The 476,767-nt window shown below is 38.2% G+C and overlaps 10 protein-coding genes and 2 long non-coding RNA genes across 18 annotated transcripts; 6 read left to right on the plus strand and 6 right to left on the minus strand.

Annotated features, from left to right (window-relative positions):
- Positions 1–1,178: 1,178 nt before the first annotated feature.
- LOC126369096 (uncharacterized) lies at positions 1,179–28,566 on the minus strand. The gene is made up of 25 exons (XM_050013388.1): positions 28,444–28,566; positions 27,632–27,838; positions 26,999–27,127; positions 25,732–25,861; positions 24,292–24,491; positions 21,150–21,324; positions 20,348–20,503; positions 19,541–19,666; positions 18,402–18,559; positions 14,143–14,525; positions 13,217–13,429; positions 12,785–13,060; positions 12,082–12,367; positions 11,382–11,725; positions 10,831–11,107; positions 10,468–10,638; positions 9,624–9,673; positions 8,942–9,062; positions 8,053–8,297; positions 6,216–6,291; positions 5,454–5,490; positions 4,263–4,313; positions 2,992–3,118; positions 1,965–2,125; positions 1,179–1,300 (listed from the first exon to the last, which is right to left on the minus strand). The coding sequence occupies exons 1-25, from the start codon at positions 28,564–28,566 to the stop codon at positions 1,179–1,181; spliced, it is 4,344 nt and encodes a 1,447-aa protein (XP_049869345.1).
- Positions 28,567–38,283: 9,717 nt separating this feature from the next.
- LOC126369025 (uncharacterized) lies at positions 38,284–39,406 on the minus strand. The gene is made up of 2 exons (XR_007566650.1): positions 39,210–39,406; positions 38,284–38,536 (listed from the first exon to the last, which is right to left on the minus strand). It is a non-coding gene; the product is annotated as an uncharacterized LOC126369025 (long non-coding RNA).
- Positions 39,407–53,508: 14,102 nt separating this feature from the next.
- LOC126368858 (probable chitinase 10) lies at positions 53,509–203,157 on the plus strand. The gene is made up of 19 exons (XM_050013052.1): positions 53,509–53,716; positions 147,044–147,122; positions 150,877–151,079; positions 152,442–152,679; positions 158,400–158,579; positions 177,195–177,318; positions 187,333–187,514; positions 188,564–188,691; positions 192,886–193,010; positions 193,650–193,763; positions 194,074–194,273; positions 198,174–198,391; positions 198,826–198,980; positions 199,285–199,456; positions 199,750–199,866; positions 200,246–200,381; positions 200,762–200,934; positions 201,261–201,462; positions 201,743–203,157. The coding sequence occupies exons 1-19, from the start codon at positions 53,714–53,716 to the stop codon at positions 201,955–201,957; spliced, it is 2,964 nt and encodes a 987-aa protein (XP_049869009.1). The 5' UTR covers positions 53,509–53,713; the 3' UTR covers positions 201,958–203,157.
- LOC126369019 (uncharacterized) lies at positions 64,173–64,936 on the plus strand. Its single transcript, XR_007566645.1, has 2 exons — positions 64,173–64,506; positions 64,596–64,936. It is a non-coding gene; the product is annotated as an uncharacterized LOC126369019 (long non-coding RNA).
- Positions 85,766–89,481, plus strand: LOC126368971 (uncharacterized). The gene is made up of 2 exons (XM_050013244.1): positions 85,766–86,761; positions 89,391–89,481. Exons 1-2 carry the CDS (start codon positions 85,929–85,931, stop codon positions 89,401–89,403), a joined length of 846 nt encoding a protein of 281 aa, XP_049869201.1. The 5' UTR covers positions 85,766–85,928; the 3' UTR covers positions 89,404–89,481.
- Positions 203,158–214,971: 11,814 nt separating the features above from the next.
- LOC126368856 (uncharacterized) lies at positions 214,972–413,118 on the plus strand. Of its 2 annotated transcripts, XM_050013037.1 has the most exons (14): positions 214,972–215,034; positions 215,305–215,380; positions 260,648–260,845; positions 261,667–261,810; positions 390,308–390,371; positions 401,209–401,366; positions 402,022–402,126; positions 406,381–406,530; positions 407,475–407,607; positions 408,132–408,232; positions 408,517–408,682; positions 409,870–410,034; positions 410,301–410,466; positions 410,674–413,118. In XM_050013037.1, exons 3-14 carry the CDS (start codon positions 260,688–260,690, stop codon positions 412,170–412,172), a joined length of 3,009 nt encoding a protein of 1,002 aa, XP_049868994.1. In that variant the 5' UTR covers positions 214,972–215,034; positions 215,305–215,380; positions 260,648–260,687; the 3' UTR covers positions 412,173–413,118. The 2 variants fall into 2 exon arrangements, with proteins under 2 accessions (XP_049868994.1, XP_049868993.1); XM_050013036.1 differs by lacking the exons at positions 214,972–215,034; positions 215,305–215,380 and adding an exon at positions 219,370–219,650.
- On the minus strand, positions 237,845–240,299 carry LOC126368869 (uncharacterized). Its single transcript, XM_050013068.1, has one exon. The coding sequence runs from the start codon at positions 240,293–240,295 to the stop codon at positions 237,917–237,919; it is 2,379 nt and encodes a 792-aa protein (XP_049869025.1). The 5' UTR covers positions 240,296–240,299; the 3' UTR covers positions 237,845–237,916.
- Positions 412,632–422,981, minus strand: LOC126368932 (lipase 1-like). Its single transcript, XM_050013179.1, has 5 exons — positions 422,810–422,981; positions 414,967–415,168; positions 413,592–413,956; positions 413,267–413,422; positions 412,632–413,114 (listed from the first exon to the last, which is right to left on the minus strand). The coding sequence occupies exons 1-5, from the start codon at positions 422,942–422,944 to the stop codon at positions 412,707–412,709; spliced, it is 1,266 nt and encodes a 421-aa protein (XP_049869136.1). The 5' UTR covers positions 422,945–422,981; the 3' UTR covers positions 412,632–412,706.
- Positions 415,520–476,336, plus strand: LOC126368970 (uncharacterized). Of its 5 annotated transcripts, none has more exons than XM_050013243.1 (6): positions 415,520–415,723; positions 439,389–439,510; positions 446,824–447,006; positions 448,117–448,302; positions 448,855–449,044; positions 466,896–466,995. In XM_050013243.1, exons 2-6 carry the CDS (start codon positions 439,399–439,401, stop codon positions 466,915–466,917), a joined length of 693 nt encoding a protein of 230 aa, XP_049869200.1. In that variant the 5' UTR covers positions 415,520–415,723; positions 439,389–439,398; the 3' UTR covers positions 466,918–466,995. The 5 variants fall into 5 exon arrangements, with proteins under 5 accessions (XP_049869200.1, XP_049869199.1, XP_049869197.1 ...); XM_050013242.1 differs by lacking the exons at positions 415,520–415,723; positions 448,855–449,044; positions 466,896–466,995 and adding exons at positions 435,954–436,479; positions 449,295–449,433; positions 476,243–476,336; XM_050013240.1 differs by lacking the exons at positions 415,520–415,723; positions 448,855–449,044 and adding exons at positions 435,954–436,479; positions 449,295–449,433 and having other exon boundaries at positions 466,896–467,002.
- LOC126368933 (lipase 3-like) lies at positions 426,091–431,865 on the minus strand. The gene is made up of 5 exons (XM_050013180.1): positions 431,685–431,865; positions 430,917–431,118; positions 430,279–430,643; positions 428,087–428,233; positions 426,091–427,385 (listed from the first exon to the last, which is right to left on the minus strand). Exons 1-5 carry the CDS (start codon positions 431,829–431,831, stop codon positions 426,996–426,998), a joined length of 1,251 nt encoding a protein of 416 aa, XP_049869137.1. The 5' UTR covers positions 431,832–431,865; the 3' UTR covers positions 426,091–426,995.
- On the minus strand, positions 450,215–471,409 carry LOC126368982 (rho GDP-dissociation inhibitor 1). Of its 2 annotated transcripts, XM_050013259.1 has the most exons (6): positions 471,223–471,409; positions 469,084–469,282; positions 467,169–467,278; positions 459,388–459,502; positions 456,331–456,558; positions 450,215–454,880 (listed from the first exon to the last, which is right to left on the minus strand). In XM_050013259.1, exons 2-5 carry the CDS (start codon positions 469,271–469,273, stop codon positions 456,359–456,361), a joined length of 615 nt encoding a protein of 204 aa, XP_049869216.1. In that variant the 5' UTR covers positions 469,274–469,282; positions 471,223–471,409; the 3' UTR covers positions 450,215–454,880; positions 456,331–456,358. The 2 variants fall into 2 exon arrangements, with proteins under 2 accessions (XP_049869216.1, XP_049869215.1); XM_050013258.1 differs by having other exon boundaries at positions 450,215–456,558; positions 471,223–471,408.
- On the plus strand, positions 471,618–472,721 carry LOC126369005 (oxidoreductase-like domain-containing protein 1). The gene is made up of 3 exons (XM_050013288.1): positions 471,618–471,776; positions 471,854–471,979; positions 472,163–472,721. The coding sequence occupies exons 1-3, from the start codon at positions 471,771–471,773 to the stop codon at positions 472,358–472,360; spliced, it is 330 nt and encodes a 109-aa protein (XP_049869245.1). The 5' UTR covers positions 471,618–471,770; the 3' UTR covers positions 472,361–472,721.
- Positions 476,337–476,767: the final 431 nt, after the last annotated feature.

Below are 476,767 nucleotides of genomic sequence, written 5' to 3' on the forward strand. Positions count from 1 at the left end.
CAGATTCAAATTGCGGACGTGGTACACGCAGGCGCCATGTTGAAGTGGGATTGGACAGGTCACGTCTGTCGGATGCCTGGCGACCTCTGAGCTAAGAGCATCACAGAATGGTCTCCGAATAGAGACAGACGCAGACGTGGTAGACCGAGGCGGAGATGACGCGACTACTTGGTTGCTTTCCTATAAACGTGTCCGGAGGAAGTACTGGAGAGAGAATCCTGGAAGAAATGAAGGGAGGCTTTTGCCCAGCAGTGGAACACCTCAGACTACAAAAGATAAGATTGAAACATGGTTTGAAAGACATAATATAACGTCAAATAGCCTATATACGTCACTGTGTTGGGCACAGGCTTTCCCTCAATCAACCGGAGGGTATATGGAGCGTACTCCACCACGCTGCACTAGTGCGGGTTAGTGGAGGCATTTGGGCTAGTAGCCCGAGAATAATGACTTAACGTGCGTGTTTGAACGACAGATAGGAAAAAAATTGCTGCATGGTAATTATTAATGTGTCAACTGTGCTTCCGTGGTGCAGTGTAGTTGTGCGTTGTGTTTCCAATCCGGAGGTCTCAGGTTCGGATCTCGGTAGAGACATATTTATCACAAAAATCATTTTGTAAATCTGTCTGTGTGTTTACCGGGATAGTTTTGGTTACATCTGAATAAAACTCAGTTTACAAACATAAATTAACTATTTATCGACAACAAAAACAAAGTTAGACCAGTCCCATAAGCAATAAATACTTGTTATGATTAAAAAATATTAGTATAGTATTTTGTTTTTAAACTAATATGTATAAATATGTAATAGCTTTAAGGACTTCTACATTGACAACTGAATTAACCAAAGGTCAGAAAACAATCCTTCAATATTCAAAGAACTCATATTGATTTTATACCAGAACCATGTCAGCGGCTTTTGGCGGGTCAATAATAAACCTGACAGGGTTGATGAGGTCGTTCAATGAACTCGCAACCCACACGAGAGAAGAATATTATATTATTATAAAGACCCCGGAAGTATTAATAATAATATTATTATGCTTTCAGATTTGCTTAGAGACTGGTCTAATAATCTATACTTACAAAACAAACACATATTCTATCCTCTTTTGTTGAAAAATTCTAATCTATAGACTCAAAAGGCCAATATGTTATGCCATCGAAGAGCCTAAGCGTTACTTTTTCTTTGTATCTTGTTTCTTCTTCTGCAGAGACAGAGAACGCTCTAGAGTTTCACGGGCTATAGCTTCATCTCTTTCTTCTAAAACTGTAGCCAGGTCTGGGTTCCATGCGCCATCTGAAATATTATTGAAACAGACTTGATAATGTCCAGAAACATTCTTGACCTTCTTTACTGCTTCAAGTATATTAAAAGTGTTAAAAGCAAGGCTTTTATTCTTCTTTTTTCGGGTCGTAATAGGCTAGTTTCGAACTAGTCAAATCATTTACTTTTAACATCAAAACGAAAGTTTTGTTTGGAGTTTGTATGGAAATACTGTTCTGTGTCCTGTCCTGTTAATAAAAGCCGTCAAACGTCGTACTCATTATTACTAAAATCATAAATAAAAATCGAAAATAAGTGGAAAAGTACAATGAGATTGATTTATTCATCTTTGATTGTCTTTTATTTCTAGATAAGCATTTTACCATTTATCTTTGAACCAGTCAAATACCCAATTTGAGGAGTATGCAATGAGCATAGCATAGTACGAGGAAAGTGATGGGTATGAAAGTGGATATAGAGGCAGGAGATGACCCAAAAGTGTGGATAGATTGTGTGAAAAAGAATACGTGTGTGAAAGGTATGAGTTACTGAGATGTCAAGTGACAGAGATCAATGAAAGAGGAATACCATGTTGTTACGACCTGAGTAGGAGTGGAATAAGGGCAGGAGTGTAATGACGAGAGAGCTTCGAAATCTGGTGAATGCGAATACCTACCTAATAATAGTTACCACTCACCAACACCCAATTTCTCCAGTAGCGTACATCTATTCTTCTGCCGCCCCAAGATGTACCGCTCGTTGTACGCCTGTAGTTCTCTCATCCTTTCCAGCGCTGCTTCGATGTGGTCATGACGCTCCTTCTTTGATGCTTCTGCCATAGACTCCGTGAAGAGAATACTGGAAATCAGTTAAGCTCTTGAGCTCTTCAAATTTAGCAACGACCTTATTTTTACTGGCGACTGAAGCATCGGGGTCATGAGAGTTAAATGAGAAGTTTAGGTTGGTAAACTATACAGAGTGTTAGTGACATCGTAACGAATACTGAGGGGGGTGATTCAGGTCATGATTCTGAGTTGATATCAAGTGGAATTTCCTGTCGGAATATTCAAGAAAATTTGAGTGTTTTTTTTAATATTGTCAGTTCTATACTTTTGCGATGGAAAATTCCAATTAATATCAACTCAGACTAATGGTCTGAATCGTTTCTCAAAGTTTTTGTTAGGATGCCACTATAACCCTGTATAATAAGTTCTGAACCTTACAAAATCAGATGGCCTATATCTAAATATATAAAAGGAGAAACTGACTGACTCACTGACTGACATATCAACGCACAGCCTAAATGGCTAAAAGTAGCTACTTGAAATTTGGAAGGGACGTAGCTTAGGTACCGTAGAGGTGCACTAAGAAAGGAATTCTCGAAATTCCCACGGGAACGGGAATTCGCGGGAAAATCCTTTTGTATGAAAAATCTAAACCGCGTAAGTTAGATGCTTGAAATTTGACATGCACTCCCACACCCACAAAGATTTCTCTTTTATAACACGCCACGCGGACGAAGTCGCGGGCAAAAGCTAGTATCAATCATAAAGATAGTAAATCTGGTAATACTACGTTAATTGAAAGCAGTAAACGAACGCCCCAATGAATCCAAGGTGTCTTCTGGTGACTTTCCTTGCCTTGTTTATCACATCGGGCATCTACACTAAACACTGATAACTTGTGACATTAACAACTAAAATCATTAACAAATTTTGTCATACCCTTCATCTTCACTCTTTTCCTTAGTACATAAAGGCACGAAATGCAGCGGCACGAATTTGTCCCTGAGTTGTTCTGGCATCAGGTAGTACAGGGACTCCTCTTCTGTCTCCATCTCTACTTCTACCGCTAAGAGAAAACAAGTGAAATTTAAGATAAAAAAATACGCAATTTATGTATCGACGAAGTACCGTAGGTTGAACATGTGCACTCAAAATTGGGACAAGAAGTTAGAGCAGAAGTAGCAATGCATGCTCTGACATTCCGCAGTACGCCATTAGGCGACGAACTGGTAACATGTGCATTTGTATAACCCGACCGCGTTACATACAAATCCCCACGCGCTGTAGATGCTAAGACGACCGTACATACCTACGTATTTTTTGTCGATTTTATTTAATCTATATACTGCTGCATATGAATGTATAGCTAAGTAAGTAGCGTCAAGTTTAAGTCGTATTTTTGTATGACGCGCTTTATCTACGGTACTTATACAGGGAGTTAGTGACATCGTAACGAAAACTTTAGAGGGATAATTCAGACCATGATTATAAATTGATATCAAATTGAAAATTTCGTCGCAAAAGTATGGATGGACCCGTAAATAATTCAAAACACGCAAAAAAAATCACGAATTCTCCGACAGGAAAATTCATTTTAATATCGACTCAGAATCATGGTTTGAATCATCCCCCTCAGTATTCGTTACGATGTCACTAACAATGGTGTTATGGCCGATCATAGATATATATATGGATATATATCTATGATCGGCCATCAAAATCCTTTTGTGTGGTTTCTGAAGCACAAACGAACAAACATGCGCATTATATACTGATAAGCGGATTACCCTCCATTGTATCCTGCAGTCGGGTAAATATAAGGCGGTATCTGTAATACTTACTTAATAAGTTCATTGGTGCGTTGCCCTCGAGTTCCTCATACAATTTTCCTAAGCGAATTGAACAATCGCCAAATTTTACTTTCTTATTACTCCGTGGTGGCTTGTCTGCATAGGTTCCCATACAACAAATAGATCAACTATCATGTTTAGCAATACTACACATTGATTGGTCCGTGATACTTTAAATTAGCTTCCCGACAGCATTCTCGTGAACTTCATACAAACTTTCAACCCTTTAGGGGATGAAATTCCTAAGGTTCCGCCTAATTGTTAACCTGAGTATTTCACTCGACGCTTCAGCTGTGCGATGTTCCATCGCTCAGTCTGCCAGTCAGTTTGTTTTAAAAAATATAATAAATAAATATTTACATTGACTCTCAGTAGCTGGCGTAGGACCCTGTTGTACCATGATAACCACCTCTATAAGAAAAACAAAAAAAAAATGTGGTTATAAGTCAAATTACATACATTTAAGTCTTAAGTAAACGAAAAATACTAGTATTGATTAATATTTGACGTCATAATTGAGAGTTATGAACTATATCTGGTAATAAAGTAATTATATCTATCTATCTACTCGGCCTGTATCCACCCACTGCTGGATATAAGCCTCCTCTCTTTCACGTCATCCTTTCCGGTCCTGTGCAAGTCTCATCCATTGCTAAAAAAAGAAATCTTTAAATCATTTATCAAAACAAACATAAATTGATAGGCAAATGTGAAAACAAAATCAAAATTTATTGAAAAATTAATTAGTTAAGCCATCTGAAATTGGGAACGGAGTTAGAAATGGCAATAGTACAAGTTCTTAGAGCAATACAAACTACAATTTAGCTAAATAGAAACGCCTTTTCGCTTTACAGTAAAAACTTCCTAGGCGTTTTTTGAAAAAATCGCATTCTGATCCCAGTCACAATTACATTTTCCACCCATTATTATTCTGATCAAAATAAAGAGAAGCAATATAAGTAGCAACATTATTCTACACATACATAATGTGATTCAAATATCAAGCATCAATTATTTTAGGATAATTATGTACGAGAGTAATGAGAAAATTAGTTTTAACATTAAATCTGTACAACGCCATCTATATTGTTTTTGGGGAAAGTAGCCTGAACGTCCCTCATTGATCTCAAAGGTACATCTATCGCAAGATGAACTATGTTCCCACACCTCACTCACTTCACAGTTTTATCATAGACCAACGTGATAGGTGGTGAGCCGTATCGCCGTCTATAATGAGCAAGTCAACTGTGTTAGTTAAACTTGCACAAAATTGCAGCTGTTGCCATTGTGAAATTGCTATTTCAAGCATATTTTGTTTTAATTCCGATTGCTTTAGAGATTTGGTTTCTTAAAAATCGTGTAATCGAATGAAATTTAAGAGCCACGCTCTTGTCGGTGTAGCATTCTCCATGTTACATTTTAGGCTAAAAATGGGGCAGTGGTTTCCCTCTTGCCTTCCGCCCAAAACGTAAAACACATAATGAAAATTATCATTAAAGCTTTCTGTATTGTTTGTAGATGCAATTGTTATATTTAGTTCAAGATACGTACTGCTTTGTGTTGGTTCCTCCTGTGGTTCTTCTTCCTCCTGAAAGAGAATTAAATGAATAAATACAATATCATAATATAACACTATGATTTCGCAAATTAACGCTGCGTAATGTGTTACAAAGTAAAATATTACTAAAATAATATGATTGTTGGGGAAATGACTAAATTTAAGAACACTCAACAGCAGCGACACTTGATGGGAGAAATAGACAGTTTTTATCCTCCTGCATTTATGGCAAATAAAGAATCTAATCTTATCTAATGTATTTCAAACTTTTCGTTGTGAAAGAAAACTGGGGGTCTAAAATGGCCACATTGAAACAATACATCTAAAAGCAATATTGCAATTTGACATTTGCGCATACAAAAGTAAGTAAGAATATTGCGTTTTAGATGAACTGTACTGATGTGGCGTAACCCCGCTAATATCTATAACCATTGATAATTATTATGTTACTATGGTAACATCTATGGGGACATTGTCGAAATCACTTTGTGAGACTGTCCTTTGTTTGCTAAGGACTTTTTAGGCTTGAATCACCTGATTGTCCGAAAAAGTAAGATGTTTCCGTGCTTCGAAGGGCACGTTAAACCGTTGGTCCCGGCTATTAGCCGTAAAAACACCTCCACCAACCCGCATTGGAGCAGCGTGGTGAAGTATGCTCCATACCCCCTCCGGTTGATTGAGGGGAGGCTTGTGCCCAGCAGTGGGACGTATATAGGATCTTTATGTTATGTTATGGTAACATCTATAACATTCACCTCAACAGTTGATTCAAAAACGGATTCAGATTTCGGTTGCGGTATTGGCACTAGGAACTCATCCCGAAACTCCTTCCTGGTTGGACAAAAGTACGTATAGTAAAGACGAATAAAAAATTAACGTATAAAAATAATGCATAAAATTAAAAGACAGTGATTTTACTGGGTGTTAGTGACATCGTAACGAATACTGAGGGGAATGATTCAGACCATGATTCTGAGTCAAAATCAAGTGGAATTTTCCGTCGCAAAATTAATGATTTGTTTAATTATTTTTTTAATTAATAACAAATCTATACTTTTGCGATCGAAAATTCCACTTGATATAAACTCAGAATAATGAGCCCCCGCAGTATTCGTTACGATGTCACTTACACCCCGTACCAGTACATACAGGTAGTTATACAAATAGGTATGGGTGTTAGTGACATCGTAACGAATACTGAGGGGGATGATTCAGACCATGATTCAGAGTTGATATTAAGTGGAATTTCCTATCGGAAAATTAATGAAATTTTTTGTGTTTTTCTTTTAATATTTTCCATTTTAATACTTTTGCGACGGAAAATTCCACTTAATATCAACTCAGAATCATGGCCTGAATCATCCCTCGAAGTTTTCGTTACGATGTTACTAACACCTTGTATAGATTATTAGACTACATGCGTAATATTTCTCGCACATACTTTAACAAACACTTTATGGCACACACAGTAAATATACAAAACAAAAAATAATTGAATGGAAACAGTGCAAGTGCGTGTATGAGAGCTGAGATCGTAATCAGACTGTAAAATTGACCATAGATATTTCTGATTAAAACAGTATGATTAAAACGATTCGCCCCAGAATCATTTAATTTGTTGTCTCTGTCTTCATCTGAAACTTTTTTTAAGGATAAAAATTCCTGATAAAAATGAATAATTGAAATTATTCAGACAATGTGTTGCCGCAGTAACAAATATTCAACATCTAAATCTTTGGAGATTTTTGTTAGTAAACCTCTAAAAAGCGAGGCTAGTTTCAATCCAGGCCAATATTTGTGATTTCAATTGTTATCCGAAATGAAATTGATTAACGACCTCGGAGGTCCAGTGGTTGAGCGTGGGCCTCACGATCCGGAGGTCCCGGGTTTGTTTCCCGGTGGGGACATAACACAAAAATTACTTTGTGGTCCCTAGTTTGGTTAGGACTGGCTGATCACCAGATTGTCCGAAAGTAAGATGATCCGTGCTTCGAAAGGCACGTTCAGCCGTTGGTCTCGATTACTACTTACTGATGTAAGTAAGTAGCCGTTACATGGGCCATGTCAGGGGTAGTTGGCGGTTCAATAGTAACCCTGACACCAGGGTTGATGAGGTTGGTATTTCACCTCACAACCCACACAATAGAAGATGAAATTGATTAAAAGAAATTGAGGTTATGTTGTAGAAAATCACATCGGGATATCATTATCATCATCATCACCAGCCCATTAACATCCCCACTGCTGGGGCACGGGCTTCCCTATGGATGGATAGGGAGATCGGGCCTTAAACCACCACGTGGGCCCAGTGCGGATTGGTGGTTATTAACGACTGCTAATGCAACCGGGACCAACGGCTTAACGTGCCTTCCGAAGCACGGAGGAGTTCGAGATGAAAACTTTTTTTCGTGGTCACCCATCCTATGAGCGGCCTTTGCGAAAGTTGCTTAACCCGCTGCGCCACCGAGCTCCTCGTATATCGTTTATCATTATACTCAATCTTTATTATCTAGTGTTCACTATAAGGTGAAGTGTGAAGTGTTGTGAAGTGTTCACTAAATGCTATTTAACAAAGTACGTGTTTTCTCTCACCGTATTCTAGCGCCTCTTGCGTTCCTTCCGGGCTCTTTAAGATCCCAATTCCTCCGTTCAGTAGCAAACAGTATGTCTCTATCATCGTCACGTTTAGCATAAGCCCCGCCTCCGACAGTTGTGGAGCATTCTAATTCTATATACGCATCACCAGCTTGAGGAACGTGGACAGTGAAAGGAGGGATTTTAGATAAAGCTTCTTTTGCCTTGTCCTCTTTTTCTTTCTTGTCCTTTGCTGAGCCACCCTGCTTTAGTCAAGAGTATGATGTACTCCATCGAATATAACATGATTTAAAGTCGTAAGACCGAATGTTCTTTTAAAATCCAAAACCCATTGTTTAACTATTGTGTCTGGAAAACTCGGCGTTAAGAGGTTAAAATAACTATAATTCATTAAAATCCACCTCTTGAAAGATTTTTGAGACATTTTCGTTAAATGGACAATAATACTTCGTTTTTTTTCTGAGAGTGAATTCATTAGAAAGAAAGAAGAAAGAAATTCAATTTTAGAAATAAGTAGATCATTAATCACTTCTGAAAAACGCTAGGTTATCCATTTTCTAGCGGTACCTAACCTGAAGCCAATCTTCAGTGTAGTCCGGTCTTTTACGGAAGCCACTGCTTGACCTTCAAACCCAAAGGAAAAGCTAGTCTAATTACAGGTACCTCCGAAAACACATTTCTCGGGTATGTTCCTTCACCGCTGAGTTCTCTTAATACTATTTAAGATTCAAACACGAAATCGAAAATGAATTTAATAATCATTGGTTGAGGTCTATGCCAGATTTTAACCTCCGACCTCACAATGAGAGTCAACTAATTACAATGGCTCTAGGACATGAATGAGTCTAGGACAAAAGAAATTAAATGGTTTCAATTTGGATATAACCTTCTCTTTAGTAACTTTCTTGACTGGTGCTTCAGCCTTAGGGATTCCTACATCATTTCGGACTTCATCTATCCTCTTCCACTGTTGCAGTGGCAGTGCCCACCCATCTGGTGCTATCACTCTGGGAAAGAGTTATAAAGATTTAAACATTTTTTTATGATGGCAGAAAGGCTAGACAACCCTATTGCCCAACACTGGATTGACAATGTTAATGGTCGATTTACATGTACCTATGTAAATTGTTTCTTTATGTATTAGCTTTTTACTAACAATAGCCTGGAAGATTCTCATTAGCTTTTATTTAGTAACAAAATGCATAATGGATGTTATATAGTCCGAAATGAATGATTTAATTTAAGCTGGACCTGTTAGAAAATGGGAAAAAGGACGCGTTCATTTTTTGTTTCTGCTTTTAGTTTTACTTACTACCCAAATTTTTCAAGCCGCTAGAACGTCTTAGACAGTTGAAATTGTAAATAATGTGGAAGTAAGAGAGACATCACATCTTGATCACTGTTAATTTTGAATAAATAGTTCAAAAAATAAATCTGTTTCATAATTTATTGAGATGGAAGAATAAAATAAAAACGCATAATGTTTTAATGGATTCTGAAAATTAATATTGGAACACCTAACTTTAAATAAAAAAATAGATTTACAAGAGTTAAATACATGTACTTACTCAATTGTATACGTTTTAGGCTCCATAGGTGGGGGCTTTGCCGGATGTACCTAGAATAGTAAATACGTTTTAATTGGCTTCATCATAATTGTGCTCTTTTGTTCCCTAGCGAGCATACTGTTATTTGTATATTATTTTAGATTTAAATTAGAATTTACATCAATTCCACAGACTTCATTAAACTAGCTTTTCAACTCGCTCGCATCGTAATTCCTAAAAATTGTCCAAGAAACACCGTTGTGATTACCTTTGGCTTATTAGCTTCTAGGCTAGACTGTAATATTATGAAGCATATAATATATTTTATTCTAATGCTTCATTTAAAAAAAAAAACCTTTGGCTACGCTGTCTGGATTCACAATGGTATAGTTAAAAGTGTGATGTAAGTATTTCTCTTTATATCTAAATGCTGATGAGAAAAAAAAAACAGAATAACAAAAATAAATGTTTACCTTGGTGGCAGACCTGGATTGTTTCCCTTTGCTTTTCAGTTGCTTCCCTCCACCAGGTGCCAAAGATCGAGAACTGACCTGATCAGAGGCCTGCATGATAATAATGATAAAGAAACGGAAAAGTATATTCAAAAAGATATTAAACATAATATCCAAAAGAAAAACTTATACATAAAAATGTAAGCAGCATAAATCTAATATGAGTACATCTCACTATGACTACAGTGTTGATTGAAAATGATACCTAACAAATAAATATTTTTTTAGACAAGTAAAACCAAAACAACATTATGTGTTTGTATTATGTGCATGCATGCGTCCATAAATTCGTGTGTGTGTGTGTGTGTGTGTGTGTGTGTGTGTGTGTGTGTGTCTGTGTGTGTGCGATTTACCCCAAGATAATTCGTCGAGAATGACCGTCTCTTCAGCATCATCATGCTAGCTGCGATCAACGGCTTCAAACGAATGTATGGCCAGAAGATCTCCCCTTTTCCTCTACATCGAGCCAGCTCCTCCAATGCACCTTCTTGCCCCGTCGTTCGGAGTATAGCTTCGATTTCCAGCTGTTTTTTGGAGATATTTCAGATCCAATGCATACAACATATTAAAGCACAGAGAGCTGACAGGCCAAATTATGTAATGACAAATTTAAGTTTTTATGTAACTTTTGTAGATTTTCCTCAGATGGTATTCACTACTTTGCTAGCCACAATGGCATTTACTAGACAACTGACTGGAAAAAAACGTAGACTCACATCAGGCGTCGTAGCTGCAGCTCTAAAACTAACTGCTTCAACCCTTGTCACTGAAATCTGAACTCCACCCAATATGTTCCTCCTATTCGGTATGTATATTTCATCTAAATGCAATTTTGATGCGGGAGTGAGAGGCATGACAGTACATAGCTCTGTCTCATGGTTATCACAGCTGTGAAACACATTGTCAATGGAAGTCATGACGGTGAGTTGCCAATGGACGTCAGTTGCGTATCCATAGGGTTTACTTAGCGTGCCGTGACCCATTACTGTGTAGCTGTAGAGAAAACAGCTATTAAGTATTTTGACTCATAATAATATCAAGAAAAAATAATAGGTACTATCTTAGAAGAAAAAGTGACAGAGAAAAGAGAACTAGTTGCATGCACAAAATTTTCTGCCGAAACCGTCTAATCTCTAAGCACAGCATCAATATCCATCTTGCAAGCATCAAGAATGTTATTAGGTTTTATGCTTATATTTTTCCATTTGTATCGAAACAAATATTTGCAATCACATTGGGCTCTTCAAGAATATGCAAGTAAACTTACCCAAAAACATTTGGATGGATATCAAAAGTGATATGAGCATTATACGATTGAGGTAGTTGCTCCCCGGTATCATTGTCATATATTTGAACTGTGTTTAGAGGAATTGTACTGTGGACATCAAAATGGACTTTCACAGGTAGATGGCAATAGAATACTCCTTGGAAGTACGGGACCCATTTACATCTCGCAGTGACTGGGCAGGTTCCCACGTGCTGGTTTATTCCATAAACTCCACCCAACGCAGACGCTACGGAATACGCTTTCTTTGCCCTTGGGAACATGTGAAAGAATTCATTCATCACTGCTGATAACATCTCTAAATTTCCAAACGCATTGTCCATCAGCTGAAAAGTGCGAAAGTATTAGTTGTCATATATATGCAGAGTTACTTTTAATAAAATTCGTGTGATTCCAAAAAGCTTTGCTCAAGAAACCAAGTCTGTTATAACGTGACCTATTGTAGATTTACCTCTGATGGCATTCATTACTTGGTTGGGTAGAGACCATCTCAAATCTATTGCAAAGTTTATTTTTCTTAGAATGTTGATACTTTAGTCTGTATTTGAAATGATCAAAATATTTAAAAGAGAAAATAATTTTTCATGGGCAATATTTTCAGGATCATTGCCACATTCAAGCTCACAAATATTAAGAGTCAACCAAAATAAATCAGTATTAGGAATACAAAAGCAATAGTTACTAGTTTTATAACATCTGATGTGACTATAACGCGATCTGTCAAGCATTTCCTAGCCCAGGTCCCTCTCCAATATGCCTGTATACAAGTAGCAGCTTCATGTTTCTTTATCAACTTCTCTCTTTCTACTTTCAAAATTGCACAAGGGAATTCCTCAGTTGCTAGTTCACAAATCTGACTTTGAGCTGGAGCTTTTGGCTCACGCAGAAGTGCCTCCAACATTTCAGGATCCATTTCTATTTTCTTTTGTTCTTCTGGTGCACGTTCCTGAAATGTGTTTTCATGCAGTCTTTTACTTAATACTGGGTATTATGTAGGCATTGTGATGATGTGAGACTCTTTAAAGTACATTATCCTACCTGGCGTGTTATTCAATTTTTTTTTAATATACTTTGACAGAGTGTGTGGATGCCTAGCCTAGAGCAATGTTCTATTCCCCTTTTTATATTTAAATATTATATGTAGTAACAGTAAGAAATCAAACAATAAACGTGATAAAGCGTCTCCACGTGTTTTTTAACCCTTATCCTAGTACGACGAATCGTAGTGAGTTTTCATAAAGTTTTTAAGTGAAAAATTTCTCTTACCATGGCATAATATTATGTACTTTCTTTTGTCATTTATAAATGAGTCACATTGTAGAAGTAATAATTAAACTCAATACAATATTTTAGTTACTTTCCATACCTCATCAGTGTTCTCAAACTCCTCTTCCATAAGTTCTTCAGCTTCCGGCATGGTGCAATCGCATGGATCTCTGGCAACGATTTCCCTCAAAGACTTCGGCGGTTTGGGTTTAGGAGGAAACCCAAAGTCGGGATCCATGAAGTAACGGCGAAGGACGCGGCATACCATTTCGAACTCTGGCGGTAGAAGTCGCTTGAAGAAGAACGTCTGGAGTGATTGACGGAACATCCAATGGATGAAGGATTTCTCGTACCCTACTTCTACTGGGTCCCAGGTTAGATCGGGCTGATATGACCTGTTAACACAATTTTAATTAAAATTTAGTCCTTTATATAAGGGCAGAAGGATGATGATGATGTAGGTACTTCACCAAAACTTTATTTAAATACACTACCAATAGACATAATATGGAAAGCAAATGATGATGATGTATTTAAATATACCAACTCACGTATAGAAGTCTCGATCGAACGTGACAATATTAGTTGTGGATCTGTTCACTCTGATCCAGTTGGAGAAGGCTGATCCAAGGGCATTAAGGAACTTGGAAGCCCAGGGGCATTCGTGGATGGCAGCGGCCTGGATAGTGTTGCGGGTGCCGAGAAGAAGAGTGGACTCGCTAAGTAGTGATACGTGCCAGTTCATGCGAGAGTGAACCCAGAGCCTGAAAATTTGGATAGCATTTAAGGTTTCACAATCTAAAAAGATATTGGTACTTCCGATATTTCTTTCTAAAATCAATATTGCTACTTGACTTTTGTTAGGCAAAGGAGTTAACGCCATTTGGAGTAAAATCTACTATAAGTCACGTCAAAAAAAAGCTATTTGACATGTGTTGAAATTGCGCACTTTCTTTATGTTACTTTTTAGATTAATTGCATCAATGTGGCTTTTTAGCCCCCTGGTCATAGACATCCCACACTGCAGCGCGATAAACTAGGCTTATTTGTCCTAGCAACCTCAATATTCTATGTATCTCCCACTGATGGGCACAAGCCTCCCCTCAGTCATCCGGAGGGGGTATGAGGTAACAGAGTATGCCCACGCTGCTTCAGAGCGGGTTGGTGGAGCTTAGTGGTTAGAGCGTTGGGGTCACGTTTTGGACGTCTGAGTTCGTTTCCCGATGGAGACATTGTTGAAATTTTGTGAGAATGGCGACTTACTCTTTATTATACAATATTAATGTGAATGGAACAGGGAAAATAAACACTGAACTATCTACGTCTTCTCTCATATCTTTTCTCTTTCACACACATATCTTGCATCTCTGCCTCACGTACCTGTTTCTCGTTTACTTGTTCATATTATTATATTATCTTACTCTTTTACCTACACTTTTATACATCCCACATTAAAATATAGATATCTCAAACAAACCTGCAATAATGTCTTCCAGGTTTAAAGCTAATTTCAATAGCATCATACCCTCTTGTTTGTATGTATCCTTTTGCAATCGGCAGTTCTGAATCCACAAACCATTCAAAGACCTCCAAAAACACGTAAGCTTTTTCTATGAAATCCACAATAGGATAGCCAGAGTTTAGAAGAATCCTTGGATGAAGCATATTTAAAGAGATTTTCAGTGAATTTTCTTCAGGACCGTCTATTTGGAGATACAGTGGTGCGGATTTTGGTGCTGGTATGTCTATACCACGCATTGGAACTTTGGTGATCCTTATCGGAGGGTTGCTAGCAGCCGAAGTGTACTCAAACATTGACGGATAGAATACTACATTGACATTTTTAATCAAGCTCTGAATCTATAAAGCAAAATACATGTAATTAGATGATGACCCTTATTGTTACAGAATCTTTGCCCAGGGATACGGGTGAAGACCTCAACGGTTGAAGAGGCGGAGATGGGAGCCATCGGTACGGCAATGCAGGACGGGGCACAGGGATTGCAACTGATAGAGGGCAGTAGTAGCTGCCAGTACTATTCAGAGGCGCACAGGAGTCCTAGTACGGCTTTGAAATATACTACCCTGGGCACCATCTGACTCGCGTCAGACAGAGTACTGCTGAGCTGCAAGGGTAAAACCTCTTTTTCCCTAAAAAGTAGCATGAAGAATACTACACCGACAAGAGCGTGGTTCTTAAAATAATGATGATGATGATGGTTAAAGAGTTTCTCTTCGAGCTATAATAGAATACGTAGTAATAAGATTGTACATCAGATAAAACCAAAATAGAATCATGCGATCTCAAAATGAGTTTTGGGAAATAATATTTGTTCAAAAATTTACAAATAAAGATTTTGTCATAAAGTCAGACGTCTAAATATACTGTAAGTAATAACTGATTCATTAAAAAAATATAAATTATTTACATGACCCACGTAATCAAATAATTGAATTTATGGTAAACATTAGCACCGTTAATTAAATGACTCCGTCCAATTAACGGCCTAACGGAACCGTACTGTGACACAATGCCAAGTTATCAAATTAATTGGGCACCGTTTATGTTGTATTATACCAGTCGAAACTGAGTCATGTCTTTTTGGAGGGTTTTGATTTGAGAGATTTTTCTGCGTTTATTCTGGACTGGTTGCGCTTCGTTTATCTCCTTATATTCCCGGACAAAACGCGAACTCTATAACACGATCGACCATTTAACAAAGTCCCTAAAAGTCGTTCTAACCGGTGCTCCCCGTTAGAGAAGTAAGCTGGTGACCCACAGGACCACAGTGTCTTCTTTCAATTCCATTCAACGAAAGTTTCTTCAGCGTGCCATATGCCGTACCGCATTGAATATAGACTAACTCGCTTCAGTCGTCTTCAGTAGACTTATGAGGCCTACGTTGAATGGGGGATTCAAATACCAATTTGAATCCCCCATTCAACGCTTATCTCTATCGGACCACTGGGGTCGATTAATTACATACATAAACTCACGCCTATTTCGATTAATTATTTTCAAATAATCCACTCAATTGACGTCCTCAGGCTAGGTTCGCGCTCAACTGGGCACCTTCAGGTCTGTTGTCTTATTTTTTGTGTGTGAGAGGAATAATACTACGTATAGTAATAAGCGATTCAATAATACCACTACAACTCTCCGCTCCCCACCAGCGGCTGAGCTAGGTGCACCTCACCCCCTGGGTATTACTTTAGTCTTCATTCATATGACGTCAGACGTCACACACACAGATGCGCGTGTACGGTAACATCAATCTGTAGTGTGTGTGTAAAACGAGGTCTTTTACCGGCGACTAAGTCATATCAAAGAAAAATGTCTTAATCTTACATTATCATATTGAACCCACTCCCTGAGTTCTTCCTTCATCTGAGCCAGTGCCAGAGCATTCATCGAGTTCTTTCCTTGGTCTTTCCCTTGTTTCTATGGCTGAAAATGAGTATACCTGTATTCGAATAAGGACACAGCATCGATTAACTTGTATTCGTTGCGATTAGTGGCATTTGCAAAATGAGAGTAAAGGGTATTTGCAAGGTAAGCGTGCTCATGTCAGACTGCATAGTCACTTACCTTTTCTTCTATCGTGTGGGTTGTGAAGTGAATTACCAACCTTATCAACCCTGGTGTCAGGGTTACTATTGAGCCGCCAAAGGCCCCTGACATGACTCATATAACGACTACATATTACTTACGAGTACGTAAATAGTAGCCGGGACCAACGGCTTAACGTGGCTTCCGAAGCACGGACCGTCTTACTTTCGGACAATCAGGTGATCAGCCTGTAATGTCCTAACCAAACTAGGGACCACAAAGTAATTTTTGTGATATTTTGGCGGCGAGGGTGTGCTGCCGCCAAAGGATGTTTTCGGGTCACTTACCAATAGGTGAGATTGTGGTCAAACGAAAAAGTTAATAGGAATTTATTAGCTCAGGCCTACATAAATGGGGCTTAAAGGAGCCGCCATACTGTGAATGTGGTCACCCGGTTCAAACCATATCTCACATAGTGAACGAGTGCCCTCTGCACCGGTTCCCAGGTGGCATAGCCGAGCTGCACTGTGTGACGGATTCGGCAGAGACTTGGTTAGGGAAGCTTCAACTGGATATTTGATCCACGCAGGATATTTTATTTTTGTCTGCCATACGCAATAATAAGCTCAGGCCTTAGCCCACATTTCACTTCACATCGGGCACTTACCATTAGGACTACATATTGTGGTCACATGCAGACTTTTTGCAAAAAGCTTTCTTTTATTAAAAGATTTGAGTGCGTTTTACCACGATCCAGCCTGCTCTTAAGCAGCGATATGGTTTAAAATGGAGCACGCAAACTAAAATAACTATTCCTCCCAACACGAGCATATTAAACTGCTTACTGGGAGGTCCACAATTTCGATATTGTAAAATACTGGAGATTTTTTTTTTTTACTCTTGATGAGGTAAATAAATAGTAGTTTTTAGACTACTGTTGTATCCTGTTGTAAGTATCAAACATAATCAAAAATGTTATCGCTATCTATCTGTGTAACTACCCATCTATTTTATAATAACAAAAATGAAATATAAAATGTAATATAATGAAAAACAAATGAAACTTAACATGAACAAAGTGATATAAAAATGAAAAAATGAAAAATATAGTTTTAGAGGCAGGCCTGCTATAATCCTTAAGTAAATTAGCTTAAATATACTTAAGTTAATCCGCATAAATGTATCAACGAATGAATGATATATACTTTTGTCAAAATTACTTGTTTTTCCTGTTCTTCTCTGAAGCAAGGGGTAATCTGAAAAAAAAAAGATTAACAGAGGGACTAAAATATAATATTACAATTTGTACATTTTACAAGAAAAGAGAGGAAGGGGAAGATCAAGAAGAGCTTACATGGAACAGATTAAAGAGAAGATGAACGTCGTGTCTTATAAGGAAGTGAAAGAATTTGCCTCTGATAGACAAGAATGGAGAATGCTACACCGACAAGAGTGTGGCTCTTAAATTAGTGATGATGATTATTTAGATGGTTCGGACTTGTAGAGAGAATGAATGAAAGTAGACTTACCAAAAAGGTTTTATGATGCGGGAGTAAGTAGTAGAGTTTGGAGAGGATGGTTTTGGCATACGGTCACGAGCACTAATATGTATGAGCATTAATATGAAACTATGTCATATCAGCTTTTTTGACAAATGAAACCGTAAGTCTCATTGAATGATGTCTGATTACTTAAGTCCAAATTCTAAACTATCTAGTAAGTAATAAGTAAATTCATATCTTTTTTTCATTTTTATTTTATTCTACTTTAATTTCATGTTTTATTCATATTTGTCAGTAAAGGGTAAATAGAGATTTCTTTGTTAATTTAATTACTAATTTGTAGATGCTATGTACACTGTAATTGTCATATATAAAAGTCTTAATTTTAGGAATTGTCTTAGTTGTTAATGTTTTATATATATGATGTAGTAGTACTTAATAGATAAATAAATAAATGTGAAATATTATGATAGTGCGACAGGGTTCTAAAGTGGGTACATGATATTGCTCATGACTGTACATACCGTGATCAGATCCAGGATATTTTAAAGGAGATGCATGAAGTCTTTCATAAGAGTGAAGAAGAGAAAGTGTGTCAGGATCGTAGTAAGTGGAATTCCGTGGTTTCTGCCTACTACAGCGACGAATAGGCGTCATGTCATATATGTATAAATATAAACTTACAGATTCTGTGCTCACGACGTCTAGCAAATGAGGAGCACGTGAGAGTTTCATCAGGCCATTGACCTTCATAAATTTAGTCCTAGGACACTCATATGCTTCGTAAAGGCCATGGCTTTTAGCCCAATCTACCCAGCGATAGGTTTTCCATAGCGCCACATCTGTAAATAAAACAAGTTGTATACGTATAATATTGTAAGGGTTATTATAATATGAACAGGGGGTTAAAAAGGCCACATCGAAGCAATTCATCTAAAAAAGCAATATTGCAATTTGATATTTGCGCATATAAAAGTAAATGCGCAATGCAAACAACTATCAAATAGCAATATTGCTTTCTACCCTCTCCGGTTGATTGAGAGGAGGCCTGCGCCCAGCAGTGGGACGTATATAGGCAGTTTATGTTATGTTATGTTATGTGGCCATTTTAACCCCCCTATTCAACCAAAGTTATTGTTATGTATTTGTGTACTTATATACTCACCGCCTAGGCAATTTAATAAAAAAACATAAACGGTGAAAAATATGTATTTAAGACCGTTAAGGGCCGCGCGGCGCATCATGCGGCGAGGGCTGCCAGAAAAATAAACGTGTTCCAATGTACTGAATGTTCACGGAGAAGCGTTTTTGCTGACGTTATTTGAATTATAACGTCACTTCTCCATGAGCGGTCTAAGTACTGAGCAAAGTTTAATCGAAAAAATACAACCAGCGTCTTCCTTACTTCAGTGAGAGGGAGGATCGGCGTCTTTGTAACGACAATATTTTGTACCAATAAACGTATAAATACGAAGAAATTTCTTCAAAATATTAATAACAGGAAATTACCATTGCAAAAGTGTAGAATTGAAAATAATTTTAAAAAATCCAAAAATTTTCATGAATTTTGCGACGAAAAATTGCTACTTCATATTACCTCCCCTGAGTATTCGTTACTATGTCACTTCTACCCCGCACAAGTACATACAGGTAAGGGTTCGTATGGGTGTTAGTGTACAGTGTACCCTGTATAATCTTAAACTATCATCCACTACCGATTGATCCATCATTAAGCCACACAATTTGTTTGGCCAAGTAGTTGCCATATGAGGCCAATCTTCAATGAGATAATGCGTCAAGAAATAGAAAAAGGAACAACTTACCAGGCTCCGGAAGCGGTTTTTTTATAGGCAAGTCCCTGACGCTGCTTACGTAGAGGCTCATTTCATAAGCTGGTGAAATACCAGGCAGAATGAAAGGTGCCAGATCCTTCGTGTCTTCAATCACTACTGCTACCATACACGGTCTCTATTAGGGGAAAAATAGAGAATCATACAAACACATAATATATAGACGTCTGTCTATCATGACTGTAAGAAAATACTAACAATCTGGCTTAAGACAGAGTATGACAAATTGGAGAAAACAAGGGTAGCTTGTCTGTCGGTCTTTTATAGGATAAACTTCGGTGAGTTTGCGCAGGAACTTCACGAGTTAATTCCACCCACTCTATGCCATCTACGGACAACTAGACGTCGGCAGGAATTTCATCCTTATGTTGTGGATATACCACCAATCCGTACTAAAAATGTTAAAAGGCCACATCATAGCAATTCATCTAAAATTGAAATTTGCTCAATGTCAAGAAATGTCAAATAGCAATATTGCTTGAAACATCATCTTGAAAATAGTTAAAAGAAAACGCTACAACTTTTATCAATTTTCTAACAGAAAATTCCACTTGATATTAAACCAGCAGAGCTTAATCTTCCCTCTCAGCATTCGTTACGGTGTCACTAACACCCTGATTACGTTACCGATGTATCGCGGTAAAAGTAATAGGGGCTTCAAAAAAACTTCTCTCTCTCTCTATTCTAAGCTGCGCTCTTTTCGGTGGAGTAATCGCCTTCATTACTCCATAGATAGGGCGTGTAGAACGGTGGTTGCCCCAATCGCCTTCCGTACCGAACCCGTAAAAAAACTTACCCTGGAAATATTGTCTCTGTCCTTCGGGTTAGCTTTCTTGGTACTCTTGGACTTGGCAGTACTGGATTGCACATCATCATCATCATCCCAGGAGAACACCTGCACTTCAGAAGTAAGCAGGTTCCATAGAAGATCCTTGTCTGGAAAGTTTTAAAGAGCTGGGAAGTTCAAAGGGTCACATAGAAGCAATTCATCTAAAAATCAATTATTGCAATTTGTCATTTGCGTATATAAAATTAACATAAATAAAGTTGGTTGTTTTTTCCTGTTTGTGCAATAAAGTATTTGTTATGTTATCTTTTGTTTTTATAAATAAATAGCAATATTGTTTTTTAGATAAATTCGTGGCTGACATTAAATTGTGTCTTATTGACAATTGCAAAAGGTGCAAATCAGATTCGCCATAAATTTCAGATACGTCAGTTAATGATCAATCAAACTGGTCTTCTCAACCCTTTAGTGATGTTGTATTATTTTTTTGAAATAAAGAATTATTGATTAATTATTTCGAGCATCTTGAAAAATAAACTGACTTTTGAATTTTTGTTTTACTAAGCACTTGTCTACTGGACAATTGTTTTAATTTATACATAAATACACACTTAACATACATACTCTATTTCTTGGGGCAGGCAGAGACGACCCTGACACACGACTTTCGCCTCTTGTCGTAACATATACGACTAATTTTAAGAATTATATACCTTAATAGATGGTTTTGTTAGACAATTATTCATAATAAGTTAAGAGTACTTCTATGATAATTTATATAGCAAATAAACTCACCCTTTTGAACAATAAACACGCTTAGACCACCGGTTAAAGAGTGCATTATATCGAAATCGAACATATCTTCGTCATCAACGATTTCTACAATTTTTTCAGCACTTCCTTCTTCTTCATTTCCTTCTTCTTCTTCCTCGTCGCAACTCATGTCGGGTGCCGCGAGCTTTAGCAACGCCTGTTCAATTTTAAATAGCAATTAAACAAGACATAAACGGTCTTTGCCTTTGCTATAGTAATCTTGTCAGGCGCTTCGGAACTTCCAACGATGTAAAAATTTGTGAAAGAGCTATGAGAAATAATAAAAACATTTTTATAGAATACCTTTGTTATTTGACAGTAAAATTGCTTATTTTGAATTGATATTGACTTCTGTGCAAGATTAGATTATCTGTGCAAGACTGGAAGCTATTAATAAACATAGGTCCCTAAAAAGCGTTCAGGTTCAGCTGCTTATCTTCCCAGAGATCGTGTCGTTATAAATGACAATGGGATTGAGTACTATGTAATATGATTGGCGATGGGCTGATTACCGTTACCACAAAGTTCATCATATCCATACTTGGACTTCGTATCAAAATGCTTGCAACATCTTCTAATTACTTGTTGCTTCTGGTCAACCCATTAGGCAAAACAGGCGTGAATTTATATTTGTATGTATAATATATGTATACGTTTATATAATTATAAACCCATACTCATAATCCGTAATGGCGCGGACAGAACCATAAGTAATCAAAGAAAACTTGCCACTGTTGATACGAAATCCTAAGATGGATATGATGCACTTTAGTGTGACAAGCCTGTCACCCATAATAATTGCCTATCTTGTTAGCAAAAACACAATCCCGGTGTCCGATTTTACGATAGGCCCGGGAAGAAAAACAAATAGTAAATACGTTTGAATACTATAACTTTGAAGTTCTTCCAGTAAAATTATATATTATTTTTATAAACAACATCCGTGGTACTTTCTAGAACTGAATGATATTTATAGCCAAATAAATTGGGGCTTACTTCGCTATTACAGAGTGAGCCCCTACAATAGTCTTCGATGGAACTGTTAGAATTCATAAGTAGATTTTCGAATCTTGCTCCCTTTTCTTTGTCGTTACAGGAGCCATGTCAGGGAAGAGGTTTTGAAAACTAAATGATTTTCAGTAACAAATCCTCACTGTGCTCGCAATAGACAGTAGACATGCTACATTGCGAGGAGCTCGGTGGTGCAGCGGTAAACGCGCTCGGTCTGCGATTGTTGAAGTTAAGCAACTTTCGCAAAGGCCGGTTATAGGATGGATGACCACAAAAAAAAAGTTCATCTCGAGCTCCTCCGTGCTTCGGAAGGCACGTTAAGCCGTTGGTCCCGGCTGCATTAGCAGTCGTTAATAACCACCAATCCGCACTGGGCCCGCGTGGTGGTTTAAGGCCCGATCTCCCTATTCATCCATAGGGAAGGCCCGTGCCCCAGCAGTGGGGACGGTAATGGGCTGGTGATGAATGCTACATTTACTTCAGGTAAAAAATAGTGATTGTATTTTGTCCCGTTTCATTCCGGGATTCTCTCTCTCTCTCTCTGTCGAAAGAGAGAGTGTTCATTTGTTTGGAAGGTCTCTCTTCTTGGCATTTATTATTTCCCGGAATGAAACTAATTGAAAGAAATCAAGGTCTTGCCAAGCGTGTCCTGATACCTGTAGTGTGGAAGCTGATGAATGCCGCCGAATTTGCCGGATAGCAAAATTCTGGGTGAAAACATCTGAATGCCATCGAAACGACACGAAGAAGGTTTTGTTGAAAAATGTGATTTATTAAAAAAGCGCTTACTTATGTGATTTTCACTATAAGGAAACTTAGATTAAGCGAAAACTACAGGTGAATGACCTAGAAAAAATATTTACTAGAAAAAATATTTTGGGAATATTCCTGTTGTAAAAACTCTTTAATAGTAAGAATTTTAAAAACTATTTAATAGTAAGAAAGAAAATAAATATATTTTTATTTTTTATTTTAAGAACACTGGCTGTTTTCCTTTTTCAAATTGCTCTTTCTCTGTAACACTTCAGGGCCCCGATACCGACCCCGCCGGCGTGGTCGACGATTTCCCTCATTCAGCGCTTATCGCTATCGACCCACTAGGGTCGATTAATTCTTTCAAATACTTTTCCTCTCAGACGACGCCCTGAGCCGAGGTTCGCGCCCAACTGGGCACCCTCAGGCCTGTTGTCTTAAATGTTGTACCGGGTGAGAGCCTTCAGCGCTCCCCATTTGTCCGGCCAAGTAGTTAATGCCATCTGCGGCAAATCTACAATAAGTAACGTCAAAAAAAAAATAATAATCTTGAACTCTGATCTTACCATGATAGAACTCTTTTCATGTTAAATTTGCGCTTTTTTACTGCCTGAATATTCCCGAGAAAGGCACATCACTGAATATCGCAACCAGTGATGTTTCCAAAGTAGGAATGTTCTGTTGTAAAAACTCTTTAATAGTGAGGACACTTCCAAATCGTCCTTTCTTGTAATCTAATACTGGCCTCGATCCCTGCAGACAGCTCCTAATTTTATTTTAAGTTATACCCGTCATTTTCTTATCCGCCGAAAAGGAAAGGGGCGGATGACTGTCAACAAGCTAATTTTAAATTGAATGAGTAACCCGTGCGAATAAAATAGGTATCTCGCTGGTATGCAATACTTAATTCTATCGGGTTATTGGCCGATGTGAAATTTTTAGACGGTTGTTTTAGATTTCTGCTTAAAATTGACGTGTATTCCATAAATTTTATGCCTATCGATTATCCGTCCTTTTCTTTTTCAACAGATAAGAAAATGATATTATAACTTAAAATAAAATTCGATGGCGTCTGCAGGAATAAGCACCGCTGTTGCAGTTTCTTGTCATTTCTTCTCCTCAGCCATAACACCTTGCGAAATGACGTAAATTCAAAAATGTTACATTGACCTTCAACAAGTTTATCCATGATAATTACGTTGAATAAATGATTCTGATTTCTGATAACTATCTGCTTAAGGGCTAGGTATTAAAAGTCTTTTTACATAACTTCCAACTTTGGAACTTCAACAAGTTTATCCATGATAATTACGTTGATTTCCAGATTTCCAGGAACAGCATACCAGTGAACACAACATACCTTACATATCAAGAGTGGCCACAAATGTACGACAGATGAGGTGACCATGGCGGGTATACTCTTCCCTTTGCCCTTCTCCGCTGGGCTGCTTAGTGGAGAAAAGGGGAGCAAGGGTGCTCCACTGGCATCCACTGGCACCTGGTCGGACACCCACACGCAACGCCACGCGCCCAGGTAGTACAAACGCACCATGTAACAACCTGGAGAAACGGCAAGTAGAATTTTGTTCTTCTACCGTGTGGGTTATGAGGTGGATTACCAACCTCATCAACCCTGGTGTCAGGATTATTATTGAGCCACCAAAGGCCCCTGACATGGCTAATGTAACTAATACTTACTTACATCAGTAAGTAGTAACCGGGACCAATGGCTTAACGTGCTTTCCGAAGCACGGTTCATCTTCCTTTTTGGACAATCACGTGATCAGCCTGTAATATCCTAACCAGACTAGGGACCCACTAGGATTCGAACCCGGGACCTTCGGATCGTGAGCCTAACGCTCAACCATTGGACCACGGCCGTTACATCCACTCCTCGCCAGCTATGTTTAAATCCCATGTTATAGGGGGCGAACCTATTGCCATAAATCGGGCATAAATAATGGATAATCAATACAAATACATGAAATCAATACTGAGTCAGCTGGTGGAAAGCTAACTCGCGAAGCGGGGCCATCGAGTCATGTAACCGGCCTTGCAGCTAAACTAGCTCTCGGTCAACTTAATTATTATTATTCCAATGTTTATAGTGACAAGTTTTGTGTCACAATATTTAGTTTAAACGCAGAAACCTCTAACCGAGACAGTACATCGACATTAGTTACCGGGCGTTTGAAAAAAATAATGAATACATATTTTATTTCTTTATGTGCCGTTGTAGCCCAGTTGGTAGAACGCTTGCTTCTCGCTTTGACGACACAGGTTCGAATCCAGCACAAGCCTAAACCAATGATTGTCGAATTTGTTTTCGAATGCATGTTTGGATCATAAATTATTATTCAAACCCACATTCCCGAGAAATGCATTTTCGGAGGTATGTGACCTAACCTGTATTGGGCTGGATTTCCCTTCGCGGGTTGGAAGGTCAGACAGGCAGTCGCTTCTGTTAAAAACAGGACCTGTCAAATCTTCAGGTTACGTAAGCGGATCCTGTGAAAAACGGGATAATGCTAGGGAACCAGCCCAGAACAGGTTAGGTCACATACCGGAAAATTAATGAAAATTTAAGTGTTTTTTGTGTATTTTCAGTTCCATTCTTTAGGGACGGAAAATTCCACTTGATATCAATTCAGAATCATGATGAATGGTTCACCTCAAAGTTTTCGTTACGGCGTCACTAACACCTTGTACCTAAGTGCCTACTAACCCTGACACCAGGGTTCATGAGGTTGGTACTCCATCTCACAAACCACACGATAGAAGAAGCAGAGTGCCTACTAACCAGTTTTAGATATTCCAGGGCGATGCGTGACTCCACCACCAGACTTCATCCCTGGGGAGTAGATGTGGTATCTCGCTCTCCATCCTTCAGGCCCATACGTGGCATTGAATGACTCCCATTGATGCTCCACCTGCACAATTATTACCATCTAATTGGGTCCTGGGGGGTTAAAATGGCCATATCGAAGCAATTCATCAAGAAAGCAATATTGCAATTTGACATTTGCGCATGTAAAAGTAAGTGCGCAATGCGAATAAAATGTAAATTAACAATATTGCTTTCTAAGATGAATTGCTTCGTTGTGGCCATTTTAACCTCCCTGTACTAGGTTCAAGATAGATTAAAAAATTCTGATTACTAAATACAAACGGGCCTAAAACTAATGAAAACCATTGTACTTTTTCTATTTAAGTAACTCTTCTTCTATCGTGTGGGTTGTGAGGTGAATTACCAACCTCATCAAGCCTGGTGTCAGGGTTACTATTGAGCCGCCATAGGCCCCTGACATGACTCATAATAACGACTACGTACTTACATCAGTAAGTAGTAACCGGGACCAACGGCTTAACGTGCCTTCCGAAGCACGGATCGTCTTACTTTCGGACAATCAGGTGATCAGCCTGTAATGTCCTAACCAAACTAGGGACCACAATGTAATTTTTGTGATTATATGTCCCCACCGGGAATCGAACCCGGGACCTCCGGATCGTGAGCCCAACGCTCAACCACTGGACCACGGAGGTCGTTGTAAGTAACTTATTTATGAATTATAATCAAGAGAAACGTAATAATAAGTCCGACATTTTATCACGTTATTCTATGACGTTATAGTGTACTTTTTCATATAAAGTCCGTATTAATTTTCGTATTTTGACGTTTTGTAAAAAGTAACTGATTTGACTAGTTGGAAACTCGCATATTGGTAACAAAAAGTCGAATATTATTGATGTAACTTTACTATCCACCGAATTATAATAATATGTTATATAAGCTAGGGTGCCAAGTTGGACGCCATCTTCGGCTCACGGCGTCGTCTGAGAGGTCTAGAGATTATGAAAGAATTGAAGTGGACCTGTAGCCATAAGTGCTGAATGTAATCGCCGACCACGCCGGCGGGGTCAGTAATAAAAAAAAATTAAAATAGTTTATTTCCTAACCTGTTACACTTTAACAAATATTTTTTTGGTTACTCCTTTTAAGTAAAAAATATACCTGTAGTAATAGTAATGGGATCCTGAAGTCAGGACCATCTGCATTGTCTACGTACCGGCAGGTTTTCGACTCTCTCCAATATGAAGCATGCAGACAGGACTCTTCGACAGAAGGAAGACCGCAGCAGGACTTGGGCGTGGCTCAACTGGAAGTCTATCACCGACATGGTGTTAGCGTGGGTTTCCTGCCAAGAGAGGTCAAAGAGATAATGTAAAAAAAACCCTGAAAGAGCCTATTGCAACTGACCGAGCACAAAGCTCAAAATGAAAAAAAGAAAGAAAAGAGAAGTCTTTCATAACCCTAGCGGTTTGTGCTGTGTAAATGTATAATACATTTATTTATGATTTGAGGAGCTCGGTGGCGCAGCGGTAAACGCACTCGGTCTGCAATTGTTGAAGGTAAGCAACTTTTGCAAAGGCCGGTCATAGGATGGGTGACCAAAAAAAAAAGTTTTCATCTCGAGCTCCTCCGTGTTTTGGAAGACACGTTAAGCCGTTGGTCCCGGCTGCATTAGCAGTCGTTAATAACCACCAATCCGCACTGGGCCCGCGTGGTGGCTTAAGGCCCGATCTCCCTATCCATCCATAGGGAAGCCCCGTGCCCCAGTAGTGGGGACGTTAATGGGCTGATGATGATGAGGTTTATGATTTGCCTCAGACGGCATCAAATCATGACACAACAAACTGACCTCAAAGACAACGACTTCAGAGTCCCATCTGCTCTGCGCCAGCTCTTCCGCCCGCATCCACCCGTTGAGTATGTGGCGGACCGACCTGGGCAGCGGCTGGGTCTGCTCATCAGTCCACACCTGGGGTAAGCCAGATGTCATGCGGTCCGGCGCACCCTTCCCGGACAACTTGGGTATATATGACAATGCGCGGAATGCTGCAGGGCCCTGAATTGCAAAAAAATGTTTTACAGGCTGCGACTTACTCCCTCAGGAATTTCGGAAAACGAAATATACAAATCGATGGGGACTCTTATCACGGTTCAAAATCGTGTTCAATTTGTGAGGAAACATTTAGTTTTTGAGATAATCACTGTAGTGTGTGTGTGTTATAAGTACATATCTACATGCTATTGTAAAATAACACGTAGGTATAATTATAATAATATATATAAATAAATATGTTATATATTATAAAATATTTTATTCGATATAATCGATTCACATATCTTGGGAAATACACTACGCGGTGGCCACAATTAAAAAGTAAACTGTACGGGGATGTACGAGCCGATATTTATTCTATAAGTAATTATAATTATATTGAGGCGAATACACTACAATCACTTTTATTTTCTACATTAACCTGATTGGTTTTTACGACATGCCCGGGAAGTAATTCAGCTGAACGCATTATGTATTTTTGTTTCGCTACCAGAATAGAAGCCAATATATGTCCCACTGCTGGGCACAGGCCACCTCACAATCAACTTGAGGGAATATGGTGCAAACTCTACCACGTTGTTCTACTGTGGGTTATTAGATCCACTCACCAAGCCCCAGTATTCGGCAGCCATTTCATTGTCCCGGAATTCCCTAAAAGGACATTCTTCAGGGTCTACTTCTATCCTTACCACTGGCTTGGGAACCACACTTTGTCGCAGAGGCTTAGCCATGTCCAACTTACTTCTTACTTATCCAATATCCCGTGAAAGTAAACGAAAGTTTATAATTCGTAGAAAAACGAACTGACATTTGATAGAAATGTCAAATAAAATGATTTTTTTTTAACTTTTTTATCCCACAAATCAAATGTTAACGATTTAAATGTTGACAAAGGTGCAAAGAGGTTTTAATGTTGTAATTGTAATCAACAACCATTTTGTTATTGGTTTTAATCACGTCTCTCTAAATTGAAGGTGTTGTAACATGCAGCATCTTATAGCTCAAATATTTATAGATGGTGTAACACAACATAACACAAGCTCGCGACTATATCCCAATTGGGGTAGTCACAGGTACATCCATCACAAAATACACACCAACACTTTTTTTTGACGTGACTTATTGTAGATTTGCCGCAGATGGCATTAACTACTTGGCCGGATAAATGGGGAGCTCTGAAAGCTCTCACCCGGTACAACGTTTACGACAACAGGCCTGAGGGTGCCCAGTTGGGCCCTAGCGGGTTGATAGCGATAAGCGCTGAATGAGGGAAATCGTCGACCACGCCGGCGGGGTCGGTATCGGGGTTCTGAAGTGTTAGGTGTCTCAAGTTGATTGGCCGCTCTATGGCTAGAGTAATCGGGTCGTCGGGATCGTATAGTACGTCCTTCGGACGCCGATTCTTTTTATTACCGTCCCTAAGCGGGATGTATTCGGAAGGCCCACACCTCACCGAGCTTTCTGTTAGACCGCCGTGCCTGATAGGAGGTGAGCCAACTGTGTTAGTGAAAACTGTACTTAAGACTAATTATTAACTCATTGGCGCAAATCCGGTACCGGGGTTCGAACCGGCGGTCCCCGTTTGAGAAGCATGCCGGTGAACCACAGGACCACAATGACTTGTGAGTGTTTTTGGTGTAATAGTTTCATAATAATAAAATACAAATCACACTCCATATTGGAACACATTAGCGGTTTTTCACATTAGGATGGTTTTTCCTCAAACTACACAATATAATGGTAAGTACCTACTCACACTTACTCACTCACAGCGTGGACCTGCGTGGACCTAACCTAACCTTTAGGCGGATAAAACCAGGGTACATGACGAAACAATTTGAAGAAAAAAAACAGCCATCATTCTTACTAAAAAAAAAAAATAGAATTCTATTCTTGGTTTATTTTATTGTATGGATTCTATTGTATTGGAATTATATAGTCTCTGCTTACCCCGGTGGAAAATAGGCGTGAGTTTATGTATGAATGTATGTATCATTCTTACTATTAAAGAGTTTTTACAACAAGAACATTCCCACTTTGGGGATCTCGCGAGATCTCGCAAAATTTTTCGTGACCAATACCGAAGCATAATATTGGTAACGAAATCACATTCGAGATTGACGGTATTGGGCGAATCTTCTTGAGTTGGGTGAATATTTTTTTTAAAGAAAACTTAATTATTTAGTAATATTGAAGAATAAAGGTAACTTCCCTATCATTAACATGCAATTTTCATCGTTTTTAACCATACTAACTTTATATTTTTATTGTGAACTATACGAGTTTTCGGAAATTTCAGGATCTCACGGGTTTGATATTTCCAATCCCACGGGATCTCGAATTTGCGACCCCGAGTCGGGATTGCATTCCCAACTCTCAGCTCAACATAAAACCTACTTATTACAAAAAAAAAAACTTTATTCTTAGTTTAAATCTGGACTAGTAACTTTAGGTTTGTTACCGTACTAACTTGGATTAAAACCCACCCTTAATGCAAACCAAACATAGTTCTTTAAAACTAAAGATAGTCTTTTAGTCTCCGTTTTGTAACAAAACGTAAAGTGTTTATCATCTTTAATCTATCAAATTGACGTTATGATGGACAGTTGGGTAATTTTAGATAAATATCAAGTTTTAACCATTTGAACAGGTCAATTAACAGAAAGCAATTGGACAGCCCAACACGCTAGACATAATATTATGCAAAATTTTACGTAAGTTTTTATGTAATGCTTAAATTAAAATTGTGGATTTTGTGTTTATTTATTTTGTACACGCATGTAGTTTTAGTAATTAATAAATGTTTTGAATTAATTGAACCTCTTTCTAATGTTTTATGTTTCGCCAAAAATGTTTCGGGATTGTGAAATTTTGTTTAAAAACATTGTTAATTGACCTATAAAACCTTCAAAAGACAACTGCTTACAGTTACTTTTGGCTAGATTTTTAGTCTATGGTAAAATAGCTAGACACCTTAACTACCCAACCTAGGGTCCATGATTCGATTCCGTCTGGTCTGACCAAATAGCTGCCTTGTCAAAATAGTCTTTTTACGAAAATAAAAAAAAAGTACCCCACACAAAAACTATTACTAATTACAAGTTGCATCGATTGTTGCTACATTTTGTGAGAGGCTAATGCTAAGTAAAAAAACCTATAATATAGGTCATAAGGCCTTCCCTCAGACTAAACGGTAACATAATTATTTTAAGTATAATATATTCAAGGTGGCGGTATGCAGACATTTTTTTTTACTAAATATGTAGAAAATACGTAGAAATGACGTCATCACAAACTTAGGCCAAAAAACTAATTTATTGCAATTTAGTTCTCAACAAATTCGCTAAGTCAAAAACAGATATAAAAAAAAAAACTGGTGAGGAGTAGGTGTATTATAATACGTATAATAAATCTTCGTTTACAATTTCGACGCAGGCGCCAGGTGCCATTCAAAATTCAAATTCAAAAAGTGAAAATGATATTGATTTTTGATCACAAATCGTTTTAGTAGGGCTTATACATCATCACCCTAGGATTAACCCGTTTTTCACAGGGTCCTATTACCTAACCAGAAGATTTGACAGGTCCGGTTTTTTACAGAAGCGACTCTCTGACTTTTCAACCCGCGAAGGGAATACCAGCCCAATACAGGTTAGGTCACATACCACCGAAAATGCATTTCTCGGGAATGTGAGTTTCCTTACGATGTTTTCCTTCACCGCTGAGCACGTGATAATCATTTATGATCCAAACATGAATTTGAAAACAAATTTGACAATCATTGGTTCAGGCCTGTGCTTGATTCGAACCTGCGACCTCAAAGCGAGAGGCAAGCGTTCTACCAGCTGGGCTACCATGGCTTCCACGGTTTAGTAGGGCTTATAATTTCTTCTTACATTTAATAATTCTTGTTTTGCTTTACAATTTAAAAAAGGAACGTTTCTTTTTCTTTTAATTTTCTAGATTTAAGTTTCGCCGTACAATCCTTAATCAGAGCAGTGCCGAATCGATCTTTTGTCGTATCGAATTTGTCTTGTAGGTGTATCGGATTGACGATGTTAAGAAAAAATCTGCACTCTTAATCTGTGTGTTACTAACTCAATACAAGGCTGTGCAAGGTTGTTCACACAAAAACTAGTCACGGACAGACGGACAAAAGATATTGATACACTGATGTGCGTTCCCTAGAATGTTCCCAAAGTGGGAATGTTCTAGACGTTCTTCTAAAATAACATAATGTAAAACTCTTTAATAGTAAACACACTGGCTGCTTTTCTTTTTCGAATAGAATAGAATATTGATTATTATCATGGGTTCTCATCGCGAACATTAGGAAACATTGTTCAAAAAAATTTCAATAGATGACGCTAATAGTACCGATTTGTAATTAAAGTTTCTTTAAAAGCCAATAATCGATAAATAGGCACTAAAATTATGTTTTATAATTTAAAAGTTATACTCCAACCAAAAGTTAATCAAAGATATTGGCATTTAATGGAGATTTTTATATTTTTAAATTTAGTGGTTACTCTAGCGGATTTACGTCGGAACTACGTCGAGTATGGAGCTTGTTGAGGGGTTGAACGTTCTCGTTTTTATTAACGCCATCTATAATTATGTGTAAGAAGCTCGCTTAAAGTTGCGCCATCTATCGTTAATTATTGCAACATCGATCTAGCTTTGCCACAGATAATAAAATATTACGTTTTTAAAAGTTTGTGTTTATTTGCAAAATACATTTTATTGAATTAATTAAATGTTTAGTTGTAATTCTCATAAATTATGGGAGATACAATATCAAATTTAAAAAAAAAATATAACCACCTATAAATATCATTTAAAACTAAATTTGAGAACAAAAAAAACGCAACTTTCAAATAACGTAGGTAGGTTAGTAACCTACCTATGTTTGAAAATGTTTGTTTTCGTTTGAATTACGAGTCGAACGCGCCTTCTACGTTTTGTGTATTGTGGTTTACAAACTGACCCTGGACTGAAATCGGACTTTGATTTGGCTTCATGAAACCTGCTTTCACGTAGCGGCACAGGAACAGTGGTTATAAAAAATGTCTGCACACAATTGTTCTTATTATAATTGTACAAATTCTTCGGAACAGAAGTCAATGTTCCGTTTTCCGTGGGATGACGTCAACCGCCTAAAAGTATGGCTTGAGAATTGCGGTAAGTAGTTAAATGTTTACTTTTATTTATTTTTAATATTAAACTGCAAAAAGTTATCAAACAAACAATTTGAAAGAATCAATGACAATCAAAACTGGAATAAAATAAAAAGAAATACCTAATTAACATGGTGGGAAAGTTATTGCCACTCCCCCTACTTGCTAGACTATTATTTTGGTACCTAATCGGTTTATCATTTGTCACCATTTATCATTTAGTTTACCATAATTAATGTAATACTTAAACTCAAGCTGAGATCAACAGTTTAGAGTAGTAGAACAGTTTTTTCTGTCTGAAGAACATAATATAATTAGGTATTGTGCTCAATGTCAATTTGGAATTATTAAATTAACTTTTGTACAATTGGGTAATTTAGCATGGCATATAGATACTATCAAACTTGAAAATCATAATTAGTGATTTTTAACATATTCTTACTGGGAACTTAGGGCTTCCAGATTCTGAACCAATTGCTATAACTACTAAAGCACTGGAATAGTCAAAAACTTGTAAAGTACCTACTATATACCAATACTGTATGCGATGGATTTATATTTCCAAGTGAACTGTGGAATAAAAGGGACAAAAGTTAAAAAAAGTCAATCAAGTACATAATTATTGCTGAATTTTGGACTGTTTTATTGAACATTTTATAGACCAGGGCGGTTAAAATAGCCACATCGAAGCAATTCATCTAAGAAAGCAATATTGCAGTTTCACATTTGTGCATTTAAAAAGTAAGTGTGCGATGCAAACAAATGTCAAATAGCAATATTGATTTCTTAGATGAATTGCTTTGATGTAGCCATTTTGGCCCCCCAGATATCTACTTACACATTTACTTTTAATTTAAGATGAAAATAAATAAAAATAAAACATTAATTTATTTCTTCTTATACAGTCTTAATAGATACCTAAGATAAACTACTATCTACCAAACCTACAGTTTTGTACCAATTTCACACATCCGGACTGTGTACAGAAGCCAGGAACCCAAATGAGGTATACCTAGTATCTTGGTCTCGCTCACACCTGACCACCTTTCAGCAGGTAACAATCTATACATACATTATGTATAGGTAGGTACCTACAAGAACTTAATAAGACATGTCAAAAGTTGCTGTATTAGTAGATTCTGCCTCTGTGTATTATTGATTAGAACATTAGGCTTATGATCTGGAGGTCCGGGTACTGTTTCTGATATTATCAAAATTACTTTGTGAGATTATTCATCACAAATCAAATATTTTTAATGATCGCATTTATGCAACATACCTACTACAGTACACATGGGAGGCCTGTTTAAGCAATTTCTTCCAGGGAACCACTACCATGATCCAACCATTAATCTTTGTTTAGTTATGACATTGCGGACTAAGTCACTTAATTGTCCGAAAAAGTAAGAGTAAGCTTTGCTTCAGAAATTATATAGTTGGTCCGGGCTACCACCAAAACGATTACCTCCTGTTATTTGAGGGTAGAGACGATCCAGCAGTGGAACATCTATAGGCTATTTATGTTTTATTGAAAATTATATTCTTTTCTTGTAGGTAATATGAACATTGCCCACTTGCCTGCAGAAAATTTGCGGTCAAGGTATTTATGCATTGACCATTTCAATATCAAGTATGTACGAAATGAGACTGGTCATAGAAAAAGACTCCAGAGAAGTGCAGTTCTGGAACCATATCAGACTCAAGACGTTCAAAATCGCTCAAGCACTTCCTCACCAGGTAAGCACAATTAATTTGTCAAGTTATTACCTACAATTGGGTAGGTAGGTACTTACCTACCACCGAATTAATACAAATACAATCAAATTTTTATTGTAGGTTAGGTACCTACCTATTGCTTGAATATCTACATAATATTGGGTTTTAGTATAGTGATAGTGAGTTATTACCTACATGAATGATACCTACCGACCTTGAGTTTTTTTGAAATGTTAGGTACCTAGCTAATTACAACTTACCTACTACTTAGATGTAGACAAGTTAATGTAGGTACCTACCTACCTAGTTAAATGTTTAAAGTAGGGGATAGGTTGTTTGTATGAAGTGTCCGGGCTGTGATGATAGATAGGTTCGATAGGTGCCTATAGACGTCTCGATTCCGAACCATTTTCAGTAACTAAACTATAAGAAAGCCGTATTAACATAAATTGTAGGGTTTAAAATAATTAAAGACGTAAAATATTACTTTATTGTACCTATACCAAGATACCTACCTACTATCTATAATACCTACTTAATACCTTAATGACAAATTGACAGCCTCCGTGGTCTAGTGGTTAGAGCGATAGGCTCAAGATCTGGAGGTCCGGGTTCGATTCCCGAAGGGGACATTGTCGAAATCACTTTGTGAGACTGTCCTTTGTTTGGTAAGGACTTTTAGGCTTGAATCACCTGATTGTCCGAAAAAGTAAGATGATTCCGTGCTTCGGAAGGCACGTTAAGCCGTTGGTCCCGGCTATTAGCCGTAAAAACACCTCCACCAACCCGCAGTGGAGCAGCGTGGTGGAATATGCTCCATACCCCCTCCGGTTGATTGGGGGGAGGCCTGTGCCCAGCAGTGGGACATATATAGGCAGTTTATAATACCTTAATAGTTAAGTATCTACCTAGGTAAGTTAGGTAGCTATAGGTAGAAAAGTAGCTTTTCGCTTTCAACTTTACGCAGACGGCGATTGTCGTAGATGGGTAGGTAATGTAACCTACCATAACGTGACCAGTTGTTTAAGCCTGAAGGGGTAACAAACATACAGGCAGATTTACCTACATACCTAGGTACCTACTACGCATCGCATCGCATCGTACGTACGTATCTATCATTTGCGTTTGCGCGACTCAGCCAGTAGGTAGGTACCTGCCTACCTACTTACCTACAATCGTAATAACACGTGACCTCGCGCAACGCAACAAGCTAGAATGGATCTTATCTTTATAATGACATAAAGTCTATAGTTGCTCGACACACGGAATTGAGACGTAGTTGTTTACAATCTTGTACAAAACAGTGCACCGCGCTTACAGGGCTTATAGGTATATATTATAGCGGTTATTAAACTACCCAAACGCGATGCGTCGAGATCGCGGGCTCGGGCATCAGGATCGGGCAGTGTTATAATAAACAGTTCATTGGTGGGCGACCCACGATTTCGTCATACATTTTATAGGTAGGTAGGTTACATTGGTACACACGATGACCTGACGCATCGTGTGTGGCAGATGAATCGAGTTAATGTAGGTAATAAAGCCTTATCATTCCACTTACTTAAGTGGGTAGGTACCTACTATGTTTGTGGCTCTTTAACGCAAAACCTATACCGCAGCGTAGCCAGACGAGATAAAAACGTAAACAAACGGACCATTACTGAGTTACATTGCGATAACCACCAGGGATTATCATCTCTGTCTGTGTGTGTGTGTGTGTTATCATTCGTACGCGCAGTTATGGCGTCAGTTGATCAACGACAGCTGTCGTTGTGTTTCGTGGTAGGTACAGGAAAGCAGTCGGTACCGCAGCTGTCAACATTTGGACCGCCATTTTATGAACATGTTCATTTCTGTTTGGATTGCGTTCGAAGTGATACATATTTTTTCGTCCCCGTATTTACCTACTTAGATTTTTGTTCTTATTATTCCGTTTCTGTTACTTTTATTTTTGATTTTTGCTGGTATTATGAGTAGTTGTTGATTTAAACACAGTATTGACAACATGATTGATAATACGATAGATAGTTTTATCATAAACACAGCTGACTCGGACTCTTCCGACGAATCATCTTTGTCTAGTACAGACGACAGCGATTAAAATTCGAACTTTATGATAATTTATTCAAATATAAATGTTTTGAACCTCTGAAACTTTGTTTACATTCTATATCTCGTCTGGTTGCCTTTAACACGTCAGTAATCTAATCATTATTTTTATTTATTTTATTTTAAGTTATATCTGTCATTATAATTAAAATCAATTTATTCAAACAAAAACAAAACAAACACACCCTATAAATAAAACACCTCCTCCAATGCGTCACATCGAGGCAAGGTGCCCAACAGGCTGGCAGCATTACCCCTCTGAATCGCCAGGCTAATTCTCTGACAGAAATAACTACCAGCCCTAGCATCCCCCGAAGCCCCGATAAGACGCATTGAGAGATCTGTCATTATTATTTTTTTATTCTATCTGTCATTATAATAATATTATAAAACAAAGCTCCCACCACAGGAATTAGCACCAATGTCATGACTTACAAGAAGTGTTACATATTTTTTTCTTTGAGCTTCTATATTTGCAACTTTTTACCACGCACTTCGCATGTTGCCAGTTCGGCGCCTAATCGCGCACCGCGGAGAAATACTGTCACGTCGCTATATTAACAGTAACTTTGCGTCCCACTTTTTGAGCGCTGATGTTCAATCTATGTCCGAAAAAAATCAAGACTAGTGGGAGCTTTCATCGAAAAAGCTGCCTAATGGTTTTGAGATATAACAAAACAATGTATTGTGGTTTTTTATAAGTACCTACCTATGTCTATCTTTTAGGAATCACTTATCATACACATTTTAATATTTATAAAATGGCTACGTTAATACGTTAGTTACCTACCTACTTTAATGAATGTTATAATTGGCCTTTTCTTCCTTTATGTTAGGTATTGTTATCTCCAACAACTTTGCTTTACATTCATCTTTTGGGGCCTTTGGCGACTCAATCATAACCCTGACACTAGGGTTGATGAGGCTGGTATTCCACCCACGATAAGAAGATAAGATTCACGACATTATTTAATACATACTATTTTTCGTTTTAGGTTCATCAGGTACTTTTAAAGTACTGACACCGAAAAAGGTGTACAAAAATAAACGGCTTCGCGACTGCGAACTTGAAGAGCTCGTGGAGCCGCCAGCAGTAGCATACCAGTGCAACACGCCGAAGAGAAGACGGTTGTCAATTACTGAAGACACGCCAAAATGCAAAGTGTTAAAAAAGAAATTAGTATTGTATCTAACAATAACAAAATGTAATACCTTTTGAATTAAAGAAGTAGTTTAATTGAATATTTATTGTATTTTCATTCTAGTCATTAAAAAAAAATCCAACTTCATTAAATTTGTTAATTTTAATAATCAAGTAGGTATCTTAATTATAATATACTAATACTACTTTTATATAAATTGTAATGAACAATTAATTATTTATAGTTACTTTAAATGATATCTATCTATGTAATGGAAAGGGGATAGTAAAATAAAAAAGACACATTTCTATTGTTTAGTTATTTATTCAAAACCATACACAAACTCAGTTGAATCAGAAAAGCTGGATCAGTGTTTTTCCCAGGAAAACCTAGGTAACTATTTGGTACTCAACTAAAACTCATTTAAACAGGCACATTATTGCCAGATTCACATTCGGCTGTTTGCACATCCTTTCCTTTACTACTTGGGCCACATTATCTTTCCACTTATTTTATATTATCTTGACTCAACCAGGGTACTCGCTATATTATGTTACCTACAAATGAAAATATAATAGTTATTAAAAGAGCACATTAATTTTGATCGGCAATGATATTCAGAACAAAACATTTCTACCACCCATTAGGTATTATAGGCATTAGTTTATCTATGTATCACAGATAATATAATAACATAACATAAGCAAGATCTTGCATCCCATTGAGGTAGTCAAAGTAACATTCATCACAAGATGAACTAAGCACACGCACCTCACTAGCTTTCCGTTAGGCTAACGATAGGCTGTATCGCTACCTATAATGGTCAGGCCAAGTGTGCTAGATGTGAACTGTTTAAATTAAATTAATGCAAGTCCGGTACCAGGGTTTGAACCGGGTTCATCGTTTGAGATGCAAACAAGTCTACCATTATGACCTATTTTATATTAGAGTAATAGTGACTATATAATAATAGTAGGTATATTGCAATGTATGACAAAACTTGTGTGCCAAAACTCTGCTCTGTCTGCCCTGAGAAGGAGAGTAAGTGTGAGTTAATACTCTCATATACCAATGAGTAGTAATAGTAGGCTCTATTTTTTACATTTAGACACATGGATGACCTATTACGCATGTAATCCGATGAGTTTGAAATTTATCTACTTTATTGAACATTTAGATATTCGGGCTCAAAGAAATGGGTTAATGGGATAATAATTTAAGCATACATACCTGGCATAGTGCGATTCTCATTTATGCAGAACAGAAGTCAGGATTAAGTTTTCACTATAATATCTACAACTCCAAAGAAAATATTTTTCTTTGAAAAGTAGTGTGGCTTTCATGAGGTAGACTTGTATCATATTCATCACTTGGTCATGGTCAGAAAATTGTTGATATGTGGTTCAAATAGCCTTTGCATGTCATTCTTCATAATGGTTATCATCGTCTTTAGAGATCTGAAATAAATTACAGGCTTAAATTCACAACACGCTCACTGCCTAACTAGACTTATTTAACTTTTTTTCAACAAACAGTATATTATGATTTGTACCATAGATAGGTGACAGCTACACAAAAAAGTATCTACTACATACATACTTATACTCACGCCTGTAATCCCGATTAGGCTGGGCAGAGCCACGAGTAAGCAGAGACCAATTTGGAAGCACTTTATACAAAGTCCTCAGGTGCTTAACCGGTGGTCCAATGTAATGTTTCATCATGCTAGAAAAGACTTGTCTTTCATAAAGGTTCTCCTCAGTCGGGTTTACGACACGCCCGGGATGATAAGGGACGATTGCGTTCTAGGTAGGACCTTAGCTATGTTTTTAATTATCTTCCAGTTTTAGTAACTAATTAGATACTTACAGGAGTTGGAGATATATTTTTGCCAATACAAAATGAAGACGTAATCAATAAACCCCACCAAACAAAGACCTTGTATTCTTTGCCCACCAAACATCAGATATAATCGTATGTCAACTAACAACTGTCACCTTGACAATGTCACAGATCATTGTCACAGATTATAATACTAACATGTCAACGTTGAGAAAAAAAATCCGTTTGCGCCATCTATTATCTTAATTTTACTCTAACTCTAAGTAAATATATTGTGCTTGCAATAACTTGCACTCAGTTAGCTGAAATTTCACTAGATGTCGCTCGATTCGTTCGATCCCATCAATAAATGACCACTAGATGCCGCTAAAAAAGGGGCGTTTTAGCGGCATCTAGTGGTCATTTATTAGAACTAAAAATAGCCCGAAGAATTGCCCGAGTTAGAACGGCACAGTTTCGTTGTATGACGTGAGGCATCTGTACGTTAGTATTATATGATCTGTGATTATTATAAAAGAACGCCACATACAAAGACAAGACAATAACATCACTTAAAAAATAAAAATAAATCACAAAACAATTACAAAAAGCATAGGAGGATGTTAGTTACAATGATCATAAGGTGGTGGTGGACGTCCTGAGATAAAAGGGCCTCACTCAGCACAAGTCGCGGAGTGAACCACGACGCTGGTATTATGTGGACCCTGTTGGGTGAGCCACGAATGTCGCGTTTCATAAATATGCGTTAATATTCGTACATAGATTAAATATTACCAAATTACTTAAAATAGGAATTATATGTATTTTTCAAATAGTTCTTTTAAATACTCTGATCTTATTTGCCTAAAGGTTAGGTAATCATCATCTCCCTAGTATTATCCCGTTTTTCACGGGGTCCGATTACCTAAGCTGAAGTTTTGACAGGTCCGGTTGTTTACAAAAGCGATTGCGTGTCTTAGTGAAAATGATATTGATTTTTGATCACAAATCGTTTTGGTAGGGCTTATACATCATCATCTCCCTAGTATTATCCCGTTTTTCACGGGTTTCGATTACCTAAGCCGAAGATTTGACAGGTCCGGATTTTACAAAAGCGACTGCCTGTCTGACCCTCCAATCCGAAAAACCACATTTTTAGGTTAGGTCACATATTTCCGAAAATGCATTTCTCGGGAATTTGGGTTTCTTTGCGATGTTTTCCTTCACCGCTAAAGGTTGGGTAATAAAGCTGTTTTTACATGACCTTTTTGTTTTTTTGAGAACGTTCTCAAAGTGGGAATATTCTCGGATACAGCACATGACTAATTGATACGTGTAGTGGACATAGTTTTTATGTTTGCTTGTATGTCGATTTGTCTGTTTGACGTTATAATGGTGTAGTGTAGGAAGTAAAAACCTGCATTGTTATTGACTTAAAAAAGAAACAGAAGAATATGCAGATGCCGATAGCCGGCAGTACATACATACCTGATAGGGTAAGCAGAGACACTTAATCAAATATAAGAACCATAATTATGATTGGCTATTTCACTACATAGTCAAATATTACCACTACTTAGTACATACATACATACATACATACATAAACTCACGTCTATTTCCCACCGGGGTAAGCAGAGACTATATAATTCCATTTGCTTCGATCCTGACACACTTCTCTTGCTTCCTCCACATTCATCAATCACTTCATACACGCACGCCGGTTCAGAGTAGATCGTATTAAACCTTTTCTAAGGACATCTCCAATTTGGTCATCGTAAGTCCTTCTCGGTCACTACTTAGTAGAGTATGTAAAATTTGATTTGTAAGTCACAAAAATTACTTTGTGATGGCTAGTTTGGTTGGAACATTACAGGCTGTTCACCTGATTGTTCGAAAGTAAGTAGATCCGTGCTTCGGAAGGCGTTAAGCCGTTGGTCCCGGTAAGAACTTACTGATGCAAGTACGTAGTAATTACATGAGTCATGTAAGGGCATAGGCGGCTCAGTAATAACCCTGACACCAGGGTTGATGGGGTTGGTAATCCACCTCACAATCCACACGATAGAAGATGAAGTAGTCTATGTATTTATTTAATAAAAATAAACACAATTAATTACATACTCAAATGAGATACTTGTTTCGAAACGTCAAAAGGTGTATGAGAGATACCTAATAGTCTACCATTTATGCAGTCACATCTCTATCGTGTGCATACCAATGCATCTCAATGTTTAAATCTTGTAATTTAATGTAATATCCTAAGTAATACAGTTCATTTAAATATTTGTATGGGGTTATTATTAAAACCAGCGCTCACTACAAAAGGAACATTTCGTATGAATTTTTTAAATTGAATTTGTATGGAAATATTCTCCTAGTGATGTCATCATCGCCGTCTTATTGGTACAAAGAAAAAATTAATTAATTGTTGATCATCTTAGGCTTCTATTTCTGTACCGTCAGTGAAATGTAATACAACTCGAGTTGTATCATTTTTGAGTTATTAGCACACACTTCATGTTCAAACAATCCTCTTTCTTTCTGTCTAATTCTCGTTACTGTAACTGTTACTCGTATAAATACGGAAATAATTTTGTGTGCAGTGATATAAGTACAGTTTGTGAAGGATTCGTGCTGTTATAACACAATGGCCCCGATTCCTGCAGACACCGCCTAATTTTATTTAAAGTTATATCCGTCATTTTCATATCCGTCGAAAAGGAAAGGGACGGATGATTCACAGCTCTTAATTTTAGGAAGAATGAGTGAATGAATGAATAACCCGGGCGAATCAAGAGGTACGTCGCTGGTATGCAATCCGTTTGACGTGCTGTCTACTTAACTGTGTCGGGTTATTGACGGATGTAAAATTTTTAGACGGTTGGTTTAGATTTGTGCTTAAAATTGACGTGTGTTCCATAAATTTTATGCTTGTCGATTACCCGTCCCTTTCCTTTTCGGCGGATAAGAAAATGACAGATATAACTTAAAATAAAATTAGATGGTATTTACAGGAATTAGCACCATTTTCTAGTAAAGCTTTTTATATTGCGATACGGCGGGTATCATCACATTAACACCACCACCTATTACGTTGGTCTAACAGAAAGATCGGCGAGGTGTGCGTACTTAGTTCATCTACACTACCCACTCACGTGTCGTCTCGTGTGTCTCGTCTCATGTCGTGTTATCTCGTTAATCTGATTGGTCGTGAGATTATGTTATCTTTGACCTAATGAAATACCCTATGGTAAAGCGCCTGTCTTTCCAAAGTGTTCGAAATCTGTCTCAGCAACCTTGTTGGGATCTAACCGGTTGTCAAACCAATCACATCCTTATACATCAAAATTGGGCCAAGATTCGCGACCACTGTGCAGCCCAGTGGGCGGATATAGGCCGACATTTAGTACAGGAAGTGAGGCTGACATACCGGTTCGCCGTGAAAGCTTTAAAGGCTGTGGCCGAGCTGTTTAATTATAACGAGACGACGACGAAACTACTGGACAAATAAACCATTCCGAAGGTATGTTTAAAGTTCAACGATCAAAAGACGACATTTTATGTGGGTATTGTCCCAAATCGCATTCTGTGTCTTAATTACCAAAACTTACAAGCCCTGTATACAATAAATTTTCTTGTAAAAATTTTCATTATTACAAGTATGTGTTTATCGAAACTACAAATGTAAATTACAGGTTACAAGTATCAATATTTATTTCACTAGTCATCATTCATCATCATCATTATCAGCCCATTATCGTCCGGAGATCGGCCCTTAAACCATCACGCGGGCCCAGTGCGGATTGATGGTTATTAACGACTGCTAATGCAGCCGGGACCAACGGCTTAACGTGCCTTCCGAAGCACGGAGGAGCTCGAGATGAAAACTTTTTTTTGTGGTCACCCGTCCTATGACCGGCCTTTGCGAAAGTTGCTTAACTTCAACAATCGCAGACCGAGCGCGTTTACCGCTACGCCACCCAGCTCCTCCACTAGTATATTTTATAATGTGTGTTTTCCTTTTTCAAGAAAAGTAATTTACACGTACTTGTGACTTGTAGCTTGTGAACGTATAGACTTGTAAGTTTTGATAAACACGGTACTGGTCTGCGGGCGAGTTTACACCATTTACGTTTTTTTTTTATAGATGGGAGCCATCAGTACGGCAATGCAGAACGGAAGGGCCAAGTCATAGCGACCGTAACTGAAACCTGACAGAGGGTAGCAGTAACTGTCAGTACTATTCAGAGACGGAGGACAGGAGTCCTAGTACGGCTTCAAAGTAGACTACTCTGGACGCTATCCCACTGACGTCATACAGAAACCAAACTATTCGAAAAGTACTATCTTATTATAAAGGGAATAAGTTACTGCTCTATTTTCCCTAAAAAGTAGTATGGAGAATGCTACACCGACAAGAGCGTGGCTCTTAAATTAGTGGTGATGATATTATCTTGTTTGTGCTTGATTCACCTGATTGTCCCAAAAAGTAAGATGATTTCGGGCACAGGCTTTGGAGAGCACGTCAAGTCGTTGATTCCGGCCGAAAAAACACGTCCACCAACCCTCAGTGTAGCAGCGTGATAGTGTATGCCCCATACCCTTCGGTTTATTGAGGGGAGGTCTGTGCCCAGCAGTAGCACATATGTGGGCTGTTTATTTTGTTTCCTATAGTAGTCCAATTCGCCTGAATGGTTTCGTAAAACTGAGCCAGTTTACACTGAATAAAGGTGTAATGATCCAGAGGTCCTGGGTTCGATTCCCTGTGGGGTAATATCACAAAAATATTTTGTGGTCCCTAGTTTGGTTACAACATTACAGGCGATCACCTGATTGTCCGAAAGTAACATAATCCGTGCTTCGTAAGGCACATTAAGCCGTTGGTCCCGGTTACTACTTACTGATGTAAGTAAGTAGTCGTTACATGAGCCATGTCAGGGACCTTTGGCGGCTCAATAATAGCCCTTTCACCAGGGTTGATGAGGTTGTTACTCCACCTCACAACCCACATGGGAGAAGAAGAGAAGAGAAGGTGTAAATTGGTCCTAAAATGTTGTAAATAATATTTTTTCTATGGGAAATACTTACAGGGCGCTCTGTTGATGTTCACGTCTCCGGGGAAATGTTCATACATGTAGAAGCATATATTAGCGGCTACATTCTTTAATTCCAAATCGAATCCGTTTACTTTAATTATAAAAATGCACACTCATGTGAATTCAAAGCACCGTTTCCGACTGCCCGCTCTAACTAGAATTATACCTTAGTTTCCTTTACTTGTGTCATATTTGACATACTTAAAACATGCTTTTAATAGCAGTTCTAATTTTAATTACCTCGTTTATCGTGGGAGAGTAATAATACAATATGTCTCAGTCTTAGATTTGTAGTTGACTTACCTTTCATAGAATTCGTTCCAGATAAACGACCTTTTAATTTCTTTCCTTACTACTATAATCATGTATTGTCTGGTCCTACAGACTTACAAGCTCACACCTGTGCCCTGTTTATCAAAACTTGCAAGCCCTGTATTAGAATAAATTTTCTTGTAAAAATTTTCATTATTACAAGAATGTGTATATCAAAACTACACATGTAAATACATGTTACAAGTGTCAATATTTATTTTACAAGTATATTTTACAATCTCTTTTTTCATTTCTTGGGAAACGTAATTTGCACGTACTTACTTTTGAATAACTTGTAGCTTGTGAACGTGTAGACTTGTAAGTTTTGATAAACCCTTTCATACATTTTAGATTTAGTATCAATGCTCGCCACCGGCACTTATTATAACCGACTTCAAAAAAGAAAGAAGTTGTTTGTATCTAGTATTCCATTAATACCTAAAAAACCTAAGGCTTATAATTATATTTTTGTGCTATAGTATAAGTAAAGTACCCAGACCTATGTGGTATAACGTCATAGAATAAGGAAATAACGTAGAACCCTACGAAGACACCTCCACCAAACCGCACTGAAGCAGTGTGGTGTAGTACTCTCTGTACCCCCTCCGGTTGATTGAAGGAAGTCCAGTGCCCAGCAGTGGGACGTATATAGGCTGTATATCAATTCTGTGTAGTTCTGGATAGGAATGTCTACATCATCATCACCATCATCATCATCAGCCGTATGACGCCCACTGCTGGGCATAGGCCTCCCCCAAGGATCTCCACGACGATCGGTCCTGCGCTGCCCGCATCCAGCGAATGTCTACATAGTCGGACATAATAAATGAAATATAAAACTTCTGGAATGAAACAGATCATCCATTTTGAATTCTGACGACGTTCCTACTTATTCCATTTTTTATGAGTTTAAAACGACTGTCGACATTTCAAAGTTACAGGTTTGCCTTGAATCTGGCTGCTATCGACATTTGGCCAACACGTGCATTCGTTTATTATCTGTGGTCTCTGCTGAAATTCGAGATAAAAACCAGGTATTGCAGTCAGGTGCTTATCATTATTAAAATTAAATGATGTGTTGTAAGGATCACAGAAATAGAAAAGCAGGTAGACGGTTGTAGTTAACCTATCTATACACCGGTTATCTAAAATCGTAATTATTTATTAATAAATTCTATTATATTTTCTTGTTTGAGGCTGCATCGTTAAGAAACGATGATTCTGCCAACGTCAAGGTTCAAGAGAAAATACTTAACATTTAAAATATAATTTTAATCGGTTAAATATTTATTAAACTAAATTAAAAGTAAATTATGAATTAAATAATTAAATTTGACAGGAGTAAAACTAGTTCCATCTCTTATTTACACTCATTGTTGCTATTTGCGGCAAACCTACAATAAGTCACGTCAAAAAAATAAAATCGGAAGGGGTATGGAGCATACTCCACCACGGAGCAAAGGAGTAACTTATATGTCTCTATATCTTTGCTGTAGTTAACCTATTTAAACCGGTGTATACGTACAGTTTGGGTAATTTAAATTATAACACATACACACACATACATAAACTCACGCCCGTAATCCCTAATGGGGTGGGCAGAGCCACAAGTAAAGACAACTTGGAGCCACTGTTGATACGATGTCGTAAGCTGGATATGATAAACCTTATGGTGATAAGGGATCAGCCTATCGCCCATAACATTATTCCATCATGTCAGAGGACAACATGTCAAATCATGGTGACATGGTGGTTGTCATGGTGTGTCATGTTAAATTATAATTATTTGTTTATAAAATTACATTAAATTAAAATTAAATAAATAATTAAATTTTACATGAGTAAAACTAGCTCCATCTCTTAATTACAATCAGTGAAAGACAATTTTGAGAGCTATGAAACTAAAATTAAGTTATACATTGTTTTAAGTTTACACGGTTATTATCATAATTAAAACACATAATAACGGGTTTTTACTGCGTTGCAATGAAATCTGCGATGAAATCAGGGATATCACGGGATGACTGATGAGATTGGAGTGGAGTAGGTAGACAGATATGTCTGCCCGTAGAAAATTATGGATCTACCTACTCCATTCTAATCTCATCAGTCATACGGTGATCACGGCACTTGCAACAGTGTCGAAATATCGGGAGTCTCATATCCCTGATTTAAACGCGGTAAGAACCCATTATTATGTGTTTTAATTAAAATTAGGTTGAAAAAAAAAACAACATTATCGGGTCATTGAGTTGGTTGGTTGCTCAAACTTGGTTGTTATTATAAACCTGTTATGATTAGCACATTGGCTTATTTTAACTCGAAGCATATGGCATTTCCAACATCTAGGTAAGATCAATTTGTCATTGACATTAAAAGTACTTTTTTTTAACTTTCATAATCTACATGTATGCATTCTGCGCAGTAATTGTCTCGGTGCAATTTCGAATTGAGGCCACCTTGCAAAATGTACTTCAGTAGGTGAAAGTAGTTCTGTCAACCAACTTATTAGACCTCTCCCACTTTGGACTCCATAGTAAACCTGCATAGATATCGGGGTTTCTTAATGCAGCGCAGAGGTTTTATAAATTGGTCCGGTTGTGATACGAATCTTTGTGTAGCAAAGCAAATTATATAGGAGTAGTTCTATGGTAAATAACTCGTCTGAGTTATTAAAATAAATAACGATGGTTATCTCGATTACATCTGTTTATCGATTGATGGAATCAGTTGATTTATATCGTAATATTTTTTTATTTGCATCTCCCACCAACCCGCGAGCACCGTGGTGGAGTATGCTCCATACCCTTTCCGGTTATTTTTTTTTTGACATAACTTATTGTAGGTTTGTCGCAAATGGCATTAACTACTTGGCCGGAAAAATGGGGAGCGGTAAGGGCTCTGACCTGGTAAGGAACGGCCTATGCCCAGCAGTGGGACGTACTAGGCTGTTTATTAATAGTAAACGTCATTATACATAGCTTTTTTTTGAGCCAACATAAACATAAACAGAATATATACGTCCCACTGCTGGGCTCAGGCCTCCCTTAAGTCATCCGGAAGGAGTATGGAGCAAACTCCGCCACGCTGCTCCACTGCAGGTTCGTGGAGGTGATTTTACGGCTAATAGACGGGACCAACAGCATAACGTGCCCCCCGAAGCACAGACCATCTTACTTTTTGGACATACAGGTAGGTGATCAGCCTGAAAAGTCCTAACCAAACTAGGGATCACAAAGTGATTTTTGTGATATGTCCCCACCGGGATTCGAACCCGGGACCTCCGGATCGTGAGCCCAACGCTCAACCACTGGACCACGGAGGCCGTTTTTGACGGTTAGTAAAAAGTAACTGATTTGACTAGTTGGAAACTAGCCTATTTGTCTATTTTTAGTTATTTAGACCGCCTTTTTTATTTCATTTTTAAGCTGGCTTTATTTATTCTCACGATTTCGACCTTTCGTCTAAAATTTCATGATGTCCTACTTATTGTGAGAAAGATAGCAACAGATTTTCTATGGGCTAAATGGAGCAAAGACGTGAGTTCTTGTTTTTTTATTCTAAACAATTGTGTAGTAAATAAGGAAGGTTTTTGCCCAGCAGTAGGATATAAATAGACTAACAATTATAAAGGTGTCACACGAAAACACGTTAAGCCGTTGGTCCCGGTTACTACTTACTGACGTAAGTACGGTCACGAGCATTAATATGTATACACTTTGGTACCATGTCACAATAACTTTTTTGACAAATGGAACTGTAAATCTCACTAAATGTCAAATATGTTAGTGCGACAGAGTCCTAAAGTGGGTACATTATATTGCTCATGACTGTACGTAGTCGTTACATGAGCCATGTCAGGGGCCTATGGCGGCTCAATAGTAACCCTGACACCAGGGTTTATGGGCTTAGTAATCCATCTCACAACCCACACGATAGAAGATGACAAGAAAACACTCCACTCGTGAGGTCAGTGACCGTTCTTTATCAACCCTGTGCCCTGTTTTTCAAAACTTACAAGTCCTATATTACAAGAAATAATCTTGTATAAATTTTTATTATTACAAGAATGTGTTTAAAACTACACATGTAAATTACATGTTACAAGTGTCAATATTAATTTCACTAGTATATTTTACAATCCATCTACTTTTTTTGATAAACGTAATTTACACGTACTTGTAACTTGTAGCCTGTCAACGTGTAGACTTGTAAGTTTTGATAAACACGGCATTGGTGTCAGGGTTACTATTAACTATGATGATGATGATTCCTACAATAGTGGCATTCTCAGGGCTGTAAACTTACTTTTTGTCTCGGGAGCCCTCAGCGCACCTCATTAGTGCGGCCAAGTAGTTGACGCCTAACGCTGCATAACTACAATAAATAATGTAAACAAAGGCCAAGTGTAAGTCGGATTCGCGCACGAAAGGTTCCGACATTAATTAGGTAAACAACAGTTTGAATAATTTTTCACATTGCTTACGTATTGCTATTCATATCAAGTAGAACATATATGAACTAACGCCTATTTCCCACCGGGGTAAGCAGAGTCTATGGAATTCCATTTGCTTCGATCCTGACACACTTCTCAGTCAAGCAAAAAAGGCACACAAAATCGCGTTTGTTGTACGGGAGCCCACTTTAAATATTTTTTTTTATTTTGTTTTTAGTATTTTTTGTTAAAGCAGCAACAGTAATACATAATACATGTGAAAATATAAACTGTCTAGCTATAGCGGTTTTTGAGATACAGCCTGATAACAGACAGCCGGACGGACAGACAGACAGTGAAGTCTTAGTAACAGACTCTCGTTTTTACCCTTTGGATACGGAACCCTAAAAACGCACCCAGCTCTTTATGTCATGTAATGAATACAGCAATAAATCAATATTCGTAACATTATTATGAGAGTGCTATGACAGGAATTTGCGACCGATTTCGGTAGCAAGGCGGAAGACTTTCACTTCACAATGAAATCAGTCTGCTAGTTGCGAGTAGAAATATGTGAATACAAATGTGAGTAAGAAAACCGTGAGTATAGCACACCTAGGAAACTTCATACAAAAACCTCGTTTTACACAGACACTACACATTGACATTTTCGTAGCTAGGACTGATTGCTTGACGTGCCTTCCGAAGCACGGATCCTCTTACTTTCGGAGAATCAGGTGTATAATATCCTAACCAAACTGGGATCACTGGTTTTTGTGATTAGGTATGTCCCCACTGAGATTCGAACTAGGGACCTTTGGATCGAAAAACTTATGTTCTAGGCACTAGACCACGCACCGTTCATAATATTGTAGTTATTTTAATAGAACCAATTGATTAGTTATGGTAAGATTTTATTTTTTCTAGCAAAATCGAAAGATTCCGGTTCTAACGATGTGACTGCGACATCTACGATCAGAAGGTCTGGTGTCTGGCATACATAGGTTAGAGAATTTCCAAATTGAGAAAAAAATGCAGGAAAAAAAATAATTGAACGTGTTCGTTGATGTCTTTTGTATTGCAATTCGTATTTAACGTCAGTACCATTATTAACCCCCGACGCAAAAAACGACGGGGTGTTATAAGTTTGACGTGTCTGTGTAGATGTGTAATAATGTGTAATAACGGATGATCCGATTTTAATGTGGTTTTTTTCTTTGTTTGAAAGGTATATCAGTCGAGAGTGTTCTTAGCTATGTTTGGTGGAGCTATGTACGCATAGGAGAAAAATCATCCTTTTTTCTTGATTTTACTACATGCAAGCTTCATATACTTATTCCTACACATGAAAAATACTAATTTAATTTTAAATAAACGATCAATATGCCTAAAATTTTTATTAAGGAAGTCCACTAAAACTAATGAGGCTTTGTGACAATTTCCGAATGTCAAACGTATCGTTGTCTCTGTCCCACTAATGTGACATTCGTAAGGGGTGAAAGGAAACATGCATACGTTTTTACTTTGACAAAAAGCTTGTGGGAAACAGAGATGAAGTAATCTTGATACTTTTGGTACAATCATTGATATTTAGCTTTAAAAAAAATAATTTGACGATATACCTTGATAATACAACTGCCTAAATAACATTTTATTTGATAATAATTCTTAATAAGACTTATGATCAGAACAGCAATGGCAAAACAAGGCTTCCATAACAAGGGATGCATATTCAAGGCTAAGAGAGCCAAAGTAATCAGCAAATGATGTATCAAAACTTTTGTATAGAGTATAAGCCCTCTATGGATCTGAAACTTGGACACTGACGCTGAAAGACACAGAGAGACTCGAGGCCTTTGAAATGTCGTGTTGAAGTAGGATGGAAAAATGAAGAAGAAGTTTGATTAAAGGGGTTACTAATGAGGAAGTTATAGTAAGAGTAAGGGAAAAGGGGCAAATATTAAGGAAAAAAGAAGCAGAAGAAGAACAGAAGAGGTAAGATGATTGGACACAAAATAAGACTCGACGAATTTACTAAAAACATCATAGATGAGAAGCTACAAGGAAGGAGAGAAAGGGGAAGACCAAGTAGAACTTACATGGAACAGATTAAAGAGAAGGTGAACGTCGCGTCTTATAAGGAACTGCAAGAATTGGCCTTTGATAGACAAGAATGGAGAATGCTACACCGACAACATTGTGGCTCTTAAATTAGTGATGTGATGAATATAATATTATATTTATATTTAAATAATAATAATAAGGGGAATAAAGTAAGGAAACCTCCCTAAAGTGAGTGGACTCAGTGAAAAACGTGATAACGCTAGGGAGGGAGGTAATGAAGCTGATGAATAACAAAACACTTTATTTCAAACACATTCACTAGATACTTATAGGAAAAAAGGAATACTTCTTCTTAAGTGTGCAAGGACTTATCGCTAAGAGCGATTTATTCAATTACTATTGACACACTTTCACGACGGTATATAGAATAAGGAATAATACTACGTATAGAACGGCACCTCTCCGTTCCCCGCCAGCGTCTGAGATAGGTTTACCTCAACCCCCCTCGAACATAGTTTTGTCTTGAATCGTATGGTGTCACACGTCACACACACAGATGTGCGCGTCCGATAATGTCAATGTGTAGTGTCTGTGTAAAACTGTGTGGACGGTAACTGACGAAATGATGATCAAATCTGAACAAACGATAAAACTCGAAAAACTGGTAGCGACCCATCGTTAAGAACTTGATTCAGCATTGCACGGTACATTAGGTAATTTAAATTAAAATCTCATCAAAAATCAGGTAAGTTCGTAGCAACAGGTAAGTAGATAGTCAATTATGTTTTCTTAGGAAGTTAACGGCTTGTAATTGTTGACACTGTTAAACATTCTTTTGGCTCAACCATTTACCGCGTTTCTTTTAGTGATATACCCAGTAACAGTTACTGCTGTCATTTACCGCCTAATCGATCATTAATTCTTTCACATATTATCGTCTGAGGCGATGCCCTGAGCCGAGGTTCGCGCCCAATTGGGCACCCTCAGGCCTGTTGTCTTAAATTTTGTACCGGGTGAGAGTACACAGCGCTCCCCATTTAATTTTGTCTAGCCAAATAGTTAATACCCTTTGCGGCAAATCTACAATACGTAAAAAAAGACGAAAAAGTTGCTGTATAAAAAAAAGTGCATAAAAATATTTAAGTATGCTATGTTTTTTTTTAAATCTTCTTTGCGAGTCGATGGCGATCGATATTATTTTTTTGCTGACCAATAATTGGCCACGCTTACGGCCTTTTTTAAAAGTTACGGCTTTTTTTTTAAATAGTAAGTACGTATTGGTCTCACAACCGATTAAGAGACGAATTAACTTTTAAAAGTGAATGAATTTAATCAATAGAAAAAATATATATATCCATTGCTTCTGATATTACAATCCTTTTGTGTAAGTTTACCTTTTAATTTTATTCTTGTAATTTTTCCTGTGCTATTTTTTTATTGTTTATATTGGTATATTAGTTTATAATATATTGTTTTTTCGCCATACAGCAGGTTACTCCGTAATGCTGTACCTATGTATTTGTAAATAACTAAATAAAGGTTTGTATACAATAGTGACTAACTAAATAAGGTTTAAAAATAACACTACAAATCAATCAAACAATAAATAAACCAAGCTCAAAATCATTCGGACAGGTCCATTGCACCCAATTCAAAAGCACTTTCATTTTTATCCCCATTAAAAATTCCTGTCAAGCACCAAGACAGTTATGTCTGCGTATCAGCGCAGGCGCACCAAGAATTGCTAGAAGGCAAAACGATCTTTTGCTTTCAAACCGTGTTCAGTCCACGACTGTCTTTCAACCCGGACAGACGCCAGGACCACGACATGCTTTCTATATAGATATATGAATAAATATATATATAAAATATCGATCAACGAATAGTTTATATAGTGGTTTTTTTTCGTGGGTTTTTTTACGTGTGTGACTTTGAGTGCTGTACAGCAGTGTTAGTGCGGAAGATTGTACCCTTGGAGTGTTTTTAAAAGGAATTTGGAGAAAATGGTGAGTTTTATGAAAGTTCTAGCTTTTTGAAAAAAATAGTAATATTTTACTGTAGGTACTTTTTTGCCATTTATTTTTTGTTAAAATAATTTTGTTAATAATTAGTTATTTATTGATTTTTTTTAGATTCGTCAATTTATTGTTTTTGGATTTGGAAAGATATTTATAATAATTTTCGAGGTCATGGAAATAATTAACAACATTTTCAGTTAAAAATTTCTTTAAAATAAAGTATAGTCAAGCTCAGAATTCAGATAAATAATCGACCTTAAAAATGTTATATTATCATTCCATATTTTGAAATTTCGGTATTAGCTACGTTCGATATTCGAAACGGTTGCGCGCGGCGCGTTGCGGCCGACAATGGATAAAAACACACGGTTTCACTGGGTGAAAGTGGTTAACAATCGGCGCTAGAAATCGACTCGCGCGCATTCGCACTACATCTACCTTTATGCCTTGTTTGATATACTTTTTCATGCGATTACTGAGACAAAGCCTTTCAAAAAAGTTACTACCTAACTTTCGATGCCAATCAGGCTTACATTTTTGTTTCTAAGTAAGTAATTATGGTGCGTATCAAAACAGACAGGAACTACACCTACTTGCAAGTAAAATAAGAACATAATGTACTTATCAAAATGTATGCTATGTACTTACATTATTTGCCTTGCTTACATTTCTCTTTGCAAATACTGTAGACTGCATCTCAATTATAAATAGCGCAATTTACAAGTCATATTAGATGTAGAAAGTTGTCGAGATCAATTTTATCGGCGACTGTACAGTAAATTGTGTTACTGTGGCGATATTTTGCACATTTCTCTTAAAACTTTCGAGAAATTAATATTATTATTGCACTTATGTGTTATGCAGCATTTTTTTCTTCGATTTCTCAAATTAAAATTTCTTTAGCGGTATTTTTGTTACGTCTCCTATTTCGGCTTTCACTTACGGTCACGCAAAACTAAACTGATTAAACTCTGTTGCGGTAAACATGACCTTTCTTTGTTTTTTGTCGAAAGAAAATTGGAAATAAAAAAAATATTTTTTTGGCAAAACCACAACAAGGACAACTTGCATCCATTTCCAATCTTATGATACTGATGCATATTGTGATGAACCGATTTGTGTAAAATGATAAAATCAAAACTGGAAAATGTCTATATTCAGTTGGTAATATGAATCGTCAATCTTTATAACGTCTAAACTGCAGCTTCCCAAAATGTATAGCCGAGGAAAAGTAGCTGCAAAAACTACCTCGGCACAGGGTCCTAGACGTTCTTAAAAACTATTGTAATTGCATACGTGCGTACATAAACTCACGCCTATTTCCCACCGAGGTAAGCAGAGACTATGGAACACCATTTGCTTCGATCCTGACACACTTCTCTTGCTTCCTCCACATTCATCAATCGTTTCATAAACGCACGCTCGTTTAGAGTAGATCGTACTGAAACTTTTCTAAAGACATTTCCAATAAGAACCTAACAACCTTCCAAGCTCCAACCTTCTATCCTTCCTAAACTTCTGCATATTCTTCCTTAGTCTCCTATACTTATAGGATTTTTAGCACCCTTTATTATAGATATTCTTATCACTTGGCCATCTTTCTTTAATATTTAATGAAAATTAAATGAAACGTTATTTTAAAATTTCCATCCTAATCTTTATCGAGATAACATGTAACAAATCGAAAGAACATTAAGCCTAGGGGGTTAGGTTTAGTACTGGTAGTACTACCAGTAGTACCACGGGAATTTTTTTTCCCGTGGTACTACTGACATTGATTAAAATATATTCTTAGTTTTATAGCTCATGTGCTCATAATAAAAAAAAAATAACGGTATGTTTGTAACAATATGTAAAAGGCCACAACAAAGCAATTTACCTTAAAAAGCAATATTGCTATTCAGCCACTTAGGCACAAACCTAACTAAAATAAGAAATAAACCCAACATTTTTTTGACGTTATTTATATATCATATTTCCGCAAATGGCATTAACTACTTAGCCGGAATAATTTCAACAGTAAAATTAAGTAATTACAGTCGAAATTGTCTCCGCGTATGCACAATGCAAGCACAAGTCAAAACCTTCGTTCTTGAACTAGTTTCAACTTCTACATATTCATTCATTCTGTTACGCAAAAAGGCATAGTTTTCAATGTCGTGCTCTATGCGTCTCGATAAGTTCACGCCTGTTCCCCGTTGGGGTAGGCAGAGAACACGGAATTCTACTTCCGATCTTGACACACCAGCTTCGCTTCCACCACTCCCATCACGACTTTATACATGTAGGAAAGTGAGTAGAAAGTAAGAGAGAATAGTATGGAAGGATGAATGGGGATTTGGTTGTTTATGGTATGAATTTAGGATGGCTAATGAATCATCATCATCATCAGCCCATTAACGTCCCCACTGCTGGGGCACGGGCCGTCCCCATGGATGGATAGGGAGATCGGGCTTTAAACCATCACGTGGACCCAGTGCGGATTGATGGTTATTAACGACTGCTAATTCAGCCGGGACCAACGGCTTATAAGTCACGTAAAAAAAAGATACGGCACCGTAAAAAGGTTTCCGAATTCTTCTGTACGGTATTGTAAGATAAACAAACATTAGCGCCATAAGGAAAGAATCTTTGACGAGATCATTTTTTTTTTTGACTTGACATATTGTAGGTTTGCCGCAGATGGCATTAACTACTTGGCCGGACAAATGGGGAGCGCTGAAGGCTCTCACCCGGTACAACGTTTAAGACAACAGGCCTGAGGGTGCCCAGTTGGGCGCGAACCTCGGCTCAGGGCGTCGTCGAATAATTAATCGACCCTAGTAAGTCGATAGCGATAAGCGCTGAATGAAGGAAATCGTCGACCACGCCGGCGGGGTCGGTATCGGGGCCCTGAAGTATTTAGTGTCGCGAGCTGATTGGCTGCCTCTATGGCTAGAGTAATCGGGTCGTCGGGATCGTATATTACGCCCCTCGGACGCCGATACTTTTCAGTACCGTCCCTAAGCGGAATAAACTCGGAAGCCGCAACTACCAGGGGATTTGGGTGGTGCGGAGCAGAATCGAAAAAACGTTGGGAAGCTAATTTGAGCCATTGGGGAATGGTTGGCAGACCTAGGTCAATGTGCAGATTTTCATTGCGAAGGAACCACGGAGCTCCCGTGGTTTTCCGCATGAAACGATTGACGAGATCATTATTACCTATTATTTATTATTGGACTTGTTTAAAAAATGATAAGATGCGTTTAATTACTTGTCTTATTGTGAACAGTGCTTATAAAGTAATGATGATTGGCGTTTAATAGGTTTGCAATTATTAATCACTGTCTTTTAGCACGTGGAAGGTTTTTCTAATAATAATCATAACATAACATATAAGTTTATCCTGTAACCACCTTACAAATAAAAAATGAACCAGGGATGAACGTGGGTTTAAGAATTTGACAGCCAAGCACAATTGAATCCAATTATCATACACACATCACCAGCCCCTTAACGTCCCCACTGCTGGGGCACGGGCCTTCCCTATGGATAGATAGAGAGATCGGACAATTATCATGCATTTCGACTGAACTTTGCTTGGCTGTCAAATACTTAACCCACGTTCATCCCTGGTTTATTTTTTATTTGTAAGGTGGTTAATGTTCTATTATTATTTTCCATATCTCGGGACTATGGATTCCCGGACATTTGGAAGACGTGCAGGGGCCTGATATTATTTTAACATAAACAGCCTATATACGTCCCACTGCTAGGTACAGGCATCCGTTGAATTCCATTCAGTTAACCGGAGGGGGCATGGAGCATACTCCACCACGCTGCTCCACTGCGGGTTGGTGGAGGGGTTTTTACGGCTTATAGTCGGGACTAACGTGGACTGCCAAAATAAAAAATATGACAACCGCAATTGGGATATAATCATGAGTTTATGGCTAAGAAACCTCTCGTACAACTCACTTGGCATCAAGCTAACGACTAATGTTTAGCACAAAGATAAGTTTGATAATGAACTTCACTGATTTTAATTAATTAATTTTGTGGAAGTAAAATAAAACCACCATTATAGTTACATGGTTAAACAGGAAGTTGTTTTATTTCTTTTTTTTATCCCTACCACAGATTATATCATATTTGGAATTCGGATACATGTTCGGGTTGAACAGATTGGGGGGGGCACTTAAAATTATCTTAAATCAAGTAAGTACCAACCACTAAGTTTGAAAAAGTATCAATAAACAAAGTTACATTAATAATCAAAAAGTTACTTAAGAACGTTTCCACTAACAATTAGTAGGTAAGTATAAATTGAGAAAATAAAAAATGAGTTTAACTACTTTACTCTTACACAATTAAATAACAATCATAAAACCTAAAAATCCTACTATGAGGTATAAGTATTTTTACAAATGAAAATAACATGAATTTAATAAAAAATCTACTTAAAGGTATGTTTGTTATGTTTAAATCAAAATAAGCTTACAGTTTACACAATGCTATACAAAGTTAAAACAAAACATAAATTACCTACTTCAAAAATATTTTTACGTAGATTTTTACAAACAAAATAAATTAGGAACTTCTAAGAGATTTTAATCTAAGCATAAACTTATATTTTTACCAAAAATAAGTGGTAAACTGCCCTCTAGCAAAAAATCTAATTTAGAAAGTAATACTGATACCTAAGAAAGCTACATGAATAATAGAGTTATCTATATCTATCAATGAATAATACTACTTAAAAACTATTAATAATAAGTAACATTATATACTTAGGAATCATTTAGAGGCAAGGGGCAAACATTCATGATACTAGTTTTAACAATAGACCCTTTAAATGTTTTTATATCAAGAGCTCGAACTCTTCCATCTTTGCCTGGAAAGACATTAATGATTCTACCAACTGGCCACTTCAAAGGTGAAGCGTTTTCATTCCTTAAAAGGACTAACATCCCTTCTTTCAAGTTCGGCTGAACATTTTGCCATTTAGGTCTATTTTGCAAAGTTACTAAATACTGCTTATGCCATTGCTTCCAAAAATTCTGCTGCATTTGCATACACTGTTTCCAGAAACTAAGTTTACCTACTTTAGTATCAACTAGGTTTAATTCTGGATATGAAGTAATAGGTGATCCAGTTAAAAAATGCGCAGGCGTTAAGTAAGACATATCACTTTGATCTCTAGACATAGCAGTAAGAGGACGAGAATTCAATATTCCTTCTATTTGTACTAAGACTGTGTACAATTCTTCAAATGTCAAAACAGTATCTGAAATTACTCTTTTCAAGTGATATTTAATACTCTTCACGCCAGCTTCCCACAAACCACCAAATATCGGAGAATAAGAGGGAATAAAATGGAATTGAATCCTTTCACTGTTACAATAATTTATAACATCGTTTTGGTGTTTTGTGGAAGACTGCATATTATATAAGTCTTTTAAAACATTATTAGCTCCCCTAAAATATGATCCATTGTCACAGTAAATCTTAGAGGGCTTATTTCTTCTAAAAATAAATCTTCTCAAACAAGCTAAAAATGTTTCAGTCGTCATATCGGAAGCTAATTCTATATGGATAGCTTTAGTAGTAAAACACACAAAAATGACAACATAAGCCTTGGTTATGACTGGATTTCTAACCCTAGTCTGTTTTACATAGAAGGGTCCAGCATAGTCTGTGCCCACAATTTGAAATGGACGAGACATACGCACCCTATCCAATGGCAAAGAGCCCATGAGCTGTGAAGCAGCCTTAGCTTTAAGTTTAAAGCAAATTAAACATTTATGTAATACAGACTTTATCTCCCTATTAGCATTAAGGAGCCAGTAATGTTCATTCAAACTATTGAGAATTAATTTCTGCCCAGCATGTTTCAATCGTAAATGTTCTTTTAGAATGAGCAGTCTAGTAATATTAGACTGTTTTGGCAAGATAATAGGATGACGCTGACTGAAAGTCAGGTCTGCGTTTTGTAAACGCCCTCCCACTCTTAGTAAGCCTTCAGAATCTAAGAAAGGATTTAAATTATTTAAATTGGACTTTAAAACATTATTTGACTTTAAAGACTTTATCTCTTGCATAAAATGCTTCTCTTGGTCGAGTTTGATAATAGAAAGCAAGGCAGAATTTAGTTCTTCAGGACATAAATTACCCTTTTTCTTGTTTACATTTTTTGCATTGCAATTATAAATAAATCGGTTTACATAACACATAATCCTGGTTAGCTTTTCAAGGTCAGAAGATTTATCTAACACATCATACATAGAATTTTTGATATTACACAAATTACATGTTTCTTTTTCTACTTTTAGTTCTGTAATAGTAATTACTTGACTTTTACCTTTACCATCTGAATGTACATAATCATAACTATGTAAATATTCTGGTCCATTAAACCATAATTCTCCCAACTTGGACTTGAGTGACTGAGGTGATAAGCCCCTAGATAAACAATCCGCAGGATTTTCACTGGTACATACATAATGCCACTGAAAATTTGAAGTAAATTTTTGTATTTGTTTCACTCTATTGTGAACATAAACACCCAATTTTTCAGGCTCAGTACCCACCCACGCAAGTACAATCTGGGAATCAGAATAAAGAAAGGTTTTTACATTATATTTTAGACTTAAAACGTCATATACTTTCTTAGCCAACATAGACAATAATAAAGCACCGTTTAATTCTAGCCTAGGTGTAGTAAGTTTCTTATTTTTCGGATTTATACGAGATTTAGAACACAATAGGTTAACTTTAACATTTTTGTTGTCATCAACAACTCTTATATACAAGCAGCACCCGTATGCAATATCAGAAGCGTCAGTATAACCTACTAACTCCAACGATTGCGAGGAAAACACATTAATATTTCTAGGTACATCAATAGAAGACATTTTTACCAAAGCAGTAGCAAAGTCGACCCATTCCGTATTTAGGGTATCAGGTAAATAATCATCCCATTTTAGATCTAAAAACCACACCTTTTGCATGAAGTGCTTAGCTTGCACTATCACTGGACCTATCAGACCTAACGGATCAAAAAATTGGCTTATAAAGCTGAGAACTTGTCTCTTGGTGTATCTCTCAAGGATCTCAGCTTGAGGACAACGCATAGATAAGGCATCAGTAGACACATCATAGGATAAACCTAGAGTTTTCATACATACATTACCATTTTCCTTTAAATCACGATTACCTAAATATTGCAATTCTAATGGAATATCTTTCAATATTTCTGGACAGTTTGAAAACCACTTATGCAGGGAGAAACTCGCCTCGCTCATAAGTTTAACTAATTCGTCCTTGATACGACATAACTCAGAAATATCCTGGCTACCACATTGAATATCATCCATGTAACTAGAATGTTTTAAAACAAAGGATGCTAATGGATATTCATTTTCGAAATTATTAGCTAGTTCCATCAAACAACGAGTAGCTAGAAATGCCGAACTTTTTAAACCATATGTAACAGTTTTTAACTGTATACATTGTACTGGATCATTACAAGAATTCCGCCATAATATATTCTGCAAACAACAGAATGGTTCATCAACAAGTATTTGCCTGTACATAGCCTTCACATCACATAGTAAAATATACCTATAAGTTCTTAATAACACCAATATATCAAACAATTCACTTTGGACAACATCTCCGTTGAGCATTATATCATTTAAACATAAACCGCGCTTCGTTTTCATGCTCGCGTCAAATACGGCTCTCACGGGAGTCGTTTTACTATTCGGGTTCAATACTGGGTGATGTGGAAGGAAATATATGTTACCTGCATCTAAATTATAGTTGTTAATGTCATAATAAGTGGCATGATTTTCATCCAAATAATCTTGTATGAATTTTTTGTATTGCTGACATAATGTGTCATCTTTCACGAAACGTTTTTCTAAATTATACAATCTATGCAGAGCATAAGAGAAACTATCCCCTAATTGTATATTTTCCAAATCTAATTTAAGAGGCAAAGCCACAGAAAAGCGTTTGTTAATTAACTTTACAGAAGACCTAAAGCATTCCTCTGCTAACTGAAACTCTGTTGACCCCTCCTTGAAAATATTAGGTACCTTTTCACATTGCCAGAAATTATTAATATTATTATTTAAATCAAATAATAAAGCATCTCGATCACATTGTGTTAATAATGAATTATCATTTTGAGGTTCAGACAAGTCAGATATTAAATTTGTTTTTGCTGCCTGCCCTGATAGGCATGTATGCACGGGTTCACTTACTTTAATATTAATACAGTGATTAGAAGAATAAATCTTGCCAGATGAAACTGGTAGAGTCCCGGCGACAACATATCCAAAGCAGGTGTTAATTAAAAACGGCCCAGACGGCGTGAGGGGCAGCGATTCACGCTGCAAGACCTGGAAAAATATGTCACAACCTAATAATAATTGTATTTCTCCAGTTTTGTTGAAATTTTGATCAGCAAGCGTTATATGGGCTGGTATATCAAAATTATCAATTTTAAATGATTGCTGGGGCAAATCACAAGTGATATTTTTTACCACACAGCAGGACACATCAACTTTATATGTATTTATAGATGAACACACGGAAAATTCAGCCTTTTTAGTAATTTTATTTGTGCCCTCAACTACACCAGAGATGGATTGATTAACTGGGAATGTTTTGCAGTTTATCTTGTTAGCTAAATTTTCTGTCACAAATGATACTTGAGAACCACTGTCCAATAGGGCTCTTGCATATGTCAAAGTCCCATTTTTATTATATAAGCCAACCATAGCCGTTGGAAGCAGTACATCCCTTGACAAGCTAGTGTTAGACATAGATACCGCATTACATTCCCTATTCACCCCATCATCCATAGCAACAGCTGTATGAGATGAATCTTCACTGCTTGGCAACTGCACATGTAGAAGCGTATTGTGCCTCTGTTTGCATACAGCACACATGATGCGTAGCATGCATTTTCCTCGATGTTCATTCAGACACAGTGTACATAAATTATGATTTCTGACAAAAGCACACCTTTCCTTTACTGTAGCCATCTTAAATTTGTGACACTCGTATAATTTATGAGAAAGCTTGCAGTACTTACATGCTGGCTGAGGCTTCTCTGCTGCCGCTACCCCGCTGACTTTAGGAGCTCGCGTAGACTTAGCAGTAAATGATGGCTGCTTCTCCTCAGAGGTGTTTTCCAGTGCCAATGCACGCTTCTCTAAATAATCAAGAAATTCAGATAGTGTGGGAACTTCTCTAGCATTTCTCTCAAGGTGGAAACCCCGGTAAGTATAGGTGTCAATCTTTTTAGCTAATATGTTAATGAGAAGTATATCCCAATGCTCCACTGGCTGTTTTAAGTTCTTTAAGGCTTCCATGTTAACATTAACAGTGCTAATGAGGGAACGCAGGTTGTGTGCAGTGCATTTAGTAAAAGCAGGCAAATCCAGTAAGCTGCCCACATGATAGTTAATAATTTTAGGGGTATTGTCATACCTCTTTTCTAAGAGTTTGACAGCTGTGACGTAATTATCGTCGGTTAAAGGTAAATTTCTTATAAGCTCTAAGGCTTCCCCACTCAAATAAGAGCGTAAGTAATAAAGTTTTTCGCATGAACTTAATTTTTTGTCTGTGTGAATCACAGAACGAAACATGTTAATGAAAGGATAATATTCTACCACTTTCTCCCCATTAAAATTGGGTAAATTAATTTTTGGAAGGTTTTTAAACGTACCTTGGTTAGAATTCTCACCGCCATTCGGTTTGGCCTCGGTTTGTGGACCCGAGCAGGCTTTATCCAGCAGCCCAACAGACTCGTAATATTTGTCCTCATAATCGCCGTAATTTTCAGCGTCCTCGTCGGTCAGCACTAAAATCGCCTTGTTTAACTGCATATATTCTTGAAAAGCCTCCGATATGCGAAGACGTTTTTCACGTAAGGCCTCACGCGAGGTAGCCGCCATTGCATCAGCATCGTGGCAAAAGTTGTTTAGCCGTGACAAAGCCCCCTTGATATATCCCCGCTCGGCGACGAGAGCTTTTAACTTTGCCTTATCTTCACTCATTTTGAAAATCTAGAAAGATACACCAAGAGAAACTAAATAAAATTACGTGCCTGAATAGGTACTGCTTTGGTAAAAAAAACCTTTTGCAACAAAACGATAAGAACCTTAACTATACTTACATGTACTATATGTAAAAGGTATCTTATTATATATTTTTTACAACCAATTATGTTTTTCTTTGCCAAATTATAAATTATACAAAATCGAACACGAAACAAAATCGTAAACATAAGCCGCACACGCTTCGAAATGAAGTTAGTCAAGTACGTTTTTCTTTTTTCAATGTTGCCAACCTGACAGCTGCGCCGTTCGGATACACGCAGTACGCTCGATTTAGCTGCGTTCGATGATGATCGATTATGAAAAACGTGAATAGCTCCGCCTTAATTTTGGTACCGTCTCTTTCGTTCTTACTTGGAATGACCGAAATGGAGTGACTATACGACTTGAAGTTCTTGCTGTTTCGAAGGAAATTTGAGATGGCTCTTCCGTTTCAACGCAGTGATGACAACTTGACACGTTCTTCGCCGCTGCTTGGTTGGTACACGTTATACGACGTAAAATAAAAAGGCAAAATACACCCTAATATGGCCGCAAAAAATGGTTGCGAAATTTTTGCAATTCTGCAATATTGATCACGGGTCGAAAATATAGACACCGTATGATGCATAAAATGATGAAATACACGTTGAAAATTCTTCAAACTGTAGATATGAGGATAACTTGGTGAGTAATATGCCGTCGCGCTAACACGCCGGTAATTTGCGACGGTTTCAACAACAGCAATTTTCACAATAAATTTTAATCCCCTTCAGGAACTCGCCACAGGGAAGGTCTTCTCCACACCGGTCGGTACTTTTGTGCCCAAATGCAGCCTCCCACTCGCAGATTCTTCGTAATGACGCAAATACGGTCGCAAAGAACGAGGGGATCGTATATAGACGCAGCTTACTATTTGTGCAGACTCACGTATATTCCGCCGGTAATTTAGTGGATAAAAAGGACTTATATTCCACTCGAAGGACTAATTCATCCGGCTCGAAGGACCAATTCTTTTGTTTAGCACAAAGATAAGTTTGATAATGAACTTCACTGATTTTAATTAATTAATTTTGTGGAAGTAAAATAAAACCACCATTATAGTTACATGGTTAAACAGGAAGTTGTTTTATTTCTTTTTTTTATCCCTACCACAGATTATATCATATTTGGAATTCGGATACATGTTCGGGTTGAACAACTAAATCCCAATAGAGGTAGTCAGAGGTCCACCCATCATTGATAAACCTAAGGGTAGTATTTATAAACTAATCTCAGCTTGGAGACTGCCCTCAAAATCATGTCAATGTGACAATTCTTATATTATAAAAACAGTGTCTTAAGCATGATCTTGAGGACGGTCTCAGCTGAGTTCCGTTTATTATTACCACCCTATGTATCCACGCCTCACCGAACAGACAGATAATCATCACTTATTTAAGAGCCACGCTCTTGTCGGTGTAGCATTCTCCACTTTTTAGGGAAAAATAGGCCAATGATTTATACACATTTAAAATTCATACAAATTTAAAATATAATCATTCCCTTATTTCACGGTTAGGAAATAATTCCCTTCGTCTCTGTACATTCCTGTACAAAGTACTAAAGTATCTATGTTGCAATGAAGATCGCTTACAGGTTCTATAAATACAGCAATTACTTAGAACCGTTGTACTAGCGGGATGGATAACAGGTTGTGGGTATGGAGGCTGTAGCGGTGTTCTCTTGACCTATATACGGGACGTAACCGGTTCTTTAACGTGCTGTTGTGAGGGCCCGTTACGGTTTGAGACCTTAAGGTTTAAAATGAAACGATATGAGTTCGTCTTTGCAATGGTGCTGATAGTTTAAAATTAGTGATGCGTAAGTCAGAATTTAAGTTCGGACAGATGTTTAGTAATAGTTGTACTTTTAGTGGAATTTTGACCCACTGTTTATGCCGCCATAAAACACTGTTTCTGTGATAAAGTCACTCTTTATTTTTCACTTTCCTTTCACCGACTGCAATTAACTAAGTAACTGCAAATAATATAATAATAATATAAGTAATCGCAGCACAGCGCAGGACCGATCGTCGTGGAGATCCTTTGGGGAGGCCTATGCCCAGCAGTGGGCGTCGTACGGCTGATGATGATTAATATAAGTAATTAAGTAACTGCAATTGGAATACCATTGTATTTAAGTCTATAAATTATGTAATACAAACTGGATTTAAAAAAAAATGAAAGGAAAACATGAAACAGTAGGACTAGGGCCCTGTGCTGGGAGGTTTTCTGGCCACGTCTTTCCCTCAGCGTTACAGATTCCGATGTGGTAGTAGTTTTACAGCTAGTTACATAATATATACATAGTTACATAATATCTCTACCAACCCGCAGTAGAGCAGCGTGGTGGAGTATACACCATACCCCCTCCGGTTGATTGAAGGGAGGCCTGTGCCCAGCAGTGGGACGTATATAGGCAGTTTATGTATATTATGTATGTATATTTACTTGAAGCTTTAACTTTTAAAGTCACGACAAACATATTATTTTGTACTTTAGTGTACTTTTACCAGCTTCTTCTTTATTACGTAAAACAACCAGATATATCTACTGTGTAAAACGTTAGGTATGTATTTTTTTACGCGTCGATTTTTCATTTGTTAATGAATCGTGTTTGGCAGAGTTTCCCAAACTATGGATCGCGACCCACTGGTGGGTCACGAACGAATATGGAGCGGGTCCTGCCTATACACACGAATTGACCGAGCCAACAGTTTGTTAAAATGTTCATTATTTGGAAGTCCTTTATTCATATTGGTAACAGTTCTTACTAGAGGTGGGTCCCGAGTTTGTAAACTTGTATTGGTTGGGTGGGAGCATGGGAGCACTGCTCCATTGCGGGTTGGTGGAGGTATTTGGGCTAGCAGCCCGGGACCAACGGCTTAGCGAGCCTTCCGAAGCACCACATCATCTTTCTTTTTCGGACAATCAGGTGATTCAAGCCTGCAATGTCCTTACCAAACAGTCTCAAAGTGATTTCGACAATGTCCTCCTCGGGAATTGAACTCAGACCCCCGGGAAGTAATAAAATTGATAGAAGATGACATGTAGGCACTCCTGGTATTGTTACTCGTCACCTATTTTGATTATGTGAAACACATTATTAAAACAACAAGTTTTTCATACAATATCTGAAGATGTCATGGCTTTTCTCATTTTATAAACTCAATAATAAAAGAAAAAAAATATTTCCAAATATGTAAAAGATTAAAAAATACAAATATTAAAAATACATCGTAAACTGATTACCATAAAATTCGCTGTTGCTATCAAGATTATTATTACGACAAAAAGTCACCTCTGCTCAATTTGGTAATGTCCATTAATTATAGTTTTACTAAGATTACATTTATTAAAAGTTTAGTCATCGCCTTTTTTAGCCTGTGGTAATAAATTACTACATACCTATCCATAAAGTTTATTTTAATCTATAAAAGTAGGTAGGTATATCATTAGTAGATTATATCTGACATCATTATAATATCACTCTCAAAAATGGATGAAAATTTTAGTTTTCCAATTAATTGTGGCTCTGCTGGATGTATATTAGGGTATACACATCAACATCACTAATTTAAGAGCCACGATCTTGTCGGTGTAGATTCTTCATACTACTTTTTTAAGTAAAAATAGGGCAGTGGTTTCCCTCTTGCCGTCCGCCCCGCAGTACTCTGTCTGACGCGAGTGGGATGGCGCCCAGAGTAGTCTATTTTAAAGCCGTATTAGGACTCCTATTCTTGGCCTCTGAAAAGTACTGACAGTTACTGCTGCCCTCTGTCAGGTTTAAGGTTACAGTCCCTGTGACTTGCTCTTTCCGTCCTGCATTGCTGTACCATTATACGTAAATATAGCATAAATAGTCTTTATATGTCCCGCTGCGGGGCACAGATTCAAAAATAAGACCGGCTGGGATATGGAGCATACTCCACCACGCTGATTCACTACAAAACCTACCCTAACGTCTTTAAAATTAAAACCTCAGGTCACTCACCAACTGTTAACCGGTATGTTGCCATATGCCAAAGTCCCTTTGTGTCGAACATTTCGACAGACAGACAGACTTACGTAATAGTATACGTAACGAAGCGAGTCGGGTGCGTTGCCTAAGCGAGTTGCACGACTGTTGAACGATAACTGTGATATATTAGGACTGTTAACTGTTACTAGTTTGAGTATAGATTTTGTGATGGTCGTAGAAAATTAGTGCAGTAATTTTAGGTGTAACAAGGGAACGGTAGCGTCGCGTCACTATCGTAGAGTAGTTTTATATTCTATGCTCGAGTTATGGTTATTCATTCATTCATCACCAGCCCATTAACGTCCCCACTGCTGGGGCACGGGCCTTCCCTATGGATGGATAGGGAGATCGGGCCTTAAACCACCACGCGGGCCCAGTGCGGATTGGTGGTTATTAACGACTGCTAATGCGACCGGGACCAACTGCTTAACGTGCTTTCTGAAGCACGGAGGAGCTTGAGACGAAAACTTTTTTTTTGTGGTTACCCATCCTATGACCGGCCTTTGCGAAAGTTGTTTAACTTCAACAATCGCAGACCGAGCGCGTTAACCGCTGCGCCACCGAGCTCCTCCTAGTTATGGTTAAAGAGAATTTATTTCTTATTTCCAACATATTAAAATGTCATTTATATAAGAAACAAAGTACTTACATTTGTATACACATAAGTTCCCACTTTGCCTAATAGTTAAACTTAAACATGAGCATTTTGGTCAAAGAATAAAGAATACGAAAACGCGGGAAACCCCCCCCCCCCCCCCCCCGCACCGATTCGTATCTGGCGCCTACCTCACCCCCTCTGAGTCTTTAGTCTTAAATGGCCGTAAGCCGCTAAGGAGTAAGGGAGAGAGCGCACCGCTGTCTTACTTGCACTAACGCGTTAGACGGCACACAGTAAGATTTTTGTATGGGTATGTTTTTTAACAGCGACCGTGGTCTAGTCGTTAGAGCGTTAGGCTCACGATCTGAAGGCCCGGGTTCCAATCCCGGTGGGGACATATCACAATAATCAGGGCCCTGTACTGGGAGGTTTTCTGGCCACGTCTTTCCCTCAGCGTTACAGATTCCGATGTGGTAGTAGTTTTACAGCTAGTTACATAGGTAATATGTCATTTAATTTTGTTTGACGTTCAAAAAGCGCTAACTTTGTAAGCCAATTTTGAAAAATAAATATTTTTGAATTTTGAATTTTTTTTGAATCACTCAACCACTGGACTACGGAGGTCCAGTCGGAGAGGTCGGGAGGTCGGATTCTTGGGTCTGTCTACCCCATTGATATAGGTATCAATGTGAGTCCATATACCAAATATATTCATATTTTATTATTATATTTCTTTGTCATATATATTCGGAGGTATGTGACCTAACCTGTATTGGGCTGGTTTTTCCTTCGCGGGTTGGATAGTCAGAACGGCAATCGCTTCTGTAAAAAATCGGACCTGTCAAATCTTCAGGTTAGATAAGCGGACCCTGTGAAAAACGGAATAATACTAGGGTGATGATGATGATGATGAGTCAAATACGCATGTAAGCAACATAGTTAAAATAATTTCGCGAGCAACACTACCTCTTTAAGGAAATAGCGAAATTCCGCGTATTACACAATCGCTTATTTCTCTGCATTTTATAATCACCTTTCCAATGCCGCGTTTGTAGTGGTTAACAACTAATTACCCTGTTGGAGGGCAGCTATGTATAACGTATGTAATCAATCGAGTCTCGTTTTCACTGTGGTTCACAGTTCGACGCACCGCTTGCCCAAGCGAGTGGTCTGCTTGCGACATGTATTATTAGTACTGTACGGTTAGGAGAAAAGAAAAGGAAATAATAGAGCCATATAATTTTTAATTCGACCACTCATTCCATCTCACAACAGAAAATAAATAAAAATAAGTATAAAAAATTACTTAAACAACACCTTCTAGACTCGTGTCCTAGCTAACTTATTATTCCTAGTTAACTTATGTTATTAATTGACTATTAGATATAAGTTCATATTATTAGTAGAGACTCTTTCCGGCAGACAAACTGTTTAAACAGTTTTGCAGGGCATTGACAAATTGTACTTTTAGTATTAAGATTTAATAAATAAATAAATAAAAAAAAAATACTTCACCCTCCGATTTTATAACTATGCAACAGGAATATGTGCACATACTTACAGGCTGTTAGTGACGAATCGTAACGAAAACTCGTAATGGAACGAAAAATAATTAAAAAAAAAAACACAAAAAAATTAATGAATTTTTCGACAGGAAATTCAACTTGATATTTACTCAGAATCATGGTCTGAAGCATCCTCTTCAGTATCTGTTACGGTGTCACTAACACCAATACCTACTTGTATGGCTACCTGTATGTACTGGTACGGGGTGTAAGTGACATCGTAGCGAATACTAAGAGGGCTGGTTCAGCTTATTATTCTGAGTTAATATCAAGTGGAATTTATTTTCGATCGCAAAAGTATAGAATTGAAGATAATTTAAAAAAAACATGAAAAACGACGGAAAATTCCACTTGATATTAACTCAGAATCATGGTCTGTATCACCCCTCTTAATGTTTGTTACGATGTCACCTACACCGAGTATAAACTCGTGCTTATTTCCCATCGGGGCAAGCAGAGAGTACGGACTTCACTTTGCTTCGATCCTGACATACTTCTCTTGCTTCCTCCACGTTCATCAATTGTTTTATACACACACCCCAGTTCAGAGTTGATCAAACCCCTACCTTTCTACCTTAATGACCTTTCCTTGAAGGACATTTAAGGAATTTTCTACCGATCTAACTTAGCTAGGATACTTTTTCTAAGAACATTCAAGAATGCTCTTCTAGATCTTCCTTCCAAATGAAGGCTTCTAATAATAATACAAAAAGGCACCTGTATAGACAAGAATTTGTATAAATAATATTCGATTTTTAGTAAGTACTGTATTTCTTTGCTGACGCTCCCGCCGTTGATTTTACGTCGTATAGTATTCTTAGGTGTATTTCTGTAATGAAATCAATTGATTGGGAGCACAGGAACAGAAAATCTAATTATCGACACCGGTTTATCGTTTTTCTTGCTATGGCAGGCTAAAATGTTAATCTATTTTATTCGTTTACATATTTTTTCATGAAAAAACAGGTTGTTAGTGACATCGTAACGAATACTGAGGGGGATGATTCAGCTGATTATTCTGAGTTAATATTAAGTGGAATTTTTCATCGCAAAAGTAAAGAACTGAATATAATTTAAAAAAAACTAAAAAAAACATGAATTTTGCGACGGAAAATTCCACTTGATATTAACCCAGAATCATGGTCTGAATCATCCCCCTGAGTATTCGTTAAGATATCCCTAATACTCTGTATTATCGCCTTTGCCCACCTTAGAATAAGTTTATCCTGTAAATGTTTTGTGAATTTGTGTGCAATAAAGTGTTTTATTATTATTATTATTATTATTATTATCTGTACACATTCTCGGGGCTTCTTCTTCTATCGTGTGGGTTGTGTGGTGGAGTACCAATCTCTTCAACCCTGGTGTAAGGGTTTACTATTATAGCCGCCAAAGGCCCCTGACATGGCTCATGTAACAATTACTCACTTACATCAATAAGTAGTAACCGGGGCCAACGGCTTAATGTGCCTTCCGAAGCATGGAGCATCTTAATTTTGGACAATCAGGTGATCAGCCTGTAATGTCCTAACCAAAATAGGGATTACAAAGTGATTTTTGTGAAGTCCCTCCGGGATTCAAACCCGGGACCTCCGGATCGTGAGCCCAACGCTCAACCACTGGACCACGGAGGTCGTCGATAACCAGCTGTACGTACTCTATATATTTTTTTCGTAATTCTATTCTAGCAAAGATCCATCTCTTTTAGGTGTTCCTTTGTTATTTTTCAATTACATTTTCCTGTCCTCAAGCCAATTGCTACCAACATTATGTAAACGAATTACTTACCTTACAGTTTTTAATAAACCTTCTAAGATAACATTCTTTGTTATTGTCCAAAGAATTTTCACGTAGGCGCTCGCTATATACTTAAAAAAATTATATTCATTTTTAGATTATTTTTCCTTATACGTATACCTACTTTACTGTTGAATATTTAAAGGATCAATCCGACAATTAATATTATTATTATTTTGAGACTTATTGTAGATATGCCGTAAATGGCATTAACTACTAGGCCGGAAAAGCTGGGGAGCGTTGAGGGCTCTCACCCGGTTCAAAGACAACAGGCCTGAGGGTGCCCAGTTGGGCGCGACACTCGGCTCAGGGTGATACCCTCAGACGACGCCCTGAGCCGAGTGTCGCGCCCAACTGGGCACCCTTTTTACCGCTAATTTAACGTGATAATTACCTATTTTCCCATTACTCGGGTACATATATATTCAAAAATACAATGTAATGGCAAAATCGAGGTATAAACATAATTGTGCCTTCCGAAGCACGGCTCATCTTACTTTTGGACAATCATGTTATCAATCAGTAATGAATGTCCTAACCAAACTAGGGATCACAATCCGTACGTAGTGCCTATTATTCTTTATCCTACGCTTATATAGAAATAAAACTACACACCTACGCAGCATAAACATTTAACGTAATCTTCCGTCAGTCCAATCAAAATGTTTCTCCCATGCAACCAAAACATCAAGCCAACAGCCATGACATTTAGACAATTTAGTCAAAACGACCAATCGAAAAGCCAAAGTTGTTCCAATAACATTCAAAGTCGACTTTATTTCGAACACATTATTGCTAATTGGAATAATAAATAAAAAACTTGATGAATAGATAAATCTTACAAATTTAAAAATATTCGCATAACAGGCTACTTGACAGCCTAGTCTAATGAGGTACTTTTTACGAAAAATCAAAACGAAAGTTTTTTCGGAGTTTGTATGGTATCAGTATCATGAGCTTAGTCATCTCATCCCCCTTAGTATTTGTTATGATATCACTATCACCTTGTACATCTTTAGCATACTCAAACCACTGATATGTACCTACAATCAAAGAGCAAAAGCGCAGTCACTGAGCCCAGCGAATTATTTGTAAACAGTGGTGAAATTATGAACCATTAGTTGTCATAATTGTAATATATGTTTTTGTAGGAGGAGCTCGGTGGCGCAGCGGTTAACGCGCTCGGTCTGCGATTGTTGAAGTTAAGCAACTTTCGCAAAGGCCAGTCATAGGATGGGTGACCACAAAAAAAAGTTTTTATCTCGAGCTCCTCTGTGCTTCGGAAGGCACGTTAATCCGTTGGTCCCGGCTGCATTAGCAGTCGGTAATAACCATCAATCCCCACTGGGCCCGCGTGATGGTTTAAGGCCCGATCTCCCTATCCATCCATAGGGAAGGCCCGTGCCCCAGCAGTGGGGACGTTAATGGGCTGATGATGATGATGATGTTTTGTAGGTGCGTTTGGTCTATTACAGAAACTACATGTAACCAGGAGGACTTAAGTGCAACCAGTTAATTTATTACTTTGCAACAAACTGATTGTACTTTTGCACCGTATCGTACATTAGATAATTACCTAATTATATAAATGGGTGTTTAACCTTACTTAGCTCTAAGAATGTACTGTGTGCATACATTTAAAATGTAGATTTTTACCTTTTTCACACATTTTATGACGAAGGTTTTGACGTTTCATACTCATTGGGACCCTAACGAACGTTTGCATTAATTAACTCGGCCATCATAATGTTTGACTAAATGTGGGTTAATTTTTACTTGAATGTCAATTACCTAGTTACTGTTTCGAGTGATTCAAATTGATATTATCTTCCATATTATAGTAACACGTTTATACATAAATGGCTTTAAGAGACTGGAAGCGAAGAAAAACATAGAATGCATTCAGCTGCTTATCTTCCCGGGCATGTCGTAAAAACCGACAAATGGGTTGTCTTCTTAACATGATGGACCATTCATTGTAACGGCTAAACGCTTTACGATTTTATTAAACATATGCATGTTTTATCGCTATCGGCCCAATAAAGTCCCACTTCTAGGCACAAGCCTCCCCTCAATCAACTGGAGAGGGTATGGAGCATACAACACCAAGCTGCTCCACTGCGGGTTGGTGGACGTAGGATCGACTAATTCTTTCAAAGAGGATTATAATCTTCTCAGATGACGCCCTGAGCCTTCGTTCCTGCCCAACGGAGCACCCTCAGGCCTGTTGTCTCAAATTTTGTACCGCGTAAGAGCCGGCTTACCATCTTCACTACCTAGGAAGAAACTTTACAATGACACAAAAATGAACACTGTTGCAACAAAAAATAAGACAAATAACAATTTTACGCAAATATTCCAACAAAACGAGACAAGTTGCAGAATAATTTGTATTTCTATTATAAATAAATCACGATTCAATTTACGAGAATTCATTATGTAAGTGGTAGACCACAAGAACGAGGTAAAATGAACAAAATGATTGGGTAGTTTGGAAAACTGTTTGCATAATCATAGACATTTTATCTTCTTTTTTATTATTTCTTTCTTTTGGAAAGTCGATGGGATGAGGAAGGCATTTTGTTTGAAGAAGACTATTTGTTATCGACTTATTCTTCTAAAACTTTAGGTGTTGCTTAGGTCTTGCTTCATTTGATATCGGTTTTCCCGATTACTCTAGCCATAGAGGCGGCCAATCAGCTCGCGACACCAAACACTTCAGAACCTCGATACCGACCCACTAGGGTCGAACCCACTAGAGGTTATTTCAAATATTCTTCCTCTCACACGACGCCCTGAGCCGAGGTTCGCGCCCAACTGAGCACCGTCAGGCCTGTTGTCTTAATTTTTGTACCGGGTGAGAGCTCTCAGCGCTCCCCATTTGTTCGGCCAAGTAGTTAATGCCATCTGCGGCAAATCTACAACAAGTCAATAAAAAAAAAACAAATTTCGATATCGGTTCTATGGCCTATTCATATGTCACTGTGGTCCTGCAGCCTACTGGCTTGCTTCTCAAACAGGGAGCGCCGGTTCTAATCCCGGTACCGGACTTGCCTCAATGTAGTTTTCATTAACACAGATGGCTCGACCGTTACAGATGGCGATACGGCTCACCGCCTGTCACGTTGGTCTAACAGAAAGCTCGGTGAGGTGTGGGTACTTAGTTCATCCTGCGATGGTGAACCTCTGCCTACCCTAATAGAAATATAGTCATGCGCTTATGTCAGCATGAATGATAGGGCTGGCATAAAAAAATTCGTTATAAGTTCCTAAAAAAAAATATTATACATAATATAAGATATAATAATAAAATCATTTGTAATATTAAATGATTAGTAAATTAAATTCAAAATTGGTATACCTACATATTTGATGAAAATTCTGGATAAAGCTTGTTCGTCTAGAGTTCATTGATTAACCCAGAGTTTCTGAACAACTGTTGATATAGAACTCTATTACGGCCTGTAGAGCTATGCATAATGTTTACAGAATATACAAGTTGCTTACGAAATTGCCCTCTGATCTCAGTACGACGTGTTATGTTACTTACTTCCTATTTGGAATGAAATCCATCAGCTATATCCAAGCGCTGACAATTATTGAATAACGTTATGTCAACTTGTATAACGTTATGTAAATATAATATAACGTTGCGTTGCGGCGGGAAAACTGGCGAAGCTCGGTAGACCGGGAATTCAAAACTCTCGGCATGTCATTGGAGCTAGCTACAGAGGTTTAAAAGATCGCGAGGAGTGGAAATCTGTTATTCGAGCCCTACTCCCTACATCCCAACAGGGGATAAAAGAATTAGAAGAAGAAGAATGATTTATGTTTTTATAGCACACACCCTAAGGAAAATCACAAAGACAATAATTAAATCGAAAAAATTCGGCGTCGTCTTGATGACGATATATAGATCGAAAGAATTTCGCATGGACAGGAGGAGTACTGGTGGTATAATGCTCGTCCCGGCTTGACAAGAGCAAGGGTTCACGTCCCGTCCGAGTAAATTTTTTTTTCAATTTCTTTGACGGCGTTTTTATTCCATCATTTGAATCACGACTTATTTATCAAAAATATATCTAAAATATTTAGCTTTTGGGAAAATAAGGTCTATTATATAAGTATATTGTATGTATATAGGTATATTTTAGGGCAAATGGTTGCAAATATTAGGGTCATCGTCATTAATTTAAGAGCACACTCTCTTGTCGGTGTAGCATTCTCCATTATTGTCTATCAAAGACCTATTCTTTCATTTCCCTATAAGACACTACGTCCATCTTCCCTTTAATCTGTTCCATGTTAGCTCTTCTAAGTCTACCCCTTCTTCAAACAAAAATAAAAAAAAGTATTCTTCAAAATTGGTTTACACAGTTAGCGCTTTTTGAACGTCAATAAACCTCTTAAGTAGCATGGAGAGTATTTTAATATTAGGGTATCTAAAATAAACTTTTATATAAAAAGGCGAATGTAACACTTTTATAAACTTTCACAAAGGCCGGTCATAGGATGGGTGACCACAAAAAAAAATAAGTTTTCATCTCGAGCTTCTCCGTGCTTCGGAAGGCACGTTAAGCCGTTGGTCCCGGCTGCATTAGCAGTCGTTAATAACCACCAATCCGCACTGGGCCCGCGTGGTGGTTTAAGGCCCGATCTCCCTATCCATCCATAGGGAAGGCCCGTGCCCCAGTAGTGGGGACGTTAATGGGCTGATGATGATGAACACTTTTATGCTACAAAGATCTCTATCATTCATATCGCGTGATGTATTAAATTGTTATATAACATGCAATACTACTTTTATTGTCATTTTTCATACTACTGTTCTAGATTCTAGCGTAGCTCTAGCGCGTAACGATAGGCGGTGACGTAACCAGGTGATTTAAGGCCCCTCAACAGTTAAAATTTAGGCCCCAACCCATTTAACATTGTTACAAGGTGGGGCATCGTTAAAAGAAGATGCGTTGTAGGTTCAAATCCAGCACGGATCTGAAACAATGATTTTCGAATTCTTCAAATTCAAATTTGGATATTATCCTTCTTCTTATAAATAGAAGTTGATGAGTACTATTGAGCTGCCAAAGGCCTCTGCCATAAACAAACACAAAATAAACTCACGCCTATTTCCCACCGGGGTAATCCTCACTTCGGGTCCGAGACGGCGACAACCTGGAGTAAGAAAGAAAGAAAATATTTATTCGGCAAAAAAATACATAATTCTCTCTCTCTCTATTTAAGAGCTGCGCTCTTGTCGGTGGAGTAACCGCCATTCCTCTCTTCTTCCCGCCAAAACCTTCACCTCCCGATACGATACGACCTGCACCTTCTCTTTTATTTGTTTCATAAATGTTATCCTAGGTCTACCCCTTCCTCTCTTCCCTTCAATTTTTCCTTCTATAATGTTTGTTATAAATGAATCGTGTCGTATCAGGTGGCCAATCATATTTCCTCTCCGGTTCTCCGTGTCATTAAACGGTACTTAGTAATTAACAATAGAATTATAAATGATGCCAAAACGGCTGCAGCTCAGCAAATGCCATAGCCTGGCTGTAGCTAGATTATGGCGCTCATTTTCAGCTGCAGCCGATTTATTATCAAAAACAATTAAACAAAAACAGGGCTCCTAAGTCTAACCACATTTGTTCTTACGATGAATTAAGTAGGATTTCTAGATAATTAAAACGGGTTCTTACCGCGTTTAAAGTAGGGATATGAGACTCCCGATATTTCGACACTGTTGCAAGTGCCATGATCACGGGATGACTGATGAGATTGGAGTGGACAAGTCAGTTATCCCGTGATCATGGCACTTGCAACAGTGTTGAAATATCGGGAGTCTCATATCCCTACTTTAAACGCGGTAAGAGGCCGTTATTATGTGTTTTAATTATGATAATAACCGCATAAACTTAAAACTAGGATTTCTAGGTTAATGTGGGCCCCGACGCATGAGCTTAGTTTGTCCCTGGCCAGACACTTCACCATAGAGGCGGTTCAGGAAGCTTATGAAACAAAAACCTGCAGCGCAGCGCCGGCTTAAGTAATGTTTTGTCACATAATTGTCGTAACGACGTAACTTAATTCGCAGTAATTATGTTTGTTGAGGTTTCGTACTTAATGTGGTTAGCCTCATTTCTGTAGGAATGACATTTACATCAAATTATTAACGCAGTTTGATTGTTATCACGTTAACTTAAGTGTCACAATTCTTAATTTTATTAAGTAACTAGCGACCCGCCCCGGTTTCGCTCGGGTGCAATGCTAAGAAAAAAATTAAATTATTTTCGAGATCACATTGAAAACCTCAAAAATAACAGTATTTCTTCACTATTTAATGGATGTTATTATATATATATAAACCTTCCTCTTGAATCACTCTATCTAATAAAAAAACCGCATCAAATTGCGTAGTTTTAAAGATTTAAGCGTACATAGGGACAGAAAAAGAGACTTTCTTTTATACTATGTACCTAGTGATTTCAGTAGGTACGTATTAACATCAAATAAAAAACAGAATTGCCATCAATCAATCAATTTTCCTTTTTTTCATGTGATTTATTGCCTGCCGTGATAGCCCTGTTGAGACAATCTATACTTATAATAAATCTCTAGAGAGGTCAATTCTGTACATTAAATATATTTTCAAAATAACTATCAGGGGGTGATAAGTGATCAATACTGATGCCAAAAATGCAATCAGTAAAATTTTTGTCTGTCTGTCTGTCTTTCTGTCTGTCTGTCTGTCTGTCTGTCTGTCTGTATGTTCCTTATAGAAACAAAAACTACTAGACGGATTTTAATGAAACTTGGTACAATTATTCTTCATACTCCTGGGCAGGTTATAGTATACTTTTCATCACGCTACAATCAATAGGAGCAGAGTAGTGAAGGGAAATTTTGGGAAAACGGGAGAAGTTACTCCATTTTTTAAGCTTCCGTCACGTGAGCAGCCTTAATGGTTAAAGTTACATAGAAATCATGTATGACGGAAATATCTTCCAAATATATAAAAGGAGAAACTGACTGACTGACATATCAACGCACAGCCTAAACGGCTAAACGTAGGCACTTGAAAGGGAGGAACGTAGCTTAGTTACCATAAAGGTGCACTAAGAAAGGAATTCCCGAAATTCCTACGGGAACGGGAATTAGCGGGAAAATTCTTTTGTATGAAAAATCTAAACCACTCAAGCTAGACGTTTGAAATTTGACATACAGGTACCTTAGATACCGTAAAGGTGTACTAAGAAAGGAATTCCCGAAATTCTCACGGGAACGGCAATTAGCGGGAAAATCCTTTTGTATGAAAAATCTAAACCACTCAAGTTAGACGTTTGAAATTTGGCATGCAGGTACCATAGGTACCGTAGAGGTGCACTAAGAAAGGAATTCCCAAAATTCTCACGGGAACGGGAATTAGCGGGAAAATCCTTTTGTATGAAAAATCTAAACCACTCAAGATAGACGTTTTAAATTTGACATGCAGATACCTTAGGTACCGTAGAAGTGCATTAAGAAAGGAATTCCCGAAATTCCCACGAGAACGGGAATTAGCGGAAAAATCCTTTTGTATGAAAAATCTAAACCACTCAAGTTAGACGTTTGAAATTTGGCATGCAGGTACCTTAGGTACCTTAGAGGTGCACTAAGAAAGGAATTTCCGAAATTCCCACGGGAACGGGAATTAGCGGGAAAATCCTTTTGTATGAAAAATCTAAACCACTCAAGTTAGACGTGTGAAATTTGGCATGCAGGTACTTTAGTAAACTTAAAGCTTAGTTGCAACAGAATATTACTAAATTACCACGGGAACGGTAGTTAGCGGGAAAAAACATTTGTATGAAAAAATCAAATCTAAATAAAAGGAGAAACTGACTGACTCAGTGACTGACATATCAACGCACAGCCTGAACGGCTAAACGTAGGCATTTGAAATTTGGAAGGGACGTAGCTTAGGTACCGCAGAGGTGCACTAAGAAAGGAATTCCCGGAATTTCCACGGGAACGGAAATTAGCGGGAAAATCCTTTTGTATGAAAAATCTAAACCGCTTAAGTTAGACGCTTGAAATTTGGCATACAGGTACCTTAGTTAACTTAAAGCTTAGTTGCAACAGGATATTGCAAAATTCCCACGGAAACGGGAGTTAGCGGGAAAAAAACATTTGTATGAAAAAATCGAAACCGCGTAAGATAGATGTTTTCATTTCAATTCAATTCGCAATTATTTATTGCATTCCATGTAGTACAATGGGGTGTTACATAGGCATAGGAACTAAAACATGGACCCTGTAGGGCACAGCAACGTTGAAGGGAAGAGAAGAAGTGTGTATTAAAATTAAAACTCAATGAACAATCAATTAAAAAAAAAACAATTCAATCAATTGATTCAATCTAGCATGCATGCATACCTTAGTAAATATAAAGTTTATTTATGGCCGTATTTTGAAAAATGGGAGTTATGGGGAAAAAATTGTATGAAAAAATCTAAACTGCATAAGTTAGATGCTTGAAATTTGATATGCACTCCCACACAGACAAAGATCTCTCTTTTATAACACGCCACGCGGACGAAGTCGCGGGCAAAAGCTAGTGTAAGAATAATTCTTATATGGAATGTCCTGGGTACCAGTAATTTGCGAATAGTGATGTAATGTTCCCGTTATAAAAACTCTTTAGCATATTGGCTGCTATTCTTTATCAAATTGTTCTTTCTTGTACTCCAGAGTACCCTTATCTGCCTAAAGGTTACGTAATAAATTTATTTTTACATAATAAGTTTTGCGTCTTTTTACTGCCGGGAACATTCACAAAGTGGGCACGTTTCCGGGAACGGCATATAACTGGGCGCAAACCTTAACTGTTTGTTTCTTGAAAGTGTAACTATGAAGAAGGAATACAAAGTAAAACTCTTTATTCCACTTTTTACACTCAAATCAAACATTAAAATAAACAAGTATAACGAGCCGAAAAAGGTCAATAGGTCATTCTTAAGGACAGAAAAAGTCAAAATGAAATAATATCCAATTAACTTTAAAATTCTTAAATTAAATCTTTTTATTGCAAATACAGTATGTACTTTCATTCGTCAACGTTCCCAGGCACATTAAGAAGTTTCATTTTTTTATTATAATTGCAGCATTTACGAGTTAATTTTTATGACTTGTAATGAAAGCCTTTTATAAGGTATTAAAAATCTACCGAGATATAAAAGGAAAAATGTGTAAATTATATTATTATTTATTTAAATGAAATATAATTTATAAAATTTTATAAAATTAATTTTATTCTTTTGAATAACAGCTTTTTTTTTCGCTGTTATTTTCTGCTACTATTTGTTTTACTCGTCATACGTTCAAAATCAAATCAAATACACTTTATTGCACGGAACTTTCCTGCCGCCTTTACTAGATTCTTTTCTTTGTTACCTTCTAGATTTGTACTGTATTTAACTCTTTTTACTTCAGTGCTATAATATCGTATATTGTATTGTATGTACTCTATATTATTGCAAAGAAATAGTTCGTTATTTAACGTTACGTCGCCGGTTTTGCTTCACATGTTCTGATGCAAATCTAAGGAACTATTAACGTTTATTTCCTAGTTTGAACATTCCATTCCGCGACCTTGCAAGGTAGAATTATATCTTTCACTGTATTGCAACTGGTAGAAAACGTTTCACAAACTGTTAGAAGTAATGACTAGTTGAAATACTCAAGCACGTTGTTCCATTGAGAGTTATTTTAATAATAATAAAAATATGTATATACATAGTGTTAGATATATAAAAAAAATAATGTTTATTTCTCTCACTAGCTTAGAACTTGAGTACATTATCCAATGAATACGGGTACAGATTAATAAAGCAGGCGAGAGACTGGTGTCTGTGATAGGCGTAAGCCTGTGTTACAGATCACCAGGCCCCAACCTTCGGACATTACGGAATAGATAATAAGCTTATACAGCTAGCTAATACTTTAAACGAGAAAGAACATTTTATACAAGAAAAATAAAATAGAAAAGAAGAAAAAGTAAAATAAAATATAAGCTAATTATGTGTATAAAAGAATCAATCGATCTTATATCGACTGATACATAGCTATGCTCATAAACGTCACAACACTAGCTTACGTACTTTGACAGATCTAATTAATTGTTAAAGACGATTGTAGGTGTTATTATTGATGTATAAACACTAATTGTATTGAACTGGTTATTCTGTTTAATAATAGATATTCCACTTGATATTAACTCGGAATCATGAGCTGAATCACCCCCTATATTATTCGTTACGATGTTACTAACACCTTGCATAATGTCAATACACATGAGACTGAAAATTGGTTTTTGATGACTTACAACTGTGTCTACCTCACAAAATGTAACTGATATTCAATACTAATGACCACTATAAAACGGTGATTTCCCAGAAATATTATCATATTGGGAACTGAAGTATATGAAATTCTAAATGACACAAAACATGAAAAGTGATTTCATGAAATTAGTTCTTGATGATGTACGCAAATGTGACCACTACCTTGCTATGCTACCCCTAAAAACTTAAAACTATGGGCGCAATTGTGAACATAATTATATGCACACATAATTACATTACTAAACTATACTTACACAATAAACAGATGAACGGTACAGATTAAGAAAAGTTTTCATTTGCATATTAGTATGCGTAATCTATAAACTTTTGAAACGAATAAGTTTATAATGTGTAAAACAAAACTTTTTGCTCATATTTACTTACTTGTGTAACAGGTTTTATTTTTTTAGAATAAGAAGTTTTTAATAAATGTTTATTTCATAAATGGAATTTTAGCAAGTGTTTTGTTTTCGGCGCGTCACCGTCAGTTGCGTTTCGGAAGCTCAACGAATTTGAATTTAGAATGCCTAATTTATTAGTGATGGCCAACTAACCAATTTCATGGTTACGTCGAATGAATCCGCTCTTTGTTTTAATTTAATTAAGTAATGAATTTAATTTTAAAATGTTCATTTTGTCAGTTCTTTTCATAACGATAAGTTCTTTGAGTTAGTCTGATAACCTGTCACCAATGGTTTATATCATTTTAGAATTAATTGATCATAATTTGCTTAGCGTGATCCCGTTCTTTACGAGTATAGAGTCCGCTTACATAACATGAAGATTTGATAGGTCCGGTTTTAAAGAGGCATATTAGAGGGTTAAAGATAAATTATACTTTATTTTCTTTTCTTTTTGTTTCCTTTTTTCATTCAATGTTTATTTTTGTTGTATTAGTTTGTATATTGTTCAATCAATCAATCAATCAATAATACTTTATTGCACAACGACATATACAAAGGACATAAACATACGAATAAAAACATAAGTACAATAGGCGGCCTTATTGCTAAATAGCAATTTCTGCCAGGCAACCTTAGGGTGAAAGAAGTTAATGCATTGGAGCACGGGCTGGTGCAATAAACATATAATGACACGAACAATAATAAAAAGAAAAATAAAATAAGAAAATAGTAATAATAAATAATATATAAATATAAATAATATATTGTTTTCTCGTCATACAACGCATTGGGCCATACTGTACGTAATGTTGTATGTACTTTAATAAATAAATAAATAAAATGCTAATCTAGAACCAGAATCCAGTCTTAGAAATCAATCTCATTAACTTTCAATTCGTAGAATAAGTGTTCCAAACAATATTTTTTTTTAAAACGAAATTTTGCTTTTCGGTTGTTTATTCATTTCTCCGTTTATTGAAAACAATATTGTACAATTATGTTACTATTGGTTTTAAGGTATGAGGAATATTCATGGACTTTTAAATTGTTATAATAAATGTTGGTATGCATTTTGATTGACACTTGATCTAAGCACACGTTTTATTGTTCCGCATAGACATGTCATAGACGGTTTGTTTGTTTTCCGGCTAAGTACTTAATACCATTTGCGACGAATTCACAATAAGTTACGTTAAAAAATTGATTTATTTTGGGCATTTGCGACTTCTAGATAGAAGTCTGTATGCTATCACATACTATATATTATCATGTTTCAACATGAAGCTTCCATTAAAAAGCGTTTAAAGAATGATTAATTTGATCATTCCATATTTTACAACAGCTTACAATCACTCACGATTCTCCATAAAAGACATTAAAGACTATGAAATTCACTATCACAGTTTAAAGTCGATATAAAAATATCTGTATCAAATCGTAATGGTTTTAACGTAAGTACTTTATCACCTGCCCTTGGCACTAAAAACTTGAACTACTTATTAATTGTTTTTTCGTGATATTTGCTCAATCATTAGTTGTAATGGTAGAAATTGCAGTCGATCGAAAGTGTTAGAGTTGAGTTGAATCGATTGTATGATGATCTCTTAAGACTAAGGTCATAGTTATGATTCGCTTTCTTGTAGGTACCATTCTATACTTTCAGAAGTTGTAGGCAATAATAATTAGGTAAGCGGATCCTGTGGAAATCTGAACCCGGTGTATGACTTATTTTATTGTTCTATTGAGGGAAAAAATATTGCTATTCGAAAAAGTCAGGTAATTCGGTGAACGGTTATATTAATTCTATGTATGGACTGCCGTGTTTAGGTAAATATGCTTACCCCATTTCCGACCCACTCATATAACATAGACAATGAGTTACCAACCTGACACTTAAACGTTAAATTATTATCATTATTTATTTTATGATACCAGCAGTGGCTGTAAGAAATAATATAACTGGTATATAAATAAGTAGCATGAAAACTGCGCCTAAAACAACTTATTCCAAATGCGTAATCACTGCTATATCAAACAGTTACCATAAATACACCAAATTACTAAATTACGCTTTACCTAAACTTACAGCCCACGACTCTACAATTTGGTCGTCATAACATTTTACGATATTCAATCAAAAATTCAAACTACAAAGAAAAATCACAGTTCGAACACATGAACATGGAGTTCTTGTCCTTACCAAGACTAGCTGGCCTTGCCCACTGCGCGTGCGGCTTTCAACATACTCCGTTACCCAACTTGGCTACTGCACCAACTTACGGCAAACCACTCCACAAACCTCAACCACCCAATAAACTTACAAATGCGAGGGAAGTGGTCGAAATGTCGGAGCTCAAAACAAAATGGACGAGTATTTAGCACCAATATTGAACGAGCTATCTAGTTTTACGATAATTCTCGATCATTCCAAAGAGACTGGGATCTAGTTTGAGTGGTCGTTCGAATATAGAATTGTCGCGAATAACGAAGTTAAAATCAGAATAGAATAGGACTGGCCGTGATAAAATTAATGACGTTAACGAATTATGAAATCAATAATGTTACTTGACTACAGACTCTTCTAGTCGAGTTAATAAAGCAGGAGCTTTCTAACTTCTTATTTTTATATTATAAAATATATTCTAAAAATTTCAATAATAAATAAATAAATTAAATAATACATTTTAATTTCTTCTTATTTTTTCAATGGAATTTGTAGGAAATTATTAAATAGCGTAGTGACGTCATCAATAAACGCGGTCGGACGTCGTACTAAGTATTCGTTAGGTACATAATTCTTAATTTAAATTCGAAAATAAGTCAAAAAGAATAAATAAATTTAGTTTTGGTCATCTTATCAACATTTTACAATTTATCTTTGTCCTAAGCATTTGGGCTATTCCAGCATATATAATAATTGCTTCGGCCCCACACACGCCTTCCAAAAGTCCGGGAATCCATAGGTCCGAGGAATGGAAACGACATACAAATAATAATAATATCTTTATTTTCAGAATCAAAACCCGTAGTACATAATGACAAATTACAATTAAGTACATTAAAATAAATTAAGATACAATAACATAAAAGTAAAATTGTAAAATTTAAATTGTCAATAAAAATAAGATTGTAAATTGATGTGTATGTGTGCGTGCATACCACTACCACATGTTTGCTTTGTATGACAGTAATAAACTAGCGGTGCCACTAAACGGTTGTTTCATTTCTATTGTATACAACAGCTGGCGACGAAGTGCGTTATCTACCCTCGCGTAAAAAAAAAAAAAAAAATATATATAAAAAAATGACTAATTTTATCGGAAATATCTCTAATTTCGATCATAATGTGCAAGAGTGGCAGATATTTTACGGACGTTTTGAACAGTTTGTGAAAATAAACAACATCAATGATGGGAATCGAGGTGCATTGTTATTGACATTGTTATCCGACGATACCTACCGTTTGGCACGGAATTTGGTACATCCTGATAAGTTGGAGGATGTCAAATTCGACGAGCTAGTTAAGAAGCTAAGCAGTCATTTCACACCGAAGCGGAGTGTATTCGCTGACAGAGCGAATTTTTACGCGGCGACACGGGGTACGGGAGAAAGCGTCGAAGATTGGGTTGCGCGACTGCGCGGGCTCATCGTACATTGCGAGTTCGGCAGCGCATTGGAATCTCATCTACTCGATAGATTCGTGCTGGGCATGAATGCGGGTCCCGAGCGGGACCGACTATTCGAGTTGGACGCAACTACGTGCACCTTCGCGAAGGCGGTGGAAGTGGCGCAGCAGATGTCGTGTGCGCGGCTCGCGCGGGCCCAGCCCGGCGCCGGCGCCGCGGGTCTGAACGTCAAGGAGGAACCGGTGTACCGGGTCAGCGGAGCGAAGGGTGACGTCGACCGATCAAAAGGAGTACACCGTTGTTCTGTATGCGGATTAAAAAATCATGACGCGGCTAAGTGTCGGTTTAAAAATTATCGTTGTCAAGTGTGTGGTGAAATAGGTCATCTTAAAAAAGTGTGCAGTGGTAAAAAATCGATAAATTCGCGTATACATAATATCAATTCCGTTCCGGAAAATTCTGAGAAGAGCGAGTGCGACAATTGCAAGGAGTGTCAAGTATTTAATCTAAGGTATGTGGACTACTCCCCAATTATTTTAGATGTTAAAGTTAATAATGTTACATTACAAATGGAACTAGATTCTGGCTCGGGGACAACAGTTATATCTGAGAAATTGTATAAGACACATTTTTCCAATATGCCGTTAAATGACGGTGATTTGAAAATGTGTTTGTATAATGGTCATAGAATCTCGCCCGTTGGATTCTTTGTTTCGACTATTAATTATTTAAACAGGACAGAAAGTTTGAAAATCTATGTAGTAAAAAATGGAGGACCACCTTTATTAGGGCGAGACTTTATGACTAAATTTAAATTAGGTTTTATATCAGATGTAAACATTTTTTATACCGGTCAGTGCGAGGGAGAGGTACAGCAGTTGTTGCATGATTACTCGACGTTATTTACGGATGAGTTAGGACGATTTAATAAATTTTATGTCGAATTAAAACTTAAAGACGACGCGACGCCTAAATTTTATAAGCCGCGCTCAGTACCTTTTGCCCTTAAAGATCGAGTTGACAAGGAAATATGTCGACTAGTAGAACTAGGAATATTGTTGCCGGTTGAATATTCAAAATATGCTACTCCTATTGTTCCTGTTTTAAAGGAGAATGGCAAGGTGAGAATCGCGGGAGATTTTTCGATTACTTTAAATAAAGATTTAAAAATCGAAAAGTACCCCATGCCACGCGTTGAAGAAGTATTCGCCAAATTATGCGGCGGAGAACATTATTCGAAGCTGGACTTAAGCAACGCGTACAATCAGTTTGTTTTGTCGGAGTCATCGCAAGAACTAACTACGATTAGTACTACAAAAGGTTTATTCAAATACACCCGTCTGGTGTATGGGCTAGCGAATGCTCCCGCTATTTTTCAACGCGCCATGGAGTCATTATTAGTTGGTATTGATGGAGTTAGCTGTTGGTTGGACGACATTTGTATAACGGGCCCCACAAAAGAAGTCCATTTGAACCGGTTACGTAAAGTCTTAAGCCGATTATTCGAAGCCGGCCTAAAGTTACAAAAAGAAAAATGTGAATTTTTTAAAGATAATGTAACTTATTTAGGTTATATTATAAGCAAGGAGACGGCCAATGATAACGTTTTACTGACTGTTATGAAATATATGACTCACGGGTGGCCGCGCAAAATAAATTGTCGTGCGATCGCACCGTATTTTTATTGCAAGACGGACTTAGAAGTCGATAACGGTTGTCTTTTCCGTGGGCATCGAATTGTGATTCCCTCAATATTTAGAGATCAAATGTTAAAGGAATTACACTCAGGACATTTCGGCGTGGTTAAAACAAAAAGTGCAGCGCGAGCTAGAATGTGGTGGCCGGCGATAGATAAGGACATTGAGCGCTGGGTGGGGGCGTGCGGCGCGTGCGCAGCGCACCGTAGTGCGCCGCCGCGCGCGCCGCCCGCGCCCTGGCCGCGCCCCGCCGCGCCCTGGCAACGTCTGCACATTGACTACATGACCATAGCCGATCGAGTGTATTTGATTGTTATAGACGCGTACAGTAAATGGCTAGAGTGTTTATGCATGGACTGCGGTACCTCAACTCGAGCGTTGATCGGAAAATTAAAGGATTTATTTTCTAGATTTGGCATTCCGTCAGCGATCGTATCGGACAATGACGTAAAAATTAAATCCTTAGAATTTGAAAACTTTTGTATGAGTAACGGTATTCGGTATGTCACATCACCCATTTACCACCCTGCTAGTAATGGACAAGCGGAAAATTCCGTAAAAACCTGTAAAAAAATGATAAAATGTATTTTAAATGAAAATTTATCAAAACAAATTATTCATGAAAAGTTACTAGGATTTTTATTAGATTATCGCAATACAAACCATTGTTCCACAGGTGTTTCTCCAGCCAAACTTATGTTTGGACGTGACTTAAAGACAAGACTAGACTTAGTATTACCTAGGTCGCATTGCAATAATAAAAATGAATGTGATAATAATGTAGATAAGTCAAGTAACAGTAGACAGTTTAACGTAGGGGAGTTAGTATGGTCACGATGGTTTATTGCGAGGAAGGAGATATGGAAGTTAGGAAAAATAGAAAGAAAAATTGGTAACAGAATGTACGATGTTTTTGTTAAGGAATATAATGTTAGTTGTAAACGTCATATAGACCAGTTACGGAAATATACAGGTGATTTAAAGGATAATGAAAATGATTTTCGTAATGTAAGTGGCGAGGCGGGCGCGCCGTGCCTGCCGCCGGCAGCCGCGCCGGCGCCGCCGCCGCCATGCGCGCCGGCTGAGCCTGCGCCGCCGACACCGCCGCTCGCTCCTCCTACTCACCTACAAACTGACCCCTTACAGTCGCAGCGTGACGAATCTTCGAACGTGGTTCGATGTGATGAGGAGGAGGGAGAAGATGAGTGGGCCGAAGCGCATGAGCGTAATGACGTTGTAGATACTAGGGTACCTATAGCGGAAGTTGAACAAAGTGTGTCTGAAACTATGACGAACGAGCCACATAACCCACCGTCTGATGATATTAGACCAAACGTACATGATGAGGAGGGTTCGTCGCCCGGTCGTCGTCAGTTAAGACCTAGACTAAAGAAATTAGATTATAAGAAGTATTTTTAATAGTTGTATTTTTATTGTCACCAGGTTTCCAAATTAAGGTCGAAGGAGTGATGTGTATGTGTGCGTGCATACCACTACCACATGTTTGCTTTGTATGACAGTAATAAACTAGCGGTGCCACTAAACGGTTGTTTCATTTCTATAATTAACATTCAAACATAAAATTACACAACAGACAAGCATGCATTTAACAGATATAACAAATGTTATGAAATGACGATAGCAACTTATTATCATTCAATTCACACGACGTCTTGATATAATTACTTGTACATTTAAGTTTCAAGGTAATTAAAGATGGCCTATATCAGTTTTATACCATTACTCGTTTAGTAAGGTTGTCGAGGTGAGCTTAATTGAGGTGGCGAGCATAAATAAATATCGCCCACGTCCATGTCGCAATAACTCTTTTGACAAATCGAAACAAAATTTCATTAAATGACAAAATATGTTAATGCGACAGGGTTCTAAAGCAAACACATTTCCAAACGTGACTGTACCTACCATATTGTACCATATTGTGACTTACCAGAGTTCATTATAGTTATATTTATATAGCCCTGCTTAAAACGATCCTCATTTCACTTTTAAATTGTTAAGACGTGTTCTTCGTACGTGATCAGTGAGCTTAGAAACTTTGGGAGTGAAAAGAGAGCACAAAATATGACAGTAAATTGCGTAAGGAAAGATTTCGTAACATACCATAAGCTCACGACTACAACCCAACCGAGGTAGTCAGAGGTAAATCCATCGGAAGATGAACGAAGTATCCATGCTTCACCGTCGCGTCGTCTTTTAGACCAACGTGATAGGTGGTGAGTGTCTTCGCGGTCTATAATGGTTAAGACAACTGAAAATAACGGAAAATAATCAAAGTAAATTTCACCTCTGTAGGTGAAGTTTGAATTTTGTTTACGTGAAACTGTTCTCACAGAAGTTTTATGTATATATATTTATAATCTTATTTACATAGTTTATATAATAATAAGCGTTGGTGACAGTTGTTACCATGACATTTATTTATTTTAATTATAATTAATTATTACTTTGCATTGATTTAAATTGCCTATTACGAAATTCATCTTATATTATGACAATTATGATTATTAAAAATGTAGTAAAATAATAATATTGATTTATTTTAATACATAAATTATTTATTTTTTATTTGAAATAATTTTAATTCCAATTTCTTATTTTTCTAATGTACATTTTATTTCGTTTCAGGTATGTTCATCAGATATAATTTGTCTATTAATAAGAAAGAGGATCGTGAGTTGGTGAGTCAATTTATAACTTAGGCACCGATGAATGGTGTTTAGACACGACAGTTACGAAAGTTATATTTTTTGGAGACATGTCTCATATATGCGTTTTTTTTATTCGCTCCCCGTCCAGTAAAGAAAAAGAAAGTTTACCATTAAGTTACGAATGAGAAAATCAATAGGTAGTAATTACTACTTGCTTATAGGTATTTAATATTCATGATTATAATCTTACGTAAAGTGTTATTGGCCATCTTATTTCCTTATTACGTGCAGATATTCATTTTAGATTTTAATGCGTTTAGGAAGTATGTGGCCTAAGCTGTATTGTACTGGTTTTCCCTTCGCGGGTTTTCAGGCAGACACTCGCTTCTTTAAAAAACCAAACCTGTCAAATCTTCAGATTAAGTAAGTGGATGGTAAAAAGCGGTATAACCGTATGGAGATGATGATATACTAAAGATTTGAATAGGCTTAGTGTGATTTTCAATTTATTTATAACAACAATCGTGTCATAACTTTACAGCTACTTAAACTGTCGAACAAAATTATAAAGGCGAACATACATTGCGACATTAGCAAGCGGACATTGCACACAGTCGAACCCGTAAACAGTATGCCACGATATTAGGCAACCTTATTGCAAACTATTGATGTACTCGTACATACCAAGCAGGCACAATAAGACTCCAATTGTAAGCCAAATAAGGACCATAATTACTTCACCAAATTGTTTCACGAATGCAAATGTATATTTGTTTCTCGGACTTATGTTAGCAAAGTTTGTCTCTGAGTTTGTGTAGTTGAGTTTTAGGTTATTGTTTTAGTTTTAAGGTTTTTTTACTGTCGTGTGGGTTGTGAAGTGGATTACCAACCTCAGCAACCGGCCCCTGACATGGCACTTCTAACGACCACGTACTTCAGTACCTAAGTAGTAACCGGGACCAACGGCTTGACGGGCCTACCGAAGCACGGATCATCTTACTTTGGAAAAATCAGGTGATCAGCCTGTGATGTCCTAACTGTGATTTTTGTGATATGTCCCCCCCGAGATTCGCATCCGTGACCTCTATGAGTCTATTGTACATTAGTAATTCAGAGCATGCTTGATTAAAACTGAAAGCAGACCTAAATTCTTCCGCATCTAGTGAGGATAATTCTGATGACGTTATCATTATATTTTTCAAAATTATCCAAACAAAAACGACCTTGTCTGTTTTATGATATTTTTGGCATAGATGTTAATAGCACGAAATAGAACTGAAACAAATATTAGGCAAATAGTATGGTTAATATCTAACTAGGGCTTCGCTCGGGTGCAACTCTGAGGAAAAAATGAAATTATTTACGACATCACATTAAAAACCTCAAAAATAACAGGATTATTCCACTATTTAATTGATGTTATTATACACATAACCCTTCCCCTTGAATCACTCTATCTATTTAAAAAAACCGCATCAAAATATGTTGCGTAGTTTTAAAGATTTAAGCGTACATAGGGATATAGGGACAGAAAAAGCGACTTTGTTTTATACTATGTAATGATATTTCTTATATACAAATAAAAAATACTAACCTAGTTGAATTATCAAGTGGAATGCACTTTCACTGGCACACTGACGTGATTTAGAGACAAAAAACCGCCATTCTTTAGTTCTTCTTCTATCGTGTGGGTTGTGAGGTGGATTAACAACCTCAGCAACCCTGTTGTCAGGGTTATTATTGAGCCGCCAAATGCCCCTGACGGCACTCAAACGATGACTCACATCAGTAAATAGTAACCAGGGCTAACGGCTTAACGTGCCTTCCGAAGATCATCTTACTTTCAGTCAACCAGCCTTTACAGTTTGGATATTACTATCCAAACTACCAAACTAGGGATCACGAAGTGATGTTTGTGATATTGGGGACATATCACAAACATCACTTTTTTCGTCACGGGATTCGAACCCGGGACCTCCGGATCGTGAGCCCAACGCTCATCCACTGGACCACAGAGGCCGTTCTTTCTTTAGTGAACTCTTATCTAGTGTGGTTTGTGAGTTGAATGACCGATCTCATCATTTCCATTGTCACGGTTACTCTTGAGCCACTTAATGTAATAATTACATACTTATACATTGTTTTAAGTTTACGCGGTTATTGTCATAATTAAAGCACATAATAACGGGTTCTTACCGCGTTTAAATGGGGATATGAGACTCCCAATTCCTCGCGAGCTATATGGGAGGGAGTCTACGCGGTAAGAACCCGTTATTACGCGTTTAAATGGGGATATGAGACTCCCTTCCATATAGCTCGCGAGGAATTGGGAGTCCCATATCCCCATTTAAACGCGGTAAGAACCCGTTATTATGTGCTTTAATTATTACATACTTACTTAAGTAATAGTAGTTATTGTGGTTCTGTGGTACACCGGCTTGCTTCTGCAGTAACGAACGTGGACCGCCGGTTCGAACCCCGGGACCGGACATGCACCAATGAGTTGTTAATTTCTCTTAAGTACAGTTTTCACTAACACAGTCGGCTCGACCATTCTCTCACCGTATCACGTTGGTTTAACAGAAAGCTCGGTTAGGTGAGTGTATTCAGTTCTTCTTGCGCTGGATGTACATCTGACTACCCCAAATGGGGTATAGCCGTGAGTTTGCGGTCTTTGATCTGGCCAAACTACATCATGATGTGGCCAACGAATTATATTCTATTTCATGAAATATAATCGAGCACATAATGAAATGATCAATTCTTATATCTGGTTACGACATACCTATGACTTTGGGATATAGTTATGAGCTTATGTTATGTGTTAGAATCAGAATCTTCTGATTCTGATTCTAACACATAACATACGTTGAATAAATATTCAACGTAATTATCATGGATAAACTTGTTGAAGGTCAATGTAACATTTTTGAATTTACGTCATTTCACAAGGTGTTATGGCTGAGGAGAAGAAATGACAAGAAACTGCAACAGCAACACATCTTTTAAATCAATGAGGGTACATTACAAGTTATTTAATAACTAGAGGAACACATTCAATACCAGACATTTTTATCATTTAGGTAATCGTTAATCTTATAATAGGCTTTTTTACATAAAGTAAGCTTCACGTGAGCTTTAAATTTGTTCTCTGACAAAAATATTATCTGGTATTTTATTGTAAAAACGTATACATAACCCCAAGAAAGATGACTTTAATTTACTTAATCTAGAATTTTGAACAACAATTTTATTTTTATTCCTTGTATTGTAAGTATGCCTTTCACAGTTTCTCGGAAGGAGAGATACATTTTTACGCACATACATAATGTTTTCATAAATATATTGACTTGCGACCGTCAGTATATTTATTTCTTTAAACAGCTCCCTTAAAGAGTCCCGACAATGCAGATTATAAATAGCGCGAACTGCCCTTTTTTGAATAATGAAAATAGTTTCTACATCAGCGGCTCGACCCCACAATAAAATACCGTAAGACATTATGCTGTGGAAGTAGCTGAAGTAGACAAGTCTAGCAGTGGGTACATCTGTGAGTTGTCGGATTCTTCTGACGGCATATGCTGCTGAACTTAGCTTGCCCGCTAGTGATACAATATGTGGGCCCCATTATTATTTTAGAGAACAATAATTTAAGTTATGTTATACTTATAACTTAAATTATTGTTCTTTGGACTGAGTACCCAGTTCTTCTTGCGATGGATGTACATCTGACTACCCCATTTGGAATATAGCCGAGAGCTTATGTTAAGTAAATAATAGCCGGGACCCACCGAAACTTAGTACAAAGTACTTAAAATATTTAAAGCTAAATTGAACTCTAGTTACAAATTGCAGATCCTCTCGAATTATTTCAAGGGTTCTTTAAGTAATTTTCAGTCTCAAGTGACTAGAAGTGATCAACAATACAACTTCTAGACCCCTATCTATTCTGACGGACGGATTCTGTCAACACATCGGACTGAATAGTCTAATCAGATAATTTGGCACCCGACAACGTTCGACCAATTGTGACCACTTTCATGACGTTTCTACGTGTGGAAGATCTTGAGCGAGCCAATCAGAACGCACCGTCCGCTCTCCCCTCCCACCCTACTTCTTACCTCAGTTAGTAGACAGAATTAATTCTATACATACAAAACTGTACAGCGCTATCTACAGTTTTTGTGACGACTTGGACGCTTGCCGGACGGACTGGCCGGAGTACGCACAAGACCGCGTAAAATGGAAAGAGGAAGGGGAGGCCTTTGCCCAGCAGTGGGATCTTGTAGGCTAGATTAGATTAGACATTATTCATACATAAGCTCACGCTTATTTCCAGTTGGGGTAGGCAGTGACCACGGAATTCCACTTACTACGATCCTGACACACCAATTTCGCTTCTTCAACTCTCGTTAAAGATTTCATGCATGCTTCCCGGTTAAGAGTCCTGTTGACCTGACCCTTATTTAAAACATTTTCTGATCTGATCGCGAAGAGCGCGTTGAGCGGATGAAGGATAATAGACTTGTAAAAGCGGTATATAAAGCAAAAGTTGTTGGTAGGGCTGGCAGAGGAAGACCGAGAAGGACTTACATTGACCAAATTGGAGACGTCCTTAGAAAAGATTTAATACGATCTACTCTGAACACGCGTGCGTGTATGAAGCGATTGATGAATGTGGAGAAAGCAAGAAAAGTGTGTCAGGATCGAAGCAAATGAAATTCAATAGTCTCTGCTTACCCACGGTGGGAAATAGGCGTGAGTTTATGTATGTATATGTATGTTTGTTTCATAATAGGACCTTTGTATTGACACTTTTATATTTTAATTTTTTTAAATTTTGCATGATTTATGTAATTTAAATGCACGGTAAACTATATTTTTTGTGACATCTGTCACACTGCATTTATGGCAAATAAAGAATCTTATGTTATCTTATCTTATTTGTATGTATGTATGTATGTATGTATGTATGGATCTGATCGCGATATGTACGCCTAGGCCTTCCTCTTCCAACCGTACTACTAACATTTAGGTATCCATTATCATCGATGCCGATGCTAGAGGGCGTCCTGCAGTCTCTAATCAAAATAACGACGCAAATTGTCACCTTCACTAATTGAACTTTTGCTTTAATTAAACTTCTCCAGGATCAGGTTTTAAATAAGTTTTTTGACTAATTATTTGTATCAGGTTACAAGGTAATAAGGCACTGAGTTACTTGGTGTAATTGGATCATGTTTAAAGACTTGGGAAATAGAACTATTTAGGGTTTTAATAAATATGAAGAGTTGCATTCTGTATTCTAGTGACGAAGTATATTGAAGCTGATCAAGAGATAAAGTCGTGGGTTGTACTTATCAGTTGTCACTTCTTAGTTTTTAGATGCTAGTTCTTAGATACGGCTCACCACGTATCACGTCATATTTTTAGAGTGCGATATTACAAATACAAATACAAAATACAAAAATATTTATTCGTGAATGTGTGTTACAAGATATTACAGGGTTACAGTGTTGTCATCGGTCTCAGTACATTCAGCCAAGAATTGGCATACGAATTTAAAATTGTCATGCATAAAACAAACTAAATCAACCTGAGAAATCAACATAATAATATGAACTTGACAATAATTCAATAATATAATTCAAATTTAAACTCAATATTAATAATTCCTAAATGTCATGCAGAATAATAAATATAATATCAATATCAATCATTAATTTCAATTTATAAATAAAAGTAACCAATAAAAAATCCACATATTTAACAATCAATAATACCTAACTAAAATAATAATAAATATCTAAATATTCCGTAGTCATTTTAGTTTTAAAATTTATATTTTCATTTAATTTACAGTGTATAAATTCTATGTCATTTTACAACAATAGCAATTCTAAGGGTTTAGTTCAAGCCATGGTTTACAGTTTACAACCCGCAACTAAGTATAATTTGTGCTGACATCTTAACTACCAATTCATTGTGTTCCGACAAGTTGCCCCAACGATTTGCTGGAAATCTTAAGCCTTTATGATTTAAAACTTTGTCAAGAAATATTTGAGGCATAATAAATGAAATACTAAAAGATTCCAAATAGCTTCAGAATTTCATTTGGTGAGCATTTAAATAACTAGTACAACATGACACATTAGATGTGCCTGCCACATGACACATTAAATGAACATGTATGTACTAATTATGTATGTATATAAACTCATGCCTATTTCCCACCGGAGTAAGCAGAGACTATCTTCTTCTATCGTGTGGATTGTGAGGTGGATTACCAACCCCATCAACCCTGGTGTCAGGGTTATTACTGAGCTGCCCCTGATATGCCTCATGTAACGACTACTCACATACATCAGTAAGTAATAACTGGGACCAACGGCTTAACGTGCCTTCCGAAGCACGGATCTTCTTTCTTTATGGACAATGAGGTGATCAGCCTGGTATGTCCTAGTTAAACTAGGGATCACAAAGTGATTAGACTAGTCTAGTGAGCAGAGACTATGGAATTCCATAAGTAGTAACCTGGCCTAAACTTATGATTTTTGAATTCTTGTTTCGTGACACTCTGATGGGTTTATTTACGATGTTCAACTTCAAATCCAAAAACAAGTTTCAATTCATTGGTTTAGACATGTTAGGATTCATAAAGTTCATATAAGATTCTATATCTTGGTTTCCGTCTTTATATAATATAGTCATATTTGCATAGTTACTGGATTGTTATTTTTAATTTGCATGAAAGTAAATGGTACTGTAATGTAATACCGGAATAAAAAACTAGTACTTTGACCTCTAGCCATGTTATACCAAATACAAACATGAGAGAGACAATATTTGGCACTTACGCACGCCACGTTTGACATACTAACATGAATAAATGAGAAAGTGAGCTTCCAAGGTGATTTCCAAAAGGACATTCACTTGTGGATATAAATTCTATGAATTTTTGATTGTCCACAATATCGAACACAGTGAAACCTATAGGTGACACTTTCTAAGTCACTGTTCTATTTATAACTAAGTTGCTATAATAATAGGTTAGGCTGCGTCATCATTATAGGTGTATATTATAAATAAATATTTGAAATGCACAATCATTATGTTTACTAAACAAAATTATGAATGACGGTACAGTTTTTACCGTTGTATCCCGTACTAGTAGCAATTTTAAATAGTGATTTAAGAAATGAAAATAAAACATGTTCTGTCATTGTTGTTGTTGTCAAGGCGAATTTACACCGCCTTTATAAGGCAGGTAAAGATCTGAGGACCATACAGCCCTGACTTTAGTAATTTAATATTCGAAATTCACGATCAAAATAGACGTAAGCCTTGTCTTATTTTGACAAGTAATTACAAGAAAACTATTGATATAATTGTTGACATTTTTTTACCTTTTATGGGTTCGCTTTTGGCCCCAGACTTTCCCGAAGGCATTGACGGGGTTAAATACATTTGGGCAAAGATAAATGAAATATCAAGAAAAAAGACCAAGTGCATAAATCAGTGAATCAAAAATGTACAGAACGACATCAACTGAGTTTAAAAAACTAGTTGAAAAGACTAAAATATTCAAAGAAAACAATTGAACAAGACCTTCTCCAAACAAAAGAAAACAAGTTGAAGACAGGATCAACATTCATCTATTCATAGTGACATCCATTGAAGGACCTCAAAATACGCATAGTCATCTCATTTAACAGACCACTGCGAGAACTATGTTTGGTCGAATACATCTCAGCATTCAGCATTCTATATGGAGGGGCGAAAATAAAAAGAGTCCCACTCAATTTCCGACATACACATTTACACGAACATAAAAAGACCTTAGTTATGTCTGCAGAGTCTGGTCACTTTAGAAGACACGGTGACGATACGATTGAGAAAATAGTTCTCTTCTTCTTTGTCGTTCCCTCACTGCTGAGGATCGCGACCACATGTTATGGTTTTCCTCTCACTACTTCTGTATGCTGCGTGGTCCGCTCCCTGCATGCTGCTGATCACTGTCTTCTTCAGCGTATTAGACCACCAGGTTCCCTTCCTCAAGCACGTCTGCCATCTATTTGCCCAACGATGATATTATGTCCGAAGAAGCTTAGTGCAGGTTTCCGGCATATTGAGAAGAACCGCGTCATATTGAGCTATTTCAATATGGAGTCGTTTGTTCGTATCACAGTCCAAGATATGCGTAGAAATATACGCCCAGACCACATTTCAGAAAATAGTTGCAGACTTATAAAACTAAATCTGAAATGCCATTTTAGATATAGCTACAAATGGCATGCTCGATACTCAATTCAATGTATAATCATTCATGTTAGAGATAATAGAGAGAGAGAGAGAAAGAGAGAGAGATTAATAAAATAAATTGAATTAAAGCTATCATTGATTGAGCAATAAAACAAAATCTGTTCTAAACAGCAAAGGATAATCCATTTTTTTGGAACACAATCTCCCATCTCAATTCACCGAAGTATATCCGCGAAAAGCCCCATACGTGCCATTAAAGATACCCATGAACAGTTTTATCCACCATGACTGGCGAAAAATCGTCGTGCTAAAAGGCTAATACGGAGCTCAAGGGCTTGTCCTTAAAAATGAGGCTTACAGACCGAGTGCGTTGACCTTCCAAGCTCACTGGCCCGTGGTTCTTGACATTTTGCCTGGATTATTCTGGGATGGGTATCTAGAGCCTGGTAATGACGGCCTTGGGAACATTAGGTGCCTCTAAAAGTACTTGCTGGAGTTAATGTTGTCTTTGAGGGAAAAACTTGGGTACGAGATAAACCCACAGACAGACGGTGTACGAATATTTATTCAGTGAATGCTTTTTAGTTTGAAGATCTTGTCTTAACTTGTTCAAAAGACGTTTTAATAACTTGCTTTCATTTTTATTATTGTGGTTCTTTATGTGTAAAATTATTACCTCGTTTATGGTTAATTGTTAGTATTTACGTTTCACTTCATAACAATGAGTCCCCTCTGATAAACTTATCTTTTGGATACACGACTGAACAATTACCGATTAAAACTATCGGTTAGTTTCATCATCATCATTGCTTCTGACAAATTTGACAAGCCCAAGAGAGTCAGGATTATTTACTAATTCGAGTGCTAATTCAACTTTGGCAGTCCAATTGTTGATAATTCCCCGCGGCACTAATCCAAACACGAAACAGCGATAGGTCATCCGAAAATTTGTTCAATCGCAAGCGTATTTCCACAAATACCGGTAACTACGAATGCGAATTCTCGTTTCTGAAATTGGCGAATCATTTGGCTTCTAGCATTGCTTCAAGCTACACCAATGCTATCAAATGAACGTGTTTATTCGTCGTTGCCATTTCAGAAACTTTAGTTCCGATCGTAATTAGTGTTCGTGCCTTAAGGTGGAAATTTTAGTTGAAAGACTTTAAAACTCGTCTCAAGTATTTCTCATCAATGCATTCCGCGAATTCTAGGTTAATTCGCTTTTTGCTCAAAGTAACTTCGTTACTCATTGAACCTGACGGTTTGACGTTAGTGAAAAGTTAAGTAAAAAATGGTATTCGAAATTGATCATTCTTTACCTAAAATGGATTTCACTGTATTGTAGCTCATAAAAAAATATTACAATATTATAAACTACAATATTATATATAAAACCTCACGATGACAATTAAAAAAATAGAATTATGTAAAATTATCAATTCCAGACCGTACTCGTTTAGTCGCCAAATAATCCCATAACTAAACCCCCCCCCCCCCAATGTTCCAGGCACAAAGGTCCCCATTACACTCGCCGCACTACCACGATGTATATGATTTGTACCAAAAAGAGCCTGCACGCCTTTCGGACCTCCTGTCTCTTAGTCTACGTCCCAATACTCCCAATCAGTGTATTCAGTGTCTCAGCGTACTTAGTAGGTGTTAATGTTTAAAACTTAAGATACTTATTTCTTTAAGTTTACCATAGATATCAGAGAAAGTAAATCCCAATAAAATGTTATGAACTGTATACCTGGCAATCCCTTCAAGTGCTTGACGTTAAGCAACGCCTGATGCAACCGTCTTTAAATATTGCACACTTTATATTGCTACCTGTTCAGGAATTCAACCGTTACCGGCCGTTCTTGAGATTGTTTGTCGGATAAATATTGGGTGCTAAGGTCTTGTGATTTATAATGTTTTTTATGTCATTTACGATACGTATGAAAGATCCTTATTAGAGCTACATGTCATCAATCAGACTGTCCGTAGACGCTCCTGATATTCGTCTAAAGATGGATTAATTAGGATGAACCTTATAGTAACAGGTTATCAGCTCAACAGCAAAAGAGACGATTAGTTCATTATACTGGAAAAAAAAATATTGATAAAAATCAAACAACCCACTAAAAAGACGAAAACAAGCCCCACAAGAATTTGTTTAATCAAATGCTGAATGAAATGCTTTGACGAAATGTTTCGAGAAAAGTTAGGTAGCCCTGCCCTTGCGCTTCGCTTTACTCGTTTTGGCGGGGGCACGCTCAGATACATAAATACATGTATACAATATTACCCTCCTCCTTTGGCAGTAGGGTAATTATTTGCTGTTACTCTTGGGTATACCTTCCACCTTTGCCTACCACTTCGACGATACAGGCGTGGCTTGACGCTATGTTATGTTACTTTTGAATAGATACTCTTAGGAATGTAATATTAAATATTACATCAGATTATTGACTTAAGAATATAAGAATCTAAATTTAAATTGTTAGAAATGGGTCAGTTGTCTATAAAACTTTTGTCACTATAGGCTTGTACCTTTCAAATATTATCAGTCAAAGACCTCTCAAACCTCGCCGTTAGCAAATTTTTTACAATAATCAACTCTAATTTATCAGACAACCAAAACTGGCTTCTAGTTTGCTATAAGTATTTTATTATAACTCAACTTTATTTTTTAAAAAAAGGTTGACTTACACGTTTAAATATGCATTATGTAATTAATGCCAAGCCCCTATTTTAAACTTTTCATATTCAAATTATCACTATGTCAAGAATGCAAACGTCCTCGGTATTACTTCACCCGTAAAGATATATCGTGTATCTACTTCCGATCCTTGTGTTACGGACTGGTCAGTCCAACAACCTTCGTTACCATCCACATCACCAACTTCATCACTATCTTCAATCTCCTTAAGTTCAAAATCGACTGTATCAAAACCTTCTGCTGATAGGAAGTTAGCTTTGAAAGTATTATCATCTACTTAGCAATTTAAATCGGTACTCACTTTGAATTAAGGCTGATTTTCGTTTGTATCATTCATCGAGTTTAAATTCACAACGTTGTTTTGCTTTGAAATGAAAATTGTACTTATTTGTAAAGCTTTAGAATTGAGTTTGTAGTGGTTGGTAGAAGTGACCTTAGCTAATGGCATTTTTGTTTCTAAAGTGAATGGGAAGTCTTGATTATTATGTTTCTTTTAATAGATCAGTTACTGGATAATTGGAGTATGCTTTAGAGTAATTAATCATATTAATTTGCACCGTGTGGGTTATGTTTGTTACCTCATTGGTTCCTGTAAATATGACCTTGTGAATTATAATATAAATATTGGCTGATGATTTAAACTAGTAAATCTTACTTACAATACAAGGACTAGTGAACACTTTTTTGCTATTATTAGCATTATTCGATCATTTTAAAAGTCATTTTCATTTTATATTTGTATTGTATTGGAATATAAATGTATTATTGAATCCTTTGATTCCATCGGATCTCTGGTAAGCCGATTTTACTTTGCAAGTTGCTTAACTTTGTCAACATTGTTCCTAGCGGAGAATTTATCGAACAAAAACTAAAGGTCTATGCACAGTTTATAAAAACGTATAGTGGAATATAATTTATTATTTTTAAGTCATTAATATTTTAGTTTGAAATTTAGCGATTTAAAAATATAAAATGGTTGGTTGTGTCTTCTATTTTCAAATTATATTCATTAATTTATTAGAACACAATATTACTCTGTATGACGCGAATGGGTTGGCGCACAGAGTAGTCTATTTCAAAGCTGTACTAGGACTTATTTGTCCTTCGCCTCGCCGGTACTGCGGAGCGGAAGGCTAGAGGGAAGCCACTGCCGCCCAATTTTTCCCTAAAAACGTAGCATGGAGAATGCTACACAGACAAGAGTGGAGCTCTTAAATAACTGATGACACAATATTAAAGTATCAATCAATCAATCAATCAATAAGTATAAAGTATCATCATCATCATTCATCTTTCAGTTTTCCTTAATGGTTGCTGCAATTTATATGAAAAAAAAAATATAAAATGGGACATTTCCTTAACATGTTGTGTCCACATAAAAGTTGCTAGTTCTATAAACTTTTTATTTTCTGTGACTCACTTCGACGATTGGCAACTCGGTTTTCAAGGCGGAAGTTTTATGGGTAGTTATAATCTTATACCAAATAGGTTTTAATTTAAAACTGGTTGCTAAATCCTGTATGAGATCCTGTCGTTAGTTTCTTTGACTATTCACACCAGATTCTTATGTCTTTTCGTTTTATTTAGACATCATATTAAGAGGGTGTTGTCTTTTCTGGTGTCACTCAGAGCCGTGGCTCTCTGACTAATTTACTTTTTAAAAAATAAGCCAAACAATTGCATAGTTTCAACTAAGATGACATTAATTGCTGACCATAAAATAAGAATAAAGAATAAAATAAATTTATTACTAGTAACAGTTTACATTTTTCTATAAGAACTAGGTAATTGTAAACATTACGAATTCGGGCAAAAGGAAATGGCTCAGCTTGTGCTGTGATGGAGCCATGCTATGGCGCCATCCACCGCTGGTTTTGAGTTATTTCCTCTTCCTCGGATATTGTACGGAAGTAATTGTCAAGGAGAGCTAGAAGACAATTGCTTCATAGATAGTTGTCTATAGTGGCAAGTCGTTTCAGGATGGATATTAACTCATGTAGACGGAGCTTGGGGGTAAAAAAGGCCACATCCAAACAATTCATCTAAGAAAGCAATATTGCAATTTGGCATTTGCGCATATAAAAGTAAGTGCGCAATGCAAACAAATGTCAAGCAATATTGCTTTCATAGATGAATTGCTTCGATGTGGCCATTTTAACCCCCCTGGTCGTTACACTGTTCTACCAAAATCAGTATCCCCGTATGTCTGGCTATGTACTAATCGTCATACGAGGAAAATCGAATTTTGCAACGCGTCAGAGCGAAAGATCAAGAATTTATACAAATATATTTTATTGCACACAAAACAAGTTTTACACTCACGCAGCAAGTTCTTCCATGCAACCAAGTTATTTTCAAACTTTTATAAAATAATATGTAAAAATAATGTGACAATTTTACAGCCAAATTATCACTAGAAGCTTCTGAACGTGACATAAGCATATTTTTTGATAATAATATTTAGTTTATTAGTGGGACATTGATTAGGCTACAGAAAAAAAAAAAGTTCAAATAACGTATGTAGGCTAAGGTATACAATATCCATTCACTGTTTGCCAGCTCCGTATAATAAGTACCAAATAAAAGTGACCGAGCCTGTTGCAATTAACCAGGTACAAATCCTCCACACACGTGATATCAATGTAGGATTCAAACATGAATTCAAACTAATAAAGTCCATTTCAGTGGTTTAGGGTCCGGACTGCGATTCAAACCTGCAATATTACGATGTAGGTGAGTCACGCCTTCGTCTATCACGGATTTTAAAGCCTTCTTGAGTTGTACCGAAATAACATTGCCCTTAGCGCCTTTGGTTATTTAATATCTCGATTCTTGTTTGTCCATTTGTAGTACCAAAACGACCAACTGGTTTCTCGTTGAGTGGTTGCTTACCGGTTGATATTTATTTGTGTCAACCCGGCAGCTGGTTGCGTCAGAACTGATTCTGTTATAGATTTAAAACTATCGAAGCTTGAATTATATTAATTGTTATACAGTTGAAGTATACGTATAACGCATTAAGCTGCGTGCCTTTATCCAGGTTAGGACGTCGCACCAAAACTGTTTGAAAGTTATTATTTATTTATTAAGTTTAGTTACTTTAATTTTTATTATTTTTTCATGTTTGAATCATAAATGATTATTACGCGCTCAGCGGTGAAGGAAAACATCGTTCGGAAACTCACATACCCGAGAAATGCGTTTTAGAGGTATTCGGCCTAACCTGTATTGGGCTGATTTTTTTGCTTCTGTAAAAAACCGGACCTGTCAAATCTGCAGATGATGGTGACTTGGATTTTTCCCCTTTTCCCAATAGTCTTACCGAGTAGCTTTACCAGTTGATCTACTGGGAATTTCCTTCCCAATAGACGTACTGAATAGTAAGACTTCGCTTTTGTCATTAGTTTTTCGATACCTTCTGATTACTTGTGGCTCTTGTGTGAGTTTATCATGAGATGAGGTATTTTGTTGTGGTAACTCCTGTATTGAACAAAGCTATTTAAACAATGACTATTAAACTTTAAACGATGTAAATGTAAAGCAGATAGGGTCTAGAATATGGTGACATTTAAAACGGCGTATTGAGTAAGACGCCTTGCTGAAATACTAGCGTTTATAACTGGCAACGAAATGGTATTGCAAAACGAGATATGTGTAGAAGTTAATGAACTGCAATTTTGAAAGCTGCAAAGTTGATTTCCATCTATTAACTTTTATGTGCAAGTCTTATAATAGTGGTGCTTCATAATTAATGGCTTAGAGACGGCCAATCAGCTCGCGACAACAAACACTTCAGAACCCCGATACCGACCCCGTTGGCATGGTCGACGATTTCTCCGTTCAGCGCTTATCGATATCGACCTAGAGTCGATAAATTTCTTTGAAATATTATTCTCTCTCACGACGCCCTGAGCCATGGCCCGCGCCTTATTGGCGCCCCTCAGGCCTGTTGTATCAAATTTGGTACCGGGTGAGAGCCCTCAGCGCTTCATATTTGTCACATGCACCAACTAGTCGCCGACTCGTCACTAATGACTAATTTAAGCGCCGCGCTCTTGTCGATGTAGCACTCCATGCTCCTTATTTAGGGAGAAATAGGGCAGTGGTTTCCTCTTGCCTTCCGCCCCGCTCTCTCTGTCTGACGCGAGTGGGATGGCGCCCAGAGTAGTCTCTTTCAAAGCCGTACTAGGACTCCTGACTTCCGCCTCTGAATAGGTACTACTGCCCTCTGTCTGGTTCCATGTTACATTCCCTGTGACTCGCCCATTCCGTCCTGCATTATCGACCAATAAATAATTACCTTAGAATACATGAAATAAAAACTCAGTAAATACTAAGTAAACAGTATTACGTAAATCAGGAATAAAAGGAAATTGAGGCGCTCGGTGGCGCAGCGGTTAACGTGCTCGGTCTGCGATTGTTGAAGTAAAGCAACTTTCGCAAAGGCCGGTCATAGGATGGGTGACCACAAAAAAAAGATTTTCATCTCGAGCTCCTCCGTGCTTCGGAAGGCACGTTAAGCCGTTGGTCTCGGCTGCATTAGCAGTCGTTAATAACCATCAATCCGCATTGGGCCCGTGTGATGGTTTAAGGCCCGATCTCCCTATCCATCCATAGGGAAGGCCCGTGCCCCAGCAGTGGGGACGTTAATGAGCTGATGATGATGATGATGATGACGTAAATCAGACCAACTTACATGAAACTTCACGATATAATAAGAAACATATATCTATTGACACCACAACCATTTAGTCAAAATGTCTCTAGTAAAAATTGCTGATGTTACCTGTAAGTATATTATTATTATATTCTTTACAGTTTCATGTATGCAGGCTGACATCGTAATGAAAACTTTGACTGTTGATTCACACCATGATTCTGTGTTAAATATAATCCAATATAATGGGTTATAGTCGTGAGCTCATGTTATGTTATGACTCAAAATACGACATACAATGAATTGATATCAAAATCCTGTCTCCGATCCAATATATTGGACGAGATTTCCTTAGCATCGAATCTTGTTCGTGTCGACAGCTGGTCGAACACGGCATCAAGGCTAAAGCATTGGACAACGACCTCTCGCCGATTTGAAATCTATACAATCCAGTTTTAGTATGTTAATGTTTCTTTTTACGCCTTAATTGTGAAAGTGTTTGAGAAATTAATTTGTTATACGTAGATTTCAATATGTATCTGGATAATATTGCATAAGTTTAGTTGTTTCCTAGAGTGTAGAGTTGTTTGTTGAGAAGTGTGTCAGGATCGAAGCAAGTGGAATTCTATAGTCTCTGCTTACCCCGGTGGCAAATAGGCGTGAGTTTATGTATGTATGTAGTTGTGTCCTCTAACATGACACCACACACAGGCACCTTCTGGGCGAGCCCCATCTTAGGTCTCGTCAATGCCTTCGGACAAGTCTGGGGCCAAGAGCAAACCCATCAAAAGTAAAAAAAAAACATGATGGATTACTGTTATGGGCGATAGGCTGATCCCTTGTCACCATAAAGTTCTAAAGACTTCGTATCAACAGTGGCTGCAGTTCGACTCTGATTACTTGTGGCATACGGGTACGTATGGGTGTTAGTGACATCGTAACGAAAACTTTCGGTGACAATACAGACTATGATTCTGAGTTGATATCAACTGGAAGTACCTGTCGGATTCATGAAAATTTTTGTGTTCTTTTAGATTATTTTCAGTTCCATAATTTGGCGACAGAAAATTCCACTTGATATCAACTCAGAGTCATAGTCTGAATCATCTGTATAGTAGAACGTAATGTATCTCCTAATCGGATTTCGGGATTCGGGTAATTACCCTTAGCAGTGCTCTATCTCTGAAATTCCGCTCGACACTATTATTTTATTGGGACAGTATATTACATTATGAAATAACCGGAGACAGCAAATATACTTTCCTAGTATGATTAAACGAGCATACACCATCACGCCGCCCTACTGAGCCAGTTATTAACCTTCTTGATGGTATTTTTGTCAATTTACTTTGAAATTAAGGTTCGTGCTTGCAATACTCTATTACAATGAACAGCATAGAGTACAGATTTCAACGAAAATAGAGCACGGTAACCTAGAAAAACATGTATTTTTATTTATCTGCCTCGAATCTACTTCAATAGACGTTTTGTAAACAAATATTTGGTACTTTCTCCTCATTGAACACTTTATGCAAATAAAGAAAAAGTTTGTCAAGTGAATTGTTTTGTTTGATTTGTTGTTCAATTGTCTCAAAAAAGTCAACTTGGCGCACACTTATTTGCTTAAAAGTCTTCAAATATACCATAACACGTAGCATCATGCATTTGTCCTCGAAGGGGTAGGCTGAGGTGTATGTGCACCCACTCTTCGCCAGCTATGTTTTCATGCTGGTGACGCAATAACGGCGTCCTAGTGAGATAGGGCCTTTAGAGACGAAGATAAACTTCCAGAAAGAGGCTAACTCTTCTAACTGCACGTCCACTTCAGTGGATTCGAAACGAATGGAGTATCAGGATTTCTTACTTCATATTGGTTATTGTCAAACTGCATTCACTGCCCTGTGTGGTCCAGTGGTTGAGCATTGAGCTCACGATCCGGATGTTCCAGGTTCGGACCCTGGTGGGGGTATATCACAAAAACACTTTGTGATCCCCAGTTAGGTTAGGATATAGCAGGACCATTAGAATGTCCGACAGTAAGATGATCCTTTGGTCGTTGAGCACGAGTACTGAACCGACGACAGACGCCCCGGCTACTATTTTCTCAAGAAAGTACGTAGTCGTTACGTGAGTCATGTCAGGGGCCTGCCAGCTCCAATTGTAGCGTTGACAGCGACTCTCCGAACGGCGATTCCCTCTACGGCGAGTCTGTTTACGGCAAGTGGCTTGGCATCACGTCTGTCATTTGCATGTACAGTTCAAAACACAATTTTAATCACGCTACGTACAATATTTTTTTCCATGGCCATGGTCTATTATTAGTTTCACAAGTCACATGAAATAAGAAGACAGCATTCACTAAATTGACAAATCTGCTCAAGCCATGTAATGTATTACAATTTAAAGAAGAAGGAAAATAAGTAAATGAAATAAAAGTGAGAAGTTGGTTTACTCGAATTTATTTCTAATAAAACCAATATGTGACAGATGTAAAATAAGTATACATAAATAAGTATTTGAACTTTTAAATTCTAAGAGTACATTCCAGGTATTCAAGGCCACTGGTCATTCGTTAAGCCTTTAAAAATAAGAAAAGGTGTAATAAAAACCTCCCTAGCTCAGTTGATAGCGGTGGCAGAAAGGAAGCTGAGCCGACAAGGAGCAGCTACCAATAAATAAGCTGCATCAAAGAGCTGCAAGCTGGTACAGCATCAGGAAAGCAGTGCAAGAGACGCCATACGAAAGACGTCATGGAACACCCGTACTGAACACTTCCCATGATTCCATGATTTTGACAATCCCGGCACAGTCTATCCGCTCGGATTTCGATGGACAAGAGTATTTACTTCGATAAAACCGTTGTTTTTTGAAATCGTTTGCAACTTGGCTAAGGCTTCTGGTCGCGTAACTCTATTCCACTTCAATACTACCAATGTTGTGTTGTTATTCCACCAAAACTTTGCCGTAGTACGATTGTAGCAACAACGTTACAGCATTTAAGACAATTCAGGTGCAGTTATCCAACCGGTCTTGGCAAGTTCTTTCTTTTTACGCGTTTAAAAGTAAAAGTGGCACGCACAGGCAAGTTCTATGCGATTGCGTAATGTCGCTCTGTCTGTATCACTTGCTGTTGGACTCTTTTGAAATGTCCATTTCGGGTTCATTAGTGAGGACAGAAAAAAGTAGCATAGAGAATACTTTACCGACAAGAGCATCATCATCATCATCACCAGCCCATTAACGTCCCCACTGCTGGGGCACCGGCTTCCCTATGGATGGATAGGGAGATCGGGCCTTAAACCATCACGCGGGCCCAGTGCGGATTGATGGTTATTAACGACTGCTAATGCAGCCGGGACCAACGGCTTAACGTGCCTTCGGAAGCACGGAGGAGCTTGAGATGAAAACTTTTTTTTGTGGTCACCCTTCCTATGTATGACATTTGCGAAGGTTGCTTAACTTCAACAATCGCAGACCGAGCGCGTTTACCGCTGCGCCACCGAGCTCCTCCAAGAGCATCATCTCCCTAGCATTATCCCGTTTTTCACAGGGTCCACTTACCTAACCTGAAGATTTGACAGGTCAGGTTTTTGACAGAAGCGACTGCCTGTCTGACCTTCCAACCCGCGAAGGAAAACCAACCGACAAGATCGTGGCTCTTACATTAGTGATGAGTGAAGACAGTTCAACTATGGTATCGACCTATGTCTTCGACAGGCAGACGCAACTCAAACTTCATGCTGTTGGGCTGAACCTCAAGTCATTAGCAGACGATTTAGAGCTACGCTTATTGTTGAAGTTGGGGCTACCATAATCTTAGGAGATATGGAAATCACTAATCGACTCGTACAAGTAGTCTATTCTGTTCAGTGGTCGGGATAGGTAGTGACATTTGGGGTCAATAACCCTGAATGTTGAATGTTGTGGTTAATATGGATATGACCACGAGATTTTGAGATTGCGAGATTACGTTACATTAAAATATTGTCTTCTTTTTATATTAAATATAAGTAAAAAAGCACTATAAATGTGAAAGTTTGATGATCCGCACAAACAGTTAAGACAAAAACACATAAATAAATAAAATAAAATAAAAGCATGATGTACGAATTACTAAAATAATTCATAAAATTCGAATATTGCGTTTCGGGAATTAAGATTTGGGAGGCATATCCATGTTCAGACAAATCTCGCAAATGGAACTAACTATCCCAATCACGGATCATGTTGTATTGGGATGCAATAGGTATATAAGCGCCATATCTCACTAGGACATTATATTTTATTATTATTTCTATCTCCTTTTACTAATGAAGACTTTTTTTTTGTTATAAATCTTTCTTGACTTTGAGTTTATATAGGTATTTTCAACGTTGGTTTTACTCGTGTAACTGAAATAACCTTTTCCTGTTGAATTTTATTCAGTTTTACGACGGTATCACTGTTGTCCGTAACCTTAGACATCCCAACTATAAAAATTAGTATGTTCACCCCAAGCTATGAATAGTAGAGAAGTTCTACTTAGAACATGTAGAAACCGCGCGATTAGTTTATTTTGCCTACTTCCACAGTCTAATGTCGTACGGCATCTTGCTGTGGGGTCATGCTGCAGATGTGAACAGCATTTTTGTTCTGCAAAAGCGGGCCATTCGGGCGATTTACAAATTGGGACCCAAGATGTCACTTAGAAATAAATTTAAAGAAATTAATATTTTAACTATGGCATCACAATATATCTTTGAAAACTTAATATATGTAAAAAAACATATAGGATTATTTGCAAAAAATATGCGATCGGCACATTGTTAATACCCGGAATAAAAATAAACTTGCTTTACAAGTCAGTCGATTACATAAGATTACTAAATCTTTTAAGGGGCAATGTATACGTTTTTACAATAAGATTCCCATTGACATTCAGAATTTGCCTTTCAACTGCTTTAAGAAAGTAGTTAAACAAAAACTTTACAAAAAAGGTTATTATAAAGTTAGTGATTATTTAGAAGATATGAATGCATGGGATTAACTGTCTGAGAACTGATATTAGGCAGCTAAATTACTCAATTGTATATCAATATTTTATGTTTATTTTTATTTATTTTTTTTAAAAGAACGTCTAGGGCCCTGTGCCGAGGTTTTTCTTGCAGCTTCTTTTCCCCGGCTATACAGGTTGTGAGAAGCTGCAGTAGTTTTAGGCGGATGAGACGTTCGTTATGTAAAAATTGACGATTCAAAGTGTAACTATGTTACCTACTGAATAAAGATATTTTTGAATTTGAATTGAATTGAACAAACTGAAGGTTTGTTCGTATGTCTTGTACTTTAAAATTGCTATTATGCAGTTTTTTATCATGTTTCTTGCCTGACTTATTGTAGATTTGCTGCAAATGGCCTCAACACTTGGCCGGACAAATGTAAGCTCTCATAGTTTTTGTGTATTGAGAGTCCGGGGTGTGGTGTAATACTTAGGTAAACTGCAGATTTATAGTGTTTAAGGAGCGCCCTAAAAAAGACATCAAAATGTAGTAAATTTTAAGTTTAACAGCATGACATATAACAGGTTACAGCAAGCAAAGCCACGACAATCGACTAGCGTGCGTATAAACAACAGCAGTCAATCCCCCAAGGAAACATAAAACCACGTTAAAGTGCCAACAAAATTTGACTTGCCCGTAACGAACCGAGTGATTTATGTCTAGGACGTGGAAATTTTAAACTCGTGGTCGTAAAAACGTGTTTTATCGTTGCTTTCTTTAACCCTTCAAAGGCTGATATGACTGGAAGGAGCAGTAAAAGGTGCTGAATCACATGTGTCGGTCGATGAAAATGAAAAAACGGTATGAAATAAATTGAAGTGAAAAATCGCTGGAAAAAGAGAGCTTTTATAATTCACCCGATCAGGAACCTGAACCGCTCCGGTATTGTAGTCAGTTACAGATAGATTCGTTACTTTATTTGGTATAGCATCAAATAAAGTCATTATCTAGTGTCGTAATCAAACAAATACGGATAACAGCTACAAATACTAAATGCAAAAAACGAGAGCTATTTACTCGTTAGTGTTTTAAAAGGGTTATCCAACATGTAACTATGCTGGCACTAACAGGATTATGCGATTATGCAGCGATTCGCAAATCCAGTCTGATAATTACACAGCGCAGTTGTAATCTATATCAATTAACAATGTTTTGCACTCAATGTTCACAGCGGTTGCTATGAGAGTTCAACTAACATCGGTGGAATTCATCTAGCATATTAACGGCCTCTGTGGTCCAGGGGTAGCGTTGGACTAACGATCCGGAGGCCCCGGGTTCGAATCCCGGTGGCGACATATCACAAACATCACTTTGTGATCCCTAGTTTGGTTAGGACATTACAGGCTGATCACCTGATTGTCCAAAAGTAAGATGATCCACGCTTCGGAAGCCACGTTAATCCGTTGGTCCCGGTAGTTACTGATGTAAGTGGAACGCTGAGAAGTTGATATTTGCACACATAGCAGCGTTGTACATACACTCACACTGCACAGTTACACGTTTCCATAATTTACTTATTATAATGTATTATTTTCTTTAAGTAGTTTTGATTTGATTTGATTTTATTTATTCATTTTGCATTTATTTTTGATAGGAATATATATCTATAATATCTAGTAGGTATAAGTAATGCATTATAGTCTACATATGATATTTAGGTTAGCATGTTTTCTTTATTGTATACGTATAAATAGAACAGGTACGTAATTGAGTTTGGAATGTCCGTGGCTCACGTTCGTTAGGTCTCCCATAATACCAGCACCGCGTAGTCGTAACATGAGTCATGTCAGGGGCCTTTAGCGGCTCAATAATAACCCTGACACCACGGTTGATGAGTTCGGTAATCCACCTAACAACCCAAACGATAGAAGAAGACTGGGCGTCTATCCCCTCAATCAACCGGAGGTGATATGGATGCAGCGGGATTTTGTGTGAACAGACAAAATTTCAAACATTATTAAAAATTCAGTCCCTGTGTAGATAGATAGAATATTAAAACACATAATAACCAGTCATCCCGTGATCATGGCACTTGAAACAGTGTCGAAATATCGGGAGTCTCATATCCCCATTTAAACGCGGTAAGAACCCGTTATTATGTGTTTTAATTATGATAATAACCGCGTAAACTTAAAACAATGTAGATAGAATATTTATTATTTAATATCAGCTAGATAGAATATTTCATGCATGATGGGCAGTGTAATTTTGTTATTAACATTTTGACATTTCCCTTCTGAATCCCCCGTCAGAATTGTAAACAATGTCTATTCTGTAAATGGATATACAGGGTGCTAGTGACATTGTAACGAATACTAAGGGGTGATGATTCAGACCATGATTCTCAATTTATTTCAAGTGGAATTTTAAGTTCTAAGCTTACTTTTAAAAAAGTCCTCTCGATATTAACTCAGAATAATTAGCCAAATCATACCTTTCAGTATTAGTTACGATGACACTTCATAATTCCCGTACAAATACGTACAGATAGCCATACAAATAGATGTGGGTGTTAGTGACGCCGTAACAAATACTCAGGATGATGATTCAGACCATGATTCTGAGTTATAATATCAAGTGGAATTTTCTGTCGGAAAATTCATAAAAAAATTAGTGTTTTTTTTTATTTTCAGTTCCATGCTTTTGCGACGGTAAAATTCCACTTTATATCAACTCAGAATCATCCCTCACAATTTTCTTTACGATGTCACTAACACTCTGTATTGAGTGTGTTTGTATTCAAATGATGATTATAATTTATTTATTTATTATTTGTTTTCAGGTAAGTAAGCTTTTTTATTTCCTGAAGGAAAGTGACAAGTATTAATAGGTATGTGTTATAAAGTTTATTTTTCCTATGCGGCTTTGAAGTCATAAAATAAAGAATAATACTACGTATAGACTACGTGTAGCCGTTGGTCCCGGCTATTAGCCATAAAAACACCTCCACCAACCCGCATTGGAGCAGCGTGGTGGAGTATGCTCCATACCCCCTCTGGTTGATAGAGGGGAGGCCTGTGCCCAGTAGTGGGACGTATATAGGCTGTTTATGTTATGTTATGTACTACGTATAGAACGGTAATATGTTCACATACATTGTAGACGGCGATACGGCTTTTCACCTACTATGTTGATCTAACAGAAGGCTCGGCAAGTATGGGTACTTAGTTCATCTTACGATGGATGTTTTTTTTTTATGTCCGGTCACACGGCACACAATAAAGCTGACCTGACGAATTGAGTGTGTAGTTATAGGAGGGTTTCGGTCGAGTCTTCCGTATTTGGCGCTTCGCGTCGAGATCTTGTAAACGCTTTTCTTCAAATAAATTCACGCTATTGTGAACGGTGCGGCGCCATTCCGGACTACGATTACGATCCTCCCAACTAACATTTGTAGTTGAAGTTGAAGAAGAAGCATAGTAGAAGAAGTCAAGTCGAATGCATATGTAGAAGTGGCGGCTCGCGTCGCAACGCACTGCGAGAACTTTGTACCGTGTGTACCTCCCATTAGGATATAGTAACCCGTACATTTGACATTCGCCACATTACCCCTCCTGTTGCCATATTTGCGTCACTTACTACGATATTTTTTTTCCCTGTGGGGAGTAAAGACAAAAACATAAGGCCTATTTGGAAGGATAACGTTATCACTGAAACCGTTTGGAGGGGGAGGTTTCAGGGTGACGTCCTCGGAACCCCAAAGTACTGGACCCTTGAACGCGAAGTAAGGCCACTGCGTTCGACCTCTTTTAATACTGTGGCAACGATGCTAAGATTTTTCTCGAATAAGTTTCGTAACTGGAATTAAAGAGTCTTTCTAAGTATTATCGAAGTTAAAAAAGTTTTGGTGTAAGATTTTTTTTTAATTTTAATTAATGTTTATGTTTGAAGAACCATAAGCCTAAAGACATCATTTTGACAAGAAATAATTCGCCCTAGTTGAACTTGAGATGATTAAAAGCTGCTACGCGAGAGACAGTTTTTTTTTTGAAGTGACTCAATGTAGTTTTGCCTCAGATGGTATTAGCTACTTAGCCGGACAAGTGGGGAGCGCTGAGGTCTCTCGCTAAATTTCTTATAAATGCAAGTAAAAACAAATATTGCTATCGTCTGAATGATTAACATAACAATTCAACCTACTATTATCAAAGAAACAATTTCGAAATTATGTCTAAACATTGATAAAATGTTTCTTATTTTTTTTGCTTTTTACCGACTTCAAAAAAGGAGGAGGTTCTCAATTCAACCGTATATATATATTTTTTTTGTTTTTTACCTATTATTACTGTGAAAGTAAAAGTTTCCAAATTTACGAACAAAAGGATATTCACACAACAAACATAATTCCATGAAGCTTGCGATTGCTAAACCACACTTTCTTGGTTATTAGTGTAACTATTTTAATGGGGGCTGAGATTTTATCGAATTTGCGAGTGAACCAAACTGTGACGAGGGTGGTGCCTGTCACTTGGCTTCACGTCGCGGCAATATTTCTCAATGTTGTCATTTTTTGTTGCACCTGTAGCAGCAATGTTAAGATTTTCTCGAATAAGTTCCGTAACACGTTAAGCCGTTGGTCCCGGTCACTACTTGCTGATGTAAGTATGTAGTCGTTACACGAGTCATGTCAGGGACCTGAGGCGGCTCAATAATAACTCTGACACCAGGGTTGATGAGGTTGGTATTCCACCTCACGATAAGAAGGAGTTCCGTAATTGGAGTTAAATAGTCTTTACTAAGTAATATTGAAGTACAAAAAGTTTTGTTTCTCTGTTTTTAGGTTACTAAGTGACTTACCATCAATTCGGTCATATATTTTAATTTGAAAACGAAGATAATTGAGATAATTAATTTTGTTGCGTTATATAAAAAATAAACTCTACAGATTCTTCCGAATTTTACTTAAATGCGCTCTCACTTAAGTAATTCGAATGTCATCCAGTGTGCTGTGTTTAATAATTACCTACGCGCCGAATTTTTCAGAATAAACAAATATTAAAAAAAAAACATTGTGGTCAAGATAATATTATTATAATATCTGATCCAAATATTTTTATTTCATTTTTATTAATAATATTAATTTAATTTTATTTTTAGTACATTGATAATTTGAATTTTCTTTAATTTTATATAATTTAATTTAATTTTAATAATGGAAAAAGAATAAACAAAAGAAAATCAACCTCATCTGCTCTGTAATAGTAATTACAATACCATACAAAACTAAAAAATCAGGTATTCCACTTCAGAAAGCACCATTCAAGACACACACAAAAATTTAAAATAAAATGCATCTCTAAAAATATATTATATAAAAGGGCAGAATACATCAACCTTAATGAGAATATCTCAGACTGCCAGAAAAAGTGGGAAAAGAAAATGGGACAGATGGAAATGAATGCTTATTTTCTTGCATACATTGGAGTCACTTAATAGGCACACTTGACAGCATGGTTGTGGTCTAAATTAAAAGCGAATAGACACAATGGTGCTTATTCTGTCATTTTTCTATCTGCCGAAAAGGACGGGTAATCGTCAGGCGTAAAAATTATGGAAAACACATCAATTTTAGGCAGAAATGTAAAAAAAACCTCCCAAGAATTTCTAATGGTCAATAAGTCGACAGAATTAAGTCCACCTTATCATCGAGATGCCTTTTTTATTCGACCGGGTTAATCATACATTCATTTCAAAATTAGCAATTTGTCAATGACCCATCCTTTTCCTTTTAGGTAGATAAGAAAAGGACCGGTATAACTTATAACAAAATTAGGAGGTGCCTGCAATAGTAGGGGCCAAATTTTGTTGTGAACATTAAAATATCTCGCTTTTATTTTACGCGTGTGAAATCAGGGTAGTCTTGTTTAATAATTGGTTGAATTGGTTTTATGGGGTTTTTCATCATTACTAATTTAAGAGCCATGCTCTTGACGGTGTAGCATTCTACATTCTTGTCTTTCAAAGGCTAAATCCTTCACCTCCTTATAAGACACGACGTTCTCCTTGTCTTTTTTAATCTGTTCCATATAAGCTCGTCTTGGTCTTCCCCTTCCTCTCTATCCTTGTAGCTTCCCTTTTCTCGTGGGATTTTTTTATTGTATTAATAATTTTGTGCCCTTATGAAAATAAAAAGAATTACAACTTCTTCAAAACTCGCTATCGCTTCAGCTCATCACTCATCCCATCGGCTTCTCCATAACGCTGCGTGACGGAATTTATCACGCTCCAGTTACTACAATTGTACCATTTGTCAGTTTCTAAGCAAATATTTCTAATAGCTGTTTTACTATAACTTTGTAGTTTGTGTCTGGGTTACCGCTATATCCGTGCTTTCTTTTTTATACTTATATATTTTTTGCTAGTTAAAGAGCGCGTTTCGTGGAAATTAAAATGTAAATAGCAAATTAAACTGTGCAGTAAAAAGTTTAATTATTTAATTAAACAGGCGTGTTTGCGAATAGAACGCGTGTGAGGTAATCTATTTTTGCTGAAGAATATTATACTACACGTAAAAGTAGATATACCAAATTTGAAAAAAAAAAGAAAAAAAAAAACTTATCACGGACACAGTTCTTCGTGCTTTTTGTGTGTACTTTTTTAAAAAAAAAACATGTAAGCAAATTAATTTCACTTTTCCAAATTAAAATACTTAACAACTTACTATATACCTACGTAAATATTTTAGGAAACTGAAATAGGTACGTATTTAAAATAAGAATTAAATGCCGATTAAATAATATTCAATATAATAATTATTTTTATTTTTCCCTTAAAAGTAGCATGAAGAATAAGAATGGAGAACGCTACACCGACAAGAGCTCTTAAATTAGCGATGATGAAATAATATTCAAAAGTCGAAGCAGCAATACTTAATCATTAAATTTATTTCATTTTAAGCTTGATTAAATATTTATATACACAAATGTGCCTTATTCGCGGTGTGTCCTGGTAAAAGATTCGATCAACAGTGCACAAATCGTTGTCGATCCAATGATTCGAATTCAACAAACTTCGGTACTTATCTGAACAACGAATTATTTTGCTCCAAAACATTATAGTAACACCATTTCTTTTTTTCTACAAGAGTAGGTAATAAAATGTTGTTATTATTTTACGAAAATATCCTTGTCATTGTCTTTTATTTCATAATTGATCTCATGCATATTACGAAAAAAAAAACCTTAGAGTTTCCTAAGGTTTTATTTTTAAACAACATTAACATAATTTGAAGACTATACAGGGTGCTAGTCAAATCGTAACGAATACTGAGCGGGATGGTTCAGACCACGATTCTGAGTTGATATCAAATGGATTTTTTTTCAGTATTTTAACATTATTTTTGTTCCATACTTATTCGATGGAAAATTTCACTTGATATCAACTCAGAATCATGATCCGAATCATCCCGCAAAGTTTTCGCAATATCATTAACGCCCTGTATTATCCCAGTTGGGTAGTCAGAGATATATCCATCTATCATCTGTGGCCCCTTCGATCCTTGCCACATAAATCTTATAGACTATACCAGATATCGATGTGATCGATGTTAGTGTTATCGATGTAAGTTGAAACTAGTAGGCGTTGAAATTAGGAGTCGTTGAAATTAAACACCGATTGGAGTTGAATCAGAGCTCCTACCCGTGTGGTGATTCTAATAAGAATGAGAGTCTAGTCCCCGCGCGCGTGTATATATAGGAAAACGCCCACTAAGCGGGGCGGGGCAAGGGCGCGGCGGGGGTGTGTAGCGGTGAAGCCGCGCTCAGTCCCTATCTTTCTCTTTATTTTTAAAAATAAAACTTACAAACTATTTACAATTTCTAGGCAATCATTATACAATCATAATATAATCATAATACAATCATAATTTGCTTCTTGTTGCTTCTACGGCGAACATATTCTCCCGCCGCAGCTGCGCAGCTCGATGACCACGTCGCGCAGCTGGACCATCTACGGTTCGCCGTCCTCGGGTGGCGATGTTGGCAGGATGACCAGCTTCTTCGTTGGCCGCCGCAGGATCCCCTTCGTTGTCCTCACGTCGACCGCCCTCGTCTCGCCGTCTGGTCCGGGGTAGGCAGCCACGACGACACCTCGCGGCCACGAGTTGCGAGGCAGCGTGCCGTCAGCGATCAATACTAAATCGCCCACGGAGATGGAACCCTTGCTGGCTCGGGGCTCCCGCCGGTGTTGGAGTTCAGGTAGGTACTCCCGTACCCATCGCGCCCAGAACATGTCGGCTAGGCGTTGGCTCTTCCTCCAGTCTTTGCGGCCGGCGTCGTCGCCCTCCGTGAAGGCGCCTGGCATCGGCACCCGTGATGGACCTCCCAGGATGAAGTGGTTCGGAGTGAGGGCCTCTGGGTCCTCCGGTGATGTCGACACGTGTGTGAGGGGTCGACTGTTGATGGTGTGCTCGGCCTCCACCAGTAGCGTTGTCAGGACTTCTTCTTTTGGCGCGCGCTCGTGCAGCACCACGGCTAGTGCTGATTTGACGCTGCGGACCAGTCTCTCCCACGCGCCTCCCATGAATGGCGCGCTAGGAGGGATGAACTTCCAGGTGATGAAGCGAGCGGAGGCTTCTTGTTGTATGGCCTCCTCGACGGCGTGCTTCATCTCGACGTCCGCACCGCGCAGGTTGGTACCCTGGTCTGACCAGAGCTCGGTGGGGCACCCGCGGCGGCCTATGAAGCGCCGCAGTGCCATTACTGCAGAGTCGGTGCTGAGGTTCCCGGCGAGTTCCAGGTGCACTGCCCTGGTGGTTAGGCAGGTGAAGAGGACTCCGTACCTCTTCTGACGTGCGCGACCCACGGTGACTGTCATGGGCCCAAAGTAGTCAAGCCCCGTGTAGGTGAAGGGCCGCTGGTGATGGGCTAGACGGCTCCTTGGATGATTGCCTGTCGATGGTTGGGCTGGCGTGGCCCGACGGATGCGGCAGACCTGGCATTTCTTCAGTTCGTTGCGCACGGCGTGGCGGAGGCGCAACACCCAGTAGTGCTGTCGCACCTCATTTGCCGTTGTTTCAAACCCTCCGTGGTGTAATTGCGTGTGCACCCACTTGATGTACAGCCGCGTCCATCGGTGGTCTCCATCCAGGATGACGGGCTCCCGTTGTTCTGTTGTGATGTCGGCGGCGGCGGCGATCCTCGAGCGTAGATGTATTAGTCCCTCTTCGTCAATCATAATCGACAGTTGCTTGAGTCGACTGTCGGCCGGCAGGGGCTTCTTTCTTCTTATAGCTTCTAGCTCCGCGCTGAAGGCCTCTTCCTGCACGGCGCGTATCCATAGTTGCCGTGCGCGATGCAAGTATCGTGCCGCGAGAGGCACGATCTTTCTCTGCTGTCTCGGCGCATGTTTGTGTCCTGTGCCTCGTCCCGTTTCTCTGTGCGCCTGTACCTTCTTCCACGTCGGGTCTTCCTCCGCACGTTTCTTGGTGCGTTTTCTAGCGGCGGCACACCTTTCTCTTCCTTTTAGTTTTTCTATGAATTGTAGGACACGCGCCGTGACACGTAGTAGTTTTGCCCACGATGAAAAACGTGTTATGTCGGGTAGCGCCTTCCCTGTTCTTTCTGCGGCGTTCGTCGCGTGCACTCTCTCCTCGTTTGTGTGTTCAATAGTCTCTGAGATGTCCTCCGCCGGCCAGGTGTCTTCTGGTCGATACAGGAAAGGCGGGCCGCGGAACCAACGATGCTCGGAGGCGAAGTCTTTCGGCGTTCCTCGTGTAGCGTCGTCGGCCGGGTTGTCTCTCGTTGATACCCAACGCCATTCGTTTGTCTTAGTCTCCTCTGCTATCTCGGCGACTCGATGAGCTACGAAGGGCTTGTAGGCTCGTGGTCCCGTTCGCAACCATGATAGGACGGTCCTAGAGTCGCTCCAGAAGTAACGACGTGCAGGCTTGATGTCGTGTTCCTCTTGCGCTGTGCGGGCTAGGCGGCAGCCCATTACGGCCGCTTGGAGCTCCAGTCGTGGTATCGATGTCATCTTGCTGATAGGCGCCACTCTCCCTTTGCCGGCGATGAGCGAGATGTGTATTTTCCCGTCCTCGTCGACGATTCGCCAGTATACCGCAGCGGCGTAGGCAGAGCTGCTTGCGTCCACGAAGGTGTGTAGCTCCACGAACCGGGCGCATGTGAGCGAGGCATAGCACCGAGGTACGGCTAGTTGTGAGAGGCGCCGCGCATGCTCCGTCCATTTTTTCCATGCTTCTGCTTCGGGGGTAGGCAGCGCGTCGTCCCATCCTATTCCGGTGCGCCAGGTGTCCTGAATGATGCGCTTCGCTTGTATGGTCACGGGCGTGGCGATTCCCAGCGGGTCGTAGAGTGACATCGTCGTTCGTAACGCTTCCCTCTTCGTTGGCACGCGCTCGCCGTGTAGTATGTCGGTGGGTATCCGGGCTTCATTCATATTGAAGGACAGCGTGTCGCGCTCTGGGTACCATATCATTCCCAGTATCTTTTCGGGAGCAAGCTTGACGATGTCTTCTTTCGCCTCGGGCGCCAATGATGATAGTACGAGTCTGGAGCTCGATGCCCATTTCTGTAGATAGTAGTTGGCGCGGCTATGTATATAGGCCACTTGACTGGAGACTTGTATTGCTTCCTCTTCCGTATCGAAGCTTGCCAAGTAGTCGTCGACGTAGTGATTGTTGATGATTGCCGCCGCCGCCGCCGGATATTCTTCTCTATATTGTTCGGCGTTCCTATTCTTCACGAAGATTGCCGTGCAGGGGGATGAAGTAGCGCCGAATATTACACTCTTCATGCGATACTCGACAGGGGGTCCCTCTCTTCTATTTCCGCGCCAGAGGAAGCGCTGCATGTCTCGATCTTCCGTCCTTATTGAGATCCGCATAAACATGTCCTTTATGTCAGCCGTCACCGCCACTCTTCTTTGCCGGAACTTCATCAGCACTCCTGGTAGGGATCGAAGTAGGTCCGGCCCGGACAGTAACATGTCGTTCAGGCTGACTCCTCGCACCTTTGCGGCCGCATCGTGGACGATCCTCAATTTCTCTGGTTTCTGCGGGTTCATAACTGCAAAGTGTGGTAAGTACCAAATCTTCGTTTTTCCCTTCGGCGGCGTGGGCGCGACTTCTGCATAGCCGTTCTCTATCAGCGTGTTCATCTGCTTCTCGTACCGCCTTTTCATTTCTTCATCGCGATCTAACTTCCTCTCTATGGCTTGAAGTCTTCTCAGGGCGGCTTCGTAGCTATTAGGAGGGTCGTAGTCGTCGCTCCTCCAGAGTAAGCCCGTTTCGTATCCTTCGTTTGTGCGGCGAGTGGTCCTCTCTAGTGTTTCAAGCGCTCTTCTTTCTTCCTCTGTGTGGAAATGTTTCGGTTCCACTCCTAGGACTTCCAATGCGAAGTGGTCTCGAAGCAGTTTTTCTATTGCTTGATCATCTTCTACGATCCTCGCGTGATGTACTCGATGAGCGGGGCCTCCCGCCGGTGTGTGCCGCACTCCGTGCAACACCCATCCTAGGTCCGTGCGCGCGGCGACCAGTTGGCTGTCTTGCTCGCGTCTGACTTCATGTGCCAGGAGTAGCTGCCAGTTGTCTTGTCCTATTAATACGGTTGGCGTTCCCCGGTGATAAGTCAGCTGGTCTTGTAGGTCTTCTAGGTGGCTCTGTCCCGTCACGGCGCACGCCGGCACGCTCTGCGGCGATAACTGCAGGTTCTTCATCGTGCGCGCTGAGATGCTGTAGCTGTGCGTGTCCTCTGGCGCGCTGATGTCGAAGGTAACTCTTCTCGAAGCGCCGGCGTCCACTCGTGCCCCGGCTACTCCTTCTATGTAAAATGGCTCCGGAGGTCCCGATACGCCGATGTGTTCCGCCACCGCCGCCTCTATTAATGTGCACGTTGATCCATCGTCGAGAAGTGCGTACGTGCAGTGAGTCCCCTTAGGTCCACTTACACGAACCGGCAGAATCTTCAATAGTGCTGTAGTATTCTTCCTTTCTCTTGTCGACGCTATAGTGGCTATTACTGGGTCTTCTTCTATGTGAGTTCCCGCGTGGATGGACGCTCGTTGTTCCGGCTCGGAGTGCAGTAGGCGGTGGTGCGAGTACTTGCACCCGCCGACGTCGCACCTCCTCGTGGGACATGTGTGGCCGAACTTCCTCCGTTTCAGGCAGCGGAAACACAACCTATGTTTCTTCGCGGTTTCCCAGCGCTCGTTGACCTCTGTCTTCTTGAAATCTGCACATTCGGCGACGTGGTGTGTTTCCTTTTCGCAGACTGGACATTGTTTCCTATTGTCACCGGCCGTGACGTTTATCTTCTTTTCTTCTATGTGGTGAGTCCTCATTGTCCGCCTCAGTGGAGCGGACGTGTGCTCCCGCCGGTCGACGACTGGTGTGGCTTCCACGGGCGCGAAGCTGCCGCACCGCTCCGCTGTTCTCTCCATGAAACTTGCTAGCTTCATCAAGTCTGGTTCCTCTTCATCTTGTTCGGCCGCAAAATCGTAGTACCTATATCGCAGTGCTGACGGCATCTTCTCCACTACGTGTCGAACTACTTCCGGGTTATGCAGGTAATGTGTCTTCTTCAATGCCCTGATGGTTGCTGTAATGTTTGATATCCTCGTGGCGAAGGTGCAAATGTCCCTCGGTGATTCGGTCAGACGTGGTAGGGCCCGCAGCTTCTCCAGTTCGGCCATGACGAGGGCGTCCGGCCGCCCGAAGCGCGTAGACAGCAATCGCATCACGTCGGCAGTCGTGGTTGCACCGATGAATAAACATTGGGCGGCATCTCTTGCTGCTCCCCGAAGGCTCCGACGTAGTCTTGATAAGTTTTCTTGCTCCGTCAAATATACTGCAGTCTCTTCATAGGCGGTCTTGAAAACTAGCCATTCACTCGACGCTCCGCTGAAGATGGGCAGCTCAGGCACGGAGCGCGGGGCGATGGCGGCTGGTACTGCTCGTGCGGCCGATGCTATCGCTGTCGCTAGTTGACTGTAATCGAAAGTTGTTGGCTTCTCTTCTATACTCCTGTGTTTCGGCTTCTCATGATCCTTTACGGTGGCAGCGGGGAAAACGGCGGCAGCGGGGGGGACGGCGGCGGCGGCGGACGGCTGCGGGGGGGACGGGTCTTCCTCGGCGGCGGGAAGCTGGTCCACCCACGTCTTGGTGCGCTCTTGCATTTCGCTCACGCTGACTATATCCGTATCGTCGTCGTCTGATTCCGCTTCTAATGTGGCGATCTTCGCCGCCGCTAGCTCCACTTCCTTCTTCAACAATTCTTCTTTAGCCTTCAGCAGCGCCAGGCGACGTCCCTTCGACGCTGAGGAACGCGGCGCTGTCGGTGCACGCTTCACCGACTTGGGCCGTAGTGTCGTGTCGTGCGTGCTTTCCCCCGTAGATTCCTCCGTCGTCGTTGCAGTCGTCGTAGTAGTGGCGGTTCCCGTCGTCGTCGTTGCGGTAGTGCCCGAGCTGTCCTCTGTGCTGGTAGCCGTGGCTGTACGGCTTGTGCTGGGTTTCCTGGTCAGCGGGGGGGCGGTGACTGGCGTCGACGCGGCTGTGGTCGGCGCAGTCCTAACGGCGGCCGTGACTGACGTTGACGCGGCGGTGGTCGACGTAGTCGTGACGACGGGGGCGACGGCGGCGGCGGCGGCGGGTGCCGACTCGGCGGCGGTCGGCGTTGGGCGAGTTTCTACGGACTTCATGCTCCTAGTCTTCATATCCGCTGTTTCTTCAATCCGGCTCGAAGGAGAATTTATGTGGCCCCTTCGATCCTTGCCACATAAATCTTATAGACTATACCAGATATCGATGTGATCGATGTTAGTGTTATCGATGTAAGTTGAAACTAGTAGGCGTTGAAATTAGGAGTCGTTGAAATTAAACACCGATTGGAGTTGAATCAGAGCTCCTACCCGTGTGGTGATTCTAATAAGAATGAGAGTCTAGTCCCCGCGCGCGTGTATATATAGGAAAACGCCCACTAAGCGGGGCGGGGCAAGGGCGCGGCGGGGGTGTGTAGCGGTGAAGCCGCGCTCAGTCCCTATCTTTCTCTTTATTTTTAAAAATAAAACTTACAAACTATTTACAATTTCTAGGCAATCATTATACAATCATAATATAATCATAATACAATCATAATTTGCTTCTTGTTGCTTCTACGGCGAACATCATCCATATATCCATCGCAAAATGAACTAAGCATCCAAACTTTTTCTCTCTCTCTCTCTCCCTCTATTTAAGAGCTGCGCTCTTGTCGGTGGAGTAATCGCCATTCCTCTCTTCTTCCCGCCAAAACCTTCACCTCCCGATACGACACGACCTGCACCATCTCTTTTATTTGTTTCATACCTAAATGTTATCCTAGGTCTACCCCTTCCTCTCTTCCCTTCAATTTTTCCTTCTATAATGTTTGTTATAAATGAATCGTGTCGTATCAGGTGGCCAATCATAATAATATTTCCTCTCCGGTTCTCTATAGTTTTCAATATGGTTCTCTTTTCTCCAACTCTTTCCAACACTTTTTCATTTGACACCATTTCAATCCAGCTTATACCCTCCATCCTTCGCCAACACCTCATCTCAAACGCTTCCAATCTCTCTCTCTCTCTCTCTCTCTGTGTCATAGTCCACGTTTCACTTCCATAGAGTGCTATGCTCCAAATATATGATTTAATAAACCGTTTTCTTATTTTTAATGATATGTTTTTGGTTTGAGCATCCAAACTTTTACAGATGCTTAATAACTGATTACAACCCTTTATCCGTTCGAAATGAAGTCTTTCATTACGTACTAGTACTCTCTGGGACCTATCAAGCTCTTGTATTAAGCGTGGCGCCCGTTTGAAGTAAGGCAATCAGTGCTCACATTTGCATGCAAAAGGTAAGAGAGACATGGTTATATTGCTCTTTATTACGTGTGACATACAGTCATTAAGTTGGTAGCTTTTCAAAGCCCTACAGAGTGGTTTAAAATGAAATAGAGCATGTTATTAGAAAGAAACAGAAAATTATTTATTAATATGTTGGAAGCCACATTACGTACTTACTTAAAAGCAAACATAAAGAAAATATAACAAAATAATAAACAGGGGGGGTAAAAAGGTCGCATCGAAACAATTCATCTAAAAAGCAATATTGCAATTTGACATTTGCGCATATAAAAATAAGTGCGCAAGCCAACAAATATCAAAAAGCAATATTGCTTTTTAGATGAATTGCTCCGATGTGGCCTTTAAAAAAAAACATTTTCTACTGATTTGGGAGTACAGAAAACAGTAGAACATGTTCAGAACAAAACATGATCGCACTAAACATTTTCTAAGAGCATTTTCTGCTTCTGCCAGCCTTACCAGCAACCTTCGCTTTATACGCCCTAGGAATAATGCTATCTCTATGAAACTTTCTCCAAGTTCAATAAACTGTGTAAGCAAACTGATAATAATCTATACTAACCAGAATTGAACTTCTTATTTCTTATTAACACGCCCGTCCCAGACTAATGACTGCTGCAGGTTCAATTCCCGATTTTTCGATTTAATTTTCTCTTTGTGAGTTTCCCTAAGCACGAATGAGTGCTATAAAAACAAAAAATACTTTCTCCTCTACTGCCAAGGATGATTGGCACAATTTCGCCAACATTCAAACTTAATAATAGCTTTCTATAATTGACAACAAGTTAGTTACTTAAAAATCTATAATAACCTAAAAAAATCTATAAGAGAATAATGTTCTTTTTTATAAGTGAAAGATTTTTATCATTGTATTGTAAGATCTTCTTTGTTTTTTTAGCATTATTACATTTGTTTTTTTTTATTGTCACAGAGCTCTTTGTGCTCATAGTAGGTATATTTTCTATTACTGTATTTTTCAGACATCAGCTTTTTAAAAAGCTTTTATAAAAGTCATTACTACTGTAATGTTAGCTCTGTCCATCCTTAAATAGTTTACAGGATTGAGTTATGTCTGTTTGATTGTTTCTCTTCTAAGTTGCAGTTGGGTTGCGGTCGGTTTGCAGTTTCGTTACAGTTGTACTAACCGCACCTAAACAGAGTCCAAACTTCATTTGCAGCTGGCTGGCCTCTCAAATACAGGCCTTCTACTAGGTACAAAACCACCTTTTTATCATCTGGATTCATATTCAAGACTTTTTGAGCAAAATCTATGCTTGGTCTGATTAATTCAACTGTACAACCTTGGTTGTATTAATATATTATAATAGAACTTGTTCTATGAGTCCATTTCTAGTTAGTATGAAGGAAGACTTAGAAGGACGTACAGTGACCAAATTGGAGATTTTCTTAGAAAAGGTTCAGTACGATCTACTCTGAATCGGCGTGCGTGTTTGCAACGATTGATGAATGTGGAGGAAGCAAGAGATGCCAGGATCGAAGTAAATGGAATTCCATAGTCTGCTTACTCCGGTGGGAAATAGGCATAAGTTTATGTATGTACATACATTGTATGTATCTGTAATGGCCTTAATAAATATTTTATTACGCTGCCTTATGATAACGTTACCCAACAAAATTATTACTGCTAAATAAGTGCTGAATCATCGCAAACAATAACAGTCTAATTAACAAGTTTTGGTACAAAATTACCATCATATTTAGTGTGAAAATTTCATCAATTACTGTAGGTAAGGTAATATTGAAAAGTTTGAACTAGACCTTTAAAGCAAGGAAGTGGGCGAAACTGTCGTTAATTATTTACCCTCACAACAAGCCGGAACTGACGTCACAGAATAAGGAACTACGTATAGAACGGCAACTCATCGCTCCCCACCAGCGGCCAAGCTAGGTTTACCTCACTCCCCTCGGTTTTACTTTAGTCTTCAATCGTATGGCGTCTGACGTCACACAGTCGCTCGTGTACGATAACGTCAGTGTCTGTGTAAAATGAGGTTTTTTATATGAAGTGTCAGGAATATGCTAGCGTATTGACATTGGGACCACAATTCAATAAGGCCACGTATTGTACTGAATCAGGAGTTAAATATGAACAGAATGAGTACACAGCCTGCATAACATGGCCGCAAAATGTTTCCCGACGACTAATAGATATTTAGTCTAAAACACTATAAGGTCTAAAATGAAAGGTCCTTAAACGAAAATTGTACACATGTCGTTCAATTCTTGACTGTACTTAACATTACAAACATTGTTTTTACAAAATTTTATCACCTTTCCGCATATGTTCGAATGGACCGCGGTCCTTTTAATTTGATCCATTTAGCCTAAATCGTAACGTTTTGCTTCTTCTTCTTTGATACGAACAGCAAAGGACTGAACCTTCTGCTTTTTCTGACTCATTATAATCTGTGAACTTTTAAGGCTAGAGTGAATTGCTATTTGCTAGGTAAGCGTGATCCACTTTAGACTACGTCGTCACTTGCCACCAGGTGAGATTGTGGTCAAACGCGAGCCGATTTAAAAAAAAACCCTAAGGGTTCCAAATGTCAAGAGGTGTCGTGAGCGATGGTAAAAAGATATTAAATTCTATAACACTGGATATTATAACGCTAAGATATAAATAAATTAGGTATAGAATTTTCTGTATAAGTAAGTATTATCGGTACATAGCAATGTATAAATAAGTGACAGTAATTTGTTGTGGGTTCATAATCTCTGTTATATACCTATGTTATATAATAGATTTGAAAACGTTGTGGAATAAAATACAAAAGTAATGCAATTTCCAAAATTGCACAATGTTAAATTTACAAGTACAAACATTTTTTAATCGTCGTAACATTTACAACAATTATTACTAAAGGTTGTTTTGTGCAATTATTGTTAAATATTTATTGTTAAACGTCTGTACACATGGCATGCCTACAGTTTAAAAAAATAAACAAAAGATAAATTATTTTATTGATAGTCCTTTATTTTTTTATAACAAACAGAAAGTTTGAGCTATTGAAGTTATTCTGTGCGGTAATACCTAAGTGAAAACAAAAACGGTTATTTTGTAAAAGTAAACCTATCTCGTAACATGACAAAAGTAAGTAATGTAACATAATGATGTTAGTAACAGTAAGTTAGTAACAAAATTTAGTACAGAACGATATTATGTAATCCAAAAATAACAAAATTAAAATCATTATTTTATTTTAAAAAATGTGATTGTTTAATATCATTGCTGCTAGACACAGGCCTACCCTCCTACATAAAAAAAATACAAACTCAATAGGTTGGATTTAAATTTAGAACAAAATATAAGTTGAAACCAAATGTTTTTGTACAAATACACTTCTCATCAAAAAAATCGAAACACTTCCGTTTTCATTGTTTCTGTCCGAATTTAACACAAAAAAGAATTCATACGATGAAAAAAAATACATAAATGTATAGCTGGCAGTTTGGCCATTACAGTAATAAGCGAAAATTCTAAATTCAAAATTAGAATTTCATTTGTTTATCTTATAAACGAAATGAATCACTGTTTTGAGACAAATGTGTGTTTAGGGTTGGAGTACATTTAGCGTTTAAAAACTAAAAATTGGCGCCTATCCTTAAACTTTTTGTTTTTTATTTCAATACTGTGACTTTGGGACGTCTGAAAAAAGGTTTTTTTTCTAAAACGTATGGATACTTCGCCCACAGAAGCCGCCCAAGTTGTGGCATTGCTGGATTCTGGCCTTAGTCAGCGTGTTGTGGCTGCAAGACTGCATCTAAGCCTGTCATCTGTTCATAGAGTCTATAAACGTTATCGGGAGACTGGTTTGTTCACGCGCCGTTCAGGATCTGGCAGGAATCGGGTCACTTCTGAGCGAGATGATCGATTTATTGTAACAACTTCTTTAAGAAATCGACGCCTTAAGCTTTTCAACTGCAGCAGCGGCTTCGTGTTGTACGAAGGGTGGCTGTAAGTGACTCTACAATTAGAAGAAGGTTGAAGGATCGTGGACTGGTACCGCATAAGACAGCAAATGGGCCGAAATTAACTGCAGACCATCGAAGAGCGCGCCTTAACTTTGCACGTGAGCACCTAAATTGGTCATACCTACAGAACCGCCACCATAGCTGACCTTTTCTTCAATGCAGCATTGTGCATAGCGTTCTCCGTCTCTTCTGTAGACCTTGTTCCTTCCGTCGTTACCATACAGCATAATTTTACACTCATCAGAAAAGAGAACTTTGCTCCACTGTAGGTATGACCAATTTAGGTGCTCACGTGCAAAGTTAAGGCGCGCTCTTCGATGGTCTGCAGTTAATTTCGGCCCATTTGCTGGCTTATGCGGTACCAGTCCACGATCCTTCAACCTTCTTCTAATTGTAGAGTCACTTACAGCCACCCTTCGTACAACACGAAGCCGCTGCTGCAGTTGAAAAGCGTTAAGGCGTCGATTTCTTAAAGAAGTTGTTACAATAAATCGATCATCTCGCTCAGAAGTGACCCGATTCCTGCCAGATCCTGAACGGCACGTGAACAAACCAGTCTCCCGATAACGTTTATAGACTATGAACAGATGACAGGCTTAGATGCAGTCTTGCAGCCACAACACGCTGACTAAGGCCAGAATCCAGCAATGCCACAACTTGGGCGGCTTCTGTGGGCGAAGTATCCATACGTTTTAGAAAAAAAACCTTTTTTCAGACGTCCCAAAGTCACAGTATTGAAATAAAAAACAAAAAGTTTAAGGATAGGCGCCAATTTTTAGTTTTTAAACGCTAAATGTACTCCAACCCTAAACACACATTTGTCTCAAAACAGTGATTCATTTCGTTTATAAGATAAACAAATGAAATTCTAATTTTGAATTTAGAATTTTCGCTTATTACTGTAATGGCCAAACTGCCAGCTATACATTTATGTATTTTTTTTCATCGTATGAATTCTTTTTTGTGTTAAATTCGGACAGAAACAATGAAAACGGAAGTGTTTCGATTTTTTTGATGAGAAGTGTATTAGCAGAATATCCACCAATTGATTTTTAAAAGTGTCAACATTATAACAAGTTTCGTTGTTACTCGTCTTTCGACTTACGAAGAAGACTTCCTTGACCAGCAAACCGTGTAAGTACTTAGAGACAATTACTTCGTGTCATCTACGTCAGGTATTCAATACTTAAATGATTTATTCACGCAAGTATATATATGAATATAAAATTTAATAAATATTATTATATTCAAACAACTACAAAATAATCTTAAAACATATTAAATTTAACGTTTTCAATTAAGTAGGTATAAGATACTATCATTATTACAGGCTGTAGATGTATATTATTTGTTCAAAAAAGCAAAAAATATCTTATGGAATAATTGATTAATATTAATATTATAACATCTAGTCAGTGGTCTATTTGCTGTACTGGAAATAATAATTAGAATATACTTACAAAAAATGCATAACTGTAAGTGATCCATTTAATAAATAAATAGCCGTGAGCCATGAGCCATGAGCCATGGGCCATGAGCCGTGAGCCGTAGCCGTTTAGTCGTGAGCTTATGTTATGATAGATAAATAAATAAGTACCTAAAAATCTTCAGTTATACTCAGCGCTCCGCATTTCTCCGGCCAAGTAGCCATCTGATGCTAACTTACAAATACAAACAGAAAACCAACATGGTGAAACGAAATCTGACTTTCTTAAGAAACACCCATTATTTTGACATTTCAAAATTACCTTCTCGCCAGCAATCCATTTCATTTCTGCTACGGTACATTTCGTTCTTTTGTTTTCAACTGCAACTTCGGCCAAACATCATTAATTCCCAAGACCACAACTCGTTTACTCTGGCTCGAACTGGTTTGAGCCAGAATAAACCGGTTCTCGTTGAAATTGGCATGGCTGCCAGTTCTGTGAGGCATTAGTTTCATAATTCAAGAAGAATGGTGTTCAATTAGGTAAGTGCGGATTTGAAGCAAAGTGGGTTTCAGGCCAACTTGATCAAATTATTTGTATTAGCATAGAATAAGGAATAATATTACGTATAGAACGGCAACTCTCCGCTCCCCACCAGCTCTGAGCTAGGTTTACCTCACTCCCCTCGAACATAGTTTAGACTTGAATCGTATGGCGTCAGACGTCACACACACAGATGCGCGTGTACGATATTGTCAATGTGTGGTGTCTGTGTAAAACGAGGTTGTTTGTATGAAGTGTCCGGAGTGTGGTATTAGTACCAACGTCCTAATGACAAGCACAATTTTAAAAGACATTAACAATGGTCCTAATTGTCATTAGGGCACGTAAAAAAAGAGAAAGTGTGTCAAGTTAAATTAATGTAAAATAGCAATTACTTATTGCTTTTTTAGATGAAGTGCTTAATGTGGGCTTCTTTTAGTAATGAAGTAGATATTGTTACATAGATTAACGGCTTAGTAACAACTCTGACACTTCCGTTGATGAGATCATTGACAAATTATATTACAGCCCACAGAAAAGAAAAAATCATAAATCATTTCATTCTTTACTCACTTAATTCTCTCTGGAGACTTTTCTGTCTATTTTTCAATTAGGTACATTTCCATTGACTTCATAAAAAACAGCACGATCTGGAGGTTCGGGTTCGATTCCCGATGGTGACATTGTCGAAATCACTTTGTGAGACTGTCCTTTGGTAAGGACTTTGCAGGCTTGAATTACCTGACTGTCCGAAAAAGTAAGATAATTCCGTCCTTCGGAGAGTATATATTAAGCCGTTGGTCACGGCTATTAGCTTTAGTTAAAATACCTTCATCAACCCACAGTGGAGCAGCGTGGTGGAGTATGCTCCATACCCCCTCCGGTTGATTGAGGGGAGGCCTGTGCCCAGCAGTGGGACGCATATATGCTGTTTATGTTATTTAATCAAAAATAATGTAAAGTGGCATTTTAAAAGCGAATTCTAATCAGCCCCAATTAGGTTGAGATTCAAAATTCAGCAGGTCTTTGGTACTAAGTGAGCCTCCATTAGCTGAATGCATAGTTTATATGGAGCTAATTTCAAATTACTGTGCCACCGCAGTGATTCTGCAATGCCTTTTGGCTGGTGTTGTCATCAAGGGAGAGGAAAGTATCGAGTCGATAATATTTATCGATAAGATCCCAACAGTGTTAAAACAAAACGAAGACTAAAAGATAAACTAGGTTTAAAGAAAGAAAGAAAGAAAGAAAGAAACGCAAAAATAATATAATCCGTGTCATGGAAGAACTCCTGCGGTCGCGGCGTTTCAGTCGGTATAATTATGGTTGTCTCGTCAATCAAAAAAAAAGACTACTCTGTGCGCCATCCTACTCTCGTCAGAGAGAGTACTGCGGGTCGGAAGGCAAGAGGAAAGCCACTGCCCTAATATTCCAAGTAACACGGAGAATGCTACACCGATAAGAGCGTGGCTCGTAAATTAGTGATGATGATGACTTAACAGTGACATAAATAATTGTGATGGTGACACAAACCGGCGATTATCCCTGTATGCACCGGGAGTACAAGGACAACCTCCAGTGTTATAATTATCATTAGGTATTTAGTTTATCTATTCCATCCAGTTTTACCCAGTTTCCCTAGTTTGGTTAGGACGTTACAGGCTGATCACCTGATTGCCCGAAAGTAAGATGATCCGCACGATAATCCGTTGGTCCCAGTTACTACTTACTGATGTGTGTTACTCTCTCCCTATCCATCCATAGGGAAGGCCCGTGCCCCAGCAGTGGGGACGTTAATGGGCTGATGATGATGATGATGATGTGTGTTACATGAGCTTGGCGGCTCAATAATAGCCCTGACACCAGGGTTACTGAGGTTCTCTTAACCCACATGATAGAAGAAGAAGTTTCATAATTAACCCGTCAAACATTACTTACTTACCTAAGCAATCACACCCTGTGTAATTAGAACACATTATATTATTCAAAGGGCTAATGACTTCATTGTTTTTGCTACCAAAAGATTCGTAATGAGTGGAGGTTACTAACACAGTTACATAAGCCATCAAACCTTTTGTATTCACCTTGAATTCATTCTTGTTACTTTAGCCGGCAAAATTGAAATGCACAACATTGTAATATGTAGAAATAATATAGTATAACATTTTTTTAATAGTTTCATAAACTTAGTAGTATGATAATAGTCAACGAAATCAACATCGTATATGGTATTAGGTAAATTAAATGTAAAGAAATTGCATTATAAGTTTGCCAAATTGTATATAATATGTAATAAATATTTAAGTAATTCCTGGGCTATATTTAAAATATAAGCAACATAGCTGTTGCAATGATTGCCTACAACGGCGTCTGTGGTCCAGTGGTTGAGCGTTGGACTAACGATACGGAGGCCCCGGGTTCGAATCTCGGTGGTGATATATCACAAAAATCACTTTGTGATCCCTAGTTTCGTTAGGACATTACAGGCTGATCACCTGATTGTCCGAAAGTAAGATGATCCGTGCTTCGGAAGGTACGTTAAGCCGTTGGTCCCGGTTACCACTTACTGATGTCAGTGAGTAATCGTTACATGAGTCACGTTAGGGGCCTTTGGCGGCTCAATTATAACCCTGACAACAGGGTTGCTGAGGTTGGTAATCCACCTCACAACCCACACGATAAGAAGAATTATTGTCGTGTTGAACATAATTGTCACAAGTAGTTATTATTGTATGTCAGAACATGACTAAATGTGCTGAGCGTTATAAGCTTTACTTCCATCGATATACTCACCACATTTATGACACTAAATTTTCATTTCAATCAATCGACAAACTGCCCTGCATTCGTCACATCACTAGCTGACGCGACAGTCTCGTCGTTGTGAGCCAACAAAAAACCTGGTGCTCATTGGAAATTTATCTGGTGGAGCCACAGTGGGGCACGGAATATTTTCCGCTGCATTCGGCTGCTAATGAAATTTGAACGAGCCAACCTAGTCTAGCTGTTAATTTTGTACAACGTTCCCGGTTACTTTGCTAATCTGTTTTGGGTAGGGTTAAAAATTGGCTCTGAAATCTGTAGAATAAACTACAGCGGAGGAGATTTTTTGGATTATTAATGAGTGCATTACACTGCATAAGCGGCGTACTTACCGATCAGATAAGGGCCTTAGCAAAGTTGCAAACGATTACGGAAAATTACAGTTTTTTTTACTTATTGTAGATTTGCCGCAGATGGCATTAACTACTCGTCTAGACAAATGGGGAGCGCTTAAGGCTCTCACCCGGTACAACGTTTAAGACAACAGGCCTGAGGGTATCCAGTTGGGCAGGAAAATGACAGTGACAGTGATAAAAATGTATGAGATTGACATGTCACCTTATGTCACTGTGTCAATTCCATACATTATTATCACTGTCACAGCTACTTTTCGAAATCGTTTGCTACTAACCCCCTAGTTGATTTGGGTTTCGAAAAGTTAGTTTCTTAAATTGGTTCGACAGGTAATCGAATTTGAGACCGCTGATTTAGTGGTTATCCAGATCCAGATGTAGAAATAGGTTTTCTAAATTGATTGAGATTGAGATGGGAATCGAATCCGGCACCTCTAGTTTGGTAGTCAAGGTCTCAACATACATACATACATACATAAACTCACGCCCGTAATCCCAAATGGGGTGGGCAGAGCCACAAGTAATCAAAGACAACTTGCAGCCACTGTTGATACGAAGTCCTAAGATGGATATGATGAACCTTATGGTGATAAGGGATCAGCCTATCGCCCATAACATTAGTCAACCAAGGTAAGGTCTCAACCATTTTAAATAACCAGTAGATTATTAACAATTTCGCAACTAATGATATTGACCATTGATATACTAAACATTGTGAATAGTCACACCTATATGACTTTAATTTGACACGCCAAGCATATAATGATGATAAATGATAGTCATTCACTAGAAAGCAAGGACAGATATAATTCGTTTTACCTTTTGTTGAGTTGGTCAGCTCTTTTATTTTGTCTGCGTATCTTGCCTACGGGAGGCGGTTAATGTTGTGTAAGGATTATTAAGAAATAATCCTTGCACTTAATTAAATAAAAATTGTTATTATAAAAATAAGGTAGAGTATACTTTCAATGGGACGTATAAAGGCTGTTAGTTTCTTATTGAGTATATAAATTGATTCTTCTTCAATCGTGTGGGTTGTAGGTGGATTACCAACCTCATCAACCCTGGTGTCAGGGTTACTATTGAGCCGCCAAAGGCCCCTGACATGACTCTTGTAACGACTACGTACTTATATCAATAAGTAGTAACCTTGACCAACGGCTTAACGTGCCTTCCGAAGCACGGATCGTTTTACTTTCGGACAATCAGGTGATCAGCCTGGAATGTCCTAACCAAACCAGGGATCACAAAGTGATTTTTGTGATATGTCCCCACCGGGATTCGAACCCGGAGCCTCCAGATTGTGAGCCCAACGCTCTACCACTGGACCACGGAGACCGTCTATAAATTGATGAATATAAATAAGAGAAAATAATTATAATCGTACATACATAAATCGCGACTATTTTCCGTAAGCAGAGTTCACGGAATTCTTCTTAGTAAGTACTACGATCTTGACACAACTTTCGCTTCATCCACCCTCATCAAAGTATTCATGCATGAGAAAAATACTATGTTGATTATTGGGTATTTGACTGGGTGATCAAAGATAAATTATAAAATGCTAATCTAGAAATAAAAGCCAGTCTAAGATGGTCAAAAATCAATCACATTTTACTTTTCGATTTATTTTCGTATTTTATTTGTGAATTAAGTAGCAATGAGTACGACGGCTGACCGTCTTTATTGATGACGTCACAGGACGGTATTTCCATACAAACTCCAAAGAAAAGTTTCGTTTTGACGTTTCGTAAAAAGTGTCTCTTTTGATTAGGTTGTCAACATTTCTCCAGATACATAAACTTTGAAGGATATGTGTAAAGAGCACTCGCTATCGATCTAATTATTATTCATAAAAAATTGTATTGTTTTTAAATAATACATATATAAGTTCGATTCTGCTCCGCACCACCCAAATCCCCTGGTAGTTGCGACTTCCAAATACATTCCACTTAGGGACGGTACTGAAAAGTATCGGCGTCCGTTGGACGTAATATACGATCCCGACGACCCGATTACTCTAGCCATAGAGGCAGCCAATCAGCTCGCGACACCAAACACTTCAGGACCCCGACGATTTTCCTCACTCAGCGCTTATCGCTATCGACCCACTAGGGTCGATTAATTCTTTCAAATATTTTTCCTCTCAGACGACGCCCTGAGCCGAGGTTCGCGCCCAACTGGGCACCTTCAGGCTGTTGTCTTAAACGTTGTACCGGGTGAGAGCCTTCAGCGCTCCCCATTTGTCCGGCCAAATAGCGGCAAATCTACAACAAGTCACGTCAAAAAAAAAATTACGATTATTTCCCGTTGGAGTACGCAGAGACCACGGTATTCCAATTACTACGATCTTGACTCACCACTTTCTTTTCTTCCACTCTCATCAAAGACTTCATGCATTCTCGCCGGTTTAGAGTACTCTTGACCAGAACTTTGTTTAAAACCTCCTGGATCTGGGGGGTTAAAATGGCCACATGGAAGCAATTCATCTAAGAAAGCAATATTGCTATTTGACATTTGTTTGCATTGCGCATTTACTTTTATATGCGCTAATGTCAAATTGCTTTCTTAGATGAATTGCTTCGATGTAGCCATTTTAACCCCCCCGTTCGCGGATCAATATAACATGAATAAATTAAGGAGACTATATTAAAATCTCAATGAATATTTTAATACAGCCATAATGTACGGTGTCTTGAAATGACAAAAAACGTTTACATACATAATGGTTTATCTAAACTCTTATCTAAATCATAGCTTTGACCTTATTGCTGGTTCACGCACAGAGTATTAACAAAACACAGAGACAACCTAGTATATTTAATTTTTCTTAAATATACCTTAGGTATATGCTGATAATGGTGCTAATACCTGTAAACATCATCTAATTTTATTTTAAGTTATATCTGTCATTTTCTTATCCGCCGAAAAAAAAGGAACGGGTAATCGACAAGCATAGAAATTATGGAACACACGTCAATTTTAAGCACAAATCTAAAACAACCGTCTAAAAATGTTACGTTGTCCAATAACCCGACAGAATTATGTTGACAGCACACGTCAAACGGTTTGCATACCAGCAAGATACCTTTTTAATTCGCCCGGGTTATTCATTCATGTACTCATTCTTCCTAAAATTAAGAGCTGTCAATCATCCGTCCCTTTCCTTTTCAGCGGATAAAAAAATGACAGGTATAACTTAAAGTAAAATTAGGAGGTGTCTGCAGGAATCGGGGTTAATGTATATTTTAAATCCGTGATAGACCTTACGCGTGGCTCGGGCTCAAAGCCGACTTTATTAGTTTGAAGTAATTTGAATTCATGTTCAAAGATAATTGATATCACGTGGTTTCTAGAATTTGTACCCGGTTGATGGTAATAGGCTCGCCTCCTATTACATGTGACTTTTATTTCTATTTTACACTCTCTCTCTCTATTTAAGAGCTGCGCTCTTGTCGGTGGAGTAATCGCCATTCCTCTCTTCTTCCCGCCAAAACCTTCACCTCCCGATACGACACGACCTGCACCTTCTCTTTTATTTGTTTCATAAATGTTTTCCTAGGTCTACCCCTTCCTCATGTATCATGTGTTTATGTTCATTTTACACTGGTACTTGGTAATACTAGAAGTCGTCAGATGACAACCAGCAACCACTCTTGGTATTTGCGTAAGGACATTTTTTTTTGACGTGACTTATTGTTGATTTGCCGTAGATACTTGGCCGGACAAATGGGGAGCGCTGAAGGCTCTCACCCGGTGCGTAAGGACAATGAATGGACAATCAATGCTTATGAAAAGTTGATTAATAGGATATATTCCTTCATTTTTTTTCGACGAGATTTGCCGTGGACGGCATTAACTACTTGGCCGGACAAATGGGGAGCACTGGGGTCTCTCACCCGGTGACATATTCCTTCAATATGTGATGAAATATTCGTAAAGAAAATCCTCATGATATATTCAAGGAATGCACACGAAAACAAATACTTAGGTACTTTAGCAAAAAAATTGTCACTTCAATAAAACTAAAATTAAATTTAATGAGACTTAAACAAACAATATCGTAAGCGTTAAAACCAACATTGATCATCACAAAACAGATACAATTATGTAAGCTATTGTTAAGTAACATTTAGTAACGCCCTGTGACATTAATTTGACAGCTGTAATTTCCATACGGTCGCCCACGCACCCGTAACCGGTTAGTTATGACAATTTATTTAAAAAACGTAACTTAAGAGTAAATTATACTATTCATTATACAAGGTATGTAAATGTTGGTTTATAGTAAATTACATGGTAGTATTTTTCTTTTTGATCAATTTGACTCTTTTTTTTTTTTTTTTTTTTGTCTTTAATTTACTTAAATTTGACTCTTGGAATTGTAAATAAAAATCGTTATTCAAGAGAAAATTTTAATAATTTGTGCACCTTAGCACATTGTGAATATATTTAAATTATATACAAACTCATGTAGAGTTTAGCGATGCTTCTTAGCGTTCAAGGTATTAAGTTCATAATACCTTATACCCTGTTCATATTATGTTATTGCCATTTGCGACAAATCTACAATAAGTCACGTCAAAAAAGTACTTTACTTTTAGATCTGCTAGATAGAAGGCATTTATGTTATTAAGAAGCTGAACGATTGTCTGCCTTGTGTACCTTTATATTATTGGTACTCTTCCTAATTAAAAAAAAGTGACGAGTGGTTACTACTTGTACAAATAAAAATCAAATCTTCAATCAATCAATCAATAATACTTTATTGCACAACGACATACAAAGGACATAAACATACGAATAAAAACATAAGAACTATAGGCGGCCTTATTGCTTAAAAGCAATTTTCACCAGGCAACCTTAAATCTTGTACAAATAAAACCTCTAAAACAAAAAGCAAATATCAAACCGTCGCGGGCGCAGTAGCCAGCTGATAATGAAAGGGAAAGTGATTTGTATTGGTCATGATTACACGCCCACGATAGGAGTGTATACTTAATTGATCAATAATCGGCTGATGGCTATAAATTATGGGCCATTAGAAAACCGATAGTTTGTTGCTGTGCCTGTGGCATAACTCCGCTAATCGTGCTGTACGGAGGTATTCAATTATCAATACTACAACAATGGATTTTTAATTTCCTTTATTTTCTGCACGCTATGTTGTGCTCATTATATTTATCTAATAAACAGCGACTAAAATAACCAGCCAAGTACGAATCGGACACGCGCACGAACGGTTCCATGCCATTGTATAGGGAACCCCGCTTAAATATTAATTGAATTATTTTATATTTAAAGTGAATAGATAACTTAATATTCTGTGAATATTTCAAGCGTGTACCTGTTCCCGTTATAAATATCGAGCCAAAACAAGCCAAAAAACATGTTTGTTGTATGGAGCTCCCTTAAATATTTATTTATTTCTGTTTTTTTTTTTTTAATATTTATTGTTATAGCGGCAACAAAAATACATCATCAGCTGTGAAAATTTCAACTGTATAACTCTCACGGTTCATGAGATACAGCTTGGTGACAGACGGTAAGACGGACGGGCAGCGGAGTCTTAGTAATAGGATGCCGTTTTTTACCCTTCGGGTACAGAACCCTTACAAAAATGTGTCGGTCCGTACGAGCATTATCTGACCATGGTGTCGCCATCACAGTCGCGCTACTAACAAAATGTATGTAGTTGACACTTGACGTCTTTACACCAGAGGTTAAGTAGCGTTTATACAACCGTCACCTTATGTTACCTTATGTCAATCCCATACATTTTTATCACTGGCACTGTTACTCATCAAAATAATTTGCAACTTGGCTAACCCCTTCGATCTATCTTCAGCATGTTCATGTGAGTAGATTGATGAAATAAAAAAAAAAACCGGCAACTACTTTATTATGTCTATACATCTGTCACTATTAAAATCGTCACTAACAGTAAACACTAACTTATTAAATACTTACGATGACGTGTCAAAAAAAGTCGTTTTCCATTCATCACTTTTTCTGACACATTTATTCATCGATGTACTAATAAACACAATAGGTAGTCTGTGATTTTTGCGTACTCTGTGTAGCTCGCCGCTCCTTTTCCTTTCATTTGGCCTTGAGCGGACAGTGGACCGTACTCGTACATACGTTAACGTCTACGTTCACGGTTTGTATATTTTAATAGGTTGATAAACTGTGGGAGTTCATGTCATATTAATTGAATTCATATTATGTCGTTATTATGGCATCGTATATTATATCATTATTGTCGGCTTGTATTACATTTTATAATATTAATAGTGTATAGTGTAATGTGTAACTGTTTTTCTCGCTGGATTTGAGGTAAAATTGAGAAGACTTCACTTGAATACAAATCTTGTTTTTCATACATGTTTATAACTAGCATTCACCATAATATGGTTATCAAGTAGCAAAGATTTTTATAAAATACTTAAATTACATCTAATTTGAAGAAAACGGGTTCAAATTGTATTTAAAAATACATTAAACTTTTAAATAAGTTAAGTTAGTGTTAAAGCAAGATCGCTAACTAAACAATATTCCTAACTGTTATTATAAATTGACTTCGACTTTATGACTTAGAATTCTTTTTAGACCACGGAAAATTGATATCACGTGGTTTCCATGATTTGAGCCCGGTTAATGGCAATAGGCTTCCCCCCTATTACATGGGACTAAAATACGGCTGGCAAGGAGTGGGTGTATGTACTCCTGCTTACCTGTTCGGGGGTATAGACGTTATGCAATTTCTACGTTATTATTATTTAAAGAAGTGTTGAACTTGAGTCTATGGTATTCAAGGTCGACACATTCTTCAAGTTATAAAGTTAAAATTATTCATTGATATTTATTTACAGTTTATGTATGTATGTATTTACAGTTGGATAAATATTTCACAAGTTCTATAATTATTTTTATCCCAAATGTTGCGACATTTGTGTTCACGTATCGTTTGATTGACTGGTTTCAAAATTTCTTTAATTAGTCATGCTTTGCCATTCGTTTTATCGATTTACATATTTTACGATTTAAATGTGTAAGTAGGTAGCTATATGTTGTAGTAAATGGTATGCATACACTCCGCTAATTCACTTGTTTTTTTAGGTTTGACCCACGATTTGGGTCAATCCCGAAATAGATTAAATTTTAATCGGATTAATTTTCCTGTTAAATAAAAAAAATATCGTAACAAAACATTAAATGGTACGGTCATGAATACTAATATGACACTTTGCAACTATGTCACATTAACTTTTTTGACAATTTAAACCGTAAGCCTCATTAAATATCAAATATGATAGTGCGACAGGGTTTTAAAGTAATTACATGATATTGCTCATGACTGTACCTGACGCATACTACAGAATAAAAATCATCTCAACTCTCATTCATAATTCATATAACAAACACATCGAGGTAGCTTGAAATTTTTTCTCACTTGCACTTTAAAAAACAAAAGACATTACAACCCGCATATTTTCTTCCCCGAAAAATTTCAACTTTGAATGCGGACTTCGCGAGTGAGTTCCGCACGAATGCGGACACATGCGGAAAGATGCGGACGCATACGGAGTATCAGATCGTGTGCATGAACCGTTAATAAATTACTCTCGCCAGTCAGGAACCCCCAATGAAACTTTATGCTAATGTTTATACCTTGTACAGTCGACAACCAAACTTTTGTAACCATGCCTATTCGTTCTTTATTAAATATGCATTCAAAAATAGCTATGTATTTACATTTAAAGAATTCGACTTTATGTTTTATGTAATACGAATTCTGTGTATATTAATCGTACTTTGAGAACTTTAGTGATAAAGAAATATAGGTAATATATGTTGTGTTATTCAAATGTTTTATCGTACCTACCTAATAGCTCTTTTTACAACAATAAGTTATTTTATAATACATAATATGTTATCTAGAAATACGGAATCGATTCTTGGTGTTTCCACTATCAAAACTTTCTTTGAGGAGTCTTAATTGTACTTAGTTGGTATTTGTAAAGACACGTGTGCTTTAAATAAAGTCTCGTCACTAAAAAAGTACTTTTAATTCAGATTTTTTTCTTCTGCCAGTACCACCCTATTTGTCTGGGGATAATAGTGATTTTAAATTAAAACTGCCTGAAGCGTATGGCGTCCTTATTTTACACTTTACAGTCGCAATAATTTTTGTTTATAGGTACCTTATGCTTCAAAATATTTCGCATAAACTATTTTAATTAGAAATTATAACGGCCTCCGTGGTCCAGTGGTTGTGGTGGCTCACGATCCGGAGGTCCCGGGTTCGAATCCCGGTGGGGAAATATCACAAAAATTACTTTGTGATCCCTAGTTTGGTTAGGACATTACAGGCTGATCACCTGATTGTCCGAAATAAAACGATCCGTGCTTGGGAAGGCACGTTAAGCCGTCGGTCCCGGTTACTATTTACTGATGTAAGTAAGTAGTCGTTACATGAGCCATGTCAGGGGCCTTTGGCGGCTCAATAGTAACCCTGACACCAGGGTTGATGACGTTGGTACTCCACCTCACAACCCACACGATAGAAGAAATTATTATTTTAGCACTTGTTTTTGGTTATTTTAGTTTTTGATTGGAAGGTCAGATAGTAGTTGTCTAATACAGAAGGTAATCCAAGTTACAAACGATTTCGCAAAATGGACAGTGACAGTGATAAAAATGTATGGAACTGAAATAAGGTAACATGTCAATCCCAACAGATTTACATACCTGACAGTAAGTGACGATGTCGCATAAGATAGAAACATTTACTACTTCTCAACTAGAAAGGGAACACATTCTTGTCTACTGAGTCCTTTATACTTTTTTGCAGAACGTCATATAAAATATCAAAACTGCAGTTTTCCCAAAACTCGTAACTGCATACAGAAATAGAAAAGTCCTTCAATCCGTTCCCTAATTGCTGACTCGAAAAAAATTCGAAAACTGCTGGCAAAAACCGCTTGAAAAATTCACTGAAAAGTTTGAGAGTTCGTAAAATTTTTGCTTTTGATTTTTTATCATTTTTGTCGAGTTCATTTAGGGTTAGAGGATGATGTCATCTTGTTCGGATTTAAGGATCATTCATGGTCATTTGACTTAGTCAATAAGTATAATTATAGGGTTTTGTGAAGTTGAATCCTATATGTTGACAATTTATGACTGTGATGAAATCAATATTTTAGTTTGTCAGTTAATTTTTTTAGCTCTATCTAACCCAATGAGAAATAATAGGCTTGATTTTAAATTCAATAAATTTATGATTAGCGCCTTTTACCTACTTTCTCTGTTAATTACAATGTTTGAGTGGGATGGGTGACCACAAAAAAAAAGTTTTCATCTCGAGCTCCTCCGTGCTTTGGAAGGCACGTTAAGCCGTTGGTCCCGGCTGCATTAGCAGTCGTTAAAAACCATAAATTCGCACTGGGCCCGCGTGATGGTTTAAGGCCCGATCTCCCTATCCATCCATAGGGAAGGCCCGTGCCCCAGCAGTGGACGTTAATGGGCTAATGATGATGATGAGTGACAGACAAATTAGAGGCAAATTTTGTCTTGGTATTTGTATATTTTGGCAAGAATTTATACAAACATGTCTTGTCTCACCTAAAATATGAGCACTGCAAGCAACAAATCGCAAACAATTTCATCCCACCGAATAATACGTCAACATGTTGCAAACCCAAAAATTTCCTCACGAATTCTGCGCCAAAATCGCAAGTGGCTTACACCAGGAGCATTCACGATTCAGCCATTTATCACGGACACAAGTGGGTCACGGCACATGTTCATAGTAAACTATTCTCTCCTATATATTATGAAAATTACACTAAAGATATATCGCGACGTCATATTGGGTAAAAATTCAATTCGTTACAGAATTTATGAAGAAATATAAAACGGTTTCACGAAGAATTTGTGTAAAATGTTTTTTTAATATTCATTTATGTTTGAAATATCACTCTAATCGCGGATTCTAACAATCCGTTTAGTTTCTGATTAAAGTACCAGCGTAATTACCACTGACTACTTACCACCTCACACAGTCTTAAAAACCATCATCAAAATTATGTATGGAACCCATACAACCATTCCTTAATTGTTCCGTCCAAAATTCTACTTACATACGTTTTTATTGCCTATAAACAGATTTATGTTTGTCGTTAAGGCTTTAACTGCTTAAATTATTGAAATTGTTCCTCATATGTGCTTTGGGACTAAAAAAGTTTAGAATGTACCGTGTTGCTTATGATTATGACGTATAAATTGAGAAAGAATTATCAATTTCGGAAACCATAAGGTAAATAAATACTTTTTGGGTAAGCACACGCCGGGCTACCGGGTGAGAGCCTGCAGCGCTCCCCATTTGTCCGGCCAAGTAGTTAATGCCATCTGCGGCAAATTTAAAATAAGTCACGTCAAAAAAAAAAAAAACACGCCGGGCACTCTATACAAAAATCTCATTCTACAGTGTGCCTACTTACACGTGATTGAGAACGAATCACAGTCTGCGCGCTTCTTACTACTTACGGACATTTAGGACTAATATAAGGGGAGCTCGGTGGCGCAGCTGTAAACGCGCTCGGTCTGCGATTGTTGTTGAAGTTAAGCAACTTTCGCAAAGGCCGGTCATAGGATGGGTGACCACAAGAAAAAAAAGTTTTCATCTCGAGCTCCTCCGTGCTTCGGAAGGCACGTTAAGCCGTTGGTCCCGGCAGCATTAGCAGTCGTTAATAACCACCGATCCGCACTGGGCCCGCGTGGTGGTTTAAGGCCCGATCTCCCTATCCATCCATAGGGAAGGCCCGTGCCCCAGCAGAGGGGACGTTAATGGGCAGGTGATGATGATGATGATCATAAGGGGAGCCCGATACGAATTGGTGCGGAGTGGAGAGTTACCTTCCAGTATTACTAACAGCCTCCGTGGTCTATTGTTTAGAGAGTTATGCTCAAAATTTGCAGGAGGTCCTGGTTCGATTCCCGATGGAGACATTGTCGAAATCACTTTGGTGACTGTCCTTTGTTTGGTAAGGACTTTGTAGGCTTGAATCACCTGATTGTGTTTCGGAGGGCACGTTAAGCTCGCGGCTCAACTCTCCTATTATAATTTGTATTTAATTTAATTTTCTTGATCTACTAACCTAGTATATAAGTTTTGTTATTGACAAAATATGAGTCCTAGTAACTTGAATAAAGACATTTATTTAATTTAAGCTGTTGATCCTGGCTGTTAGCCGTAAAAACACCTGCCCCAATCAGTGGTTTAACAACGTGGTGGAATATGCTCCATACCCCTCCGGTTGATTGAGGGGAAGCCTGTGCTTAGCAGTGGGACGTATATAGGCCGTTTATGTTATTATGTATATGGTAAATCTAAAGGAGGAAGAAGAAGATGATTCATTACAATGTGTTTTATAATAACGTTAGTAACAACCGTTAAAAACCGTTGCAAAAGCGGCATATAAAGCGAAAGTTGATGGTAGGGCTGGCAGAGGAAGACCGAGAAGGACTTACGATGATCAAATTGGAGATGTCCTTAGAAAAGGTTCAATACGATCTACTCTGAACCGGCGTGCGTGTATGAAGCGATTGATGAATGTGGAGGAAGCAAGAGAAGTGTGTCAGGATCGAAGCAAACGGAATTCTATAGTCTCTGCTTACCCCGGTGGGAAATAGGCGTGAGTTTATGTATGTATGTATGTTACAACCGTACTTGAATGATGCTGTTATGTTATGTTAGATTAATGTTACGTTATGTTTGTTACAGTGGCCACCCAGATTGCTCCGATGGACGGTGACCATCCTGCTGATTGTAGCTGTCATCTCACCAACCACAGACTCTAGCCGTAAGTAACAATGCCTTTAACAGGGGTTAAAATGGCCACGTCGAAGCAATTCATCTAAGAAAGCAACATTCCAATTTGACATTTGCGCATATAAAAGTAAGTGCGCAATGCAAACAAATGTCAAATAGCAATATTGCTTTCTTAGATGCATTGCTTTGATGTGACCATTTTAACCCCCCAGGAGCTAACAAGTTAACAATGTTACGTCCCGCTAACTGTCACTATAAATACCCTTATACCCCATAATATATCCCACTATGTAGGGTTGGCTGGAAGAGATCTCTTTCAGTGGGCACGTTTTGTTATAAGTTTTCATTGTTTTGCCTTGTTATGTGTACAATAAGGAATATATTAAATTCTGTACTATGATAATTAAAGCACATAATAACGGGTTCTTACCGCGTTTAAATGGAGATATGAGACTCCCGATATTTCGACACTGTTGCAAGTGCCATGATCACGGGATGACTGATGAGATTGGTTACTGAGTTATTTGATTTTTCATTAGTTGGTTGATTGGTCATTAGTTACTATGATCACTGAGGGCTGTATCTGAACGCATGAACGCAGGATATGGCTGGATGTCGATAGCCCAAGATCGTCGAAAGTGGAAAAACATGGAAGAAGCCTACGTCCAAAATTGGATATGAATTTAGGGTGATGTAGATAGATAGACAGATATCTGAACACACCAAAGTGAAGCCATCACGGTGATAGCCTGATAACGATTCTTATGATCTGACGTCGTGGGTTTGCGCCTCAACTTGCGGTTGTCTTATTTTTTTATCGCCCTATTAGAGCCTTCAGCGCCCATTTGTTCGTCCAAGCGTTAATGCCATATCTACAATAAGTAAAAAAAAACCATCATGGTCGCGTTACCAACATAAGTCATGTACCTATTTGACACCATCACATCATACATTGTTTGTTATGTGCTTTAATTACCATCACATCATCATCACCAGCCCATTAACGTCCCCACTGCTGGGGCGTACCCCAGCCCGGGGAAGGCCCGTAGGCCTCCCCTATGGATGGATAGGGAGATCGGGCCTTAAATCACGCGGGCCCAGTGCGGATTGGTGGTTATTAACGACTGCTAATGCACCCGGTACCAACGGCTTAACGTGCCTTCCGAAGCACGGAGGAGCTCGAGATGAAAACTTTTTTTTGTGGTCACCCATCCTATGACCGGCCTTTCCGAAAGTTGCTTAACTTCAACAATTGCAGACCGAGCGCGTTTACCGCTGCGCCACCGAGCTCCTCACTATTTGACACCAGTTTGTTGCAATGTGGTTGGCAAAGTCGCAAACGATTATGAAATCGACAGTGACAGTGATAAAAATGTATTGAGTAAGGTGACATGTCAATTCCATACACTTTTATTACTGTCACTGTACGTTGTCATATTTGTTTGCAACCTTTACAGGTGACTTATCTCCGAAAAATAATGTTACTCATTCTCTCTTTTCTGTTATTTGTGTAGCTACCTAAGTCTCAACTGAAAACATATTTTCCGAAGCCTGCAACACGAAATTTTAGTCACAAATAACCGTTTTAGATAAATCAACATGCAAATTCATCCGGTCTTTTATAAAATCCATAAATCTTGCACGAAAGAATAATATAGATGAGACGAAACATCGACTTAGACCTCATTAATTTGATGGCAGAATTGGGCCAAAAAACTTGATTTTAATTGGTCTATAGTAGCATTCAAATGATTTAGTATTATTGAGTTGCATAATCCGTGCAAGTGTAATAAATTAGATTATTTATTGCTACTAGTTTTAAACAACAGTTTCATTACGATCAAAGTCATTATTGCTTCCTCATTCATTAAAATTAATGGCTTTTAATATGATAGTATATCTTATGGCAATACTTTTCATATGCATTCGTAATGAACCCTTTAATTTTCGTGATCAAACCATCGAAAATTAAAAAAATATATATCGTGCTTTTCGTTCAATACAGAGTGATTATTGAAGTTATTTGCCGTGTAGTGACCTAGTATGTAAATAATAATTATGAAGATGAGATTAAATCGATGCAGAATATTCATATCTTGTTGTGACAAATGAGATGTGAATAACACAAGGTGATGCGCACTTCAGTTTCATGTAATTTATTAATTGATGTCTTATCCCTATTAAGTCAAACATGTCACGACTTGTCACCCCATGTTTTTGAGTCAAATAAATTGCGGAATTATCAGCAATAAATCCTTAGAGCAGTTTGGACACAACATCCAATATGTCACCACGCCTGACTTTGATGTTACGAAAAAAAAATGGCGATTTTTTTTATAACAAAAGCTATGGTTGCTCTAAAAATCAAAAATATTTAAAAGAAGTTGTGGAAAAATTAGCAATCGGACCAAACCTAAATAATACTTATCAAAAGGTTAAAGGGAAACATGATCTTTTTAAAGGAATTATAAAAATAAAACATGTTTTGACTATTAAAAATATTCAATTTCTATTTTTAAAAGTAGGTACAACTTATTTGGACGTAGTACTAAAATAAAACAAAATTATACTCTCCAAATCCTTTTGTTACAATGAATATACGAATAAGGAATAAGTAGGAACTTATTCCTCATTGTACCCTCTGAAAAACAATTGAAACGCTTTCTCAAAATACCTACCCATAACACGTAAAACCTTAACATTATAACAATAAAGGCAATATTCCTCTTCCTTGCACTGAAACAATTTCTACCAATTCGTATTCTCTTAAAACATCTCGACACATCCATACTATTTCCATTCTTAGCAATGTTGCTATTGAGTCCATTTTGAGGTTTAAGGCGGACCCCTATCAGTTACGTAAAAGTGTCCCTTATGAGCGTTTGAATTCAAGATGTACAAGTAATGTTATTGCATGGAACAGATTGGAAAGTAGTGGTTTCAAGTCTGCAACGAAGGAAAATTTACTAGACGATAAAATAAGTAGAACAAAAGACAGACTACTACCGAATGAACGTTAGTTGCAGAGAAATTCGTCTTGGGTGTTTAGTGGGAAGCTAAAGAAGATTTGTTTGTAGTTTATGATAATGAGTTCGTTTAATTGCTCCATCTTTTTCTTTACTTAATTGCCAACGACGAAATTGGCAAGATTTTTTTATTGAAGATAGCTTTGATCTTGACCACAATCTCACTGATGGTAACTGAAGATGTAAATGCTTGTTCACTAGTTTTGAAGGAGAGCAAATAGATAGGGAGAAAGCAGTGAGGCGAGGTACTATGAACTCGGCACACCAAGCACTGTGATTAGCACACATGCACAGTACGACTAAGTGCCCGGACCTCTATTTCCAAGCAAATAAACTTTATTTACATATACATACTTAGTAATAATTGAATTCCAAAATATTTTCACAAAGCAGAAAAATAACACACAACGGTAACACATTAAGAAGCAAAACAATATTATGAATACTCCAGAGCATTGTAATATTTAGGATGATTCTATAAGGAAATCAGTAAACTTACCAAAATATATTGACTAAGTTTGATTTTCTTAGAAACGAAGCAAACCTACGAATAAGTAATAAGTATATATTCGTAGAAGCAAACAAAGTATCACCGAAGGGATAGGCAGAGGTGAATAGTACATACCCTCTCCTCGCCGCTTTGTTTAAGTCCCGTGCAATAAAGGGCGAGCCTATTGCCATTGACCGGGCACAAATCCTGGAACATGATATCAATTATCTAAAAAAAAAACAATAACAAAACACTTTCTTTCCCAACAGAGGTCCGCAGAAGACTACGCAAGCCATCAAAAGTATCCACATCAGTGACATCCAGTGTATCAAGATCCTCAGACCAGGTCATATCAGCAAGCGTGAACAGGCCAAAGATCCGTGGTCGCCCCAGCATAGCCAGTCGCAAGTCGTCTGCAGCTATAGACAATTCAGTTGGTACTGAGGACCATAAGGATAAAGATGGATATAAGGTGAGTAAACATAAATAACCCTTGCGAAATAACCAAACACCTCACTAATACGCAACCCTCTTAACGCGAGGCGTATAGTTATTTCGATTGGGTTATACATAAAATCATTATCTTTGGTTCTATTTCCAAAGCCAATTATGCAGTGTTGCTTATATTTCCAAAGTCAATTATGCGATGTTATTTATATTTCTAAAGACAATTACGCAAAGTTAACTACTATCATCTATTAAAATGGATGTCTAAAAAGCTAAAACATAGCTCTTCATTCAACTTGAGGTAAAATAAATAACTGCAATAGTCGTTAATCTGATCCAGCAGATTACTATCCACTTCAGATTGTTAAGTAGTAGATTTTTCTTACCATTTGGACTTTTAAATCAAACTGTGATTGTGAGAATTTGCCAGTATTCGATACTATGCAAAAAGATTGCATCATTAATAAATATTATCATAAAACTATGCATCCTGCGTCAAAATCTTTTAAGTTAAATTAAAAACAGCTTTTTCTTTTATGTAATTTACTTGGTACCTAGTTGATGAAGAGAAAATAGTGACTCACATCAAATAATCTGGCTTTTCCTGTACTTATGGCAAGTCAACATTTTCCTTTAACACTTACACATGTGCGGAAAGATAGTGGTCCTAGAAACGAACCTTGTGGGACACCGGACACAAAGTTAGTTATCAGCTTCCTTAGTCAACTTTGATTGAATTTTCAACCATATTGCTTTGAGATAAAGGCAACAGGTTTGGTTTGAAGTGACACTGCTTTTGTAGAAGTAAAATGCAACGCGGACGTGGAATAAAGCTTTTAAAAAGATGTTGACCTTCAAAATGCGTTTGCTTAAGGTGAAGTGATGGTTGAAACGGACTTCTGCATGAACATAAAGTTAAATATAGCATTATAGGTACACTATGAAACTGGAAGAATGTACAGATGGTTCAGAAAAATTGATTCAAAATACGTGTGTAACACAAGATAGGAACGTAACAAACAAATGTAACTATTATTTTCATTCAAATCAAAATTACAAGTTTTATTGCAATTAATGAATAAGTACCTACCTATTAATAATTTTTTTTAAATAAGATTAATTAAGCTTTAATCTCAAGAAGATCTACCTCACATATGTATAAAAAATTAGTTTTTGAAAAGTACATTTTATTCGAACAGTTTAATTTTATTATCTCATCTGTATTCCATACTGAAATCAATTTAAGTAAAGAAATCCCTACACTTTATACTAACATTATAATAATAATTATCATTTTAATATTCTCCCTCCCCGCGCGCGCTCTGTGCGCATGTATGCAATAAAGAATATTTGATTTGATCATTACCATAATTTCTACGTCTTTCAGATCGTCTGCTACTACACCAACTGGTCGCAATACCGCACCAAGCTGGGAAAGTTCCTTCCCGAAGACATCCAACCTGACCTTTGTACCCACATCATCTTCGCTTTCGGATGGCTGAAGAAGGGCAAACTCAGCTCCTTTGAGTCCAACGACGAGACTAAGGACGGAAAGACCGGCCTTTACGACAGAATCAACGCGTTAAAGAAGGCTAACCCTAAGCTGAAGACTCTTTTGGCCATTGGTAAGTAAAATGAATATATTTAAATATTTTCCAGTTATTCCAGACAACGGACAATTTGGAATTCCATATTTTTCATGTGGGATTGCCATATCGCCACAATTTCTTTTTTCCTTTATTGTCCCATTGGTAACCATTTTCCTTTTAAGTATTTAGAAATATAATTATGTCACTGGAAAGGCAAAAATTCCATTTCGGGGAAAAGTCGTTTTTTTATCATATTAACTTTTTACCCATTTATCCAATTTATATGACGTCAACGTAAGATTTCAATGTCTTTTTAATTTTCTATACATAATTATATAGTAATACATCATAACATTGACTGCTATTTTACGATATTGGCGCTTACGTATTTTTGCCTTTACGATATCAAGCGTTATTCTACCATTTTACTTTAAAGGCATACAGTCTAGTTGTCAATTCTTATCGTGTGGGTTGTGAGGTGGAATACCAACCTAATCAATCCTGGTGTCATGGTTATTCCTGAGCCGCCAAGGGCCTCTGACATGGCTCATGGTTAGTTGTTAAATGATCTTAATATATAATGCATATTGTTAGGGTAACGTAATTTCCTCGCGCTTTCAAAATTTCCCTTGAACACGCTTAACAATACATAAAGAGCACGTATATAGTAGAACAGATAAACTCAATACACCCACGGCTATCTCTCCTCCATTAAGGGTAGTGGGTATGGAGCATGATCCACCAAGGCATGGATCATACTCCACTAAGCTGCACTATTACGCCATTCTTAAAGCAATATACGTCACTAGCTTTTGCGCGCGACTTCGTCCGCGTGGCGTGTTATAAAATAAAGATCTTTGTGTGTGTGGGAGTGCATGTTAAATTTCAAGCATCTAACTTATGCAGTTTAGATTTTCTTGATACAACATTTTTTTCTCGCTAACTCCCATTTTTTAAAATACAGCCATAACTAAACTTTAAATTTACTAAGGTATGCATGCATGCATGCTAGACTGAAAGCATCTACTCGTATCTTACGCGGTTTAGATTTTTTCATACAAATGTTTTTTTTCCTGCTAACTCCCGTTCCCGTGGGAATTTTGCAATATCCTGTTGCAACTAAGCTTTAAGTTTACTAAGGTACCTGCATGCCAAATTCCAATCGTCTAACTTAAGTGGTTTAGATTTTTCATACAAAAGGATTTTTCCACTAATTCCCGTTCCCGTGAGAATTTCGGGAATTCATTTCTTAGTGCACCTCTACGGTACCTAAGGTACCTGCATGCCAAATTTCAAACGTCTAACTTGAGTGGTTTAGATTTTTCATACAAAAGGATTTTCCCGCTAATTCCCGTTCCCGTGGGATTTCCGGGAATTCCTTTCTTAGTGCACCTCTACGGTACCTAAGCTACGTCCCTTCCACAAGTGCCTACGTTTAGCCGTTAAGGCTTTGCGTTGATATGTCAGTCAGTCAGTTTCTCCTTTTATATAATTTAGATTTAAAAAAGGAATTTCATTAATATACATGATATGCCACGTTTATTGAGTTTTAATTTAAATTAATGAAATGTACTTTGTTCATGAAGCTCTACCGTTCGTTTTCCATTTTAAATGGAAATTTTAATTTTTAACGGATTTCCATAATCTTAACGCGCTTTCTCATTAGTGCAGATAATAATATTATAGATACCTACTGAAGTACGTGCTTTATTTACTACTACTAACGGTATATTCATTCTACGAATTTCATAAAATGTTATTAAATTTTATAACCCGAAAGATATAAATCTAAGGCTTTGCCCAGTCTTTAAAGACTATATCTTACTAGGACACCATGATACTGAGATACGCCTCCACCGGGATTCGATCGTGAGTCGTGAGCCCACCGCTCAACCTCTGGACCATAGAGGCCATATTCTTCTTCTATCGTGTGGGTTGTGAGGTGGAGTCAACCTCATCGACTCTGGTGTCAGGGTTACTATTGAGTCGCCAAAGGCCCCTGACATGGTTCATGTAACGACTACTTACTTACATCAGTAAGTAGTAACCGGGACCAACGGCTTAACGTGTCTTCCGAGGCACGGATCATCTTATTTTCGGACAATCTGGTGATCAGCCAGTAATGTCCTAAGCAAACTAAGAATCACAAAGTGATTTTTGTGATATGCCTCCACCGGGATTCGATCCCGGGACCTTCCGATCGTGAGCCCGCCGCTCAACCTCTGGACCATAAAGGCCATATTAATTAAGCGTTACATATTGAACGTAATCTGTAAGACATGTTCTGCTTACAAAATCCACGTATGAAAGTTCATTAATATTAATTACTATTATTATGAACTCTGATTCACTAATGCGGTAAAGCCACATAAACACGAAATAAATACGACCGTAATTGAAACAAGTAAAGTTCATCATGGTCCAACAGTGAGCAAACAAAAAGCTTAGGAACTCATTCTGGCGTATTCTCTTTGTAAAGTCTACAGCGTATTAATTATACATAGTATAGTATACAGAAAGTTCAGGCTAGCCATACACGAAAACCCGTATCGTATAGAATAAAGAGTAATGCTGCGTATAGAATGGTAACTCTATGGCAAACGGATGATAACTTACGTATTTTTACAATAAATTACCAGAAAATATTTTAAATTTGTCAGAGAACAAATTTAAAGCTCACGTGAAGCTTACTTTATGTAAAAAAGCCTATTATAAGATTAATGATTACCTAAATGATAAAAATGTCTGGTATTGAATGTGTTCCTCTAGTTATTAAATAACTTGTAATGTACCCTCATTGATTTAAAAGATGTGTTGCTGTTGCAGTTTCTTGTCATTTCTTCTCCTCAGCCATAACACCTTGCGAAATGACGTAAATTCAAAAATGTTACATTGACCTTCAACAAGTTTATCCATGATAATTACGTTGAATAAATGATTCTGATTCTGATTCTGATTCTGAGGGCGCGCAACTTTTTAACAACTTACCTTCACATATGTATAAAAAATATCGAATCTTTAAATGATTTTAAACTAACTCAATATATTATAATTAAATATCAACCTTAACTTGATTTTGGAAGGATCGTGATGGGACTGTAATTTAATGTGAAAAAGAAAATTAAGTGTGGTGAGTTGTGAATGTAAAGTAATGCAGTCGAAAACGAATTACCTGCTGTTAACTATGTATTTTCTGTACGAGCGAACATTAGGTAGGTTCATTTAGAAGTATTTTTATGAGTGTTTCTCATTAAGGAAGCAATTTAACAGCCAAATTAGCTTTTATTGCATGAAACCTATCACGTGTACGATAGGCCTAATGCTGTAACACAAGGTATGACGCAGAATGTCGAGTGAATTTCTGTAACCAATAGGTTAGTGATGTTCAACAATTCGTCGATTAAGGTTTACTTTCGATAACCTTTTTTGAATGTTGGTACGATTGGATATTAGTTTTAATTTTAAAATAAAATAAAAATTAGAGATAAGATTACCTGTAGCTGTCTATTTTTTTGTATGTTTCTTTTGTCTGCTTTATTGTGTACAATTTAATAAATATATATATTTTAAATAATACATATTTGTATATAAACTTATTTATATTTTTAATATAAATTACTTAATTGTATATCATTTAACTTTAATATCTATTTAATGATAATAATCATAACTCGTTTTACAAGTGGCTCTTTATTTCGTATAGCTTCACAATATAAATCATTATGGATACTAAAAACAAATTACTTGTAATAAAAAAGGATTCATTTGAAACAACTTTCTAAATACAAGTTTATTGCAGACGTAAATAGTAATATAGGTAATTACCAATAAATAAATAGCTATTCACAATTTATAGTTGGTATCAAATAAATTAATAGTTATGTAATTAATTAATTACAAAGTATCTAATTATTATTAATTAAGCTTTATAATGCTATTAAAATCTAGACGCGTAAATACGAGTAGGTACGCGTTTCTTCTTTGTTTTATTTTTTATTATAAAAAAAGGTTAGATATTAATATGCGCCGATTTGATGCAAGGCTCTTGCATACAAATAATGCAAGAGCCTAATGGAATATTTTAAAATATCATGGCCGACTTAAAAACTCTTTTATTTTTATATAGTTGTCAATCAATTTTAGAATTAAATTTCAGTTGGAGAATAATATGCCAATTTTAAATTCGTATGCCAATTCTTGGCTGAATGTGCTGAGACCGATGACAACACTGTAATATCTTGTAACACGCATCATTCACGAATAAATATTTTTGTATTTTGTATAATACTATTTTAGGTATTCAAAGAAACATAATTCATAATCAATAGTAATTTTGCAGTTTAAGACTAAGCATTAAATTTTGGTAATGTCTTAATAAGAGACATGCCTTTTAGTAAACCAACGTGATAGGTGGTGAGCCGTATCGCCGACATCTACGTATAATGGTCAAGCCAACTGTGTTAGAGAAAACTGCATTCAACACTTTCAAGGGCAGAACGTCTAATGACGTTCCGATTCCAAGGTGTCATACTATCTGTTATGAACCATCAATGACCCATGGTCTCTGCCTTTGAAAGGGTTAAGATAAATTAATAACTCATTGATGCAAATCCGGTACTGGAGTTCAAACCGGCGCGGCGCTCCTCATTTGAGAAGCAAAATCGCTCGCGCGTGAATTTGAGATGTATCTAGTTAAAAAAGTAAAATAATAAATATAAAGTTTTAATAGAAAAATAATTTAAAATTCACTTTAAAAGTAAATATTTTTAACAATCTATCGACAAATCCCATCACTAAAGTATGAACATGAACTGAACTCCCACGCTACAAAGCAACGATTTTCACCTATTTTCAAGGAAAAGCAAAAACCGCTCCCGTTTTCATAACGAATAAAAAAAACTGTTTCGCAATGGCATTATGAGCTGTTGAATAACGAAATCCACATGACTTTTTGCCAGACTAGTTGTGAAAGGTTTCCGGTATGGGTTAATTAAGTATGTCTGTTTATGTGTTTTGAAATGTTTAAGCTAGGTTTAGGGTTGAAGTTTGATTGAAAGGTATCGGGTTTGTCAATAGGTTTAGTTTAGCTATGCAATAATAAGTAAGTAGTCACAATAGGGTCTGTTTTCGTAAGTGGCTGAATTTGGATCTGCATACGAGTTAAAGACTTGAAGTTGATAACGAATATTTATATTTCGTAAATTATTTTTATTATTATTTTTAATAATTTTTCCACTTAAGTAAGTATTCTTATTCTATCGTGTGAGTTATAAGGATGACCTATGTCATCAACCCTGTCGTCAGGATTATTATTGAGTCACCAGAGGCCCCTGACTTATATAACGACTACATATTAACACCAATAAGTCAGTAATATTTAATTATGATTGGTTTATCTGTGTCATGTTTAACAAAACTTACAAGCCCTATATTACAAGAAATTTCCTTGTAAACATTTTCATGTTTATCAAAACTGCACATGTAAATTACGAAACAAGTGAAAATATTTATTTCACATGTATATTTTACAATCTCTCTTCTTTTTTAAATAAGCGTGATTTACACGTACTTGTGAGTAACTTGTAGCTTCTGAACGTGTCGACTTGTAAGTTTTGATAAACACGGCAGTGGTATAATCGAAACCTGAGTTACGAGGGCTCAAAAAATCGGCGAAAGATTTCGAGAAAAGTCTTAGCGAGGGCACTCCTGTACCCCCATGTTTTATTGTTTTTTAAAAGCTTTATTTTAATCCCTAGGTGGCTGGTCGTTCGGTACCCAGAAATTCAAGGAAATGTCGGCGTCCCGCTACGCAAGACAGACGTTCATCTACTCAGCCATCCCTTACCTTCGCGACAGAAACTTCGATGGACTCGATGTCGACTGGGAGTACCCCAAGGGAGGCGATGACAAGAAGAATTACGTCCTCCTGTTGAAAGGTAAGTGGGGATTGACAGGGCTTTGTGGGAGGGTGAATGCGGACAGACTAGGGATTTGATTGTTCCTGAGTGGATCATTTTTTTAATAATAAAATCGTTATCCCGGTGGTCTAAAAGAAAGCTTGGTCTACCGCGGTAACGGCCTCTGTGGTCGAGTGTTTGAGCGTCGCGCTCACGATCCCGGTGACAAAAATCACTTTGTGATCCGAAAGTAACATAATCCGTGCTTCGGAAAGCACGTTAAGCCATTGGTCTCGGTTACTACTTACTGATGTAAGTGAGTAAGCGTTACATGAGCTAGGAAGAAGATGAGTAAGATTTTCATTTTCTTTTTGAGGTTCGTAACCCTAAAAAACAAATGCGGCAGATTTTTCCGTAAAAATGCAGTTAGTAAATATAAAAAAGCTTGTCTTGAAAAAATATTTTTAGCCACATTTCAAGAAGACGTTTTCTACTAAGAAATACCGCCGGGTTTCTCTTAGAAATGTGGCGTTGGTACCAGGATCACATAAAGTGTTGGACGTGAATGCAATATTCCACCGTCTCATAAGAAGGGGAGACAAGATAGTCCAACTTGAGACGTGTTGAAAATTGAACTCGCATTCCGAACAGTAATGTGCAGTTCCCGGGAATTTTCCCGTTGTAAAAATTGCAAAGAGCAAACCCATCAAAGGTGCACGACCTCCGTGGTCCAGTGGTTGAGCGTTGGCCTCACGATCCGGAGGTCCAGGGTTCGATTCCCGGTGGGGACATATCACAAAAACTGACTTTGTGGTCCCTAGTTTGGTTAGGACATTACTGTCTGATCACCAGATTATCCGAAAGTAAGATGATCCGTGTTTCGGAAGGCACGTTAAGCCGTTGGTCCCGGTTACTACTTACTGATGTAAGTATGTAGTCGTTACATGAGCCATGTCAGGGGCCTTTGGCGGCTCAATAATAACCCTGACACCAGGGTTGATGAGGTTGGTACTCCACCTCACAACCCACACGATAGAAGAAGAATCAAAGGTACAAAAAAAAACTGGACTGACAGGGTAGACTTCTAGCCGCCATTTGCCACTACCGAACATGACTCAAATATTAAAGACACTGACAGCTTTTCTTTTTCAAATTATTCATTCTTGTACTCTGATCTTATTTGTCTAAAGGTTAGTAAGTAATAACTAATAGGACTAATGTTATGGGCGATAGGCTGATCCCTTATCACCATAAGGTTCATCGTAGGTATATTAATATGTGGAAACTTGTTTGTAACGGTATAGATTTCTGTTATGTTGCAAATGTAATAAATGAATAATAAATAAATAAATAAATATCCAGCTTACGACATCGTATCAAGTTAAGTCTTTGATTACTTGTGGCTCTGCCCACCCCATTAGGGATTACGGACGTGAGTTTATGTATGTATGTATGTAGTAAGTAATAAAGCTCTTTTTACATAGGTATTGCTCCTTTTGACTACCTGTTGTTTTTTTGTTTTTTGACGTGACTTATTGTAGATTTGCCGCAGATGGCATTAACTATTTGGCCGGACAAATGGGGAGCGCTGAAGGCTCTCACCCGGTACAACGTTTAAGACAACAGGCCTGAGGGTGCCCAGTTGGGCGCGAACCTCGGCTCAGGGCGTCGTCTGAGAGGAAAAATATTTGAAAGAATTAATCGACCCAAGTGAGTCGATAGCGATAAGCGCTGAATAAGGGAAATCGTCGACCACGCCGGCGGGGTCGGTATCGGGGATGGGGGAAAACCGTTTTTCTGTCAAGGCACTTTTTCTTGGGAAGTTAAAATTAAAATCTAATACTAACGTCTGCGGTCCCTTCAAGCTGTCAAAAAATCAAGCTTCCAAAACATACGGCCATTTTGAATTTTATTTTCATACATTTCGTAGGGAAAATTAACGTAACCTAACAAAAATCATGACCAGGTAAATATCATGACATAAAATCATGAAAGGCGAGAAGGAAATGAAAAATAAGTCACGTCAAAAAAAAAAACAAAAACGGTTTACACAAGGTTTCCAACCATCAAACGCTACACTGTAAGCTCATACTCATCTGATTCCAATCAAGAATACAGAAACAGAATTCTAAAACTACAGTACGCTCAACATGCAATCCAAATCCCCCTTTCATAGTCCCCCATCCGTCTAGTTAAGCCCCAACGTTTTCTATCTCTGAGAGTCAGTTTGAGTGGCCCGTGAGAGCGCAATATCTGTGGTGGATCGGCCAAATATTGGCAAATATCGGAACCCACTCACAACCAGGTGCATTGCTGTGTAGAACTAGATACCGATAGAGCAGGCTTGTTAAGGTTACAAACACTTAAAGCCACGCTTTTATACCTCTACGAAGTTGCAGCATAACTTGGGAGCTTCTTCTTCTTCTGCTGCATTTAATAATATTGCTACCTATTTATTATACACGGTGTTAGTGACATCGTCACGAATACTGAGGGGGATGATTCAGACCATGATTCTGAGTTAATATCAAGTGTAGTTTTCCGTCGAAAAAATCATGGTTTTTTTAGTTTTTTAAATTATTTTCAATTCTAAACTTTTTATTAGAAAATTCCTGTTTATATTAACTCAGAATAATGAGCTGAATCGTGCTTCTGAGTATTTGTTACGAAAGTAGCCATACAAGTACGTATGGTTGTTAGTGACGATTGGATGGGATGATTCAGACCATGATTCTGAGTTGAAATCAAGTGGAATTTACTGTCGGAATTTTCATGAAATTTATTGTATTTTTTTTATTATTTTCAGTTCCGTACTTTTGATATCAACTCAGAATCATAGTCTAAATCAGCCCTCAAAGTTTTCATCACTAACTCCCTGTACCTGTGTTTGTGTTAGGCGGAAGGCAAGAGGGAAACCACTGGCCTATTTTTTCCTAAAATGTAGCATGGCCTGAGGGTGCCCAGTTGGGCGCGAACCTCGGCTCAGGGCGTCGTCTGAGAGGAAAAATATTTGAAAGAATTAATCGACCCTAGTGGGTCGATAGCGATAAGCGCTGAATGAGGGAAATCGTCGACCACGCCGGCGCGGCGGGGTCGGTATCGGGGATGGGGGAAAACCGTTTTTCTGTCAAGGCACTACACTGACCAAAGCGTAGCTCTTAAATTAATAATGATGATTTTGTTATAATGCGCAAATGTCAAATCACAATGTTGTTTTTTAGATGTGATGCTTCGATGTGGCCTTTGAACCCTCACTCAATAGACAATTGCTTCTTAAACGGAGAGCGAGGTTCGACTCCCTTTTTTTTTTTTTTTTTTTTTTGACGTGACTTATTGTAGATTTGCCGCAGATGGCATTAACTACTTGGCCGGACAAATGGGGAGCGCTGAAGGCTCTCACCCGGTACAACGTTTAAGACAACAGGCCTGAGGGTGCCCAGTTGGGCGCGAACCTCGGCTCAGGGCGTCGTCTGAGAGGAAAAATATTTGAAAGAATTAATCGACCCTAGTGGGTCGATAGCGATAAGCGCTGAATGAGGGAAATCGTCGACCACGCCGGCGGGGTCGGTATCGGGGTCCTGAAGTGTTTGGTGTCGCGAGCTGATTGGCTGCCTCTATGGCTAGGGTAATCGGGTCGTCGGGATCGTATATTACGTCCTTCGGACGCCGATACTTTTCAGTACCGTCCCTAAGCGGGATGTATTCGGAAGCCGCAACTACCAGGGGATTTGGGTGGTGCGGAGCAGAATCGAAAAAACGTTTGGAAGCTAATTTGAGCCATTGGGCAATGGTTGGCAGACCTAGGTCAATGTGCAGATTTTCATTGCGAAGGAACCACGGAGCTCCCGTGGCTTTCCGCATGAAACGATTTTGTATTACCTGTAGACGGTGAATTTGAGAGGGGCTCGCGTGAGCGAAAACTACCCCTGCATAGGTCATGATCGGACGGATGCAAGTCGTGTAGATTTTCACCTTATTCCTAAGGGACAATTTACTTCGCTTGTTAAGGAGACAATGAAGACGGCCCATTACAAACGCGGCGCGATCGCGCACTCGTTTGATATGGGCCTTGAAAGTAAGACGTCTATCTAAGACTACGCCGAGATATTTGACTTGCTCCTCCCAAGGGATCGGCTTGCCAAACATCGTAATGACTTTAAGTTGACGGCGTGACCGTGGCGTGTTATAATAGCCCTTTGAAAAGTACACCGCTGCACTTTTCTCCGGGTTTACCTCGATTCTCCATTTGCGAAACCACTTGCCCAAGGCATTGGCCGCGCGTTGGAGGATTCCGGTCATCATAACTCGACCACGGCACGAAGAATAGATGGCTGTATCATCCGCAAATAAAGCTAATTCGGTATTAGGGGATTTGGGAATGTCACTAGTATATAATGAAAATAGTAAAGGGGAGAGGACGGAGCCTTGTGGGACTCCGGCATGTATCGGGTGCGGTGACGAGAGCGTCCCCTCCACGCGGTAGCGAAAGGTTCGATTTGAGAGGAAGTCTCGTATGATGTGCACGAGACGGTCTGGCACTCCCAGTGAATAAAGCTTGTAGATCAAGCCGTTGTGCCAGACTTTGTCGAACGCTTTCGCCACATCGAAGGGTTCGACTCCCAGTACTGGAATTGCACCAATGAATTGTCATCTTAAGTGTACTTTTCACTAAGGATATTTTCACACGACACCCCGCACCGACTGATGATTTACATTATTTTATTTAATAATTTAGAACAGAATCGAATTGAGTTTATTTTCAATAAACCAACAAAAATGTCCAAATGATCAACTAGGTACAATTATCAACAAAAGTCACAAATTATTTAGTTAACACCTATTTTAAATAAATTTCCCGTCTAGAAATGAATTTGATAAAAATATTTAAACGTTAGAAAAAATAAAAAACTAGACATTTCAATCATTGATGTATTTTATCTTATCGACTTACAATTCATTTTGACTACTCATGTTATTAAGAATTAAGAATAATTTAAGAAATCCGATTTCAAGGTAAGGATTCCAGAACATTTCAGTCTTTAACGCAAAGTCAAAGTTAAACCATTCACGGCATTACAAAACCTCTAAGCATTTCATCCGAAATTGCTGAAAATGCCAGTTCTATCCCTTCACTAGTGCCGTGCCCTATCAAAATACAATCTATCGATATACCGATGTCGATAGTCTATGTCGCCGGCCAACCGCCATGCTTCGCTGCACCTGCCGCCAACCAGTGTTGCCAAATGAAATATCGACATTTTGCTGATAAAATTTTAATGGCCGCCCGATTTTGTTGAAATAATCGTGTTAAAAGTTTATCAAGTGCTTCTGACGTAAATGATAATAGACTTTTAAAGCGTTTTGGACTAAATTGACGATAATAACTTGTAAAACAAACTTTATCCTGCAAAATCGCTTGACTTATAATTCGTGTAACATAATAATATTTAACTAGACCTCTTAGTGGCCACATAAAACACATACAATTCTTCTTCTTCTCTCGTGAGGGTTGTGAGGTGGATTACCAACCTCATCAACCCTGATGTCAGGATTACCATTAAGCCGCCAAAGGCCCCTGGCATCATGACTCATGTAACGACTACTTACTTACATCAGTAAGTAGTAACCTACACCAACGGCTTAACGTGCCTTCCGAAGCACGGATTATCTTACTTTCGGACTATCAGGTGATCAGCCTGTAATGTCCTAACCAAAATAGGGATCACAATGTATTTTTTGTAATATTTCCCCACCGGGATTCGAACTAAGGACCTCCAGATCGTGAGCCTAACGCTCAACCACTGGTCCACGTTACATTTAATGGGTGGCCAACTAATCGAAGAAAACTGTATTTTGCTAGGGCCACCCCTGATCAAGAACTTGCGTTAATGTAAGTATGTTTTGTTTTGTTTCTTCCATTATTTTTCTCCATACATTCGAGTATTGACTCGGCTAACGTTTCTGTTTTACCGATATCGGTACATTTCGTTACTAAAGAGACAGTTTCCAATTGTAAAAGTGTCTCTAAAACTATCCCCAGAACGATTTTGTTGCAGAACAAGGATTTCCTGTACCCACTGACACCGGTTTCTGTCTGTAAGCTTAATTCATATTCAATAGGCTAGTCAACTAGTCAAATCAGTTACTTTTTATTCAGTTTTTTCAAATTTATGAAACAAATAAAAGAGAAGGTACAGGTCATGTCAGGAGGTGAAGGATTTGGCGGGGAGAAGAGAGGAATGGCGATTACTCCACCGACAAGAGCGCAGCTCTTAAATAAAGAGAGACTCAAGGTCAAATCACGAAATTATTATGGAATTTGTATGAAAAGCACTGTGACGTCATAGAAAAATGTGATAAAATGTCGGACTTATTATTGTGTTTTTCTTGAAATTCATAAATAAATTATGAATATTTCATCATAATGTCTTTATTTAGTAATAATCAGAATTTTATCAATTTACACGACCAGACTAAGTATGTTTTGTTTAGATAAGCCTTGCGTATTTTTTCTTTCATGTGAGTTGTGAAACCAATATTCGACTTCCTCAACCTTGCCAGGGTTACTATTGAGCCGTCAAAGGCCCCTGACATGGCTTATTGTAACGACTACGTACTTACTTAAGTAAATACATAGTAGCCGGGACCGACTGCCTAACGTGCCTTCCGCGAAGCACGGTTCGTAGGTTTTATTATTTTTATGATTTTGTTTTTTTTGTTAATGATTTTTGATCTTGGTTTTCTTTTGGTTTTTTATTGCTTTTTTTCTGTATATTGATTTCCCTGTGGTTTTTGTCCTGTGTTGAATGTAATGTACCTGTCTGTCTGTGTCTGTGGTGTTCGAAAGTAACAATGCTTCTTTCTTTCTTTATTTTACTTTTGAACAAAATGCCCTAACTAAACTAGGGATCACAAGGTTTGATATCCCCACCGGGGTTCGAACCTGAGGGACCTGCGGATCGCTTAACCACTCGACACATAGGAACCGTTTTGTTTCAATTAAAACATGAAATAGAGTAATTTTGCGCAGTGTTTCAAATTAAACGCCTATAATTGTATGTCTTGCATGTTTTAGTTAGCTGTGTTCATCAAATAAAGTAATTTTGTTCTCTGTTCCAGTGTAAATGTACAGGGTAAATAAGTAAGAGGTTCACGGAAGTGGTAAATTGCTATGAACGTTGAACTAGGCGCTGTAGTTGAGGCTTTTATAAGCGGAGATAGAGTTTGTAACTCTGATTTTAAAGTTTGTGACGTTCGATTGTACAATTCGACATGGGAATTACGTAGGTACGTAAAATGACAACTATTTCAAATGGGAACGAAAAATAATAATAATTATAAACGTTTATTTTTTGTAAACAGTATGTGATGTTAGAAAAACACTACGTCGAATTACAAAATAGATTGTTGGCAGAATCAAACTATCTTAAATTAATATAAAGGTAGCTTACAGTTTAGCTACAGTCACGTCTTAACACGTTCCGGAAAAAACGTCAAAAGACGGCCATGCAAATCGTGTTTGATATGTCACAAAGTCTGTAGGCTTTGAGCTTGAATATATGCCACACAGTTAAGGGACAGGAAATTAAAAGGAAAATGTGATAGAATGACGAATTAATGTAGTATAGTGAGATTATTGGAACCGAGTAGTCTCACTTCGAAAGGTTTTACAATAAAAAAATTGTGATAAAAGTATAGTAATTTGTCTGATTTTAGCCTCTCGTGTCTTCGCGTTCTGTCCCGCAACAAGATTGATAATAATAATATGATGTTTCGGGCGCTGACTTCACCCCTTATAGGTCTTCTCTTTAGTCTTAATTGTCCGTAAGCGCGCGCGCGTACTGACTGTCTTGCCCGTTCTTATGCGTTACGTGACACACGGTAAAAATGATTTTTTTATGACCGAAATTTTCAGTGTGAAAATATTCTGCAAAAGTCTCTTCCTCGTAGCCTGTAAAGTAAAATATCATTAGTGCAAAACAGAGCGAGTGTTGACTGAGCACACAGAGCTTCATTAGCTGCCATCAACGACGGATGTGTCGTAGGTTGTGCCTGTATGAACAAGCAGTGCCTTTACGGAACATGTACTGCCTCTACCTATGCTTTTATAACCTACCTGCCTTAACAAAGTTTCGAATTTACTTGAACTTACCTCATTTTAAAGTGTTCGGCTAGTACTGGATAATTCATCATCATCAGCCCATTAACGTCCCCACTGCTGGGGCACGGGCCTTCCCTATGGATAGATAGGGAGATCGGGCCTTAAACCATCACGCGGGCCCAGTGCGGATTTATGGTTATTAACGACTGCTAATGCAGCCGGGAGCAAGTGGATGATTCAATGGAAATAATTCCTTCGCGTTCGTAGATGCAGAATATATACGTATGCTTGTATGTGTATAAGAACACGCCTATTTCACGTTGGGGTAGGCAGAGACCAAGAAAGAGGAAGAAGAGAGAGAAAGTGATATGTCCTCGTAATCCTGAGACATTCATTTCTTCCACCCTCAACAAAGACTTCATACATATTGTTTTTATTACATTCGTCTAATCTTCTATCGTGTGGGTTGTGAGGTGGATTACCAACCACATCAAACTTGTTGTCAGGGTCACTATTGAGTCGCCAATGGCCCCTAACATGACTCATATAACGACTACGTACTTACATCAGTAAGTAATAACCGGGACCAACGGCTTAACGTGCCTTCTGAAGCACATTACATTACTAAAGTTTATTTTGTGTGTGTATTAAGCTGTAAAATAGATACAACGTCCTGTTATTATAAATCATAAACGTCCATAATCAGTTTAAATTACGTAGTCATACCAAATGACGAGCAACAAAGCAATAACTAAATAACCAAGAATTTGAATGTTCAGTCCATCACGGAATATTACGAAAGGTCGAGTTATGAACCCAAAGCAAGCTCGTTTTTGATGTCTAAGCACCAATGAGGCGCGTTCTAAGTTGTTTCGTGACGGGAAAACTGTGACGCAACTTAACTTGTTTAGTATTTTGATGAAATACTTAGATCTAGAGTCCTTGCGAACTTAATGCAGTGTGAATCCTAATCTTTGTGGTAAATAAAATAGACTTTTAGATTGGCAGTTATTGTAGCTTCACTTTGCAAAAAAAAAATATATTCGCATGAATTTTAATTCGTATAAGTTTTAATAATTCAATTAATTTAATTTTAATTTTAAATACACATCTGTGTTGTTTCTTAACAAGTCATTTGAAAAACTAAAAATAAAATAAAATTAGAAATTAGACACACAAAACACACACAAACACACATAATTGTGTACGTAATGTAGTAAAATTATATCCCAATTGGGGTAGTCAGAGGTACCACCATCCATCGCAAGATGAACTAAGTGCCCACACCTCATCGTACTTTCTGTTAGACCAACGTGATAGGTGGCGAGCCGCATCGCCGTCTGTAATGGTCGAGCCAACTGTGTTAGTGAAAACTGGACTTAAGATACATTAGTAACTCTTAGTAAGATCGGTATCGGGGTTTGGTTAACATAAAAATATATATCCTTTATTCAAATTAAGAAAAAAAGATTTTGGATATGAATCCACTCTTAACAACCGTCTGAACTGTACGCAACTTTGACGGTAAAACCACTTGTTTGAAACGCATAATATGGTTGACTGAGAACTCAAAACAATGTCAATAGTACTCCACATTTGTCTTGAGAACCTTAATTATGCCTTTTGAGGGTCCTTGAAGGTTTGTAGTGCAAGACGATTCTTGGATTTAAATCGCTTTGTAACAGTTGATTTTCGTGTTTTTTTTCGGGTGAAGATTGTCATTTATTCTTTGTTTATTTTCTTTCAAAAAGTGATATTGATACTTACTTATCAAGTTACATAAGCTCACAGTACTCGGAGGTTAGGGTGTTAGTGCTTCCGTAAATTATAAAGTAAAGTTTTGTACTATCAAGCCTATTTGGTTTGGACCTTTTTTTGACGTGACTTATTGCAGATTTGCCGCAGAAGGCATTAACTACTTGGCCGGACAAATGGGGAGCGCTGAAGGCTCTCACTTGGTACAACGTTTAAGACAACAGGCCTGATGGTGCCCAGTTGGGCGCGAACCTCGGCTCAGGGCGTCGTCTTGCGTCGTCTGAGAGGGAAAATAATTGAAAGAATTAATCGACCCTGGGGGGTCGATAGCAATAAGTGCTGATTGAGGGAAATCGTCGACCACGCCGGTGGGGTCGGTATTGGGGTCCTGAAGTGTTTGGTGTCGCGAGCTGATTGGCTGCCTCTATGGCTAGAGTAATCGGGTCATCGGGATCGTATATTACGTGCTTCGGACGCCTATACTTTTCTGGTTTGGACCGTGCGCCCATTATTCCGAGAGCTTTCCTTTTGCGTACATAAAATCACACCTATTTCCCATTAGGGTAGGTATTCTCTTACTACGATCCTGATCCTCACTCCTCGCCAGCTTATAGGTATTGAACCTATTGTCGTTAATATACGTAACAAAGAAGGAAAACATCGTGAGGAAACCCACATTCCCGAGAAAAGCATTTTCGGAGGTATGTATGTGACCTAACCTATTCGCGGGTTGGAAGGTCAGACAGGCAGTCAATTCTGTAAAAAAAACCGGACCTGTCAACTCTTCAGGTTAGGTAAGCGGACCCTGTGTAAAACGGGATAATGCCAGGGAGATGATTATGATGATACGTTACAAAGAAGGAAATCGTTAATTTAATGGAAAGTTACAATTTCTTACCATTATGATAACTTGTAATTATACTTTTAAGAATTACATGGTTTCTAAGATATTATACAAGGTAAACAAGCTTTCTCTGTTTCAAGGCTAACCTAGATATGAACTTGAAGTTGGTGTAACTTTAGTATAATTTATAGTACGGTCCACTGTTGTGATTATAACTTCAGCAGGCTTATCTACTTGTATTTTGATGGAAATTCTGACTTTTACGTACCTATATTATGAAAAAAGTATAAATGTGTGTGGTATACTTTAATTATCTGCAAGTAACCTGGCCATGTTCAGCTGTATCATGTTTTTTGAAATCGACTAAAATTGATGGCCACCGTAAATAATAATGGACCATGCAATATGACTGATTCATGCAAACCTTATTTTAAGAAGTTAAATATTTTTACTCTGACATGTCTATACATTTATGAATGTTCTATGTTTGCTAAAACGAATCCAGGTCTATTTAAATTTCATACTAGGTTGAGATTACAAAATAGAATGATGTTAACAAAAAATAAAACTGCAATGTTCCATAAGAGTTGTTATTGTAGAATTCCACACATTTACAATAAATTACCAACATCATTGCGAAACTGTAATAATTTAAATGAATTTAAAAATAAACATCGCAAATTTTTTATCGACAAATCATATTACAAGCTGGACGAATATTTCAATGGCAACATTTCATAATCCGATAAGTAGTTCTATTTTTATTTTTAATTTGTATTATTTAATATTATAAATATAATAATAACTTAAATATTGTATGCCCTTGCGGCGGGACATAGCCGGACTTAATGTAAAATGTTTAAGATGTATAATGTAGGTACTTATGATCCACAATAAAAAATATCTTATGAACTGGAAACTTGATAATATTATAATAGTTCAGAGATTATGGACTTCGGACGGGGGACGGGGGGGAACATCCAGAGGAAATCCACGTGCCTAAGAAATGCGTTTCGGAGGCATGTGACCTATCCTGCGTTAGGCTGGTTATCCTTACGCGCTTTGGAAGATCAGATAGACAGTCGCTTCTGTAATAAACCGAACTTGTCAAATCTTGTGATTAGCTACTTACTTACATCAGTAAGTAGTAACTGGGATCAACGGCTTAACGTGCCTTCCGAAGCACGAATCATCTTTACTTTCGGAGAATCTGGTGATCAGCCAATACTGTCCTAACCAAACTAGGGACTACAAAGTAATTTTTGTGATATGTCCCCGTCGGGGAGATTACGTTTTCGATTTTGATTTTTTTTTCAATTTTTTTTTTAGATGATTATGATTTCATGTAACCAAAGATTGAAATAACAGATTTGAGCCATCTAAAGTAACTTTCGTCCCATGTTTGTCACAGCATCATTACTGAGGAGTCACATACACACACACGTATATTGACGGTACCCTAATGAGCCATGGAGGAGAAATTTACTGAGTACTTAACGAGGTTGTAATAACGCCTAGTTGATGTTAGTTTCCATCTAAAGTGAGCCCAAACATTGCGAGTTGCTTCGAAATTTTGCACGAGGATACAGACTGGAAGTAGAAAAAAAGAAATAAAGAGTTCATAAGTTTTTAAGATATTCTTAAAAATTACGCATTCAAGAAAGACTTGAAAGGCTTGTCTAGAAATAAAAGTCTACACCACCCGATAATTAGTATCAGTCAACAAATATAATAATAATAATAATAAAATTATATTAAAAATAAATAAAAATAATAATAAATAAATAAAAATATTAATAAATAAAAATGATAATAAATAAATTTAAAACTGATTTCGATTTGATCTCAAACATAAAAAATAAATCTATCTATTTATCTATCTACTCAGCCTGTATCCACCCACTGCTGGGTATAGGTCTTTCTCTTTCACGCCATCCTTTCCTGTGCAAATCTCATCCATTGCTTTCCGGCATACCTCACAATGTCATCCGACCACCGGGCTGGTGGTCTGCCTCGATATCGCATACCATCCCTTGGCCACCATTCAGTAACAGCTTTAGTCCATCTGTTGTCTTCCCGTCTTGCCAAGTGTCCTGCCCATCTCCACTTAAACCAAGCGATTCGTATAGGTACCTACATCTTCGACTTTTAGTGCGTTGCCAAATTTCGATGTTGGGTATACGACATACCAAAAAAGAAATAAATAAATAAAAAAACAATCCTTAATAAAAAAAAGTAAGTACGCAAGTATTAATATTATAGATACTCGTTTAGGGTAAAGGTCACAATTAAAAATAGAAAACTCAGATACGAAAAATAAACCTAGACAGTCATTTTTAGATAGAAACAAACAAAATATGGTTACAGCCAACTAAAAATAAACTAGAGGTAAAAATATCCTTATTAGCATAGATTCGCACAAAAAAAAACAACGGGTTATAATGTTGCTCAGATTAAGCGTAGAATTCCAAAACAGTCTTAGATTTGACTGACTCATAAAAGCAGTTCTTGACATTTATGCGAGGTGAAGATGCGACGTTATAAAGGTGTAATAGATGCAAACTAAAATGTCAACGGTGCGAATATTTGACAGTTTTCATGACTGCACGATTTCGCTTATATTCTGTTATGCCTTAAGGCCTGTGTCCACTACACCGTATCATACTAGGACGGTCTACACACACTTTATTTATTTTTAAAAATGTTTTGTATTAACCTCATAATGATTTAGACAATATTATTTGTACTCCAGACATAATATTTTTCGTATAAGTACTGATTGCCTAAAGGTTTACATACTACGCAACCTAAGCACGACAAATACAACTGATGATGATATTTGTAATTTTACTTACCACCCAAAATAAATAAATAAATTTATAAATATACTTTATTTTAATGTTTTTAAATATCTGCAGCTAACATAAATGACAATGTAAACTTTACGCGGAAAGGAAATCTATCATCTTAGATCACCGGCCATGGATTGACTGCAACAAATTGGAAGTGCATGACTTATAGATAGATAAACATATACTTAAATACTTGTTATTAAATACTTTATTTTCGAACATTGATTTTGTATTCTTGACCTTACAGGCAGCTTCCTGCCTAAGGGTTAAGGGTCAAGTTTGCTTTTGGCGTAGAATAAAGAATAATAATACGAGTAGAACGGTAATCTCCGCCGGTATCGGGCGCAAACCTCACCCCCTCTGGGTCTTACTTTAATCGTCTCGCTCGCACTTATGCGTTAGGCGCAGTGATGTGCAGTTCACGAGAATGTTGCCAAAGTAAGAATACTCCTGTTGTAAAAAGCTCTCAAATAGTCAAAATGCTAGCTGTTTTTCTTTTCAAATTGTTGTTTCTTGTAATCTGATGCTGAGGCTTAAAGCTCTTTTTACATAACTTTTATGCCATTTTACTGCCGGAAACATTCCCAAACACACAGGGCACTTAGTTCATCTCGGTGAAGTACTTAGTATAGGTTAGGTCGTGTACTTAGTAAGTACATGCTAACTAACCTAACTTGTATTGTGCTGGTTTTTCCTTCGCGGGCTGGAAGGTCAGATAGGCAGTCGCTTCTGTAAAAATCCGGACCTGTCAAATCTTCAGGTTAAGTAAGCGGACCCAGTGATAAACGGGATAATGCGGGAGATGATGAACATTCTCAAAGTGGGAATATTCCCTTAATCGACACATCACTGGTTAGGCGACAGCGGTAAGAACGGTGTTTTTGTATGGAGTACCCGGGTTGTACTTATACAGTGTGCAGTTTTTCGGACCCGACAAACTTTAAGGGTGAATTCTACGAGTAATTTCATCGAGATAACACCCCCATATGTGGAGTCAAATCTCAATATTCTGGATACGGCGGCCATTTTAAAATTTTCGATTTTAGATTTTCTTTTATTCATAAAAATTGATATCTCGAGATTGAAAGGCCTTACGGACATGAAATAAAATGCTTTTATCTGCAAAAACTCTTCTCTATCGAATAAAAATATCCACAACTGCTAAAAAGGTACATAAAATAGTTAAAAGCACCTAATCTAATTTTTTTTTGTAAAAAAACGGCATGAATCTTATTGAGATTTCACCCCACATATGGGGGTGTTTTCTCGATGAAATTACTCGTAGAATCCACCCTTAAAGTTTGTCGGATCCGAAAAACTACACACTGTATAAACTACAGTAACCAATTCAAGTGTAACGGTTTATAATCTTATTTAAATAACTACTAGTGGAAAATCCTACAACTGGCAAGTAGCCATTTTCATTCCAGTTACGGTTCTACCCACCTAGATTTTACTTAAAAGCATCTACATTTCATTTTGATATGCAATTGTGAATTTTTATGGCTAGGAGCAACAAAAGTTGGCAGGATAGCGCAGTTTTCGAAAACTTAGTTTGAGTTTATTATCCTTATATTATCCTTAACGGCCCCCGTGGTTCAGTGGTTTAAGCGTTCGGCTCACGATCCGGGATCCCGGGTTCAAATCCCGGTGGGGCATATCATAAAAATCACTTTGTGATCCCTAGTTTGGTTAGGACATTACAGGCTGATCACCTGATTGTCAGAAAGTAAGCACGTTAAGCCGTTGGTCCCGGTTACTTTTTACTGATGTAAGTGAGAAATCGTTACATGAGCCATGTCAGTTCTCGGCTCGCAGCCTATTACGTAGGTCTTAAACATAGCTGGCGAGGAGTATGTGCATATCGTTGCCGATGTCGCTAACGTATCTAAAATATTTGGCGAATCGGATTAGCACCTTTTGCTATTGTCAATAAAACTCAAGTTATTTTAGCAAAAAAATGCAGATACGTCAGTTTGCAAAGTCAACTACGGTATTATGACTGATCGTAGTCTTTCTGAGAACTACTACGTTACAGTGTGGTTACAAGTTGTACTCTGCTCACCCAATATTCAAGTCACAAATCCTATTAATAGACTCAATAGTTCCGAGTTCTGTACCATGGCAAATCCAATCAAATTAAGTCACTGATAAGGCCCAATTTATAAAGGATGCGCGGTTGCGGAAGCGAGCGCGGTATTCGACAAGTTTCAACAGTTCCATCCGGTGTATAATTCTGAATGATTTTCTCGCGATATATTTTTTTAAATTAAGTAAAAGCGCAGCGTGGTGGAGTATGCTCCACGCACACGTCTCTTGCCACCGGAGGTACGTTACAACCATTGATGTACTGGAAATGTTCCCGTTGTAAAAACTCTTTAACAATAAGGACACTGCTGCTTTTCTTTTTCAAAGTGTCCTTTCTTGTACTCTGGTCTTATCTGCCTAAAGGTTAGGTAATTAAGATCTTTTTACATAAGTTTTTCGCCTTTTTACTGCCGAGAACGTTCCCGTTCTCTCTGTCTCTCTCTCTCTCTCTCTCTCTCTCCCACGGCACATCACTGGTTACAACTCTCACGACAGAGGGATTGTGTCCATCCTAACTAAACATGATGGACAACTGTTAGGGGCGATAGGATCCCCATAAGGGTCACCATAAGGTCCTTCACATCCATCTCAGGACTTCGTATCGACAGTGGCTGCAGGTTGTCATTGCTTACTTGTGGCTCTGCCCATCCCGTAAGGGATTATGCACGTTAGATTAGGTATGTATGTTACCCGCGTTCGCTCGTTCATTGTAAATGAGGATACGAATTTCAACAAAGGATGAGCAGAGACGACGAAAGCGATTCAACGTTATTCATTCCAGGGGTTTATCCAGTCTATTCTTTTATACAAACATTTTGTTTGTTGGTATATATAGGAATAGATGTAGAGACTAAACAAGAAAGGAAGAAAAAAAAGAGGGCGAGGAAAGTATTTGAAAGACAGCATAATCTCCCTAGCATTATCCCGCTTTCACAGGGTCCACTTACCTAACCTGAAAATGTGACAGGTCCGGTTTTTTACAGAAGCAACTGTCTGTCTGACCTTCCAAGCCGCGAAGGCAAAACCAGCCCAATACAGGTTAGGTCACTTACCTCCGAAAATGCATTTCTCGGAAATGTGGGTTTCCTCACGTTGTTTTCCTTCACCGCTCAGCACGTGGTTATTTATGATCCAAATATGAATTCAAAAATTCGACAATCATTAATTTAGGCCTGTGCTGGATTCGAATCTGGGACCTCAAAGTGAAAGGCAAGCGTTCTACCAACTGGGCTACCACAAAAGAAAAACAAGAAAAGACAAAAATACAGTATGAATAACAAATAAATTAATTATTATGATAGAAAACATTTTTAAAAAATTCAAGATGCCACCGCCACAGGCCCCTCGCCATCCCTCGGCTCATCTATCGACTATTTACTTACATCAGTAAGTAGTAACCGGGACCAACGTTTTAACGTGCCTTCCGAAGCACGGAACGTGTTATTTAAAGACATGCTATTTTAATCCCAAAAACCATTACTTACAAACCTTCTCTCTAATATAATTTCTCGCTACGTCGAGTTTTTATACGGCTTGTGCTTTAAAACAATGTATTTAACAACTTTAATAACAGTTTAAAAACAATAACTCCTGTCAAACAATCCATATTCTCAGAAGTGTATAAATGCGAATATAATCACAATAACAATGCCAGTATAGGTCATATCGTTTACTCTTGGAATTTTTGAAAGGAGGTTTTAGCGCCTCTCTAGATCTGTAGCAAGGACAATGTTCAGATGAATTGACTCTACTACCCATGGTATAAAAAACCTAGGTATGCTCAATCCTATGACAAGCCGCCATTGCTTAGCCCTTTGATGACGTAAGTGTTACCACTGTGTTACCATTAAATTGGTATCTCCAACATTCCAAGGACGTAAATTTTATTACATATTGAAAATTAAGTGAATAATGTATTTAATTACTATTACTTGTCCCATATATAAAAATCATTAAAACTGTAAGTAAATCTATTACTAAAAGTTCAAAATTTTCTTGCAAAGTAAATATAAAAATTGGTCGTGGGTAATTTATTTTTTACAAAATGGCAACACAGGGTGGGTTGACGTTAGCTGGGCTAACCTTGAAATGTTAACTGTCACTTTTAACATGCTACAACCTATTTAAACTAGTCATGTAACTTAATCTAGTTTTTATCACATTGAAAATTTATGATAGACGTTCATTGAACTGAAATACGCTTTTTGATTGTAAGCTTTAATGTAGGTATAATAATTACCCGAGTGCAGCGAGCTGTATTTGACCGCTATATATTATTATGTATATTATGTATGTATGTGTGTATTCACATCCAACGATCCAACCTAACTTCTAAACCACATGTCAGAATAGGGTAGTTTCCACCAAGTGAAATCAGTTATTTTATATTTACTAAACATTAAAATACGAAATTACTATGGAATTTGTATGTCAAAGCAACCTGTGACGTCATAGAAAAACATGCCAAAATGTCGCTCTTATTATTACATTTTTCTAAATTAAAATTTATAAATAAGTTAAATAGAAAAAGAAAACGTTTTTCGTCACCTTTAGATCTGTCTTTATTTAATAATCAGAATTTCAAAGATATTTTTGCTGGTATGGTTTGCCTGTTAGTCAATCAGATGATGATACACTTTACAGAAATCATGTTTGTCCCATGGCATAAGAGGAGTTAAGAGGACCAGGTATGCTCAATTCTATGACAAGCTGCCATTGCTAGGCCATTGATAACGTAAGTGTTACCATTAGAATAGACGTTAGATAGACGTCTTACTTTCAAGGCCCATATCAAACGTGTGCGCGATCGTGCCTCAGATCTAAACCTGTCTTTATTTAGTACTTAATCAGGATTTCATAACAAGAATAAGAATAAAATAAATTATATCTTTCACTTAGGAAATTACCCAATTTAACAAATAAATGAGGTGTCACTAAAAGCGTCTTGATTGTCTTGTTGTAATCATCCAGACCAGAGTCAAACAATTTTAAAAGTAATTTCTCTTTTGTCCCAGAACTCCGTGAAGCCTTCGAAGCTGAAGCCCAGGAGGTGAAGAAACCTCGTCTGCTCCTCACAGCCGCCGTGCCAGTGGGTCCTGATAACATCAAGAGCGGATATGACGTGCCTGCAGTAGCTAGGTAAGAATACATAACATAATCAGTCCCTTAAAGTCCCATTTCGGGGCAAAAACCTCCCCGAAATCAACTGGAGGAGGTATGGACAATACTCCAACACGCTGCTCCAGTGCAGGTGGCTGGAGGCGCTTGGGCTAGAAGCCCGGGAACAACGGCTTCCGAAACATGGATCGTACGAGTACTTTCTATATATTATTGGAAAGAAATTAATAAATGTTTCTTTCTTTCTTTCTTTAAATTACGACATTATTTATACAATAGGCTACTTGAAAACCTAACCAAATTTGATACTTTTTACGAAAAGTCAAAACGAAAGTTCTGTACCGTCGGTGAAAAGTAATAGAAGTCCAAAATTCAAGTTTTGAGAAAATCGAGTTTAAATTTAAAAATATTCTAGCTCGCGACTTATGAGGAATAATGGAACAGAAGTTAGATGTGTCGATAGGTGATGATGGAAGGTTTCTTTTCTAATATTTAGTTATATTTAGAACCTAAACAGAAATGGTAGAGGATCAAAATAAATTACATGTATCAGTTGACACCAACTTTTATATTGTGTAAATTGATACAAGTCTACTTATACCTTTTTACACACATAACTATAAAAAGTCATCGTTGATATATCATATGTATTTCAATTATTAATTTTACAGTCTTATTCTACAAAAAACAAAATGTCTTGGAAGAAAGTTTATTTCATAATGTTGTAGAAAGGCAAAATTCTAATTATTTTCTTTAAAAAGTAAAGAAACGTAACTTATATCAATTGACACAAACGATAAACTATAACGAATTTGTGTCAAGTGGTTTAACATGACTTATTTTTTCGGTATTATTGTGTAAAATGATACATGTTTTTACGAATTTCTAATAATAAATACATATAAAGATGGTACACGTATATATAGTGTAAGGTGGCGATAATAAGATATTTTTGATATGATTTTACTCTCAAAACTCATAAATAACCGGTCAAAACCACCACTGCTGCCCACTACAAACACATTTTGTCCACTACACTACGCCCCTAATCAAAACCACTTTTGGTTCATTTTTGCAGTCAAAATCTTACAAATTCAATTATGATAATATTTCCAACCCTAACAAATGAAGGTAAGAGGAATCATATTAAGACTGGTCATTAGGAATGTTTCGGGCTAGCCTGGCAGTATGGCCTGGAGATAAAGGTGATGTACCTACGTACTTTTAAACCAAAATCACGCAAACCGGTAAGTGTTACTTCTTTCCTGCTGAAACTATTTAATAGATCATAACTCATTCCACAATCAAAATCCCCTAAAGTAAAGTAAAATTCGATATTTCGAATTATCAAAATTCCCGGTCTAATGGTAGCCCGCAACATTGACAGAACGATAAACGGAGTCGAATCAATGTTGACGATGAGAATAGGTAGTGAAAATGAAGATCATTGGTTCACCTCCAAACCTATAGATTACACAGGGCTATCCTCAGACCATGACCATGACCACCATGGACCATGGTCTGTTATGGTTAAGCTAAATGAGCTCGTTTCCGCAAAACTCTACACGTAAGCACACGTGGGGGACTTTCCGCGTATCCTCGCGTATGGACCACTACTGTGAAGTGGGCAAACTTCCCACTATATCATCATCATCCTCCTGCCCTTATTTCACTCTAGGTGGGGTGGGCAAAACATGTATGGGCAAATGTCCCATCTTCTTCTTCTTCTATCGTGTGGATTGTGAGGTGAATTACCAACCCCATCAACCCTGGTGTCGGGGTTATAACTGAGCCGCCATAGGCCCCTGACTTGACTCAATGAATACTCGAATGTCCCATACGTAATGTTATTTTAATGGGCTCAGTTTTCCGCATAAACACAAGTGGTCCATTATGCGTGCTTTTATTGACTATGTAAGCCAAATAACTCCTTTCAGAAGCTCAAATACCTCCTGGGATTTTTACAAACTTTGTGACCTGGTTTAATTAAGGGGTTGTGCCCGTGGTGTTGCCAATTATTTATTCTAATCTAATCTATCCTACAAGATCCCACTGCTGGGCAAAGGCCTCCCCTTCCTCTTTCCATTTTTCACAGTCCTGTGCGTAATTCTCTCTTATGTAATCAAAATACAGAAAACAAATATTACTGGTGGTGCTCAAGAGTTCAGAGCAGTTATTCCCTTTATAAAAATGAGGAAGCTCGACAAATTTACACCATTCAACGTGTTTGAGAAACTGGTAATCTTCTCTTGAGAAGATGTGGCAGATCCCGATGCTGCCGATGCCGAGCTGTCATCTACGGCTGTGTAGGTTCAAAAATACCACTACCGGCGCTTGCATAAAAGATCTAACCAGCGTGTATTGAATGGCTTGCATATTAATTGGAGCTCGATAATATTTGGAGCCATTATTTCACGTCTACAACCTCCTTAGCAATGAAGGCAGCGTTCAATCTGCCACCGCTTAACCTGCATGTAATCAAGAAAACTATGTAAAACAGCTATGCTTCGAGCTAAGGGAAGGAGACTAACGACAGTTATGACAAATCTCAAATACCTCTTGACTAACCCTGCCATGGTGATAACGACGCCATGATCAGGACCCACAACTTATGAGGTACTGTAATTAAGTACCACAATGTGGTTATAGCAGAAAGAGAAAAAACACGGTTTGGTCTGAAGTACTAACTTAACCTATACCCATTCGCAATGCGGATCAGATATGGTTTGCTGTGGCTCTAGACAAAATGTCTTCCCATAGACAGGTTTATGCGGAGGTCACCCTAGGATACACACTGGTGGCGCATGGAATCGAACTTGTATGTATCATTATACACAACACGTTATTGATATCTAAGATCGTATTTTCTGAAATATTTTGATATATATTAATTTATATTACTTTTCACGAAAAAATAAATTTGGTGTTTGATGTTACAACTAAAATTATATCATTAAACACGGACTGTGAGAATTCAAGGATTGCGTGTATTTTAATATATGTTGAGTTGCATTTACTTACACCAAAATATTTAGTGAAAATCTTCATTTCACTTTAATGCAAGTTAAGATGAATTATGTTACACGTGTTATAACAGCATGAATCCTTCACAAACAGTACTTATATCACTAAACACAAAAATTATTTCCGTATTTATAATAGCTACAGTTACGAGAATTAGACAGAAAGAAAGAGAATTTTTTGAACATGAAGTGTGTGCTAATAACTCAAAAGTGATACAACTCGAGTTGTATTACTTTTCACCGACGGTACAGAGTTTTCTTTGGAGTCTGTGTCGAAATAGGCTAGTTTCGAGCCAGTCAAATCAGTTACTTTTTAATTAACGTCAAAACAAGAAATTACTATGTACTCTGTATGAAAAAGCAACCTGTGACGTCATAGCAAAACGTGACAAAATGTCGCACTTATTATATTTTTCTTTATTGCAATTCATAAATAAGTTATATGGTACTTAGATAAAATAAAAGTTTTTTGTCACCTTTAGATCTGTCTTTATTTAGTTATCAGAATTTCAAAGGTATTTTTGCTTGTTAGTCAATCAGCTGATACACATCACAGAAATCATGTTTGTCCCATGGTATAAGAAGACCAGGTATGCTTAATCCTATGACAAGCCGCCATTGCTAGCCCATTGATGACGTAACAGTTATCATTAAATTGGTATCTCCAACATTTCAAGGACGTATGCCCTTAATTGTCCTTAATGTTTTTAATTACTATTATTTGTCACATATATAAAAATCATTACAACTGTACGTAAATCTTTTACTAAAAGTACAAAATTTCCTTGCAAAGTAAATTAAAAACATTGGATGTGGGTAATTTATTTTTTACAAAATGGCAACGCAAGGACGGATGACGTCAGCTGGGCTAACCTTAAAATGCTAGCTGTCAGTTTTGAGCTTACCTGATCTTCTTATACCATGGTTTGTCCCACGTAAACTTACTTATCGTGTGTCTTTGTTTAAATAACTAGGTAAGGGTCCGTCCCGACAAAAGCGAAGCTTCATCTATCAACGCAAAATGAACCCCATTTATATTCAAAGAAAGCTCAGATAAAAAGGAACATTATACCTATACAAATGGTCTGCCTAAGGGTCACTTACAATTCGCTGACCCCCAATAAATAATTTATCAAACGCGTGGAGAAAATATCGTCGTGGGGGAATTTTCTCCTTAATATACGCGTTTTATTTTCTGACACATTTTGGTATAGGTATGACCCTCTGCTAAGCTCCGAACCGTATAGGCCCGTGTTGCTCTGTCTGTAAGCGATTATGAAACTGATTTTATAAGTAATAAACGAAATTGTCGCTGAAGACGACCCACTACTAGAAACAGGCCTACCCTCAATCAATGGGCGAGAGTATATAGCATACTTCATCACAGCAGATTAGTGGAGTTGCTCTTTTTACAGCTAATAGCCGAGACCACTTGCTTAACGAGCCCTCCCAAGCACAGAATCATCTTACTTTTTCGGACAATCAGGTGAATCAAGCTTTCAAATCAATGTCCTTACCAAACAAAGGACAGTCTCACAAAGTGATTTCGACAATGTCTCCATCGGGAATCGAACCCGGACCTTCAGATCGTGAGCCTTACGCTCTAACCACTAAACCACAGAGACTGTCCTAGCTTCGTCTGGGCCTAACTGAAACAAATTAAAGTCCTTCAAAGTAATAGCTTAGGTATAACATGAAACCGAATACTTATTCAAAGCGTTTATAGTCAACTTGGAAACGGCTAGATAGAAAACAGATGAGCAATTTCACCACATTAAATTCACGTTTTACAAACTTTACAACCAACTTTCGCAGTTTCTAACTCTCAGATAATAAAGAATGGAATCGATGGAGGAGATAGTTTGGGAACAGAAAATTCATTTGGGTTTTCCTTATATTGTGTAGTATAATGTGGGAATGTGTGACGTTATAGCTAGCAGCGTGGAGCGGCGATTAAACAAAACTATCGCACTTGATTATAATGCCCCCGATTCCTGCAGACACCGTCTAATTTTATTTTAAAATCATCATCGTCATTAGCCCATTAATGTCCCCACTGCTGGGGCACAGGCCTCCCCTATGGATGGATAGGGAGATCGGGCCTTAAATCATCACGCGGGCCCAGTGCGGATTGATGGTTATTAACGACTGCTAATGCAGCCGGGACCAACGGCCTAACGTGCCTTCCGAAGCACGGAGGAGCTCGAGATGAAAACTTTTTTTGTGGTCACCCATCCTATGACCGGCCTTTGCGAAAGTTGCTTAACTTCAACAATCGCAGATCGAGCGCGTTTACCGCTGCGCCACCGAGCTCCTCCCAATTTTAAAATATACCTCTCATTTTCTTATCGGATGATTAACAACTGCTTATTTAAAAATGAATGAATGAATGAACGAAATGAAATAACCCGGGCGAAAAAATTGGCATCTCACTGATACGCAACCCTTTTGACGTGTGCTGTCAACTTAATTTAGGCTCGCGATGTGGAGGTCCAGATTCGATTCCCGATGAAAACATTGTCGACATCACGTGAGACTGTTCTTTGTCTGGTAAGAACTTTTCAGGCTTAAATCTGATTGTCTGAAAAAAGTAAGATGATTCCGTGGTTCGGAGAGCACGTTTAGCCGTTGGTCCCGGCTATTATCCATAAACACACCTCCACCAACACACGGTAGAGCAGTATGGTGGAGTATGCTCTCCGGTTGATTGAAGGGAGGCCTGTGCCCAGCAGTGAGAAGGATATAGGCTGTTTATGTCATGTATGAAGTGAGAACGTGTCGATGGTACCTAAGTATTTTATAATTATATTCGACAAAGTCTATCAAAGACCTTACCTATTAGCAATAAATTCCTTGAAAATGTATCTGTAAATTGGTTCTGAAGTTAGTAATGTTCTCCTAGAATATATATATATCGTCACTGGAAAGGCAAAATTACGTAAGCGCCAAAATAGGTATTTTGGGTTTTTTATATATTCGGAATCAGCGTTTCATTCTGCGTCGATCTGTCTGGGTAGCATTGCGATACGAGCACTTTTTTGGCGCTTACGTAAATTTAAAAATAGTTGACTTTTTTCAATTCCAGTTTCTTAAACGACAAGATTTTGGTGTTTTTTTCGTGACTGGTATATAAGTAATATTGTGTTCCTATATAATAACTACATATTAATTTTAAGTAAATTTGGCATTCTATAGTTTGAAAAGTATCATTTTATTAGTAATTTTGGTCTACTGAAAATAAAAAATAGACTATGTATAAGTCATTTTTATTTACAGCTTTTAAAAAAAGTAAGGCGTATAAGAAAAAAATGTCTTAGCACGTTTATGCAGTGAATGGCGAATAAGTAATTTTGACTTACATTATTTAGAATAAGTAAGGCGTGGACGTAAATTTGCCTTCGCATTTTTATGCTGTTATTAAGCAAGTTCGTGGGCTAGCAGTAAGTTTCCCAGGAAGTTATTTTTTAACAATAGATCTAAAAGTAAAACTATTTTAGAATTGATTTTATAATTTATTAGCGACCCGCCCGGCTTCGCTCGGATGCAATGCTGAGGAAAAATGAAATTATTTACGACATCACATTAAAATCCTCAAAAAAACAGTATTTCTACACTATTTATTGGATGTTATTATACATACCTATAAACTTTCCTCTTGAATCACTCTATCTACTAAAGAAAATTGCATCAAAATCCGTTGCGCAATTTTAAAGATTTAAGCGTACATATGGATATAGGGACAGAAAAAGCGACTTTGTTATACTTTTTAAGTTCTGTCGTTTGCATATTTAGCGCCAATTTTGAATCGAGAACTCAAAATTCAAATTTGTTGGAATTTCGAATATCAAAACAATTGAAAGCATTAGGATTAATGCAATTGTTTAGTCACAGCGTTGGTTTGAATCTGTCAGGTCACGTCCGAAAATTATTAAATGTAAGATTACAAAGAAAAATTTTCTATAACTTTCGAAGAGGCCTACCGCGACTTCAGTGTTTCAAACAGTTAAAATCTCTATTCCACGATGAATTGCCATGTCTGCGAACCATCGAACGCTGGTATTTAGAATTCGAGCGTGGACATCCGCCTTCACTGAAGATAATATCGTTGCTGTGAGACAACTAATCCTCAAAAATCGTCATGTGACATACCGAGAATAGAGGCGTTATTAGGCATTTCAGGGACAACCATTTAAACGATATTGCATGAGGCACTTGGTGTGAGAAAACTAGTTTGCCGTTGCATCCCGCATTTTCTGACGATCATAAGGTAGCCCGCGTCAGATGGTGTAAGAAAACTCTTCAGAGGTTCAACCGAGGAGAGTCAAATCACGTGTACGACATCATCGAATCTTGGATTTATGCTATTATCCTGATTCCAAACAACAATCCACAGTTTGGGTCTTCCAAAACGAGTCAAAGCCGACTAAAGTTGTTCGCTCTCGAAGCACTTCAAAGAAGATGGTGGCTACCTTCGTGGAGAAAATCGGTCATGTTGCGACAATTGCACTTGAAGATCGTAGGACGGTTAATGCGGATTGGTATACCACAATTTGTTTACCACAAGTCATCGCCGAACTTCGAAAATCTAACCCAAAGCCACGCATGATGATGCGCAGGAGTGCAGGATGCTGCACCATGACAATGCAAGCTCACACACCGCTCATCAAACGATTATTTGAAGCAGGAAAACGTAGAAATTCTTGACCATCCTCCATACAGTCCTGACCTAAGCTCCAATGATTTCTTTACATTTCCTAAAATTAAAAAAGAAACTCTTCGCGGTCAAAGGTTCCAGTGTGGTGAAGAAGCGGCCAACGCTTTCAAGTCAGCCATTTTGAACACCTCTACTTTGGAGTGGAATAAATGTTAAATAATACCTGGTTCGAGCGAATGGAAAAGTGTATTAAACTTCGTGGTAAATACTCTGAAAAACAATAAGGGGAATTATTGAGGAATTAGAAATTATTGAGGAATTAAAAAGATTTGACCCTTCCAGAGACTTGACTCGACTTAGAGCCACGTATGCTTGTCCTAATTCAAACAATTTTGAGCCCAAATATACTACTGCATGGTCGACTGTGCTGCCCTGCATATGTTATGTTATGTTAGTGTGCTCTGTTTTCCGCATTTAGACTCTAAGGTGGCCCAATATGCGTGTAATTGTTGACTACGTAAGCCAACCTATCTCCTTCCAGAAGCTCAGAAGCCTCCTGGGGATTTCACAGGCTTCGCGGAGCGACCCCATTCCTTTAAGGATTTTTACCCGTTGTGCTGACACTCCCGTGCATTCCAGGATTACATGGGGGGCAGTTTCTTCTGCGTCCAGACAGCCTCTGCAAAGTGGGCTGTCCGTTATCCCTAAGTTAAATAGGTGCTTGTTGAGTGGGCAGTGACCCGTTATACTGCCCACTACTATTCGGAGGTCATTGCGGTTTAAGCTAAGCAGTCGGCGAGTGAATTGGATATCATAGACATGATATCCTTCGACTGTCTGCATGTGGGCAGCTCTGCCCATCTGTCGTTGTGTAGTTGCTGGGTAGAGTCCCGTACCCACGAGCGTAACTGACTGAAAGGTATCGGCAGGATTGGTTCGGGTCCATATACCCTGGTGTCTGATCCTCTCCTTGCCAGTTCGTCAGGTTGTACGCTATTATTTATATTTTATGATACTTTATTTCTGGCACTTCAGTATTTTAATAGCTATTTTTATAAATCAATTGAAGTAATAAGTAATTTAAGGAGGTATTAAGAATAATTATTTGTCTCTTACGTCTTTTTACCCATGTAAGATATTACAAAAACTTACTTTAAAGAATCTTTGGTGAGCTGACATAATCAATCGATCACTTTTTAGGCAATTTTCACATAATGAAAGCAGATGTGTAAAAGTCGTTACAGTAACTTTTACTCCGCTAACATTACAGTATTATTATATTTAAAGAAATATTGTCGTTCTCGTATGCATTGTCGTAAGAGCTGTAAGTAATTTTGCTTCCAAATAATATTTTAACCAGATGGCGGTTAAGTAAATTTGCTTTACTGTAAACTGAAGTCATTTTTACGTAAGCGCCACTATATCCTAAAATAGCAATCCAACTGTAATGATATGTATTGCTGGACATAGAAAATTAAAAAACAATGTAACCTTTCATTGACATCATCTAAATTGGATAATTGGGTAAAAAGTTATGATAAAAAAACGAAAAAATGAAACTTTAAACGGCTTTTTCTCGAAATGGCCTTTTGGCGCTTACGTAATTTTGCCTTTCCAGTGACGATATCTTTATATATTTATATCTTTATATATATATTATATTTCTATCTGTGGTAGCTTGTAATTAGCCTTTATTTATTATTAAGGTTTTGATTGTGTAAATAATGCTGTAAGCTCCCCGAATAAAATAATAATAATAATAAATATATATATATATATATTACTATATATATATATATATTATTATATATATATGTATATACAGGGTGTTAGTGACATCGTAACGAAAACTTTGAGGGGTGATTGAGGCCATGATTCTCAGATGATATGAAGTGGAATTTTTCGTCGCAAAAGTATGGAATTGAAAACAATTAAAAAAAACTAAAAAAAATCATGAATTTTGCGACGAAAAATTCCACTTGATATTAACTCAGAATCATGATCTAAATCATCCCCCTGAGTATTCGTTACGATGTCACTAACACCCTGTATATATATTACTACTGTAAGTATATAAAAAATATAAATATAAGTTCACGACTATATTCCAATTTGAAAATTCAGAGGTACGTCCATCGCCACCAAGGTGAGCCGTGTCGCCGTTTATAATGGTACGGTCATGAGTATCAATATGCATAGGTACCATGTCACACTATTATTTTTGACAATTTGCACTGTAACACCCACTAAATGTCAAATATGTTAGTGCGACAGAGTCCTAAAGTGGGTACATAATATTGGCCATGACTGTACGTAGCTATGCCAGTCGGTTTTATCAACCTTCTTTTTCTCCACCAGCTATCTGGACTTCATCAACCTGATGGCCTACGATTTCCACGGCAAGTGGGAACGTGAGACCGGCCATAATGCTCCACTCTACGCTCCATCATCAGACTCGGAGTGGAGGAAGCAGCTGTCAGTGGACCACGCTGCCCACTTGTGGGTTAAACTTGGCGCTCCTAAGGAGAAGCTGATCATTGGTGAGTGGAGTACTCTTGCCCAATATATCGATAGTATCGATAGTCATTGCTTCTATCGATAGTTTGTCTATCGATAGGCGACCCTAGTATGGTGCATAATGCATTGCCATATTGTAGACCTCATGTGCTCTTTTTCTTCTGAAAATTTCTTGTAAATTAATGTTATTTGCTCTTAAATTATTTCTTAATTTACTTTCCAAATTATAATATAGCTGTACAGTTTGTAAATGTAGCTGAAATTGATAGTTGGATGATTCGACGGAAAATGTCACATGATATCAACTCAGAATCATGGTCTCATCCCTCAGTTTTCGTTACGATGTCTCTAACACCCGATATAAATTATATATATTTTTTTCTCATAATTGACATCGTAACATCGTTTAATTAGTGACATCGTAACGAAAACTGAGGGATGACTCAGACCATGTTTCTAAGTTGATATCATGTGACATTTTCCGTCGCAAAGGTATGTGAATAAAAATAATAAAAAAAAAAAACATATTATTGTTATTGCTTCTATGCTGTTCTGGGAGCAAATAAAAAACATAGAACACGTTCAGCTGCTTGTCTTCCCGGGCATGTCGTAAAAACCGACAGAGGGATTGCGTCCTCTAACATGATGGACTAATGTTATGGGCGATAGGCTGATCCCTTATCGCCATAAGGTTCATCATATCCATCTTAGGACTTCGTATCAACAGTGGCTGCAAGTTGTCTTTGATTACTTGTGGCTCTGCCCACCCCATTTGGGATTACGGGCGTGAGTTTATGTATGTATGTAAAAAAAAACACTGGAAGATGTAATTGTGCCTGGATGTAATAATAAGGGTAATCATTGATACCCAAAAACAAAGATAAAAGATGCACATTTCTGTTACCTATGAACTTAGAAGCTTAAACGAAGGTAAAACTGTACAGCGCCATCTATTTTGTTTCTGAGGAACGTAGCCTGCATAGTCCCTCATTTCATTCCGTACTCTGTGTAGTATGAACTTATTTGTTCAGGAACTCTTTGAATGCTCAGTTGGCAACAATGTATTTCACAGGTATGCCAACATACGGACGAACGTTCACTCTGACCAACCCAAACAACTTCAAAGTGAATTCTCCAGCCAAAGATGGAGGAAAAGCTGGCGAGTACACAAAGGAAGGGGGTTTCCTCGCTTACTATGAGGTGATTTTATATTTGATTTTAAATTTCGAATCTTTTATATTCTAAGATGGTTAATTTTATATTAGGAATGTTTAATACTAATCTAGAGAAGAGACAGTCTGATTTAGACATCGTGTCTTCTTCTTCTATCGCGTGGGTTGTGAGGTGTCAGGGTTACTTTTATTAAGATTTCTTACTGATGTATTGCTCTGCTCGTGTCTACCATCAGAATGGATGTACCAATTTCCCAAACCCTGGAGGTAGTATTTTCTTCCCGCCTCCGTCACATTTTACGTTTTATATTTGCGCGGGAATGTAACTCACCAATCACGTGCTACCTCCACAGTTAATATCCCTACAGATGGCGCCACTGTTAATCATAGACTAAATACCGCAGAATAATAATTAAATACCATTGTTAGAGCATAGATTAATAACTAATAACTGGACAAGTGTAACAAAATATGTTTGATTTGTTTAAAATCATGACACTTTTGAGCCGCCAAATGCCCCAACAAGGCTCATGTAACAACTATATATGTGCATTAGTTAATAGTAGCCAGGACCGACTGCTTTACATGCCCTCCGAAGCGCGGATCAACTTTCGGACAATCGGGTAATCAGAATGTCCTACCCAAACTAGGGATCACAAAGAGATTTTGTGATTGTGCCCCTATCGGGATTCGAATTGGGGACCTGCGGATCGTGAGTCCAACGGTAAACCATTGCACCACGGGTGAACCATTGAAGCTTTCTATATAAAATCATGCCGAGATGAGCGTGTTAACCATTACACCACCGGATCCTCCTCCTGTCCACGGTTAACACGCTCGTCCCGGCTTGACTAGAGCTGCGAGTTCAAGTCAGAAAGTTTTTCGATTTAAATTTTCTCTTTCTGAGTTTCCCTAAGCACAAGTAAGTGCTATAAAAACAAAAAAAAAACAATGTTAAATGATTTGAAAAAGTTACACTCTTTCAGCTTAAACTAGATTAACTGTCTTCGCGAAATTCGAAACACGCAATGCGTGTAGAAAACTACTTAAGGTCTCAAAGGACTAGGGCCTTTAGAAATCTCATTCAGATACTAATCCCTTCATTATCATTCTACTAAGAACTGATTCAATCATTAGACATTATCTTCTATCTAAATGTAAATTCACTTGTGTGGCCTAGGAGGAATACTAATAGGAAAAAGGTCTAAGGGAATCGGCTAAAGATAAAGAAAGATAAAGATAAAGTGACAGTCTACTTACGGAATTATAAAAAAAAAAAACTAGTGGACCCAACAGACTTTGTACTGTCCAACCGCAAATTCAAAACTCAATGGCCGAAGAAAAGAAGCTGCAAGAAAGACTTTAAAAAAACAGCGCTACCTACTGCCATAGAATAAGGTATAATACAGCACGTATAGAACAGCAACTCGCCACTAATTATACACCTTACCCCCTCTGAGTCTTACTTTAGTCTTAAATGGCCTTAAGTTTTTTGAGGCACGAGTTAACACATTTAATGCAGTTGTGAGACACAGGATTGCCTTCTGTGAATCGGTCGAATAATGTTGTTATCAAGGAATTGCAACTAAGGATGTTGGGCACTTCTTGGTACAAACGATGGCTAAAATATGTTGTGACGTAAAGTTTTACTTATTTATATTATTATTTATAAAGGATTGTTTTATTTTAGAATATGTATTTATATTTTATGTTAAAGCAATTTTGTTATTTATCTTTAAATTTTTTTATCTTTTATTATTGTATTGTATTAATTATTTGTTTGTAACTCGTTGGATCTTGTGTCTAAAATAAACGTCTATTATTATTTATTAAGTATCTTGGAGGCCTTTTTATCAGAGCCTACGAACAGAGAATCATTTTGATTTATACTTTCATTCACAACAGCATCACATCTTAGGCTGTTGTGGGTGGGGGCATGAATTAAATATGTTTTTTTTTATCATTTTATCAGTTTTATTCAGTCTTGATCGATGGGGCTGGCATAACAAATTTTGTTAAAAGCCCTTAAGTAAATAAAAGACCAAAAAAAAAATGGCCTTAAGCCGCTAAGGAGTAAGGAGGAAAGTGCGCTTACTACCTATATCTCGTTCGCATTACGAATTAGGCGGCAGACGGTAAGTATGAGGTTTTTGTATGGAGTGTCTAGTGTGTCGGAATCCACACCGGTCAGACCAGGGGGTGTTTAACTGTGTGTGGAATGATTATTTCACCACTCGTAGACTGTATTAAGGAACCGCTGATTGTTTTGCCACTTAAGAATAAGAATAAATAATTACAAAGGTTACAAACACGTTCGACAATAAGACAAGATCGATGAATACAAAATTAATTTAAAAATAGTAAAAAAATAATATTTTTATAACCTTTTTTTAAAAGGTATTTTTATGTTGCAATTGTCAACAGGGGGGTTAAAATGGCTACACCGAAGCAATTCATCTAAGAGAGCAATATTGCTATTTGATATTTGTTTGCATTGCGCACTTACTTTTATATGCGCAAATGTCAAATTGCAATGTTGCTTTCTTAGATGAATTGCTTCGATGTGGCCATTTTAACCCCCCTGTTGACAATTGCAACATAAAAATACCTTTTAAAAAAAAGGTTATAAACCCCCCCCCCCAGGTGAACTAAACTAACATTTTAAACTAGGTCGTTACCATCGAGAGAAGCAGTAAGAAACATATAACAATGTAACTATGAATGTACGTAGAAGAAACGTCACAATATAGGTTGACAATTAAAACTAGTAAGATCGTGCGAATGTGTGGTACACATTAATTATGACCATTGCAAGTGGTGTAAGGTATTGAATTTGTCAAACAATCAATAATAATGAGATTGGACACCTTATATGTTCAAAGTGTGTGAAAAGTGGAATAAAATTGTGGCAAGAACGTTAACGGTTCCCGTGGTCCGTGGTTAAGCGTTGGAATTCCGATCTAGGGTTCAGTTTAAGGCGTTGAGGACACGTCTAAAAGAATAACTTTGTCTCACTGTCTCTAGTTTGGGACTTTTTGGCGGGAACGGAAACGGGACGGTTGCTTTCTTCATTGAATAATCTAAATAATTAATACGAAGTGGTGTTTTGTGGTCAATGATCGCATTAAGTTAGTCGGAAAACATCCGCGTTAGTGTTATTATATCGGAATATTCGATAAACAAAGTGTATCTATCTATTTTCGCTTCATAACTCGAAAGTTTATGCGGACTTTTGAATTAATTCGTTTGGGGTTCGGAGTAGGAGTCTGCTGATTGGGGCTTAGGTTTCATCATTCATCGTCAGCACTGTTCATCATTTCATTAATCATTATCAAGAAAAAAAAACATAAGACATGGCTGTAGGGCATAATTCCCTCTGCCTTGAGCTTCTGGGAAAACCAAAACAAAAAAATTGACTCTGGTATGGTCTGGCTACTCACCTAATTTTTCAAAATTAAGATGATCCATGCTTTGGATGGCCCGTTTAAACAGTTGGTCCTGGCTGTTATTAGCTTTAAGTTAGTGTAACAGCCTCCGTGGTCTAGAGGTTGAGCGTTGGGCTCGCGATCCGGAAGTCCCGGTTTCGAATTCCGGTGGGGAAATATCACAAAAATTACTTTGTAATCCATAGTTTGCTTAGGACATTACAGGCTGATCACCAGATTGTCCGAAAGTAAAATGATCCATGCTTCGGAAGTCACGTTAAGGCGTTGCTCCCGGTTACTACTTACTGTGTAAGTATGTAGTCGTAACATGAGCCATGTCAGGGGCTATTGGCGGCTCAGTAATAACCCTGACACCGGGGTTGATGAGGTTGGTATTCCACGTCACAACCCACATGATAAGAAGAGGAGAAGTCTGAGATCCCACCATACAACTACCTTCACCGAACTGGTTAATGGATGAAAAGTATTTTTATTCAATTAAATATATCACAAAATGGGAATGTGGGTTGCCTTAAAAAAAAATTAGTCCAGTCTCAGTCAATTAACAAACAAAAAAATGTATTTTTTCAAACATTTCACTGGTTTGGTTAATAGACAAATTCTATACCAATCATTCTATGGTGGGATCTTACACTAAGTGAATTATAAAGTCGTCCTTTGGCAGCTCAATAATAACCCTGACACTAGGATTGGTGAAATCGGTCATCGATCTCACAACTCCGACAACAGAAGATTAAGTATTTATCATTAATGACAATTTTGTTGCTTATATGAAGGTTTGTGAGATGCTCCGCAACGGCGCTACCTATGTATGGGACGACGAAATGAAGGTACCTTACGCTATCAAGGGTGACCAGTGGGTTGGCTTCGATGATGAAAAAGCTATCAGGAACAAAATGAGGTGAGTCTAGCTCTAGTAGCTGTTAGAAGACGGATGCTTTTAACTGCCAGCCTATTAGCATAGAAACACTGGTAGTCAGGAGCGATATTTTGCGCGATATTTAATTTGTGTTTTTTAAATACAAAATACTTATTGAAAATATCAAACATTTTTAAAAATTAAGGTATATTATTAACCAATTTTTCAAATTGGAGGTTAGTGTTTTTTTTTAATAATATAGGCTTAACAATCTCACGACATGGTAAGTGACAACGTGGTCTAGTGTATAAAATAACATCACCCAGTAAAAAAATGACAGCTGACTAGATGCTTTCTCTTTAAAGATGACTTTTCTTCGATATCTTCTCGTCAACACAGCGACAAAGCAATATTGCAATTTGACATTTGCGCACATAAAATTAAGTGCGCAATTTCAACAAATGTCAAATAGCAATATTGGTTTTTTAGGTGAATAGCTTCAATGTGGCCTTTTTCACCCTCCTTGACTCCTTACCTGGCCTTGAGAAAGACTCATGTGCTTGTATTTATTGTCGCTGTAGCAGTCTCTATTCTTGTCTATCAAATACCAATTGTTTCACCTTCTTTTTCTTAATTATTTTACTTAAAATACTTACCTACTTTTATTTTCTTTTCCATCAGATGGATCAAGGACAATGGTTTCGGAGGTGCTATGGTGTGGACCGTTGATATGGACGATTTCTCCGGTGACGTATGCGGTGGAAACGTCAAGTATCCTCTGATTGGTGCTATGAGGTGAGATTTTAATAAGCCTGTTATTGTAAATTAAGCCGATTTGAAAATTCAAAAGTTGTGGGATGGGGCATGATGGAAAACGATTATATTTTTTGCAGCAACTTGTTTATTTTCAGGTTTTATTTATTTTACATGTTCCACTAAAAAAAGAAACCGACCGCCATTCCTGTCATTTCGCAACCCCCTCTTCTCTCTAACTCACTCATCACTCTCTTTCACACACCTTAACGTTGCATTTCATTCAGTCTACCATTCCTACATTCAAAAATCTTGTTTATATCTGCATTCAAGTTGGCCTTTAAAATTCTAGGGAGGAACTCCGTGGTATTTCTCGTGGTAAAGACGCTAAGGATGTAGACTGGTCGACCGTTGCCGCTAGCGTGGTCGTGGAAGTGACTGAGAAGCCTCAACCACAAGTCATCAGCCTCGAAGAAGTTCTTAGCAAAGTCAAGAAACCCACCAAGCACGTCATCATCAAGAACAAGAACTCTGCCATCGTTGATAAGAACAGTAAGTAACAGAAGAAAAAAAAATATTTTATTGTTTTAGGAAACCATCAAATAATGTCTAATAACATGTAGATACATAGAAAAAAAACTATGACGAAATCATTACAATCAATCGTTATAGGCAAAATTTAATTTTGTAACTGATGATGATTAATAATGATGAAAAGTCGAATGTGGGTGGAGTTCTTAATAAAATGACATCACTTAGTATTGCGTTCAGGCGACGTGAGCCACAACGAAACCTACCTACTATTTCATAACCCCGATACCGACCCCGCCAGCGTGGTCGACGATTTCCCTCATTCAGCGCTTATCGCTATCGTCCCACTAGAGTCGATTAACTCTTTCAAATATTATCCCCTCAGACGCCCTGAGCCGAGGTTCGCGCTCAACTGGGCACCCTCAGGCCTGTTGTCTCAAATTTTGCACCGGGTGAGGGTCCTCAGCGTACTTATTTGTCCGGCAAAGTTATTGGAATATGCATAGGTCACGTCAAAAAAAGTGAATTTCATACTTGTATACCGCTACTTTTCAGTAGGTTCGGGAATCAATATAATATTGCTAAACAAATCACTTGAATTACTAATTGCATACATATTAGGTACTTTGTTGTTCCAACTTTTTCTGCCATAACCTCTCATCAGTCATTCACGTAAGTTCCCTCGTTAACTGGACATCACAACATTAAATATTTATTACCCCGTTGCGGTTCATGGCTCGTCAAAATTATATTGTCACTTTCACTATCTTTATAAACGTCAATTGGCTCTGTTTGCTTTTGAACGAAGGTAATATAAGTAATTTCTGCATCCACACTTTCTTTTTTCCTTTTATTTTTAAATTGTACTTACTTTCTAAAGACTTTATAATAATAATAATACTGCTCACCACACTGTTTAGGTTACGACATACTAAAAGCTTTACTATGCCTATCGTTCTTAATAATGTCATTAACATTAACCTGAGATATACAATAATATTACATATTACAGTTGCATGAATGAGCATCTCTTCACAGACGCTTATGAAGGGATTAAATTTATAGGTACTTTAAGTAATATGTCATAATAACAAGAGAAGATTAGCTTAATTCCATTCTGTGAAAAGGGAAAGTACAGCTTTAACATTGCATGGAGAATACTTCAAACATAACTAAGCTCTGGAACTAAAAGCACAATAAGCTAAATAGGAATAATTGACACCGAATGGCTTTTCAGTCGAGAAAATGAAACATAAGCTTATTTGTTAAGGCAATAAGGCACAAAATTAGCACATTCAACATCAAACCACTACTAATTGCATTTGTTGAGAATACCCAAAGAGTTGAAAGCCTTTTATTAAATGTAGAATCTGATGATAAACACAGTGAGAGAAATTTGTTAAGAATAAAGTTTGTTTGGTGCAAAAATGGTGTGGTGGTGTAAAAATAATATTATGTATTATTCTTCAGAAAATATATAATATTATTATAACGTAAACAGCAGAAAGGAAACCCATTAACATTCTTATAAGGAAAACTGTACCTCGTGAAATAGTAAACACCTTAGGAAAACCTCTCACGTTGTCTTCACAAGAGGCGGTAAATAACATAAATAATATTCCTAGTCACACCTTCCACGAGAAAGTCTTCTCTATATTTCCTTGAAAAAAGATAGCAACTTGTGTCTTTAAAAACTACGTCAACTGGGTTGATTTATTCCACCGTTGGCGTATCATATCTACGAAAATAGAGCTGAAAAGTTGCGACGTTTCAACGAAAAGCCAACCAGACTTGTCAAGTGCAGAGCTTTCGAATAGTGATGGGATACAGTGGATAATGTAGATGGCTATTAAATTAAATATATTTTTTTCTGATAGTTCTTTTTAGAGGAACGAACTATACTCGTACATAAGTATATACGTTAACACTAACGCCCTCACTTTGGTGTGGGTATAGCGACTTGCAGCGAAATTCTAAAATGAAAACGATGGGCCATATGTAAATCTATGTAAAGTACCTTTTAACGCTTTCACGTAAACTAACCAGCTATCGTTGACTTTCATTCATAGTAGTATGACACTTGGAATCAGGCCATTGCCTTCTGTTCTTGAAAATATAAACTTACATAATGTTTTTCAATTTCCATTCTTTATTGCATACGTTATTATCTATTTAACAGGAGTTAAGAATGCCATATTCCAAGTCTCCAAAACCCCTTTGTATTACTTTTTCTTTTGCATTTATTGTTGAGACATCTTATCTCGCGGCCTTGTCATATGCATAGTTTATGCTGCCAGACATGTTGTGCAAAGTCTGGTGCATAGCAGCGTCTCTGGTGATATATATCGCGGAATATTTTGTCCCCTAGTGAATACGAAGCTTTAAACAAATATTTTGTGAATACGAATATCTGTCCCACACTAGTGGAGATGTAAACATGTTTGGGATTTCCATTTTCTAATGCAGAAGGGAGCAAACGTTATGAAGACAAGGTATATTTCATATTGTCACTAGCAGTTGCCGCTTTGTTGTGGATTGTTCTTTTGAATAGGCTTTTATGCAATAAGTAGACACCTTTTAAAAAAGAAAATATAATTGAATGGGAGGCCTACCATTATATAATAGCAAGGTTCTAATATAGATACTCACTGTACAGGCTTAAGTTATTACGATTCCAATTTCCTTTGTTCCTTAATTTACTAAAATAGAAGTACTTAGGTAAATAAAATAATAAATAACATGATAAAAAATAAATTTACCTTGCCAAAACATTTTACAGCATTTACGCAAAATACGTCAAAACTTTCAACATAAGCGTCATATCAAAACAAACGCTGATGGGTGTTGAAACTTGAATGACGTACAAAACAATACACTCAACAATTTCGCAGCTCACCTCTCAAAACGTCAGCAACAGTTCACATCAACGCTATACTAAAAGCTACAAATCTCAGCTGGAGTATCACAAGGGTCACTCTTAGGAACTGTGTTGTTCCTTATAGTCGCGGCTTAGAAAACTCAACGTCTCGCGACATAGTTGCTAAAAGTTCGGAACATCGAGTGCTTTTACGTTCAAGTCTTTTGTTACCCAATATTTCTCGACCCCGGAATCTCTATTCAAGCCTTTAGCGCCTTATTCTTTTTAACAAAAACAAAGGAATGGTACGAGGTCTATGTAAAATGGTTGGGTGTGCAGCAAATGGGTTTTGTGATTTAATGCCATCAAGGTTATGACATCCCGTCACAATCTTTACAAGTACTTACTTCCAAAAGTTTTACGTGCTCTCGAGTGGGGTAATAAATAATGTATTTTTACGAAGGGAACTTTTTTTCATAAGGAATGCAAAGTGATTCCTTAAATTGCGCTTTAAGACTTCCGCTTCCTTTTTTGGAAAAGTTAAGGATATGAATTTCAAATAGTGACCATTTGTCATTTTCTTTGTCATAGGATGATGGATTTTAGCTTTTAGGTAATATCGGTTCAAATCGAATTCCAGTTTCAGATGACTGACAGTTTTCAATATAAACTTCACTCTAGCTTTTCGTGTTATTGAAAATTCTCAATTTGAGTTTGGTAGTGACGTGACAACTTAGGTTGATTGGTTTATAAAGAGTGCTTTTCGCAGAAGTACGTTAGATACTAGAGAAGAACCTATACTTAATATTTTTTTTGTAATATATGAGATACTTTCTCTCAGTATATTTTCACGTTTATAGGCTGCAGTATATACCTTGCATATTACATGAGACACAAAATAATCCAAGTCCGAACTGTTATTGAAATAACACTATAAATATAATAAATATTACTTAAAAAACATCAAATGACCCTCTCTTTAAGTGGATAGTTATTAAATAAGTAAATAATTTTTTCTTTTGAATAAAGGATTTAAATAAATAACAGCTTATATTTCTTTGCAGAGCGTGACCCACAGGTCCTGTGTTACCTTACTTCCTGGTCCTCGAAACGTCCTAGTGCTGGGCGCTTTTTACCAGAGAACGTTGACCCCAACCTCTGCACTCACGTCATCTATGCCTTCGCCACCCTCAAGGACCATAAGCTCGCTGAAGGCGACGAGAAAGACGCCGATATGTACGACAAAGTCATCGCTTTGAGAGAAAAGAACCCTAACTTGAAGGTACTTATATTTTATTCTCATTTCAAAATGATCAGCTCTGTTTATCTGTTTGCGCCTGGACAATTCGTCCTGGAGGGTTAAAAATGCCACATCGAAGCAATTCATTAAAAGCAATATTGTAATTTGGCAATGCGCATATAAAGTGAGTGCGCAAGGCAAACAAATGTCAAATATTAATATTTTTTTTGTATATTGTTGACAGTTAAACATAATACAATTACTACAAAGTACTAAAAAGTATATAGATACCGCTTATCATAATGAATAAATCATGCATTCTTCGGTTATGTGGGAAATTTAATGGTTTCCATAATTTTGCTTTTCCTTTTTTTAGATAAAATAAAGGATTTTTTTTTTAATTTTATTCTCTGAAATATTTTCTTTTCAGATTATAAGTTTTAATAAATAAACTGATTTCCTTGTTTCATTACCAGATACTCCTCGCCATCGGTGGTTGGGCGTTCGGTTCTACTCCTTTCAAAGAACTGACCTCAAACGTATTCAGGATGAACCAGTTCGTCTATGAAGCCATCGAGTTCCTTAGGGACTATCAGTTCAACGGATTGGATGTCGACTGGGAGTACCCTAGGTAATACTTATACATACAAATCATAATATTGAGTGCCTACTTATTTTATTTGAAAACTGTCGCAATGAAAATAATGATTTGACAATAATTATCAATCGGCAATCCTTATCATCATTGACCTCGAATTTATCAATTCATCGTCATCTTGTTCATCTCTTCATTTACGTAATTTTTGTGGCGTATTTCTTGCATAATTTTCTTAAGTAGTAACGACAACGATGTGGATAATTGCCTTTTGTCTTTTAAAAATGTATTTTTTTTTTATAAGTTTCACTTAACATCCTGATACTCTATCTGCCAACAGAGGAGCCGACGACCGCGCTGCTTTCGTATCACTTCTGAAGGAACTTCGTCTGGCCTTCGAAGGCGAAGCTAAGACCTCGGGCCAGCCGCGCCTGTTGCTGACCGCAGCCGTACCAGCGTCCTTTGAAGCTATTGCTGCTGGCTACGATGTTCCTGAGATCTCCAAATACTTGGTAAAGAGTTTGTTTGTTTATAAGTTCGACTGCTGATTCTTCTTGTCAGTCATGCCTTTGAGTTTGTCAGCCGAGTTAAAGTTCATTTCCTAATTTTGATGATTTTGATAATTTATGGTCATAAGAATGTGATTTCAAGTATCATCTTAGAGAAAATAATATTTTTTCTTCAAAAAAATAAAATCAATATAAAATAGCCGACTAGCTGTACCGGCTGTGGCAAAGATGCTGGTACAACTGTTGCCTTGATAAATATTTATTTCAATACGTTACCCTAATAATGTTTATTTCAGGACTTCATCAACGTGATGACCTATGACTTCCACGGCCAATGGGAGCGTCAAGTTGGACACAACAGCCCCCTCTTCCCTCTTGAGAGTGCCACCAGCTACCAGAAGAAACTTACTGTCGTATGTATCATTATTATTTCTTTTTGTTTTCTGGAATTGTCAGACATATTGTTAAAGATGTTGAAAAGACTCTAAAACTAAGTGTCATTATCAAACTTTAAAGAAGTCTGATTAGGTTACTTTCAGGATTGAAATCAATGATCCATTCAAATTTTGTTTTAAATCAATGCCAGCAATAACATTAGCAGTAGCTGATTACTTGTGGCCACTAAAGTATCCTTGTCACCATAAGATTCATCATATCCGTCTTAGGACTTTGTATCAATAGTAGCTGCTTGTTGACTTTGATTACCTGTGACTCTCTTGACTACGTTATTATAGTGATTAGTGAACTTCAATAGTGATTACGTACCAGCTAAAGTATGTCCATCTTTTCCAGGATTATTCAGCCCGTGAGTGGATCCGCCAGGGTGCCCCTAAGGAGAAACTAATGATTGGCATGCCAACATACGGCAGGTCATTCACCCTTATCAACGACACTCAATTCGATATCGGAGCTCCGGCCTCTGGTGGTGGTAAGTTTGAATTTTGTTTTTATACTTTATTCTCAAATAAAAAACTAAAACCCACGTGCAGCTGTCAGAGGGTTATACTAATGGAAGTATCATAACCTTTTTGTCTAACTTTAAATTTGTATTTAAAATTAACAAAAAAAAACAAAATAATTTACTTTTGCGTGTATTTTATAATAGGCAGCTTAAAAGTCGATTCCGGTCATATTCCTAGAAACGTGATATTGAACTTTATTTAGTACCTGTCGTGTCGATCTTTACTGCATCATATTCATAGATCGTTAATACCAGATGGGTCTGCATTTTTTTTTTTTACTTCGACCTCTGTTCCAAAAAGTGTTTCCAACGTGATTTTACATGATTTGTTTTCTTTTACTTCAAAGGCAACGCCGGCCGCTACACCAACGAGGCTGGATTCATGTCGTACTATGAGATCTGCGAGTTCCTCCGCGAGGACAACACGACCCTCGTGTGGGATAACGAGCAGATGGTGCCCTTCGCCTACAGGGAGGACCAGTGGGTCGGCTTCGATGATGAGAGGTCCTTGAAAACTAAGGTGAGCTAACTTTCCTTTTTCTCTTTTATTGTTTTCTTTTACTTCGTTTTTGGTCTTGTGTTCACTAAACAGGTTAGGCGTATCGCTTTAAGAAGCATTGATCTACTATAAAAATAGTCTAATGATTAACGATCAACTATGAAATATAGATCTTCTAATACTATATTACTCCAGTAATGTAGAAAGGCTAAGATTATAATTATGTATATTAGAGTAAACGTGTCTAGAAGATTTGACAGAATCTTCACATTTCATCTACTGTTTATTAGGTACCTATCACTTATAACGAAAGTATTAACAACAATAAAATATATCTTTGCTTCCAGATGGCTTGGCTCAAAGAAGAAGGTTTCGGTGGCATCATGGTTTGGTCAATCGACATGGACGACTTCCGAGGATCCTGCGGCACTGGCAAATACCCTCTTATCACTGCCATGAAGCAAGAGCTTAGTGGATACAAAGTGAACCTTGAGTTCGATGGACCTTACGAATCCTCCAACCCTAATGGACAGTACACTACTAAAGATCGTGAGTATTTTGCTATATACGTAACCGTAAGGCAAAGATGCATAAAAGTAAGAGAATGTTTGTTATTTTGTTCCTCTGATTTTGCATTCGACAAGGATATTTTTATTATCAGGTTGTCTTCAACATTTATATTAACAAATTCATGAACGGTAATATTAGCACAATTTTTATACATTTTTCGACATTCGTTAACTCCTTCACCATTGCAAGTCCAAGTAGCAACCATCGTCAGTCATGCGAGGCTAATCTGCAATTAATAATGATCCCTTCTTCATTTCAGCCAACGAAGTGACCTGCGAAGAAGAAGACGGCCATATCTCCTATCACCCCGACAAAGCCGACTGCACCATGTACTACATGTGTGAGGGAGAGAGAAAGCACCACATGCCTTGCCCCTCCAACCTCGTCTTCAACCCTAACGAGAACGTCTGTGATTGGCCAGAGAACGTTGAAGGTTGCCAGCACCACACTCAAGCGCCTGCTGCTAGACGATAAGACACTTTATGTGTAGGATTTTTGTAGATTTCTGTTCATTTTTGCTCTGAGACATCTGGTTACATTTATTAAGGTATTTTGGGTTTAAATGTCGTTGTAGGATGTATTTAAGGGATACTACTAAGTATTCACCATTCAGTGCTTTTAAAGGACTCGTTGAATCTTCTATTGGATCTTTTGAGACAAACACACACACAAATAAAGTATTTTTTTTAAGTTTAGCTAATCGTCATTCTATAAAATATAAAGCTAAGTGATTCTGAAATTGTCAGTCACGATAATTTTGTAATTGTAAATTGACATAATGAGCAAAATTGAACAGAATATTGTATGTATGTATAATGACTGTTAAAACTCTACTTTTTAAGAATAATTACATTGTTGTTGTGTACAATAATGATAGCAAATCCCTAACTTACTTAATCACATTTTCAACCACCAATACTATAAGTTCTACAGAATAATGCTTAATGCGAAAATTAATATTTATTGGCGATTTGTACCGATCATCAGATGGATACGATTGTGTGATATAATTATTTTATTGTAAATTTTTAACATTGGTAAACCAGATAGACGTATATATTTAAAAATTACATTAGGTTAGACTTTCCCAAAGACCCACAATGTTTAAAATATTTTATTGATTTGTTTAGATCGGTAAATGACTTAATGATTTTTTTGCACTGCTAATCAAATTAATAAAGGTATGCTAGGTAGGTACATAATACTCAAAGAAATCACTTTTATTATAAACCCCTAAAATATGGTGTGTCTTTGGGACCGTTATTTATTAGTTGATCTACAATGTGGTTGTTATAGGAAATGATCCTTTCTATCGTCTTCTTAAACTCAATTCACAAATTGATACAGCGATTCCGCCGCGGTAAAATCAAACTCTTAAATTGATATGAAATCGCGCGAATCCGTTCACAACACACTAGCGGGTACGACGCAAAAATGCTCAATTCTTATAACAATCATGTTGTAGTAATAAAAAGCTTCTTTATTTTAATGTGTTATCGGATACTGGAATCAGCTACGATCACTGCCTTTTATACTGCCAATATCGAGGAGAGGTCAACAATAACAAAGGTTATAAATTGTGACATTATTGTAGGTAAAGTTATCATAAATTAAGTAGGTAAGCCTGTAAATATTGTATTTAGATACAAAGAGTTGTAAGAGTATTATTAAAGATTTTTTAAATATAACTTTTTATCATTATTATGCGTTCCCCGTGTTTTTACATAAAACAAGCTGAAAATAAAATTTTAGATAGATTTTTTTATGATTGATCGGCTTTTAGAAGCCGTAGTGGCCCGGTTGGTAGATCATTTGCCTGAATCCAGCACAAGTCTAAACCAATGATTGTCGAATTTGTTTTCGAATTCATGTTTAGATCATAAATGATTATCACTTGCTCAGCGGTGAAGGAAAACATCGTGCGGAAACCCACATTCCCAAGAAATGCCTTTTGGAGATATGTAACCTAACTTGTACTGGGCTCGTTTTCCCTTCACGGGTTGGAAGGTCAGACAAATCTTCATTCAGGTTAGGAAAGCGGACCTTGTGAACAAACGGGATAATGCTAGGGAGATGATGATGATGATCGGCTTTTAGTTAATCATAGTATTTTTTAAAATTTTAGAGCAATCTAAAAGTCATGGCCGCAAATTTCTATGTACTAATTTTAAAACTTGTCTGAAGGTTCCAATATTCATGCTCGTCAAATAAGTTAGACAAATTGCCTAGGATATGATTGAAGACTTGCAACATGCAACTTCAATGCTTACCTCGTCTTCAATATAGTTCACTTTAGCATGAACTCCGGTATTTTATATTGGTTACTACCATCGCCTAGAGTTTTCAATATCTGACGAGTTATGTCATAGTTAGGTAGGTATATGTCAGTTGGGTAGCAGTTCTATTGCCAGCGATAAAACGATAAGCAATGAACTTTAAGGACCCTATCTTACTAGGACTCCTTAGTTGCGCAACCAGGTTAGGTACCGTATATATTTCTGACATAGGCGCATTCATGGTATCTCAATTTATCCGGCCAAGTTGTAAATGCCATTTGCGGCATAAATGCAATAAGACGTGTCCTAGCATCTTTCCATGTTGCGTTTACTTAACCTGAAGATTTGACAGGTTTGGTTTTTTCAGAAGCGACTGCCTGTCTGATCTTCTAACAGTTCCAATCCGCGAAGGGAAATCTAGCCCGATACAGGTTAGGTCCCATACCTATCTCCGAAACGCATTTCCCGGGAATGCGGGTTTCGTCACGGTGTTTACCTTGACTACTGAACACACTGTTATCATTTGATCACCTATGATCCAAATATTAATTTGAAAATCATTTGCTTATAAGTTCAAGTTGGATTCGAATCTGCAACCTAACAGTGAAAATCAAGCGGTTATCAATGCTATGTGGTAGTAAGGTGACACAAAGATTTTAAGTACCTAGCCTTATGGCCTTATTTAGGAAGCTACAATGTAAGAGAGGAAGGGGAAGACCAAGAAGAGCTTACATGGAACAAATTAAAGAGAAGGCGAACGTCGTGTTTTATAAGGAAGTCAAGGAATTGGCATTTGATAGACAAGAATGGAGAATAGTACACCGACAAGAGAATCCCGTTTGGGTTAGTAAGGCCGCGTTTAGGGGCGCATGGCGCGCGGCGCCGGTAAAACAAACTATGTCGTTTGTTTGTCGCTTTTGCTTGTCGCGCCGTTTTTCTTCACGTGCCGCTTAAACATCCTCTCCATGGACACTTGACGCCCCTCTTGCCTCTGAACGCGGCCTCAGACTGATTAGTATACCTAGCTTATAATTACTGTCGGTTCATTCCCTAGACACTGTCCTACCTGAACCTTATGTTTACATGATGCACTCGAGTTTGTTGTAGCGGAAGCACGGGCTCTATCAGTTACCTATACGTACAAGCTATATCAGTTGATCGCGACAGCGCCGCAGCTGAGTTCGATTTGGCATCCCGTGAAATTTCCTGATTAAAGTTCGTCTGATCGCTGTACGTGCCTGCCGACTGGCTGCGTATAATGAATGTTGACATATTTTTTAAATCAAAAAATGAAACGCTTTCGAATCTTTGTTGAGCAAAACACGGGTTAAATTAAGTTTTTTATTAGATCATTGGCATTAGGAATACAAAATCAATCAATAAATCAATCAATAATACTTTATTGCACAACGACATATACAAAAGACATAAACATACGAATAAAAATAAGCACAATAGGTGGCCACAAAAATATTTTTTATTTTAATTAAATTTGCTTAGTATACTTAGTTTTGTTTTATTCGTATGTTTATGTCCTTTGTATATGTTGTTGTGCAATAAAGTATTATTGATTGATTGATTGATTGCATTCCTAATATATACATGTGCATTTCATTGAGGGCATTTGTCAAAAATTTGAGTTTCTGAGTGCATCAGGCTTTATTAAAAGTTTTCAAACGACTGCAAATCTATCCTCTAGCTTGTAAAAGACAGTCAAAAGTTACAATCAGTGTAGGGCCTCCCTCAAACGCAAAGTAGACCATCATATTTAATAATCCGAGGAATGTTTACGAGAAATATAAATGTTTACTTTTTGTTTCTTTGGAGACGTCCTTAGAAAAGACTTAGTGCGATCTACACTGAACCGGCGTGCCTGAATGAAACGATTGACCAATATGGAGGAAGCAAGATAAATGTGTCAGGATCGAAGCAAATGGAATTCCATAGTCTCTGCTTCGGTACCCCGATGGGAAATAGGCGTGAGTTTATGTGTGTATGTATGTTGTTTCTTTTTCTATCATGGGTCTTATGAATCTTACTTCATACAGTGTAGAAGTAACTAAGTAGGTACTTAAGTAAAATTATTTTTCAAGAATACTAACAGAATACATTTTACAGAGCAAATTTCCTTGGCACTTCTGCTTCTTTCTAAGTGTTTCAAGATTCAATTTAAACTACTGCTTCATTAATAAAAAGTATATTGTTTACATTCCATTTCAAACTAGATTGGCATTGTTAAGAAACTGCTTAGCGTTGGCTTCGACTTTTATAAAAAATACAATTCGAATTTCTACAACTATGTAAGTAAAAGCTCGGTGAGTTGTGAGTACTTAGTTCATCTTGAGATGGATGTACTTCTGACTACCCAATTTGGATATAGCCGTCATGTTACGTTATGTTTATGTAGGTAGGTACCTCTCATCATCATCACCAGCCCATTAACGTCCCCACTGCTGGGGCACGGGCCTTCCCTATGGATGGATAGGGAGATCGGGCCTTAAACCTCCACGCGGGTCCAGTGCGGATTGGTGGTTATTAACGACTGCTAATGCAGCCAGGACCAACGGCTTAACGTGCCTTCCGAAGCACGGAGGAGCTCGAGATGGAAACTTATTTTTTTGTGGTCACCCATCCTATGACCGGCCTTTGCGAAAGTTGCTTAACTTCAACAATCGCAGACCGAGCGCGTTAACCGCTGCGCCACCGAGCTACTCGAGGTACCTCTAGTTGCTCAAAATTACCGTTGAAATTACAGGCTGATCACCTGATTGTCCGAAATTAAGGTGATCTTTGCTTCGTCCCGGTTACTATTTATTGATGTGAGTGACTAATCGTTACATGAGCCATGTCAAGCGCCTTTGGCGGCTCAATAATAACCCTGGATGTAGTGGAGCATTAGGATGTAGTGGAGCATTTGTCGGTAGTAACTTTAGGAGCGCCATTAGTCGACCCACTGAGGGTGATGGTGTTTCGCTGACCGTGAGTGCTCTGCAATCTCTCGCCAGTGGCTCCAAGAAGCTGTAATGCATGCAGCGGCCACATCCCGGCAAACCGCGTCGGCTCGCGGGCTAAACCTGGCAGAGGGGGACCTGCTGTTTTCTGAGCGGTAAGGTCTTACGCGGATCCCTCCCGCACAGTGCACAAAGTCTGCTTCAGTGGGGAAGGCAACCCACCGCAGATATGCAACGGGCTTTGGCGGACCCGGTGAAGCAGCAAGGCAAGGTGAATGGCCTAGGGCGACGGTAGAGGGCAAGAGAGACCGTCGGCCAGACACTGCATCCAAACACTCCTCCGGTCGTAGCGGCTATCCGTTCCATCGGATTAAGGAGTGGGCGGACGAGAGAGTGCGTCTGTGTATGCGCGCGCGCTTACGCACTTAAATATGTCCTGCGCAGATGACGGCTTTTGGAAAATGGATTCTGAAACTTCTAAAAGTCCTGTGGCGATGGGCTGAGGTAGAGAGGTCTGGCTGTATTGCAGGTTGGGCTTTGTCTAAGGTCTACACACAGGCGGCTCGGGTGTCGATGGTCGCTTCTACGCTGACCCGGGGTAACAGCGTGGACTCGGCAGCGCTCCGAGTGTCGGAGCAGCCCTATTTAGGGACGCACTGCTTCCCCCGCTCAGCCGGGGAAGGGGCTAGAAAAGGTGCCCTAAACAAATGTTTACCCCAACTATACTATACAGGGAGGTAGCAACCGCGGCTGCCTTTGCAACCTATTCTCGCGGTCGACATAATAAAAGAAAAATAAAAACATCGGAATTGATTTTTGCTGCGTGGAATGTACGCACTCTCCTGGATCGTGAGAAGAATCAATGTCCAGAACGCAAAACAGCCATTGTATCGCGAGAACTAGGCCGCTACAACGTGGCTATTGCTGCGCTTAGTGAGACCCGTTTGGCTGATGAAGGAGAGCTGGTTGAGCGTGGTGGTGGATACACTTTCTATTGGAAGGGGACTGCTGCGTCTGAATCAAGGCGTTCTGGAGTTGGGTTCGCAGTTAGAAATGACATAGCCAAAAAATTACAAGAGTGTCCAATTTACACCTCGGACCGAGTTATTTCCATTCGGCTGCATGTGGAAAATAATAAATTCTTAAATGTAATTAGCGTGTATGCACCAACGTTGGACAAAACCGATGAGATCAAGGATGCATTCTATGGGGAACTAACGCATACACTCACCAAAATACGTCCCTGCGAACAGATACTGTTGCTGGGGGATTTTAATGCGAGAGTTGGGCGTGATTTTGAAGCGTGGCCTGGTGTTCTCGGAAGACATGGTATAGGAAATATGAATAGCAATGGACAGCTCTTGCTAGGACTTTGTAGTCAATTCGACCTGACCATCACTAACACCATTTTTAGACTTCCGGCAAAATATAAGGCAACTTGGATGCATCCTCGATCTAAGCACTGGCATCTCATTGACTATGCCATTGTACGACGACGAGACATTTCGCAGGTGAACATAACACGCGTCATGCGCGGTGCCAACTGTTGGACGGACCACCAACTCGTCATAACCAAACTTAGACTCAAGTTACAGCCTCCCCGCAGAAGAGACCGTGTTAAGCAGACACGTACAAATATTGAAAATCTTAGCCAACTTGAGACTCGGAAGGCTTATGTGGAGGCGTTAAGTGACCCGCTTGATCTGCTTGATGTTGAGAATGGCGATCTGAATACCACCTGGCAGGCCTTATCGTCACATGTGATTGACACCAGCAATCAAGTTCTGGGTCTTAAAACGCGGAAAAATGAAGACTGGTTTGATGTTAACGACAGGGAACTTACTGAAGCCGTCAGTAAGCATCGTACTCTCCTTCGCCAGTCACGTAACAACAATCGCCAAAGTAACGCATCTGAGCAAGTAAGGATGAGTGGTGCTGCTCTAAGAAAGCTTACCCGCGATATCAAAGATAAGTGGTGGCAAGACAAAATACAATATATGCAGTGGCTGGTTGATACTAACCAACTTGGCACTTTCTATGGTGAAGTGCGCAAGTTAATTGGTACGACGTACCATAAGTGCGTGCCTATAAAGTCTGCGGATGGTTCCAAATTCTTGACCATCAAAGAAGATGTACTCGAACGTTGGGCTGAGCACTTTAACACCTTACTTAATGTGGATCGATCAGCAGATCTAGAGTACATCAAGTCCATCCCGGACCTCGCGCCAGCTACTGAACTTCTCAAACCACCTTCTTTGGAGGAAGTTGTCGCTGCGATCAGACAACAACAAAACAATAAAGCGGTTGGTGTTGATAATATCTGTGGGGAGATACTTAAGTACGGAGGAGAGAAGCTACATAAGGTCTTGTGGAAGTTTTTTACACGCATGTGGAATGAAATGCGAGTACCCGATTGTTTTAAAGTTTCTCGCGTGTGTTCTCTGTATAAAAACAAAGGGGATCGCTCTGATTGTAACTCGTATAGGGGCATCTCGCTTCTGTCAACTCCGGGAAAAGTATTCGCTAGACTCCTTCTCAACCGCTTGTTGCCTCTATCTGAAACTCTGTTGCCAGAAACCCAGTTCGGTTTCAGACCGGACAGAGGGACCTGCGAAGCCATTTTTTCCGTCCGTCAGCTTATGGAGAAAAGCAGAGAACAAGATCGACCTCTGTTCCTATGCTTTGTCGATCTGGAAAAGGCTTTTGACTGCGTCCCTCGGGAAGCTTTATGGATGCTCCTGGCTAAGCTGGGATGCCCGGACCAGTTCGTTAGACTGATACGCCTTCTGCATGACGATATGAAGTGTTGTGTTACAGTCAACGGAGAGCAGTCTCAGTTTTTCTCTGTTACATGCGGCGTGAAGCAAGGATGCGTGCTCGCACCGACTCTTTTTGCTCTGTACTTTGCCGTAGTAATAAGGGAAACATTGCAACATCTTACAGAGGGCATTCGCATTCGCTTCCGAATGGAAGGCAGTATTTTTAACTTAGCTCGGCTTCGAGCTAGTACAAAGGTCTCCTATGACATCATTACGGAGATTATGTACGCGGACGATCTTTGTTTTGTGGCGGATACTCGTGAAGGTTTGCAGGCAATGATGACGTCACTTAATGAAACATGCTACAAGTTTGGCCTTAAGATCAGTGCCAAAAAGACTGAGGTTATGGTCTTGGAGTCGCGTTGCTCCTTGCCCTTCGAAATCGGTCTTGATGATGACGTCCTTAAGTGTGTGGACAAATTCAGGTATTTGGGTAGCACAATCTCAGCCAAATGTGATCTTGACGCTGAGATAAATAGCAGGATAGGGGCAGCTTCGGCTGCTTTTGGCAAACTGCGACGAAAGGTTTTTCGGTCCCACGATTTAAAGGTAGCGACAAAGATCGGCGTATATATGGCGATAGTTCTGCCTAACCTTTTGTACTCTGCGGAAACCTGGTGCCTTTATAGAAAGCACATTCGTATGCTAGACAGGTTCCATCTAAAATGCCTCCGCGACATTTTAAACATCCATTGGTCAGACCGAGTCAGGAACACTGACGTTCTACGGAAAGCGAATGTCTGCGGCATCGAGGCATATTTGATGCGGCGTCAGCTACGATGGTGTGGGCACTTGGCGAGAATGTCAGACGAGAGAGTGGCGAAACGTTTGTTCTTTTCAGAACTCCAGTCGGGCAAACGAAAATGCGGTGGCCAATACCTGCGTTACAAGGACGTTCTGAAAAGGCACATGAAACGGTGCCACATCGAGCCCTCATGCTGGGAGGCGCAAGCAAGCCAGCGCCCGGAGTGGAGACGCCTTGTTCAACAAAAGGTGTCTGACTTCGAAAAAGAAAGAAGGTCAGATCTGGATAGAAAACGTGATGATCTGAAAGCCCGACCACCTGCGGCAATCACCTATAATTACGTAGGGGGTGTGCTGACGTGTCCAAAATGTGGGCGCACGTTTTCACATAAAATTGGCTATACGAGCCATCACAGAGCACACCAGAGAGCAGACTTACCAAGCTCTTGAATGGCAACCGTCAATGAATCCACCAACTGCTGTCGCTGTAGTCGAAATCGACTGTGAAGCATCATCATCATCAATAACCCTGACATCAGGGTTGATGAGGCTGGTATTCCACAACCCACACGATAAGAAGAAGATTACCGTCGAGTACGTTTTGAAGCTAATTTGAGCCATTGGGCAATGGTTGGCTGATCTAAGTACGTTTCGACGTCGTATCGTATACATATATACATAAAATATAGCCTATATACGACCCACTGCTGGGCACAGGCGTCCCCTCAATCAACCGGATTGGGTATGGAGCATACTCCACCACGCTGCTCCAATGCGGGTTGGTGGAGGCGTTTTTACGGCTAATAGCCGGAACCAACGGCTTAACGTGCCCTCCGAAGCACGGAATCATCTTACTTTTTCGGACAATCAGGTGATTCAATCCTGAAAAGTCCTTACCAAACAAAGGACAGTCTCACAAAGTGATTTCGACAATGTCCCCATCGGGAATCGAACCCGGACTTCCAGGTCGTGAGCCTAACGCTCTAATCACTAGACCACGGAGGCTGTGGTCTAGTGGTTAGATAGTTAGTTAGTGTGTGTAAGTGGCGTATTGTATATTACTTATTTCATTATTATACTCGTATAAGCCCTATTATTATTATTTATTTATTATTATTTAGCGTACTTTCAACTGTGCTGTCACGACACCAAATGCAGTATACGAGTATTTACATAATAATCTGTGGGTAAAACAACAAATTCAAGTCAAGCACTGCAACGTTACTCCGTCGACGCAATTTAAAATTCCGCCCGCGTCCACACTAGACACCATTACCACGTACATTGCTCGCTTTGCAGGCGTGTTATGCAGATGCGCAAAATAAATAGCAATGTAACGCAAAATGTATGAGACTAGAATATAGATTTATGTATACATTTAAAGAAGAAAGAAGTTTTTATTCGACTTTAAGTTCAAATTCATGTTTGGATCATAAATATTTGTCATCGCGTGGTTATCAGAATGTGTGTCCGTTTAGTCGCAAGAGGCTCGCCCCTATTTATTTATAAAGGTACATACAACATTACAGTGTAACCCAATGCGCTGTATGACGAGAAAACAATATAAAAACTCTATCTGTCTATCTATCCAGCCTGTATCCACCCACTGCTGGGTATAGACCTTAAATTAAATCAAATCAAATATACTTCAGTGCACAGAACTACATTTAAACAATCAGACATAACACATGAATACAATACAATTTGGGCGGCCTTATTTCTCCTCTCTTTCACGCCATCCTTTCCGGTCCTGTGCAAGTCTCATCCATTGCTTTCCGACGTACCTCAAAATGTCATCCGACCACCGGGCTGGTGGTCTGCCTCGATGTGGCATACCATCCCTTGGCCACCATTCAGTAAGTCCATCTGTTGTCTTCCCGTCTTGCCAGGTGTCCTGCCCATCTTCACTTAAGCCTAGCGATTCATATACTTACATCTTCGACTTTAGTGTGTATAAAAACTAATACAACGAGAATAAACAATTAATGATGGTTAATGTTAATGGTTTTTATAAACCTACCAACGAATTATTATGTTCGATCGCTAGTTTCTACCAACAATCCAAATTTTCGGAATTATAAAATAAGAACCGTCAAATACTTGTAGGTTTAGAACTTGCTAAGGCTATAATTCATAATATATAAAAACTAGCCAAGACAGACTTTAGGCTACAATACGTTATCTTATGTTATAAGAAGATATAATATGTTATACTGTTACTTATAAATAAATTTCAGGACTGACCATTGAACTTGGCACCCATTTAGATCTCACTTCTTTTGTCGTTGAAGTTAAGAAAACCAAGCAAGGCGTTTAACCAAGGCATTTATCATAAAATTGAACTTGGCTCTCATTTCACATTTATGTTTTTGATTGGATATCGTTTATTTTATACGAAAGTGTGTAGACGCCATGAAGTGACACGAAACCTTAACATACCAATACGAAAAGAACAGTTTTCGATAGTCATCATAATATTACAAGTAACACCACTTCGAAACGTGGTACACACATACATAATCATCATCATCTTCCTAGCGTCGTCCCGATTTTTCACGGGGTCCTATTACATAACCTGAAGATTTGACAGGTCCGGTTTTTTACAGAAGCGTCTGCCTGTCTGACCTTCCAACCCGCGAAGGGAAAACCAGCCCAATACTTACAGGTTAGATCACATACCCCCGAAATACATTTCTCGGGAATGTGGGAACATACTCCTTAATATACGTATGAATATAATCACACCTATTTCCTTTTGGGGTAGGCAGAGACCACGGAATTCCACTTACTGTGAGCGTGTTTTAAAGATTCGGCGCAAGAATCTCCTTAATAATACAGCTCTTTTATCAAAGTAGGGATTTTGTTAATCAATATTCTCGATATTTGAATGTGTACGATGTACAGCCATGAGCAATATCATGTACCCAGTTTAGAACCCTTTCACACTATCATATTCGACATTTAATGAGACTTACGGTTTAATTTGTCAAAAAAGTTAATGTGACATGGTTTCGAAAAGAATACATATTAGTACTCGTGACCGTAAAAGTCACTCCTTCTTCTATGCCAGTTATGAGACCAATGATCGCCCTCACTAACGAGAACCAACACAAAACTTCCCGGCTCTGCTAATCCCAACCCTGAGCACCAACCAATAAAGTCAACCCTTGCTCTAATTCCGCTTAATCCCAAATAAATCTTATTGTCCTAAGTTTTTCTCTCAACTCAACAGCCTCCGTGGTCTAGTGGTTAGAGCGTTAGGCTCACGATCTGGAGGTCCGGGTTCGATTCCCGATGGGGACATGGTCGAAATCACTTTGTGAGACTGTCCTTTGTTTGGTAAGGACTTTTCAGGCTTGAATCACCTAATTGTCCGAAAAGGTAAGATGATTCCGTGCTTCGGAGGGCACGTTAAGCCGTTGGTCCCGGCTATTAGCCGTAAAAACACCTCCACCAACCCGCAATGGAGCAGCGTGGTGGAGTGTGCTCCATACCCCCTCCGGTTGATTGAGGGGAGGCCCAGCAGTGGGACGTAATAGGCAGTTTATTATGTCCTAAGTTTTTCTCTCACGTAACTGTGACTTATCGACTCTCCGGCATTTTATGTGTCTTTAACTGTCGGAAACAAATGCTGTGTAAAATTAACTGCTAGATCGTGATCTAAGGTCGTAAACTAGAAATCTATCGTAACCGTATAACGGTAACCGATTTCGTTCGCGTGTCGGGAAGACAAAAATGGGATAATTCAAGACGATCTAAGCGAGACTTTAAAAATATTTTTATATAGAATATACGCGCTCCGTGATTCAGTGGTTGAGAGTTAGACTCACGACCCGGAGGTCGCGGGTTCGAATCTCAGAGAGGAGATATGAATACAAAAAAAAAATACTTTGTGATCCCTAGTTTGGTTAAGACATTACAGGCTGATCACCTGATTGTCCGACAAAAATAATGCCTGTAATTTATGCCTGTCGAATACCCGTCCCTTTCCTTTTCAGTGGATAAGAAATTAATGAGAGGCATAATAACTTAAAATAAATTAGATGGTGTCTGCAGGACACAAAAGTGTCAACCGCATGTATGAAAAAAATAGTGAAATGAGGGTAGTTACACCTACAACACAGCAATGAAAACCACTCGCCGCGTCAGTCATCAGATGACCACAGTCGCTGCAACACGGCCGATACGAAACGTCAGAAAAACAAATTAATTAGGTAATTGTTTTTATACTTTATTTAACATTTAGTCGCCTATTGACCCTTTTAAAATATTTACCTGTCCGTGTATAGATTATGTTACTGGCGCGACAGCGGTGGCGCCACCTATAACTATCTTATAGTATCCTAGTGAGATTTAGGCTTAAAATAGGAAAAGTTTATTTTCAGACAACTTAAGTCCATAGAGTGATAGTAACAATGCCCTTAAAACTATGTTAGTAATTATTATTATACTAGGTAGGTAAAAATGACAATATAAATATGTCGGTTAGTGGGACAGGCGCCACTCGAATAGACAAAGTATTTATAAGCATTATTTTCTAATTTTTTTTTTTAATAAAATAGGCTCACGTTTGACCTCAATCTCACCTGATGATTAGTGACGATGTCTAGTTTGGATCATACTTACCTAACAAATGCCTATTTACTCTAGCCTTGAAGACTCCCAGATTATAACGAGTTGGAAAAACAGACGACGGCAGATAGTTCCAGTCCTTCGCTGTAGAAGAAAAGGAAGAGGCAAAACGTTTAGTGCAGATTGATGGTACTTATAATAATATCATCACTACATAGTATAAAACAAAGTCGCTTTTTCTGTCCCTATATCCCTATGTACTTACGCTTAAATCTTTATAACTACGCAACGGATTTTGATGTGTTTTTTTTAAATAGATAGAATGATTCATTATGTATAATAACGTCCATTAAATAGTGGAAAAATACTGTTATTTTTGAGGTTTTTAATGTGATTTATTTATTTATTTTATTTTTTTATTTATTTTTTATGTAGTAAATAATTTTATTTTTTCCTCAGCATTGCACCCGAGCGAAGCCGGGGCGGGTCGCTACTCCACAATATAAGGATGAAATGCCTGCCGACGAATAATAAGGTAAGTAATAGTTTTTTTTTACTTTATTAAACATTGAATCGCATAGTGACCCGTTTAAAATACTTTATTGTGCATAAATTAGCACCATGGTGTCCTAGTGGGATATGGTGTTATTATAAGCATTAATTAATATACATAACATAAGCTCACAACTATATCCCAATTGGGGTAGTCAGAGGTAGGTACGATAAGGTGCAAAAGTCCAATCAGTTTCTTGCAAATAAATTAACTGATTGCACTTAAGACCTCCTGGTTACCATGTCGTTTCTACAATAGACCAAAAACACCTACCAAATTATATATTTTTTAATTATGACAAATAATGGTTCATAATTTCACCAGTATTTACAAATAGTTCGCTGGGCTCAATGACTGAACTTTTGCTGTTTGACCTATCATCGGTATTTGGTTCCACAAATTCAATAAAGGCTAAAAGTCCATCAATCTTCATTAGTGTAATAGCCCAGTTCGTGGGTTGGCAGAAGCTGCTTGATCGCCGTAATCTCCCCGCTACACTGATTCTCCCAGACAACATTCAATGTTGTTAAGAGCTTATTAGCACTTCGCCGCTTTCCCGTAGCAGTGCAAGTTACAAGAGATGTGTCTAGATTTGTAGAACAATTTATAACATACTAGCTTTTGCCCGCGACTTCGTCCGCGTGGCGTGTTATAAAAGAGAGATGTTTGTGTGTGTGGGAGTGCATATCAAATTTCAAGCATCTAACTTATGCAGTTTAGATTTTTCATACAAATGTTTCTTCCCGCTAACTCCCGTTTCCGTGGGAATTTTGCAATATCCTGTTTCAACTAAGCTTTTAGTTAACTAAGGTACCTGCATGCCAAATTTCAAGCGTCTAACTTAAGCGGTTTAGATTTTTTATACAAAAGGATTTTCCCGCTAATTCCCCTTCTCTTGGGAATTCCGGGAATTCCTTTCTTAGTGCACCTCTACGGTACCTAAGCTACGTCCCTTCCAAATTTCAAGTGCCTAGGTTTAGCCGTTTAGACTGTGCGTTGATATGTCAGCCAGTCAGTTTCTACTTTTATATATTTAGATTAGATTTTTAATTGTACACAGTCACAGCCGGATTGTATAATTCGACTTATACAGGGTGTTAGTTACATCGTAACGAATACTGATGGGGACGATTCAGACCATGATATTCCATGATAATCTGAGTTAATATCAAGTGGAATTTTCCGTCACACACTCTTCTTGCTTCCTCCACATTCATCAATCGTTTCATACACGCACGTTGGTTCAGAGTACCTAGATCGTGCTGAACCTTTTGTAAGAACTTCTCCAATTTGGTAAATGTACATCCTTCTAGGTCTGCCAGTTCTTCGCTTTTTTTCGCTTCGCTTCGCTTCGCTTCGCTTTTTTTTTTGCTTCGCAGTATATTAATACTGTTTTCGTAATCCTATTATCCTTCGACCGCTCTACGTGTCCAAACCAATTTAACACATAACATTTCGTTTTGGCTTAACCGAAGTCGGCTAAAAAAGAAGTGTGTTGTCTTATTAGTCCTGTCAAAAGTTTTAGTTTTTGCGAAAAATGTATGACAAATGTGATGTAAAGCAGTTTTACATCGCTGTGTGCGTTTTAAAAGTTTTTTGAGTGAGATTTTACTATAATATTTTGTTATATTTAGTACAGTGATAATTTTTAGACCGCTTGTAATTTGTACCAGCCGAGCTTTCCGCTAATTCCCGTTAGTATACAAGGATACGACACCCAGTGGCCTTATGCCCCACACTCTCTTAGCTGGTTGTTCGCTCACTTCACACTTTGTTACTCAGGTCAGCTTAGATTATTAAAAAGATATTGCTTTGAAGATATTGACCTTTTGCATTTATAGTTCATCATCATCAGCCCATTAACGTCCCCACTGCTGGGGCACGGGCCTTCCCAATAGATGGATAGGGAGATCGGGCCTTAAACCACCACGCGGGCCCAGTGCGGATTGTTGGTTATTAACGACTGCTAAATGCAGCCGGGACCAACGGCTTACCGTGCCTTCCGAAGCACGGAGGAGCTCGAGATGAAAACTTTTTTTTTGTGGTCACCCATCCTATGACCGGCCTCTGCGAAAGTTGCTTTACGTCAACAATCGCAGACCGAGCGCGTTTACCGCTGCGCCACCGAGCTCCTCAAGTTATAGTTAGTTATAGTTAATTACAGTAAGATAATAATATTCCTGTTTCCACAAATATGTACGACGAAAAGCTGCCTTCCAAGTCACAAGTTTTCCACTTAGTTTGGAAGCCAGTGGACCATGCTTTGTCCCATGTTCCAGTTAAAAATAAGCCCAATGTATTAACATTGTTACTGTAACTGTTGACAATAAAGAATTTTATTTATTATTTATTTATTTAGCCGTTAGGCTCACGATCTGGAGGTCCGTATTATTTTATAATCAAAAGCTATAACACGTCTGCAATAAAATATAGAAACGCATAAAACATAATAAATGAAAAGCATCTTGAAAATGATGAATTATTATTGAATGTTAACTATTACGATGCGTTTTGTGATACCTAAGTAATAATGTTTTTATGGACTATAAAAAGTCCTCAGATTATTCTATGTTTTTATTGTTTAGTCTGACTATGTCTTCGATGACCCGTTCGTTTTCCCAGTGGCTCAAATGAGGTTTAAACGTTTCTTCAGCATCACTCAAATCCCCTAGTAGTTAAAGTACCCAAATACATTCCTTTTTAGTTCAAGGACAGTACTAAACATATCGGTGCCCGAAGGACGTAATATACGATCCTGACGACCCGATTAATATAGCCATAGAGGCTCCCAATCAGTTCACGACCACACACTCTTCAGGATCCTGATACCGACCCCGCTGACGTGGTCGACGATTTCCCTCATTTAGCGCTTATCGCTATCGGCAAACTAGGGTCTATTCATTCTTTCAAATAGATACTTATAACTCTCTCTGAATCCTTGAGCCGAGGTTCGTGCCCAACTAGGCACCCTCAGGCGTGCTGTCTTAAATTGCGGATGAGAGCCCTTGTCGCTTTAAGACAAAAAATTAAATAGCTGATAACCTATTACCATACAACTCATCATATCCATCTTAGGATACGACTTAGTTTCAAAAGTAACTGCTAATATCATCAGAATGCTTGTGGCACTGCTAACAACACACAGGTTACGGGAGTAAAGATTATGTATGTAATCTTGTTCTGTTCTAATTACAACATGTCTATTGCTGTTCGAAATAAATTAGATGTTAAAACTTTTTTATCTGAATCTCTTTAGAGTCAAATGTGCACAGTACTAAATACCGACACTTTGCAGAGTGATAAATGGTTGTAATGCACGAAATAAATAGTGTTAGATGCATTAATACGAACCACGTCTAGTTGGAACTCATGCGCATGAAGCGGACTCATGAATAGTCTACCGGTTTATAGGAGATGAAGGCGGTTTGATACTTCGTAGTTTTTTGAAAGCGGTGAAGGAAATCAAAGCCCTCATACCCGAAGTAATGGCCTAACCTGTATCGGCCTAGTTTTCCCTGTCCAGGTTAGAAGGCCAGACAGGCAGTCACTTTTGAAAAACCTGGACCTGTCAAATCTTCAGGTTAGGTATGCGGAACCCGTCAAAAAATGGGGATCGCGAGTTTGTTATGAGGGGACTTTTGATTTTATTTCTATGGTAAGTGTACTTATGTTCCTTGGGCTAAATAATTAGTTTTCAGTTATAAATATAATATTTCAAAGCGATTTGGCATAACTCAAGAAGATTTTTATAACTCGGCTACTGTGGAGGTAGAATTAGATACGTGATAACACGAGAAAATCTAAAATATATAATAATTTTCTTGATACTTTTCATGCATTCAGGCATCTAATAAAAGTATCAAAACCCCTACTTCCCATGTAAAACCACGAGTTTTCGAATGCTCTCGCGCATCGCTGCGCCGCGCACCGTCCACTCGTTACTATCAGTCAGTTCTCTAGGTCATTTCTCTGCATCCGCGCGCGCGCACATTCTTCGCGAAATTCTCCAACGAAAACAATCCGTACTGATAACAATGTCGTTCGAATTTTAAGATAAGAAATAATTATAAATTTTAACTTTATTTATTTTGAAAAAGAAAAGAAAAATAAGTGGTCGATAATTTCAATTGAAACGTTCGATTTAGGTTGTTTTTATTTAATAAATAAAAAGTTTGACTAGTGAAATGTGACTGGCCCCAAAAGTGTGTGTGTTTTTAAAAGAAAAATAAAGGAATGCGCTATAATTGTGTTGGTAAGTAAGTCTGCGGTTACTTTCTTCGTACCGGCATTTTTTTTTATTTAGTGTAAGATTTATTGACCGCATCGATCGAACATGTCGATCATATGAGTTTATTACTCGTGCGTTAACATGTTAACTTGAATATTTCTTTATTTATTGTACACTTAAAATTAGAAAATCGAGAAAATTGATTTACAGAGTTCGCAATGCTCCGTTCGATTATTTATTATACCTACGAGTAAGTATATAAATATGTGTTTACACATTTGTTGTTTATTTCGTAGGTAACTATGGTTTTCAACAGTTACTGAAAAAAAACAGTCTGAGAAAGTAGAACATAATAATAAAATTATACTAACTATAATCACTACATAGTATAAAACAAAGTCGCTTTTTCTGTCCCTATATCCCTATGTACGCTTAAATCTTTAACACTACGCAACGGATTTTGATGCGGTTCTTTTAATGAATAGAGTGATTTTAAGAGGAAGGTTTATATGTATAATAACATACATTAAATAGTGTAGAAATACTGTTCATTTTTCCTCAGCATTGCACCCAAGCGAAGCCGGCGCGTGTCGCTAGTTATGCATATATAGTAAATATACTTAATATATCTAACGGAACAACCCAATTCTACATTCAAACAATAATCCGAAACACTAGTAAAGTATCATTACTTACTTACTTATTAAGTATATTTAACGGAACAACCCAATTCTACATTCAAACAATAATCCGAAACACTAGTAAAGTATCATTACTTACTTTTTTATATTTTAAGGAATCAGTAATACCTATTCTTGTTCGGATAACGCGTGACTTCCATCGTAGTGTCGCGGGTTCGAATCCTGGCTTAGGCTCTAAACCACTTTTATTTCCACTTCTTATGATATATATTGATATCTGGATCATAGATAAAAGATAATAGTTGTGGGATGTGTGCCCGGTAGGCGCGCCTCCTAGCTGGCCAGGTGTAACTATATATAAAAGCTCTGCTTACCCCTTCAGGGATAGAGGCGTGATGTTATTTGATGTTATATTTAACTTATTCGTTTACCTGTTTGTATTTTCTTGTGTAAACAAGGTGTTTAAAAGGCTTCAAATACAATGACCATTAAATACGATTTCTTTCAAGTCGCAAGTAGGAAAGGAAAACGTTACTTTAACAAGATGAAACAATAATATTGTTTAAAAAATGTAACAATGATTTGTTATGATACCTACAAAATTTATCGCTTTTGTGACAAAAATACTTTCAGCAATTACAAAAGGATCTATTCGATATTGTATAACTTTTTTTACACTTATTAAAATTAAATGCAAATCGTGGCTTGATAAAGTGAAATGCTTAAATAGGTAAGTAAGCTAAAGCATCGCCTAACAATCACACAAAATAAAAGTAATCCATAGAAAAAAACTGGCCAGTTAGTCAAGACCGGTAATTTGAGAAAAATAAATCACGCTTTATAATTGAACGCTTTTTAAATCTAGAACGCGGCTGTAGAACGAATAAATTTGAATGAGTTTGAATTCGGAATACTTTTAACTAAATACCGCAGATGCATTTAACGGTAAGTTTTGAAATGGATGCCATTATTTAAAGAAAGTAAATTGCAGTCCGTAAATCGACACTTATTCAAATCCACTTAAAGAACTGTTCGTAATAATCATAACACAATATTTTAAGTCCCAAAACTGGGCACACGCATCTTCTCATCGATAGTAGGGTATATCATACTCCACTAAACTGCACCACTGCGGATTGTTGGAAAACCACGCAGACCCAGTCTATGTGACAAAATTCCCTTCCGGAAATTGAACCCAAGTTCCCTGGTTTGGTGATTATCCTATGTCATTATACCACAGAAGTCGTCATAAATAACAGATACCTATCGCAAATGGGTGAGTTTGAGGGCACTAAAGTCAATATTTATGGGTGTCACCCTTTGTCGGAATAGAGAAAAGAGGTTGAAAGGGCCAAGTAAGCGCGAAACGCGCGTCAAACTAGTACGAGCAAATACTTCATACTTCAACTTTGCACTCCACTCATCCGCAAACATTACGACACACAGAGCTCCGCGTTAGTATTTTGAAAGGTCGTCTTGTGCATTGTATATAACCTGAAGACATAGAATAAGGAATGCTGCAGGGCAAATCAAATACTGCCTATGATGCAAGGAGATCCCTCTTTATCAAAAGAAGCTGTAAGTAAGCAAGATGTAAGTACGTAGTCGTTATATGAGTCATGTCAGCGGCCTTTGGCGGCTCAGTAGTAACCCTGACACCAGGGTTGATGAGGTTGGTACTTCACCTCACAACCCATACGATAGAAGAAGAAGAACAAGAAAGCTGAAATCTTAGTATGATCGGCTATTTATCAAAAAAAAAAACTTTTGTATGCAGTATTTTATGAAAAGCTATGATAAAATTACAGCCTATCGCATAAAATATACATTGCCGGTAAAGTGGCTATGGAATTTCAGAAGCATAGATCTATTCTGTCCTTTGTTTGGTAAGGACTTTTCAGGCTTGAATCACCTGATTGTCCGAAAAAGTAAGTTGATTCCGTGCTTCGGAGGGCACGTTAAGCCGTTGGTCCCGACTATTAGCCGTAAAACCTCCACCAACCTGTAGTGGAGCAGCGTGGTGGAATATGCTCCATACCCTCTCTGGTTGATTGAGAGGAGGCCTGTGCCCAGCATTGGGACGTATATAGGCTATTTATGTATATATGTATGTATGTAGATCTATTCTACTCATCTGTTTGCAGGAGTAGTAGTAAAACAGAGTGGCACCGGCGACTGCGGTTCTACAAAATTCAAATTCTTAAAAACGCGCGCTTTTTAACCTCTTTCTTCTATTCCGTGATGTTACCGCAAAATTATCCTAGAAACTTCTTAAAAAAATACCCATTTAGAATATACCCAAGTTGGAAACTCACAAAAAAATATTATTATTTAATCGTAAAACTCGCACCATTTTTTTTATTTTTTTTACGTGTCTTGGTGTCGTGCCGAGATTTATCGCCAATGTCTTTAACTACTTGACCGGACAAATGGAGAGCGCTGAAAGCTCGTGCGAACTTCGGCTCAGGGCGTCGTCTGAGATGATTATATTTGGTATAACTTAATAATCAACCCTAGTGGGCTGATAGCCTTAAAAGCTGAATTAGGGAAATCAATAACCACGCCGGCGGGGTCAGTATCGGGGTCTTGAAGTGTTTGTTTTTGCGAGCTGATTGGCCACCTCTATAGATAGACTCGTAACTACAAATCCTGGGATGCCAATGGCGATAGCCCAAGCCACAACTGAAAAGTCAAACCCTTTGCAGCAATCAAAAGAGAACTATTTTGTCTCTGACTTCTCCAATATGGGCCCACAGTCGTGATGTTATGCACGTTATGTCTCCAAGTTTAGTAACGGTCCGTATGGCGAATCAGCTGTCAAATACCAAGATGGAACACTCGGACACTATTTGAAATTCAAATTGAGAACCTGTTTGTTCCTTATTCGGTTCAGTTCAAGAAACGGTTATTGAATATTAGTTCTCATTATGCTATGGCCTCATTTTAAAAACATAAATATCGCTTTAATTCATTTAGGCAGAGCTATAAGTCATCAGCAAAACTACAACTTATTTAAGAAGTTGGTCAACGGCATCTGTGGTCCAGTGGTTGAGCGTTGGTCTCACGATCCGGAGGCCCTGCGTTCTAATCCTGGTAGGGACATATCACAAAAATCACTTTGTGAACCCTGGTTTGGTTAGGACATTGCAAGCTGACCACCCGATTGTCCGAAAGTAAGATGATCCGTGCTTCGGAAGGCACGTTAAGCCGTTGGACCCAGTTACTTCTTATTGATGTAAGTACATAGACGTTACATGAGTCATGTCCCATAACCCTGACACCAGGGTTGATGAGATTGGTACGATTGAAGATTATGAAGTCCCAAGATGGATATATTATTCTTGGCGTTTTAAAAAGAATCCCTTTGGTCCCGCAGTAACAAATCCTCTAAAAAACAGTAAAAAGCGAAATAGGAAACTACTTTAATTTGTATCTCCTTGTATCGAACCTTGGACCGTATCCATTGGACCGGCACAGTAAACAAGCTCTATAAAAACTGTAACTAATTTCATTAGTCCTTGGTGTTATTACTTGTCTAAGCATTTTTGTTTGTTCTCATAACTGTTCTGTTAAATATGACCATAGAATAATGAATAATACTACATGTAGAACTGTAGTACAGTCATGAGCAATATAATGTACCCACTTTAGGACTCTGTCGCACTTACATATATTTGACATTTAGTGAGACTTACAGTTCAATTTGTCAAAAAAGTTAATGTGACATGGTACCAAAGTGTACATATTAATGCCCGTGACCGTACTCCGCCCCGCACTAATACGTATCGGGTGTTGACCTCACCCTGCTAAGGAAAGGGGGAGTGTTTGTAAACGTATCACAGTGAAAACTACGGAAGCGTCTCATTGTAAAAAAATACATTCGTAAGTGATTTGAGTTTCTGCTCACCCGAATAGGAATCAATGGCGTGTGTGTTTTCTCTCACCTTTATAATAGGGTAGATTTCAATTAGTCAAATCAGTTACCTTTTTATACACGTCAAAACACGAAATTACTAACGAAAAACAACCTGTGACGTCATAGAAAAACGTGACAAAATGTCGTACTTATTATTACAGTTTTCTTTATTAAAATTCTTAAACAAGTTAAATAGAAGATAAAGATAAAGTTTACAAATAATAATTGCAGTTATAGTTGCAAATTCTATTTATTTATCTACTCAGCCTGTATCCACCCACTGCTAGGTATAGGCCTCCTCTCTTTCACGCCATTCTTTCCGGTCATGTGCAAGTCGCATCCCTTTCTTTCCGGCGTACCTGACAAGACTACCCCAAAATCGACAAACATGTATTGCAACCATCAAATTTGTGAAGGTGTTCTCCTTCTATCGTGTGGGTTGTGAGGTGGATTACCAACCTCAGCAACCCTGGCGTCAGGGTTACTATTGCCAAAGGCCCTGACATGGCTCATGTAACGATTACTCACTTACATCAGCGGGCTTAGCACCGTAAGCACGCGACTCTTTCTCGCCGCGACAGAGACCATCTGTCTCTTTCTGTGCAGTACTATGAGAGAGTGACGGGTGACGTATGTCGAGGCAAGAAAGAGTCGTGATCCTACGGTGCTAAGCCAGCTGTAAGCAGTAACCGGGACCAACGGCTGAAGGTGTTGGTATGTGGCATTCACTTGCCCCATAACGCATCGATAGTGAGATTGAAAGTCGTGACATTAAGGTGCGGAATGTGACATTTGTGTATCTTACTTCAATGGAACACTATTAAAAGGTTATGTTATTGTGTAAAAGCCGAGTGAGCTGTTATAAATTACCATAGCATCGCGCCAATATCCCCGAAGGCGTAGGCAGAAGTGTATAGTAAAAAAAACCACTCCTCGCCAGCTATGTTTTAGTCCAAGGGAGCGAGCCTATTGCCGTTACCCGGCCACAGATCCTGGCATTCTTCAAATATGAATTCAAACTCATAAAGTCGATTCAGTCGCTTAGATCCCGAGCTAGAATTCAAACCCGTGATAATGCCATGTAAGTCACGCGTTCTTCGAACAAGGCTACACGGATTCAATGCGGCACAGTTTACATTAATTACAACCGTGAAGGAACATATAATGATACAGCCCTCGCTTTGATATTTCATCTATCATTATCAGCCGTACGACGCCTACTGCTGGGCATAGGCCTCCCCCAAGGATCTCCACGACGATAAATCCTACACTGCCCGCATCCAACGGCTTCCCGCGACCTTCACCAGATCGTCGGTCCACCTTGTAGCGGGCCTACCCACTGAGCGTCGTCCGACACGTGGTCGCCATTCGAGAAGATATTTCATTCCTGAAATATACTTTTTGAAGTCTGGTTACCTTTTTACCTTATGATCAATCGTCAATTATTTCTGCTATAACTAATACATACCTACTACTGAATAGTACTGAATATATTGCATTTAGTACCTATATATAGTAACCTATGTAATAAGAGGACTCCGAATCACCGAATAAAATAAAACCTAAATCATAAACAAAATAAATCTCATTTAACTAAATGATTACTTGTAAGAACAATATTATTTCATTCACGCGACGTATTTATCTTGAACGATATTTTGCATTAGAACTAACATAACGCATATAAACAAATTGGGGTAGTCAGAGGTACATCGATCGCAAGACGAACTAAGTCCCCACACCATGAAACCATAAGAACTGTCGCAAAAAAAATAGGACTCAAATGTTTACATCTGTAAATGAATACACTTTACGCGGCCATTTTTATAAATCAAACAGCAGTCGATGGCAGCGGGCAGACGTAATTACTTTAGCATTTAATTATGCCGATGCGCCTGCGCACCTCTTGGCGTAAGTGGCCGACGACTTTCCAACACGGTGGTGGTGCAAGTCAGGATCTTAGAGCGGGGTCTTAATGTTCCCTATTGAGGCCTACAATCACGAACATAATTAATAACATTATTTTCTTCTGATGACTATACTTTCTGTCTGAAACAGCCTCCGTGGTCTAGTGGTTAGAGCGCTGGGCTCACGATAAGTCCTACTGATAAGATACTGGAAGTCCGGGTTCGATTACCGATGGGGACATTGTCGAAATCACTTTGTGAGACTGTAGTTTGCTTGAACCACCTGATTGTCCGAAAAAGTAAGATGATTCCGTGCTTCGGAAGGCACGATAAGCCGTTGGACCCGGGATACTAGCCCATACAATATATACTTATATCTAAGAATACATATATAATAACATAACATAAACAGTCTATATATATACGTCCCACAGCTGGGCACAGGCCTCCCCTCAATCAACCGGAAGGTGTATGGAGCATACTCCACCACGCTGCTCCAGTGCGGGTTAATGGAGGTGTTTTTACGGCTAATAGCCGGGACCAACGGCTTAACGTGCCTTCCGAAGCACTAAATCATATTACTTTTTCGGACGAGAAGTCCTTACCAAACAAAGGACAGTCTCACAATGTGATTTCGTCAATCTCCCCATTGGGAATCGAACCGGTCCTACAGATCATGAGCCTAACGCTCTAACCACTAGATCACGGTGGCTGTTGTTGTGTACATATATAATATTATAATTAAAATATTAAACTATTTAGGGAATTTATTATTTATTTATTATTCGTCTTCGCCTCCCTGCAGCGACGGAACACCATTCCCTCTGGCTAGACGTCAGCATGAAGAGGCTCAGCAGCGAGTGTGGTGGAGTCTTACGTAATGCTATGTAAGCAGATACATAATAGATATATTTATGTCGTCCAATACCGGTCGACGTACTAATTAACGAGTCGTGTAAGGAGCCTTTGGCGGTTCAATAGTAACTCTAATACCAGAGTTGATGAGGTTCGTAATCCACCTCACAACCCACTCGTTAGGGTGAAAATACCTACAAGTTAATCCTAGATACGCCCTGCTACTTACATCCATGGTCTTTTCCGCGTTTCTACACTGACTTAAGTCGTCGGTGGTACCGCATAGATGGTTATTTACTGGCTGTCATTGCTAGTGCGGAAGGAAGCAAGTACCAAGCAGTGTTACGCACACTTTACACACCTCTTTCACGCCTTGCCGAACACATTTCATGTTCGACTGTGTGTGAGCATTGCATTAAGATACACATACATAACATTCCCCTGGTAGTTGCGGCTTCCGAATGCATCCCGCTTAGGGACGGTAAGTACTGAAAAATATCGGCGTCCGAAAGACGTAATATACGATCCCGACGACCCGATTACTCTAGCCATAGAGGTGGCCACTCAGCTCGCGACACCAAACACTTCAGGCCCCCGATCCCGCTGGCGTGTATTCCATAGGTCTACTAAGGACATGACCAAACCACCTCCATTTCTATGTGTTTTATTTACTTACTTATGATAATTAAGCAGCTTAACGCGATGTTTTTATTCGCGCCCACTCCACCATAGAAGCTGGTACAGTTTACAGTTGGTTTATATTTTGCATAAATTAAAAACAACTGTCTGCGACTGATCATGACCACGATTCAATAATAATGATCCACAAACACTATGCATCATTAAAATACCTGTACAGCATTCATGCAATGTGTACGTTGGTTTTCTTGTCTATTGTAACACTGCTATTATATGAATAGAAACATAATATAAGCTGTCGACTATATCCCAATCGGGGTAGTGAGAGGTACATTCATCTCAAGATGAACTAAGTATCTACACCACACCGATCTTTCTGTTAGATCAACGTGATAGGAGGTGAGCCGTATCGCCGTATGCAGGGTGTTAATGACATCGTAACGAAAACTTTGAGAAATGATACAGTCCATTATTATTAGTTGCTATCAAGTGGAATTTTTCATGGCAAAGGTTTAAAAGTATTAAAAAAAAAACATTAATTTTGCGACGCAAAATTCCACTTGATATTAACTCATAATCATGGGTCTGAACCCCTCAGCATTCGTTACGATGTCACTAATACTCTGTATATAAGTCGAGCCAACTGTGTTAGTGAAAACTACACTTAAGATAAAGTAATAACTTATCGCTGCAAGCCGGTATACGACAGGACCACAGAGACAGACTAGTAATGTCATTATGCAAGTCTATAGAATAGAATATATATTTATACAATATTGTTTATGGCTCTAGGGATTTAATACAAAGCAACTCTACTAGCCTGGGACCACAAAAACAACATAGTATCTTAAATGTATTCAGCTGCGTATCAAACTTTTAAAAAACATTTAAGTGATAATCCCGTCCGATTAGTCCGACTATCGAAAACATGTAAAAAATGGACCACTAAAATAGTACAGAAAAACTGTTAAAAATAAGGGCCACATTTCACTAGGACACCATGGTCGCTCCACCATAGACACGCCGCTAACAAAATGTAGATATATGCTGTTGACACAGTAAGTGCATTAGCCAAGTTGCAAACAATTACAAAATATGACAGTGACGGTAATAAAAATATATGGGATTGACATGTCACCTTATGTCAATCCAATACATTTAACACCCCATACATATAACTTGAATGAAATACTCAATATCATTTAACTCAACAAGATTTAAAAGTACTTACAGTGATAAAAATGTATGAGATTGACATGTCACCTTACGTAAATCCCATACATTTTACCACTGTCACTGTTGTTTTTATCCGGCTAAGTAGTTATTGCCACGTCACATCAAAAAAGACGAGGAGTGTTTCTGTTATGCAACCTTATAGGCAACATCCAGAGCCCATTTAATTTTGGCCCCTACACACCCCACACACACTTCATACAAACAACCTTGTTTTACCCAGACACTACACATTGACGTTATCCTAATCGCGCATCTGTATGTGTGACGACTCACTCACGCCACGCCATACGATTGAAGACTATACTATGTCCGGAGTTGCCTTGAGGTAAACTTTGCTCTCAGACGCTGGCGGGGAGCGAACAAATGCCGTTCTATACTATACGTAGTACATACGTAATATAAACTCACGCCTATTTCCCACCGGGGTAAGCAGAGACTATAGAATTCCATTTGCTTCGATCCTGACACACTTCTCTTGCTTCCTCCACATTCATCAATCGCCTCATACACGCACGCCGGTTCAGAGTAGATCGTATTAAACCTTTTCTAAGGACATCTACAATTTGGTCAATGTGCGTGTGTGTGTGTGTGTGTGTGAGTGTGTGTGTGTGTGTTGTCTATACGTAGTATTAGTCCTTATTCTATGCCAAAAGCTTTCCGCAAATGCGAGGCATCAGCTAGTTTTTGCGTCATAAGAGAGATGATTTGTCTGACTGAATGTTCCCCAGGGCCCGCCTACTTACTCCTCGTTATGTTGTGTGTGTCAGCACAAACAAAACGGCTATTATTTCAAGTACGTGCTTAGAAGTCAGATGTAAATCAAATAGTTTGCTATTTAGCTACCCCTCTGCTTGTGTCTTCTTGGCAGCGCTACCAACAAGATACCAGGTCTTCTCCTATCGTGTGGGTTGTGAGATGGATTACCAATCCCATCAACCCTGGTGTGAGGGTCACTATTGAGGCGCTAAAGGCCCCTGACATGACTCATGATACGACTACGTACTTACATCGGTAAGTAGTAACCGGGACCAACGGCTAAACGTGCCTTCCGAAGCACTGGTCGACTTTCGGACAATCAGGTGATCAGCATGTAATTTCCTAACCAAACTAGGGATCACAAAGTGATTTTTGTGATATATCCCCACCAGGATTCGAACCCAGGGCCTCCGGATCGTGAGCCCAACGCTCAACCACTTGACCATGGAGGCCGTTAAGATACCAGGTGAAGCAGCATACAATACATAAATTTTGTTGATGGCGTAACTGAGCCGGCGCCACCGCGGTACCCTAGTGAGATACGGCCCTAACCCTGTTATTCTGTGACTAGCAACATTAAAAGTAAAAGTGATAAAAGAAACCACTGTTTTTCTTCATAAAAACAAAAGCAAAATGGAAGTACAACTGAATGGGCTCAATTGCGTGTTACCAGTATCGAAAAAAAAATATCAATCAGTCGAACTAATCACACTTTTTGCAGCTATCATAGACGATAAGCCTTTATTACCTTTTTATAAAAACTACTAATGATGTAAGTAAGTAAGTAAAAAGTTTATTTCCTCTACAAAAAAGAATCCATAACAAAAGACATTTGGTTTGTGCATACAATTTTTGAGAAGATCCTGGTGCTTAAACTAGTTAAAACCTGTCATATAGGACACCAGGTCTCCACCTCTAGACATTAAACAGTTAAATTTACAATTATGAAAAATTTGCAGAACAGCTAGTAGATAATAGAGTAAAATTAAAGACAGTAAAATAATAAATTTCAACGTGTTTGTGTGTATGTATTTGTGTTTGTGTTTGTGTGTATGTATTTGTGTGTATGTATTTGTGTGTGTGTGTATGAATGTGTGTGTGAGTGAGCGTGTTTGTGATAGTGGACGTGAGAGTATGGTTGTTTCATTGTATGCGTGTTGTATGTAAGTAGTTTTTCAATTATCAATTAAAATGTTTTAGAAAATCGGTTAAGTAAAACGCTAGCTATCGTTCATTACATGAATGTGCAAAAATAGCGGAACCACTTGTACCAACGAACCGACTGAAGTAAAGGTGCGTGCGGATCTTCATTTGAATGATAGGTAGATTGATAGATAAAATACTTTATTGAGCACAATGGACACAAAATACAGAGATAAGGACAACATATACAGAAAAGCACAACAGGCGAATGATTACCTAAATGATAAAAATATCTGGTATTTAAATTCTTCTAGTTATTAAATAACTTGTAATGTATATCTATAATACTTGATTTAAAAGATGTGTTGCTGTTGCAGTTTCTTGTCATTTCTTCTTCTCAGCCCCGAACTGACTACCTGAAAATTTTCGTGTCTGAAGATAAAGATATTTAGTAGGTACCTAGGTACCTTTTGATGCATTAAGCATAAGCTCACGAGTATATCCCAATTGGGGTAGAAAGAGGTACCCACACCTCACATAATTTTCTGTTAGAACATCGACCTTTTGATGAATATATTCAAATTACGTACCTACTGTATAGTGCAATTTAGACTGCCAAAACGTAGTCATCACTAATTTAAGAGCCACACTCTTGTCGGTGTAGCATTCTCCGTTCTTGTCTATCAAAGACCAATTCTTTCACCTCCTTATTAAACACGACGTTCGCTTTTTCTTTAATCTGTTCCATGTAAGCTCTTCTTGGTCTTCCCCTTCCTCTCTTTCCTTGTAGCTTCCCTTCTATGATGTTGCGAAATGTAGTACTCTTTGCAAACTGTTCGCACACGCTTCCTTAGTCGCACACGCACGGTTTGTGCATTTATCGTATGACACGGAAGTGATACACACGGCTAAAGAAACACCCAACAATATTTATGAGCTTGACTTACTTACATTACAATTACAAAAAAAATATGGTTTAGGACATATGACCATTAGGATAGGATATGTGACGGCGTTATGTTAAAACAATGGGTAGGTATCGCAATTAGTTGAATATAGACGTTGCTACCCCAATTTAATGTTTAATGCGATAATAATTAAAAAAAAAAAAAAAAAAAAAAATTAATTATAAAAATTATAACTTGAGCTCACGACTGTATACCCAATTGAGTTAGTTAAAGGCACATCAATCGCATAAATGTGATGAAACTTATGATGATAAGGGATCGAAAATCGCCCTGAGGTGACACCCTGAGCCTTGTTTCGCGCCCAACTAGGCACCCTCAGGCAGTTAAACTTTGTATTTTTTTATTTCTTTTTTTACCTTCGATGTGTTTGCTCTTGACCCCAGACTTGCCCGAAGGCATTGTCGAGGCCTAAGATGGAGCGAGCTCGCCCAAAAGGTGCCTGTTCACTCTGGCCTTGAAAGCACCCGGGTTATATGCATTCGGAAATATAGAAGACGGCAGAGAAATCCACTCCTTAGCATTGCGCATAATGAGGAGTGCGCTCCTCATATTAAAATTTGACCGGTTAAGTAGTTATTTCCATGCGGAAAATCTACGATAAGTCATGTCAAAAAATAACACGTACATGCTTACAGCCGTCATAAACAAACAACTTTTCTTGTCACATGCATCACTTGTTTGACAATATAGACAGTCACGCTCGACACCAATCCACGCTGTACACACTAGGCGGGTCTGCATGACAACCGCGCCGCGCGCGGCGCGAATTATATTGAGCGCTTCGACCAATAAACGATACGAATTCTACCTACAAGCGGCTATTGGTCGAAAGTCTCGATACAATTCGGGCCGCGCGCGGCGCGGTTACCGTGCTGAGCCTACAGATCGTAAATGGGATGGGACAAGAAAACCAGCTATGCTCAAAAGTGACAGCTAACATTTCAAGGTTAGCCCAGCTGTCATCCCACCCTGCGTTGCCATTTCGTAAAAAATAAATTACCCACAACCAATGTTTTTATATTTACTTTGCAAGGAAATTTTCATCTTTCAGTAAAAGATTTAGTTACAGTTTTAATGATTTTTATATAATATATGTGACAAGCAACAGTAATTAAATACATTAGTCAGTAATTCATAAATTTTAAATCATATAATTTACGTCCTTGGAATGTTGGAAATACCAATTTAATGGTAACACTTACGTCATCAATGAACTAGCAATGGCGGCTTGTCTTAGTATAGAGCATACCTGGTTTTCTTATACCGTGGTATACACGATCCGTAACAAAAACGCTGATTGTCTTCTATGATTAATATCCATGAAATTGCCTATTGATGGCTTTGATCCAATTACATCAACATGTAGATTATGCAGAGAAACATGTGGTGTGATAGATAGCGGTTTTGTTGTCATTTGCTTTACATGAGATTTCTATTTGTGTTGCGGTCAAAGTGTTATAAAAGTCACTTTACCCCCTCGGCGTGATAGACGATTTCCCTCATTCATTGCTTATCGCTATCGACCCACTGGGTAGCGATAGGAGGAAAATATTTGCAAAATAATCGTATTTTGCAAATATTTTCCTCTCAGACGACGACCTGCGCCGAGGTTTGCACCAAACTGGGCAGCCTCAGGCCTGTTGTCTTAAATTTTGTACCGGGTGAGAGTCCTCAGCGCTCTCCATCTGTCCGGTCACGTAGATAATGCTATTTGCGGAAAATATGCAATAAAGCACGTCAAAAAAGTGATAATAATGTAATTTTCATCTTATCATGCTTTCACATGGCCCGCTTACCTCCTGAGGTCCGGTTTTTCACAAAAGCGACTTTCCACACTTGCGAACGGAAAAACCAGACCAATACAGGTTCGATCGATGGAAAATTCCAACTTGATATTACCTCAAAATTATGAGCTGAATCACCCTCTTCAGTACCTTACTTACGGGGTGTACGGTCACGAGCATCAATATGTATACACTTTGATACCATGTCACATTAACTTATTTGACAAATTGAACTGTAAGTCTCACTAAATGTCAAATATGTTAGTGCGACAGAGTCCTAAAGTGGGTACATGATATTGCTCATGACTGTAAGGGTGTTAGTGACATCGTGCCGAACGGAAACTGAGAGAGATGATTCAGGCCGTGATTCTTAGTCAATATCAAGTGGAATTTTCCGTCGCAGACTCATGAAACTGTTAGTGTTTTTTTTTTTAATTATTTTCAGTTCCATACTTTTGCGACGGAAAATTCCACTTTATATTAACCTGATCTGTGATATTAACTCAGAATCACGAGTTGAATCATCCCCCTCAGTATTCGATACTTTGTCACTAACACCCTGTATACCTTGTAACTAATCTAGTATAGTATACAAATATAGTCGTATAACACTTTCAATTATATCCAGATCTTAGCTGACAACTTTAGAATTTGTAAAACTGGTAGAAACAGGTTATTTTAGAAATGGGAATGCCTTGCACGTGAGCTCGCAATAGGAATGCAGAGCAGATGCAGAGCAGGGACTGAGCAGGGACTGAGCAGGGACTGAGCAGGGGACATTGTAGTCAGTCCCTTGATCCTATTTTTTTTTTTGACGTGACTTATTGTAGATTTGCCGCAGGTGGCATTAACTACTTGGCCGGACAAATGGGCAGCGCTGAAGGCTCTCACCCGGTACAACGTTTAAGACAACAGGCCTGAGGGTGCCCAGTTGGGCGCGAACCTCGGCTCAGGGCGTCGTCTGAGAAGAAAAATATTTGAAAGAATAAATCGACCATAGTCGGTCGATAGCGATAAGCGGGCTGATTGAGGGAAGTCGTCGACCACGCCGGCGGGGTCGGTATCGGAGTCCTAAAGTGTTTGGTGTGGCGAGCTGATTAGCTGCTTTTATGGCTAGTGTAATCGGGTCGTCGGGATATAATTATCTTATCCTATTATATTAAAACTCTTGCCAAAGTTCATAGTGGGGAGTTAATAAGGCCACATAGAAGCAATTCATCTAAAAAGCAATATTGCAATTCGACATTTGCGTATATAAAAGTGTGCGCAATGTCAAGGGCAATATTGCTTTTTTAGATGAATTGCTTTGATGTGGCGTTTGGCTCTGGATTGGACGAAACTGTAAAGTTGTCAAAAGATAACCAATGTGAGGATCTAGTACTTTTTGTCATGACTCTTTATAAGTTTTCCTCAAATGGTATTAACTTTTGGGGAAAAGTAAAGGTTTACCTGACACGAACCTTTAAAACAACAGCCCTGAGGATGCACTTCTTATTTAAAACGTATAGGTCCGATTAGAGTCGTAGTTTTTGAACAAGAAATTAATATCACAAAACATTTTGGCACATAATTCCATCGTGTAAATATGGTCGCAAAAGTATGGAACTGTAAGTAAATAATTAAAAAAAAACACAAAAATTTTTATGAATTTTCCGGCAGAAAATTCCACTTGATATCAACTCAGAATCATGGTCTGAACCATTCCCCCGAGGGATGATTCAGTTCATTATTTTAAGTTAATATCATGTGGAATTTTCCATCGCAAAAGTAAAGAATTGAAAATAATGTAAAAAAAAACATTAATTTGTCCACGGAAAATTCCACTTGATATTAACTCAGAATCAATGTCTGAATCATCCCCCTCAGTATTAGTTACGATGTCATTAGCAACCTGTATTAAATTACAAGATCCAAACATTGAGACGCGTTGGTATGCTCGCGCTAGAGATGTGACTGACCATAAATGGTAGACTACAGGTATGTTCCATACAATAGGCATGCATTTACTTTTGAATTTACAGGGTCCTTTTTATTGTCAAGGGGCCCTCAAGCTAGCTACATCACTGGCATTGAACTAGTATCTACATCAAGTCTCGAATTCTGGCACAGTTGCATACAGATCAGTTTGTGACTAAGAGACATGAACTTGCGCCCGCAATCCTTATCAGGGTAAAAGCCACAACTTGTAAGTAGATACTCGCAGACGTTCTTGGTATTTCGTCGTATATGGTGAAAACCACATTGCTTTTTTGAAAAAAAAAAAAACAATCGGATGTGAATATCGTACACAAAATTACGTAACGAAAAAGTTAGTTTCAATCCAGGTAAAAAATGACTCAATTTTTATTCGAAATGATTTAAATGAAAAGAATCGAACGTTAAATTGTGAATTCAGAACAAGAGACAAGATAATTAAAATATCCCTTTTTATATACCGCTTTTTTATCAGAACCTACGAGCAGAGAATCATATTTGATTTCATTCACAACAGCATCACATCTTAGGCTGTTGTGGGTGGGGGCATGAATTAAATATGCTTTTTTCAGTTTTAGCCAATCTTGATCGATGGGGCTGGCATAACAAATTTTGTTAAAAGCCCTTAAGTAAATAAAATACCAAAAAAAAAATATACCACATACATACATAGTAACATAATTGTGTAATTATTAATGTGGGTTGCTCGAAGATAAAGGCTGGTTCATACGTTGCGATCTGTGCGGCGTACGGCGTTGGGGGCAAATACCTCGCAATGTTAGTGTCAGTTTTATACGACATGATTGTGTGATAAGCACCTATGAATTCTATTGTTTTTCCATACTTCCAGTCGAACAAAGAACTACGAGGCACTAAACCAGGACATAAAAAACCAATAAGACAGTTTTCCCAGACCTACATACATAATTAGATAGAAAACTCGCCACGGGCGCTAGAAACCACAGACTAAATCGATTACATACAGCAAAAAACCTTAACATAGATATTACAAGCTAGAGTGGCCAAGTGGGGTGTTTTGCATGCGTACACGCTTGAGAAAACATCAACTTAGGTTAGAAACGTGGTGATGGTGGTCCATTTACCCATATTGTGGTCATAAAGAGAAAGAGACAGGGCGTGTTCGGTCACGAGTAAGTACTAATATGTATACACTATGAATACTGGTGACATTAACTTTTTTTTAAATTAAACCGTAAGTCTCATTAAATGTCAAATATGATAGTGCGACAGGGTTCTAAAGTGGGTACATGATATTACTCATGACTGTTCATCTTACTCAAGTTTTATCTTGATATCATCTTGTACTGAGACTTACGGTTTAATTTGTCAAAAAAGTAAATGTGAAATAGTTTCAAAGTGTATACATATTAGTACTCGTGAACATGCACACATAAACTCACACCCCTAACGGGGTGGGCAGAACGACAAGTAATAAAATAACAAGAAGAAGAAAGTGACAAATAAGAATATCTATGTTTTATTCTTCCGTATGGTTCGATTGTCTTTTGTCTTCAAATTTTTGCTCTCTTTTTATTTTCGTTTTGTATTTTTCTTTTATTTTATGTACTTAATTATTTAGTTTTTATTTACACCCACTTGTTCTCGACCATTTAGAAGTTGGTCTTTGGCGGTGGTATTTATTGTAGGTACATACATACATACATAAACTGACGTCTATTTCCCATTGACGTAAGCAGAGACTATGGAGTTCCATTTGCTTCGATCCTGACACACTTGCGTCCTCCACATACATCGATCGTTTCATGTGCCACTCCTGGCCAGCTGTGTTTAAGTCCCATAATGAGGCGAGTCTAGCCATTAACCGGGCACAAATTCTGGAAACCACGTGATATTAATTATATGTGATCCAAACATGAATTCAAACTCAAAAAGTCGAATTTAAAGTTTAGAGCCCGAGCACATATTTGAATCGGTGACTCTATAATGTGAGTGATGCGTTCTTCTAATAGGCCTGTTCGTTACGGAACAAGGAATAAAAGAGGAGAACTGGATTAAACAGTTATAATTTCCTGGACTTTTAAATATACAATTTTGGAGACAAGTGAGTTAGGCGACAGCGATGTATAAGAAGGGAATTTGCCAAGTGACCGTTTTTTGACTTCAAAAGTCTAACGAACCATTTGAAACGCGTATGAATTTAGAGAGGACCTTACGCTTAACAATATAAAGTACACAATAGCATAGATACCTAAGGTCCCCACCTAACACTATTCAAACATAATCAGCTGATTGGCTACTATGGAATTGACGCTACATGACGATATCTCTAGGCATGGCCAATCAGTACAAGAGGCGTTCAAAATATAAAATTAAAGAATTACACAAAACTATTATGCTGCGCCTAACAAATAAAAATAACTTAAAACTAACGCTGTCGCAGCTTCAGGCGTAGACATCCTCCGGGGCGTTGAAGGCGCTGACAAAGCTCCTCAAGACAAGTGGTCGTCTTCTGTGGGTAGTAGACAAATGCGGTTGATGGCGCGACGGACAAGTCCCCGCGAAGTCATGACGTCAGCAACGCGAGGTACACCATCTGAGCCGGGAAACATCTTGTTGACCCTGCCGAGGCGCCAACACAGTGGAGGAACGCTGTCATCCTTCAGTAAGACAAGGTCATTAAGCCGCAGAGCCTTGGACCGGACCTTCCATTTCGTGCGCTGCTGAAGCTCCGAGACGTATTCACTTGACCACCGTCTCCAGAAATGCTGACGAATCTGCTCCAGGCGCTGATAGCGGTCGAGACGATTGGTGTTGCAGTCCAACAGTTGAGCGGCTGGCAGTGCGGTAAGAGGCCTGCCAATCAAAAAGTGTCCCGGAGTGAGGGGCTGTAGGTCTGTGGGCGAGGGACTGAGAGGACAAAGGGGCCGGCTATTGAGGATGGCCTCGATTTGTGAAAACAAGGAGCACAGTTCCTCAAATGTCAAGTGTGCATTACTCATTATTCTGTGCAAGTGAAATTTTGCTGACTTGACCCCGGCCTCAAACAAGCCTCCAAAATGAGGAGCGTATGCCGGGGAAAATTTAAAATCGATGCCCTGCTGAGCTGTGAAATCAAAAATGGAGTTTACATTGTCCTTGGACTTAAAAAAATCATTGATTTCGCGAGCCGCGGCAACAAAGTTTGTTCCGTTGTCACAGAAAATTTTCTTAGGCAGACCTCTGCGGGCAATAAATCTTTTCAGTGACAACATAAAGGCGTCTTTAGAGAGCTCACTGACAGCTTCCAAATGTATGCACTTATAATTGAGGCATATGAAAATGCAGAGATAACATTTCGTTATTTTACATCCCCTACCTTTGCGATCAGTGATCAGAAATGGACCTGCAAAATCAGTGCCTACGTTGGTGAAGGGAAAATCTGGGTTAAGTCGCTCCGACGGTAGATTGCCCATAATGTTCGTCATATGTTGCCCTTTGAATCGACGGCACACAAGGCACTTCTTGGCTACTTGCCGCGCCAAATTGCGTCCGCCCACGGGCCAGTAGCGGTCTCTTACAGACGCAAGTAGTAGCTGAGGGCCGGCATGTAGAAGCCTTGCATGCTCTTGGAGGAAAAGCAGCTTGGTGAATTGATGACGAGCGTGCAACAATATGGGATGCTTCTTATCAACACTGTATGCAGACGCAGAAATACGACCACCAACACGCAAAATTCCATCTGTGTCGATGAAAGGATTTAGTGAAATCAGATCAGATTTGGACTTAAGCGGTTTATTTTTTAAAACAAGACTTATATCTGCATTAAATGAGTCCCTTTGTGAAGTTTTAATTAGCACATTTAATGAATTGTTAAGTTCTAAAGCCGATAATGACCCGGTAAGTTGATTATTTGCATTTGACCGTTTAGCATTGTGAAACCATCTAAGAACGCGTGCATAGGCACGCTGAGCAACTGATAGCCTTGAGATCCTTGTAAGATCGAGAGGGGCTTCCCCCACCACAGTAGCAAGGACCTTGACCTCTGGCAACTCCGATTCTTCCTCAAGGTTTGCCTCGGGCCACAAGGACTCTTCCTGTTGCAGGAAGGAGGGACCCTGCCACCACATCACTGAGTTAGCAATTTCCCTAGGGTCGACGCCCCGCGATACAAGATCGGCAGGATTTTGAGAAGTGGGCACATATCGCCAGGAGTATGGATCCGTAAGTTCCTTTATGGTTCCCACCCTATTGGCAACAAACGTTTTCGTTCTCCTTGTGGTTCGTAACCAGCATAGGACTATTTTTGAGTCGCTCCAATAAACGTGACGATCGATTTTAATCCGCAAGGCCTGGGTAGTAGCTGCTGCCAATTGCGCCCCGAGCACAGCAGCACATAGTTCCAAACGTGGAATCGTAGTAGGCGCGATAGGTGAAACGCGCGACTTAGCGCATAGTAGGCTCACTTTACTATCACCCTGGTCATTGCATGATTTGAGATAAATGCAAGCGCCATAGGCTCTTTGCGAAGCGTCGCAAAAACAGTGCATTTCGACGTGCGCTGGTTCATCAACTAAAACATGCCTGGACATCCTTAATTCCCCAAGGCTGCTGATTCCCTGAACAAAACTGAGCCAGGCAGACTTAATTTTCTCTGGCACGGGATCGTCCCAGCCAACCTTATGTTCAGCCCAGAGCTCTTGGAGTAGCATCTTTGGTTTTATGGTGCAGGATGACAACAAGCCGAGTGGATCGAAAATCTTGAAAGTGGAAGACAATATTGACCTCTTAGAGATAACCTTTGACGGTGAAGGGGGGTCGATTGGGAAATAAAGTTCATCGGATTTAGGTATCCATCCAACACCTAAAGTGCTTGTAGCGTTGCTAATCATTAGATCACCTGTCGTATCTTGCAAATTTTGATCAAGCAATGTAGGTAGGTTAGACCTATATTTTCGTAGATGAAAACCTCCCTTCTCCAAAGATGCAGCCACAGATTGCTGAATATAAAGCAGCTCCCTCTCCGATTGAGCCCCAGTCAGAAGGTCATCGACGTAGAAATCCCGTTGGATGATTTCCTTTATAGTGGGATCGACAACTTCTTCGCCCAATTGCCACAGACAGCGAGTGCTTAGGAAGCTTGCACTTGAAAATCCGTACGTGACAGTGTTTAACATTAGGGTGCGCAATGGCTGAGCATCGCTGTCGCGCCACAAAATAAGCTGTAGGCTACGATCATCAGGGTGGACCATAATTTGCCGGTACATTTTCTCAATGTCCCCGGAAATTACGTATTTGTGCGTGCGGAAACGAGCTAAAATATTGAATAAAGAATCCTGAATAGTAGGTCCAGTCATTTGTACATCATTCATAGAAAACCCTGAAGAGGTGCGAGCCGAAGCGTCAAACACAACGCGAAGTTTTGTCGACTCGCTATTAGTCTTCAAGACAGGATGATGGGGCAGGTAATATTCAGTTACTTGCTGCCGTGGTTTATAATGATCTGACAAATGACCTAAGTCGGCGTATTCACGTATAAAGTCGGCATATGGCTCTCTCAGCAGCGGTTGTCTTCTAAATCGCGATTCCAAATTAAAATATCTCTTCTCCGCCAACCCAAACGACTTGCCCAAACACTCCCTGTTCTCACGTAGCGGTAGCTTGACGATGAAACGTCCATTGTTATCGCGAGTGGTATTAGCCACAAAATGCTGCTCGCATAGCTCCTCTTCTTCGGACCGAGTCACCTCGGTAGGCACACCTTCCAGGTCCCAAAATCTTGATAGACCTTTACTTAACTCGGACAAGTCGCTAGTTTGTGCTAAATTGCAACGAACATCCTTGTCAGCATCCAAGCCTGACGACATGTGACCGGCCACAAGCCAACCGAGCTCAGAACTGCGTAGTATCAGCCCTGAACCACCTATAGGTTTTTGTTGTGATCCTACCACAGTCCAAAACACATCCGCCCCAATCAGCATGTCGATGTTGGCCGGCTTATTGAAATGGGGATCGGCTAATTGGAATCCGGTCAAATTAAAATTCTCGGCGCCGAAATACATTTTCGGGAGCCTGCCAGAGATTACAGGTAGGACGAGACAAGACAGGGTAGCTCTAAAGGAGCTCTGTTTAGACTGTAGGTCTATAGAACAGCGTTCAGGCCTTATGGTTAGTGAAGTGGTGCCGATACCAACTATGTTAGTGTTGGAAGGCTGAGGGGTCAACTGCAGGGCTTGTCTCACTCGTTCAGTGATAAATGAAGATTGACTCCCGCTATCGAGCAGCGCTCTCACTGTCATGGTTCTATTATTATTAGGGTTGGTTATATTCACTTCAGCCGTACATAATAGCACCTCCGAGGAGGATAGCGCTGACATGGCGGCAGTCTCGGACGTCGCCGGCACGTCGACTTTAAATAGTCGCTCGTGTAGCAAGGAATTGTGGCGTTGTTTACAAATTCTGCATCCACCAGGCAGCCTGCATCGCTGGGGTTTGTGTCCTGTCCTTAAACAGTTGTGACACAATTTCAATGACGTGACAATGGACAACCTATCGTCAACAGGCTTATTCCTAAAGGCAGAACATTCGTAAATACGATGCGGACCACGGCACACGGAGCAAGAGAGGGAAGAAGACGAAGAAAATTCGCCCTTAGCTACAACTCCCACCATAACCTTATTTTGTGCCTTGTTCCTGTTTGCATTATCCGAGGAAAAGGCGTTCTTAGATGGTTGCTTACTGCGGTTAACGGTTTCAAGTACATCAGCGCGACTCCTCAAAAACGTAAAAAAATCGTCGAGAGTAGGTATATCGTTTAATGAGTTACGACTTTCTTCCCATTTAAAATATGTTTTAGAATCTAATTTTTCGGCAACAATATGAATAATTAGCATGTCCCACTTATTTGTAGGCAACCCTAACGTACTAAGAGCGCGAAGATTTTTTGTAATATGGTCAACAATGAACCTTAACGCCTTCTCGCTATCCCTAACTGACTCGATGCTAAGCAGTGACTTTAAATGATTACTGATCAATTGCCGCTTATTATTATATCGATCGCATAAAATATTCCAAGCCTCCCCGTAGTTTTTATCAGTCACCTCTAAATTACTAATCACCCGCGCCGCCTCGCCTTCGAGATAGGAGTTTAAATAGTAGAACTTATGTATATTTTTTATTCTATCATTCTCGTGAACAAGCGATACAAAGGTGTCCCGAAACTCCAGCCACTTAAAATAAGAACCGTCGAAGTTGGGAATTTTTATAACTGGCAACTTGAAACCGAGAGGCTCAAAATCATCATGATGACAATGGGAGCCAGACTTGTGCGAGGAAACAGAAGGATCATCCTCATGCTTAGGAGAATTATCGAGTAACAACTGCTGGGCCTTAGCTATGCAATTATAGAACTCCTGCTCTAATACATCCCTTAAATCTATTTCCACATCCTGGGTAGTAATGTTAATCACCTCTATTTGACCTTGCACCGTATCAAACTCGTTAAATAATGCTTGGAATTTAGTTAATTTTTCCCTAAGCTTCATAATCTCCAAAGGAGAAATCGTATCGAATGTGCCTATCGTTTCTAGATAATTTTTAAACTTTGTAATGCGGCCTTTAATAGAACTGCGCTTAGAATTTAAATCCTTAATACTCATTTCGGACCTCAAAGCATCAGCTTCGAACATACTTATAAATCAATGTTTATTCGCACAGATAGGAATAAATGGTAAAAAATGGCATACAATACGCTCCTCGTTTTGTAGACGTAGCTCGGAGTCAATCAGCTGGTATCGGGTGCGCAGCACAAGTAAGCGCTTCAGTAAGGCAGCCCGCAGCTCCAGTAAACAAAGGCGCAGGTAGGCACTCCCGGACGGGGCGCTCGATCGCTGGAATTGAGAAATAAAGCGGCTGAGCGATGCGTGAATGCAACAATTACCTATGAAGCACGGGCGATGCGTAGCAACAGATGGAGACAATGATTATATAACTTGTTTACTGCAATCAATCTATCCAGTCTCGCTTTCGATCGGGTTAGAATAAGATGCGAAAGTATTGCGTGAGCTATTATATTATATTAGATGTGCTGTGAGATGTGGATTTATTTAAATGGGCAATATAGTGAGATTAGTGAAGTGAGATTAAATTGGATTGCTATGCAAAGCATGTAAGTAAATAGGATAAAGCTTGTTACTTGGGTAGGAATTTGCTCCGTTAAGATAGCCGACGACGCGCGCGCAAGCAAATAGGCCTACGTGAAATGATAGGTATCAAGCTAGTACAGCTAATAATAGGAAATAGTCACATAGAAGCTTAGTGGCACGCTAAAATCAGCTAATTATGGAAGTAACACTATTTTACTTGAGGAAGCACACTCCCGGTATTCACAAATCTAGGGGGAGGAGGAACAAAGGCAAATAATAGGAACGGGCTCACTTGATGATTTAGGCAGGAGATGAAGGGGTACGTGGTTGGTGCCCACGTCCAGATAGACTCGCTGCGGGTAGGTGAAGCTCTCGTTAGTTGGTAGCACGTCGGTTGGTAGCACGTCCGTTGTCGCTCGGGACGAGATCCACGGGACGGGATGCTCGGGATCAGGCGGCGACGCACACGTAACGTAACGGCGCGCTCTCCACGTCTGCTCACACAGCACGGGGTGAGGCCGGGAAGACCCCCGAAGCTCTCGCAGAAGCCCGATGTGGAAGTACGTGGAGATGCCCTCTGCTCGTCCTTGCTCGAGAACAAAGGGTCTGCAAAATTCTAGACTATCGCTTCGATTATTAGGTACTTGTCCTGTCACGGTCGCCAAAAACTTTGTTCGTTACGGAACAAGGAATAAAAGAGGAGAACTGGATTAAACAGTTATAATTTCCTGGACTTTTAAATATACAATTTTGGAGACAAGTGAGTTAGGCGACAGCGATGTATAAGAAGGGAATTTGCCAAGTGACCGTTTTTTGACTTCAAAAGTCTAACGAACCATTTGAAACGCGTATGAATTTAGAGAGGACCTTACGCTTAACAATATAAAGTACACAATAGCATAGATACCTAAGGTCCCCACCTAACACTATTCAAACATAATCAGCTGATTGGCTACTATGGAATTGACGCTACATGACGATATCTCTAGGCATGGCCAATCAGTACAAGAGGCGTTCAAAATATAAAATTAAAGAATTACACAAAACTATTATGCTGCGCCTAACAAATAAAAATAACTTAAAACTAACGCTGTCGCAGCTTCAGGCGTAGACAGGCCTATTATGGACTCCCAGCATAACTAACGCTTGCTGTACCCAATGGGGTGGATAGAGTAACTTGAAGTATTTTTTTAAGTCCTAAGATTGAATTCTCTCTCTTGGGTCAGTCTGAGGATCGTGGTCAGCATCAGAGTTGCACCTGGACCGGGCGATCTGCCTCCACCGGCGCTTCCCTTATTACTGTGTAGAACTTGGATGACAACGAGTCTTTGACTTGATCAGTCCAGCTAGTTGGTGAACGACCACGCGAAGATTCTATTATTGCTTTTCATTTCAATACTCCTAAAGAAACTCAAGCTAGTGAAACTCCGTCTCTGCCTACCCCAACGGGGTATACGCGTGATCTTTATCTATTTTCGCGCATCCTCAGTTAGAAATACCATGACCTGATTCCAAGAGCTCGTGAAATGTCGAACATGAAAGCTAATTCGTAACGAGTAACTAAAGGTTTCGGTACCTTAGGTTACGAATAAGCTTTCGAATAGCTTAAGTGGCTACCTGTCCGTCGCCGTAGGGATCTCCACATCTTGTGTCTCCTGTACTCCATCCTTAATCTTCCTACTACTCCATCTTACCTTAAAGATCGTTTCTCTTTTAAATCCTCTGTCCTTGATCGTACTTTGCGATCGTCCCACACCTTATCCCTTAATATCCCTGTCCATTCCACTGACTTTTATTCTTGCTCTTTCACTTTGCGGGCTGTCCGGTTGTGGAACTCTCTACCTGAGACTGTCAGGAGGGCTCCTTCTCTGGACTCTTTCAGGGCAAGAGTGAAGGCGCTCTTCCTGCAGGCATAACTTGGAAGTGTTTTTTTCTTATTCTCCTTATATGTATTATTATATTGTATAGGCTATTTGTATGTATGTATATGTGTGTATGTATGTATGTGTATGTATATATATATATATATATACATATATATATATATATATATATATATAATTATATATATATTATTTATTATTACTATTTTCTTATTTTATTTTTCTTTTTATTATTGTTCGTGTCATTATAATATATGTTTATTGCACCAGCCCGTGCTCCAATGCATTAACTTCTTTCACCCTAAGGTTGCCTGGCAGAAATTGCTATTTAGCAATAAGGCCGCCTATTGTACTTATGTTTTTATTCGTATGTTTATGTCCTTTGTATATGTCGTTGTGCAATAAAGTATTATTGATTGATTGATTGATTGATTGAATAAGGTCGAATATTTAGAGCGATTATTAACAAGAATGTGAGCCTTTATATTTAGAGCCATTCTCTTCTTCTATCTAGAAGGTTGTAAGGTTACCAACCTCATCAACCCTAGTGTCAGGGTTATTATTGAGCTGCCAAACGCCCCTGACATGGCTCATGTAACGATTACTCACTTACATCAGTAAGTTAAGTAGTGACCGGGACCAACGGCTTAACGTGAGAGGGCCATTGTATCACTAGGACATCAAGGTCGATACCAAGCCAAGTTACAAGCTGTTATGACCTCAGGTCCCCACCGAGATCCGTGCCCGGAAGCCTGAGGTCCCGATGCTGACATCGTGAGCCGCGGAGCCCGCAGTTTTCTTATCCTCATGACATAGGTACATTGCTTATTTTTGTAAGTAAACCGAAAGGATTATCTTTTTAATTCTTCTATCGTGTGGGTTGTGAGGTAGATTACCAACCACATCAACCCTGGCCTCAGAGTTATTATTGAGCCGCCAAAGACTCCTGACATTGATCATGTATTGTGACGACTACATCAGTAAGTAGTAACCGGGACCAACGGCTTAACATGCCTTCCGGAGCACGGATCATCTTACTTTCGGACAATTAGGTGACCAGCTTGTAATGTCCTAACCAAACTAGGTTTCCCTAGTTTGCGTAGGACATTACAAGTTCCCACTAGGAATAGAACCCGGGCCTCCGGATCACCGATGTCGTTGAACTTACTTTTTCATTGAAGTTCTATTTATCCACTTAGTTTAACCAAAAATGTATTATGTATAAGACTAAATGGACACTTAACAGCAAATTAGCAGAGAGAGGGAGCTTATACGCCCGATAGTCATTACAGATAATTGTGGCAAAAACTAACGACCCTTGGGCGACTCACACGCAAAAACTGATTCGATGATAGGGGATGGAGTGAAGTTAATCGGTGTCATCCATACTTAGAGAATTCGAAGCCGATTCCAACGGAGATAGAAGAAACGGTAATGAGCTTTATTCTGTTTTGAGTCTTAAGAATTATAGAGATACAAGTATAGGATTCTGTTGTATGTTGTAACAGGGTGTTAGTGACATCGTAACGAAAACTTTGAGGGATGATTCAGGCCATGATTCTGAGTTGATATCAAATGGAATTTTCCGTCGTTACAAGTACATACAAGTAGCCATACATACAAGTACATGGGTGTTAGTGGATTTTTCTATTGAAAACTTCATGTTTTTGATTATTTTCAGTTCCATACTTTTGCGACGATTACTTTTACGGCGATGTTTGATCAATACCTTTTTACCGGTGTAATTATATTAATTAATTAGTTTATGTATATCTCTCTCTCTCTCTTTATTGAAGAGTTGTGCTCTTGTCTGTGGAGTAATCGCCATTCCTCTCTACTTCCCGCCAAATCCTTCACCTCCTGATATGACACGACCTGCACCTTATCTTTTATTTGTTTCATAAATGTTCTCCTAGGTCTACCCCTTCCTCTCTTCCCTTCAATTTTTCCTTTTATAAGTTTGTTGTTAGTTTATGTATGCAAGTGTAAAATCTCTTGATAGCCCTGTGCAGAGAATGCGTGACTTACATTGTAGTGTTATCCACTAAACCAGTGTATTCAACATTATGGCTTTGAATTCATGTTTGGATCAAATATTAAAGAGTGCTGATCAGGTTAGAAATAAAAATGAAGTTCGCCTTAGTAAAAATATTGTAATAAAATTAAAAATTAAAAAAAACCCCGACCAGAAGAATGTACTCTAACAGCAGACCAGCTCAGTGGTTCCAGAAGACATTAGTGTTTCAAATGTCAGATCCCACATATGCTTGCAAGCAAACTGAGCGTGGAACATTCCTATCACACCTAACATACAACCTGATGACCTTGAAGACCTGAACCGATTTCCACCAAACATAGCTAAGAACACTCTCGACTGATATACCTTTTAAACGAAAAAAACCGCATTAAAATCGGATCATCCGTTCTTCTTCTATCGTGTGGGTTGTGAGGTGGAGTACCAACCTCATCAACCCTGGTGTCAGGGTTACTATTGAGCCGCCAAAGCCATCATCCGTTTGGGAGCTATAATGCCACAGACAGACACACATTTACACACACACACAGACACGTCAATCTTATAACACCCCGTCGTTTTTGCATCGGGGGTTAAAAAGACACACAAAAATGACAAGAAGACAAAAGAGTAGACATATCTTTTTCATAGATAATAATTAATATCACTTGGTTTCCAGGATTCCTGACTGGTTAACGGCAATAGGCTTCCTGACACCCACATGGGGTTATACTATACACGACCTCTGCCCAGCCCTTCGGCGTGATACCATGTTATGTTATGCAAGTGTGCGCCTATAAGCAATATCCGAGCCCATCTAGCCCCACGAGCTTTCCACAAATGCGAGGCATCTGCTAGTTTTTGCCTCATAAATGAGATGATTTGTCTGACTAAATGTTCCCCAGGGCCCGCCTACTTACTCCTCGTTATATTGTGTGTGTCTGCACAAATTTAACGGCTATTATTTCAAGGAGGTGCTTAGAAATCAAATGTAAGGACTGGAATTACATTAATATTAATATTATTGTGTTCCGTGTATCCATCTCAAGACCTTTCTTCTTGCCAATTTCATGTTTCTAAGTATCTAAGTTTCTATGTGAAGTATGCTCCCCTACGAAAAACAATCCAGCTTCTACAGAATAAACATCCAGCGGATATTAGAGAGCGTCTATCAGTTGCTTCTTTCAAAGCTAAATTAAAAGAGGATTATCTATCACATAATGCCTAATGTATATTTATGTATATTATTATAGTACAGGATATTATACTATGTATATTTAAATAAAATTTTTTAGACTTGTGTATATTTATATTACTTATGTATATATTTGCATGAACACTTTGTACCTTCCCACTTTTATTGACCTCTCATACCATGCGGGGTTGGCTGGAAGAGATGTCTTTTAGAGATAAATCCACCTTTTGTACCTATTTTTGTCTTTTTTTTTTTTCATTTATTTAAATATTGTATACAATAAAAAGTTTAATAATAAATGAATGTTGCTAAAAATGTTGTTGAAAATATAGCTGAAAGTCTCTATATCTGGATTTGCATTGATTTTGAAGCTTGATTTTTTACAGCTTCAAAGGACCGCAGACATAGGTAACTTCCTCCAGCCGTTCTCGAGAAAAAGAGGGTTTTGAGAGACAGATGGACAGACAACAAACTTCAACCAAGTGGTCCTATAAAAGTTCCGTTTTACCTGTCTAGGTTCATAACATACATACATAAATAGCCTATATACCTACGTCCCACTGCTGGGCACAGGCCTCCCCTCAATCTCACGCTGCTCCAATGCGGGTTGGTGGAGGTGTTTTTACGGCTAATAGCCGAAACTAACGGCTTGACGTGTCTTCCAAAGCATGAAATCATCTTACTTTTTTCGGACAATGAGGTGATTCAAGCCTGAAAAGTCCTTACTAAACAAAGGACAGTCTCCTCACAAAGTGATTTCGACAATGTCCCAATCGGGAATCGAACCCGGACCTCCAGATCGTGAGCCTAACGTTCTAACCACTAGACCACAGAGGCTGTCTAGGTTCAGAGCCTTAAAAATATCTAAGTTCTTACCGTTCCATTCTAAAATTCAATTCAACACCACCGATGCTTAAAAAAGAAGGATCTTACAATGGGCAATCCGTCTCCACTGTATTCAATTAGGTGGTATATTTATTTGCTGAACTAAAGATCGTCTTACTGCGCTTACCCTGCAGCGCTAAGATGGATCGACTGCAGTTATCTTGTGAGAACAGTTGGCTGGGACTAGTATGGATATGACTATCAATGTGCATTTAGTATTTTGCTATTGAATTGTAAAAAAATAAAATCGTATTTTTGAGGAGTTTGTTGCGTTACTTCTTCTCCCTAACCTCTTACCTTTGAAATCGTAGTAGATTAGTATTATAGGAACATAAATAAAAAGTAGTTTGACTTTCAATAAGGTGTGGATTCTATCATCCTATATTAGTGACGACCGTTTCTTATTTTAAAAAAAGGCGACGTTGTGTTTTTTTTGTACTGTTTTTGATGCACTAAAATAAATAAATTAATAATTTATGAATAGACAACGTCGGTCATTTACCTCACAAGCCTTACGATAGAAGAAATTTTGACAAATTTTGTGTTTTTTTTTAAAATACTGTATCGTACATACATACACATACATAAACTCACGCCTATTTCCCACCGGAAACGTACTGTACTGTACTGTATCGTAATTATGCATAACCGTGGTAGCCCAGTGGTAGAACGCTTGCCTCTCACTTTGAGGTCGCATGTTCGAATCCAGCACAGGCCTAAATCAATGATTAACAAATTTGTTTTCCAATGCAGGTTTGGATCATAAATGATTATCACGTGTTCAGCGGTGAAGGCAAACATCGTGAGGAAACCCACATTCCCGAGAAATGCGTTTTCGGAGGAATGTGACCTTACCTGTATTGGGCTGGTTTCCCTTCGCGGGTTGGAAGGTCAGACAGTCGCGTCTTCTGTAAAAACCGGACCTGTCAAATCTTCAGGTTATGTAAGCGGACCCTGTGAAAAACGAGATAATGCTAAGGAAATGAATGTCATATCCACACTATTACTTCATGGTCCACTTGATCAATCACTGGGTTTTTCAGTGCACCTCTTGTAATAAATGTTGGAGGAATTTATTTTTTTAATTGTTTCAACGTTCAACTCATTTTAATTTCTATTTATCTTTTAGAGAAATTAAATTGTTGTTGTTGGTAATTCACCTCACAACCCACACGATAAGAAGAAGAAGAAGAGAAATTAAATGAATAACACTTGTTGGATTGTGGTAGAGAGAGGAAAAATGTGATCAAATTAATTTACATAGCGAACATTTCTTAGAGGTAAATGATATTATTTGTTGTTTTTTTAGACGTATATTGACCAAATTGGAGATGTCCTTAGAAAAGGTTTAGTACGATCTACTCTGCATCGGCGTGCGTGTATGAATCGATTGGTGAATGTAGAGGAAGCAAGAGAAGTGTGCGGGTGAGAGCCTTCAGCGCTCCCCATTTGTCAGGCCAAGTAGTTAATGCCATCTGCGGCAAATCTACAATAAGTCACGTCAAAAAAAAATATAAAAAAGCTTAGGTACCCCGGTGGGAAATAGGCGTGAGTTTATGTATGTATGTATTTTTAAACTGGTCTGTAAACCTATCATTATACAGCTCATTTTTAATTAGTTCATTCATAATTAGTACGATATCCCTGTTCATAGAACGCATGACTACAGTTACCTAATAGGCGTGACTTACATTGTAGTACCACTGAATTCAACTTCAGTGCGGATCGGTGGTTATTAACGACTGCTAATGCAACCGGGACCAACGGCTTAACGTGCCTTCCGAAGCACGGAGGAGCTCGAGATGAAAACTTTTTTTGTGGTCAATTATTAGCTATTACACTAATATAAAGAGCATGTAAGTATGTAGTTGTAATAAAAAAAGGGAATACGTGGCGACCTCAGCCTTCCTCGAACTCTGCTGAAATTGGTATTCTTAGACAGCATCTTAGTGACCACATGCCTATCATGCTAATACTAGAAAACGTAAACCCAAAACGTAAATCTTGTCCATTAATCACATGTCTAGATCACGTGGCGATAGAGAATGAATTACGGGATACCAGTTTTTCTGAGGTGATGGCCACGGAGGATGCAAACTCTGCCACCAACAAGTTTGTATCACTTGTCAAAGCAATTGTATCGAAGTACACCACTCATTCAAAGGTACCTAAAAAGAATCGCACCTTAAAACAGTGGATGACTCCTGGTTTATTAAAATGCACCAGGCATAGGGACAAACTACATAAAAGTTGCGAAATGATTTAAATAATATTACTCTTAAACTAATCTACTGTAGATATCGTAATTTTTGTAATCGGCTATTGCGGAAGTTAAAAAAGGAATATGAACAAAATGAACTTTTAAGGGCAGGTAAAAATCCAAAAGAATTATGGAAAACAGTAAAAAGCATTACTAATACTCAAAAACTTGTTTCTCAACCAATTGAACTCCTAGACATCTGTGATAACCCTAAGGAATCTATTGATTCTGTTTGCAGCTATTTCAGCAAAGTAGGAATATCGCTTGCAAATAACATTATTGAAAACAATCCGGATCTATTTCCCACAAACATAACCTCCACCGTTGCAGCAGAGGGGACAGCTTCATGCTCTCTATCTAACTCCTTGGTCTTATTGGAAGTGGATGAAACGGAAGTGGAATCTATCATTCTGAATTTACGTCAGAACTGCACCACCGGGTGGGATGATATTCCAGCTGCGGTCTTAAGAAATGGTAGACAGTTTCTGGTCCCTGCACTGACTCACATATGTAACCGCTCTATAAATACAGGTGTTTTTCCCGACGCTCTAAAAATAGCCGTAATTCATCCTATACATAAGGCAGGAGGCAGAGACTGTGTCGATAACTATCGACCAATATCCATCTTAACGTCCATTTCCAAAATCCTTGAAAAGGTTCTGAACAAAAGGCTTAGAAATTTCCTTAACAACAATAAGTTAATTGCTCAGAACCAATATGGATTTAGAGAAGGAATTTCAACTGAAGATGCAGTTATGAATCTCACACAAAATATTGCCAAAGATCTGGATTCAAAAACTAAGTCGTTAGGCGTCTTCCTAGATCTGACGAAGGCATTTGACACAGTCTCGGTTTCCATCCTTATCAACAAACTGGAGCGTATGGGGATTCGTGGGCTTCCCTTAGAAATATTCAAAGATTATCTATCAAACAGAAAACAATTTGTCAAAATAGATTCCTATATTAGTAATGAAGAAACTATACTCTGTGGAGTCCCGCAAGGTAGTATTCTTGGACCGACTCTATTTCAGGTCTATATTAATGATCTGTGTAAGCTTTCCCTCCCAAATTGTAATCTATATACATATGCAGATGATACCGCTATTATTGTTCGGGGTAGTGACTGGGACCAGGTAAGGGATCGAGCTGAGGATGTACTATCGGTTGTGGTGAGGTGGCTAAGTACTAATTTACTCACTCTTAATTTGGGCAAGACTAATTTCATCCCCTTCTCTATACGTCACAATTCAAAACCACCTAATGATTTTGTACTAAAAGCACACAAATGTACTAGATCTTCTGATAGTTGCTCTTGTCATAAATTAAATAAAGCTAATACTGTCAAATACCTAGGGGTGCAGATTGACGATCGTCTTTGCTGGAACAAGCAGATAGATTACATTTCTACTAAGGTTGTACATCTGATATACATCTTTAAGTTATTAAGAAATAGTGCCTGTAGTGAAGTACTAAGAATGACTTATAATGCATTGTGTCAGTCTATAATCTCATATTGCATACCAGTATGGGGCGGTGCGATTAAAAGTGGCATGCTAAAAGTGGAAAGAGCACAAAGAGCGGTATTAAAAGTGGTGTCAAAAAAGCCGTTTATATACCCTACAGAACAACTTTATTTGGATTGCAAAGTCCTAACTGTCAGGAAACTCTTTGTGCTAAAATCAGTCTTACGCGTGCATAAAATAACGCCACCATCTGACAAATCACAACGTAGGAATGCCTTGCCTGCTGTCCCGCATAAAACTGGATTCACTGAACATCATTTCTATGTCTTGGGCTCCTTATTATATAGAAAAATCGATAAAATTCTAAGTCTAAGGGATCTAAATAAATATGAAGTTAAACATAAAGTCGTAAATTGGATTCTTAATTTGAACTACTCTAAAACTGAGGAACTATTGAAATTCATTGCATAATCTGCTTACTTGACCAATGTGTTATTTGCTTTTACATACAAATCTTAACCTAGCTTTGTTGCTAACGCAGTTGCCCTGTTATTTTTCACAAATCCTTAATACATAATTGCACACGTACATGCGTTAGTGGAAGCTGCTTATAGCACGATAGCAGTTTCTGAACCCAAGACAACATTTAAGTCGTAGGGCTATCGCAAACACTCACACAGTTACACACAAACACACACACACACACTAATATATACACATACACACACACACACACAAACCCAATTTACATACAAAATGCATGTTTATTTGTTCTTATTTAAGCACAGTTTATTGTCAAATAAATTCAGTTTAACAATGGTCTGCCTAAACTGATGTTATAAAAGATGTAATTGCTGAACACTGCTCCCTGAGATACAGGTCTCCTAGTTCAGGTAGCAGGGTTATACTTCTGTAGCATTTGTGTGTCCTAGCTGTAGCACCCAATGTTGTGTCGATCTTTTCTATGACAATAAACAATTATTTTATTTTTTTTATTTTTATTTTTATCTCAACCTTAACTCGAGTTTACACCTTTAAGGAATGACGTCATTAATTTGGTATTATTTTGTTGGCAATATGATAAATATTTCGACTCCAGTGAGTAAAGACCTCATGTCGAGGATTTAAATGTCAACTTAAAATGCCAAAATGCTCAGCTGAGGTCGAATCGAGTAGAGAAATAGGCACATCTTAGAACAAAGGTGTAAGTAGATTTACCTCTAATATATATTTGTTTATTTTAATTGTGGGTTCTATGCAGCTTAAAACACAATAGATACGGGACTGAAAACAAAAATCTAAAATTTTTATGAATTTTGTGACAGGAAATTCCACTTGATATCAACTCAGAATCATGGTCTGAATCATCTCTCACAGTATTCGTTACGATGTCTCTAACACCCTGTATAGGTAGTAGGAAACCGTAGTAGCTCGTAAACAAACTATTAGTCGGCGGGTTATGTTAAGCTATTCAGGTCGTAGGCTACGACACGGCTATTTATTTATGCGACACTAAACCTTGTTCTCTGGCTAACATTTTGCTGTTGTTAGGGGTGTCATCTTTGAAAATATGCTTAACAAGTTCACTGTGTATGAACCACATATTCATCAATAAATTTGAAACTCATACGTGCGTGTCCCATATGGTCGTAAGGCCCAAAGTCCTTTCAAAATCCAAATTCTCATTGTTTAACTATTGTGTCTGGAAATCCGGGCCTTACGAGGACATGTGGGGCACATTTTTTCTTGCCATAGTGTGTATGTACATAAATTCTGATGTGTTTTTCGAAATCATTGCACTTGAGGGGTTGATATCTAACTTTCAGTTACGCAGTGAACGTGTATTTAACATAAACAGCCTATATACTGCCCTCAATCAACCGGAGGTAGTAATAGAGCATATTATTATACTCTATCACGCTGCTCCACTGCGGGTTGGTGGAGATGTTTTACGGCTAACCAACGGCTCAAGGTGCGCCCGAACGTACATTCGAATCTCGGTAGGGATATGTTACAAAACTCACTATGTAGACTATAGTTTTGGTTAGAACATTGCAGGCTGATCACCCTATTGTCTGAAAGTAAGATAATCTGTGCTTAGAAAGGCACGTCAAACCGTTGGTTCTGGTTACTACTTATACTGATGTAAGTACGCTTCTTCTTCTTAAAGAAGTATTCAAATTCTATCATCTCTGTCAGTTTTTATTATTAACAAAATTTATTGTCTGGTGCCTTCGGTGGCTACGTAGCAACCTTGACAACAGGGTTGATAAGATCGGTCATTGGTCTCACAGCCCACTCGAGAGAAGATATTAACTAAATTAGGATATCTCTCAGTCGCCAGCCCTATACAGGGGGCGCTAATTTCCCCCACAACGACAACCTAATCGATTGCATGACAATTTATAGCACATTGTTAGAAGAAGATTTACGCCCCGCATTGTGCCGCCGGATTCATTTAATTTGAACACCCTGTAGTGTAAGTTATTGGATGTTATATTGTTGCTATAATGATGGCCCAAAGTGGAACGTGCGCTTTGAATTCAAAGGTTGCAGATTTGAATCCGTGTTACGGTTGGTATAAACATCTTGAACCCGGTATAGAATTCAAATCAATTCAAATCACTTTATTAGACATAAGCTCAATACCTCCCTTACCTGTTGTCTTGGGTGCGAGCCCTCAGCGGTCCCAATTTGACCGGCCAAGTAGTTGCCATCTGCATACTTACATAAAGTCTCGCCTGATTCCCACCAGAGTAAACAGAGAATATGGAATTCCATTTGCTTCGATCCCTTCGACGCCGGCACCTCTTGAACTGGCCAATAATTTCAATAAAAATAATGATTAACTCCGTACTCACGCAATATTTCCAAAAGTCCGAGACTTTATAGCCCCATAATCTCCCTAGCATTATCCCGTTTTTCCCAGGGTCCGCTTACCTAACCTGAAGATTTGACAGGTCCGGTTTTTTTCGCGGGAAAAGTCCAAAAAAAAGTGAAGTTAAGTTAGTTTATACAGATAGCCCCGAGCCCCCGAGATATGGAAATGACAAACATAAACATTGTTGCTATAATAATTATTATAAGTAATAACGTAACGTAAGCCCACGATTACATCTCAAAAGGGGTAGTCAGAGGTACATCCATTGCAAGATGAACTAAGTACCCACTCCTCACCGAGCTTTCTGTTAGATAGATATTATAGGTGAACCGTATCGCCTTCTATAATGGTCGAGTTAATTTTAATTACGTTGCAAACATTTGTCTTCGGTGTTTTTTTGCTGGGATCTACTACCTTTAAGTAGGTAGGTAATTCATCTCGAAAGTGGCTTTGAAAGGCTAAATTATATGCTTTAATCTTTCTTAGGACACTAAACACAAAGCGGTTTTAATTTTCTTAATTGTTGTCTGAGACGCAGCAGGCACCACTTTGCAAATAGAAAAATAATAAATAATAAAATATTGCAGACCAAAAGATACGTATACTACACTACTACAGTGATTATAATATGTAGTGATGTGGCATGGCAGGCAGTAAAAAAGGCGCAAAACTTACATAAAAAGAGTTGTATAACCTAACCTTTAGGAAGATGAGACAAGAGTACAAGAACAAACAATTTGAATAAGTAAAGCACCCTGTTATTTCTCTCCTTTTATTTTCTTATTTCCTTCTTAGTCCCCGGGAATGAAACGTCACTGAATTTAATATGTTATATAATTATGTTATATTGTGTGTGTGTACACAAAACAGGGTGCTTTACTTATTCAACTGTTTGTTCTTGTATTCTAGTTGTTCTTGAACGGTCACGAGCATTAATATGTATGTACACTTTGGTACCATGTCACATTAACTTTTTTGACAAACTGAACTGTAAGTCTCACTAAATGTCAAATATGTTAGTGCGACAGAGTCTTAAAGTGGGTACATTATATTGCTCATGGATGTACCTATATCAAAGTCATATTGAGTGGATTAGACCTCAAGCAGAATTCGAACCCAGAATGCTATGAAGTCAGTCACGAAATTTTACTCCGTTTATCGTTACTCCTTCAATGAGAGATTTTCCAGGCTATGTTCACCAAAACAATGTAGATGGCGTTGTAAAGATTTAAAGTGATAATCATTTACCTATTTTCTTATTGCTCAAGTACGTAATTATTCGAAAATATAATGCACCTAATGGCAGAGGCATATACAAAAATCTTCTTCTATCGTGTGGGTTATGAGGTGAATTACCAACCTCATCAACCCTGGTGTCAGGGTTACTATTGAGCCGCCAAAGGCCCCTGACATGACTCATATAACGACTACGTACTTACATCAGTAAGTAGTAACCGGGACCAACGGCTTAACGTGCCTTCCGGAGCACGGATCGTCTTACTTTCGGACAATCAGGTGATCAGCCTGTAATGTCCTAACCAAACTAGGGACCACAAAGTAATTTTTGTGATATGTCCCCACCGGGAATCGAACCCAGGACCTCCGGATCGTGAGCCCAACGCTCAACCACTGGTCCACGGAGGCCATATAAAAATAATTGTTGCTTGATATTTGGATCAGACATGGTATAAAATTATGTTGCTACCTATATTGCTTCTCTTTATTTTGATCATAATAATAATGGGTCGAAGATGTGTTGTGTCTGGGTGTAATAACAAGGGTAACAGCCTCTGTGGTCTAGTGGTTAGAGCGTTAGGCTCACGATCTGGAGGTCCGGGTTCGATTCCCGATGGGGACATTGTCGAAATCGCTTTGTGATTCTGTCCTTTGTTTGGTAAGGACTTTTCAGGCTTGAATCACCTGATTGTCCGAAAAAGTAAGATGATTCCGTGCTTCGGAGGGCACGTTAAGCCGTTGGTCCCGGCTATTAGCCGTAAAAACACCTCCACCAACCCGCAGTGGAGCAGCGTGGTGGAGTATGCTCCATACCCCCTCCGGTTGATTGAGGGGAGGCCTGTGCCCAGCAGTGGGACGTATATAGGCAGTTTATGTTATATGTATGTTATGTTTTAGGGAACGTAGCCTCGGTTTGCCCGAACAAGTCCGTCTCCGTCCATGCGAATTAAAAACCTATATTTTTACCCCACTTTAGCATGAAACTCATATTTACATAGTAGATTGCAATAAAGTGAATTTATCTTCCCACAGTAAAACCCACGTTTTTATTACGGCTATGTCGACTGAGCTGATATTGTTTGCGGGCGAATAATGTACTGCAGCTTTTAATATTATGCAAGTGGAAGATAGTTTTGTATTTTTTTTATCCGGTGATTTAGTGGTTGGATAGGCGATAAAATTGTGTATATTCCTGGCTTGAGTTTTAATTAAAAAATTGTATCTCGTTTCTACTGTTCGAATGTGCGGAAAGTGGAATAAAGTTGGGTAAAGTCAAAGAACAAAGAATAATGCTACGTGTAGAACGGTAACTCCCCCCCCCCCCCCCCCCCGCACCAATTCGTATCGTGCGCCCTTCACCCCCTCTGGGTGTTACTTTAGTCTTAAATGGCTGTAAGCCGCTAAGGATTAAAGAGCAGAGCGCGCGGATCAGCAACTAATGTCGTAATCAAACTAGGGACCACAAAGTATTTTTTGTGATATGTCCCCACCGGGAATCGAACCCGGGGCCTCCGGTTCGTGAGCCCAGCGCTCAACCACTGAACCACGGAAAAATCCAAACCTTTACATAACACCATATCATCGAGCCATCCAGACACGGTTGCTTATCGCAAATATTACAGCTATTAGCAAAATCACGGTGAAAGTAAATAATCATCTTTGGCGGAAGGAAATAGATTATAGAACCAGTTGAGTGAAAGTATCGGTCAATACACTAGGGGATGGAGCTTTGCTACTCATAATGGTGACTGTAAATAGTAACAGCACAGCCACAGGCCTCCCCTCAAACAACCAGAGGGTATGAAGCTTACACCATCATGCTGTTCGTAATTGAAGTACTTAGTCAAATGTACATTCATCGCAAGATTAAAAATACTAAAATGCCTTATGCAGAGAGAATCCTACTCTTTGAGGTAAATAAAATAGACTTTTAAATTGGCGGTTATTGCAGCTTCACTGTTGTTTCATTGTGGCAAGCAAACCTGTGTATAATTTGAAAAAATTAGTAATTTTAATTTAATTTTTAATTTTTTAATATTAATTTATTTTTTAAAATTTTATTAGATTAAATACACAAGTATTTAATGTAATACAATTACATCCCAATTGGGGTAGATAGTCAGATCGCAAGATGAAGTATGTATCCACGCTTCATCAAGCTTTCTGTTACACCAACGTGATAGGTGGCAAGCTGTATCTCCGTCTATAATGGTCGAGCCAACATTGTTATTGAAAACGGCACGTAAAATCAAAATCAATATAGTTTATTCGCTTTGAATAGTACATCAAACATATGACCGTTATTGGGACTTCCTAGTAAGCCTCATGTAAAGAACACACACACACATCTCATGTCATAAGTATTTCTCTAAAATGTTAATTATTATTGTTAAAAGAAGTGAGCTCCATCAGCTCATTCCACCAAGTCCATTCCATCTGAGGACATCCAGACGTACTGCGGGTTACCATCCTTACTTGGTTGACATACCACTAATCCGCACCAAGCGATTCGCTTCATCTTTCATAATGCGCACAGCCAATGAATGGAATAGGCTACCAGCGTCGATGTTTCCTGTATCTTATAACCTGGGGTCCTTTAAATCACAGGTGAATAGGCATTTTCCGGGTAAGCTCGTTCCAACGTCGATCTCTTCTCCTTGTGGAAGAACGAAGTCAAGAGCAAACCCAACTTAATTAAAAAAAATAAAGAAATAAATAGATATAAGTATTATCAACATTGTAATGGAAATTAGGAAGAGCGGGGCTTCCTGACACGGTCTGTGTCAGGTTAACATTTTAGAGAAATACTTATGAGATGAGATGTGAGTGTGTGTGTAAATGTGTGCGTGGGTGTGTGTGTAACGTGTTAACCCTGCGACGAGACAGCGTCTTGGGATCAGAAGCTGCTATTGTTATAGCAGCTAAAGTAAGATAAATTAATAACTCATTGACGTAAATCCGTTACCGGAGTAACTTGCCATAATTTATTCTGCTAGAACACCGTCTGAGACAAAGAAAAGGTTTTAGTTTCTGAAAAAGAAAAAGTACTTTTTAATTAAAGATCTACTCTGTTCAAAGTCGCATTTCGTTACACGATAAATGCCAAAGAAATGACGTTAATTCAAATGCACCACAGTTTATAAAATAGCACGATATGAAATAAAGAACGAATGGTTATAGAAATAGGAAACACACACAGAAAATACAAAACAAAAGAGAAATAGAAAAAGTACTATGGATAAGACTAGTAAAAACAATTTACACCAATCTCTCTCAATTCCAGTTCCATCCAACCAAGAATGACGACGTGACTCTCTTCAACCATGGGCAGCGGAGTCAGTACAGCCACCAGCAGGAAGTGGCAGAAGACCAAGCGAGAAGTGCCGCCTCATGCGGAGTCCTCTAGAGTGTTGTTCCTGTTGTATCTTATACACAGGACCTGGAACGTCGTGGTGGAACATGTGGACTCCAAAAGTGCCAGGTAAGACATTTAGGTTAGTATTTCCTATCGATAGGCTACTACTGATAGTCTAGGGATAGTCCGTTGCAGTGAGGTGGCAGTTGTTCTATAAATAATATAATATTATTATTAGAACTTCCCACGCAAAACGTCATTTTTGTTATTTGTTATACGTAAATTGAGAATTACGAAAAGTCCCATATAAAATTTCACCCCCTCTTTGACGGGGTTGTGGGCAGATTTCCAAAAAAATAATGATGCACGATTTTTAGAGTTAGTCAAAAATAGTCCGCATACTTTTAAGTTTCCTACCTTGAAAATTGCAGAATGCTCCATACAAACTTCCACCCCCCCATTTTAGCGTAGTGGGGGGTTAGAAAGAAACAATGAGTAGCCTGTGTCAGTCTCCATCCTTCCAAATATCTCCACTTAATAAATCACGTCAATTCGTCGCTTCGTTCTGCCGTGAAAGACGGACAAACAAACAGACACACACACTTTCATATTTATAATATTAGTCTTCTCTTATCGTGTCGATGGCAAACTAAATAGTATCGGCCCAAAACTCGGCAACAAGTATGGCGCTGTCTGCAGCTCATCAGATCCTCCTGCGTGCAGGTGTGCGGGCACGCAGGACACGATGTAAGATGTTCCATCGTTTGGGGAACAGAGCCGCACTTGCACTTACGAGCCATCCAAGAAACCCCACCTGAACAAATTGTCCTTACTTCGGCTCACCTGAGTCGAAAGTCTGTAAAGATAATATTAGTAAAGATGTTTTTTTTCCAAGAGTACAAATAACGCTCAAACATCCACTACAAAACCCGCCGTAACATTTCCAGGTGGCGCGGCTCGCACACGATGGCGAGCTCAGCGGGTCGCAGGTTCGACTCCGTGAGCCTGGCCGACTCGGAACCTGGATCCTGTTACTCAGCATGCAGCTGCAGCTACTGCCGCCTCCGGGAGTGCGCTCATGACTGTGTCAGGTATGGATAATAAAATAAATAAGCTAACGACTATATCACAATTGGGGTGGGGTCTTCTTCTATTGTGTGGGTTGAGAGGTGAATTACCAACCTTATCAACCCTGATGTCAGGGTTATTATTGAGCCGCCAAAGGCCCCTGACATGGCTCATGTAACGATTACTTACTTACATCAGTAAGTAGTAACCGGGACCAACGGCTTAACGTGCCTTCCGAAGCACGGATCATCTTACTTTTTGGACAATCAGGTCATCAGCCTGTAATGTCCTAACCAAACTAGGGATCACAAAGTGATTTTTGTGATATGTCCCCACCGGGATTCGAACCCGGGACCTCCGGATCGTGAGTCCAACGCTCAACCACTGCACCACGGAGGTTGTTAGTGTGGGGTAGGGTATGGGGACAAAATTAAAAACATCATAGAAGGGAAGCTACAAAGAAAGAGAGAAAGGGGAAGACCAAGAAGAACTTACATGGAACAGATTAAAGAGAAGGCGAACGTCGTGTCTTATAAGGAAGTGAAGGAATTGGCCTTTGATAGACAAGAATGGTGAATGCTACACCGAAAATGAGCTCGGTGGCGTAGCGGTAAACGCGCTTGGTCTGCGATTGTTGAAGTTAAGCAACTTTCGCAAAGGCCGGTCATAGGATGGGTGACCACAAAAAAAAAAAAAGTTTTCATCTCGAGCTCCTCTGTGCTTCCTATCCATCCATAGGGAAGGCCCGTGCCTCAGCAGTGGGGACGTTAATGGGCTGGTGATGATGACACCGAAAAGGGCGTGGCTCTTAAATTAGTGATCTGTGATGAGGGGATGTGATGTGCCTTTGACTATCCCAATTGGGAATATACCTGCTCGCGTGAGGTTATATTATGTGAGTCTAATTTCTGTCTGTAATTCGAGAAAGGCACTCCCAACGAAATGATCATAGCACGTTATAAATCCAATCCCGCGCAAGAACCGTAAAGCCACCAATATAGAGTAATATCATTTCAGTTATTCCCACACTCCAATACGCTAGAACTGAGTGTAATTATAGATCAGAGACCTAACTGTAGACGAGACAGTTTCCAAAGCCTGTAAACTACGTAGATATAGGCAAATAACATAGAGAGACATGTGTTTATTTTAATCATAGATCGGCGGATTGAAAGTTAACGAGTCTGGACTGTTTCTTCTTTATTAGGTGTAATTAAGTGTAATTACTATTAGTTCTAGTGTAAACATAGAAATGTTCTATACTACTTATCATGCCGGATATGACTGCGCCATTAAACAAAATGACCATAGACTGTATGGAGCCGTGGCAGCCCAGTTGGTAGAACGCTTGCCTCTCACTTTGAGGTTGCAGGTTCGAATCCAGCACAGGCCTAAACCAATGATTGTCGAATTTCTTTTCGAATTCATGTTTGGATCATAAATAATAAATTATTATCACGTGATCAGCGATGAAGGAAAACAAACCCACATTCCCGAGAAATGCATTTTCGAAGATATGTGACCTATATAGGGATGGTTTTCCCTTCGCGGGTTGAAAGGTCAGGAAGGCAGTCGCTTCTGTAAAAAACCGGACCTGTCAAATCTTCAAGTTAGGTAAGCGGACCTTGTGAAAAACGGGATAATGCTAGGGAGATGATGACCATATAGGATTGGATTGAGGTGGGCAAAGCTGCAAGGCAAACAGAGGAAGTAATATAGGTACGATCCTGACGACTTCTAGCCATAGAGGCGGTCAAAAAGCTCGAGACAACAAACACCGATACTGACCCGGCTTCCGTGGTCCAGTGGTTGAGCGTTGTGCTGACCATCCGGAGGTCCCGGGTTCGAATCCAAGTGGGGACAAATCCCAAAAATCACTTCCCTATCCCTAGTTTAGTTAGGACATTACAGGCTGATCACTTGATTGTTCAAAAGTAAGATGATACGTGCTTCGGAAGGCACGTTAAGCCGTTAGTCCCGGTTACTACTTACTGATGTGAGTTGTCATTTTATGAGCCACGTCAGGGTCCTTTGGCGGCTCAATAACAACCCTGACACCAGGGTTGATGAGGTCGGTAATCCATCTCATAACCTACGCGAGAAGAAGTGTCAGGTTTACCAACCTTGATTATAGTTTAGTGTATCCAAGTCTATCACGTTTTCTTAGATTTGAAGTCTTGGCAAAATTTTATTATAGGTATTTATGATGCCTCAGAATAACAAGCTACATTTCTATGTTAAGATTGCTAATACATTGTCTAGACAAGTGAAATTCAACGAATTACTTATAGAATTTATTTTCTATTTTCAGGTAAGAGCTGCCTACGGTCGGCACCTACATTGCATGTTGGTGGAAAGTTGGGGGCGTCGTCTATAAACTCACTCACAACTCACTTCATATATGATAAGACAAACATATTACGGTAACATGTCAAGGACCTATGGTGCTCAATAGTATCCCTTGTGAGTCGCCATACTGTGAATGTACTCCACTGGGTTCATACCCTTCGAAGGACGTAATATACGATCCCGACGACCCGATTACTCTAGCCATAGAGTCTATCAGCTTGCGACACCAAACACTTCAGAACCCCGATACGGGCCCCGCCGGCATGCTAGACGAAATCCGTCATTCAGCGCTTATCGCTATCGACCCACTAGGGTCGATTAATTCTTTCAAATATTCTTCCTCTCAGACGACGCCCTGAGTCGAGGTTCGCGCCCAACTGGGCACCCTCAGACCTGTTGTCTTAAATTTTGTAGCGGGTGAAAGTCCTCAGCGCTGTCCATTTGTCCAGCCAAGTAGTTAATGCCATCTGCGGCAAATCTATAATAAGTCACGTCAAACAAAAAAACCGGATCAAACCCTATCTCACATAGTGAACGAGTGCTCCCAGGTGGCATACCCGAGCTGCATTGTGTGACGGATGCGGCAGAGACTTGGTTGAGGGAGCTTAAATTAGATATATGATCCACGCAGGATATTTTTTGCCATACGCAATAATAATAATAGTAACCCTGACATCAGGGTTCATGATCTCATAGCCTACTCTAGAGAACTATCATCACCAGTAAGCATAGAGGAACACGGACCTCCATAAGAGGAAATTAAATCGAAAAAATCTGACTCGGACGGGACTTGAACCCGCAGCTCTTGTCAAGCCGGGACGAGCGTGTTAACACTTTCAAGGACAGAACGTCTTATGACGTTCCGATTCCAAGGTATCATACTATCTGTTATGAACCATCAATGACCCATGGTCTCTGCCCGTGAAAGGGTTAACTATTACTGCACTGGGTCTTCCTCCTGTCCATGCGAACTAAGAATGTGCCAAGGCAATGCCTTTTTTTACCTTTGATGGGTTTGCTCTTGGCCCCAGACTTGCCCGAAGGCATTGACGTGGACTAAGATGGAGCGAGCTCGCCCAGAAGGTGCCTGTTCATTGGCCTTGAAAGCACCCGGGTTATATGCATTCGGATATACAGAAGACGGCAGAGAATTCCACTCCTTAGCAGTGCGCATAATAAAGGACAATGCGAAGCGCTTTGTGCGAATAGTTGGGATATCAACCAAATAGGGATGGAAACCGGCCGTACGTCTGGAAGTCCGAAGATAAAAGGGGGATGGTGGAATGAGCTCGTGTAGATCGCGGGCACACTCCCCGAAATGCAGTTTGTAGAATACCGACATACTGGCGACTTTTCGCCGATGTCGCCGATAACGAAGGTCTCCTAATGCTTTCAGGCAGATAATTGCACAGACTGACAGCATGCACCTCGATTGACTTGTATATATACAAGTCAACACCGCAAACGCTACACACAGAAGCATGAACATTAAACTGAAACAAGACGTTACTCTTTCTGATCGTAAAAACAATACCATTGTCCGACTTCAGTACAATTGTTCAGCTGTTTATCTACAATCTGTTATACTTCAGCTGTTATCGCGAGATCAGTATTCTAAAGTTCTAAATCGCTTTAATTACAAAACTCGGTCAATGTCCGTAGATTTATACCACGGATTTCTGATGGACAATTCTACTAAAGGTTTACGTGTAGAATTTCGACTAAAATGTTTTTTTTTGTTACTAATAGGTATAAAAGAACAATCATACGACGGTATCCCAATGCTGAGCAAAGGCCTCTCCTCTGTTTTTCCATACTATACAATACATAACTCTTTAATATTATACTCATAAACATCTGGGGCACAGGTAGTGCTCCCGCCAAAACGATCAAAGCGATGCGCAAGGGCATTGCACGACCAACCTTTCCTCGAAACTATTCGTATTTTTTTGAAGCCTCATAACTCCAGGAGCGGATCCAGATTTTACGTCACGGGGGTGGTCACCAGGTCATAGACAACTGATTTCCGTAGAGAAGTAGATCAAATTGCAGTGGTCACCTATAGGTGACCACTTTGGGTTGGGGTATGCCCCAACCTGTCCGCCCTCCGCCCATGCATAATTCAGGTTTGAATTATTATAAATAAAAAATTACAATTGGTTAGGTAGTGCAAAGGGCAGCCATACTACTCCACTACGATTTTTTTAACATTATAAATAGTCTTTAAAAAATCCTGGTGAGGCTACCATCGACTGGTTGGAAGGAGGTCGGAAGTCATTATGACGACGCAGTTTCAAATCCAGCACGGGCCTACACCTAAACCAATAATTTTCATGTGTCTGCAGGAATCGGGGCCATTTTAAAATTAATATCCTTGATATAAAACAAAGTCAGCATCTACTAGAATCGTCCCTTAGATCTCTGTCTGAATGATTGATATGAAAAGTTCACAACACAGATAGTACTAAGAAGTGATAAGAAGATTTTCTGATTATACGTGTTGCAGTCAAACTGTTAAAACCGAAATCTTTCGATTAAACGAGGCAAATAAAAAAAAAAAACAATGCAAATCACTGAATTCTTCATTTTTTATTAATACTTTATCAGTATTATTAAAAAATGAAGAGTTTAATACTTTATCATTATTATTTAAAAACGAAGAGTTAGAGATGAACTAGATTTAAAATAAAATAAAAAAAAGACATGAAATAAAAATTCGTAAAATTCCACTCGATATTAACTCAGAATCATGGAATCATCCCCCTCAGTATTTGTTACGATGTCACTAACACCTGTATACACCTACAGTTTGAATATGTTTTGTACTTATAATTATTGCCGGTTTAAAAAATTAACTACGGCATAATTTTCCCAAGCTTTCCCCTTTCTTTGAAACAAGATAAAACATTTTGACAACGACGGCAGAAATATTTTTCTTTTCACTTAATTTGATTGGTTGATTTTTCCCTTAATTAATTTATCGCTTGTTGAAAGGGTTGAATAGATGGTGAAATGAGTTATTTGATGCTAAATAAATATAACTTTTTATTGAATTGGAGTCGTTTCTAATAATTATGGACATTGAAGGCTCTACTTCTCTCGTGTGGATTGTGAGGTGGATTACTAATCTCATCAACCCTGGTGTTAGGGTTACTATTGAACCGCCAAAGGCCCCTGACATGACTCATGTAACGACTACTTACTTACATCAGTAAGTAGTAACCCTTAACGTATCTTCTGAAGCATTTTTTTATATTACCTATTTCTAAAACAATGTTGCAATGTGACATTTGCGCTTATAAAAGTAAGTGCCCAATTTCAACAAACGTCAAATAGAAATATTGTGTTTGTAGGTGAATTGCTCCAACGTAGCCTTTTAGCCCTATAGATAATGTAGGTACTGCTTCTATTTCGTGTGTTCCATAATTTGAATTTTTGATTTTATTCACGCTGTATGAAGTAGAACACGTTCAGCTGCTTGTCTTCCCGGGCATGTCGTAAAAACCGACAGAGGGATTGTGTCCTCTAACATGATGGACTAATGTTATGGGCGATAGGCTGATCCCTTATCACCATAAGGTTCATCATATCCAGCTTACGATATCGTATCAACAGTGGCTGCAAGTTGTCTTTGATTACTTGTGGCTCTGCCCACCCCGTTAGGGATTACGGGCGTGAGCTTATGTATGTATGTATGTATAAAGTACTCGTACTGTATAATCTACTTAGTTCTGAATTTAAATTCTGATCCACGAGAAAAGGGTAGTTTCCAACTAGCCAGTTACTTTTACTAAATGTCAAAACATGAAATTTGAATGAAAAAGCAACCTGTGACGTCACGTAGTAATCATCATCATCATCTCCCTAGCATTATACCGTTTTTTCACCGGGTCCGCTTACCTAACCTGAAGATTTGACAGGTCCGGTTTTTTACAGAAGCGATTGCCTGTTTGACCTTACAATCCGCGAAGGGAATACCAGCCCAATACAGGTTAGGTCACATACCTCCGAAAATGCATTTCTCGGGAATGTGGGTTTCCTCACGATCATCATTTTAGTAATCAGAATTTCATAATTTATCTATGACCTAGGAAACTACCCAAATGTAATAATTTTATGAACATGGAAATTAGCATTCCTTCGATTGCCGAGAGACTTTAAAAATATAACCACGATCGAACTATAGAACCATGTCGCTACTAAAATAACAAGATATGTTAAATTCGACAGGGTTCTAAAAATCTACCGCTTTAAATGCACACTCCGTTGCAATTCATGAAGCTCAAACAACCAGCATCCATCTAATTGATTAGACGTTGCTCTCCTATTGACTCGAACGAAGCGAAACGAACTGTTTTTTTTTTTCTAAAAGAGCTGAAAGGTAAGCGATTCTCGGTAAAATGCAGGAGAAATTCTTTTTAGTTAGTAATGAACGAATAACAAAGTTGGAAAATGTTGAATAGAAGCAGTAGGTAGGTACTTACCTAGCTAAGAGATTTTTCTTATGTTTTAACTTCTATGCTAGATTTTTGTTATGCTAACGCACTTTGAGGGATGATTCAGATCATAATAAATTCTGAGTTGATAACAAGTGGAATTTTACGTAGCAAAAGTGTGGAACTTAAAATACTTAAAAAAAAAACATAATAATATTATACAAAATAATCATGAATTTTCCGACAGAAAATTCCACTTCGTTCCTCAAAGATTTCGTTACGGTGCACTAACACCCATACGTACTTGTAAGGGATGTAAGTGACACCGTAACAAATACTGAGAGGGATAATTCAGCTCATAATACAGACTTGATATTATCAAGTGGAGTTTTTCATCGAAAAAGTATAGAATTGAAAGTAACTTTAAAAAACACAAAAAAGAACATGAATTTTGCGACGGAAAATCTGGTTTCACTAATAATTTCTCTATAATTTTGTTGGAAATTTCCCCTTTCAGTTTGTGAGAGCTTACTTATGTAAGGTCGGGGTAGAAGTCGAACCCAGAACCTCCAAATCATGAACCCAACGCTCATAAAAAGGAAACAATACAACATTACAATTAAAAACTGCAATGATAGAATCTAAGCGCCGTTTCGAAGAAAATAGCAATTGCACGAAAAGGAAATAAAACTATTGAAGACTGCTAGGCGCCAAGCGGGACTAAAAGTCGGCATTATTTGCCCAATGAGCGCAGTATTAGGTGCTAGCTTCGTTTAAGACCGCTTTTATGTCTAGAATTCTAGAGTGCAGCCAAGTATTATTGAGGGTTTTTTATTGCTTGTTCCTGACCCTAGCTCGCTTGCAGCTACTTTGTATTGGAGTCACAAAATAAGTAAGATCCCGACTATATTCTCAATTCAGGGGTACAGTCATTGCATAAGGTACCCACCACCATAGCTTTAAGACTAATGTTATAAGTGATTAGCCGTATCACTATAATAATGGTCAATCATAATATTTGTTGTTGGTGAAAAATTTGCCGTAAGATAAATATTAATAACTTTTTTAGACAGAGATGTGGTGTAAAAGACGATATAGTGACTAGGATTGAGAAGGGAATGTTAGGTTGGTTTGGACACGTTGAGCGGATGAAGGATAATAGAATTGCAAAAGCGGTATATAAAGCGAAAGTTGATGGTAGGGCTGGCAGAGGAAGACCGAGAAGGACTTATGATGATCAAATTGGAGATGTCCTTAAAAAAGGTTCAATACGATCTACTCTGAACCGGCGTGCGTGTATGAAGCGATTGATGAATGTGGAGGAAGCAAGAGAAGTGTGTCAGGATCGAAGCAAATGGAATTCTATAGTCTCTGCTTACCCCGGTGGGAAATAGGCGTGAGTTTATGTATGTATGTATGTATGTTTGACCGTCAGGACCGTTAAGTAATAATAATAAGATTTATTAATCTTACTTATTAGTAACAATGTGAAAGCCCATCGCCCATTTTCAGTTAGTAGCTAAAAGGATATTTTGAAGATTCAAACGAAACTAGACTAGACAGCAACATTTTCATCTTATATCAGCGCCATCTAGGGGACGCGTTAGATAGTGTAATATACTGCCATCTAGTGAATTTAGTTATTACTATGAAAAGAAAGACTTTCACCACACCTCTCATGGCGTTTAGCTTACACAAGCTACTCGTAGTTATGTATAAGTATAACAGATGGCGTTCTTGAATAAGTTTCAAATGGAACGGAAATAAAAATATTTTTTTCTTAGTATTTTCTTGATGTAATGAATCTGAAAAGGTAATCAGCCTTATTAATTATGTTCGTGTGATTTGGTCTAATGCAAAATTATAATGAAAAGAAGATGGAAAAACGATTATGGACTGCATGTCTTTTAAGGGGACTGGCATTATCATCTGAAATGATAGAGAACTATGGAAAAAAGGGGACGACTTTGCTCAGCAGTGGGACACGCAAGGTCGGCTAGAAAAGAAATCGTATAATAGGTACTATTTAAGAAGAACGTCGAGTTCATTACAATTAGCACTGCGCGGTAAGTATTAGATCTCTCAAAGTGCAAAGCCACTGTTGTGACCTTTATTAGCATAGGTACCTTAGAGATGTATCAATCGAAATTAGGCCATTCGATTCTATTCTATCAACAGTACTACATAATATACTTTATGTTTACTAAAGTATGTTACAAATATTAAGCCAGAGTTTCACCAGAGTGTCAGAGTGTTTTTCAAAATCACTTTTTGGTTAGGACATTACAGGCTGATCACCCGATTGTCCAAAAAGTAAGATGATCCGTGCTTCGGAAGACACGTTAAGCCTTTGGTCCCGGTTATTACTTACTGATGTAAGTACGTAGTAGTTACATGAATCATGTCAGGGGCCTATGGCGGCTCAATAATAACCCTGACACCAGGGTTGATGGGGTTTGTAATCCACCTCACAACTCACACGATAGAAGAAGCCAGAGTTGTATCATGTTAGGTATACCTAATATTTTTGATGACACAGAACGGAATGAAATTCATAAACCACTCAATATTATCTTAAAGAAAGTAAGGAGAGCAGGAGAAAGCTTCAATATTAAGCCATTTCTCTACACAAATAAATAGACCCATTCCACAGACCACAAAACCCAAAAGCAAATAGAAGTCGCAAACACAGTAGTCAATATTCCCAATATGACTCTATTAGTCTGCATAGCCTGTTATTGGTACAAGAGGCACAACTGCACAAGTGAACAATTTCTTTAAACTACGTATTGTCATTGGTTTAGCTCTAGCTGTGTTGGGCCGGATCTGGAATGAGCCGAGGGCAGTAGTAGACACCTATTTTAAAGAATTATAGTCGCTATTATTTCGTTGTAGGTAAGCGTGATCCACCACACCATATCGTTACTTACCATCAGGTGAGATTGTGGTCAAACGCTAGCCTATCGTATTAAAAAAATATACGGCACCTCAGCAGGCGTTATACTTGTCATTCTCTTTTCCGCTGAAATAGAAAGAAGAAATAGATAGCATAGAAGAATATTCTTCTATGCTGCTCTGGGAGCAAATAAAAAAAACATAGAACACGTTCAGCTGCTTCTCTTCCCGGGCATGTCGTAAAAACCGACAGAGGGATTATGTCCTCTAACATGATGGACTAATGTTATGGGCGATAGGCTGATCCCTTATCACCGTAAGGTTCATCATATCCATCTTTGGACTTCGTATCAACAGTGGCTGCAAGTTGTCTTTGATTACGTGTGGCTCTGCCCACCCCATTAGGGATTACGGGCGTGAGTTTATGTATGTATGTAGAAAGAGACGGGTAATCTACAATAAATAAATAAATGTCTATTTGTCAATTTGTGCCCGGTTAATGGCAATGGGCTAGCGCACTGTTACATGGGACTTCAACATAGCTAAGTGCTGTGTTTTAATCAGGTTTAATCATCTGTCCTTTTCCTTTTCGGTGGATAAGAAAATGACAGGTGTAACTTAAAATAAAATTAGGAGTATGTATTAAACTGCGTGATATTATTAAAAATATTCTTAGTAATGACTTCAAAACTGAAATTTCATAAGAAATTATAAAATTAGAAAGGAAAACTTTATGAAGAGAATTATGATTTTTTTATCAATAATGATGATTATGGCAAATAATAATAGGAATAATGATTTTATATCTGCCACAACGGACCCGAAAATAGTGCATAGTTACAGTATCAGCTGCCCTTTGACCCACTAGGGTCATTTGATGCTAATATAATCCTAAATTCAATCAAACTACACCCTACGCCGAGGTCCGCGCCTAACTGGGCACCCTCAGGCTTGTTGTCTTAAATGTTGTATCAGGCGAGAGTCCACAGCGCTCCCTATTTTCCGGCTAAATAGTTAATGCCATTTGCGCCAAGTTTCGAATAAGCTATACCAAAAAAGAAAAAATCTGTTCCGTGGAAGTGCAACATGATGTAAAGCAAGAAGTATAAATAGATATAATATTAGATAAAATTAGGTATAATATTCTGTTATTAACAAAATATGGATAAATATCCGAAATAAAATATTTCGTTTCGTTTCGTTTCGTTTCGTTTCGTTTCGTTTCGTTTCGTTTCGTTTCGTTTCGTTTCGTTTCGTTTCGTTTCGTTTCATTTCATTTCATTTCAATAAATACGGCCCTGTTGACTTTCCCGGGAGTCGAACTCGCAGTGAACGATTCTGCGAATGACATTGTTGGTTGACTGTCACTTGGCGTGCTAAAAAGATCACGAGTTTCTTTCACTATTTGTTGATGCTTCGTGCGTGTCTTACGAAAAAAATACCTTTGAAAAAGTATCTTTTAGTTCGCGCGAAAGATATTCCTAATTCTATGGCGAAAGACGGTATGGTTTCTGAATAAAGTTGGATCTGTAGGGCTAACAGCCCGTGATAAAAAGTTGTCATGGTCATTTTATCGATTCTGACGATATAATTATGGCGTTTTGGCGATTGGTGCTAATATGTGAACCCAAATAAGTCATGACGTTCTGTCAAAATACGAACAAAATCACACGGCACGCATGTTACGGGAAAAAACAAACAAGTCGATTTCGAGAAAATTTGTTGAATCGATCGATAATTTATTTATTTATTTATTTATTTATTTATCACGTTGCGCATGTTAGTCCTGTTGGGAATAATATCCTATATAAAAAGTATTTTTAATCAAAGTATTTCGCTATTTAATACTGTTTACGCCTACTTTTTAATTAAGTAACTATTTAGTCAGAAGCAGAGTCAGAGTCAAATTTTTTTGATTTATTTTCTCTTATAAGTTCGTTTCTTCCAATAACAAATTTACGGTTGTTAAATAAAGAACAATATCGGTTATACAGTGTAGTACAGAGTTATTTATAGAGACTGGTAGTCTATTTGTTTATATTATGAGGTCAATGTTGGTAAGTAATCCTTTTCAGGCAACCTTTAGGGATATTAAGAACATGATACAAAATCGTGTCATGCGGAAAGCCACGGGAGCTCCGTGGTTCCTTCGCAATGAAAATCTGCACATTAACCTAGGTCTGCCAACCATTGCCCAATGGATCAAATTAGCTTCAAAATGTTTTTTCGATTCTGCTCTACACCACCCAATTCCCCTGGTAGTTCCCGCTTCCGAATACGTCCCGCTTCGCAGGGACAGTAGTGAAAAGTATCGGCGTCCGAAAGACGTAATTTACGACCCCGACGACCCGATTACTCTAGCCACAGAGGCGGCCAATCAGCTCGCGACGCCAAACATTTCAGGACCCCGATACCGACCCCGCCGGCATGGTCGACGATTTCTCTCCATCAGCGCTTATCGCTATCGAGCCACAAGGGTCGATTAATTCATTAAATTTTTTTCCTCTCAGACGACTCCCTGAGCCAAGGTTCGCGTCCAACTGGGCACCCTCAGGCCTGTTGTCTTAAACGTTGTACCGGGTAAGAGCCTTCAGCGCTCCTCATTTGTCCGGCCAAGTAGTTAATGCCATCTGCGGCAAATCTACAATAAGTCACGTCAAAAAAAAAAGGTACATGATAGTGCAGCAAAGAAATACACGTACATACATAATTAATCAACATCATATCATTACAATCAACTTACCACATTGGAAAGGTCAAACTATACTTACTTAATTTTAAACTAAATCTATTTTTTCTCGTCAGCCTCGTAAAGACATAATGAGCCGCCAATTCTATTATTGTATGACGAAAATTCAAATTTGTATTTCACATGATGATACTATCTGTTTTGTTTGTATTATAATGACAGAGATCACCTTAAGTTACTGTGGCCCTGTGGTTCACCGAGTTGCTTTGGAGCGTCGGTTTGAACCCCGGTACCAAACGTTTCACTGAAAATGTTTCACTGACACAGTTGGCTCATCCATTATATAGGCGATATGACTCACCACCTATCCCGTTGGTCTATCAGAAAGCTCGGTGAGGTGTGGGTACTTAGTTCATCTTGCCATGGATCTATTACCCCCATTGGGATATAGTCGTGAGCTCATGTGATCACCTTAAGGTGATGTTGAGTTTGTCTGTAGAAGTACCTATGTCTGGTAGAAAAATGGACTAACTTATGGTACAATTATTTGCATATTCTGTTAGATAGAACAGAGTCGACCGGCCTGCTTTCGTATCAGTCGAAAGCTTGAATTAAAATAAGCTAAATTTACCTCACACTTTAGTCTAAATGGCCGTAAGCCATTAAGGACTAAGAGGGCACACGGTAACGACGAGATTTTTGTATGAATTGACCGATCTGCGAGTTTATCTATGTATTGTTAGATGGAAAAGAATCGATTAGCCTAATATCGACTGGTACGGTCACGAACATTAGTATGTATATACTTTGGAACTATGTCACATTAACTTTTTTGAAAAATTGAACTGTTAGTCTCACTAAATGTCAAATTTGTTAGTGCGACAGAGTCCTAAAGTGGGTACATTATATTGCTCATGACTGTACATCACTATGATAATGAAAGTACAGAAGCCAGTTTCTGTACTTTGACAGATCTAGTTACCGCGCATTGAAACTATCGTCTCAAATTTTGCATGGGGTTCCTTTTAGGGCTAAGGTATTCACTATAAGATTGAGGGATTTTGAAGAACCCAAGAGGTTAAAAAAAAATATTCAAAAAACCCCCGACCAGAAAAAAGTACGCTAACAGCAGACCAGCTGAGTGGTTCCAGAAGACATTAGTGTTACAAATGTCAGATTCCACATATGCTTGCAAGCAAACTGAGCGTGTAACATTCCTATCACACCTAACGAACGACCTGATGATCTTGAAGACCTGAACCGATTTCCACCAAACATAGCTAAGAACACTCTCAACTGATATACCTTTCAAACGAAAAAACCGCATTAAAATCGGATCATCCGTTTGGGAGCTACGATGCCACAGACAGACCGTCGTTTTTGCGTCGGGGATTAAAAAGGGGTTGAAAGTTTCTATGAAACTTTGTCATATTTAACGCACGCCCCGGACAGGTATAACTTAAAATAAAATTCGATGGTGTGTACAGGAATCAGCACCATTATATATTTAATTATACCTACATGGTCTCTCTCTCTATTTAAGAGCTGCGCTCTTGTCGGTGCAGTAATCGCCATTCCTCTCTTCTTCCCGCCAAAACCTTCACCTCCCGATACGACACGACCTGCACCTTCTCTTTTATTTGTTTCATACCTACATGTATTATACTAAAATGTATTTATATATTACATAAACACTACAAGTACAGTCATGAGCAATATCATGTACCCACTTTATAACCCTGTCACACTATCATATTTGACATTTAATAAGACTTACGGTTTTATTTGTCAAAAAAGTTAATGTAACATGGTTTCAAAATGTATAAATATTAATGCCAGTGACCGTACCTATCGTATAAATCTGCATATTAACGAAACATAGCAAGAACAAGTGGTTAGTGCAGCAGCTACACGTAATATGGTATTCAATACCAGATGGTCAAAACGGGCTCCTTTTAAGTTCCCCGATTCAAATGTAAACGGTAAGCGAGATTGGAAACACTCTGATTACCATTGGTTTTGTTACTAGAACTGTTCTCACTCGAAACTCGCTTAAAAACATTGTATTAAAAAGTGTTATATTTTCCATAAATAGTCACTTGGAGTTATGTGCTTGAATTGAGTAAAAAAAATGAATTGTAATAAGTAGATAATTTGGACCCATGTGGGATTTGAAATTCTAAGATGGATATGAATATACATAGACCGATTAGTCATAGATAGTCATTTAAATAGTGATATGAATGGGACGTAAGGCAAGTTTTAAAAGGTAAGAAAGGCGAGTCTATGGTGGGATGTCTGTCAGGGTTAGAGGATAAGGGAAGTTTTTTTTTTTGTGTTGTTAAAATTAATCAAAATAGAAGTAGTAAAATTATTTCAAATATCCCGTTTTATTTCTATATCCTACAATTTATTTCGCGGCGTATAATTTTAACAATGACCTTGAATATGCAATAACAAATTATTGGATCTCAATTAAAGTGCGGTGATAACCAGGGATTAGTATCCCAAGCGCAGACGACCGCCATTTTTGTTCAACATTATATTCCGTATTTCATGTTAAAAAAAATAAGTTTTTTTTCCACTGTCAGTTTCAAGACATACCTATCCAAGAAAATAAGCAGCTGAATATTTGATTAATTTGTTATTTCTGCTTCGGAGAGCTCGTAGAATCGTTATTCTTGACTATTTTTACAATAACAATAGACTTTAGTGGCTTGCGGGGGCGTTTGAAAACTCAGACTTATCTGACTACCCCAATTAGGAATATAGTCGCGAGATTATGTTATGTATATTATTTTGCCTCTGAATGTATTTCTGCCTATCGCGATAGACTTTGGGGTAAAGCTGGTATGAGTAAATCTGTTTGAGTACAACTTTCTGAACGATACAAAATCGAGTCGAGAACCAGTAGTAACGCTTTAAACTTGACTCGTCCAAGTTCACCCGTCAGCCCGCTAGCGCCAGTTCCGAAGCGACCGACGTTGTGCGCGCACGCAGCCACGCGTGATCTATAGATCAAAGATCTACGTAGATCGTTACTCGTCCCTTACAAAAGACATCAACGTGCGCACATGGACTTTGAAAAATGTGTTTGTGATTTTTTTTAGGTTTTCTGTTGTTTTTAAACTGAAATGTGCTTGTGTTTGCCTTTTGGGAATATTTGAGTCCAGTGTTGGATATAACCGGTAAGTTGTAGCTCTATTTAATAACTTTATTGGATCAATAAGGCAAAAAAACTATTCGTCATGTTTTAAAGAGGTTCTTCGAATTGATTTTGGCTGCGAACTGGTTCTTGATGTGATAAATTATGTCAATCTATTTACGGCTTCAGTTAAAAAAAATATATTCATTAGGTACCTACCAGAAATTTTATAATAAGTACTTGAACACTCTACTGGCCAGGGGGTAAGAATAAAAAAAAGCTGCTTATAATAAATACTAAGCATGTTTTTGTTGCGTTAAAACTTTGGATCTGTTTACTATACATCCCTGCCTTCCCCTTTTGGGACATAGGCGTGATGTTATGTTACGTTGTTAACTGTCAGCAGTTCTACGTCGGCTAACAGTCATTGTCACTAATGTGCCGTTCCCGGGAAATTCCCAAAGTGGGAATGCTCCCGTGGTGAAAACTATTTTATAGTAAAGTCACTGGCTGCTTTTCTTTTTCAAACTGTTCTTTCTTGTACTCTGGTCTTATATGCGTAAAGGCCTAATAAAGCTCTTTGTACATAACTTTTAACACTCCCGGGAATAGAACATCAGTAGGTATTATATCGTCGCCTTATAATGAAAACCTCGTGAGCGCATTTTTGTAAAATCACATTATAAGTAGGTACCTATATATTTACATAAACTGCCTATATACGTCCCACTGCTGGGCACAGGCGTCCCCTCAATCAACCGGAGGGCGTATGGAGCATACTCCACCACGCTGCTCCACTGCGGGTTGGTGGAGGTGTTTTTTTACAGCTAATAGCCGGGACCGACGGCTTAACGTGCCCTCCGAAGCACGGAATCATCTTACTTTTTCGGACAATCAGCCTGAAAAGCCTGAAAAGTCCTTACCAAACAAAGGACAGTCTCACAAAGTGATTTCGACAATGTCCCCATCGGGAATCGAACCCGGACCTCCAGATCGTGAGCCTAACGCTCTAACCACTAGACCACGGAGGCTGTTAGACCACGGAGGCTGTTATATTTTGCCTATATATTTAAAACACTCGAAATACCTGACAGGGAAAAGGCAAGCCTAGAATGTAAGATAGAGACGTAAGATCTATGTATGTAGACATGCCAATGCTATTCTTGTGCGGCAGGGGTACAATAATAAAGAAGAAAAAAAAACTGACAGGGTAAGCAGAGCCACGGTGGCAATCGCTTCCAGTTATAAGATAAAATATAATTTCTTCCCACAACAAAACAAATACTTTATTGCACTCACAAGAAATACACGGCACAGAAACAAATGAGAAATAGGTACACATTAGAATAGGCATATTATATATTGTTTTCACTAACACACTTGACTCGACCATTATAGACGGCGATACTCACCTATCACGTTGGTCTAACAGAGAATTCGGTGAGATGTGGGTACTTAGTTCATCTTGCGATGCATGTCCCAATATGTATTGCATCTTAGTTTATGCCTGCCGTCCTACCAAAATTTGAACCAAATAAGATCTTGAAAAACAAGTTTGCAAACAAGGTGTGTAATTTCGAAAAAAAAAAAAACTTTGCGCTGTGTTCCAAATTGCATTAAATGCCGTTGTATAGCGTATCGCCCGGTTTCACTGCGCCTGCGATCTTCAGTTATGTGAAAGCATTTCAAATATGTCGACTTTCCGCGAGGCGACTTTCTTGTTAGAACATCTGCTAGTTTGTGGGAAAAAATATTATGCTCTAATCGTGTTATTGATGAACATTGTAATATGTTAGAAGTCACTGAGGTCCTGTGGTTCACCGGCTGGCTTCTCAAACGGGGAGTGCAAGTTCGAACTCCAGTACTGGACATGCACCAATGAGTTATTATTTATTAATACTTCTTCTATCGTGTGGGTTGTGAGGTGGAGTACCAACCTCATCAACCCTGGTGTCAGGGTTACTATTGAGCCGCCAAAGGCCCCTGACATAGCTCATGTAACGACTACTTACTTACATCAGTAATTTAAGTATCTCAATTGCAGTTTTCACTAACATATTTGGTTCGACCATTATAGACGTCGATACGGCTCACCATCTATCATGTTAGTCTTACAGAAGGCTAGGTGAGGTATGGGTACTTAGTTTATGTTGCGATGGACGTAGGTACTCTTGAGTTGTCTTATCCGCAAAAAGGGACAAGTAATCGATTAGAACCATGTCACATTAACATCTTTAATAAATTGAACTGTAAGCCACACTAAATGTCAAATTTATTAATTCGACAGGGATCTAAAGTGGGTACATGATATTACTTACTCATGACTGCACGTACCCATTTTATATTCTCTTTATTCTTAGTACCACAGTAAGGAAAGTAGAGAAGCAAAAACAATTATTTTTACGCACTAAGTCATTTAATAATATACCTTTAGACGTTTATAGGTCATAAAATAAAACTGTAATAATGACTATGATTCAGCGCATCGTTCCTAGCGATCACGAACTTAACTTTATAGTCAATAAATAAATAAAATACTTATTTTATACTACATAACACGTTGGCAATTTCAAAAAAGGAACGTCACGTCCCTTTTTAAAAGAAAAACGTTTTGGCGGGTGTTCTATCTGGGACTACGAAGAAAAAAACAAGTGAAGACGAATTTGGTCGAGAGAAGAAAAAGCTGAAAGACTAGTTGTTATATTCGATTTTATTAATATTTCTTACAATAATTTGTAGTAATAATATTTGGTTTTCCTAATAAGAGTGATATTTGTGGTACTTAACATTTACTGATTAAAACTGGGTAAGTATGTTACTAATATTTACGTTTTATTGTAGAGTTTGAGAACAAACACTAAATTACCTTGTTATTATTCTCTCAATATAACTATTGAAAAATAATACTCATAATAATAATCACTAATAAACGAATTGACATCTCTGTCAATAGGTATATTCATTCTTAGCAAGCTCATTCTGAACCAAGCTTTTACAGCTTCGATTTAAATACGAATTAATTTTCATTGTGTATAATTTCGCTTTTATTAGTTTTAAAACTTTTCACAATTGCCACCAGGAAAAATAACAACCGATAATCTACTCTTTTCTCTATAAATCCACAGACTAGAAATGTAGCGAACGTAAAAAGTTTCAATTATGCCTGTATCAATTTATTATTGAGCCTCCTTGGTAGGTTATATCTACAATATTCCACCAAGGAGTATTACTTTGATTTTTAACAAAATAATTGCGTAAATATTTAGAAATAACAACTGAATTTCTAAACGATAAACACGCGTAAATACTACTCCAATACAAAAAGGTTAAAAAGGCTATATCGAAGCAATTCATCTAAAAAAGCAATATTGCAATTTGATATTTGCGCATATAAAAGTAAGTGCGCAATGCAAACATGTCAAATAGCAGCTTATTGCTTGTTAATTATTTTTTGTACTTTTTTTCTTTTTTTTTTGCTACGTTAATTATGCATTCAAATGAACTAGAAATCTTAATCCTATTCGTCACCGCATCTTCCTCGCGTGACGTATTGAGATAGAAGAGAAATAGTCCCACTGTCTGTTTTCGCAACATACTCGTACCATGTCTGGAAGAAATCGCTTTAAGCGATAAGGCCGCCATTTGCCATGTACTTAGTTAAGACTTTTTTTTTGTAATTATTTCTTTTTGGTGCAATAAAGTGTATTTGTATTGTATTGTAATGTATTGTACCTACACATGCATGAAGGATTTGTTATTAAATAAATACATAAAATGCCTATCAATATCGGATATCTTTCTCAATAATGTGGCTTACAAAATTTTCCACGCTAATTACTTGTATTATCCGATGAACTGAATACCAAGTATTTCACTAACCACTGAAAATCAGCGTTTCGTCAGCTTTAGCCAACTAAAAATTAGAAGCATAATTGATGTTTCAAAAGTGTGAATAATTAACGATAGAAAGTCAATTAATAAAAGAACTAGATTAGCTAAGTAATAATACTGGAGTGCCAGTTGGACAACGCTTGACTTCACGTTGAGGTCGCAGGTTCAAATCCCAGCGCAGGCCTAAACTAATGATTTTCGAACTTGTTTTCGAATTCATGTTTGGATCATAAATGATTATCACGTGATAACCTATGAAGGAAAACATAGTGAGGAAACCCACATTCCCAAGAAATGCGCTTCAGAGGTATGTGATATTGGGTTGGTTTTCCCTTCGCGGGTCAGACAGGCAGTTGCTTCCGTAAAAAACGGACCTGTCAAATCTGCAGGTTAGGTAAGCGGACCCTATGAAAAACGGGATAACGATAGGAAACTGGAGATGGATAAGTAGTATTATTAGAAGAAATTGCCTTTTGTATTGCACTCCTTTTGCGTTGTATGTGCAATAAAGAATATTCGGGTTGTAGATTGGATGGGTTATTCGCTTAGAAAAATAAAAAAGTAAAATCTGTTTAAGAAATTAGTATAATTAATTTATTAATGTAGTTCGTAGATTTATAATGCAGGGAACGAAAGTTAATGAATGTTTACGTATATTACGAAAATCTTCATCTGTATTCAATACGTTTTTAAAAACAGGTTACAGATATCTACTTAAACTTTACTATACATAATATCAAAACAACATTGCATAAAAATCCACATAATATATCCATTAAGAGACATTATGGTTATTTTATACATTTAAATTTAAAAAATCGTTTCCGGCAATAGTATGTTATGGCTTTAGTATAGCTTTCCCTTCGCAGGTCGGAAGGTTCGACAGAGTTCTTCCAACTAGGCAGTCGCTTTTGTAAAAAGCCCAAACTGACTCTCATCGTGAAGTCGCAGCCTAAACCAATAGTTATCGAATTTGTTTTTGAATTCATGTTTGGATCATAAATTATCACGTGCTTAACGGCGAAGGAAAACATCGTGAGGAAACCCGATATACCCGAGAAATTTGTTTCGGAGATATGTGACCTAACCTGCATTGGGCTGGTTTTTCCTTTGCGGATTGGAAGGTCAGAAGGCAATCGTTTCTGTAAAAAACGGGACCTGTCAAATCTTCAGGCTAGGTTAGGTTTAAAGGGGATAATGTTTCGAACAAAAGTATCAACTTTCAGTTTCACCAACTATCACGTTGGTATAACAGAAAGCTCGGTGAGGTGTGGGTACTTAGTTCATCGTAAGATGGATGTATCACAATACAATATAAAAACGCTTTATTGCACGTATAAACACAACACTTAAAACAATTAAAAATGTGACAAGAGAAGAACAATCGGCGGCCTTATTGATAAATAGCAATTTCTTCCAGGGAACCTTAGGGTGAATAAACTTGCTACATATTGGAGTCGGGGACGGTATTACCTCTGACTACCCTGTTGGGATGTAATCGTGGGCTTATGTCATGTTATGTATCAACTTTCAGTTTTTAGGTTTCGATGTGACTTTTCTGTATTAACATTAGTAATTAGTAACCGGGACCAACGACTTAACGTGCCTTCCGAAGCACGGATCATCTTATTTTCGGACAATCTGGTGATCAGCCAGTAATGTCCTGACCAAATTAGGGACCACAAAGTAAATTTTGTGATATGTCCCCACCGGGAATCGAACCTGGGACCTCAGGATCGTGAGCCCGACGCTCAACCACTGGACCACGGAGGTCGTCAAGTGCCGCTTGAGCCGCTCAAGGCCCCTAACATGGCTCATGTAACGACTACGTAGGTACTTAAATCATTGAGTAGTAACCGGGACCAACAACTTAACGTGCCTTGCGAATAACGGCTGATCCAATTGTACATAAAAACATCTTTTATTCTTTGATCTCAGAAGTTGCCATTAATTCACAACGCATTCTTGTAAATCATCATCATCAGCCGTACGACGCCCGCTGCTGGGCATAGGCCTCCCCCAAGGAGCTCCACGACGATCGGTCCTGCGCTGCCCGCATCCAGCGGCTTCCCGCCGTAAATATATCACTAATTATCAGTTGGGGTATTTTATACATTTATGGACCCTTTCTGCATACATTTATTTTGAATGTTAATAAAAAACTGAATTTATACGACCAGAGTGGTCATAAATTCTGTATTACCACGCCCACTGTTTTTATTAATTTTCTTGCGCAACATCTACTATGGGAAGTTATTTGAATCCATACTAATATTATAAATGCGAAAGTGTAGGAATGTGTGTCTATCTGTTTGTTTGTCCGTCTTTTACGGCAAAACTGAGCGACGAATTGACGTGATTTTTAGAAATAAGCTGAATCGTTTGTCTTTCTTGTGTTAGTTTTATTGTTTTATATTCTGTTCTGTTTACAATAAACTGTTAAATAAATAATAATAACATAACATACATAAACAACCTATATTCGTCCCACTGCTGGGCACAGGCCTCCCCTCAATCAACCGGAGGGGGAATGGAGCATACTCCACCACGCTGCTCCAATGCGGGTTGGTGGAGGTGTTTTTACAGCTAATAGCCGGGACCAACGGCTTAACGTGCCCTCCGAAGCACGGAATCATCTTTCTTATCTTCTTCATCTGAAAGTAAAATGAATAATAATATAAAAAAAACACCTGAATTTTCCGACGGAAAATTCCATTTGATATCAACTTAGAATTATTCCGCTAAGTCTGAATCATTCCGCAAAGTTTTCGTTACGATGTCACTAACAGCCTGTATTATGCAATGTTTTGTTGTTTAGATATATTATTAATTTTCTCGCGTAACATCTAAATGATGTACTAAAGAACGGTTTATTTTTACAGCACTATGACTATTTAGTTTTATAGTATTACTTACTTACAGCGTATTGTCTTTGGTTGGGAAGTTTACGGCGACTGTTTATGAAGTTAAAAAGATAAAGTGGCATAAAAGAGGGAAACGTGATTGATTTTTCTTGTAATTAGATGGTAATAATAATAATATAAGGGGCAATGTATACGTTTTTACAATAAGATCCCATTGACATTCAGAATTTGCCTTTCAACTGTTTTAAGACAGTAGTTAAACAGAAACTTTGCAAAAAAGGTTATTATAAAGTTAGTGATTATTTAGAAGATATGAATGCATGGGATTAACTGTCCGAGAACTGATATTAGGCAGCTAAATTACTCAATTGTATAACAAAATTTTTTTAAAGAACGTCTGTGCCGATATTTTTCTTGCAGCTTCTTTTCCCCGGCTATACAGGTTGTGAGAAGCTGCAGTAGTTTTAGGCGGAAGAGACGTTCGTTATGTAAAAATTGACGATTTAAAGTGTAGGTAACTATGTTACTATTGAATAAAGATATTTTTGAATTTGAATAAAACTTTATTGCACACGAAAAATTGTTACTTGATATCAAGACAGATACTTGGCTGAATTATCCCTCAAAGTTTTCGTAACGATGCCACTCTGTATAATATGTCTTTCCTTACCTACCTAGGTATACTTATTACGTACACTTACTCGTACATCGCAACCAGTAGGGTGTATGAGTTATCGCGTCTCTCGATTAGATCAAGGTACGCAGTTAGCTGGAATAACGCTAGATGCCCGCAAATTGTTAGCGGTTGATGCCGAGCACGATGTTAAAGCGATAAAACATATAAACTTTTTGTTGCTATCACGTTGGTGTGTTGACTGAATATGAGTAGGTAGTTAAAACACATAATAACGGGTTCTTACCGCGTTTAAATGGGGATATGAGACTCCCGATATTTCGACACTGTTGCAAGTGCCATGATCACGGGATGACTGATGAGATTGGAGTGGAGTAGGTAGATCCATAATTTTCTACGGGCAGACATATCTGTCTACCCTCTTTCTTTGCCGCTTGTTTATGTTTTTGATATCGGAATGTTCGGAACCATCTGAACTCGCACCAAACTCACTACGACAAACCGCACTCACTGTAACCCCCATATCCCCATTTAAACGCGGTAAGAACCCGTTATTATGTGTTTTAATTATGATAATAACCGCGTAAACTTAAAACAATGTATGAGTAGGTAGGTACTTACTTGTAATGTCATATTAGTTCGCATACGGACGTTGAACTTGTATTTTTTTACTGACACTATTATTCCTATTGATACTTCAAATTAGGTATTTAATCTAGTTCTGGCCCCGCCATGGGCTGCTTTTTTCAACGTGACTTTTTTTGTCACTTTGCTTAACATGTCATTCACTACTTGGCTGATATAGTTGGTAGATACAACATAAGCTTACGACTATCTTCCCAATTAGGGTAGTCAGAGGTACGTTTATGGCATGACGAATGACGAACCCTACCTCACCGAGCAAAAAAAGATATTACATGAAATATTATTAAATGAAATATTTATTTCGTAACATTATTCTAAGCTTTATTTTACTATTAAAATAAATCGACTCATGCGTATTCACATTCAGTTCGAATCGTGAATAAATAACAATTTATCACACCGACAATAAACATCCATCAATCTGACATTAAAAATTTAAAACACTAAAAATACGTTATTTCGGATTACTATCTCGTCATTTTCTCGTTCCTTATAATTAGTGCGATCCAGTTGATCTCGACTATCCCATCACGGTCCAGTTTTATCAATTATCACAAACCACGGGCTTAGGTGAACTAACTGCGCTAAATTGAGCTTAATCTAAACACCACACGAACATAGACGGACATATTTGAACACCGAGGTTAATCGCAGTTTAGTTCCTACTCCATAACGATAAAAAGCAATTCTGGTGACGTTTTCTTCCATTATAGACGGCGATACGGCTCACCACCTACCACCAGCGCCGTCTTAAACTAGGCTGAGGCCCTTGGGCACACAAGAAATTGGGGCCCTTTTTGAAAGTAAAGAAAGCGAATTGGAAAGTAAAAAAAGAAAAACACTTAAATTTTTTACTAAGTACCTATGAACCCATTTATAGGTAATCAAATACAGCATAGGCTTTTTGTTTTTTGGAAAAGGCGCAGTCATCGATAATATAATGGCGTAGTATATGATTTGCCTTGTAAATCTAACCTTCTGATAAGATTCCTGATTTGTGAAAAAAGTGTAATGTGCCCGACAAAAATGTTTTGAGAATAAATGTGTGAGAGAAATTGTGGATCCTTCGGGGCCCCCCGAGAATGGGGGCTTTGGGCACGGGCCTCGTGTGCCCGTATGGTGAAGACGGTACAGCCTACCACGTTTTTTAACAGAAAGCTCGGTGAGGTGGGTACTTCCTCAATTATAGTCGTGTAATGATTATTATTCCAAGTTTTCAGTTTCAAACCGAGTTGGAAGAACCCTTGTCTCTCGATTTTCAATTTTATTTTCGAATTCATGTTTGGATCACAAACGGTTATCACGTGATCAGCGGTGAACAAAACCTCTAACTACCTCAATTGGGATATACTCTTGAGCTTCATCATCATCAGCCCATTAACGTCCCCACTGCTGGGGCACGGGCCTTCCCTATGGATGGGTAGGGAGATCGGGCCTTAAACCAACACGCGGGCCCAGTGCGGTTTGATGGTTATTAACGACTGCTAATGCAGCCGGGACCAACGGCTTAACGTGCCTTCCGAAGCACGGAGGAGCTCGAGATGAAAACTTTTTTTTGTGGTCACCCATCCTATGACCGGCCTTTGCGAAAGTTGCTTAACTTCAACAATCGCAGACCGAGCGCGTTTACCGCTGCGCCACCGAGCTCCTCAACTCTTGAGCTTATGTTATGTAATATCTTATCTCGATATTATGTCACCATCATCAATTTAAAACCACCCTCTTGTCGGTGCAGCATTTTCCATGCTACTTTTTTAGGGACAAATAGGGCAGTGGTTTCCCTCTTGCCTTCCGCCCCGCAGTACTCTGTCTGACGCAAGTAGGATGGCGCCCAGAGTAGTCTATTACAAAGCCATACTAGAACTCATGTCCTCCGCCTCTGAATAGTACTGGCAGTTACTGCTGCCCTCTGACAGGTTCCAGGTTACAGCCTCTGTGACTCCTTCCGTCCTGCATTGCCGTACCGATGGCTCCCATCTTCGCCTCTGCAACCGTTGAGGTCTGCACCCGTATCCCTGGGCAAGGGTTCTACGTACGTCTACATAAATTGCCCCGTGAAGGGCAGATAAGGTTACTCTGTCCCCCTGGGGCCGGGTTAATGGTCTTGTATGAAACCAAAACCAAAGGCATGTTTTTATTACCCAGAGGAAAAAGAAGATCTCACCCAGCATTGAGACTGAGACAATCACAACCGATATAGAATAATCTAGAATAACAATATACCAGTAACCACAGCCATTCATAAATTAGCAATCAGTCAGAGTAGAAAAGCAATTAAAGCGACTAGAACGTTAATGAGGCACTCTCGCGCACGCCACACCGCGCATGCGCTGTGGAAACTGGAAAATATACGAGGAAGCAACAGCAGTGGAAAGAATTGTTCACTTTTTTATTTTTTTATGGAATTGGGGTGGGGGGAGGCTCCTGTTGATTGAAGGTATCGTGGTGGGACGTATATAGGTTCATAGTTATTAACGTTTACTGAATTGGGAGCACAGAAAAGCAAAAAAAATGGGTTTTAATTTTCCCCAGGTCTTCGTCCTAACTGCCTACACTGACAAGGCTAAAGGCGTTAAGAAATGTTACGTTATACGAGGAAACACTTTTAACTGAGATATATGCTTATATTACCTACTTATGTAATTTCGGAAGTTACATATGCCGGATAGGCCTCTTATGGGCATGTGATTTATGACAAGTTTTATTTTTAATGGTGGCAACACTTAATGGGATTAACAGATCCCGCATGAAATCCAATACCTTAACTAATTTTAAATAGGTATTTACAATCACAGCTACCACGATCTAGTGGTTAGAGCATTGGGCTCACAATTTGAAGATCCAGGTTCGATTCCCTGTCAAAAATCACTTTACGAGGCTGTGTTTTGTTTCGCTTGGACGTTATCAGGCTGAATTACCTGAATGTTCGAAAAAAGTAAGATGATTTTATGCTTCGGAAGGTTCGCTTCGGAATGCTTCGGAACTCTAACTCCTCGACCAATCCGCAGTGGAGCAGCGTGGTGGAGTATGCGCTATATCCCCTCCGCTTGTGCCCAGGAGTGGGACTTATATAGACTGTTTATGCCATTAAGAATCGACTAATGCAACTGCCTGGTCTAACAGGAAGCTCGATGAGGTGTTGGCACTTAGTTCATCTTGTGATGGATTTACCCATCTACCCCAATTGGAATATAGTCGTGAACTTATATTATGTTACGTAATGCAACTAGGTTACGGGTCCCATAAAGAAATAGGTATTAATATATTCAGAAATTACGCAAGAAATTGTGACTAATAAGTGAGCGATTTCACAGTGAGTTTTCAAAGTAAAGTAAGTAGACTAAATCGAGATTAAACTCGATTGGCATAGTGAACTAGAAACAGGGTTAAGAGAGATGTTATCTGATAAGCGTGATTTTCCACTTATAATCTTTTGAGTTGCTGATTGGTAGCTGCTTCGAGATAAACTACAGGAATAGAATAAACATCTCCTGTTTTTCACAGGGTCCGCTTACCTAACCTGAAGATTTGACTGGTCTGGTGTTTTACAGAAGCGACTGCCTGTTTAACAGCCCAATACAGGTTAGGTCACATACCTCCGAAAATGCATTTCTCGGGAATGTGCGTTTCCTCAAAGTGAGAAGCAAGCGTTCTACCAACTAGGCTACTACGGCTCTATAGGCATTGAATAAACAAAAAAAAATAGAAAAAAGAAGGAGAGGATAAAGTGTGTTTGATTTGATTTTGATAATCAATAATACTTCGTATAGAGAGATTGATTGGGATAGAAACGGATGGAAAATCAGGGAAGCCTTTGCCCAGCAGTGGGACATAATGAGTCAGGAAAAAAAACACTACTTATAGAAGGGATTCTCTTCGTCCCGCACCAATACGTCTGCCATGTCCTAACCAAACTAGGGATCACAAAAGTCATTGGGTATCGAACCTAGTACCTTCAGATTAAGAGACCAATGCTTTTACCACTAGACTACAGAGGCCGTTATTACGTTATCTAACGCACGGTCGTAGCACAGAAAGATAAAATTCCTCCAGGAATTGAACTGGTATACAATAGTCTAATGGTCGTGAAGTCCATAGCCGATTACACCACAGGTCAGACCTTACACAGTATATCAAATAGATAGCTACTCTATATTCTATACAATATTTTAGTGCCGTAACGGAGGTCCACTTTTCGCTGCGATTATCACAGTAGTTGGTACGTACAATAAATAGCCGTGCCAAATTCAATCGCCGACGAATATCTTAGTGAGAGCGGCCGGTAGCACAAACTATGATTAGGGCGTGAATATTTTTGAAGTGTGGATAAGATAGACAGGCGTAAATCACGCCCAAAATCTCTATTAGAGTTAGCAGAGAAGTACGTCTTTTGTGGATAACTTTCAGCCATATTTAGTACTAAAGAATTCCAGACACTGTTTCTTAACCCCTCCGGATGATTGTGAATATAAACTGTTTATTTTGTTTTTTTTTTTTTAGTACGTAGCGTAATATTATGTATTATATAATATATTATATTGGTATGGTAATTTTTCGCTAGACTGCATCAGAATCATTACGACGTCAATACCTCTTGGCTGTAAATTCTTCTGACGTCTTGTAAATAAATACATTTTAAATCCATACACGAAGTTCTTTCAAAGCCAAATTATTTTCCAGCAGCATATTAGTTCACCAAAATAATAAAATCGACAAGAAACAGCTTCCTAGTAATTAAAAGTAATACGTTTACGTTTGTAAAGTATTTCATCAATCCACAGCCGGTAGAAAAAGTGCACTTTTTGTCGATTCATGCGGAACTAAGTACGTAAGTCGTGCTCGCTAATGTGCTAATAGTATTAACTCTGGTCGGATTTAAGTTCCACTTAAAGATTTTTGCTTTCCATTTAAGTAATGTCCATTTTAAAAAGAAATAATTATATTCCTGTTGTAAGTAACTCACTGGAATTCACTGTGTATCACTGACTTGCTTCACAAACGGGGTGCGCGCCAATTCGAACCGCGTGGTACCGAACGTGCACTAGTGCAATTTTTACATACAGATATGGTATACAAATATTTAAATGATGTTTAGAATTCAATGTAAAATTCAATGCACATATATGAAAATTACACAATAAGTAGTCATTTGAGATTAAATTAGATACTTACTTACATAGCAAACTTCAGTAATAATTAGATAATTATAATATCAATCATCATGCAATGAATGTACCTTTGACTACTTCAATTGGGATATAGTCATGATCTTATGTTATGATGTGCATACTTTGAATACAAAGAATAAAAATAAACTTCAAGTAATGTAAATCAAACTTTATTGATTTTTGCATCGAGTTTTTTTTCTATCAACTAGCGTCTAACAGAAAGCTCTGTGTATGTAGGTATTTACTTTACTGTACAGCATTTACTTTAGGTATTTAAATTCGTAACACATATTACATAAATCCTTATGTTCTTTTTATTGGTAAGGAGGTTAGTGGTTATCCAATCGCCAATAAAAACTCCTTACCAATAAAAAGAACGAGGAGTGAACATATTTGTTTAAATATTTAACGCCCAAGCAAAATTGTATTCAACTAGACTTTCTTAAGTAAACTCGGATTTATGATTTAATTATCTCATTATTATTTCTTACTACAGTTTTCTATGGTGTATAACCGAGTATGCAGTAAAGAGCTTATTCATACATTCATTCAAGCAAAAACCGAGAGAACAAGAACAAAGGCACGTTAAAATAGTTTCAATTCATCTGAAACCATAAAACGTCGTAACCTTATTGTTTGATAATCCATAAGGCCCAATTAGCAACCATTTCAAAACGCAATACATAGCCTCACGCCGCTAAGTCCTAATGGGATAAACAGAGCCGCAGGTCGTTAGAAAACGCCTTCGGTTTTGAGTTCAAATTGAGTTATAAATACTGATTATTATATTTAATGTTCCTTAGCGTAGTTCCTTAGTCTATAAAATGAGTACTTAGCTAAGTAGGTTACATATGTGTTTTTATAGTGTCAACGAATTCTTTAACTATAGAAATAAGTCTTACACAAACAGCCTATATACGTCCCACTCCTGGGCACAGGCCTCCCCTCAATCAACCGGAGGGGTATGGAGCACACTCCACCACGCTGCTCCACTGCGGATTGGTGGAGGTTTTTTTACGGCTAATAGCCGGGACCAACGGCTTAACGTGCCCTCCGAAGCACGGAATCATCTTACTTTTTCGGAAAATCAGGTGATTCAAGCCTGAAAAGTCCTTACCAAACAAAGGACAGTCTCACAAAGTGATTTCGACAATGTCCCCATCGGGAATCGAACCCGGACCTCCAGATCGTGAGCCTAGCGCTCTAACCACTAGAACACGGAGGCTGTTGTAAGTAAGTCTTAATTATAATATTATAATTAAGTATATAAATATTTGCACACCTGCTTGCAGGTTGAATACATGCACTGTTTTACTTAGAATAAGATCTTTAAGATTGTTGAAATTCTAGTTCTGTGCAATAAAGTATATTTGATTTGATTTGTTTTGATTTAACTTTGTGTGCTTGCAAACAAATGATTGATTATTTAGGTATAATACCGATTTATTAAAAATCCAAACTTGATCCTACAAAAAAAAACATATTTGATTTGAAAAGATTAGTTTGAAAAGACATTAAATTTGTTTGCATTGCGCACTTACTTTTATATGCGCAAATGTGAAATTGGAATTTTGCTTTCTCAGATGAACTGCTTCGATGTTGCCATTTTAACCCCTCAGGTACTCAATTTATTTTTAATATGCATTAAGAAGAGACACAAGTAGTTAGAAAACGCGATTTAGAGTCTGATTGTCTGATTAGAGACCGATTATTAAATTTAATTAAATTTTATTATTCCATAAAAATAGTACTTATATAAGTAGGTATAATATCGATTTATTAGAAATCAAAACTTGATTGTACAAACAAAACATATTTGATCTGAAAAGATAATAAATAGGTAGATACTCAAAATATATATTTTTGAAATTGAGTACCATCTACCTTCTCTTATTTTGAAGTTTAACTAAGCCTATAGGATCCCACCTCTAAGCGAAGACCTCAAAAACATCAACCTGTAATTCCAAACCTCAATTAACACTACCACAAAACAGTTTCACTGCTACCGGGCCTCTCCGCCCAGTAGCGATATTGGTCCCGTTTTAACTGCCCGCTATTCCGGTACCACGCAATGTTGGTACCACGTAATGTCGGTCCCTGCATCCTGACCAATTAGGGAGCGACATGACAGCTTCCAAGAGTATTTGCTCGTATTTTGGAGTGCGCGGGAGTTGAAAAGGGCTCCAGTTGAGTGAAAAATTACCTATAGTTAACTAGTTAGGGTCTAGTTTTGATTTTGTTTAGCTTTCAAGGATTTTTCACACTTTTAAAGCATTAGCCGGTCAAGTACAATGGTAAGGTAAAAAAAAAACAAAAGACAGCAGCAATAAATGTCAACTATGCGATTATCACGACATTTAAACCGACGACCACAGTATAAATGTATGGCGTTTACTCCAAGGGAACTATTAGGCAGATGTTCCACTGTTAAAGTGTAGTTGGTTTTTTTCTTTTGCCGACGACAGGAAGGCTGTTGCATTCCATTACAGGCTAGAGTTTCTAAGCGTTAGAATTTGCATTTTGTCGCGTTTCTTTTTACGCATATCGTGAGGTAGGCGATAAAATGTAGTTTTTAATTTTGGAATGTTAGCATTGCAACTTGTCAAGCTATGAATATACACACTAGCCGCATTCTTACATATTTTAAATTCTTGATAAATAAAGATGCCACATTGATAAGGAACAAACATTTTTAAAAGACTTACTTGATATACTTAAATGGCTCGGTAATGGTACCTACTTATTTACTGCGTTTATAAGAATCTATTTTAAAATTGTTTTTTGAATCTGTTTATTCAGGTAATCAAAATTTTCCTAGCATTATCCCGTTTTTCACGGGGTCCGCTTACCTAACCTGACGATTTGACAGGTCCGGTTTTTTACAGAAGCGACTGCCTGTCTTACCTTCCGAAAATGCAGTTTCCTCACGATGTTTTCGTTCACAGCTGAGCACGTGATAATCATTTTATGATTCAAACATGAATTCGACAATTGTTGGTTTAGGCCTGTACTAGATTCGAACCTGTGACCTCAAAGTGAGAGGCAAGCGTTTTACCAACTGGGCTACCAAAGCTCACCTCGGGTAATAATTACACAAAATATCAATACTGTAAAGAAAATAGAGAACTGTCACCACAAATCTCATTTCTCATCTTTTTTTTTGGTTTTGTGCAATAAAGTATATTTGATTTGATTAGATTCTCTCCACAAAGGGGTTTCCAAACCATTTTAAACCCCATAAGTACGGTACTAAAGACTTTACATTTCACTACGCCGATAGAATACCTCGTCTTACCAAAATGGGAGGTCTAAGCTATTCCAAGGAATGCCCGTGGTGGCACGCGTCTGTGGTCACCGTCCACCGTCCACCATCTAGGCATTTACCGTCGACCATTTACCTGGCTTCCGAATACATCCCGCTTAGGGACGGTACCCGATCCCGACGACCCGATTACTCTAGCCATATAGGCGGCCAATCAGCTCGTGACACCAAACACTTCAAGACCCCGATACCAACCCCGCCGTGGTTGATGATTTCCCTCAATCAGCGCTTATCGCTATCGACCCACTATGTCGATTAATTCTTTAAAATATTATTCTTCTCAGACGACGCCCTGAGCCGAAGTTCACGCCCAACTGGGCACCCTCTGGCCTGTTGTCTTAAACGTTGTACCGGGCCAAGTAGTTAATGCCACCTGCGGCAAATCTACAATAAGTCACGTCCAAGACCATTTACCATCGACCATGTACGATCACGAGCATTAATATGTATACAGTTTGGTACCATGTCACATTAACTTTTTTGCCAAATTGAACTGTAAGTCTCACTAAATGTCAAATATGTTAGTGCGACAGAGTCCTAAAGTGGGTACATTATATTGCTCATGACTGTACCATATACTGTCGACCATGTACCATCGAGTTACCATCACGTTCAGTGACGGATGAAAGGAGAGCAAAAAAAACAACACGGGATGCTCGAATTTGGTACAGTTAGCAAGTAAACTTTTTAATGTTTCAATAGTTTACTACTCACGGTATATTTATTTTTATGTAGGAGCCAAGCATATGACCACTTTCTCGTCATCATCATCAATTTAAGAGACACGCTCTTGTCGGTGCAGCATTTTCCATGCTACTTTTTTAGGGAAAAATAGACCAGTGATTTCCCTCTTGCCTACCGCCCTTTAGTTCTCTGTCTGACGCGAGTTGGAGTGGGTGACATTTACAAGAAGGAAAATCCCAACTTGTTAAAAATATCCATATTATCCATGCTTGACTTTTCTTACCGTCAGTACCTACAGACTTAACAGTAAGTACACCACACCACACAAGTAATTCAAAATGGTTTTTCTGCTCAACACTTACAGATTGTTCACTCTTGGATAATTGTAACCTTCTGTAGTATCTACTTAGTACATAATATCACGTACTACACATCTAGTATTATTATCATGGATTCACTTCACTTGATTTGTAGAGCAAAATCACTTCGCTTTTCTTGTTATGTTTTATAAATTACAGATCTTATTTCTGTCAACAGTGTCAACTGAGACAGAAAAACCGTTTGTTACTACGCCAATATACACAATCTCACGGCCGTGATGCATAAAAGAGTGGGCAGACATACAAGTACATACATACATACATAAACTCACGCCTATTTCCCATCGGGGTAAGCAGAGACTAACTTTACAAAAAAGGTTATTATAAAGTTAGTGATTATTTAGAAGATAATGAATGCATGGGATTAACTGTCTGAGAACTGATATTAGGCAGCTAAATTACTCAATTGTATACCAATATTTTATGTTTTTTTTGCGTTAGGCTCATTCCCGATGGGGACATTGTCGAAATCACTTTGTGAGACTGTCCTTTGTTTGGTTAGGACTTTTCAGGCTTGAATCACCTGATTGTCCGAAAAAGTAAGATGATTCCGTGCTTCGGAGGGCACGTTAAGCCGTTGGTCCCGGCTATTAGCCGTAAAAACACCTCCACCAACCCGCATTGGAGCAGCGTGGTGGAGTATGCTCCTTACCCCCTCCGGTTGATTGAGGGGAGGCCTGTGCCCAGCAGTGGGACGTAAATAGGCTGTTTATGTATGTTTTTTTTAAAGAACGTCTAGGGCCCTGTGCCGAGGTTTTTCTTACAGCTTCTTTTCCCCGGCTATACAGGTTGTGAGAAGCTGCAGTAGTTTTAGGCGGATGAGCCGTTCGTTATGTAAAAATTAACGATTCAAATTGTAACTATGTTACCTACTGAATTAAGATATTTTTGAATTTGAATATAGAATTCCATTTGCTTCGATCCTGACACACTTCTTTTGCTTCCTCCACATTCATCAATCGCTTCATACACGCACGCCGGTTCAGAGTAGATCGTACATACAAGTACTTAATTTAAATAAGATGGATCCAACAAGTTCACGAATATATCCCAATTGTGGTAGTCATTGGTGCACCCTTAGGCTGCATCCAACCCACACTTCACCCTAGATTTTTGTTAGACCAACGTGATAGGTGGTGAGCCGTATCGCAGTATATAATGGTCGAGCCAACTGTATTAGTGAAAAAAAACCGACTTCAAACGCAAAACTAAAAAGCAATAAATAAATTTACTTCGCACAAAGTAATTAGTACGTATTTTCAATTAGTTAATTATTTTATAAATCTGAAGCCGGTGCCAAGGAAATGCTACAACGAAGTACCGATTCATATATTTTTCAATACTGATTGTTTTGTAATTTTTTGTTTGACATTGTTTTGTAATTGCTTTGATATAGGTATTAAACAATATTGTGTGTACATAGTAATTTGATATTGTAGTAGGGTTGTTGTAGCATTTACTTGGCACCGACTTCAGAATTATAAAATAATTAACTAATTGAAAATACGTACTAATTACTTTGTGCGAAGTAAATTTATTTATTGCTTTTTAGTTTTGCGTTTGAAGTCGGTTTTTTTTTGTTAAAAATTTTATTTTATTTTATGATTTTAAGTGATGGTTAGACCGAGCAAGGATGCAGACAGACAGATTTTCTGATTTATATTCATATATAATAATATAATATATTATTAGTAGTGATCACAATTATTATTGATGAACATGTTTACACACACACACTCACACACGCGCTAACGCACACGAGCACACGCGCACGTACACACGCACACACACAGACACACGCACACACACACACACACACACACACACACACACACACACACACACACACACACACACACACACACGCGCGCGCACACACACACGCACACACACACACACACATGTGTATGTGTACATACACACATGTGGTTGTCAGTGGAAGCTGCTATCATACACACTCACGCATACATATAGATACAGTAGATTTCGCGTGGTTCGCTCGCTGCTAAAGCAGCTCGCGTGTCCTGTTTATTCGAAACTGTCCCTCTTCGTATGGCGGCCATCTTGTTTTTCCGCCACTTTGTTCTTTTTCACCGGCGACAGAATTTGACCAAGATTAAAATGGGTGTCGTGGAAACAAACAAAATCCAGGTGCAATAGGTTTGCCAGGCCGTAGGATGTCTCCCTGATTGGGAGCAGTTTTCAAAGATGACGTTCCGATCACACGCCTATACATCATTTTTACCCCCAAGACATTTTCTGGAAAAACAAAATTTTGTATGGCGGCCATCTTGTTTTTTCGCCATTTTGTATTTTCTTCACCGGCCATTAAATTCGACCAAGATTTAAATAGGTTTCGTGAAAGAAAAATTGGTTCAGGTGTGATAGTTTCGCCAGGCCGTAGGGTGTCACCCTGATGCGGAGCAGTTTTCGAAAATCGGGAAGTATTTCCATACTTAACATGACGATCCGACCACAACCCCGATATATATTTTATATCCCGAGACATTTTCTGAAAAAACAAAATTGTGTATGGCGGCCATCTTGTTTTTCCGCCATTTTGTTTTTTTTTTACGCGCTATGGAATTTGACCAAGATTTAAATAAGTGCTCTGAAAGAAATATTGGTTCACGTGCGATAGTTTTGCCAGGCCGTAGAGTATCTCTCTGATGCGGAGCAGTTTTTGGTGATCAGAAAGTATTTCCGTACTCTACATGACGTTTTGAGTAAGCGCCCCATACATTATTTTTACCCAAACGGGCTTCTTCCAAAATCGACAAAATTTTGTATGGCGGCCATCTTTTTTTTCCGCCATTTTGTTTTTTTGCACCGGCGATTGGATTTGATCAAGATTTAAATACGTTTCGTGAAAGAAAAATTGCTCCAGGTTGTATAGTTTTGCCAGGCCATAGGGTATCTCCCTGATGCTGACCAGTTTTCGAAGGCCGGGAAGTTTTCCCGAAGCCTAAAGATCGATCCGATTAATATGACTTTACAAACGCACTAGTCGCTCCTACGATTTTTGAAAATTCCCCTCGATTTCTCTGGTCTTCCATCATCAGATCCTGACTTCCTTGACATGGGACCCCCTTGGGTATATCTCCTTTCAAACAAAAAAAGAATTATCAAAATCGGTTCATATACGACGAAGATATGCCCGAACAAACATAAAAAAAAAAAAAAAAAAAAAAAAAAAAAAAAAAAAAAAATATACGGTCGAATTGAGAACCTCCTCCTTTTTTGAAGTCGGTAAAAACTGCACTTAAGATTTTATAACTCATTGGTGCAAGTCCAGTATCGGGGTTCGAACTTTCGCTCCCCGATTGAAAAGCAAGCCGGTCTTCGGTCTAGGACGCACAGCAACTTCTCTTAACTCATCTGTTCCATTTAAATTACTGTTCGTCTTCTATCATGTGGGTTAAGAGATGGATAATTAAATTTACCAATCTCATCAACCCTGGTGTCAAGGTTGATGAAATAACTGAGCCGCCAAAGGCCCTTGATATGACTTATGTAATGACTACGTATTACTTACACCAGGATGTAGTAAGCAGGACCAAATGCTTCACGGAAAAAATATATTTAATAACTATTTAGCCAAATAAAACCCAGCATAGGCCAAAACCAATGATTTCCGAATTTGTTTTCGAATTCATGTTCGGATCATAAATTATTATCACGTTCTCAGCGGAAAACATCGTGAGGAAAGCACACCCCAATTCCCGAGAGATGATTTCGGAGGTATGTGACCTAACCTACCTCTATATTGGACTGGTTTTCCCTTCGCGGATTGGAAGCTCAGACAGGCAGTTGCTTCTTTAAAAACCGGACCTGTCAAATCTTCAGGTTTTCAAAAATATTTATTTTTCAAAATTGGCTTACAAAGTTAGCGCTTTTTGAACGTCAAAAAATTAAATTACATATTATGTAACTAGCTGTAATACTACTACTACATCGGAATCTGTAACGCTGAGGGAAAGACGTGGCCAGAAAACCTCCCAGCACATTAGTAGGTAAGCGGATCTCGTCAAAAACGGATGATGGCTATTTAGAATCCAGAACATGAATCCAGAACATAAAATACGTATGTACGTACTTCAAGTTGTTTTATATACCTGTAATTTGGCTTCAGACTGTCTGGTAAGGTAACATGGCTATTAAACGGGCCTATGTTCCCATTCAACGAGTTGTTTGCATAATACACCCATCCTCATACATTCACTAACAGCACTACCAAATATGACGCTGCAGACTTATGAGATTGTTAACTTGAGGGGAATCACTTTGGAAAGGTCACCTAGGGTTTTTTTACATACCTAGGTATTATCATGGTAAGAAAACCAGGTATGCTCAATCCTATGACAAGCCGCCATTGCTAGCCCTTTGATGACGTATGTGTTACCACTGTGTTACCATTAAATTGGTATCTCCAACATTGACGTAAGACTTAAATTTTATTATATTGAAAATTAAGCGAATTACTTACTGACTAATGTATTTAATAACTATTACTTGTCACATATATAAAACGACAAAATTTCGCACTTATTATTGCATTTTGTCGTTATAAAAATTTATAAATAATTTAAATAGAAAAAATAAAACGTTTTTTGTCACCTTTAGGTACATCTGTCTTTATTTAGTAATCAGAATGTCATAATTTTTCTTTGACCTACGAAACTACCCAATTAATATATTTTTAATTTCAAATTCAAAAATATCTTTATTCAGTAGGTAACATAGTTACACTTTGAATCGTCAATTTTACATAACGAACGTCTCATCCGCCTAAAACTACTGCAGCTTCTCACAACCTGTATAACCGGGGAAAAGAAGCTGCAAGAAAAACCTTGGTAAACAAATAATAAACGTTTAAAAAAAATAAACGTTTCTTTCTTTCTTTCTTTCTTTCTTTCTTTCTTTCTTTCTTTCTTTCTTTCTTTTTTCTTTCTTTCTTTCTATTTCAATAATATAACATTTTACAATCGTCTCAATGCGCGGTAGGCATTAGGCTCTTATTATTTTGATCATTACAAAAAAAGTGAACCGAATTGTTACATTTTCATATTATACAGATTATTTTATATATAAAAGAAATATATTTAATTAAACAAAATCATTAGTAACTTCAAGGCACGCCGAAGTTACGCGCAGCTTAATTTGAATAGAATAGAAAATGGCGGACAACTGCACAAAATGGTCGCCAATTTATATGCTAAAAGGGCCGCAAAGGGCTGCATCTGCCAGCGTTTAAGGAAATAATTGCAATGGACAGAGCACCAGTGATGTAGCTAGAGTAGGTGACACCCGGTTGATACGAATATCAGAGTGTCACCCTGAAAATTAATATTATTGGAATTAATGAAAATTAGTCTCTGTTGTCCTCTAATATGTTTTGTTTCTCAAACGCGATGCGCCGGTTAGAACCCCGGTACTGAACTTGCAGTATCACAGTTGGGCTATTGGGTTGAGGGTTAGTGGAATGGGATACTAGGGCTATGGGGGTCTACGGCGCCTGCTCGAGAGTTTGAGTGCGTTTGAACTAATCCAGCCCAAATGGCCATTGCGACCTAGCAAGATCTATTGTGACCAAATCCCTATGTTTAAAAATCCTCCTCTAGACGGATCCGTTCGATTAGATCCAACGTCTTTTTGGGAGGAAGCTCCATGACCTCCAGGGGATCTATTACGTGTCCGCCAGTGCTCAGCTTCTACTATGTATGAGAACCTCACATCGAAGTGTCTCATCCTCCTTTAAACAGAATCTACATAAAGGGGACTCGGTCAGCTCCATTTTATGTAGGTACTTGTTGAGTCTGGAATGCTCCGTGAGGGTCTTATTGAAATCTTTACCCGCCCCCTATTAAGAGTAAGGACATCTGATGATCTTTTTAGTAGGTAGTGCAATTATGTCTGTCGGGTGTCACCCCGAAATGGGTGCCCACTAGCTACGCCACTGCGAGCGCAGTTGATTTTATGCATTTATGCATGTTTATAATAGTCGCATGCGATGTTTAAAATATGCCTTGTGACAAGTTATAGCATGGTCGTGAGGTGGGTGGGTATGGTAGTGAATATTCAGTTTGGAGGAAGCGACGGTTCGTGGAAAAAACCGGTCAAGTTCGTGTCGGATCACGCATTGTGTTGGGTTCATAGGTTTATATTGAAGTAATAAATCAGGATAGGAAGTATAAGTGAGAGAAACTGAGTATCATCAAATAACTTCAAAAAATAAAATAGATTCACGCCTGCACCCCCGAAGGGTTGGGCAGAGGTATATATTTTTACATCCATCTCTCCTCATAGTTACGTATGTTTAAGCAGCATTTACCTTAAGTACTTATGTCAAAATAATTAATATAATTTCATCTCCTGAATATCGTTTCAGAGGTCATGTTATTACAATTACAGCTTATATAATAGCCTGTTTAAGATTGTGGTTTTGTAAGGAGAACAAACTCTACAAAATAACACTGCATCACCCTCGTATACCCAGAGGGATAGGCAGAGATGTATACTATACCACTTCTCGCTAGCTATGTTAGTACTTACAAACAAACACAAAGGCAAAAAAGTTTGTTCATACATTACAAAAACGTCTTTTTAAAAAACGACGTTTGTTCATACATAACGATACATTACGCACAAAATATAAATTAATTCCATAATATATTAATATTTGAACACTTTTCAATAAATAATTTTATTATTACACATAATTACGAAACATGACTTATTAAAATATAAAATAATCATACACTATCAAAGCCCAGACTGATAATTTCCATAGATATAAAAATAGTGAATTAATTGCAACTACCCACGTAAAATTAAATAATATTTGGGTTGCGGACAGTAAATCACCAATGCACATAATAATCACTCCTACACTACTTTCTATTGTGCTTTCATTAAATCTTAGGTAATGTACGGTGAAATTTGTTATACAAGATGTAGATTAAAAATCACCGGCGCCATTTTGAAAACGCAAAAATTTAAAGAAAAATATACATTAAGATTAAAAAACATGGTTGATTTCACTTAAAAGTGAAATATTTTTTATTTTAAGTGGTCACGTTTGATATAATGCCTTAAAAAATCTCAAAACTGAGATACTTTCTTTTAAAGTTTTATCTGTCATTTCTCATAATTTTCTAAAGGATAAACGAGTATTATGTCTCTGTCGGATTTCACATGTCCGAGATTATTCGCTCTTTAACGGCTTCCGTGAAACAGTGGTTGAAGGTCGGGTTCACTATAATGAGGTCCCAGGTTCGAATCCCGGTGGAAAAATATCACATATATTACTTTGTGAAACCTAGCTTGGTTACATTGCAGGCTCACCCGATTGTCTGAAAGTAAGATGATCCGTGCTTCGGAGGCTGTTACACAGTCGGTCATCGATCTCACATCTCACAAAAGAGAAGATTCGGTCTAAGCACACCACGGAAGAAATATCTATAAGATAAGATAATATAATTTTATTGTGTATAAATTTAGGTACAATATACTTGCAGTTACAGTAGCAATATCATAGTTTCACTCAATTCTACCTATAGAATAGAATAGAAATTGTTTACCAATTATAAAAGGACACTACGCCCAAAACATAATTCATCATCATTTATTTGCATAACTTAAGCTCACGAATTTATCCCAATTTAGATAGTCAGAGGCAGGTCCAACATAAGATGAACTAAGTACCCACGCCTCACAGAGCTTTCTATTAGACCAACGTGTCCGTATCACCGTCTATAATGATCACGACTACAACACACAACTTTGTTAGTCTTCTTCGGGTTGTGAGGTGCAATACCGATCTCATCAACTCTGGTGTCAGCGTTATTATTGAGCCACCAAAGGCCCCTGACATGACTCATGTAACGACTGCATACTTACATCAGTAAGTAGAAACTTTGTTAGTGAAAACAAATACTTAATAAATTGACAAGTCATTGATAAGTCCGACGGTATCAGGGTTCGAACGGGCGTTCCCCGTTTGAGAAGCAAGCCGATGAACCGCAGAACCACAGTAGCTCTACACACAAAAACAAGACAACCTTATTTAAAATTTTCATCTCGCCGTTCCTATCTATCACAGAACTGTACATTAGTGGATGTCCTTAGAAGACCTGTGGACCACCCGTCCCGACTAGCTCAGAGCTGGTATGCACGTGGAAAACGCTAAAGAGACCTGGCGGCGCTCGGTTGACCGGGAATTAAAAACACTCCACATGTCATGGGAACAAGCTATAGGGACTGAAAAAAATTGCTAGGAGTGGAAATCTGTTATTCGAGCCGTACATACCAACGGGGATAAAAGGATTAGACGAAGAAAAGATGCCTATCTCACACCATCTGTTGTAGCTTCTTAAAACTGTTCTTAACAGCAATATTTCTTCAATCTAATTACAACTCGCGTGTATGATGAGTCGCTTAGCCTGATTTAACACCTACCATATTCGTTAATTTATCACTTTAATCTGTACAATTAATCAGTTATCTAACAAGGTTTGAAACTTTTATTTTGTTACATAACAAAGATAAATGTGTTATATACTGGTCAAATATACTAAAATATGACGTTTTGGTACTAGTATGCTGTTCACACAAACATGAATTATTAATAATATTATTCACCATTATAACTAACAGCCTCCGTGGTCTAGTGGTTAGAGCGTTAGCCTCAAAATCTGGAAGTCCGGGATCGATTGCCGATAGGGACATTGTCGAAATCACTTTGTGAGACTGTCCTTTGGTAAGGACATGCATGCTCAAATCACCTGATTGTCCGAAAAATTAAGATGGTTCCGTGCTTCGGAGGGCACGTTGAGCAGTCGGCGCCGCCTGTTAGACGTAAAATACCTCCCACCAATCCGACGTGGAACAGCGTGGTGGAGTATGCTCCATACCCTCTTCGGATTGAGGGGAGGCCTGTGCCCTGCAGTGGGCCGTATATAGGCTGTTTATGTTCATGTTATGTTACCATATTAAATACCTACTAATATAAAACAAAGACAAATAACAATTATTTCATAATGCCACATCACATTTAGATTTAATTGTCTTAAGGGGCCTCTACGTGTTGGCTTCGGCCCCACGCACGCGTTCCAAAAGTCCGAGGCTTCATAGGGCCGAAATATGGAAACGACATACAATAAAATAAATACAATAAATTAAAATATACTTTTTTTTAGTTTTTATTTAAAGTACGCGTGAAACTATTTGTAAAACTACATTCCATAACCACTAATAACTACGCCGCACAAGACGAGCACATAAAACTTAATCGCATCAATATTGTTTGCACATTCCATTCTTTCGCGGTAGAAAACTGCCGATTTCACACAATATAACACACGCTTTATTTTAGAACAGTATTATTTGAAACACGCTAAGGCATCCCGTGAGAAAGCTTCCGACGACGTAAAATAACGTAACTTTAGGTAGGTGTCTTCATGGATTATATCTTCCGAAGACATAACAACCATATCTATTATTTAATATCACATACTCATATAGTTAGCTCGACCATTATAGACGGCGATACGGCTCACCTATCACGTTGGTTTAACAGAAAGTTCGGTGAGGTGTGGGTACTTAGTTCATCTTGCAATGGATGTACCTCAGACTATCTCAATTGGGCTATAGTCGTTAGCGTATGTTATTAATCCCGGCTCAGGTACTAAACCACTGTTCATCAATTCATGTTTTTCTATCGTGTGGAGTGTGAGGTGGATTACCGACCCCATCAACCCTGGTATCAGGGTTATTACTGAGCCGCCATAGGCCCCTGACATGACTCATGTAACGACTACGTACGAACGTACGTACGTGTTACGTCAGTAAGTAATAACCGGGACCAACGTCTTAACGTGCCTTCCGAAGCACGGATCGTCATCTCGGATTCATGTTTGGATCATAGATATTGATATAATTTGGTTTCCAGAATTTGTGACCGGTAAATGGCAATAGGCTCGCTCCCTATTGGCGATAGTTAGCTATATACCTTTGGCACCCCATTAGGTATATAGGCGTGATGTTATGATTATATAAAAATCCCACTTGCCACAAATCTGGAATGGGGTAGGGAGATCTACAAGGAATTATGAGGTAACAAGAAACCCCTGGGATTCAAAGTTATATTTTCTTATCTTCTTTTTATTTAGCCTAAAGTGTCTCACTGCATGGCAAAGGCCTCTCTCCATTTTTTCCAGTACTCTTTCTCCAGTACGTCCTCTGGACAGTCGTCGCGCCATCTCCACCTCGATCTGCCACGCCTGCGTTTGCCTCTATTCGGAGACCATTATGTGGTGAACTTAGTCCACAGGTCGTCATATTATTATATTTTATTGCTTGAGAATTATGAAAGTATTGTAACAGCTTCTTGCAGCTTTTTTCCCCCGGCTATACAGGTTGTGAGAAGCTGCAGTAGTTTTAGGCGGATGAGACGTTCGTTAAGTAAAAAATGACGATTCAAAGTGTAACTATGTTACCTATTGAATAAAGATATTTTTGAATTTGAACAGTCAAATGGTCTCAGAGTTTTGTAATAGATTATTATACTCATCATCATCACCAGCCCATTAACGTCTCCACTACTGAGGCACGGGCCTTCCCTATGGATGGATGGATAGGGAGATCGGGCCTTAAACCACCACGCGGGCCCAGTTCGGATTGGTATATTATTGCCAGTCAACGTCTAGTTTCTAACCGACCACAAAAGACTAAAGTTTGTCCACATAATAATTGAAAATATAATAGAAAGCTTCGAATGACCATTGGGAAACCTGAGAAGACACTGTACGAGACTTTACATTGTTTTCTGAAACCGCAAATTTTAAAACTGAAGATGAGACATGGTTATAGGAGATTGTAAACTGACGTGAATGTTTTGCAATTCTTAAAACGAAAGACGCACACAGTGCACGCTCACAGTTGGGGTTGGCAGAACTGTAAGACAACTTGTAACTCAGAAGACAACTTGTAACACTGCCACTTAAGTCGAGACTCGGCGAGCGCGCCAGTTTGCTAAAGACATAACAACCATAATATCTATTATTTAATATCACATACTAATATAATTGACTCGACCATTATAGACGGCGATAAGCTCACCACCTATCACGTTGGTAACAGAAAGCTCGGTGAGGTGGGTACTTAGTTCATCTTGCTATAGATGTACTTCTAATTACTTCAATTGGGATATAGTCGTGAGATTATGTTATATTATGATAATTTTCCAAGTTTTCAGTTTCAAACCAAATAGGAAGAACCCTTGACTCGCTTTGAGGTCGCAGGTTCGCCTGGTGCGGGCCAAAACCAATGAATTTCAATTTTATTTCCGAATTCATGTTTGGATCATAATAGGTTATTACGTGCTCAGTGGTGAAGAAAAACATCGTGAGCAAACCCATATCCTCTAGAGGAAACCCTCGTGCGACATAATTTGTATTGGATTGATTTTCTCTTCGCGAGTTGGAAGGCCAGTCAGGCAGTTGCTTAAAAAACTGAACCTGTCAAATCTTTAGGTTAGGTAATTAATGAAAATGGGCTAACACTAGGGAGATGATGACTTTGACAAAAAAAAGAGTAAAAGTGGATAACGAAAAGAAAAGTTGAATATTCTATGACTTCACATAAAATAAATTATTCACTCCACTTGACTTTTGTATCGGAACAGCTTTGTGTCAAACTTTCTTCGAAGTCATAATCCATAACTGCTATATTCTTTCTTTCAAAACGAAAACTACTTCATAATAGTCATCTCTTTCTAGCACAAGAGTTCATTATCTATCTGTCTTCTTCTGCTTCGTAAGCGCATGAGTCGCCTATAATATTGAATTTTTAGTATGACTTGTGAATTTTAGCGGAGAAAGCTAGTGACATTGCAAAACACAAAACTTGTATGTAATTATGTCAAATGTTGAATTCCTTCCGTTTCATTAAAATGCTTATGGCTTCGGTTCCATTTTATATTTTGGTAAGTATATTCATTTACTTCTTATTAAAAACACTACTTAATTACTTTTTCTTAACTTCATCATTTCATTCATTTTTCATTTTTAAATTTATAAATAAGTTCAATAGACCGTTTCGTCACGTTTCTCTATGACGTCGCAGGTTGCTTTTTTATACAAAGTCCATAGTAATTTTGTGTTTTGACATTTAGTAGAAAGTAAATGTTTTGCCTAGTTGGAAACTAGCCTATTCTGAACTAATTATGTGGTAGTATGTAAACATGTTTTGATCTTCGTTTCCCTAGCATTATCACGTTTTTCACAGGGTCCGCTTACCTAACCTGAAGATTTGACAGGTCCGGTTTTTTACAGAAGCGACTGCCTATCTGATCTTCCACCCCGCGAAGGGAAAACCAGCCCAATACAGGTAAGGGCGCATACCTCCGAAAATGAATTTCTCGGGAATGTGGATTTTCCTCACGATATTTTCCTTCACCGCTGAGCACGTGATAATTATTTATGATCCAAACATGAAATCGAAAATAAATTCGACAATCTTTGGTTTTGGCCGGTGCTGGATTCGAACCTGCGACCTCAAAGTGAGAGGGAAGCGTTCTACTAACTGGGCTACCACGGCTCGCATGTAAACATGTTTTGATAATGATGTTTATAAATAAACATAGGTATTTAACATGTTTTGATGTCAGCACAACCAAACCATCTTCATTCAAATATAAATCATATAATCACCCGGAATTACTTTATGTAACGTGTAATATTTTGGTGTCAACTTAATGATGTAGATTAATATTTTATATAATTTAATAATGGCCCCGATTCCTGCAGACACCTCCTAATTTTATTTTATGTTATACCCGTCATTTTCTTATACGCCGAAAAGGAAATGGACGGATGATTGTCAACAAGATAATTTTAAAACAAATGAATAACCCGGGCGAATAAAATAGGCATCTCGCTGGTATGCAATCCGTTTGACGTGCTGTCTACTTAACTCTATCGGGTTATTGGCCGATGTAAAATTTTAAGCATAAAATTTTATGACTGTTGTTTTAAATTTCTGCTTAAAATTGACGTGTGTTCCATAAGTACGCCTGTCGATTACCCGTATTGTTAACTTAAAATAAAATTAGATGGCGTCTGCAGGAATTAGCACCAATGTAATTATAATTCTATATGTTTTTGTATTTATTTAAGTAATTGCGGAAATAATTTAATCAGTAACGCGTATTTAAAATTCGATTTGCGTTACGGTTGATTATATAAAGGTTAAGTAGTTTATGTGCATAGTTAGTCTTATTTGTTAGATGACCTTAATGTATTGTAGGCATAGTCCAATTAATGCCTTATTACGGTCTCAAACAGGTGTATTAGGTCCCATGCACACGCAGCACTCAAGCGTTTTTAGGGTTCCGTACCCAAAGGGTGAAAAACGATACCCTATTATTAAGACTCCACTGTCCGTCCGTCCGTCTGTCTCCAGGCTGTATCTCATGAACTGTGATATTCAGACAGTTTAAATTTCCACAGATGATGTATTTCTGTTGCTTTTTTTTGTTTTTCACTATGAGGCGATTCTATCCTAGTCTTACTCAAAATATAACATCTTAATGCCGATAAAATACATTGTTATTAAGGATCATTTAATTTAATGGGAAGTCATTGTAAAAATGAAGCAATTTAAAACTTAACAATAAGACTTTCTTTGCCAGTAGCTATTGCTTGATGATACGCTGTGCTTTACATTAATAGTCATCATTAGATAATGTTTGTTCTTGATGAAATCATCGTTAGAAATGACAAACAGAAAGTCTGATGGTGAAAATCATCGTATTAGTTAGAAATGTGAACTCGCAACATAAAGTTCACATATATTACTTATTAAAAAAGTATATCCAGCTTAACTGACAGAGGGCAGCAGTAACTGTCAGTACTATTCAGAGACGGAGGACAGGAGACCTAGTACGGTTTTGAAATAGACTACTCTGGACGCCATCCCACTCGCGTCAGACAGACTACTGCGGGGCGGAAGGCAAGAGGAAACCCCTATTTTGCCCTTTTTTTCCCTAAAAAAGTAACATGGAGAATACTACATCGGTGTAGCATTCTCCATGCTCCAATCCCCTTGTATCTGAAAATTTCGGTATTTGGAGGTTAACTACTTGCCCAAACAAATAGAGAAGCCTGAAGGCCCCCACCCGGTAAGTGCATACAGTCATGAGGAATATAATGTACCCACTTTAGAACCATGTCGCACTATCTTATTTGACATTTAACGAGACTTACGGTTTTATTTGTCAAAAAAGTTAATGTGACATGGTTTCAAAGTGTAAACATATTAGTACTCGTGACCGTCCCTAGTGTGTGTGGGCCTTTTTTGTATTTTGACGTTACTTACTGTAGATTTTCCGCATATGGCATTAGTGTTGGTACTTGGCCGGAATGGTACTAATATAGTGTATTTATTATGAAACACAACAATGTAATGTAAGTCAATACCCCATATGTAGGTGTTGCAGATGTGCTTCAATGCACAACTAACCCGCCACTGCAACCCGCGACAACATTTCACACTATTCTATTACGACGAGATTACTCGTTCTTACGAGAAATACGGGGAACGGTACTTAACAGCTCATAATCTGAATCGTTGCTGGCAAAAAAGTGAAATCTTGATGAACATAAGGGCGTGTCATCACCGGTGTGAGTTCATAGTTTCGTGTTAAAATGATTATTCTCTGCTAGAAGTAAAGAAAGAGCCAGGCAAGTGCGAGTCGGCTTCGCGTACCCAGGGTTCCGTACAAACTGCAAAGAAAGTAAATTAGCAAAGATAACGGTGCTGATTTCAGTACGCACCATCTAAGTTTTATTTTAAGTTATACCTGTCATTTTCTTATCCACCGAAAGGGAAAAAGTCGGTAAAAATATTATGCAGAAATTTAAAAAACCCTCCAAACTTTTTATATTGGCCAATAACCCGACAGAATTAAGTTGCAGCAGACGGCAAACGGGTTGCATATTATCAGCGAGATACCTATTTTATTCGTCCGAGCTCTTCATTCATTTTAAAATTTACAGTTATTAATCACCCGTCCCTTTCATTTTCGACGGATAGGAGAATGACAGGTATAAGTTAAAATTATATTAGGAGGTGTCTGCAGGAATCGGCGCCATTATTCATCTGTAAGGAAGGCTTAGACTTTGCCGTTGAAAAACTGTAGTCTTCATACATAGATATAACTCGTGATTAGTTTACCAACTGCAAATACGTTTGTAATGGCAAAAATATATTTTTTTAACAACTTAACGCTTTTCCTTTTTCCTTTACTTGTCCTTCTGTAAGATTTATTTATTTATTAACACAAATTACATAGACATTACAGGCAGTCCCAATTCGACTATGTAATGCAATTATAACATTAGTACCTAACTAAAGAATTTAATAACTAACTCCGTGAATTCCGTCAACGAACACGTAAATAGGTCGATGTCAGTACACTGCTGAGAAATATCGTTTATGGTCCTAAGTGCGTGCGCTACTGGAGCGTATCTGCCGATGTTGGTGTTTCTTCTTGCCAAATTTCACATAGGTTTTAATCCTCCTGTGAACCAAAATCTACACGCATATACTATGCTAACCTGTTGCTTCTCACTTTCTCAGTGACCGACGCTATTTTTAAACTTCCTCTCATATTATTCATTCCTGAGTCTCTTCTTCTTCTACTCCTTTTATCCCCTGTTGGGATGTAGGGCGTGAATAACAGATTTCCACTCCTCGCGATCTTATGCGGCCTCTGTAGGTTGCTCCCATGATATGCCGAGCGTTTTGTTTTGTGTTGCGGGCATTCCTAAGTAGTGAATATTAATAAAGATAAAATTGCAAAACAAGTTAAAATTACCTCATAAACACACACTATCATTCTTTTGTTCTCATCATTTACCTAGAGTAGCAGTTAATTATTTTTTAACTACCTACTTCATTCAGCTTGCATAACATTGTAGGGACCAGTTGTCAGGGTTTATCTTGACGCATAAGAAGATAATTAATGATTATTATTAGCATAATAACGGGTTCTGAATGGTCTGATTCGGATTATAATAAGTTTGAGCTTTGTACACACTTATTAATTTTGCATTGGTAGGTATAAAATTAATGAAATGAGACTAACGAATCTCGACTGTACCGTCTTTTTTAAAGTAATAAATATAACATAAACTCACGCCTATTTCCCACCGGGGTAAGCAGACTACAGAATTCCATTTGCTTCGATCCTGACACACTTCTCTTGCTTCCTCCACATTCATCAATCGCTTCATACACGCACAAATAAATAACAATGAATATAAATAAAAAATATATATAAATAAATATAAATGAAAATAAAAATCGATGGCCAACAATATACCGTTACCAAAAACTCAGGATGTTTTAAAAACAGAAAAGGAGGGTTCAAAAATCCACATCAAAGCAATTCATCTAAGAAAACAATAAGTATTGCAATTTGACATTTGCGATTATAAAAGTGCGCAATACACACAAATGTCAAATAGCAGTATTGTTTTTTAAATGAATTTCTTCGATGTGGATTAAACCACTGAACAAGAAAACTTAATGAAAAAGCTCACAAGGAATGGAAATAGCACGTCGAATTCTAATTCTAGACTCTACTCTTATTGAAAATAGGCGTTTATCTGGCCAACTTAAGGAATGGCTGAATGCCCTACGAATCATTTACAAAAAGTCTAGATAAAAAAGTTAGGTATCGTAAAACAGTGATCCACGATTCGACTTAATTTTTTTTTCACTACACGCCTCGATATAAATATGTGTAACCCACCTACTTATGTTTTTTGCCCCAACAGTTCGCGAGCATATCAAACCACGGACAGACAGAACAAAGACGTTACATCATAAGTTAACTATGTTACCCCAACGTTGCTCACGTTGGTAACCTTACAAAATGATATAATTATAGTTAGATGCTCAGGAGGTCTATAATTAGATGGTCTGATTATACGAAATTATATCATTTCTGTATTTATTTTGTGATTTATTTGTATAGTTTTAGATTACGTAGGAATCATACATTATAATAGCACGTGTTTAAAAGTGAAAGATAATAATATTGTTAATAAGTAAAAACAACCGATATTCTGTTTTATAAGAAATTTGTGACAGAAGTAACTTCAGAAATTTCCTGGGGAAATGCCGTCTATTGGTATTATAGTTTTATGTGCAATAAAAGTAAATTCTCTTGAAGTTTAGTGAAGTCTCTTTTGTAGCTATTTTCTTTTATTTTGGTGCAATAAAGTATATTTGATTTATCTAAATGTATTGTACCAGGGTTGATAATCCGCTTTACAATCCACGCGATAGAAGAAGAAAAACATATACATACCTATGTATCGGGCCGCTTTAGATATTCCCCTACTACAAACGCCTCTCCTTTGTTCCAGTCATGTCATTTCTCGGGCAACACCATTTCAAGCTATTTTATTATATCTTTAATTGGTTGGTTGTATTATGGTATTTATACAAATTATTCATTGTATATAATTCCATTATAGATGGCGATACTATAGGCGATAATCGCTCACGTTGGTCTAATAAAAAGCTCGGTGTGGTGTGGGTACATAGTTCATCTTGCAATGGATGTACCTCTGACATTTGACTGTTATGTTCATTGTGATAATAATAAATGTCTCCTTTTTGTTTCAGGTATGTAAAACAACATAACTTCTTTATCGTGAGGATGGACTTTGCAAGTTATTACTTTTAAGTAAGTCTCCAATTCAAATTCAAATTCAAAAATATCTTTATACGGTAGGTAACATAGTTACACTTTGAATCGTCAATTTTTACATAACGAACGTCTCATCCATCTAAAACTACTGCAGCTTCTCACAACCTGTATAGTCGGGGAAAAGAAGCTGCAAGAAAACCCTAGACACAGGGCCCGAGACGTTCTTTAAAAAAAAAACGTAAAATATTGTCATAAAATTGAGTAATTTACGTCCCCACTGCTGGGGCACGGGCCTTCCCTATGGATGGATAGGGAGATCGGGCCTTAAACCATCACGCGGGCCCAGTGCGGATTGATGGTTATTAACGACTGCTAATGCAGCCGGGACCAACGGCTTAACGTGCCTTCCGAAGCACGGGGAGCTCGAGATCTTCTTCTTATCGTGTGGGTTGTGAGGTAGAATACCAACCTCATCAACCCTGGTGTCAGGGTTATAATTGAGCTCGAGATGAAAACTTTTTTTTTGTGGTCACCCATCCTATGACCGGCCTTTGCGAAAGTTGCTTAACTTCAACAATCGCAGACCGAGCGCGTTTATCGCTGCGCCACCGAGCTCCTCAATTATACCTACTAAGTATTACAAACGATTATCATCTTTACGGCACGAGCCTTGTACATGTTATTTTTACGTTCCTCATCAGCATAAGGCTCCATTTACTTGTGTCAAGTGTTCATATTGTCATAACACTATGGTATGTGTTACTGGATATTATTATGACTAGTCAGGGGCATTCCTTCGCTTGTATCCATATTCTCTCATAACTTTCATCAGTACGGTCACGAGCATTAATATGTATACACTTTGGTACCATGTCACATTAACTTTTTTGACAAATTGAACTGTAAGTCTCACTAAATGTCAAATATGTTAGTGTGACAGTCCTAAAGTAGGTACATTATATTGCTCATGACTGTACTTAGGTTAATTTAAAAGAATTTTTGTTTTTATACTACTCACCCGTGCTTAGGGAAAGTTACATAGAGAAAAAATAAATTGAAAAAAATTCTAACTCGGACGGGACTTGCACCCACAGCTCTTGTCAAGCCAGGACAAATACTCAAAAGCAAAAGCCGTTAAAAATGACGAAAAAAAGTTGAAATTTCGAAAACCGTTAGAATTCTTTCGTTCTAAATTTCACTTTGTGAGTACGGCCCGAACATTAATATATGTATACCCCTTGGTACCATGTCACATTAACTTTTTTGACAAATTGAACTGTAAGTCTCACTAAATGTCAAACAGCAATATTGCTTTTTTAGACGAATAGCTTCAATGAGGCAATTTCTAACTAAACATATATATTCATGTTTTGAATTATAAGAAATTATTCTCTGTTGGATTAGGAGTCTACTTCTTATCGTGTGGGTTGTGAGGTAGAATACCAGCCTCAGCAACCCTGGTGTCAGGGTTATGACCGAGCCGCCAAAGGCCCCTGCCATGGCTCATGTAACAATTACTCACTTACATCAGTAAATAGTAACCGGGACCAACGGCTTAACGTGAGTTCCGAAGCACGGATCATTTTACTTTCGGACAATCAGGTAATGTCCTAACCAAACTAGGGATCACAAAGTGATTTTTGTGATATGTCCCCACCGGGATTCGAACTCGGGGCCGCCGGATTGTAAATCCAACGCTCAACCACTGGACAACAGAGGCTGTTAATTCAGGATTAGGAGTATAAGTATCATACATACTCTGTATACTTACGTCCATAATCCCTAATAGCGTGGGCAGTCACAAGTACCTATAAATCTCACAAAACGACACGATTAAAAATTGTAAGGTCACTTTTAGGGTTCCGTACCCAAAGGGTGAAAAACGGGATCGTATTACTAATACTCCGCTGTCTGTCTGTCCATCCGTCCGTCTGTCACAAGGCTGTATCTCGTGAACCGTGATAGTAAGATAGTTGAAATTTTCACAGAAATGTATTTCTGTTGCCACTATAACAGCAAAATACTAACAAACAGAACAGAATAAATATTTAAGCCGGGCTCCCATACATAATGGTACGGAACCCTTAATGCGCGAGTCCGATTCGCACTTGGCTTTATTTTTTAAGATCCTGATTTGCCAATTTTGGTTCGGACCATTCAACCAGCAAAAAAAATATATCCATGATACATTTCAAATTGCGTTCTTAGATACAGATTGACACACGAGGGCCGGGTATTATAAATATTGTTTATATTTGGACCTCTATTTCAATAGAGTATAAGTACGCACCATTAAATCGCGCCTACTTATATAGTAGGTACATCATAAACCCTATAAATTGAAATCAGTTAAGCTGATAAGATAATTAAAGAGAATCTATTTTATTTATTTATTTTATAATTTATTGTACACAGGATTACACAAAAACACAATAGTGCTGTTTGCAGTACACACCAATTTACACAATTTTATTTTAAGTATATCCTTATCCGCTGAAAAGGAAATGGACGGGTTATCGACAAGCATAAAATGTATGGAACACGCGTCAATTATTTAGGCAGAAATTTTCCAAAATTAAGAAACAAAGAAAGAAAGAAACATTTATTACTTCCGGACACCACAGACAGACAGGTACATACACAGATAGATACACAGACAGATAGGTAATTAGGATAGGTAATTTGCCAATAACCCGACAGAGTTAAGTTGACAGGACACGTCAAACGGGTTGCTTATGAGCGAGATGCCTAGTTTATTCGCCCGGGTTATTCATTAGGTATTGAAATCACTAAATCTTTTAAGGGGTACTCGTTTCTACAATAAGGTTGTAAGACAGTAATTAAACATACATTTTGTAATAAAGGTTGTTATAAGGTTAAGGTTTGTAGATTAGGTTATCTTGAAGAAATGAATGTCTGGGATTAGCTGTTTAGGGTATATTAACTAAATTGTATAACAATATTTTTTGTTTTTATAAATAATGTCTAAGGCCCTGTGCCGACGTTTCTCTTGTAGCTTCTTTTCCCCGGCTATACAGGTTGTAAGAAGCTGCAGTAGTTTTAGGCGGATGAAACGTTCGTTTGGTAAAAAATGACCATTAAAAGTGTAACTATGTTACCTACTGAATAAAGATATTTTTCAATTTGAATTTGAAGATGGTTATATCTAATGGATGAATGGATGGATGGTTGTATGATGTAGGTACCATTATAGTAACCAGCTAGGTACCAGCTCATTCCTTTTAATATAATCTGTACAAGATGTTAGTTTCCATTTTCAAATGATAGGAACCTAATTTGAATTAAGTAACTCTCATTCAAACATAGCATTCGAATACATACATACCATTTTCAAAGTTCTACATTAAATCTCTTACACTGTTGCATTTAGAGAAATAATACGCCCAATATATTTCCGCTATCTCCGATACAAAATGCATTTTCGCCATTCCGCATTCCAATACATCGCACGCGATCGAACAAGCCTATTAATTAAACCTAAACACACGGCTTTATCTCTTAGGACATTATACATTACCCCTTTATTATCACCTCTATTCTCGTCTCTAAAACAAACACGGCAAAGGAATTCAAAGTTAGAGATTAGAACAATACAATAAACATTTCGTAGTACGAGTATTAGTTGAAGAAAACTGTGTGACATTTCGATAGAAATTGTTCCATATTTGAAATTGAAAAGATAGAGCGATAAAACGGAATGGAAGAACAATAATCGTACAATGTGAACTTTTCTCGTGGGATCTTTGCGAGTGATTTTTATGAAAGCAAATTGTTGCCGTGAATCTTAGTTCCTTCTAATTTCTATTTTAATTATAGATTAGAGGTGTTCTTTTCTAATTAAAATTTTGATCGTAGTACCTACGTAAGTGTGCTAAATTCTAATTTAAAACACAATCGTTGGAAATTTTCCTAATTAAAAACATATTTCTTTTTTTTCCATGTTAGAAAATTATGGATCTACCTACTCCACTCCAATTTCATCAGTTGTCCCGTAATCAGATACTTTCGGCTTGAAATATCGGGAGTCTCTTATCCCGTGTTTCAATTACTATTTTTAGCATTCTTACCTTACCTACAAGTCGATTTTTTGTGAGGCACAAAAATAATCCGTATAACTCAGAACGTTCGTCGTCGATACGTTTTACCCTGAAAAACGGACAAACAAACAGACAGACACACACATACACTTTCGCATTTATAATATTAATATGGATTTTCATTTCGTCGAAGTGTTTTGTCGTTCAAATGAAGAGTGCATAAATAGGTAAGTAATTTATTAATAAATTTACTTTTTCTTATAAAATTATCTCTACTTAGATGTTAATATAAGTTCTACTTTCGTCATACAGGAAGTGATAACAATCATAATACACCTAGGTACTGGTCTAATATGTTTTATATTGTTTTTTAATTTCAGTGCTATTTAATTCTAAATTCGAAAGTAGATTCAAAGTGGCACTTGTTAGATAAGTATCAACTTTTTCAATTTTATTCAGTTGTAACTTTCAAAACAAAGAGACAGGTAATCAATTTCTTTTGACGTGTCAACTCAGCACTCAGCCGTGTTTTATATTACTAACTACCTATTTAATTAAATAAAACATGAAATAGAAAGTTATCCTGCATATTAACTCATATTTTAAGGATTACGGATGTAACTTAGTTTTGACATATGCAAATTATAACTAAGATTATACTTCGTGCTTCGTTCTCGAGATTAGTAACCTATAAGATGATAAACTTGAACACAATGTAGTAACGCATAGTGACACCATTCATTGCACACATAGTTGAAAGCATATAGAAAAAAAATAATAACAAAAGTAATTCTTTTTTTTTTTTTTTTTTAAAGGGTAGTCTTATATTGTCTGCCCCACTCGAATAGTCTCCGCGCGCTTCATTCGCTTTTGTGTGCTTCGCCATTCTGCACGGTTCAAATAATTGACCTATAATTCGAGAAAAAACTCTTAGAATACAATAGTTTTACTAGCTAATAATGTCCAAAAGACACAGTGAGGATATTGGTGACGTGAATCACATTAACAAATGTCTAAAAACATTAGAACGCATGATAATGCGTTCACGAAGACCTCGTGCTCGAGTTATTGAATCATCATCGTCGGAAGCGTCGTCACGGGAACCATCACCTACTTCGAAGAACCCACAAGGTATTTCTTAGTACAAACTTTCATAATTTTCGTCAAGTTCGATATTTAAATTTTTATTATGCACGGCTTCGTCAGACACTTTAGGTGTTTATCTCGCCACTGCATAAAACAAGGTCAAGGTCAAAACATGACCAACAATCTGCCTGTTCTAAATTCAAATTTCGTTACGGCACAATCGGCAATCGGATAACTCTTTGGGAGTTTTTCCACCGCCACAACGTGCTCAGATTCAAATATATAATTATATATTATATAAGTACCTACATACTTATAACCACATACCTACTATGCTCAATCGGTTGACTCTCTGGGAGTCCTCCACGAGTACGATATAGGTATAGATATTTAGGCACCTTTTTTGTTCACACGAATAATTCCTCAGGAATTAAAATATGTTTGCGTGTTTTTCTATGGGAAATACACCTTACATTAATTTTCGAGTACAGAGACGTCTGTGGGACTATCTCGTAATCTCGGAGTTTGCTGACGTATGATTCTGTGGGAATCATACCACCCCCTAGTTACGACGCGTATCTTTATACGTGTATATTTTTGTCAAGTACGGCGTTAATCGTCACTCTACACGGACCCAACTCTGATGTCGAACCGGGACCGTCCTACGCGGTGCCTGAGAGGACCGCGACCGCCACTGCCGTCGCCGCCGCCGTGGGTGAAGCTCGGGCTACCACGAGTACACCACCTGCTGCAGAGAACGTCCTAGATAGCGCATTGTTAGAGATTCTCGGCGATGACCCCTCTGCAACCATACAATATGGACCGGATATACATAAGGACCTAGCATCCCGTTTCGAACACCTTGCTACAAATGGGTTAGATAAAAATGTTCGGAAGGAACAGATCAACAAATATCCTATTCCGGGTAACTGCGGCCTCATCGGCGCGCCTATACTCAACGCCGAAATCAAAGCCGCTCTGCCCGATAGTATGTTCAAGAGGCATAAGGCTATTAAGGCCCGGCAGAAACAACTCGCCACGGCTATTACTGTCCTTGGGGCCGCAATGACTGACCACATAAGTAGTGCCAAAAATAAGGATCACGAACTCATTAAGAAATTAATGGACACTGCTCGCTTATTATGCGACATCCAATATGCAGAATCCATCACTAGACGAAACTTTGCAATGTTTTCCCTTAAAAAGGATCTAAAAGAAAACTTAAGTACTTCCAAAGTGGATAAATATCTCTTCGGAGAAAACTTAACCGATACCTTGAAAGCGGCTAAGACAGTAAACAAATCGGGCGCCGAGCTTAAGGTGATAAACAAGGTGGGGAAAAAATCTGCTGTTCAAACGCTGAAACCTCAGGGAAACAAAGGTTTAAACTGGAAAGCTCCAGCACCGCAGCAGCGCAGGCCGACGACGGGAGCCGGGGCCCAGAAGAACCGCGAGCCTGCCACGACGACGTGGACGAACCGCACGCGCGCCGCCGCCTCCAGGCCGTCGTCGCCGCCGCGCCGCCGCCGCTACTGTACGCGGTACTGTACGCGGTACTGTACGCTGGACAACTAGCACAGTTTTACTCGCAGTGGTCACTTATCACTTTCGACCATAATATTTTGAATACAATTCAAGGTTATAAAATTACCTTTGCCCGACCAGTCGTGCAACATTATGTACAACCGATCCCAAACTACTCTAGCAGTGAAATGCAATGCTTTGAAGAGGCTATTAATAGCCTACTAGGCATCGGCGCCATTTCAGCATGCGAACACTGCGACGGACAATTTATATCTACTTAGTGTTTTCCTGCGCCCAAAACCTGCGGTCAAATGCGCTTTATATTAAACTTAAAGAACTTGAATAAGTTTATTGACACAAGTCACTTTAAGCTAGAAGATATTCGTACATCAATTAAACTAATGTCACAGGACTGTTTTATGGCCACTGTCGATCTAAAGGACGCCTATTTCTTAATAAAAATTCACGAAGATTCTCGTACTTGAGATTTATGTGGAACAATAATAAACTTTATGAGTTTAATGTGCTACCATTTGGGTTGGACACGGCGCCTTACCTACATCTTTACTAAGTTAATGAAGCCTGTAATCAGTCTACTTAGAGCAGCTGGACATATTTCCACAATATACCTTGACGATATTCAATTGTTAGGAAGATCATATCTTGGATGCTCTTACAACGTGAATTCAACTATTAATCTACTTACCGCTCTTGGTTTTATAATCAATAGGGAAAAAAGTCAGTTGACCCCTTCAAAATCATGTAAAATTTTAGGCTTCATCTTGAATTCACGTACTATGCAAATAACTTTGCCCCCAGAAAAGAAAACACATATCAAAGCAGAGTTACAAAAAATCATAAACATTACTCGGTGTAAAATTAGAAAATTTGCTCAACTTATAGAAGTCCTATAAGTGTATATTGTGTCTGCGTGTCCCGCAGTGGAATATGGAATGTTATATACAAAACAGTTAGAACGGTGTAAGTATTTAAACTTACAACCTCATGATGACTATGACAGGTATATGAAAATCCCGGAAAACTTACTCTCGGATTTTCAAGGGTGGCTACGTGCTATAGAGCCCTGCGCACCGTATTCGAGACGACTGTTACGCGGTTGAAATATTTTCTGACGCCTCAACTACGGGGTGGGGCGCGGCCTGCGGGGGTGACACCGCGAATGGGCCTTGGTCACAGTCGGAGCGCGGGATGCACATCATGCAACTATCTCGAACTGTTAGCTGCTTACTTTGCGATTAAAAATTTTGCAAAACATTTAGAAAATTGTCCAGTTTTAATTCGCATAGACAACGCTACTGCGCTATCCTACATTAACCGCATGGGCGGGATTCAATTCCCACATCTCACTGACATTGCTAGACAGATCTGGCAATGGTATGAACATAGGAAAATCTTTATAAAGACTTCATATTTCCCATCTAAAGAAAACATCGTAGCTGACACTGAATCCCGACGTTCACATCCAGACATAGAATGGGAGGTAGAAAACTCTACTTTTGACCACTTAGTTTCACAGTTTGGTTCTCCAGACATTGACCTGTTCGCCAGTAGACTGAACAAGAAATGTGAAAACAGGAGGAACATTCACGCGAACCTTACCCTGGCTGCCGGAATATTATCCGGGCAGCACTATCGCGACGGTCCGTACCAGCCTCGGCAGTAGATATAATGATTAGTTCTTTAGCTGATTCATCTTTTAAACAGTACAACACCTATATTAATAAATGGTATGACTTTTGTAAACAAAATAACACACCTTTATACGATGCATCAATATTTAAAGTCATGGAGTTCCTTACTGATTTATTTAATAGTGGCAATCAATATGGTTCGTTAATTGTTACTGGCAATAAATTTATTTTATTCTTATTCTTATTCTTAAATTGCTGTAGAGCAGCCTTGTCCTTAATTTTAGGACCCAATATATCGACGGATTATCGTATTCAAAGGTTCTTCAAAGGTGTGTTTAGGCTAAGACCTACTATTCCCAAGTACTCAAGTTTCACTTGGGACACTGGGTGAGTGCTAGATTTACCTGGCTCTCTTGTACCCTAACGAGGCCATATCAATGGAAAAACTTGAAAAAAAAAAAAAAAAATGTGTAACATTACTGGTACTGGTTACCGCCCATAACCCTGTCGAAAATAAATATTTATAACATTAAGATGTTTCCAGATATTAAGATTGTTATCAAAATTTCAGATCTCATCAAAACTTCGAAAGTCTGTACGAATAATCCAGTCCTTACCTTACCTTTCTTTTTGCAAAAACATGGGATTTGCCCAGCCAAGTCATTAATTAGCCATATAAATAGAACGGCCTCAATTAGAGAGTCAGATTACCTGTTTATCAGTTTTAAACGGCCTGATAAAGCCGTCACCACACAAACACTCAGTCGTTGGATTCATTGGATTGAAGATTATTCGTTGGATTAAGTCTACACTGAAAGATTCTGGTGTGGATGTGTCAATCTTTTCAGCACATAGCACGCGCCACGCTGCCACATTCCAGGCATACAGCACAGGGGTTAGCATTGACCAGATTCGAAAAACTGCTAGTTGGAGTCAAAACTCCACCACGTTTGGAAAATTCTACAATAGAACCATCATGACCACAAACGAGGCAGAGTTGGCTCGTGCTATATTAAATAATGTAATTTTATTTAGTTTGTAATCATCTAGGCACATTATAATAATAAGTACTAGAAAATTATACATTTCATCTATAGTTCGTTATAGTTTACTGCGATATTTCCCGAACCTGCTCTCAACATCTACATTGTGTTCAAGTTTATCATCTTATAGGTTACTAATCTCGAGAACGAAGCACGAAGTATAATTAACGGTTAAACGAACTTACCTGTAAGTGAAGTTCTATCGTAATTATACGAGTGCTTCGTTCGAAGAGATTAGTAACCCCCGCCCGCCCAAGACCCCAAATCTGTTCTGCAAATATCGCAGACAGAGCCCTAAACTAATGAAGCGCGCGGAGACTATTCGAGTGGGGCAGACAATATAAGACTACCCTTTAAAAAAAAAAAAAAAAAAGAATTACTTTTGTTATTATTTTTTTTCTATATGCTTTCAACTATGTGTGCAATGAATGGTGTCACTATGCGTTACTACATTGTGTTCAAGTTTATCATCTTATAGGTTACTAATCTCTTCGAACGAAGCACTCGTATAATTACGATAGAACTTCACTTACAGGTAAGTTCGTTTAACCGTTAATTATATATTATAGAAGTAATACTTAGGTATACTTATTTTATTAATTGCATAGATAGAGTTATTGTAAGTATATGTTTTAGTTTCTTCTTGTGCTGTGTGCAATAAACAATTTAATTTACATCATACATGTATCTGCAAGTTATAATAAAAGTAATAGGTCTATTTTTTATATTATACTCGCTCCTTGTTCGAGAGGTTTTAAACAGTGTAGTCTACGTCTTATGCTCCAGCATCGTCACAATTTTCAAAGCTCATATCCAAAGCTAAAAAAAAAAGTTAGTTTCCCGCTTCCTGAACGCAGCTGTCAACTAATGTCATTTACGGTTTTTGTGCACCGGCGCGTCACTTCGCCTCCGTAAATAAACTAATTGAAAACTAATATTTAATACAAAAACATGATTGATATAGTGCGAAAAATCTGTTACTTACATAATCAAGTGCTTTTTTCTCTAAAAAAGCTAGAAACAGTACCAAAGAAAAAATATGGATGACGACGAGCGTAAGTTCTTTTTGATAAAACAAAACGTGGATTATACTGGTAAGTCTTAACATTATCCATCTACTAAAACAAGAGAAGATATAATTATGATCAATTCAATTTAATTCCTTTTATTGTCGAAAACAAATTACTTTTTTTTGAGGTTATAATTTTATAATCCTAACATTCGAAGAAGTAACTTAAGTTGGTTCTTATTACTAATAAAAGTAACTAGTTTTATTAACAGAAATAATAATAATATTAAAATTGTATCGTGTTCGTGTTATAACAGTGATTTAAAAGTTATACTTTATTCCGATGTTGATGTTGTTTAAATTCGCCTTATATAAGGCAGGCAAAGATCTCAGGACTATACAGTCTTGACTTTAGTAATTTAATATTTGAAAATCACGATCAAAATAGGCCTAAGCCTTGTCTTCAGTCCCTGATTGCCGCGTTTTTATTTTCATCTGTCAAAAAAAAAAAATTTTGTTTCTTTTTGTAATTGTGTTCTTGGCTTATGTTGCGGTTGATAACTTACTATCAGCGAATGAAATGAGCAGTTTTTTTATAAAACAAAGAGAACCAGTGAAATATAACCGCAGAATGGCATAGAAAAGTAAATAATTAACTCGGAAATAATTTGACAAGTTCAGATAATTAGATGACAGAAGCACTTCATGTTTACCCTGTTCATCAAGAAGTACCTATGACACAGTAGTACTCAATATCACAGAGGTCATCTACACCATTGGTAGACAAGATACATAACTTATTCAAGATAACACTTAAAACATTTAGAGGATTATAATTGGTTTACTACAAGATAACCATACTTAAAAATGATATTATATATATTATAACAGTACATAATCCCTTCTCACAGTCTCTGTTAAGTGGTGTTAATAATGTTATCTTCTCCGAATGATACTTACAATATAAGATGATGATAATATACCCTAACAATAAAAACAGAAAGAGTGTTAAGAGAGTACAGGCAAAAGATAGCCTTATTATAGTAAGCAATTTCTTCCAAATTACTCTAATCTTATTATAATTCAAGCTTCCAACGTATGGGTGATGATTATTGGTACCAACCTAACCAACAAGAGAACACCACTTGGAGAGTCACCTAGTTAAGCACTAGTAGTGAACTGTCTGACTAGAGAATAGACAGACTATTTGTTTCCCTTTAGAGCTATCACAATAGAGGATAGACAATGGACTCGATGTATCAACCCTATTAACATAAAAATCAACCACTAAGACCATTGCTAAGCGCTAATATACCTATTTTACATTTCCATACCTAGAGCTATCACTTAGAGGATAGACAATGGACTTAAAGGCACAATGCACATAAGAGCTACCATTAGGAAGGTCGCCATTGATAAGCGATAATATACCTATTTGTCATTTCCATACCTAGAGCTATCACTTAGAGGATAGACAATAGACTTGAAGGTATCAATGCAATGAATGTAAGAGCTACCACTAAGAAAGTCGCCATTGACAAGCGCTAACATATCTATTTCTCATTTCCATACCTAGAGCTATCACTTAGAGGATAGACAATAGACTTGAAGGTATCAATGCAATGAACATAAGAGCTACCACTAGGAAGGTCGCCACTGACAAGCGCTAACATACCTATTTCTCATTTCCATACTTAGAGCTATCACTTAGAGGATAGACAATGGACTTGATGGTATCAACCTAATTAACAAAAGATCTACCACCAGGAAGGTCGCCATTGCCAAGCGCTAATATACCTATTCATCATTTCCATGCCTAGAGCTATCACTTAGAGGATAGACAATGGACTTGAAGGTATCAACACAATGAATGTAAGAGCTACCACTAAGAAAGTCGCCATTGACAAGCGCTAACATACCTATTTCTCATTTCCATACTTAGAGCTATCACTTAGAGGATAGACAATGGACTTGATGGTATGAACCATATTAACATAAGAGCTACCACGATTATGGTCGGCATTGGCAAGCGCTATATACCTATTTCTCATTTCCATACTTAGAGCTATCACTTAGAGGATAGACAATGGACTTTATGGTATGAACCCTATTAATATAAGAGCTACCACGATTATGGTCGGCATTAGCAAGCGCTATATACCTATTTCTCATTTCCATACCTAGAGCTATCACTTAGAGGATAGACAATGGACTTGATGGTATCAACTCAAATAACATAAAGCTACCACTACAAGTATCGCCTTTTGCTAAACGCTAGTAGATAGCTAGAACATAGACCAACTATTTTTTATACTTTTATTTCCATGTTTGGTTTGTCACTTGAGGAATCGAAGATAAACCATTGAATTGTCGGGGCTTACCTACCCATGTTGAAACTCAAGATTAGACTAATGCTGAGAAACAATAGACTATTATGTCAAATTGATTATTATAAAATAATGAGAGTACAAATTCTGAAGAAATAACCGACAATTCAAAACCTAAAAGCCTCTGTTCTATTAATCAACCTCAACTGTGCTAGAAATCAAAGTATGTAATGTCAGAGATTACTTTCAAAAGAGATAACTGTACACAAGACATGGTTAGAGAATACTGCTATTAAATTCTTTCAACCAACATCATAAAATTCAAATAGCACATAAATAATAATGAATAACATTGCCCGAAGAGTGAGTAAACGAGATAGCAACAGGATCTTTGGAACAGAGACAACAGTATCAGCAGGCAGCCCCACAGCCAACAGCATGAACAGAAAGCCCACAAGGAACAGTATCAGCAGGCCGCCCCACAGCCAGCAATAAAAGCAGTGATGCAACCAGTCATGATCAGCAGTGCTATAACCAGCAGTACCAGCAGCCCTACAGCCAGCAGTAGTAGCAGAGCTACAACCAGATGTATTAGCAGTCTCACAGCCATTAGTATCAACAGTGGCCCAGGCAGCAAGGCCGTTTAAGAATAGTACCTCATGAGGAGGAAGAATTCCCTATAAAGTTATAATGGGAAAATTTGCACAAGCAAATATATTTTTCAAAATTCTGGTAAAATTAATTCCGAATGTCTATCACTAAAAGTTTTAGCATTATCATTAAGACATGGGATTCAAATCCTGTCTTTGTTAATCAGGAATAACAATACTAATCTCAGTATAAATTGGGGTACCTACCTGATAATATTATAACTTCAATGAAAATTTCCTTCAAGTATTACATTCGAAATTGTAAAATATTGATACCTAGTTCGGTTAGATAGAATAGTTGCCCTTTTTATTATTAACTCATAGGTGAAAAGGAAGGAAAAATAGTTCATTAGTAACATATAACTTACATCACCATTAGCGTTTTCTCTAAATTATGTTGTTGTAGATTTATTATGTTGTTGCTGATCAGCCCAAAACACAGTTTACAATTAATATAAAAATTACAACAATAATGTCCCTCCACTTAATCAATCGGAACCAAACTGCAGTGGAGAAGTAACAATAATATTTTCATGATAAATATATGTTTATCTTATTTTTCGGTTAGTGTTGTAACGTAAATCAGGCAGGTCCCTTCACTAAATAACCTGACATATTAAATCTTCAGGATGGGTACGAGAAGTGAATCCCTGTGCAAACAACAGGATCATGTTAAGTTAGGTTAAAGGAAAGGATGATTTTTACGAACGACGATAATATACCTACACGACCGATAATTAATAAATTAATGTTATCCTTATATGTAACTGCACACCTAAGGGTAAAATATGTTTTATTCATTTATTTATTTTTTCCAGTAAATAATAGGACGTCACTATTACTGTCCTAAAAGCAAATTCAATAATTATTACACTAAAGAGATAGCTGCGTAAACAATGTTACGTGTGTTAATGTGTTGTGTGTACGTTGTTCTATCATCTGATTGGTGGGTGAAAGGTTGCATAGAGGAATAGGAAAAAAATCCACAACAAGTTATATTTATTATTACCACATAAAAGAAATATACTAAATATTATTACCAAGCCCATATGGTCGATATTAGGTAATACACAATAACTTGGGCTCAGGTAATCTATTTTAATAAAAACAAAATCTTAATTATTACGAAGATAATTATCACACAAGTACATAATGTAAATGCACTTCCTCTCTTTATACTTTCAGCCTCATTTAACAATATCTTATAATAAAGAGGAAAGTTTAGTTCAGTGGTTCTGAATATTTTAATGAAAAAGGTCATTTGAATAAATGTATCGAAATTCTTACTTGCACTTATATTTGTATTTTCTCTAATCAATTTGACATGTTGTCTTAGGATTCATTTAACTACTCAATGTCGACAACAATTGCCAACTTAGCACAGGATGTTACAATCAATCTTGTGTCTGGGTGCCCTCGTCATTACCCGTTCTTCTTTATGTATTTCTTCTTCTTTTATGTATGTAAACAAATAATGTGTAACTTTGATAATTATTGTAGTCCTTGGTATGCCAATGAAAAATGAGTGTTATACTATATGATGAAGTCTCACAGTCCTTTCGACTATAACTATCGTTGTTGTTCAAGAGCTTCGGAAATGTGCTCTATGGTGAGGTCCCTGTGAGGCTCTTATAGCCAATCTTGATGTTGAGCTCATTCAGAAATTTGTTCTTGTGTAGTTCTTTTGTTGTGAAATTGATAGTAATGTGAAATAGGTATTTAATGTACTTGCTCAACTTCAACTTAATTATTTAGAACTATGTATCTATTCTAGTACAGTATAGTATAACCATATATTATATAACATACATAATATCGATTCCATTCTTGAGAACTGGTGAAACTTGTTTAGCGAACAGTTATTATTCTTATTGTTTTTTACATGATAATATCAAAACGTTTGGTGGAACGCCGCGCTGAGTTTATCAGGCGACGGCTGTGCCTCTCACTGCCTTTATTGGGATTAAAGTCATGGGCAGCTTAATTAGCTTTCGTGATAACAATGTACTTTATTCACTAATGAATAATCATATTATTGGTACTCGTTTCAATTTAAATGTTTCATTCCCAACTAAACTTTGAACATCTACACTGTTTAAAACCTCTCGAACAAGGAGCGAGTATAATTATGAGATTAAACGAACTTACCTGTAAGTGAAGTTCTATCTCAATTATACGAAGCTCCTTGTTCGAGAGGACTCCCTCCCTTCAATTTTAATATCCCGCCCTAAAGCTTCCACAGGTGATGGAGTTGTCCATGAAACATGCTTTAAACATAATGACATTAGTTGACAGCTGCGTTCAGGAAGCGGGAAACTAACTTTTTTTTTTAGCTTTGGATATGAGCTTTGAAAATTGTGACGATGCTGGAGCATAAGACGTAGACTACACTGTTTAAAACCTCTCGAACAAGGAGCTTCGTATAATTGAGATAGAACTTCACTTACAGGTAAGTTCGTTTAATCTCATAATAAAAATACAAAGCATTTATCGCAATTTTTTTATACTCTTAAAATTATAAAACATCGAATCACTTTCATTGGAAAAGTAAGAGGATTCGCTTAAAGAAAGCAACTTGAATCATACGCTCTTTTTAAAGACAACATTGAAAAGGCGTTCACTTTCATAAAAACAGTTTTTTTTTTAATTATTCATAAAATGTTTTTTTTTTCATATTTCCGTAGTTATACATGGAGTAGAAAATATAAAAAAACGTAGTTATTTGACGACAGGCTTATCTGTCACCTGTCACTAAAATAGTTCGTCGTTGACTTCCTTCTTCGAATGGTTTACACGTTTTTTCTTTCTTCTTCTTGCACTGGAGCAACGTCAAGCTGCCCAGCAGTGGGATGTATATATATATATATATATATATATATATATTTATTAAATAAAACAGCGTGCAAACGTGTAGACTTGAAAGGAGGGTAGACAAGAAGTTGCATTTAAAAAAAAAACCCGACCTGTCAATTCTTCAGGTTAGGTATGCGAACCCTGTGAAAGGCGGGATAACGCTAGGGAGATAACGCCACAGTATGTACAGTCATGAGCAATATAATGTAACCACTTTAGGACTCTGTCGCACTAACATATTTGACATTTAGTGAGACTTACAGTTCAATTTGTCAAAAAAGTTAATGTGACATGGTGCCAAAGTGTACATATTAATGCTCGTGACCGTATGTGTGGCAAATACTAGTCTATCGACAGAGGTACATATATGTGTTCATATAAAACCGATCACCTCAAGCGGTACCGGTCGCACGCCGAGTTATGTCAACATACGTGACAGCTGCGCGGGCGCAGGCGGCGCGTTTGATAGCGCATTTTCATCTTTCAATTATAACTGTTAGGGGAATGATTCTTGGTAGTTGCACTGACGTGAAGTAACGTTGGTATGGTTGTATGTAGTTATATAGTCAATCTAAATTGCGATACAAAGTTCCTCTATATAAAGGAGAATGGGCGAATCTGGTCCAAGAACCTCCACTGATGAGACTTATATGTAATGAAAGCTTATGCTTTCTCTATGAATCTGGAAAAGTTCTATCAGATTCTGTCCCGGGGTTCTTTTTTTACGGCCATGTTTGTCCTGGCTAAAAATGTGATAAAATACAGTAGGAGCTAAAATCGGCTCAAGATTTGTTACTGGATAACTAAGTCTACATAAATAATTTTGTATCATATTGTATATCATTTTAAAGAGGATCTTTTCCAGAATCCGAAACATAAAAAAAAAACAAAAAAAATCTTTTTGTAAGCGAATCATAGTCAATTTATATCTGCAGCGCCATTGTTTCTCGGTAGCTAAGTTCAAGTTTCATGCCTTTTACCCCTTCCAAAAGTATCTTACCGATTTTTTTTATATTGCTTCCGGAATTTGATCTGAATGATAATAACAAGAAAAATAAATAAACACCTCTCCGATAGAGACCGGCTAAGCTATTGCCTATTGCAAGAAATCGTCATCATTAGCAAGTCATTACGGTATTGCATATTATAAGCTTATCAGCAACTTGGAACTTGGTCCAAGAACCTCCACTGGTGAGACTTGCATGTAATGATAGCTTATACTTGTCCTATGATTCTGGCAAAGTTCTATCAAAAGAATCTGATAGGACTTTGCCAGAATCATAGGGAAAGCATAAGCTTTCATTACATATAAGTCTCATCAGTGGAGGTTCTTGGACCAAGTTTCATACAAAAGTGCCCATTGTCATTTATGGTAAATATTAAGACGACAAATGTCATAAACATAGCTTGTATCCTCGAAAGTAGTTTATACATTACACCCACTCTTCGCTAGCTTCGTCGAACTAGATTTACCTCACCCCCCTCTGGGTCTTACTTTAGTCTAAATGGCCGTTAATCGCTAAAGAGTAAGGGAGAGCGCGACTATCCGTCTCGCTCGCACACGGTGAGAATAAGATTTTTGTATGGAGTGTCCGGTGTGAAATTGCAGTAGGGTGGGCGACTCATGGATGTTTAAAATTGGAATTGTGGATACCTGTATAAAATTGCATTGCGTTTAGATAAATACCTTATATTTTTTAGTATACACATATACATAAAACCACGCCTATTTCTCACCGGGATAAGGAGAGACTATGTTTTTTTTTTTTGGAAAAATTAATGAAAAAAAAGTAAAGAGTAATGCGATAGTCGTTGCCAAACTCCAGTATACACAAATAGTCCGCACGAAGCATTCATTACCGCTATTTTTTACTAACTTGTCAACAAAGCGCGCGTGCTACGATATTCCTCAAACTAAAATCTTCTTTACACCTCATTGAATAACGTTTACGTTCGCTGGATAAGTCCGAAACCTAGTAGTCTATGGTCAACCACCTCTTTTATGATCGCCTAGTAACGGTCAAGTGCTGAATCAGAAAAAAAAATAAAAAAAGTTGATACGGGCGCGATGTTGTCACGACTATACTGTTACGGGTTATTACTCGAACACTTTTTGTTGTTCTTCCTGTTGTTGTGTTTTGTTGGTGCTTCTGATAAGTTGTTTGGACTTTTGAATGGGTTTAGAATTAGAAGCGCGTTTGTTTTTTAATCAATGAGCGGCAAAATTGCAGCATTTGTGTTTTACATTTGTGTGTGTTTAATTACATAAATCTTCTTCTATCTCTTTATCGTGTGGGTTGTGAGGTGGAGTACCAACCTCATCAACCCTGATGTCAGGATTACTATTGAGCCGCCAAAGGCCCCTGACATGGCTCAAGTAACGACTATTTACTTACATTAGTAAGTAGTAACCGGGACCAACAGCGTAACGTGCGTGTACATAAATAATTGCCTCCGTGGTCTAGTGGTAGAGCGTTGTGCTCACGATCGGGAGGTCCCCGGTTCGAATCCCGATGGGAAATCACAAAGTAAGATCCGTGCTTCGGCATGTTAAGCCGTACACAATTGGATCGTGTACTAAGTTCAAGATAAATTATGAAATTCTGATTACGAAATAAAGATAGATCTAAAACTAACGAAAAACGTTTCCTTCTTTTGATTTTTTAACTTATTTATGAATTTTAATCAAAAAAAGGTCCGACATTTTATCACGTCACAGTGTGCTTTTCAAACAAATTCCATAGTAATTTCGTGTTTTGATTTGACTAGTTGGAAATTAGCCTATTGATATCACGGGGTTACCAGGATTTATGCCCGCTTAGTGGCAATAGGCTCACCTTATATGGGTCTTCAACATAGCTAGAAAGGAGTGGATATGTAACTAATATACACCTCTGCTTACCCCTTTGGAGATACGTGCGCGATGCTATGTTATAATGTTATGTTATTTCAATACCTAACAAAGCTTTAGTTTTAGTGTCACCTGCTTTGCCATTTGCATTCATCCATAAAGTAAAATGGGGTTTGCATAACGTTCGCACAAGACCCATTTAGGTCGATGACCACATGGCCACGCTAGTGGGTTAACTGCCTTCTTCAGAAAGTAGCTGTTAGGTGACCGACTGATGTAAAGTGTGGTTGATTTCAAAGATTTTATATATCTAAATATATAAACAGAGAAACTGACTGACTGACATGTCAACGCACAGCCTAAACGGCTAAACGTAGGTACTTGAAATTTGGAAGGGACGTAGCTTAAGTACCGTAGAGGTGCACCAAGAAAGGAATTTCCGGAATTCCCACGGGAACGGGAATTAGCGGGAAAATCCTTTTGTATGAAAAATCTAAACCGCTTTAGACGCTTGAAATTGGGCATGCAGGTACCTTAGTTAAATTAAAGCTTAGTTGCAAAAAAGGATATTGCAAAATTCCTACGGAAACGGGAGATAGCGGGAAGAAACATTTGTGTGAAAAAATCGAAACCGCGTAAGATAGATGTTTTCAATCTAGCATGCATGCATACCTTAGTAAATATAAAGTTTAGTTATGGTTGTATTTTGAAAAATGGGAGTTAGGGAGAAAAAAAATGTATGAAGAAATCTAAACTGCATAAGTTAGATGCTTGAAATTTGATATGCACTCCCACACACACAAAGATCTCTCTTTTATAACACGCCACGCGGACGAAGTCGCGGGCAAAAGCTAGTGTACATATACAGCGTCTCGCGTCAGACAGAGTACTGCAGGGCGGAAGGCAAGAGGGAAACCACTGCCCTATTTTTCCCTAAAAAAGTAACATGGTAAATGTTGCACCGGCAAGAGCTCTTAAATTTACTAATTGGCTCTTAAATTGATGATGATGACAGCGTCACGCTTGCATCCTTATCGAGGTAGACTGACAACAAGTCATCTTCTTCTATCGTGTGGATTGTGAGGTGGAGTACCAACCTCATCAACCCTGGAGTTACTATTGAGCCGCCAAAGGCCCCTGACACGGCTCATGTGACGACTTACTTACATTAGTAAGTAGTAACCGGGACCAACGGCTTAACGTGTCTTCCGAAGCACAGATCTTACTTTCGGACAATCAGGTGATCAGCCTGTAATGTCCTAACCAATCTAGGGAGCAGAAAGTAAATTTTGTGATATGTCCCCACCGGGAATTGAACCCGGGACCTCCAGATCGTGAGCCCAACGCTCAACCACTGGACTACGGAGGTTCGATAACAAGTCATCTGAAAAATAACAACACTCTTGTAAGTCGCGCGCGACGTGTTAAGCTAACAACATGCTATGATGACCCTTTTGACGTTTGTCCGGCTCATTATTGTAAGTCTATGTTCAATAAAAAAGATTATTATTATTATTATGTTTGTCATTTCCATATCTCGGGACTATGGAGTCCCGGACTTTTGGAAAGCGTGCGTGGGGCCGAAGCCAAACGTAGAGGCTCCTTAAGACAATTTAATCTAAATATGATGTATTAAGTTTCTTTATTAAATAATTCACTAAGTCCAAAGAGCATGTAACTAGACGTTTAGTAAAAAGTACTCTGCTAGATGTCTTTAGCTTATTATGTTTTCACCAAAACACTTTCACCATCACTAAAGTGTTTCCCTATCAAATTTTCGCCCATCATGTTACCTCCACATGTAAACTTTCTATCATCTAACGACATAACGATTATAGTAATCGTGTAATGATTATACTCATTACCTCTCGGAAGCTGATTTGTCTACGGTTACTGTTTAATCATGTTACAGGTGTTTTATAGTTCCGTTGGCACTTTAAATATAACATAAAACATAACATAAACAGCCTCTACACGTCCCACTGCTGGGCACAGGCCTCCCCTCACCCTAGGACTGCCCATTGTTCAGGACATTGCAGGCTTGAGTCACCTGATTGTCCAAAAAAGTGAGATGATTCCGTTGCTTCGGAAGGCACGCTAAGCTGTTGGTCCCGGGCTACTAGCCCAAACACTTCCACCAACCCGCAGTGGGGCAGTTTAAAGAGCAGAATCAGAATCATTTATTCAACGTAATTATCATGGATAAACTTGTTGAAGGTCAATGTAACATTTTTGAATTTACGTCATTTCGCAAGGTGTTATGGCTGAGGAGAAGAAATGACAAGAAACTGCAACAGCAACACATCTTTTAAATCAATGAGGGTACATTACAAGTTATTTAATAACTAGAGGAACACATTCAATACCAGACATTTTTATCATTTAGGTAATCATTAATCTTATAATAGGCTTTTTTACATAAAGTAAGCTTCACGTGAGCTTTAAATTTGTTCTCTGACAAATTTAAAATATTATCTGGTGTTTTATTGTAAAAACGTATACATAACCCCAAAAAAGATGAATTTAATTCATCAATGTAATTAGCTCTGCATTATAAAGTAAAATAAATGAGCTTTCTAAAAATCTTAATGTCGAATTCAGTAGTTCCCTAACCAGAATTCCAAGTAAGCTGGTAATTATAAACTATGTAGGTAGTAAAACTGAACGGTATTAGAAAATTATCTCTGCTCACCCTCATTTAGTAGCAACCTGTTAAGGAAGCCTAGCTTTCTTCATCCTCTCATTAATTATAACCCATCTACTTGAATATCTTGCTGACGTGAGAATATTACTTAGATTCGCTGTCGTTAACTTGAGTACTTAGTCTCTACGTAGAGTTACTTAGTTTAGTCTAAGTAAGTACTTATATATTCACTTTGAATATTGTCACCTTACAGGGAAAAATTGTAAACGACTTTTTGAAGAAGTAAAGTAAATAAACTTTATTACCTCCACAAAAGTAGTACTAACTTAATGAATTTACGGAAACGTCCCATATTGTTCACACCCTTTACGCGAGTAAATTACAGGCGTAATGCATTTCTTTTGCGCGGAGCTAAAAGTTTCAACGAGGCTTCCAGTAACGTGGATATTGACCTCTTTAGCACAAGCACAACCACTGTGAAAAGACTACTGACACAAGGCTATTTTAACACCATCACTTAGTGAATTGCATAGATAAAGTGAGTAAACTGGCACTGTTTGTGATTGTTATTGTTTCTGTTATGAACGCATGTTTGAAATTTATTTAGCCTACTTTATAGAGTAACTATATTGAAACCTATAGGTGGAGATTTGTAATTAGCATATAGTTACTAATGATTATATTTACTGTACTATTCAGCTGTTAATCTTCCTAAAAGTAAATAAATAAAATAAATAAAACTTATTTTGGTACTTAATAATATAACAATGTTGTTACACAATACAGGTATTGTAGAGGCTGGAGCCTAAACTAGGATAACCTGTAATTTAGGACTCCAGGTCTACACCTCCGGAAAACAATAATGGCAAGTAACATTATTAACGATTCCCAAGTATTTGCAGAAGGTATACAAAATTAAAAAAAGGGAAATAACAATAAAAAACAGCTGCAACTGAAGTGTGTGTGTGTGTGTGTGTGTGTGTGTGTGTGTGTGTGTGTGTATATGTGTGTGCGACTAAGTGCAAATTCGGTGGGAACCAGAAATAGCCCTACGTTAGGTCAACTTGGGATCAGAATCAGTCAATACTGTGTTCCACTATTCTAGCACCCACCAAATCAGCCAGAACACCCAGCAACACAGTGGTCACAGTATCCATATGAAACATAATAGCCAGTCTGAATATGCACATAATAATTAATTGTATGAGAGTGCATAACTGCATTATACTATGAGATTACTTCCAATATTTTTTCTGTTTCATTATAGTTTAGTTTGAGTAACCATTCAGTAACTGACTTTTTACATTGGTGTACATTTAACGGATAAATTTTGATGAGTGAATTGCATTTATTAAATAAGAAAGGGGCAAGGAGAATTGATTTGATTTGATTTTCTTGAACAAAACGTCGAAACGGACACGTTACTTAACTTGCAAAGACAATCGACCATGACATATTTTAACTGCAGATATCCTCGCCTTAGATATAGTTTTTTCTTGTATCGTGTGAGTTATGAGACGGATTACCAACCTCATCAACCCCGATGGTCTGCTGTGACTCATTTAACGACTACGTACTTATATCAAGTAGTAACCGTGATCAACGGCATAACGTGTCTTCCGAAACGCGGTCCATCTTACTTTCGGGCAGCACGAATCAGCCCGCAATGATCTAAGCAAACCAGGGCTCACAAAGTGATTTCTGTCATATATCCCCACCATGAGGAGCTCGGTGGCGCAGCGGTAAACGCGCTCGGTCTGCGATTGTTGAAGTTAAGCAACTTTCGCAAAGGCCGGTCATAGGATGGGTGACCACAAAAAAAAAGTTTTCATCTCGAGCTCCTCCGTGCTTCGGAAAGCACGTTAAGCCGTTGGTCCCGGCTGCATTAGCAGTCGTTAATAACCATCAATCCGCACTGGGCCCGCGTGATGGTTTAAGGCCCGATCTCCCTATCCATCCATAGGGAAGGCCCGTGCCCCAGCAGTGGGGACGTTAATGGGCTGATGATGATGATCCCCACCAGGATTCGAACCCGGGACCTCCGGATCGTGAGTCCAATGCTCAACCACTGCGCCACGGAGTCCGTTTTATCATTGGTAGGTATAGTTAGAACCTCGTAAATGCAAATATAAAACACATTCCGTTGTCATTATCTTCAACAAAACATCGATTTCATTCAATTTACGTCTTCTTGCGCATGAGTTGATCTTTTTATATTTCCGATGCAATGTTCTAGTAGCAACGCAAATGCAATACTCTATACACAAATAACGGCATTATTAGCGTCCTGTAGCACAATTTCCATACAATTTGCAAGTGCCTGCGTTGCCCCTGGGAAAGACTGTCATATGCAAATTAATATAAGAGAAGCAAACAAATATCTGAATTAATATGGCGAAACGAAGAACAATGTCCACAGTACGATTCTTAGAATAAACCTTTTCGAATCACTCCGTACTGGTGCCGACAGAAATGTTTGCGAAGAGAATTAATTATAGTCACTATGGTCTTACCAATCAGCTCGCGACACCAAACACTTCAGAACCCCGATACCAACCCCGACGGCGGCGTGGTCGACGATTTCCCTCATTCGAGCGCGAGGGTCGATTAATTCTTTCAAATATTCTTCCTCTCAGACAACGCCCTGAGCCGAGGTTCGCGCCCAACTGGGCACCCTCAGACCTTAAATTCGTCGTCGTCGTTGTGTTAAATATTCTACCGGGTGAGAGCCCTCAGCGCTCCCTATTTGTCCGGCCAAGTAGTTAATGCCGCCTGCGGCAAAGCTTCAATAAGTAAAAAAAGTACACTAGTCTGTTCCTTAAACGGACCAGGGGGGTTAAAATGGCCACATCGAAGCAATTAATCTAAGAAAGCAATATTGCTATTTGACATTTCTTTGCATTGCGCACTTACTTTTATATGCGCAAATGTGGCCATTATAACCCTCCAGACTTGCATAAATGAGTTATTAATTTAACTTAAGTGCAGTCTTCAGTCACTGAAACCTGGGGGGTTAAAATGGCCACATCGAAGCAATTAATCTAAGAAAGCAATATTGCTATTTGACATTTGTTTGCATTGCGCACTTACTTTTATATGCGCAAATGTCAAATTGCAATATTGCTTTCTTAGATGAATTGCTTCGATGTGGCCATTTTAACCCCCCAGGTTTCAGTGACAATCTATAGGTACTCAAACTCATAACTCATACTCAAAATTAAAACACTTTATAACGGGTTCTTACCGCGTTTAAAGTAGGGATGTGAGACTCCCGATATTTTTAATTATGATAATAACCGCGTAAACTTAAAACAATGTATCAAACTCAAAACTTAAACTCAGAACTCAAGACTTAAAAAAAATATCTTATTTCAGTTGGTAACGTAGTTACTTACGTTTACTCGTTTTTTTATATACTTAAATATAAGTAAATGTAATTTTTGTTAAACGTCTCTTCCAGCTCAAACTACGGCTGTTCTCAACCATAAATTTATTTTAAGCGACATTTTGGATCTCAATAGTCCAACCAAATGCTACAAATGCTTAAAATGGCAACATAAGGCAATTCATCTAAGAAAACAATATTACAATTTGACATTTGCGCATATGCAAAGATATGTCAAATAGCAAGGCAATTTATCTAAGAAAGCAATGTTGCAATTTGACATTTGCGCATATGCAAACAAATGGCAAATAGCAATATTGCTTTCTTAGATGAATTGCTTCGATGTGGCCATTTTAACCCCTCAGGTTCTACTGGAAAGTATGTAAGCTACTCATGTTACATACTTTGAAGAACCTTAAGAGCCTTTTAAGACCCCTTTCCACTTGGAAACACTTAAACCTTCACTCGCGAAACTGTTTAAGCTTCAGATACTTTAACGACGATGTAAACTTAAATCCTTAAATTCACTTTGCTTGTAGTACACTTTACAGCACAACAGTACTTAAACGAGGAAACACAGACCGTGGGAGAGATTGACAAAGAACTATTGTTTCTAACTATATATATATATATATATATAACTACTGTAACACTGAGGTCAGAGTGGTATGGAGTAGCTTTTACGACGTGTGGTTTACTTAATTTATACATAGGATTTTACAAGGGAGATTTCTAATGACATTAATATTTTTTTGTTAAATAACCATGTCTTAGTGAGACTCTGATGACTCTGATGTCCTTAGAAAAGGTTCAATACGATCTACTCTGAACCGGCGTGCGTGTATGAAGCGATTGATGAATGTGGAGGAAGCAAGAGAAGTGTGTCAGGATCGAAGCAAATGGAATTCTATAGTCTCTGCTTACCCCGGCGGGAAATAGGCGTGAGTTTATGTATGTATGTATGTAGTGAGACTCTGATCCTGCAGTCAAATTGCTTATGCAATTTTGCTGGACATTGCATTTATACCAGTGTTATTTAAGGCTTTAATAATAATAAATAAATAAACAATAAAATAATTAGGGGGGTTAAAATGGCCACATCCAAGCGATTCACCTAAAAAAACAATATTGCTATTTGACATTTCTTTGCACTGCGCAATTACTTTTATATGCGCAAATGTCGAATTGTAATATATTATTGCTTTTTATTTTCGTTGCTTTATTGCTTTTTATAGATGAATCGTTTCGATGTGGCCTTTTTAACCCAATTGGTAAGTACTTATTAGGAGAAATAAGTGGTTTAGATAACGAAACATAAACGTTTTTCTCGAGAATTGTTGTTTGCTGTGTCAGTATCTCTTTGTCTGGGGGTAGAGTCTAATACAGGACTGTTAGTCGCGAGCAGTTCAAGAGGAAAACTTCGTATCAACAGTGGCTGCAAGTTATTTTTGATTACTTGTGGACCTGTCCACCCCATTACGGATTACGGACGTGAGTTCATGTACGTCACCAAGAGACAGCCTCAATGGTGTAGTAGTTAAAGCGTTGGGCTCATGAGTTGGAAGTTCGAGTTCAAAACCCTATGGGGACATTGTCAATATCACATAGTGAAACTGTCGTTGTTTGATAAGAACTTTGCTCGAAAAAAAAAATGATTTCGTGCTTCAGAGGGCACTATAATTTACTTTTTTTTTATAATATACAAGGAAGTATACAGAGTGTTAGTGACATCGTAACGAATATGACGGAAAATTCCACTTGATATCAATTCAGAATCATGGTCTGAAACATACCTCAAAGTTTTCGTTACGATATTACTAACACCATGTATACCTAAGTATGTAGTTGTTACATGAGCCATGTCAGTGAAGATCTTTCTTTAAAACATCGTGCAGGGTCTGCATGACAACCGCGCCGCGCGCGGCGTGAATTATATCGAAGCCTTCGACCAACAGCCAGTTGATGTCCATCTACGTAGATAGCATTCGTATCGTTTACTGGTCGAAGCGTTCAATATAATTCGCGCCGCGCGCGGTTGTCATGCAGACCCGGCTGGAGCTGATCGCTGTATGTACGCCTAGGTCTTCCTCTTCCAACTCTACCACTTAACCCGCATCATAAATCTTTAATAGGCTTTTTATGTTATGTTTATGTTTTATGACAGTAAGTACTTACTGCCTATTTCTACGATATGTCTAGAATAAGCAGCTTATAATATCCTTAGCTTTTTTATCAATGTTATTATTATTACAGGACTTTTTTGTTTATATAACACTCACTCGTGCTTAGGGAAATATCAGTACTCAATATGTCGGAGAGATGGCGCTGGCGTCGGAATAATGACAATATCGATCGAAAATTTCGCATGGACAGGTTGAGGATCCGGTGGTGTAATGGCGTAGAATAAAGAACAATACTACATATAGAACGGCAACTCTCCGCTCCCCACCAGCGTCTGAGCCAGGTTTACCTCACCCCCTCGGACATAGTTTAGTCTTCAATCATTATGGCGTCAGACGTCACACGCTCGGATGCGCGTGTACGATAACGTCAATGTGTGTTATCTGTGTAAAGCGAAGTTGTTTGTATGAAGTGTTCACTTCCTTATAAGCTACGACGTTCGCCTTCTCTTTAATCTGTTCCATGTAAGCTATTCTTGGTATTCCCCTTCCTCCCTTTCCTTGTAGCTTCCCTTCTATGATGTTTTTATTAAATTCAAAAAGCTTAGAAGCATAAAAATAAATATTCTATTTCACAGTTAAGACAATAACCAGCTTCGTAATCCATATCTAATATTAAATAATTATACGTAATTACTCATTAAAAATGTTAATAGTGTCATTGACTTTGAATAACTGGAGTAATATCCGTTTGCTATTAAATTATGAAAGGCCGTTCATTATTAATTTAGTCCTTAGAAGAAGTTATAGCGAATATCCGGTCCATTCATTATAAACCGGTCCAAGAAAAAATATAAAATGCTACGTTGTGTTTAAGGTTAGTGCAATTTTTATTGGTTTGTGTGAACAATTTTAATTATTGCATTTTGCATACATCATGCACATTAGAGCTGTGGTAGTCCTCCTGGGATAACGGTCGCAAATAATTAAAAATGTCAGGAAATACAAATAAATAAGATAATTGTTTTCAACAATTCAACAACAACAAACTCATTTAATTGATCAAATTGGGTCGTGTACAGTCATGAGCAATATAATGTACCCACTTTAGGACTCTGTCGCACTAACATATTTCACATTTAGTGAGACTTACTGTTCAATTTGTCAAAAAAGTTAATATGACATGGTACCAAAGTGTATACATATTAATGGTCGTGACCGTACCAGGTTCAAGATAAATTATGAAATTCTGATTACTAGTAATGACACATCTAAAATTGACGAAAACATTTTCTTTTTCTATTAAAATTGTTTATGGATTTTAATCAATAAAAACTTAATTTAAGTCCGACATTTTGTCACATTTTTCTATGACGTCACAGTGTGCTTTTTCATACAAATTCCATAGTGTATTGACGTTTAGTAAAAAGTAACTGATTTGACTAGTTGGAAATTAGCCTATTAGTACTTATTTCGAGTTTTCTACACAAGAAGTCTAAGTAATATTAAACAAAACGTTGATAAAGTTTTACAACAGCTTCAATGCGCGGTAAGAGTTAAATCTGCCAAAGTGCAAAAGCCAGTGCTGTGACGTTCATTAGCATAGTGATGTATTAGTCGAGATTCGACCGATCGGTTCTATTCTATCTAACAGTAAACACGGCCTCCGTGGTCCAGTGGTTGAGCGTTGGGCTCAAGATCCGGAGGTCCCGGGTCCGAATCCCGGTGGGGTCATATCACAAAAATCACTTTGTGATCCCTAGTTTGGTTAGGACATTACAGGCTGATCGCCTGATTGTCCGAAAGTAAGACGATCCGTGCTTCGGAAGGCACGTTAAGCCGTTGGTCCCGCTTTCTACTTACTGATGTAAGTGAGTAATCGTTACATGAGTCATGTCAGGGGCCTTTGGCGGCTCAATAGTAACCCTGACACCAGGGTTGATGAGGTTGGTAATCCACCTCACAACCCACACGACAGAAGAAGAACAGCACTTAAACAGAAAAAAAAGTCCGCAAATGTACGTCTTGACAAATTAGCCAGCGCCAATCTATCAACGATCTCAAGAGGTGCAACAAACCAAACAGATAATGAAATCAATAATTTCTCTCTATTTATCTTTTAAGATTCGTAGATAAGCCGCAAACGCGTCAGATATAATTAAGCACTTTGGTCTTGTTTTGGGCCAAACGGTACATTTGGCCTGTTGGCTGTTACATTATACAGCCGTCTGTGGGAATGCACAGGTCAATGATCTTCCTGCTCAGATATGTGACGTTTATGGGAAGATTCCGTTTTGACAGTTGGTGCATACATACATACATAAACGGGTTAATGTCATAAGTAATAAAGACAACTTACAGCCACTGGTGATAAGAAGTCCTAAGATGGATATGATGAACCTTATGGTGACAAGGAATTAATCTATCGCCCATAACAATTATTATTGTCCGTTGTACATACATACCTAAACAGCCTATATACGTCCCACTGCTGGGCACAGGCCTCCCCTCAATCAACCGGAGGGGGTATGGAGCATACTCCACTACGCTGCTCCAATGCGGGTTGGTGGAGATGTTTTTACGGCTAATAGCCGGGACCAATGGCTTAACGTGCCCACAAATCATCTTACTTCTGGACAATCAGGTGATCAGGTGGTTGTCAGGGGCTTTTGGCGGCTCAATAATAACCCTGACACCAGAGTTGATGAGGTTGATCATCCACCACCAGAACCCACATAGAAGAAGACCACAACTGTAGATCATATCGTGACTGACTTTGGAAACTGATGTATATGCATTTTTTTTCCTGTTTGTGCAAAAATGTTCGTCGAAAATAGATCATCCTTTTGGCCTTAGGTTAGGTATAGTCATTTTGTAAAAAAAAAAATAATGGTTTCATTATTTTTGTTTGTAGCGTCCTTTTGTAATAAATATTTTTTATTATATTATATTTATTGTAATCACAGCCAGGATATTCCATACAAAAATCTCGTTCTTAGCTAATGTTGATGTACCCCGTGCGTCTGAGCATGTCCCTTCTGGTACTTAATATTATTATTTATTATTAGTCGCCAATTTTCTGTAAAACAGGCTTTAATAAAAGTTCGGTTACTGCTTTCGCATAATTACCTTTTTTAAATTGAAATAACGGTTTTGGCTCGTATGGGTTTTTAGTCTGAGAACTTGCTCCACTTTTTTCTTTCGTAAGCTGCGTAATAAAAAGTATTTTTAATTTTGTTTATCCGTTTCAACCACTTAATCTTCTTATACACGGCTCCATTAAAATTATAAAAGAAACATGGACGAGCTGTTTATCCTCCAGGGAACGTCGTTAAAACCGACAGAAAATTGTATGTTTTCTTATGTAATGAATTGATGAAACACCTATCACCAGAAAAGAAAAAGAAAAAGTTATTTATTTCAAAAAAAAGGTAACAATCATTGCCAAGTGTAGCGGCCTTCTGTTAAGTGAACAACACCTGTGTTAGAAGACCGCGCTCTTCAATATCGATTACTAATGGTACCAATACAAAAGCTTAAAGAAATAAGTAGGTATTATACCCATCACGAAAAACTTCATCATCATCAGCCCATTAACGTCCCCACTGCTGGGGCACGGGCCTTCCCTATGGATGGATAGGGAGATCGGGCCTTAAACCATCACGCGGGCCCAGTGCGGATTGATGGTTATTAACGACTGCTTATGCAGCCGGGACCAACGTCTTAACGTGCCTTCGGAAGCACAGAGGAGCTCGAGATGAGAACTTTTTTTTGTGGTCACCCATCCTATGACCGGCCTTTGCGAAAGTTGCTTAACTTCAACAATCGCAGACCGAGCGCGTTTACCTCTGCGCCACCGAGCTCCTTATGATAGTCCGAAAAACTTATGATTAATAATATTATTATTTTTAGCCAAAAGTGTTCAGTTGAAAGTGGTAGTGTCAAGTAGTGTGTGATAAATAAGAATATTATGTAAGTACAGTGTCCTTATATAAGATGAATGTTTGTAAGTGTGTGTTTATCATAATCCATTGCATGGTTCCAATACCGGGTTCATACCGCGTTAATCAGGGATATGAGTGAACCCCTGATGAAGGCGGTAAGAACCCGGTATTATGTGTATTTATTATGATAATAACCGCGTAAACCTCAATGAAAGTATAATTACTAATTGTGTGGACGTAAGTATCAACTGAGGAGCTCGGTGGCGCAGCGGTAAACGCGCTCGGTCTGCGATTGTTGAAGTAAAGCAACTTTCGCAGAGGCCGGTCATAGGACGGGTGACCACAAAAAAAAAAAGTTTTCATCTCGAGCTCCTCCGTGCTTCGGAAGGCACGTTAAGCCGTTGGTCCCGGCTGCATTAGCAGTCGTTAATAACCACCAATCCGCACTGGGCCCGCTGGTTTTAAGCCCGATCTCCCTATCCATCCATAGGGAAGGCCCGTGCCCCAGCAGTGGGGACGTTAATGGGCTGGTGATGTGAAGTATCAACTGTACCATCCTATCAATACGTGTTATGGCGGCATCTCCCTCTTTATTATGTCAATTCTCACAACGCCATTATTATTGTTTGTCCACTCTTGTTTACTGGCCACCTCCATTGTCTCGTTCTACGAAACAATGCTTCCTATAAAGGCCCTATTGTCTTAGATACGAAGTAAATTTAATACGTCTGACTTGAACTTCTGCGGAAATCGACTTGTATCTTTGCTTTGACTGCTCGGAAACTATGTGTGTTCTCAAGGTTTATGGTCATTGGCATGTAGGCAAAAGATTTTATTATTAGGTTCTTTTAATATTAACACTTTCAAGGACAGAACGTCTAATGACGTTCCGATTCCAAGGTGTCATATTACCTATTATGAACCATCAATGACCCATGATCTCTGGCCGTGAAAGGGTTAATAAAGTATTACGATGAACAATATGATGATAAACAGCCTCCGTGGTCTAGTGGTTAGAGCGTTAGGCTCACGATCTGGAGGTCCCAGGTTCGAATCCCGGTGGGGACTTATTACAAAAATCACTTTGTGATCCCTAGTTTGGTTAGGACATTACAGGCTGATCACCTGATTGTCCGAAAGTAAGACGATCCGTGCTTCGGATGACACGTTAAGCCGTTGGTCCCGGTTACTACTTACTGGTCTAAGTACATAGTCGTTACATGAGCCATGTTAGGGGCCTTTGGCGGCTCAATAGTAACCCTGACACCAGGATTGATGAGGTTAGTAATCCACCTCACGACCCAAAAGATAAGAAGAAGAAGACCTACTCAGTTCCCTTTAACCTTTAACAAGTTTACATTACAAATACTACATGTTTTTATGTTACAATACAATTATTGTAAGAAAAAATGGTGTTTGAGCACTTTGAACTCATATGGCTGCCCTTTGCGTCACGCTACTGTGCGCATGCGCCGTGACGGACAATGCCGTGTGATCACCTGTACTGTAACACGGTCTTATTTTTGTATTGCATTTAATAAACCGCGAATGAGTTTTAAATGTATCCTAAGTGCAGTTTTCAGTAACACAGTTGCCTCGACAACGGCCAACGGCTCACCTATATCACGTTGGTCTAACAGAAAGCTCGGTCTTCTTCTATCGTGTGGGTTGTGAGGTGGACTACCAACCCCATCAACCCTGGTGTCAGGGTTATTATTGAGCATTTCAAGTTGGTGGAGTAAGGGAAAAGAGACAAATACTGAGATTTATTGAGGACAGAAGAGGCAAGATGATTGGACACTTAATAAGACACGACGAATTTATTAAAAACATCATAGAAAGAAAGGTAGAAGGAAAGAGAGGAAGGGGAAGACCAAAAAGAGCTTACATGGAACAGATTAAAGTAAAGGTTAACGTCGTGTCTTATAGGGAAGTCAAGGAATTGACCTTTGATAGACTGGAATGGAAAATGCTACACCGACAAGAGCGTGGCTCTTAAACTGATGATGATGAAGGTAGCCTATCCAACTGCGTATCTTTTGTTGGTTTTGTTTTTCTATAAAAAACCGGACCTGTCAAATCAATTAGATTTAAACGGACCCTGTAAAAATAGGATAAGGCTAGGAAGATGATTATACATTGTTGTTGGCACATCCATGGTAGCATTATGCCACCATAGTGTCCTAGTGTTATATAGCCCTTACCACTTACAACAACAGACTAATTGCACAACAAGTTACCATCATATTTTCACACTACATTTCCTTATAATCACTGCGCATTCAATCAAAACTCTATGACACTTTCGCCTAAGTTACACAAGCTAATAACTACCCTAGCACCTCAGTTTAAGACTCACTAATGAGTGGCCAATTACTCGAATTGCGGTGAAGAATAATTTACTGCATACGTCCGATACCGTGACTGCTTCTGTGAAATTATTGACGATAGAAAGTGTAACTAGTGATGCGCTAGGAATCGATTCACTCACTCAATCATTTAACAGCCACGCTCTTGTCGGTGTAGCATTCCTCTCCATGCTACTTTTTTAAGAAAAAAATATGCTAATGGTTTCTCTCTTACCTTCCGCCGCAGTACTCTGTATGACGCGAGTGTGATGCCGCCCAGAGTAGTCTATTTCAGAGCCGTACTAGGACTCCTGTCCTCCGTCTCTGAATAGTACTGACAGTTACTGCTGCACTTTGTTAGGTTCGAGGTTACGGTCCATGTATCATGCCCCTTCCGTCCTGCATTGTCGTACCGATGGCTCTCATCTCTGCCTCTGCAACCGTTGAGGTCTTCACACATATCTCTGGCCAAGGGTTTTACGTTATACCCTGCAGGTCTGTTTCCCTATGCGAACTCAGTCACCATCTCTCTTCGGCCTACCGAAGCAAATGGCGCCCACCCCCGCGGCAAGGACGCGCCGAACAGGCATTGCCCCAGCAGAGGGCAGAGAAGATGACTTAGTCCCCACTGGGGCCGGGTTAATGGTGTTGTATGAGACAAAAACCAAAGGCCAAGGAATCGATTATTACACTAATATCACATAAACCCACGTCTATAAATATCCTATTCGTATTAAGTATTTTTATGCTAGAATGAACTAATCCCCTACTACTTTTATATTTGTACAAAATTCTCCTGTACCCAAAGGTTGCCTGGAAGAAATTGCCGAATGAGCAATAAGGCCGCCTTTCTGTATCTCGTGTCCGTTGTGCTCAAAATGTTATTTATGATATCAGAGAGACTCCTGTCTTGTACCCAATCTCAACACGATAATCGAACAGCATACGATTACCTATCGGATTCACTACATACATCACTAAAATGTTTGCTAGTATTCGTTATTCTCGTATGCGCACACGCCGGCTTACTCGTTAATATTATATTGTGGTCGGCTTTAATTGGTACATGGCTCTATTTGCATTTTAATGTTCTGATATTTAATACAGTGTGAGGTTGATTGTGATATTTATCTACCATGTTAGTGTCAGATAGAAAAGAATCGATCGACCTAATATCGACTATTCTTATCGTGTGGGTTGTGAGGTGGAATACCAACCTCATCAACCCTGGTGTCAGGGTTATTATTGAGCCGCTAGAGGCCCCTGACATGGCTCATGTAACGACCACATACTTACATCAGTAAAAAGTAACCGGGACCAAAGGCTTAACGTGCCTTCCGAAGTACGGGTCATCTTATTTACGGACAATCGGGTGATCAGATTGTAATGTCCTGTCCTAACCTAACCTAACCAAACTAGGGACTGATAAAAAGATAAAACTTGTAAATAACTAGTTATTAAATAACTTGTAGTGTATACCTAAATTGATTTAAAAGATGTGTTGCTGTTGCAGTTTCTTGTACTTATCCTCAGCTGTAAACACCTTGCGAAATGACGTAGATTCAAAAATGTTACATTAACCTTCAATAAGTTTATCCATGATAATTTATTTAAATAATTTAATAACTAACTTAATAAATTATTCTGTTTTCTGAATACTAACTTACGTACTTTGTTTGACAGATCTAATTCTTACCGCGCATTGAGATTATTGTAAAATGTCAATATGTTTATTGAAAAATCACTAATTTTACTAAGGTAAGTGGTTTTGCACAAACAAAACACCTAGGTACACATATATTATGTCATGTCATTAGCTACGGTAGGGAGTCTTGGATTGTTAGGTAGCATTTATAAAACTGCCAAACATTTTGATGGTACCGCGACGCGATGTTGACGCGAGGGAGTTGTACCCTTTTTTCTTTACATCGAATTCGAACAGAGAATTACTTAATGCATGGAACTTGAAAACATATGTTTTATTTCACACACGTTCTGTGAAGTACAGAATAATAAAAGATGGTTATCAAAACATTCCGTTACCTATATTTATGTGTATCGCGGAAGTACCTTGGATACTGTTAGTTCGCCCAATATGCAAACCAGTCCCGTACCATCATAAGTGAGTCTGTCTGTCCGTGTATCTGTTGTAAGTTAATTGTGCTTACCGTTCTAAAAGTTCTTATGTTAAAATCTAATCATAATTACAACATGGAGTAAGTATGTTTTGTTTTTGTAAGTTAAATAGTCGAATGACCACGTTGCCCGATCTTCAGTCAGTTTTTAGATAACATAACATCACACCTGTAATCCTGAAGGGGTAGGCAGATGTGTATAGCATTCACTTCTATAGTATTAACATGGAGTGTATCCCGTCTGAAGGATGAGTTACGAAAAAGATAAGCCATCACTTGGAAAAAGGCAGTTTTGGTTGAATTTCTTCTTTCCGATCTCTAGGGAATAAATATAACACTATGATTTTGCAGGTAACGCGCAAAAGGTTTTAGTGTAAAAATGTAACCAAAACAATGTGTTTGTTTACTCAAATAGTATTGGGAACTTAAGAACTCAAAATTGAAGAACACTCAACAGTAGCGACACCTGATGGGAGACATAGATAGTTTTTATCCTCAAGAGGATGTGGTGACCCATGGCATAAATGTGTTCTAAATTCGAAAATAATTACTAATTAATACGAAAATTGTTTTTTTTTTTGAGCAAGACAAACGTCAAAGCGGCCATTTTAGGCATACCTCCTCTCTAAAGATACATTCTACAGCTAGTCATATTCAAAGTAAGAGCGATTTGTTTCTTCATTGTCTACACCCATCAAACCACTCTAGTGCGTATCGCCGAAACTGCGCCATCATCTACTTAATAATCATTTTTAACGAGATCAGAGTATCACGCGCATACGAGATTAGTGACGTAACTCTACTGCTATTTTTATACTAGGTATTACATTGTCGTACTAGTTACAACGTAACTATTACGCGGGGTCATTGTTAGGTTAGGTAAGGTTAGTTATCTTAATTATCTCAAATGTAGGTTTAGTTTAATAAGTAATTAACCATAGGTAAACTTTATAGTTTTCATAAATTGGTATACACTTTACGATTCATTATAACAGGTCAGTTGAGTATAAATTATTATTTAACGGTTTTGATATTGGTATTTTTTCTTTATAATAATATTATGCTTATGAATTAAAAAGTTACATTACTAATCTGATTAGTTGTTGAATTCCCGAATATATATTTTAGCAATATTTCAAGTCTGAGTAAGTTTAAAAATCTTTTCAGAAAACCTCGTAATATTCTAAAGGTTGGTTATAGCTCATTATAATTATAGCTAGTTATAAATATTGTTATTTTGGTGCCAAATTCTTTTTTTATTATATCCGAAACATCTGCAATTACTGTGTGTTTTAATTTTATCTTACAATACACAATAATTATGTATTTAATGTACTTATTTTTGGTTTTAATAGGTATAGTTAAGTATAAGTAGCAGTTACATTTGAATCGTTACTACTTCCCATCTCTATAGCATCTTTTGTATTAAGCGATGCTCAAATAATTTTCCGGTGGTATACTTTCTAAAATTTCATTCTAATAACATACTGCTCATGCAATTGATTCACTTTTAATCATCTTTTGTAAGTTACTGTTCGCAATTTTAGGCTACCATGGTCTTTGATTACCCGCCATTATTTTTACGGATTTCATATTATAACGAGTTATAGACTTATGTAAGTACATAAAAAAGTATCGCAAAAGAGGTACTATACACATCCACTCCTCGCCAGCTATGTTTAATTCCATTCTAATAGGGGTTGAAGTTATTGCCATTAATCGGGCTCAAATCAAACATGAGCAATGTAATGAAATATCGATCGAGTCGATAAGTTTTGTCGAAATCGATAAGTTTGTAATTTTCCCTTAAGTACATGCGTGTCACGCTCGATTTAATTACCGTCACGATAATCGTTTATCACGTCGAGAAACCGAAATGAATGAATGAATGAGAATTTATTTCGGATTTGAAATCCATAGATGTTAGTAAGTACAAAGTAACAGAATATCCATTTAATCATCCATTTTATTTAATAGCCATTTTGTACATTTTTGTATTTGGTAACATGTATACTATTCGTGTTGTATCCTTTATCAAATCTACGTCAATTTAAACTAAAATAAAGATTTTTTCCCCATTAAAAGTGACAATATAGACATATTACGTAGATGTGTCAAAAGTCCACAGAATCTGATAAAAATATGGTGCGATGTTAGCGTTCATCAACAACATAATCTCATTGTGGTATTTTGACAGAATGACATGACTTTTTTGGTTTGCCATGTTAGCACCAATCGATAAAATGACCGTGACAAAATTTTATCACGTTACGCATGCTAGCCCGGCTAGGAGCCACGTGATATCAATTAATTGTCTATGATCTGAACATGAATTATTTTTATAAAGAGGAGTACATAAATGAACATGTGGTAATTAGCATTGTTATGATGTCATGCCACCAATGATTGTCGAATTTGTTTTCGAACTCATGATTGGATCATAAATGATTATCACATGCTCGGCGGAGAAGGAAACATCGTGAGGAAACTCACATTCCCGAGAAATGCTTTTTCGGAGGTATGTGACCTAACCCGTATTGGGCTGGTTCTCCCTTCGCGGGTTGAAAGAGTAGACAGGCAGTCGCTTCTGTAAAAAACCGGACCTGTCAAATCTTCAGGTTAGGTAAGCGGACTTTGTGAAAACGGGATAATGCTAGGGAGATGATGATGATGGTGCCATACCAAGTAATTCTTTAATTCTTTATTGGTGCAATCATATGTACAAAGGTTCTTAAATTAATTATTTAGCACTTACAACATGACACCCCGTCGGGGCACTGCAAATTTTCTTTCTTTGATATATCAAAAAAAAAATATAAATAAAAAAAATAGAAATATAAAAAAAGTAATCGGAAGTTAATCGAGTTTTCAGAAATTTGTCCCTTCCCGCTGTGTTTTAGGTAACACTATAAGAGAGATTTGCAGTCATCATAGTGGTAGAACGCGCACAATTTAGCCCTAAAGCGGTCATGTGTTTGTTAAGGCAGCCAGTTTGGCTACGTTACTCACTATGATAGATCGAATCCCGTCTCCACTCTGCTTCGTTGCAATGGTCATGTATTCCTTGTACGCGATCCCATAAAAGCCGCTGATATTTTTCTCAGTAAGCCCATTTCCTGTCCAGGCAACACAATAAAGTGAAACAAGTCATTATACAGTTACGATGAACTTGTGTCTCGACGACAATAACTGTCCTACTGGATCCTTCTGTTTGTTACGAGACAGATACAGGGTGTAAGTGATGTCATAACGAAAAGTTTGAGGGATGATTCAGACCACGATTCTGAGTTGATATCAAGTGGAATTTTCCGTCGTAAAATTCATGTATTTTTTGTGTTTTAATTACTTTAAATTCTACACTTTTACGATGGAAATGTCTAATTGATATCAACTCAGAATAATGATGAGCTGAATCATCTCCGACATAAGAGTGACATCGTAACAAAAACTGTTTGTGTTTATTAAATACTGAGGGGGATGATTCAGACCTTGATTCTTAGTTGATGTCAAGTGGATTTTCCTGTAGGAAAATTCAGGAAAGTTTTAGTGTTTGTTTAAATTATTTTCTGTTCCATACTTTTGCGACGGAAAAATCCACTTAATATCAACTCAGAATTATGGTCTGAAACATCCCCCTCAGTATTCGTTACGATGTCATTAACACTCTGTATTTGGTAACGGTTTTGTATTTTGGGAAGCAGGTTCGGTGTAAGAGTTTTTCTTTCTTAGTAATACATGAACATAACATAATCTCGCGATTATATCCCAATTTCGGTAGTCAGAGGTACAGCCATCGCAAGATGAACTAAGAAAAAGGTGTGGGTCTAACGACCAACATGATAGGTGGTGAGCCGTATCGCCGTCTATAATGGTCGAGCCAATTATACTTTTACTGTATAGTAGTACTACATAACAAAAAAAAAGTATTACACCTGTATCCCCGACAGGGTAGGCAGAGGTGGATATGATACACCCACTCCTCGCCAGCTATGTTTAAGACCCATGTCATCATCAGCCCATTAACGTCACCACTGCTGGGGCACGGGCCTTCCCTGTGGATGGATAGGGAGATCGGGCCTTAAACCATCACGCGGGCCCAGTGCGGATTGATGGTTATTAACGACTGCTAATGCAGCCGGGACCAACGGCTTAACGTGCCTTCCGAATCACGGAGGAGCTTGAGATGAAAACTTTGTTTTTGTGGTCACCCATCCTATGACCGGCCTTTGCGAAAGTTGCTTAACTTCAACAATCGCAGACCGAGCGCGTTTACCGCTGCGCCACCGAGCTCTCCCATGTAATAGGGAAGAACTTTTGCCAATAACCGGGCACACATGCTGGAAACCACGTGATATCAATTGTCTATGATCTAAACTGGTACAAGTGATTGGTGGCAAATTGATATAGTAATAAATGATACTATATACTTTAAACTTTATCACTGCAACTTTGATGTTGAGCTTCTAACCACTTAAACCAGTAACCCACTAACAATAAGTTCTTAGCATGACCGTGTTACTTATACAGTTATTTTGTAGAACGAACTCAAGTCGTCAATATACATACATACATACACATACCTATTCATAGGTCATACCTATTTGCGCTTGAGGTAGGTATAGCCCACGAGATTCTGCTTACCTTCTACGATCCTGACACTCCAGTTTTGCTTCTTCCAATCTCATGGAAGTCTACACGCATGCTCGCCGGTTTAGAGTACTTTTGACTAGAAAAATAAAACGGCTGCAGTGAAACTATAATAATTCATACAATTCACAGCGATATTGCACTTGTTGCAGTTAACAGCCTCCGTGGTCTAGTAGTTAGAGCGTTAGACTCACGATCTGGAGGTCCGGGTTTGATTCCCGATGGGGACATTGTCGAAATCACTTTGTGAGACTGTCCTTTGTTTGGTAAGGACTTTTCAGGCTTGAATGACCTGATTGTCCGAAAAAGTAAGATTATTCCGTGCTTCGGAGGGCACGTTAAGCCGTTGGTCCCGGCTATTAGCCGTAAAAACACCTCCACCAACCCGCATTGGAGTAGCGTGGTGGTATGCTCCATACCCCTCCGGTTGATTGAGGGGAAGCCTGTGCCCAGCAGTGGGACGTATATAGGCTGTTTATGTGATTGCACTTGTTGATATTGCGCACTTACCTCAATATGCGCAAATGACAAATAGTAATATTGCTTTTTAGATTAATTGTTTCAATGTGGCCTTTTAACTCCATGCCTTTCAAACATCCTGGATTTGCAAAGAGAAATCGAATCAGACGGGACTTGAACCCGCAGCTCTTGTCAAGCCGGGACGAGCATGTTAACAATTACACCACCGGGTCCTACTCCTGTCCATGCGAAATTCTTTCTATCTATGTATCGGCCATCTATCGAGAATATTGAATACTAATATTACGTACTTAGACCGATAAGTCTATGTAGATTTAAACTTATGGTAAAGAATAACACAAGGTTGACTGTGGTTCAAGAAGAGCTGTGGGTTCAATTCCCGTCCGAGTCAGATTTTTTCGATTCATTTTTTTCTTTGTGAGTTTCCCTAAGCACAGGTAAGTGCTACAAAAACAAAGATCATCCTGGATTTTCTCGCTGTCACGGTTAGGCCGCCAATGGTGCTAATTCCTGTAGACACAATCTAATTTTATTTTAAGTTATATTTGTCATTTTCTTAACCACCGAAAAGGAAAGGGACGGATAATCGACAAGCATAAAAATTATGGAACACACGTCAATTTTAAGCACAAATCTAATACAACCCTATAAAAATTTACATTGGATAATAACCCGACAGAATTAAGTTTTCAGCACCCGTTAAACGGTTTGCATACCAGCGAGTAAATACTTTCTTTCTTCTTTCATTTCTTTCTTTCTTAAATACCTCTTTGATTCGCCCGGGTTATTCATTCATTTACTCATTCTTTCTAAAATTAATAGCTGTCAATCATTCGTACCTTTCCGTTTCGGCGGGTAGGAAAACGACTGGTATAACTTAAAGTAAAATTAGGAGGTGCCTGCAGAAATCGGGGTCATTATATTACAAAATATATTATAATATACACTTTGTCCCGTTGAAAGTATCTCTGTATTTTGTGTCCATTGTGCTCAATAAAGTATTTTATCTATCTATCTATCTATCTAAAGTGATAATATCTATATGGAATATATATGGAGCAGTCCGTTCTCCTCAAGTGTGTTAATGATTCTATGAAATGGGCAAAAAGTAATGGTATGCTCGCAATACGTTACTGCGTACAGTTATGATATCTGCCATCGGAAGGTAAAACTTACTATGCGTTAGATAGGTATACATTAATAACGGGCTCCGTTGTCCAGTGGTTCAGCGTTGGGCTCACGATCCGGAAGTCCTGGATTCGATTCCTGTCAAGTCAAACATAAAATTACTTTGCGAGTTTTTCTAGTTTAGTCAGGACATTGCAGGCCGAAATCATCATATTTTTTTAAAATAAGATGGAAGGCATGCCAAGCCGATGATTCGGGTTACTAGACACCTACTGATGTAACGATCATCATCAGCCGTATGACGCCCACTGCTGGGCATAGGCCTCCCCCAAGGATCTCCACGACGATCGGTACTAAATCACAGGAGTCACATGTCATAATTATATGTGGCCTGTTAACACGTCGGCGTCTGAAGCGGCAGGACCGAGACCTTTCTGACTGGTCCGCTATGTGCTACGTAGATTAACCTGCCATTCATTGCGTAGTAACACAAGCGATAGTTATAGTTTCGCGATACCAAAGAATTCATGAATAATGAGGAAGTTTTATTTATAATTCGATCGTTGCCTCACATAATCTTCTTGTATCATGTGGGTTGTGAGGTGGATTACGGACCCCATCAACCCTGGGACCAACGGCTTAATGTGCCTTCCGAAGCACCATTTAATCATATAATGAGATGATTTTATGTACGTATATAACAGCCTTTGTGGTCTAGTGGTTAGAGCGTTAGGTCCCGGTTCGATTCCCGATGGGGACATTGTCGAAATCACTTTGTGAGACTGTCATTTGTTTGGTAAGGACTTTTCAGGCTTGAATCACCTAATTGTCCGAAAAGTAAGATGATTCCGTGCTTCGGAGGTCACGTTAAGCCGTTGGTCCCGGCTATTAGCCGTAAAAACACCTCCACCAACCCGCATTGGAGCAGCGTGGTGGAGTATGCTCCAAACCCGCTCCGGTTGATTGAGGGGAGGCCTGTGCCCAGCAGTGGGACGTATATAGGCTGTTTATGTTGTATGTATGCATATATCAGTCCCGCCGGCTATGCTCCCGCGGTATATCTCTACAATAAAAACTCTGTGGTACCAACCTATACTGCTTAAGCTTATCCATAAATAATGCCTAGGTATAGGCTCACTTCTGACAGGGTACTCCCAAGTCAAGTTAAGTAAGATAGATGGGCTGGGGGCACAGGAATGGCCCTAAGAACATTAGCTACGTACTTGTTACCTTCAGCCCTTTGGGAAGCAATTTGTATTAAACTGACCCTTATGGTAATGCAAATAACCTTAGAAGAGATGGTTTGAAAGATAACGAGGGGAATTATTTTGTGGTGGAGGTTATATGAAGCAGAAATATATTGTTGGCGTATATTATTTCAGGTTTTGTGGATAAATAGATCGTATCGCAACAAAATATAGGCTATAATGCCCTACTACTGGACACTATCCACCTCTCTCTCACTACTACACTGTGGGTAAGGGTACTATCTCACTCAGACACCCATACTAACAATGACAACCATGGTTGCGCCACCAACAAAATATACCGATGCGCTATTATTCTTCTTCTTCTATCGTGTGGGTTGTGAGGTGGGTAACCGACCCCATCAACCCTGGTGTCAGGGTTACTATTGAGCCGCCAAAGGCCCCTGACATGGCTCATGTAACGACTACTAAGTAAATAGTTACTGGGACCAACGGCTTAACGTGCCTTACGAAGCACAGATCATCTTCCTTTCGGAAAATCCGATGATCAGCCTGTAATATCCTATAACCAAACTAGAGATCACAAAGTGATTTTCGTTGTGTGTCCTCACCGGAATTTGAACCCAGGACCTCCGGATTGTGAGCCAAACGCTCAAACCACTGGACAAATGTCTGGTATTGAATGTGTTCCTCTAGTTATTAAATAACTTGTAATGTATATCCTCATTGGTTTTTAAAAGATGTGTTGCTGTTGCAGTTTCTTGTCATTTCTTCTCCTCAGCCATAACACCTTGCGAAATGACGTAAATTCAAAAATGTTACATTGACCTTCAACAAGTTTATCCATGATAATTACGTTGAATAAATGATTCTGATTTCTGAATGGAAAGTAAGATGATCCGCGCTTCGGAAGGCACTACTACTGATGTAAGTGAGCAATCGTTACATGAGCCTTGTCAGGGGCATTTGGCGGCTAAATAATAACCCTGACACCAGGGTTGATGAGGTTGGTAATCCACCTCATAACCCACACGATAGAAGAAGAAGTTTGAGTTTGAGAAATATTACTTATATCAGAATCCAGTTTAACATAACATGCCACTGAATATGTTATATTACATAGGTCATAAATAAAGGACGCACCGCCTTTGGTACAGAGCAATAAATATTGTACTTACGCCTCAATAGGGTATGAATCAAAACAGGAGCTGTGATACATCAGCAGGGTTCTGTGTCCATAGTCTTAGCTGGTACGAAATCCCGGTCCGATACGTCGTCGCAACGCAATGATTTCAATGTACTAAAGTGACGTAGCCACCGGATAGCTTAGTTGAAAGTAGGAAGGTAAACCTATATAGGGTGTTAGTGACATAGTAACGAAAACTTTGATGGGTGATTCAGACCATGATTCTCAGTTGGTATCAAGCGGAATTTTCCGTCGCAAAATCATGAAACTGAAAATAGTTTTGAATTCTCCGAGACGAAATTCCACATGTTCTAAATTATCCCCCTCAATAGTCGTTACGGAGTCACTAACATCCATATTATGTACTTGTATGCCTATCGTACGTACTTGTACGGTCACGAGCATTAATATGTATACACTTTGGTACCGTGTCACATTAACTATTTTGACAAATTGAACTGTAAGTCTCACTAAATGTCAAAATATGTTAGTGCTACAGAGTCCTAAAGTGGGTACATTATATTGCTGATGACTGTACAAGGTGTAAGTGACATCGCAACGAATACTGAGACGGATGATTGAATTTAAATTTTCCATCGCAAAAGTATAGAATGTAATAGAAAATAATTTTACATTACATTATTTTTTGTTTCTTCTTTTTGTTGAGTTTAATAATTTAATTTCTTACTTTAACATAGACAGCCTATCTATATACGTCCCACTGGGCACAAGCTTCCTCTCAATCAACTGAGGGGTATGAAGCATTCTCCACACGCTGATACACTTTATTTTAAGCTTGAATTAATATGATCAATCCACCCGACCTCCCGATATAACACACCTGAGGAGTTATCAAACCCATATCTGATATGGGAATGGACACACCGAGTTGTGAATAGCCTCACTTCATAATTTATAATCAGATAGGGCCTGGGGCTCTTGATTCAACCGATGATAAACGTCGGACTATGTCTCATAGGCTCACGGCTACACACGGCTTCAAATACGGCTGCAAACGTCGTATTAGACAGAGAAATATATTAGTATTTGATATTGGCTACAGTGATTTATTCTAATAGAAAGCGTTTGCGAAGAATACTTATGAGGATTTGTTAATGTAAATAGTTTCGAAGATACATGGGTTTCGGTTTATACGCGAATGTAATGTATCTATAAATATATTATACAAAAGCCCCGATTCCTGCAGGCACCGCCTAATTTTATTTTAAATTATATCCATCATTTTTATATCCGTCGAAAAGGAAAGTGACGGATGATTCACAGCTCTTAATTTTAGGAAGAATGAGTAAAATAATGAATAACCCGGGCGTATCAAAAAGGTACGTCGCTGGTATGCAATCCGTTTGACGTGCTGTCTACTTAACTGTGTCGGGTTATTGAATGATGTAAAATTTTTAGACGGCTATTTTAGATTTGTGCTTAAAATTGACGTGTGTTCCATAAATTTTATGCTTGTCGATTACCCGACCCTTTCCTTCTCGGCCTATAAGAAAATGACACATATAACTTAAAATAAAATTAGATGGTATTTGCAGGAATTAGCACCATTATATATTAATAAATATATACAGTGTGTTAGTGACATCGTAACGAATACTGAGAGGTATGATTCAGACCATGATTCTGAGTTAATATCAAGTGGAATTTTGTTGCAGCGCTTCTCTTCCTCAATCTTACCACGTTCAAAAGCGTTACCCTTTACAATGATAGAATTGTTGGATAGATCTCATCATCAGCCCATTAACGTCCCCACTGCTGGGGCACGGGCCTTCCTTATGGATGGATAGGGAGATCGGGCCTTAAACCATCACGCGGGCCCAGTGCGGATTGATGGTTATTAACGACCGCTAATGCAGCCGGGACCAACGGCTTAACGTGCCTTCCGAAGCACGGAGGAGCTCGAGATGAAAACTTTTTTTGTGGTCACCCATCCTATGACCGGCCTTTGCGAAAGTTGCTTAACTTCAACAATCGCAGACCGAGCGCGTTTACAGCTGCGCCACCGAGCTCCTCCGAGATCTATATACTATTACTTAAATAGATTTTTAATTTACAATAACAGCTCAGGGCGTATAAGAAGGTCACATTGAAGCAATTTGTCTAAAAAGCAATATTGCAATTTAACATTTGCGCATATAAATAACTCAACACAATATGTCAAAGAGCACATACATAACAGTCTTGAACAACTTACATACGTCCCACTGACACAGGCCTCCTCAGGGTCAAAGAGCAATATATTGCGTTTTTAGACGAATTGCTTTCAAATTCAAATTCAAAAATATCTTTATTCACTAGGTAACATAGTTACACTTTGAATCGTCAATTCAATGCAGCCCTCCTGTAATCCTATACCTATTGAAAGAAAAACAATTGACTGTCTGCATTAATTAAAGCCATATTACAAAAAGCATCATAGCGTAGAAATATAAGCATCTAAATTACGCTTTATAAAAGCATTCTGTCCACGTTCCCACAACGTTGTCTACCAACGGAAACCCTTAGACAGTTCTGAGAAGCTCTCAGTATCTCGTGTCTCTTAATAAAGGAATAAAATGTAGGTTCCTTCTAGACCGGTCGAGATAGGACAGGACACTTCCGCTCCGTAAGGACATGCCATGCAACGAGTATAGATTTTTTTGCTCGCTTTGTTTTATATGCTGCGAGTTTAATGTGATGTGATAGAGCTGATCGATTAGACTGTGATGGATAGTTTGTTTTTTTTTATCGAGTGAGTTTGTGGCTAGTTGATGGCAGCTGTCTGCTTTTTTGTAGTGGCTTGTAGTTCGTAATCGACAGGAAAAGTGTCATTCTTTGTTGGACAAACGTTCATTTACGGTTGAACAGAAAATAATGCTTAAAAAAAATGCAAAGGTTGCCTGTTGTGCTTTTCTGCATATGTTGTCCTTATCTCTGTATTTTGTGTCCATTGTTTTCAATAAAGTATTTTATCTACCTATATCTTACTTAGCTACAGGTGTTAGTGGCACCGTACCAAATACTGAGGGGAATGATTCAGCTCGTGATTCTGAGGTAATATCCAGAGTAATTTTCCGTCGAATCATTCCTCTCAGTATTTATTACGATGTCACTAACACCTGGTATATCAAAACACACAAAACTTTCTTTTTTAAATTTTGAATCATAAATAATTAATGTTTCATATTCTTTTGTTTCAGGTATGTACTTGCAACTCAACTTATCAAGATCTCCTTGTACAGATGAACAAAGCATCACGCCTATATCCCCGAAGGGGTTGGCAGAGGTGCATAGTTTATACACCCACTCCACTCAGGTAAAATGATAAAAATAAAAGTCTGGGTGGAGTATACTCCACCACGCTGCTCCACCAGGTATTCATAGAGCAACATCCAGACTTTAGTCAATTTAAAACCCTAAGGAAATTGTGTACACTTCAAATCAAATCATTTCTTGTGTATGAATTTGGGTACATATATGGCTAAGTCCCATCAAACACTATCTTAACAGACGTATAAAACCGTTATTTACAATAAGGAAAAAGAACATCATCCCCCCCCCCCATCCCCCTAGCATTATCCCGTTTCTCACAGGATCCGCTTACCTAACCTGTAGATCTGACAGTCCGGTTTTTAACAGAAGCGACTGCCTGTCTGACATTCCAACCCGCGAAGGGAAAACCAGCCAAATACAGGTTAGGTCACGTGCCTCCGAAAATACATTTCTCGGGAATGTGGGTTTCCTCACGATGTTTTCCTTCAGCGCTGAGCACGTGATAATCATTTATGATCCAAACATGAATTCGAAAACAAATTTGACAGTCATTGGTTAAAGCCTGTGCTGGATTCGAACCTGCGACCTCAAGTGAGAGGCACGCTTTCTACCAACTGGGCTACCACGGCTCAATAAGAAAAAAGAACATAATAATTTCAAATACAGATAGATAACAAAAATATAGCCTATATGTTATTTATAGCTTCTAAAGAAGTCCTGGGTGGTTAAAATAGCCACATCTAAAAAGCAATATTGTTATTTGACATGTGTATGCATTGCGCACTTACTTTTATATGCGCAAATGTCAAATTGAAATGTTGCTTTTTTGAATAAATTGCTTCGATGTGGCCATTACCACCCCCCTGATTTTTCATGTCTCGTTATCACATTTCCGATCTCATTCATGTGAATAGATACTCACTGCAAAATGACAACCATATATTAACCTGCTAAAGCCACTTCACATGTAACTAAAAACGGGCTCCAACTCATTACCGAGTAGAAACCCTTCCTCAAAGGATCAGATTATCCACGAATAGCATTTATGAGCTATCACTACTGCGCACAAGTTCTAGAGGTAGGGTTGCCACCCTGCTGGTATTTCCCCAGATTTTCTATTCTTATGGCGACCGAGTCCCGTGTTTTGCGAAATGACCTGATTTTATACGAACTCCACAGGAAGCACATTGGTGCTAATTCCTGTAAATACCATCTAATTTTATTTTAAGTTATATCTGTCATTTTCTTATCCGCCGAAAAGGAAAGGGACGGGTAATCGACAAGCATGAAATTTATGACACGCGTCAATTTTAAGCACAAATCTAAAAGAACCGTCTAAAAATTTTACATTGGCCAATAACCTGACAGAATTAAGTTGACAGCACACGTGAAACGGTTTGCATACCAGCGAGATACCTTTTTGATTCGTCCAGGTTATTCATTCATTTACACATTCTTCCTAAAATTAAGAGCTGTCAATCACCCGTCCCTTTCCTTTTCGGCGGATAAGAAAATGACAGGTATAACTTAAAGTAAAATTAGGAGGTGTCTGCAGGAATCGGGGTCATTGTGTAAGTATAATCAGTTAATAACGATTTTCTTTTTCTGTCGTGTGGGCTGTGAGCCGGATTACCAACCCTGGTGTCAGGGTTACTATTGAGCCGCCAAAGGCCCCTGACATGGCTCATGCAACTACAACTGACTTACATCAGTAAGTAGTAACCGGGACCAACAGCTTAACGTGCCTACCGAGCACCTGACAACCCACACGATAGAAGGAAGGATCCCAACAGGGGATTAAAGCATTAGAAGAAGAGTCTCTCTTTTTAGGGTTGCAAATAAAAATAGCAAAAAGTTTGTTGCAATTTTGTACGTCTGTCTGTTTAACTAGTCCACGTATTTCCGACCTTTTAAAAATACTATCTCGATGTTAGGGAATGTCAATCTGACAACCCTGATTGGTATCCAGTCTATACTTGGAACGACAGGTCCGTACATGGCTGAGGCTATGGCCATAGTCATAGCAATTTGTTATCGCATTTGACAAGTGTATTTGTTGATTATCTCATAAAAATCGATTGGATCTCTTTAGTTGTCCATTTAGTTGGAATGTAGTTGCTTTATTTACTTGCTTGTTGCGTGGTCAGATTGGGAATTGTTGTGTTGTGGTTGTCTAACTTGTTGTGCTATTTATACTGCTATTCATTTTGTAGTCTTCTTCTATCGTGTAGCTTGTGAGGTGCAGTACCCACTTCATCAACCCTGGTGTCAGGGTTACTTATTGAACCGCCAAAGGCCCCTGACATGGCGCATGTAACGACTACTTACTTATATCAGTAAGTAGTAACCAGGACCAACGGCTTAACAAGCCTTCCGAAGCACGGATCATCTTACAGCCTGTAATGTCCTAACCAAACTAGGGATCGCGAAGTAATTTTTGTGATATGTCCCCACCGGGAATCGGACCCAGGACCTCCGGATCGTGAGCCCAACGCTCAACCACTGGACCACGGAGGTCGTCTATTATTATATTTTGTAGTATCTGAGGTTCTGTTTGCTTCTCAATCGGGGAATGCCGGTTGGAACCCACCTTTTGTGATGGAAAACTTTATTTTATAATTTTGTTATGTAAACCTGTGTATCACAATAAACCTTTTTTTTTTTATTTAAAAATACATTAGTATTATAATTAAATACTACTTAACTACTTACTTAGTTCATCTTGGTCTGAGTACCCTAATTGGGATATATTCGTGAGCTTAGGTTATGCAATGTTCTTTGATCTTATGACATGTTTATGTGAAATAGTTTTTGTATTATGAGGGGATCAAAAGTGGCTCCAAATGGTGCAGACAGCTGCTCGCCAGTTATATTACTTGAACTTGGCTTGACATGCTGCCGCGTGTCTAGAACCTCCAGTTCAAAACAAATTGTGTGTTAGAAACTACTTGATGCGGTACAAATATTATTTAATGCATGCACAAAAAAAGCTGCAAATGTAATGAAGAATCATCTTAGGAATTCTATAATTGTAAGTACACTACACTGTAATGATTGTAATAAAAATGTAAATTAGGCATTTGGAAATTCCTTCAGCTACTAGATTCCACTTTCAGTACCACTTACATCGAAGAAGTTATTACCACTAATTATTACCTATCTGTATATCTACTTTTTAGAATTCCTTGTAAAAAGAGATTGAACGCTCGTTAACTTTATCTTACTTGGTTTGAATAGAAAATTATGATATTGCTTATCATTTCTGCGCAATGTGGTTTTTTAGTTGTAACTCTGTCTCTATCGATAGGGGATTAAAGTTCACAGTTATAAAAGAATTGTTATAACGATTGTCTTTTTATATAGAAGATAATTATTTTCTGTAAAGTTTTGTACATATTTAACCTAATAAAAACATTTTTATGTGAAATGTCGCCAACACGAGATCATATTGATCGCAATGTTAAAAAGTTATCATATCTCTTGTAGAGCCAAGCTTCTAACTATACACACCCTAAGTTTACAAACTCTACACGCTATGCAAAATATGAGGCTTGTCCGTTTCGTTGCTACAAGAACTATATAACAGAATGGTAATGAACAGTCAATAAAATTACCTTACGCCCATGGTGGCTGTAGTAAAATACTTTTTTCACCTAACCCTCACGTGATGGTAGTGAAACGGAAGGACCACGATACCAACCCCGCCGGCGCCGGCGTGGTCGACGATTTCCCTCAATCAGCGCTTATCGCTATCGAGCCACTAGGGTCGAATAATTCTTTCAAATATTTTTCCTCTCAGACGACGCCCTGAGCTGAGGTTCGCGCCCAACTGGGCACCCTCAAGCCTGCGAATGTTTGTCTTAAACGTTGTACCGGGTGAGAGCCTTCAGCGCTCCCCATTTGTCCGGCCAAGTAATGCTATCTGCGGCAAATCTACAATAAGACACATCAAAAAAAATAGTGAAACGGCCAATTGGGATACAAATATTAGACAAACATTAAAATGAGAATTTTATAACTTTACGATATGTGTACTGTTGGTATACCTATTTAAATAAATAAATAAAAAATAATTGGAGATGTTCTTCTTGCGATGTTCAAGCGTATTTGGCAATATTATTTGCCAGTTTCATTACTTGCTTACGTTAAATACAAAATAACAGAAATCCTTTAAAACAACATTTATATTTATTAAGCTAAGTAATAATAGTTTAAAAAGAAAGCACCTACGGAACCTGTACTCCGCTAAGCAAACTTCTTAGCAAGTTTTTAATTCGCCCGTCTAAGTGCATTCATTTCTAATATGTAAGCAAGCTAGACAAATACCTTTATTTTTTAACAGATAAGGTCTAAAGTATCGCGACTAGGATTCCTAGATCATAATCAGACCTAACTAGTGCCTGGTCAGGAACCCAGCTGCAAAATAGTTTAAGAGTCGGAGATTTTTTTTCCACATTGATATAAATCTTATTGTTCGTGTTACTATTTTAAATTCTTATTTTTATGGCGATAGTAATTGATAAAGTAAAATACTGAGGCGAATTGTTCAAATGTATCCATTATCCATGTCCATTAAAAATTGACGGTTAATACGGATGTTCTATAATATGTCGGAGTTTATTGTCGCGCCTCGGCAGTCTGACAGGAGAGGATGTCAACTTGTAACTCCAATACATAGGCTGGAACGCACTGCTCACTCATTGCGTGTTATGGGGCCGCGCATCTACAATAAGTTACCGAAGGATCTGAAGGATGCACCTACTGATGCAAGTTTCATTGGTAAATTAAAAGTGCTACTCACACAAAAAGCTTACTATAGCGTTAAGGAGTTCATTGATGAATGAATAGTGAAGTGTTCTGATCTAGTTCTTATTAAATATTAACTACTTATTGTTACACAAAATATCTTGAATTAAGTATATAATTTAAATTGTTTTTTTTTTTTATAAAATAATGATGTTCAACTAAACTTAATGTTTATAATGTATGATAGATAAATAATGACAATGTATGATAAATACAAATAAATATATGAATATGAATGTTCTATTAACTTAGCACGATAAGTAAACATCTGTTCTCTTATGTACATTAGCACACTCCATCTTCATAGGCGCAGCCTCCATGGCGTGGCCTAGTGGTTAGAGCGTTGAGCTCACAATCTGGAGGTCCAGGATCGATTCCCGATGGGGACCTTGTCGAATTCACTTTGTGAACTTTTCTTAGTTTGGCAGGTTTGAATCACCTAATCGTCCGAAAAAGTAAGATGAAACAAGATGAAACACGTAATTCAGAGGGCACGTTAAGCTGTTGGTCCGGGCTATTAGCCGTAAAATAGCTCCACAACCTGCAGTGGAGCAGCGTGGTGGAGTATGCTCCGTGCGGTGAAAGTTTGTCATTGTATTGAATGTTTGACTATGACTGTGTTAATAAAACACATAACACAACATAGGGCATGGGATATACATATATTAACACAGTCATATTCAAACACTTCATTTGACATTATGTAATAATAATAATAACTTTTACCATCATCAAATTCCATACAATGACAAACTTTCACTAAAATATAACTTTCTTCATATTAACAATATTATTGTGCTTGTAATCTTTTGTGCAAAACGCAACGTGATTTGCGAAACCAATTCAAGTTGCTGTCAATAGTTCTGAATATAATTTGATGGGCAATGATGGCTGAATTAACATTACACAGTTCATTGATAATCAATCACTTTCATTTATCCGTCATCATTGTTAACAACCTTGTGCTCTATTGTTTCTTATGATTGAACAACTTATTGTCTTTGTTGGCTCATCTGTCCTAAAGTTTGTTGTGAGCATTGTTATATTGACGTAACTCCTTAATCCTTTTTGACGTCACTTATTGTAGATTTTCCGCAACTGGCTTAAACTAATTGGGCGGACGAATGGGTAGCGCTTACCAAATTCAAAACTACAGGCCTGAGGGTGCCCAAATGGGCGCGAACCTCAGCTCAGGGCGTTGTCTGGGAGGATAATATTTGAAAGAACTACTTAATCCATAACGTAAAGAAACTATTAAAAAGGCTATATTTTTTTTTTGGAAATTATTACTGAAAAAATAAATCTCTTTATTATGATGTAGAATTTGTTAATACCATAGGCGACAAATCTAAACTAAGTCACGTCAAAACTAACTAATAAAGAAGACTATGGTGGACGCCTAGTCTTTTTATTTTTTAAATATTGTTAGTTATTATTCATTAAATATATATAATAATTGTAATATAAGTAGGTACAATATTACAAGTCCAACAAGTCATCATCTCTATCATCTCCTTCTAAAGTCCTGCTAGATTCGAACCTGTAATCTTACAATATTAGTCAAGCATTCTCCCAACTGGGCTCCCACGGTTCCCTTAACAGATACAATATTTTTAAATATTTTTTATTAAACACGTTTCATTCATCAAATTCCCCGTCAATTTAAATTGAGCCCATCAGCTCTCGGACTAAGATATCAGATTCTTCATAATAGCCCGGGAGCGGGTAGCAATTTTCATGCGATATTAACACTTAGCTTAGTTATTGGCATACAATGTGGCAGCCCGACCGGTTGGCGCTGTGGTTCTCAAATGTTTGCGTTTTATTTGTATTTATATCCATCTCGTAATCAATGGCGGCTAGGCTGCGGGTTGTAAGCAGAGTCCCATCTCGATAGAATTTATATCCTCACTTAAGTATGGACAATCAAAGAGCAAAAAAAGTCCAGTCACTGAGCCCAGCGAATTATTTGTAAACAGTGGTGAAATTATGAACGATCAATCAATCAATCAATCAATAATACTTTATTGCACAACGACATATACAAAGGACATAAACATACGAATAAAAACATAAGTACAATAGGCGGCCTTATTGCTAAATAGCAATTTCTGCCAGGCAACCTTAGGGTGAAAGAAGTTAATGCATTGGAGCACGGGCTGGTGCAATAAACATATAATGACACGAACAATAATAAAAAGAAAAATAAAATAAGAAAATAGTAATAATAAATAACGATTAGTTGTCATAATTATAAAATTTATTTTTTTGTAGGTGTTTTTGGTTTATTATAGAAACGACATGTAACCAGGAGGTCTTCAGTGCAACCAGTTAATTTATTACTCTTCAACAAACTGATTGGAGTTTTGCACCTTATAATACATATTTATTCGATGTCTAGACATTTTGTTCCTTACCGAAATCTAAAACACCCATTGAACATTTATAAGCAGCTACTTTTTACTAAACGTCAAACAAACTTTGAGAATCCCTTCAGCTGATCAGTTGTTCAGATAACCAGTCTAATCTAGTTGAGACGCAGTTAATTTATGGGAAAAATGAACATTACGACCATATAATGTGAACCTGCAATGTATTGAATGCGTTGTGTTATGATTTTATGATATGACTACCATTAATGATCGTTGCAAATTGATAATTTAAACAGTTGGTAAATTATTATGTTTTTATTTTATGTACTTTTTATGAATTATGGCGCTGACAGCGACTCCTCGATCGGCGATTCTCGCTACGGCGAGTATCTTTAGAGCGAGTGGCTTGGTGTCGCGTGTCTTTACGGCGCGTTTGCTTTATATTCCCTCCATGTCGAGCAATTTTTTTTTATTTCAGTGGAAAAGAATGTGTTTTGAACTGTACCAGTAAATGACAGACGCGACGCCAAGCCACTCGCCGTAAAGTGACTCGCCGTAGCGGGAATCACCGTTCGGAGAGACGCTGTCAACGCCATAATTCCTTTTTATGGACTTTTAGCTTCTAAGCTTGAATAGGAGCGAATAAAAACATATATCGCGTTCAGATGGTTATTTTCCCGGCCATGTAAAAACCGAGATTCTTGTTATTTTTATTGCCTATATGGGTGAACAAGGGACTATCACCTGTCACTAACCTGTCACAAATCGTGACCACGCTAGACAACGTCGTCACTTACCATTAGGTGATATTGTGGTCAAATGCGCCTATTTTATTTAAAAAAAGAAGATCGGCGTTTAAGATAACATAAGATAAGATAATCGTTTATTGTCTGTGTACGGTCACGAGTACTAATATGTACACACTTTGAAACCATGTCACATTAACTTTTTTGCCAAATTAAACCGTAAGTCTCATTAAATATCAAATGTGATAGTGCGACAGGGTTCTAAAGTGGGTACATGATATTGCTCATGACTGTACAATGGGTGTTTGTTTTGTATTTTTACTTTATAACCTGCTTTTCTCTAAGAACGGTAACACTCCGTCCCGCATCAATTCGTATCGGGCGCCAAGTTCACCCCCTCTGGGTCTTTAGTCTTAAAATGCTGTAAACCGCTAAGGAGTAAGAAGGAGAGCATGCGGATTGTATCTCGCTCTCCCTTATACGTTAAGCGGTTCACAGTAAGATGAGATTTTTTGTATAGAGTGTCCGGGATATACAGTGTATTTTGATACCACGTCACATTTCATTAAATGACAAATATGATAGTGCAACACGGTTCTAAAGTGGGTACATGACTGTACTATGCCAGAATTGTACATAAGCGAACTCAGTCGCTGCTATTGTTCAATATTTTCCCTTCTATATTTTACTTTGTATCAAAATATACACAGCATTCCCTGATAGTTAATCATCATCATTCTCTCACCAGAGTGAATAAACTGTGCTATCTTGTGACACGGTCCTTGATCTTTTATTCTGACATAGTGATGTACCGTGACTTATTGTTTTGTCGATAAAAATCCGCAAAAGGTCATAGCATGTGCGATCTCAAGAAATGACGTAATATACTTACTAAAAGCGTATCTATCAGATATTTTCAAGTCCAGAAAGGATACCCAGCTTAACTGCAGTTTTGACTAATTAATAATTATGTAAGTAACTCCTTTACAAATTAAATAGGTACGAACTACTCAAGCGAAACCATTGTATCTCGCGTAGTTCTAGATATTCAAAGTGACTAAAAAAATATATAATGTCTAATCAAGGGAACATCAGATTTATTCTGTTAATACTAAGATATTAAAGTACCTCCATAGAAACATACAAAGAACTATAATCTACAAGTTCGACGCGCAATAAAAACAGTATTCCAGAAAATTACTAATTTAGATATCGTATCTTAACGTCATTAACTCTTCGTGCAAGTGAGAAAATTTTATTTTTTTCTCACACCTCGCGTCCGTTTGTATTTATCTTAATTGATCTAATGATGCGAGCTATTTTAAAAGCAATCCTCCACAAACTAGACATAATTTACTCCAGTCGAGAATACTATTTCTCATAGAGATAAAAACTTCGTCGCATCCGTATTTACGAGTAGTAAGGGTTTATCTTTTAAGACGCAGTGGAAAACAAACAAATAAAGGTACACATATAGGTATTTTAATGCATTAAAATCAATTAATTAAAATAACTTAAAATAAAATGCTTTAGAAAGGTCCTATTGTGGTGGCGGGGACTTTTTAACTTGGCGAAATAAAAGATTTCATTTTTAGAGTGCTAAACGTTTTTAATGATAAAATTCACGAATTCTTCGATAGTCTCATAAAATACATAATATATGTACCGATTATCGATTACGTTTGTTCAAAAAATATTTTATATTTTATAAAAAAAATTATCGATGTCTACAAGTCTTGTCTACGCACATCACTAGTAAGGTCAGTGTTAAAACAATGGTCCCGGGTTAAAATTCTCACGCAGTCCGAATACCACCAACGAATTTCTTGACTACATTTTTATGCCTACATTTTTTATGTACCAAGAATAAATTTACATATAAAATCGACATTGAAAAGTTCACGGAATCGAAATGGTTTTTTTTTTCATTGTTTACGTTTTTTTTCCGAGAGGTAACTGTTGAATGTAGGATATGAGCGAATTTTATTTCCGTTAGTTTCCGATACTTACTGACAACGTTTTACATTATTATTATTCTCCATGCTTTTAGAATTGTGGTTATGGGTAGAAATGAAATAATACAGACACCTCCGTAATGTATGGTGAAGCCACACACCGGCAACTCCGTACAAAAATCCCATTCTTCCATTCCATTCTTACCGTGTGTTCTAACGCGAAGCGCGAACGAGACAGACAGTCCGCTCTCGCCCTTACTCCTTACCGGCTTACGGCCATTTAAGACTAAAGTATGACCCATGGTATAAGTAGACCAGCAGGCTTAGCACCGTAAGCACGCGACTCTTTCTCGCTGCGACAGAGATCATCTGTTTCTTTCTGTATCGTACTGAGAGAGAGTGACGGGTGATGTATGTCGAGGCGAGAAAGAGTCGCGCGCTTACGGTGCAAAGCCCGCAGGTATGCTGAATCCTATCACAAGCCGCCATTCCTAGCCCATTGATGACGTAAGTGTTACCATTCAATTGGTATCTCCAAAATTTCAAGGACGTAAATTTTAATATTGAAAATTAAGTGAACTACTGACTAATGTATTTAATCGCTATTACTTGTCACATCATTAAAACTGTACATTAATCTTTAACTAAAAGTACAAAATTTCAAAGTAAATTAAGAACATTGGATGTGGGTAATTTATTTTTTACGAAATGGCAACCTAGCGTGGGATGACGTCATCTGGGCTAACCTTGAAATGCTAGCTGTCAGTTTTGTGCATACTTACCTGGTTTCTTATACCGTGGTATGACCCAGAGGGGGTGAACCCCCGATACATATTGGTGCGAAGCGGAGAGTTGCCGTTCTATACTGTCAAAGGTTTTTTGATGCCTAATCTTCTTTTTATGTTCTTTCTTTTTACTTTAATTTGCCTGTGCACAACTCTCTGATATCATATTAACTAGGTTAGGGTTATCAGTGGAAACTTGTAATTAGTTTTCAACTGTTATATTTGTTGTCTACTTTCTGTATTTTATAACTGTTGGTTTTCCTTAAATAAAATAAATAAATAAAAATAAATAAATATCTAGCATCATTCTTATTCTACGGTATTAAGATTGATTTTTTGATTTAAGATCTATCTATCTATCTATCTATTGTTTTATGTCCGAATATAGAAAACGTTACCATAGATAATTTAAATACTTACCTCTGTTATGGCAGACAAGCTGTTACATAACATCTGCCCTAAAACAAATCAACCTTGATGCGTGAAAGACCATCGATTATCATGGTATAGCTAATTCAACTTAGGTCAACGAGGGGTTGCCCCCTCGAAATGACAGACAGGTCCACAGTACTCTCGTCTTTAATCCTCTGCAGGGTAGGTGTTCGGATCACGAACAAAATGTAAAAATATCTATGGTTTTGGATTACTTACAGCTTTTTGGCGGGAAACGGGAACGGGACAGTTGCTTTCTTCATTGAATAATCTAAATAATTAATACGAAGTGGTGTTTTGTGGTTAATGATCGCATTTAGTCGGAAGACATTCGCGAGTGTTATTATATAGGAGTATTCAATAAACAAAGTGTATCTGCCTATTTTCGCTTCGTGGCAGGAAGCCGCTTCATAACTCTAAAGTTTATGCGGACTTTTGAGTTAATTCGTTTGGGGTTCGGAGTAGGATTCTACTCCGAGGGTGGGGGCTTAGGTTTTATCATCATCATCTTTCATCATTTCATCAATCATCAAGAAAAAAAATACGTAAGACATGGCTGTGTGGGCATAGTTCCCTTTGCCTTACCCTTCGGGGAAAACCAAAACAAAAAAAAATGTCTATGGTTTTGGCTACTATAAAAAAGGTGTTGTCATAGACAATGATAGAGACCTTCCTTCTTAGCTTAAAATGGATGCATAATTAATACTTTCTCATGTTAAAAAGTTAAATTAAACAATATAAAAAGCACTGAAATTGTTAATTGTGTAAATATGTGAGAAACAATAAACCTTTCAAATATTCCTTTATGTGATCGTTTATTTTAGAATACCTTTTTTTTTAACGTGACTTTTTGTAGATTTGCCGCAGATGCCATTAACTACTTGGCCGGACGAATGGGGAGCGCTGAAGGCTCTCACCCGGTACAACGTTTAAGACAACAGGCTCGAGGGTGCCCAGTTGGGCGCGAACCTCGGCTCAGGGCGTCGTCTGAGAGGAAAAATATTTGAAAGAATTAATCGACCCTAGTGGGTCGATAGCGATAAGCGCTTAATGAGGGAAATCGTCGACCACGCCGGCGGGGTCGGTATCGGGGACCTGAAGATTTAGAATACCAGCACACCAGTGCACTCATCAATTAAAACCAGAATGCCAAAGTAGGTACACTTAAAATTAATTCTCGTACCTATTTGTCACTTATACTTACGTTGTCGTTGGATTAACAAACCCATGGTTCAGAAATCAGAAATCAGAATCATTTATTCAACGTAATTATCATGGATAAACTTGTTGAAGGTCAATGTAACATTTTTGAATTTACGTCATTTCGCAAGGTGTTATGGGTGAGGAGAAGAAATGACAAGAAACTGCAACAGCAACACATCTTTTAAATCAATGAGGGTACATTACAAGTTATTTAATAACTAGAGGAACACATTCAATACCAGACATTTTTATCATTTAGGTAATCATTAATCTTATAATAAGCTTTTTTACATAAAGTAAGCTTCACGTGCGCTTTAAATTTGTTCTCTGACAAATTTAAAATATTATCTGGTATTTTATTGTAAAAACGTATACATAACCCCAAAAAAGATGAATTTAATTTACTTAATCTAGAATTTTGAACAACAATTTTATTTTTATTCCTTGTATTGTAAGTATGCCTTTCACAGTTTCTCGGAAGGAGAGATACATTTTTACGCACATACATAATGTTTTCATAAATATATTGACTTGCGACCGTCAGTATATTTATTTCTTTAAACAGCTCCCTTAAAGAGTCCCGACAACGCAGATTATAAATAGCGCGAACTGCCCTTTTTTGAATGATGAAAATAGTTTCTACATCAGCGGCTCGACCCCTTAACTGTTTTTAACTGTGGTTAACTGAGCCATAAACTGATGAAGTTTTACAATCGACAAATTATTACAAAATTGTCTTTATAAATAACATAATCACTATAAAATGTTACAAACTACATCATAATGTTACTCTGATGAGATCTTTCATAAAGATGAATGACCAGTTCGCGAGTACAGACCAATTTAATCTTGATGAAATTAGGTTGGTTGTTGATGTCAATTTTATTTATTTCATCTTTATGTTACGTCTTATTAAAGTTAATATTGGAGTAGCTTAGCGTGACTTATTGTTATACAGAAAGAGAGGGAGAGAGAGAGAGAGAGAGAAAGCTGTTTCTTTTTTAACCAAAACATAACATAACATGAGCTCACGACTATATCCCAATACACCGAGGTAGACAGAGATAGCCTACATTTTCTTGCAGCTTCTTTTCCCCGGCTATACAGGTTGTGAGAAGCTGCAGTAGTTTTAGGCGGATGAGACGTTCGTTATGTAAAAATTGTCGATTCAAAGTGTAACTATGTTACGTACTGAATAAAGATATTATTGAATTTGAATTGAATTTGAATCCATCGCAAGATGAACTAAGTACCCACGCCTCACCGAGCTTTCTGTTAGAACACGTGATAGGAGGTGAGCCGTATCACCGTCTATAGTGAGATAAATTAATAATTGGTGCAAGTTCGGTACCGGATTTCGACCGGCGCTCCTCGTTTGAGAAGCAAGCCGGTCTTCTACCGTGTGGGTTGTGAGGTGGATTACCAACCTCATCAACCCAGGGGCCTGTTTCATAAAACAATTTCATGTACATTGCGGAGTGTGTGATCACTAATATTTTGCAGTTTCAAATTAGCTACGTAATGAACACCAAATTGTCGTTGTAATTTACAATTGTAAGTTTTATGAAACAGGCCCCTGGTGTCAGGATTCCTATTGAACCGCCAAAGGCCCCTGACATGGCTCATGTAACGACTACCAACCTTGCATCAGTAAATAGGGACCAACGGCTTCACGTGCCTGCCGAAGCTCGCATCATCTTACTTTCGTACAATCAGGTGATCAGCCTGTAATGTCCTAACCAAACTAGGGATCACAAAGTGATTTTCGTGATATGTCACGAAAATATGGGGTCCCGGACTTTTGGAAGGCGTGCGTGGGGCCGAAGCCGAACGTAGATGCCCCTTAAGACAATTTAATCTAAATGGTATAAGCGGCGACAATTTGTATGTAGGAAATAAACGCTAGATGGTTTCAACTTGTCTAGAATCTGAGATGACGCCAATTGACATACTTTCCCGTCTCCCATGATAACAACACGGTATTATTTGAACGCCAGCGGGAAACGTTTTCTATCTGTCATCTCATCACGGCTCTGTCGATTTCTTCTTTATTGGGACCTCGTTCCAATTTCTATTTTCTCATGATTTCCTGGTACTTTAATACTAACTATTACATACGCCCGCGATAGAACTGTTCGGAGAACGAATGAATTACATCGTAGTGTTTAGACCCCTAAACCACTGAATTTGACGTTATTGAGTTTGAACTCATTCATCGATATTCACGTGCTTTCCAGGATTTGTATCCGTCTAATGGCAACAGGCTCGCCTCCTAACATGAGATGGAAAAATATTAGCTAGCCCGTGTCTACCTCGTGGGTTCGAATTCCGGCTCGGGGCCTAAACCACTGAATTTGACTTTATTCTGTTTGAAGTCATGCTTAGATATTCACGTGGTTTCCAGGATTTGTGTCCGTCTAATTCCAATACGGTCGTCTTCTTACATGAGACGGATACATAGCTGGCGAGTTGTGGGTATTATATACTTATGCATACCCCGTGGGATACAGGCGTAAATTCATTATTTATTTATCTACTCATAAAGAAGAATTAGACGTTTACATATTTTAAGTTTCGCCAAACTGCAGAGGAAGTTTATCATACACTACTTGCAGCGTCGTGGTTCACGCTGCGACTTGTGCTGAGTGAGGCCCTTTTATCAATCAAATCACCTCAAACAATTACACGCTTTCCCGCCATAAAAGTACCCAGTTCCATTTTCTAAAAACTGTATATTATTACTCTAAATTCTCCATTATCAACCTCTCGATTTTAATATCGATTGTAGCGAATAATCCATAGTGGTTTTCTTGTTCATTGGGTGTAATTTTGTTGAAAGTGGAGCGATGTCGCTCGATACAGGCTTATGGTTTGGTCCGATTTGTTCAATGGCCTAAGAAAGGAGAAAATATTAGTATATTTACTGTGGACTTTATCTGTATTCAGTTCATGGAGTCTTTACAATCTCATGAGTAAAATAAAGATTTATGGTACTGATTCAATTAGTATAGATTTAATAATAATTACTTCGGCAGATGCACCAAACTTTTACTTAAGAGTTCCACCACGCAACCAATAACTTAATCAGTCCATACAACATTTATTTATTTTATATCGTCACTGGAAAGGCAAAATTACGTAAGCGCCAAAATAGGTATTTTGGGTTTTTTATATATTCGGAATCAGCGTTTCATTCTGCGTCGATCTGTCTGGGTAGCATTGCGATACGAGCACTTTTTTGGCGCTTACGTAAATTTGAAAATAGTTGACTTTTTTCAATTCCAGTTTCTTAAACGACAAGATTTTGGTGTTTTTTTCGTGACTGGTGTATAAGTAATATTGTGGTCCTATATAATAACTACATATTAACTTTAAGTAAATTTGGCATTCTATAGTTTGAAAAGTATAATTTTATTAGTAATTTTGGACTACTGAAAATAATAAATAGACTATGTATAAGTCATTTTTATTTACAGCTTTTAAAATAAGTAAGGCGTATAAGAAAAAAATGTCTTAGCATGTTTATGCAGTGAATGGCGTATAAGTAATTTTGACTTACAGTATTTAGAATAAGTAAGGCGTGTACGTAAATTTGCCTTCGCATTTTTATGCTGTTATTAAGCAAGTTTGTGGGCTAGCAGTAAGTTTCCCAGGAAGTTATTTTTTAACAATAGATCTAAAAGTAAAACTATTTTAGAATTGATTTTATAATTTATTAGCGACCCGGCTTCGCTCGGATGCATTGCTGAGGAAAAATTAAATTATTTACGACATCACATTAAAATCCTCAAAAATAACAGTATTTCTACACTATTTATTGGATGTTATTATACATACCTATAAACTTTCCTCTTGAATCACTCTATCTACTAAAGAAAATTGCATCAAAATCCGTTGCGCAATTTTAAAGATTTAAGCGTACATAGGGATATAGGGACAGAAAAAGCGACTTTGTTATACTTTTTAAGTTCTGTCGTTTGCATATTTAGCGCCAATTTTGAATTGAGAACTCAAAATTCAAATTTGTTGGAATTTCGAATATCAAAACAATTGAAAGCATTAGGATTTAATGCAATTGTTTAGTCACAGCGTTGGTTTGAATCTGTCAGGTCCGAAAATGAATCTTACAAAGAAAAATTTTCTATAACTTTCGAAGAGGCCTACTGCGACTTCAGTGTTTCAAACAGTTAAAATCTCTATTCCACGATGAAGTGCCATGTCTGCGAGCCATCGAACGCTGGTATTTAGAATTCGAGCGTGGACATCCGCCTTCACTGAAGATAATATCGTTGCTGTGAGACAACTAATCCTCAAAAATCGTCATGTGACATTCCGAGAATAGAGGCGTTATTAGGCATTTCAGGGACAACCATTTAAACGATATTGAATGAGGCACTTGGTGTGAGAAAACTAGTTTGCCGTTGCATCCCGCATTTTCTGACGATCATAAGGTAGCCCGCGTCAGATGGTGTAAGAAAACTCTTCAGAGGTTCAACCGAGGAGAGTCAAATCACGTGTACGACATCATCAGTGGTGATGAATCTTGGATTTATGCTATTATCCTGATTCCAAACAACAATCCACAGTTTGGGTCTTTCAAAACGAGTCAAAGTTGTTCGCTCTCGAAGCACTTCAAAGAAGATGGTGGCTACCTTCGTGGAGAAAATCGGTCATGTTGCGACAATTGCACTTGAAGATCGTAGGACGGTTAATGCAGATTGGTATACCACAAGTCATCGCCGAACTTCGAAAATCTAACCCAAAGCGACGCATGATGATGCGCAGGAGTGCAGGATGCTGCACCATGACAACGCAAGCTCACACACCGCTCGTCAAACGATTATTTGAAGCAGGAAAACGTAGAAATTCTTGACCATCCTCCATACAGTCCTGACCTAAGCTCCAATGATTTCTTTACATTTCCTAAAATTAAAAAAGAAACTCTTCGCGGTCAAAGGTTTGCCCCACCCAGCGATCCACTGTGCTGCCCTGCATATTATGGACGGTGGATGACAATGACAAAATTAAGGGCAACATCCTTCTTTCAGTCATTTTGTAATATCGTCCATCTTGGATTTGAAATTTTGACATAATGACAGTATTCTACTAGTGTAGTCCTATCTTTGATACCCATATTGAGGGGGTTGTGGAAAAATATGTACCTAGTCCGCTATTTTGGAACGGCGGCCATCTTGTATTTTAAATTTTGACATAATGGCCCCGATTCCTGCAGACATCTCTTAATTTTACTTTAAGTTATACCTGTCATTTTCTTATCCGCCGAAAAGGAAAGGGACGGATGATTGACAGCTCTTAATTTTAGGAAGAATGAGTAAATAAATGAATAACCCGGGCGAATTTTTAGACGGTTGTTTTAGATTTGTGCTTAAAATTGACGTGTGTTCCATAAATTTTATGCTTGTCGATTACCCGTCCCTTTCCTTTTCGGCGGATAAGAAAATGACAGATATAACCTAAAATAAAATTAGATGGTATTTACAGGAATTAGCACCAATCACAGTATTCTACTTGTGTAGCTATTTCATTTGATACCCATATTGAGGGGGTTTGGAAAAATATGTAATCCCCCATTATGTACCGGCTGCCATCTTAGATTTATTATAATGTTATTGATTTTATTATATTGTATTGACATCGGAATTAAAGGTGCGTACCAAATTTCAGATCAATCTGACAACAGGAAGGTACTTAAATTGCAATATCTAATTTTGATACAAATATACCGTACGGGTTTAGCTAAATAAAACCGTTTAACCCTTTCACGGACAGAGACCATGGGTCATTGGTGGTTCATAATAGGTAGTATGGCACCTTGGAATCGGAACGTCCGTATACGTTCTGTCTTTGAAAGTGTTAAAAAGAAACTTTTACAAACAGATAACGGGTTGTACGCTATTATTTATATTTTATGAAACTTTATTTCTGGCACTTCAGTATTTTAATAGCCATTTTTATAAATCAATTGAAGTAATAAGTAGTTTAAGGAGGTATTAAGAATAATTATTTGTCTCTTACGTCTTTTTACCCATGTAAGATATTACAAAAACTTACTTTAAAGAATTTTTGGTGAACTGACATAATCAATCGATCACTTTTTAGGCAATTTTTACATAATGAGAGCAGATGTGTAAAAGTCGTTACAGTAACTTTTACTCCGCTAACATTACAGTATTACTATATTTAAAGAAATATTGTCGTTCTCGTATGCATTGTCTTAAGAGCTGTAAGTAATTTTGCTTCCAAATAATATTTTAACCAGATGGCGGTTAAGTAAATTTGCTTTACTGTAAACTGAAGTCATTTTTACGTAAGCGCCACTATATCCTAAAATAGAAATCCAACAGTTATAATATGTATTGCTGGACATAGAAAATTAAAAAACAATGTAACCTTACCTTGACATCATCTAAATTGGATAATTGGGTAAAAAGTTATGATAAAAAAACGAAAAAATGAAACTTTAAACGGCTTTTTCTCGAAATGGCCTTTTGGCGCTTACGTAATTTTGCCTTTCCAGTGACGATATTATGTTATGTTACAATATCATCATAAATAATAATTCATACTAAAACATACCCTGTCAGGGTGTCGAAAAGGTGGAAATTACATTATAACAAATTGTTATAATAATGAGTTAATTAACATCTTGGTCAGGATAAAGTAAGGGTTAAAATAAAATTATATTACTAGCATGCACTTAGGGTGGTATTAATAAATTAATCTCAGCTGAGGCTGCCTTCAAGATCATGCTCAAGTCTCTGTTTTTATATGAGAACTGTCACATTGACATGATCTTGAGTGCAGTCTCGAAGCTGAGTTTAGTTTATTAATACCACCCTTAAATACCATACTTAAATTCAAATTTAATGCTAGTTCAATTTGTCATTCAGAAATTAATTTATAGTATAATAGCATTTTTAATCAATATGGTTTTTTTTTTGACGTGACTTAGTGTACCCCCGGCCGGACATAAGTGTCCCGCACGCCGCGTGCGTACGTGGGATACGTGTGTAGCACATGCTTTGTCACGAATATAAAGTACACACGTTACATTGGTCCACATTCACCCAGCAGGGTCTACATAATACCAGCGTCCTGGTTCACGCCGCGACTTGTGCTGAGTGAGGCCCTTTTATCTCAGGACGTCCACCACCGTAATTGTTTGGTGGAAATTTGATATGATGTTGATGTTTTTTTTTTTGTGTGTGCCGTCCTTTTTAATAAACTATTCCTATTCTATTCTATTCATTGTCAAGCGTGCAGTGCATGGCATGGCAAATATTTATATACATCCTTACAGACATGATTTGTATTCAAAAATTATTCATTCGTTGCCGTTGTTTCTCATTAAACTTGTGTGACTCTCTCATTAAATTTTGGATGGCTATTGGTGTATACGCCTTAAATAAATTAAATCAATACTTACAAAGACATAAAAAAATACAAAATATTGACAAGCAAAACAGGAAAGATTTACCGTAAGAAAGCGAAATAAAAGTGAAAACTTTCAAACCTGATTTATACGTATATAAAATTTACCTCACGAAAGTTATAAATTATCTCAAGTAATTTATAATCAAACAGCTCTATTAAATTTATTATAATTTCGAACAAAATTACCGTTATAATAAGTTTATAAATATTCCGAAAATCGTTCAACAGCATAAGGTAACATAGCCTATCATTTCCCAAAACTTGTTAGGCGTTATCTAATCAACACTTTCTTCGAATTTGCGTAATCGATTCGAATTCTCGATTCACGCGAGCAGATCACGGAAACAGTCGGATCTAATGGGAAATATCGATTTGTTGGGTAACGATCTGGGTTAGTGGGGTTAGGAAGTGCGTTTATGCCATTATGCTAACGGCCGCTTTTATGCTCATGATTTCTTGTTCCAGAATGTGCTATTCCAAGTGGAAATCGTCCGTTTTGTTTGGATAAGCATTTGGCTACGGCTTTTATGAGTCCCTGTTAGGGTGTTATTAATAAACTAATCTCAACTGAGACTGCCTTCAAGATGACGTTCAAGTCCCTGTTTTTATATAAGAACTGTCACATTGACATGATCTTAAGGGCAGTCTCGAAGCTGAGATTGGTTTATTAATACAACCCTTAATACTAAACAGTTCTTCTTCTTCTATCGTGCGGGTTGTGAGGTGAATTACCAACCTCATCAACCATGGTGTCAGGGTTGTTATTGAGCCACCAAAGGCCCTTGACATGGCTCATGTAACGACTACTTACTTACATCAGTAAGTAGTAACCGGGACCAACGACTTAACGTGCCTTCCGAAGCACGGATCATTTTACTTTCTTGACAATCTGGTGATCAGCCTGTAATGTCCTAACAAAACTAGGGGTCACAAAGTGATTTTTGTGATATATCCCCACCGGGATTCGAACCCGGGACCTCCGGATCGTGAGCCCAACGCTCAACAAAAGAGAGTATGTAATTCCGCATTGCTTTCTTCACACTCATCAAATGTTTCATACACGCACGCTATACAGTTGATCGTACTGAACCTTTTCTAAGGACATCTCCAATTTGGTCAATATACGTCCTTCTAGGTCTAACTGTAGTGGTCTTTCCATCTAACGCATCACAAAACCACTCAGTCATTATTGTCCACGATATAAAGTCAAAACACACAAAATATCAATGTCAGTCATTATCCGAAATTAGAGGCAATCCAAATAATGTCTTCAAATAAAAACTTACAGTAGAAATAAAAGTGCCGGAGCTGCCATAGATATACACTGATGGAGAGTCAAATTATCGATACAACTCGACTGGATTGTCAGCAATCAGAACAAAACGCAAACCGCGTCCGGCGTCCAACCACCAATCAACACAAATCTATTTCAAATTCCATCTGGGTGATGGGTGGTGCAAGTTGAAAGATACTAGCGATTCTGTATAACATACATACACAATTCTTTTAGTGGTGGACAGGTATTTATGTCCTAAATTGGATATGATGAAGAAATCATTTTCTAATACCGTAATGTCAATAAGCTCACAAACTCACGCCTGTAACCCCTAACGTGCTGAGTAGAGCCACATTGGATCGCGGTATGTTCGCCTTGGCTTTCCTCCTGCCTTTTTTTAGGGTTCTGAACCTCAAAAGGTAAAACGGAACCCTTATAGGATCTCTTTTTTTGTCCGTCCGTCTGTCTGTCGGACTGACTGACGTCGTTAGACTGACGTGATAAGTGGTGAGCCGTATCGCCGTCTATAATGGACGAGTCAACTGTGGCAAAGCCAAAAAGGCAAATCTACAATAAGTCACGTCAAAAAAAAAACAAAAATAACATGTGTACCATGATCTTTTCATGTCTTATTTTAACTAGGATTCAAACTATGGATTATTATACAAAGGGATAATTCCCATGATTCTGAGTTAATATCAAGTGGAATTTTCCGTCGCAGAAGTATAGAACGCAAAATAATTAAAACAAAAACACTAAAATTTTCATGAATTTTCCGATAGGAAAATCCACGTGATATCAACTCAAAATCATGGTCTGAATCATACCCCGTATTTGTACCATACAAGTAGATAGGGTCTTTTTGAGTTGATATCAAGTGGATTTTCCTGTCGGAAAATTCATGTTTTTTGTGTGGAATTTCCCATCGCAAAAGTAAAAAAATTGAAAATAATTTAAAAAAGCAAAAAAATACATTAATTTTGGGGCGCACAATTCTACTTGTAATTAACTCAGAATCATGGTCTGAATCATCCCCCACGGTGTTTGTTACGATGTCACTAACACCCTGGATTTTTATATTTGTCAATATGTAGCAGTCTTCAACTTGGCCCCCACAAAACTACCGTAGTCCCCTCAAGGCGTGCACCAGCTACTGCTACATGACTCTATCACGACAGTCTGGATAGTAATTTAGTTATCTGGTCCCGTTGCTGGCTTTCAAGGTGCGAATGTGATGCGTGAACAGTTATTACGGAACCCATGAACAGGGCGAGGAGGTAAAGGTTTCCAATGGCAAGAGACATTGTAGGGTCCGGAAATCCCGGGGGTTCGAATCGGGTAGGGACATATCACAAAAATCGCTCTGTGATCCCTAGTTTGGTCAGGACGTAACAGGCTGATCACCAGATTGTCCGAAAGTAAGACGATCCGTTGCTTCGGAAGGCATGTTATCCGTTAGTCCCGGTTACTACTTACTGATGTAAGAAAGTAGTTGTTACATGAGCCATGTCAGGGGCCTTTGGCGGCTCAATAGTAACTCTGATACCAGGGTTGATGAGGTTGGTACTCCACCTTACAACCCACACGATAGAAGAAGAAGATTAAGTACTCGAGTCAGGGGCAATTTGTTTACGAGGTTCGTTCGTCCCCTGGTCACGCTGAACAGCCGAGGCATCCTTCTCCGGTACACATATCAGATTGACTGATGAATTGTGTGCCAAATAATTGGCCAAACAGTTGGCCAAACATTTAAACATATATGTTTGTTACCTACTGTACCTGCAAGTGTGACAAATGGCACGTTGATCTCAGGAGCAGGGGAATCAGTATCGGGGTCGGGACGAACATTCGTCTCAGCGCTGTCTAGTCCCGTAACTCGATTACAGTGCAGTTATACCAACGGCTGTTTGTTTAGGCGCTTGTAGGCCTTCAGTGGAATTGTCTGGCTTTATTTAACACTCAACATATATACACATATGTTAAATTCCGTATTTCTATACAGCGTGTTAGTAACATCGTAACGAAAACTTTGAGGGATGATTTAGGCCGTGATTCTGAGTTGATATCAAGTGGAATTTTCCGTCGCAAAAGTATGGAACGGAAAATAAAAATAAAAAAAAATACAAAAAAAACATGAATTTTGCGACGGAAAATTCCATTTGATATTAACTCAGAATCATGGTCTGAATCACCTCCCACTAGCTTTTTTTTTGACGTGACTTATTGTAGATTTGCCGTAGATATCATTAACTACTTGGCCGGACGTCTCCCACTAGCACCCTGTATCTATGTAAAATGTATCTATTTTTTTTTACTTTCTTTGCGCGCTACACTGCAGCTGTACAAATTTATTAGAACGCTCTCAGCGATCAGGCCGCCTTTGCCCACTTTTGAATAAGTTTATCCTGTAAGTAATTGTCTTGTCTTTGTGTGCAACATCGTATAAAAGAATAAGAATAAGAAAAAGAAGAAGACCACGTATCATAGTTGTATCTCCGAAAGGGTAGGCAGTAGGCAGGAATTGTTTAATACTACATGCATACACAATTATTGTTACAATCCCTAAGTAGACTTTAGTAACACCGTTTAAGGATGAACGCTTACAATGTTTTTTCTTTGAATTGTCTACCTCGATTTACTATTGGTTCACACGATTTGCCAGTTGCGTTTCTCGAACAACTTTAAATTGTATTAGCCAATTAATTTGATCAATGTAAAGCGCGACCATGTTTTACTAAACATTGACCGCAAAAGTGGCAAACGCACGGTTCATGATTAGGTCAATTATTTGGGAAGTGGACTTTTCAAATTATCTCGATTTTCTTCGCACAACTTACTGGCCCTAAAGCTGATTTTTTAAAAACGGAATAGAATAGGCTTCTTGACAACCTAGACAAATGAGATACTTTTTACGAAACGCCAAAATGAAAGTTTTCTATGGAAATGTGAGGTCGTCAATAAAAGCGGTCCAACGTCGTACTCATTGTTACTTAAAACATAAATAAAACTCGAAAATAAGTCGAAAAGTAAAAAAAATGATTGATTTTCGATTATCTTAGACTGGCTTATATTTCTAGATTAGCATTTTATAATTTATCTTTGAGGAGCTCGGTGGCGCAGCGGTAAACGCGCTCGGTCTGCGATTGTTGAAGTTAAGCAACTTTCGCAAAGGCCGGTCATAGGATGGGTGACCATAAAAAAAAAAGTTTTCATCTCGAGCTCCTCCGTGCTTCGGAAGGCACGTTAAGCTGTTGGTCCCGGCTGTATGGTATGCTGATGTGTGGTGTATTGACCGAATGCATTCTCTTAAAAAATAGATCCCTGCTTTTCATATATTTTGCTTCACTTTCACAGCCCCCGTGGTCTAGTGTTTAGAGCGTTAGGCTCACGATCTGGAGGTCCGGGTTCGATTCTCGATGGGGATATTGTCGTAATCACTTTGTGAGACTGTCCTTTGTTTGGTAAGGACTTTACAGGTTTGAATCACCTGATTGTCTGAAAAAATAAGATGTTTTCGTGTTTCGGAGTGCACGTTAAGCCGTTGGTCCCGGCTATTGGCCGTTAAAACACCTCCACCAACCCTCAGTGGAGCAGCGTGGTGGAGTATGTTCCATACCCCCTCCGGTTGATTGAGGGGAAGCCTGTGCGCAGCAGTGGGACGTATATAGGCTGTTTATGTATGTGTTGCTTCACTTACTTATTTCGCGACACTTTTTTAAAAAAAGTATTGCATTGGTATTTTTTTCTGCTATTTAACCTTTCCTCTAATAACTATAACAAACTAATCCCCGAGCGAGTCTATGCGAACTGGGCCGTGCTTTCAAGTACAAAGGTGCACAAAGAAAGGCACAAAATCACGATTTGCGAACGTGATCTGCTGCCATTGGGGACAAAAGTCTTACTAATATTATAAATGCGAAAGTAACTCTGTCTGTTTGTTACCTTTCACGCCTAAATCTCTAGGCTGATTTAGATGAATTTGGTATAGATGTCGCAGGGATATGATAAAAACGGGGATTTGATCAATTCCCTAAGGGATTTGATCAAATCACGGAGGATGTTAAAATAACAACACGATTTTATCATTTCCCTAAACAAATCTAGTGAATTGAACAAATCCCTAAATTGGTTCAGTGAAATGACAAAAATAATTTTGCTTTGATATTTTAAAGGTTTGATCAAATCCCTTAGGGAATTGATCAAATCCCCGATTTTATCATATCCCTGCGACAGAGACATAGTTAGAGATCCTACGTGATAATGGTAGGGCGATGGGATATATAGAATAAAGCGGTTTGTGTATAAAACCCAGTGACGGACAATGGATATCTGCTTTCACTTGAAAGCGTCTGCTCTGCTTCAGACAAACTTAGTGTACGAATAGCGATAACGCGATGCACGCGGGCGGTGTCGCGGGCAAGGAGCTACTCGTAGTAAAGTATAAACTATGGTCGATAAATCGGCGGTCGTGCGTGGCGTGCGGTAGGTCATGCCTGTGTAACGGGACATTACGGGACCCGATATGTTCGCGAGTTACGTGAAATTATGTGCCATATTGTGTCTGTAATTGGTTTGATAGCTTTATTGATAAACGGCCCTTATACGGCTTCTACTGGGAGCAAAGCAAAAACAGAGAGTTTATCTCATACCGTAATGTCTACTAAGGGCCATATCTATAGGTCTGCGCAAAATGTATGCAGTTGACACCTCAACATCATCACTAAATTTAAGAGCCACGCTCTTGTCGGTGTAGCATCCTCCATGCTACTTTTTAGGGAAAAATAGAGCAGTGGTTTCCCTCTTGCCGCGCCGCAGTACGCTGTTGAAGCGAGTGGGATGGCGCCCAGAGTAGTCGATTTCAAAGCCGTACTAGGACCCCGATACCTCCGATTGACACTTGGGGAGTTAAAAAGACCACATTGAAGCAATTGGGTAGTTTCTTAGATCATCGATAAATTATAAAATTCTGATTACTAATTAAAGACAGATCTAAACAAAAAGGTAACAAAAAACGTTTTCTTTTTTCTATTTAACTCATTTTTGAATTAATAAAGAGAAATGTAATAATAAGTGCGACATTTTGTCACGTATTTCTATGACGTCACAGGATGCTTTTTCATACAAATTCCATTGTAGTTTCGTGTTTTGACGTTTAGTAAAAAGTAACTGATTTGACTGATTGGAAACTAGCCTATTCATCTAAGGAAGCAATATTGCTTTTTGACATTTGTTAGCATTGCGTACTTACTTGATTAAGCGAGCTCGGTCAGAAGGTGCCTGTTCACTCTGGCCTTGAAAGCACCCGGGTTTTACGCATTCGGAAATACAGAAGACGGCAAATAATTCCACTCCCTAGCAGTGCGCATAATGAAGGTGGAAGTAAATAAGTAGTCGTCACCTAAGCCAGGGGCCTTTGGCGGCTACCTCAATTGGGATATAGTCGTGAGATTACGTTACATAAACAGCCTATATTCGTCACACTGCTGGGCACAGGCCTCCCCTCAATCAACCGGAGGAGGTATGGAGCATACTCCACCAAGCTGCTCCACTGCGGGTTGGTTACGGGTAATAGCCGGGACCAACGGCTTAACGTGCCCTCCGAAGCACGGAATCGTCTTACTTTTTCGGACAATCAGGAGATTCAAGCCTAAAAAGTCCTTACCAAACAAAGGACAGTCTCAGAAAGCGATTTCGACAATGTCCCCATCGGGAATCGAACCCGGACCTCCAGATCGTGAGCCTAACGCTCTAACCACGAGACCACGGAGGCTGTTACGTTAAGGAGTGGAGCTTACGTTATGTTAAGGTAAAGCAGGTTGTCGTACGACTGCGCATTGTTCTCAGTAGACATAGCGGTTTTACACTAAAATCATTAACGTTTTGCGGTACCTGCTGTCGTACTGAGTAGGTACAGACGTAAAGTGTAAATAGCCTGTGAAGTATGATGCGATCAATGAATTGTATGGCTTCAACCACAGCCCGGATACTCCATACAAAAATCTTGTTCTTACCGCGTCCCGCCGAACATATAAGTGCGAGCGAAACAGACAATCCGCGTTCTCCCTTCAATGATTAGCAGCTTGCGGTCAAGTAAGACTAGTAACACCCAGAGGAGGTGAGGTAAACGTCTGATAGAAATTGGCGCGGGGCGGGGTTACCGTACCATTCGTGGTAAGTATCGATTTTTTATTCTATGCTTCTACCATGAATAAATTTATTTTGTAGGTATTCGGGTATGATGAAAACGAAATACAATAAGTACCTACTCCACTACCACATTCGAACGCTGGATTATTTTTACCTAAAATGATCAGATGGTCTGACCGAATACATAACACCGAAGTGCTGCGACCGACGAGGCAATATCGGTGGTGCCTATTTGATGCGTCGGCAGCTTCGGTGGTGTGGTCGCATCTTTTATTCTGAGCTTGAGGAGGGTGAGCGAAAACATGGCGAAAACTCCTCAGGAATAAAGATGTTCTGAATGTTCTGTTAATACATTGATAGTCGTCCATATAGACAGTCGATTATGTTGATGACAGCGACGTCGATAATCGAATTCCTGTGAGCTTTTACGACTTAATAGAAATGATAAGCAGTTGAACTTGATTTATGTATTTTCCATACTGCCAACATAAAATAAACAATTAAAATGCGTATAGAAGGGACACTCTCCGCCCCGCGTCGATACGAGTTCGGAGCGGGCTTGATTTACCTCACCCCCGCGATGGCCCACTTTAAGTCTATTCAAGCCTTAGGCCCATAGGAAGAAAGAGCACGCAGGCTGTCCGTTTCGCTCGCACGCACGCGTAAAGGTAGCTCACGGTAAGAAGGAGATTTTTGTTTATAGTGTCCAAGCTGTGCTCCCAATCTATTCTCAGACGATGCCCTGAGCCGAGGTTCGCGCCCAACTGGGCACCCTCAGGCCTGTTGTCTTAAACGTTGTATCGGGTGAGAGCCTTCAGCGCTCCCCATTTGTCCGGCCAAGTAGTTAATGCCATCTGCGGAAAATCTACAATAAGTCACGTCAAAAAAAAAGCTCCCAATCTAAAAAACTGCCTAACACCACACCCCGGACACTTCATACAGAACATTTCGTTTTTCACAGCCATTACAGATTGACGTTATCGTACACGCGCAACTCTGTGTGTAACTTCAGACGCCATACGATTGAAGTCTAAAGTAAGACCGAGGGGGGTGAGGTAAACCTAGCTCAGCCGCTGGTGGGGAGCGGAGAGTTGCCATTTTATACGTAGTATTATTCCTTATTCTATGCTAACACAATACTGCTACATCACAGCATATCCAATTCTATAGTTTTAAAGTAAATAATTATTGATAGACCACCCTGAAAATGTTCTAACTTAAGTATGCAGACATATGATTTATTACTATGAGAACTATACAATTATGGTCCGTCGTAAAACAGAATATTGTATGCGAACTCCTTGAGTTTGCGTACGATCCGGAGGTCCCGGGTTCGAATCCGGGTGAGGAACAATCACAAAAAATACTTTGTGATCCCTAGTTTGGTTAGGACAATACAGGCTGATCACCGGATTGTCCGAAAGTAAGATGATCTGTGCCTCGGAAGGCACGTTAAGCCGCTGGTCCCGGTTACTACTTACTGATGTAAGTAAGTAGTCGTTACATGAGTCATGTTTGGCGGCTATAGTAACCATGACACCAGGGTTGATAAGGAAGGTAATCCACCTCACAACCCACACAAGAGAAGAAGAAGAAGAAGTATCATTATATGTTTATTGCACCAGTCCGTGCTCCAATGCATTAACTTCTTTCACCCTAAGGTTGCCTGGCAGAAATTGCTATTTAGCAATAAGGCCGCCTGTTGTACTTATGTTTTTATTCGTATGTTTATGTCCTTTGTATATGTCGTTGTGCGATAAAGTATTATTGATTGATTGATTGATTGACTGAAGAAGTACAAAAAACCTGATTTTAATAAAAATTTTAAAATCACACATAGCTGCTAATATAATCAATTAACAAGTAGCGTAGCAGTAGCAATTTATCATAGGAATCAATTCATTAGCTTATTATAAGATTAATGATTACCTAAATGATAAACATGTCTGGTATTAAATGTGTTCCTCTAGTTATTAAATAACTTGTAATGTACCCTCATTGATTTAAAAGATGTGTTGCTGTTGCAGTTTCTTGTCATTTCTTCTCCTCAGCCATAACACCTTGCGAAATGACGTAAATTCAAATTACATTGACCTTCAACAAGTTTATCCATGATAATTACGTTGAATAAATAATTCTGATTCTGATTCTGATTACAAAATTCGGTCGAAAATGAAGACGGCCTACTTATAGAAGGCCATCATGCGTGACCGTCGTATGTTAGTTTTGCAAGATGATGGAATGGAACCTCAAATTAACTTGTTACTTTATGTTACTTACCAAGCAATTGTAATGCAATCAACCCAAACTATGTGAAACTGCAAATGAAATTTAATAATGTAAAAGTTTGTGTCCTATAAGTACATCGTAACGAAAACTTTGAGGCATGATTCAGACCATGATTCTGAGTTGATATCAAGTGGAGTTTTCCGTCGTAAAAGTATAGAACTGAAAATAATTTAAAAAAATACTAAAATTGTCAATACTTCACCGATAGGAAATTCCACTTGATATCGACTCAGAATCATGGTCTGAATCATCCCCCTCAGTATTTGTTACGGTGTCTCTAACACCCATACGTACTTGTATGGCTACAGACCTGTATACTTGTATGGGGTGTATGTAAGTGACATCGTTAAAAATACTGAAAGGGGTGATTCAGCTGATTATTCTGAGTTAATATCAAGTGGAATTTTCTATTGCAAAAGTACAGAATTTAAAACAATTTAAAAAATCGTAAAAGAAAACGGAAAATTTCACTTCTCGTCTGGTTGGCCAATATAAAATTTTGGAAGGGTTTTTTGAATTTCTGCCTAAAATTGCCGTGTGTTCCATAAATTTTATGCCTGTCGTTTACCCGTCCCTTTCCTTTTCGGCGGGTAAGAAAATGATATGTATAACTTAAAATAAACTTAGATGGTGTGTATCGGAATTATCACGTTCATATCATTGTTTTCTCTTGTTACAGTGAACTGACACTGCTGGAAGGCATGGCGAACACCGGCGGCTGGAGTGAGGAGCCTGTCTCCAAGGTATGTCGTTTATTATTGCTAGACTAAGCTGGGACTGAGTGCATTTCTTCGAGGCAATGACGTCATAAATCGTCTGAAACAAACGTATAAGGCCAATGATGATGAAGCTGGGGAAGATTGGTTCTCGAATGGAGACCACGTCTTGGAAAATGTAGTTCTACAGTAAGCGCATACCTTATCTCATCAACAGTTTGCCTGAGAACATTAAAAATGATCCAAAAATGTTTGAAAATAAGTTAAAAAAATATTTATTAGATTTAATTTAGCACGTACTTACCTATTTTTTAATTCTTAATTATTGTAATTTAACCAAGTGAGCGAGACTGTGATCCTGCAGACAAATTGCTTATGCAATTTTGCAGGACATTGCATTTAAACTAATGTTATACTTAAGGCTTAATAATAATAAATAAATAAAAATAATAGGGCTAACATGCGTAACGTCGTAAAAATATCGATCGATTCAATAAATTTTGTCGAAGGCGATTAGATTGTTTTCCTCCGTAACATGCGTGACACGTAGTTTTGTCCGTATTCTGACATAACGACACGACTTATTTGGGTTCATTATATTGGCACCTATCAGCAAAACGACATAATTACATCGTCAGAAACGATAAAATGACCAGGATAACATTTTATCACGACGCGCATGTTAGCCCTACAGGACACTCTTGGGCTAAATGGAGTAACGATGTCGGTCAGGTGGCTGGAGTTACCATAAAAATCACTCAGTAACCCCTACTTGGTTAGGACATTGCAGGCTGATAACCCGTTTGTCCGAAAGTAAAGTGATCCATGCTTTGGTGGGCACGTTCAGGAGTCTACTACTTACTCTACTTCTTCTTTTACCGTGTGGGTTGTGAGGTGGATTACCAACCCCATCAACCCTGGTGTCAGGGTTACTATTGAGCCGTCAAAAGCCCCTGATGTGGCTCATGTAACGACTACTAACAAACTATACTAAACTACTCGTATCTAGTCCATCATTTACTTGCTTCTATGCTGTTCTGGGAGCATATAAAAAACATAGAACACGTTCAGCTGCTTCTCTTCCCGGGCATGTCGTAAAAACCGACAGAGGGATTGTGTCCTCTAACATGATGGACTAATGTTATGGGCGATAGGCTGATCCCTTATCACCATAAGGTTCATCATATCCATCTTTGGACTTCGTATCAACAGTGGCTGCAAGTTGTCTTTGATTACTTGTGGCTCTGCCCACCCCATTAGGGATTACGGACGTGAGTTTATAAAATAAATAAATAAATAAATAAATTATTATGAATTTTTTTTATCAAATATTTCAGCAGTTATCAATTTATCCTTTGCGTATGACAGCAAACCAGGTAGTATGTCCGTAGAGTCTTTTTTTTTCTAAATACTTTCCTACTTTAAGGGATCGAAAGAAAAATTCCCGTAGAGTGTCAAAGCTAAAATGTAGAGAAATTATTTTTTATTTAGGTACTATAAACACGCAAAAACGCAGTATTACACTTATTCAACTTTTTTTTAAAATACTAAGCTTAATATTCCAATTAACATACTTACAATCTATTTTCCACCAGCGATTGAGTTTGCATGTTGAAACTGGACAAAAAAAATTGTCTGACGAAATCGAGAGCGTGCGAATAGTGAATAATCGTAATCGAATTAGTCTTGCTGTAACAAAATCGATTATTTTGAACAACTATGTCCTATGCGTGCTAGAAAAGACGTTGAATCGATTTGGCTTTACGCAAGGACTGTTGTAGGCTCTTTGCGATTTCATGGTTATTAAAAGAAAAACCTTTTTCTAACAATAATTGTATTCAATTTGTTATACTTACCGTGCGTGCCTATTGCTTCTATACGAAACATTGGCCAAGTTAACTTGAGTTTTAAATTTGATGGAAAGCATTGAAATATCAGCCGTCATAACAAATCAGTGGCCTTAGACAAGTTTCAGGCGATTAAGAAGAACGACAGTATTTTTTTTTTTTTGACGTAACTTATTGTAGATTTGCCGCAGATGGCATTAACTACTTGGCCGGGCAAAAAAGAACGACAGTGACAATGATAAATATATTATATGGGATTGAATATGTTGTTAGAAATTGACCGTGTATGCATCACCCTTATAAGACCATAGATTACTAACATACCTTTTTATGTAGACGTATTGTCTTTGCCCACTACTGTCATTCTTCCTTCTTTTCTCAATGTCTGAACTCACTAGTCGACTCTTACGCCAGTTGTTTATCAAAATATATCGTACAAATATTGTTGTAATCTCCAGTGCCCTCAACGAATAATACACGCAAATCAACTTCATCAGCATATTTGTATTTTTATTTCATCGAACCAATCGCGCCGGTCCACGATCTACCTCGCCACACATGTCACCTTATATCAATCCGATAAAGTTTTTTTTTTAAACTGTCACTTTCTTCTTTGTGGGTTCTTTGTTACTTTTAGAAATGGCTTGCATCCTAGCTAACCTCCCAGATCACACGCCGACTCCAAAGATTTTTTCAGAGGTAGTTAAGTGGCCTAACCTAGTTCTCCCTTTTTTTTATTATGGCAATGGGTAGTTCTCCCTTTACGAGTTGGAAGGCCAGAAAAGCTGCCAAATCTTCAGGTTAGGTAAGCGGACCTGGTGAAAAACATGATAAACTAGGAAGGTGATGCCAATTTCATTGTTAGCAAAAAAAGCTGCAAGTAATCACCGATAGATGGCGCTATTCGCCGATTACACCCGTAACCGCTGTGATGTATAATTAATATTTGCTATACAAAGCCCGCGGCTTCCAGCCTTTCGCTACAAGCCCAGCGAGAGACTAATACATATTTATTCACTATTCCTACAACTTCCATTTGCTTGCATTGCTGTGTATTTGATGTCCATTTCTAAGGAGCACAGAAAATATGCTACTAGACGTGGTAAATTTCTAACTTAGTATTGGAACTTAAGTCAGTAAATAGTAATATTATTATGTTGCAATTTTATTTGACAACTACATAAACGCGACTTGAATCTATAAATATACTTTTTAATATGTGTATATAATATATTTCTATTATTTGAGTTATAGAGAATTAATATTATTAATGGCACTGCAATCATACCTTCTCCTTCTTTATATAATTTTTAAACTAAGTGTTCTGTTTTTTTTATATTATTTTCCGTATGGTTTCTGTCCTGTATTAAATCTAATTTACCTATGTCTGTGGTGTCCGAAATTAATAAATGTATGTTACTGTCTTTTTTTCTTCGAGAAATTAAAATAAACTAAAAAAGACACCTGTAATTAGTTTTAATTTCTTTTCGAAATGGGAGTCGTTTCTATAAAAATCGGTGGAAGTCTATTTCTCCCCGGTATAAACGTCATTAAACGGGTTGTTCGTAGGTATATGAGAAGTCCCCATATAGTCCTCAAACAATTATTCCCCAACATACCATATAATACATTGTCACAAAACATGGCGTTTCTGTGGTGTATATTCCTAACATGCGCGCGTATCTATCCCACAACTTGCTCTGTGGCCAACCACAGATAAAAAGCAATTAATGCAAGGCGTCCAACCCGCGCAACGATTAGCTCCAACTACTGGTTATTTATTGCTACTGGTTACTATTGCAACCTATTCAATGCTATTGGTTCCTATTCACTGCTATTGGTTGCGGGCAGTTTTTGTTACGGACGATCTGTGCGTTTAAACGGTTCTGCATGGATCGGCTGATGGCATAGGAATGTTATAGTATTTGACTCATTTGAATAGGTTATGTAAATGTTTTTTTAAATAAAGATTGGTCTGTTGTATTACTTTATATAGCTTAAAGCTGTTATTGACTATGATCGCTCGCAGTATTGTTCCTTATTCCATTTTTTGCTGTTTATGTTTTGGACTTTTTGGCGGGAACGGGTGCGGGACGATTGCTTTCTTCATTGAATAATCTAAATAATTAGTATGAAGTGATGTTTTGTGGTTATTGATCGCATTAAGTTAGTCGGAAAACTTTCGCGATAGTGTTATTATATCGTAATATTCAGTGAATAAAGTGTAACAATCTAATATTGCTTCGTGTTAAGAAGCCGCTTCATAACTCGGAAGTATTTTAAATTCCATAATAGGGGGCTCGTCTATTGCCATTACCCGAGCACAATTCCTGGAAGCCACTTGATATCAATTGTATAGAAAGGTTTTTAATTGTAGGTACAATATTATGTCAAAAATTTTCATTGTTTTAAGTGCACTATCTGAACTAGAACACACTTAGAAATAACACTATAACTTTTTTATTCGCAATCAAGTGTAACGAACCACATTACACATCTTATGCAATCCACATAACTGCAATAGCCACTTTTCCATGCTTCTTGTGATACATCGCCTTCTAATTACATCTCTAGTAGATTATCCAAGGTTCTTCAATGGTTGTTACTTAGAACTTTGTGGTTTTAATTCAATTAATTTCCAGTGGTTTTTAGAATCGCCGTGAGAATTCTGCGGTTGTAAAATTATACCTTGACGAATTGTATGAGGTTTATGTTTTTGTTGGCGCTAACAGTCTTTTTATGTGGAAGACTGTGTGAGGAACAATTAATGATGATAGCGTTTGTAGAGGAAGAACAAACGTACAATTCTATTTTACAGTAACAACAGGGGGGTTAAAATGGCCACATCGAAGTAATTCATGCAAGAAAGCAATATTGCAAACAAATGTCAAATAGCAATATTGCTTTCTTAGATGAATTGCTTCGAAGTGGCCATTTTAACCCCCAGTACTTCGTCCTGAATTCAAATTCTGACAGGACGATAAATAAAAGTATTGATGAACATGGAAATTTGCATTTGGATCGTTTGAATTTGGAAATACGATGATCTTGAGACGTTTTGAAAATAGAACCCACGTTATAGACTCCCGTTTTCTCTGTCAGTCGAAGTGACGTCATAATAGCAATCACACATTCCTTTCTGAACAAATATTGTAAACATAACATAATCACACAACATCTCTTAGTTGTAATCAGAATAATTTACTCAACGTAATTATCATGAAGCTTGTTTAAAGTAAATGTAATATTTTTGAATCTACCTCATTTCGCAAGGTGTTATGGCTGAGAAGAAGAAATGTCGAGAAACAGCAACAGCAACACATCTTTTAAAACAATGTAGGTATATACTACAAGTTGTTTAATACTAGGCATTTTATCATATCATTAATCTTATAATAAGCTTTTTTACGTAAATTAAGCTTCACATGAGTTTTAAATTTCACTTCAGCCGTGTACGTAACTGTAAATTCGTAACTAGTTTCGAAGTAAACATAATTATTTCAAATTCAATACTTTATAACGTGACTGAGAAGAAAAGTAACATAAACTAAAACATTCATATTTTATTGTTTTGTCTTTAACCGTACGTAGAACGGAACTTACGAGCAAATCATCACTCTTTAGATACTTGAGGAGCTCGGTGGTGCAGCGGTAACCGCGCTCGGTGTACGATTGTTGAAGCTAAGCAACTTTCGCAAAGGCCGGTCATAGGATGGGTGACCACAAAAAAAAAGTTTTCATCTCGAGCTCCTCCGTGCTTCGGAAGGCACGTTAAGCCGTTGGTCCCGGCTGCATTAGCAGTCGTTATTAACCATCAATCCGCACTGGGCCCGCGTGATGGTTTAAGGCCCGATCTCCCTATCCATCCAGAGGGAAGGCCCGTGCCCCAGCAGTGGCGACGTTAATGGGCTGATGATGATGATGATGAGATACTTATCTACATCTATTTCACAATGAGTGTTATATAGGGTTTATAAATCATCGAAATAAGAAGATACCTACTCCAAAGCATGTTCATAACTTTTATCCCAGTAACAAAGCATCTTATTATTATTACCTAGTGATACGATTTGATTAGTTTATTGACACTAAAATGATTTATGGCGACACAACAGACGTGCTAATTAAGTTTATGCAGTTTTTAAAGCGAAAACAAAAGAAGTTGGCGAGTAAAAAGTGTAAAGTCACAGCGTATAGTCGTCACTTTGGCAGATTAATGTGAGAAAATAGTGCGTAATCTTCTATACATCGTTTGGAATGGAGATAAATGTTCCATGCTACCATATTCATTATGAAAACAGTTTGCGACTGTACTTCGGGGATACGCCTATAAGAATTATAATGTTTATAAGTATTAATAGAACTTCACGAGTTAATTCCACCCACTCCATTCCATCTACGGAATACAGACGTCGACAGGCATTTCATCCTTAAGAGTATGTTGTGGATATACCACCAATTCGCACTAAACGGTTTGCCTCTGCGAACTGAGCTATCACGGATTTGTGATAACCGCCGAATTATCTATTTAAGGCATTCATTAATAGTAAGGCTTTAAGTTATAGTTTTCTACTTATATATAAGTCTTTCAACATTTCTTATTAAAGTACAACAAATTAGAATCATTGCCAGAGGAGAGATAAACATCTCCTTTCTCTTTTGCGACCAAAACTATTATTACGAACCGTCTGTAATTATATACAGCGTTCTTGTTTCCCTCAAAAAATCTTTGTTATTATAGTTGGGAAGATAATAATCTATAGGCAAACCACAAAGGCGTTGTACAGTTTATTCGAAGTGCTAATTTTGGCACGTTTTGACTCGCAAAACATAGACAGAAGCGTAATTCATTATTTATTTATTTATTCATTATATCAGATAACAAAACCCATAAATATATTCCATAATACATATAATATAAACAACTGAACTCGATTTTATGAGTTTGAATTCATGTTTGGATCATAGATACTATTAGGGTGGTATTAATAAACTAATCTCAGCTTCAAGACTGCCCTCTAGATCCTGTCAATGTGACAGTTCTTATATAAAAACAGAGATTTGAGCATGATCTTGAGGACAGTCTCAGCTGAGATTCGTTTATTAATACCACCCTTAGATAGAAAAGAATCGATCGACCTAATATCGACTGATACATCACTATACTAATGGACGTTACAACACTAGCTTACGTATTTCGACAGATCGGATTCTTACCGCGCATTGAGACGATTGTAAAATGTTATTGAAATATAACCAATAATTATACACGTCGTTTTGTTTAATAATTATTATTATAGATAGATAGATAGATTAAAACAATGTATAAAGACAGATCTGTATGAATCTTTTTTTAGACCACGCATTCTTAAGGTGACTCCACACCGCGCGCGTCGGTCCGTTGCGTTCCGTTCCGTTCATTACCCTCAAAATATTACGCCCGACTTGTCATCTGCTTTCTCACTGACGAGTTAATTGTAAACGGTGCTTTATTGCCTCTCTTACTTAAGAAGTAAAACATTTCTTATAAAAATTGAATCATTTTATTGCGTAAGCAAAATATAATAAATCATCTACCTACTTTTAATTTAAGTATTTTATGTAATTATAATGTGAAGTTATTTTACGTAATAACATGTTTTTTTTTAATTTGTATTAATAATGTTTTTTTTTTTCGCAAAACCAATTAATCCTAATAGGAAGTCTGGTAGTTCCGTATCTTGTTTAATTCCTTTTCAACAGACTTCATTAATAGTAATTTAAAAAAGCACTTAGGTAAGTAACTTAGCTACTGCACTCTTGTCACCATATTCTTAGCCCTATTAGGATAATTCAACGAATTTATTTAAATTCTTTTTTCGAACATTTATAGGTAAAATATTGACAGTTTATGTCATATTTTCTTCCTTCAATCTTTTATACTAAGCTAATCAACAGCAGAGTTTGTAGTATTTTTTATTCTATGGTCAGAGGTAAATCTAAAAGGAAAGTAAAAAAAAAACTGCGTTATTCCAAATACAATAGCATTCTTACTTGATCCAGTTTTATCAATTTCAATTCAGACTAGCACTTTCTTAATTAATATCTTAAGAATTCATCACACAGCTTCAGAGAAAGCCTCCATCTATGGCCCACATAGCTCTGAGCTTCGTGTGTTGCTTAAAAACGTGAATGATTATGGGAAGACGTCATTGTGGGCTTCTAACTGCCTATTCATGATATACACAGAGCGTGAAAGCAACTGCTATCAGTATCAGAGGTAGCTTTATCAAGCAGTATAAATGTTGCATGTCTAGCCTTTTATTAAAAGGCAATTACGTAACTGTCAAAATGTATCCAACAAGGTCAATAATGCAGGTCCGTCCGTTTGACTTTAATTACGACACTTTACGATAACTTAGCAGCCGGCGCGAGAGACACACTACTATTGTAATGCCCTAATACTATGTTGGCAAAGTGTGCCAACATAATAATGTATTAGTGCAATATCATAGTAGGACATCATGGTGGCGCTACCAACAACGAAAACCAACAGAAGTAGCTTTTATACAACTGCACACATTTTCTTGTGAACGCGACCGTGTAGGCGCCACCATAAATATCCTAGCGAGATAGAGCTCTTGCAATACCGTGATAGTCTGTATACTTACTTAAATATTTGTACACAATACCAGTTTCGCCTCTAATAGCGGCCAAGCGTAATTTAGTTCCATGATCTGTGGAGTTAATCTCTGTTTCACTTTTACGATGCGACGCACCAGGGGTGCGTTACGTCAATAAATTGGTGTGTGTGGTACTTCCTTTACATTTGCATGTGTTATGTCTTGTATAGCTTGTATTTAATGTACTTATGCGTTTTAATTTGACCATTATGATTTAAGCGAAATGGTCACTAATGGAAAGAATGCTGTAAAGAAAATATAATGTAGAATCGTATTTAAATTCGAAATAATATATTTTTTTCATTCCCTGTTTGGAGTAGAGAGGAATATTGGGTGTTCTATGATGCTTATCGGGTGAGAGCCTCCTCTTAATTTTTTGTTCGACCAAGTAGTTAGATGTATATGCGGTAAATCTACGAACAATAAGTCAAAATGAACCCACGACCTTACAGTGAAACTCGAGTGTTCTTCCACCTGAGCTGTCTTGAAACTTTTGTATCTTCCTACTTAAAATACATTCATAATTCCGTCATATAACTGCCTTAACTTACATAAATATCAGTCAAGGCATCTAATCTGATAAATCGAAACCTCTTCCACATAGACATAAGCAATGGCTGTAAAAAACCTATTAAAGCCTATATCCCACCGCTGGCACAATTTATCTTCATCCAGTCTCATTTGAGAGAATCTGCAATGTTTGCTTTCTCTACTCTATGGCGTTACTGTCATAGCTCTATTGTTAGCTGATGACTGATGATCGCGCGAAGTTGGCGTGATGAGGTGTGGTCCTACTGCTAGCCGAGATGATGATTCGATATTCAAATTCATTTCAAATTAATACTGTAATGTTTTGCATAATAAAAAGAAAAACAAATATCTAAGAATCCACCGCAGGATTCGTTATAAATGTAATTATAAACAGTCAATGAAATTCACGCGAACTTCGTCAAAGAACAAACATTTTTTTGTTTTCTTTTTTTTGACGAGACATATTGTAGATTTGCCGCAGATGGCATTAACTACTTAGCCGGATAAAGAACAAACCTTATCAGCGATAAGTATCGTCAACATTATTCCAAAATTAAAACACATAATACCGGGAACTTACCGCGTTAATCAGGGATATTATTATGAGACTGCCAATATATTAACACTGTTGCAAGGAGTCGTCCCGTGATCATGACACTTGCAACTGTGTTGAAATATTGGGTGTCTCATATCTCTGATTAACGCGGTAAGAACCTGGTTTTAATTACTCCAAAAGTCCACACATTTCTAAATTTTCTTTTAAATTGATGATGAAGAGAATAGTGTCAGTATTGAATCAAATAGAATTCCATGGTCTCTGCTTACTCCGGGGGGGAAAACATGCGTGGTTTTACGTATGATGTGTGATTTTTTTCTTAAGTTTCCTTTATCGATATCGATGTCATTTTAAAAGGTTTATTAATAGTTTCTTATTAGTAATTTGCAGTCGAAATAATTTCGTAGTTTTTACAATACACATAACAAAATTCTCAAAAATGATCTTAATAGCTGAACGGCAACTTTCTGAAAAATCCAATCATTGCTTACCTCTACCATTGGTGCATCACCTTACTCTGATTTCAACAGAGATGTTGATCGTTATTAAGATAAACCACAATAAAAATCTGCACTAACGAAGAAAATTTTATAAGCTAGCTTATTTAACTAATCTTGAGAAAGGTAGATGTCTAATTGATTCAATCTTATGTTTTCTAATTGTAAAGTTACGCTTACATTCTTACTCAACATGATTATTTTCTACTAGTTTATAATATCCGTTTTATCAAAGAATGAATCATAATACTAGAATATAATAATTATTGATTTCTTTATTTAATGGATCACTTACAGCTATGCACATTGTAATATTTAGTTAAGACATAATTGAACAAAGTACTAATACTAATATGTACCTAAGCCGATTACAATAAAATAATATAAAAAATCGTCATATAGTAAATTGCTTTTTAGCAATAAGACTGCCGGAAAAAATAGTGAACACAACATTCATCATAAAGAACAACATATATAATCTGTTAAGACTAACTTCTCAGCAGCTAAAATGTGATATCATAATAATTATATTATTATAATTATTGCACAAGGTGGTACAAAAACAAATAATAACCATAATAATTGGTAATAATTGGTTGGTATAATATTCGCAAGATAAACTAAGTACCCACACCTCTCCGAGCTTTCTGTTAGACCAACGTGATACGAGATAACACAAACGACTACAGTGAGAGTCAGTTAAGAATTTCGGACGTGAGTTAATGTATGATACTGAATCTGTATCGTTAAATGTAGCTTCTTCTTCGACAGGATAAGCAGCGCCCGCCGATCTACAACCCGGAAGACTACGCGACGTCCCTCAAGAAATGGGGCAAGAAGACTGGAGCCAGCAGCCTGTACGAGCTGGACCCTGGACAGGACCCCACCAAGGCTCGGACCTTGCCCACACAGGGGAGCAAGGATTTCAGGTATTCACATAAATACTTAGGAGCCGTGGTAGCCCAGTTGGTAGAACGCTTGCCCTCACTTTGAGGTCGCAGGTTCGAATCCAGCACAGGCCTAAACCAATGATTGCCGAATTTGTTTTCGAATCTATGTTTGGATCATGACTGATTATCACGTCCTCAAGGCGAAGGAAAACATCGCGAGGAAACCCACATTCCCGAGAAATGCATTTTCGGAGGTATGTGATTTAACCCGTATTGGGCTGGTTAAATTAATACGAAACTTTATGAGCGGAGCAAACGTCAAATAGTCCATCCGTGCCGCTAGACAAAGTATTATTTTTTTAGGAAAATAAGGATTGATTTGAAATTATTATTACCACATATCGAGAAATAGAAAAAGTAGTAATAAGTTAAAAAAGTAAGCCAAGCCAAGCCAAACAAGGACGTATATTGACCAAATTGAAGATGTCCTTAGAAAAGGTTTAGTACGATCTACTCTGAACCGATGTGCGTGTATGAAACGATTTATGAATGTGGAGGAAGCAAGAGAAGTGTGTCAGGATCGAAGCAAATGGAATTCCGTAGCTTCTGCTTAACCCGGTGCGAAATAGGCGTAATTTTATGTATTAATGTAATTATTTATTCATGCTAATGAAATTAATGACTTTTGTTTTAGAAATCCATGTTTGAGTGTGGGTGAAGAGATGAGTTTACGGCAGTTCGGGACTCCCAGTGAGCTGCTCACGAAGCTAAGAGCTGATCTCCGACTCTCATTCCCAAGGTATACAACATTTAATTATTTCTAAAAGTTTCAGTACAATGTGCTTCTTGATGTCTAGTAGCTATACATAGGTACCTACATCACACCCCGGACACTTCATACAAACAACCTCGTTTTACACAGACACTACAGCATTGACATTAGCGTACGCGCGCAACTGTGTGTGTGACGTCTAACACTATTATTATAACTCCCGGCAAACTTCTTGAGCATCGAGTGTCGTAGTGGGGGAAAAAAATGAACTTTTGATTATTTTCTTAACTTCATTTAAAAAAACCAATTATTATATTATTTAATTATGTAAATAAAACTAAACTTGTATTATTATAGTTTATTAAAACTTATATTATATTTAATAAAAACTAATTGTCAGGTAAGTATGATATTCCTTCCATGAGGTTGAAACTAGCAATACCAGAGCTAGTGCTAGGTTTTGGATCTGTAGACATAGACCTCGTGCTAGTAACTAATTCTTAAGCTTAAACAAATGAGCAATAATAAACAAAACTAACAAAAGAGCAATAACAAAAACGTGACAGTTTCACTGCACGCAAGTGTATTTGGGAGTCAAAGGGACGAAGACAAGAGTGCGCGGGGGAAGTATCGACTGATCTACCAATAGCCGGTCGATGCGGGACTCACCCGCCCCCGCGCCTCGTACCGCACCACCAAAGAGCTCTAAAATTCGGTTGTGCGCAGTCAAGGTCGATGCTAAGAAGTTTGCCGGGACCCTTTATACGATTCATGTCTAAACTACGTTCGAGGGGGTACGAGGGGGTTAGGTTACCTAGCTGAGATGCTAGTGGGGGAGCGGAGAGTTGCCGTTCTATACGTAGTATTATTCATTATTCTATGGCTATATACAACTCGTTCAGCTTATCTTCCCGGGCATTTCGTGACTAACAGAGGGATTGTGTCTGAAAAAATCCTTGGGTGTCGGGACGATGAAATTGATTTTATGAAATGAAACAGCAGCGTCTTGTCTTGTGTTGTATTGAGAGAAGGGAAGAGCGAAAGCTCCGCGAATGAATGTAATCACAAAAGTGTTTCCATATTTAAAATAAAAATCTTAAATATATTTATATGTTTTCAACAGTGTCCTTTCTAACATATCCTATCATTATTAACCTCGTTTACTTCGATTCCAATACATCTAAGTTTATTTTAAGTTATACCTGTCATTTTCGTATCCGCCGAAACGGAAAGAAGTGAAGTGTATTTATTTTTATATGCACAAGTATTCCCATGCTGCACTATCCCGCTATATGACCTAATATTCAATATCTCCTATACTTAAAGGTTGCCTGGAAGAGATTGCTACTTAGCAATAAGGCCGCCTATTGTACTAATTCTATTTCTCTTTTGTTTTGTATTTTGTTTTTTCCTGTTTGTGCAATAAAGTATTTGTTATGTTATGTTATGTTAAAGGGACGGTTATCTACAGGCTTAAAATTTATGGATAACTCGTCAATTTCAAGCAGAAGTGTAAAAAACCCGACTGAATTAAGTTGACAGCACACGTCAAACGGATTGCATGTGAGCGAGATGCCTATTTTATTCGCCGGGGTTATACGTTCATTTTAAAATTAACAGTTGTCAATCATCCGTTCCTTTCCTCTTCGGTGGATACGCGGAGGTCCGTGTTGCTCTATGGGTAGAGAAGAAAATGACGGGTATAAATTAGAATAAAATTAGGAGGTGTCTGCAAGAACTGACGCCACTCATTAGACATTGACGTTGTCGTACACGCGCATTTGTATGTGTGACGTCTGGAGCCCATAAGATTAAGACTAAAGTATGACCGAGGGGGTGAGGTAAACCTAGCGCAGCCGCTGGTGGGGAGCGGAGAGTTGCCGTTCTATACCTACGTATTATTCCTTATTCTACGTCGTGAGTCTAATAATTATCTATCTGGTTTTTTTTTTGTTTAGTATTGTGTGGTCGCAGTAAGTCGTTTTAGTGCAAAGATTATAACATGCAACTATGTAGGTAGGTATTTTCTTAATTAGTCTAGACTGATCTCTTTAAATAGTCTAGCCTGTGCATTAATGTTTTAATTAGGATAATTTAAGATAATACATGGCTTATTGATATAAAGGTAAGAGAATACGTTGAAGATCGAGTGTATAAAGTAATTAAAAGGTACATAAAATGAGAAGTATAGTAATTAAGTTGCAGTGTAATTTACCAGAAATGTAAAGTTATAAAACTGTACTTAGTCTTCCAGCATCGACCTGTATTATTTAACCAATCAAAAACATAAATGTGAAATGACAACCAAGTTCAATATTGTTATAAGTTTATTATTGTTATGTTAAATGCCTTGGTTGTCGACTTCAACAACAAAAGAAGTGAGATCTAAATGGGTGCCAAGTTCAATGGTCAGTCCTGAAATTTATTTATAAGTAACAGTATAACATATCATATCTTCTTATAACATAAGATAATGTATTGTAGCCTAACCTTTTTCAGGGTGTTGGGATACTCTCTATATACGTTTCGGCTACAATAGATGGCGTCTGTGTAGCCACACAATTCGGTGATAGAAATTATTATTTTTGTCATAGATTTTTTATTTCCGCGCACCCGCTGCCGAACATTTACAGTAGGTATGTAAGAAGAGGCTTACTGCTCATACAAACAACGGTAACATTAACTTAAAAAAAAAACACTTAACCACATAAAGAGAGAAGAAAGAATATAATTGCGCGGTGATACTTTGTCCCCCTCCCCCCACTTGTAATTACATCTCACTTACCACGTCGGGTGCGCAGGAGTCGCTGAGTTCTTGACGTGCTTTCGTATACGGTCGTAAAAACCTGGAGAGATAAAAAAAAACTATGTTGGGAGCGAATAAAAAACAGAATGCGTTCAGCTGTTTATCTTCCCGGGAATGCCGTTAACTAACAGAGAGGCAATGTCCTTTTTAAAATGGTGGATCATTATTATGGGCAATGGTCTAATCATCTGTTGCCATACTGTTTATCGCAGATCCTACGATATACTTACTTGAGTACTTTTCATACAAAGTTTTTTTCACTCCCCACTCCAGCATAGAAACATACTTAAGTATGTACAAAACGGGAATTTTTCCCGTTCTAAAAACTCTGTAATAGAAAAGACACTGGCTGCTTTTCTTTTTCAAATTGTTCTTTCTTGTACTCTGGTCTTATCTGCCTAATGGTTAGGTAATAAAACACTTTTTACATAAGATATGTTTTGTGCCTTTTTACTGCCGGGAACTTTCCGAAATTCCCGGGAACGACACATCACAGGGCAGGATCGTTATAAGTGGAATTTCGCAGTCTCTGCTTACCCCTATGGTCAATAGACGTGATCGTGTACTTTTGTATGTATTAAATGTTCATTACAATTGTTGTTTTAGTAAGTTAAAAGAATATAAAAGCTACGGCACCTTACAACGTGCCTGACTTACACTTGGCATTTTGTACGTCAAATTACATGACAATTCCTGTGAACTCCCGGTAATTTGTGACCGCAATTTTTCTTTATGCTGTCAAATTATACGGTCTACTACTTATTTTTGCTAGTCGGGAACCATTCTTATGTAATTATTTTTATAATTTCATGCTTTCAACGTGAAGAAAAAGATCGGATGAGTCTGCCTGGATGGCTGTTGTCATAATTAAAAGTAAAAGAATTATGAATCTTAGCGCGGAACTTTTTAAATGTTTTGCAGAGAAAATAAAGTATTGTGTGCCAAAACGAGATTGACAGAACACATTATAATGTTTTTTTTTTTAGTTTGTATGTTGTTTCATCAGTTGTTTTATTAAACTCGTACATAATCATCATCAATTTAAGAGCCACGCTCTTGTCGGTGTAGCATTTTCCATTCCAGTCTATCAAAGGCCAATTCCTTGACTTCCCTATAAGACACGACGTTAAACTCATACATATTATATGCATAAATTCACAACTGTAATCGTTAATGGGGTTGGGAGAACTACAAGTAATCAGATGACAACTCACAGTTTGCTTTGGTTGCGAAGTCCTAAGATAAATATGGTGATCCCTATGGTGTAAGTGCCCGGGAAGACATGTAGCTGAACATATTCTACGTTTTATTCTGTCTCAGTCCAGCATAGAAGATATAGATTTGCCTACATACATAATTATTATGTATGCATATGCTCTGGCTACCCATGCGAAGCCGGCACGGGTCGCTAGTAATCTATAATTATGGATAGACTTTAAATAAAGTAATTATTTAAAATACTTTATTTTTTCCAGTTTCGTCCAAGAGTTCGCGTGTGAGCCGCTAGATGGCGTTACGTTGTTGCTGGAACTCCTGCGCAACGTGCAACTCAGCCAATCAGGAGACGGCGCGAGAGGACCGCCGGCTGTCAGACGAAGACCTTTGCTTGATGAACTAGCTTGCTTGTGAGTATTTTTGTTTATTACAATGCTGTGGTCAAATTAACCTTTTTTGAATTGTAACAGTACAAATACATAACATAAGTTCACGACTATATCTCAATTTGGGTGACTACCCAATTATTGTAACCAGGAATGGATGTACCTAACGGGGAATGTAACCTGGAAACCTGACAGAGGGCAGCAGTAACTATCAGTACTACTTAGAGGAGGAAGATGAGGGTCCTAGTACGGCTTTGAAATAGACTACAATGAGCGCCATCCCATTTGCGTGACACAGAGTACTGCGAGGCGGAAGGCTAGAGGGAAACCACTGCCCTATGTTTCCTTAAAAAAGTATCATGAAGAATGCTACACCTACAATAGCGTGGTAGGTACATCCGTCGTAAGATGAACTAACTACCCACACCTCCCCGAGCTTTGGGCTAAACACACGTGATAATAGGTGGTGTTTTTCACTCTGTTTGTATGTGTATATTACTTATTATCATTATTTTCAAGTTTATTATTCTTTGGAATGAACAAAATCAGAAATCAGAATCATTTATTCAATGTAAATATCATGGATAAACTTGTTGAAGGTCAATATAACATTTTTGAATTTACGTCATTTCGGAAGGTGTTATGGCTGAGGAGAAGAAATGACAAGAAACTGCAACAGCAACACATCTTTTAAAAAGCCATGAGGGTATACATAACATAAACTGCCTATATACGTCCCACTGCTGGGCACACGCCTCCCCTCAATCAACCGGAGGGGGTAAACATTACAATGTATTTAATAACTAGAGGAACACATTCATTACCAGACATTTTTATCATTGAGGTAGTCATTAATCTTATAATAACCTTTTTTAAGCTTCACAACATAATAACGTTTTTACTTTTCATATTCTTTCCTACGTGTTTATTCTAGATTGTCTAAAAGCATTTCTTTTTGTTGATTTCAGGCAGTGCCTATGGAGCTGCTGCAGCCGCTACCCCGACTGCGTGAGGAGGCTGGTCGCCGGGTCCAACGGTGTCTACACCCTCACCGTCTGTATTATGTCCACCGTCAACAAGTCTAGAGTCCTGGCGTTACAGGTTAGTTCCTGATCCAAGCTAATCGAACATCTTTTTAATGACTCGAACGATTAGAGAACCTGTCTAATGTATGAACTGTAAACTAAGTATATCAGCTTAACATAACATAAGAAATACTTTATTGCACACTTAGGAAATACAAAACAAAAGAGAGAGAGAGAGAAAGAGTCCAATAGGCGGCCTTATTGCTAAGTAGCAATCTATTCCAAACTTTGAGTATAGGAGATATTTAATATTGATTCCTATAGCTGCTTCAACTTTAAATCCACAAATCTCAGAAAGTATTATTTACGATATATCATGTATCTATCCAAAAAATGCTTGACTCTCACTGTAAAGTCGCAGGTTCGAATCCATCACCGGAATAAACCTATGATTTTCGAAATCGTTTTTCGAATTCATGTTTGGATCATAAATGCTAACGCTAGGGAGATAATGATAATATCTATTGGAAGACCAAACACACTGTTGAGTATAGAATCCTAAGCTGAGTAGAATTTAATCACTTTCCATCTTATTTCCAGTTGCTAACAAAAGCGTGCTATCCTCCGGCGAATGGTCACAGCATGGTTTCCGAAGCTCTTTCCACTCTACGCCTGCGCTATGGGGAGCCAGTTCGCTTCAGGTATGCATACTATCATTTTTTTAACTAGACTTGCCTCTGGTGGCATTTCCTACTTGATCAGATATATTTTAAATATAGAGATCTTCTCTATAGAGAATGCACTTTTAAATGTTGCAAATATCAGTCTCAAAACCCCTTTATTGATCAATGTACTTATGTATATTTTCACAAAGTAGTCATACAAAACTTGTGTATTTTTTCAATACGAACGCTCACTCTGTCTTCCAGTAAAGGTCTTTCACCTATTTTCTTCGCTGACGACAAACTTATATCTTCCATTCCAGGTTTCTAGTGGGCATGCTCCAAAGCGGCGGTGGCAACGGTGAGCTGCAGTCAGCGGGTCTGGCCTTCATCAACGCATTGCTAGCCAGCGCCCCCGGACCCCAACGCAAGCTGTACTTGCAAGCAGAACTCGAACAGGCGGGTTTCGACATCGTCACACTCAAAAAGGTAACTGGTATAAACTAACCGTCAAATTCTACATCTGACAAATATAATCCATTCGATTGTCATTGACTTACATAAACTGCCTATATACGTCCCACTGCTGGGCACAGGCCTCCCCTCAATCAATCGGAGGGGGTATGGAGCATACTCCACCACGCTGCTCCAGTGCGGGTTGGTCGAGGTGTTTTTACGGCTAATAGCCGGGACCAACGGCTTAACGTGCCCTCCGAAGCACGGATCGTCCTACTTTTTCGGACGATCAGGGGATTCTGCAAAAAATTGTTTGGCTAAAACAACAGAACTATGACAAGGTTGGAAATTTGTTTGTGACAGTAAAATAAGAATGGTCTGATGATTGTTTGTGATGAACCAAGGAGGTCCCTGTTGCTCTATGCTCTATGTTGGTGATGCTTGCTTATTGTTTTCCTGGTCCATATACTGCGCTTTATACTCACTCTGTTTGTTACGCATTGTATTTATATTGTACACAAGGAAGGGACTAGTATCTGAGATACAGGCTCGGCCTAGTTCAGATACTAGTGAACACTAGACTAAGTTTATAATGCGTTACTTATACTAAGAAATTATGTCTGAACCCTGTTTTAAGTAAATAAAGTTATTATTATTAAAAAAAAAAAAGTCTTTACCAAACAAAGGACAGTCTCACAAAGTGATTTCGACAATGTCCCTATCGGGAATCGAACCCGGACCTCCAGATCGTGAGCCTAACGCTCTAACCACTAGACCACGGAGGCTGTTATTGTGTCATTGAGTGTCATTGACTTATTAATCAATAATCATTTTATATACAACGACAGACAAGATGGATTGTCAAGAGTACTCTAAACCTGCGAACATGCATGAAGGTGGTGTGTCAGGATCGTAGTACCTAAGTGGAATTCTGTGGTCTCTGCCATCCCAACGGGAAATAAGCGTGACATCATGAAATGAAATTCCATAGTCTCTACTTACCCCGGTGGGAAATAGGCGTGAGTTTATGAATGGATCATCAAAGAACACTGAAAAATAAAACTCTACTTTACTTAGTTCAAAATGTTGCATAAAAAATGAATGATGTTGGATGTCGTTAAGAAATTATTGTTAATTTTGGCCAAAATGTTTCTACCGTTCTAAAGTAAATCAACGTTAACATTACGCAACTTTCTTTTAACATGTTCATTTTATTTTAGATGATGTCGAAACTGCCGCAAACGAACGAGCATGTCGTGAAGGAAATAGAGAACTATGAGAAGCAATTGATTGATATCGACACACTCAGCGAGAAAGCTCACGAAGCACAGAAGGAGAAGGACGATTTGCGACACAAACTCGATCTTTTGGAGAAAAGAGTCAAGGTATGAAGAATTTTAGTAACTTTGTGCTTGTTAACTTTGTAATAGAATGCAAAACCTGATATTTTGCATTTTTGATTTTATTGCTCGTGACACAAAACTAATATCAATATATTACTTTTTTATAATACAATGGGTATTTGTAATTTCATCATTTGTAAAAAAACCCACTGGAAACAGATTACACTCACCGAATCGTGTGAAATCAATCATCATTTCGTATTTAAGCTCAAATGTAATTTTATTAACATTTTTTTCCTATGTTCAAGATCTTGCAAGAGGAGAAGGGAATACTGCTGTCTCTGGAGAAATGCCTGAAAGAGAAGTGTTGCGAGCTACAAGAGGAGGTATCATCGTTGAGGTCTGAACATGGAAACTCCAACCGAAAGAAATCCTTTTGCATGAAGAAAAAAAACTCTGTACACAAAAGTAGAGGTAATTATCATCACACTCATTTCTACAATCTTAAGATTGTAGACATTCTTCCCAGTTTGTAATTACTAAAGAATAATTTTCCAGGTACTTCAATAAATTTAAAAGTGTATTTAAAAAACTAAAAGTGATTCTATTTTAAAGATTAAGTGAACCATATTAGTCAATTTTTTAGTAAATTGTAATTTTTGTTTTCATTTTAAATTTCAGACGAATCATCCCCACCAGAAGATGAAGGCATCAGTTCCTCAGAGCGATCTCTGAGTCCTGAAGGTGATCCCCAACGAGAATCCATGGTCTACGAAGTATTTAACGTTAAGAACGAAACATACGATTTGATGAGGAACAAGCGCACTTACAACAAGAAACTGGAATCCAAGAAAATCGATAAGAAATCTTCTGACGAAGAAGAAGAGACTACTATAGATGAAGTTATTCAAGAATTACGAAACATAGTTAACCACGCGGAGTCGGAACAATATGCTAAAGAAAGAATCGTGTTCGGCGATGACAAATCATCGCGATGCAATCAGACGTCGGAAATTAATGTTTCGGTGAAAGGAATTGAATGCCAGAAACATAGAGATGCTGATCAAGAAGATTCAATCACAAGCACAAGACACAGCATCCAAATAACGAGCAGCAATGAGTTTTTAGACGAACATAACGACGAAGACCACGAATCAGAGATAGTGCCCAGCAAAATTCTTCCACATCCTCCACGGAAGGCTAAAAGTCTGGTACATTTGTTCGTTCCACAAGTTGATCAAGGGCTGCTTTATAACAAACCCCCAGATTTATATGAAGATACTTTTTACTCAAGCGATGAAGGTTCAGACTCACTCTTAAGTGCTTCTCGTTGTCAAAATGTTGTAGCAAAGAACCCTTCAGTATCCAGTTTTGATTTTAACCAGCGACGAGCTTTGTTCGCTGCAGCAGAAAAAGAGAGAGAAGAAGCACGAGGCAAGCGCTCCCGTACTCGCTCGAGGGAAGAGTGCAGACGTAATTCTATTAAAAGGAGTGAGTCTTTTCAAGCTTCAGAAAAAGGATCACGTCAAAGGGAATACATTGATAGCATGTTCTACAACGAAACCCACACGTCTCTAGTTGGCACTGTCACTCATTTGCAAAGATCTAACTCTAAAGGCAGTCGTGTGGACGAAATAGTAAACTTGATAGAATCGAAAAAGCTAACGAAAAGTTTGGACCGGATCGACGAGGGGTTAAATTCTATGGTTGACATCGTCATGTTGAGTGAACCTAAGAAACCGTCATGGCCGTACGAAAGACGTCAAAGATCATGTTCTAGAACCAACAGTGACGCTGGCAAGGAAACTCCACTTGTGCCTGTCACCCGATCGAATTCTAGACTTGCCAACTTTAATCAGAGGTATGAAATAACAAGTCCGAAAAGTAAGGAGGACACAGCCAAAAGTGACCAGAAATTTTACTTACCCCACCCGAAACTGAGTACAGGTTCTTTCGAAAATGGATCTTACGGAAATCCGTCGTTTATCGTGAAGCGTGGGCACAGTAACGCTGGGTTTTATTCAGGACCTCATATTTTAAGAGATGCACCAGCTAGTATGACCAGCTTAGTCATGACTGGGACACACAGCCATGCGGATCTAAAGAGAACCCTCTCTCCTATGGGACAAAATAATCACGGCTTACATAAGGTGACGGATATGCCTTCAGGATTGTATTGATACGTTAATTTTTGTTTGTAATCAATACCAACGACTAATTTTTAAGGATTCTCTTGTACCTTTACTTTTACTAGTGCAATATTATCCTCAATATAAGCTAGATTATTATCATATTAATTTAACCTGATTAAGGTATCATTGTTAGTATCTTGGTAATTTTGTTTGTAAGCAAAATTGGCTTAAGATCACATAAACTTTTCTCCTGTCTAGATTTGTATCTTTTTCTTTCGGTTTCATAATTTCAATTGAGTTATTAATTTTGGCATCTATACCTCTGTTGCCTGTACATAATGATTATCTTATAAGTGTAGACTATTATTATATTACATTTACTTCATTAAAACACATTGATTTATTGCATGATATTTTTTATTTCTCGTTTAAAGTAAGTAGGAAAAGGAAAATCTGATATTTGAAAAAGTAAGCTCTTTTTTAACAGTACAAAATGTATAAACAAGATGCGTTAAAGTAGTCGCAAAAGTTTGATCATAGTTGTTGGCCCGGGTAGGTAAATGTATTTCAGAACATCGTTCGTTATGTTAGTTGATACCTTTTTTCATGTTCTGGTGCTTTCTTCATTCTATCAAAAACAGTATCATAGATCTCGGTTTTCGCATGTGTACCCCAAATAAAGTCAAAGTGGTTGACAGTTTCTCTCTCAATTTTTATAGTTTCAATAGTGTTGCCTAACATTGAACCTAGTTTGAATGTGTCTCTATAGTTAACTGCGTGATCACTCATACCATAGTACAAATAGGCTGGTACCGTGATTTTTGATACGTCAAACTCTGGCGGGATGTCGCTCTTATATAATATCAGGTTTATAAGTGGACCATAGTTGAAGCGAGCAAATGTGTTCCGATTTATACTTTGAGCATAGTGAGTGTACTGCCGGATGGAAGCGCCTGCTGGCGTGTGACTTAAGAAGACAGGAAGCATTGTCTGAAAAATGCAGTATTGGTAAGCTCAGGTCCATAGTCTAACATAAGTAAGCACTTAACATAACAGTGGATGGACAATATTTATAAAAAATAGGAGTGATTTTAATAAATAATAACATTTTCAAGACTTTTTAAAAAAACTTAAAAACTTACCTGATTAAGGACTGCCACATCAGGTGATAATATTCTGACGACAGTCTCGACGCATTTTGTATCTAAAATTGATTCATTTCGACAAATAATATCTAACATTTTTTTTATTTGGGTACTATTTGTTAACTCGCCCTTGGTCAGTTTGAAGAATATAGGCTGGAAATATAAAAGTACTTACTTACTTACTTAAGTACAAAAGTAAGAAATTAAAAGTATTAAATTACTGGAATCTTGTCGTCTCGTCACGTAAGTTTAGCGAAATAAGCTATAGCATAATTGGCTATAGCCGATTTCTCTCTCATTGTCCCTGAAAAAAAATTCTCACCTCGATAATATGAATATACCGGGCTAGATGATCTCTCTTCTCATTCTCACTGTGCGTGAAATATGCGGCCGGTGCAAGACCTTGGAATGAGATGAACTTGTCATTGTATTCAGGCTTCAAAGAATTTAGCACCAAGAACACAGTGCCCCCTTGAGAATGTCCTATGTAATGCATTTTGCTTTCTCCAGTAATATAAATTATGTAATCAATAAAAGCTGGCAGATCGTATAAGCCGATGTGTTCCCAGCTAAATCGCCAGAATTTTCTATCGGTGTCAGGATTGAGGGTAGTATGGTTGCGGGAGTAGAAGTTCCCACGAGCGTTGCCCATCCAGACATCATAACCTTCCTCCGCCAAAAGATAAGCTGTAAGTAACAAAAACATCCTTACTTCCATACAGATACGATCTTAATTTCTATCTACATGGTATCATCACAAGTTTCCAAAAAGCGACATACAGCCACAGGTGATATCGAATCCATAATAATAACAATATTAAAAAAAGTACCAGTCATAAAAACCGAAACGTTATGATTATGACAGTCATGAATACGGAAAGTTGATTGATGGAGACGGTAGCAGTGAAATTGCAGCGCCCCTACAACCCTAGTGAAGATAAAGAAGAGTGGGGTGAAGTCTCACTGCCGACTTGTCTAGTCAGTTACAATCGGAGCGCGGAAGGCGATGGACGTTGCCTCGTCGGTGTCTGTAGGGACTCGCAAACTGTGAAATGGGGAAAAAGCCCGAGCAAGTACCTTTCACATGTCCCTTATATCGGTATTTCGGTTTTGGACTGTCTATACTTCTGTACCATGGAAAGCGAGCGCATGGATGAATGACAATTGAAAGCTGTAATTCCGGTGAGTGATATTCATAATTTTCACCTTTTAATTATATACCCTCTGAAGCAATTTTATAGTAATCATGTAATTAAACGTAATTTTATGTAACACAAAACATTGGAAGGTCAAAATGATATTATTTTTATTTTATCTACCCACGAAAAAAATATGATCGTTTTGCTTTTATTTCAATAATGCCGTCTGTAGAAAACTTTTCGAGGCATTTGTATTTTTGATGAGATTTTTTTTTTGTTATTGTGTTTATAGTGCACAACAATCATAACACGATGCTAATAAGTAGTTATAAATGCGAAAGGGAATCTATCAATCTGATATCTTTCCGGTTCTGAATCGCAGGACCTAGATAACAAAACTCAAATAGCTTCACAACTCATCAGTACCTTTTTTATTTTTCATTTTATTACCTACAATGATTTTTTATCATGAGTTACCCATATCGTTAAAAACAGTTACAGTTAATAATATTCAGAGGGTGATCTGTGAGGGATTTTTATATCTAGTCCCTTACTTACAAAGAGCGCTCCCTGGCCCTAATACGATAAAATCGGCCGACGAACACATGAGACCATGCATCAAGAAGACCACAGGTCGAGGTCCAGGTTCATTGTTCTTATATTTTCCATGAGGAATCCGATGAGCAGTCAAGATGTAGCCATCTGAAGTTATTACTCTGTGGGTTTCTACTGGGTACCCATACTTTGAGATTAGTCCGGGCTGTAAAGAATATTAAAAATCATTATTACAAACAGGTAGGGTACCTAAAATATTTTTCGGAGTGGTAAAATAAAACTACCTACAATAAAAAAGTTAAATTCCAAAATAACGGAGAGCATAAAAGGGGAACTATAAAAGATGAAAATAGAATGATATAAATTAATTCTGTCTACAATCTGACACCATACCCCGTACTTACATGTATAATACCCATTTCTCGATTCAGGGATCACTTTTTATAAAAGTGAAATGAACAGAATACAAGTAAAAGTGGGATATGGCTCATCTAGTCCGTGGGTTTGTCGTGAAAATTTGTTCGAGGTGAATAATTCTTCTTGGATGGATACATCCAGGTAGATATACCTAGCGGAATTATGCCTGTAAAACTTATGTCTGTTATAATTTAATGTTTGGTGTTGCCAGGAGGTGCTGAGCGAGACGCATGCGAGGTTCGCACCGGCGCGGGACATCGCGTGCAGTTCACCCGCGCGCGCGAGACATCGCATCGCGACCCGGCGTCGGCTGCTCCTGCGCATGCTGAGAACGAGCCCTACGGTAAGTACCTATGTTAAATTAGCCATGGTGCATGCTTTGTTAAACTAAATGTGTGAAACTACGTATAATCACTTTTCTTCATCTCTTCCAAAAGGGTGCATTTTGCTCCCTAGTGCGGAAGTGTTCTGTATTTTCAAGATCACCTTTTGGTTGCAATTACTAGGAGCTGAAAAAAATGGCCGATGGTTCGTTTAGCCTAATCTTTTTTATAGGCTAGTTAACTAGAAAAATTGGTTAATAATATACCTTAATATGTATTACACACTAAAAACATTTTATATTTAAAAATATTTTGTATTTTGTATTTAAAAAACACAATTTAAATATCGCGCAAATTCGATGTGATTTTCTTAGTGGTCACAATCCTATAATTTATAAAGTTTAAATATTATATTATTATGCTACTTCGTTTTTAAAAAACGTATAATTAAAAATTATAACTTGTATGAATATCAAAACCGCGGTCTTTGAACGCAATTGTCCTGAATAGAAAAAGTTACACATTTTTTTCAGTATTGCGTTTTTTAAACTACTTCTGTGTTATATTACGAAAAACGAGGGGAAATCATTATTTTTACATATGTAACTGATACCTAGCTATTAGTTTAATTATAAACTACCTACGTTCGAAAAATTTGTGCGGTCAATGATAGTGACGAATTGGGTAGTTTCCTAGGTCAAAGATAAATTATGAAATTCTGATCACTAAATAAAGACAGATGTAAAGGTGAATTCTAATTAACTTATTTTATGAATTTAAAACAAGGAAAATATAATAATAAGTGCGACATTTTGACATGTTTTTTTATGACGTCACATGTTACCTTTTCATACAAATTCCATAGTAATTTCGTGTTTTGACGTTTAGTAAAAAGAAACTGATTTGACTACATAGTTCGGCAACTACGCTATTGTTTAACTCTTAAAGATTCGAGAGAATGTTTCTAATGCTCTAGGTGAAAAGTTATAGGTAAATTAGGTATGTTATTTGTTCAAAAAAACGTGTGTTGTGTGAGCAAAAACTTTTTTTGACGGCGAGTGCGTGAGTTTAAATCACGAACTAGCGAAGTAGGTACCTATTGGTGGCCATACACCATCCTTCCTATCGTCCAATCGGCATGACGCGATCGATTGGATCAAATCGAATTGACCGTATGTGGGCGTGGATTGGCATGTCCAATCTATTTGACGGCACAATTCACGCCCACATACGGTCAATTCGATTTGATCCAATCGATCGCGTCATGCCGATTGGACGATAGGAAGGATGGTGTATGGCCACCATAACATAACATAAGCTCAAGACTATATCCCAATTGGGGTAACAAGATGGACGACGTCCCCACACCTCGGCGAGCTTTCATTTCTTTTTTTTTTTCTTTTTTTTTTCGAAGTAGAACTTGCCTACCTAGCATAGAATTTAATGAACAGCGTAGCGGGCGTAGACATACCTACATTATTTTTGTTAATGTTTTTTTTCTGTGGCGTACTCTAAAACTTTTTCTATTTCTTTGATATTTTATGGCTTTCGATCGATGGATTTCGATCTCATAATCTAAGCTTGTAATACTAACGAGACATTTTTTTTGTTTGATGTTTTTTTTATATATTGATACTGTGGCGTTCTCTAAGGCCCTGCGCAGACGACAGACTATCCGTGACGCACTTTTTAGTCTGTGAAAATATAACCTATGCAATTATATGCAGTAACGCACACGACGCGCAAAAAGTCCGGCGCGTTACTGCATATAATTGCATAGGTTACATTTTCACAGACTAAAAAGTGCGTCACGGATAGTCTGTCGTCTGCGCAGGGCCTAATACTTCTCATATTTTTAAATTTTTTTTTTATTCGTAATAAACATTACAGTCAAAACAAAAATACACATTATATAAAATAGACAATAACAATCTATTTAGTCAAATAAGCCCCCGCGGGTGGATCCGGGCGCAATTTTTAAAATATTTAATGGCCTTCAAGAATTATGACTCGTAATCGAAACTTGTAATAAAATCTCGATAGAGTTCAAAAAAGAACTATATCCTTGAGTAAATTATTAGTAAATGTAATGATTATTATTGAGCTAATTATGTACTTCTGTTTTTTAGTCTTCTCCCATGTGGGCTAAGGTCAATTGCCGACCTCATCGACCTTGGTATCATGATTATTTTTTTTTTAATTTTCGCATTTTTTTTTTAATTTCTTGGAGTAATAAGTAACATACAATTCGTTCAGTTGCTGTTGTAGGTGTACTTAACTCTGTAGTCTCTGGTTCGAGTCCCGGCTTGGGATCTATACCACTGATTCGACTTTATCTGTTTGAATTCATGTTTGGATCATCATAGATATGACCTAGGTCTGCCAAACATGGCCAATGGCTCAAATTAGCTTCCAAACGTTTTTTCGACTCTGCTCCGCACCACCCAAATCCCCTGGTAGTTGCGGCTTCCGAGTACATTCCGCTTAGGGACGGTACTGAAAAGTATCGGCGTCCGAAGGACGTAATATACGATCCCGACGACCCGACGAGCCATAGAGGCAGCCAATCAGTTCGCGACACCAAACACTTCAGGGCCCCGATACCGACCCCGCCGGCGTGGTCGACGATTTCCCTCATTCAGCGCTTATCGCTATCGACCCACTAGGGTCGATTAATTCTTTCAAATATTTTTCCTCTCAGACGACGCCCTGAGCCGAGGTTCGCGCCCAACTGGGCACCCTCAGGCCTGTTGTCTTAAACGTTGTACCGGGTGAGAGCCTTCAGCGCTCCCCATTTGTTCGGCCAAGTAGGCAAATCTACAATAAGTCACGTCAAAAAAAAAATCATCATAGATAATTGATATCGCGTGGTCTCCAGAATTCGTGCCCGGCTAATAGCACAGTGGTTAGAGTATTGGGCTTACGATCTGGAGGTTCGGGTTCGATTCCCGATAGAGACACTGTCGAAAATCACTTTGTGGGTTCTTTGAACCATGTGATTATCCGATGCCCAAACGTCTCCACCAACCCGCATTGGAGTACCTATTCTCCTGTGTCCAGCTGTGGGACGTATACGGGCTATTAAGGTTTGTTATTTTTCAATAGTGTGGTTGCAAGTCATATTAATTCCGGTCAACTAGTTAATGTCATATGGGGCAAACCTACAATCTATCTCTCTTTATTTAAGAGCTGCGCTCTTGTCGGTAGAGTAATCGCCTCCATTTTCATTATTCCATAGATAGGGCGTGTAGAACGGTGGTTGCCCTAATCGCCTTCCGTAACAATAAATCATGTCAAAAAATAGTTATAGTAGTGAGTGAGTTACTCCGCAAATATTTGCCTACTCCAATGGGTATTATACACGGAATAGAAAGAAGAGGTTGGAAGGGCCAAGAGAGCCCGCCAAGCGCGCCATACCGTTACGAGTAAATAGTTCATACTTCAACAGCTTCCGTGGTCCAGTGGTTGAGCGTTGGGCTCACGATTCGGAGGTCCCGGGTTTGAATCCCGGTGGGGACATATCACAAAAATCACTTTGTGATCCCTAGTTTGGTTAGGACGTGACAGGCTGATCACCTGATTGTCCAAAAAGTAAGATGATTTCGTGCCGTATTATATAGCTGTGAGCATGTGTATACAGGGTGTAAGTGACATCGTAACGAAGACATTGAGGGTGATTCAGCTCATTATTGTGAGTTAATGTCAAGTGGAATTTTCCGTCGCAAACGCATGAAAATGAAAATAATAATTTAAAAAGACACTAAAATTTCTGTGAATTTTCCGAGAGGAAATTCCACTTGATATCAACTCAAAATCATGGTCTGAATCGTCCTCTTCAGTATTAGTTACGGTGTCACTCACACCCTGTATTGTAGCTGCCTTAAACGCGGGCATTTCTATGATTTTGGGTAGTTTTACCGTTAAAATAAGTGCAATTCAGTCATTATAGTGAGATCTTTTTTAATGATAGATAAGTAGATAATATAAACATTTCTTAACTTACTAATTAAGTAACTACATTAGGTAAACATAAAAAAATAAAATTATTCACACGAACATCCGTTTTAAGATTTCATCTTGATAGCACATATTTGGCACACAAGATCTGCAAAGGATGGTGGATACCTTGGTTATTTGACTTGTGAGATCAATTCTTTTTTATATTATATAAACCACTGGTTGCCTGAAAGAAAGAAAATTATCTATTAATATTGTCCTATTTGCTGCTGCTGTGATCCTATGGCTGAGCTTTGTGCTCACGATTGATGTTCAATCCCGAGGGGACCTAACACAGAAATTACTTTTTGATCACTAGTTTGTTTAGGACATTGCAGGCTGCTCACTTGATTGTATGAATGTAAGTTATTTTTAAGAACGTCTAGTGCCCTGTGCCTTGCAGCTACCTTATAAGTTGTGAGAACCTACAGTAGTTTTAGGCGGATGAGAAGTTCGACAAAATATATATTTTAATAATGTCAATTAAGTGTAAATATGTTGCCAACTGAATAAAGATATTTTTGAGCTTGAGTAAGATGATCCGTACTTTAGAGGGCACGTTAAAAAGTAGGTCCCAGCTACTATTTACTTAAAAAAAAAAGAATAACTGCATGCAGACGTTACATGAGTCGTGTCAGGGCCCTTTTGTGGCTCAATAGTAACCCTGGGGTTGATCAATGGTTTCACAACCCACACGAGCGTAGATCAGAATTCCACACAAATTCGTAACATTATCACTGAATAACACAACAAAATAAAAATGTTACTTACTTACCTTGATATATTCCTCGGGAATGTTATATTGACTCAAGTCTGGTTTTTTATATAAGCCCCATAGTTTAGGGTTGTTGTTTAAATCATGGCCTATGGTTGGTTTTACTAAAACTTTCTTGCCATCACTCGCTGTGTTTGTTTTGTCTACATCTTCAGCCGGCCTCGCCATTTTCCCGAAGAGCAGTGTTACCAATTTCGAATTCTGATTCACCCAACATTCATTTTTTTTAAGGTTTATTCTAAAATGATTGCGGCGGTCTTCTTTCGTTATTAATCAGAAAAGCTAGGTTAGATTTTATTTCAAGGTCTATATATGAATGGTTTGTGCCTATACCTACAACAGATCATCGTATCAGCAAAACTACATTCCTTTGTTGACTTGTAGCCAGTACGAATACGCAAAATGTTAAAATATAAATTAATTGTTAGAGGTTTATTTATACCTCAAAATTGTATACTTCACTTCAATTTCTAAGATACAACATAAATACTTGTTACAGTAACAGAACAATGAGCCTTAATTTAAAATTATATTTTCCCCTAAAGTAGGCGAAGTCCCATAAAGTGGCAACAATTTCGGAATGAAATCTGTGCCACTGGTGAGGGAAAATCGAACTAATTTCCGCGCCACGGAAAATCAATAGCTAACTTGTTGACGTCCACATCTGACCTTTTATTGTGTGTGTGCTTTTTATATAAGTACGTACTACCTACATTCGTATAATACACTAGCTGTTGCCCGCGACTTCGTCCGCGTGGAAGGATTTTCCAACTAATTCCCGTTCCCGTGGGAATTTCGGAAATTCCTTTCTTAGTGCACCTCTACGGCACCTAAGCTATGTCCCTTCCAAATTTCAAGTGCCTACGTTTAGCCGTTTAGGCTGTGCGTTGATATGTCAGTCAGTCAGTTTCTCCTTTTATATATTTAGATTGATTGAAATGATAGAATAACGGCTGTAATCTGTATCTATTTAGTCACATTTCGTCATGCACTAGAAAACTGCTTTACAAATCGGATTATCGAATTAGCGAAGGAAGAAAACTAGTCGATCATTTCGTTTCCTAACCGACCAACTAAATAGTTGAGCCGTTCGGAAGAAAAATAGTTGTACAGTTTCTAGTTGATCCGTTTAGTTGGTTGGAGTGGAATTACTCGAAGTGAGGCAGCGTGTTTGAATTATGATCCCTTCTGATTGATGACTGAGATTTGTGCTTAGCAGTGGGATGTAATATCGATGTTTGCGTTTTAAAATACTCTAGGTAGATACATACTACCTAAGTATAAAAGTGCCTATATAAACCAACGACTGTCTTATATCATGAGCACACCATTTGAACCTCTGAGACAAGAAATTCAAATACTAGGGTGAATTTTTGAGACCTCATACCTACGTAACTTGTGGCACATTTCTTGGTCATTTTTTCTTTGATATTAAGTAGGTATTATAGAACATTCAGTTTGAACGATAAGGAGTTTTAATGCGCAAAAACATCAATTAATCACAAAGAGAAAATTTAAATCGGAAGGAATATCTGACTCGGACGGGACTTTTCTTTGTGAGTTTCCCTAAGCACAGGCACTTGCCTGATAAAAACAAAAAAGATAATTTAAATCAATTTATCTTTAAAGTGCTTTCTATGCATAATTTTTGTGGCGCTGCTTTAAAGATAATGGATTTTGTTGCGCCCGATAAAGATAAATTGGCTATGTAAGGTATTCTCGAAGGTGTGTAAATTGTTACCGGCAATAAATTTATTTTATTCTTATTCTTATTTTCTTTTATTTTTAAATAAAACGTTATGCTATTATAAAAAACTAACTTGAACATTTTATGTTTTCATGCAGATGCTATTTTATATAATAATATGCTTATTTAATGACAGAACCATATAATATATTAACTGTAACATTGTGTGAATTAAGCTGTAAACTCCCCAAAGAAAATAAAATAAAATATTAATATTAATATAATTGTTGCTTGATATTTGGATCACGTTACATATAGAATTATGTTGCTACCTATATTTCTTTATTTTGATCAGGATAATACTGGGTGGAAGAAGTCATTGTAAGGTTGAACGAAGAAAAACTGTACAGCGCCATCTATGTTGATTTTGAGGAGCGTACCCTGGAAAGTCCCTCGTGCCGCGCAACGTAATATCGGACCAGCTGGTCTTTCTTCTGGACTGGCTGAGCTAGCTGGTCTCTTTTCTGCTGGACTTTCCAGGGTACATTCCTCAAAATCAACACAGATGGCGCTGTACAGTTTTTTCTTCGTTCAACCTTACAATTACATCTTCCACCCAGTATTATCCTGATCGTTGTTGATACTCACCGCATCCAATTTTGCATCCTCATGAGTATCGTTGGAATATCCGACAGTACTGTGGTCTTCCACATCATCGACCTCTGACTGTGCCCTAATAGCCACAGCCCATACAGCTATCACTAAAATCACCCTGCCAATCATCTTGCAAAAGTATTTACTAGAAAACTTAGTACGTACAAGACTGACTCGTCTTTTATATTATGTTCCCAAGATATTAAAACATTGTTTACGACTGTTATGTATGTAAATATGAATACTATTTCCCTATTGCAACTATAAAAGTTGTAAGTTAGTGCGTTTGTGTATAGGGTTTTTTAGAATAAGTAGAATAGTTCTTTTTTTTATGGCGGTTACTCCACCGACAAGAGCGCAGCTCTTAAATAAAGAGAGAGAGAGAATAGATTTTAATAGTTCAATGGTGCTAATTCCTGTAGACTGAGTGATTCTAATTTTATTTTAAGTTATGTCATTTTCTATTCCGCCTGAATATCACGCGGCACGCTTAGAGGCCCGTGTGCTTATGTTTTATCTCTTTCACTCTCGTCTAACTGTCTCCATTTCTCAGAATTTGTAATGGTTCAATCAAAGAAGCGGTCCAACGATGGCAACCTTACCCTACCCATGGTAATGGCGCCGATTCCAGTCGGATACCTAATGTTATTTTAAAACTAATGCGGCGGAGTATACAGGGGTCACCGAAGCAATTTCCATACAGTGTGTTCACCGTTATGATTTGTGGTTCTCCTTATCATCATCTCCCTAGCATTATCCCTTTTGATGTGATCCGATCTATCGTTCAATCGGCTTGCCGAACTTCATGTGACGTCACGAATCGGAGATCGCCAACTTGGCTGCTTACGCGATACGATAGAATCAAATCGATGTTCGATTTGCTCCAATCTGAATCGGCTTCGTCTTAGCCGGCCCTGGCCCGATTAATGGTTCTCCTAATGGTGGCCATACACCATCCTTCCTATCGTCCAATCGGCATGACGCGATCGATTGGATCAAATCGAATTGACCGTATGTGGGCGTGGATTGTGCCGTCAAATAGATTGGACATGCCGATTGGACGATAGGAAGGATGGTGTATGGCCACCATAAGAAAAATATGTAGTTTTTAAAGTTGGTTAGTGCGTTTGTTAACGACGGCCTCCTTGGTCTTATTTTTTTTATTACGTGTCAATTTTATTAAGTTTCATTGTTTAAAATGTCTGTCAGATTTTTCAATGTAAAAATCGGCACGTAATGTTTATTGCTTTCGATAATCATTTCATGTGTATACTCTCTCAACAGCGTTTGTGTAGTGTTTTTTATATGCAGTTTTTTTTTGTTTAAAGTAACAATATTGATCTCCTCCGGTTGATTGAGGCGCCTGTGCCCAGCAATGGGACGTATCAGGCTGTTTATGTACCTAACGACATTGGTTAATATTTACAATTAGTTAGTTAATAGCAAAATGCGCTGTTTCATAAATATGTAGATCGGTAGTTTTACTTAGATAGATGACGCCGAGTCGCGTCTAATTATATAATACGATAAAGTAACAATGGCCCCGATTCCTGCAGACACCGCCTAATTTTATTTTAAGTTATATCCGTCATTTTCATATCCGTCGAAAAGGAAAGGGACGGATTATTCACAGCTCTTAATTTTAGGAAGAATGAGTCAATGAATGAATAACCCGGGCGAATCAAAAGGTACGTCGCTGTCTACTTAACTGTGTCGGGTTATTGACGGATATAAAATTTTTAGACCGTTGGTTTAGATTTGTGCTTAAAATTGACGTGTGTTCCATAAATTTTATGCTTGTCGATTACCCGTCCCTTTCCTTTTCGGCGGATAAGAAAATGACAGATAGAACTTAAAATAAAATTAGATGGTATTTACAGGAATTAGCACCAATGTCTAATTGTGTTGAAAGATTAAGATAATTCCTGAGGATTAGGTGTATTTTCATATTTTCTCAACTGTTCTAATTGATAACGTCGTATCAATTGTATCTTTAGTTATATAACTTCAGAAATAAAAATAAATATTGTTCATAAGTGTAACTATTCTAAGTTTACACAAGATAATGTACGGCTAAAATTTTAAAATCGCATACTATCAAGTCGTTCAGAAAAATTGTTAATAATCATCTCTCATAAGCAGTATTTTTGCTAGGGAATGTTAAAAAGGTATGTTTTTTTTTTTACTGTATCGAGAAAACAACTTCTGTAACAAATTGCATTGAATCAAGAACTTTACAAATCAATAGATGACGTTATATATATACCTACATGTATTTAGGTCTTATTATATTTCCGGCATTTTCTGAATAGACAAACCCGGGACGTAATAATTATATTATAGTATATATATTCATTTGTTTCACATTTAAACAAAAAAGCTTAAAAGGTATGCTCGATTTCTGATAAGAAAGAATTTTGTGAGATATCACAAAATATTTTTAAAGAAATAAGTATTACAATGAATTATTGTCATATTTATTGACATGTGCTTGCTTTTATTTATGATGATATTTAATTTTAAAAACATAAATAATCTTCACGCCCATAACCGTTGGAGTGCGCAGAGCCACAAGTAATGGCAAGACATTGCAATCACTTTCGATATGCGAAATCTTAAGATGGATACGATTAACGGAATGGTGAACCGATCATCCATTTTATTTGCCCATAATATTGGGAAGGATACAATCCCTCTTTCGGTTTTTACATTAGGTACAATCAAAGCAAAAGTGCAGTCACTGAGCCCAGCGAATTATTTGTAATCAGTGGTGAAATTATGAATCCAATCAAAAACATAAATGTGAAATGACAGCCAAGTTCAATACAATGATAAATGCCTTGGTTGTTGACTTCAACGACAAAAGAAGTGATATCTAAATGGGTGCCAAGTTCAATGGTCAGTCCTGAATTTATTTATTTACGTATAAGTAACAGTATAACATAAAATATCTTCTCATAACATAAGATAATGTATTGTAGCCTAATGTCTGTCTTGGCTAGTTTTTAAATGGTTCGTGTAATATTACACACGGTGCGACCCGCCAGTTCTGTTTCTTGAACTTGGCTTGACACGCGACCGCGTGTCTAGATCATTAGTTATCATAATTATATTTTTCTTTGTAGGTGTTTTTGGTCCATTATAAAAACTACATGTAACCAGAAGGTTTTAAGTGCAACCAGATAACTTATTACTTTGCAAGAAACTGATTGGACTTTTGCACCTTATCGTACGTGTAGGTAACTTATTACAAGACGGATTTAATAAAAGAAAAATAATGAAATAAAGCTTTTATTGTAAATAATTATGTGAATTCACCGAACTTGCTCATAAGGTTACTTTCTTATTGGTATTTTATTAAAAATGAGTCTGCCTTTGACCATCATCTCGCCTGTAGGGCTAATATACGCAACGTGATAAAATTTTGTAACGGTCATTTTATCGATTGATATAATAATGTCGTTTTGTCGATTGGTGCTAAATGTGGACCCAAATAAGTCGTGGCGTTCTATCAAAATAGTAAGAACAACATCACGTGCCACGCATGTTACGGAAAAAAACAAACTTATCGATTTCGACAAAATGTATTAAATCGATCGCTAATTTTATCATTGACCTAGAAATGCCTCACTCTACTAGTTAGTCTATATACAAAGGATATTTTTATTAATAAATTCCTAGTAATAAAATTCATCACAGATGTACAATACATTATATACCTATCATAACTACACGCCAAACATGCAAGGATCGTTCCAAACCCATCTATAGTTACGCTTTCAACTCGGATGGACAGCTATTCTGCGCGTCCAATGTGACCGGGTGTTCAATACAAAGTTTGGCATTGACAGTCACTTTCGAGCGCACGAGAGAATAAAAAAAAAGTTTTTTTCTGCATGATATATACATAATATATGTATTAACCCCCCCCCCCCCTAAATAAAATCAAAGTGGTTAAAAGACTCTCTTTCCAACCTGATCATTTCAATGGTATTCAGCTTGGTAGCTAGTTTATAAAGATCCCTGTAGTCAACATCGTTGTCACTAAGACCGTAGAGTAGTATAAATATGCTACCTATACCTAGCATTAAAAATACAATTGACCAGTAGATATGTTTGATAAACCATAATTGATATGCATAATTAAATATATATTTTTATAAAAGCTAGAAACTAAAATTTACAATAATTTAGCTTCAGATTCTCTCAACCTCTTAAGTAGACCATCATAGAGTTCGGTCCTGACCTCCTTGCCCCAAATAAAATCAAAGTGGTTAAAAGTCTCTCTTTCCAACCTGATCATTTCAATGGTATTCAGCTTGGTAGCCAGTTTATAAAGATCCCTGTAGTCAACTTCGTTGTCATTAAGACCGTAGTATAAATAGCTGGGCACGGTGATTTTGGAGAGGTCAAACTCTGGTGGTGTTCTGGTGCCGTAGAGAATTAGGTTGGTAATGGCGTTGTGGTTGAAGCGGGCGAAAGTGTCCCTGGCAATGCCTTGGCCATAGTGGGCGACTTGTCTGATAGACGCGCCCGCTGGAGCGTGTGACGTCAGTAGTGGGATCATGTCCTAGAAGGAAATGTAGGACATTAGGTCAATATTACGAAATCAGAAATAATAGACTAGGGGCGAATGAAAATAGAACACGCTCAGCTGCTTATACCTACAGGGTGTTAGTGATACCATACCGAATACTGAGGGCGATGATTCAGCTCATGATTCTGAATTAATATCAAGTGGAATTTTCTATCGCCAGACTAGCTAACTGACCCAAGTCCCAACCCGAAGGGAAATCCAGCTCAGTAGAGGTTAGGTCGCACACCTTCGAAACGCATTTCTTGGGTATGTGGGTGTCCTCACGATGCTTTCCTTCGCTGCAGAGTCTTGAGCTTATGTTAAACATAACATAAACAGCCTAAATACGTCCCACTGCTGGGCACAGGCCTCACCTCAATCAACTGAATGGGGTATGGAGCATACTCCACCACGCTGCTCCACTGTGGTTTGGTAGAGGTGTTTTTCAGGCTAATAGCCGGGACCAACGGCTTAAAGTACCCTCCGGAGCACGGATCGTCTTACCTTTTCTGACGTTCAGGGGATTCTGCAAAGTCCTTACCAAACAAAGGACAGTCTCACAAAGTGATTTCGACAATTTCCCCATCGGGAATCGAACCCGAACCTTCGGATTCGGAGCATAACCCCCTAACCACTAAACCACAGAGGCCCTTAAAGCTTGTGTGTTGAGATGTTATGTTGAATAAATAATTTACCGGATCAACATTCTCAAAGATGGGTGTGCCAGCAATATTCTCGAGGCAAGACGCCTCGGGAGTTCCCTGGCCACACAGGAGCCCGGACAGAAATTGGTACTGCTCCTGGGTTCCAATTTCACCCAGGCCTATCGCCAGTGCCATAGTCTGGAAAATAGACAGATTATTTAGTAAGAAATATTTTATCACTTTGTAGCTTGTAGCCTGGGAAAAAGGATTTTAACGATGGTTGCCTGGAAATATCCCTTTATGCGACAAGGCTGCCGATCCCTTTGTATTGTGCATCACATAGCAAACCTTTAACTTCAAATATTAATACATATTATTATGATTAAAGTTATCGGTATAGATTATTATCTACATGGTACAATAAAACAAGATATATAAGCTCAAAAGTGACAGCTAACATTTCAAGGTTAGCCGCGCTGACGTCATATCACCTTCAGTTGCGATTTTACAAAAAAGAAAAATACCCACGACTAATGTTTTCAATTTACATTGCGGGGAAATTTTGAAGTTAGTAAAAGATTTACATAGTTTTAATGATTTTGAACGTGTCAAGTTACAGTAATTAAATACGTTAGTCAGTAATTCGCCTAATTTTCAAAAATAATATTTAAGTCTTTTGAATGTTGTAGATACCAAATTAATGGTCACACTTACGTTATCAAAGGGCTAGCAATGGCGGCTTGTCATAGGATTGAGTATAAGTAAGTACCCGTTATAAATAAGTACGATTATTATCTAAGGAACGGCTGCAAAATTAGACGTATCAAAGTCATAAACGATGATATTGACTGATACCAACATATTGTTGGTCGTTTACCTAATTCTGTAAAAATATAGATTACAAAATCGGATTGATTATAAAAATAACATTTTGACGTTTCTTTATACGTGACAGAGGTAAATTAACTTCTTAAATTAAATTCTTCTCTTTAGAACACAACCTCTTACATACATACATACATACATAAACTCACGCCTATTTCCCACCGGGGTAAGCAGAGACTATAGAATTCCATTTGCACAACCAACCACACACACAACCTCTTAAAATAAATCAATTGATAATGACATGTGTTTTTTGTAACACTTCTTTTTTGTTTAATCATTTAGTTTAATTTTTGTATTATTGTTAATAAAGTACCTAACATTTAAAATTTTATAAATGATTATATTTTTTTCTTCATTGAATGTTCTAAACTTTATTTACACCATGATAATTGCACGCAATTATTATAATAAAACAAATGTTCAAAAGTGACAGCTAACATTTCAAGGTTAGCCGCGCTGACGTCATCTCACCCTCCGCTGCCATTTTGTAAAAAAGTAAATTACCCACGACTACCTAATGTTTTTAATTTCACCAACCCGCATTGGAGTAGCGAGGTGGAGTACGCTCCGTACCCTCTCCGGTTGATTGAGGGGAGGCCTGTGCCCAGCAGTGGGACGTATATAGGCTCTTTATGTAAAATTTACTTTGCAAGGTAATTTTGATTTTTTAATGATTTTATATATGTGACAAGTAATAGTAATTAAGTACGTTAGTCAGTAGTTCGCTTAATTTTCAATAATGAAATTTAAGACCTTGTAATGTCGGAGATAACAATTTAGTAGTCGCACTCATGTAACACTTACGACATCAAACATAAACATAAAGAGCTTATACACGCCCCTCAATCAACCGGAGAGGGTGTACGTCATCAACCGGTTAGCACATAATAACGGGTTCTTACCGCGTTTAAATGGGGATATAATATCGGGAGTCTCATATCCCCATTTAAACGCGGTAAGAACCCGTTATTATGTGTTTTAATTATGATAATAACCGCGTAAACTTAAAACAATTTATAACCGGCTAGCAATTGCGGCTTTTCATAGAATTGAACATACCTTGATTTGTGGTACCATGGGTAGTTGCGTCGATTATTATATAATGGATTTTTGTTGATGAGTGGTTGATCAAACAAATTTGCTAAAGGATAATTTTCAACTGAACATTTAAAAAGTGTTATTAAATTAAATTAAAATAAATAATTTTCAGCAAGATTTCCGAAATAGATAATGATAATCCACTACAAGATAAGGCTTAAACACGGAAGAATACCTATAACGTGGCGTAAAACCAACGCTACTTTGTTAATGAATACGATTTGTTTTAGTACGTTTATTTATTTAACAGTACTCACCTCGAGAACTTTTTCGTATTGTGCCAATTTGGTGAACATAGGGTTCTCATTGTAAGTGAAGAAGGCGGCAGGAGCTAGACCATGGAACGAGATAAACTTCTCATTGTATTCAGGCTTCAGAGAGTTGAGGACGAAGAACACGGTCCCTCCTTGAGAATGGCCGACGTACTGCATTCTGGACTCCCCAGTAAGGTTGAGGATATAGTCCACAAATGCGGGGATATCGTAGAGGCCTATGTCTTCCCAACTGAAAAGCCAGAAGCTGGTGTTTCTATCGGGGTTGAGTCTGTTGTGGTTACGGGAGTAGAAGTTGCCACGGGCGTTGCCCATCCATACGTCGTAGCCTTCTTCGGCCAGGATGTATGCTGGAAAATTAGGATGATCAAATTACATCTTTGAATTAACGGGATAAACGCAGATTTTTAATTTAAAAGCTGAAGAAATAAATATAACGGGCAATTGATCACAATGCATAAAATTGTTTTTGGATATTAAGTCAAGTAAGTGCCTCTCTTTTTTATGCTGTTGTTCTTCTCTTAACATAGTCTTGGAAGAATCCAGGGCTCTAGTCTTCTGTGCTTCTCCCAGGGCTCTAGTCTTCTGCGCGTCTTTTAAAGTCGCTTAAATAAAAAACTTACCTAGAGCATTTTCAGCTCCCAACACGACATAATCGGCAGACGATGACAGCAGGCCATGCATGAGGAAGATAACAGGCCTGGGCCCGGGTTGGTTGTTCCTGTCCCTGCCGTGAGGGATGCGGTGAGCTTGGATGATGTACCCATCAGAGGTCTCCACGGTGTGAGTTTCTGCTGGGTAGCCATGCTTGGCTATTAACCCGGGCTGGAGGAGAAACATTAGTGTTTGGAAAATATGCACATAGTAGTAATTCACGCACTTATAGTAAACAATTGTTACATGGTCGATACGTGACTCAAATGAATATAATATTAGTTACACTCGCAATTTTGAAGTTATCGAACCCATACTGGGCACAAGTCTAAGGCAAGTCTGATCAATTAACCCGGAGAATATATTTTTTAATATTAAACGTTAATAGCTTTTAGATACTTATTGCTAACACTTAAATGAGGCACCATTTAAGTTACCTTTTATAATAATAATTCCAAATTGAGTAATATTAAATAATTCGTAATTAATTGTTCTCGAATTAAAACCGGGCGCATTAAATTTTAAATAATCTGTAGGTAAGTTCTCTGTTTAATATCATTTGTCACATAAAAATCGGACTTCGGTAAGTACTATTTTCGCCGTCCTAAAGCACTGAAATAACCAAACACAGCTCACTACAATTAAAACATATAATACCGGTTCTTACCGCGTTGATCAGTAATATAAGACTCTCGTTTTAATTATGATAATAACCGCGAAAACCTCGAGCAACTCACCACATCTAGCAGGGCATCATTATAGACCTCGTCGGAAATCTTGGACCCCAACGGAGTCTTCTTGAGGCTTTCCAACTTGTCGGCGTTGGGGGCTCGACCGCCCACTACTATTGCCACTAGGGCTAAGAACACAACTTTTCTGATCATCGTGGCAGAGGGTTGACACAACTGACACCCGAATCAAAGAAATTCGCCTTTTAAATAGCCAATTCTGTTATCAGCATGACGATTTCGGTTAGAATATTCAGTCGTGTCGGTTTTGTGATAAGAATATCGCAGATTGATAGGCAAGCAGGTGTGATGTAGCAAAAAAGCTCCGCGGTTCTTCTCCGGGGTTCTCCAAATACAATATCAACATCATAAGCTCACGACTAAGTATGTTCCAATTGGCGTATTCAGCGGCACGTCTATCGCAAGATGAACTAAGCACCAACACCTCACCGAGCTTTTTGTTACACCAACGTGATAGGTGGCGAGGCGTATCGCCGTCTAAAACTGCACTTAGGCGATTCTCACACTGCCCCGCATCATGCTGCATGTTGCGTGTCGACGCACCTACGCGCATACCTGCGGGCGTGCAGATCTTCATCATCGTGCGAGGTTTTTTACACACTCACGCACGTAGGGGCGTTTTGTAGATTAACGCACGGCGGCTCTCATTTCATTCAAAGACGTTCCAAAATCACGCGCGGTACTGTGGGATTCGGTGTGCCTTGCGTCTCGCCCCGACCTACGCGTGGGGGTGCATGTTTCACCGCTTGTATGCGCGTGGTCCGCATGAACGCGCGTGGATGCATTTTCTGTGTGTTAGAACGTGCGTGTTTTCTATACAAACGGAGAAACTTACAAGCAATGGAAGAACACGCATCCACGCGCTACGCTGCATCATGCGGGGCAGTGTGAGAATCGCCTTAAGATAAATTACATCTGTGGTACACCGAATTTCTTCTCAAACGGGAAGCGCCGATTCAAACCCCGGTACCGGACTAGCACTAATGGGTAATAACTCATTCAGCAAGCCGGTGTGCCACAGGACGACAGTGACTATAAACAGTTCTCCAAATTATCATCATTATCCCGTTTTTCACAGGGTCCGCTTACTTAACCTGAAGATTTGACAGGTCCGCCTTTTTACAGAAGCGACTGCCTATCTGACCTTCCAACCCGCGAAGGGAAAACGAGCCCAATACAGGTTAGGTCGCTTACCTCCGAAAATGCATTTCTCGGGAATGTTAGCTATCGTGCGGGTTGTAAGGTGGAGTACCAACCTCATCAACCCTGGTTTCAGAGTTACTATTGAGCCGCCAAAGGCCCCTGACATGGCTCGTGTAACGACTACTTACTTACATCGGTTAGTAGTAACCGGGACCAACGGCTTAACGTGCCTTCCGAAAGACGGATCATCTTACTTTCGGACAATCTGGTGATCGCATTATTAGTGATGATTGGATGTACGCGTATTATAACAATGCAAGTTGCCACTATCTATAACAAATTATGATAAAATCATGTCGCAGATGTTTATACTTGTCGCGGTCGGATTTCCTAGATTTGCATTGCTGTAATCTGCAATTGTAATTGTAATGTCAGCAATTAAAACAAACAGTCCCATATCTGTAAGTATATCTGTGTTTGTATAAATAAAGCATTGTAATGGTCGCTTTATCGATTCTTTTGTCTATTTGAGCCTGATCGATTGGCAGTATAGAATAAACATAGGTTGCAGTTTGTTACGTAGCATGTTTCGAGAGATATCTCTTTCACAATGAGCGATCTAATTTAAGCAAATAAGCGTGAGCGATAAATATTTTTTTTTATTCAATATTGCTTTTCCACATTGCGAATTGACTTTTACATGCTTGAGCAATTGCTTTGATGTGTCCCCTCCGCTGTCTTTATTCATGCTTCGTTAAAGAAAGGAAGAAAGTTAATTTGTTAGCTTACACAAGTAATTGTAGGGTAAGTATGTGTTCAGTTGCGTTAACTCCGGTATTATTTAAAATACTCCACGTTAGAGGACTTGTCTTTTGCAGCAAGATGGGCTGTCGTTTGCATGGATGTTTGGAGGATTATAATATGGAAGACCAAACGAACATAGAGCTAAAGCTTGCTTAGACCCAGAGCATATTTTTGTTGAATTCTTCCTGCGGATGAATGCTCGTCTCTATCCGTCTTAAGGCGCGAGCCCACCGCGATGCACGGAGATGCTACGCACGTGTATTCATCTTCGTTTTTAACCCCCGCCGCAAAAACGACGGGGTGTTATACGTTTGACGTGTCTGTGTAAACGTGTATGTGGTCTGTCTGTGGCATCGTAGCTCCCAAACGGATCATCCGATTTTAATGCGGCTTTTTTGTTTGAAAGGTATATCAGTCGCGAGTGTTCTTAGCTATGTTTGGTGGAAATACGTTCAGGTATTCAAAGTCATCAGGTCGTTTGTTAAGTGTGGTAGGAATGTTACACGCTCAGTTTGCTTGCAAGCATATGTGGGATAAGTTATTTTTTGCCTTTTATAGGGTTTAGCATTTTTAACCTTTTGTCATAATAATGGAGTACTTCTTTTGGTCGGGGGTTTTTTTAATTTTTTTTTCTTTTTAATTTTTTTTTGTAAGAAACTATATGGTTGTGTCCACAGCAACGCGCTGAGAGGCTACTATATACATATATATAGAGGCTATAAGAAAATGACAGATATAACTTAACATAAAATAAGATGGTGTTTACAGGAATTAGCACCATTATCATTCACAGCGTGCGCCGCGGTGGGCCCGCGCCTTTAAGTATAGCATGAGCTTTCATTTGGTCTAAATCCACCTTACACCGTGGTCTAACGATTTTATTCTAAGTAGTTCTATCTATTCATTACCTATTGATGGGCTGGACACTTGGCAAGACAGCAAAACAACAGATGGACTAAGGCTGTTACTGAATGGTGCGAGGTATGATATGCGATATCGAGGCAGACCACCAGCCCGGTGGTCGCATGACATTGTGAGGTATGCCGAAAAGCAATGGATGATACTTGCACAGGACCGGAAAGGATGGCGTGAAAGAGAGAAGGCCTATACCTAGCAATGAGTGGATACAGGCTGAGTAGATAGATAGTAGAGTGCTATTAAAATAGCGGAGTGGGTGGGAGAGTGGGTGGGTGGGTGAGTGGGTAGGTGATTGTATGGGTGAGTGGGTGGATACAGACTGAGTAGCAGTTCTATTTATTCTAATTCTTTGTGTTTCTTTTTTCAAGTGACTTAATGATGATTTGCCGCATATAGCATTAACTTCTTGGCCGGACAAATGGGCTGAGGCCTCTCACCCGGTGTTCTTTGTTGGTTAAGTGGAATTGGTGATATAAAAGAGCGATAATAATTCATCATCAACAACCCATTAACGTCCCTACTGCTGGGGCACGGGCTTTCCCTATGGATGGATAGGGAGATCGGGCCTTAAACCATCACGCGGGCCCAGTGCGGATTGATGGTTAGCAACGACTACTAATGCAGCCGGGACCAACGGCTTAACGTGCCTTCCGAAGCACGGAGGAACTTTTTTTTGTGGTCACCCATCCTATGACCGGCCTTTGCGAAAGTTACTTAACTTCAACAATCGCAGACCGAGCGTGTTTACCGCTGCGCCACCGAGCTCCTTCGATAATAATTATAAGAAAATAATGCTGGTAGTATTGGTTATTTGGTCTAAACCCACCTTTACACGGAACTAAATAATCTAAGGCTAGTTTTATTACTCTACGAATCATATTTGTTTTTGTTTTTTCAGGTAGAATCAAAATCAGTTAATACCTAGCATACTTGCATAATAAAAATTTATGACTCTAGCCATAAATCGGTAAAAATGTTGACTGATTAGAAATAAAAAGATAATAAAGATTTAATGATAATTTTACGATAAATTTTATTTATTTGTCTCTACATTTTATTAGGTAGTTTCCATTTAGTCAAATTAGTTATTTTTTACTAAATCACGACGAACAATTCTTTTTAATTTGCGTTGAAACTTAAAATTATTGCTAACTAAATTTCCCAATCCAATCTACATTTCTAACATAAAAGCAGAAACTAAAACCGAACTATATGATCTATTGTTGACAGACACAATGGAAACAAACATTGGTACTAAACAATAATTTAGTGTTGCATAACAAACAATGGTATAACAGTGATCGCATAGATGACAGGTGTCTTAATGTTTATAATAATAAGTATCATAATGTTTCAACCTTTGGCAAGGTTGATCAGTTCAGTACGAATCTTTCCACTATCCAGTGCAATTATATCTTTATATCACTCCAATGTTGACCTGTGAAAGACAATTTTTGAATATATTCCATTACTAAACTGAATTTAATAAAGTGACAAACAAAAACTTCAAAACATAAAGCATTTTTATGAGCAACTTTATTTACAAAAGTTCGATGAATTAAGAGACCTTTCCGCGAGTGATACATTCTGTTTAGTTGAATTAGTTTAGTTTTAGATTTGTTACTAAAATTGGTTTCTAAAATAAGTCTATTTTGGCACTAAACGTAAGAACTTCTATTTTGGTCAATTGAGATCCTAATGAGTAAATAGACTTAAAAACCGGGATAATTTTTTTTTAATCTGCTATTAAATGCTAATAAATTATGAATATATTATATTTTCTGCCCATGATTTTGATAATCGAAGTGAATGGCCACGCTAACACGAAGTATGAAGAAATAATAGATGTAATTGATCTTTCTCATCCAACGACTCTCAGTATCCTAGCCGAGTTCTACGGGGCGGTGGAAAAGAGATGGTAAGTTTCTTCTACAAATGTTAAACTTTTATTTACACCATAAACAAAACAGTTATATAACAAAAATATTAGAAAAATATGAAACAAAACAAATAAAATTAAAATAAAACTAAAACAAATAAACAGAAAATAAAATAAATTATGTACACTTAAACTAAACTATATTAATTAAGAAGCCCGCCTCGAATCGTACCTGGTGCAAATGTACCCATAATGCTGGCTGCGTTTCCGCGTTGAACAGCCAGCGATATGCGTTGCACCAGATACGATTCTGAGCGGGGATCCGCTCCACTATTTCTGAGGCGCCGCCCCAACTCGCGCACAAAGCTCCTGGCTTCAGCGCACCATACCCCACTCACCTCCACCGCGAAGGGAATGAAAATATATGTTTCTTCTTACTTCTCGGTCTAATTGACCCTATGGTCATGCTATGTCGCCCATTGGTTGGTCTAACAGATAGCTCTGTGAGTACGTGCAAGTTGGAATAATATAATTACCTCTATAATTATATTTGTTAAATAGTTTTTAGATTATACACCTATTATATAATTTCATTCGTGTCTTTTTCCTTGTATACAGGATGTTAGTGACATCGTAACGAATACTCAGGGGGATGATTCAGACCATGATTCTGAGTTAATATCAGGTGGAATGTTTCGTCGCAAAATTCATATTTTTTTTAGTTTTTTAAAATTATTTTCAATTCTATATTTTTGCGATGGAAAATTCCACTTGACATTAACTCAGAATAATCAGATGAATCATCCCCTTCAGTATTCGTTACGATGTCACTTACACGCCGCACAAGTACATACGGTAGCCATACAAGTAGGTATGGGTGTTAGTGACACCGTAACGAATACTGAGGGGGATGGTTCAGACAATGATTCTGAGTTGATATCAAGTGGAATTTTCAGTCTGAATATTCATGAAATTTTTTGTGTTGTTTTTGATTATTTTCAGTTCCATACTTTTGCGACGAAAAATTCCACTTGATATCGTCTCAGAATCATGTCCTCAATCACCCCTCAAAGTTTTCGTTACGATGTCACTAACACCCTGTATATTATGTCCGTTATCATAATTTTACTATTAATTTACCCTAAATGAATGCTTGTATCGACAATTTAGTAACACTTATACAACATAAGCTCGATAACATAAGCTCACGACTATATCCCAATTGGGGTAGTCAGAGTACATGCATCGCAAGATCACCTAAGTACCCACACTCCAGCCTTTTGCGTATTATTTTATCACGATAGTCGATTTCTACAATATATTTTATGTATTATGTAAATCATCAATATCAGCCGTACGACGCCCACTGCAGGGCATAGGCCTCCCCCAAGGATCTCCACGATGATCGGTCCTGCGCCGCCCGCATCCAGCGGCTTCCCGCGACCTTCACCAGATCGTCGGTATATATTTACATACCTACGTATTATTATGCTAGACGACCTCCATGGTCCAGTGCTCGAGTGTTGGACTCGCAAACCGGAGGTCCGTGTTTCGATTCCCGGTGGGGACATATCACAAAAAATACTTTATGGTCCCTAGTTTGGTTAAGGTCAGATTGTCCGAAGGTAAGATGATCCGTGCTTCGGAAGGCACGTTAAGCCGTTGGTCCCGGTTATTACTTACTGATATAAGTAAGTAGTCGTTACATAAGCCATGTCAGGGGCCTTTGGCGGCTCAATAGTAACCTTGACACCAGGGTTGATGAGGTTGGTACTCCACCTCGCAACCCACACGGTAGAAGAACAATTATGCTAGATATACATTATAGAACATTCTAAACGTTTCTTTTAATTCCTGAACAGTACAATACAAATACACTTTATTGCACTAAAATAAAAAGAAATAATTTTATAAAAAGACACATGCGTTGAATAAGATTATCTCGCCAGAAATCTAATCTACAAACAATATATTTAATGAATACAAACTTATTATGATATTATCTAACTACTTAATGCCGTCTGGTTTACTGATAACAGTAAAATGCGACATTCAGCTTTGCGTGGTTCTGTATTCAATGGATGGGGAACTCCCTTTTACATACATGTCTAATGTGGTAAGAAGAGCCACAGGTAATCGAAAGGTTTTCTGACATGATAATGACCTACTGCCACCGATCAATTTGCCTACGTTCGACGGGGACACTAAAAATTGGCCAACATTTTTTTAATGTTTCACCAACGCAGTTTTTCCATTGTTGTTGATCACTGACTGCTGCCCTCTGTCAGTTTCCAGATTACAGTCCCTGTGACTTACCTCTTCCGTCCTACATTGCCGTACTGATGGCTCCCATCTCCGCCTCTGCAACCGTTGAGGTCTTCATCCGTATCCCCAGGCAAGGGTTCCCCGTAGGTCTGGGTCCCTATCCGAACTCGGCCACCATCTTACTCCGGCCTACTGAAGTAAGAGGCGCCACCCCCGCGGCTAGGATGCGCCGAACAGGAATTTCCCCAGTAGGGGGCAGAGAAAATGACTGTCCTCCCTGGGGCCGAGTTAATGGTCTTGTATGACACCAAAACCAAAGGCAATAATACCATATACCATCAATAAGGCGGTTATCACACGACGCGGTCGCAGCCAGCAAGCAGGCAATGTAGGATGGAAGAGGCGAGTCACAGGGACTGTAACCTGGAAACTGACAGAGGCAGCAGTAACTGTCAGTACTATTCAGAGGCGGAGGAAAGGAATCCTAGTACGGCTTTGAAATAAGACTACTCTGGGCACCATCCCACTCGCGTCAGACAGCGTACTGCAGGGCAGAAGGCAAGAGGAGAAACCACTGCTCTATTTTTCCCTAAAAAGTAGCATGGAGGATGCTACACCGACAAGAGCGTGGCTCTTAAATTACTGATGATGGTATTACCTATTAATGTGGTGGTATTTTTCAGGAAGATCTGCATGAACTGCGGCATCGCCGGCCTGGGCACGGCGATGCACCTGGAGCACGAAGTGTCCTCCAGCAACTCCATGTACCCGGCAGTCATACCCACCGAGTATCTCATCACCAGGTGTAAGTACTCACTGTTACATATTCGGTGGAAATGCAGGCTTTATTATCATACATATACAGCCTATAGACGTCCCACTGCTGGGCACAGGCTCTCAAACAACCGGAGGTGGTATGGAGCATACACCATCACGCTGCTCCACCTGAGACTGTCCTTTGTTTGGTAAGGACATTGCAGGCTTGAATCGCCTGATTGTCCGAAAAAGTAAGATGATTCCGTGCTTGTACCATAGAATTATTAAGCACGGGAAATTGCTATAAAAACAAATCATTTGATTAAGTATCTAAACCACTTTATATTTGCTTGTGTTCTGGTCACCCTACAGAATCGGTTTGCCCTAGCATGGCCGGGCAAATCATCAAATGTTATGCTTTGACAGGCAAATCACGAAATGCTAGCAGATCTCGGTAGGCACATTTTCTACTATTGGACCACGACATTATTATATATCATGTTGGAAAGGACATAATCGCATAGTCGAGATAAGCAGCTCATAGAATTTTACAAAAATAAAGAAAAATAAATCAATCATTAAACAATTGCCTATCGATCGACTGAATGAGACACGTGTTGCATGTTTGCAAATTGATTTCGATAAACAATATCTATACTTACGTTTCGTACGATCGGCAACATAAGTAGTAAAACATGTAGGCTAGTATGTATGATTACCGTATTGCAAGCAATGATTAGATGTATTATCATGGCGGGTTAGACTTTCCTTACCCATTGTAACTAATCCAAATAAAATATCTAAAATTATGCAAATTTTAAATTATCGGATGTCCGATACACTTTGTTTATATATTATCATTAGGGAAGTTTACAATTAAAATAATTGCTTATCATTATTATTATAATAATATTATAATTTATTATTTATTTATTTTGAGGAAGACTTACGGCCATATACATTTTCTAAAATAATAACCAGACAATAACTAAAGGCTAATTACAAGTCTCCACCTAATAATTTAATCAACTTTATAATATACTTAGTCAAATTATATTAGCACATAACGACCTCCGTGGTCCAGTGGTTTGTGCGTTTGGCTCACTATCCGGAGGTTCAGAGTTCAAATCCCGGTGGGGACACATAATGAAAATCACTTAGTGATCCTTAGTTTGGTTATTGGACATTACAAGCTGATCACCTGATTGTCCGAAAGAAAGATGATCCGTGCTTCGGAAGGCACGTTAAGCCGTTGGTCCAGGTTACTACTTAGTTGTAAGTTAGTAGTCGTTACATGAGCATTGTCAGGCGCCTTTGGCGGCTCAATAGTAACCCTGACACCAGGGTTGATGGGCTTGGTAATCCACCTCACACCCACACGATAGAAGAAGACCTAGAACTATTTATTATACATCGTGTTGGAAAGGACACAACACTCGTAACGTCCCTCTTCGTTAGTAACAAGATACATACTTGTGAATTGTCATGATGTCCAATGAATTATTTATCAGCTGTGGAGCGGAGCTCGGTGGCGCAGCGGTTAACGCGCTCGGCCTGCGATTGTTGAAGTAAAGCAACTTTCGCAAAGGCCGGTCATAGGATGGGTGACCACAAAAAAAAGTTTTCATCTCGAGCTCCTCCGTGCTTCGGAAGGCACGTTGGTCCCGGCTGCATTAGCAGTCGTTAATAACCACCAATCCGCATTGGGCCCGCGTGGTGGTTTAAGGCCCGATCTCCCTATCCATCCATAGGGAAGGCCCGTGCCCCAGCAGTGGGGACGTTAATGGGCTGGTGATGATGATGACGATGTAACGCCTGCCGCGTTTTACTACTGAGTGTAATTGCTCTTGTTTTTCTGTTAGGAACTATCAAAAAGTTATCATTGAAAACACTTAAAAACTACTGCTTAAAACTAAAATATTATTACATAAATAAACATATACTAATTAATTTAACAAAACATATCTATTTACAAAATAATTCCGTTAATATTGTACGACTTTAATAATTATCACATTGCGTAGGTAGCCGTACCTACATTCCACAGCCGAGCCGTTACTCTTCCGGTCGGATGTTCGACACAATCCTTCTGCCTTTGTAGCGAGAACACCTCGATTACTCGTATATTTTTTAAATACGTTTTTTTACTAATTTTGTCTACGATATAATAATTTATAGTGTTGTGTTATCCCCATTAATTGGGTAAGTGTAGCAATTACTATTTTTATTAGTTTAAATATCAACGTAGACTAGTACATGCTTTCTTTGTTCATTGCATGACTGTCATTTTTCATAATCATCGTGTAAATGTATTTTCACGCTTTAGTGCTTATTTTATATCATAATTAGCAATCTTTTATGTTCAAAACAACATTTAAATTGTCAATTTTTCTAAATTAATTCTACTTAACCAACTTAAAGTTATCTTTGTACCTAAGTACTTTCCTTGTTTAAATAATTCTTAAATGGAACAATAATAATGTACAAAATACGTTTAATATCGTTACTATTAAAATTATTCAGCTTAAAATATTCAATTTTACTATTTTGTTAGATAGTTTTTTAAAACAACTACCTACCATAAATTTATCTTGTTCTTTGTTCTTTTTCTAAATTTATTTTGCTAAATTCACTTTTATTGTGTGTAATTTGCTGACAGCCACATCTTAGATTGCTAAGCTTGCTTGCTATCCACTTCCCATCTTCAATCAAGCTAAGGAATCGGCATGTGGCAGTCAGACTGGGAATTCGGACAATTCTTGAAATGACTAATTCCGGTTTCCAGGGTTCACCCTTCGAGTTCTACAACCGCAGGACCCACTACCGGTCCTGTACTTACCTCTACCGCTTCACCTTTCGGGTTCTACAACCCGCTGGATCCACTTTCGGTCCTGTACTTACCCCACCGTTTCTGCTGCCCTGCTGCGCGCGCCGGTGTACCCCGTGTCGTCGTGGGAAGAGTTACAGGGAAGTGGTAGTTTTCCTACTGCACCAAGGGTGCTCAGCCAGTATCAAATTACCTGCGACCCAGAGATCCGATCTATGTACTTGCTAGGGATTTAATGTCAATAAACTTGGTTTTATTTCTATATACCGTTTTATTTACCCTAGTAAGTACAACCTATTTGATTCGCGAGATAAGAAAGCGACAATGGCGCCCAACTAAGGAAATACTGAGCTGAGTATCCTTTTTGCTGGTTTTGGCATTTTTGGTCATCTTTGGTGTTGGTCTGATTATTTTGTCTAGCTCTAAGTGAATTGTAATTGCAACTTTTGTGTGCTGTGGTTGCTTTGTGGGAATACCTTACTATTTCTCTTTCAAGGTGATTGCATACAATTAAAAACACAAAATCGAACCTACCACATCGCACAGAAGGAAAACTTTGATTTTGCACTGCCAACCTCTGTCTATCCCTGTGTTTTAATTGTTGTGTACTTTTGATAGTAGCGTTTGTTTTCTTGTTATTTTCCTTCTGCCGTTTGTTGTGTTTTAGTTATTAAGACTTCAGGTACTTGCAACACTTACTCAAAAAAATAACTATTCAACTAAACTAATTACAATTTAAACATAAAGTAATAGAGATGTCTCGTCCAATTAAATATCTATCACTTCAGAAAGATGAACTCCTTTATGAAGAGGTACATGGCATGTCAAGGATATTAAACTTACAAACTATTCTAAATAATTATATCTAAACTTAATAAACAAAAAATTACCTAACTAAAATAAAACTTTCTATATTTATACAACTTCCTTGCTGGGATGGAAGTGAGAGAAAAACATAGAATCCCCCAGCTGCTTACTAATTCTCGAGCAGACTGTAAGAGTCAGTCAAGAGATTGATGTGTAATACCATCTAACGCCTTAGGCCTGCCAAAAACTTAAATCTTGAGCATGGCATGCGTCTTCTAATATCTTCTAATATTCTCTAAAAATACCTTAAATACTACTTTATAAAAAAAAAAAACAAAAACTACACTTACTAAAACTACCAAAACTTATACTAAAAAATCCAAAACTAGCCTAAAACAATGTCTTACTTACTAAAACTACCTACCGTCTTAAATATATTTACTTATATATAGTATTTCTAATTTTTCTTTTTTACAAAAAAAAATATTGAATCTCCAGGCCCTACCCCTAGGACATTCTAATTATTTTATCTTCGGCCCTACCCCGAAGATAAGAAAATTATACTATAAAAAGAAAAAAACGGTTACCTTAAATCTCCTATTGATTACGTGTGAGTACTAAGCTGCGGTTAAAAGTCTAGTACTCTTTTTGGAAAGGACGCAGTCACTTAAAACTAAATAAGATAACTGTTTGTGTGTGAAAGGGATGAAAGAAAGTAGGGGGGTGAATGGAAGGGTTGAAATGAATGTGTACCACGTAATTTTTAGAATGGTCAATAGTAAGAAGGACAGACTAGGTTACATTTTAGTCAGCGGATTTTCTTAGCGAAAATCCTACCCAAAAAAGGGGGGTATGTAACGCCTGCCGCGTTTTACTACTGAGTGTAATTGCTCTTGTTTTTCTGTTAGGAACTATCAAAAAGTTATCATTGAAAACACTTAAAAACTACTGCTTAAAACTAAAATATTATTACATAAATAAACATATACTAATTAATTTAACAAAACATATCTATTTACAAAATAATTCCGTTAATATTGTACGACTTTAATAATTATCACATTGCGTAGGTAGCCGTACCTACATTCCACAGCCGAGCCGTTACTCTTCCGGTCGGATGTTCGACACAATCCTTCTGCCTTTGTAGCGAGAACACCTCGATTACTCGTATATTTTTTAAATACGTTTTTTTACTAATTTTGTCTACGATATAATAATTTATAGTGTTGTGTTATCCCCATTAATTGGGTAAGTGTAGCAATTACTATTTTTATTAGTTTAAATATCAACGTAGACTAGTACATGCTTTCTTTGTTCATTGCATGACTGTCATTTTTCATAATCATCGTGTAAATGTATTTTCACGCTTTAGTGCTTATTTTATATCATAATTAGCAATCTTTTATGTTCAAAACAACATTTAAATTGTCAATTTTTCTAAATTAATTCTACTTAACCAACTTAAAGTTATCTTTGTACCTAAGTACTTTCCTTGTTTAAATAATTCTTAAATGGAACAATAATAATGTACAAAATACGTTTAATATCGTTACTATTAAAATTATTCAGCTTAAAATATTCAATTTTACTATTTTGTTAGATAGTTTTTTAAAACAACTACCTACCATAAATTTATCTTGTTCTTTGTTCTTTTTCTAAATTTATTTTGCTAAATTCACTTTTATTGTGTGTAATTTGCTGACAGCCACATCTTAGATTGCTAAGCTTGCTTGCTATCCACTTCCCATCTTCAATCAAGCTAAGGAATCGGCATGTGGCAGTCAGACTGGGAATTCGGACAATTCTTGAAATGACTAATTCCGGTTTCCAGGGTTCACCCTTCGAGTTCTACAACCGCAGGACCCACTACCGGTCCTGTACTTACCTCTACCGCTTCACCTTTCGGGTTCTACAACCCGCTGGATCCACTTTCGGTCCTGTACTTACCCCACCGTTTCTGCTGCCCTGCTGCGCGCGCCGGTGTACCCCGTGTCGTCGTGGGAAGAGTTACAGGGAAGTGGTAGTTTTCCTACTGCACCAAGGGTGCTCAGCCAGTATCAAATTACCTGCGACCCAGAGATCCGATCTATGTACTTGCTAGGGATTTAATGTCAATAAACTTGGTTTTATTTCTATATACCGTTTTATTTACCCTAGTAAGTACAACCTATTTGATTCGCGTGATAGAAGCGACAACGATGATGATCTTTGACGCACGTATGTTAATGAGCAGATTATTAAAACCAGCTTCAGCTGCTTTCGCTATCATGATCAAAACGTTCACCTAGAGATATCAATAAACATGTCCAACCCCATTGTGACTACGGGCGTGAAGTAAGATGTAGTGGAGCTTCAAGTTTAAGTCGTACATATATACATAACTTCGCGCCTATTTCCCACCGGGGTAAGCAGAGACTAAGATCCTGATCCTGACACACTTGCTTCCTCAACATTCATCAATCCCTTCATACACGCCGGTTCATAGTAGATCGTACTAAACCTTTTCTAAGGACATCTCCAATTTGGTCAATGTAAGTCCTTCTAGGTCTTCCTCTGCCAGCCCTACCATCAACTACGTCATAACCCTAACTAGCTCATACATTTTCACCAACCCGTACTGAATAGAGTAAAGAATACAATATAAATTGTTTATTTTATTGTTTATTGTTTACAAAGACAAGACAATAACATCACTTAATTTTTTTTACAAAACAATTACAAAAAGCATAGGAGGATGTTCATTGGAACGATCGTAAGGTGGTGGTGGACGTCCTGTGATAAAAGGGCCTCACTCAGTACAAGTCGCGGCGTGAACCACGACGCTGGTATTATGTGGACCCTGCTGGGGCAGCTGGGGCTACTGTAGCAGCGTGGTTGAAGATCCATACCTCCTCCGGTTGATTGAAGGGAGGCCTGTGCCCAGCAGTGGGTCATAATATAAGGCTATTTTATGTTACGTATGTGATCACAGGAATTCCGGAAGAGACAAGCAAATAATGTTGTCAGCACGGTGTCAGTTTTAATAGAGAATAATAATATTATCTTTACATACGGTTTAAGAAATTTATTTCTCCAAAAGAATACAATTCACTTAACTAGAGAAATACAATATACCTTAAATTAAAATTATGTTAGTGAGTAACGGATGGACGCGTAAATGCTATAAGTGTAAATAATTATTAAGTTTACACTAACTTAGAAAATCACTATGAGACAAACGAAATGTGCTAAAATAAACCCAACATTCTAGTATTTTATAATAAAGTTAACAATTTCTAATGTCGGTAGTTCCTAAACTAGCCGGTTACCCTAAATTATCCACTGGCTGGGCTGCACAGCAACAGGTTGAATTAAGTATTGACTTTGACGACACTTTTTTTACATAGACCACCATACACCGGGCGGCGCTCGGGCGCCTTCGGAAAATAAACTAGCGACATCTATTATAGAGTAGGTTCTAAATACATTGGTACTCCTTCGAAACCCCATACTAACTAGCGCCATCTATCATACAGTAGCAGGTTACCATTAGGAAGGTTTCCTTCATTCAATGACAGATGGCGTTGCTCGTAGTTCCACTACTCGCGGCTAGGTGGCGCTACATGTCATACAGCAGGGAAAAAATGTCTTGTGACATTATGTCATTATGTATGTCAGTTTAAGCCCTATAGAGGGCGCCACGTTGAATTTATGATTGAGTTTACCTACCCATTTTTTTTTGTTCCCAGTGGCAGTGATCGACGTCAGTACCCTTGTCAAACTTAACTCAAACCTGGTGCTAAGCCTGGAGGTGGCTCTACAATGGCCGGTGCTCCGCGCGGACCCTAAGGAACCGACCTTGCTGCTCTTCAAGTTCGGCTGGAAGGCCCACGGCGGGAAGACGGCCCGGACTTGCGTCTGTAAGATACCTGGTGAGCGACAGCACTGATTTAATTATTACTTGGTGTTTTTTTATGAGAAGTTCTAGCCTGTAATACAATAAAGGCTCATGAGAACCAGCATTCTATCAACGAGTCACAATACACTATGGCACTATACGATGAGATAGTCCGTGGAGAAAATTGCCTAAATAATTAGTCCATATACCATGGACTTCACCTCAATGAGCGATAGTGATGATGATGATGGTTGTGAAGAAAATATAATTTAAGACAGGAAAATTGTGGTGTTCTAATACATAGGTAGAGGTAGGTACATATAAACGTTCGTGCGCACTACCATACCATACTATCATACCAGGACCGTAGGTATCCGTCCCGGCATAAGCAAAAAAATATTCTTTGTATGAATTTGTATGGCGTAACGCCCACTAGACGGTTCCGTCACCGACCAACACCGTAGCGTGCGATGCACGGACCGGCCAGAGTTCCCGGTACATACGGGGATAGAACGGGGTTGCTCCGTTGCAGTGGGCGTAGTTAGCGTTCGGCACGCGCGCCGGTCCGTGGCTGACACTGACCTAGCATGATACGGTGTAGTGGGCACAGACCTTTAGGCCCAGGTTGCTCTATGGTACGGTCACGAGCATTAATATGTATACACTTTGGTACCATGTCACATTAACTTTTTTGCCAATTGAACTCTCACTATTTGTCAAATATGTTACTGCGACAGGGTTCTAAAGTGGGTACAAGATGTTGCTCATAACTGTACGTAGGTTATGATTAGGTACAAATTAGGTATATATTTTTTCTTAAAACCATACAACTTTGAACTTTTACGCGCTTACCACGCCCGCTAGCGCCGTTAAACTCTGGTTATGATTTTTTTTGAAGATATTTCCGATGGTTCGATTTTCTGATGAGAAGTGTACTTACGACACCTTCCTAAGAGGCGCCTGGACGGTTGGTACCAACAGAGATTAGGGAATAGTTACTATGTATATGAACCGCTATATCGCGCCCTTACACACATACGCGAGTTGCGAGCTTAGACCACGGTAAGGTTCCCAACTCGCGCTTCCGTCGCGGACCTATTTCTGTGTGGAAACTGCTTAAAATACTTAGATCATTCTTCCTCAGGTATAAGCTTCGAGCTAGCAGAATGGATAGCGGGTAACCTGACGCATGTAGTAGGCGTGGCCACCGACACACCCACTTTGGAGTCGGAGCAGACCAGAGAGTTCAACACAAAGACCATCGCCAACATCCTGGGAAAGAGTGGCGTCTATATGATCGAGAATGTCAATATTCGGAGGAGCTTGCCTGGTAGGTGTTCATTTTAAGCATTTACTAAGTACCTATCTTTGTCTTATCGTGTGGGTTGTGAGTTGGAATACCAACCTCATCGATCCTGGTGTCAGGGTTTATGATTGAGCAGCCAAAGGCCCGCCCTGACATGACTCATGTAACGATTACTCGCATCAGTAAATAGTAACCGGGACCAACTGCTTTAACGTCGCGTCCGCCACGGATCATCTTACTTTCGGACAATCAGGTGATCAGCGATATATCCCCACCGAGATTCGAACCCGAGGCCTCCGGATCGTGAGTCCAACGCACAACCACTGGACCACAGGCCGTTAGTAGTATCTTTGTTACGTGTTTGGAATTCAATAGTATTCCCGGTCGTGTCAATTTAGGGAAAAAATTTAATGGAATGCATCCGACATACATACATAAACGTTCTGGAATTCCATTTGCTTCGATCCGTACACACTGTACTGTTAGCATTCTAAACTCAACAACGCCATCTATGTGATTTTCAAAGAACTTCATCTGGAAAGTCCCTCATTGTCAGTCGAATTGTTCAATTTCCAGAACGTGGATGCATGGCGATAGCAATGCCCCTGAAGCTGCAGCATGCGAGCTACGTACCCAGCCGGTTGACAGCATTCTGCCCCTTCCAGCACATCGGACACCAAGTGGTCCTGTCCCTCAGCTTCACTGAGTCCTCCAAGCTATTCCACAGCCGTAACAACGAAGTCGACCTCAACGATATTATGAATATGTAAAAAGCCCTGTAATCTATGAGGGTGGGCAGAGCATCCGATTCAATTAACCACTACTTAACAGCCACGCTCGGAATTGCATTAATTACTCTTTTATCTTATTATATATGCGTAGATAAACTACTATATGCATGGCCTTTAACGATTGTAATTAGCCCCCGCGGCAGAACAACCAAATCGGGCGCGGTGCGAATTATATCGCGGGCTTCGATCAATACTCAATTACCCGAACAACGTTTATCTGCGTAGATAACATTCGCTGCATCTATTGGCTGCCCTCAAGATATATCGCGCCGTGCGCCGCGCGGTTGCTGTACCGCGGGAGCAGGAAGATAAGCAGCTGCGTTCTACAATTTCTTCACTCGCCAATCTAGCAGAGGAAACAATGGTTTGTGATGCATGTTTGAGTACTTTTATGTGAATGATGTGTGTATACTTTACCAACGCCGCAGTCGATTATTGTGTCGGAAGACGTCTAATAAAATGTTACAAACCACGTTGATTTATAACCGCCATCTATAGTGTGTTTGGGGAACGTAGTCTGGAAAGTTCCTCATTGCTTGATAATTAATCTGCCACTTAATTTAGTGTTTCCCTTTTTTCTTTAAACTTTCGAATGCTAGAACGCAGATCTCACACAAACAATGTAAAATTTATTGTGTCTGGTATCTGAATAGATGAATGCTTAAGCCGGGCTTTTTTCAGGTAGGTATATAGATAGGGACAGCGCAAGTGGTTAGGATTCTTCCTTTCCTTCATCTTTTTCGTTTTCATATTTTTTCTCATTTTTACATTTTGCAATTAATGTGTTATCAAGATTATATCTCGCAATATGTAGGTAATTTAGCAACTCCCATGACGAGTCAAAATGGCGTCAAACGAATTAGTAGATAATCATAACGTTATCAATTATATTTGTAGATTAGAACATTTTCTAACTGATTGTAATTTGTATACTTAGTTCGATTAGAAATGTAAGAAATCGCGTCAATGTTTATAGTTTATGACCATATCGTATTCATTTATTTGACAAATGAAACAAGGCTGCACTATATGTCAAATATTTTAATTAACATCATAGAAAAATGCGAATGCAAGTCTTCATTTAAGAGGGTTTTGTTTTGTAAGTTTATGACCAAAACTAACAATTATTATCGAAATAAAACGACTTTTTGAATAAATAAGCTTTATTTTTGGCCAAACTATTACATTGCATAGAACTTTACACATCTATTGAAATAAATTCATAATGCAATAAATTGTAGCAGTAACAAATAAAATCAATAAAAATAATCGCACGAACGACGACTCTATTATACCAGGGGTCAAAACTCTATAAATTGTCAACATTTTAATGGCATTTTAATTTTATTTTTACAAATCATAAAGAAAATCTGGCTAAATGTGCGAATTATAATTACTCGTACAAACATTAAATCGAGAAGCAAAGTATTTAAAAATGGAAAGACTTTTTAAAATACTAATTTATTTCTCTTTTACAAATACTCTCTTTATAATAGAAGACTTTGACATTATGGTATAACTAAGAATAAGTTTATCATACTGACCAATAGGAATAATAATTTTAAAATAGGGCGTAATTCTAGATTTTATAAAAAGGAAGCCTTATATTAAAGATCAGGAGAGCACCAGTGGCGTACACTGAAGCACCTTAATCCAATACCAATTTTTTTTATTTTATTTTGCTTGTATGTCGAGTTTAATGCCCAAAAATAGATGTCCAATAATCTACTTTATGGTCACTCTAGTGTATGTATTATTTTAAATAGAAAAATACTATTATTTTCTTTAATATATTTTTTTTAAATTGTGGAATTAGTTTCTTTAAATTTGGAATTTCATTATTTAAATTTGGAATTTAGTATGTTGTACAACAATCGTTTTGGGCGTCAGACTTGACACACAAACAAATATACGCATAAGCGATTTGTCCAGCTCTATAAATGCCATCGAAAATTCTGAGTATTCAACATGACGGTCCAAATGTACTTTATTGCAACATCTTAAGGTCTAATTTAATTCTATCTGAGGAGTCTGCACACACATTTATTTTAATACTTTACAATATTATTGCCTTCTTTACTATTGACTGGCACTGGTTCAAAGCTATATTTTGTAAGTGAAATATTAAAAATAGATTTCATTTTTTTTTTTTGGTGCACCGATACCCTTATTTTAATACTAAGTTTTGGTACTTAAACATCAGAGATGATGGGAAGGTGCCTTATATAGTTCATAAAATTTATATTTCAGGCCTCTATGGTTGGAGCGTTGGACTTACGATCTAGAGGTCTGGGTTCGATGCCCGATGAGGAAAAATCGAAACCACTTTGTGAGACATGTCCTTTTTCGCTAGGACATAGAATCACCTGATTGTCCGAAAAAGATTCCGTGCTTCGGAAGGCACTAGCTCAACACCTCCACCAGCCCACAGTGGAGCAGCGTGGTGGAGTTATGCTCCATACCCCCTCCGGTTGATTGAGGGGAGGCCTGTGCCCAGCAGCGGTTCGTATATAGGCTATTTATTCATTTTTTACATTTCAGGCACCTTAAGGCGTACGTTATCCGTCTATGAATTCTTATAAATCTGTTCTACCTACGTTATAAGTTTTACAAAAGGCTTCTAAAGCTACTACATCCCATTAAGGGATTACAAAGATTATAAAGGATGTTCCCCACTAAATCAATGTCCATACAAATGCTACCCACAATATCTCGGCTCGATTCAAAATGCGTGATACAGGAATGCTGGTAAGCCAGTGTCTTTATAGTGGTTCGACTACAACATGGTAATATACCTTACCTTGCTAACAGAGATTATATTTCTTAATATTAGAAGAAAAAAAATGATTATTGCTTTTTAACTTGTAAGACCTAGGGTCTTAGTTTTGAACTGCTCTTCTTCAACTATCTGTCTTGGCAATTCATCTAAAAAAGCAATATTGCTATTTGACATTTGTTTCCATTGCGCACTTACCTTTGTATGCGCAAATGTCAAATTGCAATATTGCTTTCTTATTAAATGAATTGCTTCGATGTGGACTTTTTAGCTAAATAACCTTCCCCCCCCCACATTCTCTGTTAACTTGGCAAGCCGCAACAAACCACAATAATGCTTAAAATCCTCTAAAAATCTCATATTATAAATGTATTTAAAATACTCACATTGATTTACCTACGATATCCAAGGGTATATTAGAACATTGTTCACTATAAGCGGTATACATACAAAAATAGGTACCAACTATTGGATATATCTAAGTTTGATACTGAGCTCTATAATATCTAGTGAATTCATAAGGGTTTTTAGTCCATACATGCTATGTTACGTCGATTTTGAACAGCGCAAAATATTCTTATCTACAATATTTAATATTAAACAAGTATAGTATAGATTCTGGCGGACGAAACTTAAGTCATATTTTAGCTTGAAAGCTCCGACATAATACCGTCCTTTACTTGTGCTTAGTGCACGAAAGAGATAGCATTACTTTCAGAACTGCAAGAAATATTGAAATTGAAGTTCGGTCAGTCAAAAACCTATATACCCTTATACATAGCACTTAGCAAAATCCTGTGATAGAATGACACGATTGATATAATTTTCTTGCCTCAAAATTAGCTATAATGTAAAATTACAATAAGGCACTGACATACTATAAAGAAATTGACTCACAATCGCTAAGGACTTTTTTCTAAAAAAGGGTCCGAACGGCGTTGTAACTACGTATCATATACATTAAAGTATGTAGGTACTATAAGTTAGTTCCATCAACTAAGATGTAAAGGTTGTTAAGGATGTTGGGACCCTAGCTCGGCGACAATAAATGGCATAAGTGTATTCGGTGATCGAATTTACTATTTTTGACATAGATAAAACTAAGCTAAAATTTTGCCACTACTTGAAGATCTAGTTTAGTGTATCTATGACAAAAATAATAATTTCAATCACCGCTACAATTACGCTATCTATTGTTGCTGAGCGAGGGACCCAACGCCCTTTAAATTAAAATCAATATTTCGACTGAATTGGATCTTTCTTACACACGCCGTCGCTTAGTGACAAGACGCGGACACTTTTTTATAGTGATTGGTAGTCTATTTATTTATATACGATATCAATGCAATAAGGATCAAAAATCTACATTGTTGACGTATGTATTAACTAATGACTCTTACGCACTACTTTGTCAGTATTTAATTTTAATATCATTCAGTCAGCCACGCTATTCGACACGATTAATATAACTGGATGAACTGGGCGCGGTTGGTGCGTTGTCAATTTAGTAAACAAGTATATAAGTCGCGTTTCCAGCGTTTTCGAAAAGGAAATTAATTACATGGTTACCATAGAACAGTCAGTTTCCGAGCGTCTGATTATTTATGTTGTTAGACGCGTTCCGTGTGGTAATACTATGAATGAATCGATTAAAAAGTCTAGGCATAACAAGTCAAAAGCATTGTCCTTTTCCGTGTTATACCCGTAAACTTTTTAAAAGATCCATTACGGCATAGAATTATAAAACCACACGAAACACGACCAAAAAATATTTCGCAATAAATCGACCCACAAAACGCGACCATTCTATACCTACCTACCTTTAAGTAGTGCTTTGACGCTCGAAAGGAGACTCTTGTTTATTAAAAAATTACAACACATAAACCACTTCCACAACAACTGGATTGGACATCTATGACACTTACTTGCAAAGGCCACAGTTGAGGCATTAAGTCGGGAATAATACTGACTATATCAACAGTCAACACTATAGTTAAGGCGCCGCGCAAACAGAACAACATTAACAGAACAACTTAAGTGCGTGCAGGGTCAGCTCCACCAACAACAGCTTGGTGTATGTCCCATACCCTCTCCGGTTGATTAAGTAAGAAGACGTATATAGACTGTTTATGTTGTCGCGCGTGGATACCGCGGTCTTACCAATATATTACCAATATATGTACGACATTTATCTATGCAGATAACATTCCACGGTATGTATCGTGTCGCGCAGTGCAAGCTCCACATATCGTATATTATTTAACAAGGGAAGAAAATGGTCGATTACCAACGAGGGTGTAGTTGAAGTACTTATTGGTATCGATATATAGTTGTTGACTACGCCCACAAAATAGCATTTTTAAAGTAATTGATCTCCAAAAGTGTGTTTGCTCGGCGCCTAAAATTAAATGCTACATCACCAATTCTCCAAAGAGATCACATATTTTATCAACATCAATAACGGAAGAAATTACACAATTTTTAGTTACAATTTTACAAAATGGAAGTTCGACAATTCTAATACTTTAGTTTACATGATTAGTCTTTAGCTTAGAACAATTAGTTTGTGTAAACATTTATGACAATTAGAGGTATCAATGGTCAGGCACTCATATTGTAAAGGAGGGAAGGCAGAGAGACTTGGTAACTCATACTTTCTATTATCATTAAGTGTATATGGTATAAAATGTATGAAAATTCAGCCTATTAATAGTTTTCTAGCTATTTAATGGTAAATTCAGCATGATTAATTTGATAGGACAGATAGATAAGTCAGCCCAGTGCGAAATATCACGTCGATGTCACCATTTTGGCGGCGAGGGTGTGCTGCCGCCAAAGGATGTTTTCGGGGTACGGAACGGAGCTAGCCACAACTTGGTAGTGTGTCTAGGGATCGACGATCCGTCGGTATTATGTTGGAAGTTTATATATGCGTCTTGCTGTGTAAACTTCGATATCGCGTTTCACGACTGCTTGAAGACTGCATTATTGAATGTGGCGCCATCTGTTGCATGTGAGCGGAACTAGCTGGCCAACTAGTTGGGTCCGCCACAGACACATAGAATAAAGAATAATACTAAGTATAGAACGGACACTGCCCCGCACCAATTCGTGTCGGGCGCCGAGCTAGATTTAAAGTCTCCGTTAAAGAGTAAGGGAGCGGTGACTTGCCTGTCTCGCTCACACTTACGCGATAGACAATACATAGATAACGAGATTTTTGTATGAAGTGTCCAGGCTGTGGTATTGATCTGACAGCTCTCAAAATAATCAAGCTGCTCTATATTTAACGGAGTAATTAATAGATTATGTCATCGAAAATAAGCTACCAAAGTCTTGCCTTGAATACGCTTAAAATGCCAGAGGACCTTAGGGGACGAAAGTGTTTGTATTAAATGTATTCCGCCATAGGAAATGGTCAGTCGACGGATACATTTTAAAGTAAGAACAAAGTTTACTATCGGCAAGCTCACAGCAACCGCGCGGCGCGAATATATCGAGAGTTTCGATCTATAGACGCAGCAAATGCCTTCTACGTGGATAGACTTCCGGCTATCAGTCAAAGCCCTCGATATATTTCGCGCCGCGTCGCGAGGGCTGGAGCTACATCTAGCACCGGCCCTCGTGACGCGGCGCTATGGTAGTCAGGAAACAATTAGAAGGCAGACATGTCTAATCGAATAATTACAGTAAAGTTTAAATCTTATTTAAGGTAAAGTATCTCCCCCCAGTCCAACCTGACGAACTTCAGACCGTAAACCAACATCTACCTGCCGTTAGGGCGTAGCCAAGAAGCAAACCTTGACAGCTTTACCATGTCTACAATCGCTAACGATACATACACACGCCCGTGAACCGTCAGTCTTATTATTTTTCTTGTTGTTTGTTTTTGTATATCTAGAATATGTGTTGTATTCTCGCCATACTACGCATTAGGTTACTCTGTAATGTTGCATGTTCCTTTATACAGGTGTTAGTGACATCGTAACGAAAACTTTGAGGTGTGATTCAGACCATGATTCCGAGTTGATATCAAGTGGAAGTTCCCATTGCAAAAGTATAGAATTTTAGATATTTAAAAAGGAAACATGATTTTTGCGACGGAAAATTCCACTAGATATTAACTCCGAATCATGATCTGAATTATCCACCTCAGTATTCGTTACGATGTCACTAGATAAATGATACGGGTAAGTCATGACTAGTGAAGATATGGCCTTTGGTGGTACACGCTACCTACTAAATAAATGCATTTCTACTTTTGAACATTTCAAGATTGTAATGAGAAGTGAGCTTGCTATCTTTAATACGAAGTCGTAATATGGAATTAATGAATATCTGGTATGCAACCGTGACGCGAGATAGATATGTCCGCCTGGTAGATTGACTTGGATTGTCAATGTGCATGTTTCATTACCGATTATAGAAATAGGAACGTCTCTGTTTGCGACTTAGCTAGCCCCTTTGAACTATGGCACTACTCACCGATGTCCAATCCAGGGCCCCAGCTGATCTAGTCTTTCCAATCTTTCTTGATGTCGAAGCACCACTCCCATTGCAGGTGGATGTTCTTGTCATCGTCAGTGAAGAGGCTGTTGACGGAGTAGGAGCCGCGGGCCATCATGCCTGATGGGGCGTCTTCTGGCGGAGTGGTGTACGACTGAATCTCCGTCTTAGGCGGGTATGAGCCGACCATGTGGGTCATTTTGTCCACTGGAATGAGAGAGATTTAAGTTAGACAATGGTGCTGATTCTGTACACACCATCTAAATTTAAGTTATATCTGTCATTTTCTTATCCGCCGAAAAAGAAAGAGACGGGTAATCTACAGGCATGAAATTTACACAACACACGTCAATTTTAGGCAGAAATCTAAAATAAGCCTGTAAAAATTTTACATTGGTCAATAATAACCCGACAAAATTTTAGTTGATAGCACACCTCAAATGGTTTGCATACCAGTGAAATACCTATTTGATTCGCCCGGGTTATTCATTCATTCACACATTCATTTTTAAATTAAACAGCTGCCAATCACCCGTCCTTTTCCTTTTCGGTGGATAAGAAAATGACAGGTATAACTTAAAATAAAATTAGGATGTGTGTAGTGTTCTGCAGGCATCAGGGCCATTAGGGTTTATGTCACTGGCTCAAAGTTGGCCAAAAATCAATCTCATTTTTCGGATTTTATGAATGGGAGTTGATTACTAATCTTGTTTGATGTAAGGGAGACACTTATAACTTTGGCATGCTATTTTAAAGTGTTTATTTACAAATGTTGACTTCAAGACCGAGTACCATAAACCGGTGAGCATGCATGAGATTTTGAATAGAGTGGAAGAAACGAGAGTGACCAGTCTTAGTATGTGGAATTCCCATATATGCATGAGCATGGGTCGCTACCATAAACTAGAGTGATACATATGTGACTAAATGCAACTAACTAGTAACAACAAGTGTATTGTGTAGTGTTCTACATCTAAGCGATTTAGATGGCACAACATGTTGCTCAAAATATTGTAACTTAACGTGGAACTTTTGTTTAGCAACGTTGTAGTGTCTCTACTAGTGTTGTTGCGTTTCACGTCTCCACTCGACAACGTTTGAAGCTCGACTAACGATGCTCTCTAAACAAACAACAAGCCGCACGACATGTTGCGCTTCAGCTGGCAACGTCGCGCGCCGTTGTGCAACGTTGCCGTACATGTTGAGCGTTACGTGTTGCGTTTCAGCTGGCAACGTCGCGCGCTGTTGTGCAACGTTGCCGTACATGTTGAGCGTTACGTGCTGCGCGTTGTTGCGCTTCAGCTGGCAACGTCGCGCGCTGTTGTGCAACGTTGCCGTACATGTTGAGCGTTACGTGTTGCGCTTCAGCTGGCAACGTCGCGCGCTGTTGTGCAACGTTGCCGTACATGTTGAGCGTTACGTGTTGCGCTTCAGCTGGCAACGTCGCGCGCTGTTGTGCAACGTTGCCGTACATGTTGAGCGTTACGTGTTGCGCTTCAGCTGGCAACGTCGCGCGCTGTTGTGCAACGTTGCCGTACATGATGAGCGTTACGTGTTGCGGGTTAATTGGTAGTGCCTAGTGGATACGAGGCGTAACTTTGATTTTTTATTTGTACACCAATTTTATTTTTTTTGTTTCGGGTATTTGAGGGGAGGCCTTTTGCTCAGCAGTGAACGTAATATATAGGAGTGTATAGTACACTAATACAAAAGTAAGACGTAGGTGGGGGCAGTATAGGTCTAGGAAAGGGTAAATCGGAAATTCCAGCAAAAAATGGGAGTGAAGAATTGCTAATTGTATGAAGAGTGTATTGGGCAGCAGTTTCACCTTTGAAATGTCATTGTTTAAGTGATGTTGCTACCTTACCATAGACTAAATTACTTGAATTATTACATCGAATTTACAGTCGGGTTGATTTTTTTCTGATGATTCACTACTTGGCTGAACAAAAACAATAATGAACTTTAAATGAATTATGATGTAAAAGAAGCCTTGACATGAAGGTTTCTGAGCGGGCAAGGGCGATTCGTCATCGATAAGTCGCGTATGGTGACACCTTTACAACACCAAGTGACCAAATTGCATACAATTGCGACATTATATACAAATACGGTGCATGTTCAATAGCTAATATGGTTGTTAGTCTACACTGCATACTAAACAGCATAGGTACATACCGGGTACTGTCCGGAGACGGGCGTGGAAACATAAAATATTATATTTATTAATGACAAAACACTTAATATTAGGTAATATATCTAATATATCTCACGGTTATATTAGTAACAAGAAATCACAAATAATAATAATATAAGAAATAAATAAACATACATTGATAATATTCGATAAAGAAATCGTCTTATCTGCGTTGACGATATTCGATAACGATATATAAGGATCAAAAGATGAGGGTTCCGTCATTTCCTTATTTTCAAAAGAAATGATAAAGTGATTGGAGAAATAATGTAGAGGTATACCCATCATATTATATTTTACGATTACAGGTCACTGATTCAGACCATGATTGTGAGTTGATATCAAATGGATTTTCCTGTCAGATAATTCATGAACATTTTAGTGTTTTTTAACATTTTCCGTTCTATACTTTTGCGACGGAAAATTCCACTTGATATCAACTCGGAATCATGGCCTGAATCATCCCTCTAGTTTTCGTTCCGATGTCACTAATACCCTGTTCACATCGCCTAAAGATCAATATTATTATGTTAGGTATATTTTTGACACACCATCGTGTTAGAACACGTTCAGCTGCTTCTCTTCCCGGGCATGTCGTAAAAACCGACAGAGGGATTGTGTCCTCTAACATGATGGACTAATGTTATGGGCGATAGGCTGATCCCTTATCACCATAAGGTTCATCATATCCATCTTTGGAATTCGTATCAACAGTGGCTGCAAGTTGTCTTTGATTACTTGTGGCTCTGCCCACCCCATTAGGGATTACGGGCGTGAGTTTATGTATGTATGTATCGTGTTAGCTAGACACGTTTACAAAGTAAGTCAAACCAAATTACCTGGTACGCCGAGCCGGTATGTCTTTTGCACGTATTTGAGTCCGTGCACTATCTCCCGCTGCACGATAAAGTCGATCCTTATCCGGTACTGCACGCCCTCCTTTATGGTGAACACCTGGAATTTAAGAAATAATTCATAGGTTAAAATTCACAAACACTTTAGCAGCCACTTTTGAAACTAGTAGACGACGTAGTGAACAATAAAAAAACAAGAATTTATTAGTCCGTGAATTATATATTTATTCTAATAATACATTTTAATAGTTATAGCTATCCTACTTAATAGGAAGTAGCGTTGATAAACTATTGTATACAATTATTACTATTAAGTTTCCTGTTATATTACGAGTATTTTTAATAATTTTACCTATTAACGTGGCCACTTGAACGGAGTTGAGCGGACTACTCAGTAGGTTTTTTTGCATAGAATATGGCTAATTTGTGAGATAATTATACAGGGTGTTAGTGACATCGTAACGAAAACTTTGAGGGATGTCTCAGATCGTGATTGTGAGTTATCAAATCGTATTTTCATCGCAAAAGTATAATATTGAATTTAAAGTAACTTAAAAATACATGAATATTGCGACGAAATATTCCACTTGATATCGACTGAGAATCCTGGGTTGAATTATCCGTCTCAGTATTCGTTACTTACGATCTCACTAACACCCTGTGTGTGTATGTAAAGCCAAACCCACAAGCCCAATTAGGTATATATTCGTCCCACTGCTGGGCTTAGATCTCCACTCAATCAACCGGAGGGGGTAGAGCATTCTCCACCACGCTGCTCCACAGCGGGTTGGTGGAGGTGCTTTTACGTGTTATAATAGCCGGGACCAACGGCTTAAAACGTTTTCCATAACGTTATTTAAATGTGAATTAATAAATTAATAATAAATAATCACAAATATTTTAAAACTGAAACACATTCTTAACTTTAACCTATAATGTAGCGTGTTATTTTACTGTTCTATCAAAAAAGAATTAATTTCGCTTCAGTTCACTTTAATGGTGGGTTTATACGGTACTATAGGAATTGCTGATCTATAATCTATAAAAGACGTCTTACTTTAAGTGCATGTCCAAATCGAAACATAAATATGTCACAGACATGAAAAATAATAACTTGTCTTTTCTAATTCAGCATAGAAGCACACCACAGTTGGTACACCCCTACCGCTGCCGCCTGTTGTACTACCTAACTTTTTTATAAGAGTATTTTACCACCTTACAAATAAAAAATAAACCAGGGATGAACGTGGGTAAGTATTTGACAGCCAAATAAAGTTCAGTCGAATTGTATGATTGGATTCAATTTTGCTCGGCTGTCAAATACTTAAGCCCACGTTCATCCCCGGTTTATGTTATATTTGTAAGGTGGTTAATGTTTGTTTTAAAGTGCAATAATATTTGTATTTTGTATTGTACATTAGACAAATTAGTGCGCACTAATAAAACAAAGCCAGACTTAGAACGAATCTAAACTAGGTGAGTAGATTTCCAGTTAGATCTAAAAATACCCGTTTGTTTAGAGTTTTAACATCTGTGATTATATCGGCAGGTCTTTGACCTCGAAAATGTCTAAACAATTACAAATTTGTTATATCTAGATTAAAGGTGTTAGACAAACGTACATACAAATAAACAAATAATGATAACAGCCTCCGTGGTCTAGTGGTTAGAGCGTTGGGCTCACGATCGAGGTCCGGGTTCGATTCCCGATGGGGCATTGACAAGATCACTTTGTGAGACTGTCTTTTGTTCGGTAAGGACATTGCAGGCTTGAGTAACTTATTTTCCGAAAAAGTAAGATGATTCCGTGCTTCGGAAGGCACGATAAGCCGTAGGTCCCGGGCTACTCGCCCAAATACTTCCAGCAACCCGCAGTGGAGCAGCGTGGTGGAGTATGCTTCATACGCCCTCCGGTTGATTGAGGGGAGGCCTGTGCCCAGCAGTGGGACGTGTATAGGCTGTTTATGTTATGATAATGACTCTAGAAATATCCGCAGACGAGCAGTCACCATCGTCTCTAGCGTTATCCCGTTTACACGAAGTCCGCTTACCTAACCTGATGATTTGACAGGTCCAGTTTTTCACAGAAGCGACTACCAGAAACCAGCCCAATACAACTTAGAATTTAGGTCACATACCTCCGAAACGCATTTCTTGGGAATGTGGGTCTCCTCACAATGTTTTCCTTCACTGGTTGAGCACGTGATAATTATTACGATCCTAACATTAATTCGATTATTTTTTTTTTGAATATTTAGTAATTCTTCTTCTATCGGGTGGGTTGTGAGGTGGATTACCAACCTCATCAACTCTGGTGTCAGGGTTACTATGGAGCCGCCAAAGGCCCCTGACATGGCTCATGTAACGACTACTAACTTATCAGTAAGTAGTAAACCGGGACTAACGGCATAACGTGCCTTCCGAAGCACGGATCATCTTACTTTCGGACAATCAGGTGATCAGCCTGTAATGTCCAACCAAACCAGATTTTAGTGATATGTCCCCACCGGAGACTATTCTGGGCGCCATCACACTCGCGTCAGACGGAGTACTGCGGGGCAGAAGGCAAGAGAGAAACCACTGCCCTACTTCCGTATAAAGTAGCATGGAGAATGCTACATCGACAAGAGCGTGGCTCTTAAATTAGTGATGTGATGACCGGGATTTGAACCCGGGTCCTTCGGATCGTGAGCCGAACGCTCAAACCACTGGACCACGGAGGCCGTTATTTTATAATTCACATAGAGTTAATTGCGTTTATGAAATATTTATTCGAGAATATCAATGTTTAGATATGAATGTTTAGTTGTTTACCGTCCTGTGGCTTGTATTGGCTCGAGACCAAAGTGTGTAGGTAGGTTATGAGCGTCACAGATCATGGTACGACTGTCGTACACCTGTCTAGAACTGCTTGTGAACTTTTGACTGACGAGGTACGACAAAGTGGCACCTGGTGACAGGGAGTAAATGATCCGTGGTTGTTGATGCCCGGTTCGAATCTAGCACAGGCCTAAACCAATGATTTCCAATTCATGTTTGGATCATAAATTATTATCACGTGTTCAGCGGTGAAGGAAAACATCGTGAGGAAACCCACATTCCCGAGAAATGCAATTTCGGAGGTATGTGACCTAACCTGTATTGGGCTGGTTTTCCCTTCGCGGGTTGGAAGGTCGGACCGGCAGTCGCTTCTGTAAAAAACCAGCCCTGTCAAATGTTCAGGTTAGGTGAGTGGGCCCTGTGAAAAACGGGATAATGCTAGGGAGATGATGATGGTTGTTGAAGCCAGGATGACTTTTTTGAGTGATGTGCTTGGAGACGCAACATAGCATTAGGCCGGGTTTCCACTGACGCGGAGATGGGCGGATAAGAGCAGAGATGTGCGGATTTGACCAATCACAGCGTTCGAGAGAGCGAAAAACGAAGTTGCTCTGTCACTCTCTCCCTCACGGTGATTGGTCGATTCCTGCACATCTCCGCTAATCTCCGCACAGCTCCGCGTCAATGGAAACGCAGCCTTAGGGCCTGTATCCCCGAAGGTGTATGCAGAGGTGTGTAGGGCACTCACTCCACGCCAGTGACACGGTAATACTATCATACAGTATTGTAACTCGGCCGTGTCCTTGAAATAAATGCCTACACCCGCGCGGTACGTAAACATGCGATAGGGCTGCCCACCTACAGAATTTTAATTACATCTGCCTACTTTGAGTTTCTATCTAGTTTTGTGATTGTAAATTATGATTTTTTGTTTAAACAAATAAAATACTTTGTAATTGGAATAGGAAGTGTTTAATAAAAATGCATGTTTTTTTTATTCTAAGGTTTAATTTAAAAAATATATGTTTGTCTTATAAATTTGCGACCGAAAAATATTTGCGCCTCGATTGAGACGTACGAAATGCCTTATTATAAAATTTTAAAGTATAAAAAATCCGCATTCGAATATAAAGCTTAATTAAAAATTGTTTTGGGAAACATGGACAAGGAGGAGACAACGGAATATCTTTTACTTGTTATAGATGAGTTCATGCAACCAAATACAGCACAATATGTCCTACTCGTCATATTAAATATGCACTTGTACTTATTTTAACTTTAAATTTAATGAAAAATCGCGCGGTTATCTTTTAAAATACAACACACCGTCCGTTCGTCACTGTGCGACATTCGCGACTGGTTGCATGCCGAGCGCATGCTGAGATCCAAGCACGTAGGTATAACTCGCGTTTCGCCCGTTTGTATGGAGTTGGAATGGTTTAAGTCCCATGTAATAGGGGGTGAGCCTATTGCTACTAACCGGGCTCAAATCATGAAAACCACGTGATATTCAATCGTCTATGATCCAAACATGAATTCAAACTCAAAAGTCGAATAGATCTTTAGAGTCCGAGTCGGGAATCGAACCTGTGACACTACGATGTAACCCACGCATTCTCCGAACTGGGCTATTACTTCATTCTATCTTGCTCGCATGTACGTGTTGTTGGGACTCCAAAACCAAGGCCTTTGACGACTTGTAGCTTGCGTTAGATTGATTTAGCTTGTTGAAGCGTCTGTCTAAGCGACTCACTTTCACGATAGATGTATCAAACTTTACGGACGGAAACTGAAACCACCCGACTACCTTGGGAATTTCCTGGTCCAGAAGACGAACACCGAAAACTAGATTCACGGCAACTCAAAGTGTAGGCGAACCGACTTCAATAACATAATCAAAAGATACTGAGACATGTGTCTGTAATGTGTCAAATAGTATTTGTTTGAACAGGGTATAGATTATGAGTCATGTTCGGTAAGTAACGCTTGCATGCCTCACGGTGTTGCGTGACAAAAATTATAATTATAAAGCGATACACAACATCTATGGACCGTGACAACGATTGACGGACGATTATTTTTCCTTGTTTTAAAATATATTAATTGACTGTGTAATTTAGGTCACAGATGAGAACTGGATCTGTCTTTTCTCGTGTGGGTTAGAGGAAAAGGTCAAAGACCGACCTTCAACCAGTGCTATTATTTCATACTAGTGGACACGACGCGACGCGCATTGTTCAAGTCATAAAGCGTATTGCTCCAAAATGGAATCGTCTTTTTTTTTAATTTACGCGTTTGACCACAATCTGACCTGATGGTAAGTGACGATGTGGTCTAGGGTGGATCACTCTTAACTAGAAAATGCCTATTCACTCTAGCCTTGAAGAGACGATGATTCAAAGTATCGTTAATCACATAATAACCTAACCCAACCCCCCACATTTCTTCATATTCCACCCGCAAGTTCTGACGGACACCTCCGAAACCAATTAGCGATGTTGATGAAAGCGGGAGAAACAAACCATACCACACAAGCGAGCTATGCCCAGACTAATTTCGCTCTCAATAGACAAATGTACACTGAGTGACTATGTGACCTATAATTCATCTTCCAACGCACGCGGTTACGATAGGGATGGCATACAGACATTTCTACTTATAGTCTTCTATATTTCTACTTATAGTCTTCTATACCTCTCCACCCAGCATTAATTCGTATCGGGCGCCCACCTCAGCCCCTCAGGGTCTAAAATGAGCGCTCATTCTCATCATCTGCCTAGCGTTATCCGGTCTTCACAGGGTGCGCCTAACCTTACGATTTGCAAATACGTTTTTTTAAACTGACCTTTGAAAATTGACCCAATTACAGTTCGGTCCACATGCTTTCGAAAACATATTTCTTAAGTACTTGGGGCCGGAATTATGGCCATTGTTGGCAGCCCTAAATACCTACATTAATAGGCAATGCAGTTTAGTTCATACGTCAGACATCGACCTACTAAAGACTGGATGCGTTGTGTACACGCAATATACTGAAGTGCAGCGAAATAATGAGCTTCCAAGAGCTAATAATACTAGGTTTATGAGACAGAGTTTCTGTGAATGATGAATGTTGACGAGGTTAAAAAAGATCTTAGAAATGTACCAACGAACACTATTTTATACGTAAACGTCTTGTTTTCTCAAACGTTCAATACTAGAAATGTTTTGACTATTAGTACCTACGTTAGTACGTCAGATATAGAATGCAGAACTTTTTCGTAGAAACGGTTTATATATTATTTTAGGAAAGCTTCTATAGATTAGTAGATGCACTGTTCCTACCCAAAAAATAGCACCGTCAAAACAGTAATGCGCCTCGTTTCCATAGTTATCCGAATTCCTTAAGGTTTAAGGTTAAGGTTAAGGTTTAAACTAGATTAAACCGAACCATACGACACTTTAGACCCTTTTCGAAATATTTGGAAGTGGTACTTCATCATCAACAGCCTATATACGTCCCACTGCTGGGCACAGGCCTCCCCTCAATCAATCGGAGGGGGTATGGAGCATACTCCTCCACGCTGCTCCAATGCGGTTTGGTGGAGGTGTTTTTACGGCTAATAGCCGGGACCAACGGCTTAACGTGCCCTCCGAAGCACGGAATCATCTTACTTTTTCGGACAATCAGGTGATTCAAGCCTGAAAAGTCCTTACCAAACAAAGGACAGTCTCACAAAGTGATTTCGACAATGTCCCCGTCGGGAATCGAACCCGGACCTCCAGATCGTGAGCCTAACGCTCTAACCACTAGATCACGGAGGCTGTTAGTAGAAGTGGTACTTATATAGTTAATATATATTAGAATTAACGCGAGGACGATAGTTTGCTAGAGTTTTGCCTGGAACTGTGCTACCAATACACATATAATAATAATATGATCGAAATCTATAGGTAAGTAGTTTTTTCGAGGATTAAGAAAAAAATAGACAAGTTTTGTCATAATACTAAAAGTTCTGCGTTGAGTTTAAAATACAATAACACATCGTAAACAGTTGACGTATGGTTACAAATTATTTATTGCTATAACTAATCAAGTGTGAATCAGAAAGCCAATGCGCTATTTCTATGCGTTTGAAGTAGTCTTGGTAGTACGTAATAATAATGTATTTTGGTACAATTTATTGATAGCTATTACTATTGTTATGACTCGTACACAACAATACTAAAGCCATAGTTTAACATTATATTCTTTTCAATCGTAACACTTTAAACCTACACTAACACACACGCACACACACACACGCACGCACGCACGCGCGCACACGCACACCGTTATTAAGTTCTTTTTTTTTATTTTTTTTTTCTTCAATTGTGTCCTATAAAATGTAACGTTAATGTTATTATTTTACTACAATGAAAGACTAGCTCGCCGGTGTATTAAGTGATTGCTAACAACAAATGTTCAGGGCCTCTGGGATACAGGGTTTCCCTAGTGCGGGGTCCGCCAGTAATGTATACATGATTAAGTTTTTTGACAAATAAACATATTTCTATTCTTATTTCGCAGAGGGCTATCTCACCATCGGTTAAATAAGTAAGATTACGTGCCAATATAGCCAAGATTTATTATACCGTTTATCACAAAGTCCGCTTACCGAAGCTGAAGATTTAAAAGGTCCGGTTTTTTACAGGACGACTGCCCCGCGATGGTAATACCAGCCCAATACTGGTAGAAAAACAGTACAACTGGCTAAAAGGACTTGCAGAAAATAACTAGGTAATGGGGTAGTTTTTAAGCACAGTGGTTTTTTTTTTACGTGACATAGTCGGAAAACAGCCAAGCGGGCCACCTGATGGCAGGTGGTCACTGTCGAGTCGCCTGTGGACATTTGCCGTATAAGCTCGAACATTATAAAAATACTTTGTACCTCTTTTATGGATATTACAATATATAAGTGACATACCTGTTTCTTAAGGTCCGTGAGGTCCCCAGAGAGGTCCAACTCGACGTCATCGCGTCCCACCACGCAGAGAGCAAGCTTCTTCACTATCACCTTCCGAGGATCGTTGGCGTCTGCAAAAATATATTATGTAAGTTAATGAAAATTACATAAAATCCTGCCTATTTTAGGAGGTACTTGAATACCAGATAGTTAAGGTCTCTGACCTCTGTGGGTCGAATTATTTATTTCTTTAATGCTTGTCACATGGTATTACAGTTCTTATAAGTAAATAATGTACAAACATGTGACACCCTGTAAGGGCACCGCAATTAAATAGCGTTTTTAACACTTTCAACCACAGGTCTACAGGCGATGTTCCAATCCAAAGTGTCATACATTTATGAATGAAAGATTTATGACCTGTGGTCAGTGTCCATGAATGTGTTAATCCGTGTTTGTATCTGTGTATTGTAGATTGTAGGTGCATTGTATTTGGTAATCGCACAACACGTTACCTATCTTGAGCTACTTATAATCGAGATTATAATTGTAAGTCTCTGAAAATTATTTTGAACGAACTATTGACGATAGAAGAAAGAAATAGGTAGGTACAAAGTATATAGAAGTGAACAAAATAATAAAATTGAACCTTATTTCTTATTAAAAGGGACATCTTACGAAAAGGAAAAGGAGCTTGGCAAAATGTTAGATACAACAATTTTTCTAGCATACTTAATATCTATTTTAGGCAAAGTGCGACTGTAGGTTTTTTAACTTTAGTTCTGCCCGCTTCCACCGGGACTGCGGACGTGGATTATGCTTATCCATTACCACGTTCTGAGGCTGTAGAGGTATTATTAATTACTGTGGCTGTAAAAAAACTACAGCAAGGGTGTATGCATGGTACAGCATAATATATGACGTTTCTAACAAGTTCTTTTTTTCTAACTTAGTGGGTGACAGCACTAAGTTGGTTAATAGCCGTTACTGTCATAGCCGTTACTGTCATAAACACTAACCAATCAAAGCGATAGTCTGTAATGGCAGAGGTTTCATTATATATGGCGAATTTTAGTGGCACTGTATACTTTTAAAAATTGGTCACCATGCTATTTCAACAAAAACATTTCTAAAACATAAGTATGAGAGATAGTAAATTCTGGAAATGGATATTTGATAAATTTTACAATTAGATTAGACTGAGTTTTGTAGACATACTTCAGAGATAAGATTAGTAAACTTATAAACAAGATATATGTAATAAACTTGTGAAGATATTAGATAAAAAATGTTGCAAGTGAAAGTACAATGTTTACTTTTTATCCACAAAACTACAAGGTATTCCTAAAACATTGCAGCTAGCATAGATTACTCAGCATAGTTATTGTTGCATATTAATTTTATTGTAATGAATAACTTATTGATGTTATAAGGGTCTTCTCATTTCACAATTACACCATTGCAGCAATTTGGATGAAAGTTGGCACTAAGTAAAGTGGTACCAAAATAGCCAAAGTCCCATCTCTTCTTCTCTCGTGTGGGTTGTGAGGTGGATTACCAACCTCATCAACCCTGGTGTCAGGGTAACTATTAAGCCGCCAAAGGCCCCTGACGTGACTCATGTAACGACCCGGGATCACGTAACCGGGACTAACGGCCTCGTACCTTCCGAAGCACGGATCATCTTCGGACAATCAGCCTGTAATGTCCTAACCAAACTAGGGATCACAAAGTAATTTTTGTGATATTTCCCCATCGGGATTCGAACCCGGGACCTCCTACCATTGGACAACAGAGGCCGAAGTCCACAATGTTATGTTGTTACATGGGACTTAAAAAACATAGCAGGCAAGAAGTGGGTCTATAATATGATACTATATTCACCACTGGTTCTGGGATGAGTGATGCCATGTTGTTATAATGTTAAATAACTCACCAACAATAACAGTCCCAGTCTGAGCCTGCCCCAGCAACGCCTCCTTGTACTTCCTAAGAGACTCGTCTTCCTGGTCTGCAGCGAGGATCTCCTCAATAGTCTTCTCTGGGGGAGGCTTGTAAGATGACTTGATTTCTTCCTCCTCAGTTTCTTCTTCGGGAGTGCGGGTCACTTCGGGTTCTCCGGACATTTTTATTGGCTGCAGAATAATTAGGATTTGATGTACTTCTTCGGAGAACGAAAGATGGAGAATACGATCTAATTGATTTTGAATGGGATTGGTGAAACATCTGCCTGCATAGAGGACAGTGGAAAATAGAGAGAGGCCTTTGTTCAGCAGTGGCACTCAAAAGCAGACCATAATGGTAGTGGGCCTCTATTTTCGTAACAAAGTACACCCCTTCTTCTACTATCGTGTGGGTTGTGAGGTGGATTACCAACCCCATCAACCCTGGTGTCAGGGTTTACTATTGAGCCGCCAAAGGCCCTTAACATGGCTCATGTAACAACATACTTTACATCAGTATGTAGTAACCGGGACCAATGGCTTAACGTGCCTTCCGAAGCACGGATCATCTTTCTTTCGGCCAATCAGGTGATTAGCCTGTAATGTCCTATAACCAAACTAGGGATCACAAAGTGATTATCGTGATGGGTCCCCACCGGGATTTAAACCCGGGACCGCCGGATCGACACCCCAAACACTCCGTACAAAAATCTCGGTCTAACGTTATGTGGCCTATCGGAAGTACGATCGAGACAGTCCACGCGCTACCCCTGACGCCTTAGTGACTTACGGTCATTTAAGACAGTAAGACTCGGAGGTGGCGAGATTGGCGCCCAATACAAATTAGTGCGGACGAAGAGCTACCGTTCTATACCTATTATTCTGTATTCTATGACAAAAGGTTCAACAAAAATTTATCTTTAGTAGTAGGTACTTCATAATTAGGTATATCCAGGATAGAGGACAGACAAAATCGTGAACAAAGCTGTAGTCTATCACATGGGTACCTAACAAATCATATTCAATAGATGTTTACAAAGAAGTTCGAAGACTACCTATGTTTACATTTAACAGGTGAATCATACTAATTATGTAAGTTATACAAAACTTATTACCTAGACCAGGATAAATGCTTGAATAATTGTGTCTACATTTATTTACTTATATTTTCATCTTTGCAAGGGTATTTATATTTTCTTATACATCTAAATCAACATCAACTATGTAAAGATTGTAAAAGTGTAATCAGAGCCTCAAAAGACCGAGTTGTTTCATCTTCTGCCTATTTATGTTCCATCTGTTACATTTATAGGGACAATAACCTAGTATATCCATATGTAATAGCTAAACGGATACAACATCCAATTTAAAATCATTTTCCTGTTTAAATTTAAACGTAAGAACAGATTTAATTAATTCATTTCATTGGATTGTACCCATGGATTGTACCCAACTAAGCATTTTATTTCCGAATGATGATTCTGACAAGACTGGCTATCATTCCCACTACCATGGACTATCATGCAGATAGGGCAAAGGCCTAGAATGGCACAAGTTGGTTTATTTTACATAATATAGTCTCTAAAATGCACAAAATAACCTATACGATTATGAGAGTAATAATATTTGTTGTAAAATGAATGTGCAGTCAAATAACGATCGAGATATGGCTATCATGTCGTTTGTGAGACTAAAATAACGTGTCAAATTCTCTGATACATGTTTACCATGTACGCACGTATGTAGCCTTTACACTGCTGGGCACATGCCTCCCCTTTATCAACAGGAGGGTTTAACTATGTATAATAAACAGTATACAGATATCAATGACAAAGGGTTCTTTTTCCGAATGACTAATGTAAAAGTAAAATGAATACGCGATGTCTACATTTTCTACGGATGTGCACGCTCGGTGCCGCCCCATCCGAGAAGTTAGAAATATCCAGTAATATCACACGTAATGAATGAAAGCGAATTTGTCCGCGATACGTAAAGATATAAATATCCGATGCGACGCAGCGACACTCACGCTTGACTTGCTTTTACAACAACAGGCATTTGCGCTAGCGGCTTCGTCATTCTGATATAAAAGCTTATCACATTCATCGGACAGAATCAAAATGGATACTCACATTTTCGGTCGCTTTTCGAGTATAAAATATGGAAGCACGCTGCGATTAATCCAGGATATCGGGCACCTAATAAAGCTAGTTATTGCACAGTATATTAAATTCTAATTTGTAAAATTACGACCAAAAAAATGACGGACAACGAAATGCTTCTATCCTCGGCTGACCGGTCGATTCTCTATGGATGAACGGGTGAATGTACGGATTGAACGGATTCAATAGTCTATGGACGCGTATATTGTCTGTGGCCAATCTGTAAGCCTCCCATTCACAAGCCATAACGCGCTATATTTAACGTTAGACATTGAAAGTAACGTTACAAATAGTTACGTTCTATAGTTGCAAAATGACAGGTCAAACTGCGTATTTTCTATCTCTTTCTAACTGGGTACATTTTGCATTTATTAAAACGAGATACACAACTTTATCTGAAAATAAAAAAATAACCTCAAAAAGTGAAATAATAACAAATATTATGTAAAATTATATACATTAATACGTCTTGGACAGGAAAAATACTATTTTAATCAATTATATTATAAAACTGGGTGATGATTGTAAGTTACATAGAATTTTTAAACTAAATATAAAATCTACTAAAAGTTTATTTACATTATTCAATCATCTGTTTCAGATACTAAGGTTTCTTCTAAGACCGTGGTTAAGGAAACAATATAAACAACAAGTAAGACTCGTGACGACGGATTCAAAGGTTACGGAAGATGAGAAAGAGAAAGAACTGGAGAGGATAGCCAAAGATGTAAGATTCTATAAAATAGTTCAGTTTTTATAATATTATTACTTTTATGGAAAAGGCGGATATTAGCCTCCACAGTATTTAGCCCAGTTATTCTCCACAGTTCTGAGTAAAGAACACAACTTCCCTTCTTAAAAAAACAATAAGTACCTACCTACCTAAGAATATTTTTTGTTTGTTCATTAGGCATCCATAGATGAACCACCAACATCTTGCTGCCAGTCCGGCTGTTCAAACTGCGTGTTCATTGTTTGGGCAGAAGCCCTGTCAGCGAAGCTGCAGCAGAGCCCAGAAATAGCTGAAAAGGTCTTGAGCATGGTCGAGGACCCCTCGATGAAAGCATATTTAGAAATGGAACTGAGATTCCGGGGTCTGAAGAAATGATTATAATTAGAAAATTTTTGTTATTTAGTACTAATATGAACCTATAGATAAAATTACCTATAGATAGATAAGTAGGTAATAATGTAACAATAAGTATTTTAGTATTTATAGAATATGCTATGGTGTTGATTCTTGACATACATACCTCTTCACTTCATTTTGAAATTGTTAAACTGAAATAAAAGTTATTAAAAATACATAATATTGACATAGACAAACTACAAAAGAACCAAAATAAAATGGTACATATATTTTATTATCAAAAAATACTTGTTTTCTCTAAAGAAAATACTTATTTACTTTATAATTGACATGTGATATTAAAAAAATATGTTAAATCAGGTATTATTTGTATGTAGTATACTTAGGGCCTGTCCACATCACCACGGCACGACGTCGTCGCCGTGGAACGGTGCGGTGCCGTGGCGCGGCACGTTGCCGTAACGTGGGAATTTACGTTGCCGTACCGTAAAAATGTACCTCACGACACCGCAAAGTTACACGTTGCCGTGCCTTGTAAACTTTCGGTACATTCTTCACCAAATAAATAACAGTCTCGTTGTAGATATGGACCGCACAAAACGTATTCTGCTTCTGTTGTGTGTGTAACTTTGCGGTGTCGTGAGGTACATTTTTACGGTACGGCAACGTAAATTCCCACGTTACGGCTACGTGCCGCGCCACGGCACCGCACCGTTCCACGGCGACGACGTCGTGCCGTGGTGATGTGGACAGGCCCTTACCCATACAAATATTTTGTAGTAAATTTGTGAATAAAGTAGAAATGTAAGCATTGGTAATCCTATTTTCTTTTTGTTGAAGGAAGTAATAGGTATTCTCCTGTATTTCAGAAATGATGTACTTTCCAGGCTACATTCCTGAAATAAATATAGATGGCACTGTAAATATTTTCCTTTGTTTAACCATTTAATGTTTTTGGCCACCTGATACGACGAAAATTGAAGGAAAGAGAGGAAGGGGTAGACCTAGGATAACATTAATGAAACAAATAAAAGAGAAGGTACAGGTCGTGTCGTATCGGGAGGTGAAGGTTTTGGCGGGAAGAAGAGAGGAATGGCGATTACTCCACCGACAAGAGCGCAGCAATAGAGAGAGAGAACCATTTAATTTTAATTTCATGGATAACAGACATCAATCAACTGGAGATTGGCTTTCCGAAGCACGGAATCATCTTACTTTGCGGCCAATCTGGTGATTCAGCCTGCAATGTCCTAGCCAGACAAAGGCCAGTCTCACAGAGTGACTTTGACAAGAGTCCCCGTCGGGAATCGAACCCTCCAGATCGTGAGCACAATGCTCTAACCACTAGTGGTTAGACCAAGATTTGTTTGGTCTAGACCAAGGAGGCTGTTACGTTTGGTTACAACTATACCTAGCACCCCCGAACACTGCATATAAAGGTAAAGTGTAAGCTCATCGCCCAATACGAATTGGTATGGAACGGAGAGTTACCGTTCTATACGCAGTATTGTTTCCATTATTGTATGCTTGGGTCTATATTAGAATCCATAATTGAAAATCCCGAAAATATTAAAATATAAGTAATCACTAATTAATTTAAGAGCCACACTCGTCGCATTTTCCATGCTACTTTTTAGGGAAAAATAGGGTAGTGGGGACAATTATCTGGTGATAAATCTCGTGAAAGACGTCCAAAATCCGCCTTCACTGAAGATAACATCGTTGCTGTGAGACAAGTAATCCTCGAAGATCGTCATGTGACGTATCGAGAGATAGAGGCGTTATTAAGCATCTCGGGGATAACCATTCTAATGATATTGTATGAAGCACTTGGTGTGAGAAAACAAGTTTGGCGTTGTATCCCGCATTTGCTTTCCAACGATCATAAAGCGGCCCGCGTCAACCGAGGGGAGTCAACAAATCACGTCTACGACATCATCACTGGTGACGAATCTTGCATCTATGCCTACGATCCTAATTCCGAACAACAATCCACAGTCTGGGTTTTGCAAGACGACCCAAAGCGGACTAAAGTTGTCCGCTCTCGAAGTATTTCAAAGAAGATGGTGGCTACGTTCGTGGCGCAAACCGGTCTTCTTCTCTTCTTCTATCGTGTAGGTTGTGAGGTGGATTACCAACCCCATCAACCCTGGTGTCAGGGTTGCTACTGAGCCGCCAAAGGCCCCTGACATGGCTCATGTAACGACTACTAACTTACATCAGTAAGTAGTAACCGGGACCAACGGCTTAACGTGCCTTCCGAAGCACGGATCACCTTTCTTTCGGACAATCAGGTGATCAGCCTGTAATGTCCTATAACCAAACTAGGGATCACAGTGGTTTTTGTGATGTATCCCTACCGGAATTTGACCTCTGGATCGTGAGCCCAACGCTCAAACCACTGGACCACCACGGAGGCCGTTAACCGGTCATGTTGCGACGATTGCATTTGAAGATCGTAGAACGTTTGTTTGTCGTAAGTCATCGCCGAACTTCGGAAATCTGGCCCAAAGCAACGCATCATCCTGCACCACGACAACGCAAGCTCATACGTACACTGCTCGTCAAACGATTGAGTACCTACTTGAAGCAGGAAAACGTAAGTTAGAAAAACGTAACAAAAGTTAGAAAAACGTAAAAACGTAAGTTAGAAACGTTAGAAATTCTTGACCATCCCCCATACTGTCCTGGCATAAGCCCTAACGAATTCTTTACATTTCCTAAAATTTAAAAACTTCGTGGTCAAAGCTTCCAATGCGGTGTAAAAGCGGTCAACGCTTTAAAGTCAGCCATTTTAAACACCTCCACTTTGGAGTGGAACAAATGTTATAATAACTGGTTCGAGCGAATGGAAAAGTGTATTAAACACCCATGGTGAATGCTAGGAAAGTTTGAAGTTGATTTATTCTTTAAACGACAAAACTTAAAAAGCAAGCCTCGTAAAGCCCCCTGCTCCGGCGTTACCCCGCTTTCCAGGCTAAACCATTCCAACCTTAGTTCCACGAACACCAACTCAAATTAGATTGAATTCATCGACTCTCACTGTGTTCATTCAGAGCACGTCTTATTTTTGCATAAAATACTAGCTACCATTTTAAAACATATTCCCAAGAATTGCTTCATCTCGTTTTAATTAAAAGTAGGCGTAAGACCCTAGTTTAAGTCGAGGCACGCTCGCAATCCCTTCTTTTTTTTCGGCTGCTATCGTCAGACTTGGGCTGCTGTTAGTAAGAATTAATTAATAATAATTAGTGTGTACTAAGCAGGTTGGCTCACCACCGCGTTGGTCTAAGAGAAAGCTCGATGAGGTGTGATTTATATGTGTAGTATGCGATTTATTCAACGTAATTATCATAGATAAACTCGTTAAAGGTCAATTTAACATTTTTGAATCTACGTCATTTCCTAAGGTGTTGTTAATGATAAGAAATGACAAGAAACTGCAATATCGACACCGATCTTTTAAATCAATGTAGGTGTATACATTACAAGTTATTTAATAACTACTTAGAGAAACCTTTAAAATCAGGCATATTTATCATTTAAGTGATCACTCATCTTGCGATGGATGTACCTCTGACTACCCCAATTAGGATATAGTCGTGAGCTTATGTTGTGTTATGTTAGTATACCTACTAATACCTGTCACTACACTACCTGTCATCACTGTGTGTGTGTGTGTACTAGTAGACCTGTCATCACTAATTTAAGCGTCACGCTCTTGTCCGTGTAGCATTCTCCATGCTACTTTTTGCAGTGGTTGCCCTTTTGCCTTCTGTCAGTAGGTATATACGAGAAATTAATTCAAAAAATTAGCATAAAATTATAAACGTGCACCCGCTTCTAGTATTTGATTTAGGAATAATATGATGTGTAATGCCCAACCCTAACATGTCGCAGATTCCTGCAGATGACCGGACTCCGCGCGTACAGACCTGTCGTACCCTGGGGCAAGTCGGCTAGGCAGAGAGGCTCGCATTCGTCTTGGGAACCCTGCAGAAATCAGAATCATTTATTCAACGTAATCACCATGGATAAACTTGTTGAAGGTCAGTTTAACATTTTTGAATGTACGTCATTTTGCCAGTTGTTATGCGACTCCTGAATTGTATACTTTTTTATTATTCTATTATTATTTGTATGTCGTTTCCATGTCTCGGGACTATAGAGTCGCGGACTTTTGGAAGGCTTGTGTGGGGCCGAAGCCAACACATAGGCCCTATACGACAAATATTAAGTATTATTATTTGCATCCCAATTCCCAGACGAGGCAATATCTGTGATGATGGGAGAAACAAACATTTATTTAAAAAATCGTTTCATTTATTTTTAACAGTCAACAGCAAATGGTTTCGCTTAACATTAACGTACCTATAGCTTCTATGGTATTATATACTTGTATAAACTAATTACTTATAATTTAAA

The sequence above is a fragment of the Pectinophora gossypiella genome, chromosome 8, assembly GCF_024362695.1.
Source record: "Pectinophora gossypiella chromosome 8, ilPecGoss1.1, whole genome shotgun sequence".
NCBI classification, from domain to species: Eukaryota; Metazoa; Arthropoda; class Insecta; order Lepidoptera; family Gelechiidae; genus Pectinophora; species Pectinophora gossypiella.

Bases quoted from the DNA above. Each gene is read 5' to 3' on its own strand.
- LOC126368933 (XM_050013180.1), bottom strand. From the start codon at position 431,831: ATGATCAGAAAAGTTGTGTTCTTAGCCCTAGTGGCAATAGTAGTGGGC. The intron at 430,644-430,916 runs GTAAGTTTTTTA...CTAATTTTCCAG, and splicing joins GGGAGCTGAAAATGCTCTAG to CATACATCCTGGCCGAAGAA. The intron at 428,234-430,278 runs GTGAGTACTGTT...TCTATTTTCCAG, and splicing joins AATACGAAAAAGTTCTCGAG to ACTATGGCACTGGCGATAGG.
- LOC126368932 (XM_050013179.1), bottom strand. From the start codon at position 422,944: ATGATTGGCAGGGTGATTTTAGTGATAGCTGTATGGGCTGTGGCTATT. The intron at 413,957-414,966 runs GTAAGTAAGGGA...TGTTACTTACAG, and splicing joins AGGGCCAGGGAGCGCTCTTT to CTTATCTTTTGGCGGAGGAA. The intron at 413,423-413,591 runs GTGAGAATTTTT...TTATATTTCCAG, and splicing joins GGTATATTCATATTATCGAG to CCTATATTCTTCAAACTGAC.
- LOC126368869 (XM_050013068.1), bottom strand. From the start codon at position 240,295: ATGATTAGCAACGCTACAAGCACTTTAGGTGTTGGATGGATACCTAAA.
- LOC126369005 (XM_050013288.1), top strand. The intron at 471,980-472,162 runs GTAAGATTCTAT...TTTGTTCATTAG, and splicing joins TGGAGAGGATAGCCAAAGAT to GCATCCATAGATGAACCACC.
- LOC126369096 (XM_050013388.1), bottom strand. From the start codon at position 28,566: ATGGCTAAGCCTCTGCGACAAAGTGTGGTTCCCAAGCCAGTGGTAAGG. The intron at 24,492-25,731 runs GTTAGTAGGCAC...CCGTTTCTCCAG, and splicing joins CCCTGGAATATCTAAAACTG to GTTGTTACATGGTGCGTTTG. The intron at 3,119-4,262 runs GTAAATATTTAT...GTTTTCTCTTAG, and splicing joins GCCAGCTACTGAGAGTCAAT to CGGTAGAAGTAGAGATGGAG.
- LOC126368982 (XM_050013259.1), bottom strand. From the start codon at position 469,273: ATGTCCGGAGAACCCGAAGTGACCCGCACTCCCGAAGAAGAAACTGAG. The intron at 459,503-467,168 runs GTATGTCACTTA...CTTAAATTCCAG, and splicing joins TCACGGACCTTAAGAAACAG to GTGTTCACCATAAAGGAGGG. The intron at 456,559-459,387 runs GTAATTTGGTTT...CTCTCATTCCAG, and splicing joins ATACCGGCTCGGCGTACCAG to TGGACAAAATGACCCACATG.
- LOC126368970 (XM_050013238.1), top strand. From the start codon at position 436,325: ATGAATATATTATATTTTCTGCCCATGATTTTGATAATCGAAGTGAAT. The intron at 447,007-448,116 runs GTGAGCGACAGC...ATTCTTCCTCAG, and splicing joins TTGCGTCTGTAAGATACCTG to GTATAAGCTTCGAGCTAGCA. The intron at 449,045-466,895 runs GTAAAAAGCCCT...GGTTTTTTACAG, and splicing joins CTCAACGATATTATGAATAT to GACGACTGCCCCGCGATGGT.
- LOC126368856 (XM_050013037.1), top strand. From the start codon at position 260,688: ATGGGCAGCGGAGTCAGTACAGCCACCAGCAGGAAGTGGCAGAAGACC. The intron at 260,846-261,666 runs GTAAGACATTTA...TAACATTTCCAG, and splicing joins GTGGACTCCAAAAGTGCCAG to GTGGCGCGGCTCGCACACGA. The intron at 410,467-410,673 runs GTAATTATCATC...TTTAAATTTCAG, and splicing joins CTCTGTACACAAAAGTAGAG to ACGAATCATCCCCACCAGAA.
- LOC126368858 (XM_050013052.1), top strand. The intron at 151,080-152,441 runs GTGAGTAAACAT...TACGTCTTTCAG, and splicing joins AGGATAAAGATGGATATAAG to ATCGTCTGCTACTACACCAA. The intron at 193,011-193,649 runs GTGAGTCTAGCT...CTTTTCCATCAG, and splicing joins GCTATCAGGAACAAAATGAG to ATGGATCAAGGACAATGGTT.
- LOC126368971 (XM_050013244.1), top strand. From the start codon at position 85,929: ATGACTAATTTTATCGGAAATATCTCTAATTTCGATCATAATGTGCAA.